Raw genomic sequence first — 576,716 nt, forward strand, 5'->3', positions numbered from 1 at the left:
GCCGGCCGCGCGTCCCCACCCTCCACGGCCCCAGCCGCCCGCTTCCTCCGCCGCGCCGGCCCCCGCTCCTCCTCCGCCGGCCTGGTCCGCCCCCTCCCCGGCCCGGGCCGGCCCCCCTCCCTCTTCCCGGCGGCGCTAGCAGGCTCGCTCTTCCCTCTTCCCACATCGCCCTCAGCCGCACTCCCGTCTGGAGAGGAATCGAGCGCCGAGCGCATCGATAGCTCTGCCCTCTGCGGCCGCCCGGCCCCGAACTCATCGGTGCGCTCGGAGCTCGATTTTCCTAGGCGGCGGCCGCGGCGGCGGAGGCACAGCGGCGGCGGCGGTGGCGGCGGCGGCTTCGGTGGCGGTGGCGGTTCGGCCAGTACTCCCGGCCCCCGCCATTTCGGACTGGGAGCGAGCGCGGCGCAGGCACTGAAGGCAGCGGCGGGGGCCAGAGGCTCGGCGGCTCCCAGGTGCGGGAGAGAGGTACAGAGCGGACCACCCCTCGCGGCTCCTGCCGGGGTCCCGACCCTCCTCGCCGGCGCCGGGCGGGGCCGGCGGCGAGTGAATGAATTAGGGGTCCCTGGAGGGGCGGGAAGGGGGCGCGGGTGCGGGGCCTGGGCGGGCGGGCCGCCGGGCGGACGGGGCCGGTTGGGGGGGCGGTCTGCAGGGGGAGACGCGGCGACGCGGGGAATGAGGAATGGGCGGTGCGGGGCTGAGGAGGGTGAGGCTGGAGGCGGCCGCCGCTGGGGCTGCTTCCTGGACGGGGAACCCCTTCCTTCCTCCTCCCGAGAGCCGCGGCTGGAGGCGGCCGGGGAGAAACTCGCGGGCCGGGCGGGCCGCCCCTCTGGGCGGTCGGGTGCGGTGGAGGTTACTCCCGCGGCGCTCCAGCCTCCCCTCCCCCTCGCCGTCCTTCCCTCACCCTCCTCTCCGCTCCCGCACCTCTTCTTCCCTTCCTAGTACTGGGCTGCCTCGGTTGCTGCCTTCTCTGCTGCATCTCTCATCTCTGGGACGAAGGTATAAACTTCTCCCCCAAGCGCAGACTGGACGGCTTGTGGTCCTTTTTCAGTGTGTAGGGCGGATAGAAGAGTTAAGAGGTGAGGTCGCCTTTTGGAAGCGCAGGGGAAAGTGCTTAGAGACCACTGATGGAGGTTATTGTGTTTGGAAAAAATGCATCTGCAGCCGAGTTCCTGACGGCTCCCCTCCCCCCCGTATGGGCTGTGACATTGCTGTGGCCACAAAGGAGGTGGTGGAGGTAGAGATGGTGGTGAAAGAACAGGTGGCCAACACCCTGCAACGTAAAGCCTGGACTTCGTGTAAAGGAAAAAGTTAATCCCAGAAGGTCTGCTTTGCTTTGTCAAGTTAAAACACACACAGCAAACCCGCACGGCAGAAGCAGGGCTCTTTCCCTGCTAGTTGAGTGTGAACAGCGGTAGTTAAAATTGCACGTGAAGTTTAATTTGCCTGTTTTCCTTTCCCCCATGCCTTCTGTATTACCCTTATGCGTACAAATTGGACCCCCAGCCCAGGAGTTATTACAGTACTCCTAAACGGTTCCCAGGCCTTTTTTTTTTTTTTTTTTCCAAAAGCGACCTACAAGAGAAGTTAATTGTAGCAATCTGCCAGCCAAGTGCCTGAAATACTCTGAGGCATGTGCATTGGTGCAGGTGAAGTCCTAAACTGGCCTTCTTAAATCTTGATATCCACCAAAACGAGTGGTTAAGAACAAAAACGCATTTTCTAGTTTTTACTTACTATACATGTTACATTTGTAATGAAAGAAAAAATTGTTCAAAAGAAATTACAAAGGGAAAAAATTCTGTTCATAGTCATCATCTCAGAATCAACCTTATGAGTGATGTCATTCTTAGGTGACTAAGGTCCAAAATGCTGACTCGAATGTGTAGTGGACTAGAGACGTCAAAAATGGTTGATAGCAGTACTGTTTACCTTAGACTGTATCCGTCCACAGGCATTCCTGGTTTTAAGAGACAGTAGATGAAGTGATAATTCATTTTTTTTAATGGTCAAAAAAATGAACATTTTTTGCCTGAATGAAATGCTCAGTTCTGGTCCCAGTTCCACCCCTTACTAGCTTATGTAGCTTTGGACACGGAGAACTCCTTTGGCCTGTGATTTTCCATGGCAACCCATTTCTCTCTAGTGGATTAAAGAAACTTGATTTTTGAAATCCAAGTGAAAGATTTTTTTCAGAAATAACCACTGCATAAAAAAGTAGACCAGAAAGTGTGTGGTGTTGAGAATTCACATGTGTATCTGCAAGCTAAGCACTAATCCAGTATTTGTCCACAGTCTCCCCTAGACTGGCTCACTTACTGGCCATAAGGACTCTTCAAAATTACTGAAGATCCCAATGTGGAGTGTGTCAGTATTGCCACAACAGAAATTAGAATGGAGAATTAAACTATTAATTCATTTTAAAAAGAAATAATTAGCCCTTTACTTGGTAACAGAAATAGAATATTTAATGAAAAGTAACTGTTTTCCAAAACAAATGCAACAGTTAGCGAGAAGAGTGGCATTGTTTCACACTTTCACTAATCTCTCTAATTGTATGGCTTCGTAGAAGATAGCTGGATCCTCATAGCTGCTTCTATAGTCAATGTATTGTGATCACAGGTCTGGAAAATTCTACTGTATATACTTGTGAAAGAATAAGAGTGGGAAGGGTACATCACCTCATACCATTATCATCAAACCAGGTTTTACCTCTTGGACCCTCTCCAAAAGTCTTGGGAACCCTGGTGGGTTCCTATACCACATTTTAAGAACTACTCTTCTAGGCTATCCAGATTTTATTGGAGGGGTGGGGTGGCAGGGAACTAGAGGATATGTTTTGGTGTGATTATCCTCACCTATCACATTTGCTAATGCCAATATTAGGAATGAAAAGAGGGAGCAAAACAGGACATAATGCATGTTGGCGGTGGCCCTAGACAAGCCTGGGTGGCACAGAGCAGGCCCATGAGGAACTGTGATACAGCAGTTGCTGGGCCTGTCTGCTCTTTGGGAATGGGTTCAGGAAGTAGAGCCAGAGCAAGGATGTGGTGGGGTGGTGGGGTGCGTACTGGGAAGATTCTTGGTCTTCAGTAAATGGGATGCTGCATGTGTATGATGTTGTATAGTATATCTGCACTTTCATTAATCTGGAACTACTTACCGTGTAGTACATTCTTGAACATTGACTACCAGTTCATGACTTAAATTTGTAGTAATGTAGTTATTGAGGGAAAGGAGGTTAAAGTAGATACATTCATTTCAAAGAGTTTGAAACTAACTAAAAAAATATTGTCTGTGTTGGTGCTGTTAAACCTCACCTGTTGTTGATATTTATCGCTACTGTTGGGAGTTGATATATGACAAGCAGAGAGTAAAAGTCATGTGGGTTACTGTGATATAACTAACATCTTTTAGAAATTCTCTCATTAAAAGCATGCTTTTCTTTAAATATTATTTAATTCTATTTTCTGTGCAAAGTACTTCAGCACTAGTAATAGCATATATTGTGATTGATGATCAGATGATCTATGCTGAATAGTTCACAATTCTCAAAGTTCTCTTATTTTTTACACCATTATTTTCCCCAGCAGATAATTTACAGATTACAATGTCACCAGATATTGTCCTCATCTGCTTGGTATCTCAGTTTTTATTTTCCCAGCATAGTGTCTAGCTTTGACAGTCCTCCTGCCACCCCAATTTGATTCTTGCTAACTGTCCTGGAGAACGACCATGATGATGCTTTTAAAAAGTTTTCTATAGCTGTCGGCTCCAACAGAGACACTCAGCATATCCACTTGTAACTCTTAGGGGCCCACATCAGTGAGGAATACTGTGGTGGTAGCTGTCAACAAGTTCTGTGCGGTGGGTCCACAGGACATAGAGCAGCGCACTCAACACTTGTCCTGAGCGAAGTCATGGCTTGCTCCTCTGAGAGCCATTAACTGCTGCAGAACAGCAGACTGCTGGCTCTTTAGATAGAGCAGCCTGAGTTGAAGGTAAAAGAACTGTGCACTCTGAATGCATTGTTCTCAAATGCTGATGAAGGAGTTTGTAAACAAACTACAGTTCACTGCAATACACATCTGTAGTCAACTGGTGTTTCCTTGAATTTTGTGAAGTATTTTGAAAATAATTTTCCATATAAAGGTGAATTTGTGTATTGATAGAGCATTTGGGTTACATTAACCTCATGTGCGGCACATGTTCTAACTTAGTCACATTTTCGTTATTTTTATTATAAGGCCTGCTGAAAATGACTGAATATAAACTTGTGGTAGTTGGAGCTGGTGGCGTAGGCAAGAGTGCCTTGACGATACAGCTAATTCAGAATCACTTTGTGGATGAATATGATCCTACGATAGAGGTAAATCTTATTTTAATATTATGCATATCGACTTGTGCAGGCCCATCCTTTGGGTACAAAAAATGGTTTCTCTGATCATTTTCTCTGACTACTCATTATAAGGCAGTTATACTAATCATACTTTTATTACATTAACTGAAATGTACTTGGGTTTCACAGCTTTACTTTGATGTTATAAGTAACCACAGATACGAGAGCCCAGCCCATCTTCTCTCAGGATAGTAATACTGTGACGTTCACTCTGTATTAGTGTATGTGTATTTTGATTGGAAGTGTATTGCACAGTTTTCTCAGAGGATGAAAATGTGAAAAAAAAAAAAAAAAAAAGAAAATGTGAGTTTACCTCTTGTCTGTACGATGAGACATATCTAATAGTCATTTTTTAAAAGGTGGCTTTTGTTTTTATGGGGTTTTGGTTGTTTTTTTTTTGGTATTTTGATATCACATGTAGAAGTTGACACTGGTGATGCATAATCACTTGATAATTAAAAGCATTTGTTTAGTAGTATTTTCATATTTTCTTTTCACGTTGAAGTAGTGGAGTATGTATATCAGCTGATATATAAGGGTACCACCACCAATCCTTACCTTTGCTTTTCGGCCCTTTTTCAATTTATTCAAGCCAGTGTTAGAATTGGTTTTTTTAATTACAAATTGATTAGTAATTTTCAGACTTCTTCAGTTTTATGAAAATGAACCAAAGGATGGCTAACAGCAAAATGATAGAATAAAGGCCTGGCAGAGAGCTTGAGAGGGCAGGTAGTATTCCCCACTGCCTTCTGGCAGAACTGTACTCAGATGATTGGAAGCAGATAAGGATTTATTTAATCCCAAAGACCTGCAGGAGAGACTGGCACATAACTGTCCTTCTTAACTAATTTCCAGAATGTACTTATTAGCATATTTCTTGCATAGTCTGAATCTTCCTGTTAAGTTTAACCTAGTACCAGCTCATTTTTGAAATAGGTTTATGTTGTTAGATTATTTCTTAGACTTCTTTATTCCAGGTGAAGCAATCCTAATCCTTTAACTTTTATTCTAGATCTGATATTGCCAGATTTTTAATCAGCTCTGAAAAATTTCCCAGAACTGTCTCAGAGTCCCAAGCTGTATAGTCTAGAACAGGTCAAAATGCCCTGTTAGGTATTATGTGTGTAATGTCTTAAAAAAAAAAAAACAAACCACCTTGACTGCACTCAGGTAGTTTCTGAGAATATTGTTGGCCATGGGAAGATGTCTGTGCAGTGTAGCATTTTGAGGATTGAGTAGATAACTGTTCATAAGGAAATGTCAAATATTTTTGCTACTGCAGGAAAGAAGATGAAGAAAAACACCCTTATTGGCAAAGATCTGAGTTAAACACAGAATCAACTTTTACATGGCTTCCAGGTTTAATAATTTTGCATTAGTAAAAAGGAGAGTCTAACTTAAGTGGCCCACCTATGTAAGAGTCATTCTGTATTTCCTCTTGGCAAGTCAGTTCAGTGCTGATGGGTTTATTTTTTACTTTGAGGAGGATTAAATAGTTCACCTGTTCCTAAAGCCAGCATACTCCACCATTTAAATTGGAAGTAAAAAGGAGTTTTAATAGAATTTAAGTTAAGCAAAGCACGGTAGTTTTCCTGGGATTCTGGAATATGATTGTAGCAGAAGTGCCCATCTTCTCTGAAAATCTGAGGAATTCCATTATGCTCTGTTTCCTATCAGAGGTCAAGAATGATATATTAAGAACGTGATTAAAAAAAAAAAGCTTAGGAAACCTTTTGGTCAAAATTGTTCTAAGTGTAATATAAATTTTAAATAAAGCTAAAAGGCTATCCTTTATTTGGGGGAAAGAAAAAGCTTATAAATTCAAACCCATTAACTCTGATACGATTTCTGCCAAATCAGAAGACTTGACCCAGGGAACCATTGATTACCTGTGAACTTTGAAACTGACGTCCGTCACTAGAGTAGTCACCTGGGAAAAGGTTTCAGAGATTGTCTCTTATCTCCCAAGTGACAGTGAGTCTTTGAGGGAACTGACACATTAAATTCTTGGTGTAGTTCAACTAGAAGAAAAGCAGGAGAATCCAGTTGTTTATTTTAATAAACAAAAATACGTGACATTTTTATAAAAAGTTGAAGAATAGTGAGCATCACTACTGCTGAAGTTTTTGATTGGTGGACAGTGTAGTTCAGTAAAAATAAGAGAGGACATAGACTTGGCACATTTGGAATTCTCATCAGTTTTTCTCCCTTAAAACAATGGGAAAGAAGTTTAGAGAAAAATTTCTAATTAAGTAATGCCTTATTTTCTAGTTGTTTAGAATTTTCAGAGATTTATACTGTAAGAAAGGTGGTCATAGTCTTGTTTTATTGATAACAGTGGTCTCTGAGAGGTTGTAACTTGCTTAAGGATACTTAGCTAGTAAGTGATAGAATTTTAAGTTTCCTGAGATCAAGTTAAGCGGAATTTCCACTGTTCCCTTTTATAGCTTTTTAAAAATGAAAAAACTGCCCTTCAAGGTAAGAAAATATTAAATATTGGAGGCTGATTCGGATTTCCCAGTATATCAAAATTTGAGCTCAGCATACTATCTGATGGCATCCTAATGGCAGAGATTGACACAGAATTGGGTATGATACATGGATGGAGCATGCTTATATCTGCATGATAATCACCTTTACTTCTATGCTGAGAAGATTTTATCTTTATCTTTTATGAAGCTCATCTGCGAGTTCTGAGAGAGAACGAAAGACCTTTTTAGCAGTGCAGGATTATTAAACACTCAGTCCTCAAATACAGTACTAGGCTAGAAATAATAGGTACTTCTATAGTTTGGAGGTCATGGTTATTATAAAAATACATTCTCTGAAATGTGTTTTCTAAGGTAAAATTTGGTGGAAGCAGGAAAATGGAAGTAGAGATTGGAAGGATCAGGTGGTCAGTTAGCAAATATATAACAAGCATCTACTGGATATAATATAAAAATAGATATAAGAAGTATTTTCTCCCAGGCTCCAATTCATTGACATCTGCATGCTTCTGTTAATGTGATATTTATAATTCAGTCTCTGATGAAACGGTTCTTTCCTCAATAAGGAAGAATGGATTTGTAATTGGATTGATTGGTTCCATCTTTAGCGCTCTGGGCTGCTTATTCGCCAAGATGTATCAGTTTCTCTTTGAAAAAAAAATTTCCATGTTAATTGTGTAATTTACTTGCTGATTAAGGTATTTAAACTTTAGAGAATTAAATCAGTATTAAAGAGGAATTTAAGAAAAGCACTGTTTAATGATACAAGCTGTTAATTTTCTTTTTTCTTTCATTCCTTTCTTTTTTGTTAAAAAAAACAAAACACGTATCAGTAGTTACTAAGGAGGAATGGGTGGTGACTTTGCCCCTCAGGGGACATTTGTCAATCAAGACAATTTTGGTTGTCACAACCTGAGGACGGGGACTGCTACTGGCATCTATAGTGGATACAGGTCGAGGGTTCTGTTAACCTCCCTGTAGTGCATGGGACGCCCCCCCCGCCCCCGCCCCCAAATGATATGGCCCTAGATGTCAGTAGTGCCCAGGCTGAGACCCTAATATGCATTACATAGAGATTTAAACATTCTGTAAGTTGTGAAATTCAAGTCTATGAGAGTGGTTTATGTTAGATTTTTTTTCTTTTAACATAGTATAGATGGAAACCTTTCATTTTCTAAACTAGCAGTATAGTAGCTTACTCTGGAGTTCTGTAGAAACATTCTGTTGTTTTTAAAACAAGGTACACAGCAGTTTTGTAAATGCCTTTCTTTCTCTTCAAGGCTGTGGCCTCTCTTCAACCACCCCCCCCTTTCAACTGAGTGCCCTCTACTGGTCAACTTACTTGCTTTTATAGTAAAAATTGAAATCCTAAGTTTGGATGTTTTTTCTAATTAACCTGTGGGTATAAACAATTTATAACTATAAATTTTACTTAAAAGTCTTATTTTATATAATGTTTTAATAATCTAAAGTGTCAGTTTTTCTCTGCTAGTATTAAGATTACTGTATGGACTAGTTGCTGCTGCTGCTAAGTCGCTTCAGTCGTGTCCGACTCTGGACTAGTTAGGCGTAAATAAATATGTGGGTGAATATTTTTAACTAAGAGTGGAAAAGCGGCAGTGTGAAGAAAACAGGGCGGTGCCCTTGTTAACATTGGTTGAGGCTGCTTTGTCTGAGGGGACAAGAAGTGGCACTTTAGGTCTATGAGTTTCTTTCTGTGCACACAGGAGGTACCTCACGGAGTTCAAAGCTTAGTGATGAATTTCGTGGAGTGTTAGGAATGGCCTATTCAAAGGCGGAAAGCTGAAAGATAGCATTATGTGCAGTTTTATAGGACTGTAGAATAATTGAGAGTACCTTATTGTGTTAATTTGTTTTTAGAATAAACTAACACAAAATTCAGGTACTGTATTTAGGTCAACTTAAGAATATTTATTTAATAATAACTATTTATTGAGACCTGAATGTTAAAAATTATTGGGCATGTTTTATTCTAACTTGGGAGTTTTTATAAATACAAAGCTTTAAAAACATTCAAATGAAAGTTAGCAATGGAAATAAAAGGAAAACTTTTTATGATTTGGCATCTCATAAGATTCTGGTTTACCATGTAATTAATTTCTTAATTCCATAACTGTTATTCAGTGCCTACTCAGTACCATGCAGCCTTCCTAGGGTCTACAAATACATTGAGAAATGAAAGGGACCACCAGTTCATTGCCGTTGTGGAGCTTATTAGTCTTAGATATATTTGGAAGCAGATCTACTGTTTATAGACACTAATCCTAATTAATGTAACTTAGAGGCTTTATGCTTTAGGAGGGCAATAGATTTCTTATATCTTAATTATATTATCTCATAGTACCTAGGTTTATGGAACAGTTATATTATTGTGATCTTAATATAATAAAATTAAAAATGGGTAGTAACAATAAAATATTTGAGAGGATTAAATAGGGATACAGTGCTTACCTTAGGTAATTTATGAACTTTCTGTTTGGAACATTTCAACATGCGAAGAGTTGACTCATTGGGAAAGACTCTGATCCTGGGAGGGATTGGGGGCAGGAGGAAAAGGGGACGACAGAGGATGAGATGGCTGGATGGCATCACCGACTCGGTGGACGTGAGTTTGAGTGAACTCCGGGAGTTGGTGATGGACAGGGTGGCCTGGCGTGCTGTGATTCACGAGGTCGCAAAGAGTCGGACACGACTGAGCAACTGAACTGACTGAACTGAAACCCATGGAAAGGTAGTTAAAAAAAAAATTGTACAGTGAATGCCTCTTACCTTTAAACTACACATACTTGCTTTATGTGTGTACACCTCTCTTTGAGCACCCATAAGTGCTGAGTTACTTCAGTCGTATCCGACTGTTTGCGACTCCATGGACTGTAGCCCACCAGGCTCCTCTGTCCGTGGGGTCCTCCAGGCAAGAATACTGGAGCGTGTTGCATGTTCCCCTCCAGGGGATCTTCCCAGCCCAGGGACGGAACCTGCTGTCTTATGTCTCCTGCATTGGCAGGCAGGTTCTTTACCACTAATGCTACCTGGGAAGGCCTATGTGCACACACATACTTGAATACATATTATTTATGTTTGCTGAATTCTTTGAAAGTAAGTTGCATGTACACATACATACTTGAATACATATTATTTATGTTTGTTGAATTCTTTGAAAATAAGTTGCTTATGTTGGGACCCTTTTCCTCTGGATGCAGGGGTCTGCAAACTACGACCTGCCTGTTGGCCCAGTAAAGCTTGTTTCTGTTTTTGTCAAGTTTTATTGGGGCATAGCTGCTTGTAGTGCAGCTTTTGCACTACAGTGGCAGAGTTGAGTGGTTGCAAGAGACCAATTACTGTCTAGTCCTTTTTGGAACAAGCTTGCTGACTGTCCTCTAACAGCAAGCATAATTTCTTGTATAACTCCAGCACAATGACAAAATATAGGAAGTTCAACACTGATAAAAAGTCTAAATTTTATCAGTTTCCAGAATGTGCTTTTAGCAGTTTTTTTCCCCCTGATCTCAGGATCACAAATTAACTGTCGCATCTCACAGTCTAGAAGGTTCCCAGCTTTTCTTAGTCATTCATGGCAGTGGCACATTTTGAAGAATTCAGGCCAGTTGTTTTGTGCAACATCTTCTCATTTAGTTTTGTCTGATGGTTTCCCTATGGTCAGGTTCAGACTGAACATTTTTGATAGAAATACTCTGAAAGTGATGTCATACCCTCCTTGGGGTATCACATCAGGAGGCACAATATGCTGGCTTGTTGCATTATTAATGGTGTTATGTTAACACTGGTTAGTGACTAATGTCATAGCTATCTCATATCTATCAGCTTTATCTCTGTGAAGGTATCTTTAATTCTTTATAATAGGTACTCTGTGGGGAGATGCTTTGAGACTGTAAATATCTTGTTCTCCAACAAACTTGTACCCAGTGGGTTGTAGCATCCACTGCTAATTCTCACCATGTTAAACTACCACCATCTTGACGGCAAAATGGTGGGTAATCTGACTCTGTCATTATTTCTACAATTATTAGTTGACAGCTACCATTAAGTAAGGGTTCTCTCTTTTCTCTCCCTTCTCTTTATTTGTTTGGTTTGTATTTATTTGTATCAGTAGTGACCCACAGGTTCTTTTTTTATTTGATGTTTTAAAGTCTATTCCTGTAATCACTGATTTTATGCTCACATTTATTTTTGAGATGACCAATGAAATTGCTTTTAAGCTGGCCTCTGTATCTTACTGACATGTCTCCATCAGGTTTTGAACTCTTTCTTACTTTCTGGCACAGTATATCCCAGGTTCACTTTGCCTGTCCCTGTCTTGGACTCAGCCATTTGTCCAAAGGGCCCTAATTCATTTTAATAGGGAATGCTATTTAGACATCAAGACCTGGGTATTGGGTGTGCTTGTGGCTACTGGGATGTCACTGCTTCTAGACCCGTTTCAATGGACAGAGCTAAGAGGTAGATTTTATTTGAAAATCATGAGTTCATTCTTCCTCCGTATCTTTCTTTACTATATGTAAATTTTGAATATTAATCAACATTAATTAATGTTAAACATTAGACAGCTGTGGAAATAAAAATGATAATGTCAGTTAACACAGATTGAATTATTTAACATTAGGTTAGCTTTTCTATTTGTGGACTTGGGATTAAATATTTTTCTCCATTAAGAAAAGTAGGGATTCTTTTCACTTTTTCAAAGCATTCTTAAACCATTTAGGAAAAAGTCAAGCTGTTTGGCTACATGGAAATTAAGACATCTTTAACAAAAATACAAGACAGGTGAAAACCTGGGAAAACTATTTGCGTCATCTATCAAATCAGGATTTTCTTCTGTATCTGAATCAGAAAAAAGCAAACATCCAAAAAGATAAAAACGGGGGCGGGGGTGGGGGCTAAGCACACAAATAGCCAACGTATCCACACTCACACAAAAAGTGATGTAGAACCATATTAAGGGATACTTCATTAATATGGTAATGCAAGTTCAAACAGTACCTTTTTTTTTTGCCTGCACTCTGCAGCTTAGGGTATCTTAGTTCCCCAATCAGGGATTGAACCCATGCTCTCGGCAGTGACAATGTGGAGTCTTAACCAATAAACCGTCAGGGGATTCCATAAGTAACATTTTTTATTTTCATGATGGCTAAGATTGGAATGATAGCACACCTGGAAAGGTATGGAAAAATGTGTACTCTTTATGCTGTAGTGGGAACATACATTATTGTAAACTTTTCTGGAGGTCATCAGTTTAGCAATACATATCAAAGTGGAAACCACATGTCAATAGATCCCACTTACAGAAATTTACCTGAAAGATTCAATTGGATAAATGTTTAAATGTATATCCAGGAGTGTTTATTGCACTGTTTACAGTTTTTAAAAGTGAAAATAATCTACACATCTACTAGTAAGGAATGGGTGAAGTAAGTTATGGTATATTTATGTAAATGAAATTACACAGTTGTTGGAAGGGATTAAGTAGATCCGTATGTACTGACATTGAAAAATGGTTCATTATGTAAGAGAAGCTGTATCATAGCCCTTTGTATGGGAATATGTACATAAAATATGGTAGGACATATGCCACACTCTCCATAGTATTTTTTTTTAAATGAGTATATACTGTTGGAGAGGGAAATATACGTCCTCATTTTTGAGGGAGAAGAGTCACTAAAGTATTAGGTACTATTAGATTACTTCATATTTATTTTCTTCCCCCTTTTAAAACCTTGAGGAGTTGAATAATACAGATGTATTAGAGATAAAAATATATAAAGAAATTGGTATTAGGCCAATTAAAGAATAGCTGAGAGGTACATAATTGAATATATGAAAATTATATTGGCATTCTGTAATTATTAAGATTGGATCCATGATGGAGCCATTCTGACCTTGGCATCAAGTGATAATTTGTGGGAGAAGGCCACATGACTTCAACAGGTTACAGGTACAGGCTTATAATATCCTTATTTTCAAAATTTTGTCATTCAAATTTTCCTTGAGTTTATTCAGATTTTTGAACTAGTTTTATCCCTTGGGCATAGTACCCATTTTATTCTCTAGTCCTAAGCTAAGAGTCAGTGGGTTTTTATAATTTCAAATATCCATTATTTGAAAGAAGTCTTTGTTTTCTTTTTCTTACTTTTAATGAATGTCTTAATCAGAATTCTGCTGTGCGAACAAGCTCTTTTAACACCCTTGCTCCCTAATCAATACAGAAATCCTTCATAAACCTCAGAGTTTTAGCTCTTTTTCCCTGGATCTTATCTAGCTCCATTATATTTATTTTGAAATACAGTGAGTGGTTTTGGGAAAAGTAGTCCAGGTGTAGATGTTCAGTTAGCTTTTTATAGGACTTTTCAATTTATAAAGGAATTTTCGTGGTCTTTAATTCTAACCTGTATACAAAGTCCTGTGTATTATTATTTACCCACTTTTATAGCTAAAGGAATGAGAGCTTAGAGAACACTAGAGATTAAGTAGTTTGTGCATACTCACACACCACAAGTGGCCTTCCCTGATGGCTCAGTGGGTAAAGAAGATTGCCTGCAGTGCAGAAGACACAGGAGATGTGGGTTTGATCCCTGGGTCAGGAAGATAACCCAGGAGAAGGAAATGGCAACCTACTCCAGTATTCGTGCATGGGAAATCCCATGGACAGAGGAGCCTCATGGGCTACAGTTCAAAGGGTCACAAAGAGTCGGACATCACTAAGCGACTGAACGCAGGCACACCACAAGTAAGTGGAGTTCTGCAGCTGCCACATATGCAAGGTTCAGGAGTATATCTCTAGTTTGGATGACTTTGGCCCTGAGCATCAGACCTGTGTGTCAAAGCTGCCTGCAGGTCATAGCACCAGAGCAACCTACAAACGTATGAAATTCAACATGCCTCAGATTGAACCCATCTTTTCCTTTCCCCTTCCTCTTAAGTGCCCATCTCTAAACAGTTAGCTGTGCCATTTAAAACAATGGAAATATAATTCACATAACATAAAATTCACCCTCTTAAAATGTACAGTTCAGTGGTTTTTAGTATATTCACAAAGTTATGCAACTATCACCATCACCCTATTTAAGTCTATACCAATTAGCAGTTATGACCCAAACCCTCCTCCAGTCAGCCCCTGGCAACTATTAATCCATTTTCTGTCTCTGTGGATTTGCCTATTCTGAATATTTCATTTAATTGAAATCATGCAATATGGGGCCTTTTGTGTCTGGTTTCCTTCATGTAGGATAATTTTTCAAGGTTCATCTATGTTGTCATGGTTCGATACTTCATTCCTCTTTATGGCTGAATAATATTCTTGTGTATGAATATTTCTTTATGTAGTCATCAGTTGATGGGCATTTGGATAGTTTCCTCTTTTGGGCTATTTTGAATGACAGTGCTGTAAACATTGCTGTAAGGGATATATGAAGGTTTTTCTGTCCGTTTCACCCGTTAGATATTTATTAAAACTGTTTAATCTTCTCCATCTTACTACTGTTGCTGCCTTACTTCAGGTTCTTGTAAAAGCTTGTGAAACTCATCTTTCAGCCTCTAGTCTGGGCTCTTTCTATAATTTGCCATAATAATGCTGTGAACCATAATAATAGTGAATCATGTCAATCTGATCCTCCCCCTACTTAAAAACCTTTTCATGACTTAGTATACAGTGAAGTTCAAAACTTCTTAATATGGCTTATTAGACCCTCCATAACCTGACCCCTGCTTGATGGTGCAGTTTCACTTCTAATTGCCTATAGTCTCTTAGAGGGACTTCTTGGTTCCATGTACTGAGCATGCCCCTTCATGTTTCTGTGCAATCTCTGCGCCTTTCTGCCTGGAGTGGTCCTCCTGTCTTTCTTAATTCATATAAGCAAAGTGGATCTCTTCTTTTATTTGCCATCTTGTTCTACATAAGGCGTTTTGCATCTATTTCATTGAGTTGTAATCATGTGTTTACATTCATAGCTCTTTCACCAGACCTAGTTCTTTGAGGTTAGAAACTTTATTAATGCCTGGCTCAGTATGATACCTAGTAGATTTTTAGTAAGTGTTCCTATGATGCAAGGGAGGAAGGAGTAGGTAGGTCTGAGCGACTTCACTTCCACTTTTGACTTTCATGCACTGGAGAAGGAAATGGCAACCCACTCCAGTGTTCTTGCCTGGAGAATCCCAGGGACAGGGGAGCCTGGTGGGCTACCGTCTATGGGGTCGCACAGAGTTGGACACGACTGAAGTGACTTAGCAGCAGCAGCAGCAGGTGGGAATGAACTAAAAAATAAGCCTGTGTTGGTATGTCCCAAATTCTTTGTTTCTGTATTGTAATTCTAACATACCAGGCTATTGTATGTTTCTAGCTGTCTTTGAGAACTAGCTGTGTACAACCACTTTTGATGATTTATAACCAGTGTATGGAATACACTTCCCTGATAGCTCAGTTGGTAACGAATCCACCTGCAATGAAGGAGACCCTGCTTTGATTCCTGGGTCAGGAAGATCCCCTGGAGAAGGGATAGGCTACCCACTCCAGTATTCTTGGGCTTCCCTTGTGGCTCAGCTGGTAAAGAATCTACCTGCAATCTGGGAGACCTGGGTTCTGGGTTCATGTATGTTCTTACACATACATTATTCTATGATAGAATCTTTTAGAAGGGTAACAGAATACTTGAGCATTGAAAGAGTAAAAGTTTCTCAGTTTTTTCTGTTGGTGTTATAGAGCTGTGCATGAAAAATACTTCAGTTCAGTTCAGTTCAGTTGCTCGGTTGTGTCCGACTCTTTGCGACCCCATGAATCACAGCACGCCAGGCCTCCCTGTTCATCACCATCTCCCAGAGTTCACTCAGACTCACGTCCTTCTTACGATAGCACAATAAGAAAATCTCACAAACATTTCAAAAGTAAATCCTCAAAGAATACATTAGCTGACATTTCCAGCAGCCCTGTTCATATTTACAAGAGCATCTGATGGAATCAGCAGCATGAAGATGGAGATTAAATGGGATAAGGCTTGTAATATGCTTATCACAGTATCCTACATATAAATAAGGGTTCAGTAAGCCTTGGCTGTCATAATTACTATTAATAGTAATATGATTACTCTTAGTAAAAGTTAATAATTTCTTTAGATTTTGTGTTTACTGTAAGATGTCTTCTCATGACAGGGTTAACTGCCTTAGTGGAAAACTCAGCTGAATATGTTAGGAGATGAACATACTGAATAACTTGATTACTGTTAATTATAATAGAAAAATGACAAGATGAGGTCCTGATAGTGAATTTATCTCATTCTTGAAAGATTTATTCCTGACTTTCAAAGTCCTCTGTTGGGTCTACATATCAGTTTCTACACATAAAACAACACTTGAAGGCACTTTAATAAGTTGGAAGACACTTTAAAAAACTTCAGTTGGTTCAGTTCAGTCACTCAGTCGTGTCCGACTCTTTGTGACCCCATGAACTGCAGCATGCCAGGCCTCCCTGTCCACCAACTCCCGGAGTTCACCCAAACTTACATCCATGGAGTCAGTGATGCCATCCAACCATCTCATCCTCTGTTGTCCCCTTCTCCTCCTGCCCCCAATCTTTCCCAACATCAAGGTCTTTTCAAATGAGTCAGCTCTTCGCAGCAGGTGGCGAAAGTATTGGAGTTTCAGCTTCAGCATCAGTCCTTCCAATGAGCACTCAGGACAGATCTTTAGGATGGACTGGTTGGATCTCCCTGCAGTCCAAGGGACTCAAGAGTCTTCTCCAACACCACAGTTCAAAAGCATCAATTCTTCTGCACTCAGCTTTCTTTATAGTCCGACTCTCACATCCATACATGACTACTGGAAAAACCATAGCCTTGACTAGACGGATCTTTGTTGGCAAAGAAATGCCTCTGCTTTTTAATATGCTGTCTAGGTTGGTCATAACATTCCCTCCAAGAAGTAAGCGTTGTTTAATTTCATGGGTGCAGTCACCATCTGGAGTGATTTTGGAGCCCAGAAAAATAAAGTCAGCCACTGTTTCCACTGTTTCCCCATCTATTTCACATGAAGTGATGGGACCAGATGCCGTGATCTTCATTTTCTGAATGTTGAGCTTTAAGCTAATTTTTTCACTCTTCTCCTTCACTTTTCATCAAGAGGCCTTTTAGTTCCTCTTCACTTTCTGCCATAAGGGTGGTGTTATCTGCATATCTGAGGTTATTGATATTTCTCCCAGCAATCTTGATTCGAGCTTGTGCTTCTTTCATCCCAGCGTTTCTCATGATGTACTCTGCATATAAATTAAATAAGCAGGGTGTAAATATACAGCCTTGATGTACTCCTTTTCCTATTTGCAATCAGTCTGTTGTTCCATGTCCAGTTCTAAGTGTTGCTTCCTGACCTGCATATAGGTTTCTCAAGAGGCAGGTCAGGTGGTCTGGTATTCCCATCTCTTTCAGAGTTTTCCACAGTTTATTGTGATTCACACAGTCAAAGGCTTTGGCATAGTCAATAAAGCAGAAATCAGTATTTTTCTGGAACTCTCTTGCTTTTCCATGATCCAGCAGATGTTGGCAATTTTGATTTCTGGTTCCTCTGCCTTTTCTAAAACCAGTTTGAACATCTGGAAGTTCATGAAGCCTGGCTTGGAGAATTTTGAGCATTACTTTACTAGCATGTGAGATGAGTGCGATTGTGCAGTAGTTTGAGCATTCTTTGGCATTGCATTTCTTTCAGTTCAGTTCAGTTGCTCGGTCGTGTCTGACTCTTTGCTACACCATGAATCGCAGCGCGCCAGGCCTCCCTGTCCATCATCAACTCCCAGAGTTCACTCAAACTCATATCCAACGAGTCGGTGATGCCGTCTAGCCATCTCATCCTCTGTCGTCCCCTTTCCCTCCTGCCCCCAATCCCTCCCAGCATCAGAGTCTTTTCCAGTGAGTCAACTCTTCGCATGAGATGGCCAAAGTACTGGAGTTTCAGCCTCAGCATCATTCCTTCCAAAGAACACCCAGGGCTGATCTCCTTTAGGATGGACTGGTTGAATCTCCTTGCAGTCCAGGAGACTCTCAAGAATCTTCTCCAACACCACAGTTCAAAAGCATCAATTCTTCGGCACTCGGCCTTCTTCACAGTCCAACTCTCACATCCATACATGCCACTGGAAAAACCATAGCCTTGACTAGATGGACCTTTGTTGGCAAAGTAATGTCTGCTCTTGAATATGCTATCTAGGTTGGTCATGCCTTTCTTTGGGGTCTTTGTGTACAAAAAAGACAAAAATCCCCAAAGGGCAAAGGACACAGGTTATGGGAATAAATATGACAAAGAAAAACTATGTAACATTACTAGTCCTCAAGAGATTTTAAAACAATAGGGTTTTTGGTCTAACAAACTGAGAAAAATAATAATGTAAGACCTATTGTTGAGTGAGTGGTGATGAGATGGGTACACCCTGTTAATTATTATTATTTTTTAATTAATGGAAAATTGCTTTATATTATTGTGTTGATTTCTGCCATACAACAATGTGAATCAGTCATAATTGTATATTAATATATAACCCCTCCCCTCCCCCCACCCTTCTCCTTTCAGTTCAGTTCAGTCGCTCAGTCGTTTCCCACTCTTTGCGACCCCATGAATCGCAGCACGCCAGGCCTCCCTGTCCATCACCAACTCCCGGAGTTCACTCAGACTCACGTCCATTGAGTCGGTGATGCCATCCAGCCATCTCATCCTCTGTCGTCCCCTTCTCCTCCTGCCCCCAATCCCTCCCAGCATCAGGGTCTTTTCCAGTGAGTCAACTTTTTGCATGAGGTGGTCAAAGTACTGGAGCTTCAGCTTTGGCATCATTCCTTCCAAAGAAATCCCAGGGCTGATCTCCTTCAGAATGGACTGGTTGGATCTCCTTGCAGTCCAAGGGACCCTCAAGAGTCTTCTCCAACACCACAGTTCAAACGCATCAATTCTTCGGCACTCAGCCTTCTTCACAGTCCAACTCTCACATCCATACATGACCACAGGAAAAACCATAGCCTTGACTAGGCGGACCTTAGTCGGCAAAGTAATATAAAGCGCCAGGCTGAGCTCCCTGTGTTAAATAGCAGCTTCCACTGTCTATTTTATATGTGATAGTGTATGTATGTCAGTGCTACGTTCTCGATTCGCCCTACTCTCACCTTTCCTGACTGTCCGTGTATCCACAAGGCTGTTCTCTATTAGCGTCATCAGTACTACTATTCTAGATTCCATATATATGTGCGTTAATATGTAATAATTGTTTTTCTCTTTCTGATTTATTTCACTCTGTATAAGAGGTTCTAGGTTACTGACTCAAATTTGTTCCTTTTTATGGCTAAGTAATATTTCATTGTATATATGTACCACATCTTTATGCATTTATCTGTTGATGGATATCTAGGTTGCTTCCAAGTCCTGGCTATTGTAAATATTGCTGCAGTGAACATTGGGATACATATGTCTTTTATAATTACGGTTTTCTCAGGGTATATGCCCAGTAGTGGGATTGTGGGGTCACATAGTAGATTTATTCCTAGTTTTTTAAGGAATTTCCATACTGTTCTCGGCAGTGACTATATCAGTTTACATTTCTAACAAGTATGCATGAGGATTCCCTTATCTCCACATCTTCTCCAGCATTTATTGTTTGTAAATTTTTTGATGATGGCCATTCTGACTGGTGTGAAGTTTGTAGTTTTGATTTGCATTTCTCTGATAGTGAGCTTTTGATCTGTGGTATTAGAGAAGACTGTTGAGAGTGCCTTGGACAGCAAGGAGATCAAACCAGTCAATTTTAAAGGAAATCAGTCCTGAATATTCATTGGAAGGACTGATGCTGAAGCTCCAATACTTTGGCCACCTGATGCAAAAAACTAGCTCATTGGAAAAGACCATGATGCTGGGAAAGCTTGAAGGCAGGAGGAGAAAGGGAAGACAGAGGAAGAGACGGTTGGATGGCATCAGGGACTCAATGGACATGAATTTGAGTAAACTCTGGGAGTTGATGGTGGACATGAAAGCCTGGCATGCTGCAGTCCATGGGGCTGGAAAGAGTTGGACAGGACTGAGCCACTAAACTGAATAATGAGCAGTGTTGAGCATCTTTTTTGGTGTTTATTGGCTGTCTGTATGTCTTCTTTGGAGAAATGTCTGTTTAGGTCTTTGCGCATGTTTTGCTTGGGTTCATTTTTTTTAATTGTATGAGTTGCTTATATATTTTGGAGATTAATTCTCTGTTGGTTACTATGTTTGCAATTATTTTCTCCCATTTTGAGAATTGTCTTCATCTTATTTATAGTTTTCTTTGCTGTGCAGAAACTTTTAAGTTTTACTGGGTCCTATTTGTTTATTTTTGTTTTTATTTCCATTAATCTAGGATGTGTGTTAAAGAGAATCTTCCTGCAGTTTATGTCAAAGAGTGTACTGTCTGTGTTTTCCTCTAAGAGCCTTATAGTTTTTGGCCTTACATTTAAGTATTTAATCTGTATTGAGTTTATTTTTGTATATGGTATTAGGGAGTGTTCTTAATTTCATTCTTTTACATGTAGGTGTCCAGTTTTTCCAGGACAGCTTATTGTACCACTTATTGAAGACACTGTCTTTTCTCCGTTGTATATTCTTGCCTCCTTTGTCAAAGAAAAGGTGTCCATATATGCGTGGGTTTATCTTTGGACTTTCTATCTTGTTCTGTTGGTCCATATTAATTTTTTTGTGCCAGTACCATACTGTCGTAGTATAGTTTGAAGTCAGGGAGGTTGATTCTTATAGCTGTTTTTATTTTTATAAGACTGTTTTATAGTGCCTGCATATGTTTACAGTGGAACGGTTTATTGTTCAACTACTGAATACCTACTGTGTTTAAGACTGACACACAGGGTACGTAATAGTGAATAAAACAGATGCAAGCTGAACCATCCTGGAGTTTAAAGCCAAGTAGGGGATGTCGGCTTGAATAATTACACATAAGTACATAGTTGCAAATTATAATATGATCACCAGCTGCTGTTAGAAGATATATTGTAGGACTAGCAACAACTGCTAGGAAGCAATTGTAGGAGATTGCATGAGACATAAGCACATTGGGCCAGGGTGATGGTGGTGAGTGCTTGGATTTGGAGTATATTTTGAAAATAGATAAGTGGCATAAGATTGTGGGTATTAAAAGTCTGTAATTTTGTGCTCTGTGGTAAAATGTTAAGTATATTTCTTAACTATAGTTTTTTGAAAGTAAACCGTATTTTCTTAGTATCCTTTACCATAAGTAGCATTACTGTGTCAAAGGCTATGAACATTTGTGTGGCTCTTGATAAGTACTATACTTGCTTTCCCAAAGGGCTGTACCTGTTAACTGTTATCACCAGAAATGTTTGGCTTCAGTCTGTGTTTAACTTTTGCCAGTGTAGTATATTTCATTTAGAAAAGTTTTTCTTTTTTAAATTAAAAAAGTAGTACTTTAGCTGGGAATAAGGGGAAATTATGGAATAACTTTCCCTCATTTATTATTTTATTGTGTTGAGTTAGCTTTTAAGTGACTTTGTTTTATCCTAGTTTCTAGAGGATGTTAGTAACATATGTACCTGACCTAAAAGTTTATTCTATATTATTAGTATTGTTCTGGGAATAACACTAATTAAAAATGAAGAGTCTTATTCCTTTTCTTGCTTTATCTTTAACTAGTTTCATTGTGGAATTTATGTGGTTTTAAACTGGCTATGCTTTATAACTTGTATTTTCTCAGTGATGATTTGTTTTTTACAAATAAAAGGAGTAATATATGTTAAGAGTACTTTAGATTTGTGATAAGGCATTTTATTAGCTTAGAGCGGGGTTGGCAAACTTCTGTTAAGCATCATTTGATTCTTTGTCACATAATCTTTTTTTTTTTTTTAACAATCATTTAGAAACCCAAAAACTATTCTTGGCTCATAGGCCACACAAAAACAAGTGAGCTGAATTTGGCCTGTGGGCAGTAGTTTGCTTATTTAGGCTTTTCATCTTGGGAAAGTGTCACTGTTGATACATACATTTTTTTCTTACCTCCATATACTTTTTTTCTATGGCTGCCCTGAAGCTGAAACAAACGCTCTAGTATTCACGTGTCATTTTTGTTGTGCTTGCTGTATGCTTTGTCTTAAAACCTGTCAGTTCTTTTCAGATCACATCTCACCATGTAACACTTTTGTTCTTAAGTTTTTACCAAGTTGTATTGCCTTTTTATATAGCTCAGTGACTAGTTACGCTTCTAAGGATGACCCTAGTTAAAATTAACTTGGGAAATACTGGTTTAAGTTTTTCAGTTCAGTTCAGTCACTCAGTCGTGTCTGACTCTTTGCAGCCTCATGAATTGCAGCACACTAGGCCTCCCTGTCCATCACAAACTCCCGGAGTTCACTCAAACTCATGTCCATTGAGTCGGTGATGCCATCCAGCCATCTCATCCTTTGTCGTCCCCTTCTCCTCCTGCCTCCATCCCTCCCAGCATCAGAGTCTTTTCCAGTGAGTCAACTCTTTGCATGAGGTGGCCCAAGTGGGTGTTTTTAACCTAAATCTATTCTTTGTAATCAGCAGATTCCACCTCATTGTTTATAGGCAGGTTGTAGATTATTTTTTTTTCAGTAGCAGAATGTGAGTCAGAACCTTGCTGTCAGTATCTTTAGGGCTTAGAAGGGAAAAGATAATAGGAATGAACAGAAACTGCTTTCCCAGTTTCCCAGTCTCTTTGATGGAGTGTTCATCCTGGGAACATGCTATGAAATACATGCAGAAACTGCGGCTATTTTACATTACATACTTTTTGAGACACAGAGTGTTTGAAAATTTTGTAAATGGGAATTTACTGAGGTGTTTGTTTTAGAGGCAGTATCTGTCGTCACATGTGAGTGATCCTCCAGCCATGCCTTAGGTATAGATCTGTATGGCTCCAGAAACAACAGTCTTTAATTCATTGTTGATAGGAAATTTCAAAGACTAAAGAAACTATTAACTATAAGGTTAACTTGTGCTAGTTTTGGCAAGTAAAGACTATAAGGAAAAGTCTTTGGTCTGTTTTACATGCTCAGTAGCCACACTTGGGTAATGAATGGATTGACTTGAATACGCCGTACTTTGCTCTCAATTCCTGTTCTTTGATTATACCTCAAAAACACTGGTTTTTATTAAATAATTTATGATATACAGGAGTTCTTTCAAGTGGTTAAGGGAATTTTTTTTTTTTTTGGTGTTTAATCGCTAAGTTGTGTCCAACTCTTTTAGGCTAAAATAAAATGTCAACCAAATGTTCAAATCTTTGGTCAAGAGCTTCTTGTTTGGAAAATTAAATATTCATCCTTTTTTTCTGACTAGTGAGATCAACAGCTTTTTATTATAGACATTTGGAAAATACGGTTTACTTTAAAAGATAAGCACAAGATCATAGTTTAATATGGTAATCTTTCACACTTTTTAAAATTAAGAGGCAAAGAAAGAAATACATTAAAAATAATATTTGTTACCAAAAAAGATAAGTAATCAATTATTTCTTAATTCTTTCCATCAGAGACATACTCTTTGTTAACATTAATATACCTACCACCATGAGTTTTTTAATGTATATATAGATACGTTTATACAGATGTGTAGAGATACTGGGAACATGTCACATGTGTATCTTAGAATACTTTGTATGCTGTGAACATTTTTTCAGACATTTTACCAAAAACATAATTTTTAATGACCACTTTTTAAATGATAGATTGGTTTGTAAAGTAATTCATGAACTAAAGGTGGAACAAGACGAAACAGTGTCCTTAGGCTTATACTTTATACCCATTATTAGCCCTACCTCTGCTTCCATGACCTCACCTTACACCAGCTCTTTCCCTTATTTTTTGAAGTCTGTTTTGGCAGACAGTGTGTGAAATCTTTTAGGCATGAGGATTAATCAAAAGGTTCCCAGGTGGCTCAGTGGTAAAGAATCTGCTTACCAATGCAGGATATGTGGATTTGATCCCTGGGTTGGGAAGATCCTCTGGAGAAGAGACTGGTAACCCACTCCAGTATTCTTGCCTGGGAAATCCCATAGATAGGGGAGGTCTGTCAGGCTACAGTCCATGGGGTCACAAAGAGTTGGACACGACTGAGTGACTGAGTAGATACACACAGACTAATCAAAAGTCAGAGGAAAGTCAAATTCATCTCAAGAGTCTGTTATGCTACTCACCCTCTTTTCTTTACTCCCTCTTTGAGTTGCAGTGTCTCTAAGGTATCCAACTCTTTCTCTTTTCTTCTCTAGTCCCTCTCTTTTTCACTAGGGATCTCCCAGAATTTGCAGACAGAACAATCATTCTCTTTAGCAGTTTCATAGTATCTATCTGACTGTTAAATATTGTTCCCAGGACTGTAGAAATGGACTATGGAGGGTATGAAAATTCTCAGTATTGACCATTCTCTTATGAATTCCTTTGACCATAGGTAAAATAATTGCATGACAATTATTTGTAAGTTGCTTGGTTTTTCTTGCCACCTAAATCATCCAGAATAGTAAGAGCTGATAGAGCTATCCCATTTTGTAATAATTATTTTTCTTTACAGAGAATTTTGGGTCTTTCTGTTCTCAGTCTGTGCACTTGCATTGTTGAATCTTCTTGTAACATGTTAAAAAAAAAAAAAAACTTTTAAAACCGTGGTAAGATACACATAAAATTTATCATTGCCATAATTTTAAGTGTACAGTTGAGTGACCATAAGTTAAATTCACAACATTGGACAACCATTAGCTCTGTTTCCAGAATTTTTTCCTCATCCCAAACTGAAACTTTGTGCCCATTAAATAATAACTCTCCAATTCCCGTCTCCTCAGCCCCAGGTAACCTCTTTCCTACTTTTTGTCTGTGTGACTTGACCTTTTCTAGGTATCTCAATATAAATGGAATCATAGAATGTTTGTCTTATTGTGTCAGACTTCATTTAGCATAATGTTTTCAAAGTTCATCCGTGTTGTATAGCATACATCAGAAATGCATTTCTTTTTATGGCTGAATAATATTCCACTCAGTGTGTGTGTGTGTGTGTGTGTGTGTGTGTGTGTGTGTATGTGTGTACAGTCATACCGTCACACACATTTTATTTATCCATTCATTTTATCCAACAAACACTTGAGTTGTTTCTACATTTTAGCTATTGTAAGTAATGCTTTGACCATTGGCATACAAGTATTTGAGTTTCTGCTTTCAGTTCTTTTGTTAACATACCTAGGAATGGAATTGATGGATCGAGTTTCTCTGCATCCTTACTAGCACTTATTATATTACCTTTTTTTTTTTTTAATAGCCACTCTAATGGGAGTGAAGTGGTAGCTCATTGTCATTTTGATTTGCATTTCCTGAATGAGGTTGAACATCTTTTCATGTACTTATTGGCCATTTGTGTATTTTCTTTAGAAACCTGTCTATTCAATTTGCCCAGTTTTGAATTGGATTGGTTTTTGTTTGTGAGTTGTGTCTAACACCTTTTTAGAAGCAAAAGGTGCACCATGATAACCCAGACTGTGTTTCTCCCTTCTCAGGATTCCTACAGGAAACAAGTAGTAATTGATGGAGAAACCTGTCTCTTGGATATTCTCGACACAGCAGGTCAAGAGGAATACAGTGCAATGAGGGACCAGTACATGAGGACTGGGGAGGGCTTTCTTTGTGTATTTGCCATAAATAATACTAAATCATTTGAAGATATTCACCATTATAGGTGGGTTTAAGTTGAATAAACTAAATTGACATTGAGGAGTAATTGTATCTCCGTTCATTGAGTCTTTGCTAACTGCTATGCACAAATTATCTAATATAAAATAATTTTTGTGAGGTAGGTAATATCCCTGTTTTGCAAATGAAATCTTATGGATTGATCAGTTGAGCAGCTTGTTCCAGATCACACAGTGGCGATGCTGGAATTGAAAAGCAGGCCTGTTTGACTCTAAAACTGTGCTCTTAACCACTCTGTACTGGAGAAACAAAGCTTTATGCTAGATCCATCATAAAAATGAAAACCATGAACAAAAATGTGAAAAGATAATTGAGATGGCACCACTTGAATAGCCTTAAAAAATAAGTCCATTTAGTGTGGCATTTCTTGGAATCAAATAAATATTGGCTTTAGATAATTAAGGAAAAAACACAACTCTGAAGTTAAAAGACAGAAGTGTTAATACAGCTTTTAAAGAATCTTGGTGAATTTGCATAAAATTGATTACTTTTACTAAATAAAATAATTGTTCACATAGAAATAAAATCTTTCCACTTGGTGCTCTTTTTTAAGAATGGAAAGTTAAAAATATGTTAATGTTGTAAATCATGTTTTCATAAAAACATTAAAAACATTCCATACATGTATATTTAACAACATATATAGTATGTGTTTTTAAGATTATAATTTTAAAAATTAGGCATAGCACTTTTTTGGCCTAGAATTTTTCATTATTTCTGTTTTATCATTGTGACCTATCTGCATATGAACCTGTTAGACTGTAGTACTATTATATTTCTGGATATTTGATCTTTTAAAAGGCATAGAAGTTCTCTCTGTTTAGAATAGAGAAAAATAAGCAGAAGGAAGAGAAAGGAAAATCTGGTGTGATGGGAACTAGGAATTACATTAACAACCTTTATTTTATGAGACAAAGTTGTGAATAGTTTCTGAAAGATTTTTGTTACTAATTCCTGTGCTATAACTTTTTTTTTTCCTCCCCAGAGAACAAATAAAAAGAGTTAAAGACTCTGAAGATGTACCTATGGTTCTAGTAGGAAATAAATGTGATTTGCCTTCTAGAACAGTAGACACAAAACAGGCTCAGGACTTAGCAAGAAGTTATGGAATTCCTTTTATTGAAACATCAGCAAAGACAAGACAGGTAAGTAAAATTGTAATAACAAATCTGTCCTCTCAAACTATATCAAGTGATTTAAATCATTAATCACAGTTTACTAATATATATTCCAATAATGTGATTTTGGGAGCAGGAAGGCGTGAGCATTAATAAATGGACATACCTGATAGCATAACTGTTGATTTTTTTTCCATTATATTAAAGTAGGAAGTAAAACAATATTTACTTGGTAAATGTTCTGTAAAGGATATGAGAGGGCAGTCCTCATTCCAGTGTCCATGTGTTATTTTTGGCTTTGGTTTCTTTCCACATTGAACAGTTCAGCACATCTTATAGTTAGGATTCAAGAAATGTGGGAATTTTTTTTTTTTTTTACTGTTTTATTTTTAAAATTAAAAGGGAGACAAATTTTGAGTTTCCTATTTTTGAAGTGCTTTTAAGAATATTATGTCATATGTTTCTAGATTAAATGTTATGTGTTTGGAGAATTTTACTTTGCTAGAATATTCTTTCAGAGGATATATTTGTTTTTCAGGGAAGTTTTTATTAAGGCAGGAGAATATTTAGAAAGCAAATAGAAATTCTCAGTTATTCATTTACTGTGTTGTTCTGAAAAAACCACCACCACCAGATTGATCCTGAATTTTGTTTCAAAAATTATCTTTATTTTAAAAGTAACTTTTTCCCTAGGTAAAATTAATTGATATGATTTAACCTCTTTGTGTGAAATAAGAGTTTAACATATAGAATAAATAAATTCCTAGAAAGGAATATATAATGTTATGATGGAATACCGGTATGTTCCATACAAGGTGAACATTTGTTTGGGGCCTTGTCTGGTTATGGCCCGGAAAACCAGTCTCATGGTTTATTATGCTAGAAGTTAAGAAAATTGATGAAAACTCATTACATGGTTAAACTTATAAAAACATCTTCTAGATCTTTCACTGAATTTTGTAAAGGGATAAAAATTTTAAAAGTAAACCATTACTCAGCTAGTATATATATGTCTGCTTCCCTGGTGGAAGATTATATGTACCACTTTCTAGTTGTACAAATTTGGTACACAGTGAAAAAAAAAATTCTATTTTAAGTCTTCATTTGGAATTAAAAGCTGAATTACTGTAGTTTTTAACCGTAATACAGGTTATCTCATTCTAAAACCTGATTTATAAGTTATAGAAATACTTGGTATATACATTACTTCATTTTACTTTGGAAGAATTAAGATTTTATTCATAGCATTCCCAAGTCCCAAAGACTAGGAAGAGGTTTGATTTTTATCATCTTTGTACTGGTCTTCTCTGACTAGAATCCTGGATTTCGGTTAGGAAGTACTCAGAAAGCATGATTATAACATTGTAACTTTTTCTCCCACTTTCATATGAACATTTTTCAGATATAAAGTTGAAGGATTCATATGAACATTTTTCAGATATAAAATTGAAGGATTTTTACTGAAAGCATTTGCAAACCTGCTACCTAGATTTTACCATTAACATTTTATTAACATATTATTTATAACTTTAAAAATAAATATTTTAGATTGGGAGACATATTAGTTTACATTGTACAAAGGAAAGAAAAAAGCCTAATAAGAGACTTTGCCTGATGTTGTAAAGGGCTGCAAATAAAGCTGTACTTCTCATACTTTAATATGCATAAGAATCAAGTGGGCTTCTTATTCAAATCCAGATTCTAATTCTGAATTAGAATTAGGGTCTAGGTTGGAAGCTGTGATTCTGCATTTTTAACAAGCTCTCGAGTGATGCTGACTTTGGTACCTGGACCACATCTGGAGTGGAAAGGTAATAAAGGACAGAAAAAGAAGTCCTGTTACTTCTGCAGTGTTACCCTCCACTCTTATTTGATATAAGAGCCTAAAATAGTTGTCTTTCCTTGTTGTATGGTTACTACCTCAGAAGTAATATTGATTCTTAGTGTTTGACATTAATACTTTAATACACCACAGCATTCATAACTAATCGGAAAACTACCTGGTTTCCTTTTAAAATAGATTTTTAGGTTTTATACTGGTTTTTGTGGAGGGAGGGGTAGGGAAGGTAATTAGGTATGTGATACCTAGTGGATTAACCTGAATTTGTTTTGTAGACATTTTTATGGATCATCGAATTAAAATATACAGTGATAAATTACAAAGAAATACTTGTACTTTATTCCTTAACCTTCTAGCCCTCAGCTTTTCTTATATTTATATCCTGTTTTATTGATCTGGTTATGTAATTTATGGTGCTAAACTACAACTTCGATATTTAGTTTCTGATCTTTGATTTCTGTATTATATGGACTTGTTGATTTGTCTCTCAAAAGTTAATTCATTTCTTTCTGTTGAAATTAATTTGATATTTGCATGCTCTTAGAAGACTTGAATTAACTATTCCAAGTAATTGAGAAAATGAAATATGTAAATTTTTATAAATTTTAATTTACATCTCCAGTTTTTGTGAAAATTTGAAGCCCTATTTTCTGCAGAACATTTTGATATTCATCTCCTGTTACTTATTTATTATTTGAGCAAAATGAATATGCATATCCTCATTGTAGTTTATCAGCAGCTACTTGTTTAATGCCCTGTTTTGGTCTTGAGCATGAACTTAAAACACAAAACAAGAGAAAGTTGTATTCAAGTTAGTAGGAACAGGACATGCATTTAGAACTTTTATAGATAAAAGTCAGGGGCTGGCAAGCTTTTTCTGCAGAGGGTCAGATGATAAATACTTTAGGCTTTTGGGCCCCAAGTGATATCTGTTGCTTTTTTTTTTTTTTTTCTTACAGCTCTTTAAAAATGCAAAAATCAGTCAGCTTGTGGGCAGTACAAAAATACAGGCTGTGGCTGCATTGGGCTTGTGGGTTGTACTGTGCTGATTGTTGGTTATCTAGGGAACTGTATTCTTTGACCAGATATGAGAAGTTAGGTCAGACTTTCAACTTAAATTTTATAGGCTAACATTAGTAATTTTAAAGTAAAATTGATATATTCTATGAAAGAGAAGTAGGAGTTTTACTCTAGTATTTTTAAGGTAAGGGTTGCAGACTATATATTTTACCAACTTAATTAGTTTCTTATTTTAAAAAGCCCATTTTTATGGCTAAGATACAATTCTGTTATATTCTTATAAAATTATAGTTTTCAGCTATCATTTTAGTCCACATCTGAAAGGCCAAAGAAGTTTTTGTTTCTGCAGTTAGGCTGCGTCGGGTCCCTGTGTTCCAAGTGTATAATAAAGTCTGCTGTCTAGATGACATTTTTCTGGCCTCTTTGGGCAGTGCATGGCAGTGTTCACAAAGGCTGTTGAAACCAAATTGTTGACACCATGGTAATCAGCAGTGTGTTTTCCAGTCTGCTAAAATCAAAAGTGGGGAGCATTCAGGAAAATGGATGATAAAAGCAGAATTCTGAGTATCTGTTACTTCTGATTCAGCTTTTTTGCTTTCTGGAGGTCTCAATTTGAGCATAATGTGAAAATTTGTTTTATGAACTTAAAAATGTTTTAAATTAAAAAAAATTTTTTAATTAAAAATATTAATTTTCTGTTTTGTTGTTGTTAATTTCTAGATACATAAATTTAGTTGTTGGGAGACCTCCATTAAAGAAAGCTTATGATCAAACTGTTTTAACAAAGCAAAACAAACAAAAAATATTCTCATGTGCCACATTTCTCTGTTTAGCAGTAGTTGGGGTTGTGTACAAATGATTGATATTTTGAACTTTGCTTTTTATGAGTTCAGTTCAGTTCAGTCACTCAGTTGTGTCCGACTCTTTGTGACCCCATGAATCGCAGCACGCCAGGCCTCCCTGTCCATCACCATCTCCCGGAGTTCACTCAGACTCACGTCCATCGAGTCAGTGATGCCATCCAGCCATCTCATCCTCTGTCGTCCCCTTCTCCGCCTGCCCCCAGTCCCTCCCAGCATCAGAGTCTTTTCCAGTGAGTCAACTCTTTGCATGAGGTGGCCAAAGTACTGGAGTTTCAGCTTTAGCATCATTCCTTCCAAAAGAAATCCCAGGGCTGATCTCCTTCAGAATGGACTGGTTGGATCTCCTTGCAGTCCAAGGGACTCTCAAGAGTCTTCTCCAACACCACAGTTCAAAAGCATCAATTCTTAGGCGCTCAGCCTTCTTCACACTCCAACTCTCACATCCATACATGACTACTGGAAAAACCATAGCCTTGACTAGACAGACCTTAGTCGGCAAAGTAATGTCTCTGCTTTTGAATATATTATCTAGGTTGGTCATAACTTTTCTTCCAAGGAGTAACCGTCTTTTAATTTCATGGCTGCAGTCACCATCTGGAGTGATTTTGGAGCCCCCAAAAATAAAGTCAGCCACTGTTTCCACTGTTTCCCCATCTATTTCCCATGAAGTGATGGGACCAGATGCCATGATTTTCGTTTTCTGAATGTTGAGCTTTAAGCCAACTTTTTCACTTTCCACTTTCACTTTCATCAAGAGGCTTTTTAAAACTAGACAAAACAATTAACCGAGGACCTGCTGTGCACCAATGCATAGCATAGCCTCCGAAGCAGCTCAGTAGTTCCTGAGGTAGGTTATCGTTCAGCAAGGTTTCTTTCCAATTCAGTGATGCAGAGTTGCTTTTTAGAATACATCTTGTTCCTCCCATTGCTGTCCCCCAAGAAGGCTAGAAGAGGGGTGGCAGAGGATGAGATGGTTGGATGGCATCACTGACTCAATGGACATGAACTTGAGCAAACTCCAGGAGATAGTGAAGGGCAGGGGAGCCTGGTGTGCTGCAGTCCATGGGGTTGCAAAGAATTGGACAGAACTTAATGACTGAACAATAGCACAGGAAGGCTAGTATTCTTGCATCTGTCTACGGTTCAGGTATTTGAAGTGTTATTTCATTGAAAGAGTTTTGGCAGGTAGTAAACTGTTCAACTGGAACAAGTACTTGTTTAAAATTGAATTGGTTAGTGAAAGCTTTACAGGCATCAGGATACAGAATGATGTGGTTAACAGTTCTTTCTCCGGTACGGAAGTGCTGTATTTCCATAGTCTCCACAGGATGTTTTCAGATAATGACTGAGCTGAAAGTAATGTCAAATCTCTTGATTTAAGAAAATGTACAAATATATCTTTAAAAACTTATTTCAAATTTACATACATAGATACATGCACTTTTGCTCCTACAGTACGCACTTATGTCTCAGTTGTTTAATCAGTAAGATCTGAAGATGAGTATTTTGGGGCAACAAGCCATAGTCTCAAGAATAAATCATTGTATGCCGGTTAAGACCTTAGCAACTAGCCATAGTAGGTATTAAACATCTGTTTTGGCTGTGCTTAATCTTTTAAAATTACCTACAAATTCTGGAATATGAAACCAGTGTTTTGTGCCAGTGGTTTAAGGTACATACAAGGATCAGTAATGTTCTCTTCATGTCAGTATGACTTTAAAGCATTTATTATCAAGAAATAAGTAATTAAGTCTGAGAAAATATGGTAAATAACAGATTCTTTAAAATCTAATTTAAATTTTCTATTAGTAAAGATGAGAAATGAAAAAGTCATTCTGGAATAACTATTTCTTGGTGGTGTTAATTATCTTAGCCTCTGAGGTCCTGATACTGACTTCTTGGTGGCGGGTAGTATAGTTCTTTTTAATTATTGGCTTCCAACTCTCTCTCTGCATTGCTGGAAACAAAAATCATATATTCTGATATTGGTGATGGGATGTGCATACTTAAAAAGCAGACACATTCAAACTAGTTTTAGAAATAAATTACAATCAAAATTTGCTTCTGCTAAATTAGTAGAGCAACAAAACCCCGTTTTTTCCCTCCATCATAGAATATTTCAGTACTTCTACATTGACCTTATACCTTCTTTTTTAAACAGGAATGAGAGTTTTTATTCTTAAAAATATGAGCTTTACTTGGTTTGTTTTATTTGTATGTACATATATTTGAAATTTCTTGCATTAATTTTCAAATTGAAAAGAGAATCATTTGTGAAGATATCTTAAGTGTCAGCACAGGTTTTATATTTTATATGCATTACTAAAGCTCTTTTGATACCTTAATTATTTATATAATAATGAGAATAGTAATTTCTTAAAAACAGACCTTCTCCTCTTGGACAGTAGTGATAAATACAAAATATTAAAAATTTTATATATGGGTACATGTGGCTGTCTCGTTTAAAGTACCAACATATTTAATGATATCAGAAAATAGTTGGAATTTTTGTTTTGTAGTTGGCTTAGTTACCTAGTTGATTAAATTGATTTCATTAAAAGTATACAGATTTTTATATCACAAGTTGATAAAATAACTTCAGAGGTACATTTTAATATATAATTAACATTATTTAAATCCCTACTTAACTAAAACTTAATTTTATGAATTTTAAATTAAAGTTTTACTTCAAAGATAAATTACTGAGTTCCACTGAAGCAGTTCTTAATACATTCTAAAGATTTGTAAGCATTAATACTGCTATAAAAATTGAGATGCCCCTTTTCTTTTCCTTAACTGATGTAAGCAGTGGATGTGTGATGATGTATGTATGCTAAGGTTAAACTTTAGCTGTTGGTTTACTTAAGTTAATACTTAAATTGCTGATTCTCTGTGCTTGACTGAATTTAAAACTGCAAATCATATTTTTGGTACAAATTAGCTTTTTAGGTGCTGGGTCCATTTTGTCACATTTGGTTTATAGAAAGACTGGTGTTACCAATTGCAGAGACTTAAATATGCCACTTCCCATAGTGAGTAATTCTATCTTAAAATTGAAAGAACAGATTAAGTTTAAAAAAATATATACGGTAAAATAAACCACCAACATTTTAAAAGCACATCTTTCTTTTAGAAGAATGGAACATATGTCTTTTAAGTTAATTTGTACCACATGTAAATTAATGCGTGCTTAAGTCACATCAGTCATATCTGACTCTTTGAGACCCCATGGACTGTAGCCTGCCAGGGTCCTCTGTCCACGGGATTCTCCAGGCCAGAAAACTGGAGTGGGTTGCCATTCCTTCTCCAGGGGATCTTCCCAGCCCAGGGATTGAACCCGTGTCTCTTACGTCTCCTGCATTGGTAGATGGATTCTTTACCATTACCATTAGTGCCGCCTGGGAAACCCTATGTAGGTTAATGTTTGTGTTAGTATTTCTTTTTATTCTTAATATTCTTAATATTTTTGAGAATATACTTTAAAGAAAACTTTAAGATATTTTTAATATTTTAAGAAAATACTTTTAAGTATTCTTAATACTTTTAAGAAATTAATATTTCTTTTTTTAGATGTAAGCTTCTACTTTGGTGGTTACATTCTTCTGGACAAACTAACAGTACAGTTAATCTAAACATTTTGTCTTCTTGGCTACTGTCTAATTTTCTAGACTAGAAAAGACATAAAACATCTCCCTACGGGCATATATGATTGTGTTTGTTGTCGTAGCTTTCTCACCATAGCCTTAAGCAGAAGAAGTCCCCTTGGCTCCTTCGGAGTGTGTAAATTAGAAGATATAAAGCCAGGACATTGGGTATTGTTTTAAAAATTATTTTTTAAGACTTGTAGTACAGATACAAAATTATATTGCTACTATTTTGTATTTTTTAAACGATTAAAAATATTTTCATTTTATGGTAAATAGCCCTCATTTAGCATTTTTATTTAAATAGTGCAGTTCTTGATCCACAAAAGTCTCAGTCTCGGTTCCATTTGTGGGCTCTAGAAATTGACTGGACAGTTGCAATTGAAGATAGAACTTGTGATTCCAGTCTCTTGAACCAGCTATATTTTGAGGTGTTGTGTGCATGTTTGTGTGTGTGTGTTTAAACAAAGGTCTGACTATCCCTTTTGTACCATTTTTCTCCTCACTCCTGACTCAGAGCAGGGGTGGGGATCAGTGGTACAAAAATAACTTGTTTTCCCTAAGTCAGAGAAATAATTTAAATCTAACTTCAGTTTAGACTTTGATTAATTCTGTGACTAACAAACTAAAATGATTGCATTAATTGATATACAGGTACTAATAACACATGTACTTCCAAATTAAAAAAAAATTCTTATCCCATTACAAAACAAAACTTGACTTCAAAGAACAAATCACAATTTATGCCCTATTTTAATACTGAATCCCCAGTTCTATTCAAACAGTCTGATGTCTGTTTGAAAAAAGAAAATGCTCAAGTAAAGCTCAAACTTTCAAATTTCTTGCACATGGCTATCCCAATAAATTACTATTACCAATGAAACAGACTTTAAAGAAGTTGTGTTTTACAATGCAGAGAGTGGAGGATGCTTTTTATACATTGGTGAGAGAGATCCGACAATACAGATTGAAAAAAATCAGCAAAGAAGAAAAGACTCCTGGCTGTGTGAAAATTAAAAAATGCATTGTTATGTAATCTGGTAAGTTCAGCATATTAATTTTGGCAGAAAGCATATGTTTTTCATAGCTAACAAAGTAGCAACCACATGAGATCTACCTTGGTGTGGGATTCTAATTTGAAGTATTAAAAAAATAAACATGTAGTTTGCTTCCACAGTCAATACATTTTTTTTTAATCTAATGGGTATTAATTATAATTGAGGCAGATTTTGATGGCTATAGACTGTCAGGGTCTTGAGAGACAAAATATGCCGTATCATATAGCAGAGTTGAATGGCCCAGAAGGTGGGAAAGGATCACTCTTACAGAGTATGTTTTCTTTTGGACATTCCACAGGCAGGTACTTATTCTGTCTCTGCTCTCTTAATGTAGTGACATCAGCATCACTTCTTTACCCAAGTGAGAAACCTGGGAGTCTTGGGATGACTCCCTGCTTTTCATATCCAGTTGGAGGCAACCACAAATTTCTGTTATGATGTTACCCTCTAACTTCTTTTTACATTTATTTATTTTTGGCTGTGCTGGGTCTTCATTGCTGCACACAGGCTTTTCTCTATTTGCGGTGGGCAGGGGCTACTGTCCAGTCGCAGTGCATGGGCTTCTCATTGTCGTCGCTTCTCTTGTTGCAGAGCATGGGCTCTAGGGCACATGGGCTTCAGTACTTAATGCACGTGGGCTCAGTAGTTGCCACTGTTGGGCTCTAGAGCACAGGCTCGATAGCTGTGGCACCACGGGCTTAGTTGCTCCATGACATGTTGAATCTTCTGCATCAGGGATCAAAGCTCCATCTCCAGCACTGGCAGGCAGATTCTTTACCATTGAGCCACTAGGGAAGCCCACATTCTAACTTCATCACATCATTAGTTCAGACTTCTATCATTTCTTGCTGGGATTGTTGAAACCTCTTACTTGGTTTACCTTTTGCTGCCTTCATTCACAGTGCAACCAGAGAGATATACCTAAAAGGTTTCATAGAATATATATGGCTCCTTAACACCTTCCTTCCCCTCTCACCTTTGGTTTTATCTCTAAAAAACTCCTTGACTGAACTTTTTTTGTCCTCTTGTAAATCAGCACTATGTTATTTCTTACCTTCCCTTAAGTGTTGGCTGTTGCTCTTGTTTGGAATGCTACTGTTCTTACCCCCTAGTTTTACTAGTTAACATACTTTCATGCTTGTCTAATCTGTTCTCTAAGAATCTTCTTTAAACCACCAGTAGATTGGGCATAATGCCCTTCTTGTGTATTCCCAGTTTATTGCTCTTAACTGTTACACACTTTCTGTGTTAAAGTGACATAACCTATGTTTGATTCCTATACAGTAAGAATTTTAGAGAGCTAGAATCTCATATTTCTAATCTTTGTATGTCTGTGGCCTAATGAGGTTCCTGGCACACAGGAGCTGCCCAGCTGGATTTATTGAGTGGAATTTCTCAATTTCCTTTCTAGACCAACCCATATTAAACTTGGTTTTCCTTAGAAAATATTTCCCTCAATAGATGCCATAAAGTTCACGCCAAAGCTTAAGGTTTTGATGCATATTATTTGCAATATATAATGTTCTGGGAGAACATGAAATAAAATTGGAGGATATCATTTATTGTGCTGATTAAACTAAAGGTTGGTGTTCTTTGTATGACTCGAAGGTCTGAAATAATGTATCTCCAAAAATATACTTCGGAATAGTAGATTAAGTTCCAAAGATGATATGTGGTATGTTTCGAACTAAACTCAGATGAAGAAACAAAGCAAAATTAATACTGGCATTAATTTTTATTGATTTATGAACTCTTGATATTTTTTGAGCATCACTATACAAAATAATATTTAATTTAGAAGTTATAAAACCCAGCATTGGGATGCAATCTGAAAAGTAAAACTTCTGAAATAACAGCATTTATGACCAGAGTTAAGTGCTAGTCTTTTTTCTTCCTGCTCTGTTATTATTAGATGATTTTTAAAGTGGAACTATTCAGAATAAAATAAGCTTTATGCTTCAGTTTTTATTTGAAACAGATGACAGTGTATACTTTTCTAAAATCTCAAATTTGTGCTATTTCAGTGACTGTAGTGTAAATGTCAAATTGTTGGGCATGATGAATCTTTTTCAGTGATCATGAATAGCATTTTATATAAGGAAAAAATTGTACTTGGTAATACCTAAATTTTTTAAATAAAGATATTTTACAAAATTAATTTGACAGTGATAAATATATGCAAATTAGTTTTTCTTAGTCCTAAAATGATGGGTTTGAACAAAATAACCTTAGTGGTATCCTGTTTTGTCTTCTTTACATGTATATGAGAATGATTAGTTCCCATGTGAAAAAAAGGCATCCATTGCCCTGTTTTGATCAATTTTAATATTTTACTAATCATTAAAATTAATAAGATTATATAGAAAGGAGAGTTCAGTCCAATATAAACTATTTGTCAGAATCTTAGAAGAAGGTAATGTAATCAAATTCTCCCTTCATTGTCTCCTAAATGATTATATATTGTTTTCACCTTAGGGTGTGTCTCCTCTGTATCTGTCTCATGGTTTTTCATTTTGTCTACTTGAACACATTGATGTTTTTCGTCATTATAAAAACTGTTGAAGTAGACTACATAAGGATGTGTGATCGAAGGGAATTTGTGAAAGGTGAGGGAGTTAGAATAGATCCTCTCTTAAGATTCCATCCCGTTCTAATAGTTTATGTTTATAAACTAGTCAGGGTTGGTATTGTTTATAAGGCAATAATTATTCTTTATTGTGTCATTGGAAGTTTTTTGCTCTTTATGTGTTAACATGAAGGTTTATATAAATGAAGCCTTGTTTGTATTGCTGATGAACTGTCCACCTACTTTTCCTCTCTCCTGTGGGTGAAGCAGAAGCATAGGTTGTATCAGAAATGGTATCAGTAAGTGGGGAACATCAAGTGAAGTTTGGGGGCTTCACTGGGAACTTCTACTCACTAGTGTTCAAATCAATAATGCTGGGTTTTATACTACTACTACTGTTTAAATGTGAGCAAGCCTTTCATTCCCACTCTGTTTAATTCTTTAAAAACATTGGTAATACTTTTATAAATTTTAGATAAAATGTGAAAATCAGTTAAATGTAACTTGCATGGAAATGCCCAGAATTAATTGTTATTGAAATATTGATTGTAGAAGATCTTAGTAATGCATACAAGAGAATTATCTGTTAAATTTTCAGTTATTTTCAAGATAAAATAATGAATGTGTTTCTGTTCATATTCGACAGAAGTGGTTAAAATGAGTAAAAAGCCAATTTTTGTTATTCTTGAAGTGGCTTGATTTATACAACTTTGTTGTGTATTTGTTCCTGAGACTCCCTCTAGTGTCTAGGTTTGAAAACATCATCAAGTTAACAGGCATTTGATGACAGTTACTGGGGCTTCCCTGGTAGCTCAGCTGGTAAAGAATCCACCTGCAATGCAGGAGACCCTGGTTTGATTCTTGAGTCAGGAAGATGCCCTGGAGAAGGGATAGCCTACCCAACTACAGTATTCTTGGGCTTCCCTGGTTGCTCAGACGGTAAAGAATCCACCCGCAATGCAGCAGACCTGGGTTCAATCCCTAGATAAGGAAGATCCCCTGAAGGAGGGCATGGCAACCCACTTCAGTATTCTTGCCTGGAGAATCCCCATGACAGAGGAGGAGCCTGGCGGGCTACAGTTCATGGGGTTGCAGTCAAGACCCGACTGAGTGACTAAGCACAGCACAGTACTCTTCAGTTGAACAGATTTTAAAATACATATTTTAAATACAAGATCGTGTTTTTTCTTTAATTTTTATTTTGCTTGTATGTTTAATTTGCTTTTAATAGAGGTAGGGTAAGAATAGACTTAGGTGTAGATCTTGTACCATTCAGGATTGCAGGGTTAAAATCAGCTGTCCTATTACCAGTTTGAGTGGTATTTTTCATGTTCTGTATGAATGACTAGGGTGAAAATTATTTTGACTCAAAATCACTTTCAGCCATCAGTGATTTGGGTACCTTACTTTGATCAAAACAAGATTACCAAAATGACCAAATGGCAGTTTCTTTGAAGATAACAGCATCTGACTATATGACAAACTTCTGAATACTTCATATGCTAAACAGATATTAAAAGTATAATGAAACATCTCCAAATCAGTGGACTTCACCACCATTTAAATGATCTAGCTCATTTCTCCAATAGAAGCATTACATTTTTCAGAGTAGCGTGTCTTGTGGTCATTTTAAATTTTCTTCTCACAAGTATGTGAATTGAAACTAATGCCTTAATAAAACCGAAAGTAATATATTCTGATACTCTATACTTCATGGTAATCCATTTAGATTTAAATAATATTGAACCAGAGCTCAAATATAGTGAAATAATTATAAAAGTAGTATATACTGGCATGGCTTATATGAAATGTCTAGAAACTCAGGGATAATTAAGTATAAGTATATATTCACATATATACACAAATACATTTGGATTTTGGTGACAGAGATATGCCAGTATGGAAAAACTGGTAGCAAATTAAGTTCTCAGGAAGTCATGTGTTAATACCTAAGTGTATGTAGGATTCTTTGCCATTGATTTCGTTGCCTTTTGTGAAAATCAGTGTTCCTATAATGTTACCAAAATATCCTTGAAGACACTTAGGAATCCTGAAAAATCTGATATATATATGTCTAAAGAGAAATGTTAAGTATTCTTATTCTTTCTCAGTATTTCCACTAGTAATACATCCTTTCTGTTTTCTGTATACCTCAAACTATCATATATATTCATGTTTTAATACTTGTTATATGTTTCAGGGTGTTGACGATGCCTTCTATACATTAGTTCGAGAAATTCGAAAACATAAAGAAAAGATGAGCAAAGATGGTAAAAAGAAGAAAAAGAAGTCAAAGACAAAGTGTATAATTATGTAAATACAATTTGTACTTTTTTCTTAAGGCATACTTAAGTAAAAGTGGTAATTTTTGTATATTACACTAAATTATTAGCATTTGTTTTAGCATTATCTGAGTTTCTTTCTGCTCCATCCATACTGTTAGCTTTTATCTTGAATGCCTATTTTTAAATGACAGTGGAAACTTTTTTCCTCCAAGTGCCAGTATTCCCTGCGTTTTGGATTTGAACTAGCAATGCCTGTGAAAAAGAAACTGAACACCCGAGATTTCCGTCTTGAGGTTTTTGGTGCATGCAGTTGATTACTTCCTATTTTTCTTATCAATTGTGAACTTTAGTGTGAAACAAATTAATGAGGCTTTCAAATCATCCCTATTGTATTGTTTTATCTAGTCATACACATGGATTAATTACTAATTATAACTTCAGTTGAGATTTCATGATTGGTTTTACTGAAACATCGAGGGAACATGAATTTATGGGCTTCCTGTAGTTTCATCTTGTAGGTATCATTGTCCTATAGTTTCAGTTACCCTTAATGAATGTAAAGTTACACTGTTCACAAACGTTTTCTTCTTTCCACTGCTATTTGTCAAATGGTCACGTTCCCCAAAATACTATATTTTTTCTATAAAAAGGGAAAAAATGGAAAAAAATATAAGGCAATTGAAAATATTAAAAGGCCACTTACTTTCCACATTAGGTAAATTCTTATAATGCTCTGAATAGCTTTTTATGTTAAGGCAGACCCAGTAGGTATTGAGGATTAGAACAAGCATTTTGGGACTATATTTACATGCTTTAAATTTTTGTAATAATTAAAAAATTTTAACATGTACAAAGAATTCTCATAGGAATTACATACAGTCTCCCTGTGTCAGATTGCTCTTTCTTAGTATAAATCTTTTTCTTGAACTTCAATCTTTGAAAGTAGTTTTAATTCTACTGGTAGTGATGTAAAAGATTATTTGGGCCAGTTAGCTTGGTAGGTGTTACAGAGACCAGGGTGGCAAAGCTGGGCCTTGTGTGAACCTTTAAGCTACATGGAGAGTTTCACAGTGTGGACTGCATCCCTGTGGTCTTCCATTGTTGCCATGCCTTGGTTGGTCAAAAACAGGGACTTGCAGCGAGATTGAATAGCTCAGCAAGGTACATTCTCATTATGTTGTAGTCCTGCTCAGGAACATCACTTTTTTAAAACAAAAAAAAAACAAAAAAAACAGAACTTAAAAAAAAAACCACATTATTTTAAATGAGATTTTAGGTGAGGTGGCAAGATTTTAGTTTTTTTTAAACGTTGAAATGAAAAAATGTCAAAATCTTGAGTATTGGCTAGTTCTCTTTAACGCTGGCTAAAGTAACATTTCGTAAACACTTCAGTACAGTCTGGCCCATTATTAAGAATAGCTAATGCTTATACAGTAGATAAAGTAATGCTAACAAAATGATTCTTTGAATGAATTTAAAATGTTAACTTATTTTAAAATATTTGAACTGAGATAGTGTGTTGAGGTGAAAGTATCACTGGAGAAGGAGGAAGTTGACTTAGATTCTAAGTTATGTGTCTTTGATTTTGGACAAATCACTTACTAGCCATTTCTTCATTTTTAAAGAAGTCATCTCAAAGGCTGTATCTAGCTTTATAACTATGTGATTTACATTCAGTTTACATAAGGATATACCTATTTGTCAGTCTCAGCACCATCTGTAACTTTTTACCTGTGTTATCATCTTCAGTGCCAGTCTTAGGCAAAATTGTGCAAGAGGTGAAGTTTATTTTTAAATATCGTTCTCTGCTTCCAGGACTTTTTCCATATTAGTGTTGTCTTGCCTGCCTACCTTACCCTTCTCTATGTCCCATGACTTGATGTTTTTTCTTATAATATTTCTCATTTCTCTGATCTCAAGATTTATTGCTGCTTTGGATATCTCCATGATGGCCTCCCATCAAATCATATCAAAATGTCTTATATTGTAAAATTCCTCAGGCTTAACATAATCTGACAGAAACTATAATGGGATTTGACCTAATAGCTAATTTTCAGGTTGTGGCTGTAGCAATTTAATTTTGATCCTCTGAACATCATCTCTTTGCTGCCTGGTCTATCAGTGATAAAGCAGGAGTTTTCATACCTGCTATGAATAGTTAGAACCCTATCCTGTGAAAGGAGAATTTAATAAAAGTAGTGCTGAGAGAATTCCTTATGTAATTTACTAGGACTAGCTCTGCTAATAGTGATACATTCCATTGTTTTAAAAACTAAAATCCTACCGTGAAAGATACTTTCAAATTTAATTCATGTCTTACTTCTTTAGCAGAAGTCATTTATTCACAAATATTTGAGTGCCTGCTAGATGCCAGGCACTGCCCAAGGCACTGGGGATATTAAGAGTACCCAAACACGGGACATAAGGCCTGTCCTTAAGTAGTGTTTATATTCTAGAGGGTCTATATATCAGTGAGGCATCTGACACATGACCCAGATACAACATAATGCATATTGTAATTCTGCAGAAAAATGATTTGGTCTCTAAGCTTAGTTTCTTCCAGTTCTAAAATAATTGTTTTGCTCTTATTCCAATGTAGCTGTTTAGTCAAGCTCTTTTTTAATTAAATCAGTTTACTTCAATGTTTTAAAGGAGTAAATTTGATTATTTTTTTAAATTTGGCATAATTATGTGATTCTATTGAGACAGTTATAGTACAAATTAAGTTGTATGTCAGATAATGTTAAAATCCCCCTGTGTGTAGTATGGTCTCTTTGTATAAGTAATTATAATAGATGTTAAAAATTAAATATTGAATTCTAAAAGTTGTTTCTTCTGGGTAAAAATAAACAGATGCCTGAGCTAATTCACAGAAAAGGAAATGTCTGTGTAAAAATCAATACGGTTTCTGAGATGCTATATTAAACTACAGGCTTTTGGAACATTAGGTAGGGAGTTAAGACTTGCTTTAGTACCTCCTCTTGTTTCTAAACAAGAGAAAGAAATGGCCATACTTCAGGAATTGCAGTGTATAACTGAGATGATTTTTAGGACTCTTGAATTTTTGATGTAGCTGGGCAACTTTTTTATGGCAGTGGTAATTATCCTTTATTATGTGAATTTTGAATGGTTTAATAAAATGTTTGTTTTTGTAGAGATTTTAAAAGGGGAGAGATAATCCTAGAAATAACATAAATGTTATCTAATTACAGCCTTAAAGATAAAAATCCTTGTTGAAGTTGAAAAAAATTGCTAAATTACATAGTTTTAGACATTAACGATTGTGGAAGAATGTAGCAGAAGTATGTAGTAAAATTTGAGTATCTCCACTTAGGAATTCTAGGCTCTATTTTAACTGAGTCACACTGCATAGGAATTAGAATCTAACTTTTATAGGTTATCAAAATCTTGGCCACCATTGCACAATTTTGTCCTAAAATATATGGAAACTTTGTGAGGCATGTTAAGTTGCAGTTTGCACAAGTTCATCTCATTTGTATTCCAGTGATTTTTTTTTTCTAACCATTTTTCCTAAACATATACACATTTAGGTTTCTTTGTAGGCAGTAAAAACAACCTGCCCTTTCCATCTGTCAAAAAGTAATAATTTATTATTTTGTATTAATGATTTTTAACAACCCATTAGTAACTTTAAAGCTGAATTTATATTTAATAACTTTGTTGTTGATATTGGGTAGCATGAAATCTGCATTGAGAAATTGAACAGCATATAACCGGTAGCTGTAAATTCCTTCAGAAAATGAAATTTCTTTCTTTCTAGAGATATATTCACATCAGTTCCTAAAGATGAGTCATAACTAGTAATACTTGTTTCAATAGTTTTAAGTGCCTGTTTGGGATGATAATAGGCAATTTTAGATGAATTTATGAAAAAAAAGTTATTACCTGCAGAAATGTCAATTATAGACGGTCCCCTTCCCTGTAGAGCTAAATGGGTTATGTAATGTTTTCTTCAAAAGTTTCCAATTCCACTGTCCTGTGTTTTCATGTTGAAAATACTTTTGCAGTTTTCCTTTGAGTGCCAATTTCTTACTAGTACTCTTTCTTAATGTAACATGTTTACCTGGAATGTCCTTTCCCTATTTTTGTATAGTGTGAACTGAAACATGCACATTTTGTACATTGTGCTTTCTTTGTGTGGGACATATGCAGTGTGATCCAGTTGTTTTCCATCGTTCGGTTGCGCTGACCTAGGAATGTTGGTCATATCAAACATTAAATTTAAAATGACCACTCTTTTAATTAAAATTAACTTTTAAATGTTTATAGGAGTATGTGCTGTGAAGTGATCTGAAATTTGTAATATTTTTGTCATGAACTGTACTGCTCCTAATTATTGTAATGTAATAAAAATAGTTATGGTGACTATCATAGTGTGTACTTTTTTTTTTTGGCTGTGCTGCACGACTTGTGGGATCTTAGTTCCTTGACCCCGACCTGGGTCCACAGCAGTGAAAGTGCCAACTCCTAACCACTGGATTGCCAGGCAAATTTGAAACATTATCCCCACAAATGATACAGGATAGTTGATAAGCAACAGACACTATAGTATATTAGTATATCTTTTCTTTAGCTTATGAGCTAGATGTTTTTTATTTGTGTAAGGTGCTGTGAACATTGTGTAAGAGTTTAAGTGTTTGCTTAAAACCATGTTAGGATTAGGTCCTATATTAACTCATTTAGAAGTGGATGCAAACCAAATCTGCCTTTATGACAAAAGAATAGAATAACATAAATCATTACTTTTTATTGAAGAAGGTAATTGGTATACAACAGGTGATTTAAGGCCCAAAGGCATCCAATTGCAAAATTAATACTGGAAATAAATAATTAAATAGGCATATTATGTAATCCCAGTCACTGGTAGGCTGTTTCAGGTTCTTAACTCTATACATATTAGTTCTACTAACTGCACTTAAATCATTACCAGATGCTACTTCTTTTGCAGTGAACACTGGATATGTGCTGTTAACATTTCAAATGGGGTAAAAAATGAGCTCCTTTAAAAGTTAAGGGAAATAAACTTGCAAGAAATTATTCTGCTGAAGTGTACATTAAACGGCATTCACTTCTCAGTAAAATGCAGAAATGGGCTAAGAATAATTGGCAAATTTTTCATTAAAACTTAAGTATATTATATTTTCATTCAAAATTGGGTGCTCATCAATTTTTAATAAGTAGGCAACATTATATAGCTAAATTACTATAAAATTGACATTTAACATTAGTTGTTATATAAAAATAGAGCATAAAGGTTGCTGATAAAGCAATAGAAGTTGAAACCTGTGTTAGTTTAGTAAGGCGGCTCAGGTATTTTTTAACACAAATATATCTTGACATTTTAAAGTTATTTTTGTCATAGCTGGTACATAAACAGCTGGCACTGATCTTCAGTCAAATGATAGTAATACTGATCATTTAGTTTTGTTGGTATCTGAATAATAGCGTTGTTTCATAGCTCTGTATTTCCTAAGGAAGTATAATGCTTCTAGTTCTTTCATTACAAATTTGCCCCGTTCAATAAGTTCTTTGATCTTCTCTGGGTCCTTCACATCTTTGTTTTTAAGGAAAACATTCTTCAGACGCCTTTTGAAATAGTCTGCTCCTTTTGGATAGTCTCGTCCAAGATACAGCAGCTTAAAAAAGAAAGATTATGTATTTCTAAACAACCTATGTCATATAACATTTACAAAACTGGCAATATACTTACATTCTTATAAAGATTCAATACTTCTCCTCTTAAAGAATTGGCCATTTTCATTTATCATGGAAAATATCCACTTTTATATGTAATATACCTAAAGAAAAAGAAAAATTTTTACAAATAACTGCATTGTAGTCTTGAAAAAGATTTTACCCACTGGTAAACTGGTACCCTTTTTTTTTTTTGCCATTCAATAAAAGTTGACTGCACTTTTATGTTCCAGGCCGTGAGATGCAGCTGTGAACGTGTCAGGTAAGATAGCTGCTATCACAGAATTAGCCTCTCCTGAGGGACATTATGAATTGTGGTAAGCTGTGTGAAGGAAACAGAACAGTTAGAGAAAGCAGATCATTATAGCTAGATAAGCAGGTGGACCTCCTCTTACAGAGCGGAATGAATTAGAAGTAGATTTGGAATCCCAGCTGAGTGTTGTACAGGTTGCTTAATCTTTCCGAGCCTCTTTTCTTGTCAGGGGGAACTGTCTGCCCTGCTCTCAAGGCAAGGCTCGAACTGTTTGCAGGACACTGGGAAGAGGCCTGACCAAATCAAGCGTGCCCTCCTAAGAAAGGCTAAAGAGTAGGACAAACAGGTGTGAGAGTCAGGCAGGTTCACAGCTAATGGCAAATGGGCAGGAGGATCGGTGAAGAGACCAAGTGAAGAACCCATAAAGGAGGTACGTGAGGAGCAGGCAACATCCAGTGGGATAGATAAGCTTAATCTTCATGTGTCCTTTGTGCTGCTAGTGAGAGGCACCATCACAGCCTAAACATAGAAAATAATTCCCAATACTTGTGATGGTTGTGGGGGTTAACTCCTAAAATTCATACATGATAAACATTTAGTTTGTGATAGGCCCCAAATGAATGTCAATGCCATTTATAACCTTAAAATTTCATAATGCCCATTTGCCCATTAATCTAAAATAACATACCTTTTTATATCCCTCATTAACAAATTTTTATTTTAAAATAATTTCATTCAATCTTTCAGAAAAGCTGCAACTCAGTACTAATAACTTTTTTCCCTGAACTATTTGAGGATCAGTTGCTAACATGATACCAAATCAGCCTGAATACTTTGCAGTGCCATCCAAAAGAAATACAGTGCAGGCCACCCATGTAACTTTTGATAGTCCTTATTAAAAAATAAAACAGCTCTAACTATTTTAATAATGTATCATTTTTATCCAAAATATTTTAAGAAGTGTTATGCCAGACATGTTTATAAGTACCAGTGGCTTAGTTGCTACCATACTGGACAACAGTTTGAGGTACTTTCTATGAACAAGGACGTTTTCTTACAGCACAAAACCACCATCAGAATCAGGAAATTAACAAGCACTGCTATATTACTACCATTGAATCCACAACCCCGAGTTTTGCCCTTTGTAGCGAAAGAATCCAATCTACACTGATTACACATTGCATTTAATTTCCATGTCTCTAGCCTTCAATCTGAAAAAATTCCTTTGAGTTTCCTTGATTTTCATAAACTTGACATCTGTGAGGATCACAGGCCATTAATTTTGTAGAAATATGTCTTGTTTTGATGTTAATTTATGGCTAGATTCAGCTTACATAGTTTGGGCAGAAACATTAGACATGCCTTACTGCATTGCATTCTATTATGTGGACATAATTCTAGTCTGTTCCATCATGGCTGAGATTAGTTTTGATCACTTGGTTAAGGTGGTGTTTGTCAGGACTCTCCACAGTTACTTTTTTTTCCTTTGAAGTTAGCATTTTGTGGGAGGTACTGTGAGACATAAGTATATGCCATCCAGAAAAACCTTTCATCTTGCAAAAACATTAAAAGTAACAGAGCTTGTGGGGGTGGTGGGGGTGGGGGGGTAGTTTGAGACATACCACTCAAATCCTCTGCAGCTGTAAACAGAGCACCAATTAAAACATAAATTGGTACCTGGAGAGCTGATCTGAGCCACTCAGATTGCTCTCAGCATTGCTGGAGGATACCACAGAGACAGATGAAGTTTACGAGTAGGAGTAGAGGGCTGGAGACCAGGAAGGGATCACAGGAGACAGGAGGAAATCCCTGGGGATGATGGTTTTATCATCATGCTTGTGAGGTTTCATAGGTGTAGGTATGAGTCAAATTTATCAAATTGTATTTATACTTAACAAGTGTAGCTTTTGTGTGTCAATTACACGTTAGTAAAACTGTTTAAAAGTAGTGTAGACATGCTGGCAGAATGCTAAGAGTAGGGCTGGGAGATACTGAAGTGCACGTGAAAGTAGACATCTAAACCACAAGGCTGGTCAGTAGGGGATTCAACCTGTAACCAGGTCCACAGTTGTATACCTCTCTGGGAGGAAGCCCTTTCCCCCCCCCCCCCCACAAATATACTTGAAAAGCTGCTGCCAGTATAGCAACTAAGTGAAGACCTTTTCTTGCTGAAGTTTATAGATCTGCTTCTGTGGCTTTTCTTTCTTAGGAAAAAAAAAATATAGGAGCCAACACTGCTTACATATTAATAATTGTCTGCATCCCCTATTTACTAGTGATTTATGAGTTCACAGTGACAAGTATACAATGTATCAGAACATCAGAGTTCATTAATATTAACTTTCTTGTTTTCCTCCAAAGTGCTATTTTTCTGCTTTTGTGTTATCACTTGAACTTTCCTACATAAATGGTAGTCCTTTTTCAAAAAAAAAAAAAAAAAACAACCTTTAGAAGATCTGCTTAGAGGTTGCAGCTTAGAGACTTTGGGGCTTCACTGCTACTGCTGCTGCTAAGTCGCTTCAGTCGTGTCCGACTGTGTGTGACCCCATAGACAGCAGCCCATCAGGCTCCCCTGTCCCTGGGATTCTCCAGGCAAGAACACTGGAGTGGCTTGCCACTTCCTTCTCCACTGCATGAAAGTGAAAAGTGAAAGTGAAGTCGCTCAGCCGTGTCCGACTTTTAGCGACCCCATGGACTGCAGCCTACCAGGCTCCTCCATCCATGGGATTTTCCAGGCAAAAGTACTGGAGTGGATTGCCATTGTCTTCTCCAGGGCTTCACTGAGGGTGATCTAATTGGGCCCTTTATTGGGGAACCTCTGATGTTATCATCTTAGTCTGTTCCTCCGGGGCTGGTCAGATTCCCCAGTTAAGAGTCTTCCAGTCTTCTGAGGATTTACTAAATTAAGAAGTGGAAAACGACTCAGGGCCTTGCATTCAGCATCATGTGTACTCAAATGCACCTAACCTGCTCCCAGTGTGATTCGCACTGAGGACACCTCCACACCATAGATTATTGATTCTGTCCAGAAATAAACCTCTAGTCTTCTGAGAGTGAGGCATACACTTAGAGGTGTTTCTCAAATAGCTTTCACTTCATCCTCTTTGATTTACTTCATTCTTCATTTCCAACTCCAATGGCCCTGTTGCAGGGCCTTTTTGAGAATTATGCAGTATAAATTGGGCTTTGCAAGTGTGCTAGGTGACAGTCATCTGTCTTGCAGCTTCCAAAGTTTTACTGTTGTCATCTCCTCCTCTATTAGTCTAATTTACTTTTTAAATGGCTTACTAAAGATTTAGTGCTTTCAGGAGTGAAATTAGATGGCGCTATCTAACCAGGTACAGCACCAACTAATTCCATTTTTAAAACTTTTTTTCTGAGAGCCATTTTTTGTGTGTTTTAATCTTACTGAAAATGACACTTAAGGAAGAACCTTCTGCTTTTAAAATAATTGTAAATTAAATCTACATTAGATGTAATTTCAAATCAGAAATTACAGCCTGTTTAATTCCTGGCAAAGAGCATAGCTCTATTTAATTCATAATTTGTAAAAGCTTTTAGAAATGTGGCTTAAATTATCTTTAGCTGTTTTTTTTTAACAAATTATGCATAAAAAAGGACCTGCCAGGCAAAAAAGTAGCTGCTGTGACCGAGATAACTTTGTCCCATTCCTTGATATATTAATTTTTATGAGTTAAGGAAATGTTTTATTACTGCATACTGATCTTCAGGCATTTAAGTTTACTATAGCCTTTAGGAGAAACAGGTTTCCTTGGGTGAACTGGTGAACAATTTAAATGCAGCAGGGAGCTGGGGCTGCTCCTTAACCCTGCATAAAGTCATGGAAGTTACTGTTTTTATAAAGAGCCAAATGAGAGTTAGGGACTGAGAAGTTCCCTATCATTCTAAGAAACCTGGATGGAGGTGGGCATACAATCCACATTGATAGCTCTTTCCCAGTGACTTGTGGGCCAAGACTTAACCAACTCCAGTATCAGGTTAAGTGAGAAAGCAATGGTACCCAACTTCAGTATTCTCGTCTGGGAAATCCCAGGGACAAAGGAGCGTGGGGGGCTACAGTCCATGGGGTTGTGAAAGAGTAAGACATGACTTAGTGACCAACAACATCATGGTGCCCAAAGCTATTACTGATCACTCTTCCCCATGAAGTTCAGATTTGACTCAGATGGAGCACATTTCCCCAAAGTAGTTAAGCCCAAAAAGCTTCACACTAAAATTTATCCCAACACACTTGCCAGCACCAAAGGATATGTAATCCGAGAGGCAGGTGGCAAGAGATTTTGCCCCCAAAGCTGGTATGTTGCTTGGTTGAGGCCTACCTAGAAGCCAGATTATAAAAGTGAGTTGGAAGATGGTCATGTACATTCAGAGGGGCTAGGAACTGCACCTGTCTGGAGGTAAAAGTGAACAGAGGAAATGGGTCTTCTTATTCATGCAGGTTGTAAGACTAGTAGAGAACTAAGTAAGCCCACTGGTATAATCTCATAGCAGAGCAGTCCCCTAGAACACAGTCCAGCATGTTCTAACACATCCATAGCAAATCCTCCTCCCTGGGGGGAATTTGGTGGAAGGAGAACTGGAGCAAGTCTCTCCCCTGAAATCCCACGATATCAAAATTATTTGTGATTACCATTCACACTTCCTTACTCCCATCAGAGCTGACTGAAGTTCTGTAATCATACACATTAGTTTGACTGAAAAACGTAAAAGCTTAGTTCCATACCAGCTTTGGAACTGTATATCAAGTCGACATTAAGACGTTTTTAATCTTGCTACCAGGGATGTGAAGGTGAAATGTCATAGCTATGAAGCAATTTGGATTTCTGTGGGAGAATAACTTTAACCTATAACGACTAGCTCAGTCAGAAATACTTATTTAATAATACCTTTGGTCAATGAAATTGCAAGAGAGACTGGGTTGTGTGGACATAAAATTACAATCAGAGATGAAAAATGGTGGCAAGAATTTTAAAGCATTTCATGTCTTGTCAGGCTAAAATGGGGTTTAAGCCTAAACGGGGTTTAGATCTAAATTCATACGGAATTCAGATACGCTTTGGAAGGTTAATGTCTCAGTCTCTTAATTTCTTCTAGTTTTCCTGTTGGTCTAAGCTGCCAGAGTTTCTTCATGTTGGTAGACCGACATTCGAAGGGTTGTGCTACCGGTTAGTACACTGTGACCTTGACTCTGGGCACAGAATTTAGCGCGTCTTGCTGGGTCTCTGAGACCTCCACCAGTTACCCAGGAACTGCTTCAAATTAGTTCCAGTTCTTGCTTAGAGCGCCTCTTAAAAAAAAAAACCAAAAAACAAACCCCCAAAACAGCATATACCTTGATGGCTCAGGAAATAAACAAACAGGTGCAAGGAGAATAATCTGAAGGTCATTTAAAAATAAACAACCCTCTAGGAGCCAATTTATTTACCTCTTTTTCTAAACTGCCAATTGAGCCCAGCCCCACGCTGGTCTAAGCGGTGGCGGCCCAGGAAGCCGACCCGGTGTCAGCCACTTGACCCAGTCGCGTAGTCGGCGGCCCCCTTCCTTCTCGAAATCCGCAAAGAAAGATTCGCCCCAGCAAATCTAGGGAAACAGGGAGAGGGGCCGTCAACGTCGGACGACGCACATAAGCCCTTTTCCTACACCTGCTGGTCCTCTCCCAGAGGATACCGCCTCCAGACTCAAGCATCCGGAAAACAAAATAAGACGCCCCGGCGCGGCACTCACGCACTTTCCGGCACGCCGCAGCCGTAAACGCAGCCCTCAGCTCCAACGCCGGAGGCTGTCGACCAAGGCGGGCGGCAGGCTGTAGTGGGGCGGAGCAACCTGTCAGGGAAGTGGGTAGGGCACCGTCCGGAAAAACCCCAGCGCGACTGCGCGAACGCAGACGCGGGGCTCTCCGCAGCGGCCCTGGGGCGCCAGTGGGCGGGGCTTGTCGTCCTGACAACGCGGGAGCGTTTGTCCACATAGCCCGGAGATCACACTTGGCCGACTACCGAGGTCGTGTATGCTTCAACATGGTGAGCAGGAAACGTAGGGGAGCAGGGCCAAGGGGCGATCATTGATGCTCCTGCGCTGTGTTAAATGATGTGGCAAGGGCCTGTCGTATTTTATTAGAGGAGAGCGAGTCGGTTTAGGAAAGACCCCATATCCTTAGCGGGTATGGACCTCTCCTGAAGTATGGCCTTCCATTCGGGGTCTGATGGACCGGAGAGAGAGTCCAGACCTGTTTCTGCAAACGGGGAATGGTCAGTTTGTGGTGTTTTAATCAGATCAGATGATGTTTTAATCTCCAGCTGCTGCTAAATTCAAATATTCGTCTCAATTTAGTTACTCCTAGTAGTGATAGACATTCCTGTGAAATTTCTTTTTTTTTTTTTTAAATTGAAGCTTGGTGGAAATGCATAGTTTTGTTTGGTTTGCTTTTTCCGCCTCAGCAATTAATTGAAAGCTGCTGCAGTTTACTCTCGGAGAAGGCAATGGCACCCCACTCCAGTACTCTTGCCTGGAAAATCCCATGGACGGAGAAGCCTGGTAGGCCTCAGTCCATGGGGTCGCTAAGAGTCAGGCACGACTTTCCTTTCACTTTTCACCTGCATGCATTGGAGAAGGAAATGGCAACCCACTCCAGTGTTCTTGCCTGGAGAATCCCAGGGACAGGGGAGCCTGGTGGGCTGCCGTCTATGGGGTCGCACAGAGTCAGACACACTCAAGTGACTTAGCAGCAACAGCAGCAGTTTACTCTGCTTTGAAAATTTATTTTATGTGGTTTTTTGTGGAAATTTGAATTGTTTTGTGATTCAGAGTATGCAACCTGCCTGGTGTTTAAGTACGATAGAGCGTCTCGTTTTGTTTTTCTGCACTCTTCAGCTGTCGTGTCTTCTCCAGGAACACAGACCAACATGTAGCTAAAATGTTCTCGTTTCCCATTTTCTTAAAAGTGATTTCCATCTTCTTCAGTGATTAAAACCAGATGGAAGTGGAAAGCGTAATTAGTTTAATTATTTAATTCATTAATTAAGGGAAAATATGGAGCATACTCTTTGTGCTTGGTACTAGACTGAAACGAAGTACACAAAGGTGATAATTACAATCTCTCCCTGGTATGGAAGACAGACTTAGCAAATTAATTACAATACAGTTTTATAACTATAATCATTGAAGTGACTACGATGGAGTAACACAAAGATGGGAATGTTAAAATTAGGGCGGGAGAGGAAAGGGGGACAGGAAGAGCAGAGCAGTGCTTTTCAAGCTGTGTTTTAAAGTATGATGAATTTACCAGAAGTAATGAGAAGAAACAGGGTGTGGAGAGCGTTTATGTCAGGGAGAACAGAAAGTAAATGGATTTTAAACTGACTTAAAGCTGCTGATAAGGGAACAATAGGCACCTATTTATTTTCCAACCAGTACACAAGTTTATTGTTTTTAGATCCCTTTGGCAGTCTTTCTCAAAATGTGGTTTCTGGAAAATTGGAGTAAGCCTGGAATGGACTTGCCAGGTGGCTCTAGTGGTAAAGAACTTGCCTGCCAGTGCAGGAGACATAAGAACCACAGGTTCCATTCCTGGGTGGGAAAGATCCCCTGGAGGAGGGCATGGCAACCCACTTCAGTATTCCTGCCTGGAGAATCCCAAGGACAGAGAGGTCTGGCGGGTTACAGCCTATGGGGTTACAAGAGCTGGACACTACTGAAGTGGCTTAGCACGCACGCAAGCCTTGAATACCAGTTCAAATGCAGCTTCCAGGAACAGACTGGACTCCAGATCTAAGTATTAGTTTCCTAGGACTGCCAAGTAACAACATACCACAGACTAACTGGCTTCACCAATAGAAATTTATTGTTTCATGGTTTCAGAGTCTAGAAGTCTTAGATTAAGGTGTTGTCAAGGCTGTTCTCACCCTGCCGGTGCTAGCTTCTGCTACTTTTTGTCTTGTGGCAGCATTATCCCATTCTTTGGTGTTGTCTGAGTGTGTGTGTCTCTATGTCCACAGTTCCCCCTTTTTACAAGGTTTCCAGTCTCATTGAATCAGAGGTCCAGCCTATTCCAGTGTGACCTCATCTTAATTTAATTACATCGACAAGGACCCTCTTTCCAAACAAGGAAACATTTGGAGACACTGTGAGATGGGACTTTAATATATGAATTTTGAGGGAACACAAGTCAACCCATACCATGAACTGAATTACAATGGGGAGAGAGAAGTGAGTGTGTATACTTTTAGCCCAGGAATATGCATTTTTAACAGGCATCCCAGGTGATGCTTATGCTGAGAACTACTCTACTACTTGATGCTCTTATGATTTGCAGGAAGAATGAGTATATGTGGTTTCCCTGATAGCTCAGCTGGTAAAGAATCTGCCTGCAATGCAGGAGACCCTGGTTTGATTCCTAGGTTGGGAAAATCCACTGGAAAAGGGATAGGTTATCCACTCCAGTATTCTTGGGCTTCCCCTGTGGCTCAGCTGGTAAAGAGTATCCCGGCAATGTGGGAGACCTGGGTTCGATCCCTGGGTTGGGAAAATCCCCTGGAGAAGGGAAAGGTTACCTTTCCCTGGAGAATTCTATGGACTGTATAGTCCATGGGATTGCAAAGAGTCGGACACGACTGAGCGACTTTCACTTGATTGTATGTACTTATCCCGAACCTGCCTCACATTAAAAGCATTAATGAGAGATGACAGTTTGCCCACCTTTAAAATGTGGCTTCTTGGGAACAGGGCCATTGCTGTTTACATATTCTGCTGTATAGAATTTATTTCAAGATGGAAGTATGTTAACTATTAATGATAGCAAGTATGGTTAAAATAAAACACCTTTGTAAAAGTTGTGAGAGTCAAGTCACCATTCTTATTTATGTCATCTCTAGTATCTCAGAGAACTTTGTGTGTAAATCATTAATAAATATCTGTTGAATGAATTAGTGAGATATATGCATTTTACAAGAACATATAATCTACTGCTTGATGTCAGTGCTAACATTTATATTTTATATAGTGATAACCTTATGACTTGAACCAATAACTTCTCTTGTACTAGTCTTCAAATGTAGAAAGTATATCATCTTACAGTCACATGATCCCCTACAAATTCCTTACCAGAAATCTAGTGAACACAAGGGCCAAATCAGGAAATTACAAGTAGTGTTACTAAAAAATACTTGTAAATATTTATTGAAATACTGTACTTTCTAAGATCTAAACAAGCATACCTCTGCTTTAGAACACATTGCTGAATAGAATAACTTTGCCATAGCTTTGCCCTCTTTAAATTACTGATTTTTTTTTTCTGTAAAATCAACAATCTAACTTGATAGAATGACTGTTTCTCTGTGATGTGAAATCATTCCCACACTTTTAGGCTTGACATTAATACCAATAGTCAATGATCCCTTGTTCTTTAGAACCCTTTAAATCAGTGCCTTCTTGACTGGTATTCTGTTTCATAATCAGATATTTCATTAAACACAGATCATTGATTGTCATAAGAAAGTGTAAAATTTACTTACAAAAGATGCTTCAGTGGGTGAACTATCATAGTGTTTTCTAGACTTGTTGTAGTTCTGTCTGAATTCTTTCCTAAGAAAACCTTTTGAGGTAATTTTAGATTTAAAGAGAATTTGCAAAGAGGGTACAGGAAGTTCCCTTGTCTTTTTTACCTAGCTTCTCTTAATTTTAACATGTTAGGTAATCATGATATTTTTGTTTAAAATGTATGAATTATTTTTTAAATTTATCAATTCTTTTGTTTTTCCAACTTTTAGGCTCCCAAAGCAAAAAAGGTAGGTAGAAATTATTTCTCAAAATAGTTTTAAAGAGCTGACATTGTACAAATCGAATTTTTAAAACATTTTCTGGTAGTTGTATTATAGTTTAAAGAGTTTATACTAAGCTTAGTTTTTAGACATTAATGCTATTTAAATCATTGGATAACCCTTTACAATAACAGGATGTATTTCAAATTTGATGTAGAAAAATGGTTCTAATTTCACAAAGATTTTTTAAGATAGCCTTTAATTTTTACTTGTGTCTAGATTGAAAGTATTTTATTGTTTGTGCTCTAGAAAATTTTGGATTAAGAAGCTTTTCTTCATTTCAGATAAACCCATAAAAATGTAGATCCAAAACCTTCTGTGACTTAAAAGTGAACCCTAAGATAATATGTTTCTAAATGGGTTGCATGGTAAGATGTACTGAATTTTTCTGTGCTTTGTTAAAATTTACCTTCCTTAAAGGATGTCTCAAGTAACTTTTTCTCTCTTCACTGAGTAGATTTATACTTTAAAGCAGAGATTATAGTCTCTTACTGGCACACATATACATAGTTCATTTAACCTAAAAGTTCTTTTTTTAATCAGTTGCCAAAGGATTACCATGCAAAAATGTGATTTCTATTCTTAAAAAATTGGCAACCTGATAACACTGTTCCCATAAGGGAACAATTGGCTAGACAAGTGACAGCTACCCCATTTTGGAAATGCTTCCCCTTTTGCTGTAGTCCAGACTATGACCAAATCTCTTTCATTATTTACCTCTCTGGTCCCAGTGGGATTTCGATTTGGGATGCCAGATTTAAGTCATATCTGATTTGGGATGCCAGATTTAAGTCATATCTGAAGAGTCACTACTCTGTTAATTTCCTATCATTTTCTCTTGTGAAATCAATTGTACTATGTTCTGATAGCACATGAATTCGTACATACCTCGATTATAATACCTGTCATTTTATTGTAATAATTTTTCATTGTGAGCCGCTCAAGGTCAAGAACATGTTTTTTTTTTAATTTTTGGATCCATAGTGTTTAGTCTAGCACATAGTAGAAATTCACTGAATATTTGTTGAATAAATATATAATAACCCATTTACCCTACCATTGCTTACAAACACCCGGGCCTATGATTATTTAAGAAGAAATGCTTATATAAATGTGTCTTTGGTATTTATACAGTTAAACATTTTTTTCAAAAAATACTGTTGACTGCCATCAGTTTTTGCTTTTCTCAGTCACTTGAACCCCCTACCAACCTGATACTGTGTTAGGGACTGTGGATATAACTGAGCAACATTTATAAAACACATTCTTATGGGGAGTATTCTGGAGGACTACAATCAGTTATACGTGGGTTTACAGTGGTTTATTAGTTTGTGTGGGCATTTCATTTTTGGCTTTAGATCATGAAATCTTAGAGGCATTGTTTTAAATCTGAAAAGTTTTCACTTAATGATGTCATATTTTATTAATTCTAGGATACTCATCTTTTTACATTTTACATTTTAACGTGACTGAAACTGAGATGTATCTTATGGTTGCTAATAGCTTCCAATCATTGTAGTCCTGGATTGACGTCTTTTTCCTCCAGAGATGTTTGCTTCTGTCAGTCACATGGGCTTACTACCAACCCAGTACTACTTTAAATTCTCTTCTTGAGGGTTTTTGGACCACACTAATGGTATGAATCAGACTCATGAACTGGCTTGTGGTTTAAATTTTGAGGGATTTTTTTTCTTTATTTCTATTCATTTTCAGGATCGATAGATGCAAGTTTCCTTGCTATGTCTTTCTGTATCGTGGGTTCATTTATGTTTACCTGATATCCAGCTGTATACAGGCATCTTCCTTTATATTTGTATCTTGGGAATGTAATCTATTTCCTTTTTTGGTATAATAATTTATACCAGTTTATAATAATTCATAATAATTTAAAGGTACATCTCACATTCGATGGCATCATAGATTCTATGGAGTAAATATATCTTGGGGAACTTTTTTTCTTTCAGCACACTGAGATTGCATCACTTCTTTTCAGAGCTGTATCACATTTCACAGAAGTATGTCTATGATTTTTATATTGTTCCTATTTTTTGCTTCCACATACAAGGTAGAAATGACGACTCTTGTATATAAGACCTTGCAAACATATGAAAAAATAGTTGCTTCACTGATTTTGCAGTGTTCTAGGTAGTTAAGAGTACAGCAGCAAGACTAAGGGTCCCTGTCCTCTTGAAACTTACATTCTTTTTTTCCAAGCTTTATTAAGATATAATTGACATATAACATCATGTAAATTTCAAAGTATACAATGTAATGACTTGACGTATGTATGTAAATATTATGAAATGATTACCAATATAAGATTACTTAATACATCCATCACTTCACATAATTACCACTTTGTATGAGTACACATGTGTTGAGAACACACACATACATACACACACATCACACATCACATTTTCTTTATCCCTTCATCTGTAGATTGACAGCACTGAGGTTGTTTTCAGTCTCGACTTGTGAATGACATCTCACTGCACATGAAGGTGCAGATATCCTCGAAGAGAGCGATTTAATTTCATGATGCTTGCATTCTGTCTGGGGAGGGGAGGTGAAGAAAAAAGTATAATTTTAGATTGCTTGGAAGGTACAGAAACCAAGAAAGGAGTCAGTGAGAAATGTAGGGTAGGGTGTAATGGTGATGCTATGTCATATAGGTTGAGTAAAGAACTAAAGTTTGAGAAGAGACCTGATTGAAATGACATTCTAGGCAGGAGAAACTATTGCAAAGACCCATAGTTGGGACTGACCTTGGTGGTTAGAATCTAAGTGAGCAAAATAGAAAATAAAAGATAAAACATGAAGTGGAGCATGGTGAGGGTGGAGGGGTGGGCCGAAGGATTGGGGGAGAGAAGTAGGAGCCAATTCATAGTCACGTTGGCTATGGTGAAATGCCTGGATTTTATTCTGAGTGTGGGAGAGTTGTACACAGAAGAATCACATGATCTGATTTACATCTTTAAATGGTTACTGGAAAATGCACTGTAAGGAAGCAAGAGTAGAAGTAAGAGTACCAGTTAGGAGGTGTCTTTAAGTCCTGTCCTTTGGCCATTGCATCTCTCCTTCTGCTTTAGAAAACAAAGGCATGTGTCTCATCCATTCTGAGTCTTACAAGCTTCATTGCCCTAGGTCCTTGACTATGAAACTATAGGACAGTTGCAAAACACTGATATTGGCAAAGCATTGTTTAATCAAGGCACCAAAGACTTCTTGCTTTTATCTGTCTTACAAGTAAGTGGTGAAATGTGGCCTTTGAAATATTGAAATATTCTGAATGTCCTATATATTGTAGTGTGGAGTGGTGGAGCTGGTATTAATTTTTCTTTAGTGGCATTGCTTTTTATTGCCAAATGATGATGCAAAAAAATCCTCTCACAGTGTAATCTATTGATGAAATATTCAAGCTTGAAAAGTGATAATATTAATTTTTTAATGAAGAAAGATGAAAAGTATCAATAAAAATATAAATTAGCTTAATATTTTTACATAGACCTTAAAGTTGCCTTTGAAACTTCATATAATTTAAATTAGTGTTATTCACTGCAAAAACTAGGAAATTGTGTAAGATGAACATAAAGGTTATAATTCCTGGTGCACTGTTAAAAGACCCATCACTGCTTTTAATCAATATGTTTTCCTCAGAAACCATTGTACTTCATGAAGTAGCAGAAGACATTGATTAGATTATAAGGAAAAACTCCCTTATAGATTAATGAATGTACAGATTAAGTCCAAATACTTTAATTTGAATTGATTTTACTTGAATACTTTGAGACTGATAACCAAGTACCCCTAGGCATGGAAGTATAAAGAATGAAATAAAAAGGGACCCTATCACTCATTTCTCTGTGTATATCCTATTTTAATTTAGGAGCACCATATTCACAAAGAGGCCTTGGTTGCTTAAAATTTGAGTCCTAGCTTCTATCGAACATTCAGTGTTGACCCTAAAATATAAATGGTGTTAAGTTCAAGACATTAAATAATTGCATCTTTTAAAACAATGTGTGAGGAAATGGAATTGACTCATACCTGGCTTGTAATTAAAAAAGAGCTTATCATGATGATGCATATTAACACATTTATTTGTAGAGAAAAATGAACTCAAACTGTCCCTGATATAAAGTAAGTATGATATGGCTAGTTGGTTTAACTTTGAAGGCTGGGTTTTGTTAATTAGAGAAATAGACCTGTTTTAATACTCTGAAAGAGCAAAATCTACAGTTTTAAATTTACAGTTTTGATCAATTTAAAATCAAGACAAGTGGTAAGATAAATTTTTTTCAAAAACATTATTTTGACTTTCCCATTTCCAGTCATACTGGTCTTAAGACATTTTAGATCAACCTTTCTGCTGGAAACAATTAATAATGCTGACTAAAATATATATGTATAGATCAAAACTATCATCTTAAAAGCACTTAAGAGCTGATAAGACAGTAAGAAATTATCAGGCAAAAACCTAAGTTAAGGTAGGAACCAAAGAAGCACTAAAACTCTTTTTCATGAGAGCATTTGCAGTTCAGTTCAGTTGCTCTGTCGTGTCCAACTCTTTGAAACCCCATGGACTGCAGCACTCCAGTTACCAACTCCCGGAACCTACTCAAACTCATGTCCATTGCGTCGGTGATGCCATCCGACCATCTCATCCTCTGTCATCCCCTTCTCCTTCTGCTTTCAATCTTTCCCAGCATCAGGGTCTTTTCAAATGAGTCAGTTCTTCGTATCAGGTGGCTAACACGTTGGAGTTTCAGCCTCAGCATCAGTCCTTCCAGTGGATATTCAGGACTGATTTCTGGATATCCTTGCAGTCCAAGGGACTCTCAGGAGTCTTCTCCAACACCACAGTTCAAAAGCATCAATTCTTTGGCACTCAGCTTTCTTAACAGCCCAACTCTCACATCCATGCATAACTACTGAAAAAATCATAGCTTTGACTAGTCAGACCTTTGTTGGCAAAGTAATGTCTCTGCTTTTTAATATGCTATCTAGGTTGGTCCTAACTTTCCTTCCAAGGAGCAAGCGTCTTTGAATTTCATGGCTGCAGTCACCATCTACAGTGATTTTGGAGGCCAAAAAAATAAAGTATCTCAGTGTTTCCACTGTTTCCCCATCTATTTCCCATAAAGTGATGGGACCAGATGCCATGATCTTAGTTTTCTGAATGTTGAGTTTTAAGCCAACTTTTTTTTGTAGAAGTGGTTAAATGTTGAATTTCTGGTCTTAACAGCCACAATGGAAGCCAAAAAAAGTGGAGTGATGTCTTCAGTGTGCTGAAAGTAAATAACTGACAAGTTAGAATTCTGTATCACCTTTCAAAACAAAGGCGAAATAAAAATGTTTTCTCAGGGAATTTTCTGATAGTCCAGTAGTTGGGACGCTCTGCTTTCACCAACATGGGCCTGGGTTCAATCCCTGGTTGGGGAAGAACTAAGATCCTGAAAGTCACAGAGCAGTGAAGCCAAAATAAAAAGCATTTTCTCATGCAAAAATTGTGTTTTCCACCTGCAAACCAGATTATATATGTAAGGTATAAAACAGTAATCCTAATAATGACATGTGGATTTAAAAAATAAACTGAAATACATGACAACAAACAACCCATAATAGTCATCAGTTGAGAAATAAACAAAATGTGTATATCCATCTTGTAATACCACGGAATATTTTTCAGCCATAAAACAGAAGTTTTATGGTACATGCTGATACACGTAGCATGGAAGAAGCTTGAAAATGTTCTGCGTGAATAAAGCTGATTACAGAAGACCATACATTGTATGATTCCAGTTACATGAAATATAGAGAAAGTAACTGGTGGTATCATAGATCTGGGGTGTTGTGAGGAAATGTGTGTGGGGGGGAGCTGTGAATGTATATGGGGTTTCTTTGGGGGAAGTGATGAATATGTTCCAAAATTGATTATGGTGGTGGTTGCACAACTCTGAATGTGCTAAAAACCATTAAACTGTCTACTTTAAATGGGTGAAATGTATGGCATATAAGTTTTATCTCAGTAAAACTATTATTAAAAGATATATGACAACAGTATTTGGGTTGAGGAAGGATTATTTAAGATGTTCTAAAGTCCTTGTACTGTTTGGTAGTATGATAAATATACATATATATATACACACACACACATATATATATATTAGATATATAGGTTGACTTTCTAAGATAGGCAATACAATGATATACAGTACATAGATAACTCCCAAACGAGTAGAGGGAGAGTAGTACACTAACAAAGAAATAATCAATTGAAGATACCAAGAAAGAATGCAAAAGGAGAAAAAAAGTAAATCCAATCATAATCTTTTTACAAACACTATCTTAAGAATAAAAGTACAGAAAGGTTGGAAGTAAGGTGATGGGAAAAGACATGCTATGCAAATACGAGAAAAACAAAAGCCAGTGTATTAATATTAGACATGATAGACTTTAAGACTAAAAACACTTCTAGAATTAAAGAGGGTCATTTTATAATGATAAAAATTTGGTTAGCCAAGAAAATATAATTTTAAATTTGTATTTACCTAATTGTGAAGCTTTGAAATATACAACGCATGAATTCAGAGAGCTATCAGGAGAAATAGACAAGCTCAAAATCATAATGCAAGATTTCTTCTTTAATTAACTGATAGAACAAGCATTAAAAAAAAGTAAGGATTTAGAAGATTAGAGCAACATGATGAATAAATCTAGTGAATAAGACATTTATAACATTGCAGCCAATAACTAGAGAATTTTAGGCACACATTTTTTTTTTTTTACCAAAACTGACAGTGTTCTGTAGCATAAAACTTCTCAAAATTCAAAGAATTGAAACAATTCAGAGCATGTATTATAACCTTAATGAAATTAAGCTTAAAAATAAAATAAGTACGAACAGAAAGACATGATATGCTAGGAATTTTAAAAAATTCTGACATGGGTCAAGAAAATATAGTGGAAGTATAAAATAATTTTAACTCAATAATAAGAAAATTACTTCAAAATTTGTGAATGTGACTAAAGGTACTTGGAAGGAAATATGACACCCTATATCCTTACTTTAGAAGATGAAAAATTAATGAAACTAAGCATTCTTTTCAAGAAGCAAGAAAAAGACTAAAACGCAAAGTAAGGAGAAGGAAGGAAATAAGACAAATATAAAAATTAATAAAACAGAAAACATACAATAGGGAGGATTTATAATCTCGTATCCTTCAAGTCTTCACTCAAATGTTATCTTCTGCGTGAGGCTCACCCTAAACACTCCATTTAAAGTGTAGTTTGTCTTTTTTGAGGGGCCCCTACAGTCTGGAGTCACCTTGCTTTCCTCCATACTACTTTTCATCCTCTAAGATATTTTACAAATTACTTTATAATTTGTTTATTGTACCACAGTGATACATTGTAGAGTACAGGGAATGTAGCCTGTATTTTATAATAACTATCAATGGTGTATAAGCTTTAAAAATTGTGAATCACTATGTTGTACACCTGAAATGTATTAATATTGTGAATCAACTATAATTCAGATTTTTAAATTATTTTAAAATTTTTGGTTATTGTTTTTGTCTTTCTCTCCCCATTTGAATGTAAGCTCATAAGTACATAATTACAAGGAATTTTGTCTGTTTATAGATATATTTCAAATGCCTACCACATGCTAGATTCTCAGTATTTCTTACAATAATTGAATGAATAAACAGGCTACAATTTATTTCTTTGAAAATATTGATAAAATTAACAATTCTCTGGTAAATTTTATCAAGAACAAATGGCATATATAATCAATACAGGCATTTCTTATTTTATCATGCTTTATTGCACTTCACAGATTCCGCATTTTTTTACAAATTGAAGGTTTGTGGCAGCCTGTGTCAAGCAAGTCTATTGGTGCCATTTTTTCCAACAGCATTTGCTCACTTCATGTCTCTGTGTCACATTTTGGTAATTGCAATATTTCAAATCCCCCACCAGCAGAATGATTATGACTTGCTAAAGGCTGTGTATTGTCACCCTGCTTATTTAACTTCTAGCAGAGTACATCATGAGAAACGCTGGGCTGGAGGAAGCACCAGCTGGAATCAAGATTGCTGGGAGAAATATCAATAACCTCAGATATGCAGATGACACCACCTTTATGGCAGAAAGTGAAGAGGAACTAAAAGGCTCTTGATGAAAGTGAAAGAGGAGAGTGAAAAACTTGGCTTAAAGCTCAACATTCAGAAAATGAAGATCATGGCATCCAGTCCCATCACTTCATGGCAAATAGATGGGGAAATAGTGTCAGACTTTATTTTTTTGGGCTCCAAAATCACTGCAGATGGTGACTGCAGCCATGAAATTAAAAGACGCTTACTCCTTGGAAGGAAAGTTATGACCAACTTAGCATATTAAAAAGCAGAGACATCACTTTGCCAACAAAGGTCCGTCTAGTCAAGGCTATGGTTTTTCCAGTGGTCATGTATGGATGTGAGAGTTGGACTCTGAAGGAAGCTGAGTGCCAAAGAATTGATGCTTTTGAACTGTGGTGTTGGAGAAGACTTGAAAGTCCCTTGGACTGCAAGGAGATCCAGCCAGTCCATCCTAAGGGAGATCAGTCCTGGGTATTCATTGGAAGGACTGATGTTGAAGCTGAAACTCCAATACTTTGGCCACCTGATGCAGAGAGCTGACTATTTGGAAAGACCTTGTTGCTGGGAAAGATTGAGGGCAGAAGGGGATGACAGAGGGTGAGATGGTTGGATGGCATCACCGACTCATTGGGCATGGGTTTGGGTGGACTCCAGGAGTTGGTGATGGACAAGGAGGCCTGGGGTGCTGCGGTTCATGGGGTCTCAAAGAGTTGGACACGACTGAGTGACTGAACAGAAGAAAATCTTAAAAATCTTTAAAAAAAATACATTATTGATTCCTATCACGTACTAGGATGATGGTCCGAATTTTTTTAGCAATGAAGTATTTTTAAGTTAAGGTGCATACCTTTTTTTAGACAATGCAATTGTGCAATTAATAGACTACAGTATGGTGTAAACATAACTTTTATATGCACTGGGAAACCCGAATATTTGTGACTTAGAATATTGCAATAGTCACTTTACTGTGGTGGTCTGGAACCAAACTTGCAATATCTCCAGAGTATGCCTGTTTTAGAAATGAAAAGAGAGACATGAGTTTAACAATAAATGACATAATTTGAAGAGCTTTATATGCCAATAAATTAGAAAATTTAGATGAATTAGACAGAAAACAAATTCTTAAGCTGTTTCATGAAGAAGTAGAAAACCTGAAAGTCCTATAATCATGTAAGAAATTATATTAGTGGCTTCAGATTTTCCCAGAAAGAAAATCCTAGGTCTGTAAGTCTTTGATAGCTTGTTCTTCATTCAAAGATTAATTATTTCATTTTGTTACGAATTATTCTAGAGCATGGAAAAAGAGGAAACATTCCTCTTTCATTTTAAGTTACCTGGGTAACCTGGGAATAGTATGAGAAAGGAAAATTGAAATTCATTTCACGAACATAAGTGCAAAATTTCTTACTGACAAAATATTAGTATGCTCAACTGGAAGTATATAGAATGATAAAAAATCATGACCCAATTCAGCTTATCTCAGGGAGACAGAATTGGTTTAATATAAGAAATTAAGTTAATAAAATTAGATTGAGTTAGAAATTCAATTACTGTACCTTAATAGGGTATAGGGCACTTCCTTAGGCTGATAAGCATTATCTGTATTTTAAACAAAAAACTGCCAGAGAAGCAAAATACTGACATTAACAAATATTGACCAGGATAATGATTATGGGAGTGTAAATTGGAATAATTACTCTGGAAAATTCAATTTCAACTACATTGAAAATATGCATACCCACTAGTTTTACCTCTAGGTGTATACACTAGAGAAACTCCTGTGTGGACACCACGATACATACACTTAAAAGTTTATAGCAGCACTATTCGTGATAGTGACAAACTAGAAACCATCCAATATCAATCAGTAGAAGAATGGATAAATAATGAGTTACTATTCAGCAATGAAAATACACAGCTGCAGCTATAGCCCCCCTTGGATGAATCTTTCAAACCACAATTTGTATCTAAAGAAGTAAATCACACAGAAGGATAAAATATTGTATTATTCTACTTATAGAAAATATCTAGAGTAATTAAGCTCATAAACACAGAAAGTAGGATGGTGATCGATAGAGGGTGGGTTGTAGGCAGAGATAGGGAGTAGGAGTCCATGTTTTAAGGATACAGAGTTTAGTTTGGGATGATGAAAAAGTTCTGGAGGTGAATGGTGGTGAGCGTTGTACAGCAGTGTGAATGTATTTAATGCCACTGATGTGCACACTAAAAAATGGTTTAAATGGTCATTTTTTGTTATGTATACTTAATGACAGTAAGTTAATAAATTACAGTTGTATTTATAAAATAGAATTTGATTTATGTAAAATTCAAAAGTAAGAAAACTATATTGTTTAGGAATATATACATATGTAGTAATGCTTTTAAGGAAAATAAGAACATCATCACAAAAATTAGTGATTATTATAGAAGTAATTTTTTGGGCAAGTCAATATAATTTTTGGCATCTTGTTGTGGAAAGAATTTGAAAAATTGCATGATATAGCTGTAACCTATTTCATTTGCTGTTTAATATAAACTAGATTTCCCATTTTCTGTATCTGTAAAAATTAAAATAGAATCTGTCTGAATCTTTATTTTCCTCATCAATAGCTAACATTTATCCTTGGATTGTGAACTAATCAGGGAAAAGAAAAAACCCAATTGTCTCATCAAAAGATGCATATCTAGTAAAATTTTACTGTTTATGTTTTAATATTTACTTACCAAAATTTGTAATATAAAATGTTGCTTTACTCAATTGTACACCAAAATAATTAAAACATTAACTCAATCCAGAGCAAAATTTATATTGCTTAGAAACTTAGAGTCAAGGAAATTGAAATTTTCTTTTTTTTTTTATGATCTAATTTATTTGTTTTTAATTTTATTTATTTTTTTTAGTTTTTTATTTTTTTTAATTTTAAAATCTTTAATTCTTACATGTGTTCCCAAACATGAACCCCCCTCCCACCTCCTATTTTTATAATATTTCCATATCCTATTTATGATAAGAAAATCAGCAAAAGTTTTTCAAGTGTATTACAGTAGGGTAAGATTCTGTGAGGTGAGTGGAATGGAAATATGAAGTCAAAGAAAAAAGGATTAGAAAACTTTCATTAAAAAAAAAAGCGTATTCATATTTTTAATTGAAATTGGCCATTAAATCACTATATTATGTAGCTCTATTGGGTATATTTTAAATAATGATGGATATAATATTTAAAAGAGCGATGTTACAGTTTTCTTTTGCATATTTAGACTTGTAGTTAAAAGTTTTTAGTGTCAGCTTAAAAATGTCTGAATGGGTACATAGCTTTTCAAACTTCTTTTAGGGATATGAACAAATAATTTTAAAAGTTACTGATCAACTACATCTGAGGAGGAGAAGCCAGAAAAGAAGTCTAAGAAGAGGGGGAGGAAGCAAAATCAGTATCAATCTGATGGCCTAATGAAGAAAATATTTCAAGATGGAGAAAGAAAACGTTGTCAAATGATGATGACAAAATGAGGGCTGAAAAGTGGCCATTGCCACTGGAAACATGGCCATCTTAAGCTTCCACGACAAGAGAGGCTTAAATGGTACAACAGAAATGAAAGCCTGATTGGAGTGGAGCATGCAGAAAATGGGGACATAGAAGCAGTGGGCAACTCCCTTTAGGCAGTCTGATATAAAAGGTAACAGAAGATCCCCTGGAGAAGGAAATGGCAATCCACTCCAGGACTATTGCCTGGAAAATCCCATGGACAGAGGAGCCTGGTAGGCTGCAGTCCATGGGGTTGAAAAGAGTCAGACACGACTGAGCGAATTCACTTCACTTCACTTCATTGGAGCAAGAGAGAGAGAAACCTGGGAATGATAGAATTAAATGGTATATACTTGTCAATGTCAATTTTGCCTTTGAATAATTTATATGCTAATTTTCCTACTGTTTCTGTATTTTGTCCTTAAGGCCCTGAGTCAAGACTTTGCACTTAATAGGCAGTCTTATTTGAATAAATAGAGGACTAGATTCATGAAAGTAAAAGTGCTTTTAAGTAGTTTGTATACATGTTAATAACCTTTTTAAAAGTTGTGACCTTTATTAAGTCTGGCAGTAAGAAAAAGAAAATCACCAAAGCTGACCGGTTGAAGCAGATACAAGAGGAAGAAGAGAAACGACAAAAAGAGGAAGGTATAAGACACACAGTGGTAACTATTTTCATATGCAGGTAATGCTAACAATAGGTTGGCATTTCTGTCATCCAATCAATACTTTTTAAAGACAATTTTCAAAATTTTTAATTTTTTGAATTTAATGGTTTTTTTCAGATTTTATTTTATTTTTTTACTTAACAATATTGTATTGGTTTTGCCATATATCAACATGAATCCGCCACGGGTGTACACATGTTCCCAATCCTGAACCCCCCTCCCACCTCCCTCCTCGTACCATCTCTCTGGGTCATCCCAGTGCACCAGCCCCAAGCATCCTGTTTCGTGCATCGAACCTAGACTGGCGAGTCGTTTCTTATATGATATTATACATGTTTCAATGCCATTCTCCCAAATCATCCCAACCTTGCCCTCTCCCACAGTCCAAAAGACTGTTCTATGCTCAGCCATTAAAAAGAATACATTTGAATCAGATGTATTTTGAAGGAGAGTTGCCAGATAAAATACAGGATGCCCACTTAAATTTGAATTTCAGATAAACAATGGATAATTTGGGATAATTTACCCATGCAATATTTAGTATATACTTGACTCTTGAGAGTCCCTTGGACTGCAAGGAGATCCAACCAGTCCATTCTGAAGGAGATCAGCCCTGGGATTTCTTTGGAAGGAATGATGCTAAAGCTGAAACTCCAGTACTTTGGCCACTTCATGTGAAGAGTTGACTCATTGGAAAAGACTCTGATGCTGGGAGGGATTGGGGGCAGGAGAAGAAGGAGACGACAGAGGATGAGATGGCTGGATGGCATCACGGACTCGATGGACGTGAGTCTGAGTGAACTCCGGGAGTTGGTGATGGACAGGGAGGCCTGGCGTGCTGCGATTCATGGGGTCGCAGAGTCGGACACAACTGAGCGACTGAACTGAACTGAACTGAAACAAAAAAAAAATTCCATTATTTATCTGAAATTCAAATTCATCTGAGCATCCTATATTTTTATTTGCTAAATATGGCAATCCTATCTTAAAGTTTATATCATTACTACTGATTAAATTGAGAGCTTTGGTGCTGATTGTGCAGTAAGAATTCTTAAATTAAATATGGGAAATATATACTAGCAAGAAACACAGAGCAGCCTAAGTTCTTACAGTGTAATAATATCTATTTGTCAAATTTAAAGAGGATTTTCATTTGTTAAAGAATGTCAGGTAGAAATTAATAAAAATTTGGTTATTTAAAATACTTAAAAGTGACTTTAAGAATCTGAAAAGTTCAGATAGTTGTAGCTTTTAACATGAAGAACATCTGTTGATTCATACTGGGTTTTAAATGTCTGTCTTTAGCTTCCCAGGTGGTTCAGTGGTAAGGAATCTGCCTACCAATGCAGGAGATGCAGGTTTGAGATCCCCTGGAAGAAGAAATGGCAACCCACTCCAGTATTTTTGCCTGGAAAATCCCATGGACAGAGGCGCCTGGCAGGGTTACAGTCCATGAGATCGCAAAGAGTCAGACATGACTTAGCAACTGAGCACCACCAGCACATTAGTTTCTAAGTTGATTTTTTATTAATAATCATATAAATCCTTTAGGTGACTTACGATAAGAATACAGTATCATGACCTACTGCTTGGGGAATGTTTTATTATTTGGGGTTAAACTCTTATTCTTTAACGTATATTTCATGTTTTATTTTTTAACAGTGAAAGCAAGAGAAAATTTAGGTAGTTGCTTCTGATGGTGTGGATGTCACGAGATTATGGAAATCTGAAGATTTTATTTCTTCTTAATTACCCATGATAGATCTGTCACTTTTCATTTATTAAAATCATTATTAGATTGCCGTAAACTTTTTGGAGAAGAGAAATATAATTGTGGGTCAGAAATTTTGAAAGTCGTGGTTTTTTTTTGAAAGAAATCTGACAGTTTTATTTCTACCACATGATAAAGGCTGTGACTTAAATCTAGTATTCTACCACCACTCTATCTTAAATATTTGCAGTCTCTTTAAGTGCTTAAAAACAGACTAAAAAATTTTCTTGCTGTTGTTCTTTAGAAGAAGCACGTGTGAAATATGAAAAAGAAGAAATGGAAAGACTTGAAATGCAACGAATTGAGAATGAGAAATTGCAAAAGCTTGAAGCCAAAGTAAGTTAACATTAATGATATTATTACTGAAGACAAACTGTGTGGCTATCAGATCTATTTTAGAGAAGGAAATGCGACCCACTCTGGTATTTTTGCCTGGGAGATCCCATGGACCGAGTAGCCTGGTGGGCTACAGTCCACTGGGTCACAAAAAGTCAGACATGACTTAGAAACTAAAACAACAGCAATCAGATCTATTTGGCTATTTAATATCATCCTCTTCCATAGATACCCATAATATTTAGGCCTGTATGAACTGATTTAACTCATTTGATCCTACCATAAAGTTATGGTGGGTAAATTATTACCCACATTTCACAGATGAGGAAATTGGGGAATATGGACAGATTAAACAGATAATAAATTTCATAGCCAAGACTTAGGTAGAAGTAGTCTTGCTTCAGAGCTCATGCTTATAACCATTAAGTTATTATTCTCAATCTATCTTATGGATAATTAAATATAGGAACCAAAAAATGTTCAAATTCTACCTCTCCTTTTAAAATTTCACTTCTCTTTTTCACCAGATTTCTTCATTATTGAATCAGTAGTTCTGAGACCTTTTAATCTCAGGACAAAGCCTCATCACTATTAAAAAGTGAAGATCCCCAAGAAGTTTTTGTTTAGACAGTTTATATGTATAAATATTTATCATATTAGAAATTAAAACAAATTTCAAGATATTTATTGTATTAATAGAGATTAGACATTGTTAAATGTAAACATGAATTAAGAAGTAAACACATTAAACATACTTAAAGAAAAAAAACAATTGCAGTATTTATTGAGTTATAAAATTATGTTAGTTTCAAATGTATGACATAATGATTCAATAGTTGCATGTATTGTGAAATGATCCCACAATAAATCTAGTTAACATCCGTTACCACATAAATGTATATTTAAATTAGGGAAATGAGTGGCATTGTTTTTATCTCTTAAAGCTCTTTAGTGTCTGACTTAACAAAAGACAACTGGATCTCATATGTATGCTGAGTCACTTCAGTCGTGTCCGACTCTGCGACCCTATGGACTGCATTCTGCCAGACTCCTCTGTCCATGATATTTCTCTAGGCAAGAATACTGGAGTGGGTTGCCATGCCTTCCTCCAAGAGATCTTCCCAACCCAGGGATCTAACCTGAATTCCTTACTTCTAACCTTCATGGGCAGGCAGGTTCTTTACCACTAGTACCACCTGAGAAGCCCTCCTGGATCTCCTCCTTACTTCATTATTCCATCTGTTACAGTGTGTGTTGTTTCGATTGAAGTAGATATAAAGAAAGAAAATTTGGCCTCATATAGATAGTTGGAAAAACGAAAAATATTGTAACAGCCTTTCAGATGATTGTGGATTCTTGCCTTGATACTATACTGAAACTCAATAGGTGGTAGCATCTTAATGTGGAATCTGAAACCAAATAAATGAACTTTATGTACTCTGTTACACTAAAATGTTGATCTATTTTTATACTCCGAATAAATCTTTTATTGACACATGATTTTGCAACATCATGACTTGATAGCTTGGGAAAAAATGGTTCACTGAATTATTTGCTTCCAAATGTTGATGTATTCTTATAATTCATTATCAAAAAGATCACATGCATTAGTGTCAGCTCCAGCCAAACCAGAAAACGTTTTAAGGATCGGGAAACTGTCAGGCTCCCTAGTAGTGATACGGGTTTTCTAAAATTCAAGCTTTTATCTGAAAGCTTGAATTTTATCAAGGGCAGCAGTGTTTCCTGAAAGTGACATGGTCAGTTCATTCATTTCTGACAGAAGTTCTGCCAAAGTACTCAAACAGTTGCACAGATGTTAATTTCTCAAGATAGCATTGTTCTTTGATATGCAGCAAGAGTGCTCTATGCATTCTTCCCATCTTACCACACAGAATATCGAAGGACATATACTTAAGTTTTTATGTTTAATACAATTAATAATTTTTACTTCTTCATCAGGTCATTCTTATGTGAACCTGGCTGCTTATCACCCCTCTCTCCTGAAGGATACGACCACTAATAAAGCTTGTGCCTTGATTTGAACAAAGGCGCCAGCAATTTTACATGATCTTGCAATGGTGTATCCTGCAAAAAGAGCAAATAAAGTTGTAGTATTGTCATTAAAATAGATTTGACCTCACTGATCCCGAAGGAATTTGGAGAATCCACCTGGAGGCTGCATATCACACTATATACACCACTGTTTCAGATGAAACCTTTTAGAAATATCAGTTCAGTTCAGTTCAGTTCAGTTCAGTCACTCAGTCGTGTCTGACTCTTTGTGACCCCATGAATCGCAGCACGCCAGGCCTCCCTGTCCATCACCAACTCCCGGAGTTCACTCAGACTCACGTCCATCGAGTCCGTGATGCCATCCAGCCATCTCATCCTCGGTCGTCCCCTTCTCCTCCTGCCCCCAATCCCTCCCAGCATCAGAGTCTTTTCCAATGAGTCAACTCTTCGCATGAGGTGGCCAAAGTACTGGAGTTTCAGCTTTAGCATCATTCCTTCCAAAGAAATCCCAGGGCTGATCTCCTTCAGAATGGACTGGTTGGATCTCCTTGCAGTCCAAGGGACTCTAAAGAGTCTTCTCCAACACCACGGTTCAAAAGCATCGATTCTTTGGTGCTCAGCCTTCTTCACAGTCCAACTCTCACACCCATACGTGACTACTGGAAAAACCATAGCCTTAACTAGATGGACCTTAGTCGACACAGTCATGTCTCTGTTTTGAATATGCTGTCTAGGTTGGTTATAACTTTCCTTCCAAGGAGTAAGTGTCTTTTAATTTCATGGCTGCAGTCACCATCTGCAGTGATTTTGGAGCCCAAAAAATAAAGTCTGACACTGTTTCTACTGTTTCCCATCTATTTCCCATGAAATGATGGGACCAGATGCCATGATTTTCGTTTTCTGAATGTTGAGCTTTAAGCCAACTTTTTCACTCTCCTCTTTTACTTTCATCAAGAGGCTTTTTAGTTCTTCTTCACTTTCTGCCATAAGGGTGGTATCATCTGCATATCTGAGGTGATTGATATTTCTCCCAACAATCTTGATTCCAGCTTGTGCTTCTTCCAGTCCAGTGTTTCTCATGATGAACTCTGCATATAAGTTAAATAAGCAGGGTGACAATGTACTACCCTGACATACTCCTTTTCCTATTTGGAACCAGTCCGTTGTTCCATGTCCAGGTCTAACTGTTGCTTCCTGGCCTGCATACAGATTTCTCAAGAGGCAGGTCAGGTTGTCTGGTATTCCCATCTCTTTCAGAATTTCCCACAGTTTATTGTGATCCACACAGTCAAAGGCTTGGCATAGTCAATAAAGCAGAAATCGATGTTTTTCTGGAACTCTCTTGCTTTTTCCATAATCCAGAGAATGTTGGCACTTTGATATCTGGTTCTTCTGCCTTTTTCTAAAACCAGCTTGAACACCAGCAAGTTCACGGTTCACGTATTGCTAAAGCCTGGCTTGGAGAATTTTGACCATTACTTTACTAGCGTGTGAGATGAGTGCAATTATGCAGTAGTTTGAGCATTCTTTGGCATTGCCTTTCTTTGGGATTGGAATGAAAACTGACCTTTTCCAGTTCTGTGGCCACTGCTGAGCTTTCCAAGTTTGCTGGCATATTGAGTGCAGCACTTTCACAGCATCATCTTTCAAGATTTGAAATAGCTCAACTGGAATTCCTTCACCTCCACTAGCTTTGTTCGTAGTGATAGTTTCTAAGGCTTACTTGACTTCACATTCCAGGATGTCTGGCTCTAGATGAGTGATCACACCATTGTGATTATCCCGGTCATGAAATATCAGTTACATTTAAATGAATTTGTAGTATTCATCTTGAAATTAAATATTTATCCAGTATATTTTAGATGCTACTTACAAAATACAAAGCTGAAATTAAAAAAAGATCAATGTATCTATCCCCATGAAACAGGATCTAGAAAGGAGAAATGAAGAGCTTGAAGAACTTTATTTATTAGAAGCATGTTTTCCTGAAGCAGAGAAATTGAAACGAGATAATAGATTTCTTTCCCAGGTAGGACTGATTTTATTTTTTTAGCTAACGCTTTTATACCATAAGAGGGAGTTATAATCCGATATCCATCTTAATAACAGGAAACTTTAAATGTGTCTATAAAAAATTTAATCTGACAGATCTCTCTCATTTGCTTGTAGCTAATTAAATTCATATAGCTTTTAAGAAATCTATTTGTCAATAAGATCCTTGACATTTTTATATCCTTTGACTCAGATTTAATTTTGGGGAATTTATACTGAGGAAGTTATCCTAAATTAAAATATAAAAAGTTTGACACTGAGGCAGTCGAGTGTTGTTCAAAACAGTGCAGCTTTGGAAACAATATCAGTGGTTAAAAAGGAAAAACTGTAATAATATGGCAAAGATTATAGTATAACTTAAAGCAAAAAAATTGTAATCACAATATGATTGGGCTTCTCTGGTGGTTCAGATGGTAAAGAATCTGCCTGCAATGTGGGAGACCCAGGTTCAATCCCTGGGTCAGAAAGATCCCTTGGGAAAGGAAATGGCAACCCACTCCAGTATTTTTGCCTGAAGAATTCCACAGACAGAGGAGCCTGGTGAGCTTCAGTCCATGGGGTCGCAAAGAGTCGTACATGACTGAACAAGTCTCACACACACACACACACACACACACACACAAACAACACGATTACAAATGTAGAGTTTGCATAGACTGCACAGTGAATGAATGACATATGAAAATGACATGGCGATTAATATTAGTAATAATTTGAGAAATATAAATTAACCCAAATGTTAAACTTGTGTAAAGATAGGAGCTATATGATTAGCAAGGAAAGCAAAACAAAATTATCTCATAAACACTGTTTTAAAAGTAAAATGTGACAATAGATATAATTTCTATTTATTTGAGTTATTGAAGCTTATAAGTTATATTGATGCAGAGATATTTGGGTATTTTAGAGACATCTTCAAGTAACTAAAATCGTAATATGTTTTCGCCTGAATTGGAAAACTAGGTTGTAAGAGTTCATACCTCGAAAAAGAAGTAATTTAATCTTTGGTGGAATTTTCATCAGTGAGAACTTGCAAGCATTTCTGTTCCACAGTGGAAACACTACATTCAATGTGATGGGAGTCCTGATCCTTCAATAGCCCAAGAAATTAATACTTTTATTACCTTGTGGAAAGAGGAAACCAATGAGACTTTAGAGGAAGTGATTGAGAAGAGTAAACTAGTGCTAAATGTAAGTATTTAAGCTTTATTCTGTGATTTTAAGTTATAGTCTGATATTGACTCCAAAAATAGAAAAAATTATTGCATTTGCCAGTTAGTAACACTACTTCTTTCTTGGTTAGGAAGAAAAATATTTGCTCGTGTTTTTATTTTATTTTTTATTTTTACCACTCCTAAAAACCTCTCACCAGCTTAGTAAGATCAGCCTAACAAATCTGAAACGTTAACTGTGAAATGTGAAAGTGAAAGTGATGTCTGTCAGTTGTGTCCAACTGTTTGTGACCCCACGGACTATAGCCTTCCATGCTCCTCCATCCATGGAATTTTCCAGGCAAGAGTACTGGAGTGGGTTGCCATTTCCTTCTCCAGGGGGTCTTCCCAACCCAGGGATAGAACCCAGGTCTCCCACGTTGTAGGCAGACGCTTTACCACCTGAGCTACCAGGGAAGTCCAAAACTGTAACGTTAACTGTAAGTGTATCCAATTCCAGAAAAAAATCAAGTTGCACCCATTTATGTAGATAACAAGTGTAAAAGTGTATGATTTTATCTTCAGCCAGAATTATCCACTTTTCAGTGATTCATTACACATATTTTTTTTAATGTTAACTATAAGCCAAGCACCTCTTTTAAGCACTGTAAGTACAAAGATGAATAAGAATATCCTACTTTCTATTTCTACAAATAGGATGGATAGGTTAACCTGAGGCACTACCACTTACCATGCACTTTAAAATGCCAGGAAAAAAAGTTGTGACATTTAAATCCATTGCCTAGCTCAAAGGAAAGTAAAGGAAAAATCTTGGAGTCCATAAGACAATTCAGAAAAGTGGACAAGTGTCAAAGTCAGTGGCTTCCTAGAAAGTGTCTATTTGTTAATCTTTCATGGCTTATCATTGGTTTAAAGGAGCATCAGGAGGCAAGCCTAAGGTACAAGCAAGGTAGCAAGTGATATCAGAGACCCTTTTATGGCTGAGAGCCTCAGAAAGGTAATGTGGATAATAGATGAAAATCTGCACTGTGAAGGGTGATGATATGCACTTGATTGGTTCACATTTAGCTTGATGAAGGCAAAACAATAATGTCTCTACCAAGAATTCTTAATAATGAGTGAGTCAGTAGTTAGATTGGAAGAATTTATCAGAATACAGCACAGTGAAGAGATGGAAAATTATCAAGGAGTAGTTAACAGACATGTATGATGGAACAAAAAGGACTAAAGGTTTATTGACAAGGAGTACCAGAAGGAGATGTAGAATAAGGAAGAGACAATATTCATTAGGCTGACAATTTCCCAGAATCCTCAGAAGCCCAACAAATCCCAAGTTAGGGTAAACAGAAAAGAATCCACACTTAGATACACCAATGTAGCAATGGAAACTGGCTATCTGATACGAAGAGCTGACTCATTGGGAAAGAACTTGATGCTAGGAAAGATTAAAGGCAAAAAGAGAAGAGGATGGCAGAGGATGAAATGGTTAGGTAGTTTCACTGACTCAATGGACACGCACTTGAGCAAACTCTGGGAGATAGTGAAGGACTGAGGAGCCTGGCATGCTGCAGTCCGTGGAGTCACAAAGAGTTGAACATGACTTAGCAACTGAACAACACCAACACAAAGGATTCACTCCTCTTGGTCCTTTTATTCTCTAATGCTTTTTGTTTCATTTCCTTACCATGTTGCCGTTCTTATCACTGTGGTTTACTTCTCCATGTGCCTATAGAGTGGAATAACTCCAGACTGTTAAGGTCATAATATGTTTGCCTAATTTAATCTGGAAAACAAGCTTATGAGATTCATTTTACACACGAAGAAACAGATAGTGACTTGCTTATGGTCCCCTACGAGACCTTAGATGAGCCTTACTCTGACTTTCCAAAGATTCCAAAGAGCCTCCCATGAGGGGTTTGGCTGCTGACAGAGTCCTCATAGAGTGTTCTTTCATATCCTCTCTCCCGACTGAGACTGCCATGATGTGATGCTGGTCCAGGAATCTGCTGCTCTTTAACTAGCAGAGGCAGCAGGAAGTAGTACTAGAGTTCACCAGTGATGAGCTGGGTATGACATCTTCCTGTTACAAATGTGGAGTATAGAGGCAGAAATAATAAATAGTAGGGAAAATGAGAAAAGGATAAGTAAAATAAAACAGGAGACAGCCAAGGAGAGTAATCAATAACAGCAGAAGTCACAAGATGAACGAAAAGAACTGGACAGCAGTAATCCCATGGTAGGGCTTCCCAAGTGGCTCAGTGGTGAAGAATCCACCTGCCAATGCAGGAGACTCAAGTGATGTGGGTTTGATCCCTGGGTCAGGAAGATGCCCTGGAGTAGGAAATGGAAACCCACTCCAATATTCTTGCCTGGAAAACCATGGACAGAGGGGCCCGCTGGGGAGCAAACTCAGAGTTCGCTACAGTCCATGGGGTGCAAAGAGTAGGATGCAACTGAGCACTATCTCACAGTAAACATCAAGTTCCAAATTATCAAATTTATTTGTATGGCAAATTCTTATGTAAGCCTTGCTATGGCAGACATTCTCAGGCTGGTTTAGGTTACTCATGTTGCTGCTGTGCAGTAACTCCAGTAACCCTGTGAGGTAGGCACCATCATCCCCATTTTTCAAATGAAGAAAGCGAGACTCAGATGTTAAATAACTTGTCCCAGATCATGCCACTGGTAAGAGGGTGAGGACGAAGCCCAGGTTTCTGGCTTGAGCCCACACTACCCAGCATGACTATGCTCTCTCTCTTGCGTTAGAAATTTTCTATATATTATCTATGTCACTTTTCAAAATTAAATTCTACTCTTTTATTCTTTATATGCTGTACTGCTTTTCAGCTGAGTTTACTCAGTCATTGCTTTCATGCTTCACAGCACATCAAAAGGTCATTCTGATTACAGTAAAAAATCCTATTCCATTGCATGTGATTATTTCCTAAAATAAAGCTGGTTGCTGTCTTCTGTAGGAAAAAAATTACGTTCTGCTATTTATTTGCTGTTCCTTGATCATACTGTGCCTTAATTTTTCCCAACACTGAATGTCTCTCCACTTGGTTGTATGATTTCTGAGAAGTTGGATATAATTCTTAACTTTGTTTTTCTAAAGGTAAGGTGTTTTTCCCCTTGGGCTGCTTTCAGGAATTTTTCTTTATTTTTTATTTTCTGTCCTTTGAAAATGATATGCATAAACATGTTTCTGGGGCATTTATCTTACTTGTGATTCTCTGAGATTCCTCAATCTGTGGTTTGGTGTCTGACATTAGTTTGAGGGAAATTCTCAGCCATTTTTATTTCAAATATTTCTTCTGTTTCTTTCCTTCTTTTCCTCCTTGTATTTCCATTATGTGTGTGCCACATTTATTTTAAGTTGTTCCAAACTCCTTGGTTATTCTGTACTGGCTTTTTTCAGTCTTTGTTCTCTTTGCTTTTTGGTTTTCGAGGATTCTCTTGATAAATGCTCTCAGAGATAACCTTCCTCAGCTGTGTCCAGTTGAGGAATAAGCCCATCAAAGGTATTCTTTGTTTCTGATGAAATGGCCTCTAGCATTCCTTTTTGGTTCTTTCTTGGGATTTCCATCTTTCAGTTTTACATCACCCATCTAATTCTTGCATGCTGTCTACTTTATCCATTAGAACCTATAGCACATTAATCACAGGTGTTTTAAATTCCTGTTCTAATCTTCATATCCCACCATGTCTGTCTGGTTCTACCATGTATGGTTCTGAGGCTTGCTTTGTCTTTTCAATTTGTGGTTTTTGCCGTTTGGTATACCTTGTACTTTTTTCTTGATAGCCAGATATGATGGACTGGGTAAAAGAACTGTTGTAAATAAGCCTTGTGTAATGTGGTAGTGAGGTGTGAAGGAAGAGTTCTGTAGTCTTGTGATTAGGTCTCAGTCTTTAAGTAATCCTATGTCTCTGGACAATGAATCCACAAGTGTTTTTAACTTTTCCTGTCCTTTCTTAGGTGAGAGGGAATGACTAAAGCCAGTTGGATTTGGATTTTTCCCTACTCCTGGGTGAGTTAGGCTCTGAAAAATCAGAGCAGAAATAGAGAAAAAAAAGGGAGAAGAATCAAATCAATAAAGTTAGAAATCAAAATGGAGAAATGACAACACAGAAATATGAAAGATAGTAAGAGACTACTATGAGCAATTATATGCCAATAAAATGGACAATTTGGAAGAAATGGACAAATTCTTAGAAAAGCATAACCTTCCAAAACTGAACCAGGAAGAAATAGAAAATCTTAACAGACACATCACAAACAAGGAAATTGAAGCTATAATCAAAAATCTTCCAACAAACAAAAGCCCGGGACCAGATGGCTTCACAGGTGAATTCTACCAAAAATTCAGAGAGGAGCTAACACCTATTCTACTCAAACTCTTCCAGAAAATTGCAGAGGAAGGCAAACTCCCAAACTCATTCTATGAGGCCACCATCACCCTAATACCAAAACCAGACAAAGATGCCACAAAAAAGGTAAACTACAGACCAGTATCACTGATAAACACAGATGCAAAAATCCTCAGTGAAATTCTAGGAAACAGAATCCAACAACATACTAAAAAGATCATACATCATGACCAAGTGGGCTTTATCCCAGTGATGCAAGGATTCTTCAATATTCACAAATCAATCAATGTGGTACACCACATTAACAAATTGAAAGATAAAAACCATATGATTATCTTAATAGATGCAGAGAAAGCCTTTGGCAAAATTCAACACTCATTTATGATCAAAACTCTCCAGAAAGTAGGCACTGAAGGAACATACCTCAACATAATAAGAGCCATACACGACAAACCCACAACAAACATTATCCTCAATTGCAAAAAATTGAAAGCATTTCCTCTAAAATCAGGAACAAGACAAGGGTGCCCACACTCATCACTACTATTCAACATAGTTTTGGAAGTCCTAGCCATAGCAGTCAGAGAAGAAAAAGAACTAAAAGGAATCCAGACTGGAAAAGAAGTAAAACTCTGTTTGCAAATGACAGGATCCTCTACATAAAAAACCGTAAAGATACAACCAGAAAATTACTGCAGCTAATCAATGACTATAGTAAAGTTGCAGGATATGAAATTAATACACAGAAATCCCTTGCATTCCTATATACTACTAATGAGAAAACAGAAATTAAGGAAACAATCCCACTCACTTTTGCAGTGAAAAGAATAAAATACTTAGAAATAAATTTACCTAAAGAAACAGAAGACCTATATGTAGAAAACTATAAAACACTGATGAAAGAAATCAAAGATGACACAAATAAATGGAGAAAAGTACCATGTTTGTGGATTGGAAGAATCAATATAGTGAAAATGAGTGTACTGCCCAAAGCAAACTATAGATTCAGTGCAATCCCTATTAAGCTACCAATGGTATTTTTCACAGAACTAAAACAAGTAGTTTCAAAATTCATATGGAAACACAGAAAACCTCGAACAACCAAAGCAATCTTGAAAAAGAAGAATGGAACTGGAGGAATCAACCTGCCTGACTTCAGACTATACTACAAAGCTACAGTCATCAAGACAGTATGATACTGGCACAAAGACAGAAATATAGATCAGTGGGACAAAATAGAAAGCTCAGAGATAAATCCATGCCCCTTTGGACACCTTATCTTTGACAAAGGGGGCAAAAATATACAATGGAGAAAAGACAATTTCAAATAACAAGTGGCGCTGGGAAAACTGGTCAACCTCCTGTAAAAGAATGACTCTAGAACACTTTCTAACACCATATACGAAAGTAAACTCAAAATGGATTAAAGGTCTAAATGTAAGATCAGAAACCATAAAACTCTTAGAGGAAATGTAGGCAGAACACTCTTTCACATAAATCACAGCAAGATCCTCTATGATCTACCTCCCAGAGGAATGGAAATAAAAACAAAAATAAACAAATGAGACCTAATTAAACCTAAAAGCTTTTGCACAACAAAGGAAACTATAAGCGAGGTGAAAAGGCAGCCTTCAGAATGAGAGAAAATAATAGCAAATGAAGCAACTGACAAAGAATTAATCTCCAAAATATATAAGCAATTCATGCAGCTCAATACCAGAAAAATAAACAACCTGATCAAAAAATGCGCCAAAGAACTAAACAGACATTTCTCCATAGAAGACATACAGGTGGCTAACAAACACTTGAAAAGATGCTCAACATCGCTCATTATCAGAGAAATGCAAATCAAAACCACAATGAGGTACCATCTCACGCCGGTCAGAATGGCTGCCATCAAAAAGTCTACAAACGATAAAACTGGAGAGGGTGTGGAGAAAAGGGAACCCTCTTACACTGTTGGTGGGAATGCAAACTAGTACAGTGGCTATGGAGAACAGTGTGGAGATTCCTTAAAAAACTGGAAATAGAACTGCCTTATGACCCAGCAATCCCACTGCTGGCATATACACCAAGGAAACCAAAATTGAAAGAGACACATGTACCCCAGTGTTCATTGCAGTACTGTTTATAATAGCTAGGACATGGAAGCAACCTAGATATCCATTAGCAGATGAATGGATAAGGAAATCGTGGTACATATACACAATGGAATATTCAGTTCAGTCGCTCAGTCGTGTCCAACTCTTTGCGACCTGGTGAATCGCAGCATGCCAGGCCTCCCTGTCCATCACCAACTCCTGGAGTTCACTCAGACTCACGTCCATTGAGTCAGTAATGCCATCCAGCCATCTCATCCTCTGTCGTCCCCTTCTTCTCCTGCCCCCGATCCCTCCCAGCATCAGAGTCTTTTCCAATGAGTCAACTCTTCTCATGAGGTGGCCAAAGTACGGGAGTTTCAGCTTTAGCATCATTCCTTCCAAAGAAATCCCAGGGCTGATCTCCTTCAGAATGGACTTGTTGGATCTCCTTGCAGTCCAAGGGACTCTCAAGAGTCTTCTCCAACACCACAGTTCAAAAGCATCAATTCTTAGGCGCTCAGCCTTCTTCACAGTGCAACTCTCACATCCATACATGACCAGAGGAAAAACCATAGCCTTGACTAGATGGACCTTTGTTGGCAAAGTCTCTGCTTTTGAATATGCTATCTAGGTTGGTCATAACTTTCCTTCCAAGGAGTAAGCGTCTTTTAATTTCATGGCTGCAGTCACCATCTGCAGTGATTTTGGAGCCCAAAAAATAAAGCCTGACACTGTTTCCACTGTTTCCCCATCTATTTGCCATGAAGTGATGGGACCAGATGCCATGATTTTCGTTTTCTGAATGTTGAGCTTTAAGTCAACTTTTTCACTCTCCTCTTTCACTTTCATCAAGAGGTTTTTTAGTTCCTCTTCATTTTCTGCCATAAGGGTGGTGTCATCTACATATCTGAGGTGATTGATATTTCTCCTGGCAATCTTGATTCCAGCTTGTGCTTCTTCCAGTCCAGTGTTTCTCATGATGTACTCTGCATAGAAGTTAAATAAGCAGGGTGACAATGTACTACCCTGACATACTCCTTTTCCTATTTGGAACCAGTCTGTTGTTCCATGTCCAGCTCTAACTGTTACTTCCTGACCTGCATACAGGTTTCTCAAGAGGCAGGTCAGGTTGTCTGGTATTCCCATCTCTTTCAGGATTTCCCACAGTTTATTGTGATCCACACAGTCAAAGGCTTTGGCATAGTCAATAAAGCAGAAATCAATGTTTTTCTGGGACTCTTTTGCCTTTTCCATGATCCAGTGGATGTTGGCAATTTGATATCTGGTTCCTCTGCCTTTTCTAAAACCAGCTTGGACATCTGGAATTTCACGATTCACGTATTGCTGAAGCCTGGCTTGGAGAATTTTGACCATTACTTTACTAGCATGTGAGATGAGTGCAATTGTGCAGTAGTTTGAGCATTCTTTGGCATTGCCTTTCTTTGGGATTGGAATGAAAACTGACCTTTTCCAGTCCTGTGACCACTGCTGACTTTTCCAAATTTGCTGGCATATCGAGTGCAACACTTTCACAGCATCATCTTTCAAGATTTGAAATAGCTCAACTGGAATTCCTTCACCTCCACTAGCTTTGTTCATAGTGATGCTTTCTAAGGCCCACTTGACTTCACATTCTAGGATGTCTGGCTCTAGGTGAATGATCACACCATCGTGAATATCTGGGTCATGAAGATCTTTTTGTACAGTTCTTCTGTGAATTCTTGCCACCTCTTCTTAATATCTTCTGCTTCTGTTAGGTCCATACCATTTCTGTCCTTTATCAATCCCATCTTTGCATGAAATGTTCCCTTGTATCTCTAATTTTCTTGAAGAGATCTCTAGTCTTTCCCATTCTGTTGTTTTCCTCTATTTATTTGTACTGATCACAGAAGAAGGCTTTCTTATCTCTTCTTGCCATTCTTTGGAACTCTGCATTCAGATGCTTATATCTTTCCTTTTCTCCTTTGCTTTTCGCTTCTCTTCTTTTCACAGCTATTTGTAAGGCCTCTTCAGACAGCCATTTTGCTTTTTTTTTTTTGCATTTCTTTTCCATGGGGATGGTCTTGATCCCTGTCCTCTGTACAATGTCATGAACCTCAGTCCGTAGTTAATCAGGCACTCTGTCTATCAGATCTAGTCCCTTAAATCTATTTCTCACTTCCACTGTATAATCATAAGGGATTTGATTTAGGTCATACCTGAATGGTCTAGTGGTTTCCCCTACTTTATTCAATTCAAGTCTGAATTTCGTAAAAAGGAGTTCATGATCTGAGCCACAGTCAGCTCCTGGTCTTGTTTTTGCTGACTGTATAGAGCTTCTCCATCTTTGGCTGCAAAGAATATAATTAGTATGATCAATCTGATTTCGGTGTTGACCATCTGGTGATATCCATGTGCAGAGTCTTCTCTTGTGTTGTTGGAAGAGGGTGTTTACTATGACCAGTGCATTTTCTTGGCAAAACTCTATTAGTCTTTGCCCTGCTTCATTCTGTATTCCAAGGCCAAATTTGCCTCTTACTCCAGGTGTTTCTTGACTTCCTACTTTTGCATTCCAATGGAATACTACTCAGCTATAAAAAAGAAAACATTTGAGTCAGTTCCAAAACTGGAGCCTATTATACACAGTGAAGTCAGCCAGAAAGAGAAATACCAATAGAGTATATTACTGCATGTATGTGGAATTTAGAAAGACTGTAACAATGACCCTATATGCAAGACAGCAAAAGAGATACAGAAGTAAAGAACAGACTCTTCAACTATGTAGGAGAAGGCAAGAGTGGGATAATATGAGAGAATAGCATTGAAACATGTATATTGCCATATATAAAATAGATGACCAGTGCAAATTCAATGCATGAAGCAGGCATCCAAAGCTGGTGCTCTGGCACAACCCAGAGGGATGGGGTGGAGAGGGAGGTGAGAGGGAGTTTCAGGATGGTGGGACACATGTACATCCCTGGCTGACTCATGTCAATGTATGGCAAAAACCACCACAGTATTGTAAAGTAACTAACCTCCAATTAAATTAATTGAAAAAAAATTCCAGCAGGCCAAACTTGCTCTTAATTTTCCTTGAGATCAAGCCTTGTTAAGAAGAACAGAGTGCTCTTGTATATTTCAAAATGCTTCCTTTACCCCTCCTCCTGCTTTGTGATACATAAAGAAGTTGTTGGTTTTTTGAGTCTGTTCAGCCTTTCACTTGATAGGATGGAGTGGCATCTTCTAAGCTCCTCACTGGTGGAACTAGGTTGCTTCAGTTTCCTCATCTACAAAATAGGCACAATAAACAGTATCTACCCATAGACTTATGATGAAAATTAAATGGATTAAAACATATAAAGCATTTGGAACACAGGTCTTGGCACACAGTAAGTATTTAGTAGATATTAGTGATTCTCCTCTTCTGTTTCTGCTCACTCTTCTCATTGTTACCATATTGTTACTGTTTCTATTGTTCCACAGTCTTGGGTAATGGGCCTCCTCTATCAGCTTGCTGAGAACAGCTCGTTACACATAGTTGAGGATTCTTATAGTGGAGTTTTGGGAGGAAATATTTTATTTCCTCATGACCTTTTCTAACAGAATAAATACAGGAAACTATTTTTATATGTTTTACTGGTGATATGTTCCTTAACTCAAAAATGGTAAAACATCCCATATTTCACTTTTTCCTTTGTTTTTCAGAAGATTACTTTTATGGTAAATTTTTGCTTTGTGTTTTTACTTTAACTTTATAGTTAATTGAGAAATTGAAGTTAATTTTATTGGAAACTCCACCATATGATTTGCAAGGGAAAAATATAATCCAGTACCAAGGATCAATTCTAGAACTGCAGGAGCTCCTTCATCTTAAGTTTAACAGAGCCACAGAAATACTTCTCAGAGTAAGTGTGATGTCTTGCTTTATATGTTGTTAATATCTTTTGTGTTATGATTTTGTATTATATAACTTTTAAAATCCAATATCATTTTTTTGAAGATTTAAAAGGTTGAGGAAAAGTCAGAATAATTTAAGGCACAATGTATTTATCAACTGAATATTTTATTTTTAAAGAAATAAAACATTATCAATATAGCTAAATTCTAGATATTTTCTCTTATACTTGCTAAAGTTTACTAGGACTATTATGGAAATAAATTCACAAAACCTTGTATGTTAGATATTCACTCTAGATGAATCAGTTTACACAAGATTACAATTATTGGTAGTCACTCTTTTTTTTACCAAATATCTTAGCACAAATGGTAATGTTCAACTAATTATAGAGCCATTATTATTATATCCATGAAAGTTAATAATAATTCCATAATATATTCTAATATCCAGTCCATATTCAAATTTTCCCTAATATTCCATGAATATCTCCTATAGTTTTTGTTTGCCTTTGTTTTTTTAAATCAGGAAACAGTGTAAGATCCTACCTTGCTTTTGGCTATTTTGTGTCTTGGTTTCTTTTTTCTTCTGGTCTAGAACACAGTAACCTTTATAGACTTGGTAAAATGTGTTCTAATTACAAAAAGAACTGCAAAGAAGGCTTATTATTGTTAAGTTATTCTTAGCTGTAATATTCATATTAAAATTTTGCAACTATCTTATTTATATTGCAAGAAAAAGCCAGTAAGGAAATGTGTTATAATTATTACTGATCAAGATTTTTATTTTAAGAGAAGAAAAGATATGTTATATAGAAGAGAAGATTAGAAAAAACACTGTAGTGTTAAATTTGTAATGGAAATATCAGTATGAACCAGATTTCTCTTTATTCCGTGAAAAGGAATAAGTTCTAATTGGGGTAAATAGCTGATTCAAGCTTGGGGCAGGGAATTTGAAAGATGAGATTGTTATTGCAAGATGAGTTTTTGCATTATCTTGTGCTAAAAAGCAAGTAAATGTTCAAAGACTAATGGAGTCATAGGTAAAGGGACAAGACTAGCTTAAAAAAGCTCCAGTGGTCAAGTTGGAGATAATTTGAATATCGGAAAGAACAACGACTATAATTTATTAAAGCACATTGATTAAAATAAAAATTCATGAGTCTACAGTGATACCCCAGAAAGGAAGAGGGAAAGTGAGGTGGGGTAGAGAGAACAATTCTTTATAGAATACCATCTGATGAAGGTGGAAGGAATGGTCAGTAAGATAATCACCACTTTTCAATCTCCAGCGTAATAACTGATAAAGATAATTAACAGCTACCTCAGTAATTAGGTGAAAAGTTTAGGAGCATGTCATTCTCATAATGCCAAAGTATTTGACCACAGATTACTTACTGACTAGGATAAATGTACTTTGCAATGGGAAGATATGGGTAGTCACCACCTGAACTCAGTGATCAAGTAAGATATGGGTAGTCACCACCTGAACTCAGTGATCAAGTCCACATTGCTAACAGTAGGACATCATATGCCTCCTGATAGGATGCAATGTAAAGAACACAACTTCCCATAAGGTACCTTCTTGCAGAAAATCATTCATCTAATCTGATGAAACCTACCTTGACCTAACTTCCAATGTACAAAAAATAAAGAAGATAGAGGAGTAAGTAAAGCTGTGAGGGAACAGCTGGATAAATTCACACAATGCGGAACAGTTCTACAACAGTTTTGTTATTTATGCCGCACTGAGTGACATGTGGGATCTTAGTTTTTTGTTTTTTGTTTTTTTTTCAGTTTTTTATTTTTTTAATTTTAAAATCTTTAATTCTTACATGCGTTCCCAAACATGAACCCCCCTCCCACCTCCCTCCCCATAACATCTCTCTGGGTCATCCCCATGCACCAGCCCCAAGCATGCTGTATCCTGCGTCAGACATAGACTGGCGATTCAATTCTTACATGATAGTATACATGTTAGAATGCCATTCTCCCAAATCATCCCACCCTCTCCCTCTCCCTCTGAGTCCAAAAGTCCGTTCTACACATCTGTGTCTTTTTTGCTGTCTTGCATACAGGGTTGTCATTGCATTCTTCCTAAATTCCATATATATGTGTTAGTATACTGTATTGGTGTTTTTCTTTCTGGCTTACTTCACTCTGTATAATCGGCTCCAGTTTCATCCATCTCATCAGAACTGATTCAAATGAATTCTTTTTAATGGCTGAGTAATACTCCATTGTGTATATGTACCACAGCTTTCTTATCCATTCATCTGCTGATGGACATCTAGGTTGTTTCCATGTCCTGGCTATTATAAACAGTGCTGCGATGAACATTGGGGTACATGTGTCTCTTTCCATTCTGGTTTCCTTGGTGTGTATGCCCAGCAGTGGGATTGCTGGGTCATAAGGTAGTTCTATTTGCAATTTTTAAAGGAATCTCCACACTGTTCTCCATAGTGGCTGTACTAGTTTGCATTCCCACCAACAGTGTAGGAGGGTTCCCTTTTCTCCACACCCTCTCCAGCATTTATTGCTTGCAGATTTTTGGATTGCAGCCATTCTGACTGGTGTGAAGTGGTACCTCATTGTGGTTTTGATTTGCATTTCTCTGATAATGAGTGATGTTGAGCATCTTTTCATGTGTTTGTTAGCCATCCGTATGTCTTCTTTGGAGAAGTGTCTATTTAGTTCTTTGGCCCATTTTTTGATTGGGTCGTTTATTTTTCTGGAATTGAGCTGCAGGAGTTGCTTGTATATTTTTGAGATTAGTTGTTTGTCAGTTGCTTCATTTGCTATTATTTTCTCCCATTCAGAAGGCTGTCTTTTCACCTTGCTTATATTTTCCTTTGTTGTGCAGAAGCTTTTCATTTTAATTAGATCCCATTTGTTTATTTTTGCTTTTTTTTTTTAATTTTTTTTTTTTGTTTGTTGAGAATTTTATTTTATTTATTTATTTTTTTTAATTTATTTTTTTTTTTATTTTTTAAATTTTAAAATCTTTAATTCTTACATGCATTCCCAAACATGAACCCCCCTCCCACCTCCCTCCCCATAACATCTTTCTGGGTCATCCCCATGCACCAGCCCCAAGCATGCTGCATCCTGCGTCAGACATAGACTGGCGATTCAATTCACATGATAGTATACATGTTAGAATGGCATTCTCCCAAATCATCCCACCCTCTCCCTCTCCCTCTGAGTCCAAAAGTCCGTTATACACATCTGTGTCTCTTTCCCTGTCTTGCATACAGGGTCGTCATTGCCATCTTCCTAAATTCCATATATATGTGTTAGTATACTGTATTGGTGTTTTTCTTTCTGGCTTACTTCACTCTGTATAATCGGCTCCAGTTTCATCCATCTCATCAGAACTGATTCAAATGAATTCTTTTTAACTGCTGAGTAATACTCCATTGTGTATATGTACCACAGCTTTCTTACCCATTCATCTGCTGATGGACATCTAGGTTGTTTCCATGTCCTGGCTATTATAAACAGTGCTGCGATGAACATTGGGGTACATGTGTCTCTTTCAATTCTGGTTTCCTCGGTGTGTATGCCCAGAAGTGGGATTGCTGGGTCATAAGGTAGTTCTATTTGCAATTTTTAAGGAATCTCCACACTGTTCTCCATAGTGGCTGTACTAGTTTGCATTCCCACCAACAGTGTAGGAGGGTTCCCTTTTCTCCACACCCTCTCCAGCATTTATTGCTTGCAGATTTTTGGATCGCAGCCATTCTGACTGGTGTGAAGTGGTACCTCATTGTGGTTTTGATTTGCATTTCTCTAATAATGAGTGATGTTGAGCATCTTTTCATGTGTTTGTTAGCCATCCGTATGTCTTCTTTGGAGAAATGTCTATTTAGTTCTTTGGCCCATTTTTTGATTGGGTCGATTATTTTTCTGGAGTTGAGCTGCAGAAGTTGCTTGTATATTTTTGAGATCAGTTGTTTGTCAGTTGCTTCATTTGCTATTATTTTCTCCCATTCAGAAGGCTGTCTTTTCACCTTGCTTATATTTTCCTTTGTTGTGCAGAAGCTTTTAATTTTAATTAGATCCCATTTGTTTATTTTTGCTTTTATTTCCAGCATTCTGGGAGGTGGATCATAGAGGATCCTGCTGTGATTTATGTCTGAGAGTGTTTTGCCTATGTTCTCCTCTAGGAGTTTTATAGTTTCTGATCTTACATTTAGATCTTTAATCCATTTTGAGTTTATTTTTGTGTGCGGTGTTAGAAAGTGATCTAGTTTCATTCTTTTACAAGTGGTTGACCAGTTTTCCCAGCACCACTTGTTAAAGAGATTGTCTTTACTCCATTGTATATTCTTGCCTCCTTTGTCAAAGATAAGGTGTCCATATGTGTGTGGATTTATCTCTGGGCTTTCTATTTTGTTCCATTGATCTATATGTCTGTCTTTGTGCCAGTACCATACTGTCTTGATGAAGTCAGGCAAGTTGATTCCTCCAGTTCCATTCTTCTTTCTCAAGATTGCTTTGGCTATTCGAGGTTTTTTGTATTTCCATACAAATCTTGAAATTATTTGTTCTAGTTCTGTGAAAAATGTGGCTGGTAGCTTGATAGGGATTGCATTGAATTTGTAAATTGCTTTGGGTAGTATACTCATTTTCGCTATATTGATTCTTCCGATCCATGAACATGGTATATTTCTCCATCTATTAGTGTCCTCTTTGATTTCTTTCATCATTGTTTTATAGTTTTCTATATATAGGTCTTTAGTTTCTTTAGGTAGATATATTCCTAAGTATTTTATTCTTTTCATTGCAATGGTGAATGGAATTGTTTCCTTAATTTCTTTTTCTACTTTCTCATTATTCGTGTATAGGAATGCAAGGGATTTCTGTGTGTTGATTTTATATCCTGCAACTTTACTATATTCATTGATTAGCTCTAGTAATTTTCTGGTGGAGTCTTTAGGGTTTTCCATGTAGAGGATCATGTCATCTGCAAACATGACATGGGATGGGTGGGATCTTAGTTTTCCCACCAGGGATTGAACCTGTACCCCTCTTCAGTGAAGTCCTAACCACTGCCACGGACGTCACAGAACAATTACTTTAAAAACAAATAGCAGTAAATTCAATTTCCAGTACTTTTAAGTTTTTACATTATAGGAGCTGAATACATATTGACTTATTTAAGTCCTTTGAAAGAACTAATGTCTTACACAAGAGGCATGAATCTATTTTAGTCTTTATTAAAGAATGCTAAAGAATATCCTTAAATGGTATGTTGGTTATCGAGTATTAGACTAGTAAAATACAGAACTCATAGGGATATTTTGTTTTGTAAACTTGGTGTGTTCAGGAATAGGCTAACTTTTGCAGTAGCATAGGGTAAGGATAAAGTTAAGATTAGGATATATAGTTAAAATGAGAAGTCACGATAATGTTAAAATTGAAAAGGGTAATCTAAAAGCAATCTACGAGAGCTACCTGGGAATACAGGAGCAACTACCATCCTTAGACACCTTAAGAGAAACTAGAAAAGGGGGAACACATTTAAGTGCGTAAATACATTTGTATCATTTAGAGAATTATTTAAAACAATTCTTTGTTATTTTTATTGAACCTTATTTTTACCAAAATTACTTTTTTAAGTATTGAAGGGAATCCAACAGCTAACTGATGAAATAACTTACCTAAATTGTATAATTTATGAGGCCTCTAATCTTAATAATGTTTTCTTTTTTTCTTACAGCAAGCTAGTACTTTAGCTGATCTGGACAGTGGAAATATGGAAAAAGTCATTCGAGATGAAAGTGTTACTCTCTATATATGGGCAAACCTCAAGAAGAATCCAAGGTATTGCCATGGGTGATGCTATAGGTCTGAAGACATTAGAGTCACATGACCAAGCAGATGCCTGTTGCATTACAGCATGGCATACTTATAAAAACCCATCTTAGGAACTCAGCCAGTTAGGGTTTAATTCTGAGACCTGTTGTTTATCTTAGGCAAGTTACTTAGCCTTGTAAGGTCTCAGTATATCAACAGTGAAATTATTTTTATCACTTAATAGGATTGGGCTGAAGATTAAATGTTAGTACATGTAAAGGTCATACATAACAGGATGTCTAGTATAAATATATACTGGCTAGATATCGGGGTCTTCCTCTTTTTTTCACTCACTCAGCCTCCCTCCCCACCAAAAAGTAGAAGTGACAGGTGCTTCCTTATGGGACAGTCTGAAGCTTTTAAAAAATTTATTTTGTGTGAACTGTGAAAGTAGCATCAACATATATGCACTATCAGGTGTAAGATGGATAGTTGGTGAGAAGTTGCTGCGTAGCAACAGGGAGCCCAGTCTGGTGCTCCGTGATGACCTAGAGGGATGGGATAGGGAAAGGGGAGAGAGGCTAGGGAGGGAGAGTGAAAGAGAAAGTCAGTCAGTTGTGTCTGACTCTTTGTGACCCCATGGAGTATAAAGTGCATGGAATTCTCCAGGCCAGAATACTGGAGTGGGTAGCCTTTCCCTTCTCCAGGGGAATCTTCCTTACCCAGGGATCAAACCCAGGTCTCCCGCATTGCAGGCAGATTCTTTACCAGCTGAGCCACAAGGGAACCGGGTATGTATGCATAATTATGGCTGATTTGTGTTGTTATATGGCAGAAGCCAACACAACATTGTAAAAATTTAAAAATATTTATTTAAAATTTAAAAATAATACTTTCAAAAATAATTTCATATTTATTACTTTTTAGATATTTAAATGATATTTTCAACAAAGTAATATCATTTTGAGGAATAATAGAGATAATGACAAATTCATTATCAGTTGGGTGCTGTTTTACTCAAATGTTTCAAAATAGTTGAGTTAATATGGCACAGTGAGTTTTAGAGAAAAATTATCAGAATAAAAAAGTTAGGAGGTCTAGATTTCTAGTCCCAGTTCTAAAAAGACTAGTCAACAACAATGGGAAAAATTGACTTTATTTTTGATATTTAGTAAAAGGAAGGAACAAAATATTTTCCAAGTTCTATTTGCTACCAAATACTCTGTGGTTTAAATTTTAATTAAATTTTTTATTCATTTATTTTTGGTCACACTGTGCAGCTTGCAGAATCTTATTTCCCCAACCAGGAACTGAACCCACAGCCATGGCAGTGAAAACATGGCATCCTAACCAGTAGACCGCCCTCTGGCAGAAAGTAATCTGTATAACTTTAAAAGAATAAAAGTAAAACGAACAGCTTTGTATTAACTACCCAGGTTTAGAAAGAGAATTAGATGGTATTCTTTTACTAAGATAAGGAACAGTGGTGGCAGAACAACTTTTGTTTTACTTTGATGGTGATGAAGAGGGTGGTTGGGATGGTAAGTTCAGTGTGGGACTTGTTGAATTTGAAGTTACCTATGAGACATCAAAGTGTAACTGTCTGAAGGCATTGAGAGAAATGTGAGTTGGAAACGTATTTGGAGGCATTATTAGCATTGTTGTTGTTGTTTAGTCGCTAAGTTGTGTCCAACTCTTTTGTGACCCCATGGATTGTAGCCTGCCAGGCTCCTCTGTCCATGGGATTTCCCAGGCGAGATGACTGGAACGCGTTTCCGTTTCCTTCAGGGGATCTTCTTGACTCAGGGATCAAACCTGCATGTCCTGCACTGGCAGACAGATTCTTTACCACTGAGACACTAGGGAAGCCCAAGGTTTGGAGACATGTTTGGAGAAGTTATTAGCATACAGATCAGTAGTTCTTAACTTTTTAGATATCAATCTTATGAACTTTATTACATATGCGCACACATATGTAAGGGAGGTCTTTTTAACCTTTTATAGTTCATTCAGGGATGATTCTTCCCCTAGGAAGCATAGAGCTCACTGAAGTCATAGAAATAATATCCAGGGAGAATATGTAGAAGGAGATAAAAGGACTCAGGCTGGAAAGCTGAGTGACATCAGCATTTAAGGGATGGTTAGGAAGTTCAGATCAGTTCAGTCGCTCAGTCATGGTTAGGAAGGCGGCTGTACAAAGGAACCAGAGAAGGAACTCCCAGAGACAGAGAAGAGTATGGAGCCATGGATCCCAAGAGACAGTTTTGAGACTGTAACAGCAGCAACCTGGTCTAAATGCTTGCAAAGAAAGCAAGTTAAGGGTATCCACAAGTACTCCAAACTCTGGTGAAATTAAAGAGGAAATGATGCTTAGGTATAAATTCACAGCGGACAGAGAACTTCATAGAGCCTCATCTGTTTTGTTAAATTGATTAACAGGCACAGAAGTATCAGATTCTCTGAGACACAAACTGGATTTGAAATCCCAAGGATATTAGCAACATCTGACATTGCTCTACGCCTCCTGCATACTCACTACGATCATGTCACACCCCTGAGCCCTGTTCTAACACCATCACAAGAAAACATTTCCATAATAACTGACTTCGTCAAAGAAGAAGTTAAGAGTGTGCCAACAGCAGTCAGCAAAGATCTCCAAGAAGAGAAAAAACAACAAGAAAATGAGTCTAACTCAGTTCATGAGGAAGAAACAAAAGCTGAGGGACAAGGTGATGTCGAAGAGCAAATGGTAGGACACTTTAAGTGTACATTTTTTTCTTCATGTAACGGGGGTTAGTAGATTCTCTTGATGCATTCTCAAGATTGTTTCCTAAACAGCTAGAAACTGAAAGCCATTTTCTAACCAATGGCTCCGTGTTGAATGTGGAGTTTTTTCCCCTTGCCTTCTATATCAGAGTCACTATTTATAGTTGAGCTTGTTGCTTCTACATCCTAAAGTTGAGCACATAAATTGCTCATTTTTATTTTAGGTTCATTCTGCAAAAGCTTTGAAGCAATTTAATTTGTGGGTATTTATTATATTTCAAATTCACTTAAGGGAACTTGTGATAAATACTTTCACAAACTGAAGGATTAGTTACTTCTTCAGGTTTTGGTTTTGTAAGAAAGAATTTAATGAAGTAAAAACTAATTTTTTAAAACCGTTGTACTTCTCTTTTAAAAACTGACATCTTTAGATATAATAATACGTTAGGTGCTATGTGCTCACTCACTCACTCTGTCTGACTCTCTGTGGCCCCATGGACTGTAGCTGGCCAGTCTTCTCTGCCATGGATTTCCCAGGCAAGAATACTGGAATGGGTAGCTATTTCCTACCCAGAGGAACTTCCTGACCCACAGATAGAACCTGAGTCTCCTCTGTCTCCTGCATTGGCTGGTGGATTCCTTACCACTAGTGCCACCTGGAAAGCCCAATAATATGTTATAATAATCATATTTTGGTAATTGGTTTCTGCTCTCTTCATTCTGTTTCCAGGATTTTCAAGCCACTTACCTATTATGGTAAAATAAATTGTTTCTCTAGCATTTAATAGAACTTTCTCAGAACTGAGCAGCTTTCTGTTTGGCCATGGGCAATTTTATTTTAGGGAGGACCAGGTTTTCCTGTAAGTGCTTAAAATATTATATTGGTTTGTTGGTTTGTTTTCTTTAAACACAGGTAGGATTAAGAGTTAAGTTGAATATGAATTAGAAATCAGAATAAGTATTATTAGGTATTCTAAGAACACATTTAATTGAAAAAATGCCATTTGATTACACCAGAATCAAAAATTGTAATGATTCTACGGCAATGTAAAAGATGGATATAAGACACAATGGTCAGTAAAAAGAATGGTATTCAGAGTGTGATTACAATGATGAAAAAATCAAAAAGGCATAAAAGTAAGAGAATCTGGAAACCTATATATAACTGATACTTCAGAGAGGTTGGAAATAAGTGATTTGTTCTTCTTTAAAAGTTGTCACTGTTAAAGAAATGTTTTTTGAGCAATCTGGTAGCTTTTAAAATTAAAGAAAAAAATTATTTTTCCTCTCAGCTTGGTAGCTTTACTAGATTTCAACAATATTTCCAGTTTTCTTCCCTTTCCTGGACATGTAGGAAGATTATACTCCTCTCCCCCTTAAAATTAGGGGTGATCATGACCATGTGACTTGCTTTAGTTAAGAAGACATGAGTGGATGTAATGCACTGATTTCTAAGGGGGGAAAAATAAAGAATGAGTAAATGGGCCCTGGATGTCACATTATTTAAGTATGCAGTAAGAAACAAAATGGAGACCTGTACACTTAAAATAAGATTTTGCAAGATTTGTGATTGGACATTCATGAAAACAACAAATAAAAAGGTATCAAATTTGTTTATATGAAAAGATATTATCTAAAAATCTTTGGTCTTGATCTGATAAAAATTGAATTTTGAATAACTTCTGCTCCTCAAATTCCTTGATCATATTTTGTAAAAAACTCATCAGCAGTTTACCCCAAAATTGCATATTATTAAAGTTGTGAAATGATTTAGAAAAGATATAATTTGAAATATTACTTGAATTTAGATGGCTTTAGCAGTTCTTCCTATGCATGTATGTCTCAGTGGAAGCACCTTATATAAGTGAGGACTTATTATAGTTCTAGGTCTAAAACTACTTAAAATAGTTTCACATTAAAGATATCAGCACATGAATTCACTGTAATACCAAATAGTGTAGTTTTATATTTTTCTCAAAATCTGTCATCTATTAGAGTAAGAAGTCATTTCCTTTACTCTCACTCACTGAGCTCCAAGTTACCAAACTAAGTTTTCCTCCATTAACAGGCCCTTTCCAATGTGTTTAACTAAATCTGTTTTTTTTTTTCTGTTAATGTTTTATTGAAACTCTTCATGGCAAATAGATGGGGAAACAGTGGAAACAGTGGCTGAGTTTATTTTTATGGGCTCAAAAATCACTGCAGATGGTGCTTGCAGCCATGAAATTAAAAAACGCTTACTCCTTGGAAAGAAAGTTATGACCAACCTAGACAGCATATTAAAAAGCAGAGACATTACTTTGTCACCAAAGGTCCATCTAGTCAAGGCTGTGGTTTTTCCAGTAGTCACGTATGGATGTGAGAGTTGGACTATAAAGAAAGCTGAGCGCCGAAGAACTGATGCTTTTGACCTGTGGTGTTGGAGAAGACTCTTGAGAGTCCCTTGGACTGCAAGGAGATCCAGCCAGTCCATCCTAAAGGAGATTAGTCCTGGGTGTTCATTGGAAGGACTGATGTTGAAGCTGAAACTCCGATATTTTGGCCACCTGATGGGAAGAGCTGACTCATTGGAAAAGACCCTGATGCTGGGAAGGATTGAGAGCAGGAGGAAAAGGGGACGACAGAGGATAGGATGGTTTGATGGCATCACTGACTCAATGGACATGAGTTCGGGTAAACTCCAGGAGTTGGTGATGGACAGGGAGGCCTGGCATGCTGCGGTTCATGGGGTTGCAAAGAGTTGGACACGACTGAGCAACTGAACTGAACCTCTTCAATCTATAATGAGACTAAAGGTATAAAAATGACTAAAGGCATAAAAATGACTAAAGGTATACCAATGCTGTGCTGTGCTGTGCTTGGTCACTCAGTCATGTCCAATTCTTTGCGACCCCATGACAGTGGCCTGCCCTGGCCATGGAGATTCTCAAGGCAAGAATACTGGAGTGGGTTGCCATGACCCCCTCCAGGGGATGTACCAATGCTACTGTTGATAATACCACAGAAGTACACTAAGGAAAAGCATTCTACTCGATGGTAATGCATATTTTAAAGCATAGTGAATGAAGTTCTTCTCAAATAATTAGTCTAGGGAACCAAGAGTAATGATCAGACAATTAGTTTAACCTTATGAAACTTCACCACAGTCTGGAAGCACGACTGAGAATTGTGTGAGTGGTAGGTGGAAGAACCTGGCTGGCAGAACTTTGTAATCAGGCAGTTGAAAAAAGAGAAGATTGCCTAGAAGATGACACTAACATTACTTTAGTGAGCACCCCTGTTTTGGGCAACCAATCCTCTCATCACACCACACAGGCGTGTGTGTAGATACTCATGTTTATGTCCATGTGCTCTATCATTCTTCCAAATGCCCCACAGCATTATGTAAAGTTAATATGAACAGTGCTGAAGTATGTGTGATTTCCACAGAAGCAGAAAAATCCTATAGTCATGCTTAAGTGTACCAAGGCAGGGGAAAAGCCATCTCCTGTGCTGAAGGAAGATTTTGGAGGGGAGTTAAGGGGGGCAGCAGTAACCTGCATAGAGTGAAAAATCCTCCAGGTCAGAGCCACTTGCCCTGCTCAGCTGGCTAGGAAAGGAAAGAGAGCAGGTGGAAGCAATCATCAGCTGGGCCTCCACTTGCCACTAATTCTGAACAGAATACATTTGTTGAGCACTTTTTGTTAAGTGTAAGTTGCCTGCAAGGGGCAAAAATCACTGGATTTATAAAAAAAAATCAGCAGCTCAAAAGAAGGGGGTAAAGATAACTTGATGGAATTTATAGAAGTGAGTAAAATAAGTGGTGGAAAGAAGTAGGAGATCCAATATCTATGTAAAATAATTTCTAGAACTTGAGAAGGGAAAGGTTGAGTTTAATATAATAATTGTCTCAGAGACAGCTAGCTAAGATATGAAACAAAATATATTTCCTACCATACTTCCCTCTACAGAATAAAAAAAAAACAGATCAAAGGTTTAAATATAAAAATGAACTAATCAAAACTCATAAAATAATAAGTATTTGAAGAGAATGTAGGGAAGTTATTTTATCATATTTACTAAAAAGAACTGTGGTGTTGGAGAAGACTCTTGAGACTCCCTTGGACTGCAGGGAGATCAAACCAATCAATCCTAAAGGAAATCAGTCCTGAATATTCATTGGAAAGATTGATACTGAAGATGAAACTCTGATACTTTGGTCACCTGATATGAAGAGCTGACTCATTTGAAAAGACCCTGTTGCTGGGAAAGATTGAAGGCAGGAAGAAAAGGGGATGACAGAGGATGAGATGGTTGGATGGCATCATTGACTCAGTGGACATGAGTTTGAGCAAGCTCCGGGAGATAGTGAAGGTCGGGGAAGCCTGGCATGCTGTAGTCCACGGGGTTGCAAAGAGTTGGACATGACTGAGCAACTGAGCAAAAACGAAAAAGATCTTTTTTAAAAAAATTATCATTATGTTTTTTTGGTTGCGCTGGGTCTGCATTGCTGTGCATAGGTTTCTCTACTTGCAACGAACGGGAGCTATTCTTCGTTGTGGTGGGTGGGCTTCTCACTGCAGCGGCTTCTCTAGTTGTGGAACATGGACTCTAGGCCATGCTCAATAGTTGTGGCACACGGGCTTTGTTACTCAGCTACACGTGAAATCTTCCCAGACCAGGAATCGAACTGGTGTCCTCTGCATTGGTAGACGATTTTTCACCACTGGACCCCATGCAAGTCCTAAGATCTCCCTTCCTTATTACTGCATCAAAACCAAAACCTTGCAAGGAAAGGAGATTATGGGTTCGAACATTTGTGTCAAATAAACCTCACTATAAACAATGCTGAAAGACAATGGACTGGGAAAAATATTTAAACATATCAAACAAATGGTTAGTATCCTAATATAAAGAACTTGTACAAATTGGTAAGACAAGTTCCTAATATAAATTGGGCAAAAGACTTGAGCAGATCAATAAGAGAAATGCAACTGGTCAATAAAGATATGAAAAGATAACCAAATAAGTAAACAAATTAGAACTGACATTATATCACTTCATATCAAACTGAGTGTGAGAGGTTGTAGTCATTTTCATGTACTGTTATTAAAAGTGAAAATTTGTACAATCTTCAGGGAAATTTGGCACTATGTAAATGTACCTTTTAGTGATTTATTATTATGAAATCATAAGACAACTAAATAAAAATGTTACAATGTTTTTATATTAGAAATTAGAAATTAATTTTTTATATTAGAAATTAATCCACAGATTAATTATAAAATATTCAGCCAAGTAGTAGCCATTCAAAATGATACAGATTTTATATACTTTAAAAAACTCTTGAGATGTGCTTGACATATGGCATTATATTAGTTTCAGGTATACAGCACAAAGATTTGATATTTCTATGTACTGTGAATAATCTCCACAGGTCTAGTTAGCGTTCATCTCCATACATAGCTATAATTCTTTCCTTGTGCTGAGAACTTTTAAGATCTCTCTTATAAACTTTCAAATATATGATACAGTATTATTAACTACAGTCACCATGTTGTATATTTCAAGTCAAGAATTTATTTCTCTGTAACTGGAGGTTCATACCTTTGGCCACCTTCACCCATTTGTCCACCTCCACCCTCAACCTCTGGCAACCACCAATCTGTTCTCTGTATTTAAATTCTTTCTTTATTTATATTCCACAAAAAAGTGAGACCATATGGTATTTGTCTTTGTCTGACTGATTTCACTTAACATAAGGCCCTCAAGTCCCCCTTGTTGTCTCCAGTGGCAAGGTTTCCTCATTTTTTATGGCTGAATATTAAGGTCAGGAAGCAACAGTCAGAACTGGACATGGAACAAAAGACTGGTTCCAAATAGGAAAAGGAGTACGTCAAGGCTGTATATTGTCACCCTGCTTATTTAACTTCTATGCAGAGTACATCATGAGAAATGCTGGGCTGGAGGAAGCACAAGCTGGAATCAAGATTGCCAGGAGAAATATCAGTCACCTCAGATATGCAGATGACACCACCCTTATGGCAGAAAGTGAAGAGGAACTAAAAAGCCTCTTGATGAAAGTAAAAGAGGAGAGTGAAAAAGTTGGCTTAAAGCTCAACATTCAGAAAACAAAGATCATGGCATCCGGTCCCATCACTTCATGGGAAATAGATGGGGAAACAGTGGAAACAGTGTCAGACTTTATTTTGGGGGGCTCCAAAATCACTGCAGATGGTGACTGCAGCCATGAAATTAAAAGACGGTTACTCCTTGGAAGAAAAGTTATGACCAACCTAGACAGCATATTTAAAAGCAGAGACATGACTTTTCCAACAAAGGTCCGTCTAGTCAAGGCTATGGTTTTTCCTGTGATCATGTATGGATGTGAGAGTTGTACTGTGAAGAAGAAAGCTGAGCACCAAAGAATTGATGCTTTTGAACTGTGGTATTGGAGAAGACTCTTGAGAGTCCCTTGGACTACAAGGAGATCCAACCAGTCCATTCTGAAGGAGATCAGCCCTGGGATTTCTTTGGAAGGAATGATGCTAAAGCTGAAACTCCAGTACTTTGGCCACCTCATGTGAAGAGTTGACTCATTGGAAAAGACTCATGCTGGGAGGGTTTGGGGGCAGGAGGAGAAGGGGATGACAGAGGATGAGATGGCTGGATGGCATCATGGACTCGATGGACGTGAGTCTGAGTGAAGTCCGGGAGTTGGTGATGGACCGGGAGGCCTGGCGTGCTGGGATTCATGGGGTTGCAAAGAGTCAGACACCACTGAGCTACTGAACTGAACTGAACTGATTATTCTGTTGTTGCTATGTATCACATTTTCTTTATCCATTCATCCACTGATGAACTGTTACATGGCTTCTGTGTCTTGGCTGTTGTGAATAGTGCTTCGATGTACATAGAGGTGCATACCTCTTTTTGAGTTAGTACTTTTGTTTTCTTCAGATAAATGCCCTGAAATAGAATTGCTGAATCTTATGGTAGTTGCTTGCTACCATATGATCCAGCAGAAACTATTAATTTATTTAATTGGAGGGGCAACCCTGGCCCTAATAAGTATTATTCCTAACACAGCCTTCATTGCGTTTGTTATTCTCTTTCTACTCACTATCCTTGAATTTGCAGTAGCTGTTTTGGCTTCCCCGATGCCTCAGCAGGTAAAGAATCCACCTGCAATGCGGGAGACACAGGTGATGAGGGTTCGATCCCTGGGTCGAGAAGATCCCCTGGAGGGGGAAAAAACAGCTCACTCTGGTATTCTTGCCCAAAAAACCCCATGGACAGAAGATCCTGGTGGGCCACATTCTGGAAGGTCACAAAGAGTCAAACGTGCCTGAGCACACACAGCACAGCGCAATTATTCAAGCTTATGTCAGCCCCCTGCTTATAAGCCTCTGCTTACACAATGGGTAACCCATCAAACCTATGCATTCCAAATGATAAACCCCAGCCCCTGGCCTTTTACAAGAGCTCTCTTAGCCCCTCTTGAACTATCTGGTCTAGTCATACACTTCTGTTTAGACTCAGCATTCTTTTTATACTTGGACTTATTAACCAACATTTTAGCAATGTATTAGTGACAAAGAGACATCATCCAGAAAAGCTCTCTTGTATTTATTGCTAACTTCCCCAACTAAACACATGGAAAAATCAAGTCCTTACAAATGCAGATTTGACATTATAGGATACTCATGCCTACAGCTTTTCCTTCAAATTTTTCATAGCGACCATTATGTTTCTTCTCTGTATGACCTAGAAATTCTGCCCCTCCCCTGAGCATCCCAAACAAATAATCTAATAGCAATACTCATAGGACTAATCCTAATTTCACCACTAGCAGTAAATTTAGCCTACAGGTGGACTTAAAAGGGGTTAGAGTGGACCAAATATGATAATTGGTTTAAATTAAAGCAAGTTTTTATTTTTTCACTCATTAAATTATGATTAAATTCATAATTATCAAGTTCCTGTAGTCTACATAAATATTACTCTGGTATTTACAGTTTCCCCTGGGGGCTTCCCTGATGGCTCAGATGGTAAAAAATCTGTCTGCCAAGCAGGAGACATGGATTTGATCCCTGGGTCAGGAAGATACCCTGGAGAAAGGAATGGCAACCAACTCCATTATTCTTGCCTGGGAAATACTATGGACAGAGGAGCCTGGTGGGCTACAGGCAGGTAGCAAAGAGTAGGACAGGACTGAAGCAACTAACGCTAGGGGGTCTTAATATACCAATCCTGTGTAATATCCTCCCTGCTATTTCTGGAGGGAATAATGTCATTATTTATTATGGCAACTCTAATAATTCTGAGCACCTGTTTAACTCTAGCTAGCATAATACCCATCATCTTATCAGTTTTTACAGACTGCGAAGCTGTACTAGGATTATCCCTGCTAGTAATGGTATCAAACACCTATTACATTGATTACATACAAAATCTCAACCTCCAATTTAAAAATTCATTATTATACCTATTAATACCACTAATATGAAGAAATATTATAATTTGAATTAATACTACCACTTTCTGTTTACTAGTTTTATTAGCTTAGTCCTTCTTAACCAATTTAATGACAACAGCCTTAACTTTTTATTAATCTTCTCTGGCTCTCTAGCAGCACCTTTACTAACTCTAACAGCGTAACTCTTATCACTCATACCCATAGCCAGGCAATTCCACCTATTCAAAGAATCACTAGCTCAAAGCACTACCCCTATATATCACTACATTATTTATGTTACAGATATTTTTAATTAGCACTTTGACTGGTATGGAGTTGATTCTTTTCTATTTTATTTTCTATTGATTCTATTCCATTCTTATTCAAAACAACACTAGTTCCAACATTAATTACTATTTCTATCCTGGTGGTTCAGATGGCAAAGAAACCTCCTGCAATGCAAGATCTGGGTTCAGTCCTTGGGTTGGGAAGATCCCCTAAAGAAAGGCATGGCAACCCACTCCAGTATTCTTGTCTGGAGAATCCCCATGATCAGAGGAGCCTGGCGGGCTGCAGTCCACGGGGTCACAAAGAGTCAGACATGACTGAGCTAACTAAGCACACTGAGGAAACCAAGTAAAACAACTCAATGCAGGAATTTACTTTTTTTAAACATCTTAGTACGATCTCTTCCACTTCTAGTGTATATCCAAAATATTATAGGTTCACTAAACTTTTTAATAATGCAATACTGAGCCCAAACCATATCTAACTCTTGATCCAATATTTTCATCTGATTAGCATGCATAATAGCTTTTACAGTAAAAATGCCCCTCTACAGGTTACACCTTGTGACTGCCAAAGGGGCCTGTAGAATTCTCATTGACGGATTTGTAGTTCTTATAGTTGTACTGCTCAAACTGGCTGGCTAGGGTATACTACGAAGCACAACAATCCTAAACACCTTAAACTGTATACAGTGGATCCATTCCTTCTATTATCCTTATGAGGAATAAATATAACCAGCTCAATCTGTTTGCACCAAACAGACTTAAAGAAATCACTCATCAGATACTGCTCCATTAACTACATGGTGCTTGTCATTGTAGCTCTCCTCTTTCAAACACCTTAACGTTTTGTAGGGGCTTCCCTGATGGCTCAGACAGTGAAGAATCTGCTTGCAGTGCAGGAGACCTGGGTTTGATTTCTGGGTTGGAAAGATTCCCTGGAGAAGCAAATGGCAACGCACTCCAGTATTCTTGCCTGGGAAATCCCATGGACAGAGGAGCCTGGCAGGTTACAGTCTGTGTGATTCTAAGAGTCAAACACAAGTTGGTGACTAAGGCACACAATCACCACCACCCTAAAAACTGTGCATGGCCTCACATCATTTACACTATTTTGCTTAGCAAAATATTTGACATCTTTTCATGTGCTTGTGGACCATTTGTTTATCTCATCTGGAGAAGGGTCTATGCAGGCCTTTTGTCCATTTAAAAAATTAGTTTCTTTGTCTTTTTGTTGATGAGTTGTAAAAGTTCTTGACGTATTCTGAATAACAGACTCTTATCAAATGTGTAATGTGCAAATATTTTCTTCCGTTCTGTGGGCTTTCTTTCTACTTTCTGGATAATGTCTTTTGAGGCATGAAAGTTTTTAATTTTGAGGAAATCTAATTTATCTACTTTTTCTTTCATTTGTTTGTGCCCTGTTGTGAAATCACAGAAACCATTGCTAAATCCAGGGTCATGAAGATTTATCACCATTTTTTCTTCTTGAATTTATACAGTCATTCCATGGAGGAATGGTTCCAGGACTGCTCTGTGGATACCAAAATTTGCAGATGGTCAAGTTCCTTATATAAATTAGCTTAATATTTGCATATATCTTACACACGGAATCCCTTATACTTTAAATCATCTCTTGATTACTTCCAATACCTAATACAATATAAACGCTATGTAAATAGTTGTCAGCAAGGCAAATTCAAGTTTTTCATTTTGGAGCCTTCTTGAATTATTTTTTGGAATATTTTTGATCCACAGTGAGTTGAATTTGTGGATGCAGAACCCACAGATATGGAGAACTGACTAAGCTTTTTATCTATTTTGAGTTAATTTTTGTATGTGGTATGAGAGTTCAGTTTCATCCCTGTGTGCATAGTCAGTTGCCTAGCACCATCTGTTGATAAAATCATTCTTTCCCCAATTTATTATTTTCCACCCTTATCAAAAATCAGTGGCTATATATGGACGTGTCGACTGGACAACAACAAAATATTTTTTTAGCTCTCCATTCAATTCCATTGATCTATATCTATATGCGAATATCACAATGTTTTATTTACTGTTGCTTTGTACTAAGATGTGAAATTGGGAAGAGTGAGCCTCCAACTTTGACTCCCAAGATTGTTTTTGCTCTTTGGAGTCCCTTGAAATTTCATATGAATGTTAGGATAAACTTGTGTTTTTCTCCCCAAAAGCCTTTGGGAATTTTAATAGGAATCACATTGAATCTGTAGATCGCATTATGTAACATTGCCATCTTAACAATATTAAGTCTTTCCATCACTATGGGATGTCTTCACATCATTTAGTTTTTTTTTCATTTCTTTCAGACATGATTTGTGATTTTCAGTGTAGAAGTCTTGTACCTTGATTGATTCAATCTTTTCCCAAGTATTTTACTGGTGTTGACATTATTTAAAGTGGAATTGTCTTAAATTCCTTTTGAGAATATTTATTGCTAGTATATACAAATAGTTTTTTGTGTATTGATATTTTGTCATAACTTTGTGGGGAGGGAGGTGGGAGGGGGGTTCATGTTTGGGAACGCATGTAAGAATTAAAGATTTTAAAATTTTAAAAATATAAATTTAAAAAAAAAGAAAGGAAAAAAAAACTTTTCTGAATTAGTTGACTAGCTCAAGTGATTTTTTGTTGATTCTTTGGGAAGTTATATATATAAGATACTGTCACTGTCTGTGAATAGATATGGCTTTACCTCTCCTTTCATATGTGGACAACTTTTATGTCTGTCTTCATTGCCCTGGTCAGAACTTTCAGTACAATATTGTAACAATGGTAAAAGTCAGCATCTTAATCTGGTACTGAATTCAGAGGTAAACCTTTCTGTCCTCAGGACTGAGCATGATGTTTGCTATGTGTTTTTTTCTAATGTTTTGTATCATATTGAATGAATCTCCTTTTCCTCCTCCTTTTTGTTAGTGCTTATATGATGAAATAACACTAGTATTTGTTTAAAGCTTTTTCTGCATCAAGTTATATGATCATGACATAATTGTCTTGTATTACATTGCTTGGATTTCATTTAATAATTTATTATATTGCTTGGCTGAATATACCTGGAGTTTCTGGTATTGAGACACTTGCTTATGATGCACAGTCTTTTCAAGATGCTGTTGGTTTATATTGCTATTATTTTGTGAAAGATTCTTATATCTTTGTTTAGAAGGAATGTTAATATATAGTTTTCTTTCTGTGGTGTCTTTGTATGATTTGATTAGATTGGAGTTGGTGATTTAGAGGACTAAGATTAGGGCTGAAGAGTGGTATGGGAACTGACCTAGGGCTAGGTTAAGGTTAGAGTTTATGATTATGGTACATGATTTATCATTTTTGGTTTATATTTTAATTGTGGTTATAGTTAATTATTATGGTTGATGGCTTATGGTTATGGTTTCTGGTTATAATATATTGTTTCTGGTTATAAACTATGGTTTATGGCTCTGATTTCAGTTTCTTGTTACAATGTATGTACTATGGTTTTCATTTCAATTTCTGGTTATGATTAGGTTTATGTCTATGGTTTATAACTATAGGTATATGATTATATGATATATGATTTTATGGCTTTTGGTTAAGGTTAAGTTAGGTTTTATTGTATAGGTAAGGGTACAGGTATGAGCTAGGGTTTAGGAGATAGGGTTAGGAGGGAGGTTTAGGGTTTTTCTTTGCAAATCTACCTAAAGCTTTGTCAATTTTGTTTATCTTTGCAAAAAAAAAGGGACCTTAGTTTTACTGATCTTTTCATTGTCCTTTTAGTCTCTTTCATTTATTTCTGCTCCTATCTTTGTTATTTCTTTCTATTCATTTTGGGCTTCTTTTTTTTTTTTTCTAATTTCTTGAGGTTTAATGTTAGTTGTTTATCCTGAGATCTTTTTTGTTTCTTGATGTAAACATTTAGTGCTGTGAAATTCTGTCTTACAACTGCTTTCACCTTATCCCGTAAGTTTTGGTGTATTCTATTTCCATTTTCATTTGTCTCAAGATATTTTTTTAATTTCTTCTTTGACTCATTGGTTGTTCAGTAGCATGTTGTTTAATCTACACATATTTGTGAATTTTCTAGTTTTTTTCTTGTAATTGATTTCTAGTTTCCTACCATTGTCATCAGATATGCTTGATATGAGTTCAGTCTGCATAAGGTTTATTAAGATTTATTCTGTGATGTAACAAATGATCTATCCTGGAAAAATGTTCCTTGTATACTTAAGAACATGTATTCCGATCCTTTTGGGTGGGATATTCTGTTTATGTCTGTTAAGTCTGTCTTGTCTAATGTGTTGTTTAAGGCCAATGTTTCCTTATTGGTTTTTGTCTGGATGATCTATCCATTGATAAAATTAGGATATTAAAGGCTCTTACTGTTAATATTATTGTATTGCTTTCTATTTCTCCCTTTATGTCTAATTTGATATATATATATGTATATATATATATACATATATAAGGTTCTCTTATGTTGGGATTTGTAAATATTTACAAATGCTATATTTTATTAGATTGACTCCTTTATCATTATGTAATGACCTTCTTTGTCTTTTACTACACTCTTTGTCTTAAAACCTATTTTTGCTGATAAAAGTATAGCTGCCGAGGTTTCTTTTGGTTTCTAGAATATCTCTTTTCATCCTTTCACTTTCAATCAATGTATGTCTTTACATGTAAAGTGAGTTTCTTATAGGCAGCACATTGCTGGGTCTTGTGTTTTTATCCATCCAACCACTCTACAATCTTGTGATGACTGGAAAATTTATCCTATGTACATTTAAGATAATTATTAATAAGTATATACTTATTGCTATCATGGTAATTGTTTTCTGGTTATTTTGTAATTCCTCTGTTCCTTTCTTCTTTTCTTCTTCTCTTTCTTTGCAATTTGATGGTTTTCTAGACTGGTATGCTTAGATTCTTTTATCTTTATCTTTTGTGTATTTACAGTAGATTTTTGCTTTATGGTTACCATGAGACTTACATAAAGCAACTTTTATTTATAGCAATGTATTTTAAATTGGTAACAACTTAAATTTGAATGCATTCTGAAGTTCCACATTTTTACTCCTCACTGCTACATTTTATGTTTTTGATGTCATAATTTACATATTTTTATCTTGTGTGTCTCTAAATTATTACAGCTATGTTTATTTTACTACTTTGTCTTTTAACATTCATACTAGCTTTATAAATGATTAACCCACCATTTTTATATTATTCTGAATTTTACTATATATTTTGCTTTACCAATGAGATTTATATTTCCATGTTTTCCTGTTGCTAACTAACGCCCTTTCATTTCAGCTTAAGGCAATACCTTTAACATTTCTTGTAAGGCTGATCTAGTGGCAATGAACTTTTTTAGTTTTTGCTTGTCTGGAAGACTCTTCATCTGTTCTGAATGAAAATGTTGCTGGGTAGAGTATTCTTACTTTTTTTTTCTTTTATTAATAGCTCTTTGAATATATTATTCCACTCTCTTCTGGCCTACAGATTTTCTGCTGGAAACTATGCTTATAGTCGTATGGAAGCTCCTTTGTAAGAGTCAGACATGACTGAGCGACCTCACTTCAGGTTTTTACTTTTTGTATGTAATAAGTTTTATCTTGCTGCTTTTAAGATTCTTCCCTGTCTTTAACTTTTGGTGCTTTAGTTATAATATATCTTGGTGTGAGCTTCTTTGAATTTATCTTTTCTTGGAACTCTCCGGGCTTCCTAGTTCTGGTTGTCTGTTTCATCCCCCAGGTTGGGACGTTTTCATCCATTACGTCTTCAAATAAGTTTTCTGGCCCTTCTCTCTCTCCTGTCCATCTGGGACCCCTATAATGCAAATGTTGCTCTGCTTGATGTTGTTCCATAAGTCTCTCAAGCTATCTTTACTTTTTCTCATTCTTTTTTCTTTTTGCTTGGGTGAGTTCTACTGCCTTGTCTGTGGATTCTCTGGTCCTTTTCTCCTCCTTTATCTAGTATGCTGTTGAATCTCTCTATTGTATTTTTTCAGTTCAGTTATTGTATTCTTCAGCTCCATGGCTTCTATGTGGTACTTTCTTATATTTTATCTTTGTTAAAATTCTCAGTATGTTCCTTTATTCTTCTCCTAGGCTCAGTGAGCATCTCTATGACTTTTCATCTGAGTCTTTAGTCAGGTAAATCATTAAAGTCTTTTTCTGAGGTTTTATGTTTTTCTTTTGTTTGGAATATATTCCTCTGTGTCTTCACTTTCCTTGACTCTCCATATTGGTTAGATAAAACAGCCATCTCTCCCAGTGTTGAAGGAGAAGCCTTGTGTAGGAGATGAAATTTATCCTTCAACACTGCTTTGGTTTCCTCTCAATTCTTTGTGATTGTACACGCGCCTGCTTTATTTTTAGTGACTCTCCGTAGTTGAGGGTGTGCCAAGAGCTGTCAGTGTCCGAGAAGGAAGGAGCTCAGTCAGCGCCTAGGTCCATGCTGAAGCCAGACCTTCAATCAACAACCTTTTTTTCTTTGTTTTTGGTTGAGCTTCATGGCTTGCAGCATCTCAGTTCCCTGACTGGGGATTGAATCCGTGCCCTCAGTAGTGAAAGTATAGAGTCCTAACTACTGGACCAACAGGGAATTGCCAAGCAACAACTTTAAAAATATACAAATATGCATATATTTGTCCTCCCTCAGGAGCAGACTGAGAGATGGTCTTTTGGAATTTTCTACTCCCTCTGAGCTGAGCCTTGAGGTCATAGTTAAAAGCTACTTCTTTCCTTGCTACCATCCTGTTGAACTAATGAATACATGCCCTACTGGCCACCAGAACCAAGCACTCAAAGGTCACTCCCTGGGTAGCAGCCATAAAAACCAGGGGGGTGGTGGTGGTGTTATTTAGTAGCTAAGTCACGTCCAATTCTTTGTGACCCCATGTGTAGCCCACTAGGCTCCTCTGTCCATGGGGTTTTCCAGGCAAGAATACGGAAGTAGGTTACCATTTTCTTCTCCAGGGGATCTTCCCGACCCAGGAATTGAACATATATCTCTTGTTTGGCAGGTTGATTCTTTACCACTGAGTCACCTGTATACCAGATGTAAAAACCAGGGTGCCAGATACATGAACAAGCTTCCCCTGAGAAATACTGGTGCTCAAAACCGATTGTGCCTGCCTTCCAAAGTCTCTAGGGAGGATTATAATGGGCTGTCAGATGTGTGTTCAGTTGGAAGCCCGCCCCTTAAGCCATAAACCATCATAGCTGATAAACCATTAGGACTGTTTCACACTGAGCTTCTGGGCCTGTCCTCTCTGCTGTGCCCTAGGGGTGGTAGTCTACCAGTTAAGAACTCTTTTTTTGTTTGTTTCAATCTAGTGGGATCTGTGCATGTGAGCCCCACCAGCCACCAGAGCCAGGAGACCTAGGGTTAGCCCCTCAGTGATACAAGCTCCTTTGGGGGAGATACTGGCAATCTTTGAGCAAAATAAAAGGAAAGCACAAAGATATGGTAGCCACTGGCCTCTGTTTTGGAAGTGTAATTCATAAGTTCCCTGCTGCTGCTGCTGCTAAGTTGCTTCAGTCATGTCTGACTCTGTGTGACCCCATAGACGGCAGCCCACCAGGCTCCTCCGTCCCTGGGATTCTCCAGGCAAGAACACTGGAGTGGGTTGCCATTTCCTTCTCCAATGCATGAAAGTGAAAAGTGAAAGTGAAGTCGCTCAGTCGTGTCTGACTCTTCACGACCCCATGGACTACAGCCCACCAGGCTCCTCTGCCCGTGGGATTTCCAGGCAAGAGTACTGGACTGGGTTGCCATTGCCTTCTACGCATAAGTTCCCTAGGTTTGTGGTATAGTACATGCCTGCCCCTCAGGCCTACACTTTAAAATAACCAAATAAGCCTCTTCCACAGAAAATCAGGTTGCTTTTCAGCTGGCCCCCTTTGCTCTGGGCCCTGGGGCAGGTGATTCTGTGCAGGGGGCTCTTAAATAGCTGCTTCTCAGTTCGCATAGCCTTATGGTCCTGGTGGAAGTAAGTCCTATCGGCTTTCAAAGCTAGGTATTTAAGGGGCTAGTGTCTCAGGTGCGGGTGTTAAAAGCTGAGGCCTGATGTGGTATTCAAATTCTCTGTTCCTCCTCTTGCTTGTGAGTTCCCTCCTGATTGTGGATTGCTGCACAGGGGTGGGTTTATGGTGAGATTATGTCCCAGCCTCAGCTACCCACTTCAGTATGGACGTTTTCCCACTTGCACAATGTGTAGGAGTTACTCAGTTAGCTTTTGGGTGTTTTGTTTTGTTCTTTCTAAGAGAAAATTTTCCATGTGCAGCTGTGGATTCAGTGTGTCTGTGGGAGGAGATGGCTTCCGGATCCTCCTACGTTGCCATCTTGGACTAGAACCTATAACTTTTATATGGAAAAATACCTAAGATGCTTTGTTAAGATTTTTTTTTGAAGAATGAAACGATATTTGCAATGTCCTGTGCTGTGCTTAGTTGCTCAGTCGTGTCCAATACTTTGTAACCCCATGGACTGTAGCCCACTAGGCTCCTCTGTCCACAGAGGTTCTCCAGGTAAGAATACTGGAGTGGGTTGCCATGCCCTCCTCCAGGGGATCTTGCTAACCCAGGGATTGAACCCAGGTCTCCCGAAACTCTAGGTGGATTCTTTATTGTCTGAGCTAGGGAAAAAATTCTTATTTGTGAAATCATAGAGCAAAATCTGACAGCCTGCTTAACTGAACAGAGGCTCTCTTGGGGTCAGGAGGAGAGGGAGTATGAGAAAGTTGGGATGGTGTGTTGTGCTTAGTCGCTCAGTTACGTCTGACTCTTTTTGGCTCCATGGACTATAGACTGCCATGCTCCTCTATCCAAGGAATTTTCCAGGCCAGAATACTGAAATGGATTGCCATTTCCTCCTCCAGGGGATCTTCCTGACCCAGGGGTTGAAACCATGTCTCTTGCATCTCCTGCATTGGCAGGCAGATTCTTTACCACTACATCACCTGGGAAGCCCCAGGATGGTGTTACTATCAGTTATTTTTTATTCTCTTTATACTTACGTATTGTTTGACTTTTCAATAAATAAGTACTGAACATACATTCCTTTCCTAATAAAAAATGAAACAACATATTGGGTTGGCCAAAACGTTCATTTGGATTTTTCAGTAACATCATATGGAAAATCCCAAACAAACTTTTTTGGCCAACTCAATATTTCCTTTTCTGTTTTTGGTTTTAGAAATGGAAAATTCATGATAAGCCTCTGTTCATGATACTCCACTTGCTATTCTGTCCTTATGAAATTCCCTTCCTCCCATCAGCCTCATCCACTTTGCCTAACATCTACTTGTCTTTTAAGATTTACATTTGTTGGTAAAAATTCAGTTAATGACTGAGTTAAGAAAAAAAAGAATTTTATTTGAGCCAATTTGATCATTACAACCTGGGAGACAGACTCTCAGAAGCTCTGAGAACTGTTCCACTTGTTAGAAGTCAAGGCATAGTCACCTACATTTTCGAGGCAAAGGATCGTACATTAAAAAAATACACTGACATTTACATGAAGTTCACCAAAGATACATAATCTGGGTAAGTATGTGCAAAGTGAGCAGTAAAGCACCATCAACCCCTTACATAGTTGGGAAGAATGCTAACCTTCAATAACTTACCTTACCGACCTCAGAAGAAAGGGTGAAAACACTGATGTTTGTGGTAAGCATTCCCATGTTTCAGGAGGTCTGGCCAATGCATAATGCGTATGCCCATTGTACAGTAGGGAGGGCCAGTGCAGGCAGGGAATATGCTATGCTTACATTTTCTTGTCCAGCTTTAAAATATAAATTTCATTCCATTACCTTCAATCTTACCTCCACAAGGTTCTCTGCTTATTGTGAGGCTAAATTAGATGTCTTTTTACTATGCTCCTATCCTTCTGTTTAATGATTAGAATTGTTAACTTAAACACTAAGGTATGATCTTAAGGATAAGAATATCTTGATACACTTAACATTTTCAGTAAACACAGGTCCTAGTATGTGATAGGAATCAATAATGTATTTTTTTTTTTAAGATTTTCTTCAGTTCAGTTGCTCAGTCGTGTCTGACTCTTTGCGACCCCATGGACCAAAGCATGCCAGGCCTCACTGTCCATCACCAACTTTGGGAGTTTTACCCAGACTCATGTCCATTGAGTCGATGATGCCATCCAACCATCTCATCCTCTGTCATCCCCTTCTCCCTCGCCTTCAATCATTCCCAGCATCAGGGTCTTTTACAGTGAGTCAGTTCTTTGCATGAGGTGGCCAAAGTATTGGAGTTTCAGCTTCAACATCAGTCCTTCCAATGAACACCCAGGACTGATCTCCTTTCGAATGGACTGGTTGGATCTCCTTAAAGTCCAAGGGATTTTCAAGAGTCTTCTCCAACACCACAGTTCAAAAGCATCAATTCTTTGGTGCTCAGCTTTCTTTATAGTCTAACTCTCACATCCATACATGACTACTGGAAAAACCATAGCCTTGACTAGAAGGACCTTTGTTGACAAAGTAATCTCTGCTTTTTCATATGCTGTCTAGGTTGGTCATTGTTTTTCTTCCAAGGAACAAGGGTCTTTTAATTTCTTGGCTGCAGTCATCATCTCAGTGATTTTGGAGCCCAGAAAAATAAAGTCAGCCACTGTTTCCTCATCTATTTGCCATGAAGTGATGGGACTGGATGCCATGATCTTAGTTTTCTGAATGTTGAGCTTTAAGCCAACTTTTTCACTCTCTTCTTTTACTTTCATCAAGAGGCTCTTTAGTTCTTCACTTTCTGCCATAAGGGTGATGTCATCTGCATATCTGAGGTTATTGATATTTCTCTCGGCAGTATTGATTCCAGCTTGTGCTTTCTCCAGTCCAACATTTTGTGTGATGTACTCTGCATATAAGTTAAATAAGCAGGGTGACAATATACAGCCTTTATGTACTCCTTTTCCTATTTGGAACTAGTCTGTTGTTCCATGTCCAGTTCTAACTGTTGTTTCCTGACCTGCAAACAGATTTCTCAAGAGGCAGATAAAGTGGTCTGGTATTCCCATTTCTTTCAGAATTTTCCACAGTCTTTTGTCATCCATACAGTCAAAGGCTTTGGCATAGTCAATAAAGCAGAAATCGATGTTTTTCTGGAACTCTCTTGCTTTTTCCATGATCCAGCAGATGTTGGCAATTTGATTTCTGGTTCCTCTGCCTTTTCTAAAACCAACTTGAACATCTGGATTTCACGGTTCACATATTGCTGAAGCTTGGCTTGGAGAATTTTGAACATTACTTTGCTAGCATGTGAGATGAGTACAATTGTAATGTGGACCAGTTTTAAAGTCTTTATTGAATTTGTAACAATATTGCTTCTATTTTTTATGTTTTGCTTTTTGGCTTCAAATCATGTGGGGTCTTAGCTGTCTGACCAGGGGTCAAACTTGCACCCCCTGCATTGTGAGGCGAAGTCTCAACCACTGGACTGCCAGTTGTTGTTGTCAATCACTATGTTGTATCTGGCTCCTTGCAACCCTATGGACTGCAGCATGCTATATTTCCCTGTCCTTCATTACTTCCCGGAGTTTGCTCGAATCCATGAGCTATGCTGTGCAGGGCCACCCAAGACAGGTCATGGTAGACAGTTCTGACAAAATGCGGTCCACTGGAGAAGGGAATGGCAAACCACTTCAGTGTTCTTGCCTTGAGAAGCCCATGAAGACTATGAGAAGGACCCCCAGGGAAGTTCCTAAATGTTTGTTGAATGGATGAAGGAGTAAGCGAATATGGGTGGTTAAGTGATTAAAAGTAGGCCCTAACTTGGTTTGTTGTGAATAACTTGTGTAAGAACACTTGCCATATGAAAGAGTCAGCCGGAACCCACCTTAAGATTGTTCTGTGTTTTGGAGGCGCTTAATTAAGACTCTGTTACAGTTGGCTGTGTTGGAACCATTTGCGCTACTTTAGGGAATCTACAAGCTTATCACCGGGAATTCTTGGGACCCTCTCCTCCGCAGTTGTGACCCCTGGAGTGATCTGGTATATGTACATGTGGTGACAGGAAACTTTCACTTCTAACTTCACAGCAGCCTCAGAAATGTGCTTCTTGCAATCCAGCTGGAACTCAGAATGTGAAGCAGTATTTATGGATGGTGGTGAGGTTCATGTTCCTTTATACTCACAGCAACATAGAAACCATCCTAACCCTAAATTCACTCATAACACTGTTTTCTTGGTGTGGCAAAATACATTATAAAATTTAAAAGCTGGCATATAAATTCATGAAACTTCAACTTGTGTGTGTATGTGTACATGTGTTTGTGTGAATGTATATAAATTAGGGACTACCTGTATGGCAGAAAGTGAAGAGGAACTAAAAGCCTCTTGATGAAAGTGAAAGAGGAGAGTGAAAAAGCTGGCTTAAAGCTCAACATTCAGAAAACTACAATCATGGCATCTAGTCCCATCTCTTCATGGGAAATAGATGGACAAACAGTGGAAACAGTGTCATACTTTATATTTTTGGGCTCCAAAATCACTGCAGATGGTGACTGCAGCCATGAAATTAAAAGACGCTTACTCCTTGGAAGAAAAGTTATGACCAGCCTAGATAGCGTATTCAAAAGCAGAGACATTTACTTTGCCAACAAAGGTCCGTCTAGTCAAGGCTATGGTTTTTCTAGTAGTCATGTATGGATGTGAGTTGGACTGTGAAGAAAGCTGAGTGCTGAAGAATTGATGCTTTTGAACTGTGGTGTTGGAGAAGACTCTTGAGAGTCCCTTGGACTGCAAGGAGATCCAACCAGTCCATTCTAAAGGAGATCAGCCCTGGGTGTTCTTTGGAAGGACTGATGTTAAAGCTGAAACTCCAATACTTTGGCCACCTCATGCGAAGAGTTGACTCATTGGAAAAGACTCTGATGCTGGGAGGGATTGGGGGCAGGAGGAGAAGGGGACGACAGAGGATGAGATGGCTGGATGGCATCACGGACTCGATGGACGTGAGTTTGAGTGAACTCCGGGAGTTGGTGATGGACAGGGAGGCCTGGCGTGCTGTGATTCATGGGGTCACAAAGAGTCGGACACGACTGAGCGACTGAACTGAACTGAACTGTAAGATCAGTAGGCAGACTTACTGTGTTTGTCTTTAAAGGAAGAGAATTCTCTATTTTTAAAACGTTTTCTTTAGGATAAGTTGCTTATTTTTATAATTTTAGGTTGGCATATTTTAATGTATGACTACATTTCTTTTTAATAAAGCAAAGCTATTAAGTAAATGCTATATCTTTTTAACAAATTTGGAGGCCGATTGCAAGGCAAATTTTAGTATAGTAATGTAGGAATTTATGGCCCCAAATACCTGAATTATGCCTGTTACATGATATGATTATAAATACCAAGTATTTAGTACTTTGTTAATTTAAAATTAAATCTCAAATTTAGAAGATGGTCCAAATTATGTCTTCCTTTTCAATGGGTCTATTAAGAATTATGCCACTAGAGGGCTCTGAATACCACATTTCAGTTTATTTACATCTGCAATGGTACCCCACTCCAGTACTCTTGCCTGGAAAATCCCATGGATGGAGGAGCCTGATGGGCTGCCGTCTATGGGGTCGCACAGAGTCGGACACGACTGAAGCGTCTTAGCAGCAGTAGCAGCAGCAAGGCAATGGCAACACACACCAGTACTCTTGCCTGGAAAATCCCACGGACGGGGAGCCTGGTGGGCTGCAGTGCATGGGGTCGCTAAGAGTCGGATACGACTGAGCGTCTTCACTTTCACTTTTCACTTTCATGCATTGGAGAAGGAAGTGGCAACCCACTCCAGTGTTCTTGCCTGGAGAATCCCAGGGACGGGGGAGCCTCGTGGGCTGCTGTCTATGGGGTCGCACAGAGTCAGACACGATTGAGGCGACTTAGCAGTAGCAGCAGCAATAATACTAACACAATAATATTGTCAGTATTGGCTAATGCTGTCTTCCCAATGAAGATAACTTAGAAAAATTTTAGAACAGCCCAATTTAAAGTGAAAGGGAAGTCGCTCAGTCGTGTCCGACAATTTGTGACCCCATAGACTGTAGCCTATCAGGCTCCACCGTCCATGGGATTTTCAACGCAAGAGTGTTGGAGTAGATTGCCATTTCCTTCTCCAGGGGATCTTCCCGACTCAGGAATCGAACCCGGGTCTCCCGCATTGCAGGCAGCCGCTTTACCGTGTGAGCCACTAGGGACTACAAGTGTAGCACAATATGAGAAATATTGCTTTTTAAATAAAAATAATAATTATCTTCAGAAATATTTTGGTGATCTAAGGGACATGCACAATAATATATGAACCTTTGAAAATTTTAAAGTTCAAGTTAAGAATAGCCTTTGGACTTCCCTAGTGGTGCAGTGGTTAAGAATCCGCTTACCAGTGCAGGGGACATGGGTTTGATCCCTGGTCTGGGAAGATTCCAAATACCGCAGGGCAGCTAAGGCCCCGCACGCTATAGAGTAGCCCTCTCGTGCAACAGTGAAGACCAAATGCAACCAAACAATAAGTGGATAAAATAAAATTATTTTTAGAAGAATAGCCTTTGTCTTTAAGATACTCTAAACAGATTTAACATAAATGTGAGTATATATCTATTGTATATATCTAATATGGGCTTCCCAGGTGGCGCTAGTGGTAAAGAATCCGCCTGCCGGTGCAGGAGATGCAAGAGACCCAGGTTCGATCTCTGCGTTGGGAAGATCCCCTGGAGAAGGGAATGGCAACCGACTCCAGTTTTCTTGCCTGGATAATTCCAGGGACAGAGGAGCCTGGCAGTCTGGCAGTTCATGGGGCCACACAAAGTTGGAGATGACCAAGTGACTGAGCACACACACATATATTTAATATAAATATGAGTATGTATAATTTGTAAACATATATATGAAACATAAAATTTACTAATTATCTTCTGTATGAAATTTGATTGAGGAGGAGAAGTGTAATAGTTACCCTATATTCTGATATATGTAATGGAGAGATTAGGCATAGGCGTTGAGAGAGAAATGAATCCAAAAAACAAAAGAACAGAATTGAACAGATTAGAAGTCTTCACTGATGAGATAGCATTTGAGCTAAATCTCTTGATAGGTATGGAGGAGTTTGGATGGAAAGGAAATTATTCTGCTCCGAGGAAAAAGTGTGGAGAAATAGCCTTAGAGATTTGAGGACTTCTCGGCATCATCATGAATAGATTTAGAGTCTATAAGAATAGCCCACATGAAAAAACCTACCTTTTAACATTCAACAACCTTCAGCTTCCCACAAATTTACTTGGACCGCCCGTTTACCTGGTCATACCTTGGAGCTTGTTCTTATTTCTTTACTCACTCAGCAAATTTTTTTTTGAATGCCTACTTATATATGTTGGCACTATCTTGCCCTCAGGGGACAGTGGTGAAGGACAGTTGAGATTCCTACTCTCATAATTTATAATACTTGCAAGTCAGGAGAAACCAACAGGTCATAAAAAACTGGAGACAGTTGATGTTAATAAATGCCATATGCAGAATTAAACAGGATGGTATGGTAGGAGTGACTGGTAGTAGCTAGATTGGATGGTTACAGATGGCTTGTGTGATTAGTTCTTATTTAAGCTGAGACCCAAATGACCAAAGGGAATCAGCTATATAATGATAGAGGTGAGGACCAGGATGAAGGCCAGTGGACTGATGTAGAGTGGACAAGAAAGAAAGTGGTATGTGATGGTGTCAGAGAGGAAAGCAGAAGCCAGGTGAACCAGGGCTTTGCAGGCCAGAGGGAGAAGTTAAGATTTACTGTAGATTCAACAAGATGCCGTTAGAGGGCTATTTAAGTAGGGGGGTGGCATAGTTCATGACATAGAAGGGTTACTCTGACCACTGTGCAGAAAACAAATTGTGAGGGCCTAGAGTGGAAGGTGGCTCAGGTGGTAAAGCGTCTGTCTACAATGCGGGAGACCTGGGTTCGATCCCTGGGTTGGGAAGATTCCCTGGAGAAGGAAATGGCAACCCACTCCAGTACTCTTGCCTAGAAAATCCCATGGATAGAGGAGCCTGGTGCAGGCTGCTGTCCATGGGGTAGCAAAGAGTCGGACACGACTGAGCGACTTCACTTTCTTTCACTAAAGTGGAAGCATGGTGCGTGTGTGTACAGTCTCAGTCCTGTCCGACTCTTTGCCACACCAAGGACTATAGGGTTTCCTGCCTAGCAGGCAGATTCTTTACCATCTGAGTCACCAAGGAAGGCTGGCAGTTGGTAAAGAACCCGCCAATGCAGGAGACTCAGGAGATACAGGTTCAATCCCTGGGTTGGGAAGATCCCCTGGTGAAGGAAATGGCAACCCACTCAAGTATTCTTGCCTGGAAAATTCCATGGACAGTGGCGCCTTGGTGGTCTTGGCAGGCTATAGTCCATGGGGTCACAAAGAGTTGGACACGACTGAGTGACAAACACTCACTTACCAACTGCGCCATCTGGAAAGCCCTGGAGACATGGTACCAAGTTCAGCAGTACGAGAAGCACGAGAAGTCGCGGTGGTTTGGACAAAGGTGGTAGTAAGACGTGGAAAGGTGGATATGTTTGGGATATGTTGGAGGTAAAATAAACACTCCTACTGAATTTTAATTTGGGAAAACTAAACAGTTCACTGTGGTGGACAGGAGTGGGCTGAGCTGGTTGAGAGTGACAGTGAAACCAGAGGATTTTTGGAGGGACATGGTAAGTTTAGGACACACAAGTGGAAATACCAGGTAGGCAAATGTGAACCTGGGGTTCTAAGGAAAAAGTTCTTCCCATCATATGTGTGTGTGGAGACTTCCAGGGCTGAGCAACTACGTGTATGTGGCCTGAAGAGCATCTCTGGCATGGGTTTGGGAACCACCAGCTTATAGGTGGTATTAAAGCCACAGGAGTGAATGAGACTTCAGCACACTCGGGATAACCATTCTTATCTTTTATCCAAAATGAACCATAAGGTATTGTATTTTCAAAATTCATCTTCACTTCTTTACCAAGAGTCAGTTCCAACACTTTATTCTGAAACTGTAAATTACGTTTTGATGAAAAAATTGAATTTCTTTTGTACAGATTTTCTTTTGATGGGAAATAAACCTCAAGACATTCTATCAAACATATATGGTATCCAGTACTGACATTTTGCAGATGTCCAGTATCACAAGCTTTTGAACTGTGGTATTGAAGAAGACTCTTGAGAATCCCTTGGAAGATGAAAACAGTTGATCCTAAAGGAAATCAACCCTGAATATTCATTGAAAGGGCTGATGCTGAAGCTGAAGCTCTAATACTTTGGCCACATATGAAGAACCAACTCAGAAGAAAAGACCCTGATGCTGGGAAAGACTGAAGGCAGGAGGAGAAGGGGACAACAGAGGATGAGATGGCTGGATGGCATTACCACTCAATGGACAACAGCAACAATATCAAGATTTCTTTCTCTGATAATTGTTGACATCAAATCTCCTTTGTTCTCTTCATATATTTTCATATTTTTGTGGCTTTTGATTGGTTTAGTTATCTTTTCACATTTAGATCTTTTATCTGTCTAGAACTTAGTATAAAGTAGTTCAGTTCAGTTCAGTTACTCAGTTGTGTCTGACTCTTTGTGACCCCACAGGCTGTAGCACACCAGGCTTCCCTGTCCATCACCAACTGCCAGGGCTTGCTCAAACTCATGTCCATAGAGCTGGTGATGCCATCCAACCATCTTATCCTCTGTTGTCCCCTTCTCCTCCTGCTTTCAATCTTTCCCAGCATCAGGGTCTTTTCCAGTGAGTCAGTTCTTTGCATCAGGTGGCCAAAGTATTGGAGTTTCAGCTTCAACATCAGTCCTTCCAATGAATATTCAGGGTTGATTTCCTTTAGGATTGACTGGTTTGATCTTCTTGCAGTCCAAGGGACTCTCAAGAGTCTTCTCCAACACCACAGTTCAAAAGCATCAGCTCTTTGGTGCTCAGCTTTCTTTATAGTCCAGTTCTCACATCCATACATGACTACTGGAAAAACCATAGCTTTGACTGGACGGACCTTTGTTGGCAAAGTAATGTCTCTGCTTTTTCATATGCTGTCTAGGTTGCTCATAGCTTTTCTTCCAAGGAGTAAGCATCTTTTAATTTCATGGCTGCAGTTACCATCTGAAGTCATTTTGGAGCCCCCCAAAATAACGTCTGTCACTGTTTCCATTGTTTCCTCATCTATTTGCCATGGAGTGATGGGGCCAGATGGAGAAGGAAATGGCAACCCACTCCAGTGTTCTTGCCTGGAGAATCCCAGGGACAGGGGAGCCTGGTGGGCTGTCGTCTCTGGGGTTGCACAGAGTTGGACATGACTGAAGCAACCTAGCAGCAGTAGCAGATGGGACCAGATGTCATGATCTTAGTTTTGGGGTTTTGTTTTGTTTTGTTTTTTTGAGTTTTTTTCACTTTTTCACTCTCCTCTTTCACTTTCATCAATAAGCTCTTCAGTTCCTCTTCACTTTCTGCCATAATGGTGGTGTTATCTGTGTATCTGAGGTTATTGATATTTCTCCTGGAAATCTTGATTCCAGCTTGTGCTTCATCCAGTCCAACATTTTGCCTGATGTACTCTGCATATAACTTAAATAAGCCAGGGTGACAATATACAGCCTTGATGTACTCCTTTCCCAGTTTGGAAGTCTGTTGTTCCATGTCCAGTTCTAACTTGCTTCTTGACCTGCCTACAGATTTCTCAGGAGGCAGATAAGGTGGTCTGGTAGAATTTTCCACAGTTTGTTGTGATCCACACAGTCAAAGGCTTTGGTGTAATCAATAAAGCAGCAGTAGATGTTTTTCTGGAATTCTCTTGCTTTTTCTATGATCCAACAGATGTTGGCAATTTGATCTCTGGTTCCTCTGTCTTTTCTAAATGTGTAAATTAGGGGAGAATCTAAATTTATTTTATTTCAAATCTTAGTGAGCTCTCTCAAAACACTTACCATATAAACCTAGGTTTTTCCTATTGATCTGAAATGCCATATGCTACATTCCCAAGTGGCTCCTGAGATCTATTTCTGGAATTTCTAGTCAGCTTTCATGATCTTATTCATGATCCAAGTTATGTTTTTATATCATGTTCAAGTTACATACATATTAAAATAATTTCCACATTACAGTAACTGCACAATGATCAAGTTGCAATGAAAAATACTTTGCTAGTGTTCTTTGAAGTTCTTCCATGTGAGAAGCCAATTCATAAACCAGTTGAACCAAGATGTTAGTTATACTTTACCTTCTCTGCTTCATATTCTGTCCACATTTCCATGCAGTTTTTAAAATGTTATTTTAAAAATAGATTTATTATAAATTTAGTGTAATTCAAAGAAAAACTCCACTTTGGTAATTGTTAAGACTTAACAAAACACTACTTATTAAAATTTAGCTATAAGAAAAAAGTATGTGGAAAATTTTCTGAAACAGTTAGGTTGAAAGAGTACTTTTCTTTAGCAGATATAAACATGAGGATAATATGAAGAAAGAAGCATTTTTCCCAGCTTCATTGCCAAGAAACAGAAGGAGCTTTAGAAAGTGTAAAACGCTGAAGGATTATAGGATTAATAAATGTGGTTTGGAGTTTACTTTTTGTGCAGGAGTATATTCTAGCTGTGATGACAGGAAAACATTCTAGAATAGTTATCAAGATTCAGGAGCTTGCACCAGAGTGTAAATTGACCCATTGCTTCCATTCTCTAGAAGTCTAGCTTCAAAAAAGAGTCAATTAAGCTAAAGAATACATAAAATTATAAAAATTGTGAATTATAGGGCAATATTTTGAGCTAAATACAAGATTGTTCTATCATGTGATGATAGAGATATGGATAAATTCCTGTTGTTGCATATTGAAGTACTATGTTTATCAAATTTCTGTTGAGAAGGTCTAAATTCTTTGGTCTCCCTGCAAGGTAGAAAACCATTCTGATCTACATGCTGAAGAATTCTCAAATGTTTGACACTGTGAATTGGAAAGCTTGACTCCCTTGTTGGTTGATATCTTTTGATACTGTTGTCAGAGAAAATCCTTCCTGTAAGAAAGAAATGCAGCTGGCTTTTTAATGGTGGAAAATATCAAAGGCCACTTAGATGTCCCATGGGCATCTCAAATTCAAGATATCCACAATCGCATTTACTACTTTTTTCCCCCTAAACCAACTCTTCCTTTTCTTAATAATTGTTACCACCATCTATCTTATTACCTAAGCCAAGCATTTGAAAATCAGTCTTCTATATCCATTTTCCATCCAAGCTATGTTGATTTACTTCCTTATCATCTCTCATCTAAGCTCCTTCTGATGACCTTGATTGCATCTATCTTGACTTGTGCCCTGATCCTCTTACCTTGGACTTCCTATTCTGAATAGTTCTTTGTTTTATTTTATTTACTTATTTAGCTGTATCAGGTCTTAGTTGCGTCACATGGGATCTTTTGTTGCAGTGCTCGGCCCATCTAGCTGTGGCACGGGCTCCAGAGCACACGGTCTCAGTAGCCACAGCATATGGGCTTAGTTTCTCTGCATCATATGAGATCCTAGTTCCCTGACCAGGGATCAAACCCATGTTCCCTGCAATGCAAGACAGACTCTCAACCACTGGACCAACAAGAAAGTCCCTGGATTCCCTACTCTTTACTAAGCAATACATCATCATCTGGCCACCAAAAAAAAAACCCTTTCCAAATGCATTTCTTCGTGTTACTTTCCTAGTAAGTCTTTCGGGGGCTCTCTTCTACCCATAGAAGAAAATCTAATCTTTAGAGCGGCATCCAATGCTCTCCACAAGTTGGACCTTGCCTCTCTCCAGCTTAAAATCTTTACCCTCCTAGCCTGTCTCATTCCAACCATACCTGACCACTTGGGGGTGTTTGGAACCCTCTGTTTTGCTCCATACCTTTCCACCTTCACTCACACCTGGAATTCTTTCCCACCATTTTTGAGAGGACCTAATTATCTTTCAAGGTTTAGTTCACACTTTACCACCACAGACTGTTTTCCCATAGAATTAACCACTCTTTCTTTGCGTTTCTCTTGTGGACCCCTTCCTGCACTATAGCACCCACTTTGTTGACCTGCTCCCCTAATACACTGGCAGTTCCTAAAGCAAGGATCTTGGCTTTCTCTTTCTTTTCACTCCTAGTATCTAGTGATGCCTGTACAATTCAGGCACTCAGAAAAGCTCCATTGAATGAATGAGTTAGTGAGTGAGTAGTGTCAGAGGCTTGATGAAAAGGTTGGCAGAGAATGCATGGTATTAAAACTGGTCAAGAGGAAGATACAAAAAATACAGTGATGAGAATAAGAAGAAAGATCATCTACTAAGAAGGACTTGGCTTTGTACGGCGGATGAGGATGAGCAGCATGGTGGGATTAACTGATGTTAAGCTTCTGACTAGGATTCTAGTTCTATAAGGTTCTTCTATTGCTGTACAAAAGGGCAGGTGGTGTTTGAGGGCAAATGAATTTTTCTGGATATAATCCTTCCTATTTGCAAATATTAGCACACACATGCTAAAGTTTTATAGTAGCACTGCAGTTATCTAGTAGTTTACAGTGTACAATATTCTTTACTTTTATTATTTTATTGGACTCTTAGACCAGTTATCTCCATAAGCTTCAGTTCCCTTAATGTAAAATGAAGATAATAGCTTAGGATTGTTTACAAGAGCTATTATATGTCTAGTGCACAGATGCATAGCAAGTCAGTTGTTAGATCAGGGCTTTGTGACTCGTAATGCTTAAATGACTTGCTTAAGTTCACAAAGGTAAGTTAATGGCGTGCGTGTGAGCTCAGTCACTCAGTCATGTCTGATTCTTTGCGACCCCATGGACTGTAGCCTGCCAGGATCCTCTGTCCATGGAATTTTCCAGCAGGAATATTGGAGTGAGGTGCCATTTCTTACTCCAGGGGATCGTCCTGACCTAGGGATCAAACCCACATCTCCTGCATTGGCTGGAAAATTCTTTACCACTGTGCCACATGACATATTTAAACTCTTCTGTCCTCTTTTTGTACAGTAGTATTCTGTTTTGCTATACCAGGATATAATAATATCTTCTACATTACTTTAGGGCATGGCATCTTTAATTTTCTTGAGAGGCTTACCCAAAAACAGGCTTTGGAATTACTCAGAGAGTTTATTGCCAAAATCAAGCAAAATAAAAAACTTGGCTAAAACCAAAATGCCAATATAAATAATATTTGTATAGCTTGCATGGATTCTTAGTCCCTCTGTTTTGTGCTTGGGGGTTTTCCGCAGAGAATCTGAACAACTAGCTCCTGGCCTTGTGAGGTTTTGTGGAGATATGCTCTCATTTAAATTAATTTTTAAAGTATTATTTTTGAGTCCAGTTTTAGACCAGAGCAAGTGTCCATTTGGGGTCCTGGAATTAAGGTAGCAGAAACCTAGTGGGAACTAGAATAGGAAGAAGGTGAATCTGGGCTGCAGCAGACACTGACAATCACCCCCATCTGTCCTTGTGTTCTCTGTAGTGTCCTGTCCAGGAAGAACCTGAAACCACAAAATATGAAATGGAGATGAAATTAATAAGTGAAACAGTTTTAGCAGGTATTCTTCTAAGTCACATTTTTAGAATTTAACTTAACTGGGATTTTCTGCTTACAAAAGAAACGCAAGGATGTTAGAAAATCAACTCAGATGTTGCAGAAGTATATTTATAGTGAAAATTCTTCCTCATCTCTCTACTGAGATAACCAGTGTTAATGGTTTTCTTTTGAATTTGTTGTACTCTCTCTCTCTCTTTTTGATTTTAATAAAACCATTGGGTCATATTATATGAATATTCTTATTGAAAGTTACTTTTTTTTCACCTAACAATATTTGTTATTGTACATACACACATAAAACACAATACATATTCTACTTAAATGAATAATATTCAACATTATTCTAAGTCAGAACACATTGGTAACCTTACTTTTTAAAGTATCTATGTAATGCTATGGTACATTATCATCTATTAGTAAGGACTTAAATAAGGTTATTTCTAATTTTTTTTATTATTACAAGCAATGTTGCCTTGAACATTCATAAGCACACACATGAAGTTAGAAATTTCTTCACACTTTTGTATTTAGTCTTGTCCTGGCAAATAACAATTGGATACAGTTTTTAAATGTCAAGATGATAGTGATGTCTAATTTGCAGAACTTCTAGTTTGAGATTTATGTAATCTTTTTCATTAACTTTATCATTTTGCTTCTTTCCCAGAAACTCCTTAGGAATGTATTTTTTATACAGTTCTTAGCAGAGTCTTTATAACAGACTTCTTGTCCACTTCACTTTTTCCAATGCACTTTTGTGTCAACAGTCAATTAGGTTTATATCATTATAACTTTTCTGTAATCCTTATGAGATAATTTACCTATGAAAAATATAAATGGAGCCCTCCCCTGCACCCTAACATTATGCATGCCTGTTCCCACTTTCAAGTGAATGATTTTGAATTAACCACATTCTGAAAATGTGTAGTTGCTAAATAAACATTTTCTTTACCAGTATTAGAATGCTTTCATTTCCCTACTAAGAAAATACAGAAATGTTGTGATCTATTTAGAAACTCAATCAATCTGATTAATTTCAGCACAGGAGTTGCTGTTAGAGAATGCCTGTGAAAAGCCCAATTTCTTTGAAGAAAATGAGGTTGATTTATGCCAATTCACAACCCTGGGTGGAGTGTACCACTTGGATATTTTGGAGCTTCCTCCACAGTGTAAACCAATGAAGGGCTGGATGATTGTGGAGGTAGGTTGATTCTTGAATCAAAATTTATGGATAAAATAATTTCTCATGCTTTAACTTTATCTGAAATGATTTAACATCTATTTAACCCTAAAATGATTTAACCCTATTAAACAAGCGCAAATGCGGAAAATGTAATTTTAAGCTGTCTTGAATTTATGAATCAAAATCAGATACTAAAGGAGAGGAATCTGAAATAATAACAGATTTTAAAACTAGAATTCATACATGTTAACTTAATTGTAAACCTGTAACACTGTTTATATTATGCCAATTTGGCCTTAATAATGACAGTCATTTTCAGAGGTCATCAAATTTTTTCTGTAAAGGGCCAGATGGTGAATATTTTCAGCTTTGTGATCCATACCAGCTCTGTTGCAACTCCTCAACCCTGCCACTGTAACATTAAAATAGCCATTGGTAAATGAATGGACATGGCTGTGTTCCAGTTAAACTTATTTTACAAAAACTGGTGCGGGCTGGATTTTCCAGGGACCATGGTTTGTGGATTCTAGTCTAAATCAGTGGTTCCCAGCATGTGGTCCCTCGACCGGAAGCATCACCATCATTTGGCATCATCTGAGAATTTGCTACAAATGGAAATCCATTGCCCCCACCTCAGTCCTACTGAATCAGAAAGTTTGGAGGTAAGGCTCAGCAGTCTGTGTTTTAGCAAAGACACACCCCAAAGTTTGAGAACCACTGGTCTGTATTCTTGATATACAAGTGTGGTCCGTGAACCTGCGGCATCTGTATCACCTGAGAACTTGTTAGAAATGCATCATTTGGGACTTTACCTCAGGTCCACCGAATCTGCATAGTAACTGCACATGAAACTTTGCAAAGCACTGATGTGGGCAATGCCAATGGTATTGATGCACAGATAGCACACATTGAGTAACAAGGATACTGATGGTAGCAGTTGTCAATCATTTTTCAAGGAGTTCTCACTCTTGTTTCAGTAAGTAGTGACATTTGCACTAGTATTGACTTGACTTAACGTTTAGTGGCCAACACCCCAGATAATACCCCGTTATGGTAAAGAATCTGCTTGCAGTGTAGGAGACCTGGGTTCAATCTCTGAGTCAGGAAAATCCCCTGGAGAAAGGAATGGCTACCCACTCCAGTATTCTTGCCTGGAGAACTCCATGGACAGAGGAGCCTAGAAGAAGCCATAACTTCTTTATGCATAGGCATTCTTGAATTAGTGTAGTATTTATCTTTTTTCTTTTCATTATCACCCCTCCAAAGAGCCTTTGTAGATTTTTTTCCTAACTGGCCCCCATAAAATATTAATACCACATGTATACTGTATATCTACATATGTGCTGTATGTGTGTTTTATACCAAAAAGAGTACAATTTTTTCATGACCCCTCTAAACTAATTTTTACCCTCTTAGGGATAATATTGCTGTTCCTTTCTCCTTCTCATAAATGAGAATACAGTTATTAGGTTGACCCTGGAGAGATAATTTAGTTTGTAGCCCCTCTGAGGGGCTTCCCCAGGGGCTCAGCAATAAAGAATTTGCCATCAATGCAGGAAACTCAGGAGACACGGGTTCGATCCCTGGGTCAGGAAGATTCCCTGGAAAAGGGCATGTCAACACAGTCCAGTATCCTTGCCTGGGATATCCCATGGACAGAGGAGCCTGGCAGGCTACAGTCCATAGGGTTGCAAAGAGTCAGAAATAACGAAGCGACTTAGCACGCAGCCACTTTGAAGAATCTGTTTGAATCAGCCTTCCCTACCTCAGAAATACCTGAAGGGCAGAGTGGAGTCCAGAAAGACACCCTCTGGTGGAGATAGGCTTTCAAAACTCTTTATCCATAGGAAGGTCTAAGCCTGAACTGGGAATTTCAAGGATGCATGCAAAGATCTGGTGTTTCTGAATTTTGTCCTGGTATGTGCTCTATTTGAGCCCAGAGTGTTCTCCATCACACTTATTTTTCTCTCCTGCAACGAAGAGACCTTCCTCATTTTCTAAGTCCCTTTTAAATAATCTCACACTTCCTCTAGAAATTTTCCCCGTCCAGTTTTTTCCTCTGTTTTGTAATATTTATAATCCTCTTCCCTTTCCTAGATCCATCTCTGCTAAATTCTGATAATAGACAAATCTTTATCCCACAGACATCTGCTCTTGGCTTAATTTACTTTCTCCCCTTCACTACCCCCCTGCTTTTTTAAGATGTAATTGATATATAACACTGCATAAGTTTAAGGTATGCAACATGATGATTTTTAATTTCACTCATTTATTTCCACACTTCTCAAAAGGTTGCTTATTCTTCTTTCTGTCTTCACCCACACACCCTAACCAAGTTACTGGAACATGGGATTTGGGGTCCTATAGATCTGCTGGGTTGGTCAAAATCTTTCTATAAGATTTTGTTGTTCAGATCTTTCTGTAAGATGTTAGGGGAAAACCCAAATGAACTTTTTGGCCAAGCCAATACTTTTGGCTTCCGGTGCCTTCTTGGAGTCATTTTGTAATCTTTGGCACATTAATTGATTTTTCTAAGTCCCAGTTATCTTCTCTGTTCAATACATATCTTATAGAATTATTGGAGAAATAAAATGAATAGTTAAGTCCCAGCCAGCCTAGAATCTGGCCTATAGGAGGGTTCTGAATTACATTCAAATGTAGTGATTTTTTCTCCTCAATCATTATCTTTAATTTTGTTGTGACATTTTGTTAGTCAATCTATAGTGAAATGTGACCAAACCGGTGTTTATTTAACATATATAGCTTACTCTGCATAACTCTGCATCATAAACTGTTACCAGTCAGCTTCTAACTTAGTATTATCTTGGTCATTTTTAAAAGATACTCAAAGAGGGATTACAGAAATATACATATCCTCCAGAAACTGCAGAAGACCTTGAAGCAGAAAATGCTTTTCCACCCATAGAGGTCACGCTTGAAGTTCATGAGAATGTAATCTTCTTCGAGAATCCTATGGTTGCAAGGTGGGATGCTGAAGGTACAATGATGCCTTAACCAGCTTTGATAATTATGTAATGAAAAGAGGTATAATAATATAAATCCTTAAATCAAAATAGAAAATGGAGAATGTAAACTGAGTTTCTAATCATACATATTTCTGTGCCAATTCTAGAGTCTTTGTTTCCTTTTTATGGAAATGAATAGGGTGTTTTTAAAAAGAAGGAAATGAATAAAAATATCAAATAGTATAGCAAATAAAAAACAAACGAAAAGCCTGCTCTCTCTTGAAATGGCCAAATAATTCAGATTGGGGTGATTAAAATTTGATTATTTTAATGTTAATGATTTACAAATTGCAAAGCTTATTACAACCAGGTACTGAGGATGGGTGTCTTCCCAGGTGGCTTCAGTGGTAAAGAACCCGCCTGCCAAGCAGGAGACACAGATTCAATCCCTAGGATGGGAAGATCTCCTGGAGAAAGAAATGGCAACCCACTCCAGTGCTCTTGCCTAGGAAATCCCATGGACAGAGGAGCCTGGCAGGCTATAGTCCATGGTTTTGCAGAGTTGGACACGACTTAGCAACTAAACAACAACTGAGGATGGGGAGTGGGCAAATGGGAAACGCGAGAAAGAGGAAAACCAACCACTATATGCCTCTATAACTTTTAACTATTGAACCATGGGCAATTATTGCTTATTCAAATTGTTAAATATCAATAAATCAGAAGTGTTAACAAATACAAGTTAATCATTCACCAATTATTAACAAATACCTGATTTGGGGTTGGCAGGCTAAACTTTGAACAGTCTTGGTCTTGTGAATTAATGTATTCAAATCTGGAGACTCTTAGATGAAAGTTGAATAGCTTTGTTTTTAATGTAGGTGAGTTACCCTACATCCATTTATTTATTTGTGAAAAGGTTTGCATACAAGATAACAGGTCTAGATAATAAGATAACTAAAGCACACAGCTATTACTTTAGTTATGGGAGCAGAGAATTTAGAGACTATTTTGTACTTTAAATTGTTTTATGGTTGCTACAACACACTACATTGTTGCTTATACAGATATAACCACAAGATGTTTAGTGTAGAGATAGTTTATGTTTTAGAAACAGTATATTTCTATCAATACATTAAACCATAAAATATATCAAAATGAACATTGGGTAATTTTTTCCTTTCATGTTGCTTTAGAGGTTTCACATTTCCTTTCCTTTAATGGTAACATTCCTAAATATTTACTTATCAAATTAAAATTAGAATTAGACAAGATCAGTTATCCCACATGATTCAGGGAAATACAAGTAAAATTTGACTCTAACTGCAGTAATTATATGGCAGTAATCTCTTGATGAAAGTGAAAGAAGAGGGTGAAAAATTTGGCTTAAAGCTCAACATTCAGAAAACGAAGATCATGGCATCCGGTCCGATCACTTCATGGGAAATAGATGGGGAAACAGTGGAAACGGTGTCAGACTTTATTTTTGGGGGCTCCAAAATCACTGCAGATGGTGACTGTAACCATGAAATTTAAAGACGCTTACTCCTTGGAAGAAAAGTTATGTCCAACCTAGATAGCATATTCAAAAGCAGAGACATTACTTTGCCAACTAAGGTCTGTCTAGGCAAGGCTATGGTTTTTCCTGTGGTCATGTATGGATGTGAGAGTTGGAGTGTGAAGAAGGCTGAGCACCAAAGAATTGATGCTTTTGAACTGTGGTGTTGGAGAAGACTCTTGAGAGTCCCTTGGACGGCAAGGAGATCCAATCAATCCATTCTGAAGGAGATCAGCCCTGGGATTTCTTTGGAAGGAATGATGCTAAAGCTGAAACTCCAATACTTTGGCCACCTCATGCGAAGAGTTGACTCATTGGAAAAGACTCTGATGCTGGGGGGGGATTGGAGGCAGGAGGAGAAGGGGACGACAGAAGATGAGATGGCTGGATGGCATCACTGACTCGATGGACGTGAGTTTGAGTGAACTCCGGGAGTTGGTGATGGACAGGGAGGCCTGGTGTGCTGCGATTCATGGGGTCGCAAAGAGTCGGACACAACTGAGCGACTGAACTGAACTGAATCTACAACTCCATGGTTTCCCTGGTGACTCACTGGTAAAGAATCCACCTGCCAATGCAGAAGACTGGGTTTCAATCTCTGGTACAGGAAGATGCCCTGCAGAAGGAAATGGCAACCCACTCCAGTATGCTTGTGAGGAGAACCCCACAGACAGAGGAACCTGGCAGGCTACAGTCCACGGGGTCAACCAGGAGTTAGACATGACTTAGCGACTAAACAACAATTTTTATGGTTACAAATTAAGATAATTTTGTAAATGTAAAAACAGAAAGAGGAACTATATATAACTTAGTTTTCTAATATAATTATTTATTATATTGAATTCAAGAGTCAAAAATAGAACTAATATAACATTGTAAAGCAGCTATACACCAATTTTTTTTTAAGTTTTTTTTTAAAAAGTAGGTGTATGGAGATGAAAACTAGAGAGAGCTGGGAATGATAGCTGAGGTTGGGAATTACTTTATTATTTATTACTTTATTCATTATCCAAGATAATTCTCATTAGGAGGATAGCCTCAATAGGAGGAGAGTTTAAGTGCATAGGGGCAATATTATATATTCCTATCTACTATTTTTTATTGATTGCTTTAAAATTAATGCCTAAAAGTGTTTTATTTCTTTTCTCTAGTAAATTTTCAAATAAATACATGCCAAAATTTAAAAAAAAATTTAAGTCAAAAATAACCAGTGGAACCTTTCATGTGAGAAAACAAGAAAGTCAAGTGGAAATGAAGAGGGTGTTCTAGGAAAAGAATGATTCATTCATTTCATTAAATGCTAAACAATGAGAAAGAGAGAAATGAGACGCAATTCCTTCTTCCAGGAATTTTCAAAGTTGTAGGAGAGGCAGACAGGGAAAGATATCATACACAAGGGGCCAGAGTAGTAAGGGGCTATAGAATAGATGAAAGTGCTACGGAGCAGAACAGTGACTGGGCCCCATCTGGAGTGTTAAGGACGGCTTCTCCTAGGCTAGAATATTGAGCAGGTCCTTAAGAGACTAAGAGACCATTGATGCAGTATGTTCTGTGTGGGTATAAGTCCTCATTCCTCTTAGGTATATTGGTAGGAGTGGAATTTCTAGGTTGAAGCGTAAATTGATGTTCAACTGTTTAAAAACTGCCAAGCTGTTTTTCAAAGGAGCTATAACCACAACACAAGGTCCCCCATTTCTCCATATTCTTTCCACCATTTGTTATTACATATTTTTTTTTAATTAGAGCCACCTTGGTGTGTGTGAAATGTTTTTTCATAGTTTTAATTTGTATTTCCCTAGTGAGTGGTAATGTTGAGCATCTTTTTTTATGTATTTATTATACTTTCATGTAGCTTCTTTGATGAAATGTTTATTCAAATCTTTTGCCCATTTTTAAGTTGTGTTGTGTTTTATTATTGAGTTGTAAGCGACACAAAAGACCACTTATTATATGATGGTGGTTAATGAAAATTAAGAAAAGGCAAATCTTTAAGTATATTAATAGTTTCTTGGGGCTGGTGATGCAAATGGGAATTAACTATAAATGGACATGAGAGATCTTATTGGGAGGATAATAATACTCTAAAACTGAATGATGGTGATGATTGCAAAACTGGGTAAATTGACTAAAAATAATTGTATACTCAAGATAGGAGAATTTTAAAGTTCTTTAAAAAGAAAGATGAAGAGAGGTTCTCTAAAAGAGGAAGGAAATGTTCTCTAGGAAGAAAGAACTGCATGTGCAGAGGCTTACAGGTTTATGATGTTGTTGGGGAAGAAAAGAAAAGTGTGACTGGAAAGAAGTCTGAGAAGTAGCAAAGAAGGAAGCCAGGAATGAGAGTCAGAGCTTCATTCTGAACGTCTTGTGACCATGCTGAGGAATCTGGGCTTGATCCTGTAGACAGGAAGAAACTCCAGTGAAGATGGTTTGTTGTTGTGATCCTATTCTCAGTGTGAAAAATCAGCTTATACATATTGAAGTTAGTGGAGTGGTTTCATTCATCTTATTTTTGCAGAGGAAAAAATGGAACTAATGTCTTATTAATCCTAATTATAAAGGTAAACACTGGAAAACTGATGGCATCAGCAATGTGTCTTACAAACCGGAAGAGAGACTTATTACATTCAACCTGGAAACTTTTTGTCCTGTTACTTTAATTCAAGATGCCCATATTAATATGCCATACCAGTCATGGGAGCTAAGACCACTTGATGTGAATAAAGTACTTCTGACTGTGACTACAGTATTTACTGAACTTCAAATACAAATTAAGGTAAACCGCTGTTATAGCAAGTCATACCAAAGAGCTAAATCTCTTTGATGACTATAAGAGTGTGTGTCAAAACAGTCAATCACTGATGATTTACATATTGAAATATATCCTTTATAAATACATTGAAAATACACCTTGAGCTATAGTTTCTAAACAAAATATTGAGTATATAGGAAATAACATGTAAAAGTAAAGTATAAGTTTGTGCCCTAAAGTTACTAGGAATAGAGCAATTGGTGAAACTCTAAGTATGGTTGCAGTATGACTTTCAAAGTTTTTGGTCCACTCTAAAGAGGCTTCCTGATCTTATCACAGGAAGACAGCACCCAGCCATTTGAAATCCCTTTTGAGTAACTCCATTGCTACAGAGTCTGACTCTATGATTTCAATACCTGTAGACCACAAAATTTTTGTACCTTATTTTATGTTCCTGGTTATGTTGCAGTGTCTCCTAGTAGTCTATGGGAACTTGAATAGAATTTGTATCCTACTATTGAAGGAAATGGCAACCCACTCCAGTATTCTTGCCTGGAGAATCCCAGGGACAGAGGAGCCTAGTGGGCTGCCATCTATGGGCTCGCACAGAGTCAGACACAACTGAAGCGACTTAGCAGCAGCAGCAGCATTGTGTGAAAATTGTATAACTTAATTATGTTGAATTGGTTCATGGTGCTTTTCAGGCCTACTATATCTTTCTACTTTTCTGTCTATTCTATTAATTTTTTAAGAGTTTGATATTGAAACTCCAACTAAAAATCTTAATTTATCTACTTTAAAAAATAACTAACATATAGTAGGAGAATATGTAACTTTGTTCTGTATTTTCCAAATCTCCTCTAAATATGTTATTATACTTTCATAATTAAAAAAAAAGAAATTACAGAGTCTGAAATTTAAAGACACAATAAGTAGATTTAGTGGTTGCCTGAGGCTAAAGTGGGGAATGGATATAAATAAGCATAAGGGATTTCACTGACGGGATGAAAATGCTGTAAAACTGATTTATGGTGATAGTTGTACCAGTCAACAAAGTTACCAAAAAAAAAAATCATCACTGAACTGTGCACTTGAAATGGGTGAATTTTATGATATATAAAATATACCTCATGAAAGTTGTTCTAAAAAGATATTTTTTTTAAAAAAGATATAACCTGAAATTCTTCATGAATGTGGCAGGAAAGCTAGATCATCAGACTTGGTTTTTAAGGTCAGAGGAGAGATGTGAACTCTATACACCTTCAGATTACCATTTTTCAAACTTTAAAACTGGATAATAATTTTGCATTATGTTAAAATTGTATACACATAAAAAATTATGATCTTTAAAAGTTGTGACATGGCTGCTGTCAAATAGCTCTTCAACAGGAGCACATGCAGTATTCTTAGATCATAAGTTATAAAGTAGGTGACCAAAGAGATCCTTGGATTGCTCAGATGAGCCTGAGAAGAGTTGATAAACTGATTAAGGTAATATGGAAACTTTGAGGTGGACCTTTTGGATCAAGCCTAAAATATGTCTGTCCTGCATTCTAATATAGGATAATACAGGATTTTCTAAAAAAAAAAAAAAAAGAAAGAAAAAAGTTGCTATTGTTCAGTTGCTAAGTTGTGTCCAACTCTTTGCAACCCCAAGAACCTGTCCTTCACTATCTCCTGGAGTTTGCTCAAACTCATATATATTGAGTCAGTGATACCATTCAACTATCTCATCCTCTGTCTCCCCCTTCTTCTCCTGCCCTCAATCTTTTCCAGTGACTTGGCCCTTCACGTCAAGTGGCCAAAGTACTGGAGCTTCAGCTTCAGTCCTTCCAATGAATGTTCAGGGTTGATTTCCTTTAGGATTGACTGGTTTGATCTCTGTGCTGTCCAAGAGACTCTCAAGAATATTCTCCAACACCATAGTTGAAAAGCATCAATTCTTCAGCGCTCAGCCTTCTTTATGATCCCACTCTCACATCTGTACATGACTACTAGAAAAACCATAGTTTTGTATAAAGAACCTAACAGCTGGACCTGGAATTATAATGAGGTAATAATTTCTTTAACTTACTTATATAAAAGCTTTTTTCTTATTGAAACTAGGAAAATCTCTGTATGTTAGCTTCAATCAAAGTAAATAACAAAAATCATTCCACTATTTTGGAAGAAAAGTGGATGACTCCTGTTTCTTTCATTATTGCTTTGAAGAAGGCTGGATTGAATATCTTCCCTACTGGACACTCTCATCTTTATGTTGTTATAAACTATAAGGTAAGAATGAATCCTTCCAAATTTAATGTGATGGACGTTTAGAATGTTAGCAAGTATTACATTTTATGTAAATCTTAAGGTACACCAATGAATTTTCTATATTCACTTATATGAGATTATAGTTAGAAAGGAAGGAATAAATAGCAAGACTAGAAATCCAGTGATTTCTGATGACAAAGCTGACTTAAAACTCAACATTCAAAAGATTAAGATCATGGCAACCAGTCCCATCACTTCATGGCAAATAGATGGGAAAACGAAACAGTGAGAGACTTTCTTTTCTTGGGCTTGGAAATCACTGCAGGTGGTGACTGCAGCTATGAAATTAAAAGATGCTTACCCCTTGGAAGAAAAACTATGAGCAACCTAGATGGCATATTAAAAAGCAGACATTACTTGACTGACAAAGGTCCATCAGGTCAAGGCTTTCTCATGTATGGATGTGAGAGTTGGACTATAAAGAAAGCCGAGCACCGAAGAATTGATGCTTTTGAACTGTGGTGTTGAAGGCTCTTGAGAGTCTGTTGGACTGCAAGGAGATCCAACCAGTCCATCCTAAAGGAAATTGGTCCTGAATATTCATTGGAAGGACTGATGCTGAAGCTGAAACTCCAATACTTTGGCAAACACTGTGATGCAAACACTGACTCATTTGAAAACACCCTGATGCTGGGGAAGATTGAAGGCAGGAGGAGAAGGTGACGACAGAGGATGAGATGGTTGGATGGCATCACCAACTCGATGGACATGAGTTTGAGCAAGCTCCGCGAATTGGTGATGGACAAGGAAGCCTGGTGTGCTGCAGTCCCTGGGGTCACAAAGAGTTGGGCATGACTGAGTGACTGAACTAACCTGAGAAATCTAGGGTTCTCCCAAATTTAATATTCTATAGAACGATCTTCATATTGACACATGGAGCACAACCACAGATGGTCAGTTTAGTGCAGAGGTAGTCTGGGCAGCAACCCATTTTGTCCGCTTTCTTTCTTCTTCCAGAGTGCATATATGGAAGATTTCTGAAAAGAGTAAATGACTCAGCAGTTTCCCAAATGTGATAACTCAGGTGAAATTAAATACATATAAGGACCACTGATCATTAAAACCCACTTCCTCCTACTTCACAGAGTCTTCCTGTCTGCATATTGCTTCATGTAACTCATAAGTTGAGTTAAATGAGATCCTTCCATGTTAAACTCTGAGCTCCTTGAGAGTGGTGACCATTCCTTAATCAACTTTGATTCTTCTAGCACCAACCCTATTCCCAGAATACAGTAGATATTTGCCAAACATTCATGATACATAAATGAAGACAGGTGAGGTGAGGTGAAGTCGCTCAGTTGTGTCCAACTCTTTGCGACCCCATAGATTGTAGCCTACCAGGCTCCTCCGTCCATGGGATTTTCCAGGCAAGAGTACTCGAGTGGGTTGCCATTTCCTTCTCCAGAGGGTCTTCCCAACCCAGGGATCGAACCCGGGTCTCCCACATTGTAGGCAGACACTTTACTGTCTGAGCCACCAGGGAAGCAAGGGACTTCTAATCATGAAAGATATTTTGGGCAGAAGAATTCTAAACTCAAGAACAAGCTTAAAATATACCAGAAAATGACAATACGGGTAGACACATACTTGAAATAATCACATTATAAGAGTGTATACATATATGCATAGTGGAAAAAAATCCCACTTCAGTTTTAGTAACTCAAGTTGCCAGTTACTCTACAAATGCTGAACATCATATACTAGTCATCTATTCAGAATATTGTATTCAAAATATTCAAGAATTTTTTTCTGAACACTTATATTCCAGATACTGTTTTAGATGCATAGGAAACATTAGTGAATGAAACAAAGGTCTCTGCCCTTGTGGAGCTTACATTCTAGAATAGAGGGAGGCAAACATCAACAACAAACATAATAAATCAAGTGAAAGAAAGAAAAGGTACAATATCAAATATGGTGTAGGGGGTGAGGGGTCAATAAAAAGGTAATATTTGAGGAAAGCTTCAAGGTGGGGAATTTAGCCAAGTTGCCATTTCTGGAAGGTTATCAGCTGGAGAGAACAGTGGAAGGGGGCTGGAGGGAAAGAGGCCAGAGGGTGTGGCCTGATGTATCTGAGGATGGGAGGAACAGCAAGAAGAATGGAACAGCAAGGAGGCTGGAGCACCCAGAGCAAAGGGAGAAGAATAGGGGATGAAGTCAGAGAGATAAGGGTGTGTATGGGGGATGTAAATAGCCAACTAATTGGAAAAGACCCTGATGCTAAGAAAGATTGAGGGCAGGAAGAGAAGGGGACAACAGAGGATGAGACGGTTGGATGGCATCATCGACTTAGTGGACATAAGTTTGAGCAAGCTCCAGGAGATGGTGAAGGACAGGGGAGCCTGGCATACTGCAGTCGATGGTGTTGCAAAGAGCTGGACACAACTGAGAGACTGAACAATGGGGGCTGTAAGAGCACAGAGGCCCCGTGGAGCACTGTTAGGACCCTGGGTTCTGCTCTGAAAGGGGAAGCCATAGCCCCATTTTGAGAAAGAAGTCATGAGTCTGACTAATTTTTATGTTTGAATTTTATTTTTCTTTAAAAAATTTTTAAATTGGAGTATAGTTGATCTACAGTGTTGTGTTAGTTTCTGTTGTATAGTAGTGAGTCGGTTATACATACATATACATAAACCCACTCTTTTCAGATTCTTTTCCCATATAGCTCATTGCACAGCATTGTGTAGAATTCCCTGTGCTATATATCAGGTCTTTATTAGTTGTCTATTTTATATGTGAAAGTGAAGTCGCTCAGTCGTGTCCGACTCTTTGCGACCATGGAGGACCCACCAGGCTCCTCCATCCATGGAATTTTTCTAGGCAAGAGTACTGGAGTGGGTTGCCATTTCCTTCTCCAGGGGATCTTCCCAACCCAGAGATCGAACCCAGGTCTCCCGCTTTGCAGGCTGATGCTTTATGGTCTGAGCCACCAGGGAATCCCATTGTGGCTTTCCCTGTGGCTCAGCTGGTATAGAATCTGCCTGCAATGTGGGAGACCTGGGTTCAGTCCCTGGGTTGGAAAGATCTAGAGAATTCCATGGACTATTTTATATGTAGTAGTGTGTATATGTCAGTCCCAACCTCCCAATTCATCCCTCCCCTTCCTCTCCTCCTTGGTAACCGCAAGTTTGTTTTCTATGTCTGTGACTCTATTTCTGTTTTATAAATTAGTTCATTTGTACCATTTTTTAAGATTCTGTTGATAAGTGATATATGATATTTATCTCTCTCTCTGACTTATCTCACTTGACTTACATTTTAAATGGATCTGGGTTGAGAACAGACTAGACTGTAGGAGGTCAAGGATGGAAGGGAAGACTTGAGAGGCTCTGTGATCAACTCTATTTGTTTCTCTACTGACAGCATCCTTTGGTAGAAGTGAAAGCTTATCGGCAAATGGCCCTGTTAAGTTCTGCTTTTGCATTTTGTTGGAGTAAGTGGAATACAGCATGTGATTCTAAGAAAGCTATATTTCAGGTATGGTATGCAAAACCCCTTAAACTTTTGTCTTCCAAAAGAAGATAAAGTACTCAAAAGCTAAATGAATGTAGACCATGTTTTCTCCTTTTAAAAAGGTAAAAAGATTCAAAATGGAGTTGGCAAACTTCATTTTCTTTCATTTTGCCAAAAATATAAAACCAAACCATGTAAAGGTCATGCCTTCGTTGTCCATTATGGTATCAAATGCTCTTGATTTTAGGCTAGAGACCTCTTTACATCAACTGAAGAACAAATGTAAGCCTTTTGTGTGAATATGTCTATGATTCATGAACTCTCTCCTCTGAGAGTAACCTTCTGGGGACATTTCCTACAGCCTGCTAAAGAAGCTGTCAAATTCTGCAAGCTGACTGATGAATATTTTAGCATAAATGAGCTACCACATTTATTTATCTTGTTCACTGTGTGTTTCTTCCATTAGAATACAAGCTCCTCGAAGACAAGGTTTTATTTTTATGATTGTTATTTATTAATATGTTTGGTTATTTTTTATTTTGTTTTGTTGTTGTTATATCTCCAGGACCTGAAACAATACTTGTCACTTGAAGGCATTCAATAAATATTTTTTAAAGAATTAATATATTTTGATAAACTCCTTAAACACTAAGATATAAACAGTTTCATGCTTTTTTTTAAAAAAATGGGACATTAAGAATGTTTGTTTTTATCTTAGCAATTTGGGGAACTCAAGCCCTTCAAATACTGGGTTGGCCAAAAAAATTGTTTGCAATTTTTGTGACCATCATATGGAAAAACTTTGGTCACCTGATGCAAAGAGCTGACTCATTGGAAAAGACCGTGATGCTGGGAAAGATTCAGAGCAGAAGGAGAAGGGAGTGATAGAGGATGAGATGCTTGGATGCTATTACTGACTCAGTGGACATGAGTTTGAGCAAGCCCCAGGAGACAGAGAAGGACAGGGAAGCCTGGTATGCTGGAGTAATTGGGTTATGAATAGTTGGACATGACTTAGCCACTGAACAACAACAAACAAAGTAACATACTCAACTGTCAAAATACCTAATAAAAGAGGAACTATTAACAGATTTCTCTGCTTTTGGTTTTTTTTTTTTTTTTTCCAGGTGAGGGAACACCTTCTTAAAGAAGAACCCACTCAGAATCCTAACTGGACCCTTTTAATGTTCAGTGGTGACAGGGCACAAAGTCTCAAGATCAATGAATCCAGTGATGCATTTTCTGAAGTCCTTAAAGAAGAAACTGAATTTCATTCCACTTTGTATCACATGGTTAAGGATTTTGCTTCTCAGGAAGCAATGAGGGCAGTTAGGCGTCCCAGCTGCCAGTTTGTTGACTCTGTGTGCCACATGCTACTCTCAACTAGGTTACTCAGCTTTTCTTAAATCCCCAGGGATAGATTTTATCCAGTATGAAGAATCAAACAACTTGGAGAAACCTCAGGTATTTCTTCAATAAAGTGTAATGAGTGAATATATTTCAAACGGGCTGTTCAGATGATCTAATCAGCATTTATACTCAAATTTTATTTTTTAAGAATTAGGTTTTTTTTTTTTTCTCTTGGCCTACTGAGACTTCCAATGTTCACTGTTCATAGATTTGAATGGTTCTTTATTTCAATAAATTTTAACAAACAATAATATCTCCTCCTCAGAAAGCTCATTAAAAAAATCATATAAGCAGGCTTCCTCCCCACTGCATTTTAGTTAGGAAGGTAATCACAAAAAGAGGGAATATAAAATATCTTACAGTCATTCTGAGAACCTCTGGTTCCATTCTATAATTTCCCAGCTAAAAGTTACTAATGTACAAAGTTCAGATACTGAAACTTTAAAAATCAAGATACACACATTAGGATGTGCTGCAGTCACACGGGTGGTGGCCCGTTGTGTCGCAGTCTGGTGAATGGCCACAAGATGTGTTCTAGAGACATCCAGGGGTCCGCATCCTGTGTGGGGGCAGCGTCCACGGACTTCTGGAAAAATCGGCCTGTGAAGAAGCTCATCAACGCTGCAAACAGTACAATGAATGCCACAGAAAGCCAGAGCATCTTGTTGGCCTCTCGGATGGAAGTCTTGAGGTTTGTTGCCCAGGAAGCTAATGTATCGTAACTACAACAAAAACACATATCGGTATGCAGTAATCACAATTGTCTGTATACTAGAAACATTTCTTTTGCCAACAATAATCAAGTCGCGTATCTGCCCTACATAATTCCACCAGTGTACACGTGTACTCAGTCATTTCTGACTCTCTGCAACCCACAGACAATAGCCCACCAGGCTCCTTTGTCCCTGGGATTCCCCAGGCAAGAATACTAGAGTGGGTTGCCATTTCCCACTCCAGGGGATCTTCCTGACGCAGTGATTGAATCCACGTCTCCTGCATTGGCAAGTATATTCTTTACCACTGACACCTCCTTGTAATAAGCTACACAGTGTCATCTGTTGTCTTGGGCTTGGCCACTATCTGCTTCCCTGCTATCCCTTGTAAGTTTTTAGAATTGAAGAAATGAGGTGCTAAGAGAAAAATCTGAAAATTATATGATTTAGGCATTATTTAACTCCTAACAAGTATATTTGAGTACTAATTGCATTCTTTAAAGTAAGGTAAGGCAATTTATATTCCTATGGTAGAAACAACAATGTTATTTATTGGGTTGAGCACGATTTATGTGTATGTACTTATAAGCCTGTCACTTATTCCTCATCATACCCTGGACTTTTGGTGTACTGAAATGTAAACTCTTCCTTTTAGAAACATCCACCAAAAAAGCTCATTACAGCATCATATAAGTCTTTGAAAATAGTTAACTATGTGTTAGGTGCTGTACTAAGCATTTTACATGTGCTAATTCATTTCATCATGATAGCGAAACAATGACATAAGTACTATTATCTCCTACTTTATAGATGAAGAAATTGATGGTCAAAAATGGATGAACTTGCCTAGGTCACACAGCTAGTTAGGGAGCTAATTCGGTCATCTGGTCCCCAAGGTCAAGTTCTTTACACTGTGAACTCCCTTGCCTCCTATAGCTCATAGGTTCAGGAATAATTCTTATAGACCATATGGAGTTTGTTATTATTCATCTTAAATTTAACATTTTCCAAGATCTTTTAATAAAGTAATTTGATTAAGATTAATGCTCCTAGACTTCCCTGGTGGGAAAGTGGTAAAGAATCCACCTGCCAATGCAGGGGACACGGATTCGATCCTCTGGTCCAGGAAGATCCCACGTGCCAAAGCAACTAAGCACCGCACCTGCTGCGCCTGCGCTCTAGAGCCCACGAGCCTCAGCTACTGAAGTCTGTGTGCCCAGAGGCCGTGTTCCGCAGCAAGAGAAGCACTGGAATGAGAAGCCTGTGCAGTGCAATGAAAAGGCCCCAACCGCCACAACTAGAGAAAGCCTGCACACAGCAGTGAAGACCCAGTGCAACCAAAAACAAATACATTTTTAAAAGGCAAAAATAATAAAAAAGATTAATACTTCTAACCCTGCCTTACCTTCCCCCATTCCACCAAAATGATATCATTTAGCAAGTAAATAACTTACATTGAGGACACATTCCATTTTGATGGATTAGTTTTCTTTTCAGAAAGACTTGGCTTTCTTGTCTTTTCTACTGTTTCTTCTTCTGGTGGTTCTAAGTCATCTTTAGTTCTGTAAATAAGTATTGTTTCTAAGTATTAAAGTATGGATAATATTCTATAATTATTTATAAAATATTCCTGTTTTACTGTATTTTGTAAGGAAGCTTGCAGATATTTATCTTGCTTTAGAAAAATTTGATAAATACCTAATTCTAAAAGTCAAATCACCACCTTTATATTTTTAATCATTTATAGGAATTTAATTTTTTAAAGTAACTTTGTATTTAGGAAAATAGCAAATGTTTGTTGTAGAAAGTTCGGGTGCTAGCCAAAGAACAAATAAAAAGGGGAGATTTACAAAGAACATGTGTAAGTTAGTTCTCACCACTTATAATTAACCAGTGTTATTACTGTGATTTTCCGTCTTTGCATGTACATGCATGTGTGTGTGTATGTGTGTGTATAAGTAACTACACCTTAAAAAAACAAATGCGGATGCCATTATTTCTTCTTCTGTGAATTTTTCATTCAACATACAGTAAAATTTTTCTCAGTAAGTATTCTTTTACCACATTTTTTTAACATTCTATATTAAGTAGAATGTAGATAATTAAAATTAATTTTGTTGGTTTTTCAGCAACACTAAACTGGAATAGCATTATAAAGTGTCATTTCTTCTTTCTTTAAAAAACCTCCATAATTTAAAAAGTGTTTATGAAGATAGGTTTGGTATAAAACTACTTAAAATCAATAGTATTCAGTGAACTGGGAAGTTGCAATTGGGTTGACTGTATTGAAATCATATTATTTAAAGAGGAATCCTTTGCCTGAAAAAAACTTAACTGTTTCATTGTTCATGTTCCATGTTTCATGACCACTCATGAGTCCCTAGTTAGATTTGAATTTTGGAATCCCAAGTTCATAATCCCCCACAGTGGCCAAAATGAACTGCATGTCAAAGTTTTTGTTTTTCAGTCAAACATTTATAGGGAATGCCTGTGGTAGATTTTAATTTGGTTTTAAAGAACACAAGACCCCCAACTCAGAATTCCTATAGGATTCTCAAGGTTTCAGTCTTTTGTTTGCAAAAACTTCTCAGTAGAAATCATGCCATACAAACAAAAATTTTTAAATAGATAATTTTTTTCAAGGAAACTCTTGAATTTTTTAAAACCCAGATCAGAAAATATCTATTATGTTAACTCTAAATCTTTAATAAAAGGGAATTCAGTCCATGCAATTAGGCTTCCACAATTATTTAAGGGAGAAAAAAGGCTTTGAGGGTAGGAACGATGTCTTTTTCATCTTCTAAGCTTGAGCGTAGTGTGCCTAACATAATAGGCATGCAAGGAACGTGTATATAGTCAACATAAAATCATTTCATTAAGATCTCTACAGATGAGGAAACTGAGATCAAATGTCACCAAGGATTTTAGAGGCAGCGTTTCTTCATGTCCCTCCCTCTTACCTTCTACCTTTCACTACAGAAGTATGTTTTATTTGTTTCACTTGCCAAATATAGAGATAGCAATATAGAGTTTTGTTTTTCCTACTCTTCATTTACCTAAAGAGAAGACAGATGTATACGTAAGGCACATATATTACATATGTGCCTACAGGATATATATATATATATAAACATATACAGATATGTCTACGTGTACACACACACACACGTTGTATATAATTCATCTAAGTTGATGAACATTTTATTTCTATGGCTCTCTTATGAACCTTTCCCCCTGATGACGATATACCTATACAGGAAAAAGGTTATCTTCACAAATTTGGCAAATTTCTAACTTCAGGTTCTTTTCTAACCTAAGACCTCACACCTTGCAGTACTGAGTGAATGTACTCATAAGTAACATTTACATAGTGCTTTATTTTCATAAAAGTCTTATACAATGAATGGTCTTTTTTGATGCTGCAGCAGTGAACTCCACAGAATAAAAGTGACTCCCACTATTTATTCCCCAGTCACGTCAGGTTAATAAACACATCAAGCTTCACCTACTTTAGTTCACACTTTTCTTCTTCAGCATCTGCCCAGGAATAGGTGCTAATAAATCGATGTAATGAGGGGCGGTGTTCACTCTGCTTTGACCCCAAAATACGCCTAAATAAAGACGATTATAGCCACTTATCAAATCAAATACTTGTGTAGCCATTACCAATTTATTTCCCACTACTTAAATCAATACGGAAGCAATATGTTCTTATTTTTTCTTTAGCATATTCATGTAATGCTTAACTCATGAAAACAATTTCACGATCATATGCCAATTTTTAAAACTATTCTGCATATACTCCATACAAAACAAATGTTACTATATTGCTTATTTCAAACATCTACTTTACCCAAATTATAAAATAATAAGGTTCCCAAAGATGCATCATAAAATTATACTTACCAACTGCTTGACCTCCTACTAAATCGCTCATTATTTTCCATCCCAGCCAACTTTAAAGTTCAGACATTAAGGAAATAATAAAATACAAATTTAGTGAAGTTTGTACTTTTGTGATATGAAAATTAATTTGCTTCTAAGAACACTTAGGAATTTGCTTACCATTCCCGCATTTCCAATATTTCTGGGCAAAGAGGCAATGGTCACTCTTCGAAGAGAAGATGGCTACCCAAAGGGAGGAAATGTACATTTAGAAAACTCTCAATATTTTATCTTTGTATGAAACACTGATGGATATTCTTGTGTGTACACTGACCATTGCTGAGTTAAACAGGAGACATATTTTCAAGGTTTTTGTTATGGCCAAATTTCCTTCCAGAAATATTCTGCCAGTTTATATTCCACCTTCTCCAACACTGGATAATTTTTGCCAGTCAAGTAAGGAATACAAGGTTTTCTGTTTAGGTTTATAGTAACACTGAACACCATTTTTCTATGTTGAATAACTATGTATCTGATCTGAGAACCACCTGTTTATGATTTTTGCTCATATTAATTTTGCTAAAGATACTTCTTGGCAAAAATCATTTTTGTAGTTAATGCAGCCAAATCTTTTCATCTTTTCCTCACTTTTGCTGCCATTTCTTTATGCTTTGAAAAATTTCCCCAAATCAAGAGGAGATAAATATGCATCTATTTAAGAGCTTTCTTTTTTCATGGTTTCATTTTTTTCCAATCTAACACATATAAGGATAAGTATGACATTTTAATGAATGGATGTTGTTTATACCTTAGCCTTGAGATTTACATAGGAAAATGTTATGTCATATTTTGTGACTCTTAAAGTTGAAATAAGTGGGACTACAGGAAATAAAAATATGGTAAATGTAGGAAATAAATGAGAATTTTTATGTGAATTCTTTTCTTAAACTATCATCCCTAATTTAATTTTATAGGTTAGCTGAACATCAAGCAAATTAAATTGTCGTCCAGGAATCTGGGTTCTAATCATGGTTCTATCACTACAGGATCATAACTAAACAAATAATTTCTGTGAAAGTGCTTTGGTTCATCTGTGCAAAAGATCAATTTAGATGGAGTGATTTTTAAACTCACTTGCTCAAAAATTCTGTGAAATCCTGATTTTTAAACTGACAAAAACTGCTGGTTGACTTTCAATATCCCATTTTCCAACCCTCCCTCCTCCTTTTTTTAGTAACGGACCTCTTGATTTTCAGTTGCACATAAAGCCTCCAGAATAAAAGCTCTGTTGTCATCTTGTTTCCAAGCAAAAATGAAAAGAGAAATGTTATCTGGGACTTCTAGGGAGTGTCTTTAGAGAGACAGAGAACCCCTGTTTCTCTTATTCTTTTTTCTTGGAATATGGCACAATATATTGAGTAATGACCAGGACTTGGTACTCAGAACTGACAAAGCTATCTTAGATGATGAGGTGGAAGCAAAGCTCTGAGGGTGATGATTCATTAAGAGAGAAGGAGACTGGGCCCTAGACATTTTGTGAAGCTGCTCTGCCGCTTTTGGACTGCTTATTCCCAATTCTGGTTTCACATGAAAGAGAAACTGTTGTTACACTGACTTTCTTCTCACTGCAGGCAGACTTGGTGCGTGTGCATGCTCAGTCGTGTCCGACTCTTTGTGACCTTATGGACTGTAGCCCACCAGGCTCCTCTGTCCATGGAATTTTCTAGGCGAGAATACTGGAGTGGGCTGCCATTTTCTTACTCCAGGGGATCTTTCAGGGATGGAACTGGTGTCTCTTGAGTCTCCTGCACTGGCAGGTGGGTTCATTACCAAGTGCACCACCTGGGAAGCCTTGTTACATAACAATTATTGTAAGAAGTATAAAAGCATATACATAAACGCACACTGCGTATAACATATAGGGCTTAAAATCATTGTTGCTTTATGATTTACATTTAAAGCCATGTTACTTCAAAAATATTTTTAAATCATCTCATCTGTAACATTTGATAGACACTTGTTAAGTGAATTGGTAATTACCTTCGAGTTTACAGAAGATGAACGTTTTTTAGTTTGGCAGTCATCTGAAAGGGAAAACACATTTGCATATTTTTTGAATTAACATATGCAATTTAACATAATGGTCTTAATTCCTTATAAAGAAAAGTAATAGTCGGAAACTATTTAAGAACCTAGCGACTACTGAACAATGCAAATATCTAGTTGTCATTTATTTGGTGATTCTAAACAATATCTGAACCAATGAAATACAGTCCTCTGTGTCACTGCCACTGTCCACAATGCCTGTCTGGGACAGATGGGGCACAAAATGAATGTGTGCTGAAGAAATGAGCCCAAAACTACAGATCAGAAGATCACCAAACATTATTACTTTTACAAGACAGAGAACATATCATTGAAATGAATATTCTGCTTATGAACATTTATATTATCTATTTAAAATAAAATTACTACAAGGTATATATAGGCCTTCTGTTGAGACACTTTGCATGTTCTCAGTAATCTGTTTCCCAAGACACTCACCAAGACACCATTCTGCCACGGTCATTCCCTCTTGGAGGGATACAAAACCACTGTTGATGAAAGTGGTTCATTTATACCATGGGGCCTTGTTTTATGCATGGCGAAAGAGCCAGTTCCTAAGTAGGACAACACTGGGGTCAACTCAATGAGTTGGATTAAATATACTCTCTCATATCAACAATTTAATGAATTTTTGGTGTCTACCATAAAATACTTGTCTCCTAATTTGTATGCTGACATCTTACTTTGGGCTATATAAATAACAGGCCTGAGTTACTTCTTATATTATTTTATATATTATATCCTTTTTATATTCTTCTAAAACAACCTTAACATAAAGGGTATTGTACTAAAGACAGTGTATAATAAGAATTAGTAAGAGAGAATGAAAGAGGAGAATGTTAGAAAAATGTAACTATTATCTTAAACTTTTATTACCTTCATCTTCAAGAGGGTTAAAAGACCTTTCATTTTGCAAAAGAACCTGTTTCAGTTCTTCTAATTCAGCATGCTCTTTGGCATACATCCTCTTCAGATTTTCTACGTGCTGAATCATCACTTCAACTGCTTTACTAACCCGGCTTTCCTAGCAGGAAAAAAAAAAAAAAAAGAACAAATTTACATAGAAAATACTATCCTTAATACCCAGTTAAAAGATACATGCTCTTGTCTTCATCCCAGACATAACTCCCACTAAAGTGATGATGAAAGTTTTTTTGTTGTTATGTTTTCAAGGCATGGATGTAAAAGGGTAAAGGCTTCCCAGGTGTTGCTAGTGGTAAAGAACCTACCTGCCAATGCAGGAGACATAAAGAGACCCTGGGTCAGGAAGGTGCCCTGGAGGAGGGCACAACAACCCACTCCAGTATTCTTGCCTGGAGAATCCCTTGGACAGAGGAACCTGGTGGGCCACATTCCATAGGGTTGCAAAGAGCTGGACATGACTGAGCAACTTAGCAGGCAGGCATACAAGGGTAATCAGAATGGAAGAGGATAGAATAGCAACCAAATTCTGAACACTTGCCAAGTAGACAGACTAGTGGTAAATGACAAAGACCTGAAAAGCTAAACCCTAAAAAAAAAAAGTAAGAAAAGTCTGGAAGAAACCTGGGTTGAATCACAGAAATCCACAAATGCCCAAGAATTAATGGTATGTCTGGAATTAAGCTTGGAGGTAAAACACATGAAGAGTTGAAAATCTGTATAAAAAGCAATTAGATCCACAGATCCCCTCTGTTACTCAGGTCAGCTGAGCCCCTCTACCATTTTGGGGAAAGGCTAAAAATGGTGGCTATCTGGAGAGATTTGAACAGAGGGTCTGTGGATTGAGCAGTAACAGTTGATGGTGAATGGATCCTACAGAAAAAAATAGATTTAAGCAAAAGTCTGTTGTTGGTCAGTCCCTAAGTCATGTCTGACTCTTTATGACTCCATGGACTGCAGCATGCCAGGTTCCTCTGTCTGCTATCTCCCAGAGTTTGCTCAAATTCACGTCCACTGAGTTGGTGATGCTATCTAACCATCTCATCCTCTGTTGCCTCCTCCTCCTCCTGCCCTCAATCTTTGCCATCATCCAGGTCTTTTCCAATGAGTTAGCTTTGCATCAGGTGGCCAAAGTATTGGAGCTTCAGCATCAGTCCTTCCAATGAATATTCAGGGTTGATTTCCTCTAGGATTGCCTGGTTTGACCTCCTTGCTGTCCAAGGGACTCTCAAGAGTCTTCTTCAGCACCACAGTTTGAAAGCATCAATTCTCTGGCACTCAGCCTTATTTATGGTCCAACTCTCACATCCACATGTGACTACGGGAAAAACCATAGCTTTGACTATACAGACCTTGGTCACCAAAGGGATGTCTGCTTTTTTATATACTATCTGAGTTTGTCATAGCTTTCCTTCCAATGAGCAAGTGTCTTAATTTCATGGCTACAGTCACTGTCGGCAGTGATTTTGAAGCCTAGGAAAATAAATTCTATCTCTGCTTCCACTTTTTCCCCATCTATTTGCTATGAAGTGATGGGACCAGATGTCATAATTTTAGTTTTTTTCGGGTTGAGTTTCAAGTGAGCCTTTTCACTCTCCTCTTTCACCCTCATCAAGAAGCTCCTTAGTTCTTCTTTACTTTCTGCCATTAGAGTGGTATCATCTGCATAGCTGAGGTTGTTGATATTTCTCCTGGCAGTCTTGATTCCAGCTTGACTCATCCAGCCCATCAACTTCACTTGATGTATTCTGCATATAAGTTAAATAAGCAGGGTGACAATAGGCTTGTCATGCACCTTTCCTAATTTTGAACAAGTCAGTTGCTCCATGTCCAGTTCCAACTGCCACTTCTTGACCTACATACAGGTTTCTCAGGAGACAGATAAGGTGATCTGGCACTTCCATGTCTTTAAGAATTTTCCACAGTTTGTTGTGATCCACACAGTCAAAGGCTTTAGCATAGTCAGTGAAGCAGAAGTAGGTGCCTTTATCAAATTCCCTTACTTTCTGCATGATCCAGTGAATGTCAGCAATTTGATCTCTGGTTCCTCTGCCTTTTCTAACCCAGCTTGTACAACTGGAAGTTCTTATTCACATACTGCTGAAACTGAATTTGAAGGATTTTGAGCATAATCTTATTAGCATGTGAAAGGAGCACAACTGTACAATAGTTTGGACATTCTTTGGCATCGCCCTTCTTTGGGATTGGAACAAAAATTGACCTTTTCCATTTCTGTGGCTGTTGCTGATACATGTTGAATATTAAGATACAAAGCCTTATTCTTCTTCTAACTACCAAACACTGGTAGCCAGGATTATACTCTCAAGATAGGCAGCTGAAATTTTCTTTGAGGAATCTTAACAATTCAGGATGAAAGTCTTAAAACTATTGGCATTAAGAGGATGCTGGTGAAACCTCCTAGCTTGTGTGAAACTCAGAACCAGGAAAAAGCTTCCCCGCCTAACACATCCTGAGTTCTCAATCAGTTAATGGGACTAGTTAATGGATCATCACTAGTCAGAGGCAAGCCTCTAACCTGAGAAAAGAAAATAAAAATACAGGGCGAAAAAACAAGCTGAAAGAAATAAACTACAGAAAAATGAAAACTTCAAGGAAGCTATCAATATCTTCAGAGAAGAATAAGCATAACATTTGTGAAAGAGGAACAAGATATAAAAACGTGGGCTGGTGCACTGGGATGACCCAGAGGGATGGTACAGGGAGGGAGGAGGGAAGAGGGTTCAGGATGGGGAACGTGTATATACCTGTGGTGGATTCATGTTGATGTATGGCAAAACCAATACAATATTATAAAGTAATTAACCTCCAATAAAAATAAATAAGTTTATATTTTAAAAAAAGAAGCATAGGGCAGAATATAATAGAGAATATAAAAGTGCATCTTCTTCTCTAAAGATTAAAAAAAGTTAGGATCTGAGAATTTTAAAAGCCTGGAAGTTAGAAATATAACAAAAATACATAACTGAAGAGAAGAGTCTCGAGATAAAGTTGAGGAAACTTCTCTGAAACTAGAGCAAAAAGACTAAAAGGTAGAAAAGAGAAGAGAAAGGACCAGTTCAGGAGATCCCACAGCCGAAAAACAGGAATGCAAGTATAGAAAATGTAGAAACAGTTCACAAGGTGTAGAAAAGGAAATAGTTCAAGAAAGTTTCTGAACTCAAGGCATAACTTGTCAATTTATGTCCACTCAGGACCTAAAATAGTGGCTGAAAATAAACCCATGCCACGGAAGGACAGGAGAGGTAAGAGAATATTCTAAAAGCTTCTAGAAAGTAAAAATATGTTATAAACAAAAGCTCAAGAGTCAGAATGGCATCAAAATTTGATACCAACACCAGAAGCTAAGAAGAAAATGAGGCAGTGCAAGAAAAATTCTAAAGGAAATGATTTCTAACCTAAAATCCTTTACCCAGCTAGTGTAAAGATGCATAAGAATGAATACTTGAATTTTCGGTTATATAACATCTCAAAAAGTTTACCTCCCAGGCATTCTTTTTCTTGGAAAGTTACTGGGTGAGATGTTCCATCAAAATAAAGAAAAATAAACAAACCAGCAAAGAAGAAGGCATGGGATTCAGGAAATGGAGTTTAACTCAAGAGAGAAGTGAAAGAAGTCTTCATTTAAGAATTTGCTTCCCACACGGCATAGTGGTAAAGAATCTGCCTGCCAATGCAGGAGATACAAGAGATGCAGGTTTCATCCCTGGGATCAGGAAGATTCCCTGGAGTAGGAAATGGCAACCCACTCCAGTGTTCTCAGCAGGAAAATTCCATGGACAGAGGAGTGTGGTAGGCTACAGTCCACAGGGTCGCAAAGAGTCAGACACAACTGAGCATGCGCGCGCACACACACACACACGCACACACACACACACACACACACACACACACACACACACCAGTTGAGACTGATAGGTCAAAAGTCCCTGGAAGCAACAACTCAAAGAAAAAATTGACAGAATATCTGATGAATGTGTATCTATTGTGAAATCTAGACTCCACTGAGAGGTTAAGAATAAATTAGAGATAAGTAAATAGAAAACTAAGCATAACAATCATGGCAAAGTAAAATTATTAACTCCAAAAAGAACATAAACATTGTGCAAAGAAGGAAAAATCATCAAAGACTACTTGTATCTGCTATGAATAGAACTTACATGGGCATAATAATTTTTACAGATAATATAGATCTAATATCATTTATCTACTTTTTAAAAATTAAAATTGTTAATATTATGATAATTTCCACAGACACAAAAAGTACATAATAGATCCACATACATCCATCAATCAGTTTCAAGAACTGTCAACATTTTGGCGTATAAGTTTCATCTCAAAGTTTGAATGCTATTTTTTAAAGTACAGGTGACAGACATCATATTATTTAACTCTTAAACATTTTAATAAGTATCTGAAAAATGGGAGTATATTTCCTTAAATAATAATACCATGATCACTTCTAACAACATAAAAGAAACACCTTAATATCATCTAATTCAAATTTCCCTAACTGTCTCAAAAACATCTATTTACAGTTTTATTTGAACTGGAACCTGACAAAATATGTATTTATTGTATTTTTTCTTTTTTATATACTAGTGTATAATCCACAATATAAAATTCAATATTTTAAAGTGAACAATTTAGTGACATTTAGTATGGCACCCCACTCCAGTACCCTTGCCTGGAAAATCCCATGGACGGAGGAGCCGGGTAGGCTGCAGTCTATGGGGTCGCTAAGAGTCAGGCATGACTGAGCAGCTTCACTTTCACTTTTCACTTTCATGCATTGGAGAAGGAAATGGCAACCCACTCCAGTGTTCTTGCCTAGAGAATCCCAGGGATGAGGGAGCCTGCTGGGCTGCCGTCTATGGGGTTGTACAGAGTTGGACACAATTGAAGTGACTTAGCAGCAGCAGCAGTACATTCACAATGTTATACAAATACCACTTCTATCTAGTCCCCATTTTCATCATCCCCCAAAAAAACCCCATACTTACGAAGCAGTTACTTCCTACTCACCTCCTTCCCCTAGAAGCTAGCAAACACCAATCTTCTACCTTTCCCTAAAGATTTATCCACTCTAGATACTATATATAAACACAATCACACAACATGTGACCTTTGTGTCTAGCATCTATAGCATAAAATTTACCAGATTCAGCTACACTGTAGCATGTATCAGCACTCCATTCCTTTTAGTGGCTAAATATTATATTAATAACGCAACAATAATACAGCAGAAACCAACACAACATTGTAAAGCAATTTTTCTCCAATGAGAAAATAATATTGTAATTTCCCCACATCCTTGTCAACACTAGTTATTTTCCTTCTTCCTTCCTTTCTTTATCCCTGCAGCCCACTCCAGTACTCTTGCCTGGCAAATCCCAGGGACAGAGGAGCCTGGTAGGCTTCAGTCCATGGGGTTGCTAGGAGTCGGACATGACTGAGCGACTTCACTTTCGCTTTTCACTTTCGTGCATTGGAGAAGGAAATGGCAACCCACTCCAGTGTTCTTGCCTGGAGAATCCCAGGGACGGGGGAGCCTGGTGAGCTGCTGTCTCCGGGGTCACACAGAGTCGGACACAACTGAAGTGACTTAGCAGCAGCAGCAGCAGTGGGTGTGAAGTGGTGTATCACTATGGCTTTGCTTTTCAATTTGCTAACAGTTAAGCATCTTCTCATGTGATTATTGGCCATTTGTATAATTTCTTTAGGGAAATGTCTATTCAAGTCTTTGCATTTTTTATTGGATTGCTTATCTTTCTGTTGTTGAGTTGCAAGTATTCTTTACATATTCTGGATGTATGTGTATGTATGCTCATTCTCAGTCATGTACAACTCTTTGCGTCCCCATGGATTGTAGCCTACCAGGCTCTTCTGTTCATGGAATTTTCCAGACCAGAATACTGGCGTGGATAGCCTTTCCCTTCTCCAGGGTATCTTCCCAACCCAGGGACTGAACCCAGATCTCCCGCATTGCAGGTGGATTCTTTACCAGCTGAGCCAAAGGGAAGCCCAAGAATACTGGAGTGAGTAGCTTATTCCTTCTCCAGAAGATCTTCCCGACCCAGGAACTGAACCAGGGTCTTCTGCTTTGCAGGCAGATCTTTACGATCTGAGCTATCAGGGAAGCCCATATTCTGGAAACTAGATCCTTATTAGATATATGATCTTCAAATATTTTCTTCCCTTCCATCAGCAGTTTCTTTTTGGACATGTTAAGTTTAAGTTATCTATCAAACCTCCAAGTGGAAGTGCTATGTCAACAGTAGCAGATTCTAGTCTAAAACTCATGGCAGATGTTTAAGATAAGTGTGTGAATTGGGGAGTCATCAATTGACTAGATGGCATCCCACTCCAGTACTCTTGCCTGGAAGATCCCATGGACGGAGGAGCCTGGTAGGCTGCAGTCCATGGGATTGTGAAGAGTTGGACACAACTGAGCGTCTTCACTTTCACTTTTCACTTTCATGCATTGGAGAAGGAAATGGCAACCCACTCCAGTGTTCCTGCCTGGAGAATCCCAGGGATGGGGGAACCTGGTGGGCTGCCATCTCTGGGGTTGCACAGAGTCGGACAAGACTGAAGTGACTTAGTAGCAGCAGCAGCAGCAGTTGACTAGATGGGATAGTACCGGGATTGAGTGATGATGGAGACCAGACGTGTAAAGGTAAAGCCGTGGGGTCCATCAAGATTAATGAGCTCAGAAAGGTCCATGATGATTCATGATGTAGAGAAAAAACCAGGGGATTGTGGTACCTGGAAGCCAAATGTTAAGAGTGTTTCCAGGAGGAGGAAGAGCTTAGCCATGTTGAATATAGCAGACAGGTTAAGAAAAAAGAGTAGGTTAAGGCCGACTAGAGTAAATTTCAGAGATGACGGGAGGAGAGAAATTAGAAACAGTGAGTTCAGTTCTATTGGGGAAATTTGCTAAAAATGGGAACAGAGAAACAGGGTGATAACCAAAGGACAAAGAGTGAAAGATTTTTTGTGTTTGCTTACTGAACTGAACTTGTATTATTTTTCCTGTCTTAAAAACAAAGTATTTAAGTATTTGTGTGCTGATGAGAATGATTCCATAGAGTGGGGGAAAACTGGAGAGGAAAGACTGCAGGGAGAATTGTGGCCCAGATTCTAAGCAAACTGAAAGGAATGGGCTCTTGCACAGAGGTGGGATGGTTAGCCTTTGATAGCAGAGAAAACTCATCTTTGGTGCTAGGAAGGAAGGCAATGTTAACGTTTAGATGCTTGTAGGTTCAAAGCTTTTGGTAGATTCCTTCTGACTGTCTCAAATTTCCTATTGAATTAGGAAGCAAAGTCATCATTTGACAGAGAAGATAGGAGAGGACAGCATGGGGATTTCAGGGGAAAGGGAAAGTATGAAATTGATATATAGAGAGAAGCAGGGTGAATGATGGGAAGCCCAAGGACCACTTAAGATTTGTGATGAATTTCAAGAGAACTCAGTCAGCATAAGGGTGTGATGTTTTCCAGCTATGCGGGCATGAGCAGGAAAATAAGTGTATTCAACAAGACTGTAGATTTTCTAAATGAATAAAATGAGAGAGGTAAAAGTGTTGAGAGTTCATGAAACAGAGTGAATATAGTGTTTGACCATGGAATTTAAGCTTGGTCAGGAAAGAAGAGAGATCAACAATAAAGTGAAAGACGCTTTAGGTGTGAGGAAGGAGAGATTGATAAAAGAACTAAATATTCATCTTCATAGTAAGAAACAAAAAAATATCTGAAACTGTAAATAAATCACTAAGTGATAGTGTAGACATATTATTTAGGGATATGAATATAACACATCTGTTTAGGTATAGATTCAAAAATTTAAAATCTTTCCCAGAATTTCCCACAAAGAAATTTTGAAAAAAAAAATCTACTTCTCTCTGAATAAGAATGAGAAGATCCATAAACAAGGATCTTTATTGCTGCGTTGTTTAAAAGCACAAAATACCAAAAATATTCTGAAGTGATCAAATAGAGTACTTTCCTAGAAATACAATCCATAATGTTACAGATAATAAATCCTTTCAGTAATTTCATTGTAACTAGAGAAGTGGAGACAAGTTACCTGATTAATGGCTCCCAGCATCTCAGCCCTACTGGCCACTCGTGTTGTGCACTGGCTGAGGAACGTTATGCTCTTCTCCAGCTTCTTAATGATTTCCTGGGCCTGGCTGTCATCTTCACAAAGAGATGTCAGAGACTGCACAGAAAGTAACGTATTAGAAAGTATCAACCCCAAGAATTCAGCAAGTGATTCTAAATGCTGACTATGTTGTAAATTCACGTGACTCTGTTATCTCTGTGGAAGGTGAAAAGCAGCAGTAAAGACAAATAATGAATGCCACTGAAATATTACGACCTTTGTTGGCTATCAAGTAGACCTATGGAGGTGTTCGTAAAATCTGTTATACAATTTTGATCTCCTCCACTTTAACTTCCCAAATTTGCCACCCCTTCATGTGTGTTTCTATCTTTCTTCTACAATTAATGGGATGGGATATAATTAATTGGCAGTGGTAAAGAAATTATTCCTATAAATGAATGCACTATATGAAGAACACAGTTTGAACTTTTAAGAAAAGTAGTAAAAATATACTCAAATTATATTTGACTCTGACCACTATATTTGCTGTTCCATTGATGACAAGGTGAGCCTCGGCTGGTCAGGTAAGTAGGCCTGTATTGCCTTGTGAATATTTATCTTAAACCTGTGCCATTAATCTAAGATGATGGCTTTCCTAAGGCTTTCCTGATGGAAAGCCATTTGTCTCACTGTCCATACTAGTCAAATCAATTAACAAATCAATATAATCTCTATCAAAATCCCAGTGGATTTTTTTTTTTGGCAGAAACAGAAAAACTCATCCTGAAATTCATATGGCATCTCAACGGACTCTGAAGAGCAAAACAATTTTGAAAACAAAAGTACAAAGCTAAAGGTATCCCAGGTCTTGGTTTCAAAGTACATTACAAAGCTACAGTAACCAAAACAGTATGGTATTGGCATAAAGACAGACAAATAGAACAGAATAGTAGGCCCAGAAATAAACCTACACATGGTCAAATGGTCATATGGTCAAATGATCTTTGACAAGGGTGCCAAGACTACAAAATGGAGAAAGAATAGTCTCTTTAATAAATGATGCTGGAAAACTGCAAAACAGTAAAGTTGGACTCTTATTTTACACTATATAAAAAAATCAATCCAAAATGGATTGAAGACCCCAAACCATATAGCGCCGGAAAATAGCTCTAGAAGAAAACCATAGCGGAAAAGCTTCCTGACAATGGAGTTGGCAATGATTTCTTGAATATGATACCAAAAGCATGGACAACAAAAGCAAAAGTAGACAAAGAGCACTACATCAAACTTACAAACTTTTGTGCATCAAAGGACATAATCAACAGAATGAAGAGGCAACCCACGAAATGGGAGAAAATATTTGCAAATCATATCTATTACTTTAATTTTGGCAAAGGACTTGAACAGACATGCTCCAAAGATGATACACAAATGGCCTGTAAGCATATGAAAGATGCTTCAAATACTAATCATCAGAAATGCAAGTCAAAACCACAATGAGATATCATCTTGCACCTATTAGAATAGCTACTATCAGAAATCAGAAAATAACACGTTGGCCAAGATATAGAGAAATTGGAACCTTGGTACATTGTTAGTAGGACTATAAAATGGTGTAACCGCTGTGCAAAACAGTATGTTGGCTCCTCAAAAACTTAAGAAATGGAACTTGATATGATCCAGCAATCCAACATCTGGGCATATTTCTAAAGGAATTGAAAGCAGGGTCTTGAAGAGATATTTGCACACCAATATTTCATAGCAAAAATGTTCAATGTTCACAACAGTCAAGAGGTGGAAGCAACTCAAAGGTCCATCAATAAACAAATGGATAAACAAAATGTGGTCTGTGCATACAATGGAATATTTTATTCAGTTTTAAAGGAAGGAAATCCTGCCACATGCTACAACATGGATGAACTCTGAGGACATTAAGTTAAGAAAAATAAGCCAGTTACAAAAAGACAAATACTGTATGATTCCACTTACATAAGCTATCTAAAGTAGTCAAATTCACAGAAACAGAAAATAGGATGGTGATTACCAGAGGCTGAGAGAAGGAGAAAGGGGAAGTAGTTTAATGGACATAGAGTTTCAGTAAGCAAGATAAGAAAGTTCTGAAGCTCTGTTTCATAACAAAGTGAATATACTCAACACTACTAATGTACACTTAAAATTGTTATTATGGTAAATTTTACATTATGAGTTTTTTTAAACCACAATAAAAACAGAACATGGCTTCTTTACTTTTCTTTCGCAAAAACTAGCCATTTTAATTTTCCAACCCATCTGTTATTTATGGTGACTTCACAAAATAGAAGAATAGTAGCTATTACATTTCTGTGTACCTTCCAGAAGGGTCTGTCCATTATCTAACAAGACTGAAATCAGTCACCATCCTCTTTTCTCAGTTAATTCAATGGAAATGTCCTTTGGATTATCGTCTTTGAAGCTTAAAATTGTTTTCTGCTTACTCTTCTACCTGAAATCTATTTGAAGATCTAGAGAGATGGCAGAAGATTCACATAACTGCTTTAAACACATTTGTTTTACTTTGTTTTACTGCTTACACCCTTCTATTGGTGAACCTTTTATCTTAGCTTGATTGGGACTTCTTACCTCCTATTTAATTCACATTTGAGTCAGACAGGGTTTGGTACCTGGTGACAGTTTTAGTTATACAAATAAACTCATGAAGTTTTGAAAACTTTATTAATAATATAACAAACCTATAGTTCCCAAATGTTAGGGTTCTTACCTCTAACAGTTTTAAACAGTTAGTGATTTCTTTCTTCAAATTTTCTTCAGCCAAGTCACGGGATCTTTCTTCAAGCTTCACTCTTTTCTCCAAGGTGAACCAGTCACATTTAAATGCCAAAGATAATCTGAGAAATTCAGCCTATTGTCAAAATAATGTGAAGGTGAGGGGAGAACGTTGGATATAGTCAAATATGTTAGCTTAATACCAAATTACACTGAAGCATATCTTTCTCCTCCCAGTGACATAATGCTAGCATGCATGAGCTTTACCTGTACTTTGTCATGGCCAAGCCAAAAGACAACACACGTAGGACAGTTTATGAAAAAGCAAAGCATACAGGGACTGTAGGCAAGTGATTCTGAAACACTTTTTTTATTAAAGAAAAAAATATTTGCTTGAAACTTACCTCTACCTCCTTCTCATTAGCAGAAGTGCTACAGAATAAGAGAAAGAACTTAGTCAAACATAGTTCAACAGAAACAAAAAATGTGAGCATGCTGTAAGAGGAAGAACTTACTTGTCACTTTGTCTAAAGTTAACTGACTTCACAGGAACAGAGGAAAGAGCAGCACCTATTAAAGATGATAGAACAGTGTTTGGTTAAAAAGGATTAATAGCTAAGGGCACATTCAACCAAATGTTGTTATGTCCTTGCTCCAATAAACAAAGGCATTTCATTGACATATGTCTGAGAAGCTTGCTAGCTAAAAATGCATGCGTGCATGCTCAGTCATACCTGACTGTTTGTGATCCCATGGACTGCAGCCCACCAGGCTCCATCATCCCTGGGATTCTCCAGGCAAGAACACTGGAGTGGGTAGACGTTTCCTCCTCCAGGGGATCTTGCCAACCCAGGAACTGAACCTTTGTCTCCTGCATTGGCAGGTGGATCCTTTCCCAGTGAGCCACCTGGGGTGTCTCTCAGCTAATAATACATCTGCTTAAATATTAATATAAGATAATGTTGTGCTACGTTATGCTTTGGGGATTATGATGACGTTAAAATTACTGGCTCACATTTCAGCATGTGAATAGTCTTTGAAACCTGAAGATGTCTCAGAGTCAAGGGACAGCCCAGTTTGTTCTTCCTGTATTTGAATGTTTATTTAATTTGATTCCATGGTTAAATGCATACCTTCCTCTGGTACCCTGGTCCTTCTACATATCAAGGGTTTAAAAGCAGCAACAACAAGAAGAGTAATGACTATAGTAGTAGTAATAATATTAATAGTATAATAATAATAATAGTAACAATAACAGTAAGAATAAACATGATTGTTGTTGTTCAGTGGCTAAGTCATGTCTGACTCGTTGCAACCCCATGGACTGCAGCACTCCAGGCTTCCCTATCCTTCTCTATCTCCTTGAGTTTTCTCAAACTCATGTCCACTGAGTCAATGATGTTATCTCACCATCTCATCCTCTGTCACCCCGTTCTCCTCTTTCCTTCAGTCTTTCCCAGCATCAGGTTTTTTCCAACGAGTCAGCTCTTCGCATAAGGTAGCCGGTATAAATATGACATCCCAATCATTTCCCACAGGTTTACTACAGGCCAATCCCAGAATAAGACTCTTTACACATATTAATGATACTCTTCACTATTTTGCAAAGAACACAATATTAGTTATTAACAGCATTAGATTTAGAGTTGAAAAATCCTAGTTTAAATTCTAGCTTTTGTGGACAAAGAATGTCACGTAATGTTGCCAGTAAACAAAAGATGTTGCCATCAAGCCATCGGGGATTTAAGATGGAGAAAAGCAGGATATTGGCCTTAGACAGTTCAGGTGCATAACAAAGGAATGATTGTAATAAGTCCAGACTCTTGTATCTTCCCATGCACAGAAAAGTGCTAAATTCATTAACTTGAGATGTCTGGGGTTTTTTACAATTAGCAGTAGTCTTTGATGTTGGATGGCCTGGTGGTTTTTTGTTGTTTTTGCTTTTTGGCAAAACTCCTATATATCCTGTCTCTTCCTTTACCTCTTTGGAGCAGTTCCTCAGAGCTGAGACGCTATATCCCAGGCTTAAGTCCTTAATAAATCTACCAGAAAAAATGTAATTCTCAAAGTTTACGTTGTGCTTTTTTTTTCAGTCAACACTTTGATCCTTATAACTAAGTTACTTGGAACAAGTAGTCACAACTTCATCAAACCATCCACAAAATAAGGATGATTTTTCTATAGTAGTTTTTATGAGAACTTTCATCAGGCACTTTTCTAAGTGCTTTTTATATCATTTACTCAATCCTCACAGCCAGCCTTCTGTGGTAGGTTCTCTTCTTACCTACAGTTTATATGCTATGAAACTGAATCACAGCTTACCTATTTCAAACAGGCATTGGGGAGAACTGAATGGAACTATGCACATAAAGAATTCTGCCTAGTACTTAGCACAGTCTATTCATAAAGGGTACATTGATTTTTGAAAGCGGAAGTCGCTCAGTCATGTCCAACTCTTTGTGACCCCATGGACTATACTGTCCATGGAATTCTCATGCCAGGATACTGGAGTGGGTAGTTATTCCCTTTTCCAGGGTAACTTCTCAACCCAGGGATTGAACCCAGGTCTGCCACATTGCAGGCAGATTCTTTACCAGCTGAGCCACCAGGGAAGCCCGAGAATACTGGAGTGGGTAGCCTCTCTCTTCTAAAGAGGATCTTCCTGACCCAGGAATCAAACAGGGGTCTCCTGCACTGCAGGCAGATTCTTTACCAGCTGAGCTACCAAGGAAATGGCACCCTACTCCAGTATTCTTGCCTGGAGAATCCCATGGACAGAGGAGCCTGGGGGTCTACAGTCCATGGGGTCGCAAGAGTCAGACACGACTGAGCGACTAAAGCACCACCACATTGTTTTTTACTCATCATTTCCACTTTGCAAATGAGGAAATTAAGACTCAGGTTAAACAACTTTCCGAAGTCACAGCAAGTAAGAGTGACTGAGCATAGTGTTTGATTTCCAAAGGTGGAACTCTATCCACTGTTCCATCCTAACAGGAAGATGGGGAGAGAAGCAAATGAAAACTCATTCTTTAAATACTGGCTTATTTGCTTTTAGATGGGACAATAAAAAAGATCTTAGATTAGAGCTGCTGAGAATTCACTACTAACATTGGCATTTCTAAAATATTTATTTATTTGGCTACATGGTGTATTAGTTGGCAGCACACAGGATCTGCGATCTTCCTTAAGGCATGCAGTATGTTTAGCTGAGGTATGTAAACTCTTAGCTGTGCCATGTGGGATCTAGTTCCCTGACCAGGAATTGAACCCAGGCCCACTGCACTGGGAGTGTGGAGTTCTGGCCACTGATCTTCAGGGAAGTCCCAACATTGGCACAGCTTTTAGTTCACAATAGGGTACTAGTTATTACCAGACCTTTAGGCTTAACAGGCAATGCAATGTAAATATGGCATTCTGAAAATGATACAAATTGAATCAAAATTAGTTGTATTTGGCTGGTCTTATCTACAGATGCAGAGTTATAGGGGGCTTCCCAGGTAGCTCAGATGGTAAAGAATCTGCCTGCAATGCAGGAGACTCAGGTTCAGTCCCTGGGTCAGGAAGGTCCCCTGGAGAAGAAAATGGCAACCCACTCCAGTATTCTTGTCTGAAGAATCCCATGGACAGGGGAGCCTGGTAGGCTATAGTCCACAGGGTCACAAAGAGTTGGCTTGCCATTTCTTTACTGAAAAAGATCTCTCCTGTAAAACCTACCAGCAGGGAATGAAAGTTAATATGCAGGGTTGGAAGAGAACATTCCTTACCTCCTGCAGCACATTCTTTTCTGTGCTCATCTATTGTTTCTGGTTCCTTTTTGGCTTCCTAAAAACATAAGGAGATTTTATTGCTGTACATAGAGTGGAAATCCTTCGTATCCAATCATTTCTTGGCTTCCTGTCCTCTCCTGCCCTACCCTGTTCAAAAATAAAGTATGCCATGAACTGTGTTAGGGATTAAGAAAAGAGGACTGGCTCCAAGGGGGTTTCCAGTCTAGTTGAGGCATAAAAAAACCAGAAATACCTGAAAAGCTGCAAATGGGATACCAATTACCACAAAGAAGACTAGGATTAAGTGCCTGCCAAATGAGATACAAATATATGCTTTGCAAAGGGAGGAGAGAGACGTATGGCTTGAGAAGCATGGAATGTCTCCGCAGGCAAAGAACAAGTTGGAGCTTGAGGGAGAGGCGGGACTGAATGAATGAAAAGAGGGTGGTAATCTAGGACTTTCACACGCAGCATTCCAAATGGGTTGTTGGGGAAATTTTGACAAAATAACTGCTAAAAGGAGACTCAGATGTAGGGAACGGACATGTGGTACAGGGGTAGATGGGGAGAGTGGGACGACTTGGGAGATTAGGACTGACATATATGCAGTACCATGTGTAAAACAGATAGCCAGTGGAAGGAATCTGCTGTATAACACACGGAGCTTAACTCAGTGCTCTGCGATGACCTAGGAGGTGGGATGGGGAAGGAGTGGGAGGGAGGTCTAAGAGGGAAGGGATCTATGTATGTATACAGCTGATTCATTTTATTGTACAGCAGAAACTAACAGAACATTGTAAAGCAATTATACTTCAAAAAATATATATTGTGCTATGTTTGGCTTTTACTCCATCTGAATATACTCTACAGTCACTGACCAACTGTCCTACAAAGGCATCTTCACAATAAGAATCACCATAACAGGAGTTGTACTCTACTGCCTGCGGAAATCTAAAGGAGAAGCTATAGGTTACAATTATTTTCAGATAATTATTATTCAACATTCTCAAAATTTTTCCATATTTCCTTATTTTGGCCAAGACAGATTTCCTTCGTAGGGCCCTGGATACCACATCATATCATTTTTGGACAACTGAAACTAAGATTTTGATAAAATATAACAAATGCAATAATGCAGGTAAAATACTGGATCATTTGTATCACTATTTACACAATCTTAATTTTTTTAATCCTCTCTTAATCCTATGATGTCTTCCGGTCATGTCATTTTCCTCTTCTTCTGTGCTTCCTGGCTATGCTTCTTCTGGGAAGAGTTGGCCACTGTTGGACACTGTTGCAGAGTTGTTCCAGTTCTTCATTTCCCATTTGTGGTCTGTGAACTACTCTGCCCCTGCACCCAACACTCCTAGGAACGTGCCCTCCCCAGTTATCAGTGACCTCCCTACTGCCAAACCCAATGAATAATTTTCAGTCAGTATCTTACTTAAGCTCACTGTAGCATCTCAAATGATCTAGAATCCCCTCCTTGAAGGTTTTCAGCCCTTGGCTTCCCTTTCCTGATGTCCCCCAGTCACTGCAATAGCTCTTTCTCCATCTCCCTCGCCACTGGCCTCCTCTTATTTGACACTGGAATCATCAAGAGTCCATTATCCTCTGTTCGCTCTCTCTGCCTGCTCTCCTTTCTGGGGAAATCTCATCCACATGCTTGGTTTTTTTGCTGGTAACTCACAAATATGTCTCTGTCCCCAGAGTCCTATTGATGAGTTTATGAATATAGCTTATCTATAAAATCTCCTTACAGGATGTTGATGATATCACATATCAACCTGAAACTTGACTTATTTCAAATTAATTAAATTTACCCCACAAATTCTTCTTACTCTTTCCTACTCTCCTGTTGTTCTACTCATTCTGTAGGTTAAGCTGTAAACCTGAGTATTTACCTTTTCACAGGCCCCTGATTATCAGTCACTATGTACTGTGAATGTTATTCCGTAAATACCTCTCAAATAAGTCTCATTTTTTTCATTATCACTAAATTCATACTATCTTCATAGCTTGCCTGAATTATTCCAATAGCATTCTAACCAGTCCCCTACTTCCATTACTACATTTTCTAATCCATTATTTAAGTGTTTTTTTTATTTTTGAAATGAGAAAAAAAATGATTTCTCAAAAGACTACTATGAAAGACTGCTGCTGCTGCTGCTACTGCTCCTGTCACTTCAGTCATGTCCGACTCTGTGCGACCCCATAGACAGCAGCCCACCAGGCTCCCCCGTCCCTGGGATTCTCCAGGCAAGAACACTGGAGTGGGTTACCATTTCCTTCTCCAATGCATGAAAGTGAAAAGTGAAAGTGAAGTCGCTCAGTTGTGTCCAACTCTTCGCGACCCCATGGACTGCAGCCCACCAGGCTCCTCCATCCATGGGATTTTCCAGGCAAGAGTACTGGAGTGGGGTGCCATTGCCTTCTCCAACTTGAAAGACTAGAGGATTTGAATTTTCCTCTGTCCATTTTTTAATAAGAGGCAACTATTTTGGGCATGTCTGCTAGCTAACACTACACTTTAGGTATAATTTATATCACAAAGAATTATCCCAAACCCCATATCCAATTACTCTACTCCCTTTAGCATAAAATTTTTATCTCATTACTTCAAATGTATACGTGTCACAACCTTCTCTCAACCTGGGTTATTAATAGTTACATGAGTCTCTGTTTCTTATAATCAAATAGGCTGAACTAAATCAATGTTAGTTTAACTGCAGTCTAATTACTGAGGAATTGTATGTTTCTTCCCTTAATTATAGAATATTTTTAAGATAGGTATCACTTTTATTTAGCCTTATTTATTAATGCATTCATTTATGTAAGAGGACTTTAGAGATAGATATTTAGCTTGTTTCCAGTAGACCTTTAATGGATAAATGAGTTAACAAATGCAAGAATGAATGAAAGAAAAACCAGTGTGGAGTCAGGAGGTCCTACCTCTGACTCGACTGCATGACCCTGGATGCTCTGGCTTCAACTTCTTCATCTATAAAATATTGCTATAACTAAATTCTAGGAACCTCATAATATTTTGAAAGGATACATTGAAATAATGCTTTTAAGAGTACTTTGCAAACTTAAAGGGACAGTTCTACCACTGTAATGTATCACTACTTTTCTTGTTAACACGTATATATTACCTGAATCAACATGCTTTTTTCTTCAGTCACAGAGCCTTGCAGTTCAGTGTTTTCAGGAGCTGGACTTCCGCCTGTAAGGAGGAAACACACCAAACATTGTGGGGCGAGGAGGGTTACCAGGAAAAGAGGAAGAAATAGTGAGGGCAGCAATGTGGGCAGACAGCTAAGTGGAAAGGGTTTAATATGTGCTCCCAAAGAAGCTAGCCATGTAACATTTCTTAAATGAATATTTGTATAAATCATTATCAAGTACATTACAGTACAAATAAATACAAGGAAGTTACAAAAAGGAATGGCATAAATTAAAAGTGCAAATACAAATACTTCTGCCATACAAATACTCGTATGGCCTTCAAATAATAGGGTTTTTAAACTATTTTTTAAGGCTGATGCTGCTTTTTCAATCAAACACATTACTAGTGTAATTACAGAAACAGAATGAAAGAAGAATGAACAATTACTTAGTTGTTGTTTCTTAGTCACTAAATCCTGCCCAACTAGTTTGCTACTCCATGGATTGTAGCCTGCCGGTCTGCTGGAGCGGGTTGCCATTTCCTTCTCCAGGGGATCTTCCTGATCCAGGGACTGAACCTGGATCTCCTGCACTGGTAGGCAGATTCTTTACCACTGAGCCAGCTAAGCTGGCTCTTCCCTTACCAGGGTAGCTAGCTTTTTTTTAATAGCTTGACAAACATGTTTTAAAAAATTATATATGCATGCCTGATAACAAAGTATGATATCCTTCCAAAACACAGGATCTTTCTAAGTAAAATGTCATCAAACTAAGAAAAAGAGATGCAGTTTTTATTTATGCCATTCCTTTTTGTAATTTCCCTGTATTTATTTGTACTGTAATGTACGTGATAATGATTTTCATCTTCACATGACCCATTGTCCTGAATTTAGTTCAGTCCAGACACAAAGGTCAGCAACAATAGTTAGATTTTGTTTCTTTCTTTTCAAGAAAACAGAATAACTAAAGGATGTACTCAATTTTTAAAATTTATATGGAAATAAGAACAAAATGGTAACCACTATCTTCAAAGACATAAAAATCTTCCCTATGGAAATTTTATATTTAAAAAATTTTAAGACTGATAGTAGATTGATATGGTCCATAAATCAAAAGTATAAGATGTTTTTCAGTGAAAATTTTCTCTCTCATCATGCCCACCAGAAAGCTAGTTTCCTGACTCATAGACAATGTTACTAATTTCTGTCTAGCTTTGTAGAGATATTTTATATATGTATTATAGGTACAAAAACTTTTTTCTATTTTTTTTTTCACAAATATTTACATACAATACATAGTGCTTTGTACTCTAGTTCTTTTCCCTAAGAAACAACAGTTCTTTGATATTCTTCCAAGAAAAAAGTTCCCTTCTGTATATGTTTTACAAATATATATTAGTATTCCATTACTGGGACATGCCAAAATATGTTAGTCTTCTACTGATAGTTAACTTGTTTCCATTATTTGTTATCACAAACAACGCTGGAGTAAATAAACTTCCATATATGTCATATAGTATGTGTGTACTTAGATCTACAGGATAAATTCCCATAAACCAATTATTTTAGCATGGGATACATACATTTATGACCAACCTAGACAGCATATCAAAAAGCAGAGACATTACTTTGCCAACGAAGGTCCATCCAGTCAAACCTATGGTTTTTCCAGTAGTCAGGTATGGATGAGAGTTGCACTATAAAGAAAGTTGAGTGCCAAAGAATTGATGCTTTTGACCTGTGGTGTTGGAGAAGACTCTTGAGAGTCCCTTGGACAGCAAGGAGATCAACCAGTCCATCCTAAAGGAAATCAGTCCTGAATATTCATTGGAAGGGCTGATGCTGAAGCTGAAACTCCAATACTTTGGCCACCTGATGCAACGAGCTGACTCATTTGAAAAGACCCTGATGCTGGGAAAGACTGAAGGCAGGAGGAGAAGGAGATGACAGAGGATGAGATGGTTGGATGGCATCACCAACTCAATGGATATGAGTTTGAGTAAACTCTGGCAGTTGGCAATGGACAGGGAGGCCTGGCGTGCTGCAGTACATGGGGTTGCAAAGAGTCGGACACAACTGAGTGACTGAACTGAACTGACATACATTTAAATTTTGGGTAGATATTGGCAAATTCCTCTCCATACTAATTATAATAATTTACATTCCTTGCAGCAATGGATGAGAATTCTTTTTCTTCCAACAATCTTAGCAGAAGTGTGCAAACAAACTGTTCTGTCTTTGTCTACATGATAGATAAAAAATGGTATCCTGGTGTAGTTTTAAAATTTTTCTTATTTGGTGTGAGATATAATGTAAACATATTCTTCAGTTAAATGAAGGAATGGATTCCATTTCTACAATCTTACAGCTCCTTTAACTTAGCACCTATATCTCAAATTTAATTGCCAATTTAACTTTCAATGAATTTTCCTTAATTGACACTTTAGGTAGAAATGGGAGCCTACATTTCCCAAGAGTATCAACTGTAGTGATGCCTAACAGGGAATGGTTGAGAATAACCACTTTATTTTTGGACTCAAATGGCAGAAAAGGAGGATCTAATGCATTGTCTAGTTAATTTCTGCCTCCTGAGTGGACCGTCACTAATTGGTCCATCCTTTTTTCTTTTAATATACAGTTTTTATTTTCTTAAAAAAAATTTTTTGACCATGCTACATAGCATGCAGAATCTGAATTCCCCCACCAGGGAATGAACCATGGCCCCTGTAGTGTAAGCACAGAGTCTTAATCACTAGACCACCAGAAAAGTCCTGGTCCATCCTTTTAACCTAGTAAATTCTAATGAGGATTCTGAGAATTTCCTAAGTAAGTGATTTCACAACTGCATCACAGCTGAGACTCAGGTGTGTCCAATAAATTTTGGCCATAAGGAGATATTTAAATCCCATTAAAATACACAGTAAGTTTTATTCTAAATATAGAGTTGGAAAAAGGTTGGTCACATTGTCATATGTGAAGGCCATGGTCACCTGTTAGAGTTCTTTTCTTCAGACTATGTCTTCAAAATTCTTTTATAAGACAATATTACTCAGCCACTCATGATAGTTACTCCACTAGCTTCCAGGTTCATTTCATGTTTTAGAATGGAAACTATGCTTGAACCCTTCAACAGCTTACCTGGGATCTTTGTCACAGTAGAAGCTGATCTTTTATCTTCCTCTTTCTCACAGAGTGGTTTACAGTCAGGGTCACCAGAAGCCATATGCAAAATTTCTGATCCAGAATCTATCAACAGGAAGAAACTAACAGCATGAATACTATGCAAAAGATTATTTGCTTACGTCCTTTTCACTTGTATATACCTCAGGAGATCACAAGATATCCAAGCTTATGGTTATAATATCAACGTTCTAATTTTTTAAAGGAAGTTTTAAATAATATACCATTTATTGAAATAGAGTACAGCTTTCTGCATATGGGATCTTTAGTACAATATCCTTGAGTTTTTTTCTGTTTCCTCATATTTATTTATTTTTCCCCCAAACTTTAAACTTTTCATTTTGCATTGGGGCATAGCCGATTAACCATGTTGTGATAGCTTCAGGTGAACAGCAAAGGAACTCAGCCATACATATACAGGTATCCATTCTCCCCAAAACCTCACTCCCATCCAGGCTGGCACAAAACATTGAGCAGAGTTCCATGCACTGTCCAGTAGGTTCTCGTTCGTTATCCATTTTCAATATAACAGACTAACAGTCTTATTTTATATCTTTTCTAGTCTACTTACCACTTGAAGTTACAGTACTCTCTGTGGATGAAGTGTGACCAGGGGAGGGGAGGGTGGAATATTCCCTGTCAAAAGAGTAGAAGCAGTATTTGTGGAGTGTTGGGTCCAAAGAATTCTCTTAGAAATTATGGAATATGCATCCAAATTCACACACAGAGACAAACAGGCAAACCTGGGTTGGGGCTGGCTCTCAGAACATAAGTATTCAACACCATTCTCCTTAAGGGAAAAAAAAGAAAGAGAGGGAGAGAAATACGTTTAACAATTTGACATTTTCCATTCCAGAGAGGTTGTGTTAAGCAAATATTTTCATACAGTTTTAAATGAACCCATATTTGCTTTGCTCTTTTGGAGAGGATATGGGAATGTGATGCTATAGGGCAGATGGATATACATACTTACTCAAAGCTGTACTTTCAAAAAAAAAGTCCAATTTTAACTATACTTGCAAGTCCAATATTGAAAGAAAATATAAAATCTTGGGCAAAACAAATTCTAATCTTAAAGGGCAGGCAGAGTTTCTATCATGAACTTAAATTTTCTTTAAACAGAACTAGGTGGGCATTCTAGGTGGGCATGAAACAACATTTCTATTTATGGAACTATTACTCAACCTAAAACTTTTGACCTGTTGATTTAAAAATGGTTCTCAATTTTCTAGCTAGATCCATAACACATTTAAAGTTTACCCAAGTCTCAAAGTTCTGAGGGATTATATCTACATCAGCTCTTCTTACTTGGGGCTCAAAAAGAGCTTTAACACAATTGTGGTCCCCCCATCCCCCCAAAAAAAGCTGTGGTCCCAGTCTGCCAGGACAAGTATTTGAAAGTCTCATTTGAGCTTCGTAATCCCCATCAAGTTCCTAGTTTGCAGGGAACTTTAGGAGATTAGGTTTACTCATTCTCTTTCAAAAAATAAAGAAAGCAGTGGGAATGTAAATTCACTTTTTGCTGTTGTTATTTAGTCGCTAAGTCATGTCCAACTCTGCAACCCCATGGACTGTTGCCTGCCAGGCTCCTCTGTCCTTGGGATTTCCCAGACAAGAATACTGGAGTGGGTAACCATTTCCTTCTCCAGGGGATGTTCCCAACCCAGGGATCAAGCCCATATGTTCTGCTTGGCAGGCAGATGCTTTACCACTGAGCTACCTGGGAAGCCCTAGATTCACTTATTCTCTTTCAAAAAATACAGTGGGAACACGGGTTCCTCTTTAATAAAAAGTTTTATTAATAAATATATTTTTTATTATTTATTTAGAAAAACAAATAAGAATTTAATAAGTTAAAACTGAAATCACTTGGACATATCCAAAATCTGCACAGACAATGCAAAAATAAAGATATTTAAATTTCCATAATCAAACACAGAACTTCTCATTAGGTGTCACAACATACAATAGGTTTCAATAGAGGGCTGCTATATATCATATACCATATTGAGAATCTATCCAAGAAAAGATTGACTCCACAGAAAGGTAAAGGTTTAGCAAGAGTTTGCTGAATATATAGTTATCCAATACAAAAAACAATAGCTTACATCTGTACAGCACACTACAATTTATTAAGCCCTTTTATATACCGTCTCATTTAATTCACTCCACAACCTTATGCAATAGATTTTAATGAGATAAAAAAAAAAAAGATTTACTTATTTCAGGTGAGGAAAGCAAAGCCAATGAATAAAGTAATTTCCCAGGAACATTCAGAATGGTAGTGCCAGCCTCTAAACTGTCTGAACAATCAGACTAAATATAGTGTCCTCTTCACTGTAAACAGAACTGTCTCTGAAACACCCTAAGGCTATTGGAGAGGCAAAGACTTTCCGTTGATTGTCTTTGACTGATAAATGATTTGAATATAAACTTTCAAAATGTTCACCTCAAATGTTAAGAAAACTCCACAATCAAATCTGCAAAGCAAGATTTTACACCTAACCCCCTCACACTGGGAAAGACTGAAGGCAGGAGGAGAAGGGGGTGACAGAGGATGAGATGGTTGAATCACATCACTGACTCAACGGACATGAGTTTTGGCAAACTCTGGGAGATAGTGAAGGACAGGGAAGCCTGGCATGCTGCAGTCCATGGGGTCACAAAGAGTGGGATACAATTTAGTGACCGAACAATAATAACAACAACTTGTATATGTAAATGTTAGGCAATCTTCTCTTTTATTTCATTTTGTCCCTGCTTTAAACATCTTTGTGTCAGACTTTATGTGACTGAAGTCCCTTGTGGCACCAGTTTAATTCAATAACTTTCAACACAGGCCTAGTTTGTGCCAGAAACAGCCTTTCGTTGTTTCTGGCACAAAACTGAAAGCCTGAAAGAGACCAGAAACACAGTCCTTGTCCCAGAGGAACTCATAGGCCAGTCAAAAAGACAAATATGCAGAACAAATACTTCATAAATTATAAGCAGCGTTGCATAGAGGAAAGTATGCACAGAACAGAGTAGGAAAATATGTGCATTGAATTTTGAAGAGAAATTGTACCTTATATACCATTGGTAGTTAAATGATATTGGCTCTGTCCTTGACATATTTAAATATATTGTACTAGTAATTATTATATGCTTATTTAACTATCTACCAATACATATGTAAGAAAATGAAGCTGTAAAATAGGAAAAATTTAAACATTCTTCAGTTTCATTGAGTACCCTCCATAAAAATCAATGAGCATTGAGGCCTTAATAATAATAATAAAAAAAATCAGGCCCATTTAACACTTTATAACATAGAAATCTATTATTATATGTGACTTGAAATAGCACTTATTACTGTGTTATAAATAACAATAATATATGCCATAATTATACTGCACTAACTAAAAACCTAAGTTCGTCAGGAAAAATTCCTTTTTATACCAATTGGGCATGAAACTTTATATTTGAATTTAAGAGGTGTGAAAGCGAATGTAGCTATTTTCTATTGAATTAAACTGATTTCCAATATTAAAGGAAAGACAAAACATTATTTCTATAGATTGTTTTCCTAAAAATTCTAATTATTTAAAATCAAAATAATAAGTACAGCAAAAATACATTATGTTAAAATGAGTCTCATCTGTCATAATGCTCTGTGTAAAGCCCTTCTTTTATCCTAATTTTTATGTGAAACTGGTAAACATAAAATATTTATTAAGTAAGTAACAATTCTGTTATTTTGGATAAACATTATGTATTTAGTAGCCATATATTACTACATTGTTCTGTTGCAAAGATATTGGATATTACTAGATATTAGTCCCAATTCATGAATCATTATAAATCTCACTGATCAAAAAAACAACCTAATACACAACATACCTCAATCCTAGATTTTCATATATTCAGCTAACATTTTTTTCCTCCTTAGAGGAAGAGCCAAACCAAAGAAGGAGATTTTTATTTTTCAAAATTTAGAGTTATAGTTAATGAAAGTTGGAGATATAGCCCCTCAGGGTGTCTGTGTGTGTGAAATGGGGGGTGAAAAATAACTCAGCAAACACTTTCTACAATTATGCTCTTTTCTCCCAGTTTCAAAAGGTGCCCCTATTCAAACCAGTTTCCTGAGCCCACAGGAGAACCTAACACACACAACAACTGCAGGATCTAGACAGATTATAAAAAAAGATAATTTACTGGATATATCTTAAAACCAAGGAAAATCGAGAAACTGACTACGTGCAAGAAAGAGAAAGCTCAGAAGAGAGAGACTTACTTACAGCACAAGATTGGCTCACATCAATGAGTCTAACACATGCTGACAGCCTAGAGCAGGAAGCATGTTCTTCCTGTTCAAGCCATTCAAATAGGAACCTGCATAACATTTACATGAAAATCTGTGGTGCAGCTCATTTGCTTTTGACAGTAAAAGTCTAATGTAGGGTAAGGGTGGGGTAGCCAACGTACTTACGGAACAAAGCGAGATATTCTCCCGCAGACTGGGTCAGCAAATGCAAGACACATACACACACATTCCCCCCCTCTCACTTCAGCTTTCTCACATACATACAGCAGCATTAATATTCAGTCAGAAAATATGAAGAAATAGCTTCTAAGATATTGAAAGTGAAGTGAAAGTGTTAGTTGCTCAATCGTGTCCAACTCTTTGCCACCCCATGGACTGTAGCCCACCAGGCTCCTCTGTCCATGGAATTCTCCAGGCAAGAATACCGGAGAGGCTAGCCATTCCCTTCTCCAGGGATCTTCCCAACCCAGAGATCAAACTCCAGTCTCCTTCATTGCAGGCAGGTTCTTTACCATCTGAGCTACCAGGGAAGCGCTATCAGTATCAGTAAGGGCAATTAATAGGCCTACATAATCTTCCAGGGTTACTCTTTTAGATGAAATGCTATTTTACCCATAGATTTTTATGATCAAAATCCCTTCCACTAAGAAACATTTGTGTTATCAGTGTAACTTTTACTTTTAGATCCATTTTAGACAATTGACACTACTCAAGTAAAGTAATATGATTTTGTGAGAAAAAAAAAAAACTGAACAAAAGGAGTCTATATAGACTTATTTCATTCTAACTTAAAAAAAAAAAATGCCCTTGACTTGGAGTCAAAGTTTCAATCTTCTAGAAAGAAAAGAATGTAAAACTGAACATCAAAAGATATTAACTGCTGTAACCTGCTGCTGCTGCTGCTGCTAAGTCGCTTCAGTCGTGTCTGTCTCTGTGTAACCCCATAGACGGCAGCCCACCAGGCTCCCCCGTCCCTGGGATTCTCCAGGCAAGAACCCTGGAGTGGGCTGCCATTTCCTTCTCCAATGCATGAAAGTGAAAAGTGAAAGTGAAGTTGCTCGGTCTTGTCCAGCTCTTAGCGACCCCATGGACTGCAGCCCACCAGGCTCCTCCATCCATGGGATCTTCCAGGCAAGAGTACTGGAGTGCGTTGCCATTGCCTTCTGCTGTAACCTAAATAAAACTAAATTTCTTCACAAGCTTTTTTTTTTTTTTTCCAGTTTCTAACTAAAAGGACACCACACCTTCAGACCTACAGGACACACCCACCACTTCGAGGTTCATTTGTAATATAGTTATCAGCCAACTTTTACATGTTCCAATTTTGCAACTGGCAATTTATTTATTCTCTAAGGTTATTAAAGCTGCACCCACACACAGCTTGAGAGAACAGGACAGACAATGGCCAGAAAATCTGAGATATTTTTAAGTGGATTCTGTACTTTGCCTCATAAATCACCCTTTTCTAGTGATAGTACATCTGAGGCAAAACCATGTAATTACATGAAGGAGATCTCAAAGGGATAGCAAAACACTTAATATTTACTGTGTACTTTTTTTACCAGTCAAATGGAAAACAAAAATTCATCTTCATATCCTTTAACCTATATCCTCTGAGCTTCATGCTATTAATAATCCTGATTTTGGGTGACAGTTACAGTTGCTATTTCCCGAGTGTTTACTATGAACCAGGTACTTTAATATGTTATAAAGAGTCTTGTTGAGGTAAAATCTAAGACTCAGGTAGGTAGAGGGGAGAATCAGTTTCATTTCATGGTGCTAAGTCTCTTCAGTCATGTCTGACTCTTTGAGGCCCCATGGACTGCAGCCCACTAGGCTCCTCTGTCCATGGGATTCTCCAGGCAAGAATACTGGAGTGAGTTGCCATGGCCCCTCCAGGGGATCTTCCCAACCCAGGGATCAAACCCTCATCTCTTACATCTCCTGCACTGATGGACTGGTTTTTTACCACTAGCACCACCCGGGAAGCTCCCCCCAAATTTTTCTGGTCATACTACACAGCATGCAGGATTTTACTTTCCTGACCAGGGTTTGAACCTGCAACCCACTGAAGCAGTAAGGTGGAGTCTTAACCACTGGACCACCAGGGATGTCCCAGGATTTTCATGAACCATCTTAATTCTTGGAGTGTTGGGGGACACACACAGGCACCTAATCATGAATGCAGTTTTGCAAAGGCCCAGAAATCCTTTGGTTGCTATTCAGACTCAGTGGTGGGAGGAGTGAATAAGGAAAGAAAGATAGATTATAAGGAGAGACAACTTAGGCCTGAGAGAAATAGAAATCGCCAGGAGTGAGGAAGAATGGAGAAAGTTGGGCTAAATAAACTGCTAGGTCTAGCTGTGGAAGAGAGCAGCAAGCATCAACTCAGTGGGAGACTGTACTGTTCTGCAGCACTGCTGCATTATCCATTTGTCTTGAAAAGCAAAGGATAATTTCAATGACTAAGTCACAAGCAGTCCACCCGACACTACAGTAGGATCCTTAAAGTGCTGGAACAAGAAGGAAGAGACTTCTGCCCACTGGCCAGGGTGAGGAGATTACCAAAAGTCCAGACACAGTGTTCTGAGGAGGTCAGCAGGGGAGCAGGCAGGGCCTGTGGCCAGTGGGGACAGCAAACAGAAAGGACTGCAGGGATGGGAGTGGTGAAACCACCTGCCTTCTCCAACAGTCTCTCAGGTGAAGTCCCTTTTCCTGGGACCCACTGGTTGGTGAGGTCAGAAGGACATTGGGGTATACTGGTAGGCATCAGTATGAAACGGTTAGTTGCTCAGTCGTGTACGACTCTTTGGGACCCCTTGGACTGTAGCCCACCAGGCTCATCAGTCCATGGAGTTCTCCAGGTAAGAATACTGGAGTGAGTTGTCATTTCCTTCTCCAGGAGATCTTCGTGAACCAGGGATCAAACCAGGGTCTCTTGTATTGCAGGCAGATTCTTTACTGTTTGAGCCACCAGGGAAGCCCAGGCATCAACATAGGTTCTTGGAAAAACAAATGTTCTTCTGTTTCTTGTTGACCTCATGAAACAAAGAGAGCTTCCTCTTCACCAGCAAGTGAGGAGACAGAGCACTGAGATTTGCCTTTTCTCTAAATATGAACAGTTTGTTTCTCTAAACAAACCTGTTTTTTTCCCATGGACTGGTTAGAGCAGAACTTAACAGTTGCAGATATATATAGATATGTGTATATACATAATATATGTATACGTATGTGCAGATATATATATCTGTGTGTGTGTGTATGCGTAATATATGTATGTGTATGTATTTGAATTCTCAGAAGAACTCTGCAAACTAATATCTCTGTTTCACAAGGGACGCAAGCAAACTGAAAGAGGTTGAGCCACTTGTCCAAGGTCACACAGATAATAAGTAACAGAGCCAGTTTAAAACCACACCTGCTTAATTCCAAAGCCTAGGCTATGTGGCTTGGAGAGGCAATGGCAACCCACTCCAGTACTCTTGCCTGGAGAATCCCATGGGTGGAGGAGCCTGGTGGGCTGCAGTCCATGGGGTCTGGAAGAGTTGGACACAACTGAGCGACTTCACTTTCACTTTTCACCTTCATGCACTGGAGAAGGAAATGGCAACCCACTCCAGTGTTCTTGCCTGGAGAATCCCAGGGACGGGGGAGCCTGGTGGGCTACCGTCTATGGGGTCACGCAGAGTCAGACACGACTGAAGTGACTTAGCAGCAGCAGCAGCAGCATGCTATGTGGCTAAAAATTCTAAGTCACTATTGGGGAATATTTCAAATAAATACAAAAGTAGACAGAATAGAACAGCCACCCTTGTGTACCTATTTTGTAGATTCAACAATTATCAACCTGTTTCATTGACACTGTTACCCACTAAAACTACCCTGGCATTGTTTTGAAGTATGACTCAGGTACTGTAAAAATTTCTCTCATAAATATTTTAGTCTGAGCCTCTAAAAGAGAAGGACTGGAAATAATTTCTTTTTTTCCTCTCTTTAAAATATTCCAAATAAGTAGATTTCACTGAGCCAGTAAAATAGTTCTGTTCTTCCCAAGAATGCCCCAAATTGGACCCCAAATTATTTTACTGAGATGTTCTTTTTGAGATGTTAATCTTGCTAGAGTCCTCTGCTCACCCCAAAATTCTCCTGTGAATACTGATGCTCATTCTGTGCTTTCTGCAAAAGAGGCTAGAACATAGCTATCTCTATGAATACAGGAGAGGAATAAAAAATAGTTCTCAGGAACACCAGTCAGAAAGCAATAGGGCAAGACTGTCACTTGAACAAGTTCACTGGGTGCTCACTCTCAATGTTTTAAATAGACCCTATAGGGGATACAAAAATGAAGAAGTAAACAGGCATTCACCAAATATTAATAGGATAGCTACCATATACCAAATCTATTCAGGATGCTAGGTGGACATTGGTTAATGGCCAAAGGCATTCTATACCAAGCTAATAACCTGATACGGGAAAACACATAAGAAAACAAAGAACTACAATGTAACCAAAAATATAGACAAGAGGTACACAGTTACTGGGGTCTAAAAGAAAAGGGTAAACTTATTTTTTCCCAAGTGGAATAGTTGAGAAATGAAGAAACTGAGATCTGAATAAGACTTTTCCACAATTGCAGAGAGGGAGAACCAGGGTAAACCCTCATCTCTCAACTTCTAATTCGTACTGATTTCAATCTCAAGAAGGACTAAAGAGGTCTTCCTTGGGGAGTCCAGTGCAGGCTGTTGGAGAGTTAAGATCCCACATGCCTCAGGACAAAAAAAAACAAAAAACCCAAAACATAAAACAGAAGCAATACTGTGACAAACTAATAAAATTCAATAAAGACTTTAAAAATTTTCCACATGAAAAAAATCTAAAAAAAAAGAAGAAGATAAAGGACTAGAGATGCTTGACTGCAAATATTTCTATCACAAGAAAAGTCTTTGGAATGGGCCTTGACAGTCACATGGAATTTGATAAACGGAGGATTGTTAAGTGTTTGGGGCAGAGAAACAGCATAAACAACTTGGTGTGATATATTCCGACAATGCAGACCACATGGCTCGGCTGACATTTAGGGACAACTATAAGGCAGGGATGAGGAAAGGGTGAAGGTGAAGACTGCAGTCAGATTAGAGAAAAGCTTGAATACCAGGGTAAGTTGCTTGCTATGAAGGTCCTCAAGAGTGATGAAATTCTGAAAGTTTGAAGCTGAAGAGTTAAGGAAACATGATTTATGGGTCACTGGGATAAACATGGATTAGATGCTTTGTAATTTTAATCTCATATTTAATTTTAATTCCTATTAATGAGGATGCTTTGACAAGCACTGTCTAAGGAGAGCATTGTATTTGTTTAAAAGACGGGTGTGGGAGGGTATGACAGGGTAGCGGGTAGGGATTTGCTCAGGGGACAGGCATGAGGGAGTGAGCAGGCTGCAAGGATTCTTCAGTGAAGCAGAGGGAAAGGGAAAAGGTGGAAATAGTTGAGAACAGCTGCAGGGCGCACCTGGCTGGCTAGTTCCTGGGGCCCACGGAAGACACGGCCTAGAGGCAGCAGAAAACCCTCAGGGAATCTCTATATTTCCCTAGGAGCATTTGACCTATGTTCTGTGTTAGCTCCTATTTCTTCATGCGTGTCAAGACAAAATAACTGGGACTTCCCTGCTAGCCCTGTGGTCAAGAATCTGCTTCCTAATGCAGGGGACTCAGGTTCTATCCCTGGTCAGGGAACTAAGATCCCATATGCCATGGGGCAACTAAGCCCACCTACCACAATTACTGAGCCCGCATGCCACAATCAGAGAGACGCCCACTTGCCACAACGAAAGATCCCACATAACACAACTAACACCTGATGGAGAATAAATAATAAAAAGACAAGATAACTCGGTCACATATTCTAATAAGGATGGTTTAGGAGCTCCTTTTTGATACATAAGGAAGCACATTTGTTTCTCAGCCAAAAAAATACTTTCAAGGTAACTATGAGTAATTATCATGATTGAAATGTCTAAATTCAATGTCATGTAAGAGGAGTTGTAAGAAGCAGTTAATCTCTGAAGCTTGACAAACCTGAATTTGCAGCCCAGGTTTCCTACTTACTAGTTGAGTGATCCTGGTTAAGTTATTTAACCTCTCTGAATTTCAGTTGCCTTGATGGCAGAAGCAGAGAATACCATTCAAAGTTGCAGACAAAATTAGTATATAGAAATGCTTTCCTACAGTTGTGTACCTGGTAGACAACTAATGTTGGTTCCTTCCGCCTTCTTGGTGAAATCAATACCAGATAAAAGGGAAATTACTAATAACCAGACATCCTGTAAGCTTCCAAGTTCAACTTCCTTTATTAAAACTTTACAAGAACTGCTAAGTAATAGCAAAACAGATTCATTTCCTTTTTCTTTCCTTCTCTTAACTACTCAATAGGATGGGGTACTAAGGGAGAGGAAAATGTCAGATACATACACTTAAACGGAAGAATAAGAACAACTCGTATAACTCAATTAAAAAACAAACTCATTTTTTTTCCCAGTGGGCAAAAAAAGATCTGTTGACGTATCTCTAAAGAAGATATACATATGGCCAATGAGTACATGAGAAGATGTTCAACGTCATTTGTCATTAGGAAATGCATATGAAAACCACAATCAGATACAACTTTGCATCCACTGATACCTATAATTAAAAAGACCCCCCCCCAAAAAATAGATACATGTATATGTATAACTGAATCACTTTGCTGTACACCTGAAACTAACATGTTTTAAATCAACTATGTTCTAGTATAAGAGAAAAACATTTTCTAAGTAAACTAAGAAAAAAGGATAGACAAGGGTTGATAAGAATATAGAGAAATTGAAATCTTCATACACTATTGGTGAGAATGTAAAATGGTATAGCTGCTTTGGAAATCTGCTTTGCAGATTTTAACTCCTCAAAGTGTTAAACATAGAGTGACCCTGTGCTGTGCTGAGTCGCTCAGTCGTGTCTGACTCTGTGATTCCAGGGACTGTAGCCCGCCAGGCTCCTCTGTCCATGGGGATTCTCCAGGCAAGAATATTGGAGTGTGTTGCCATGCTCTCCTCCAGGGGATCTTCCCAACCCAGGGATCGAAGCCAGGTCTCCCACATTGCAGGCAGATTCTTTACCGTCTGAGCCACCAGGGAAGCCTCTATGGTGCAATAATTCCACTTGTTGATATATGGGGTACCCCAGGTGGCACAGTGGTAAAGAATCTGCCTGCCAATGCAGGAGATGCAAGAAACACAGGTTGAATCCCTGGGTCAAGAAGATCCCCTGGAGTAGGAATGGCAACTCACTCCAGTATTCTTGCCTGGAAAATTTCATGGACAGAGGAGCCTGGTGGATTACAGTCCATGGGGTCACAAAGAGTCAGAAATCACTGAGCACACACGCTACAGCAGATGTATACTCAGAAGAGCTGAAAACATATATTTACACAAAATGTTTTACATCAACATTCATAGTGATGTTGTTCATGATAAAAAGTAGAAATAACTCAAGCTCTTATCAATGGTGAACGCATAAACAACACATAGCATATTCATACAGTGAAATATGTGGTCATAAAAAGGAAGTGTTGATGACATGCTACAAACATGGATGAGCCTTAAAAACATTATACTAAATGAAAGAAGCTAGTCACAAGAAGTCACAATACAAGAAGTATTGTATTATTCCGTTCACATGAGATAGCCAGAACAGGCAAATCTATAGAGGCAGAAAGTAGTAGCTGCCAAGAGTGGGGCAGAGTGGGAGTCGGGGTAGGGGTCAGAGATAGAAATAGACTCCTAATAGTCATGCTTCTAGGAGCATCAAAATGTTCAAAAGTTGATTGCGATGATGGTTACACAACTCCGAATATTTTTAAGAACATTTAATTGAACAATTTTAATTGATGAATTGTTTGATATGAGAAATATATCAGAATAAATCTTTAAAAAAAAAGAGTGATGGATTTTCAGATTCTGAAACAGAACTGTCTATTCCATTTGGTTGAGAAGATCATGTTCCCTCAGGCTCAGCCTGCTGCCGGAGAAAGGTACTTCAGACACATCTCCATGACCTGGGGTATTTACCTGAGCCCTCAGTGACTTGGGGATTCCCTGGTGACAGATGGTAAAGAGTCTGCCTACAAATGCAGGAGACCCAGGTTCGAGGCTGGGAAAATCCCCTGGAGAAGGAAATGGCTATCCACTCCAGTATTCTTGCCTGGAAAATCCCAGGGACAGAGAAACCTGGCAGGCTACAGTCCATGGAGTTACAGAGAATCGGACATCACTGAGTTACCATCACGTTCACTTTTTTACTTCACCAGCTACTTAGTATTCTCTTCTTGGATACAGAGGAAGTACTATGAGCCCCTAACTGAGGCAGTGATTGCTCCTTGGGCATTGCCTTACTTTGTACAGCAAAGTACAACACCTCAAAGATTATCTAGCCTTGACCTCAATTCTCAGAGAGTCAATGAGACCTGAGACTTCTTGCAGTTAATAGAGAATTTAAGTCCCAAACTCCACCTCTCAAATAAAAAGTTCATCACACTTCATGAAAATATCCTTTTGTTTATATTTTCTTGAGTTTACACTACAGAAGAGGGTAGAAAGCTCCCTATACGGTATCAAAGGCAAACAGACATTTCTCATGCATCTGAATTTTGTGATATAAGACTTGTACTTGAAAAAGTCTATAATACTTATAAGAGTCTATAATATTAAAAAAAAAAAAAAAGAACACCAATGGAAGAGGATCAGGATATGGGAGAGCTAAAAAATGAAGCTGAAATATAGTCCAGTACTCACTTCCATACTTAGGTCATTATTCATCCTGATGCAACCTGAAAGATCTGTTCCTGGGTGGGGACCAGCTGAACGGCCAGGGCACCTAACAACACAAAGTAAAGTTCCTTACTACAAGTGGAAAACTTGCAAATTTCAGCAGATACTAATCTATCATATCATTTTCCTTCCCCACCCCAATTTTACCAAATATCTAATTAAGTTCATGCCTTCAGTGAGACATGATGAAAGAGAGCTCCAAGTTCCATCAGAGAGAGGTTATAACCATAGAGAATCCAGCCCCAAATGAAAATGAAGTATTTGCAATTCAAAGTCTCGCTTCCTGACCCCTTGGTAGAGATAGGAAATTTCAGTGGAGTGGACAGTGCTCACAAATTCCACTGCCTTTTCTGAACTTTTCCTAAGGAAGATCAATCTGTGTACTTATAAAGTTGAGTAAACTCAGAGGAGCTTTGGGTGCAGGAAGAGGGGCACAGGGGTAGATTCTCAAAGACTTATTCACCTGGAGTGTGAAGGAACAGAATTAGGATCAAAACCTAGCAGAATAAGTTAAATTAGTAGTACAGAATATATTCCTAAAAACTGGGAAACATTTTAAATAGCTTATCTTTTACACTTTTAGGATGGATATTATGAAATTCAAAAGAGCTATGGAGCAAACTATAGAGGTATCTTTGTTTTAAATTATTGATTTTCAGAAAGTTAGGCAAGTTACACAATAAGAATTCCACAATAAAGGTGTTACAATCTGAGGATATGAAAATCTAACTGATTAAAAAGGTAGGCAACGGAAAGAGGCCACCCCCCCACCCCGAAAAGCAGAGTAAGTACAGTCTGCCCTTTTAGCTTACCTGTGTCTTTCAGTCACAGCCAAAGCACAATCCTCTATTTCTTCATATCTGGGCCTTTCATGTGAAGCATGGATTAGGTTGGCCACACATGAGAAAGGTGTCAGTTCTAGTCTTGGAACTGCTGTAAAACTATCCAGATGCAAGGCATCTGCATTAGAAGAGAAAAAAATAAAAATAGAAATTAACGGTTCAAATGCAGATGCCACAAAATTCAAAATCTTTGGAGGGACTCTCCAAAAATTTCTTCTTTGGAGATGAGACCATTTCTGAGACAGCAAAAATCAATTCAGTTTTATTAATATTTTAACATAATCCCCCACCCCCTAAATTTTCATGCCTTTCTTTTTTTCAAGGAGGAGTATGAGTGGAGGAGGGGAAAGAGAAATCCTTGCCTAGTAAGCAACTAGAGGTTTCAACAACAACTTGCTGTTACAAGCAAAATCCAGCCAGCCACCTGTTTTTGTAAATAAAGTTTTATTGGGACATAGCCACACCCATTCATCCAGCATCATCCAAGGGTGGTTGCTTGTGTGCTACAACAGCAAAGCTGAGTAGTTGTTGCAGAAACCATATAGCCTGCAAAACTTCAAATATTTACTATCTGGCTCTTTACAGAAACGGTTTACCAACTGCTGAAGAGAAAATAGTTCGACATTGTCTTTGTTTTTGTTGTTCAGCTCTAAGTCATGTCCGACTCTTATGGACAAGACCGTATGGACTGCAGCACAGCAGACTTCCCTGTCCATTAGAGAGTGCAGGAAATAGGATGACAATTTTTTCTGGGTGTGGAAACTGTCTTGTTATGTTTTTCTGAGTACAAGAAGCAGCAGAATTTAATAGAAAAAACATAGACTTTGGAATCAATCACAATGCTCTAGTCAAAGTCTGACTGACTCTGCCATGTACAGTTTTGCGAAAGTGAAGTCGCTCAGTCATGTCCGACTCTTTGCGACCCCATGGACTGTAGCCTATCAGGCTCCTCCGTCCATGGGATTTTCCAGGCAAGAGTGCTGGAGTGGATTTTCATTTCCTTCTCCAGGGGATCTTCCTGACCCAGGAATCGAACCCAGGTCTCCCCCATTGCAGGCAGACGCTTTACCGGTAGTCTGAGCCACCAGGGAAGATCTCAGATAAATAACTAACCCACTCTGAGCCCCAGTTTACTTACACATGAAGTGCCATGTGACCTGAGGCAAGTTCCTAACTCAGTGTTCCTGTTACCTTATTTCTAAAATGGCAGTTACAGTAGCATCTACCTCACAGGGATATAGTGAGGATTAAAGGAATTAAGAGGTATGCTCAGAGCAGAGACCTGTGCCTGGCACATAGGGGGCTCTCCTTCAGTGCCCTTGTTATGATCACTGGGTTCCTGTGGGTAACATCATCCCTAGAGAGCAAGTGCTCATCTATTGTCCTACATGAACTGGTCACTCGTTAGCTGTGGCGGCAGTTTTCCCTTTTCTAGTTGAAATGATCCACCTATCACTCTACTTACTTTTTATTTCTTCGTAAAGTTATTTTATCATCCATTTCTTTTATCCTTTCTGAACCAACCGTTAGCTTTTACTTTCAAAGCACATCTATGTTGTGATGAGAGATGCCCCAGTTTTGAGCATCTCCTAAGAGAAGGTTCATTCTCCTTAGCCTGGCATTGAAGTGAACCTGCTCCAAACTTACATTCAACTGTACCCTGACCCAAGTCCTCTTATTTCCAAAGTGGCTTGTCCAGCTTGAACTCTTCTCTTACAGCTTTGCATTCTTCTTTTCCCCCAACTCTGTTATTTTCTCCATTGGAATACTCTTTCCCATGCTTTTTGCTCTTCCAAATGCAACTTGTCTTTCGGTGCCCAGCTGAACACTCATTTCTTCTGCAGAGCCTTCTCTGACCCCAAGTCTTATTTCCCTTCATAGTCTGTGAGCCGTTTTAGGGATTACTCTTTATTATATCAATATACAATACAGTACCTTACACAGAGTAGGTGCTCAAATATAAGTTGACTGACTGAATTCAGGGATAAACATATAAGCTTTCAACAATCTTTGCTATATATTGCTGTTTAGTCACTAAGTCATGTCCAACTCTCGGAGACCCCATGGACTGTAGCCCACCAGGCTCCTCTGTCCATGAGCTTTCCCAGGCAAGAATACTGGAGTGGGTTGCCATTCCCTCTTGCAGCCAATCTTCCCAATAACTGATTATTTTCCCTTTCAAAAAAACACCCACCTCCACTGGCGTCTAACAGGGTATAGGAGAGGGGCCATCCACGCTTACCTAGCAGAGGTGTGTACCAGCGTGTGTGTTTGAAGGCCAAGAGTAGCTGATGTATTCTTGCTTCTGGACCACTATATCTTTTATGGCAATGCTGCTTCTGAACAGAAAATCAAGTACTATTAGCTTTCCAAAGGGCTGTAACATATTTCATAATCTACTCTTTTCATCTCCAGAATCAGAAAGAATATTATTGTCCTCCCACAAGAGAGATCAAGAAGAAAATAAATGACATCAAAGTAACAAAGCTTTCATGCTCTGAATTGAGATGTATACCTCATGAGTAAGATGTAATACTTATTAAAAATTACTTTTCAATAATTTAATAGAATGGTAACACCAATTCCCAATAATAAATGCTTTCATATAAACAAAAGTTTGGGGGAAAGAAATATGAGGGGCAAGTGTGGTTATATAATTCTTCTTTATGATACTATAATCAAAAAGTTTTAAATAGTACCATTTCCTAGGGCCTATCAGAATTGTGTGTGTGCACATAATAAAGAAAAAAATAATAATAGGGCTTCCCCGGTGGTCTAGTGGTTAAGACTCCAACTGCTAAAGCAGGAGAGACAGGTTCGATTCCTGATCTGGGAAGGTCCCACGTGCAACAGAGCAACTCAGCCCATGCACCACAACTACTGAGTCAGCGCTCCAGCTTTGGAGCCACGCTACTGAGGACCTCGCACCTAGAGGCTGAAGGGAGCCACAGGGGCAGCCACCCCAGTGAGAAGCCCGTACACCTCAGGGAAGAGCAGCACCTGCTCCCTGCTCACCGCAATCAGAGAAAGCCTACACACAGCAATGAAGACCCAGCACAGCCAAAAATAAATAACAAATGAATCTTAAATAAAAAGTAAAATCAGGCATGCAAGCCTTAAAAAAGAAAAGAACACAGGTATCTTGCTTCATCTGATAATCTCTCAAGCAAATTAGCATAGAGGTCTAACTTACAAATACACGCACAGTAGGTTCACAACTGGCACTAACATAGTTTCAAAAAGCTGAAACTTACCAGCTGTTCCTGGAGAAATTGATTAATTCTTTCTGTGCAGGACAAGGGATCACAGTGAGGAAATTCCTCATCTAAACAGCTCTGTCACGAGAAAATGGTAGAGTATATTCAAAAATAGGATGATGGAAGAGTCACAGATACAGAACACATTAAAGATGTGATGTTAACTGAGGGGGAGAAAATAGACTAGTCATTTATCTTGTATTTTACATTAAGGGAACAAGTTTATAATAGTAAGCTTCTCATTGCATTTTCCCCATTACTTATTCTAGGAATGAAATTCAAGGATCGGTAACAGGAAACTAAATGGCTTTGTCATTGAAATCTTCAGCCAGAGGCCAAAGAAGCTTGTTGGAGACATAACTCAGAGTAGTGAAAACGGTGTCTGTGAAAATTTTATAGCAAGAAAACTGTGACTTTCCTCGAAGAGGTAGATACATATCTATCAGTTACATTATAATAGAAAACTGGTGTTCTTGAGAGGATTAAAGCACATTTAGATATGGAGATTTTTCCTGTTCAACTTCCTGTAAGGGGCTTTATGGGCACTCTGCCTCGCTTAATCTCTGACATGAATTTTTTTTCTGCTTAAACAGATGTTCCTGCATTATGCCCTGGGAACAAATACATGCAAATGTCACCCTTCTCTCTTTCCTCCTCCAGCCCCTTCCCTCCAGTGCCAATCTTACTGTTCCTTATGTTCTTCATTTACGAACAGAAAGGAGAAATTCACCAAGTGTCATAAGGGAAAGAAACACATCTAACTCCACCATGGATATCCTGAGATATCCAGACAGAAAGGAGTTGAGAGCTTTGTTCGACCAGGAAAGAAAAGAGACAACAACCACCAAAGCCTACTCAAGAGTCTCAGAAGGGAGGTGACTAAGCTTAGAAAACTGGCCCTTTTCTAATAGATACAGTAAATTCTGAGGTGCTTCCTCTCTAAAAGATGTTATTAGGAACCACTCACTGATGAGTGTTCTCTCCTGTTTTGCGAAATGCTTTCAAAAATGCATGAGAGGACAAAGTTCACCAGAGCATCTTTTTCTAAGTCAGTTATTTAACTTTATGACTAAAATTAGTATATATTATAACAGCTTCAAAATCTTACACCAACTGGACAACTTCCCCACAGTAAACAAATATCACAGGGGTTTGGGTCTTTCTGTTTGTTTTTTACCTGAAACAGCAAGCCATGAAGTTTTCCTTTAATTAACTTCTTTCTCAGTGGCTGAATTGTTGCTATAAAGAGAATGTATAACCAGCTTAATATGACAATTTGGAAACTGCCCCCCTTTATGCATTTCATAAACTTTTAACAGCTTTAGATCTGGGGCCTGAGGAAAGGAGAGAGAAAACAGTGGCTTTTGAGAATGATGTTCTCAACTCAAGACTCATCAAACTGGGAAAGCAGAACAAGACAGGTGGGAGCAACTAAACTACTATTGCCCTTGAGTATTTAAAATTAACCCAATCAATGCAAGTGAATTATCTTCTACAAGTGACTCACAGAAGTATTCATGTTAAAAAGGGAATACACCTCAGAGGTCACTCCATCCAAACTCCTACTCGTGTGGAAGTTGTCTCTTTAATAAGCCTCTGCTCAAGCTACAAGGAAAGGAAGCCCTGGAAACAGAGCCACAGACCCCCAGACTCCTATAAGTAGGTGTGAGACCATGAGGACACTGATGTCCAGAGGATTGAAGTATGTAACTGACTATTCATGGAGCTAAGATCAGACTCACAGGACAGTGCTCCATTCACTATCCTCTTTTGTGAAATTTAAAATATTTGTCTCTCTACTTAACTGAAAATCTGCTTCCCAGAAACTTTCAAATTCTCATCTCTGAAATAATGAAAGTGAGAAAAACACCTTTTTAAGTTAAATAGTAACATATTTCTTATTTGACAATCCATACTCTTTGAAACGGTAAAGCGTCTGTCTACAATGCGGGAGACCCGGGTTCAATCGCTGGGTTGGGAAGATCGCCTGGAGAAGGAAATGGCAATCTACTCCAGGACTATTGCCTGGAAAATCCCATGGACAGAGGAGCCCGGTAGGCTACAGTCCATGGGGTTGCAAAGAGTCGGACACGACTGAGCGACTTCACTTCACTTCACTTCACTCTTTGAAAAGTAGCCAAGAACCAGAAAATAGGCTGAAATCATTGGAACAACCAAAATAAATGTTGATGTCCATGTCCTTTATTCATGTGGCAAGTCCTATACTTCACTCAGATAATGGGCTCAGAATTTATACATAATTCTCACAAGCTTGACTGTTTTCTCAGCCCACAGATGATTAAAAACAAAAATTAAATGAGGGTAGGAAGCTCTGCTAGATGGAGGCATATTAATAGCTGCCACTTAAAAAAAAGTCACTAAGAGCCAGGAAAATTAACAGCAGATACTCTGGTGTCCAAAACACACAGAAATCTGGTGTTTCTTATTTTAAAGACCAACAGTTTTATATCTCAGTAGCCTGAAGAAATTCTGAGCCATAGAAAATAATGCTAATACATGTGAAAAGTACAAAATCTAATTATAAATATTTTCCAGGGGAAAAAGCTTGAAAAGCTCCAATTTGTGGAAGATTACTGATGTAAAATTTATTTTATATGAATTTTTTTGGGTAAAACTAACATTTTTCAACTAAGCTTGACAGTGTTTATGAGGCCCACAAGGAGGATAATATATTTTTAAACTATTTTAACATATTTAAGTAATTTTAAAGAATAAATTCTGAATACTTAGAACTCAAGTATAGATTCAATTTCTTTACAAATTCCCTGTGTTTACTATATTAAGAAATAAGGCTCTGTCCTAATCAGTTTTTCAAAGCAAGGCTCTGTTCTCTTAACCACTTTCCAACATTATACTTCTGAAGTTGTATATCTCAATACACTGTCTTTGAATTTCTAAATTAAGTTTGTGTTTCAGAAGAAATAATGAGTTAGTATAAGACTATCTAAATTGCCCATCTGCTTTCCCATCAGGCAATCTTGGGTTTTAGAAACAGTCAATCTCAAAACATTCAAGCTGTAAACCTCATTTCAACAGATGTTTTGTGCAATGGGTAGCAACGATTTTCATATGTTTCACAAGGCAAAACAAGCTGGCTTATGACCTTAATTTGCATGAATCTTTGCATTCTTCTTTATGTTTTTGGAGTTCAACCTGCCATGTCTCTAGGACGTTTAGGTTTTACATGGAAGCAAGTAAAACAATGGCCACTGTACCCCCTGCTGTTGCCATCTGTGATGTAGGATGAGACCAGTTGTCTTGGATACATTCAGCCTTTGAAGGAAGTTGAAATAAAGCAACTTTCTAAATGACTATGCACTAAGACATTGCAATTAATTGGCTGTTGAAAATCAAGACCATGATACTGAGCCATGATAATGTTAGTTATCAACAAGCGTTGACATTCATGGACTATGGACATCATAGCATCTGAGTGTTCTATTAAATTGTGCATTAAAAATATTAAAGTTCTTTGAAAACCACAGACTAGAAGAAAATAACTCACAACACATATATCTGTCAAAGTTCTTGTATTCAAAATATATAAAGAAAAGAAATTCTACAACTCAATAACAGAAGGACACGGGACTTAACTTGGAAAAGGGCAAAAGATTTAGGTAGCTCACAAAGAAGAAATACAACAATGGCCAATCAACCCAACAAATTAAAACCAAATACCTGGAACTCCCACACACTGCTGGAAGGAGCATGAAAGGCTCCGAGCACTATGAAAACGGTTTGCAGTTTCTTAAGATGTTAAAGTTACAGCTATACTATGATCTAATATCTCTGCTCCTAGATAGTTATCCTAGGTTAAAAAAAAAAAAAAAACCACAGGTCCACACACAGACCCAAAACTGGAAATAATTTAGATGTCCAATAAAAGGAGAAAAGATAATCATATTGTGCAATGTTCTTACAAAACAATGTAACTCAACCATGAAAATGTATCCCACTGATAAACACATTGAAGGGAGGACAGACAGAAGCACACAAATGTCTACACTACACAACTCAATTCTAGAACAGCCTAAATTCTAGAACCCATCTAGAGCCCACTGATGATAGAAATCAGATCAGTGGTTCCTCCTGGTTGTGGGGAAGGTAGAAGTGGAAGTAACACAAAGGAAGTTTCTGGGGTTATTGAAGTTCTGTGTTTCCATGTGCACTTGTCAAACTGGTTCCACAGTACACTTAAGATCTGAATGTTTCATGATATACTAATTACTCAGCAGTAACTAAGAATTTAAAAACTACAACAAGGCTTCCCTAGTGGCCCAGTGGTTAAGAATCTGCCTGCCAGTGCAGGAGACACAAGTTGGATCCAGGGTCTGGAAACAACCCACATACCACAGAGCCACTAAGCCCATGGGCCACAACCACTAAGCTTGGGCTTTAGAGCCCATGCTCTGCAAAAAAGAGAAGCCACCACAATGAGCAGCCTGTGTACCACAGCTAGAGAGTAGCCCCCCTGCTCACCACAAGCAGAGAAAGCCCTCGTGCTGTAAGCAAGACCCAGTGCAGGCAAAAATAAATACAATTTTAAAATAAATAAAAACTACAAGAACAAAAATAATGGAGCTCATGAGATAAATAGGGCTAGGAAGAGACCACTAAAAATGTAACATGTGCAACATTGGAACCCAAGCACTATCGAACACAATTGTCATTAGTACCAGGGAAGATAACTTAGATCACCGAGACATACAACCTAAAATGGCTAAAGGCTGACTCCAGAATCCTAGAATGCACAAAAACAATGGAGTGGAAATGCTGGTCACACTTTAAGTGGCGCAGAGCTGCTGGGGTGCTGAGAAAACGCATGTGAAAGTGGAACTTGGAGACTGTGGAGCTGCTGAAACAAATGCAGGCGGGGAATACAGTCTGCCACAGAGCAGAGCTCAGCCGGGGCTGGGACAGCGCTCCTCTGCAAGGGAGGCCCAGGTGCAGACACTTGTTTTTAATTTTCTTAAAATAAAGCTGAAAGCCTCTTGCTGCCTGTCAGCAGCCAAGCTGAGGGTTTTTTCCTTTGCTGCTGAAGGTTATAATTCTGTTCCTACTAATCCAGATTCTATGCCCAGGTAAACTGAATGTCCATATTGTTCTCCAATGTCTTCACCCATTTGTCAACTGTGAATGAGGTAGTTTACATATAGAAACATACTCCTGCAGAACAGACCTTACCCAGTATGGCCAACCACTCACTAGCTACTGTTGTGCTTTTGTTACAGCATTTATAAATTAAGAACTCTGGCATTTTCTGGAAGAAGATACTGAGGTTCGGAGAGGTAGAGAGTTGCCCAAATTTATAAAGTCTTTTGTAGATTTAGAATCAGAACACAGGTTTGTTCAACTTCAAATCCTATGCTCTTTATCCGACTCTGTCACTTAACTCCAGGCTCCGCCGTCCCTGGGATTCTCCAGGCAAGAACACTGGAGTGGGTTGCCATTTCCTTCTCCAGTGCATGAAAGTGAAAAGCGAAAGTGAAGTCACTCAGTCGTGTCCAACTCTTAGCTACCCCATGGACTGCAGCTCACCAGGCTCCTCCGTCCATGGGATTTTCACACGACTGAAGCGACTTAGCAGCAGCATGCTCTTTATCACTGCAATACTTTCTCCTAGATTATTTCATCCATTCATGCATTTTTCCTCTGGGACAATAGAGGCCTGCATCCCATCAGAACTGTCCAGCAAGCCATGTTTTAATTTTGCTATCTCCTTGGTCCTCATCCCAACACCTATCTTTGAGTATCTCCATCACCTAAATTCCCCTTCCAGTCTCATTTCACTCTTGTGTTTTAATTGCTCAGTACACAACCACATTCAACCTCAAAGCTGTAAGACTGATATCTGCCCTATAGATCATGCCTTCCATGCTAAGTATAGAAGCTGGAAGAGAATTTCCAGTGAGCTCATCTAGGTGAAAGCCTACTCTAAAGTTCATGTCAGATACTATGTTCAAATACAGAATTATAATATACAGGAGCTTCTCAGGCTCTTTCCCCAAAGAGATATTTATACCTTCTAAAGGAATTATTTATGGTTTCACTCACTGCCTATTGTATGAGCAACTCTCTGAAGATTTTTTGTAGATGGGGTAAAAAAATAGATGAATAATAAAGGGATGATAGCTTGGATTAGATCATTTAGTCTCTGTTTCCTGCACATCAGATGCACCCTAATATGCTGTATGCATACTCCAGATCTAAGAAGCTTTATTCACTTCATTTTCAAAGCAAACATTCATTTACACATCCAGTATTGCCCTTGTTAATAAGATACTTAAGAGGTACATACGAAAAAACAGAAGAAAGAATGCATGCTACCATTCAAGACATTTAATAATTCTAATGGCATATTTCAGGAGGGCAAGTGTGTATACTAATTACCTCATAAATCAGTCCAGTCCTGGTGGCAATGGAAAACTTGAACAATTTTCTCAGTCAACAGTAAATTCAGGGCATCTCATCAAATGTCATAAACAACTTCCTGCTTCCAATTTGAGAACACTGTCATTAACCTAAAATTTTGGACTAAACAACGGCATCCCCACACAGTGTGCTAATGAACCTTTCTTAGGTACAGCAGAGAGCAACTGCCATGACATTTAAGGAATTTACAAAGCTAACCAGACAGTTTCACAAGAACGAAATGTATTTAAATAGCTTTGTTTTCTGACTCAGAATTCAAATGTCTGAGTCAGAATTCAGACAGTATGTGGTAGTAGCGGTCCTGGTGGAATGTGTGAGGATGTGCTTGTGTGATAACTGTCCTAGCTCACTGACATCTGTTCACAGTCTAGCTGGAAAATCTTCTCTACAGACTTCTTGAAAATATGTGCTACCCCAATTTCCCTCTTCTTGCAAAGGTTTATTTTTCAGGGTATTATTAGAAAGATCTTCATAAGCAGAAGGTCATCAGAACAAAGCTTTGAAAGGCATGCCTTCTTAGGGGAACAAAAAGCACTAGCAAGGGAAGGAGCTGATGCAGCAATGCTGTGTCATATGCAGTGAGCAATTCGAGACGGAAAGGAAGCATTCGTCCTACTTTATCCAGCCAGACAAAAACACACGCATCCCACCCAGGGCAGCTTTCGTGTTCTGTTTTAAATGATAGTTGGACCAGCTATCCTCTGAGTATACACTGAGACAAGAATAAGTTCATAATATTAAGAATGTATATTTTGGAACAAGTTATAAAACTTGGCCTTTCCAAGAAGTCACTACAGACCAATAGAGGAAGCGATACCTTTTTCATTTTACAAACCTGTGAGGTATAATAGTGATTTAACCGAAGGATAAATATAAGTGGATCAAAAGATTAGACCTCAAAGCACAGCATCTAAAGCAAACAAACTATAAACCAACTTTAGAATGCCTTAATGAAGGCACATTCATGTCTCAAAATGAACAGCTCTAATCACAAGGGGACCTTTTCCAATAACATATAGATTACATAACTTAAACACGCTTTACATTGTCTGACAGAGTAAAATGATACTTAGAGTTACTGAAAATAAGCAAGTGCTACAAGGCTTAGAAATAATAATGAAGTGTTGAACAACCATTGCTATTTTAGAACTAGCCAATTCCTTTAAATGCTTAAACAGCTTTCTCAGATAACAGCAGAAAGGGTACAATAAATCCAAAATAAACACAAGTCTGAAAATTTCCATCTCTAGCTTACCTTAAGCTTATAGTTAGTTATGACCCAAACCAGTAACTTTCTATAAAGGGAACCTTTATACAGCTAGAACAAGAAGCTGGTTGAACAAAAGCATTTGTCTGATAAGTGGTTTTATATGTCTATATGCTTTACTTTTATTGAACTATAATTCTAGAATAAAATAAGCTTAAAAATAATCTGACATCTGTCATTTGACAACTGTCTTCTCACCCAAATCCTCAGTAAACATTTCTCCACTTTTAGGTAATACAGAAAAATTACAATATTCTAATTTTTAAAGCTATATATATATATATATATATATATATATATATATATATGTAAAGAATACCTTAACATTTTTAAAGACTTTTCACACATATATTTTGATACACATTGAATTCATAAGTATTTTTGCTCAACCCTAAAATAATTGCTTTTAAGAAAATAGAAAAAAAGAAAAAAAGAAAGAGAGGCAGGCCTTTTCTACCATGTGATGGGTACAAACTGGCTAATAAAATCAGAGCAGAATATGTAAACAATTTGCAAGTTCAACTATTTCAGGCATACAAGATTTTTTTCCATGTTTACATTTACAGATATTGAGAAGTTTTAATTTTTTATTTTTAATTGGAGGGTAATTGCTTTGCAGTTGTGTCAGTTTCTGCCATGCAACAATGTGAATCAGCTGTATGTATACCTATGTCCCCTCCCTCTTGAACCTCCCTCCTACTTGTTTAATTTTTAAAGAAATAACAGTCATGGAAAAATCTAGCTTGTCATAAACAACAAAAAGGGAAAGCTAATGGTTAAATTCTTCCTCTTAGCCACTAGGCAGACCTCTGTGAATGCCCATAACGCTGCCTTCTAGAGCCATTTCATCACCATGAGTTCAGTAATAATACAGTAGCTGGAATCAAGACAAATGGCTGTAGCCCTTTTGCCCCTCACCTCAGAGTGGACTAAATTCCAACACAACAAATATTGGCTACTCACTTTTTGGTTTTCTTGTCTTCTGCCCAAGTGTCTGGCAAGTGTTCACTATCTCGGTATTTATAGTCTGGAGATTTCGTTGATCTGAAATTGCTTCCTCTAATTTATGCAGTGAAGGCTTCGCTTCTTCCCTGGCAGTGTGGGCTGCCCCATCTCCATCCTCCACCTGGATACCGACAGTTAACGCTGGATTTTAGCAGGGTGGCCGGGAAAGAAAGCAACTGAATGCTCACTCTGATTATGCACACGAAACTGAAAATGTGCTTTTCTTCTCAGGGAAGCGATAAGCCTCCACTGAACTTCTGCAATTCTGTGTTTGCATGCGCTTCGTACGCCTGAGCTATTTCTACAGTGGCAAAAGTCCTGATATGTCAAGTTGCCTCTTTCTGCAAAGTTGCCTCTTTCATCAGCAGGCTGTTGACACCGCCTCTCACAACTCCCCCTTCACTTCCTCCGCTCTCTGCTAGTCGAGAGGGACTGAACTTCGCAGTTCCTCTTTGTTTTTTTGCTTCCTCCTCCATTTTTACTTCAGGGTTTTAAGGACATCTGAGGAGACTTCCTGTGCCTGTAATGTAGTCAGTCAAAGGCCACCCTACCTGCTTCTCTGCCTCCTCCAACCACTGGCTGGCTTCTTGGACCTGCTTCCTGAAGATGGCTTCCTGCCTGACAGCAACCTCTTGCAGTTGTGTGATGGTTTCTAGTTGTTTCTGCCTGGAGTTAAAAAAAAAAAGTCCCAACCACAAGCTGTCAGTGACATTTCAACCAAGAGTTAACCCTCAGAAGTTATGACAAGTTCAGACTTGATACAGTTCTTCAGAGATGAGAGGGGAAAGTGAAAGTATTTACATACAGATAGATGCTTCCCAAATATAGAAATTTAACTGAAGCAATTATATTGCTCACTTAATCTAATAACCTCACTTACAGATAAAAAACAGTTTCCTATTCTACACTGGGATATTCAGTTCCCCACAAGCTACATTCATAGTTCTTAGCTACACTGGCACCACAATGAGGTCACTGTGACAGGTGCAATATTTACATATCACATCTAGCTTTTTCCAAAAAAAAAAAAAAAAAAAAAAGGAAGAATGGAAAAGAAAAAAGAGGGAAAAAAAGAAATAAGCACTTTGCTTCATGACATTAGCCTTTCTCCTTAAGAATTATCAATCATGGTATAAATACATGCACGAACACAGGAAGGGCTGTTCCCAAGAACAGATAAAAGTGAGCAGTTGGTCTTTCCACTGCAGTCTTCTCTTTTCTGAAGTCTTCCCCCTCCCTTTCTTCCTCACCCCAAATCTCTTAGTGTTATAATGTTTCTCTCGTTTGGATCCAATCCTAAACCTCAAAAGATATACAAATGTATCTGTTAGCTAATGAGATTATTTAAACCATGCTATGTACTAATATATCAATGACTTTCTGGAAACAACTTGACCTAAATAAGGACCTTAGCTCAATGGAATGATATCCTTCAGGAGTTTCAAACAGTGAGGAAGACACGGTCGGGTTTAGGCTTTTTGCGTGCCTCTCAAATGTTCATACATAGTCAGAATCTCATTGTGCATTGGCATAAATCCAGCCTTGATTACAAGAAGGACCATATGAGAGACAAAAATGGTCTCAGAGAATGCTTTACCATTGTGGTAAGCCAGCAAACAAAACCCTAACCAAAAAAAAACTACCAAAACACACATTCTATTCAGCATTGTTCAATAGCATGTAGTCAGTTTTTTCTTTTCTTTTCTTTAATTGTGGTAAGAACATTTAAACTGAGATCTATGCTATATACCTTAAAGTGTACAATACAGTGTTGTTAACTATAGGCACAATGATGTACAAAAGATCTCTGGAACTTATTCATCTTACACAACTGAAACTATATCTATTGAATTACACCCACCCCTCCCCAAGCCCCTAGAAACCACCATTCTACTTTGCTTCTACAGGTCTATTTTATACACTTCATGTAAGTGGAATCCTGTAGTATTTGTCTTTCTGTGACTGGTTTATTTCACTTATCATAATATCTTTAAGCTTTGTGGCAAATGTCCTTCTTTTCTCAAAAAGTCTTCAAAAACTTTTTAAAGGCAAATAATATTTCATTGTATGTATATATCATACTTTCTTTATTTATTCAACCTAGATGAACATTTAGATTGCGTCCACATCTTGGCTATTATGACTAATGCTGCAATGATTATGAGCGTGCAAATATCTTTTCAAGATTTTGGATTTGAATCCTTTTGGATATATACCCAGAAGTGGGACTGCTAGATCATATGGTAATTCTATTTTTAAGTTTTTTGAGAACCTCCAAACTATTTTCCATAGCAGTTGTACCATTTTAAATTCCTACCAACAGTAGGCAAGGGTTTCAATTTCTCTATACACTTACAAACACTTGGTATCTTTTGGGATTTTTTTTTTTTTTTTTTGGTAATATAATAGCGTTCCGAACAGGTGTGATTCATTCATCATTGTGAATGACTCATTGTGGTTTTTATTTGCATTTCCCTGATGACTAATGATGTTGAACATCTTTTCATGTACTTGTTGGTCAATTTTATATCTTTTTTTGTAAAAAGGTCTATTCACTTCTTTTGCCCATTTTTAAATTGGGTTTTTCTTGTTACTGAGTTGTAGGAGTTCCTTCCATATTTTGAATATTGACCCCTTTTCAAATACATGCTCTGCAAATATTTTCTCTCATTCAATAGGTTACCTTTTCACTCTGTCATATCCTCAGATGTGTGGAAGCTTTTTAGTCTGATGTAGACTCACTTGTCTATTTTTTCTTTTGCTGCTTATGCCTTTCATTTCATATCCAAGAAAGTATTGCCAAGACCAATGTCATGAAGGTTTTCCCCCAAATTTTCTTCTAGAAGTATTATAGTTTTAAGCTTGTGCTTAACTTTTCAATCCATTTTGAGTTGATTTTTCTATATGGCGTGTGATAAGGTTCATCTTTACTCTTTTACATGTGGATATCCAGTTTCATTTGTTGACTATCCATTCCCATTGTGTATTCTTGGCACCCTACTTGAAGATTAGTTGATTATGTATGTGAGGGTTTATTTCTAGACAATCTACCCTATTTCACTGGTCTGTAGCTTTGTAATATATTTTGAAATCATCATGTGTGATACCTACAGCTTTGTTCTTTTTCAAGACTGTTTTGGTCTTTTGTAGTTCCATATGAATATTAGGAATTTTCTTTGATGAGGGTGATAGAGGAGACTGAAAATCCTGGCTTAAAACTCAGCTTTCAAAAAACTAAGACCATGGCATCCAGCCCCATCACTTCATGGAAAATAGAAGGGGGAAAAGTGGAAACAGTGACAGATTTTATTTCCTTGGGCTCCAGAGTCACTGCGGACAGTGACTGCAGCCATGAAATTAAAACACTTGCTCCTTGGAAGAAAAGCTATGATAAATAGATACCATATTAAAAAGCAGAGACATCACTTTGCCAACAAGGGTGCATCTAGCCAAAGCTACCGTTTTTCCCTTAGTCATGTATAAATGTAAGAGTTGGACCATAGAGAAGGCTGAGTGCCAAAGAACTGATGTTTTCAAATTGTGGTGCTGAAGAAGACTCTTGAGAGTCCCTTGAACTTCAAGATCAAACCAGTCAATCCTAAAGGAAATCAACTCTGAGTATTCATTGTAAGGACTGATGCTGAAGCTAAAGCTCCCATACTTTGACTATCTGATGTGAAGAGCCGACTAACTAGAAACGGAAAGATTAAAGGCAAAAGAAGGGGGCAGTAGAGGATGACAGAGTTAGATATCATCATTGATTGAACTGACATGAGTTTGAGCAAACTCCAGGAGATAGTGAAGGATAGGGAAGTCTGACATGCTGTAGTCCATGGAGTCACAAAGAGTCAGACACAACTTAGTGACTGAATAAAAACAAATTACTATAAAAAATTCCATTTGAATTTTAACAGAGATTGCACTGAATCTGTAGATTGCTTCAGGTAGTATGAACATCTTCACAATATTGTCTTCCAATTCATAAACACAAGATGTCTTTCCATTAATTTACATCTTTATTTCAGCAATGTCTCATAGTCTTAGTGTATAGATCTTTATCTCCTTACAGTTTATTCTTATCTTAATTTTTTGATACTACTTTAAATAGGATTGTTTTCTCAGTTTCCTTTTCAGATAATTTATTATTAGTGTATAGAAATGCAACTGACTTATGTATGTTGATTTTGTATGTTGCATCTTTGTTGAATTTATTAGCTCTAACTGCTTTTTGTGGCGTCTTTAGGGTTTTCTATATACAGATCATGTCATCTGCAGAAATGATTTACTTCTTTCTTTCCAGTGCTAAGGCCTTTTATTTCTTTTCCTTGCCTAATTGCTCAGGCTAGGACTTAGCAGCAGCAGCAGCAGCAGGATGGTATCTATATATCTACCATTACTAGTGAATTTTATACTTTAGTGTACTTTTAATCACTGTTTAAGGGCTTCCAAGGTGGCACAGTGGTAAAGAATCTGCCTACAATGCAGGAGACATGGGTTTGATCCCTGGGTTGGGAAGATCCCCTGATGAAGGAAATGGCAACCCATTCCAGTATTTCTGCCTAGAAAATTCCAAGGGAAAAGGAGCCTTATGGGCTACAGTCCATTTCATTTCAACTTCAGTAATTCCCTTTAGCATTCCTTATAATGCAAGCCTAGTGGTAATGAACTCCCTTGGCTTTTCTTTATATGGGAACATAGATCGCCACTTTTGAGGGATAGTTTTGCTGGGTATAGTGCCCTTGTTTGGTAGTTCTTTCCTTTCAATACTTCAAATATATCATCCCACTCCTTTCTGACCTGCAAGATTTCTGCCGAGAAATCCATTGATAGTCTTATGAGTGCTCCCTTTTATCTGCCAAAACCTTCCTCTTGCTGCTTTCAAAATTCTCTCTTTGAATTTTAACACTTTGATTATAGCGTGTCTCAGTGTGGGTTTCTTTGGGTTCATCTTACTCGAAATCCTTTAGGCCTCTGGCGTCCTTCCCCAGATTTTGGAAGTTTTTAACCATTATTTCCTTGAATAACCTTTCTATCCCTTTTCTTCTCTCCTCCTTCTGGGACTCCATGATACAGATGTTGGTCTACTTGATGTCCATTAAGTTTTTTCACTCTTTCTTTTTTTCACTCCTCTGACTAAATTTCCAATGACCTCTCTTCAAGTTCACTGATCTTTTATTCTGCTTGATCTAGTCTGCTATTGAACTCCTCTGATAAAATTTTCAGTATTCTTCTCCTCCAGTATTTCTGTTTGTCGCTGGTATTTTTGTTGTTGTTAATAGCCTCACTTTGTCTCATTTTGTTCATGCATTGCTCTCCCATCCTCAATGAATACCTTTATGACAGTTACTTTGAATTCTCTGTGAGGTAAATATTTTATCTCTGTTTCATTAGGTGCAGTTTTGGGAAATTTATTTTGTTCTTGTATTTGAGACATATTTTCCTATGTCTTAATTTTTCTTGACTCTTTGTATTGGTATCTTCACTTTAGAAAAAAGAACCACCTCTCCCAGTATCCACAGACTGGCCTTTTACAGGAAAAATTCCTTACCAGTCACTTTGAGCAGAGATTCTAGGACTCCCTCAGAATCTTTATGTGAGCTCAACACACCAGTTTTGTTCTTAGTGGAACCTAAGTATCTAGGGTATGAGATTTCCAACATTGCTGATACAGGCATGATAGAAGGCAATCTTGTAGGCAACCCCCAGAAAACCTGCAATGTTGTATGTATGATCCAACCCTTTCCTTCCCTAGGGAGAAGCTATGATCAGGAATTTTTCATCTGCTTATTCTATGCTGGCCAGGAGTGGGGACTATGATGAATCATTGTATGCTGAAACAAACCATTTGCTTTGTTTTCAGTGTCCCCCAGGTGTCTAGAGTATACCCAGTTCTGTCTGCATTCTGACGCAGATGATACAGAAGCTAGTATTCTGGGCAGTCTTCAGCAAAGTTGGAATGTTGGGCACAACAGTCCAACTCTTTCCCTATCTAGAGCTGGAAGGTTCCTTCTGATCATATGACACTATGCCAGGAGCAGGAATTATGGTGAAAGGGTATTGAGAATTTTCCTACCAGCATTGATGTGGCTCATTTCATGGTTACCCAGGGTGCAAGAGCTGCTTAAGTAGTCGCTGGACTTCTCATAAAAGGAATTTATTCATGTATTACTGCTGAGTCAGTGTATCCATTGGAAGAAGGAGGGCCCATTACTTTCTATTCCACCTTCTTGCTGGTATCACCTCCTCTGCTTTTTAAGACATCAGTTTTATCTACTTTTATCTTTTCCAGGAATAGTCTAAGCTCTCAAGAGTATCCATTATCTTTCTAGGGAAAGTAAAAGGAATGTGAAGACCAACAGAAATCCGTACTTAATAATACTAAAGTTTTTCATGACTTATGTGTACTATTTACAATAACATTTATTTACTTTGATGTTATAAATATGAAGCACAGCAGCCTTAGAAATGCTTTAACAAATTAGATAGTATCATTTAGCAGATGACTATCAGTTAAAGGTATTCAGCAGAAACTTGGAAGATTTTTCTTCTATAGAGATTTTCATTATCATGTTAAGGGGTTGGGTGTGTGTGTATTTAAATTCAACAACTCTCCTTGTTATCATGTCCTAATGCTAAATCTTGACTTTTTACTCTTACCAAGTCTGAGTCTCCCCCAGATCTTACCATCTAGTGCCCCATTTACAAAGTTTTCAGACCCAAAACACTTAAGTCAAGGATGACTCTTTCCTGCATTCCCACATCTGATTTACTAGTATGTCAGATCTGATCTATCCTTAGAACGCAGTTTGAATCCAACGATTTCCTATCACCTTCACAACTATCACCCTGGCTCACATTATACCCCTCACCTGGACTATTACACTAGCGCCTAACACAATAGCTTTTTTGACCATGACTCAGTAAATGTTTTATATTTCACTCAAGCACACACACATGCACCTGGCTGAAACACAAATTTTATGAAACAGTACTTGCTCTTACTGTATGCAAAGTATTCTGATGTTTTGTGTTTATTTCTTTAAAGGGTCATAATCCAGTAAATTGATTTCAAGATATCTAATTGGTGATCTGTTATTGAAAAAAGCTCTCCTCATCTGTCTGTTTTCGCTTTTGCCCTCTATAGACAGTTCTCTACCTGGCAGCTGGAATGAATTTCCGAAACACAAGTCATATTATTTCTCTGCTTATAATCTTCGACGGCTTCCCATCTACTCAAAATAAAACCCCAATTCCTAAATGTGATCTGCAAGGCTGAGGACCTGACCTCTGTTTATTTTTCCTACCTCATTGTCTACCACTTCCCAGCACTCACCCCACCCCTGCCATGCTGACCCCTTGCTGCTGTTCAAACATACCAAGCTCATTACAACCCCAGGTCCTTTCCACTAACTATTTCCACTGCCTAGAATACTCCCCAAATCATCACATATCTCACTTTCTCACCTCATTTATCTACTTAACTTACTATTCCTCAGACAGACCTTTCCTGACCATTCTTTCTAAAATTAGGTCCTTATGCCCCTGGTCAGTTTTGGTCTTCTTATCCTGCTTTAATTCTCTTCATATTACCTACTACTCCCTGGAATTGTACTATATAATTGCATGTTTGTTCATTATCTATGTCCCTTAGTAGATGTTAGTTTTATGGAGGTAGAGATTTCCATCTTATTTTCTATAATTCCCTAGCATTTAGAGGGGGAAAAAGTCCGTCAAAGAAGTGGCACCTGGATGTACGAAAACATTTGCAAATGATCACATGCTTTTCTCACCAAGCCCTCTAAGGGTTTTTTGTTTTTTTTTTTCCTTTCACTGTTTCTTGTTGCCTCACTCGACTCTTTCCAATCCTCATCACTGGAACTATTTATCTTGCACCTGAATGAAAGCTTTCTCCTCAGCAAACAATTAACTTCTGAAAGCTTGCTTTTAATAAATATTTCCTACTTCATCTAAACATAGAAGTCTCTCTCACTCCCACAAAATACTGCACCCATGTCCTTATTCACAGTTAAGACCTATAGCCAAATCATTTTGTGTGTAGCCTCTTTGTGGTTTTGTGTCTTTTAAATTATGTTTAGAAGGCAGGAACTAAGCCATCTTTGCATTGATGAGTATCATTTTGCCTAATGCTGCTGCTGCTAAGTCATGTCAGTCGTGTTCGACTCTGTGCGACTCCACAGACGGCAGCCCACCAGGCTCCCGTCCCTGGGATTCCCCAGGCAAGAATACTGGAGTGGGTTGCCATTTCCTTCTCCAGTGCATGAAAGTGAAAAGTGAAAGTGAAGTTGCTCAGTCGTGTCTGACTCTTCGCGACCCCATGGACTATAGCCTGCCAGGCTTCTCCATCCATGGGATTTCCCAGGCAAGAACACTGGAGTGGGTTGCCATTGCCTTCTCCTGCCCAATGCTAGGTTGAGCAAAATACTATTATATTATGCTCAGTCATATCCTACATACTCAGCTACATACTCTTTGTAGCCCCATGGACTGTAGCCTACCAGGTTCCTCTGTCCATGGAATTCTCTAGCCAAGAATACTGGAGTGGGTTACCACTTCCTACTCCAGGGGATCTTCCCCAACCCAGGGATCAAACCTGCATGTCTTAAGTCTCCTCATTGGCAGGTAGATTCTTTACCACTATTGCCACCTGAGAAACCCTAATATTATATTAGATTTTAACAACTAGGTGGTGGGGGATTAATAGTTGAAAGAACATAGGTTTTGAAGTAGACCATATCTAGGCCTGATCCCAGCTGTCACTTAACTCCACCAGGATGACGTCTCTGGAGATAAACATATGTCAAGTTTTTATCACTACATGGAACACAGTGAGCTTTTGACAAATCACACCTACTATGATTTAACTGGGCTGTTTTGTGTGTCTAATAGGATAATAGAGAATATTCACTTACTCCAAGATGACTCTAGTGCAGGCCTCTCTCAAAATAGTTTTTTGTTGCTAAACAGAAGAATTTCAATGTTCCCTTTGGTGGAGATGGTATTTGTGTAAGGAAACCGCATATCTACCTAACTGACGCCTTTACCACTGTGGGGAAGTCTGGGCTCCTGGCTTCTTAGAGAAAGCAAAAGATTGTCTTCTTGATAGTTCCTCCTGGTATTAATCTCTCTCTGATATCTAGTGTCCTTATTTGGGGGGAATAAAATTGTTTCTTCTTGCTATTCTTTTTAAGCAACTAAGCTCTCTAAGTACATTTTTTTCTTTTCAGTTCAGTTGCTGTCAGGTCTGATCCTTTGTGACCCCATAGACTATAGCACGCCAGGCTTCCCTGTCCATCACCAACTCCCAGAGCTTGCTCAAACTCAAGTCCGTCGAGTCAGTGACTTGATGACTTTTTCTTTTAATTTATTCTAATTTCCACTACACCCACATTCATTCATTCATCCAGTCAAAAAGCATTTCTTAAGTGAATGCTCAGTAAAGTATCAGCAGCTATATAAATAGTGATTAACAAAAGATTTAATCCCTATCCTTATTTAGTCTGTTTAGTTTACAAAGTGCACAAATTTCAAGTTTTCCCCAAAAAGCATAAGAATTAAGGTGAGAGGAAGGATAAGAGTGTAAATCATTTTATATTTAGAGTCTTCTATTCCCTATGACTTCTTTTATTTGAAATTTAATTGACTAGGGCCCAACGAAAGCATTGTGTACTGAGTTGGAACATAAAGCCCAGTGGGATAGGAGTCAATAGATCCAGCAGCAAGTCCTTGCAATAATAGAGCTACTCATTTGTTGTTGTTGTTTTTCAGTCACTCAATCATGTCTGACTCTTTGTGACCCCATGGACTGCAGCACGCCAGGCTTCCCTGTCCTTCACCATCTCCTGGAGCTTGCTCACACTCATGTCCATTGAGTCGGTGATGCCATCCAATCATCTCATTCTCTGCTGTCCCCTTCTACTCCTGCATTCTATCTTTCCCAGCGTCAGGGTCTTTTCTTTTCTTTTTTTTTTCCTTAACAAGGGTCTTTTCTAATGAGTCAGCTCTTCACAACAGGTGACCAAAAGACTGGACCTTCAGCTTCAGCATCAGTCCTTCCAATGAATATTCAGATTGATTTCCTTTAGGATTTATTGGTTTGTTCTCCTTGCAGTCCAAGAGACTCTCAAGCGTCTTTTCCAACACCACAGTTCAAAAGCATCAGTTCTTCAGTGCTCAGCCTTCTTTATGGTCCAACTCTCACATCTGTACATGACTCCTGGAAAAACCATAGCTTTGACTATACAGACCTTTGTTGGCAAAGTAATGTCTCTGCTTTTTAATATGTTCTCTAGGTTTGTCGTAGCTTTTCTTCCAAGAGCAAATGTCTTTTAATTTTACGGCTACAGTCACCATCTGCAGGGATTTCAAGCCCAAGAAAATAAAGTCTGTCACTCTTTCCTCTGTTTCCCCATCTATTTGCCATGAAGTGATGAGACCAGATGTCATGACCTTAGTTTTTTGAATGTTGAGCTTTAGCCAGCTTTTTCACTCTCCTCTTTCACCTTCATCAAGAGGCTCCTTAGTTCCTCCTCACTTTCTGCCATAATGGTGGAGTCGTCTGCATATCGGAGGTTACAGAGCTATCCATATGTTTTCCATTAATAACTCAAATCTTGATCAATTCACTTTATATTCTTTTGCTTCAGTCCTCTGTAAAATTATGCAGCTTTGTGGAATGATCTCTAATGCCCCTTCTGGCTAAAAGAATTCTATATTCTGATTCCAAACTCCTTCTCTAGGAAAAATAACTCACTGTTTGGGTTTCCATAGATTTCAAGCTTACTACTTGCAATTTTGAATATATAGGTCAATCTCACACTATTTCACAAGTCAGAACTGTCAAACAAAATGGTCCCCCTGGAAAACTGTCACCTGAAATCAATGTATACAACTTGAAAAAAAGTAAACTGAATGCCATGGCAAATTACAAACATGTTATATATATAAAGTAGGGGTCTCTTATACATAAGGGATCATCACCTGGAAAGAAAGTCTCTTCTGAAATAAAAATATTCCAGCCTGAATCTCTTCAAAATGTCCATCAGTTTGGCAAACTCTTTATCAAGGGATTCTTTATGGTTTCTCAAGTTGTTCAGCATTAAGATGCAAAGATTGAGCTTCTCCTCCATAATATATCTGAATTCCTACAAGAAGAGTCACAAAATGGAAACAGTGGAAAGTTCCACTGTTCCAATGTTAAATATAAAGAAATAACAGGCAATAGAACATGCTCTGGACATTCCAACACCAGCAGCATTCACTGTTATTGAACTCTAAAATGCTAATTGAACAGATGTCAACTCTCAGTTGCCTAAAGATGGATGACACTGTGGACTGATGACCCCAATTTAACAAGTACATATTGGGTACACACGGTGTGCCTAAAATTGAGCTTTGTTTTCTTTTTCTGAAGATAAGTGGACATTTCATCAATAATCTCAGTAGCTTTATTAATAGAATAGAACGGGACTAGGAAATGCAGTAAAATCAGTATTTGTTGATTACCATATTCAAAACCATATTAAAAACCTTTGAAAAAGGTAAGACTGACAAAAGGGCTGATATTAACACTCCAGAGTTTTCAACATTTACTTCTTGCTTTAGCTTAACTTAGGGAGCTGATAGATGTTAGGAAGTTGTCCGGCAGTCAAGAAGTACAGATAATAAGTTATGGATAAATTTAAGAGATTTCCTTTTATATGCTTCCACTCTAACAAAACTGGGAATAGCTACCTAAAATGTTTCCACATTCTGATATTCCGCTAACTTCTGGTATAATAAAACTGTCAAAGTCTCAGGAATAAGATTCTTTTGCACAATAATCATTCCATCAAAGAGAATTTTGAAAAGCCAAGGAAAAATTCAAGCTTAGACCAGCCAGTTCTCACAAGGATTCAAATAAAATACGTTATTAATTTACATTTTATTTACTCTTTGTCTCTCCAATGCATATTCCATATCCTTACACTCTAAGATTTCATTGCAGTGTTATGCCTTCTCATTCTGACAATGTGTATAATAAGTTCTACCTGGGTTTGGAATGTAGAAGATAAACCAGGAAAATCACAACATTCAGAATACTTACAGTAAGCTTGTTCTCCCACTTTTCTTTCACAGTAATCTCTGGATTAGTTACCCACTGTAGAAAATGATCAATTCGTGTTTCAACTTCAGAAACATCTTCTTGCTGAAAAAGAATTCCATACCTTCAAATAGGAATTCAGTGAAAGGCATATAAAAAGAAGTAATTTAGACAAGGTTTAATATAGGCAATTTTGAAAGTCATCAGAGAGAATTCCTTGTTATCTAATGCCACCCAGTGACTTTCCTTTATCCTAGGATGTTGCCATGTGAAGATGCTAATTCTCTACTCTACATATGCTGAATAAATCAGTTAAAACTATTTTCCAGAACAAAACCTACCCATTTTATTCCCCTCTCAAATAGAAGGAAGCAAGCATTTTCATGGATATTTTTTCATTCATTAAACTAAATATTATCTACTTAGACTAGGCAGTGACAGATTTTATTTTCTTGGGCTCCAAATCACTACAGACAGTGACTGCAGCCATGAAATTAAAAGATGCTTGCTACCTGGAAGAAAAGCTACGACGAACCTAAACAGCATATTAAAAAGCAGAGATATCACTTTGCGGACAAAGGTCCATATAACCAAAGCTATGGTTTTTCCAGCAGTTTGTACAGATGTGAGAGTTGGAGCATAAAGAATGCTGAGCACCAAAGAACGGATGTTTTCAACTCATGGTGCTAGAGAAGACTCTTGAGAGTCCCTTGGACTGCAAGGAGATCAAACTAGTAAATCCCAAAGGAAATCAACCCTGAATATTCATTGGAAGGACTGATGCTGAAGCTCCTTTCCTTTGGCCACCTGCATAAAGTCAACTCATTGGAAAAGCCTCTGATGCTGGGAAAGATTGAAGGCAGGAGGAGAAGGGAGTGACAGAGGATGAGATGGTTGGATGGCATCACCGACTTAATGGATATGTGTTTGAGTAAGCTCTGGGAAACAGTGAAGGACGGGGAAGCCTGGCATGCTGCAGGCCATGGGTCAGGCATGATTTAGTGACTAAACAACAACAGCAATGTGCTAGACACTGTGAAAGGAACTGGAAATACCTACATGAAAATGGTGTTCTCAGCTTTCTCTGATCATCTAGGATTCCTAGTCAAAAATCGAGATAGAGAGAGACTTTCCTGGTAATCCAGTGGTTAAGAACTTTTCTTCCAATGCAGGTGACAGGGGTTCAATCCCTAGTCAAGGAACTAAGATCCCACATGCTACAAGGTAACAAAGCACATGCACCATAATGCTTGAGCCCTCTTGCCACAACAACATGGCCCACGTGCTCCGGAACCCGCATACCACAACTAGAGAGAAGCCTGTGTGCCCCAACAAACGATCCTGTGTGCTACAACTAAGACCCAACACCCAAAAATAAATGAAGAAATGTTTTTCAAAAATTAAAATGGAAAAAGAAGTACTAGTCATTAGCTAGAAGGAGTTCAATAGTCTTCAGCCCTCTGATACTAAAGATTAACTTGTAGGGAATATAAACTCAAGCAATCTATACCTAATGGTCAGCCTGTTAGTCCTGATTGACCCAGAATTAGAAGATGCACATTAGGAAGATTTGAGAAAAATCTTTTCATTTCATAGTAGGATATATTTTGTTCTCAACACATAGATACGCCCATGCTCAGCAAACAGGCTGTAGGTCAGTTATCTGTAGATCTTCCTGGCCAGTGAAACAGCATACGACATGCAGATGTTATACAATACCAGATTCTGAAGCATAGCTGTGAACTCCACTCCCTTTTGTTCAAGTTCTCTCAGTAACAGTAGCATTTCTTCATCCATTATCATGTCCAGAGATGACAAGCTGATTAAATTGCACTGCCACTCAGTGTCATTATTCTGAAACAAGTACCAAAATGTCCACAACCCTGTCATCCCAATGAAGAATATTCATTATTTTTATTTTATGAAAATGATGCCCATGCGTCAATGTAATGATCTCCATCAAACATTCTAAATTATCTTATGAAATCCTCCTGCGTGCATGCTAAGTCACTCAGTTGTGTCTGACTCTTTATGGCCCCATGGACTGTAGCCAGCCAGGCTCCTCTATCCATGGGATTCTCTAGGCGAGAATACTGAAGCAGTTGCCATGCCCTCCTCCAGGGGATCTTCCTGACCCAGGGATTGAGACCATATCTCTTAAATCACCTGCATTGGCAGGCGGGTTCTTTACCAATAGCGCCACCTGGAACTACTCCTACACCCCCCCAAACTGCTCATTTCCTCTCTTGGATGCCTTCAGCTTAACCTTTACTCATTCTTAAAGCACACTCAGATATCTAATAGATAACATTTACATTTACATGATATAAACTTCTATGGCTCTAATTTTCTGGAAAGAAGGAACAGGAAAGAAATTCTCAGAAAAAGAAAACTGTTGGTCACGGGAGGGTGCATTCAACAAATCCCATTGAAAACAGACTGGTTTCTTTGTCTCTCTTCCACTCATAGAAGATGCTGTCAGATGTTTCACAAAGCAAGTTTCTCATACTCCTCTCGAAGTCTCTGTGTCCTCTCATACTTTAGATATATGACAACAACACATGTAACTTCCTCCTTGCTGTGAGTTGGAAAAAAGTGAATGGGCTCTTATTCCAGATTCCAATTAGAAGGCAAAGACTTCCTAATCCATTAGTGAGATAAACTTCAGCACCAGAATGTTGCCAGCTGTTTAACCCCTGCTCAGAATCATAAACCTTTACAGGCTGGCATCTTGGCGTCATTATTACCTCAGAGGACAGGGGATAAAAACACATCGCTGCGGTAGGTTAGTCACCATGTCATTCAGTCTGGCAGTTTGGCTTGGTTTCAAGAGCACACTAAGAAAACGATGCGTTTTTGCAACAGAATGTCAGGAAAGCACAGTCCTCAGCAGAATGTTCAAGACTGCCTGAGAATGCCTTAGGTGAAGCAACATATGTCGCCCTGCATCCTTGGCAGGAGATATTCAAATGGTACTTGCCCCAAGGACGTTCTCTCCTTTCAAGGTCATAGCACAGCTGTCAACAGGAGGACATTCTGGACAAATCTATCATCTACCCAACATGGCAAGACCATCAACGTCGTGAAAGAAAGCAATCTACCAGAAAACATTTCCTAGCATTCCAAGCACACAACTGGAAAGTACATAGGAACGAAAATATACTAGGGAGTCAGGTTCCAACGTTTCATTCACAAGAACGCGTTTGACTGTTTCCACCCCTGTTGTAAAGAACTACCAACAGGCTGGAGGTTTTAAGGCACTAATTCATTTTGCTATTTTAAAATTAACCCCAAACATATAAAAATGCTAATTTATGTTCAGAATATAATAATCAGTGTCGTTAATTTGAGTCAGTACAATTATATTCTCAAGCAAAGAAATTTCATGTTTCTGCATGAAACAATGTAAATGAAACAAGTAAATTTTTGGTAGATACATTTACTTTGGGACTTGAAGAAATACTAAAAATAGTTCATGATCTCTACCACAATCTTTCAGACCCCAGGCTGGGGATCACTGCAGGTAGTCCTGAAAAATATCAAGATAGGAAAGATTTCTTGCGAATTCCCTGGCAGTCCAGTGGGTAGGATCCCATGCTCTCACTGCCAAGGACTTGGATTTGAACCCTGCTTGGGGAACTAAGATCACGCATGCTGTGTGGCCAAATATATATGTGTATGTGTGTCTCTGTGTGTGTGGTGTGCGTGTGTATACACATATATAAAGATTTTTAAAGTCCAGATTCACTGAACACATATTTCCACACCCCATGCTGGAGTCTCACTGTAGTTTTCAGCCATAACTTGAAAAAGATTCATTCTTCCAGGCTAAGAAACTTTAGACATAGGTTCCACAAACTATCAGTGGATTCTCTCAAAATGTCATGGGTGATTTTCAGCAAGATACAGACCTTTACTTAATAGCAAGCTATGAACATGTTGATTATTTTTGTAAAGGCTTCCATTTAATGATAATTACCTACCTCTGCAGACTGAGCAAGAATGAGTTCACAGTGTAGAGATTTTACTCCTTCAGAGTCGACACTCTTATGCTCTCCACTGACATTTAACTGCATTCCATTTCTTGAAGGAAAAAAAAACAACAACAGTAGTCTGGTCTGGTTAGGTATGCCTTATGTTTTAAGTCACAAGAATAAGATTTATTTATCACCAAACAGTAAGCACTATGTGTGCTGTATAAGGACTGCATTAGGTACTTAAGACTACAGAGAGGAACAGAGGTAGTCTTTGCCCTCCAGGCGCTGCACACACTAGTGATTCTAGGTGGTTGCAAACAGGTAAGCCATACTTTCTTTTTAAGAATTGGAGCTAATAGTTGAATTTTTAATTTTTTCACTAAAAATCTAGATGCCTTGCTTTTCTATAAAAAATCAGGATATGTGGTCACTTTGGGTCCATATATTCTTGATGTAACAACTATCTGGAGCTAAGCAGAGTAACACCCCATCTTTATCTGGATAATGTACTTTCCTCATTTTCACCCTGCTAATATAAGTATGTGCACTTACCCCACTGACTGTACTCAGTTTGCTGCTTATGGACTTCTGGACTAGCATGTTATACAAAATCAGAAACAAATGATAACAGAAGGTAGAGTGTGTCAGGAAAGAGGTCAAAACAACATGCCATGCATGCACTCAGATTACTTAATCTCAAGGCATGAGAAAAGTAAGGGTGAGTGAGGGAGGTTGACGGAAAACGTGTGAAGGAATCCACTCTTAGGAGAGAAGCTGAGAAAACATCACAAAGTTCAGAAGGAAAGAACGTGGCATGTTCAAAGAACTGCACACAGCTCATAACACCGCTCATAATGTGGAGCGGGGGACGCATGACAGAAAGTCAGTGAGAGGTTACCCTGTACTTACATCATGAATTCCTGTTGTAAGCGCTGTAACTCTAGAGCCAGCTTGTTTTTCTCCCCTCGTAAGTTCTGGAATCACATACAACATTAGGCTGCCCATGTTACTCTCCTGAGACATTCACATTTCCGTTTAAAATCCCCACCATGCAAGTTGTGAGATTATTATGGTATACCTCAATAATGCTTCCATATTCTAGGATCGTTGACTTAAGCTCTTCTATACTTACATCCTTCTGAAAAGTAGGAGAGAGAATTAATAGAAAATAAGTGTATGAGTTTACCAAATCATATTTACTAGACTAGCAATCTGAGTCAAAGAAGAATTATAAATGCCTAATGATGTGATGAGACCTTCTACGAATCTCATGATTTGAAAATTCTGCTAGTCTGGGTCTGCGATTAAAACTATAGAAAAACAAAAGGGGCAGCAAGGCATCTATTATCTGACTGTGTTATTATGTTCTATCTCTGCCTGGTCCAGTGAAATCATACCCTGAAAGGCAATTTTAAAATCCAAGTCAAAAATTTATTACTACAGCCTATTTAAGAAAAAAACAGCAGTTTTTACCTGCAAGTGACTAATAAATTATAAAAGCATCCAATTTTACCCAGTTCAAACCATATCTTTTAAAAATCATAGTTTTGCACTCCAAGACCAGGGGGTACAGTCAGTGCCTGACCTGTAGTTGTGTCCCATGAATGGCATGGTGCCTGGGGCCTGAGAAGTATCTTATGAGTGCCGGGCGGGAGAGCAGAGTGGTGGAAGGTCTAAAGTTATGGAGGAAGTGAGCAGTCATCGCTACTACAATGTCACTATGAGGAGACACAGTTGGTACCAAAGTCAGTATTCTGGTCAATGTCCACAAGCTGTGAAGGATGCCTTTGAAATGTCATAAACTTCAGGGAAAGGAAGTGAAATACTGCTCCTCCTTCCCTTTCCTGTCTTTGAATGTGGAAGCTAATTAACTTAGGCTGTGTCCTTTCTGTGTCTCTTAAAGCCACCAAACCAGCATCCCTGTAGCCAGAAAAGTTTGTTACCAAATAGGCTATGATCATGAGAGACAAATACAAATAGAGTAATATTTATCTATCGAATTAATCCGTCAAACTAGGTAGAACATAACTCGGGATATGTTGTTTTTCCCTGAAATGAATGACTGCACATTCGTTAATGTTACGAATTAAAACTTCATCATCACAGGGAGTTTCTGGTTGGTCCAATGGTTAAAACTCCATGCTTCCAGAGCAGGGGTGCAGCTTCAATCCCTGGTCAAGGAACCAAGACACTGAGTGCCCCAAGGTGTGGCCAAAAAATTAAAAACAAAAGACAAACAAAACAAAACACTTCATCACCACTATTTAGCCAGTGACTGGTAAATTGGCACACTAATATTGTTGAATAAAGGGATGAATATCACCAGAATTTACAGAGGATATATTAAAATATCCCAGTGGAAAAGTTAATATTCTTCACTCAGAAGAACAATTTTTATTCTTACAAATAAAGAAATGCCTTATGACAGAATATTAGAATCAGATATTTTAACAGGGGTGGAGTTATGCAAATGCCTTCCTCTATTACTTGGAGGGAGTCTCCAGGATTCCATGGACAGAGACAGTACCAACCTTCTGTAAACTTGCATCTTTATTAAGCAAAGTGTTTTCATACATGTGTAACTGCATCTGAAACGAAACACATTTAGGGAAGGCCACTAGGACACTGCTTTGGCAAAAGACAATGCTGTAAAATCATGGCACAATCAGGAGACATGTTTCTGAAGCATTTTTTATATGCATGCATTTTTCACTTTATAAAGAGCCTTCCCATTAGCCTCACAACAACCCTCAAGGCCGAGGTCATTGCCCTCTCTCTACCAGGAAGGAAATCAAAGCTCAGCACTATCCAGAGACTTGCCCGATGTCACACCTAGTAAGTGACAGAACAGAGCCTAGAATCTGAGTCTCCAACTTCAGCCAAGGGCTCTTCCCACTGTTTCACATTTCACATAATAAAAGGACATAGAGTATGTTCATTTTTTGGTGAAAATAAAAATCTAGGTAGGACATGAACACAGACTACTCCATATGAGCATGCAAAAGGCTCTTCCTCTTTTAAAAAACAGTGTAAAAATGTTCAAGCTTTCTTTTAGCAAAGTGAATATTAAGGATATTATCAGTTTAAACCAAAAGCAAGCTTGTTGGCATAGACTCCTAAGTAGGATGTAATTGAGAAAAATGTATATTGTTTGAATGGAAAGCTTGGAAAAATAATAGCATAGTCAGAAGTAGAACTGTCATCATAATCATACATGTTTGATATTCCTTTATAGTTCTCAAGGTATTTTCACATAATCCTTTCATTTGAGTTTCCAACAAGCTTGTGGATGAGGTACCCATTTAATAGATGGAAAAACTGAGATTTAAAGAAGTTAACTAATTGTTTGGGGTTAAAAATTTTACCCTGGAGAAGAAAATGGCAACCCACTTCAGTATTCGTGCCTGGAGAATCCCCATGGACAGAGGAGCCTGGCAGGCTACAGTCCATGGGGTCATAAGAGTTAGACAAGACTTAGTGACTAAACCAGCACTGCTATAAAGCTTTTAAGTTGAGAGGACAGGATTTGAATCCACATCTTCTCTGGCTCTTTCCACTAGTTTATGGCAGTTATATTTTCCAAAACAGCCATTCCCAGAATAAAATCAATGTTTAGTGTCTACATTATAATGGCTATAATATATGTATATTTACATATACACATGGAATTGGGTGTCTGCTAGGAAAAGTGAGAATTCCACATACAGATATGAATTTTAAGTACATCATCATTTCAAACATATACTAAAGCAAAAAATACTGTTCAAATAAACCATCAGAGATAACAAAAAGCATGACACAAATTCCTGAATTTAGTAATAGTTACCTGTTTCTTGATAATAAAGTATGGCAGATATAACAAAAATATACACTAAATAGATACTTTTATCAATATAGATTTAAAAATCATTTTTATAAGACATAATTTCTTTATTCAATAGAGTTGAATTAAAAAGCAAGATGGACTTTTTTCCCCATCTCTCATTTTTTGCATTAAGAAGGTACAATAGCTGAGCTTTTCCCTAACTTAAGAATTTGGAAAATTAGATACTATTAAATTAGAATCACTATAATAAAAATATAAATAATAGCAAATGGTGGCAAGGATGTGGAGTAATTTGAGCCCTCATACATAGCTAATGGAAATGTAAAATGGTATAGCTACTTTTGGAAAAAAATCTGGCAGTTCCTCAAAAGGTTAAACATAGTTATCATATGATGCAGTAATTCAACTCTTAGATACATGCTCAAGAGAAATTAAAACTTACATCCACACAAAAATTTATACGTGAATATTCATAGCACCATCACTCATTATAGTAAAAAGAAAAGAAAAGGAGGAACAGCTTAAATGTCCAGCAACTGATGAATGAACAAAATGTGCTATATTCCTATAATGGACTATTACTCAGCAACACAAGGAAATGAAGTAATGATATATGCTATGACATGAAGGAACTCTTAATACACTAGTCTCAGTGAAGAAAGCCAGTCACAAAAGACAACATAATGTATATGACCCCATTGATATGAATAGTCCAGAACAGCTAAATCTATGGAGATAGAAAGCTGATTAGTGTTTGTCTAGTGTTGGGGAAGAATGGAAAATGACCGCTAAAGGGATTTCTTTTTGGATGATAAAAGTATCTTAAAATTGGTTTTGGTGATGGTTGCACAACTCTGAATATATTTAATACTAAAAACCACTGACCTGTATACTCTAAGTGAATTTAATGGCATATGTGTTATATATCAGTAAAGCTGCTACATCAAAAAAGCAGAAGCTGTCTTTTATATAACTCAGACATCTAGAGTACAAGTTTCAAAATTCGTAATGAAAGGTCACTGTGTCAATGAGTCACAAACATCTTCATAAAGTAATATTAATTTGATGCAAGAAAATATTTTACCAGTATTTGAGAAGTGCTTACTTGGTGCTCTTTCTCAGTTTTAGATAAGTCCTCAATCTTCTCTTCCAATTTATATATTTCCATAATGTTCTTAGCATTCTAATGTAAAGTAAGATAGTATTCTTAGATTTAGACCAAAAAAACCATAAAAGGACATCACAAAGTCTTTTTTAGAAAGTGATATTTTTATCATTGACATCGTAATCCATTTTAAACTAAGGGACAGAACTTTAGACTTTGTCCAAAAATAACACAATCTTTTTAATGTGATCATCCAGGAATATTCTCAGTAATCCCTTCTTATTTTCCATTCTACCTGGGCCATTCACTCCCTAGACATAACTTCAGATTTGTCATTACAGTAACTGGGACCCTTCTGTTACCTTAATTGCAAAAACATCTCCCTCTTCAACCATTACTTCTTGTCTTTCCAGATTACTTCTTTGTGCATCAACAAACCTTCAGTTCCCACTGGAGCCTGCAATCCAATGATTCCACTACCTTCTCATTACCCTACCACCTTCCCGTGAACTCAGTCACCCCTTGACTCAGCTTAAATTCTTTCACGGCCAGTCATTTCAATCTCTTACTTCCACATCCCTTCAATCCCCTTGGCTCTCCCCTATTTCTTAGTATTTTCTTAATTTCAGCTTGCCATCCACTGCATGCCAGCACCTTTTCCAATAACGATTGTTAAAGAGAAATACGAATAAACCAATAGGTCACATATTAAATTTGTAAGCTTTAATCTCAAGGTTTTCTGGTGATTATATCATACCTATTCAAATGGCCATTTGTCTAAAGCAAGGATTTGCAAACTGTACCAACTGCCCTTCTCCATTCTCAGAGACCAACTCTGACTACTTGGTTTTATAAATAAAGCTTTATTAAGACACAACTGAGCCTGTTGTTTTCAGATTGTCCTTAGCCACCTTGCAATGGCAGAAGTAAGTGGTTGTGACAAAGCCCTTCTAGCCAGGCAAGCTTAAAAATATGTACTATCATGTCCTACAAAAAGTTTGCCAATTCCTGGCCTATTTCATTCTTTCTCTCTCCTTGAACTTCCAATACCTCCTCCAACATCCTCACTCTCAGCCAGTGACTTTGCTCCGTATTTCACTGAGACATTAGAAACTATTCAGTTCAGTTCAGTCGCTCAGTCATGTCCAACTCTTTGCGACCCCATGGACTGCAGCACGCCAGGCCTCCCTGTCCATCGCCAACTCCTGAAGTTTACTCAAACTCATGTCCATTGAGTTGGTGATGCCATCCAACCATCTCATCCTCTGCTGTCCCCTTCTCCTACTGCCTTCAATCTTTCCCAGCATCAGGGTCTTTTCAAGCGAGTCAGTTCTTTGCATCACGTGGCCAAAGTATTGGAGTTTCAACTTCAGCATCAGTCCTTCCAATCAATACTCAGGACTGATTTCCTTTAGGATGGACTGGTTGGATCTCCTTGCAGTCCAAGGGACTCTCTAATAGAAACTATTAGAAGTGAATTTTCCACATTACTTGGATATATAATAAATATTTGGGAATATTATAAAGCATCTGCTGACTTGAGTGCTTTATCCACTACCTTTATTCCTGCTTCAGTCTAAGCCTTCACTGACTTTTGCCTGCTTTAATATTAATACAAGAGCCTCCTAATCGGTCTCCTCACTTCTTCCCTCGACCCACAGTTGATTCTAAAGCCAGGAGCCAGAAAAATCTCGGTAAAACTGAAATTATATGATGTTACTCCTCTGCTCAAAACTGATCAGCAGCTCCCATCTCACTCAGCATAAACAACCAGAGTCCAAACAATGCCTTTATAAGATCCTGGGGGTCCAGGTCCCCACAACTCTCTGTAGCACCTTGTGGTACTTGTTCCCTCTGCTCCAGCCACACTGATCTTGTTATCCCTTAAAAATGGTGGGCAGGCTACAGCCTGAGGACTTTTGACTTGCTATCTCCTCTGCCATGAGTGCTCTTTGAGATGAGCCTCATAGTTTTTAACCAAAAATTAACTTCACAGTTCTACTTTTCCTAACCACCCAATAAACTAGAGTTTATAAAATAAACCTTTATTTTTGTGTTTTTGACCACAAGGCAGGTGGAATTTTAGCTCCAAGACCAGGCATCAAACCCACATCCCCTGCATTGAAAGGTGGAGTCTTAAACAATGGACCACCAAGGAAGTCCCCTAACCACCCTAGTTTAAATCGCCGTTTTCTGTTCTTCTCTTGGTGGCACTAATCTCATCTAACATGCTAGTTTCACACAGGCTATTTTGCTTAAGTCCATATTCACTTAGAATACAGTCTGCTGCTGCTGCTAAGTCACTTCAGTCGTGTCCGACTCTTCACGACCCCATGGACCGCAGCCCACCAGGCTCCTCTGTCCATGGGATTTTCCAGGCAAGAGTACTGGAGTGGGGTCTATCTCCCAGTGATTGTGGGTATAAGAAGTAAATAAATGTAAGTGAATACTTGGCTTCCCCAATGGCCCAGTGAGTAAAGAATTCACCTGCAAATGGAGAACACACAGGAGATGTGGGCTTGATCCCTGGGTCAGGAAGATCCCCTGGAGGAGGAAATGGCAAACTACTCCAGTATTCTCACCTGAAAAATCCCATGGACAGAGGAGCCAGGCGGGCTATAGTCCATAGGTTTGCAAAGAGTAGGATACGACTGAGTGACTAAGCTCTCCATCAAATAATTACCCAAGCCATTGTGCTCTTCTCAATGCATCAGATTTTCACCTCCGATGGTAACTGCAGCCATGAAATTAAAAGACGCTTACTCCTTGGAAGAAAAGTTATGACCAACCTAGATAGCATATTCAAAAGCAGAGACATTACTTTGCCGACTAAGGTCCGTCTAGTCAAGGCTATGGTTTTTCCTGTGGTCATGTATGGATGTGAGAGTTGGACTATGAAGAAGGTTGAGCACCGAAGAATTGATGCTTTTGAACTGTGGTGTTGGAGAAGACTGTTGAGAGTCCCTTGGACTGCAAGGAGATCCAACCAGTCCATTCTGAAGGAGTTCAGCCCTGGGATTTCTTTGGAAGGAATGATGCTAAAGCTGAAACTCCAGTACTTTGGCCACTTCATGCAAAGAGTTGACTCACTGGAAAAGACTCTGATGCTGGGAGGGATTGGGGGCAGGAGGAGAAGGGGATGACAGAGGATGAGATGGCTGGATGGCATCACGGACTCGATGGACGTGAGTCTGAGTGAACTCCGGGAGTTGGTGATGGACAGGGAGGCCTGGCGTGCTGCGATTCATGGGGTCGCAAAGAGTCGGACATGACTGAGCGACTGAACTGAACTGAAAGGAAACAGTGACATCTATATGCCTTTTCTACACAAGCCAATCATTGTAATGCCATCTCATGAAGAAGAGTTCTAAGTCTCCTTCCTTCTATCTCAATTCTAAATTGGTATACTATAATTCTTTGATGGTAGTCAATCATCTTAAATATGAGAAGAAAAATATCTTACATTGGGAACTTACTTCAAAAGCACTAGTTTCATGGAAACCTGGCCTGGCAGCTAGAATATATCTAAATAAAATATAAAATTTATTTCCAATCTTTAGCTGTTCCTTTGCAATCCATTATGAATGTCCACTTAGGCCATGAATTGGATAACTCTTCAGATCATTCATTGCAGCTTAATAAATAACTCTAATAAACTTATATAAAGCACAACCAAAAAACTATACATAATGATTGACATTCAAAAGGTACCTATAGAGAATTTTTCTTCAAAATAGTAGCTTACTAATAGCTTTTCTACCTTTCTTCCAATGCTGTAATTTTGTTGCTTAAAAATATATATTGCATAAAAGTTTTCTAAGATTTTACTAATATTTACTAACACATATAAGGTATATTATGGTTAACAAAATGGCTTCACATGATTTATCTTAACCTTTGAAGTAACTGTAGGGAATAGGTATTATTAATCCCTCAGAAGATAAATGGCCTTTCCAAGGTCAGGCTGTCAAAGAATTTAAGATCTAGGTCTTAGAATCAACGACCTTTGCCATCTAGTTTTGTGGAATAATATTGGAAAATTATTAAATAATGTATACACTTTCCTTCTTGATTTGTATACTGTTTAGATGGGTTAATTTCATTTCATCTTAAGTCTGAATTTCTTAAATCCTATTTCCTCATGGAGAATTACAAAGGCAATATACTTCTGTCCAAACAGGAAAATTCTGTCTACTCTTCCTCACTTGTCATTTGACAAAGCAACCCAGTATTTTGCCTACAGGAGCCTGAAATTCATATGATTTGAATTTCATATGAACCCAGGGTCAGGACCCATGATTATATGATTTCCATATTTATCTGTACAGTCTGTTTAACAATTTCAACATACCTCTTCTTGGAGAATCCGAATCTTAAGAATCAGAGCCCGGTTTTCTGTCTCCTGATTTATTAAGAGAAACATAATTTTAAAGTATTTGAGAAGCTTATGAAAATAACAAATATTTACTTCCAGAGTTATCAACATTTTTTCATCAACCTTAAATATAGCACTGACATACTGCACATGAGCCTAGTCAGAAAATATTCTCAATATGGGGTTAAGCCTTTGCTTCCAGTTTCTCGGTATCAGTGAGAAGTCACTCTCCTCCTTGACTCAATCTAACCATGACAGAGAAGGAAAGACGAGAAACAAAAATAGGTTATGTGGTTTGCCTAAAGTTACACAGCCCTCCGAAACGGGGCTTGCATGTTCTCAGCCTGACTCCCAAGGGTGGGCTCTTGGTCACTGCTCCACATGACTTCCACATAGAAGCTCCTTAGGGGTCCCAGACTGAGTCCTTGCTGTATTCATAAAGACTTGCAGAGTCACCTGATACTTCGTGAGTCCAGTCTCCACATTTTATTGTTGAGGCAAAAGCTAAGCTAAACTGTGTTGCTTGTAGGAGGTCATGAGTGAAAGACCCAGGCCTGAAATTCAAGTTTCCTGATACCTTACAGACCTAAAAATAAATCAGTCTGAATGACTTTCAGCTGACCGTCCCCCCATGTCCGACCATGGTTAGCAATGCTCAAATAGTGCTAGAGGGATTTTGAAGATTATTACTGAAGCTCCAAAGAATAAGTTTAACAGTCTCCATGAAAATAATTACTTCTCTGGTAGTTGAAGCTTAGTCTAAATAATGTTTTGCTCCCCAAATTACAAGCCTGGGCATATTTAGTGTTAAGGACTGATTAATGGAGCTCATTAATAATCTGTACATGCTGAAAAAAATGAATGTTTTTAAAAACCAGAGAAAAAGGTGAAAGTTTGACACACAGATTTTTTTTTTTTTGGAAGGTGTGACTTTCAGTGTCAGATATTTATAAAGCCACCTGTTAACTTCAGAAGGCATTCTAGATCTTCACAAACCATTGCAAATGTAACATTTGTAAAGAATTTTAATCCTGGTTGAAAACAGGTTTTTTTTAATCCTACTTGCCTTTACTTTTCTAAAGGGTTACCAATTCATTCATCAGCCTACTGATTTCTGATCTTTGCCTCCACATAAACCATCTTGGATTTCAGTTAAATAAACGATCTGCCAATTCCAAAGTACTTGGATGACTTACTAATTGTTTGTTCTGGGCTACAGTCATGGTCTTCTGCTCTTCTGAAGCATTCATACTAATTTTCAGTTCCTCCAGTTCTTCTTTTAACAGGTTTGTTCTCATAATAGCCTGGTGGGCACTGTGGGGGTGGGGAGAGAAGGCAACAAGCAAAACCTCAAACATAACCGTCAAAGATGCTAACTAAAGCCACAGACTGTTTTTAAGCTCCAAGTTGAAAACCACTGAAAATTCAAACCAGATGCCAACAATAGTAAAAAAAAAAAAAAAATTTACTCAAGATCTTTCACAGTCCTTAGAAAGGGAAGGGACTTGGGTAGAGTATACTGGGAGATAAAAGGTGGAAGGAAACAAACATATTTCTGAAGCCAAGGACTAGCATACTCCCTTTGAAATCCATCACCGGCTAAATCACACAGTTCTTTCCTTCTACTACTAAGACATAATATCAATTAATATAATTATATAAACAGTTATTATATACCATCACACATTCAGTCAAAGCATAGCTTGTTTTCTTTTTAAAGAAACTTTGAGTTATTATATTTCAAATACATAAGCCAACAATGGAATGGAGAGAGCTTGAGGTTAGCATTTCTTTTAATGTTATAGATTGGGGGACTTCCCTGATGGTCCAATGGCTAAAATTCTGCACTCCCAATGCAGGTGGCCCGGGTTTGATCCCTGGTCAGGGAACTAGATCCCACATGCTGCAACTAAAGATCCCACATTCTGCAATTAAGACTTGGTGTAACCAAATAAATACATATACATATATATATATTTAATTTTACAGATTGATTTGGAGTATGGTCAAAAGTTGTGATGGTAGCAGTTCATGGTCAGAATGCTTTTCTGTGTTTTCAAGTTAAGTGAGAACTTTTCTGTTCAGAATTTTAGCATCTATGACACCTGTGTAGTAGTTTGAGCATTCTTTGGCATTGCCTTTCTTTGGAATTGGAATAAAAACTGGCCTTTTCCAGTCCTATGGCCACTGCTGAGTTTTCCAAATTTGCTGGCATACTGAGTGCAGCACTTTCACAGCATCATCTTTCAGGATTTGAAATAGCTCAGTTGGAATTCCATCACCTCCACTAGCTTTGTTCATAGTGATGGTTTCTAAGGCCCACTTGACTTCACATTCCAGGATGGCTGGCTCTAGATTAGTGATCATACCATTGTGATTATCTGGGTCGTGAAGCTCTTTTTTGTACAGTTCTTCTGTGTATTCTTTCCACCTCTTCTTAATATCTTCTGCTTCTGTTAGGTCCATACCATTTCTGTCCTTTATTGAGTCCATCTTTGCATGAAATGTTCCCTTGGTATCTCTAATTTTCTTGAAGAGATCTCTAGTCTTTCCCATTCTGTTGTTTTCCTCTATTTGCATTGATCGCAGAGGAAGGCTTTCTTATCTCTCCTGGCTATTCTTTGGAACTCTGCATTTAGATGCTTATATCTTTCCTTTTCTCCTTTGCTTTTCACTTCTCTTCTTTTCACAGGTATTTGAAAGTCCTCCTCAGACAGCCATTTTACTTTTTTGCATTTCTTTTCCATGGGGATGGTCTTGATCCCTGCCTCCTGTACAACATCACATACCCCGTCCACAGTTCATCAGGCACTCTATCTATCAGATCTAGTTCCTTAAATCTACTTCTCACTTCCACCATATAATCATAAGGGACTTGATTTAGGTCATACCTGAATGGTCTAGTGGTTTTCCTACTTTCTTCAATTTAAGTCTGATTTTGGCAATAAGGAGTTCATGATCTGAGCCACAGTCAGCTCCCGGTCTTGTTTTTGCTGACTGTATAGAGCTTCTCCATCTTTGGCTGCAAAGAATATAATCAATCTGATTTTGGTATTGACCATCTGGTGTTGTCCATGTGTAGAGTCTTCACTCATCTCACATGCTAGTCAAGTAATGCTCAAAGTTCTCCAAGCCAAGCTTCAGCAATATGTGAACTGTGAACTTCCAGATGTTCAAGCTGGTTTTAGAAAAGGCAGAAGAACCAGAGATCAAATTGCCAACATCTGCTGGATCATGGAAAAAGCAAGAGAGTTCCAGAAAAACATCTATTTCTGCTTTATTGACTATGCCAAAGCCTTTTACTGTGTGGATCACAATAAACTGTGGAAAATTCTGAAAGAGATGGGAATACCAGACCACCTGACCTGCCTCTTGAGAAACCTGTATGCAGGTCAGGAAGCAACAGTTAGAACTGGATATGGAACAACAGACTGGTTCCAAATAGGAAAAGGAGTATGTCAAGGCTGTATATTGCCACCCTGTTTATTTAACTTATATGCAGAGTAAATCATGAGAAATGCTGGGCTGGATGAAGCACAAGCTGGAATCAAGATTGCCGGGAGAAATCTCAATAACCTCAGATATGCAGATGACACCACCCTTATGGCAGAAAGTGAAGAGGAACTAAAGAGGCTCTTCATGAAAGTGAAGGAGGAGAGTGAAAAAGTTGGCCTAAAGCTCAACATTCAGAAAACTAAGATCATGGTATCTGGTCCCATCACTTCATGGGAAATAGATGGGAAACAGCGGAAACAGTGTCAGACTTTATTTGGGGGGGGGCTCCAAAATCACTGCAGATGGTGACTGCAGCCATAAAATTAAAAGACGCTTACTCCTAGGAAGAAAAGTTATGACCAACCTAGATAGCATATTCAAAAGCAGAGACATTACTTTGCCAACAAAGGTCCGTCTAGTCAAGGCTATGGTTTTTCCATTGGTCATGTATGGATGTTAAGAGTTGGACTGTGAAGAAAGCTGAGTGTTGAAAAATTGATGCTTTTGAACTGTGGTGTTGGAGAAGACTCTTGAGAGTCCCTTAGACTGCAAGGAGATCCAACCAGTCCATTCTAAATGAGATCAGTCCTGGGTGTTCTTTGGAAGGACTGATGCTAAAGCTGAAACTCCAGTACTTTGGCCACCTCATGCAAAGAGCTGACTCATTGGAAAAGACTCTGATGCTGGGAGTGATTGGGGGCAGGAAGAAAAGGGGATGACAGAGGATACGATGGCTGGATGGCATCATCGACTCAATGGACGTGAGTTTGAGTGAACTCTGGGAGTTGGTGATGAACAGGAAGGCCTGGTGTGCTGCAATTCATGGTGTCACAAAGAGTCGGACACGATTGAGCGACTGAACTGAACTGATGACACCTGTACACACAGACTTTGTTAGAACCAGGTTGCTTGTTTTCTGATGCTCAAGCATGTCCCACTTTATCTGTTTTACCAGAGTCTGCACTTGATCTATTACATCCTTAAGGTCGAGTATCCCTTTCTACCTTAAGCTAAGGTAATGAATGTTCTTATCATCCTTCTAGGCCATAGGTACCCTGTCTCTAAATCATGTCTGACTCTTTGCACCGCATGGACTGCAGCACCCCAGCCTTCCATGTCCCTCACCATCTCCCAGAATTTGCCCACGTTCATGTCCATTGAATTGGTGATGCTATCCAACCATCTCATCCTCTGTTGCCCTCTTCTCCTTCTGCCTTCAATCTTTCCCAGCATCAGGGTCTTGTGGCCACAGGTAAACTGATGGCACATTTTAAACCTGACTCATCAATGAATCTCTCATAATACTTAGCATGGAACTTTGCATAGAGTAAGAGTTCTAGTGAACCACTGAATGTTGGGATAGATTTATACTTGATCTGTATGCATACTGGTCTTACACAGAGACTTGAAGGACATAGAGAACATCATTGCTAGAAAAGAACTAACAAATGTTTTTGGTGGGAAAATAAAGTTGCTTTACTGGTGGGAAAATAAAGCTGTTTTCCAAAGTCACTTTGGAACTTTGGAAAAGTGTGGCAGTTCCTCAAAATGCAAAGTATAAGTTGCATGCGTGCATGCTAAGTTGCTTCAGTCATGTCTGACTCTTTGTGATGCTATGGGCTGTACCCTGCCAGGCTCCTCTGTCCATGCGATTCTCCAGGCAAGAATACTGGAGTGGGTGACCATTTCCTTTTCCAGGGGATCTTCCAGGCCTAGGAATTAAACCTGTGTCTCTTATGTCTCCTGCACTGGCAGGTAACTTCTTTACAACCAGTGCTACCTGGGTAGCCCTGAAGTATAGGTTGTAAGTGAAAGTCACTCAGTCATGTCCAACTCTTTGTGCCCCCATGGACTATACAGTCCATGGAATTCTCCAGGCCAGAATACTGGAGTGGATAGCCTTTCCCTTCTCTAGGGAAACTTTCCAGCCCAGGGATCGAACCCAGGTCTCCTGTATTACAGGCAGATTCTTTACCAGCTGAGCCACAAGGGAAGCCCAAGAATACTAGAGTGGATAGCCTATCACTTCTCCAGCAGATCTTCCTGACCCAGGGATCAAAACAGCGTCTCCTACATTGCAGGTGGATTCTTTACCAACTGAACTATCAGGGAAGACCAAAGTATAGGTCTTAAAAAGTATAGCAATTTCACTCCTAGATATATAACCATGAAAACAGAAAACATATGACCCCATAAAAACTTGCACACAAATGTTCATAACAGCAGCTTTTTTAAGTGCCAAAAAGTGGTGCTAACCCAAATGTCCAAACTAAGGTATATTTATACGATGGAATATTATTCAGTCATAAAAAAGAATGAAATAGCAATATATGCTTCAACATGGATGAACTTTGAAAATGTGATTCTAAATGAAAGAAGCCAGACACAAAAGTCACATACTGTATGATTCCATGAATATGAAAATGTTCAGAATAGACAAATCCATAGAGATACAAAGTAGATTAGAGGTTGCCAGGGTCTGAGAGGGGAGGACATGGGGAGTGTTAATCACTACTGTTAATCAGTATGGGATTTCTTTTCAGAGTGATGAAAATGTCTTGATCACGTGAATATACCTGATATCATGTGAATATATCATGTGGATATACTTGTGAATAACTGGAATTATAGGGGGCTGGAATGCAAAAGTAGGAAGTCAAGAAACACATGGAGTAACAGGCAAATTTGGCCTTGGAATGTGGAATGAAGCAGGGCAAAGACTAATAGAGTTTTGCCAAGAAAATGCACTGGTCATAGCAAACACCCTCTTCCAACAACACAAGAGAAGACTCTACACATGGACATCACCAGATGGTCAACACCAAAATCAGACTGATTATATTCTATGCAGCCAAAGATGGAGAAGATCTATACAGTCAACAAAAACAAGACCAGGGGCTGACTGTGGCTCAGATCATGAACTCCTTATTACCAAATTCAGACTTAAATTGAAGAAAGTAGGGAAAACCGCCAGATCATTCAGGTATGACCTAAATCAAGTCCCTTATAATTATACAGTGGAAGTGAGAAATAGATTTAAGGGCCTAGATCTGATAGAGTGCCTGATGAACTATGGAATGAAGTTTGTGACATTGTGCAGGGGACATGGAAAAGAAATGCAAAAAAGCAAAATGGCTGTCTGGGGAGGCCTTACAAATAGCTGTGAAGAGAAGAGAGGCAAAAAGCAAAGGAGAAAAGGAAAGATATAAGCATCTGAATGCAGAGTTCCAAAGAATAGCAAGAAGAGATAAGAAAGCCTTCTTCAGTGATCAATGCAAAGAAATAGAGGAAAACAACAGATTGGGAAAGACTAGAGATCTCTTCAAGAAAATTAGAGATACCAAGGGAACATATCATGCAAAGATGGGCCCGATAAAGGACAGAAATGGTATGGACCTAACAGAAGCAGAAGATATTAAGAAGAGGTGGCAAGAATACACAGAAGAACTGTACAAAAACGAGCTTCATGACCCAGATAGTCAGGATGATGTGATCACTAATCTAGAACCAGACATCTTGGAATGTGAAGTCAAGTAGGCCTTAGAAAGCATCACTATGAACAAAGCTAGTGGAGGTGATGGAATTCCAATTGAGCTGTTTCAAATCCTGAAAGATGATGTTGTGAAAGTGCTGCACTCAATATGCCAGCACATTTGGAAAACTCAGCAGTGGCCACAGGACTGGAAAAGGTCAGTTTTGATTCCAATTCCAAAGAAAGGCGATGCCAAAGAATGCTCAAACTACCGCACAATTGCACTCATCTCACATGCTAGTAAAGTAATGCTCAAATTCTCCAAGCCAGGCTTCAGCAATACATGAACCATGAACCAGCTGATGTTCAAGCTGGTTTTAGAAAAGGCAGAAGAACCAGAGATCAAATTGCCAACATCCGCTGGATCATGGAGAAAGCAAGAGAGTTCCAGAAAAACATCTATTTCTGCTTTATTGACTATGCCAAAGCCTTTGACTGTGTGGATCACAATAAACTGTGGAAAATTCTGAAAGAGATGGGAATACCAGACCACCTGACCTGCCTCTTGAGAAACCTGTATGCAGGTCAGGAAGCAACAGTTAAAACTGGACATGAAACAACAGACTGGTTCCAAATAGGAAAAGGAGTATGTCAAGGCTGTATATTGTCACCCTGCTTATTTAACTTCTATGCAGAGTAAATCATGAGAAATTCTGGACTGGAAGAAACACAAGCTGGAATCAAGATTGCTGGGAGAAATATCAATAACCTCAGATATGCAGATGACACCACCCTTATGGCAGAAAGTGAAGAGGAGCTAAAAAGCCTCTTGATGAAAGTGAAAGAGGAGAGCAAAAACGTTGGCCTAAAGCTCAACATTCAGAAAACGAAGATCATGGCATCCAGTCCCATCACTTCATGGGAAATAGATGGGGAAATAGTGGAAACGGTGTCAGACTTTATTTTTTTGGGCTCCAGAATCACTGCAGATGGTGACTGCAGCCATGAAATTAAAAGACGCTTACTCCTTGGAAGAAAAGTTATGACCAACCTAGATAGCATATTCAAAAGCAGAGACATTACTTTGCTGACTAAAGTCCGTCTAGTCAAGGCTATGGTTTTTCCAGTGGTCATGTATGGATGTGAGAGTTGGACTGTGAAGAAGGCTGAGCACCGAAGAATTGATGCTTTTGAACTGTGGTGTTGGAGAAGACTCTTGAGAGTCCCTTGGACTGCAAGGAGATCCAACCAGTCCATTCTGAAGGAGATCAACCCTGGGATTTCTTTGGAAGGAATGATACTAAAGCTGAAACTCCAGTACTTTGGACACCTCGTGCGAAGAGTTGACTCATTGGAGAAGACTCTGATGCTGGGAGGGATTGGGGGCAGGAGACGAAGGTGACGACCGAGGATGAGATGGCTGGATGGCATCACGGACTCAATGGACCTGAGTCTGAGTGAACTCCGAGAGATGGTGATGAACAGGGAGGCCTGGCGTGCTGTGATTCATGGGGTCGCAAAGAGTCAAACATGACTGAACGACTGAACTGAACTGAACTGGAATTAGATCATGTGAATAATCTTGTGAATATACTAAAAAACACTAAACTAATTGTATACCTCAACAGGGTGGCTCTTCTGCTTTGTGACTTGTATTTCAATAAAAAAACAAATTTATTTTTTAAAAATGGAAAAGGAACTGAAAATTCCCAGCACACAGTACCCACACCATGGCTCACCTTTTTACCCGAAGGCGCAGTTCAGTACAGTCCTCTGATAACTCTCTGTTTGCTTCTTCCAAGTTTTCTAATGCCAATTTCAATTTATTATTTTCATCTTCCAATTTCTGCTTGTTGAAATGCAGGTCTGCTATATAGGTAATCAAATCAGGTACCTCTCTGTGGGTAAAAGGATGAATGAGCATAAACTTCAACATCACTAATCCCTTCCAGTCAAAGTAAGGCTTATGGTTAAGCCCAAACAAGCTTAAATATTCCTGTGAGGACTTCCCTGTTGGTCCAGTAGTTACAAATCCGTCTGTCAACGTAGGGGCACAGGTTCAATACCTGGTCTGGGAAGATTCCATGTGCTGCGGAGCAACTAAGCCTTGTAGGCCACCACTGCCAAAGCCCTCCAAGTCTAGGCCTCGCATGCCACAACTTACTGAGTTCTTATGCTGTAACTACTGAAGCCTACTTGCCCAGAGCCTTTGCTGTGTGAAAAAAAGAAACCACCACAGTGAGACGCCCGTGCACCGCAACAAAGAATAGCCTCCAACTGCCACAACTAGGAAAACCCCACATGCAGCGATGAAGATCCAGCACCACCAAAAATAAATAAAGAAGATTTTCTGCTTTATTGTCATTCATCCTCATAAACATAGTTCACATACACAGTATTTATTCAAGCACTTATTACAACACCACCAAAGATTTTTCCAAAATTGCCAGATATTTAGCATCTGCCACTTGTGAAATCAACTTTTACAGCTTTCGTTTCTTCCTCTTCACTTTGCTCCCAACTTCTGTCTCTATCTACACTGAGGAGTTCCTACTTCTGCCTGGGTTATGGAAAATCCTGAAATAAATCGACACTGGATTCTTTCAATCAGAAATCTTGGCCGGTTTCCACAGGCATTTAACTAGGAAACAATTCGTAGAGTTTTATCTTTGTAGCCTGTAGCTCACAATTTAGTACTCATTGTTCCTAGTATTTTCTACAGCTTGTTAATATTTGTAGCTGTCATGCTTGCCCTGACATTTGATCCTAAACCCTTTGAGAGTCTGAACTGTGTTTTTCGAGGAGTCCCAGGCCTCCTCTTCTTTGCCATCTTTTCCCAGAGTTTAGCACAGGTTGGCTACATGGTTCCTAGTCCACAATTTTTTGCACAGATAAACCTGAAGTGGCAAAGATAAAATAAGGAAGGACAGGTCCAGTGCTTCAATTCTGAGCTTCCAAAGCAGAGACTTGGGCTCAGTCCCTGGTCGGGGAACTAAGATCCCACAAGCCACATGTTGGCTCAGCCAAAAAATTTTTTTCAAAATAAAAATAAAGAACAGAGTCACTTCTCCTTAATATCTAAACTCATGTGTAGCGGAAAACAGCTTTTCTCATTAATATCTAAAAGTATCTACTGAAGAAGTAATAAGGATTGACACATATACACTACCAGGTGTAAAACAGCTAGCTAGTTCAGTTCAGTTCAGTTCAGTTGCTCAGTCGTGTCCGATCCTTTGCGACCCCATGAACTGCAGCATGCCAGGCCTTCCTGTTCATCACCATCTCCCGGAGTTCACTCAGACTCACATCCATCGAGTCCGTGATGCCATCCAGCCATCTCATCCTCTGTTGTCCCCTTCTCCTCCTGCCCACAATCCCTCCCAGCATCAGGGTCTTTTCCAATGAGTCAATTCTTCTCATGAGGTGGCCAAAGTACTGGAGTTTCAGCTTTAGCATCATTCCTTCCAAAGAAATCCCAGGGCTGATCTCCTTCAGAATGGACTGGTTGGATCTCCTTGCAGTCCAAGGGACTCTCAAGAGTCTTCTCCAACACCACAGTTCAAAAGCATCAATTCTTCGGTGCTCAGCCTTCTTCACAGTCCAACTCTCACATCCATACATGACCACAGGAAAAACCATAGCCTTGACTAGACGGACCTTAGTCAGCAAAGTAATATCTCTGCTTTTCAATATGCTATCTAGATTGGTCATAACTTTTCTTCCAAGGAGTAAGCATCTTTTAATTTCATGGCTGCAGTCACCATCTGCAGTGATTCTGGAGCCCCCCAAAATAAACTCTGACACTGTTTCCACTATTTCCCCATCTATTTCCCATGAAGTGATGGGACTGGATGCCATGATCTTCATTTTCTGAATGTTGAGCTTTAAGCCAACTTTTTTGCTCTCCTCTTTCACTTTCATCAAGAGGCTTTTTAGCTCCTCTTCACTTTCTGCCATAAGGGTGGTGTCATCTGCATATCTGAGGTTATTGATATTTCTCCTGGCAATCTTGATTCCAGCTTGTGTTTCTTCCAGTCCAGCGTTTCTCATGATGTACTCTGCATAGAAGTTAAATAAGCAGGGTGACAATATACAGCCTTGACATACTCCTTTTCCTATTTGGAACCAGTCTGTTGTTCCATATCCAGCTAGCTAGTGGGAACCTGCTATAAAGCAGAGGGAGCTCAGCTTGGTGCTCTAAAATGACCTAGATGGGTGGGACGGGAGGGACATCCAAGAGAGAGGGATATAGGTATACATATAGCTGATTCACTTCATTGTACAATAGAAACTAATACAACATTAAAGCAATTACACTCCAACTAAAAAAAAACAAAAAGCAACCCCTCAAAGAGCTTAAGGTCAATATCATAACTCTGTATAAGATGGAACTTGTCATGCGTGGAAAACACATAAAGTCAAAGAAGGATAAAGTTTTCATGTGTGAGAAAATGTTCATTTATGTGACACTTCATAATCTTTCACAATTTGTGTTCCTAGTGAAACTACTTCTAATGCATTTGTGATATAATAGCTAATAGTTAAAAATAAATTATGTTAGCCCTACCACACATGCACACAAGCAGAGCTAAGTGACTTTACTGTAAATAAAATACATGAAAAAGTTGAAAGTGTTAGTCACTCAGTCATGTCTGACTCTTTGAGATCTCATGAACTATAGCCCACCAGGCTCTTCTGTCCATGGAATTCTCCAGGCAAGAATACTGGAGTGGGTTGCCATTCCCTTCTCCAGGAGATCTTCCAGATGCAGGGATTGAACCCAGGTCTCCTGCATTGCTTTGCCAATGTTACTTTGCCAACAAAGGTCTGTCTAGTCAAAACTATGGTTTTTCCAGTAGTCATGTATGGATGTGAGAGTTGGACCATAAAGAAGGCTGGTGCCAAAGAATTGATGCTTTTGAACTGTGGTGTTGGAGAACACTCTTGAGAGTCCCTTGGACTGCCAGGAGACCAAACCAGTTCATCCTAAAGGAAATCAGTCCTGAATATTCATTAGAAGGACTGATGCTGAAGCTCCAATATTTTGGCCACCTGATGCAAAAAACTGACTCATTGGAAAAGACCCTACTGCTGGGAAAGATTGAAGGCAGGAGGAAACGGGGACAACAGAGGATGAGATGATTGGATGGCATCACCAACTCAATAGATATGATTTGGGACAAGTTCTGGGAGTTGGTGATGGACAGGGAAGCCTGGCATGCTGCAGTCCATGGGGTCACAAAAAGTCGGACACGACTGAATGACTGAAACGAATTGAGCTGAACTCCTGCATTGCAGGCAGATTCTTTACTGTCGGAGACAGCAGGAAAGCCCAGAAATAAAATAAAATATATAAATCTATGAAATAAGAAAATCCATAAGAAAAGTTGAGGCACTTGAGAAAACATTACAAGTAAGAATGCTTACAAGACTCCTTTAGGCAAGTCTCCACCCAACCCCTTGAAGTTCCATGATGAAGAATTTGTTATATCTGTGGCCATCTTAACTGAAACACACACAAGAGAGTTTTGTAAAAAAAAATCCATTTCTCCAAACCACAATAAACTGGCAGAACAATCCCAAAGAAACACATACATACTTGCTTCACATGATTTTATGCTGTCCTGTTCAAAATCAGAGTCAACCATCCTGCTGTTTGATCCACTATTCTCTCCTTCCCTATGGCCAAAAAACAAAACCAGTGAGCTAGAATTCCTTGTCAAACCAAAGCTTAGCCAATTTTTCAGATGTGTTCTGTATTTTCTTATTGATGTTGGTCTTTCTGAATTTTAAAACCATCTGCCCATTTGGCCATAATTTGAAGCCCAACACTGTTCTTAAACAGAGTCTTAGAAAAGAAACATTTGTCTCTACCTCCTATAAACTTTAATCTAACATGAAGAAAAGAATATGAATGCATTAGTAACTAGGTGATGATGTACATAGCTATAATTAGGCAATAGGAGTCTCAGTGGATTAGGAAGCTGACATGATTTGGAGGACTAAGTGGACACTTATAGAGGTAGCAAGACGTTGGGTCTTAGAGAATCAGGAAGGAAAAGGCATGAACAGCTAATAATTTGGGGCACATTGAAGGTGCTCTTTTCTCTTTCTCATGAAAAACCAAGTTGAACTTGAACTAACTGTACTTTGGAGCATATCACTCCTAAAATTTGGAGAACCCTATTCACAGGCCTCTGCCCAGGACATCCCCAAATGAACATATTAACACTTCAACCATTTCTTTTCCAAGAGTCTTTGTATTATGATTTCAGTTTCGCTGCCTAATCTTAACAATTGCCAAACCCTTAGATAATCTTTTCGGAGCAGCTACAAAAGCCTCTAGACTAGCACTTACATCCTATTGTGTTTCAATATGAGATGTTCAGAAGATGACTGAGCAGAATAGCTCAGTCCTCACTCTCACTATTCCTATTAATAGATCCACACCCATCACCATTTCTGAGTTTCTGTTCTTTTATATTTATATCTCCCATGTTCTTTTTCTTTTCATTTATATTTGTTATAAAAATAAATTTTCTCTTTTGCCCTCACTCCACTTTACCCATGGATTATTGATATCTGTACTATACAATCAAGCCTAAATATTTTAGGAAAAGTAGAAAATTCATAAGAAAATAAGACAAAGAAGCTAAGGTCTTCATGCAAGGATAATCATTTTGGAATATACTCCTTCCCACTTTCTCCTGTGCATATTTTTATTTCTCAACAAATATGGGAGTGTACTACATATACAGATCTAGGGCCAATTATTTAAAATAAATACGTACAAATATTTCTTCTGTCAAATATTTATTTAATTATAACTTTGAGTGACTAATTAGTATGGAAGAATTATCATTTATCTGTCCAACCACCTACTATTAAATATTTGGTTTGCTTACATTTATCATAATCATAAACGACATTCTGCATATACATTAGAGTATACAATTGTCGTCTTTCCTGAAGTTATGTAATTTGACCACACTGCGTATTTCTAAGGCTCTGATGCTCATGCTGTGCTCAGTCTCTCGGTCCTGTCTATCTCTCTTGCAACCCCATGGACTGCAGCCCGCTAGCCTCCTCTTGTCCATGAAATTTTTCAGGTAAGAATACTGGAGTGGATTGCCATTGTCTTCCTCCAGGATATCTTCCCAACCTAGGGATCAAATTGCGTCTCTTGCATTGTCAGTAGATTCTTTACCACTGAGCCACCTGGGAAGCCATACATTCCTAAACTGCCATTGAAAAGCTGTGCCAACTTGCATGATTATAAACAAGGAGAAGGCCTGTTTCTCCACCCGCCCTGACAACATGGGATAGAGTCATTCCTCTAAACTTTTGTTAAACTGATGCACAAAATATGTTCTCTTGATTTTCATTTCTTGGATTAATAGTAAGATACTATCAGATAGTATTTCCTATCAGTGCAAAAAACCAACAACAGTGATTAACATTCATTGCAATCATTGTTAAATCAGAACCTGAAAACACATCCCGCTGGGACTATGATTACCATTTGTTTCTGCAGTGAGCCATCATCCATTCCTTCACAGTGGCCTGGAAGGTTTCCAGGTTCACATGTACATCTCTCTTTTCAGGATCAAGCATGATCCATAGCTCCTCAAGGCCATCATCTTCAGAACCTTGACTAGTTGTCTGTCTCAGATAATCTATTATTTTGGTGACTCTGACTAAACCTTAGGAAGAAGAAAGTCAAGTTAGTTTTTAAAGGTGGCAAAAGATTATGTTTTTTTAAGCGAGGTGCTTAACTCGTTCAAGTCCCTTGGGTCCTGGAAATGTGCCTTATAACCCTCGCAATCCTGCTGAGTTGATGTCATAAAGTAGAAAAAGCACTGGCCTTAGGCTGGAGTCTAACCGACTAGGGTCCCATCTTGGCTCTGGACTGTATCAGCTGTGTGGCTCTGGGGAACTCACTCAGTCTCGTTGAGCCTCAGTGTCCTCATCTGTGAAATGATGCCTACTACACAGAGTTGTGAGATTCAAATAGGAAAGATTTATGTAACAATAGGTTTCTCAGATGGTAAAGTAAAGAATCTGCCTGCCAATGCAAGACACAAGAGACGAGGATTCGATCCCTTGGTTGGGAAGATCCCTGGAGGAGGAAATGGCAACCCTCTCTAGTATTCTTGCCTGGAAAATCCCACGGACAGAGGAGCCTGATGGGCTACAGTCCATGGGGTCACAAAGAGTCAGGCATGGCTAAGCAACTGAGCACGTGTGCGTGTGCCTGTACACACACACACACACACACACACACACACACACACACACAGATGTAATCAATAATCACTTGTGGGAAGTGGTCAAAATGCCACTTTATTTTTCTCTCCCATTCTTTCCTTAAAGAGAATTTAGTGGGGACTTCCCTTGTGTCCATGGGGTCGCAAAGAGTCGGACATGACTGAGCGACTTCACTTTCACTTTCACTTGTAATCCAATGGTTAAGAATCCACCTTCCAATGCAGGGGACTCGGGTTCAATTCCTGGTCAGAGAATTAAGATCCCACATGCTGTGGGGCAACTAAGCCCTCGAGCTACAGCAACTACTGAGCCCTGGCACCGCAACTGGAGAAGCCCACGAGACACAGGGAAGATCCTGCATGTCACAACTAAGACTGACACAGCCAAGTAAATAAATAAATATTTTAAAATAAATAAATATTTTTAAAAAGCATTCAGCGAAGGAAGGGTTTCCTTGGCCCTAGGTGAAATTTTCAGCCTCAAGTAAGTACTTTGACTCTTTGGGGTGGAGAGGGAGGGGTGGAAAAGTCATTCTTAGATATAATCAGCCCTACTATCACATTCAGAAATTAAAGTCATACAGACTGTGTTAGTAATTGACACCAGTCTTCCTCAAGCATAAGGCAACTTTTCTACTCTTAACTAAGGCCTGTCTTGGGCTAGCAACTTAAAGAGGAAAGAAAAAGGAAGTAGAAGTTTGATAGGGTGAAGTTTGATAGGGTGAAGATTCTTATCCCAGGAGTTAAGTAGAGACACTAATATTTGAAAAAAAATTTTTTTAATAAAAAACAAAAGAATAAGCTTAGTACATAATTAGGGAAGGAGAGCTGTAAAGGATACTGAATGACTTTAAAGAATGCATAAAGTTAATGGAAAATGTCATTAGGTTGTGAAAGAAATGGAAATAAAATTTTAATAGTTATTTAGAAAGATAATTTTTATTCCTGTTTGCATAATTGGAGAGTTGGAAAGTCAAAAAGAATACCCTAAATCTCATTTTCCTCCATTAAAGCTCTAAAATCTGATCTTATACCTCAAAACCAGAAAGATCTCCTGAGATGTTTCTTTAACGTGTCAACTTAACTGGGAGATGGGGTGCCCAGTTATTTGGTCAACATGATGCTGGTTGTTTCTGTGAGGGTGTTTTTGAAAGAGATTAAGATTTAAATTGCTAGACTAACACAGGCTGCTGTCCCCTAATGCAAGTGGGCCTGAATAGAACAAAAAGGCAGACCCTTCCCCAGATGAGAGAGAATTCTTCCTGCGTGACTGCCTTGGAACCAAGACTTATCCTTTTTCCTAACTTTGGATGCAACGGAAACATCAGCTCTTCTTCAGTTTCCAGACGTTGACCTTTGGACAGGTTGCTCCTGGCTCTCAGGCTTTTGGACACTGACTGGAAGGAAACCGTCATAAGCTCTCTGGGACTCCATCTTCAGCTTGCTCTGTCACCCTGCAGCTCTTCGAACAGGCCTGCCTCCATAGTCACGTGAGCGAGTTCCTTGTAATTGTGCGTGTGTGCCTGCACGCTCAGCCGTGTCCGACTCTGCGACCCCATGGACTGTAGCCCGCCATGCTCCTCTGTCCATGGAACTTTCCAGGAAAGAATACTGGAGTGGCTTTGCCACTTCCTTCTCTAGGAGATCTTCCCAATGATTGAACCCGCATCTCCTGTGTCTCCAGCATTGCAGGTGGCAGGTGGATCTTTACCACTGAGCCATCAGGGAAGCCCCAGTTCCTTATAATACATCTCTTTATATATTTTACACACACACACACACACACACACACACACACACACACACCCTGTTGGTTCTGTTTCTAATACATCTCCCATCTCCCTTTAATGGAGTTTCCTTTTTTTCTTCTGGGAAACAATTCCTTAAATCTTGTCCATGCAGAGAGGCTTACCAGGAATAAATAAGTCCCATTCATCCTACCAATATAATTAAGAGTGCAGGTAAATGTTTTGCTATAAGAATGTTCATTATGGTTTATTATGGTTATTTTTGCGTTTTTCATAATAGAGAAAAAAAACCCAGTTGAGACATATTGTTTAAATATATTACATTACACCCCCCAAGGAGATCAACCCTGGGATTTCTTTGGAAGGAATGATGCTAAAGCTGAAACTCCAGTACTTTGGCCACCTCATGTGAAGAGTTCACTCATTAGAAAAGACTTTGATGCTGGGAGGGATTGGGGGCAGGAGGAGAAGGGGACAACAGAGGATGAGATGGCTGGATGGCATCACTGACTCGATGGACGCAAGTCTGAGTGAACTCCGGGAATTGGTGATGGACAGGGAGGCCTGGCGTGCTATGATTCATGGGGTCGCAAAGAATCGGACACAACTGAGCGACTGAACTGAACTGAACTGAAAGTACAATATACAGAGAAAATATATATTATTGACATAGACAACTACTCAAGGTTATTAAGTAAGAAAAAGCAGATTATAAAGCAAGTCTGGAAACATTCCCATGTACACTTAGGGAATATATTGCATATACCTTAAGGAGAAAATAATGACCAAAAAAAAAAGGTCTTAAACCATTTTTTGCAACCATACTGCGGCAGTGAGTGGACAGACTCCAGGCTTCCCCTTTATGATCCTTGCTTCCTAATCTTTACACCCTAGTGTAGTCTCCTCCCCTGGAGTGTGGGCATGACCTGGGACTTGCTTCTAACTGGTAGAATATGGCAAAGGGGACCGGATATACATGTATATGGTTGTGTGATTAACTTACATGAGATTACAGTGCCTGTCTTGCTAGGGCTCCCCTGGTGACTCAGCGGTAAAGAATCTGCCTACCAATGCATGAGACCTGGGTTCAATCCCTGGGTCAGGAAGATCCCCTGGAGAAGGAACTGGCAACCCACTCTAGTATTCTTGGGTGGAGAATCCCATGGACAGAGGAGCATAGTGGGTTATAGTCCATGGAGTCTCCAAAGAGTTGGCACGTCTTAGTTACTATCACTTGCAAACTTTTATCTTGCTGGAGTCACTCCCCTGCTGGCTTTGAAGAATCAAATCTGCCATATTAGGGCCTCCCTATATTCAGAGGTGCAACTAGCAAGAACTTGTCTAGCTGACAGCAGCAAGACTCTGAAGTCTTCAGTCCAAAAGAGCAAGAAACGAATTCTGCCACCTAAAGCAGATCATTCCCCACTTGAGCCACAGATGAAACTGCTAAGGCTAGTCAAGGAAAACTTAAGCACTAAACATTTTCTCTGCTCTTTGTCCTCCCCTCTCCCCTCTACTATGCATTGTGTATCTGCATTTTGCATCAACCAAACATGCCCGTCAGCAGAAATACCTGCTCAACCATAGAAAGCAACATTATAATAGCATCAACAAGACAACACCTGAAAAGATAACCTTCCTTCTTACAAGGAACTATGATAAACCATGACTCACTACTCACCTTATATGCTTAGATCCGGATTGTGTAGACCGTTAATAATATGTACACCATTTAATGTACAGCCTTCTGTCTCAAAAATGTGCTCCAACTTTACAGGAGCATAGAATGGTTCTCTGAGTTTTCTGAAAGACTGTTCCTGGATTATAGTCCTCACTTTGGCTTAAAATTTTCCATTGCTTTCTTAGATCAACTGATTCATTTTGTACAGGCATTACAAAGGAAAATAGTAACTTTACAAGATGTAGATTTGGCAGACACCACACTAATCACACTAATCAAAGTTAAAAATCCTGGTATATTGTACTGAGAAGAACATAACATCATTTCTGTAGTGTGCCTGCAAAAATGTATGGCCTGAATAAACAAGACAGATCAGACATTTACAAAGTAGCTGGCATATAGTCTTCAAAAATTTCAAAGTCATAAAAGGCAAGGAATCTGAGGAATTACTCCAGATAAAAGGAGACTGAAGAGATGTGAAAACTAAACACAGTGTGTGATTCTGAATTTGATCCTGGACCAGGAAACAAAAAAGCTATAAATAATATTATTGGGGAAATAGACAAAATTTGAATATAGACATTTAAATTAGATAACAGTATCATATCAATGTTAAATATCCTAATTTGGATAATTGTTCTGCAGCTATACAAGCAAATGTTCTTCTTTGTAGGAAGTACATACTGATGTACTTCAGGGTAAAGAGACACAGTATCTGGAGTTTATTTTCAATTAGAAACAACCATCAAACTTTTATCTGGCCTTTCCTTTGGGAAACAAGACTCAGCCACAGCCTTATAAAACTGATAAGCAGCATAGTTTCTCTTTATAGATAGTCCAGTTGATAAAGTAAGAAGGAATGATAAACTACTAACCTTCGCATCATCTTATGAAAGAATAAATCGAAGCCTTCACTCTCAAATAGTTTTGTCTTTTGATAAAATTACACATACTGTGACTCCTCTGGCGGTCCAGTGGTTAAAACTCCATGCTTCTAATGCAGGAGGTGAGGGTTTGATCCCTGGTCAAGGAACTAAGATCCCACATGCCTGCCACTTGATGTAGCCAAAAAAAAAAAAAAAAAAAAAAAACACCATCTATACAGAGTTTTGCCAAAAAAAAAAAAAAAAAAAAGATATAAAACATTTACCTGATCAAGCCTCTAAATGTAGAGGACAAAAAACAGGTTGTGTTGCTATGGCCCCACAATCACTAAAATTCAGATTGGAGAAAATGAGATAAAAGAGCCAGTTTCATTAACAAATAACTTAAAATACAAAAAGAATGAAAAAGGAACAGAGGGATAAGCCAGATAACCAATAACAATGAACAACCCTTTCTTGGATACTGATTTAAACAAATAAACTGTTTAAGAAAACATAAATTTCTCATACAAATGAGAAAACTTGAATGTTGGTAAGGTATTTGATATTTAAAACTTATGTTACATTTTTGGTCATAAAAATGACATTGTAAAATAGACAGGAAGTTTGTATAGCACTCGAGCTCAGCTCGGTGCTCAGCAGGGACCTAGAGAGGTGGGATTGGGGGGTGGAAGGGAGACTCCACAGGGAGGGTATCTATGTATACATATAGCTGACTCACTTTGCTGTACAGCAGAAATGAACACAATATTGTAAACAATTATATCCCAATGCTGCTACTGCTGCTGCTAAGTCGCTTCAGTCGTGTCTGACTCTGTGTGACCCCATAGACGGCAGCCCACCAGGCTCCCCGGTCCCTGGGATTCTCCAAGCAAGAACACTGAAGTGGGTGGCCATTTCCTTCTCCAATGCATGAAAGTGAAAAAGTGAAAGTGAAGTCGCTCAGTCGTGTCCGACTCTTAGCGACCCCATGCACTGCAGCCCACCAGGCTCCTCCATCCATGGGATTTTCCAGGCAAGAGTACTGGAGTGGGTGCCATTGCTATACCCCAATAATATAAGTTAAAAATAAAAGATTTTAAAAGACATTGTATAGCTGTATCTAAAATCAGTCTTTATCTTTTGAATGTACTGAAATGTTTACAGAGGAAATAATATGATGTCTTAGACTTGCCTCAAAGTAATCCAGACTTAGTGGGAGATAGTGGAGGACAGAAGAGCCTGGTGGGTCCAGGGGGTCACAAAGAGTCGGACACAACTTAGCAACTGAACTACAGGAACAATCCAGAGTGGAGCAGAGGAAAGTGGAGGAAAAATGAGACATCATTATCTATGACATATATATAAGGGTCATAATACCCTCTCCACTTCTGTATATGTTTGAAAGTTTCTATAATAAAAAAGTTTTAATACAAATGAAAGAAAACCATATTGACCAAGGAATTTGTGGGAGCAGGTTATGCAATGAATCATTAACAGTGGTTACTCAGGGAAATAAGATAACTGATGAGTTCTTTTTTCCTTTCTTTTCTCCATATTATTAATTTTGTTACAGTGATCATGAACCATTGACATGCTAAACATTACTTGCGGAAATTTTAAAAAAAGCATGTCTCTAAGAAAAACAGAAGTGAAAATCTAAAATTGACTTAAAAATTGGAGCTAAATTTGTACAGTGGTTTTATGTATATGAAGTCTGTATTTATTGTGAGGCAACACCTGTGAGATGTAAATAGTTCCAGTCAATGACTGCAGCTGGTAAAATTGATGATAAGCTCAGTAAAATCATTCAGGATTCTGGCAAAATATATAAAGCAGGTAGAAAGAAATTAACCGACATCTAAACAGCCATCGCCCCTCCCAAATTAGGCTGCACCTGCCATATGTACACACAGATACACAGAGCACCACACATAACCATTTCCCTTTCTCTCACAACAGAAAGTACGAGTGAATGAGTATCACTGAAAATCTGAGCAGAAAACTTTCAACTAACCTCTGCGTTTGGAGTCACATATATTAAAAATACTCCTAAGCAATTCTTCTTCATAGGTCCTGTTGTTGCTATCGGTTACATCTTCCTTGCCATCATCAGTTCCTTGTTTCCACCCTATCAGAAGAAAAAGTTTGCAAATCCAGATGCTTTTATGTGCTAACATGCTTAGTTGCTTTTTTTTTTAAATTTTAACAAAGAGTCAGATTTGACTGAGTGACTAACATATACATTTTTACATATGGTATGTTTCAAATATTCACATAAAGAGCAGCCCACAATACTGGCTACTTAACATGAATAGATCAAGAAAAAAGTGGTCTTGAAGCATCTTTGATTATTCATGTTTCAAGTTTTACAAAGGTGGAATAAAAAGAGAGAAGATGAAGAGGGAACTGAGCTTTATTGTCCTGTGATATTAAAAGCACTCTGTGAGGTGAGAGAGAAGGCGAAATTGAGATTCCTTTCCGTTATGCATGTAGGTACTTTTCATTGGCAGAGTCGATAGAGAAAGTTGAACGGGCTACAGTGCGTTATCCCTATTCTTGCCAGTACTGGTACCTTCATCTCTAAGATATTGCCACTGTGCAATTGTTTGATGGGTTAATAACGACTGACATTACATGACTGGAACAGGGAAAGATAAAATTAATTTTGTATTTTTGATGACAACTGAACATTTATACAAGGAAATGTATGCAAATATTTGTAGTGAAAAAGTTATTACTTCTGGATATTACTTTAGTTATATTGCTTACAATTTCTGGCACTGTGAAGGAAGTGGTATATATAATGAGGTGCTCAATGGATTAAGACAGTTTAGTCCTATGAAGAATATATATTTGAATAAACTCATGCACCAGAATGGATAGGTTTCAGTTAATATAATGCAATTGGGGAAAATAAAGCTATCTTTACCTGTTTAAAAAAAAAAAAGCACTCTGTGAAAAAGCAAATAGTGTTACCACAAATAGGAATATTTTAAAGAAAGCAGAGGGAAAGTAAACATTAGCTACACAGAAAATGTATCATTTTACATTGTTTTTTAGGGCCTATCATACATGGAATTCTGTAAGCAAGTCCCTAAATAGAATTCCAAAATTTCATTGAACTTGGCCTACAGAATTTACATTGTTTCCTGGTGTACCTTATTGGCGCTACACTTTCTTAAATGTTTCTCTCACACACAAAGAGGGAAAAATGTTAAAATGTTAATTTTTAGTAAGGCATGTTGGAAGTATATGAATTTTAACTCCCATATATCTATGTATTTCTATCATGACATTCTAATTTGCCCAGGAGAAAGTTTGTTTCCAGGTCAGTAGAAAAAAATGATTATGATTGAAAATATAATCTAGGATTTCTATCAGGTTTATATTTGAAAGCATAGAAAATACTGATGTTTCAGATATAAGATTTTTGTTGAGAGAAAGAAAATTTTAAGGGAAAGATAGATGCTTCCATCAAGTTTCATACTTCATTTTAGATCAGTCACTCTCAGAGTCATACGCTCCTTGCTTTATTGGAAGAACAAACATTAAAAGAATATTTACCCTCTTCATTCGGAGATAATTTTTTCACCACGGAATCCTGAGGAGTAGAGCTCTGATCAGAGGGGGAATCAAAATCAAGTGCTAAGGCACTAAAATCATTTCCACTACAATAGTTAGTCAAATCCTTATTAGCAAAGAGCTCCCTTTTCATGATCTGCGGTATCAGAGATGTGTAATTTTGGGAGCTCTGTGATCTTGGCCTTGAGATATTTTCAGAACTTGTGAGCATAAGCGAGTATGTTGCATTCTCAGGAGAGCTGAGATGAGAAACAGACGGGGTTCTTGGAGACACTATCTGAGACTGTGAAGCGAAGGTGCCATCTTTCTCAGGACTCAAGAAGAGCGTGTCGGGCAGACGGAGGTGAGCAGCCATCATTTTCTTCAGTACCCCTTCAAAATCCTTCTTGGGGTTAGTCTGTGGGCTGTCAAAACTGCTAGACTGGTATTTGGTAATCTGTCGGATGGGATCAGAAACGTCTTCTCTCTTTTGGATGGCTCGCAGTTTTCTACAGATGCTTTCCACGGGGTTGTGCCGCTTCTCAGCTACCTTCTTCGCAGAGGCCATTGCTGACTTTCCTGCAGTGAGACAGAGGAAGCGGCTAAAGTACAGGCAAAATGTAGACACGTTTTTCAGTTAGCACGGTCCTAACAATAATGGAGCAATAGGCTATTTATTCCCAAACCAACTTTGGGGGGATCAAGATGTCTTTAAACCACTGTCTTTAAAACAGTTGCTTTAAAAAAACAGAGTATTGTTGATTTACAATGTTGTGTCAGTTCCAAGTGGACAGCAACACGGTGCAGTTATACATACATTGGGTTGGCCAGAAAGTTTGTTTGGCGGCTTCCCTGGTGACTCAGTGATAAAGAATCCACCTGCAGGAGACACAGGTTCAATCCCTGGCCCGGAAAGATTCCACATGTCACAGAGCAACTAAGCCCGTGCACCACAACTATGGAGCCTGGGCTCTAGAGGCCAGGAACCACAGCTACTGAGCCCACACACCCTAGGGCCTGTGCTCCACAACAGAAGCAGCCACGCCAATGGGAAGCCCAAGCACTGAACCAGAGAGTAGCCCCTGCTCGCAACAACTAGAGAAAAGCCCGCATGCAGAAACGAAGACCAGCACAACCAAAAACAAATAAACAAATAAGTAATTCATTCAGGTGTCTCTGTAACATCTTACAGAAAAATCCAAATGAACTTTTTGGCCAACTTAAAATATATCAGATGTTCTTTATCAGATTCTTTTCCATTATAGGTTATTATAATACATTGAATATAGTTCCCTGAGCTATACAGTAGGTCTTTGTTATTTAAACAATTGCTTTAAACAGATTTCCACGTTTAACTTTGAGACTCAAATTTCTAGAAATAATAGCTAACAAATAGGAAGTATTTCCCATGACCCAGGCATAGTAGTAAGTTCTTTGTATGTATCAACTCTTTGCATCTTAAAACAACTCTATGAGGCAAGTATTGCTATTATCTCCTTTTTCAGGCACAAAGAGATTAAGGGACACACCCAAAGTCACCTTAGATAAGTGCTGGAGTCCACATTTGAACCCATGCAGTCTTGCTTGAGAGGGTAGACAACATTGCTCTTCATTTATACATCAAACATGATGATAGTGACAATATGAAAGCTCCCATTTGAGTACCTACTCTGATTTTATCTATTGAGAACTTAATAAATATCTTTTATTACGTATCTTGTATATTTAATGTCCAAACTTCACACAAGCCCTGTCAGATGTGTAGAAATACCCCCTTTTCACAGATAATAAAATTAAGGTTCAAAAAGATAAAGTAACTTGCTGGTGGTCACATCTCTAAGATCTGTGCCAAGGAGTGTCTTGACTTCAGCAGAATTTTGTTTAACGGTAGCATATATGACCTTTAAAAAACATGATCTCAACTTCTTATAAGACAGCAACTACAGAACTTGGAAATAAATCCAAAATTATGCCTAAGCTGCTAACATTTAATCTATGCAAAGAGTTACAATAAATTGAATAGTTATAAATGGTTGAATAGTTACAAAGAGTTTGAAAGTTATTATTTCTAGAACCTTAACAAAAACGTCTATTTTCTGCTGCTGCTGCTGTTGCTGCTAAGTCGCTTCAGTTGTGTTGGACTCTGTGCGACCCCATAGATGAGTGGGTTGCCATTTCCCTCTCCAATGCATGAAAGTGAAAAGTGAAAGTGAAGTCACTCAGTCGTGTCCTAATGAGGTGGATGAAACTGGAGCCTATTGTATAGAGTGAAGTAAGTTAGAAAGAAAGATACCCATACAGGATATTAACACATGTATATGGAATTTAGAAAGATGGTAACAATGACCCTATATGCGAGATGGCGAAAGAGACACAAATGTAAAGAACAGACTTTTGGACTCTGCGGCAGAAGGCGAGGGTGGGATGATTTGAGAGAATAGCATTGAAACATGTGTATTACTACATGTGAAATGGATCGCCAGTCCAGGTTCGATGCATGAGACAGGGTGCTCAGGGCTGGTGCACTGGGATGACCCTGAGGGATGGGATGAGGAGGGAGGTGGGAGGGGGGTTCAGTATAGGGAACACATGTACACCCATGGCTGATTCATGTCAATGTACGGCTAAACCCACTAAAATATTATAAAGTAATTAACCTCCAATTAAAATAAATAAAATTTTTTAAAAAGCTTCTATTTGTGGTTATTTTTTTAAAAAGTCCCCTAACAGAAAATGAACAAAGGGGCATTTAGAAAGACTAGGAAGAAGATGCTCCAAATCTTAACTCAGTCTGGTTCATTGTACCTCAAGATAATAGCCACCAGTTCCAGCTGATGACGTTTCCATCAACAGAAACCTTCACCATTTAAGGTAACAATCATCTTTGAATCTTTATGCTGTCACTCTGCAATCCACTCCTTTTCTTCTATTCAAGGCTGATCTTTCAATGTCAAGCCTAAAACACATTCTCCTATTGAAATTCGGGAGTAAGTGTATATGCACTTGACTCAAGCTTTCTTTCTGTTCTCTCCAAGAATGTATAATTGTACTGTATACTCTGTCATTTAATTAGATTTTGCCTTCTATTCTTGGGCTGTTTTAAATCTGTTTACTCACTGCCTCCTCAAAAATGTTTTTAATTCTTGTATACAAAAGCCATGGTGTGATTTTCTTTTATATACTCAATACATTGCTGTTGGCAGCATTGATAATCCGCAAAGCTTGTGGACTTGTTCCCTAGCTGTAGTGAGTGTTGGCTCTCAAAGACTTGTAGCTACCACTCTTTCTGGAAAATTTCCCCTGGCCAAATGGGAGCTTCTCATTGCTCAGCTAGGAGGTTGGAAGTGAAGCAATGGTAATGACAGAAGAGAGCCTGCCTGGGAATACAACGCATTCCAAACCTACAGCTGACTGTGGTGGGGACACGGCAGGAGCCGTCAGACTTCCCCATGTCGATTAATGACCTCCTTAAAGACTCACCATTCAAAAAACTAAGATAGAAGCTGGTCCCATCCCTCATGGCAAATAGAAGGGGGGAAAGTGAGAAGCAGTGATATTCTTTGCTTGGGCTTCAAAATCACTATAGATGGAGACTGCAGCCATGAAATTAAAAGATGTTTGCTCCTTGGAAGGAAAGCTATGACAAACCTAAACAATGTATTAAAAAGCAGAAACAGCTTCCTTTTCTGGTAAGCGGCCTGAGGTGACCCCTAAAAATGGTGCGCTATTCACTTGACCCAGAAAACCCCATAAAATGTAAGTCAGCAAGCAACACTTCTTATTTTGGAGTATGAGGGACCCAGATACCAAGATTAACCCCAAAAAATTTTTTCCGGTATTTTTTAGCATGCAAATCAAGAGGTTCAAATCTTCATGTATACTTTAAGAACACTCGTGAAACCGCCCAGGCCATAAAGGGTATGCATATCCGAAAAGCCACCAAGTATCTGAAGGACGTCACGTTAAAGAAGCAGTGTGTGCCGTTCCGTCATTACAACGGTGGAGTTGGCAGGTGTGCACAGGCCAAACAGTGGGGCTGGACTCAGGGTCAGTGGCCCAAAAAGAGTGCTGAATTTTTACTACACATGCTCAAAAATGCAGACAGTAATGCTGAACTTAAGGGCTTAGATGTAGATTCTCTGGTCATTGAGCACATCCAAGTGAACAAAGCCCCCAAGATGCAGCGCAGGACTTACAGAGCTCACGGTCGGATCAACCCCTACATGAGCTCTCCCTGCCACAATGAGATGATCCTTACTGAAAAGAACAGATTGTTCCTAAACCAGAAGAGGATGTTGCACAGAAGAAAAAGAGATCCCAGAAGAAACTGAAGAAACAAAAACTTATGGCCCGGGAATAAATGCGGCAAAAAATAAATGCAAATAAAAGTGAAAAAAAAAAAAAAAAAAGCAGAAACATCACTTGGCCAATAAATGTCCATATAGTCAAAGCTCTGGTTTTTCCAGTAGTCATGTGCGGATGTGAGATCTGTACCATAAAGAAAGCTGAGTACTGAAGTATTGATCCTTTCAAACTGTGGTGCTGGAGAAGACTCTTGAGAATCCCTTGAACTGAAAGGAGATTAAATCAGTCAATCCTAAAGGAAATCAACCCTGAATATTCACTGGAAGGACTGATGCTGAAGCTCCAATACTTAGGCCACCTGATGTGAAGAGCTGACTCATTGAAAAAGATCTTGATACTGGCAAAGATTGAAGGCAAAAGGAGAAGGGGACGGCAGAGGATGAGATGATTAGCTAGCATCACCGACTCAATGGACATGGATTTGAGCAAACTCTGGGAGAAAGTGGACAGAGGAGCCTGGTGTGCTACAGTCCATGGGGTTGCACAGAGTCAGACCCAACTAAGCGACTGAACAACAATGAAGTATCTGTCAGTGTTCTCAATGTACTGTGACTATTTTTCTCTTCTACAGCCAGTGAATCAAGGGACAGGTTGAGCCTGGGGCTACTAGAAGCCCTAGAACTGGAACCTCAGACTCCCAGACCCATCAGTCTCCATTGGAACATCTGTGAACCTCAGTGTGGGTTGCTGTTCAGGCCTTAGTGAAAGGCTTCACTTGTGGGCATCTGTGATGGGCCCAGATGAATGTTCCTAGCATATAAGACATCACATTTTTGTTTGCTTTGCTGAGGCATTTTTCTCCTCCTACCATCTGTTTCCTAAACTTCCATGACTCACCTAAGCAAGCCCTGCTCCGTGGTTTATTAAACCAAACCTTAGAAAAAGCATACTTAAGGCTCTTCATGAGCTAACAGAGCTTCACAAGATTAACTTGTTTTGCTTTTTCTAATATAGAGCAGAACATTTGTGGGAGTTCAATAAGATGTGATGATCAAGATTTCAAAATTTGTGCCACTTTCTCCATATATGGCGTGGAAATATCTCCTGTCCATCCTGTCCAAAAAAAAAATTTTTTTTTAAGTTTTAGATCCACTGCAATCTGCCATAACACTGAAAAATACAAGTCTGACTTGCTTTCAGTAATTGTCTTTGAAAGAGTGCTAACTGAAAATTAAAAACTGAAGGTTAAATGTACTTGTAGAATCAGGTGCTTGGAGTCTGTCTTTTACAAAGAATTTCCTTATTTATATGTTTTGTTGACTAAATACTAACTATGTAAAAATGGTACACCTGTAGAAATTCCATTGGTTTATTTTTAAATTCTCTGAACCTTCGTTGTACTCTATACCACTCATCCTTTTAGGCATTCAATCAATATCCATTAACTACCCCAAAATGTGCTAAACCTAGTAGAAACAGGGGGTACAATCATGAGCAAAACAGAATATCTGCTCTCCTAAAACTTTTGGTCTGTGAGAGATGCACATGTGAAGAAGGACGCTACTAAGACTGCCAGATTAAATCTAGGATGCCCAGGACTTCCCTGGTGGTCCAGCATGCAAGAATTTGCCTTCCAGTGCAGGAGACTAGGGATTGATCCCTGGTCAGGGAACTAACACCCCACATGCCACAGGACAAGTAAGCTTGCATGCCACTGCTAGAGCTCATGCTCCACAACTAAGATCCAATGCAGCCAAAAAAAGACCCAGGATGCCAAATAAAACTTGAATTTCCAATAAACAATGGCTAATATTTTTAGTATAAGTACATCGTGTGCATCAAAAAGTTGCACAGGAAAAACTTATACTGAAAAATTATCTGTTATCTAAAACTCAAATTTCTCTGGGCATCTGGCAGTTCTAACTAGCTAAATCTAGCAGCCCTAAAGCCTAGAATAATAAATAATTACATACTAGGAAAGAAAAGTGCCAGGGCTGTGAGAGAATATAATAGGGGTTATTCTAGTTTGGGAGTTAAGGATAGGGAAAAATTGGAGCATCTATTCTGTGGCATGTGCTATGCATAATGTTATACATATTGTTTGCTAAATCTAAGGTTGTGTACAGAAAATTAAGAAGCGGACTCAAAAATCCCTTTTCCACTCCCTCAGTTCAGTTCAGTTGCTCAGTCATGTCTCTTTGGGACCCCATGGACTGCCCACACCAGGCTCCCCTGTCTATCACCATCTCCTGGAGCCTACTTAAACTCATGTCCATCGCTTCGGTGACACCATTCAACCATCTCATCCTCTGTGGTCCCCTTCTCCTTCCACCTTCAATCTTTCCCAGCATCAGGGTCTTTTCAAATGAATCAGTTCTTTGCATCAGGCGGCCAAAGTACTGGAGCTTCAGCTTCAGCATCAGTCCTTCTAATGAATATTCAGGACTGATTTCCTGTAGGATTGATTGGTTTGATCTCCTTGCAGTCCAAGGGACTCTCAAAAGTCTTCTCCAACACCACAGTTCAAAAGCATCAGGTCTTCAGTGCTCAGCTTTCTTTATAGTCCAACTCTCACATCCATACATGACAACTGGAAAAACCATAGCTTTGACTAGATGGACCTTTGTTGGCAAAGTAATGTCTCTGCTTTTTAATATGCTGTGTAGGTTGGTCATAGCTTTTCCTCCAAGGAGCAAGCATCTTTTAATTTCATGGCTACAGTCACCATCTGCAGTGATTTTGGAGCCCAAAATAATAAATTCTGTCACTGTTTCCATTGTTTCCCGTCTATTTGCCATGAAGAGATGGGACTGGATGCCATTCCCTATATCTATATATTTACATTTATATCCAGATATATATTCCTACAGCATATTTCTGAGTTTACATTAGATAAATGTAATATAAAATAATATTAGAGATTACCCAAACAAGTTATTTCACTAATTTTATTTATTTCTCCTATTGTTTGACTTATGACCCATTGCCTCCTTTCTAGAATGAGTCTCATTATTATTATTGCCTGAATTGCCTTGTACCTATTCAAGGTCTTAAATCAACACTTTCCAATCATCTCTCTGATCTAAAACTATAAAGCAATAATTAAAAGCCTCTGATGCATAGCAACATCTATAAAACAAATATGGTTTCTTATCTAAAGTAAGGTGATTTTCAACAGTGATGTAACTACAGAGTCCCACACTAACCTATCTGTTTGGACTTCCTAAAGCAGTCTTCAGTAGACTAGAATAAATTCACCATGTATGTCTAATAAAGATAATATCTCCTATTCCATAGTAATTTATAATATTAGAGCATAATTGGTGTTTTCAATATCCATATTCTTCAATAACTAAGAAACAGTTGGATTTCTTCTCAAAGAAAGACATTAAGATTTATACAGAGATACAAAAATAGCATCCTTGAAGAATTTTAAGAAGCCTTCTGAATCAAACTCTGACTCAAGAAAGATTATGTGGATAATGTAATTATCTTTTCTTCACCAACCATTTAAATTTTTTCTCCCTTTATTAATAGTTATTGCTTGAACATTGAACTTCGAAACTTAAGATCAAGTAGGCTTAAGAATCATTTGTTACTTAATTATGAAATCCTTCATGACTCACCCAAGTGAGTCCCACTTGGTGGCTTAATTAATGCAAAGCCCTTAATTAATGTATGTAAAAAATACAACTATTTATGTGCTATATCTACATATGTAGATAGATAAACAAGGGGTTCCTTTTGCCAAAAGAGTCCTTCAGTAACAATCAGACGCCAGTCAACTCTTCATCAATGCATAAGAAGAAACATCTGTTCACTGAGATGTTTCCCGGGAAACTCATCTTTAGCAGCCCAGTGGGAGAGCAGAGCATGGATTTCTACTCAATCAGTAAATTTTATTTTTGCCAAATTACACTGTTTTAGTCTCTCTTTGACTAGTATTTAATGTGATAAAATAGCAGCACGTTTCCTGCCCTCTCCAGATACATGGTAACAGCTGTTAATCAAAATGATTTGCAAACCACAAGTCCCAGATTTAGTAAATGCTCAGTGAGTCTGTCATCTGCAAACCTTTTTCATTACTAATAATTGCAAGCTGGAACCATCTCCTCCCACCACTCAGTTAACCTGTTATATTAAGCTCCTCGGCTGGGTCATACCAAGCTTATTATAAACATCTCATATTGGAACAATTCCTGAAATAGCACAGTCACACATTATGCTTCTGAAAACTGTGTTCTTCTGTTTCAGTTCTTATTATATGAAGTCTGGTTTTCTTCTCAGAGACCAGGAAAAAAATCTATGGTAAATCTTAACTCCAAGAACTCAGGTGCTCCCACATTCTTACAGTCAACAAAACCACAAAATTACATTCTCCTAACACACATTCCAAATAGCCAAGACTGGAAACAACAATTCAGTGCTTTAACCTATCCAAAAGCCTTCAAAAGAAAACACTTCTGGGATCTCCAAAGTAACATTTTAAGGGAAACCAGCTTTATCACTTTTAGCTACTCAGCTTTTTCTCCCAGTTTCTTTCAGTGTTTTGGGTTTTTTTCCTAGAGGTGTTTCAAACTTTCAAAGAGCTCCACTGAACCCCCTTATGTCAATTTTGGAGGTTTGTCTCATTCACAGCAGACACATTGAATTGAAAGTTAGAACGAGGCGACAACAGAGTAGGAACAGCTGGAGTTGCTTTTGCCCCATTCAGAGGAAGATTTTCCTGACCTTCAGTGACTAAGGGCCACCATCAGCCAAAGTTTAATTATTTGTTTGGGGAAAACTCACCACCTTACTTTCACTTCACCAGCATCCAAGAACCATCTTCTGAAAACTCGGAATGGAGAGAGAGACCCTCGGGACCGGATGATGTGGGTGGAGCTAACGTCTTCAGAGTGGTACCAGCGTGAGAGACAAAGGCTGGAGACCAGGGGCGCCCCTCATCAGCTACACCTGCCTGCCGGGTTCAGCCAGGCCCACAGGCCTAGAGGCGTGAGGAAAGGTACATAGCAGGATGCGGCAACCACTGGGAGAGGATGGGTGCCATGCTGGTGTGCTCACTAACACGTCATCCAGTGCTACTACAAAATAAAGATCATCTGGAATATACTCTCTAATCAGGGAAAGTCAGCTTTTTTGTTACCATTGTTTCTTTTTATGGGGTTAGGTCTGAAAACAGGAAAAACAATCATGATGTATTGCCTTAATTCCATCGATGAAGTAGGAAGGAAGTCTTTTATTGAAAATGAATTGTCTTGTTGGCCAAAGACTTTCTTGAAGAATTTTCAAGCCAGCAACTAACACTTAAAATGGGATACCACTAAATATCAAACTGCAGCCCCATTGACAATTCCAATTTTCCTTCTCTTTGCCACTTCTATTCAGCTCTGTGCTGTCTTGGCTTAATGAATCTCTCCACTTAGAAAAGAATGTACAAAACAAGTTGTTGAGTACATACCATGGTTATTAGTAAATATTTAAAATTTAAAAATTGTAACAGAAATATCAAGTAGACATTGCAAAATATTTAAAATCTGTGAAGCCCATGAAAGTCTAAAAGAGACAGTATTATTTCAAAGCTTATAATAATAAAATATATGCTAAAAACAAGCTTATTGTTTAATTGTTAATATCTTCATACTAGGAAAAGTCACTTTTTAAGCTAAATTTCATATGCTTCTATTTGGCCAAATGCTGTATGGCTTCTCAGACATCAGTGCTATTAATCATCATGTCTTTTATGAGATCTGATCTGGTTTGGGAGACAGCATATAAATTGAGCAGAGTGCAAAAATTAAGCAAAGAAATAGATGAGTGGAACATTAAGCTTCATGGGAGGTCAGGATAAGGTGTGTTCCGTGTGGGATGAGAAGCCATTATAAAGTAGCTGGGACATATGCTGGACTTTAAATAATAAAGTATTATGCAAAGATAGGGTCATGGACACACCTGTGAGGTGGGGAGAGACTGAGTAAAGCCTAGTGATAAGACTAAGCCTGTTATTTTAGCAGCACTGCATACGCAGTCTGATGGAACCATGAGAAAGGTGGGAGGGGCTGGGGTAGTGAAAAAATGTAAATTTAGGTAGGGAGGATACAGGCAGATTCAGAAATAAATGAAACTTCATATAGTGTCATTTCCCATCCAAGGAAATGATACTCAGCTGTGACAAGCATCTTAAAAACAGAACAAAACAAACTCACCACAAAACAAACAGAAAAACAAACCAAAATCTGGGTTCCAAACGTAAAACTGGAAGCATCAAACCTGGAACACTTTTTTCTCAAATTGACAGTTTTGCTTACTACTCATGGGGCTTCTCCAGCCTGTCCTCACAGTCCCTAATCACATGCTTCTCAGACCTTAGCATTGGTGATTTCCTACTCATCCCCTCTTCTCTCCCTTCCCAACTCCCCTGCATAGGGTGCTCTGAAAATCTATTTTTGGTGTATCAAGATTTTTATATATACTCCTATTCCTGTGGGTCATCATTATCACTGTCCCCAGGTGACAGGAACAACTGTAGTAGCTAAGAATTAGGGCTCTGGATTCAAATAACCTGGGCCAATGAGCTTTTGTGCTCATTAGGGTTTTGCTTTTTGTTGTTTTTTAAAATCTTTATTGAATTTGTTATAATATTGCTTCTGGCTTTTTGTCTGCTTTTTGTGCTTTTGACCACAAGGCATATGGGATCTTATTTCCCCCACCAGGGGTTAAACCTGTACCCCTGCAACATAGGGCGAAATCTTAACCACCACCACCAGGGATGTCCCTGCTCACTCATTTTGAGACAAAGTAACTTTCTGTGTTTCAGTTTCTTCTGTGAAACTGCATCAGTATTCTGAATGACCTCCTGGGTTAATTTCAAGGGTCAAATGAAATAACATTCGCATGATACATTTAAACTCAGTGTATTCAGGTGTTAAATGTCTTCTTAAAACACAAAATAGCACTAGAAAGAAATAACTAATAAACCCATGTCTCATTAGACTTGCTCTGTTTAATTTCCCATGAAATGAAGTCTCTTATAACATCCCTGCTTGTGATCTTCTTATCAATCCCCAGATACCGAAACTAGCAACACCCAGAGATTTTCCTCCTAGTCATAAAGGAAGACAGCAGCAGAGCCAGAAATAATATTCAAATTCTGAATCCACTAGACTATATCGCCTGTCTGGCAAACTGAACTCTTTTTTCCTTCTCCAAATGAATGTATCATACATGATATTTCCCAGAGCAGTGAAACGAGCAACCTGAACTTATATAGGAATAACCTGAATAAAATTCCAGTGGCTCATCAATGAATTGAATGAATGTGTTCTATCATCACTTATTTATTATTTATCACTTATTTATTCCATCACTTATTATTGTTTGCCTAACAGAATACAATAGCCTCTTGGTATCCATGAGGGATTGGTTCCAAGACCCCCTTGGGTACCCAAATCTGTGGATGCTTAAGTCTCTTATATAAAATGACATAGGAACTTCCCTGGTGATCAGTGGTTAAGAATCCTCCTGCCAATGCAGGGGACATGGGTTTGATCCTTGGTTGGGGAAGATCCCACATGCCTTGGAGCAACTAACCCCGTGCGCCACGGCTACTGAGCCCACTGAGTCTGTACTCTAGAGCCCGTGAACTGCCACTGCTGGAGCCCTCGTGCCCTAGAGCCTGTGCTTTTCAAGAGAAGCCACCACAACGAGGAGCCCACGCACCACAACAGAGTAGACCCTGCTAGCTACAACTAGAGAAAGCCTGTGCACAGCAATGAAGACCCAAGGCAGCCAAAAAGAAACAAACAAGTACTTTTTTTTTTTTTTAATGGCACAGTATTTGCTTATAATCAAACATCTCTGAGTTTCCCAGGTGGCACTAGTGGTGAAGAACTCACTTGCTAATGCAGGAGATGTAAGAGACATGGATTCAATCCCTGGGTTGGGAAAATCCCCTGGAGGAGGGCATGGCGACACACTCCAACATTCTTGCCAATGTTCATGGACAGAGGAGCCTGGCGGGCTACAATGCACAGTGTCACAGAGTCGGACACGACTGAAGTGACAGCGCAGCACAAACATTTTCTCCAGCCCTGGAAACATGCTTTGTTAGCACATGAAGGAATACAAAGGGATAAAGTACAGAAAGTCAAGATGGGGCTTTGACTCTTGAATAAACTACTGTTAGGACTGAAACGTATTGTTTCCTCACTAAGTCATTTCCCTTTAAGGTGGGTTGACCAGAGAGGGCCCCTGATATTGCCAGACCTGAAAGCAACTGTCTCCCTATAATTAGGAAACCTCTAAGAAATGCCATCCCCACTCTTCAAAATAACATTTCAAGAAAATTAAATATTTTGTAAATAGGCAAAAAAAAAAAAAACCTATTTAAATAACATCTCCTTCTCTTTAATGCAATCTTTTTAAAAAAAATTTTTTTAATGATACTTTTTTTTTTTTTTTTTGCCTCCCTGCACAGCATGTGGAATCTTAGTTCCATGACCAAGGATCAAACCCATGCCCTCTGTAGTGGAAGCTCAGAGTCTTAACTGCCTTAACCACTGGACTGCTAGGGAAGTCCCTCTAAAGCAGTCTTTAACATTGTTAGACATTAGCCAGTAGCAGGATCTCTGGAGTTAATCTCTGGTTGATCTAAGGGACTCATTTTATCTGATCAAAAGTAGATTGGAGGGGAAGAGGGGCACTGTTGGAAGAAAGGAAGGAAGGAAAAAAGAAAACCAGAAAGTGGAATCTTCCTTCGTGAGAGGCATGGCCAAATGTAACATACATTTTTAAACTTGTATTTTTAATTAATTTATTTAATTTTGGTTGCGCTGAGCCTTTGTTGCTGCACATGGACTTTCTCTAGTTGCAGCAAGCAGGGGCTTCTCTCCATTGTGCCCTGTGCAGGCTTCTGACTGTGGCGGCTTCTCTTCTTGCAGAGAACAGGCTCTGGGCCCGAGGGCTTCAGTAGCTGCTGCTCACAGGCTTAGCTGTACCATGGCATATGGGATCTTCCTGGATGAGGGATTGAACCTGTGTCCCCTGTATTGGCAGGGAGATTCTTAAACACTAGACCACCAGGGAAGTCCCCATAACATACATTTTACTTGTTAAAACCTGCTGTATGTAAAATGTACTCTATTTTTTAAATACACTATTTCTTATAGTAGCGCCTTCAGGTTCTAGGTGCCATTGTCTTTTAATTGGTTTCTGTTAATTAAGCTTTATTAAGCAAAGCCAGCGTCTTCAGGAAGATAATTTTCATAAAGATACCGTCCCAGAAAGGAATTGGAAATTTTACTGATTTATGGGTTCCATTCTAAAAGAAAGGGAACACAGAAGTTAATACTTTGGAAGAAAAATTGGTAATGTGTTTTTGGAGGCAGGTTAAAATGAAGGCCCTGGAGATATTACAAGATATGTATTAGCTGAATGACAATCACCCATTGCCCTCCCAAGTTAACCCTCCTGAATTAAAGCAAAACCTATCTGTTATTGTTCTGTGTTCCAGCAGGCTGGCCTCTATGGATGGCATCAGTCTGACTTTGTTGCCCTCTGATTTCCCATTGAACTTAGTACCAGGCACCTGCATAAAATAGGCATGAGCAGAAAGCGCCCGGGATATTTTTCTCCTGGATCCCACCCTGCCAGCCCTGTCTGACAGTGGTCCATGCTTTTCTATGGCACCTTTGCAGCACTGGGACATTCTCTAGTTGCAGCTTAAAGGCTTTGCTTGTTACAGCACACAAGCTCTAGACTGACTGGGCTTAGTAGTCCCTCAGCATATGAGATTTTGGCTCCCAGCTAGGGATGACCAGGGATCAAACAGGTGTACCCTACCCTGGAATTCAGATTCTTTACCACTGGACCACCAGGAAGTTCCAGGCAACCCTCTCTTAAAGTGACAGTACTCACTTGGTTCTGAACGTCCCTACCTTAGTCCTTGCTAGGATAGGTTCCCTAGATCCAGGATGCCAGCACCATGGGGTGATCCCCACTCCTCATTATTTCCCTTAATCCTACCCACACCTTCAGGATTGAAATTCTTTTCTGTCTCCACTTTAAAAACTGTGCCATCTGTTTCTTAAGGGATCCTGACTGATACACACGTGACTAATTCAAAGACAGAGATTTTATTTTTTAAAAAAAACACCTAAAGCCAAAACACTCCACAAACTTTCTTTTGGAAATTTTGATAGCTGTTGCCACATTGGTTTCCATAGCGGCTGTATCAGTTTATCATGTCACCAACAATCCGTGAGCCTGCTTGGTTCCCCACACCTTCATCAACACAATGTGTTGATCTTTGCCAATCTGATAAGTGCAAGATGGCATCTCCTCATTTTGATTTGCATTTCTGTCCTTATGCATATGGTTTCATGTGTTTAAAGCTGTTAATATTTGTGTTTCCATTCTGTATTCTTCCATTTCTATTCTTCTATTCTATATTCTATTTGTTTGTATTCTTTGGTCGTTTTTCAACAGGGGCTTGATTTTACCAACTTACAAAAGCTCTTTACATAGGAAGAAATTTAGTTCTTTGTATTTTATGTATTAGAAATGCATTTGTACAATGGGTCATTTATATTTTTCTTTTATGACATATTTGCCATGCAGATATTTTTTAAAAAATTAAACTCAGGTTTCAATCTTCTCTTTATGGCTTCAGAATTTTTGTTAGAAAGTTCTTCCTGACTCTAAACTCGTAAATCATTCTCTCATGTTCTTTTCTACTATTTTTAGAATTCAATACATTTAGACTTTATTTTGGTGTAGATGGAAATAGGACTCTGCCTTCATTATTTCTGAGGTGTCTGCTGGGTTTTTCTAGAAAGTTATCCTACAGATACACTTGCTGCTGCTGCTGCCAAGTTACTTCAGTCATGTTCGACTCTGTGCGACCCCATAGACGGCAGCCCACCAGGCTCCCCCGTCCCTGGTATTCTCCAGGCAAGAACACTGGAGTGGGTTGCCATTTCCTTCTCCAATGCATGAAAGTGAAAAGTGAAAGTGAAGTTGCTCAGTCATGTCTGACTCTTCATGACCCCATGGACTGCAACCAGGTTCCTCCATCCATGGGATTTTCCAGGCAAGAGCACTGGAGTGGGGTGCCATTGCCTTCTCCGTTATATATGTATATATTATACATTAATACATATACTTAATATATACATATATATTAAACATTAGTTTTGGTTTGGTTTAGTCACTAAGTTGTGTCCAACTCTTGTGGACCCCGTGGACTACAGCCTGCCAGGCTCCTCTGTCCATGAGATTCTCCAGGCAAGAACACTGGAGTAGGTTGCCATTTCCTTCCCCAGGGAATCTTTTCAACCCAGGAATCAAACCCAGGTCTCCTGCATTGCAGGCAGATTCTTTACTGACTGAGATATATGAGGGAAGCCCATATTAAACGTTCAGTTCAGTTCAGTTCAGTCGCTCAGTCTTGTCCAACTCTTTGCGACCCCATGAATCACAGCGCCAGGCCTCCCTGTCCATCACCAACTCCCGGAGTTCACTCAAACTCATGTCCATCCAGTCGGTGATGCCATCCAGCCATCTCATCCTCTGTCATCCCCTTCTCCTCCTGCCCCCAATCCCTCCCAGCATCAAAGTCTTTTCCAATGAGCCAACTGTTCACGTGAGGTGGCCAAAGTATTAGAGTTTCAGCTTCAGCATCAGTCCTTCCAGTGAACACCCAGGACTGATCTCCTTTAGGATGGACTGGTTGGATCTCCTCGCCGTCCAAGGGACTCTCAAGAGTCTTCTCCATCACAGTTCAAAAGCATCAATTCTTCGGCGCTCAGCTTTTAAACATTATACATATACAAAACATTTATCTTTGTAAATGATATGTATATTGGCCACTCCACAAGGTATGTGGGATCTCACCAGAGATTGAACCCATGCCTCCTGCATTGGAAACACAGAGTCTTAACCACTAGACTGCCAGGATATTCCCAAAATATACTTACTATAGTTTTGTTTGGAATGACAAAATGGTGGAAAAACTTTTGCATCCTTCAATAAGGACCGGTTATATAAATTACAGTTTATTCACACTTTGTGATAAAATACAACTGGTAAAAGAGGTTCTCCAAAGATTTATATGGAATCCCAAAATTAAGTGGTCAAATTATTAATATAAATCAACCCTAATGTGAAGAACATTATTGATATTATTTCTCACTTAAAAATATATGTCAAGTAGAAACCAAAGCAAAACACAGGTACACATAGATACAGAGAAAACTAGAGACCGTGGTAACCTTTGGGAGAAAAACTGGGTACTCAGAAACAGGGGTAGAGATTTAATTATTTCTTTATATTTTTTGTACTGTATGTGTAAGCTCATCAGTTTAAATAAAAGAATTAAAAGAGAAAATAATAGATTTTTTAAAACTCAAGTTATTCTATTTTTGATGACTGAATCATTACCACGTAATGTAGTTTTATAAGGTAAGATTATTTATATCATTAAAAACTGCCTCCTAGTTCAGCAAACACTTTATATATATAGATGTAGAAAAGGTGGATCAGTAGTACCCTCTGCTGGTAATCAGTTGAAATTCAATGACCTAGGAATCATTAATAAACCTATTTTATGTTTTATTTTGTGATTACAGTCCTCTCATGTACTCAGTATATCATGAGTGATAATATTCATATCATAATTCTTGAAAATCGTGGTGGGAGTTTCCTAAAGTTAAAAATTATACATTTTTTGTAGCAGTTCACAATTCTAGATTTGTATCTGTTGTCTGAGAATCAAATTCTGCTTTTGATGATATAGGAATATTGAGAATAAAATAATAACTGTTTTTAACAATAATTATCACCAATTTAACAATAAGTATCACCAATATATATAAAAGGAAGCAATACTGTGTATGTTTCTCTTTATACAGATAAAGCTGTATATAAAATACAGATAAGGCTGTATATTTTCATCTTGTCCTACTGCTGCTTCTTACTTGCTCAGTTGTGCCCAGCTCTTGGCAGTCCCATGGACTGTAGCATGCTAGGTTCCTATGTACATGGAATTTTCCAGGCAAGAATACTGCAGTGGGTAGCCATTTCCTTTCCCAGGGGATCTACCCGACCCAGAGATCAAACCAGTGTCCCTGCATCTCCTGCACTGACAGGCAGATTCTTTACCACTAGCGCCACCTGGGAAACCCTTCATCATGTTCATCAACTGCTCATTAATGTGCTCATTCAACAGATGCTGAGTACTTAGTATGTATCAGGCCCACCCTAGTGCTAGGATGCACTGTGAGTAGACAAAATTCCTGCTCTCATAGAGCTTACTTCCAACCCAAGGAGACAAAATTCACATAATTGACAAAAACACATAGTATGTTATAGACTGACAAATGCTGAAGAAAGAAAATAAAGAGAATGTGAAGAATGAGTTTGGAGGGAAGGCTACAATTGTAGATAGGGCAGCCAAAGAAGGTGGGGCTTCCCAGGTGGCTCAGTGGTAAAGAATCCTCCTGCCAATTCAAGAGCCACAAGAGACATAAGTTCAATCCCTGGGTCAGGAAGATCCCCTGGAGAAGAAAATGGCAACCCACTCCAGTATTCTTGCCTGGAATATTTCATGGACAGAGGAGCCTGGTGGGCTACAATCCATGGGGTCACAAAGAGTCAAACCCGACTGAGAATACACACACACAGCCAAAGAAGGGCTTATCTGAGTGTGAATTTCAATAAAGACCTGGAGGAAGTGAAGAAGCCAGCCAGGGGATACCTGAGAAAATGCAACCAGAGAGAGGAGCAAGTGCAAAGTCCTGAGGTGCAACTTGCCCTCATGTTTGAGTAACAACGAGGCAGCTGGTGTGGCTGGAGTGAAAAGAATCGAGGAGAAAGATAGGAAATGAGGTCAGAGCACTAGCTGGGGAAAGTAAGTTACGTAAGACCTCAGGGTTGTAGAAGAACATTGGCTTTTACTCCAAGAAAGATGGGAAGCCATTAGAGGACTTTAAGGAGAGCAGATATGTGCTCTGAATATATGAATCAAGTGAAAGGAGTCAAAGGTAGAAATAGAGAGATTAGTTAAGTGTTTATAGCAAGAATCCAGGAAGAGAAATAATGACAAGAAGTCATAGATAGATGGATAGATGGTGATGATGAAGATAGATGGATAGATGGTGATGATGAAGACAGACAGATAGGTGGATGCTCTTAGATGAGACAAGATATGCTGGCAGACTGAATGTGGAATATGAGGGTAATAGAAAACTCAAGAATGACTTCAAGATTTTGACCTGATATACTGAGTGGAGTAAGTCAGACAGAGAAGGAGAAAGATCCTATGACATCCCTTATATATGAAATCTAAAAATAAATGATACAAACGAACTTATGGAACAGAAAGAGACTTACAGACTCAGAGAATGAACTTACGGTTGCCAGTGGGTAAGGGATAGTGAGGGAGTTTAGGATGGACATGTACACATTGCTGTATTTATTTATTTATTTTTTACATGTTTCAATGCCATTCTCCCAAATCATCCCACCCTCTCCCTCTCTCACAGAGTCCAAGAGTCTGTTCTATATATCTGTGTCTCTTTTGCCGTCTATACACTGCTATATTTAAAATGGATACCCACCACGGACCTGCTGTAGCGCACAGGGAACTCTGCTCAATGTTTTATGGCAGCCTGGATGCGAAGGGGACTTGAGAGAGAATGGATACATGCATATGTATGGCTGAGTCCCTTCTCTGTTCACCTGAAACTATCACAGTATTGTTAATCAGCTATACCCCAATACAAAATAAAAAGGTTAAAAAGTTTAAAAATACATTCTTTAAAAAAAATGTTTTTTGACCTGAGCAACTAGAGGAATGTAGCTGCCATTAATTGAGATGATTCAGAGGGAGAGGTAAGTATCAGGAGCTCAGTTTCAGAATGCTGAGTTTAAGATCCTATTAAACATTCAAGTGGAGGTTGTCAAATAGGCAGTTGAGCGTATGGTCCGGATTGGGGGAGAGGTTTGTGTTAGAGATGGTATAAATCCAGAAGTCCTCAGCATAAAGGTGGCATAGAAGGCCAGGGGACCTATGGAGCTCACCCAGAATGTGAAGGCGAGTGGGGACGAGAAGTCCAGGGCCTGAGCCCTATGGCATGTCAATGTTTATCAGTCTGGGAAATGAGAGGAGGAGGAACCAGCAAAGGGGACTGAAAAGGAGCAGCAGAAAGGTAGAAGGAAGAAAATCCAGTAAGCGCTATTTCCTCAAAGCCAGGCAGGGAAAGTTCCAAGGAAGACACAGTGATCAAGTGCTGATCAGTCAAGTAAAATGAGGACTAGGAAATGACTTTGGATTAGCAATAAGGGACAAGAGTGATTTCATCTTCCAAACTAAAGAATGTTGCTAACTACCTGGTTCTACAGAAATGAACACAGTAGCCACTGCAGTCACTGACCCTTAACACACCCTGAAGGGAATTCAGGGCAGAGATCAGGAATGAGGCACTCCGCATTCTAGGAAAAACTGGCAGAACAGGCTTTCAGATAGACATTTTCAAGAGAAAATTTTTTGAAACCAGTGTCTCGCTTTGGAAGCATGGGGTCCCACTGGACCATCATGGAAGATCACTGTGATTGCTATACAATATTGGGCCTATAGTTAACAAAATCATATTGTACATTTAAAGTTTTGTTCTTATTTTTCAGTTGCTAAGTCATGTCCAATTCTTTACAACCCCATGGACTGCAATATGCCAGGCTTCCCTGTCCTCCACTATCTCCCAGAGTTTGCTCAGATTTATTTCCATTGAGTCAGTGACGCCATCTAACCATCTCATCCTCTGTCCCCTTCTTCTCCCTTTGCCTCAGTCTTTCCCAGCACCAAAGTCTTTTCCAGTAAGTCAGCTCTTTACATGAGGTGGCCAAAGTATTGGAGCTTCAGCCTCAGCATCAGTCCTTCCAATGAATATTCAGGGAGGATTTCCTTTAGGATTGACTAATTTGATCTCCTTGCTGTCCAAGGGACTTTAAAGAATCTTTCCCAGCACCACAATTCAAAAGCATCAATTCTTTGGTGCTCAGCCTTCTTTATGGTCCAACTCTCACATGCGTACATGACTACTGGAAAAAGCATAGCTTTGACTCTTCTTTTGTTAGCAATGTGATGTCTTTGCTTTTTAATATGCCAAGGCAGAGGAACCAGAGATCAAATTGACAACATCCATTGGCTCATAGAAAAAGCAAGAGAGTTCCAGAAAAACATCTACTTCTGCTTCTTTGACTACACAGAAACCTTTGACTGTGTGGATCACAACAAACTGTGGAAAATTCTTCAAGAGATGGGAATACCAGACCACCTTACCTGCCTCCTGAGAAACCTGTATGCAGGTCAAGAAGCAACAGTTAGAAAAGGACATGGAACAATGACTGGTTCCAATTGGGAAAAGGAGTACATCAAGGCTATATGTTGTCACCCTGCTTATTTAACTTATATGCAGGGTACATAATGTGAACTGCCAGGCCGGATGAAGCACAAGCTGGAATCAAGATTGCTGGGAGAGATATGCAGATGACACCTCCCTTATGGTGAAGGCCAAAGAGGAACTAAAGAGCCTCTTGATGAAGGTTAAAGAGGAGTTTTAAGCTGGCTTAAAACCCAATATTCAAAAAACAAAGATCCTGGCATCCAGTCCCATCATTTCATGACAAATATATGGGAAACAATAGAAATAGTGACAGAATTTCTTTTCCTGGGCTCCAAAATCACTGCGGATGGTGACTGCAGCCATGAAATTAAAAGGCACTTGCTCCTTGAAAGAAAAGCTATGACTAACCTAGGTAGCATATTAAAAAGCAGAGGCATTACTTTGCCAACAAAAGTCCATCTAGTCAAAGCTATGGTTTTTCTAGTAATCATGTATGGATGTGAGATTTGGACCATAAAGAAGACTGAGTGCCAAAAAACTGATGCTTTTGAACTGTGGTGTTGGAGAAGACTCTTGAGAGTCCCTTGGACTGCAAAGGGGTCAAATCAATCAATCCTAAAGAAAATCAGTCCTGAATATTCATTGGAAGGGCTGATGCTGAAGCTGAAGCTCCAATACTTAGGCTACCTGCTATGAAAAGCTGTCTTATTAGAAAAGATCCTGATGAAGGGAAAGATTGAGAGCAAGAGGAGAAGGGGATGACAGAGAATGAGATGATTGGATGGCATCACCGACTCTATGGAAAAACTCCAAGAGATGGTGAAGGACAGGGAAGCCTGACATGCTACAGTCCGTGGGGTCGCAGAGTCAGATATGACTGAGGGACTGAACAACAACTAGGTTTATCATAGCTTTTCTTCCAACGAGCAAGCGTCTTTCCATTTCATGGCTGCAGTCACCGTCTGCAGTGATTTTGGAGCCCAAGAAAAAAATTTGTCACTGCTTCCACTTTTTCCCCTTCAATTTGCCACGAAGTGATGGGACCAGATGCCATGATCTTTGTTTTTTGAATGTTGAGTTTTCACTTTTTCACTCTCCTCTTTCACACTCATCAAGAGGTTCTTTAGTTCCTCATCACTTTCTGCCATTAGGGTAGTGTCATCTGCATATATGAGGTTGTTGATATTTCTCCTGGCAATCTTTTTCCAGCTTGTGATCCATCCAGCCCAGCATTTCATGCGATGCACTCTGCATATAAGTTAAACAAGCAGGGTAATAGTATACAGCCTTATCGCACTCTTTTCCCAATTTTCAACCAGTCAGTTGTTCCATGTAAGATTCAAACTGTTGCTTCCGGACCCACATACAGGTTTCTCAGGAGGCAGGTAAGGTTATCTGATATTCCCATCTCTCTAAGAATTTTCCAGTTTGTGATCTACAGGATCAACGACTTTAGCATTATCAATGAAGCAAACGTTTTTTTTCTGGAATTCCCTGGCTTTCTCTAGGATCCAGTGAATGTTAACAGTTTGATCTCTGGTTCCCCTACAAGGGCTTCCTTGTAGCTCATATGGTAAAGAATCTGCTTGCAATGCAGGAGACCAGGGTTCAATCTCTGGGTCTAGAGGATCCCCTGGAGAAGGGAATGGCAACCCACACCAGTATTCTTGCCTGGAGAATCTCATGGATAGGGGAGCCTGGTGGGCTTCAGTCCATGGGGTCGCAAAAAGTCAGACCCCACTGAGCAGCTAACACTACTACGTCTCTACCTCTGCTAAACCCAGCTGGTACATATGGAAAATTTTGGTTCATGTACTGCTGAAGCCCAGCTTGAAGGATTTTGAGCATAACCTCTTTAACATGTGAAATGAGCACAACTGCTCAATAGTTTGAACATTCTTTGACATTGCCCTTCTTTGAGAATGGAATGAAAACTGACATTTTCCAGTCCAGGTTACTGCTGAGTTTTCCAAATTTGCTGGCATATTGAGTGCAGCACTTTGACAGCATCATCTTTTAAGACTGGAAATACCTCAGTTAGAATTCTATCACTTCCACTAGCTCTGTTTGTAGTAATCCTTCCTAAGTCCCACTTAACTTCACATTCCAGAATGTCTGGCTCTAGGTGAGTGACCATACCATTGTGGTTATCCAGATCATAAGAACTTTTCTGTACAGTTCTTCTGTTTATTCTTGCCAACTCATCTTAATCTCTTCTGCTTCTGTTAGATCCTTACTGTTTCTGTCCTTCATTATGCCCATCCTTGCATGAAATGTTCCCTTGATATCTCAAATTTTCTTGAAGAGATCGCTAGTTTTTTCTATTCTATTGTTTTCCTCTATGTCTTTGCATTGTTCTTTTAAGAAGTTCTTCTTATCTCTCCTTGCTGTTCTCTGGAACTCTGCATTTGGTTGGGTAAATCTTTCCCTTTCTCCTTTGCTTTTTGCCTTTCTCGTTTACTCTTGGCTTCTCTTGTTTCCTCAGCTATTTGTAAAGCCTGCTCAGACAACTATTTTTCCTTCTTGCATTCATTTTTATTTGGGACAGCTTTGGTCACTGCCTCTTGTACAGGCACTCTGTTCATAGTTATGAACCTCTGTTCATAGTTTCTCAGGCACTCCGTCTAATGCTTGACTCTATTCATCACCTCCACTGTATAATCATAAGGGATTTGATTTAGTTCATACCTGAATTGCCTAGTGGTTTTCCTACTTTCTTTAATTTAAACCTGAATTTTGCAATAAGGAGTTCATGATCTGAGCCACAGTCAGTTCCACATCTTGTTTTTGCTGACTGTATGGGGGTGCTTCTCCATCTTAGGCTGCAAAGAACATAATCAATATGATTTAGGTATTGACCATTTGATGATGTCCATGTGTCGAGTCATCTCTTGTGTTGTTGGAAGAGGGTATTTGCTCTGACCAGTGTATTTTCTTGACAAAACTCTGTTAGCCTTTGTCCTTTGTTAGCTTCATTTTGTAGTCCAAGGCCAAACTTGCCTATTACTCCAGGTATCTCTTGACTTCCTACTTTTGCATTCCAGTCCCCTATGATAAATAGGACATCTTGTTTAGTGTTAGTTCTAGAAGGTCTTGTAGGTCTTCATAGAACCATTCACCTGCAGCTTCTTCAGCATTGGTAGCTGGGGCCTAGACTTGGATTGCTGTGACATTGAATCGTTTGCCTTGGAAATGAACCAAGATCATTCTATCATTTTTAAGATTGCACCCAAGTATTGCATTTTGGACTCTTTTGTTGATTAGGAGGGCTGGTCCATTTCTTTGAAGGGATTCTTGCCCTCAATAGTAGATTTAATGGTATTCTGAGTTAAAGTCCCCCATTCCCGTCCATTTCAGTTCACTAATTCCTATCATGTTGATTTCACTCTTGCCATCTCCTGCTTGACCACATCCAATTTATCTTGCTTCATGGACCTAATATTCCAGGTTCCTATGAAATATTGTTCCTTATAGACTTTATTGTCACCACCAGACACATCCACAACTGAGTGTCATTTCCACTTTGACTCAGCCACTTCATTCTCTCTGGAGCGATTAGTAATTCCCCTCTGCTCTTCCCCTGTAGCATATTGGACACCTTCCAACCCTGGGGGCTCATCTTCTGATGTCACATCTTTTTGCCTTTTCATACCGTTCATACTGTTGCCTTTCATACTGTCCATACTTCTCACGGCAAGAGTACTGGAGTGGTTTGCCATTCCCTTCGCCAGTGGACCATGTTTTGTCAGAACTCTCCACTATGACTCATTTGTCTTGGTGGCCCTGCACAGCATGGCTTATAGCTTCACTGAGTTTTGCAAGCCTCTTCACCACGATAAGACTATGGTCCATAAAGGGGACTTAAAAGTTTATTAAGAGGTAGATCTTGTGTTAAGTATTCTGACCATTAAAAGAAAAAAGCAAAGAGATATAAGGAAACTTTTGGAGGTAATGGATGTAATTATTGCCTTGATGATGGTGATGGTGTCCTAGGTGAATGTGTATATCCAAACTCATCAAATTATGTGCATTAAACATGTGTTGCATTTTTGTATATTAATTCAACTTCAGTGAAGCTGCTAAAAAAAAAAAAGAATTTCCTATGAAAGGAAGGAAAGAAATAGACAATAGCAGAGAAAGAAATGAGTCAAAGGAGTTTAGTGCTTTGGGGTTTTTTTTAGTTGGGAGAAATAACAGTTTGCTTGCACGTTTATGGGAATAATCGGATCCAGAGAGGAAAACTGAGGTTGCAAGAGAGAGAGTTGGGAATGGTAGAAACTGTGGGTGACCATGTGTTGAAGGAGGAGGCTTAATATCTAGTTAGGGCTCAGGCTCAGTAGCCACAGAGACAGCCTGTCCATAGCACAGGGAAGATACCGAGTTTGGGCATAGAGGTAGGTAGGTAGGTACAGTGGACGGGTGGTGAATATTTTCTTTTGATTGCTTCAGTTGTCTCTGCAAAGGGAAATAGTGTTGGAAGTTTGCCAAGAGAGGAAAACATATAATAGAATCTAAGAGAAAGCATGGAAAGCCTGGATAGGGAAGCACAGTGGGATTGCATAACAGTATGAGAGTCAGCAGTCAGATGGTAAAGAATCTGCCTGGCATGAAGAAGACCCAGGTTGGATCCCTAAATCGGGAAGATCCTCTGGAGAAGGGAATGGCAACTCACTCCAGATTTCTTGCCTGGAGAATCACTTGGACAGAGGCTCCTGGCAAGCTACAGTCCATGGGGTCACAAAGAGTCAAACAAGACTGGGTGGCTAACACTTTTCACTTTCACACTTCCATGCTGACTCTCATGACGCTCAAGATTCGTGGTCCCAAATCTCACATGAGACCAGCTAGCAAAGTTGCATGATTTTTAGCTGTGTGAGTGCAGACACAGAGTAGGTGGAAAATCAGAGTTAACTAGGGCTGTGATTTATCCAAGCAAGTCTGATGTGAGATTGATAAGGAATTGGTAGAGTTGTGTGAGGCAGTGACTCTGTCGATGCACCTGGGATTTAGTCTGGGCAGGGAGAGAACACGGGACATCAGTGGGGGGATTCGGGATGACGCAACAGCAATACAGTCAGTGGATGGGACATACTGATGGACCAAAAAAAAAAAAATGGTGAAGATGGGGTAGAAGATGGCAATCAGAATGGAACCCAGAATCTGGGATATGACAGGGCTCTATTGATAATCACAAGGTCAAGGGTATGGCTGTAGCAGTGAGTGGTTGAGTGTTTTAGTAACTATGTAAACCCAAAGTTTAGGTTCTTTCTCCAAGAAGAGGCTGTGTACAGCTCTAGTGGCTGAGCTATTTATATTTTATATATCAACCTGTGGTATGCTTTCAAAAATAAACCTTCAAATGGTTCATGTCTCTACGTTATATACTAGAATACCAAATAGAACACATACCCATATTTTTTAAATGGAAGAGGAATTTCATTCCTCCCAAATGTGCAATCATAAATACTTGAACTAGAGCTCTATTTAGTTTGCAAGACAAACGTGTTATTTTTCTTGCCTGGTGGGTAAGAATTAGTGTTAAGTTTGTGTTACATAAATATTCCATCCACTTTCTTATTTTTATGACATGCAAAATGCAATCACTTTTTCACCATGACTTTTTCCCCATAAAACTATTCGCGAAGTAACTAGCACACCGAGTTGAATAATAAATCAAATACCCCATGTAAAACCTAGGCATTTTCCACATACCCAGTCAACAAGCTCAGCTTTGTTGTGTTGCGGGAGGAAGTTTCTCAGACAAGAGCTTCTGTTCCTGAAAATCAGCAGCCAGGTTTTAAACCATGACAAGGGTAGAATGATCTTGACCCATATGATAGATGTCAGCACCATGTAGATGATAAGAGGGAATCATCAACACTTACACTTTCATTTAAATTCTTTCCATAATGAGAACCTACTGTATAGCACAAGGAGCTCTCTCAGTGCTCCGTGGTGACCTAAATGGGAAGGAAATCCAACATGAGGGGATATATGGATACATACAGATGATTCAGTTCACTGCACAGCAGAAGCCAACACAGCACTGTAAAGCAGTTATACGCCAATAAAGAGTTTTAATTAAAAAATAAAATATAATAAAGCTCTTTCCTATAATTTGTTTACCTATTGTCTACCATTATCTTGCTGGGACAACTCAACTGGGCTTCATTTCCTGACACTCAACAAAGCATTTTTATCAACAACCGCCAAAGTGTGCTGGGACTTTAGCTTTTTCATCAATCAGATAATGCTCACAGCACAGGCACTGAGGATCTCTTGGTGTCGTTTGCATGGACAGGACCATGTCGTACAGTGTAGTGTAGTACATCTGAGGCTCTACTGAGACGCCCAGGACCTGCTCCCTTCATACTCTTTTAAGTGCCAAATATAGGTGCATGGAGGTCACTGTGAAAAAAGAAGAAAAAGCAGGCAAAATAGCCTACGACTTTCAATTTATGAAAAATCACAATAATATAGTTTTTCTTTCTCCAATTTTTTTTGTAATATATGTATTTTACTGAAGTATAGTTGACTTACAATATTTCTGGTGCACAGCAAGCTGATTCAGTTATACATGTACACAGGTCCCTGTGCTATACAGTAAATCTTTGCTGCTGGTTGCATATCTATTTTTTTAACTAGAAATCTAGCATTCTGTTTATACTAAGTCAAACAAATGGAATCAAAAGGTCATAAATTTTTTTGCCCCAAATTCATATTTTCTAAAATATGCATATTATACATACTATTCATATACATGTATACAAAGGCTTTTCTATTATGCTTGATAAAAGCTTGAGAAAGAACATTAAAAAAAGAGAGATGAAACGGGAAAACATAAACTAAATGAAATGGGAGCACTGAGTATGAAATAGGAAAAATGAAGCAAACTAGATAAAAGTAAAAGATTATCTTGGAGGAAGGCTAGACTGGTCAATCTGTTGATGGGTTTATGTCTTCCGAGTGTCAGTTGGGATGGGTATGTTAACTTATTTGAGCAAACAGAAATCATCACAGGGAATTATTCTCTGATGGTCGGCTCTTTCACTGCAGTGGGACATGTCCCCCAAAAAAGACATTATTGCAAAACAGCACTGATGACCATATCTGTCTTATCTATTACTTGGACTTTCTCCATCTCTTGGAAAATGTTCTTCCTCCCAAAACAGGCAGATTTCCTTCTAGTCTGCTAGTTGTTCTTAGTGGGAGAAAGGGGCGGGTGACTTTACTCATATAGACTATGCTTAATAAAGTCAGTTAGGACTTCCCTCGTGGTGCAGTGGTTAAGAATATGCCTGCCAATACAGAGAACGTGGGTTTTATCCCTGGCCTGGGAAGATAACACACACCTCAGAGCAGCTAAGTCCATGGGCCACACTACTGAGCCCTACTCTAGAACCTGAGAGCTGTTACTGCTGAAGCCCTGTGACTAGAGCCTGTGCTCCATAACAAGAGGAGCAGGGAGAAGCCTGCACACCACAAGGAAAAGTAGCCTCTGCTCACAAAAGCCCGCACAAGGCGATGAAGAAACACAGTATGCATGTGTTTGTGCCTCAGTCGTGTCTGACTCTTTGCAACCCCATGAACGGTAGCCCACCAGGCTCCTCTGTCCATGGGATTCTCCAGGCAAGAATCCTGGAGTGGGTTGCCATTTCCTTCTCCAGTGCATCTTTCTGACCTAAGGATCAAACCTACATCTCCTGCATTGCAGGCAGATTCTTTACCATCTGAGCCACTAAGAATCAAAGTTAGACTTCAGGGAGCCTTTCCAACTTCTTGTTTCTGCTTACGCCCCCCTCTACCCCTGGCTGTACTGGCCTTCTGGCCGAACCTGCTTCATTCTCCCCACTAAAATTAACCACAGAAGGGCAAGACAGCCAAGCGGTTAAGAGCATGGACTCAAGATCTAGATTTCCTTGGACTTAACCTCTCTCTGTGGTAGTTTCTTTGTAAAATGGTGATAATATCAGGATCAAAGTGAGGATTAAATGAATTGCTATATGTAACGGTATGCAGACCACTGCTTAACATAATGGAGCCAGTCCAATGTTAACTATGTAATTGCCAAAAATGTATTGGACCCCTTGAGTAGCTTTTTTCAGCTTCTCTAGCTCTTATCCATCTTTATTATTTATTGCTGGGAAGTAAAGCATGCTGAGATTTAGAAGCCCAGATCAATAAACATGTATTACCCCACAGTTTCTGCGGGTTAGGAATCTGGGACTAAGTAGCTTGGTGTTTCTACTTCCAAAATCACGCCTGTAATTTCTGGCAGGTGTCAGTCCCTCCCCACATGGGCCTCTCAGCACGACTGCCTCACAGCTTGTGATTAGCTTCCTCCACGGTAAGCAATCCAAGACAAAGAGGGAAAGAAAATGAAGAATTTGCACATACACACAGAGACTAAGAAATAGCAAAGTCTTTTAAAACCTAATTTTGGCAGTGATATCCCATAATTTCTGCCATATTCTATTCATTATCATCAAGTCAGTAAATCTGGCCCGCACTTAAGTTCAGAGATTACACAGAGGCAGGGGTCACTGGGGAGAACCCACCATACTTTCAACTCTAAGTTGAGTTAGAGAGTTCCCCCAAATTATTTTGCCTGTGGGGCTTCCCAGGGGGCACTGGGTTGGGAAGATCCCCTGGAGGAGGGCATGACAACCCACTCCAGTATTCTTGCCTGGAGAACCCCATGGCCAAAGGAGCCTCTCAGGCTACAGTCCATAAGATCTCAAAGACCCGGACACGACTGAAGTGACTTAGCACATATGTGTATTAAGAGAGATGTATTTTCCCCAGTGAGAACCAGTGTCTAACACCTATCCTTTTTCTAAAAAAGCTTGAGTTTTGGCAATAAAAGCCTGTATTTAACATCCAATATGCTAAATTGTCAAGGTTGATGGAGGAGCTGGGATAGCAGAGAGCTGGCTTTCTCTGTGCTGAGCTAGATATCAATCTGAACGGTATTGGAGAGCAGGGCAATTGGTCACCCCTGGAAACACAGCTTCAACTAATTGGCATGTACATAATATTATGCCAAGTACACTGAAGTTTTTTAAAGTAAAATCCACACTTTAAAACACCTTCCTCTCAGATTTTCTGTAAGTTGAACCAAAGGCCTACATGTATGAAAACCTCTTATTTTATAAAAATGGCTACAAATAAAAGAAATAATAGAAAGAAGATGGTAGAACTTACATGTTTTCCTAACATACATGAGGCTCAAAATGGAAAATCCAGACAAGTGGAATGTCTGTGTTGAATCTCACTGCACAACGGCTCAAAGCTGAGAAAGTGTTTTGTTGACTTAGTAAAGCTCTTTGGCAGCTCAAAAAGCTGTGGTAGCATTTCTGCTGCACAGAGCTCTGAGGAGTTGATCTTCTGTTAACTCTCAAATACAACTAAAAAGGCGAGGGACACCCAAAGCTGGTAAAATGGAAATAGTACAAAAATAATCTTAAAGTTTTCAAGTAAATAAAAGAAAATTATATATACCATGATCTCAACTGTATAGAGGGAAAAGGGGAAAAAAGCCTAAAAAGTAAACCCAAATTATTCACAATGGAAATTCTGAGTAGTAAAGTTTGACTTTTCTTCAACTTCCAATATTTCCAAAATAAAGTGAATTTGTGTGTATGGTGTGTTTTTAAACAGTTTTTCCATACTGGACTTTCAATACCAATGGGCAGTCAAAATGCATTATAGAACACTAAACTGAAATTCAGCTATCCTTGAATAATCTGTTACATCCAAACCTAGAAATTTCCTTCACAGCATGAGTTGCAGACAATGATTTACGGACTGAGCTATGAGGGAAGCTCATTTTATATGCAGTCTATTCTATTTCAGAACACCGTAACAATTTAATCTCTCTCAGAATCCATAGTCCAACTGAGATCACTGGGAATATATATCTTTCCAGGTTTGGGACTGATTCTAAGTCTTCGAAGGGGACCCATAATGTCTGAAATGCTGCCTTCCCCAGTGCTAAATGTTAATTAAAAGTGAATTAAATATGACTGCCAATATATCATTCCAGCTTTATATTTTCTACACTTGAGGAAATTGCTATGGCAAGCCACTTCCTGTTTGAAAGCAGATCCTCTCTGTTATACGACTACATTGGCCCAAAAATCTGCAATTATTAAGACCCTGAATGACCAATCTACATACACCCATTATCTGGAACCACATGGGAGATTTTGGAAAAATTTGAACTCCTGTAACTATCTATGTTGCCCATATGTGGTTATGTAAATTTAAATTAATTAAAATAAAAATGTTTAAGATTTCATTCCTCAGGCATACAAGCCACATTTCAAGTGAGCCTTGGCCACATGTAGCTGTGGTGGCTGTATTGAACAGCAGAATAGAGAACATTTTCACCATCATAGAATGTTCTATCTGACAGTGCTGCATTTGATTACTTCTCCAGTTGCTTGTGGATGGACCTGCAGATGAGTATACTCAGTGAATTAATCCAAGCAGAGAAAGACAAATACCATACAATGTCATTTATATGAGGAATCTTTTTTAAAAAATTGATACAAATGAATTTATACACAGAACAGAAATGGACCCACAGACATAGAAGATAAGCTTATGGTTACCAAAGGGGAACTGGGGGAGGGATAAATTAGGAGTTTGGGATTAACATATACACACTGCTGCTGCTGCTGCTAAGTCGCTTCAGTCATGTCCGACTCTGTGCGACCCCATAGACGGCAGCCCACCAGGCTCCCCCGTCCCTGGGATTCTCCAGGCAAGAACACTGGAGTGGGTTGCCATTTCCTTCTCCAATATACACACAATGGCACCCCACTCCAGTACTCTTGCCTGGAAAATCCCATGGATGGAGGAGCCTGATAGGCTGCAGTCCATGGGGTCACTAAGAGTCGGACATGACTGAGCGACTTCACTTTCACTTTTCATTTTCATGCATTGGAGAAGGAAATGGCAACCCACGCCAGTGTTCTTGCCTGGAGAATTCCAGGGATGGGGGAGCCTGGTGGGGTGCTGTCTATGGGGTCGCACAGAGTCGGACACGGCTGAAGTGACTTAGCATAGCATAGTATATATAAAATAGATAACCAACAAGGGGCTACTGTTAGCACAGAGGATTCTGCTCAATATTCTATAATAACCTTTAAAGAAAAAGAGTTTGAATATATTTGTGTGTGTATATTCATATATAACTGAATCACTTTGCTATACATCTGAAACTAGTATAACATTGTAAATTAACTATACTTCAATGGCACCCCACTCCAGTACTCTTGCCTGGAAAATCCCATGGACGGAGGAGCCTGGTGTGCTGCAGTTCATGGGGTCGCTGAGAGTTGGACACGATTCAGTGACTTCACTTTCACTTTTCACTTTCATGCATTGGAGAAGGAAATGGCAACCCACTCCAGTGTTCTTGCCTGGAGAATCCCAGGGACGGGGGAGCCTGGTGGGGTGCTGTCTATGGGGTCGCACAGAGTCGGACATGAACTGAAGCAACTTAGCAGCAGCAGTAGCAGCAACTTTTAAAATTAGCCAAAAAAGAAAGAAAGATTACCCAAGATCAGAATATTCTAGTTACCTACTTTGTGACACAGATGTGTACCTAATATGGAAGTTTTTCTTCTCTCGTGGCACTGAGAGAGAAAAAGTGAATAGAACCTCAAGCTTGCCTTCCAGGAGATTACCAGCTCTACAACTGTGACAATAAATTGCTATTATCTCTTTCCTTGCTCTTCACTTACTTTCCAAATTTCCCATAAACCCTCTCATGTGAAAAACATTAATGATATGGGACACGATGATGAGGACATAATTCTATCTTTTCTGAAAAAAAAAAAAAAAAAAACCTCTCACACAGGATTTCATTCTTGTAGAAAGACTTAGTTGAAAGGCCACCTCTTTCATGCAGAGTTCCCTGATTCCAGTTCCTTCTATAACACCCTTCCTTCCTTGGCAGCAGAACACAGTGGTTAAAAGTCCTGACTGGAGGAGATCGCCTGGTTTCAAATCCCACCTATGCTACTTACTAGATGTGTGACCCTGGGCAAGTTGCCTAACCTCTCTGTGCCTTAGCAGCAGCATCAGGAAGACAGTAGTGATAATACTACCAATATGAAGAGGTTTCGTCAACATTCCGTGACTTAAAACATACACAGTGCTTACAGTGGTACCAGTCACAGAGACAGTACTCAGTGACTGTTAGCCAGAATTAAGTTATTCAAATATTTTTTCAAGGACTTGTGGTCCAGTGGTTAGGAATCTGCCTTCCAAAGAAGGGGACCCAGTTTCAATCCCTGAATGGCAACTAAGATCCCACATGCCCTGGCAGCCACACCACAACTACTAAGCCTGTGTGCTCTAGAGCCCACTTGCCACCACTTAGAGAGAAATGCACGCACGGCAACTAGGGAAGCCTGTACACCACAATTAAGAGCCCACAGGCTGCAAGAAAGATCCTGTGTGCTGTAATTAAGACCTGATGCAGCCAAATAAATAGACAAATACTAAAAAACTTTTCCTTTCAACAAATAAAACATTGTCTACTGTGAAATGTCCTACACTAAAAGAACAACTAGCTCTCTTTTCTAACCTTCCAGAACACTTTGCTTCTTTATTCAGAAGAGTTGGACAGGACAGACTCACTTCACTCTCTCTCTCTATGTGTGTGTGAATGTGTTGTTGTTGTTGTTCAGTTGCTAAGTTGTGTCTGACTCTTTGTGACCCCCTGGACTGGAGCCTCCCAGGTTCCTCTGTCCATGGGATTCTCTAGGCAAGAATACTGGAATGATTGATACAGCCACTATGGAAGATGGTATGGAAATTCCTTAAAAGACTAGGAATAAAACCACCATAAGGCCCAGCAGTCCCACTCCTAGGCATAAACCCTGAGGAAACCAAAATTGAAAGAGACACATGTATCCCATTGTTCACTGAAGCACTATTTACAAAAGCTAGAACATGGAAGCAACCTAGATATCCATCAACAGATGAATGGATAAAGAAGCTGTGGTATACACACAATGGAATATTACTCAGCCATAAAAAGGAACACATTTGAGTCAGTTCCAATGAGGTGGATGAACCTAGAACCTCTTTTATGAGTGAAGTGAGTCAGAAAGAGAAAGATAAACACCATATTCTAACACATATATTTGGAGTCTAGGGAAACGGTACTGAAGAATTTGTTTTCAGGGCACCAGGGCTGCCGTCTATGGGGTCACACAGAGTCAGATACAACTGAAGTGACGCAGCAGCAGCAGCAGCAGTGAAGAAACAGACATAGAGAATAGACTTATGGACATGGGGAGAGGGGAGGAGAGGGTGAGATGTATGGAAAGAGTAACACGGAAACGTACATTACCATATGTAAAATAGATAGCCAATGGAAATTTGCTGTATGGCTCAGGAAATTCAAACAGGGGCTCTATATCAACCTAGAGGGGTGGGATGAGAAGGGGAATGGGAGGGAGTTTCAAAGGGTGGGGATATATGTATACCTATGGTTGATTCATGTTGAGGTTTGACAGAAAATGGCAAAGTTCTGTAAAGCAGTTCAGTTCAGTTGCTCAGTCACGTCCGACTCTTTGGGACCCCATGGACTGCAGCAAGCCAGGCCTCCCTGTCCATCACCAACTCCTGGAGTTCACTCAAACTCATGTCCTTTGAGTTGCTAATGTCATCCAACCATCTCATCCTCTGTTGTCCCCTTCTCCTCCCACCCAGCATCAGGGTCTTTTCAAATGAGTCAGCTCTTCACATCAGGTGGCCAAAGTATTGGAGCTGCAGCTTCAACACCAGTCCTTCCAATGAATATTGAGGACTGATTTCCTTTAGGATGGACTGGTTGTATCTCCTTGCAGTCCAAGGGACTTTCACAAGTCTTCTCCAACACTGCAGTTCAAAAGCATCAGTTCTTCGGTGCTCAGCTTTCTTTATAGTCCAACTCTAACATCCATACATGACTATCGGAAAAACCATAGCCTTGACTATATGGAGCTTTATTGACAAAGCAATGTTTCTGCTTTTTCATATGCTGTCTAGGTTGGTCATAGCTTTTCTTCCAAGAAGCAAGCGTCTTTTAATTTCATGGCTGCAGTCACCATCTGCAGTGATTTTGGAGCCCCAAAATTGAGTCAGCCACTGTTTCCACTCTTTCTACATCTATTTGCCTTGAATTGATGGGACCAGATGCCATGATCTTTGTTTTCTGATTGTTGAGCTTTAAGCCAGCTTTTACACTCTCCTCTTTCACTTTCATCAAGAGGCTCTTTAGTACCTCTTCACTTTCTGCCATAAGGGTGGGGTCATCTGCATATCTGAGGTTATTGATATTTCTCCTGGCAATCTTGATTCCAGCTTGTGCTTCATCCAGTCCAGCATTTCTCATGATGTACTCTGCATATAAGTTAAATAAGCAGGGTAACAATATACAGCCTTGACATACTCCTTTTCCTATTTGGAACCAGTCTGTTGTTCCATGTCCAGTTCTAACTGTTGCTTCCTGACCTGCATATAGGTTTCTCAAGAGGTAGGTTAGGTGGTCTGGTATTCCCATCTCTTTCAGAATTTTCCACAGTTTGTTGTGATCCACACAGTCAAAGGCTTTGGCATAGTCAATAAAGCAGAAATCGATGTTTTTCTGAAACTCTCTTGCTTTTTCGATGATCCAGTGGATGTTGGCAATTTGATCTCTGGTTCCTCTGCCTTTTCTAAATCCAACTTGAATATCTGAAAGTTTACAGTTCACGTATTGTTGAAGCCTGGCTTGGAGAATTTTGAGCATTGCTTTACTAGCATGTGAGATAAGTGCAATTGTGCAGTAGTTTGAGCATTCTTTGGCATTTTCTTTCTTTGGGATTGGAATGAAAACTGACCTTTTGCAATTATTCTTCAGTAAAAAATAAATTAATTAAAAAAAGAGGATACTGAAATGGAATGGGTTGCCTTTTCCTTCTCCATATATATGTATATATTCCTCATTGGAGAAGGAAATGGCAACCCACTCCAGTATTCTTGCCTGGAATTCTATGGAGTCGCACAGAGTCGGACACTGAACTGACTTAGCAGCAGCATATTCCTCATTACCCTCTAAATTTTCTAAAGACCATCCTGTGGCCAGAAACTGTCATGAGTTTCAGTGTATTTGATTATGTGTTTATAATCAAATTACTCAAGTATTTGGGACTTTCCTGATGGTCCTGTGGCTAAGACTCCTCACACCCAATGCAGGGGGTCTGGGTTCAATTCTTGGTCAGGGAACTAAATCTCACATGCCACAACTAAGACCCAGCAGAGCCAAATAAACTATGTTTTTTAAAAAAGAAAATTAGTCAAGGATTCATCTGAAGTGACAATGTTTTACGTTTTAATGAATTTTCCTAAAACTCATGCACTCTTTCTATGAGGTCAAAGTTTGATAAACACTAGCTTATTCCATATCTTACTATAATCTTGGTCACTTTTAATAAGAGAGGTCTATATGACAGAGACCAGATAAATCTATGAGGAAAAAATAACTATGACTTGATCTTTACTCATAGCACTCCAATTAATAGTAACATTATTTTAAATTATTTTCTTTTTCTTTCTTTTTTTTTTTTTTTGGTCTATGTCATAGTAAATATTGGGGTTTCCCTTGTGGCTCAGTGGTAAAGAATCTGCCTGCCAAGGCAGGAGATGTGGGATATTCAGGTTCAATCCCTTCCCTTCTTTAGGGATCAGGAAGATCCCCAGGAAAAGGTAGTGGCAACCCGCTCCAGCATTCTTATCTGGGAAATCCCATGGACAGAGGATCTTGATGGGCTACAGTCCAAAGAGTGGGCCATGACTTCACGACTTCCTTCTTCCCTCTCCCTAAGTCCAGTCTGTATCTGAGTTTGCCATCTTATCCTGCATCCCGTCTTTCGCTGACTACAAATACTCTGTCTCTCCTATACTTTTCAGAATCAGTTTTATTCTCATGTTGACACCTGGTGAGTGAATGAAGTAAATTTTTGCCACATATTCATTGCATATTTGTATGGAGTCATGTCACCAGCTTTTGCAGTTTATGCTTTGGAAGTCTGAGATGTCCAAGTGGACTCACCTGCCAGGACCAATCTGCTTACCTTAGAGGTGCACCTCACGGGCTACTTAAGCCCCGTCATGTGTCAAAAGAATTTTCCCCCTACTGACTCTCTTCCTCAGATTCTTTTTTGTTTCACTTCTCTGTATTTGTTTTTATTTCTTTTCCTGGCCAAATCCATTCATCTGTCCACATTCTAACTTATGATTTGGGCCATTTCTCTTTCCACTCCTGTGTCCAGGAACTGGTGGATAAAGGACAGTGGTGTACTGGTAAAAATGTTTAACAACTGGCTCATCAAGTGGCACAGTGGCTGATTTTCAGCTTCTACTAACTTCTGTGGTATAAATATTTGAATATGGCCAGTGATGAGCTACCAATGTAGAGTCCCTGCTGCAAGGGGCTCTGGTGAGCCAGTGGAGTGGGCACAACACACAGCTGGTCCTGGACCGAGAGGCAGGTCTAGGCTTTGTAAGTGGGGGAACACCCTGAATATTCCTGGGTCCTTAGGAAACAGTGGTTGGGCCACATGTTTCCTACAGTGTGGTCCAGGAAGTCATGTGTAATGGGCTTTCAGGCGCCACTTCCCTGGAATGCACATAGTGGATGATTTACTCATTGGTGGCAGCAATAATTGCAGTAACTAAGAATCTGACTCCGTCTTCCACTTCCTTGGTTATCTCTGAGAATGATGAGGACCAATCTTCCATTGGATGAAACATGACAGACAAAGAATATGGCTTATTAGGCTTTGTTGCTTCTGTATTTGTCTATTTGTGAGCACAAGTCAATTAAGGCAGTATTTTGTGCTCACTGGGAAGGAGAACAGCTCTTTAAGATATGGCCAGAGAACTTTTGTGTTTCAGTACTGATTTTTGATCTGTGAATGAGAACTGAAGTTATAAATTCTCTGATACCTGTGTGTCTGTCATTGAGAACAGATTTTACCTCCTTTGACAGAACGCAAAATACCAGTAAACTAGATTTTAAATAACTAATACATTAAATTATAATGTCTTTAAAAAGGAGTATGGAGCAATTCCTTGAAAGACTAAATCTGCCAAAACTCACACTAGGGAAAAAAAAAAAAAGAAACCAATATGAAAAGGTCTGTATCTATTAAAGAAACTGAATAAATAATAACCTTTCAAAATAGAAAACAATATACCCAGATGGGTTCATTGGTTAATGCTTCCATACATTTAAGGAAAAAAATATACCAATTCTCTACAAGCTCCTTCAGTGTAAAAACAGAGGGAATACTTCCTAACTCATTCTGTGAGGCTAGTATTATCTTAATACCAAAACCAAAGATATTACAAGAAAAAGAAATTTTCAGGCCAGTATCTCTCATGAAGTAGATGCAAAAGCTCTCAACAAAATCAAATCCAAAAAAAGTCTATAAAGAATTATATACTGCAACCAAGTAGTATTCATCCTGATAAAAACAGACTGGTACAACATTTGAAAATCAATTAATATGATCCATCACATCAATAAACTAAAGAATAAAAATCACATTAGCACACCAATAGATGTAGAAAACATATTTGAAAACCTTCAATAACTATTCATGATTAAAAAAAAAAAACTCTCAGTAAACTAGGGAGAGACGAGGAGAGGTGACTTTCCTCAACTTGATAAAGAGTATCCACAAAATATCTCAAGATAACATTGTACTTAATGGTGAGAATCATGAATCTGATTAAGTAAAATTTATATTTTTAGGCAAAACAAGAAAAACATTAAACATAGAATTTCCTCTCTGTGTTTGCTTGGGCCTCCTTCCTCTGTAATATACAGTGTACATACGTATATATATTACACATTAACCAGAGCTCCTCAAAGTCAGGAGGGACTACTCAACCATAAAGATCAATGTTTTTTCTTTCTTCTGATGCTAGCAATGTAACTTCTTAGAAGAATAGTATTCTTACCAGATCTTAAAGGGTCTTGGTAATTTGTTGCTTGCTTTGTACTGCTTATCTGAACAATGTATCCTTGGTAAACTGTCTGTACATCATTTTGATATACTATCGTCTGTCTCAAAAACAGATGTAACTGTGCCTTTGACTTCTAACAAGAGAACAGTTCTCAGAGCTTTGAGCATCAGATTCCAGGATTATAATCCTTAGCTTGATTTGAATAAAAATCCTTTTTCTTTTTCTCCTTAACTTGATGGTTAATTGAATTTTTGTTGACAAAGCTTTCCCAGATACTGGAAGCCCTTGATAATGCAATGTGTCAAGAAAAGGAAATAGAAGGCATACAGATTGGGAAGGAAGACATAAAATGGTGCGTGATCGTCTACATAAAAAATCCAAAAAAAATATCCTCTCCCCCCAAAAATTCCTGAAACAAATAAATATTCTAGCAAGGTTTCAGGACATGAGGTTAATAAAAAAAGTCAATAGCTTTCCTATATACAACAATAAACAAATTAAATTTGGAATTTAAACCATGATACTATTTATAATAACACCCTACCAAAATGAAGTACTTTGGTGTAAATCTAACAGGAGATATACAAGGTCTGTATAAGAAGGACTATACAACTCTGATGAATAAAATCAAAGAACTAAGGGATTTCCTCGGTGGTCCAGAGGCTAAGACTCTGCTCTTCCAATGTAGGGGATGAGGTTTCAATCCCCAGTTTGTGGACTAAGATCCTGCATGCTGCATGGTGCAGCCACACACACACAAAATCAAAGAACTAAATAAATAGGGACATATTCCATGTTCCTGGATCTGAAGTTTCAATAATTCAGATCAATTCTTCCCAACCTAATCTATAGATTGGATGCAATCCTAACCAAAATACCAGCAAGTTATTTTATTTATATTGACAACATGATTCTGAAGATCATATGGAGAAGCGTAAGAGTTAGAACAGCCAAGGCAACGCTGAAGGAGAAGAATGAAGATGGAGGATTAACACTACCTGACTTTAAGACTTACTGTAAAGCTACAGTAATCAAGATAGTGTGATACTCGCAAAAGGATAGACCAGTGGAGCAGAATAGACAGCCCAGAAACAGACCCCCACAAATACAGTCAGTTGATCTTCGACAAAAGAACAAAGGCACTGCAATGGAGCAAAGACAGTCTCTTCAACAATGGTGTCAGAACAACTGGACATGCACATGCAAACGATATGAATCTAGGCCCAGACCTGGTATTTTTCACAAAAATTAACTCAAAATGGATCATAGACCTGAATGCAAAACACAAAACTATCAAAACTCCTAGAAGAAAAGATAGGAGAAAAGTTAGACTTTTATTTCGGTATGGTGATGACTTTTTCAATACAATACCAAAGGCATAATCCATGAGAGTAGAAATTGATAAGCTGGACTTTATTAAAATTAAAAACTTATGCTCTGTGAAAGACACTGTCAAGAAAATGAGAAGACAAATCACAGACTGGGAGAAAATGTTTGCAAAAGACATAGTTTGATAAGGGACGTATCCAAAATACACAGAGAACCTGTAAAACTCAACAATAGAAACCAACAACTTAATTAATAAATGGGCTTCCCTGATGGCACGGTAGATAAAGAATCCTCCTATAGTGCAGGAGACCTGAGTTCGATTCCTGGGTTGGGAAGTTTCCCTAGAGGAGGGCATGGCAACCCACTCTAGTATTCTTGCCTGGAGAATCCCCATAGATAGAGGAGGCGGGCAGGCTGCAGTCCGTGGGGTCACAAAGAGTCGGACACAACAGAAATGACTGAGCACACACAAAAACAAATGAGCTATCAAATCATGAAAAGAATAGAAAAATCTTAAATACATATTACTAAGTGAAAGAAGTCAGCCTGAAAAGGCTTCAGAATAAATGATTGCAACTCTGTGGCATTTGGGAAAAGGCAAGAAGATGGAGACAATAAAGAGATCAGAAGTTTGGTGAGGAGAGAAGGAAAGGAAAGTGGAGGAGGCAGGGAGAGATGAATAAGCAGGGGACAGATGATTTTTAGGGCAGTGACAATGTTCTGTGTGATATCATAATGATAGAATGAATAAAACCATAACTGAACCCTTGGATAAACTATGGACTTATGAACACTGGGTGATTATTATGTGTCAATGTAGGTTTGAAAGTGAAAGTGAAAGTTGCTCAGTTTTATCCGACTCTTTGCGACCCCATGGACTACATATTCAAGGGAATTCTCCAGGCCAGAATACTGGAGTGGGTAGCCATTCCCTGCTCCAGGGAATCTTCCCAAACCCAGGTCTCCCACATTGCAGGCGGATTCTTCATCAGTTGAGCCAAAAGGGAATCCCAAATGAAGGTTTATCATTTGTTAAAATAAAAAAGCACAATTCCGATTAATGATGTCGATAAGGGGGAGATTATATATACATAGGGGAAGAGGATCTAAGGAGAGCTCTCTACCTTCTTCTCAATTTTATTGTAAACCAAAAACTTCTCTGAGGAAATAAAGTCTTTCAAAAGTCTGAGACCTGTTTTTGTTGGTTTACAGAGAATAGAAAGGGCTAATATATGTCTAATATTCCCAAACTTTCTTGAAAATAAAAAAAATGGAACTTTTAATGCAGTGCTCTGTGAGTGCCAATGTTTTAGGAAAAAAAGAAACTCATAGAAAGTTCTGCTCTGAAACATTTTGATATAAAAAGCCAAATTCACAACATCATGTGAATCCTTAGACAGGTCTAGTTTTATCATTTTGGTTTAAAAATACCAATATTGAGATTGTGACCAAAATAGCAGAGTAGGAAGACCCTAGGCTTACCCCCTCCCACAGGTATACCAGAATTATAACTATTTACAAGCAACTAGTGACGAGAAAGACTGGAAGACTAGGAGACAGATCTACCACTAAAAGCATAAAGAAGGAACCATAATGAGAGGGTAGGAGGCACAGAGATGCCACATAGTAAAGACCCACACCCCTGCGTGGGCGATCCACAAATAAGAGGGTGATTACAATTGCAGAGTTTCTCCCCAAAGAACAAGGGTTGGAGCTCCGTACTGGGCTCCCCAGCCTGGGCATCCTGCAGTGAGAAGATGAGCCCCCAGAACATTTGGCTTTGATGCCAGCAAGGCTTACTCTGGGGAGAGCCAGAGGGCTGTGGAAAAGAGAGACTGTACTCTTAAAAGGCGAACACAAAATCTCACATGCTCTGGAACACAGGGCAGAGCAGTAATTTGAAAAGAGCCTTGATCAGACCTTCCTGCTGATCTTGAGGAGCCTTCTGGAGAGGCAGGAGGCAACTGGAGCTCACCCGGGGAACAAAGACACTAGTAGCAGCTATTTGGGAGGTCATTCTACCATGAAGATACTGGTGCTGGCAAGCATCCTTCCCCTGCTCATCAGCGCTGGGACTCAGCCCTGCCCACCCGCCTGTCTACACCACTACTTGAACATGTCAGGCCATGCAACTAGCTAGGCAGGGACATCAGTCAATGGATGAACAGGCTGGCCCCCTTAAGACCCCCGGTACCCATAGCTTCCCCAGAACCCAGCCCTTTACTCCAGAGAGCCCAGGACCTGGCTGCACACACCAGTGTGCATGTGCTAAGTGACTTCAGTTGTGTTGGACTCTTTGAAAACTTATGGACTGCAGCCTACCAGGCTCCTCTGTCCATGGGGATTCTCTAGGCAAGAATATTGGAGTGCATTGCCATGCCCTCGTTCAGGGGATCTTTGCCACCCAGGGATCAAACCTGAGTCTCCTGCATTGCAGGTGGATTCTTTATCACTGAGCCACTAGGGAAGCCCCCACATACACTAAGCCTGGGACCAACCTCACCCATCAGAGGGAAGGCCCCAGCTCCAGGACACCTTGGGCTCTGCAGCCAGAGACCCCAGGGCTTGCCTCTACCCATCAGCAGGCAGAACCCTTGAACCCTTCAACTACACACCCCGGGATCTAGCATCACTTACCAGTGGGCTGACTGCAGCAATAGGATGTACAATCTCACTAATCATCGAATGCAAATCAAAACCACAATGAGAGATCACCTCACGCCTGTCAGAATGGCTTTTATCAAAGAGGCAACAAATAACAAGTGTTGGTGAGGATGTGGAAAAAAGGGAATCCTTTTGTACTGCTTGTGGGAAAGTAAATTGACATGGCCACTCTCTGAAACACAGTATAGAGATTCCTCGATTATTAAAGACAGAAATACCATATGATCCAGCAACCCCACTCCCTGGGTATTTATCTGAAGAAAACAAAAACACTGATTTGAAAAAAATGTATGCAGCCTCATGTTCGTTGCTACATCATTTACAATAGCCAAGATATGGATGTAACCTAAATGCTCATTAAAATGAATGGATAAAGAAGTTATGGTTTATACATAAAATGGTGGAATATTAACCATTAAAAAAAGAATGAAATCTTGCCATTTGCAACAACATGGGTGGACCTAGAAGACATTATGTGAAATAAGCAAGTGAAATAAATAAGACAGAGAAAAACAAATACTGCATGATTTCACTTATATGGAACCTAAAAAATAATACAAATGAACAAACATAAAAATACAGAAACAAAGTTATAGATGCAGAGAAAAAAACTGGTGGTTGCCATAGGGGATTGCTTTGTGGGGAGGAAATCAATAGGTGAGATTAATAGGTACAAATTTCCAATTGCAAAATACGTGAGTCACAGGTATGAAATGCACAGGGTGGGGAATATAGTCAGTCACTATGTAATATCTTTGCATGGTGGCACATGGTAATTAGACTTAATGATGTTACCATTTTGAAATGTGTGTGCTGTGCTATGCTTAGTCACTGAGTTGTGTCCGATTTTTTGTGACCCCATGGACTGTGCCCTCCAGGCTCCCCTATTCATGGGCTTCTCTAGGCAAGAATAGTGGAGTGGGTTGCCATGCTCTCCTCCAGGGGATCTTTCAACCCAGGGATCAAACTCAGGGCTCCTGCATTGTAGGCAAATTCTTTAAAGTCTGAGCCACCGGGGAAGCCCAAGAAGACTGGAGTGGGTAGCCTATCCCTTCTCCAGGCATCTTCCAGACCCAGGAATGGAACTTGGGTCTCCTGCATTGCAGGCAGATTTTTACCAGCTGAGCAACCAGGGAAGCCCTTTGAAATGTATAAAAATATCAAATCACCATGTTGTGAACAGGAACTACCATGGTGCTGAAGGTCAGTTATACTTCAAAAGCAAACAAACAAAAGCAAAGAAACCCTGATGGTCCAGTGGTTAAGAATCTGTCTTGCAATGCAGGGACACAAGTTCAGTCCCTGGTATGGGAACTAGGATTCCACATGTCACAGAGCAACTAAGCCCCGGCGCCACAACTACTGAAGCCCATGCACTTTAGAGCCCGCAAGCCACAACTGGAGAGTCTGAGCGCCACACGAAAGATCCCGCATGCTGCAGCTAAGACCTGACAGAGCCGAATAGACAAGTATTTAAACAAACAAACCCGTAAAAGAGATCAGATTTGTAGGTATCAGAGGCAGAGGTTGGGGGAGGGGGAGAATTGGATGAAGGCAGTCAAAATGTACAAACTTCCAGATATAAATAAGGATTAGGGATGTAATATATATAATGATACATGTAATGAACACTGCTGTATGTTATGTATGAAAGTTTTTAAGAAAGGAAATCCCAAGAGTTCTCATCACAAGGGAGAAAATTGTTTCCTATATCTTTATTTTTGTGTCTACACGACATGATGATGTTCACTAAATTTATTATGATAATCGTTTCATTTTTTATGTAGGTCAAATCATTATGCTGTACACCTTAAATGTATAGAATCAATTATATCTCAATAAAACTGGAAGATAAATAAATAAAAACAATAATATGCCTTTTCTCCAGTTTCACCAGTGTGGGGTATAACACAAGTGTCTAATTTTTAAAAGCAAGATTAACTTTTCCAACAGTTAATCTAAGCTTCCTAAAATTTTTGTACTATTTACAGTTTAGATAGATTAATTTTATTCTCACGTAATGTTTACAACCACCGAAAATACAAAATAATGTGATCAGTGATATTGAGTTATAATACCAAGAAAACTTTCCTATCGATAGCAGTTATATTTTGTAATGTGTTAGATTAAGCATAATATCCAAAATTCTTAGTTAACATAACATTTAAACTAATATTAAATTAACTAATGTATAACCTTTGGATAGCTGGACAATTTCCAAGTAAGATAAAATATTGAAATATTGATCACAAAATATCATTTCGGAAAGCAACGTATACTTTTATATCTGATTTTTATACGAGACAGAATGACAGTAATTTTGCATTCAGTGAGCTTCCGTCACTCAGTCATGTCAACTCTGTGCGACCCCACGGACTGCAGGACGCCAGGCTTCTCGACACATCACTAATTCCCAGAGCTTGCTCAAACTCGTGTCCATCCAACCATCTCATTCTCTGTCGTCCCCTTCTCCTCCCGCCTTCAGTCCTTCCCAGCATCAGGGTCTTTTCCAACGAGTCAGCTATTGCATCAGGTGGCCAAAGTATTGGAGTTTCAGCTTCAGCATCAGTCCTTCCAATGAATAATCAGGACTGATTTCCTTTAAGAATTAGGAGGAGGGACAGGGAATGGCAAACGACTTCAGCATTCTTGCCTTGAGAACCCCATGAACAATAACTTTGCATGATGTTCGTGTGAATGTGCTCAAGTTTCAAAAAAGAATAAAAGCACTATGTCTGATGATAAGGGGTCTTATTACATGTGCTCATGAGCTTTGTTGTAATACTAAAACACTTATTTATGATAAGTAATCCTAAATTACCTTTTCCCTACTACCAGTTCTTTCTGTAAAGGAAGAAGATGGAGTAAGAGGACTGGATTAACCCTCCTGCCTTAAATAACTAAAACACTGCGAAAATTTGTATGGAGCAGTGGTTTTCAGGCATTGAACGGTAGAGGGTATGCTGTGGGTCTGCAGTGGGTTGCTCCTCTCTGTTCAGCAAATGTTCTAAAATGGGAAAGACTAAATATCTCTTCAAGAAAACTGGAGATATCAAGAGAATATTTGATGCAAAGGTGGGCATGAAGAAGGACAGAAACCACAAGGACCCAACTGGAGCAAAAGATATTAAGAAGAGGTAGCAAGAAAACATAGAAAAACTATGCAGAAAAGGTCTTAATGACCCAGATAACCATAATGCTGTGGTCACTCACCTAGAGTTAGACATCCTGGAAAGCGAAGTCAAGTAGGACCTAGGAAGTATTAATATGAACAAAGCTAGTGAAGGTGATGGAATTTCAGCTGAGATATCTCAAATCTTAAAAGATGATGCTGTTAAAGTGCTGTACTCAACATGTCAGCAAATTTGGATAGCTCACAGTGGCCACAGGAATGGAAAAGCTCAGTTTTAATTTCAATTCCAAAGAAGGGCAATGCCAAAAAATGTTCAAACTACGGTACCATTGCACTCATTTCACATGCTAGCAAGATTATGCTCAAAACCCTTCAGGCTAGGCTTCAGCAGTATGTGAACCAAGAGTTTCTATATGTATAAGTTGGGTTTTGAAGAGGTAGAGGAACTAGAGATCAAATTGCCAACATTGGTTGGATCATGGAAAAAGCAAGGGAATTCCAGAAAATATCTGCTTCATTGACTATGCTAAAGCCGTTGAGTGTGTGAATCATGACAAACTGTGGAAAATTCTTCAAGAGATGGGAATACCAGACCACTTCACTTGTCTCCTGAGAAACTTGTATGTGGTTCAAGAAGTAATAGTTAGAACCAGACATGCAACAACTGACTGGTTCAAACTTGAGAAAGGAGTAAAACAAGGCTGTATATATTGTTACTCTGCTTATTTAACTTATATGCAGAGTATATAATATGAAATGCTAGGTTGGATAAATCACAAGCTGGTATCAAGACTGCAAGGAGAAATATCAACAACCTCAGATATGCAGATGATAACACTTTAAACGGCAGAAAATGAAGAGGAACCAAAGAGCTTCTTGACGAAGTTAAAAGGAGAGTGAAAATGCTAGCTTAAAACTCAACATTCAAAAAACTAAGATCTTGGCATCTGGTCCCATCACTTCATGACAAAAAGAAAGGGAAAAAGTGGAAGCAGTGACAGATTTATTTTCTTGGGCTCCAAAATCACTGCAGATAGTTACTGCAAACATGAAATTAAAAGATGCTTGTTCTTGCAAGGGAAGCTATTACAAAACTAGGTGGCATATTAAAAAGCAGAGACATCACTTTACTGAAAAAGGTCTGTATAGTCAAAGCTATGGTTTTTGCAGTAGTCATGTATGGATGTGAGAGTTGGACCATAAAGAAAGCTGAGCATCAAAGAATTGATGCCTTCAAATTGTGGTCCTGGAGAAGACTCTTAAGAGTCCCCTGGATTGCGAGATCAAACCCAAATTTCTTAAAGGAAATTAATCCTAAATATTCAGTGCAGGGACTGATGCTGAAGCTGAAGCTGACTCATTGGAAAAGACCCTGATGCTGGGAAAGACTGAAGGCAAAAGGAGAAAGAGGTGGCAGAGGATGAGATGGTTAGATAGCATCACTGACTCAATGGACATGAATTCGAACAAACTCTGTAAGATAGTGGAGAACAGAGGAGCCTGGCGTGCTACAGTCCATGGGGTCGCAAAGAATCAGACACAACTTAGCATCTGAACAACAATAGCAGCAGCAGCATTACGCATGTATAACGAGACTACTCAAAGCTGGGGAAGAATCATCTGAAATGAGTAGGCAAGACAAGCAGGGAACATCACACAGAGCCTAGAAGAGCTGTCATTCTCCCCAGCCAGAGTGGAAAACCTTGTAATACATGGGCTATTACATATAGTACTCAGAAGAATATTGCATCATAGAGGGAAAATATCAGCCTTCCCTAAATTCTTCTCTGGTGCCATATAACAAAGATTTAGAAATACAAAACAACATTGCCTAAGCAGGCATAATTGATATGTTGTAAAGACATAAGAATGACTTGAACCTAAGTTGATGTTCTCTAAGCAAGATCTTTAGAACTGCCAATAAATTTGTTTGCCTTCCGTAGAGAGTATTTGGGCAGTGGTGATTTAGTGAAAAGTACTTTATGTTATAGAAAAACACATCACAGAATATTTTTTAAAAATGAAACAAGTTAGAAGAAATAAAAGGTAATAATTAGAGTTAATATTTATTGAACATTTACTATGTGGTAAGTACTAGTCTAATTTGTATCAGCTTTTTTATTCCTTGTGAAAGCCATGGAGTTTTTAATCCCCATTTTACAGGTAAGGAAAATAAGGTCAAGATACGTTAATATATTTAAATGTCACCCAGTTAAGAAGCTAATATCCAGCTAAGAGATGATGAGGGTTTGAAATAAGGCAGTCTAAACTGGAAGAGTATGAAGAGCAAAAGACAAATTTGAGAAATAATAAATAGAAAAGCGTATAAAATTATAAATGATTAAATTGGCAGAGAGTGAAGGAAAAGTAGTATCTGAAGCTGACTTTGGATTACTAATTAAAGAGTACTGTGATAAGAAAGATAGGCAATACAATGGGACTTCCCTGGCGGTCCAGTGGCTAAGACTCCACGCTTCCAGTGGAGGGGGTGAGAGTTCAGTCTCTGATTGGGGAACTGAGATCCCACATGCCTCGCAGTACAGCCAAAAAGTAAAAATTCAAAGAAAAGATAGAGAGATAGGAAATACAAGAGGAGCCTACAAAGCATGCAGCATGTGGGAGACATGTTTGTGTGCTTGAGAAAAGGATTTTATTGAGGATTTTATTAAGAAAAGGATTTGAGAGAAAATATAAGTTCACGATACATAAAATAAAAATTTCTTACTGAGTTGGAGAGGAGATACCTTTGGTTCAAACACATTGGAATGAATGTATACCCGAAATGGGAGTAGAGTTCTTGGGTCAGGTGGTACTGAAGTATAGGTGTTATTGAAGCCAAGAAATGCTTTCAAAAGTAGTAATAAAATACTTGACCAATAGAGGCAAAGAAAAAAAGATATGTAATTATCTCATACAGCAAAAACTTGAAGGTAGGCGATTCCCCCTTTGGCAGGGTGGTTCAACGATGTTATCCACAGCCCAGGTACTTGCTCTCTCTCTCTGCCTTCCCATCCTCAATATATTAGTTTCAGACTTTGGGCTTGTCACTCATGCTTGCAGGATGGCTGTTGGCAGCTTCCTGAAACATCATATATAAATGGCATTTAAAACAGGAAGAGAACAGAATGACACCAGCAAAAACTTCTTGCCTGAATTTTTTTTCCAATCAGAAGGTGAGCCCCTTAGGATCCCCTCCAATAACTTCTTCTTCAGTCTCATTGGTTAAACTTGATTCCCTGGGCATCCCTAGCTCACGAGAGTGTGGGTCTATAGCAAAATAATATGAGATTGTCATTACTCCCTGAGATTAATTATCATTCACTACCCCCAAGACTAGGCATATTATGTACCACTACCCTAGAGAAGGAAATGACAACCCACTCCAGTGTTCTTGCCTGGAGAACCCCATGGACAGAGGATCCGTGGGGTCACAAAGAGTCGGACACGACTGAGCGACTAACACACATACACACCCTCTGGAGAAAAAAATAAAATCAGGCTTTTGTTAGAAGAAAGGGAAGAGAAGTGGCCTTTTGGCAGATAACCTAGCAGTATCAGTCAAAGGGCAGATGAACTCATCCTTGGAGCATCTTTAAAATGAATGAGAAGCAGGACTTCCCTGGTGGTCCAGTGATTTGGATGTCACTTTCCACTGGAGGGGTGAGGGTCCGATCCCTGAGTGGGGAGCTCAGATCCCACATGCCTCTCTGTCAAAAACAAAAACAAAACATAAAACAGAGCAATATTGCACAATAAAGATAAAGATAAACATTTTAAAAGTCTGCATTAAAAAAAGAGTCTTAAAAAATAAAATAAGAAGGTCCAGTGGTTAAAAAAATGGTCCAGTGGTTAAGACTCTGAGCTTCCAACGCAGGGGGCACTGGGTTCCATTCCTGGTCAGGAAATTAAGACCCTACAGGCTGTGCAGCATGGCCAAAAAGAGAAATAAAATTAAATAAAATGAATGAGAAAAGCAATGAGGACAGAGGATAAAACCCAGAAGGAGGACAGTATCTGAAAAACCTTTAAGAGGCAGAAGAGAACAGAAAGGGATTGAGAAGGAGTAGTCTGAAAGGTAGCCACTGGGCTAACGCCATACTAGCCGACTAGCCATCACAGCGATGATGGCTCACTGTCTTCACGTGGTGTGCCCTAGAGAAGGACTCAGACAACAAAAGAGCACAAAAGTTGATATGGGTCTACAAGCAGCAGTCCTCAGCTTTGGCATTATTGACACTTTGGGCCAGATGATTCTTTGTTAGGGGGTTGTCCTGTGTATTGTAAGATGTTTGGCAGCAACCCTGGTCTGTGCCATTAGCTTCCAGTAGCAATTCGCCTCACCTCCCCCATGCCCCATCTCTGCTCTCAGTTGAGAACCACTCGTCTACACAGCAAGAACACACTTCAGGAAAGACTATAAAGGGACAATTAAAATGGATCTTGAAAACTGGATATCATTTAGATAAATCTGTGTGTGGTGGGGGAGAATTTCAAGTCACACTGTGCAAATACAGTGATGGAAGATCTCAGGTGTCCTTGCCACACAGCAGATATCCTTGTCTGGCACATATGAGAACATATGAGCGCAAGTTACATTCTTTAGAGTAGGGGAAAATCTCACCAGAACCAAGGGTTAAGAAGATTACTTGCCTTCTGTGCATTTGGTGGATTGTGGCAAAGAGAGATTAAAGCCAGGAATAATAGTAATCCAAGGGGAAAGTATAATAAATAATTAAAGTATGGCAATGAGAGTGGGAACAGAAGGAGGGCTACGAGAGGTCTTGCAAAAATAGAACTGGGAAGACTTAGCGATAACTGGATGTGAGAGGCTTGTGTCTTTCCTTCCTACTTTACATGCTATCTGTGAAGACATGAAGGGTTTCTCTGGTGGCTCAGCGGTAAAGAATCCACCTGAAAATGCAGGAGAGTCGGGTTCGATCTCTGGGTTAGGAAGATCCAGTAGAGGAGGAAATGGCAACTCACTCCAGCTTTCTTTGCTGGGAAATCCCATGGAGAAGAGGAACCTGGAGGGCTACAGTTCATGGGGTCACAAAGAATTGGACATGACTTAGTGACAAAACAACAATATGTGAACTATATTAAAGTGTGCAGCCTGGGTGACTGGGAGAATATTGATGGCATCGGTGGAGAGAAGGAAGACAGCAGGACAAACAGGTTTAAACGGGAAGATTGTGTGCTTGGATTTGGACCAACTGGGCTTGAAATAATAGTGATGAACCAGCTATGCTGGTGGGTTAGTCGCTAAGTTGTACCTGACTCTTGCGATCCCATGGACTGTAGCCTGCCAGTCACCTCTGCCCATAGGATTCTCCAGGCAAGAATACTGGAGTGGGTTGCCATTTCCTTCTCCAGGGGATCTTCCTGACCCAGGAATCAAACCCAGATTGAGCTATGAGGGAAGCTATGGGCCTTTGGAAATAAAGGCTGGAGATCAGGAGAGAGATTAGAATTGGAGGCATAGTTTTGGAGACAATCAGACTAGAAGTGACAATTGAGACACCTAGGAAGAGGGTGTCAGGGCCAGGTTGAGGTGGGATGGCTATCTTGCCTACATCTAGAAGGCAGGAGAAGAAAGAAGTATGATCATAATTAGGGGAAAGGACCTGCTGGAGAGACTGGAGAGGGTCCAGGACAGCCTAGCATCTTGGAAGGAAAGAGTTTCAAGGAAAAAGTAGCCAACTTTGTGAGTCAGGGTGAGAAGCACCCTGAGACATGATAGAAAGCTAGCAGAAAGATTTATAATATCTTTTCAAGACAGATGGGTGTTAGCTTATTTTTAAAAGATTTAGAAGAAAGATTCCATAAATTCCCTCTTGATGTTCTTTTCTTGGTTAAGATGTGTCTTTAAGATTCTGGAATTTCTTTTCTTGCACCTTCAGTCCATATCCTTCACTTATTCCTTATGGGAAATGATTGGCTGTTACTTATTCTAAGCGATTGGGATTGAAGGATCCACAGGAGGTGTGTGGAGCAAATAGAGTGGGCCTCCAGTGATGGGCACTGTACATGTAATAACTCATTTCTCTCTTGAAACATACCTCTAAGGTAGGTACTCCTTTTTTGTATTAGTGATATTAAAAAATGAAATTGAGTTTCCATGAGATTAAATAATTTCACAAACAGTTATATATTACAAATTAGTGAAGGCGGGAATACAAATTCAGATCTAGTTCTAAAACCAGTGCTTTTCCTTAATTTGTGTTGGGCTTCCCTGATAGTTGGTAAAGAATCCCCCTTCTATGCAGGAGATGCCGGTTCAATTTTTGGGTTGGGAAGATCCCCTGGAGAAGGGAAAGGCTACCCACTCCAGTGTTCTGGCTTGGACAATTCCATGGACTGTATAGTCCATGGGGTTGCAAAGAGTTGCACTCGACTTAGCAACTTTCACTTTGTTTGATGACTATTTATGAAAAAGTGCCTTTTGTTGTTATTCACTTGCTAAGCTGTGTCCAGCTCTTTGTGACTCCATGAACCAAAGCCTGCTAGGCTCCTCTGTCCTTGGGATTTCCCAGGCAAGAAACTGGAGTGGGTTGCCATTTCCTTCTCCAGAGGATCTTCCCAACCCAGGGGTCGAACCCACATCTCTTGCATTGCAGGCGAGCCAGCAGGGAAGGCTTCTCTTAACTTAGTTTAGAGATATAGAGTTAGGCTTGAGTCTATTTGCTCCATGAGGGACAAGAATAAAGAATCAGATCAAAGGATTTCCCTGGTGGGCCAGTGGCTAAGACTCCTCTCTCCTAAAGCAGGGGGCCTGGTTTCCATCCCTGGTCAGGGAATTAGATCTCATATGCACAACTAAAGATCCTGCAAGCTGAAACTAAATCCCAGCACAGCCAAATAAATAAACATTTTAAAAAGTAAGCTAATTTATTAAAGAAGAAGAATCAGATCAAAAGAAAGTGTAAAGGAGTTGTAAAACTCTGTCTTGTCCTGGGACAGTTGACCCACAGATTAGTAATTTATTCAGGAACAGCTGGGGTTACTACATCTTCCATGTTCAATAAGAAACCCTTGTTGAGCCCCTTCTGTCTTTGGTGGTCAATACCAATGATACTGTGGGCACACATCATCTAGCTTGGTACCCCCCCTCCAGTTTTGATTGGGGTGGCCAATACTCTCTGATACAGTGAGTCTAGTTCTGCATGGAATTTAGATTCTAGTATGCGTGGTGGCCCAGCCTGTGGAGGTTCTGCTTGCAGTACAGAAGACCTGTGTTCGTTCCCTGATTTGGGAGAATTCCACGGAACAGAGGAGTCTGGCAGGCTACAGTCCATGAGCTTGCAAGGAGTTGGACACAATTGAGCAGCTAACAGTTTCACTTTCATGTATATAAAAAAGGCTAAAGGTAGGCACGTCCCTGGTGGCTCAGGGATAAAGAATCCACCTGCCAATGCAGGAGACGTGGGTTCAATCCCTGATCAGGGAAGATCCCAGATCCTAGTTGCCTTGGAGCAACTAAGCCCATGTGCCACAACTTACTGACCCTGTTCTCTAGAGCCCAAGAATCCCAATGACGGAGCCCATTCACCACAACCACTGAAGCCCGCTCACCCTAGAAGACTGTGCTCTGCAACAAGAGAAGCCACTGAAGTGAGAAGCCTGCACACTGCAACTAGACAGTCGCCTCCATTCACCATAACTAGAGAAAACCCCCGCGCGGCCATGAAGACTCAGCATAGCCAAAAATAAGTAAATGAATAAAATTTTTTATTAACAAAAAAATGAAGAAGACTAAAAGTAAATCCACTGAGTTCAATTTTTCCTGGAAAATTTCTTAAACTTTCCATGAAGTATAGTATAAAGGAATTTTTGAGTATTAAATTTAGTGTATGTATACACACATATATTTTTTCCAGTAGTCATGTATGGATGTAAGAGTTGGCCTATAAAGAAAGCTGAGCACCAAAGCATTGGTGCTTTTGAACTGTGGTGTTGGAGAAGACTCTTGAGAGTCCCTTAGACTGCAAGGAGATCCAATTAGTCCATCCTAAAGAAAATCAGTCCTGAGTATTCATTAGAAGGACTGATGTTGAAGCTGAAGCTCCGATACTTTGGCCACCTGATTCAAAGATCTGACTCATTTGAAAAGGCCCAGATGCTGGGAAAGATTGAAGGCGGGAGCAGAAGGGGTTGACAGAGGATGAGATGGTTGGATGGCATCACTGATTCAATGGATGTGAGTTTGAGTAAGCTCCGGGAGTTGGTGATGGACAGGGAGGCCTGGTGTGCTGCGTTCCATGGGGTTGCAAAGAGTCGGACACAACTGAGTGACTGAACTGACTGACTGACTGATATACATATATAATAGTTGCAGGTATTAGAGGGAATATAAAAAAGATAAAACCTTGTAGCAATTTTCATTTTGAAAACTACAGAAAAGGAGTCTTTTTCTGAATTTGTAGAGTAGAATTCTAGACTAGATGTGCCTCTATTTTTCTTTTTCAAAAAATACTTATTATCTTATTTTACTTGGCAGGGTCTTTTGCACTGCAGGCTTCTCTCTATTTGTGGCTCACTGGCTCCAGAGCACTTGGGCTCAGTAGTTTCAGCACTTGGGCTTAGTTGCTCTGCAGCATGTGGGATCTTAGTTCCGTGACCAGAGTTTGAAACCACATACCCTGCATTGCAAGGTGGATTCTTAACCACTGGACCACCAAGGAAGTCCCCCTCTATTCTTTATGACAGAAAGCCTCATTGTTTTCTGTTAGTTCTCCTGAACCACGTCCCAGAAACTGAGAAAATGTGACTTTTCTTTCCTCTAAAGAAGATTTAGTAAGATACATGAGAGAAATTTTGCAGGCACATAGCTGGCATATAGTCTTCATAATGAATACAATAGCAGATTTTTTAATAACACTGATGACAAAATGGAGCTGGGTTCCTGGGAATCTGAAGTCCCCTTCAAAGCTAGTGTCTCTGGAGACTCCTAGAAATTCTATCTCTTCTTCAAGTTCAGCAAAAACAAAAACAAACCAAAAAATAAAAAAATAAAAACACTGCCTATGGATACAGATATGGATTACATTATGTTTGAAGAATCCAACTTCCCTCAATATCTTTTAACTGTGACTTTCTTGAGTCAATGACAGAATGACAGTCTTGGCTGATGATGACACTCTTCATTTGAGAACAGAAATTTTGGTGTCCGGGAGGGAAGTTTGGGAAATGTGTGCATGTCACAGTGAAGGAGATCTGTGGGACCCTCCTCTCAACACCAGAGGGAAATGGGAGACCAAACACAGCCACAGCGGATAGTCCTCGGGTCCTTCTGCCGATGCTAACTCCCTCAATTCCCCTTTCGCTTTACTTCCAGCTTCCCTTTGCCTTTATGCCGCCTTCTGTCTTCCTTCATTGCTGAAAGAATCCTTTCATGGGAAAGTCATTGGACCTAGATGTCATTGCCAGGCCTGGTTCAGAATCTACTCGTTAATTCATTCAGCTCTGTCACCCCATCACTCTCAATCACCTTCCCATGCTTTATTTCTTCTCATAAAGTTTTCTACTAGCTACCTGATTTTTTAAAAAATACCTTTATCGAGATGTAGTTCACCTCATACAATTTACCTTTTTAAAGAGTATAGTAGTAGTGTTAGTTGCTCAATTGTGCCCAACTCTTTGAGGCCCCATGCACTGTAGCCCGCTACACTACTCTGTCCATGGGATTCTCCAGGCAAGAATGCTGGAGTGGATAGCCATTCCCTCCTCTAGAGGATCTTCCCCACCCAGGGATCGAACCCAGATCTCCCGGGTTACAGGCAGATTCTTGACCATTTGAGCTACAGGGAAGACCTACTTAAAGAGTATAATTCTGTTTTATTATATTCACAGAGTGGTGCAACACTTACCGCAATCTAATTTTAGAATATTTTCATCATCCCCACAAAAAACTCAATACACATTAGCAGTGACTCTCTGTTCCGCCATCCTTTCACTCCAGATTGGCAATAACCATCTATTTCCTGTCCTATTCCAGATATTTCAGATGAATGGAATCATGACTGGTGGTCATTTGTGACTGGCTTCCTCCACTTCGTGTAATGTTTCCAAGGTTAAATGCTGCATGCACCAGTAGTTCATTTGTTTTTATTACCAAATAATATTCTATTCTGTGAATATACCACATTTTATTTATCCATTCAGCAGTTGATGGACACTTTGCTACTTGATTTATGTTCATACAATTTAACCATTCATTCACCTAACCAAATTTAGTTAAGCATCCACACACACATTTATGTTGAATACTCCCTCTCCAGGGTGATCGATATGATCTCAGGGGCCTCCAGGCAATGGCTTGGAGTGGGGCTTGGGTTCCCAGCCAGAGATTGAGGCCAGGTCGCAGCGGGGAGGGCACCAGATCCCAGCCACTAGACCAGTGGTTAGTGACAAAGGTCCTGGCCCTTTGGCTTTGCAGAAAAGAATTCCCACAAAGATGGAAAAGTAATGAACCAAATAAAGTATTTATTAAGAGGGGAAAAAAAGTAAAATACTTGTGGATAGCCACACAGGTGGATTCCAAGAGTGTTGCTGAGTTGAGTCCTCGTGGCAGTTTGAATTACATTTATGTGGTATCTCTTCTGGGTTTCCTTTGGCCAATCATTCTGATTTGCCTGGTTCACAGTCCATATTTGGTATATCACAGGATCCTTCCATGTGTGCACATGCATCTCTTAGCCAAAATGGATTTAACCGAAAAGGCATATGGGTAGAACAGCCCTTGACATACTCCCCCTTTGACCTTCAAGGAACCTTTTCTGTACATATGTGGTTGGGGCGATCTCCTGACTTCGAGAAAAGAAATATGTGGCGATCTGGGCAGGGCCCAGCCTCCTCCCTAATTGTCCTGCTTATTCTAGAGTTTCAGTTCATAGGGGGTAAATCTCCAATTGCTTGATGCTGTGGGGTGGGGAGGTATCTGCCTCCTGCCTCACACTAGCTTTAGGAGATGACTACCACAAAGGATCCACCCTCAGGAATCTCATAATCTAATGATGTTAACATCACGTATGCATACTCAGTCACTATCCTGTCTGACTCTTTGCCACCCCATGGACTGCAGCCTGCCAGGCTCCACTGTCCATGGGATTTCCCAGACAAGCACATCCATGCAAACAAATAATTAAAATAAGGGATATGGACAAAGCACAGTGCACAGACAAGGGCTCAGTTCTGCCTGAGGGATTCAGCTTTAATTTCATAGTAAAGACTTCAGCTGATAGTTACAAAAACGGGAAGTTGCCTGATTGACAGAGTGAGTTGCGGTCAACCAGAAGGGCATTTAAGCAAAAATCCTGGAGCCTGACCTGAGACCTGGAGAAGTAGCAATGCTGGAGCTTTCTTATATAGAAGACAAGAGAGGACTCAGAGAGGATGAACTGGTCTAGCAGGCAAATCATAAAGAATTTTACATGTTCAGTCAATCAATTAAAATGATTTTCCCAGGTACAAAAGAAATTGACCAAAAAAGAAAAAAGTTTGAGCAGGGACTGTGGGACTAGAGGAAGGGGGTGGGAGAAACAGAGATTGGGCAAACTCTCAAAAACCATGCATGTGCTTCTTACTATGCGAATAATAACGTTTAAAATTTTCTGTTTTAGATGTCAGGAATCCACTGTGTAACTTTGAGCAGGGGAATCCGGGAAAGTTGCTCTGGGGAGAGTCGGAACTCAGGTGGGCAGGCAGCCCGCTTAGGAGGGAACTGCAATCAAGGTCTGTGATCTGTTCTGTTTTTGTTTTTTTCCCTCCTCCTTGACATGCTACATTTTCACATCAAAGATACGCACACGCCAAGGCACTAACCCAAGGGTAACGTGTTTGAAACGCTAGCATCTTCCTCCAACCCCACGGGTGAGCTGAGCGGTGGATAAGGGTCTGAGCTGGGTGCAGGGGAGGAATTTTCGTGTTGGAAGAAACGCTACCCTCTGGGGGCAGTGTAGGGGAAACACAGCCTCAAGACTCTTCCTGCTGATGCAATCTGCAGGAGAGCCAGCAGACTTCGCAGCCCGGGCCAGTCTGCGACGCGCCCGCCACGTGTGCCCGCCGCCACCCCGGCCGCTTCCCCAGACTCGCGCCTCCTGGAGAGCTCGGGACGCAGCGCCTCTGCCTCTGCTCACCTCTAGCTGCTGTATTCGAGCTCTGGCCCCACGATGAAGGTAACCGCTTATGATTCTGACTGTACTTGTACAACAATGTGTGTATGAATTGAGCCCGCGATTCCTCAGACAGAGTTGGCAGATAGAGGACGGAGGAAGAACCGGCTGGCTAGTTGCCATGCAAAACGCTTGCAGCATCTTCCTTATCAATGAAGCTTGGACCGAACCTTCTCTTCATTTTTCTCTTCAGGTTTCTGCTCAACCCGTCACAGGATGTGCCGCCTCAAGGTTTTTCACAGCTGTATTTGTGAAGCGAGATAAAAGGCGGCACGCAGCTCCCTCCCCTGCCTGTTTTGAAGTCTGGAAAGGGAGAGGAAGCTCTTCTCAGTTTCTTTCTTTTTTTTTTTTTTCTTCTCTTCTCAGTTTCTGAGATGCACAGGAGGTGGGGGATTTTGGAGAAGAGGTCTGGGGGTGTCACTGGTAGTACATGGCGGTTTTCTGCTGGCTGAAAGTTACAAAGGTTCAGAACTACGTGACGGTGGGAGATGGAAGGAATCTGTCCCATCTCTATTAAAAACAGAAGGGTCTTACTCTGTTCCTTGTGGAAATTCACGCTCCTAGGAGTTACAAATCATCAAATAAGCCTAAGGGCATTTTTTTAAAATTCGAGAGCACCCTAGTGACTTTTATTCTTATGCTAATCAAGGATAGAGCCTAGATGCTTGTTACTTAGGAAGGTGTAGAAATGAACCCTTTTAAGGGTTCTGTTTTCCCACGTTGGAAAACTGCAATTGATTCAAAAAATGAAGAGTAGCTTTTTTTTTTTTTTTTTTAAAGAAAAGAGAAGCAAGGGCAAGTACTATTGCTATCCAACATCCTGGAAGTAGGCGAGTCCTATATGCAGTCTGAACTTTGGGGGGAAAAAAGGCCACAATTCAGAGTTTCCTAAGCGAGTGTTAAGTACAGTTGCTAACTGGGCTTATCCACAACCCATCCCAGTCTACAACGGTGCTTACAAGAAAGGATGTGTCAATGGTGTCTTTTCACCAAACAAAAATTTCCACTATGATTAAGTAGGAAATGAGTGGAAAATGTAGTTCTGTATTAAAACGGATCATGCAAATGTGCTGTGTTGAAAAAAGTCTCTAGAGATTTCTATTTCTGGCTTGCTCATGTCTGTCTAATTTCAGATGCAAAATATACTCTGAGTATCGAATTAGTGAGTAAAAGGAGAGAATTATGAGAATAAACAGTCTTGTTTTTCAGCTTTCTCCTGTCCCAGGTGGAATTTAGTGGATTATGCATTTTTGTAAGTTCATGGGTGCTTTAGCATGAGTACAAAACCCCCGGCCCTTTACAGAGGAAACTGGAGGATCTCTTCCAGTAGTCTCATCTCTGTTTTCTTATATTTTACTAAGATTAAGAAAGAATGATTATATGTTCTAGGCATGGTCTAAGGTGTATGTAAGGTTCCTTTAAGTTTTTTTTTTTTAATTTTTTTATTTCAAAAACCTTTCTACTCACCTTTTACCTCAGTATTTCTATCATAATTATCATTTTAACGTGACACCATGATAAGATCTGCCTTGCTGCTGCTGCTGCTTAGTCACTAAGTCATGTCCAACTCTTTGCCACCCCATGGACTGCAGCCAACCAGACTCCTCAGTCCATGGGATTTGCCAGTCAAGAACACTGGAGTGGGTTGCCATTTCCTTCTCCAGGGGATCGTCCCAACCCAGGGATGGAACCCACATCTCCTGTTTGGCAGGCGAATTCTTTACCACTGAACCACCTGGGAAGCCCTTGATAAGTTCTGTCCTCAGATAATTTTCCAGACATAGTCTTGCCTGGGAGCTATTATTTTAAGATGGACACATACAGAACAAACAACCGAGTGAGAAAAATTGCGTACACATTGAATAAGATGTGTGTAAAAGTGGGAAGTACCTATTATAATTTACTGAATGAAAGTGGAGATGACGTGTATCCGAAAGGACAGAGACAAGTAGCCTTTGTCAGGGATGCATGGTTAAGTGAAGTGTGTGTGCAGGGGGCCAAACAAGAGGCCTGGCAGGGAGGGGGTGGGGATTCACATTCCAGACACAGGATGTGGCCCCTCAGGCCAAGCTCAGAGAAGTGCAGCTAGTTAAGCAGGCCTAACAAAAGGGCACTGGTAGAACCTGAGGTGGTGAGAATAAAAGAAAAAGCAAGAACAATGGATGAGAGCTTCATTTTGGCCAGTATTTCATGTAGTAAGTCTCTGTAGTAAATAATTTCATCTGATATTAGAACCGTAGAGAAAAAGGAAGGTGAGTTAAGAAAACTTTCATTTGTAATGCAAGAATTTCTCTTGCTTGTCGGGTCATTGAATCTAAGGTCTAAATATTTGAAATGGGCTTAACATCTTGTGAAAGAAAGTGGAAAATAGTTGATTATTACAGAGATTTATGTGAAGAATTAAAATCAAGTTATGGTTTCTTTCAGTAATTGTGTATTTCCCAATTATTTTCATAATTTCAGATACTGTCTCTTAGTTCAGATCAGGACTTTTAGCTCTATAGTGGAGGAAAAATAATTCTCCCTCTATACTACGCTTGGCTGAACTGTTGTTTAGTCACTGAGCTGTGTCCGACATTTTTGTGACGCCATGGACTGTAGCCCACCAGGCTCCTCCATCCCTGAGATTTCCCAGGCGAGAATACGGAAGTGGGTTTTCATTTCCTCCTCTAGATCTTCCCAGCCCAGGGATTGAACTGGTATCTCCTGCTTTGGCAGACGGATTCTTTACCACGGAGGCACCAGAGAAGCCCTCTTGGCTGAAATATCTCCACAATAAAACACAGATTAATGGGAGAGGAGTCAGGGGGAGCAAGTTTAATAACATGTATACCTCCTGTGTACATCGAAAATGTCCAGGAAAACTTGAGCAACTCCTTGGAATGACCCAAGCTACCACCTTAAATATCATCTTCAGCTAAAGACTAGAGAAAGATATTGAGGTTTGGGGCAAGCTAGTTATGGGAGGTTATCAAACAACGCACAGAGAACAGGAATAAACAGCAGGTTTAAGTCAATACCTTCTCCTTGTTAAGAGTTTCTAGAGATTTTATTATCCTTCCTTTCCTGGCACAGAGAGGGAGACACCCTTCCAAATAGGGATTTCCCTTATAAATGCAACTTCTACTCTGTTTTCAGATATTCTTTTGTGTCTATAGCTTTTCAAAAATGATCAGCTCAAAATTGTCCTTATGCTAAAGAGGCACATTTTGGGGGTGGTCTATTCTGTTCCCCTTAAGTGCATTATTTCTGATATCAAGATAATAGACCAGGGGAGGGTTGACCTAAAACAAATAGACTGCAGCAAGTATTTCTCGGACACAAATGGGTTTTTGGGGGGTCAGCAGAGAATTAAAATTTGGGGTCTGTAATCAAGGCCAGCCACACACAGCAAGTCTCTGCATAGCAAGAGGAGAAGTCTTTACACAGAGGAAATGGACATTGGGAGGGCCATAGTAAACAGAGTCCGTGGCTTTTCATTGAGTTGTTGCTGGAGTCTTTCTTCTTTTTGGACTCAGCTATGATCGTGGGTCTGGGGCTAGAGAATTCCCTTTTCTGTTCTCCTGGGTCATTTAATTAAAGTTTCAAATTTTTTTTAAAGAAGGGCACAGCTGGATAGTATAAACTGGGAGGTCTAGGGTTACGAGTAAACTATTTCTGTGCATGAATGAAGAATTATTTCTAAACTGTGGGTACCTTGCATGTTTGGTTTAGTTATATCTTTGGGGTTTCAGGTTGTCTGATTCTCAGTGAGGGTAAGAAGATGAAAATGAAGGGCTTTCTCTAGCTTATTTTAGGCTTGGCAACTGTTAATCCTCTAACAGATGCCACTCTAGACAAACCTAGTGGAATGGTCAGCCTTATTATGCCAGAGGGGATTTGGTTACCATATTAGAATGAGAATCTGGTAACTTCCAAGATGGACATCATTATCCCAGGCATCTTCTACTTTCTGTATAATACTATCATTCTTTCTGAGCACAGGAGGGAACTGTGGCCAATCTGCTCATTTTACAGTTGTAAATATGGCAGTCTTTGTGTCGTAACTCGATCCCTGTAACAGCTGTCCAAATGCCCTAAACATTTAAAGTGACATATGGTAAAAATTCCTACTGATGGGCTTTCCTGAGCCTCTATAGCCCATTTGGTAATACATGTCAGTGGCCATTCAACTAAGTCCACTGAAATTGGACACTGCATAATATCAACTTAAGGTACCACATGGTTTAAATGTTTTAAAATGGAGTGTTGGGGATGCTCTGATTCTAAACCTAACTTTGCAATTGCAAACATTCTTATTGTAAGATCTAGGCTATGATTGACAGTATCAACGGTGAGCATGAAGCCAAAGCAGAAAGTCTTTTCTAGCACACACAAGGCTTCATGTGTCAGTTGCACCTGTGCTTCTCATTCGTCTTCTCAAGTCTACAGGCTGAATTACCTCTAGAAATTGAGTACTTATATCCTTAAAATAACTTAGACATTAGATCAGTTTATTAATACAGCATAGCATATAAATATTTTCCTATTGTCATATATAGGCCATGCCCTTTTTATAGGAAAAACCACTTTGCAAAATATTTCTCTCATGTTCAGTGATTAATGGGAGAAAGAAAATCTTAAAGAAAGAGATAATCACACTCTGGAAATATAGGGAAAAGGTCAAGAAGAGAGGAAAAAGGAAGACAAGTTAAAAAAAATAGAGGAAATGACATTACAACAAACAAATGTCTGGAAGAGTTTTATTGAAAACACGTGATTCTTTGTGATTGAGAAATTGTGAAATATTTGTAAAATTTGGCTAGTTACATTAACAGCTCTATTTTTCATCTAAAAAGAACTAATTCATTGGTTTTTTTTTATTTTGCTATGTGGATCTGAATATGTGACCAATTGCATATACAGTCTAACCCCTCGTCTGAGAAAATGATTTTGCTATTTTGACTGGAAGTGGTTAAGAATTCTAGGACATGAAAGTTCAAATTCTGACTCCTTATAAATCTAGATAGAAGGGACACCTGTTGGGATGTTCTAGGCCAAACATGCCACGAATGTCTCTTACGTGTCCAACAAAGACCTTCACAGAATTTGGATTTAAGGCCAAGTATGGATTTGCACATGGTGATCACTCAGCAGTTGTTAACATTCCATCACTATGGTAAAGGGCAGTTTTGCCTAGTACCTTTCATTTCATTTTAGCTGATTCAGATTCAGAGTTGTATAGTGCAGGAATCTGTAATGACAATAAATGTTTCTTTGAACTTTGAAGATATAAAGTAGAGTTAAAGTGGAGTTGTAAGGTCTGCTTGGGAAAGCATAATAATGCATTATGAGGAATTTCATGGCTTTCAAGTTTGGTGAATGGTCTGTATACCTGCAAGATTAGTGTTGATGTTTATAGAGGAAACACATCCAGGTTTTGAGAAGGACTTCTTTGCTTAACAATAGTAGAGATGCTTTATATTTCTAAATGCTATACATAATGTTACATAACACTGAATTATAACCTCAAAATCCTCATATGAGGAAAGCACGACAATTATATTATTAACTCCCATTTTACAGGTAAGGAAAAATGAAGATCAGAAAACTAACTTAAATTGTTTAAGACCATAAATAGCACAACATGATGAGGAGCTAGGTATTTTGACTCCTAGTCCAGTGTGCTATCTCCTTCACTGGTGTTCTAATCCATTTGGGGTCTGACATCACTTTATAAATCTTGGAAGAATGTACAATCTCCTCCAACAAAAAGTACAAACATACATAGGCACAAAATTTTATATCTAAATTATTTGTTGTTAAAATCAGGACAGTGTAGTCCATACAGCATGGAAGACTGGTGGAAGATACTGAAATAATCAAGTTTTTACAGCAGTGGAGAGTTATTGGCTCTTGCTCCTGTAATCAGCTAGAAATAGAAGCAAGAGTTCCACACTGTTCTTTGAATATCAAATATATCTGCCTCTAGGGATGTCCCTGGTGGTCCAGTGGCCAAGATTCTGAGCTCCCAATACATGGGTCCCAGGTTCAATCCCTGATCAGGGAACCAGATCCCACATGCTGCAGCTAAGTGTTTGATGTCACAGCTAAAAGATCTTGCATGCTGAAACGAAGATCAAAGATCTTGGATGCCACAATTAAGACCCAGCACAGCCAAATAAATAAATCAATTTTTTTTTAAAAAAGGATAATATCTGTCTTTAGACCAAACAGAAAGACAACAAATATTTTCTTTGTTTTTTAACCATACATGTTATCAGTTTCATCTTTTTCTTTTATTTCATAAAGACCCAAGGTGTAGAGTGTAGGGGAGGAAAACACGTTTTCTTCCATCTTTTAGGTTCATTTCTTGGTGTTTTGCAAATTAGGCTGACAAAAGACACTGTAAGAAGAGGAGAACCATTGATTATCTCTGCAGCTTGCATACAAACTGGAGAAACTCAGTGATGACTAACTCACAGGGTGGTTAGAATGTGGGTTTATATAACATCCTAACACATTTGTAGAGAACTGATGAGACAAAGGCAAACGTTTTAGATTTCTAAGGGCAGCAATCTGTGGGGAGGTAAATATACAAGGGATACTAATGGGGTAAGATTTGTTTGTTCAGGTCCATCTCAGTACTGACTTTTTGGCTCCTTGGTGGCTGTAAAACTTCTGCAGGAGAGGAGACTCTGGGCAGTCCTCATTTCTCAAAAGTTTCTACTTTTAGTCAGTGAAAGGGAGGCTCCAGGGAGGCTTCCTGCTGTGTCTGTTGGCTCTCTTGTGCCTTCAGCTTAAAATAACCCTTATCACAAAGTGGCATATTTTGGGATGTCATATTTTGATCCTCTACAATGGTCAAGAGCAGAACTTAATTCATGGAAGCTGCACCCGCATTTATTTGATCTTCATCTCATTTTGAAGTGTATACATGGCGATTTCATTAAACAGGGTTAATACATAATTTCTTAGTAGAGTTTAGTAGTTTGGGGTGCTTAGGTTTCCTATTTCATTAATAACTTCTTGCCCAAAGGGAACATCTAGCTGTGTCTCCACAACTAGAGACACCACTGCAATGAAAGGCAAGTGTACCACAACTAGAGTGTGGCCCTCACTCATCTCAACTAGAGAAAGCCCGTGCACAGAACTAAAGATCCAGTGGAGAAGGAAATGGCAAGTCACTCCAGTACTCTTCCAAAAAATCCCATGGATGGAGGAGCCTGGTGGGCTACAGTGCATGGGGTCGCGTAGAGTAGGACACGACTGAGCAACTTCACTTTCACGTTTCACTTTCGTGCATTGGAGAAGGAAATGGCAACCCACTCCAGTGTTCTTGCCTGGAGAATCCCAGGGACGGAGGAGCCTCGTGGGCTGCCATCTATGGGGTCGCACAGAGTCGGACACAACTGAAGCAACTTAGCAGCAGGAATGGCCAAAATTAAAATAAATAACTATCAAAAAAATTCCTTCCTTGCCGTTTATACCTTCTTCCCATCTGTCCCCTCCATGATGCCCCTCATCATATGGCTCACCCCCATGTTCTCATGTGACTTGTTTTACAGTGGAGTGTAAAACAGTGACTTGTTTTACAGTGGAATGAGAACGTGAAAGATGGGAAGGTTAAGAGCAGAGTCTCCTTTTGGAGTCAGGAAATAAGATATTGATCATATTCTACAATCTCTGCACTCACCTTTCCTCTCTTGCATGAACCCTGTACCATCAGTGGTGCTTTAACAGGTACTGGTTGAGCTAAATCAACGTCCTCTTTCTAGATTTCCTAGATTCAGATTCATTGATTCTGTTTTATATTTCTTTGTTTTCAAACTGTAGGTATATTTTTCCACATAGGAATTTATTTGATGTTAGAACTGTAATTGACTACCAAAATATAGAGGGCTATAAAAACACAGACAACAGTAAACACATGTTTTAATGCCTATTGCCGGATTCATTTCATACAGCTACTGACTGATGTTAGAGTGTCAGTGGTGAAACTGTACATAGATTGTAAGCATACATTGAAAACATTTCTGGAAAAGTTCATTCAAAAAGATGCTACATAACAATATGAACTGGACCCATGAAAATCATAAAAAACAAACTCAATAATGCCGGTTCACTAAATCACTACTGCCTTCGGATTTAGGCAGTATGTAAAGAGACCATGCCCCTGCCACACCCCAAGGAACTGACGAGAATTTAGAACAAATTCTAAGTGTCTAGGAATGTTAACTAGTTCCAGTACCGTTTAACGTGGGGATTTTCTGTTGTTGTAACAAACAAAGCAGTTTTTAAGCAAACTAATTAATGCATACGCTGGCAAACAAATCCAACAAAAGAGGCACTTAGAGGCAGTGTTCATTGAACACTGGAATTTTGAAAGAAAAAACCTCTTAGGTCATTTTAGGCATTTACTTCTGCTAAAGAAGGATTGTTCTTTTAAGTTTATTTTTCGAGCTTTCAATTCTATTCCACTCAAATACCTCAAGAACCAAGACGTCTCAAATCTTCTGTGGACAATTTTGCCACTTACTATAGTCACTATTTGAACGTTTCCTGAAAATTAACTTATTTTTCTTTTCTTTTGGGTCTGTATTCTATTTGCTCTAATTAGTAGTGTCAGTAATTTAGTGAATATGTGGATATCGTATGTCAGTAATGTTTATGCTACTTTAATTATTTCATGCTTGCCTCTTACATTAACATTGTGTCTGAAAACAAAACAAAAAACATTGTGTCTGCTAGTCCAGCAGGCAACCAGGCACCTTTCCTCCTCTTGATGACATTCTTAGAACATTTATTCACAGTAGCCCATCAGTCTACAATTTGATGTTAAAAGACAACATTTTGATGCTGGGAATGAGGGGTCCTTTGCAACCACATGAACTTAACTACACACTGTGAGATTTAATAGTTCAACATCATTGTTAATGTTTAATTAGATGTGACTTGTATTTACTTGTACCTGTGTGAAATGACATCCAAACCAGAGAATTTACTGCAGCACTGTTTGTAATAACAAAAGATTGGCAGTCATCCACATATCCAACAGATGTAAAAAAGAATGAAGTTAAAAAAAAACAAAAAAACAAAAAAAAACTAGTGGAGGGAAGAATGAGTAAGCTCTCTATACACAGATTAAAGGAAAATCTCCATGATCCTTTTGACTGTGTACATTTATGTATTTGAAAAATGCTGATCAGAGAAGTCAAGGGAGGATTTACAGTGGAGGTGATGTTTGAGCAGAAGCAGGAGAGAAGGCCAGGCGAGCAAGGAAGGAGGAGCAACCCCAGACTTCTGGACCTAGATTCAATCACCCATTCTTTTGCTGAAAAAGACCATGAGGAAACGTGTGCCTGGCCTCCCTTCCAGACCGCTGGTAAATACAGGGCCCCGTGTACCCGACATTCTCAAGGAATGGACTAGGAGAACTCACAACACTGGCAACCCAGGGGCTAGTTAAATTCACCACATCACACTTTGCTCACAGTATCTCCACGCTTCACTATCCCTTGATGCTCTGGGTTTTCTCTCTTGTCTCAGCTCTCTCTAGATCCTCCCACCAAATGTGTCCATAGGACCCTTTACAACTCAGTATTAGCACCGCACCCCCACAACTCCTTGCTTAAATGCTTCCCACCCCTCCAGCCCTCAGGTGAGGTCACCTCCGTCACCTCGGGTGGGGGCTCACGTTCTGTACTCTCTTCCTTCTCGAGTTAGAAGGGCTTGGTCTCCTTCACCCTGCCCATTCTGTCCCCACATCAGACTTCTTCTAAAATCCTCTTTCTCCTGCTCAGTCCAGCCATCTGTGCCATCTCTTTCTGCCTCTTAACTATCACATGCTCTCAGACTTATCCACCGAAGATTTTGGCACTTGCTCATCATTCTCTCTTCCATCCTAAGTCCTGTTTTCTCATATTATTTCAAGGGTCATGGATGGTCCATTCCCCTTTCTTGCATCTCATCTCCATTAGTACACAATGTTCCTCATAATCCATCCATACCTATGGTCATATCCCAGACTTTTAAATGACATTTAATTATACTAAGTCCCATCAGTTATTTTTGGTTCAAGATACATCTTACATCTCTGCAGTTTTCTCCATTTTAGCTGCCAAGTGCACAGTTCAAGCCACTCTCTTCTTGTCAATGGGCTTATATTATATGGGTATATAATATATATGGGTATATATATAATAAATGGATATTAAGTGGGTAAATATTAATAGGTTTCTATTTTTGTTCACCTCTATCTTTCCACACCCCCACCCCAGTCTGTTCTCCACAAAGCAGAGTGATCACATCTGTCATTGATTTAAAAAGTGCCTCAACCCTGTGCTCTAGAAGGCACCAGAAGTTCCGATCACTCTTACTTTGCAGCCTCACTTCATCTTTCCAGCTTCCTTCACCCCCCCAAACTTTTCTTCAGGGCTGATCCTTTTGCCTTGGAGGCCTTTCCCCTGCTCCCCATCAAGCTAGCTTCTTACCACCCTGCCAGCCTCAGACTGAATGTCACTACTTCACAGCTGATCTTATGATCCTCTGTGATTCCAAGTCCTTTAGAGCAGGAATTGCAATTTACAGTTATTTATGGGTGTGATTGGGCTTCTCAGGTGGCTCAGTGGGTAAAGAATCTGCCTGCAATGCAGGAGATGCAGAAGACATAGGTGTGAAAAGATCCCCTGGAGGAGGGCATGGCAACCCACTCCACTATTCTCACCTGGAGAATCCCATGAACAGAGTAGCCTGGCTGGCTACAGTCCATAGCATCTCAAAGAGTCGGACACAGCTGAAGCACCTGAGCACACCCACACCCACGCATGCGTGTGATTATCTGTTCGGTTTTGGGATTGGTCTCTGATGTACTTTCCCACTAGATGGTACATTTCTTCAGGACAGAGAGCATATCCAGTTTTTTGCCACTGTGCAAACACTTGTAATCCAATACTTGGCCTAGGATAGGTGGTTGGTAAGTGGTAGGCTGAGTAATGAACTCTCAGTGATGCCCATGGCTTAATCCTCTGAAACTTTTATGGTAAAGAAAATTTTGTGACTAAGTTATAGATTTTGAGATGGAGAGCTTATCTTTGACTTTCTGGCTTGGATCAATTTAATTGCAAAGGTCTTTACAAGAGGAAGGCAGGAAGCTCACATAAAGAGATTGTGATAGTGGAAGCAGAGGTTAGGGGAAAAGAGGGAGCAAGGGAGGGAGAGAGAAAGTGAGATTTGAAGATGCTACACTGCTTGCTCTGAAGATGGAAAAGGGGCCTTGAGCCAAGGAATACAGGTGGCTTCTAGAAGGTGGAAAAGCAAGGAAATAAATTCTATACCTAAACTTGGAGGGGCTTTCCTGATAGCTCAGCTGGTAAAGAATCTGCTTGCAGTGCAGGAGACCCTGGTTCGATTCCTGGCTCAAGAAGATGCGCTGGAGAAGGGATAAGTTACCCGCTCCAGTATTCTTGGGCTTCCCTGGTGGCTGGAATAGTAAAGAATCTGCCTGCAATGCAGGAGACCTGGGTTTGATATATAGATTGGGAATATCCCCTGGAGAATTTGACTAGTATCTAAATTCTGGAGAAGGGAAAGGCTACTCACTCCAGTATTCTGGCCTTGAGAATTCCATGGACTCTGTAGTCCATGGGGTTGCAAAGAGTCAGATATAACTGAGCAACTTTCACTTCATTTCACTTCACTTAACTTGGAACTCTGACCTCCAGAATTCTATGATAATAAAGTTCTGTTATTTTTAAGCCACAAAATTTATGGTAATTTGTTACAGCAACAACAGAAAATGAATATGAATTTTGGTACCGACTGTAACAAATACCTGAAAATAAGGAAGTGGCTTTGAATTGGGCATTGGACAGAGGATGGAAGAAATCTGAGGATCACAAAAAGAAAAGCCTAGATTGTCTTGAACCGATTGTTGTTAGAAATATGGATGTTAAAAGCACTACTGATGAGGGCTCTGAGAGTATTGGGGAAGATGTTCAAGGAAACCAGAGGAAATCCTTATTATATAGTAGAAGAAAGCTTAGTGGACTTGTGGCTATAGCTATATGGAAAACAGAACTTGGAAGTGGTTAACTGAGATTTAGTTGAGATTTCCAAGCAACGGTCTGAAGGTTTCTTCTTTCTGATTATAAATAGTAAAATGCAAGAGGAAAGAGATAAGTTGAGGGGGAAACTGTTCAGCCCCAAGGAGGCAGGTTTTGATGGTTTAGAAAGTAATCAGACTCTCCAGATTATAAAGTAAGATGCTCTCACAAGGAGATTCACCATTAGGAGAGTCCACTTTGATGAGACAGCTGAGGCTGAGTTGGGAGATTACAGTGACATGCAACGAAGAGGTGATGATGCTTGGATTAGTGGGAGTGGTGGTGGTGTGAGGTGTGAAAAAAGACAGGGGGATGAGTTGATTTTATTGGGACTTTGTTTAGGGTCCATTTGGGTCTGTAAGTGGAAACAGATGCTATACTCTTATAGTGCTCCCCTTCCTGGCCACCTGAACTGTCTGGCCTCTGTAAATCCTCTCTGGAATGTTCTGTCTTAGTGTCGCTTGGGACCAAATCATCATTTTTTGCTTGTATGCACTCTGGATTTCTTCTTGGATTAAAGGTCCAGTGAGGAGTGGTCTCTAGCTTCTTGTTCTTCCCCCTCCACTTTACCAGCGAGTCTTCTGGATGCCCTTTAGGGAACTCACTGGATTCACTTGGCCCAAGACACAGTCACCATCACACCCATTTCACCCTAGGCTCATACAGAGGATGAGGCCACCTTGTCCTCAGTCCTTGTATAGCAGACAAGTGAATACCGTCTTAACAGGACCAGACAAAACAATGGAAACAATGACAGACTTTATTTTCTTGGGCTCCAAAATCACTGCATATGGTGACTGCAAGCCATGAAATAAAAAGATGCTTGCTCCTTGGAAGAAAAGCTATGACCAACCTAGACAGCGTATTAAAAAGCAGAGACATTACTTTGCCAACAAAGATCCATCTAGTCAAAGCTTTGGTTTTTCCAGTAGTCATGTATGGATGTGAGAGTTGGACCATAAAGAAAGCTGAGCACTGAAGAATTGATGCTTTTGAACTGTGGTGTTGGAGAGGACTCTTAAGAGTCCCTTGCACTGCAAGCAGATCAAACCAGTTAATCCTAAAGGAAATCAGTCCTGAATATTCATTGGAAGGATTGATGCCAAAACTGAAGCTCCAATACTTTGGCCACCTGAAGTGAAGAACTCACTCATTGGAAAAGACCTTGATACTCGGAAAGATGGAAGGTGGGAGGAGAAGGGGATGACAGAGGGTAAAATGGTTGGATGGCATCACCGACTTGATCCCCTGGAGGAGGGCAAATAAGGACATGAGTCTGGGCAAGCTCCAGGAGTTGGTGATGTGTTGGGAAGTCTGGTGTGTTTCAGTCCATAGGCTCACAAAGAGTTGGACATGACTGAGCAACTGAACTGAGCTAACAGGATTAGAGAGAAAGGAGAGATAATAATAAAGTGATGGAGCCACCAAATGACCCAAAGCCTGTCAGGAAGACAGAAATCTCTTGAGCAGGAGGTCCTAAACCTAGAAGAACCAGAAACCATGGGTGCTGAAAGGAAAACAAAGCTGAGATGTGGTCAGTGATACAGCTAATAGCAAAGAAGGAAAAACATCGACCTCCTTCTTTTCATTTTCCTCAGGGTGATGACTTCAGATTACTGTAATGCATTTCTCTCTCTCTCTTTTTTTAAATAAAGTTTTTCTTTTTTATCTTTTTAATATTTCTTTATTTATTTTCGGTTGCACTGGGTCTTCGTTGCTGCCAGCAGGCTTTCTCTAATTGCAGAGAGCAGGGGCTATTCTCTAGTTGTGGTGTGTGGGCTTTTCATCATGGTGGCCTCTCTTGTTGCAGAGCATGGGTTCTGCAACATGTGAGCTTCAGTAGTTGCGGCTGATGGGCTCTGTAGCTGCACAGCATGTAGAATCTTCCCGGACTGAGTACCTAACTCTGCAATAGCAGATGGATTCTTGAACCACTGGACCACCAGGGAAGTCCTGTAATGCATTTCTTGAACAAACATGTAACGAGTCCTTTCTGTGTAAGCATTGGGTACTTCTCAAGGTCTTGAAGCTTTGAGGAGGAAGAGTAAGGAGAGTCGACACACTTCATGGCACTTGTAAGGAAAGTCCAAGTAACATGATGGTAATGAAGACAGTCTGGGGCCAGACTGCTGATGTGTGATTCTCAGCTTTGCTCTCAAGTGATCTCCACCAAGTTGTTTAACTGTGCCTCCTTTTTCTTGTCTATAAAGAAAATAATAGTACCTACTCCACAAGGATGCTGTAAGGATTGAATAAAATAACAAGTAAAGCCCTTCTATCCATGATTTCCCTGGTGGCTCAGATGGTAAAGAACCACCTGCAATGCAGGAGACTTGGGTTTGATCCCTGGGTTGGGAAGATCCCCTGGAGGAGGGCAAATAAGGTTATTCTAATTTCCTCTCAAATGCTAACAAATAAAATATTTCAACTAGTGATGCAGTAGGTAGAAAATAAAAATGAAGTGATGTTATGGTGATAGAACTGAGGGGAAGCCAGTACTAAGTTGTACTGGCTACTCAGGGAAAGCCTCACAGAGGAGATGAACTTTGCACTAAGACCTGAGTACCATGACAAACCATGGGACATGGAGGTGGCGTCCCGTACATGGTGAGCAGCAGTTAGCTTACTAAATCTCCTGGAGTTTAGTAAGCAAGGGGAAACATCATGAATACTCCTTTAAGCCATGATAAGGAGTGTGGGTTTTATTCAAAGTGTAGTGGATCATTTGAGCAGAAGATGGAATTTCATTTTAAAAAGTCACTGTGGGTCAAGTAGTTTATTGTGGTTACATTTTTTTTTCTTACACAACTTTTTGTGTTTCCTATAGTTAATCATTGCCTTAGTATTTTCCATTTGCTTACTTTATTATCTATTTATTATGAATTATTCTCAACTCTCCAATAGCCTCTATAATTTTGCATAGATCAAAGGTATCCTTTTCTTTTTCCCCTGGACTCTGTTTTTTCTGCCCCTCTTTTTGTTCTTGTTTCAGTCTGTGCTGGTTTCTCTCCAGGCCAGTTGTGAAACTCTTTCGAAGAATTTTACTTGGCATCCTGTATCCTCTGTGTTGGGTTCCAGGATTTCTGAATCTTGTGGCTTCCTCTTTCTTAGTTTCCTTCCTCGTTTGCGTGGAACATATCCTTCAGTAGTGGCCAACTGAATAGTATATGAGAGATAATGTTTTGAGTCCTTGCATGCCTGAAAATGCTCTGGTTCTACTGTTGCGCTAGATTGATGTTTGGTTGAGAACAGCTTTCTGAATTAGAAATGACTTTTGCATCCAAATTTTAAAGGAACTGCAGTATTATTTTCTAGTTTCCTGTGGCACCAAGGAGAAGTCAAAGGGCACTCTTATTTCAGATCTTTTTTATGTACAACCTATTTTTGTTCTTTCCAGAAGCATTAAGGATCTCGTATTAACTTTATGATAACATGAGTCCTTATTCATCCTAGGATTTTTTCTGGTCATTTACCTTTTGATAATTTCTTCTTCTCCTCTTCCTCTATTTTATTCTCCTTAAATTCCTATCAATTTATTGTTAGACCACCTTGACTGATTCTCTAATTTAAAAATTTCTCCCTGAATGTCCAATTTAGGAGGGGGATATATTGTCAATGTTGTTTTCCAACCTTTTCCTTGAATTTTAAAATTTTAGTCTTCATCTTTCTAAGATCTTTAAAAATTCTCCAATTATTGAAATAATATCATGTTTTTCCATGGATGAAATGTCTTTTCTTTATTTCTGAGGAAATCAGTTATAATTAAGCCCTTTTTCTTCTACTCTGTGTATTAGCCCTCCCCTACACCTCTTATTTCTGCATTTTAGGGCAGGGGCCATGCAGGTTGCCTTTCATGTAGGAGGCTTTCCTCAAACATCTGTTGACCAGCGGCACCTCATTTACGTTTACTACTTAGGGCAGTAAGAAACCTCTAGGAAGCTCTGTGTACATGCTTAGTCCCTTCTCCGGTCCATTTCAAAGTTTTATGACCATGCGGAAGTGACTAGGCTATTTCATTGGAGGACTCCCAGCTAGTCTTAATTCTAGCTCTGTTTTCAGAGTCTTATGTAGTTTTTTGCAGGAAGAATTATCCAATTTGCATAGGACTTAGTGCCTATGTTGGGCTTCCTTGATGGCTCAGACAGTAAAGAATCCACCTGTGATGCAGGAGACTTGGGTTTGATCTTTGGATCAGGAAGATCCCCTGGAGAAGGGAATGGCAACTCACTCCAGTATTCTTGCCTGGAGAATTCCACAGACAGAGGAGCCTGGTGAGCTACAGTCCATGGGGTTGCAAAGAGTCAGACATGGCTGAGCGACTAACACTACATTCATAGGGAACTAAAGGTTCCATCATTTAGTGTGTGAATTTTCACATATTTTCCCAGAAAAGTGTTTAGATTCCTTCAAGCCTGAATCTCTTCTGTCCCATTTCCCCAGGGAATAAATCTCTCATTTCCTACTAGAATTAGGAAGTAGTTACCTGGCTGTGCTGGGTGGGTGTGGAGACCCAGAGTTAAGAGTATATGAATCTTATATGCGTGAACTCTTATATACCAGAGCCAGAGTGTGACTCTCCCTTGGGATAACTTGGCTGACTGGTGCTGCCTGTGATGGGAGAGTCAAGAGAGGGGTCTTCAGAGGATGCAGTTTACAATTCCAGTGTTTCATGAGGCAAAGATGCCACAGGCTATGTGGACTCTTAGGAAAAGAGCCATGTTAGAATCACCTGGAAAGGCCCTGCTTTATACCACCTGCTTCAGTTCAGTTCAGTCGCTCAGTCATGTCCGACTCTTTGCGACCCCATGAATCGCAGCGCGCCAGGCCTCCCTGTCCATCACCAACTCCCGGAGTTCACTCAAACTCACATCCATCGAGTCGGTGATGCCATCCAGCCATCTCATCCTCTGTCGTCCCCTTCTCCTCCTGCCCCCAATCCCTCCCAGCATCAGAGTCTTTTCCAATGAGTCAACTCTTTGCATGAGGTGGCCAAAGTACTGGAGTTTCATCTTTAGCATCATTCCCTCCAAAGAAATCCCAGGGCTGATCTCCTTCAGAATGGAGTGTTTGGATCTCCTTGCAGTCCAAGGGACTCTCAAGAGTCTTCTCCAACACCACAGTTCAGAATCATCAATTCTTTGGTGCTCAGCCTTCTTCACAGTCCAACTCTCACATCCATATATGACCACCTGCTTAGAGGGTGTAATGTCGGAGTCAGAGCTGCGGGGGTCCTTTCGGAGGTGAGGCAGAACATGCGCTGTTGCAGTGAGGAAATGCAGGGCAGAGGTCTCCTTTGGTGATGGGGCAGGAGAAGACAGGTGTGAGAAGTGTCCATAAATGCACTGTGACGCTCTTGCCCTGGGGGATGGGGGTGGGAGGCAATTGTAACAGTCCTAGCAAGTCTGTTGCTGTTTCCTCTTGTTCCTGGTACACATGACCCTGGGAGATGTAGAAACAGCAGCAGGGGAGTGGAGAGAAGAAAGAACAAGGAAAGTGGTAAACAAAAAAAAAAAAAACAAAACCCACAACACTGAAAGGCTGCATTCCAGCTCTTGAGGTTGAGGTGGGGCCTGCTCAGAGAGAAACAGCTATCTGTGATGTGAAAGTTTCATTTCAGTACTTACTGGGTCTTTTGAATACTTGAAAACAAGCTTGAACTCATACTTGAATGTGACTGGAACACAATAGGATCAGCCTGGTCATCTCCAGATGGGGAGCTAGGTTTAATTGAGATTGAGGGTGGTGGTGAGAGAAAAATGAACTGCTTGCTGATTGTACTCTCCTCTGGTTAATGCCATTCAGTAATGGTTATGCAGATTTTATCAGAACTCCCTACTTCAGCCTCACCTTTAAAAGTCCCTGGTGCCTTTGTTCTGAGTCTTTCTGAGCTTCTATGAGGGAAATCAGGTTTTCTTTAGTGTCTCCTTTGGGCACTGTGGTTTTAGTTCTTCCTAAATTGCAGAATTGGTAAAGACTCTGATGCTGGGAGGGATTGGGGGCAGGAGGAGAAGGGGACGACAGAGGCTGAGATGGCTGGATGGTATCACTGACTCAATGGACATGAGTTTGGGTGGACTCCAGGAGTTGGTGATGGACAGGGAGGCCTGGCATGCTGCAATTCATGGGGTCTCAAAGAGTCGAACACACGACTGAGCGACAACTGAACTGAAGTTACAGAATTGGTAATTTCTCCACTCTTGGCTTTCTGCCTTCCAGAATGGGTTTACATCACTCAGTACTATTGCTTTATTGCTTTTTCTCCCATTCTGTTTTCTCTGTGGATTGCACTTTAAAAAACATCTTTGAGAAACTTGCCTTGTGGTCCAGTGGTTAAGACTCCATGCTGCCACTGCAGAGGGCACAGGTTCAATCCCTGGTTGAGGAACTAAGATTCTACATGCCACACGGCTTGGCCAAAAGAACAAGAAGTACTGTTGTCTCAGTGAGTTTCTGGAAGGACTGTGCAAAAATGGCCATATGTTCCACCATGTTTAATTGGAATCTCAAGCAAATATTTTCAGGATAAATATTAATAATAACATACTCAGTTTTCCCAGTACTGTTACATAAAGCTTGTCTATATAAATCACCTTGAATTCTCCTCTTACCCCTCTATCCCCCATGACTGGATTTTTGGTCATTTTCTCATCACCAAAGAGCTGAAGGTTTTTTCAGTTTGTTTTAATTTTTATTACCTTTTTTCTTTTTTGGCTGTGCCACACAGCTTGCAGGATCTTAGTTGCTGAATCAGGGATTGAACCTAGGCCACAAGAGTGAAAGCACTGAGTCCTAAACCAGTGGACCATCAGGGTATTGCCTCTTCCTTTTAATTCAGATTTAATCTGGGACCTGATTCTTTGGGACTGTGAATATCTCATTCTCCAGTCGCTTTTCTCTGATGGCTTTAGCGTCCCTTGAATGATCTGATTATATCACTCTCACCATGGGTTAGCTAGCATTCTCTTTTGAGGGAGGTTTCCTTTTCTCTCCCTCCTCTTTCATTGTTATTTTAAGTTATTAAGAATTGCAATATTTTTTAGGTGGGATTGAAGGTGGGAGGAGAAGGGGATGACAGAGGATGAGATGGTTGGATGGCATCACTGACTCAATGGACATGAGTTTGAGTAAACTCCGCAAGTTGGTGATGGACAGGGAGGCCTGGCATGCTGCAGTCCATGGGGTAGCAAAGAGTCAGACATGACTGAGCGACTGAACTGAACTCAATAATTTTTAATAAATTAGGGCAATTTCCCCAGTCTAGGAAAGGGAGGAAATGAGACAGTAAGTTATAATATACCCGATTGAAAATAGTCATGCCAACATGTAGACCAAAAAGGTACCTGTGCAAAATCAACTTGTATTTTTTTGTTTGTTTTCTAATAACATCTAACAGTGAATGAGTAAAACTTGAGCAAGTTGATTGGGATCCCCAGTAATTGCAGAGATGGGCATGGGCTACATAGACTGCTTTCTACTTCCGTATCAGTCAGGTTTCCAGTAGTTATGTATGGATGTGAGAGTTGGACCAAAAAGAAGGCTGAACGCTGAAGAATTGATGTTTTTGAACTGTGGTGCTGGAGAAGACTCTTTAGAGTCCCTTGGACAGCAAGGAGATCGAACCAGTCAATCCTAAAGGAAATCAACCATAAATATTTACTGGAAGTACTGATGCTAAAGTTGAAATTGTTTCTTTGGCCACCTGATGCAAAGAGCCAACTCACTGGAAAAGACTCTGATGCTGGGAAAGATTGAAGCATGGGGAGAAGGGAGTGACAGTGGATGAGATGGTTGGATAGCATCACTGACTCAATGGACATGAGTTTGAGCAAACTCCAGGAGATAGTGAAGGACAAGGATGCCTGGCATGCTCCAGTCCATGGGGTCACAAAGAGTCGGACACAACTTATTGACTAAATGACAACAACAATCAGTCGGGTGCTCTGTGTGGTCTGAAGACCTGGGTTCTAGTACCAGCACTGCCTCTTTATAGATGTGACTTTGATCAAGGCAGTCAACCTTCCCAAGATGCAGTTTGGTTATCTCTAAAGTGAACATGAGAACTTTACTTGGGTGCTTCATGCCCTTTGTCCTCAATGACAACCTCTCTACAATTGGTCAAGTCAAAAAACATTAACAAAGTAAGCCTGAGATGGCTCATTTTGGAAAGATCTGCTGGCAAGGCTGGCCCTTGTCTGGTGTCTGGGAACTTGAATTTTCAGAGACTTATCACAATTCCCAGGTAAGAGTGGGTCACTGTGACCAAACTATTTTGGGCACAAATAGTACAAGCAATGTGTTTTCTGCCAAACATCTATTTCTTTCTAAGAGTCTGAAATTTGTTATGCTGGTAGAGGGTGCCTATGTGGCCAGCTCCCAATAAAAACCTCTGGCACTGTGTCTCTGATGAGCTTCCCTGGCGGATAAGTTTCACACGGGTTGTTGCAATGTATTGGAATGAAGTGCATCTTGTGTGACTGCTGGGAGAGGACTCTTGGAAGCTCGTGCCTGGTTTTCTCTGGGCTTTGTCCCCTGTGCCTTTTCCCTTTGCTGATCGGCCTTTGGACCTTTTTCATCCTGTAATAAATCACAGCTGTGAGCACTGAGCCCTACACATCATCCTAGCTAATCATCACACAGTTTCCAATGTTCTCATCTGTAAAGTGGAGTTTATAATAACAATAATATCTACCTTATAGTGCTGTCGTATGAAACGAGAGTGGAATTAAGGGCCTGATGTAGGATGTATCTGATAGAGGGTGGTTGGTATTATGCAGTATGCTCATTGTTTATGTAAGGAACATTTGTGTTTTGTGTGTGTTCATGTCTTTTTGTCAAGGTAACACTGCCACATCCACTCACGTAAATTAACTCTCAAATTTTTGATGACTCATTTGATGAGAACAACAGGTTCACATGCCCGCTTATAAGGACACCTGCTTCTTTCACTAAAATGTATGTATGTGTGTGGGTGTGTTTTATCACCTAACAAATACGAAATAATTTGAGGGTTTTTATGATCTGAATGTGTCTCCCCGCCTCCCCCTCCCCCACCCTCCAAGCATTCACCTGTTGAATCCTAACTCCTAAAGGTGATAGTATTAGGCAGTGCGTCATTTGGAAGGGGATGGAACTCTCACACTTGGACTTAGTACTTTGGAAAAGAGACAGATCCCTTGCCCCTTCTGCCACATGGAACAGGACAAAAAGTCTGCATCCCCAAAGAAGGCCCTCACCGGCCATGTTGGTACCGTGACCCTGGACTTCCTGCCTCCAGAACTGTGAGGAATTAATGCTTGTTGTTTAGTAGCTGCCCAGGCTGTGTTTTGTTGCTTAGTTACAGCAGCCCAAATAAACTAAGACAATTTTTCTTTCCTATTCTTTCTTTTTCTCTCATACTTTCTTTTGATGCGCCCCTGGCAATCTGTAGCATGAGCACGCATTGTGTATTCTAACAATAGGAAGTTACAGAAGTGAGGAAGGGGCATGGAATGGATTTAGAGAACTTTACAGCTCACTGTGCGTGTGAGCTCAGTCACTCAGTCGTGTCTGACTCTTTGCAGCCTCATGAACTGTTCCCCACCAGGCTGCTCTGTGCATGGGATTTTCCAGGGAGAAATACTGGAGTTGCCATTTCCCCTTCCAGGAGATCTTCCAGACCCAGAGATCAAACCTCTGTCCCCATGTCTCCTGCATTGCAGGCAGATTCTTTCACCACTGAGCCACCTGGGAAGCCGCTTACAGTTGACTGTACTATACTACACTAAGTCACTTCAGTCGTGTCCGACTCTGTGTGACCCCATAGACAGCAGCCCACCAGGCTCCCCCATCCCTGGGATTCTCCAGGCAAGAACACTGGAGTGGGTTACCATTTCCTTCTCTAATAGTTGTGACTAATGGAAACTGTGAAAACAATGTACTAAGGATACATCATCACTCTTCACTCCCTCCACAACTACAGCTGTTACAGAGTTTGTGCTTTGGTTGCCTAGAAGTGAAGGAAATGCTGCTGAATGTCTCATTAAATAATCTGGAGACCTCCAAGGTGTGTTATATCTCTCACAATCAAAAGAGCAAACCACGGAGAATGCATCCCAGCTGGTATGTGACGTGCCTCAACACCATAAGCACCCACCACACTGCATGAAAGCTGAAAGGGAAAAACACACATCACACTCATTAAAGGCAGGATTCCAGAACAGTATTGGCTTTTGGTTCTTTAACTCCAGATTGAGAAGAGTCTCATATTGAACATCCATCCTTGAGAATTGTTCATTAATGCTTTGTATTTAAAACATGGTAGGAGAATTCCCTGATGGTCCAGTGGTTAGGACTCCAAGCTTTCACTGCCAAAGATGTGGGTTCAGTCCCTGGTCAGGGAACTAAGATCCTTCAAGCTTCATGGAGCAGGCAGGGGGAAAAAAAATTATGTCATGCAGAAAACACATTTCAAAAAATAAATAAAGAAAGAAAGAAAACATGATGGGGAAATAAAACATGATGGACTTTAGAGTGGAAACTGTTTTTCTTCCTCCCTGCTCTGCCATACAGTCAGTTCTCATTCTGCAGACTCCAGAATCTGTACCATTCATTGTCTGTACCTTTTTTCTGGGTTAGCTCCCAAAAGGGCTCCCCTCTTTCAGTTCCTCCTGCTTCAACCCACTCTATACATGGTTGGGAGAATGATATCCCATGTAACGGTATCATCTCACACCTTTCAGAAGGGCTATTATAAAAAAGACATCAATTAACAAGTGTTGGTGAGAAAAAAGGGAACCCTCATGAACCATTGGTTGGAATGCAAATCAGTGCAAAGGCTAAGGAAAAGATTATGGAGGCTCCTTAAAAAATATATTTAAAAAAATAGAACTACAATATGATCCAGCGATTGTACTTCTGGATATTTATCTGAAAAAAAATGAAAACACTAACTCGAAAAGATTTCTGTACACTTTATGACCAACCTAGATAGCATATTTAAAAGCAGAGACATTACTTTGCCAACAAAGGTCCGTCTAGTTAAGGCTATGGTTTTTCCAGTGGTCATGTATGGATGTGAGAGTTGGATGGTAAAGAAAGTTGAGTGTCAAAGAATTGATGCTTTTGAACTATGGTGTTGAAGAAGACTCTTCAGAGTTCCTTGGACTGCAAGAAGATCCAACCACTCCATCCTAAAGGAGATCAGTTCTGGGTGTTCATTGGAAGGACTGATGTTGAAGTTGAAACTCCAATACTTTGGCCACCTCATGAGAAGAGTTGACTCATTGGAAAAGACCTTAATGCTGGGAAGGATTAGGGGCAGGAGGAGAAGGGGACGACAGAAGATGAGATGGCTGGATGGCATCACTGACTCAATGGACATGGGTTTGCGTAGACTCCGGGAGTTGGTGATGGACAGGGAGGCCTGGCGTGCTGCAGTTCATGGGGTTGCAAAGAGTCGGACATGACTGAGCAGCTGAACTGAACTGAACTGATGTTCACTGCAGCACTCTTTACAATAGCCAAGACATGGAAGCAACCTAAGTGTCCATCAGCAGAATGAATAAAGAAATTGTAGTATGTACAGATACATATGCAATGGAATATTATTCAGCCAAAAGAAAAAAAATCTTTCCATTAGCAACAACATGAATGGACCTTGAAGGCATTATGCAATGTAAAATTGAGTCAAACAATGAAAGACAAATACTGTATAATCTCACTCATATATATAGAATCTAAAAACAAACAAAGAAAGAAACAAAACCAAGCTCATAGATAACAGAGAACAGATTGGTAGTTGCCAGAGATGGGTTGGCGGCTGGGCAAAATGGGTGAAGGGAGTCAAAAGGTACAATCGTCCAGTTATAAAACTGGATATAATGTACAGCATGATGGCTGTGGTCAGCAACACTGTACTGCATAGCTGAAAGTTGCTTGGAGAGCAGATCTTGAAAGTTCTCATCACAAGAAAAAAAATTCTGTAACTATGTATGGTGACAGATGTTAAGTAGACTGGATGATCATTTCACACTGTGTGCAAATGTAGAATCATTATGTTGTACACTTGAAGCTAATATGTTATCTGTCAATTATACCTCAATTTAAAAAATATGTAAGTATAAAATACATGTGCTCACACTTTTAAAACCACCTTTTTCTATGGCAGAAGGTAGAGTGGTATGAGAAGTACAATTCTTTACTGTTGAGCCTATTTTTATACAGTAGATGGGCGCATTATTGTAAAGTTCTAACGTCTACTTATATTTTTGTAAACTATTCATACTCAAATGCACACAGTAAATTGCTACTTAAAAGCCATCGGTGGTAAAATTTTGCATTGTAGAAAGCCTATATCTGTTTTGTAAATTGAGACTATCATATATTGGACTTTCTTTAGTGGGAAAAATGTATACTGTCATCGTTAGTGCAAAAGAGCTTCCATCAATTCAGTTCAGTTCAGTTGCTCAGTCGTGTCCGACTCTTTGAAGCAAGTGTTAGTTTACTTGAGAATTGCACCAAATCCAAGCACTGAAGCATTAATGGAAAACTGGTCTTCTCTATGTTGCTCCAGTGATCTGAGGGAAGGCTAAAAAGCCAGTGGATCTCTTAGCACAATGGTAGAAGTGCTGACCACTTCGGGTGGTCAGTTTGCCAAGAGGATTTAAGGGGCATTTGAGGTGAAACTACCACTTCTCAGCCAAACAGCAGGACCGAGTAAAGACCACAAGGTCTATTTGTAGCAAGGTGAAAGTCCTATGGTTCCTTTCATCTCTCTAAAATTAGAAATAATTCCAGTTTCACAGAGGCGAAATTTTCTCAAATATGAAGATTCAGTATGAGTTGTCACCATAATAATTATAACCAACAGTGAGGGCTTACTGCATGCCAACACAGGCCTTACGAGAATTACCTCATTTAGTCCTCACGAAGACTCTATTTATTAACATTTCACAAGTGGAAAAACTGAGACACAGAAAGGTTAAGCAACTAGACCACGCTTGCAGAGCCACTGAATCTGGCTGGCAACGTTACTCCAGAGTCTTACTTGCCTTCTGACTGTGTTATAGGGTCTCTCTATAAACTCGATAACTTTATGTTAGGAAAAAAAAACAGCTATAATATATTCTGTTCATAAGTTTGCAAAATGCTTTAACTTATGTATTTCCTTTTTACCTCTGTAGGGAAATTAGCTGAGATTCAGAAATTAATGTGAGATTTACTAGAGCCTGTTATACAGAGTGAAGTAAGTCAGGAAGAGAAAAACAAATATCAAATATTAATGCATATATATGGAATCTAGAAAAATGGTACTGATGAACCTATTTGCAGGGAAAGAATGGGGACTCAGATGTAGAGAACAGACTTCTGGACAGAGTCGGGGAAGGCAGAGAGTGAGACAAATGGAGAAAGTAGCATCGACGTGTGTATTTTACTGCCATGTGTAAAATAGATAGCTGGTGAGAAGCTGCTGTGTAACACAGGGAGCCCAGCCTGGCGCTCTGTGATGATCAAGAGGGGTGGGGTTGGGGGAAGGGGAGGGAGGAAGAAGGGGGAGGGGATATATCTACACTTATGACAGATTTGCGTGGTTGAACAGCAGAAACCAACACAATATTGTAAAGCAATTTTCCCCCAGTTAAAAATAAATTTAAAAAAAGAAAGAAATTAATCTGAGGTTTAGAGATATTAGGTGATTTGCCCAAGGTTACAGATCTCCTAGATAAAGGAGCTAGATGTTGAAACAAAATCCTATAATGAACGTGGAACTTATGACTTAGTGAGATTCAGACAAAGTTCAAGAGTGTGGAAGTTAGGAGACAGGCAAAATATCTTGTAAACAGGTAAAGGTTTACAAGGTTCAATATATCTATGACAGGGAGCTTTAACAAACAGCCTCTTTAAAATCTTTGATTCTTTAATGCCTAAAACAATTGAGTTTACTTAGGTATCTGTTTTCTGCTTTTTCTCCTTCTCTCCTTATATGCATGTTTGTGTAACACATAGCTTATTTGTCCATTTTTTTTATTGTTACAGTAAGTTTCATTAACGTCCATTATATCATTTTTTAAATTGAAACAAAAACCTGATGGATTTATACATTCAATCAGTTCATTCAAAAAATATTTTTTGAGGTTCACATAATTGCCTGGCGGTGCACTAATCACTGTAAAATCCAAAAGAGAGCGAAGTCACTGCCCAGATGAGAGAAAACTGTGGTGAAGTGTCATAACAGCTCTAATAAATGTAGGTTAAACAAGCATCTCCTAACTGGGGGTCCAGGAAGACTATCCAAAATAGCACCAAAGATGGCTAACTTTCAGATCCTCAGCCTTTATCTCTTTAAGTCTTTCCCAAGTTCTGCCTGCAGGAAAACATCTGAGGAGCAAGCAGCTTGTTAGTTCTCTTTTTCCCACCTCCCTTCTCACAACAGCCCTTCTCCCGCGCTACAAAAGAAAAGCTTTTCTTTCATTCACTCCAAATCACCCAGCAAACCACAAGAGCATGAAGAAATGGACAGTCAGATGATTGTGTCAGTAAAAGCCATTTAACCTTAAGTCACCGTAAAGCCACTGCAGGGCTTCTCTTCTTTGTCTTATTGCTGCTTTTCACTCTGAATGGAGAATGGCATTAGAAGCAGGAAGTTTCGGAACTTACCTGGCAGTTCAGTGGTTAAGACTTTGCACCTTCAATGCCAGGGATGTGGGTTCGATCCCTGGTTGGGGAATTAGGTTCCTGTTGCATGTCGGAAACAAAAAAAGGGAGCAGGAAGTTTTGGTGTGTGTAGTGATAGTCTGAATTTGGACCATGTTTAAGATCGAGGCAGCAGAAGCAATGACAACTTTTGTGGAAAGGCCTTGCCTCTTCCATTCCCTGACTCTGTTTAATGAATCATCTGGGCTGGCAAGGAACATTAAAGAAAGCAGGCCCTTGTTTTTCCAGGTGACAGACACACATGTCTGTCTTTTAATCTCTCCACATTAAAGTTAGAGGATTTGAGGTTTATAAAAAGCCTGCTGTAATGACAGATATCCAAGGTGTGCCCTTGGCCTTTTCACCTTGAGAAACCTTGACAGCCTCACATTCCACTTGTTTGCATTTCTCTTGCATACTCTGAATGATCTCAAAGAGTAGGTGGTGATGAGTGCCCTGTACACAGTTCTGATAGGGAAAGACACATCCTAGAGTAACAGGGACATATCTGAAAGAAGCTAGTATTTTCTTGAACATACATTACACTCACAGGAAAAGCACTTTCATTAACTTTTTCCAAGCCTCACTGTACTGCAAAATACCTAATTTTCCTTTGCTGTGTATCTTTTGCTTAGGTCGATCATCAACCACTTCTCATTTTTTCCTATTTACCTATGTATTTATTAAAAGTGGTTTATCTTAATGGGAGTATGCTGTGGATTCTACTGTAATTAGTACTGAACAATCATGACTAAAACTTAATACATCTACCTTGGTCGTGGTCCAAGCAAGGCCTTTTCTTTCTGCTGTTAATTTCCTCAAAGTAGATTAACTTGTGCTCTTAAAAAAGGGAGCAGCTGCTTTTGGTGGAAAACAAAATGTTCTCTAAAACAATCCAGGATATAATACCTTGGATATTAAACAGCAAACCTCATTTATTTAGGATTAATTTTTCCCTCTCAGAAGTTGATATGTGGTTCTATTTCTGTAAAAGGCAAAATTATAAGCATAATTGTTTCCAAACATGAAATGAAATTTCTAATCTTTCTGCCTGGAGTCTTTAGGTGTCTGTTTCTTCATGCACCTGTCACTCCCTTTTTAAGAGTATGTCGAGGTGACCCTAGTGTAGAGACTTGCCATGCTAGGGATTTCTTCTGTGTATCAAGGAAAGTGAGAAAAGCCAGTGAGAGTGAGGGGAAGGGCAGGAAGGGTGAGAAAGCAAGAACTTCAGGACATGCAGAATCCACTGAGGGGTCTGCACTCTGTCTGCAAGCCCAGTGATGTTCAAGTGGGTGTGCGTACCCAGAATGTGAACAGAGACTACTAGGGTGTCAGAAGCATTGATTATGTTTTCTCTAACATCTAGGAAAAAGTGAAACTGTACTAATATTTAATTCACATGGATTGACATGGACACCCTCTACTCAGTCCATCAGATGGTCATACTGTCAACAGATTTGAGCAGTGAGTGTCCTGAGGGAAGGGGGAGAGTCTCCTGTGTAGACTCAAGGATTCACCCTCTTTCAGCAAAGCAGGTTGTGACTGGCAATTTATATGAGCTGGGTTAAGGGGTTTTGCTGTGTGGATCATAACAAACTGTGCAAAATTCTTAAAGAAATGGGAATGCCAGACCACCTTACTTGCCTCCTAAGAAATCTGTATGCAGGTCAAGCAGCAACAGTCAGAAGTGGACATCAACCAAAGGATTCGTTCCAAATTGGGAAAGGAGTACATCAAGGCTATTTTGTTGTCACTCTGCTTATTTAACTTATATGCAGAGTACATCATGCGAAATGCTGGGCAGGATGAAGCACAAACTAGAATCAAGATTGCCAGAAGAAATATCAATAACCTCAGATATACAGATGACACCACCCTCATGGCAGAAAGTGAAGAGGAACTGAAGAGCCTCTTGATGAAGGTGAAGCAGGAGAGTGAAAATGCTGGCTTAAAACTCAACATTCAAAAAATGAAGACCATGGTATCTGGTCGCATCACTTCATGGCAAATAAATGGGGAAACAGTGGAAACGGTGGCTGACTTTATTTTCTTGGGCTCCAAAACACTGCAGATGGTGATTTCAGCCATGAAATAAAAAGATGCTTGCTCCTTGGAAGAAAAGCTATGACCAACCTAGACAGCATATTAAAAAGCAGAGACATTACTTTGCCAACAAAGGTCCATCTAGTCAAAGCTTTGGTTTTTCTAGTAGTCATGTATGGATATAAGAGTTGGACCATAAAGAAAGTTGAGCACCAAAGAATTGATGTTTTTGAACTGTGTGTTGGAGAAGACTCTTGAGAGTCCCTTGGACTGCAAGGAGATCCAAGCCATCAATCCTAAAGGAAATCAGTCCTGAATGTTCATTGGAAGGACTGATGCTGAAGCTGAAGCTCCAATACTTTGGCCACCTGATGTGAAGAACTGACTCATTGGAAAAGACCCTGATGCTGGGAAGGATTGAAAGCAGAAGGAGAAGGGGATGACAGAGAATAAGATGGTTGGATGGCATCACTGACTAGATGGACATGAGTTTGGGCAAGCTCCAACAGTTGGTGATGGACAGGGGAGCCTGGTGTGCTTCAGTCCATGGGGTTGCAAGGAGTCGGACACAACTGAGCGACTGAACTGAACTGAATTGAAGGGGCTTTGCAGACAGATTATGTCAGCCAGTGTTCCTTGATGATCCTTGAGAAAGGGACAACTAGCTTGAAAAGATTTCAGCATACAGAAGAAAACAAACGCAAACAAAATTCAATGTATATATCATCAAAGAGTCTACAAATAATAAATTCTGGAGAGGATGTGGAGAGAAGGGAACCCTCCCACACTGTTGATGGGAATGTATGGAGCTTCCATAAGCTACTGAAAATAGATTTACATTTGATCCAGCAACCTCATTCCTGCATATATCCAAAAGAGATTTTTAAAAATAATAATTTAAAAAGATATATGCATCCAGAGGGAGAGGGAGAGGGTGGGATGATTTGGGAGAATGACATTCTAACATGTATACTATCATGTGAATTGAATCGCCAGTCTATGTCTGACGCAGGATGCAGCATGCTTGGGGCTGGTGCATGGGGATGACCCAGAAAGATGTTATGGGGAGGGAGGTGGGAGGGGGGTTCATGTTTGGGAATGCATGTAAGAATTAAAGATTTTAAAATTTAAAAAATAAAAAACTAAAAAAAAAAAAAAAGAAATAAATGTATTTTGCTTAAAAAAAAAATAATAATAATTTAAAAAGATATATGCATCCCAGTGTTTATAACAGCACTATTTACAATAGCTAAGACATGGAAACAACTCAAGTGCCCATCAACAGACAATTGGTTTAAAAAGATGTGGAGATATATATAATGGAATATTATATATATATATAATGGAATATTACTCAGTCATAGAAAGAACAAAAGCTTGTCATTTGCAGCAACATGGATGAATCTAGAGATTTCCTTACTAAATGAAGTAAGTCAGACAGAGAAAGATGAAGATTATATAATATCACTTATATATGGAATCTAAAAAATAGTACAAATCAACTTATTTACAAAACAGAAACTGACTCACAGACAGAGAAATCAAATTTATGGCTACCAAAGGGGAAAAGGAAGGGGGAGGGATAAATTAGGATTATAGGATTAACAGATACAGCCTACTATATATAAAATAAACAACAAAGATTTTACTATATAACATAGAAACTATATTCAATATCTTAAAATAATTTATAATGGAAAAGAATCTGAAACTGTATACCTGAAGCTAACACAATATTTTAATAAATCAACTCAGATGGTAAAAAATCTGCCTGCAATGAGGGAGACGCAGTTTTGATTCCTGGGTCAGGAAAATGCCCTGGAGTAGGAAATGGCAACCCACTTCAGTATGCTTGTCTGGAGAGTTCCGTGGACAGAGGAGCCTGGCGGGCCACAGTCCATGGGGTCACAAAGAGTCAGACACAACTGAGTGACTAAAACTACCTACCATAGTTAAATTAAAAAAAAAAAAAATAAAGTATTAGTGATATAAAAATAAGGAAATAGCAAAATCAAAGTAGCACTATTTTTCCAATTCTTATTACAACTTCTCCATTGTCCATATTCCAAGACAGAAATATTGATGATTTAATCAGAATTAACAAACAGTAGAGCACAAAACTGTGGTATCATCAAGAAGACTATTTGAAAGGGAATTCCATCAATTGTCATTATTGATTACTTAGCCCTTCTGTATATTTGGCCTTTAACCAAGGATAGTAGAAGAAAACAACCATAATTCAGAAAATATTTTAAAATGCTAATTATTTCATGTTTACCTCATCTTTTTTATCCCTGTTTTTGTGTATGACATTATGTATTAAGCTATTTTCACAAATAACTATATAAATATATGTTAGGCTTGCATGCTGTTTTGGTTAACACTGCTATATAACCAATTACCTCACAACTCCGTGGCTTAAAATAATGTTTTACCATCTCTCACAGTCTGTAGATTATCTGGGCTCAGTAGAGTAAGGCATTTTTTTTAAACTTTTTATTTTATATTGGAGTATAGTTGATTAACAATATATTCATTTCAGATGTACAACAAAGTGATTCACTTATACATATACATGTATCCATTCTTCTTCAAATTCTTTTCCCATTTAGGTTGTTACATAATATTGAGTAGAGTTCCCTGTGCTATACAATCCATCCTTGTTGGTTATCCATTTTAAATATAGCAGTGTGTACCTGTCAATCTCAAACTATGCCTCCCCTCGACCCTTCCCCCCTAGTAAGCTTAAGTTTGTTCTCTAAGTCTGTAACAGCGGAGTAGTTTGCAAAGGGCAAGTGCAGCAGCCTCAAAATGTAGCAAGGTTAGCTTTTATGGGTTGAGTAATTTCATAGGCTAATAAGTGGGAGGACTATTCCAATGATTTTGGGAAGGGATGGAGATTTCCAGGAACTGGACCACCACCCACTTTCTGATCTTTTGATATGCCTTGAAACTGTCATGTCACCTCCGGGAGTGCCATTTAGCTTGCTGGTTGAGGACCAAGTTGACTTGTCTGCCACCTTGGATCCATTTGATTCTAATCAGTTTATGTTGTGTCCTTGAGCTATGTCATTCTTGCAAAAGTTGGACCCTGCCCTCTTCCCTCCTGTTTCATCCCTCCCTCAGAGATTTTACTCCCATATTCTTATGGGAACCTGAAGGATGATGGTCCATCTTCTGTAACTGCTTCAAGAAGAGCAGAGGAGTTTTAACCTGAGATTTCCCATGTGGTTTCGGTCATCTGAATGCTCAACAGGGCTGGATGCTCAAGATGACGACTCCCACAGCTGACAGCTGATGCTGGATGCTGCCTGGGAGCTCGTCTGGGACTGTCGATTAGTGAGCCTATACGCAGCTTCTCCCTTATTTGGGCTTCTTACAGCATGGAGGCTGGGTACCAGGTGCGGGAGAACCAAGCACCTTCCAAGAGGAAGATGCAGAAGATTCCAGGCCAGTTACAGTACATGCCTAAAATAGGAGCAGCATCATTTCTCTATTTCTGTTCTATTCTATTGGTTAAAAACAGTCACAAATTCAAAAGGGTGGGGGGAAAACTCCACTGCTTGATGGGGTTGAGCAGAAGAGCATATGCATGGGAGAAAATGTTGTGGCTAATATTTGGAAAACACAGCCTACCACACATGGTGCAATTTTTACCGATGGGTTTATGGTCATAAAACCTGGAGCCACTGGAACAAGACAGAATTGTAGGTGAGATCACAATCGTGTGGACAAATTGACTTAATTAACAGCTGTTTCATCCCGGGAAATTTAAGTAATGTCTCTGAGTCACTGAAAATCCAGAAAGTAGAACCTATGGTGGTGTGTGGGGCAGAGGGGTGAAGGGGGCTGTTTGGAATATTAGATGAGAAAATGTGTACCCAGAGTGTTCCAGAACCACACTTGGGTCCACTGGCCCATGTACGGTAAAGTCAGTCTACTGACACCAGCTTGTGGTGAAGGAAAGTTCAATGTTTATTGCAGGGCACCAGGCAAGGAGTCCAGGACAGCTAGTGCTCAAAGCACCCAAGCTCCCTGGTGGGTTTTAGCAAAGCATTTTTACAGTCCAGGTGAGGGAGGGATGTTCAAGGCTATGTGATCAGCTGGTGCACAGTAATGATGGATTGACAGTGAAGTAATAGGGGTTCACAGCATCAATCTGTAGGAACCGATAGGTCTGAGGGCTACATGCTCATGATTGTCAATTATTAATTTCTCCCATTTGGTGGTGGTTTTAGCCTCTGTAAAACAATGTGACATATGCGGTAGATACGATTATCTAGGTACTTCAGAGAGGAGCTAAAGCAGAGGATATGGGGGAGGGGGAGGGGTCTCTCTCCAGAAGGCCCCAGCAGGTCTTCATTGGGTTACAAAGTATCCGGAACAGTGTAACTGGCTCAACCTGTAGCAGATATCATTATGGTTTTGAATTGGGGAGTGACTGGTTTAGAAAAACCTTTTCAGAGCAAGCACTTTGATGACAGCAGGGTGGATGTAGGAAAGCAGGGAGGAGATGAGAGGTCAAGAATGGAGGGGGTGGGGAGATCTCTTGTGAGACTGTGGCCAGGAGAGAGGGGCAGTGATGGAGAGAAGCTGGGGGAGAAGAGCAATATGCAACCCAGTGAAGAGCAGCCTCCGCTTGCTGAAAATGGAGAATAGTCCATGCACAGCAATGAAGACCCAGTGTTCCTAAAAGTAAATTTAAAACGAAAAAGGATAGCTTTTTAAAAAATAGCTTTTTTCAAACTCGAAAGAGGTTAGTCATTTGCTCAAGATTATAGAGCTGATAAGTGATAAAGCCAGGATACCAACCCTCAGCTATGATTAAACGTATTACAATGCCCCCAAACTGCACTAAGACCAGAGCCACACATGGCTATTTAAATGAAATGCAAATGAATGAAAATTAAGCAAAATTAAAACTTCAATTCCTTAGGCACACTAACCACATTTCAACTCTTCAGTATCCACACATGACTTAGCACAGAGACTGAACGTTTCCATCATCACATTGGAAAGCATTGATCCAATCGCTTAACAGTCATAATACATTGAAAGCCTGTAGGATGGCTGGTTAAGAGAAGAGATGAAATAGTGGAAGAGAAGAGAGGAAAAGGAAGGAGAAAGATTTTGAACAGTTTTATGGAGAAAGAAGCCTAGATCTAGAGCCCTGTTACATTTGTAAACGTTAGTAGCTAAAATTTCAAAATATATTAAAGACATACTTTTAAAAAATTTGAGAGCTGCAATTCAACAGATAGTTAAGTCTCATTTGTGTGCCTGGCATTGGTTGAGGGGAGATTGCTAGGCAAGCAAAATAGACACACTCTCCCATCATTAAAAGTAGAGTAATTTTAATCAAATAATTAGAATAAAGCATGACAGTTATTTTGTAATGGAAAGAATTCTGTAGAAATAAATAGCAGAGGGGCCCATGTAGCCTAGACAGGGCTCAAGGATCTTTCCCCAAGGAAGTGCTGTTAAGTAATCTGAGAAAGGAAATGTTTCAGGGAAGAGAGTGGGGTGTGAGAGGATGATCACTTCGCGGGTCACATCTGAGTGCCTCAGATGGCTGCCAAGTCTGAGCTCTTGGCTTCACACAGGAAAGAACTCAAGAGAGAGCCATAGTAAAGTTAAAGAAGGTTTATACAGGGAAGAAACTCACTCTATGGACAGAGTGTGGGCCATCTCAGGAGGCTAGAGAGGTGCCGGGGTATAGGGTTATCAGGTTTTGTAGGAGTGGGTAATTTCATTTTCTTGAGCTTCAAAATCACTGTGCACAGTGACTGCAGCCTTGCAATTAAAAAGGCACTTGCTCCTTGGAAGGTAAGCTATGGCAAAACCAGACAGCATATTAAAAAGCAGAGACATCACTTTCCTGACAAAGGTCTGCATAGTCAAAGCCATGGTTTTTCCAGTAGTTATGTACAGATGTGAGAGTTGCACCATAAAGAAGTCTGAGTGCCGAAGAATTGATGCTTTTGAACTGTGGTGTTGAAGAAGACTCTTGAGAGACCCTTGGAGACCAAGGAGATCAAACCAGTCAGTCCTAAAGGAAATCAGTCCTGAATATTCACTGGAAGGACTGATGCTGAAGCTCCAATGCTTTGGTCACCTGATGTGAAGAGCCAACTCACTGGAAAAGGACCCTAGTGCTGGGAAAGATTGAGGGCAGGAGGAGAAGGGGAACACAGAAGATGAGATGGTTGGATCACATCATCAACTCAATGGACATAAGTTTGACCAAACTCCAGGAGATAGTGAAGGACAGGGACTCCCGGTGTGCTGCAGCCTGTGGGGTACAAAGAGCTGGACATGACTTAGCAACTGAACAACCATAAAAATTTCATAGGCTAATGAGTGGAGGAGTAATTCCAGCTTTTTTTGGGACGGGGTGAGGATTTTCAGGAATGGGACCACCATCCACTTTTGATGTTTATGGTCATGGCACCTGTGGGTGTGTTATTTGGCATACTGATATGTTACAATGACCCAGATTACTATGATGGTGTGATCACTCACCTTAAGCCAGACACCCTGGAATGCGAAGTCAAGTGGGCCTTAGGAAGCATCACTATGAATAAAGCTAGTGGAGGTGATGGAATTCTAGTTGAGCTATTTCAAATCCTAGAAGATGATGCTGTGAAAGTGCTGTACTCAATATGCCAGCAAATTTGGAAAACTCAGCAGTGGCCACAGGACTGGAAAAGATCAGTTTTCATTCCAATCCCAAAGAAGGGCAATGCCAAAGAATGCTCAAACTACCGCACAATTGCACTCATCTCACACGCTAGTAAAGTAATGCTCAAAATTCTCCAAGCTAGGCTTCAACAGTACATGAACTGTGAATTTCCAGATGTTTAAGCTGGATTTAGAAAAGCTACAGGAACCAGAGATCAAATTGCCAACATCTGCTGGTGCTGGTGATTTAGTTGCTAAGTCATGTCCTACTCTTGCGACCCCATGGACTGTAGCCTGCCAGGCTCCTCCGTCCATGGGATTCTCCAGGCAAGAATACTGGAGTGGGTTGCCATTTCCTTCTCCAGGGGATCCTCCTGATCCAGGGATCGAACCTGCGTCTCCTGCACTGCAGGCAGATTCTTACCAACTGAGCTATGGGGGAAGCCCATCATCCGTGAGATCACTGAAAAAGCAAGAGAGTTCCAAAAAAACATCTGCTTCTGCTTTACTGAGCATGCCAAAGTCTTTGACTGTGTGGGTCTCAACAAACTGGAAAATTCTTAAAGACATGGGAATACCAGACTAACTTACATGCCTCCCGAGAAATCTGTATGCAGGTCAAGAAGCAACAGTTAGAACTGGGCATGGAACAACAGACTATTTCCAAATAGTACATCAAGGCTGTATATTGTCACCCTGCTTATTTAACTTATATGCAGAGTACATCATGAGAAATGCAGGGCTGGATGACGCACAAGCTAGAATCAAGATTGCCAGGAGAAATTTCAATAACCTCAGATATCCAGATGACACCACAGTTATGGCGGAAAGTGAAGAAGAACTAAAGAGCCTCATGATGAAAGTGAAAGAGAAGAGTGAAAAAGTTGGCTTAAAACTCAACATAAAAAAAAAACAAACCTCAACATAATGGCATCTGGTCCCATCACTTCATGGCAAATAGATGGGGAAACAATGGAAATAGTGAGAAACTTTATTTTGGGGGGCTTCAAAATCACTGCAGATCGTGACTGCAGCCATGAAATTAAAAGACGCTTGCTCCTTGGAAGAAAAGTTATGACCAACCTAGACAGCATATTTGGAGAAGGTAATCGCAACCCACTCCAGTACTCTTGCCTGGAAAATCCCATGAGCGGAGGAGCCTGGTAGGCTGCAGTCCATGGGGTCACTAAGAGTTGGACATGACTGAGCCTGACTTCACTTTCACTTTTCACTTTCATGCATTGGAGAAGGAAATGGCAACCCATTCCAGTGTTCTTGGCTGGAGAATCCCAGGGATGGGGGAGCCTGGTGGGCTGTTGTCTATGGGGTCCCGCAGATTCGGACACGACTGAAGTAACTTAGCAGCAGCAGCAGACAGTATATTAAAAAGCAGAGACGTTATTTTGCCAACAGAGGTCTGTCTAGTCAAAGCTATGGTTTTTCTAGTAGTCATGTATGGATGTGAGAGTTGGAGTATAAAGAAAGCTGAGTGCCAAAGAATTGATGCTCTCTGAACTGTGGTGTTGCAGAAGACTCTTGAGAGTCCCTTGGACTGCAAGGAGATCCAACCCGTCAATCTTAAAGGAAATCAGTCCTGAATATTCTGGAAGGACTGATGTTGAAGCTGAAACTCCAATACTTTGGCCACCTGATATGAAGAACTGACTCATCTGAAAAGACCCTGATGATGGGAAAGATTGAGGGCAGGAGGAGAAGGGGACGACAGAGGATGAGATGGTTCAATGGCATCACCGACTCAATGGACATGAGTTTGAATAAACTGTGGGAGTTGGTGATGGACAGGGAAGCCTGGCGTGCTGCAGTCCATGGGGTCGCAAAGAGTCGGACATGACTGAGTGACTGAACTGAACTGAACTGAGAGCCCCTTGGACATTTAGGGAATCAAGCCAGCCAATATTAGAGAAATCAACCCTGAATACTCATTGGAAGGACTGATGCTGAAGCTGAAACTCCAGTATTTTGGTCATCTGATAATGAGCAGCTGACTCATTGGAAAAGTCCCTGATGCTGGGAAAGATTGAGGGCAGAAGGAGAAGTGGGCATCAGAGGATGAGATGGCTGGATTGCATCACCCATGCAATGGACATGAACTTGGGCAAATTTTGGGAGATGGTGAGGGACAGAGAGGCCTGGTATGCTACCATCCATGGGGTCACAAAGAGTCGGACACAACTAGGCAACTGAACAACAACCAACTCTCTAAGGCACTACCAAAGGCCACTACCCGGTTGGCTTTTTGCCTACCCTCCCAGGCTCACCTTAGCTGGGTCACCCTCCTCGGATGTCTGCTCCAGCCCTCATCTTTTTTTTTTGGCTGTGCTGGATCTTCGTTGCTGCGAGGGCTTTCCTCTAGTTGCAGAGGCTACTCTTTCATTGCCGTGCTTGAGTTTCTCACTGCGCTGGCTTCTCTTGTTGTAGAACATGGGCTCTAGGGCGTGTGGGCTTCAGCAGTGGCAGCTTGTGGGTTCTAGATCACAGGCTCAATAATTGTAGTGTGCAGGCTTAGTTCCTCTGAGGCATGTGGGATCTTCTCAGATCAGGGACTGAATCAGTATCTATCTCCTGCATTGGCAGGAGAATTCTTTCCTACTGAGCCACCAGGGAAGCCCACCCTCTTTTGTAAGCTCCACATTCCTTCCCTTTTTAGAGATGTCCTTTCTGCCTGGAACTCACTTTCATCCCCAACGTTCTTCATCCTTTCTTCCTGTAGTGAATTTTTTTATCCTCCAAATCTTTCCTCAAGGATTCCTTGCCAGACCTTTCTAGGTCAGTTACATTTCATCATTGGAGGCTCTTAAGCACAGGTAGCACTAGCCACAGATGCAGTTTCACATTTGCAGGGATTAGTTAACACATTTAAACACAAGTAACATTTTTCTGTTTGATTGGAGACAATGCTAGATAACAGGATGGGGGTGTGCTCAAACTGCATATCCAGCACTTAGCCCAGTGCAGGCACAAATGTGACACACTCAATGAACATTTCAGACTTTTGACTGTAAGCACACTACTGCTCACAAGAGAGGTGGACTGAAAAAATAGTATTTAGGAGTCATCAGCATGTAGGTGGAGCCATAAAAATGCTCATGAAGCAAAACCATTGGGTTGAGCAAAATGAAGGCTACTAGGAACCTTGCTTAGGTGGAATAATTGGACAGAAGTCAAATTATAGTCACTTGAAAGGAAAGGAAGTAGCAGCAGTTAATATAGACGGTGCTTTCCCACCAGAGTCTGGCTCTGAAGGGGAGGAAAAAGGAAAGGTCAGGGGGGGCTTGTAGTAATTTTTAAATAACATCATTCGTGTATGATACAGGCTTTCTTGGCTGAATAGGGAGGATTTACAAGTCATTTAAAGGTCACTTACAGGTCATTCCTTAAAATGGCAAGGAAATTGGAGCTGTTTAGTATCGACCTATAAAATAATAACAGGCTTTGAATGAATAGTAAGGTATAGACATTTGTGCTCAGTTGCTCAGTGGTGTCCAACTCTTTGTGACCCTATGGGCTGCAGCGTGCCAGGCTCCTCTGTCCATGGGATTCTCCAGGCAAGGATACTGGAATGGGTGTCCATTTCCTTCTCCAGGGAATCTTCCCCATCTCTGGACCCAGGAATAGATTCCCAGTCTCCTGTGGTTCCTGCTTTGGCAGGCAGGTTCTTTACTGCTCAGCCACTTGGGAATCCCCATACACAGTTAAACCAGACTTTTGAATGCAAATAAGTTGTTAATGAAACTCTTCAACTAAGCATTTCTTATTTTTATGCTTGGGGTAGGAGTACATTTAATTTGTATTTTCTTTCAATAGTTCAAAAATATCCTTGAGTATACTTAATCTATATTTTAATTGTTCAGAAGTATTCTTGAGTATACTTAATCGGTATTTTCTTTCAATTGTTCAATTTTACATCTGTTTAACAAGAGACTGGTTGCCAGTGCCATGTGACCTGTTAGGGCTCCACCCCAGCATAAGAGGCTTTTCTATGTCTAGTATGAAGGGCAGAGAGGAAGGGAGACGTGTATGCAATTTCTGGGCGATAAGATTACAGCTATATTGACTTTAGGGCTGTATAAAATCAGTTCTAAAATCAGACTGGGTTTAACCACCCTCTCCCTTTCTAAGATCAAATCAGCACAAGTCACCACTTCCTATTCCTTTAAAAGCCCAGAAAGGCTCATAATTTAGTCTGACATTGCTCCTGGAGCACACAGCAGACAATAGCCATTACATTCTTCCTTTTCCTTTTCCTATGTCACTTTCCCAGCTCAGTTTCTAAATGTTTTTATCACACGCCTACAACGAAAAACTGTCGAAGCCGCTGGGTTAGGAGCTCGTGGTCTACTTTGCCTGAAACCTATGGGTGGGGGTGGAGGGGTGGTAAGTGGGTCTAAGTGGCCTTGAGGTCTTTGGGCAGGAAAAGGTCTTCGAAGCTGTGAGCCTAGCAGCCCCTTAACACCCCAAGTTTGCAAATCCGACTTGGTTGGTGGTGAAATCTAAAGCCTGGATTCACGTTCTCCTTCAGTTTGCGCATTGGGGGTCAGCGGCAGATAACCGTCCAGGCACAAGTGCTCTCCGGGCAGGAGGGGCGGAGGGAAGCAGAAACTGCCTTTTGTGGGTTTGTCAAAGGAAAATCTGTCCTAAAGAAAATTAATTGACCACAGGTGGCTTACCCCGGGCAGAGGGGCGTTTCCAGGCCCATCGTGGCGTTGTTTGGTAAATAAGGATGCTTGCTCAGTGCCTGCTCCCGGAAAGGCGCTCCTGCACTCCGGTGCCCAGGGGGCTGGGACTAGGGCTTGGAGTTTACCGTCTGCAGGATCAGTTTCTCCCCCAGGGATGATGGAGGGGCTACGCTGTTCCCTGCGCCTGGTGGCCGGGGCACCCGGGCGGTGGCGGCCGGTTCCGCGCGGTGCGTGCGCTGGGGCTTGGCCGCTCCGCCCGCTTTCTCGTGGAGCCGGGCGCAGCGCGTCGCCGCCGCTCTCCGCCGCCGCGCGCCCCGGAAGGCTCCCCATGGCCAGCCCGCCCCCCGCCGCCGCGGCGCTCGTCCCTCAGGTACCCAGACCACAGGCTTTCGCGGGGGTGGGAGTAGGAGTGGGGGTGGGGCAGATCGGACCCCAGGCTCTCGGAAGTCCACCGGCCTGGCGGGGCGCGCAGCTGCGCTTTCCCGCACCATCCTGCCTCGCTTTGCACCACCATGCTGTCTCCATCCGGGAGTCTCCTCTTTCCCCATCCCTGCCCCAAATCTGGAGTCCCAGTCTGCGAACGCCTCGGAGAGGCCCCCGCCAGCCAGATCTAAAAGTCCCGCCGGGGACCTGCTCCGGAGCGAGGCGCGGACAGCCGCCGGGAACGTGAGGGTCGCCATGGAATCCGCTTTGGTGGAAGAGGTGGGGGCGGCGGGGAGGGGGGCGGGGGAGCAGAGGGAACGGAATTTCTGGGCTGCCAGAACTGACAGCCGCATCCTGCGTGCCTTCGCCACCCCAGAATATTTTGCCCGTAGCCTTTTGCCTCCCTGAATCCCTTTCTTCCTCTCTTCCCTAGTGATGTAGCAGATTAGGTTTTTTGTGTTTTTTTTTGTTGTTGTTGTTTTTTTGAAGGTCAGTACCTTTTCCTGTTCGACCTGTTTCCATTGCGTCCTTAAGTGTTTTTAAAATTTTACCCCCTCATTCCATGAGTTCTGTCCTTAACGAGTGACCTTGCGCCTGCATTGGAGGACCCTACTCGTGGAGAAAATGGTTCACTCTGGTCCCCATCGCTTTTCCAGGCTTGCTATTGTGCGCCCGTGATCGACAAGACCACGAGGCTGAGTGCGCCCAGGAGATTTCTCTGTTAATGGCTTTAAGCCCTAATCTAGACTATTTCCTCGGATAAAAGGGAGACAATTACTTTCTTGTTCTTTGCTGGTGAACCCTGGCGCTTCAGGGAGAACCTGGAATTTAACCAGTCTGCTCGAAGCCAGCGGTGGAGGACAAAAACAGCCGCGACCTCCGACAGGGCAGAAAGAGGACAGCTCTCGCAGGACGCTCTCCTTTGGGGCTGGTGCCTGGGTGTTTGATTCTCCTTTTCCAGTTTGCTTGGGGACCAGACCCGAGCGCAGCGAAGGGTGTGATGGTGAGTGATATTGATTACCCCAGACCCTAGTGAGACACCTAGTTTTACTTAATGTATTTAATTCTTCTTTAAGGACTGCAATAATGGATGCTCCGCAGAAGGTACCGGAGAAGGCGGATCCAAAGAGCCGGTGGAGACTTTCAAGGTAAGTTACTTGCCAGAGGCTAAGTGAAACAGCAGTTTAGTTGAATACAGCCACTTCTTGTTGAGATTTGGGGGCAGTTTTCTCCGCACAGGTTTATACAATAATTTAAATAAGCTGCCATGCATTTTAAATTCCACTCCTCTGGGGAAAAAGTCGTAAGGGGAGCAGTGTAGGATAGTCATATAAAATTCCGGGCAGTTAATTGCTTATTTCATGAATTATAAAAGTTTTCTTGGAAAATAACCAGTTCATGACTTTCACCTTGAGGTTTATCTGATTCTATAATACTTTTAACCCTTCACCCTATTTGTGGAAAACGCTAAACTCATTTGTTTTTTCTTTAAGCAGCAAACATTTTACAGTAAAAAAAAAAAAAGGTTGTATTTCCTTCATTTCTCTCTAAATTCTGGGGTTTGTATATTAAATAACCTCATACTTCACAGAGGAATAGTGAGAAGCAAGAGAAAAAGAATCTTGTGAAGTATTTTAAAAATCATAAGAACATAAATGTAAGGTTTATTATCATTTTCTCCTTAATTCATTATCTCCACCTATTCCTGACTCCTCCAGGCCATGGAGATTTTTTCCTCCGTGGCTTTTCTTTTTTCCTCCGTGGCTTTTCTTTTTTCCTCCTGCTCTTCTGCCTGTTTCAGTCACTGTCAATTGTCATCCATAGCACAGAGTGTCCTAATGATCTCACATCCTGGCAGGGTTCAGAGACGGATGAGACTTGCTCATCAATTTCACACATACCCAGCTCTTACAATGTGCCGGGGACTGTGCTAGGCATTAGAAATCCAAAGATAAATTAAGGTAAGATCTCTACTCTCAGGATTTTTTAAAAATCAAGATATGATATAGTAATTTCCTTACTAAAATGTTTGTGAGTTTATTTGTTCATGTTATTCCTTGTCCTTTAAAGATAGTGTCCTCTAACCCAACAGTAGATAGATATACTCTGCTAGTCTATGAAGACTAAGTTCTAATACATTTTAGGGACTTAGATGTTGAGATATGGATCCTTGAAAGAATGAAATAAAAAGGATTCCTCCTTGATAACTCTAAGGGTCATCTTATATAGTAAATTCCTCACAGGCTATATAGATTAATGAAAAAATTTCCCTAAAGGCTTTTATACTTTGATACATAGAAGAATTGTTTGCAAAGTAAAGGGTTAATTCATCATGTAAATAATCTTCTCTTTGTTAATTTAAATTTCTATGCTTTAGATTTTAGTTAAGGGAAGTGTATTGATATTCTCCAGGCCAGAATACAGGAGTGGGTAGCCTTTCTCTTCTCCAGGGGATCTTCCCAACCCAGGAATCCAACCACGGTCTCCTGCATTGCAGATGGATTCTTTACCAACTGAGCTATCAGGGAAGCCCATTGATATTCTGTGCTTATGTATTTGCATATCAAAACGTCAGTGGTAATTGTGGTTGAATTCACAGTGCAATGTGATGAGGCAAATGAAAAATGAAACCAATAATTTGTGGGGCAAAAAAATAGTAGATTTTGTAGGACCATGTTGGCTTTGGACTTTTTCTATCTCCTTGATCACCTCATTTATAACTTTAAATTGCCTTTTGATCTCTCTTGGGTAGTTTTCATATTGTATCCCTTCTCCCATTTTGATACAGTCATTTTTTTTTAACTTTTTATTTTATATTGGAGTATAACCGATTAACAATGCTGTGATAGTTTCAAGTGGACTGCAAAAGGATTCATTCATACATATACATGTTGATACAGTAATTTTAAAGTAAGGAAACCATTTTCTGAGAGTCCGGTAATGAGGTGCCTTATTACTGAAAAATCCTAGGGAATCTTTCTGTGGACTCCAGGGTTATCTTCGTTTCAAGGAGGTCAACTGTGACCTCCTTCCCTCTGTTTCCATAGCCCAAATTTTCTCCACAGCCCTTACTCTGTCATCCGTACAACTTCCTTATTAGATTTTTTTTTAAAGTGTCTCTAAATGATAACAAATGTAGCATCGATGGCTTTCCAAGTAGAGCAAGACAGATGCACTTGTTTTAAAGTTATGCAATTTCGAAGGGCTTCCCAGGTGGCACAGTGGTAAAGAATCTGCCTGCCAGTGCAAGAGACACAAAAGACACAGGTTTGATACCTGGGTCGGGAAGATCCTGGAGGAGGAGGTGGCAACACATTCCAGTATTCTTGCCTGGGAAGTCCTGACAGCTGTAATCCAGAGATAGCCTTTGAAAGTTTAAGTGCCAACTCAGAGAAGTACTGATGGCAATTGGATATTGCTTGAATTCAGAGCTAATAATAGTCCTCAGGGGCTCTTAACCTAGTTGCACTAGCCTGGTGCATGCTTCCCCATCTCAGAGCAAATGGTTCCCCAGCCACACATTTTGTGTCAAGAAACGGTTGTTTTTTAATATGCCCTTTTTTGGTCATATTTCATGTTGTTTCACAGTCCAGTCATTGTGGCCTTCCAAATTTTTCCACAAGCGTGTGTTATGAGACATCCTGACTTTGAAATCATTGGAGAACTTTGGAGCATTAGGAAGAGACAGAGTAATCATGAAGGAGAAAATAACATGTTACAAATATTGTTATGTTATCCATCTTTAGAAAGGAACTATAGGAAAAAGATGACTTCTAAAGAACCCTGATAAAAATTGTGCATAAAATTTGTTTCTTTTACACGAGTGCTCTTTTCCTCTTTGAACTGTACCTCACATCTACTCAAACAAGTCACACACCTGCATATCACTTGCTTACTTTTGAATTTCATTCAACTGTATCACCTCATTGATTAGATTTAGTTTTCTTAGGTAATTTCTTTTTCCATTCAGGTTAACAGCTGTTATTTTTAGTTTCCAGAATTGCCGGAATTTTTGTCAATAAAGGAAAATTGGAGTTCTTGATGAAATTCTGAAGGTACCTATTAGTGTGCTATTTTACAAAGCTGCATGTAGGAGCAATCCTCATGTATAAATCAGAATGTTAGAGGGTTGCAATTCACTTCATTAACAAATTACATGTCTTACAAGAAGATGTAGTAGTTTACTGAAAGGAAACTAATACCTAGCAATATAATCACTTATTTTTGATTTCAAGCAACTTAACTAGTATTAGCAAATTATTACAGTAGCACTAGTTGAACTTAAAAACATAAAAAAGGCTTTGCCATTAACAGTGAGTCCCACCCATTGTGGGTGGTCTTAGAAGTATTTTGAAGAGAGGATTCAGAAAAGTATATTCTAGGCCCAGATTATTATTCAAATTGACTCTCTAAGGGTTTGAAATCATGACAACAGAACCGTCTTTTGTGATTTATGGTAAGTACAGGTTTTTGTTTTCAGTTTTGTTTTTACTATAGCAGTGTATTATGCTGAGATATCCAAAACCATGAAGATCAATCCAGGTTTAGTGAGGTTTAGAACAGAATTAGTCAAACATATTTGATATGATACTGTGCTAAATGAGAGGCCAATATGATCAAGAGAAATGACTCTTTCCCAATTGTTTAAGTCAATCCAAGGGACTTTATAGAGGAAACTAAGCACTTGGGAGAGTGAGCTGTCTATATCAAACGGTTGCATGAGAAATGGGTAAGGCAAGTGATTGGTGGTTGGAAAGCTGAGGACACCCCAGACGACTGGGTTGGTTAGGGGTTCTAGTTTCCACTCTTACTGCTGGAGGAAGAAGGGAGGGAGTTGAGATAAGCTGGAGGTGCCTTATGTTCAATTTTACATGTGGAAGAAATAATGGAAAAAAAGAGATGAGAGTGGGAAGGCATCTGTAGCCGAGTTTTAGTCCTTCTATCTGTTCCCATGTTAGACAAAGGCATATAAACAAGCATTCCTAAGTACTGAGGCACTGGGCTAATGTGTACACCCAGTACAGCCCTAGACGTGCTCAGTTGCTAAGTTGTTTCTGACTCTTTTGCGACCCCATGGACTGTAGCCTGCCAGGCTTCTCTGTCCATGGGATTCTCCAGGCAAAAATACTGGAGTGGATTGCCATGCCCTCCTCCAGGGGATCTTTCTGAGCCAGGGATCGAACCTGTGTCTCATGCATCTCTGTGTCTCCTGCATTGGCAACGGATTTCACTGAGCCACCTGGGAAGCCTCATGGACAGCCCCAGACATATTCCTTATTAACAGAACTCTGCTTTTGTTTGCAGTTCTCTGCCCAACCCTGAATGACAAACCTGCATTTCAACCTCCCCTGCAGCTAAAGATATCAATGTGATACATTTCTAACCAATAAGGCATAAGGGAATTTCTGAGAAAATTTTGCTTTTGCGATCAAAGGGTACAGATTTGTCTGGTATTGTCCTTTTCCTCCCCTTTCTTTGGACTTTGATTAGATCCTTGGGCTTCCCAGGTGACGCTAGTGGTAAAGAATATGCCTGCCAATGCAGGAGATGCGGGTTCAGTCCCTGGGTTGGAAAGATCTCCTGGAGGAAGAGATGACAACCCACTCCAGGATTCTTGCCTGGAGAATTCCATGGACAGAGAAGCCTGGTGGGCTACGGTCCATGGGGCTGCAAAGAGTCGGACACGACTGAAGTGACTTAGCATACACACAATGAATTTGCCAGCAGAGGTCATCTCTGAAAAGTGTAAATGTGATTGCCAGGTAAAGGTTAGAGATTTTTGCTTTTCATTTTTCTTTCCTTCTTTTAGTAGAATTTTTTGAATAAATTAATGATTGAGAAGTCAGGAAGTAGAAAGCAATATGAATATCAGACATAGGTACCCAATTTTGAAGGAAATATTATGTGTTCCATTTTGGACATATTCACTTTGAGACAAGTTCATATGATTGTGAGAGAGTATGTGGCTTTCACTAAAAATTCACAGATCCATGAGATCTGAATCTCTTTTGCTGGTTCTCAGCCCTTCCCGTGTACTAGCCTGTCCTTCAGAGTTTTAAACTGAAGAGTTTAAACTGAAACTGATGTGGAGCCCCACTTTTGAGTCTCTTTTTCACTGATCTTAGGGTAGGGCATGGGCATTGATATTTTTCTTTAAAAAAAAAAAAGAAAGCCTCCCAGGTAAATCAGCTCAGTAGCCGATGCTGGGAACCAGTGCTGTTTAAGTTGATGAAATTTTCAGGAGAAATGGTATGGTATGTTTCTCAGCCCTGACTACAGTTAGAATCCACTTGGATAACTTAAACAAACAAGCACAGTCCTGCTCCATCCCTCCAGGATTTTAGAATGGTGTCCAGCTTCGTGTTTTTAAAAACTTCCACAATTAAGTCCAACATTTTTTCAGGATTGAGAATCTCTGATGCCAAGGGGAAAGTATAGAGGCTCAGAGAAAAAGCTCAACATCACCCAGATTCTCTTATTTTACCAGTGAAACTCTCCTCCTTTCAACTTTGCTCCTTGATGCTTCATAAAAACAGAAGGAAATTCAAACATGGTAGCCATGCCTTAATGGCTCCTACAAACTACCAGGAATGGAGAGATAAACTTGGGTTATGTCAACTGCCAGCAATGTTTGTGGTAAAGGTCCTGGGGAAATAAGAATGATGGGGTACAATCTTGGTTGCATAGAGGCGGAGTATGGGGAGAACTGGAATGTCAATCAGTATACAATGGGGTGGGCTTCCCAGGTTGCTAGTGGTAAAGAACCTGCTCGCCAATGCAGGAGACTCTAGAGACATGGGTTTGATCTTTCAGGAAGATCCCCTGGAGGAGGGCATGGCAACTCACTCCAGTATCCTTGTCTGGAGAACCCCATGAACAGAGGAGCCTGGTGGGCTACAATCTGAAGGGTTGCTAAGAGTCGGACATGACTGGTGCGACTTAGTGTGCGCGCCTGCGTGCAGAGACACATGCGCGCGCGCGCACACACACACACACACACACACACACAACTGGTGCAACTTAGTGTGACACACACACACACACACACACACACACACACAGTGGGGTAATTGGTTCTCTAGGCCGCTCCCTTTCCCTACTCCAGCAGTCACAGAGCCGCTAAGAGTTGCTTGTCAGTTCACTTTCCCTGCATCCCTGTCACACTGACTTTGCTGTTTACTGTACCTACCCAGTGTGTTCCCACCTCAGGGCCTTTGCACTTGTTTCCTCTACCTGAAATACTTTGCCCCTAAGTCTCTACATGACCTACTGTCTTCATTCAAGTCTCTGCTCAAATGTCACCTCATCTGGGAGGCCTTCCCTAACCCTTCCATCTAAAATAAGCATTCTCTTTCCCACTCAATCCCTTTAAACTTTCATTTTTTCATAGCACTGATCATTTCTTGACATCTGTTTATCTCTTTATTCTTTTTTGTTTGCTTTTGCAATTGTGGTTGATTTTTTTTTTCTTTATAATTCTTTAGTCTTTTTCAAATATTTGATAAGTAACAGATAACTGCACTTATAATAAGGAAAAAAGTGCTATTTGTGAAGGAATTTTAAAAAACCAGTAGGAAAACTCTGCAAGATAATTAGGCCAGCTCTGAATTGTCCAGGTATTTGTTATCTATAATCATAATATGCCTACCTTCTTTTTATTTATGTTAAAAATCTTTTTTAAAAATTTAATTTAATTTGATTTTTTTTAATACCAAAAACATTTTGTGTTTGAGTATAGCCAATTAACAATACTGTGATAGTTTCAGGTGAATAGCAGGACTCAGCCATACATATACATGTATCCATTCTCCCCCAAACCCCCTCCTGTCAAGGCTGGCACATCCCCCTGGCCCAAACCACTTATTCCTTATACTGTTTTTCCCCCTCACTAAGAGAAGAGGTCTTGTTTTATTCCCTTGGTTTCTTTGTGCCTGGCATAATACAGATACATAGTAGCTCAAAAATTATTAGGTAATTTGGTACTGAATTGGTTGAATGGACCTATGCTAGGGTTCTACTCTGAGCTAAGACCCCTGTGTGTGCCAGGGAGGTTCTTTTTCTGGTCATATTTATGCAGCCAATAACAAAACTGAAGCTGAGACTGGAACAGCACAAGCTTTATTCATTGGTGAAGTGGGAACCCTCGCAAATCAACTTTTCAACCCCAGTCAGGCAAAGACACCAAATGTGTTAAGAGGATTGAAGTATAAGGGAGGAAACTGGAAAGTGTGGGAATTATAATATCCATGCATTACCTGAGAACAGGAGTGTGGTTTGGACCCGGAACTGATACAGCTCTGCTTTTCAGTTCCTATATGTGGCTTTTCCCGCTGTTGGCATGGCAGTTGTCAGCTATCATGGTGCTGGTGGGTGTGTCATTTAGCTGATGTATTACAATGAGTGTACAGTGAGGCCCAAGGTCTAGCGGAAGTCAAATCTTCTGCCATCTTGGTCCTAGTTGGTTCTAACCAGTTCTGAATGAGTAACACTTGCTCACAGTGGCTACCACTTGTCCTCGACTGGCAGCGAGCGTGGCAGAGAAGGAAGACTGAGCCCTTGCATCTTGGTATCTCCTGTGCTTGCTTAGTGCAGTGCAGTGCCTGAGCTGCGGTACTGGTACAGTGTTCACTGAGTGAATAAAAAGGCAAAATACTAAGAATAATAAAACAGATAAGGAAGAAATGAGTAAGGGAAGGAAAAGAAATCACCCTACAGTTTGATATGAGTCAAAGCCGTAGTCTTGTTTTTAAAAGTTTCTCTGTAGATTGTTGTTGAAATACTAATGGTAGTGTTGCCCAATGTTGTCCAACTCTTTGCGACCCGATGGACTATAGCCTGCCAAATTCCTCTATTCGTGGAATTCTCCAGGCAAGACTACTGGAGTGGGTAGCCATTCCCTTCTCCAGGGGATCATTCCGACCAGGAATCAGCCTTGGTCTCCTGCATTGTAGTTGTTGGAATAAAGTTGTATATATTCCATTGCCTGTTAGTTTCATGGCAAGGTAGGGTTACTGGGAAACCTAGAAATCCCCAAAGGTAGAAAGACCTTGTGTGACTGTGTTCTCGTTGATTAACTAGTGATAGAATTGACTACCTAATATTAGAAATAGCAGATGGGAAGTCAAACTTCATTTTCCTTTTTAAAAACTTAAATTGCTTTATTAAAACCACACAATTTAGAACTTAGTAATTTTACTTTTGAAGAACCATGCAAATCATTGGTTTTGTCTTTGAAAAAAAAGAAAGCCGATGTCTGTTGCCTTTGAGGTATTTAAGATGTATCCTGAATTCATGGATTAAGAACTCACCCCTTCTACTCACAGTATCTCCACCCCATTTTCATCTACTTTCATCTTTCTGTTTTTGTTGTGTATCTTACGACTTTCCCTTGTTACTAAGAAACTTTTGTTAATGGTGTTAATAAGTGAAAATTTGCATTGAGTTTGTCTTCTTGTATTGCTATAGTTCCAGATTTTTCTTAGCCCAGGATCCCCCTAGCCACTAAAAAAAAAAAAATAACCAAAGCAAAAGCACAAGTGCTTCATTGTACAAGAATACTGTGAAACCATTCATGTAATAAAAAGTGTATGTTAGGATTTCACTCTCTTTAAATCCTGGCCATCTTCTGGGAATGAGTCTGTCATCCATTGTGGAGTGCAGCTGAAATCAACCAAATGTTATTTTCAGTATCTAAGAAAACCTTTACTGTTGTATGTGCCAGGCACTGTGCTGGGGCTGGACATTTAACTGCAAGTACCCTAGCTAGAGTTCTTATCTAAACAGTCTCAATGGACTGGCAAACTGCTTTTGTTTTATTTCTTTTTAACTGAAGGATGATTGGTTTACATATTGGGTTGATTTCTGCCATACATCAACATGAATTAGCCATGGTGTACATATATGTTGGAGTGGTAAAGAATCTGCCTGCTATACAGGAGACACAGGTTCGATCCCTGGGTCAGGAAGATCCCCTGGAGGAGGACAGCCCACTCCAGTATTCTTGCCTGGAGAGTCCCATGGACAGAGGAGCCCGGCAGGCTACAGTCCATGGAGTCGCAAGAGTCAGACACAACTTATCGACCAAACCACCACCACCGCAGGTGATAACTGAAGCTATGGAAGTGAATGAAACTGCCTGGCGGGCTACAGTCCATAGGGTCGCAAAGAGCTGGACTCACTGAAGCGATTTAGCACACACACACGTTGTCCTTTATGCTTTGTGCTTCATTGTAATGGAAGCTTTCTGGTTGTTTTAAAATAAATAGCATTTTGGACCTAAATATTACTCTAAAATTAACTGATTCATAATATATCAAACCACAAAGGTGGCTCTAAAGCAGTGAATTAACCAGATATAACTAGGTCATTCAAAAAATAATGATAAGAGGTGATGATACAAAGTGAAGTTCTGAAGTTCTGTATTTGCTTTGTGGGGGTGGGGAAATGACTACTTCGTGTATTGAAAGAAATGAAGTCTGACCTTCCTAACAGCCTGATCACAGCCTGAACTTGTCCTTGGTTCGTTTTGTGTTTAAGTAAGTCTGAATGCGCCTTCCCCTGTGGTTTGTGTCAGCTGTTCTACAGTTATTGTAAAGTTAGTGATGCTATTGTTTGTGATCCGGATGTGTATGTGGTGGTCATTTGTGATTGGCAAGCCGGCTGTGGAGAGCTGGTGCAACAGGGCTGTGTGAAGTTGTTTCCTATTACTCTTATTTATCTTTCTTTGAATAAGGGGTCCTTTGTTCACTGTTTCCTCAACACAGAATAGAGGATTTATATCTTAGTGTTCAATCTCTACTTCTGCTTTCAACGAGGAAAACATTTGCTTCACTGCTGCCTGTCTCCTACCATGTACCCAGAGGGTTTTGGAAGCTGCTGCCAAGAATTCTTTGAGGGAGCCGGAGTATAACCATCCCAAGAGATTCAGTTCTTGGTGACATTCTTTTTAGTTTAATAAGTCATTGTGAGTGCTGCTGTTTTGATTCTAAGACCCGCCCTTCTTCTTTCCCGAATGTTCTACACGGGTCTAATGATGGAAGTGAAGAAATATGTTCTTTTAGCATGATTTGACTCCATCTACTATTTCGTCCCAGTTTCTAAACGTCACTGAAAAATTTTAGTTCTGATATTTGTTTGGTAGTATACATTGCAAAGAATTGTTTTGTTTTGTTTTTTTTTTTTTTTTGGTTGCATCTTGCAGCTTCTGGGATCTTAGCTCCCAACCTAACCTCTGGACTGCCAGGGAATTCCCTACGTTGCAGAGATATGAAACAAGAGATTCTGAATGGAGGCATGGTTTTGCTTGGCTCACCTAGTGTTGTTAAGTTTCTGAGTTAGTTGCCAACATTTAAAAATTAAATGATTTCACTTTTTAATGGCCAGTGACTTAAATTCTGTCTTTTTACTGTCGGCCTCCTCTAGCTGGTGGATGTTCAGTTACTTTTCTTTAATGGTGCTAACTTTCTTCCCCAGGCTGAAGATCTAATAATCACACGAGCCACCATTTTAAAGGAAAAACCAGACCCCAGTACTCTGGTTTTTGGAACAGTTTTTACAGATCACATGTTAACAGTGGAGTGGTCCTTGGAGCTTGGATGGGAGAAACCACGCATCAAACCTCTTCAAAACCTCTCACTGCATCCGGGTTCATCGGCTTTGCACTATGCTGTGGAAGTAAGTACTTGGAAATTAATGGTGGTGACATATTGGTTTTCACTGTGGTTACTAAGTAGCTTCCTCTGCTCAAAGAGCTCTAGGGCAGTGTGGTCTTTACCGTATTAACTAGAGGCAATCATAAGTGTCTGTATAAACAGTTGGATTGAAGGTGAGTCTTAACTAATTTTTCAGATTATCTTGAATTTTTAAAATGTCAGTTGAAAAATCATGTAGATGGTAAGCACACTCTAGGGTGTAGAGAATAGAAATATAATGTTTTGCACATGAAACTTGTAACATTGGCTTATAGTATTATCAGAAAATTATTTGGAACAAATGGGAAGGACAGAAAATTAGCAATTAAAAAGCCTGTACTGTTAATATCTCACTAAGTCACTGCTCTTAGATCTCCTAATGATTGACAATGGATCATTAGGTATAGTATTATATTTATATTTTAATGCTAACTGCATGGTTTTATGACAGCAATAACTTGTTATGCATGTTAAGGGACATTTAATAAAATGTCAGCCTTCAAGCATGAATGGAATAATTATAAGCATTAAGTATTAAATAGAAGATGCTTTCTGTGGTCCTACTTAGGATACCCACTTAGCCAAATATACAATATATTCCCTGATCCCTGTGTGGCTTCCCTGGTGGCTCAGTGGTAAAGAATCTGCCTGCAATACAGGAGACCCAAGTTCAGTCCCTGGGTAGGGAAGATTCCCTGGAGAAGGAAATGGCAACCCACTCCAGTATTCTTGTCTGGGAAATCCCATGTACAGAGAAGTGTTGCAGACTGCTGTCACTCATTTTTAATGTATTGGATACCTTTCCTAGAATATTGGGATTCAAGAATCAAGCAGTGGCCTATTATTTAAGGGGCTGAAAGATGGAAATAGTAAATATTCATATTGATATTGATAAAATAACTACATTTGTTTATTGAAATCCTGCAATATGCCCTCTACTGGGTACCTTATATGGGTCAGCTCTTCTAATTGTTTTAAGTGAGAAAAATGTAGTTAATCATTCAGATTCTGGAGTTAAACATCCTGGGTTCAGATCCTGTCTAGAGTTGTATTATTTTGACCCACAAATTAACATGCATATAGTCTTGGACATCTTTCTCTTCCACTAATCAGCCCCATTTTTTGTTTCATTTTGTTTTGTTTTTAGAGCTAAAACTACATGAGGTTTTGTTGATTTCAAACGTATTTTTTGATAAAAAAGTGAAAAGTGAAAGTGTAAGTTGCTCAGTCATGTCTGACTCTTTGCAACCCCAGAGACTGTTCAGTGAATTCTCCAGGCCAGAATACTGGAATGAGTACCCTTCCCCTTCTCCAAGGGATCTTCCCAACCCAGGGATCAAACCCAGGTCTTCCACATTGCAGGCAAATTCTTTACCAGTTGAGCCACAACGGAAGCCCAAGAATACTGGAGTGGGTAGCCCATCTCTTCTCCAGTAGATCTTCCCAACCATAAATAGTGACACTTTCACATAGTGAAGGAGAGAAATGGAAGTGTGAGTAGGGAACCTAGATGAAAGAAAATGAAATTTTACAACACGTACTTCATTTTCAAGTTAAGATAAATATTTAGTGAGATAAAGGATAATTTGAAAAAGTGGACAACACACTATTTAATGAATACTTATATAAAGGAATGCCCAAATAGCTACCATCCAGGCAAAGAAATGGACAGCTTGAGTATCCCAGAAACCTTCATTGTACCCCTTCTATGTCATAAACCCTGTATTTTCTGGCACTACTTTTATGATGATTTTTCTTTGCTTTTCACTTTGGATTATGTGTACCTCTAACACTACAGGTTTGCCTCTTTTTGAACTTTGTGTAAGTGGAATTATATAAACATATATATTGCATGTGTGTGCACCTGCACACGTATCTATTGTTTGAGCTCAATATTATGTGAGATCTATCCATCCAGGACCAGTCCTAATGTCTGTGGGGTCTGGGACAAAAGTAAAAACAGAGACATCCCATAGTCTACCCTCTCTCTTTCTTTCTATCCTGACTCATCCTGTATGACAAGGGGCCTTTTGCACACGCACGTAGATGCCCACCCCACCTGCAAACAGATGACCCTTGGCCATCCGTTGGACTTAGATGCAAGCACCCTAGTGACCCTGCCTGTTCTTAAGAGATCAGGAGGCCTGCTCAGACCCTGAAAATAGGATCAGGGCCATTTGGGCAGGGAATTTAGGGAATCCCTGGAACTGAGTGTTTGGAGTCTGTCTAGAAAAGGGTCCAGTCAACTACTTGCTCCGAGGAGGTCACAACCGGGGGAAGACAGAGGTGAGACGCCCTCGAAAGTGTGAAACTCAGGGCAGAGACCTGTGTTATCCGAGTCTCAGGGTGGTGGGTACCACATCGTATGTTCCTTATAGCAGTAGTGTTATGTGAATATATTCAGTCTGTTGTTGACTTGGCACTTGTTCAGTTTCCTTCTGTGAATTCTTGTACATAGTATGCTGGTGTAGTTGTTTGCATGTTTCTTTAAGTCAGCAGTTCTCGAAGTGTGGTCCGTAGAGACCCCCACAGGCTGCCCTTTGAAGAGATTGCTTAAGGCAAAACTCTTCACAGTAATACCAAGGTATTATTTTTCTTTCTCACTGTGTTGACATTCGTAGCAGATAACGCTTTGCCACCCAACCTCTGTTAGTCATTGGATTGTTTATTGCTGTGCATGACGGTATAAAAAGAATGTCAGCTCTACTTAATGTTCTCAGTGAAGCGTAATAATGATTGAGTTCATTAAATCTTGACCTTTACATAAACATTTTATTCTGTGTGAGAAAACATCATTTCACATGAAGCACTCTGTTGGACTGGAGTGCCATGGTTGACTCAAGGAAAAGCAACTGCGTGATTGTTTTTGTGTGGTGAACTCAACCAGCTACTTTTTCTACCTGGCGCCATTGTCCCTCGAAAGAACAAAGTTGTTCAAACTTGTGTGTGTTTTTTTGAAAATGAATGAAATAAGCCTGTCACTTCAAGTAAAACAATGGACTATATTTATTGGCAGTGGTAAAATTCTAGCTCCCAAGTGAAAATTGGAATTTTTGGAAAATTTGTATCCCCTACCCTTTCCTCCTATTAAAGAGGTCTTAATTTTGTATTATATTGGTGGTTACCAATGTTTTGATGATATTGGTAGTTTTAGAAGGAGTTACCCTTTGAAAGATCTGTGTAACTCAGGCAACCAGTATTTTTCCAGGTGAGTGTTCCATGATATTACAAATTTATGTATGAGTAAAGATTCATTCAAAGTGCAGGATTTCCCTGGTAGCCCAGTGGTTAAGGCTCCATGCTTCCACTGCAGTGGGCACAGGTTTGATCCCTGGTCAGTGAACTGAATCCTGCTTGCTGCAGCCATAAAATTAAAAAACAAACAAAACCCCCAAATCCCTGAAGTACATTTTAAAATGAAAAAAAAAAAATATTCCAAGTACAAGATAGGATTTTTGATGCGTCATTTTGGCTATTGTAAACTGAGGTCCCTAGAATTCCATTTTTCATTTCCCTTTGGTTTTGGACTGCAAGGACATTCTCTTGTGAACCTAGGAGGACTTTGGGAGGCAGTGGTCATTTTGTGGTGTGCACACGCCTTCTTCGAGTCATTCAATCAAACGCTAATCTAGGTGCCCTTTGAAGGAATTTTGCAGATGTGGTTAAAGTCCCTGATTGGTTGATTTGAAGTTATCCAGAGGGAGATTACTGTGGGAGAGCCTGACCTCAGGACATCTGTGTAGGTCTGGCTGCTCACATGCACTCATTCTCTTGCTCTGTCTCCCTTCCTGAGTCAGTTGGGGATGGGCTGCAGCTCACATCTCCTGGTCCAGCCTGCTTGTGGCCTTCTGTTTCTCGGTACTTATCCTACAGATTTTGGACTTTGCTTAGCCAGCCTCCACAGATGCTTTGGGCAATTTCTTCTAATAAATCTGTAAATGTTATATATATTTCTCCTGGTTCTGTTTCTTCTCAGTTGAACCCTGACTGAGACCATTGGATTTTAAGAAATTAACAGAGTATAAAAACTTCACTGATGGTGTTTCAGATTTTGCAGTGCAGCTAAAGCTGTAAGGGACCAGCAGTTGTCAAGTTTTAGAGGAGTATCAGAGATTAATAGCCACAATTATCTGAAAAAGTTATCACAAGTACTTTCTTCCTCAACCATGTATCTATATGAGACTGGATTTTCTTTGTGTACTTCAGCCAAAATTTCTTATTGCAAGAGACTGCATGCAGAAGCAGATAGGAGAATCCAGCTGTTTTTTGTTAAGCCAAACGTTAAAGATTTGCAATAATGTAAAACAGAGCCACATTTAATATTAATCCTCTTGGAAAATATAGATAATGTGAATGAAAATATTTTAACATCATAGTCTATTATTGTTAATAAATGCAATTTCTCACTATGGCTATTGTAAATATCAATAGAATACTTTTTAAAATAAAAGCTCTTTGAGACCTTTATAATTTTTAAGAGTGTGAAGGCACCTGACACCAAAAAACCTTGAGAAATACTACTTGAGGGTATATCTAGGAATGTGCTGCTGGTATTGAACATATCTTCAATTTTATGAGAAAGGGGAAACTTTTCCATGGTGATTTTACCAGTTTTTATGCTCACTAGCCATGAATTGGCAAATACGTTCAATCACAATTCATCAACTTTGCCAGTTCTTATAGCCTGACTTTGAATTTTTAGCTTATTAATAAGATGACAAGTTATTGTGATATTAATTGCCACTTCTGAAGAGGTTGAACACATTTTCAAATGTTTGTCAATTAGATTTCATTTTCTTTGAGGTGCGTGCTTGTTTCCATCTTTGCTCACTCTATTGCGTTTCTTTTTGATTTGTTAGAAGTACTTTATATATTTTGAATATAGGTCTTTTATATATGTTTTAAATATCTTCTTCCACACTTTGACTTTTTATTCTCCCCAGAAGTTTTTGATGACAAGAAATAAATTTCACTTTTTGGAGAGGTGGGGGGCTATGCCACGCAATTTGTGGATTATTAGTTTCCTGATCAGGGATTGAACCCAGGCCAAGGCAGTGAAACCTCAGAATTCTAACCACTAGGCCACCAGGGAATTCCACATTTCAATTTTTAAAAGTTGAATTTATCAATCTTTGATTTAGGTTTGGTTTTGTGTCTTGTTTAAAGAGTCTTTTTCTATTCCTAGATTATGAAGACATCTTCCTGTATTACTGATTTTGTCCGTCACAGTTAGGTCTTTAATTTCAGAAGTTGATTTTTGTATGAAGTAGGGGTCCAGTTTTTCTTTCTGTTTGTCTGTTTTGTTTTCCTACAGATACCCAATTGTCCCAGCACCATTAAAGAAGGCTTTTTTCCTTCTGATACATCATAGCACATCTTAGCACATCCATGAGGTTCTGCTTCTAGATCTCTATTTGCCTTCCATTGTCTTGTCTATCTGGATCTCTCTTTTGTTTCATTGTTTTGCTTGTCCGTCTGGGCAAAAGCCACACTGTCTTTATCTCCAAATCACTATAAGGAGTCTTTTTTATTTTTTAAATAAGGAGTCTTGATGTCTCCTAGGACAGGTCCTTCTGTTTCACTCTTCAAGAGTGCCTTGGATATTTCTTGTTCTTTTGCTTTTTCTTATAGCTTAGATTCAGTTTATCATGTCAGTCAAACTTTTGTGATTCAGTTTGTTGCAAGGAAAATAAATGCCCCGACATGATTTTCATTTGGATTGCATTACATTTTATGAGTCAGTTGCGGGAGAATCGACATCTTTATATTTTATTTTTTTAATCCTAAAGCATTTTATTTTTTTAATCTTTTGATTTTGATTAGAGTATAGTCGATTACCAATATTGAGATAGTTTCAAGTGGGCAACTGAGGACTCAGCCATGTATATACGTGTATCCATTCTCCCTCAAACTCTCCTCTCATTCAGGTTGCCACGTAACACTGAGTGGAGTTCCCTGCACTATTCATTAGTGCAATCTTTATAATATAGAATCTTTCAATCTATGCATATGAGATTGCTTTCTGCTTTAGTTAGGTCTTAAATGACTTGGTAAGTTTTATATTTTCCTTATGTCTTTCACTCATGTTAGATTTTTCCCACCTAGGAATTGGTTTTAATTCTACCTTAAATAGTGTTTTTTTTTCCTAACTGCTGCTGTTATATGGGAATATAGTTTCTTATCTGGTTACCTTGCCTAAACAGATAATTTCAAAAGATTATGTCAGTTTTTCTGGATTTTCTACGCTTAATCTTTTCTGTGTCTCAAGATCTATGACAGTTTTTTTCTTCTCCTCACTTTATACTTCTATTTCAGGGTTTCTCAAGCGATGCTAGTGGTAAAGAACCCTCCTGCCAATGCAGGAGACATAAGAGATGCGGGTTTGATCCCTGGGTCGGAAAGATCCCCTGGCGTTATTTCATGAACCTTGCTTTACTTTATTGGTAGTGCAATATTGATTTAAAGTATTCGTAGTTACAGCAGGCAATGTGTGATGGCCTCAATCTGAAAGAAAAGCTTTAAATTTGATCACTTTAATAGATAAACAACAAGGACCTACTATAGCACAGGAAACTATTCAATATCTTATAATAACCTATAATGGAAAAGAGTCTGAAAAAGGATATATATATATATATGTGTGTGTGTGTATATATAAACTGAATCACTTTGTTGCATACCTGATGCTGAAACCAATGCATTGTTAATCAACTATACTTTTTAAAAAATTGCCATTTTAAATATAATATTTGTTGCAAATTTATTGAAGAAAGCCTTTATCACTTAAAGAAGATTCTATTTTTCCTTAGTTATTGAGGAAACTTTTTTAAAAAAATCATGAATGAATGTTTGGTTTTATCAGGTGCATTTATTATATCAGTGGCATGATATATAGTTTTTTTTACATAAACTATTAATATAGTGAATTTCATATATTTTCTAATGTTAAACCATTGAGTATTCTTGGGATAAATCCAGCTTAGTTAGACTGTTATCCTTTGTATGTTTTGCATCTTCATTATTCAATGACATTATCATATAATCTTTATGTAAATTTGAACCTATATCAAATGTGTACAATTTTTATACTGAAATAAATTGAACCTTATAAAGTTACATACCTTCTTTATTTCCAGCAGTGCTTCTTGTCTGAAAGTTTGTTTTGTTATATATTTAGCAATGTAACTTCACTAGCTTCATTTTTAAAAGTGTTTATATGACATTGCTTTTTATGCTTTTTTGTTTCAGAGTTATCAACTGAATTAATCTGACAACCATATCTTTTAACCAAAGCTCTAGTCTTATTACAGTTAGTAAATTAACCACATATTTGCACTTTAGCAAAACATCTCCTCTTGTGCTTTTTGGTAGTGCTCCAGAATTTGTATTTCTTTTCTCTTGTAAGCTTTGAGCCTGTAAGCATCTGAAGGCCCTATTTTTCATTCTCATTCAGCTTAGCATATTTTCTAATTTCCATTCTTTTTCTTCTTTAACTCACTCTTTAATATTAAGTAATGGGTTTCTTTTTTTCCAAAATGTGTATATGTTATGGTTATATTTTTGCTTTTGATATCCAGCTTATCTTACACATGTGAAAAGAACATGCCTTCTGCAGGTAGTATGTGCAGGGCTCTGTGTCCACTAAGTTAGTTTGTTGTTCCTGTTGTTCAAATCATCCATGTTTTTATTTGTTTTAACCTGTTTGTTATATCAATCACTTAGAGAACCTGTGGTAGAAATTTCCCTTTTTTAAAAAAATTTTTATTGAAGTATAGTTCATTTACAGTGTGGTGTCAGCTTTTGGTCTACAAGAACATGATTCAGCTATGCATATACATACATTCATCCTTTTTAGATTCTTTTCTCAAATAGTTTATCACACAAAAAAATTCCCATTAAAATGTTCGATTTTTCCTCTTTTCTATATATTTATCAATATGCACTAACTTCAAAGTCTTTTCATATCCCTCCTCAGCATTTTGTTTGTGGCCCCACCCTAAGAAGGTGGCATTGCCCTAGCAAGAGAATTGAGCTGCTTGGTTTCTGTGATTTGGGAGGCTGAACCACCTCCAGTCACATAGATATCCACTCTCCAGAGTTCATAGGAGCCAGATGAAATGAAAAGATACAGGGTGTTTTGGGATGGGTTGGGGGCAGGGTACTATGGGGTCTTTGATTCCATTTCTGTTTTGTAGGCAGTCAGTCCACATTGTGTAAACGTGTGTGTTATTTAACCATCCAGCTCCTGCAGTACAAAGCATAACTCTGAATTCCCTCCAGATCTTGGTGATAAAGGGACTTCTTTCTATCCCAGGGACTAAAACCAGTCTGTCTGGCTTTTCTAGATTTAGGGTCTGTGTCAATAGCTTTACATGGTGAAGGTGATGAAGAGCCATAGAAAAGTCAGTTTTCAGAACATGGGGATTGTTTTCATTTATTTACCTTCTAACGTTTATTTTTCTTTTATCTTCAGTTATTTGAAGGATTGAAGGCATTTCGGGGAGTAGATAATAAAATTCGTCTGTTTCGGCCAAACCTCAACATGGATAGGATGTACCGATCTGCTATGAGGGCCACTTTGCCGGTACGTAAATTAGGAATTTCTCTTGTAATGGGTCACTGAATTCCACCAAATGAAACATTGCTGAGTATTTAGATCAGTATTTACTATAAATCATATGAGTACTGAAGTTATTTCTGGTCTGCTTTTTAATCAGTGAGGTAAAAATGCAAGAAGTAACCGTCTGGCAATTCCACAATCTATTTCTTTGTGAGTGTCTGTGAGGATTTAATGTGTATGTGGAAGATAATAGGACAAGGAAAAATTATGCCTCAAACTGAAATAATAAAATTTAAAGACTGTATGAAGTTGTAGTATGAAATACGGTGTACCACACAGATAATTAGGGAGTTTTCCCTAATTGCTTAAGATGCTACTAAAAAGTATGCAGTGATTTAATTAGTTGTTTTGACATTTTACCCCAAGTTTTATTAACTTTTTTTTTTAAAGGATATAAAAATGTTTTCTCATAGCCACTGGTTCCTGACTATACCATTGTTTGTTATGGAGCAGAATTCATTCTGAGGTGGGTTGGGAGACCCTAAGGTTCATGCCTAGGTAGGAGGTAACTTAGATTACTTTCATTCCTCGAGACGTGAACAGGCTGCCTTTCTAAACTGAAAGAAGTCTTTTCTCCATTGAGATAATTCATTTGTCCCTGACCTTCACCTGAAGGTCTTCAGTTGAAGAAACTCAAGTGATGACTCTTTTTTTAGCCAGGCTCTTCCTTCTTCTTCCTTTTTGTTTTATTTTGGCTGTGAGGATTCTTCGTTGTGGCAGGCAGGCTTAGTTGCCCCACAGCATGTGGGATCTTAGTACCCCTACCAGGGATTGAACCCACGTCTCCTACATTAGAAGGTGGATTCTTAACCACTGGACCACCAGGGAAGCCCTTCCTTCTTCCTTTTGCAACCCATGCTTTACCCACTTTCTTCAGAGGCCATAGTATAGTAGCAGAAGGAACATTCAGGTAATTTCTTTCAATTCAGTCCTAGTTCTACTCTTTACCCGTTATAGACAAATCACTGGGAAATCCTTTTAAAATGGGGACAGAAGAAAAGGGAAGTAACATTTATTGGACATCAACGCTGCCACAAACTGCGTTATGTGGTTTTACATTCTTTGCATTTTCAATCGTAGCAGTGAGCCACTGCCAAGAAGGTATGCCTTGTAAATTTTAGCAGCACCTTTGCACAGATTAAAAAGCTCAAGCCCGGAGAGGTTAGATGACTTGCCTAAACTCACACAGAATAAAGGGACAGGGTAAGAACGTTGATGTAAGTTTTTAAATCCCTAGTCAAGTTCTTTCCACTAAATCTTACCTCTAGACAGGAGTAACAGAAACCCTGTACTTGACACAGGGAGCTGGTATGTCCCAGATGATTGGCAGTCCTGATTTCTGGAACGCTGCTACGCTGCGATTGCTGTTACAAGTTAGTACTTCGTAGCCAAATCCTGATGTCATGAACTCTATTCATATGTGTTTCTGACTCATGTCTACCTTGAATAACCCATCACATCTCTCTGAAAGTATGTTTCTTTGCCCTGCCAAATAAGTAGAAACTACTTATTTTATAAGCTGTCACCTATTTAGTACATAAAACCCTTTTTCACCTTCCTGAAATAAATTACTCTTCGCTTTTACCCATTTTCTTATTGTATCATTGGTCTCTTACTGATTTTCAGGTTATCTTAACGTTTTCCAGTTACTATCCTTTGCTGGTTATATTACCAAAAAACTTCACCCAGTGTGTCAATTTTTTTATCTTTTGAAGAATAGCAGATCTTAAGTTTTAAATAGTCGAATTTTGTCCTTTTTTTCCCTTAATGACTTATGCTTTATGTCTTTTGTTTAAGAATTCTGCTTTAAGGTGACAGTGATGCTTTGTATTTTTGTTTTATAGAAATATTAATGTTTTCTCACATTTAAGTATGTCATCAGCTACAGTTGGTATTTGGGTTTGGTAAGAGGTAGGGAACCACTTACTTATCTTCCTTATGTGACTCATCTATCAGTCCATCACAATTTGAGGAGGAAAAGTCACAGAAAAAATTGCTTGGTTTTATATTATTAGTTATAAAATTTTATTTATCTATTGGCTTACTTATATTTGGTACTTTTTTTTTTGGTCCATACTACTTGGCTTTGTACAACCTTAGTTCCCTGACCAGGGATTGAACCTGGGTCACTGCAGTGAAAGCACCAAGTCCTAACCACTGGACCTCCACGGATTTCCTTCTTAGTACTTTTTTTTAACAGTCAAAGCTCTCAGGAGGATCAGTTCTTACTGCTACAGTGGAAAAACGTTGCATTATTCATTGTGTTTTTCATTCCTTCAGGCGTTTGACAAGAAAGAGCTTTTAGAGTGTATTCAGCAGCTTGTGAAATTGGATGAGGAATGGGTCCCCTACTCAACATCTGCGAGTCTATATATCCGTCCTACGTTCATTGGAACTGAGGTGCAGAGCGACTTCCTATTTCGGGGTACTTTGGTGGGCGATTATCATTGTTTATGCTTGTGTGAAACTTCTAGTACGAAGTTTGAAATAACCCCCCAGTAGCATCACTGATGCTCCTTTCCCTTGATCATTAAGACTGTAAACATTTACTTTAAAGGGCCAGATAGTCAGTATTTTAAGCTTTGTGAGCCATATGGTTTCTGACACTACTCAGCGCTGACACGTGGTACAAACACAGCCACCGCCACCAACATAAATGAGTAAAGCAAGGGCCGAGGCTGTTTGCCTTTCCCTAAGACTAACCGCAGTCTCCTCAGTTGACCTATTTGGGTAGTTCTCCTCCAGGGTAAGAGTGGTCATGGTTTTGAAATTTGGAGGAGAGCGATCTCCTGTTCTTCAATCTTCATTTTCTTGAAGTCTTGGGATTACTTGGTAAGGAGTGGGAGTGAAGGACATTCTTCTCCCATAGAGAATGTTGAAAATAAAGTTCACAGCGGGTATCAAGGAAATACTTGAGAGCTAGAGAGACAGGTTTAAACCACATGGCTAAGGGATCTCCCAGTCGTTCAGTCTACTGGTTGCTGACCTTTCAAAAGAAGGACATACTTGAAGTGACCACGGCCATCTGTGTGGGTGAGTGTGTGATATGAAATATAAAGACCTTGTCCCCGTCTCCTTCCTCTGCTGAGCAGGGTTAGGCCCTATGGAGAATGGGTGGTGTGAGGGGGAAGACTGATTGTAGGTGGTGGATAAGGAAGGTGTGGCGTATGGAAAATGGGACAGGGCATTGCTATAGTAGAGGCATTTTGCGCTCTCTGGGGTAATTGTATGGTTACCATATTTCCACTGAGTCATATGAATGTAAGCAATAGAGAAATACATAAGGCCAGAGGATAGTTACCTAAGTGGTCCTTTGGCATCCTTTTGATGCCTTTTGAAAAACTATTAATCATCTGGATAATGAATTTCATAAATTGCAGTCTTCCTAATAACTGTTAAAGAATTGGAATAATTTAGAGTCATCTTCTCCTTAAGTTTCTGATATTTTAATATTATTGAGTTTTAAAAGGGCTTCCCTGGTGGCTCAGATGGTAAAGTGTCTACCTGCAACGCAGGAGACCTCGGTTCAATCCCTGGGTTGGGAAGTTCCCCTGGAGAAGGAAATGGCAACCCACTCCAGTAGGAAGAAGCAGTTTTTAAAATTTTCAAAGCACTACCTTCTAGTGATCTGGGGTGCTTTCCCATTCTAAGATCTGATTCTTCCAGTCTTAGTTTGTTGAGAGTTTTTGTCATAAATGGAGGCTGGGTTCTGTTGAATGCTTTTTTTAAATGTCTTGACATGATAATGTGGTTTTGTCCTTAATTCCATTATAATGTATTATATTAACTCATCTTTAGATGTTAAAACAAACTTGTATTCTTGGGCTAAATCCTACTTGATTATGGTGAATAATTTACATTATATTTTGTTGTATGCATTTGGCAAATATTTTGTTAAGGACTTTTGTGTCAGTGCTTATGAAAGTTATTGGTCTATAGTTTTCTAATATACCTAGTTCTGTGATTTAGTCAAGTCTTTAGGCTCCTGAAATTCTGTAATGTAGAGTTAGACAAGCTTTTAAGTCTGATTCTATAGTCTGGCTGATACTTCCAATAATTCACTTTATTGATGGTCTTCAAATATTTTCATATGAATTACCCAGATATTGTTTAAAATGCACATATTTATACCAATCCCAAGATATTCCAGTTGAATATTCTGTTGCTCAACCAAATTTAAGAACCTCAGTGACAAAAATCCTGCCAAATAGTCCCCTCTCGTGACACTCTATCAGCTTATATATTTGATCATACTTTGAACCTCAGAATCAAGAATTTTTAAATATCTGCTTTCCAAGTAGTAAGCTAAGAATTGAAAGAAAAAACTGATAGCATTTGATGTCAGCATTGTTTATGTTTGGTTACTATGTTTATATCAACTGGAATCTTCTAATTCATGGTACAGGCAGGAAAAAAACACCAGGCATTCAGAATGAGCATGTTACAAATAGCATTCAGTAAAGCAGATAGATTTAAACATTTGCAGACCACACAAATGTTGTATAGTTCAGTCTGGTAATTATCACACATTGCCTTTCCATGGTATCTACATTTGATACATGAGATGAAGGCGGGAGGATTGGTTGGTGCCCGTGGGTCCCAGGTCAGTGGGATTCTTCTATCTGGGACGACTAACTTTTTCTTGCCTTTTTATGTTACTTGCTTCTCTGATGGCTCTGTCTTGTCTCTGCCTTCACAGAATTGCAGGACTACCTCTATATCTGTTATCTGGTATTTTGGTCTTATGTGCAGCATCTGGCTAACATCTGTCATTTCATCTTCTTTTCATGGTTATCTTAACTGATTAAAGTGGGTCTTTTATCTAAGAGTTACTTTGAGTCGGGTAATGTTTAAAGTGATGTAACCACCAACTTTGTACTAGGTCTCTAGTCTCTGGTATGGCACTCACTTGTGTATAGAGAATATTCTGTATTCTTCAAAAGACATATTTCTACTGGGCCCCAGCTCCACCTAAATAATCTAAATCCATGGATCCAAAATGAAACACTCTGCTTTTAAATAAAGTCTCCAGAGATTTTTAAAAAACTTGCAATAGAATCGCCATCCCAAGTCTTGTGAAAGAATTAAAAATATGTCTCGCAGTCTTTAACACTTTATTTCCTCCAGGAACTGCAAACTAGTACCAAGGTGGAAATATTTTTATCTTTGAAAATTTCACTTCATCCTAAGGGCAGAAGTGTTGTTTTCACTTTCCTGAGCTGTGACAGACTGTTATTAATTACTGCTTCTCACACTCAGTAAGGCTTAGTAGCTGCCATATAATCTGAGAGTAACTCTGACACCAACTTAAGAATTTCATTACATTTTCAAAGGTACTGTGCTTCTTTACGTGTCTTATAATCAACAGTTTCTTCATTTTAAAAATTATTTTACCCAAGTCTGACTCTTTGCGACCCCATTGACTGTAGCCTGCCAGGGTCCTCTGTCCCTGGGATTGTCCAGGCAAGAATACTGGCGTGGATAGCCATTCCCTTCTCCTGAGGATCTTTCTGACCCAGGGATCGAACCTGGGTCTCCTGTATTGCAGGCCGATTCTTTGCCATCTGAGCTACAGGAAAGTCCTAATACCTATATACCAGTGTTTTTGTGTAATTCTTCATGTCTTCTGGCCTTCTTTGATAATAATTGGATTCATTACTAAAATCCTTTGAGATTTAGGATGGTGATAAACAGAAGAGTATTTATTGGGACATGTATTAATAACTAATTAATTAACTAATTAAATAGCCAGTGAGTAGAGATTGTTGAAAAAAATTTTTTTCTAAAGTTTACATTATTAAAAAAAAAATACTGAACAGTATTACATAAGCTTTTTGTAAAATATAGAGACTAAAATCATTCATAATCCCAAACGTATTCTGATATTAAAAGAGAATTTTGGTGGCTCAGTGGTAAAAAAAATCTTCCTGCTAATGCAGGAAACCTGTATTCAATCCCTGATCCGGGAAGATCCCAAAGCCTGTGCAGCACAGCTGTTGAGCCCGTGCTCTGGAGCCCGGGAACCACAACTGCTGAGCCCTAGCGCTGCAACTGCTGAAGCCCGTGCACTCTAGAGCCCGTGTTCCACAACAGGAAAAGCCACTACAACTAGAGAGTAAAAGTCCACATGGCAGTGAAGACCCAGCAGAACCAAAAATAAATTTTAAAAAAGAGAATTTCAGCATCATCTAAATCAATATCTTCTGAAATATTTACAGGTAGTTAAGAACTTAGAAATTAAAAGCTGGAGTGTTTCAAACTGCTGCTGATTGTTAATTCAAAATTAGATAAAACCTAAAATCATATTTAAATTAAAAAAATGCATGGACCTGTCATTCTTTTCCTTTTATCACCTTATAAAGTCTTTATATTCCATATATAATTTTACCTATAGTCATAACAGTTTCCATGAAAAGAATTCCCTTTATTCATAGCCCTTGTTTATTTATGCTTATACATCTTATCATCTTTTCCCTTCACAATTAGCCTCTAAATGAAAGAATCTGAACAGATTTGAAAACTGGTTATCAGACCAGTAATTTGTAATCATTCACTTGGGTTTTGTCCATACTTTTAATGTATTCTTTTGCAGTCCTTTTTGAGATTATATATGTATCTCATTCTGCTGTTATACACCACCTTAAAATCTTACTTGCATAACTGTTAACATGTTTTGTATTAACAGCCCCCTTTTTAGTATCTTCAAATCTCAGTTATCTGTTTTTAGAGACACAGCTTGTTTGCATTGATTTTGGTCTGTGATGATCAGCTTGCTATTATCAGGCCACTCCCCCATATCCTCTTGAGGCTGTTCTTGTTCTTTCAGCATTATCACAGGAGATGATAGCTATTTGTTATTCTCTTTATTTTTACTTTGAAGTGTTGGTGCACTTAGTTAATAATGATACCCCTCAGTTCATACCACTTACCATTTTGGGGCAGAATGTGACCATCTTTTTGTTTTTTTTATTCCCTTTTCTATCCCTTCTTGCAGTCTCTGGAAATCATTCTCATGTATTGAATGAACATTCTTTTGGTTTATATATGTTTTAAGTATCTCTTATTACCTTGCTGCTGCTGCTGCTAAATCACTTCAGTCGTGTCCAACTCTGTGCAACCCCATAGATGGCAGCCCACCAGGCTCCCCGGTCCCTGGGATTCTCCAGGCAAAAACACTGGAGTTGGTTGCCATTTCCTTCTCCAATGCATGAAAGTGAAAAGTGAAAGTGAAGTCGCTCAGTCGTGTCCGACTCTTAACAACCCCATGGACTGCAGCCCACCAGGCTCCTCTGTCCTTGGGCTTTTCCAGGCAAGAGTACTGGAGTGGGGTGCCGTTGCCTTCTCCATCTTATTACCTCTTGGATCCCCATAATTAAAATTTATATAAATGGTTTTGTCCCACACACCTCACTGTGTCTCTTAATGTTTTCCCTCCATGCTATGTTTCTCATTTCTATGCAAGTTATTATGTATAGGTCCAGTCCATCACCTTTTTAAAAAAATGTTTTATTTTGTATTGGGCTGTAGCCAATTAACAAACAATGTTGTAATAGTTTTAGGTGAACAGCAAAGGGACTCAGCCATATATATACATGTATCCATTCTCCCGCAAACTCCCCTCCCATCTAGGCTGCCACATAACATTGAGCAGAGTTCCATATGCTATACAGCAGGTCACTGTTGGTTATCCATTTTAAATATAGCAGTGTGCAGATGTCCATCCCTAACTGTCCCTTTCTCCCATCTTCCCCCCGGCAACCAGAAGTTCATTCTCAAAGTCTGTGAATCTGTTTTGAAAGTAAGTTCATTTCTATTACTTCTTTTCAGATTTCACAAAATAAGGATCTTATATGATATTTCTCCTTCTGTCTGACTTAGTTCACTCAGTATGATACTCTCTGGGTCCATCCATGTTGCTGCAAACTTCTTTCTTTCTCTCTCTATACACCACCCACCCCTCACACACACCCACATCTTTATCCATTCCTCTGTCATTTATCCATTCCATGGGCATTTAGGTTGCTTCCATGTCTTGGTTATTGTAAGCAGTGCTGCAATGAACATTGGGGTGCATGTATATTTTGGGGTCATATTTTTCTCTGGATAGATGCCCTGGAGTGGGATATCAGAGTCATATGAAAAGTCTATTTAATTTTTTTAAGGAGCTTCCATTCTGTTCTCCCTAGTGACTGTACCTGGAGAAGGCAATGGCAACCCACTCCAGTGTTCTTGCCTGGAGAATCCCAGGGACAGAGGAGCCTAGTGGGCTGCCATCTATGGGGTCGCACAGAGTCAGACATGACTGAAGCGACTTAGCAGCAGCAGCAGCAGCAGTGGCTGTACCAGTTTACGTCCCCAGCAAAAGTGGAGAAGGATTCCCTTCTCTCCACACCCATTCCAGCATTATTTGTGGACTCTTTGATGATAGCCATTCTGGCTGGTGTAAGGTGATATCTCATTTTAGTTTTGATTTGTCTTTCTCAAATAACTAGCAATGTTGAGCATCTTTTCATGTACCTACTGGCCATCTGTATGTCTTCTTTGGAGAAATGTCTGTTGAGGTCTTCTGCCTATTTGTCAATTGGGTTGTTTGTTTTGGTGCTGTTAAGTGTCACGAGCTGTTTGTAAATTTTGGAGACTAATCCCAATGGTCATATCATTTGCAAATATTTTCTCCCAATCTGTGGGTTGTCTTTTTGTTTTGTGTTTCCTTTGCTGTGCAAAAGCTTTTGTGTTTAAGTAGGTCCCTTGTGTTTATTTTTGGTTTTATTTCCATTATTCTGGGAGAGACAGTCCATGACTTCTAACGCTATTGAGTTCCCCATGCTGGACATGTACTACATTTTTTCCTAGTTCTTTTACTGGGATTTCAATTCCCTGTCCCCTTATATGATACTGCAATGAGCAGTTTGAAAATACATAACTTAGTGAATTGCTGAAAGAGTTACCATTTCCCTGAAAGATACCCTAGGCTCACCTTACTTTTCAAACTCAAGAAAATCCTGCCTCCTTTTATTCAGGGAAATCCTGTTTCTCTGATGAAACACAGTGGTCCAGTCTGCTGTCATATCCATCCCCTGACATTGTGAAGCTCTCCTGAGTGCTGGGCACGACGCATAGGGCTCTTCTTGCACAAGTTGACAGCAGCCCCATGAGGAGGTGCCATTGGCATCGCTTTAGAGATGAAGAAGCTGAGGCTACCCAGGTGAAATCAGAACCCCTTTGCTCTGTTCTGGAGCATCCCTTATGGGCTGGTCTTGGAATGCGGTGCTAAGCAAAACCACCTCCCTGCCTTCGTGGAACTCAGTGTCTCATGGAGTTTGTGGAGTGTCAGATCCATGAATGAATGTATTGGTAGATGGAGGTCACTTTTGTGAAGAAGTGGGGGTGTGATTCTATAAGAGTGCTAATGGAAATGTAACTCAGATGGGACTAATAATTTCTTTCCTATTTTTTTTTTCTTTTTTCTGGTAGCTTATTTTGACAAGCATGACAATGCCAATCTCCACTTTAACCCTGCACCCCATCTTTTTTAAAACTATTTCTTTATTTTTGGCTGTCCTGGGTCTTTATTGCTTCATGGGCTTTTCTCTAGTTGCAGCACACACGCTTCTCATTGCCTGGCTTCTGCAGAGAATGGCTCTGGAGCACAGGCTCAATGGTTGTGGCACAACAGGTTTAGGTGCTCTGAGGCATGTGGGATTTTCCTGGATCGGGGATTGAACCTGTGCGTCCTGCATTGCCAGACAGATGCTTTACCACTGAGCCACCAGGGAAGCGCCCCCCTGCCCCCCATCTTGTAATAATGTTAAGTCTGCCTTTGTGTCTGTTTTGTTTCCTTCCCTGAGCTCTCAGCTTTCTTGCTCTCAATTATATTTGACAATAATCACTGCAGATTTTCTATATTGTACTGTGTATTTTACAGTATGTAACATGTATCCAATAACACAGATGTATAGTCATGCTAAGTCTAAATTTCATTCACAGTGCTTCTGAGTTTAAGAATATCAATTTTCACATGCAACTTGCCAGTGTATTTCTGGAATTTTAAGCGGGGAGGGATTTGAGGGAAGGAAAACCTTGGTCAAAAATTAAAATAGTATCAAAAGTATACATTGGAAAGAAAGTTTCCTTCCTACTCTTATTCTGATCCAGAGTCCACTGTTCACCTTCTTCTAAGCAATTCCTGTTGCCAGTTTTCTCATATCCTTCTAGAGATACATATTGATAAATATACACACCCATACCTGCTTACATGTGTTTGTATGTTAAGTATTAGCCTTCTTTTTTATAAGATGACAGTAATTCTTTCTTCAATTTTTGCCAGTAATCAAGATTTTAAAAAACTACATGAAACACACCGACTCCCACCCACCCTGCCCCCACCCCCCGACGCACAAGGTTTTAAAAGATAAAAATGAAAATCTGAGGACCCAACACCCTATTAAGATTAGAATATGTCTAGGACACTTGACACTCTTAAATCCTTTCCTTTCACCTCTCTTCCCCTCCCTAGTACAGTCATGCAGCCATCCCTACTCCCCTGGGACCACATGTCTACAAATGGACATTTGAGTTATTTCCAACTGTTCTAAATAAAGCTGTTCTGCACATCTTTGAATTTATCTTATGGTAGACATACATACATACATCTCTTTAGTGTACCTCAGAGATGAATTGCTGGGCCAGAGGTGATATTCGTACACACATATAATTATATATGATATATAAAAATATATCTATATCTTTACTAACTGCTGCCAGTTTTTTAAAGTGTTTGTACCATTTTACTCCCACCAGCAATGTATGAAAGTTCCATTTGCCTCATATTCCTGCTAACATTGGTGTTATCTTAGTAATTTTGCCCATTCAGTGGCCTTATCTCTTTGTGGTTTTAATTTTCTCTTCTCTGAAGCCAAATTATATTGAGTACCTTTTCACATACTGACTGTCAGAAATCCTTTTATGAAGTGCCTTTACGAGTCTTTTACCGTTAAAATATCAGTTTGTCCACATTTTGCTCTCATTTTCCTAACTGTAAGCTATTTCATTGTACATTATGCCATACTTAGTTGAATATAGGATGCCATAAATTATGAGGCAGCACTGTTTTATGCACTGATATGGAAATACATTGCCAATTACACCATGGCACGGCACTTTTCTAGATAGTGCTGAGTGATTGTGAATGAGTCATACCTGTCTCTCATTTTTTGAAATGCATATTGTTTTCTGAGAAAATCTGTAGTTTCTCCTGCCATCAGATGCACTGCTCAACTTGTGACAGGCATATTTATTTTTACATGTATCTTAATAACAAAAGCTAACAGCATTATCTTATGGGTTTCTGCTGACCATAGGTCCCATTAGAAGACTTGGTTGTTGCTTTGCAAGAAAATATTGAATTGCACTTGTTTAACATTAATACTTTACTAGCGTGTGAGATGAGTACAATTGTGTGGTAGTTTCCAGATGTTCAAGCTGGTTTTACAAAAGGCAGAGGAACCAGAGATCAAATTGCTGACATCCACTGGATCATCAAAAAAACAAGAGAGTTCCAGAAAAACATCTATTTCTGCTTTATTGACTATGCCAAAGCCTTTGACTGTGTGGATCACAAGAAACTGTGGAAAATTCTGAGAGATGGGAATACCAGACCACCTGACCTGCCTCTTGAGAAACCTGTATGGAGGTCAGGAAGCAACAGTTAGAACTGGACACGGAACAACAGACTGGTTCCAAATAGGAAAAGGAGTACGTCAAGGCTGTATATTGTCACCCTTCTTGTTTAACTTGTATGCAGAGTACATCATGAGAAACGCTGGGCTGGATGAAGCACAAGCTGGAATCAAGATGCTGGGATAAATATCAATAACCTCAGATATGCAGATGACACCACCCTTATGGCAGAAAGGGAAGAGGAACTCAAAAGCCTCTTGATGAAAGTGAAAGAGGAGAGTGAAAAAGTTGGCTTGCTCAGCATTCAGAAAACGAAGATCATGGCATCCAGTCCCATCACTTCATGGGAAATATATGGGGAAACAGTGGAAACAGTGTCAGACTTTATTTTTTGGGTGCTCCAAAATCACTGCAGATGGTGACTGCAGCCATGAAATTAAAAGACGCTTACTCCTTGGAAGGAAAGTTATGACCAACCTAGAAAGCATATTGAAAAGCAGAGACATTACTTTGCCAACAAAGGTCCGTATGGTCAAGGCTGTGGTTTTTCCAGTGGTCGTGTATGGATGTGAGAGTTGAACTGTGAAGAAAGCTGAGCACCGAAGAATTGATGCTTTTGAACTGTGGTGTTGGAGAAGACTCTTGAGAGTACCATGAACTGCAAGGCGATCCAACCAGTCCATTCTAAAGGAGATCAGTCCTGGGTGTTCTTTGGAAGAAATGATACTAAAGCTGAAACTCCAGTACTTTGGCAAAGAGTTGACTCATTGGAAAAGACTCTGATGCTGGGAGTGATTGGGGGCAGGAGGAAAAGGGGATGAGGTGGCTGGATGGCATCATGGAATCAATGGACGTGAGTCTGAGTGAACTCTGGGAGTTGGTGATGGACAGGGAGGCCTGGTGTGCTGCAATTCATGGGGTTCCAAAGAATCAGGCCCAACTGAGCGACTGAACTGAGCTGAACTGAACATTAATACACATATTTGTTTCACTAATACCAAATACATGTCCCATTCCTGTTTTGCTTCTTTGTAGTAATTTTTTGGTGCTAAATCAGATGCAGTTTTTTGAAGACATTCTATATAGCCTATTCAACATTTGTAGCCTCACCAATGCCCATAGACTATTGGAATTGCCATCACTATGAACAGCTATTTCTAAGTCTGAACAACTTTCCCATGATTGCTCCTTAGCCAGTAGCAATTATAAAATGCTGTGCCCAGATTTTTGACACATTAAATGTGAAAAAGTAGACATCTTAGAATCTGTGAAAGAGTGTTGTCTTTTATATAACCAGTGTCCTATTGATCAACCATTATGTTGTCAATATAACAGACATAAGAACTGTAATTAATTGATACAGTGTGCAGCATAGGAAAAATTGAATTTGGACCTTTAAAAAGTACAGACTTTCTTTATAGCATTTATGCTATAGATGTATCCCCTAGTGCACATAAAGACAGACATTCAAGGATATTCATTACAGCTCACAAAATTTGCTTAGATTTTTATAAGAGTAAGAGGAAAGATGTCCAGTTTTGCTTTGGGGCCATTACTGCTGGTTAGTGACCAATTGTTGGGATGAGGGAGCGTGAAGGAGAGGATTTTATTTGTTGGAGTGACGATGGGTAGAATCAAGAGTTCAGTGTTGGATGTGGGAATTTCAGCCAGTGATATCAAGTTGGTGGGTGGATACACCAGACTGGAATTCAGGAGAGATTTGGGAGTTTAAGTACTACATTCTTATCTTTAGTATAAAAGGCCTTTACAGTCTGGGGCTTGGATGAGGTTCTCAAGGAAATAGCTGTAGAGAGAGGTGTTAAGAAGCAAGGAATGAGATCTGAGGCAGGCCAGCATGTAGAGAAAGGGAGAGGAAGAGGAATCAGCTAAGGGGTCTGAGAAGTAGGAGCCTGGAAAGTAGAAAAACAAGAGGGCTTGGTGTCCTGTGCCAAATGAAGAGCATGGAGACGCAGTGAACTGTGGCGAATCCCACCCACAGGACCAGTGCCACGAAGCCCAAGACCTGATTACTGGATTTGACAACGTGGAGTCCTTGGGGATCTTAAACACCTTTCAGTGGGGGTAGTGGGACTGGAAGCCTGAAGGTCGTGGACTAGTAGAGGATGAGAGGAGGGAGGTTGTGATTGTGAGTATGCATTAACCTTGTGAGGAATTCTGTGCTGTAGTGCAGCAGAGATGGGTGGGTACTTGGCAGGGGGGCAGGTGATGAAGGGAGAGTGTTTTCTTGAGGCTAGAGGTGAGATGACGTGTTTCTAAGCTGATGTCAGTGATCTAGAAGGAAGAGGAAACTGATCAAATAGTCACAAGATTTCCCCAGTTCTACTTCTATCATGCATCTACTTCTGAAGGTGACAGGGTCAGCAGGCAGTGCCATGTACAGGAGGGAGGGACATCCAAGTACCCCCCGCCTTACTCCTCGGCTTGTGGTTCTCCACCTGACATTCATGTCACCGAGAGGGCTCTTTCGTGAGGGTGGCATCCTTCCCCCTTCCTCAGCCAACTCACAGGCTGAGGCTACGAAAGTTGCCAGCTCCCTCTGTTGGTCTTACCTGTTGCTCAGCTCCAAGCCCAGTGCCTTGCTTGGCTCAGTCCACTAACCAATCTGGATGGAATCCTGCTGTCCAGGTCTGAGCACTGAGGCTAGGTCAGTGAGGGGACCCTGATTCTGAGGCAATACCATCCTGTGGCATTTTCCTGGCATCCAGAGAAAGGGCTGGCAGACATTTTCTGTTAAAGGCCAGGTGTGTGTGTACATTCTGAGTGTTTTCAGTTGTGTCCAATTCTTTGTGACCCCGTGGACCGTGGCCTGCCAGGTTCCTCTGTTCATGGGCTTCTCCAGGAAAGAATACTGGAATGGGTTACCATGCCCTCCTCCAGATCTTCCTGACCCAGGGCTTGACCCCACGTCTCTTGATGTCTCCTGCATTGGTGGGTGGGTTCTTTACCACTAGCACCACCTGGGAAGCCAGGTAGTTAAATATTTTTGGCTTTGTGTTCCTTGCAACTATTCACCTCTGCCTTTGTAGCAAAAAAACAGCAATAGGCCACACATGAATGAAAGAATGTGTTCCAGTGAAACTTACAAACAAAACTTGCAGTAGACTGAAATTTGCAGACCCTTGATCCTGAGTTACTTTAGAAGGGAAATGAAGCATGGCTTTCCTAAGAGTGATTCATTTTGGCTCTCCTTGGGTACTTCCTCATCCCATATTCTTAGCCATGTACTTAATAATTCATGCTGAAATTTCTATTTATGTTTCACATTTACCAACCTATATTTTCCACATTGTCAGTACAGGAATCCTTGTCTTTTTTCCAAAGACCAACACATTCTCCACGGTTCCAACACTGAGTGTTTACTAGTTCATTGCTCATATCTACAATCATTTTAATGTCATCTGAATGTCCTGTAAATTGGTATATGTTGAATTTATTTACCATTATTACTATTATCATGTATTATTTATTTAAAAATAGTAAAAATTAGTATTTATTGGATGCATAAAAAAGATCAGACCCTGGGAACTTTCAACAGATATCTAATTTAATCCTTACTCTAACCTGGTGAGCTATTAGTATATTATCACTGCCTTTACATAATATTAGATTGTAAAGTGTTCTAGTCTTTCTCACCTGAGCTTTAGTTTTCTTTTAACTGTGTTTTTCCTTTTTAAATTTTAACATCATTTTTATTGAAAAATTAAAAAAAAAAGAGCTGAGTGGTTAGCCTGTCTAATATTAAATGTATATTGTCTTTCTCTTTGAACAGCACTGAGAAACAAACTCAGCCCTGTCCCCTACCTGTTTTATAGCAGGTCTCAGAAAATTCTCGGCTTTTGTTTTCCCCATGATATTCTTTCAGTGTCTATATATTAACTACTCATTAGTCTGAAGGCCAGCATTAAAGGAAATCAAGCAGGAAACAGGAACGTGTTCTCTATGGCATCAACTCAACAGATAAGGATTAACATCAGCTTTTTAAAAATAAAATAATTCAAATTTCCTAAGTAGTTATCTAGGTTGGTTTCATAGCCCTTTTCCATAAATGTCTTATTAAGATGGCCAACAGTTTATCCAATGTCTAGTTAGTACCTGGTATAATAAACAACAGAGGATGCTTTGTGTTGGGGCAAAGAAGGTCCTGCACTTCATGGAGTGCACAGATGCCTGAGTGGTAGAGAATTAAATAAGCAGTTGTAAGAAAGCATGATGGGTATTTTGTCTACATTTGAGGAAGTGCTGGATGCTGTAATACCGTGTAACACACGCACCTAGGCTTGTAACTGGAGCTCATTTCCTGAAGTGACAGTTAGATGACATTTAAATAGAGATTGAAGGGTTTGTGTTACCTAGAGAGAGGGGATGTTTCAATCGGTCTGTGTTTGTTTCACAGAAAGTGAAAGTGTTAGTCGTCCGACTCTTTGCAATCCCCTGGACTGTAGTCCGCCAGGCTCCTCTGTCCATGGAATTCTCCAGGCAAGAATACTGGTGGAGTGGGTTGCCATTTCCTCCTCCAGGGGATCTTCCTGATACATGGATTAACACACATCTCCTACATTGTGGGCAGATTCTTTACTACCTGAGCCACAGGGAAGCCTGGTGCCACAACAGAATTTCAAAGATGAGGAACTTGGGATCTTAGTTTCCTAAGTGAAAGTGAAGTTGCTCAGTCGTGTCCAACTCTTTGCAACCCTATGGACTATAGCGTACCAGGCTTCTCCTTCCATGGGATTTTCCAGGCAAGAATACTGGAGTGGGTTGCCATTTCCTTCTCTAGGAGATCTTCCCAACCCAGGGATTGAACCCGGGTCTCCCACATTGTAGGCAGATGCTTTCCCATACTTTCCCCCTGCAGTGGAAGTGCAGAGTCTTAATCACTGGACCACCGTGGAAGGCCCACAGATCAGGTGCCTTAACCACCAGAATTCATTTTCTCAGTTTTGGAGGCTGGAAGTCCATAGTCAAAGTGTGAACAGAGTTGGTCTCTGGTGATGCCACACTTCCTCGCTTGTAGGTGTCCACTTTGTCACTCTATAGTGGGAGGTTGCAGGGCACATATGCTCTGGTGTCTCTTCTTATAAGGATAACGGGACTACCCAGGGGGCTCAGTAAAGAATCCATCTGCCAGTGCAGGAGACACAAGAGACTCGGGTTGATCTGCGGGTCAAGAACATCCCCTGGAGGAGAATTTTGCAACCCACTCCGGTATTATTGCCTGGAAAATTCCATGGACAGAGGAGCCTAGAGAGCTACAATTCATGGGGTGGCAAAAAGTCAGACACGGCTGAACACGCACAGAGTCCCACAGTCCCAACAGGATGGGGACGCCAGCCTTTTAACCTCATTTAACTTTACCTCCGCTAAAGCTTTATCTCCAAATACATTCACATTGGGGGTTAGGCCTTCTACCTATATATTTTGAGTAGGAAAGCAAGGAGGAATCCTAAAGGATTCCATATGGTTTGAGCAGAGGAAGTACAGAATATGAGAGTGTGGTGAAGGCTGAGGGTGGAAGGAAGGTCTGGTTTGAACTCTCTTCACATTAGGAAATCTCGAGAATTTCACTGATTCATTTATTTATTTTTTTACCCCTCTCTCAAATTCTGATATCCAAAAAAAAGAGCTCTGGACTACAAGTAGAGGGATGTCCAGAGCTTAATAATGAAAACTCTGGGTGAATCATTTGAGCCTCAGTTTCTTTAGCTTAGAAATACTCCTGGATTGTTGGATTTTCTGCGAAAATGGCTATGGAATGTCTTGGAAACCTGAAAGTACCGTGTAATTATTGAGGGTTGCTAATTATTATTTTAATCTTAAATCAGACCAGCTAGTTTTCCTATAAACACATTTCATGACTTTGGTGTCCCTCCCCTATGTGATTCACACTGAAACCCTAAATGGGTCACCAGCCAGTCCTGTGTTTCTTACAGCATCCCCTTAGTTCATTGTTCTTGTTGTTGTTTTTTTCTAAGATAGAAACTTAACAAAAAAAGTTAATTAACCAACTTGGCTGCGAGGCCAATGGGGGCTTTCATGGTGGCAGATGGACTCTGGTTGGGGTGCGAGGGTTTAGTTGCCCCACACCGTCTGGGATCTTACTTACCCAATCAGGGACCGAACCCGTGTTCCCTGCATTGCAAAGTGGATTCTTAACCACCTGCCTACTAGGGATCCCAGTTCAGTATTCTTCATCATTTTCCCCTCTATCTAATCTTTTTTAAGAACTGGCAGAATTTTTTTTTAATTAGTCTACTCTTTGGATCAAAAAAATAATTTGGAGCACCCTAAAAATTTCTTTTTGAAAAATGTTCCCCAGTTATTTCTAATTATATTTTTTCTTCTGCCCCTTAATTGCCTTGCCCAGCAGAATCGTTCTCAAGCCTCTACATGGCAGCAGTGCTTCTCTGCCTTCCAGGCCAAAACATGGACTATTAAGTAGAACATGGACTATTAAGTAGAACATTTCTGAATGTACATTTCTGAATGCCCGCTGCAGATGGATCACCCTGGAAGTCCTGCCTTTCTATAAAGCAATTTTCTAAGTGACACAGAAGTCATTTCCACTGTGAAATGTGTCTTTATTTTCCATCACACTCAATTGCCCTGTTATTTTGTGCAAAATGTACCCACACTTAATGCTCATATATGTATTTATTTTTGCTACTTGTGGGGTATAACTTAAAAGAGTATATATTTTAACATATCAGAATTTCAACTTCAAAGTCAATGTGGTCCCTTGAGACATTATGAACTTTGCATCTAAAATTTTGTATTTCTCTTTTTCCGAGGGATTTCTTTCAGTTCTTTATGTATTGAAATAATCCAAGAAACTAGTACAGGAGAATTTTTAAAAAATCAATCAAAATAAGACAAGTGAAACTGGTCTACATAACTTATCAGCTATTACTATCCATATTTTTCTTTATGTATATGGCTTTTATTTTATTTCAACCAGAATCCTGATCTTGTGATCACAGAATGTTGTTCATTGCCATTTGATTAATATTACGCTACTACTCTTTACTGCAGGGATAGTGCAGAATTTAAATTGCTTTCCAGGAAAGAAGGGAGAACTGAGGAACAAATGCTGAGGGGAGAAACAGATCCAATCACCAAGTTCCCTTCCTGATCCCAAAAGTTACATTCTACTTACTCTCACTTATGGAACAGTGTGATCATTTTCAGTAAAGTCACAGTTCTTTTCATGGAAAGATATTTGACGTAAATAATTATTTAAGGATGAAGGTGACACCACTACTTAAAGTGCTTGCAAAATATGAATTGACTTTGCTTAAATTTCAGAAAGAAAAGTTAGTACACATAAACACATTTTCTCTCAGCATTGAAAAATTCTAGTCTATAATCTACCTGCTTGCTAAGAACGGTGGTGGTGGTTTAATTCCTTAGTCATGTGCAACTCTTTGCGACCTTATGGACTGTATAGCCCACTAGGCTTCTCTGTCCATGAGATTTCCCAGGCACGAATACTGGAATGGGATAAAGATATTGTTTAAAGATTTTTATCAAGATATTCTTCTCTAGAAATAGATTTAATCTGTTATTCTGTTTTTCATCTGTTTTCTCTCTACTGCCACCTAGTGGATTAAATGCAAGTTTACCTGTCAATTAAAATCAAGGGAAGGAAATGAATAACATGAAATTTATCCATGATGATGAGTTATTGTTACTTTTTTTAGTAGAGTGTAGGTTGCAGAAAATACAAGAGTGAAAAAAGTCCAGGCATTCATGTGATATCAGTAATAAAATGCTTATCAGCTTATCCATAAATAAGGTATTTTATTTAGAACATTAGAAGCTAGGTAAATTATTGATGCTGTGTCCTGCGTGTTGTATTTCTAAATTATGTTGAGAAGCTTAATTCCTTATTATAATGGTCAATAATTTTCTTTTCTTAATGTGAAGCTTCAAAGCCCCCCTGATATGAAGTGTACTTACTTAACTGACAGGTAAATAAAAGTGCAGAGATAAGATAGTCAATTTTTATCAAAGTTGGGAAGAAAGGCAGATACGTGTGTTATTCTGGGAATTTCTTTTTCCAAATAATGAAACCAATAAAAGCAAATGGAGTTTAAGTCTCCTAATTCTTTGTAGGGGTGATCTTTTCAGCCTCCACTAAAGAACAAACCCAAATGAGCACAAAAAAACGCATAACCTGTTGTTACTTGCTGGCTGTTTGGCTGAAAGTTTTCACTATTGTCTCAGGTCCAGAGGATTTGTTAACAAAATAAGCCACGCGTTATATACAAATAAACAATACAAATATTTCTTAGAGAACTATCTAGTCTACTTTCAATATTCTAACATAAAAGAAAAAAGAAATAGAAACAGCAGAGGAGAGCAATAGAACATACATCACCAAATTTGATTTGCCAACATCCGTACTTAAACAGCACTGGGAAGTCTCGAGTGACAGCGGTCTGGAGTTCCAGTTAGGAAAAGTTCCCAGGCAGCGTGTCCGCTTTGTGGGTGAGACTTCAAAGATTCCATTTCTCCCACTTATAATCCCAGGATGCTAACTGATACGTTCTCATCAGTTCAGTTCAGTTTAGTCACTCAGTCGTGTCCGACACTTTGAGGCACCATGGACTGCAGCACCCCAGGCTTCTCTGTCCATCGCCAATTCCCAGAGCTTTCTCGTAAACTCATGTCTATCGAGTCAGTGATGCCATCCAACCATCTATCTCATCCTGTGTCATCCCCTCCTCCTGCCTCCAGTCTTTCCCAGCATCAGGGTCTTTTCCAGTGAGTCAGTTCTTCGCATCAGGTGGCCAAAGTATTGGAGCTTCAGCTTCAGCATCAGTCCTTCCAATGAATATTCAGGATTGATTTCCTTTAGGATTGACTGATTGGATCGCCTTGCAATCTGAAGGACTCTCAAGAATTTTCTGCAACACCACAGTTCAAAAGCATCAATTCTTCAGTGCTCAGCTTTCTTTATGGTCCAGCTCTCACATTCATACATGACTACTAGAAAAGCCATAGCTTTGACTAGACGGACCTTTGTCAGCAAAGTAATGTCTCTGCTTTTTAATATGCTGTCTAGGTTGGTCATAACTTTCCTTCCAAAGAGTAAGCGTCTTTTAATTTCATGGCTGCAGTCACCATCTGCAGTGATTTTTGGAGCCCAAGAAAATAAAGTCTGTCACTGTTTCCATTGTTTCTCCATCTATTTGCCGTGAAGTGATGGGACCGGATGCCATGATTTTAGTTTTCTAAATGTTGAGTTGTAACAGCCAGCTTTTCCACTCTTCTCTTTCATCAAGAGACTCTTCCCTTTCTGCCATAAGAGTGGTGTCATCTGCATATCTGAGGTTATTGATAAATCATCGTCAATCTGCCAGCAAAACTGCAGCAATGGTATTACGTTAATTTTTTACAATGCTGTTTCCTCTTTTGGAGAAGGAAATGGCAACCCACTCCAGTAGGCTTGCCTGGAGAATCCCATGGACAAAGGAACCTGGTGGGCTACAGAGGCTGAAAGGACTGAGCAACTAACACTTGCTTTGTTATGCAAATCTTGGAATGTTACTAAGTCCTAGGAGTGGTAGGCCAGACCTCCTCAGGGGACTTGACAGATTCCAAGATCTGCTCCCTATCTATCTATTGTGTTTCTCTTCTAACACTCACAGCAGGTGTGGCTGACACCCACAGCAGTAGTCAGGGCTGTATCTATGTAGGTCAGAAGCAAGGTCGGAGGCCTGCCCTGCTTTGTCTCTGAAGCCTAAACAAGACTATTTAATTTCCCTAACACTGATTCATTTCTTTGTCTTTTTTTTTTTTTAATTTGAACTTTTTATTTTGCATTGGAGTACAGCCTATTAACAATGTTGTGACAGTTTCAGGTGGACAGCAAAGCGACTCAGCCATACATAGACATGTGTCCATTGTCCCCCAGACTCCGCTCCCATCCAGGCTGCCACATAACATTGAGCAGAGTTCCCTGTGCTATACTTTAGATCCTTGTTGAATACAGTTGCGTGTTCTTGTCAATCCTAAACATGCAAGCTATCCTTTCACCCTATCCTTCCCCCATGGCAACCATAAGTTCATTATTTAAGTCTGTGAACTGACTCATTTCCTTGACTTGGTATCTGTTGCTCTTTATCCATTTCCTTTGGGGCCAGCCAAGCCCTGTGTGACCCTCAGGTTCACATACTGTGTGAATGGGCTCAGCTTCCCATTTCGTAAGCCTCTCTGGTGGCATCAGAATGCACATGTACAAACACATTGTATCAGGCTCACACATCTTTTGCCTACCTGATTCTTCATCTGGGCGTAAGTAGTGGGTGAGGCTCCTTGAGCTACAAGGTGGCAGAAGAGGAGATTTAATTGAAATTCAGAAAAAAAAATATATCCCCAGGCCCACTTTTAGCCAGTTTCATTAAATATTACAAAAGTCATGAATTGGCTGAATTTGAGTCTCCTCCTATTATTTTCACACCAGATTGCTACCCCATCCAGGCAGACTAGGCTTCTTTTTTGAAGACTCAATGTATGTATTCTATTGTCCAAGATTTAATGTAATAGTCTTAATTTGTTTTCTTACCTGCATGGCCTATAACTGTACAGGATAACCCAGCAACCTTTAATGCCTTTAGAATATATAGCCTTCAAAACTTTTTAGTCTCTCAATTTTTCTATTTAAAAACCAACTGGGAGTAATTTCTTTTGTGCTGAAGAAATTTATGATTGCATTGCTGGCTTGTGATTTTCTCAGTGTTTGTGGGGAAGGTTGTTTTCTCTCTGTCATTCCTAATACGAATTCCTGAGTCCTTCGTCCTATGTCTTTTGGTGGGCAGGGGCCCCGGGTGGCGGGGATTTGTCTTGTCTGATGTCTTTGTTTCTAGTGAAGCTACAGTTTTGGTGTCTGTTATCTGTCACAGTTGGATATGCTAATGGCACTTTCTCCAGCCCAAGTCTGCTGGCACCAGAGTGTTCTGAACGAAGTAGAAGGGCAAGTTAGAGAAGCAGATGTTAGGTTTCACCCCCCAAAACTGAAATCATGTCTAGGTTCTTTCCTTTTTCAGTTCCCAATCAGTGCAATCCTGAAAGGTGTTATATGGCTAGTTGTCAAAAGTATATGGCTAGTTGGCAATGTACTGGTCTTCCCAGGTGGCTCATTGGTAGAGAATCTGCTGCCAATGCAGGTGCCCCAGGAGACGTGGGTTCGATCGCTGGGTCAGGAAGGTCCCCTGGAGGAGGAAATGGCAACTCTCTCCAGTATTCTTGCCTGGGATAATCCCATGTACAGAGGAGCCTGGCGAGCTATCATCCATGAGGTCGCAAAGAGTCAGGCAGGACTGAGCAACTGAGCACGCACAAAAAACCTACTAATAAAACAATAGACAAATCTGCCTTTCCTTTAAAATCATAACTCTGAAAGCAAAGCAAAATGGAACCAAGTCTTGGTGTTTTCTTCTTAGAAGACCATCAGGCTTTGTGTAACTCAGCTTCAGAAGTAACAGCTGTCATTTGTGGCTTCTGGGAGATGTTTCAGATCTGTTCTAGACTTTGAGACTGGCATCTGCCTCTTAGATTAACAGTTGTGTGCACTTTTACTATATTCCAGCCTTCTCTGGGAGTCAAGAAGCCGACTAAAGCCCTGCTCTTTGTAATCTTGAGCCCAGTGGGACCTTATTTTTCCAGTGGAAGCTTTAATCCTGTGTCCCTGTGGGCCAACCCGAAGTATGTAAGAGCCTGGAAAGGTGGGACCGGGGACTGCAAGATGGGAGGGTAAGTTGATCTGTGTTTCTGTCTAAAGGATAGAGTCCCTTGTGACCATTAAGTTATGACCATTTCACTTCAATACAGATTATATATATTAGTATTCACACTGGAATGTTCATTTTTATTTCATGTTTAGCCTTCAGTGGTTTGAATGTGCTAGCTGTTTGAAGGATAACCTCTGCAGCCCTTTGTAAGGGAGAAACATTGACTGTTAACGCATAAGCAAGAACTAAAGTAACTAAACCAGGAGGGAAATCAGCGCTTTGGATGAACTGCCCGGGATGCTGGTTCCTGGCCGCAGGCTGACAGTTGGCATTCGAGAGCATCTGGTGTTGGGGCGCAAGCTCTCAGTCGGCTCCAAGGAGCCCTGTCTGGGGAAGGTGCCTGCTTCACTGAAGTGCTGTCTTCATTCCCGCAGATTGCCACCATATCTGCTGCCAACTGGCTGTGGGACAGCCCTGCTTTGGCTCGGTCAGGCCAGTCTCATAGGCCATATGTAGCTGGCTGGAAATAAAAGAGCATTTGAAAGTGTGAGACAATTTCAGGGGTGGACTTGGCCGTGAATCGGGAATGCCCCGACGGGTGAACAAGAATAGCCGGGTTACCCAGCGTGGCTCTTCCTTTGGAAGAGCACCAGCTGGCCTGCAAGGTGACTCAGTGGCAGTCTTCTGGGCCCTGGTGCAAACTGTAAAGTCTCAGAGCCCTGGGAGAGAGAAAGGATGTGGTGCTGACATGCCAGAGAGACCTTGACAGCTGGCTTTGAACCCTCCATAGACTTTCTATTTCTCACTTTTCTATCCCCAAAAAGGCATGGTGGTAAAAGGCTATGTCCTGTCATCCCTACTGGCATTCACTCACTAACTGCATTCCCTCATCGGGTCAGAAAAATCCTGATGGTGGTGGCTTAGTTGCTAGGGTGTATCTGACTCTTGCAACCGCATGGACCGCAGCATGCCAGGCTCTTCTGTCCATGGAATTGTCCAGGCAAGAATACTAGAATAGATTGCCATTTCCTTCTCCAGGGCATCTCCCCAACCCAGGGATCAAACCCAGGTATCCTGCATTGCAGGCAGATTCTTTACTGACTGAGCTATGAGGGAAGCCCAGGAAAAAAAGAAAACAATTCTGATGGGAGTTCATTAAATAAACTAAGTCACTTTACTCCGTGTTGATCTCCTTCCTAAGTCCTAGGCTAGCCAGGTCAAAAACTTTTTTGTTTATTCTCTCAATGGCTTCTTTACTTTTCAGACTTATTCACAGAACATATCTGTATTAGTCTATTAAAACTTCTCTCCCTGCACAGTGCGGTAAGGCAACCATCTTGATGAAGAGATAACATAAAATTTTTTCTTCTTTAAATCGTACTCTCTAGCTCCCCCTACCTGCCTTGGGAAAAGATAACATGGGGACGCAAACTGCAGGGAATCCTTTAGTTTGGTGTCTGGGCAGATGGTTATTTGTTACAAAGATGATATTGAGGCAGTCTCATAGAATATATGATCATTAAAGAGCAATTAAAAATCAATACTTTCTGTACAACACAGAGACTGAACTCTGGTGTTACTATGAACAACTAGGATTTCAATATTGTCTCATCAGTTATAACAAGTATACCCCACTAATGTGAGATGTTAATATGAAGGGAAATGGAAATTGAGGAATAAGAGTTATAGAAGCTCTGTTTCTTGCTCAGGTTTTCTGTAATCTGCAACTTCTCTAAGAAATAAAGCCAACTATAAAATAAATTACTAGTTTGACTCATTAGGCTCATGTGGACCAGAATCAGTGGACATTGACTTGAAATTTCTTAGAGAAGAGAGTATTGGGCCTCATACATAAAAGCAAAATTGGCAAGAGGGCAGGCATGAAGCAGAGAGTGGATTTGTCACAAACCCGCCTGTTGCTTCCAAGAGTTTCAAAGCTCTCTGCTCCTGTACTCCCAACCTGGAGGAGCACAGGGAAACAAATGATTTTGCATCTACTGTCATTCAGTTTAGTTAAGAAAGACATTTGGCGGGAACCTTAGATTTATGTATTATTGTTCTTTTCTAGACCTGACTTATTCAGTGCTGTGCTGGGCTTAGTTGCTCAGTCGTGTCCGACTCTTTGCGACCCCATGGACTGTAGCCCTCCAGGCTCCTCTGTCCATGGGGATTCTCCAGGCAAGAATGCTGGAATGGGTTGCCATGCCCTCCTCCAACTTATTCAATAGTTACCTTCTAATCTTTTTTTTTAGTACCTCTGTAGTCAATTGGTAGTTATTAAATATCTATTGACTTTCACAAGCTCAAGAATATTCTGCTTTCTGTCTAAGTGAGTCTGAGGAAGAGAGAGAATATATATATATATTTTTAAATTCTAAGATTAAAAAATTTAATCTTAGAACTTTTAAACAGATTAAATTCTAAGCCTTAGTTTGCTCATTGATAAAGTGAGGGTAATAATGCCCACTTTACCTGTGAAGATGAAGGAAGGTAATGTGAAGTGCCTAGGATCCTGGCTGGCACTTAGGGAGCTCTCAACAAGTATGGAGTTAGAACCTGACAGTTTCCAGTGTGGATCTGGGAATAAGAGATACCCATAAATCGTGCACATATCTGCATGATCTTATGCAATTAAGTCCTTTCTCCCTACAAGTCCTCAAAAGTATAATAACATCTGGGTTGTGTTAACACAATTTGTTGAAATAATGGGGTTCAGAACCTAGTACCCTGCCTGGTAGGTGGTACTTCCTCAACAGACAATAGTTTATATTATGAGGCTCTCTTTCTTTCTGGTTTTATCTCCTGGACTCTCTCCTAGGAGTAATCAGTTAGATTGCACGCAGTAGGATTTACTCTTTTGGAGGGATGTATTTAATATTCCTAGTCTCCCAGATTCTACATTAAAATTATATGTAGACAGTTTTCCCACTTTTTTATTTTCCTCTTTCCTCCAAGGACATGTGTTTTCCTTAATATTGGCAGCATGTGGAAGGAAGCCCAAGTATATTACCAAAGTATCAATAACCCAGTGGACATTAATAATACAGTTTACACCTGAGAGAGAATTTTGACACACATTTGTATTGGGGGAAAATCACACCTATAAATGGACTTCCCTGGGCTCAGTGGTAAAGAATCCACTTGTCAGTGAGGGAGATGCAGGTTCAATCCCTGGGTCAGGAAGATCCCCTGGAGGAGATTCCCACTCCAGTATTCGTGCCTGGGAAGTCCCATGGACAGAGGAGGCAGGCGGACTACAGTCCATGGGGTCACAAGAGAGTCGCATATAACTTAGCAACTAAACAAGAAGTAGACAGTAAAGAGCTGCATCTGGGCCTGTTGGCTCCAAGCCCACGCTCTGTCTACAGACTCTCCCTGCAGGCTGGTCTACTCCTTAAAAAGTATTCATCATTGAACCCAGTGACTGCGTATTTGCCATTGGTTCTGAATATGGGTGGTCTGATGTTCTATGGTCATTAAAAATGAAAGCCTCCTGAATATTAGAATTGTGTCATCTCCAGACTGACTAGTAATTTACATTTCATTGCCTGTGTTTTGAAGTATACATGTTGAGGGTCTTTTAAAGGAATCTGAATACCCTGGTGTAAGTAAATCTCATCATTCCCCAGATTGTATGATGTCTGTTTCCCATAGCTTTCTAGAATAATTCAGTCATTAGTCACTAGTCTTTGAGTTACAGGTCAGAACACTAGCTCAATCCATCTTGAGTAGAGAAGGGAATGACTGGCTCATGTTAGTGGGATGGCAGCTGTGGACCAATAAGAGCTCGAATCATTGTCACCAGATTGCTCTGCCCTTGCGTATGTCCTGCTCGTGCTACGTCCACCCCAGTCTCTCTCTTCTCTCCTTTTCCCTCTCTTTCCATCCTTCCCCCATCTCTTGTCTAAGCTTCTGGCTATGTGTTAGCATAAGGCTCTCCTAATTCAGGTATCTTCTCCTTTGAAGGCTGGTGATCATGGATACAAGAGACCCAGCATCATAGCAGACAAGCTGCCACCATTCTCAAAGGGGAAAAATACATTTTTCAAAGGGTTTTGTACATTGAAATGAATAAGTGAGTAAACTCAAAGAAGAACTTATGAGCAACTTAGTTACTTGCCCACCCTTTTCTTCAGTTGTGGTAGGGGCAGGATGCTATGATTGTCAATCCAAGCAGAATGACTTGGCTGCATAGGAAGGGCCCAGGAGAATACAGTGGGAAGAGAGGAGAAGCTGTGCAGATGAGAATGGCATGTAGCCACTGTGATATATGGCTTCTGTGTTTAAGTTACACTTTGACTTAGGAAATACTAAAAATTTAATCTTGCCCAGATATAAAAGAGATCATTTAAAAGGCCTAGGTGGGTATTTTCTGGAAGGTAATAATAACATTAATTTTTTGGTAGTATGTTTGATTGTTTCTATGTTCTTCTTGGGGCTTCATAGTCCAAGGATGGATCTAGGGTTTTTTCCTAGTCCTGACTGTCTTAGAGGAGTGCTTTCAAACTTGTTTGCTGATATCTTCTAAAAGCCAAGGAAAGTGAATTATATAGCCAGAAGCATAGAAAAGCAAACAAGCATCACATATATTTAAGGACTCTCATGTTTTATCTAAAGCATTGATTCATATTTTATATTCTACTGAATACTTTTCCCATTTAAGTTTAATAAAAGATAAATTTAAAATATTACTTCCTTTTCTCCTAAAGTGAAAGTGAAGTTGCTCAGTTGTGTCTGACTCTTTGCGATCCCATGGACTGTAGTCTACCAGGCTTCTCTGTCTATGGGATTTTCCAGGCAAGAGTACTGGAGTGGGTTGCCATTTCCTTCTCCAGGGGATATTCCTGACCCAGGGATCGAACCCAGGTCTCCTGCATTGCAGGCAGACCTCTGAGCCACCAGGGAAGCCCCAGTCCTTTTCTCCTAAGGCAACATATAGTTGGAGAACTCAATGAGGATAGTGAGAGCTAGGCATCATTATGAATGAACCTACTTATGCCAAATAAAAATTTAAGGTATAAAAAGCATTAATATTTCTGTTTAATTTAGAAGTCATTTCTCCTTCCAAATGATAGACCATTTGTCAAAATATATTTTCTTTAAAAAGAATTCCAATATATCTAAATTTCTTGTCTCTTTAGTTTGAATTTATTCTCCACGAGCCATGTGTATGTGTGTGTTAAATGTCAGTTATATCTAACACTCTGACTTACAGAGGAAAGTGCTCCCCTACCAAGTTTACTTAAACTTCTAGGAGTCAGGTAACAAATGAATGAATGAATGAGTAAATAAATTACTATTACAAACTACATTGTCATTCCAGGAAGATATGCCATGTTCCTTTGAATAATCCAAGGTGAATAGTATTGATTGAGAAAAACAGATTTTTGGAATATTTTTTGGTTAAAATCAGGAATATTTAGCCTCTTGTCTTACTTTTAGGGAATTTAGACATTGAACAATAGGTATTTCTTGATTATATTGAAAGGTACCAGTTAAAACACAGAGTTGGTGCTCTGCTAATGAACACATATAACTTGATATAAGTTACTTCTCTAAGCCTCAGTTTCTCATCTGAACCAAGGGACTAATGATTGTCGCGAACTCAATAGTGTTTTGTGGGGTTTAAATGGAATATTCTTGTTCAGTCACTAAGTCATGTGTGACTCTTTGCGACCCCCATTGACCGCAACACACTGGCCTTCCGTGTCCTTCACTGTCTCCGGGAATTTGCTTAGATTCATGTCCATTGAGTCAGTGATGCTATCTAACCAGCTCATCCTCTGCTGCCCTCTTCTCCTTTTGCCTTCAATCTTTCCCAGCATCATGGTCTTTTCCAGTGAAAAGAACTAGAACATTAGAACAAAGGGAAAAAGTAGCACGCCTCCAAAATGAAGTAATTCATGTACAGTTGATTGGCATGTGGAAAAAATACTCAATAACTTTTAAGTGTTGTTGACTTGGCTCTTCACCTGTGTTTTCTCTTTTCAAGTTAGAAATGCACAACGTTTCTTTGATCTCTCTCTCCCAAATGAATGCGGTTAGACCACATAGATTCTCTAATGTGTTTCCTCTAATATTATGCAGTTAACTGGAGAGGATATATAATTAAGAACCTAGTACATTGACTACATCCATGCTTGAATTAAAGACTTGCTGGGAGGTAGGGGCTGAAGTATATTCATAATCATGTGTTTCCTCTTTCTTAAAAGGAATTATGGCTCGTCTCTTTTTGCCCAATGTGAAGCAGTGGAAAATGCGTGTCAACAGGTTCTGTGGCTCTATGGAGAAGAAAATCAAATAACTGAAGTTGGAACTATGAATCTTTTTCTTTATTGGATAAATGAAGATGGAGGTAATCCACTCAGATTTCAGCTCTCTGCTATGTTTCAATCATTTTCAGTGGGATTGGAGAGAAAAGAACTAAAACCTTAGAACAAGAGAACAAGTAGCTCAATTCCAAGATCTTAAGATTTTCTGTGCTTCTGCTGTCCAAGTATTCATGAGTTTACAGTATTTATAAAGATTTTTGGTTTTGTTTTTTGGCTTTAGATGTACTTACTTTTGAGTTGTCAACTTAAGGAATTTAAATCTCCACTATTTGAAAATGTGCTGCCTTATCCTTTTTATTATTGTATCATTTTTCCTATCTGATTATTTCAGTGGTCACTTACCATGCATGCGTGCATGCTCAGTTGCTTCAGCCGTGTCTGACTCTTTGTGACCTCATGGATTAGCTCGCTAGGCTTCTCTGCCCATGGCATTTCCCAGGCAAGAATACTGGAGTAGGTTATTACCATGTTCTCCTCCAGGGACTCTTCCCAACCCAGGGATTGAACCTACCTCTCCTCCATAGCAGGTGGATTCTTTACATCTGAACCAGTGGGGAAGCCTGTGGTGATTTACCATATACTATGTATAAGACACTATAGTGATAAGCATAGTCTACTCTTTCTACTGATATGAAATTTAGTGCACTCTCTTATTGTAATTCGTTTAACAATCATTGCCCTTTCTACATATTTTGATAATACATTAGAAGCCTTCCAGATTTACACTGGAGCTCTATTTGAATAAAGGACACCGTTTTTAGGACAAATTGGTCTTATTTGGGGATTGTATTTAGATTGTGGTTCATTTAAGACCATTAATATATGTCTACTACAAAAATCAGTACTTCTTTATTGCCTTTAATATCCTGAATGCTCACTTTCCTTCTTTGCAGTTCTTTTCTCTTAAATTAGTTGGCAGAAACCACAGACTAGAAATGTAAAATGATAAGTTTCCAAATGTAGCTCCTCTGTCTATGGGATTCTCCAGGCAAGAATACTGGAGGGGGTAGTCATTCCCTTCTCCAGGGGATCTTCCTAAGCCAGAGATTGAACCCGGATCTCCTGCATTGCAGGTGGATTCTTTACGGTCTGAGCCACCAGGGAAAGCCCAAATGTAAAATGATAAGTTTCCAAAGATTGAGTTGAGTTCGAACAATTTTTTGACCAACATAATACTGCTGAAATCTTGGGATTGGTTTTAATTCAGACTTTAAATGAAATTTTAATTTTAAAGCAGATATAGTAGCCTCTTGCTCTTTTGTTATTTGGCTACAGATAGAGGGAAATGGTGATTCAGATGTAGCTGACTTCAGAGCTAATTTGAGCATTGCTTTCAGAGAATTACAAAATGAGCCTTATATTCCAGTCCCAGCGAGAACAAACCGAAGGTGTGGTGAGTACACCATGTTCTGGGACTGATCCTTGGTAACACTGGGCATATGAAAAGCCAGGTATAGATTATGTTTGTCCTTCCGTACCTGGCTGTTTGTAGTTGACACTCGTGAAAAACAAAATCTGTACTGGAATATCTGTGATTTCTAATTTGGAGTTATTGCATATGACATATATCAAAAGCTGTTCCTGAAAGTTGACAGCCACTGTTGAACTCCGTACATAGGACATAATAAATCGATTCAGTTCATTCTTTCCATCTACCCACTGCCGTCCCCATCGCCAAGAAAACCCACGCAATCCCAAACAAAACCAGTGACATCATACAGAAGTGGCACCATCCTTATTTATGGATGGGAGATGTCAGGATTTAAGCACAGTCTGAATCAGAGCTACATGATTTAACCAGAAACACCAGAAACTGTCCTGGTGAAAAATGACCTCTTATGCAAACAATGATCATGAACGATTTCCATGGCTTTTAAAGGTCAGAAGAGAATTGAATGAATTTGTCTTCTGACTCTTATAAAATATACAAGACCTTGAGAGTTCCTATTCAGGTTATGGTTGCCTGAAATAAGTAGTTTTAATGTGAAGATGCTCCTTCAATTTGAGGGTGTTCACTGACAGATCAGATAAAATTTAAGGAGAAAGGAAATGGAACAAATGTTTGAACAGTACTCTGAGAGAAGTGAGGGAAATGTCAGGAACAATCTTTGGGCTTAAAAAGAAAACAGACATTACAGCAAGTCTAGTAACTTTGATTTATACTGTGTGGCTTTAGGAGAAGACAAAGAATAATGCACTGAAAATCAGCAAAATGTTGAGTTTTTTTTTTTTTTCCCAAAAAGCTTTCCAATAAGAGTTACAAGCAGAGTTCTTTCCATGAGCACCCACTCACCATTCCTTTGGGCCAAGGTAGCTGCCACAGCGCTGTGCCCTGTTTTGTGACACTTGGCTTGGAACTCATGGGTTTTTTTGTTTTTGTTTTTAAACCGAAGTATAGTTGATTTACAAGGTTGTGTTAGTTTCAGGTGTATATCAAAGTGATTCAGTGTGTGTGTGTGTGTGTGTGTGTGTGTGTGTGTTTATATTCTTTTTAAAATTCTTTTCCCTTATAGGTTATCACAACACTGAGTAGAGTTCCCTGTGCTATACAGAAGGTCCTTTTTGAGTGTCTATTCATGTGGGTTTTGATTCCATAACTGCAGCCCTGATTGTAAGGTCACATGGCCCCCAATTCTGTTTTATTTCATTGATGAGTCATATGACATACACACTTACTGTTCACTGTTGAGAAAGCAATATTATCTAACACTAGACACTGGAACTACTGTGAAAGTAAGATGGGATTGTCATGGTTGAGTTTCACAGTGAGTTTGCGATGCATTTACACCAGCTCTGCTCAGAGTACTCTTGCTAGGTGGCTGTTCACTCACCTCCTTCAAGTCTTTGCCAGACACCCATTCTCAGTAAGCCTTTTCTTGGATACCTTAATGCAAATCTTAAACTCTCTCCCCAACACTCCCCATCACCTTCTTTTTTTCCCCTCCCATTGCCTAACATGCTATTTAATATAATTGTTTGCCTCTGCCCATTAGAAAGTGAGCAAGGAGTCACATCGATTTTGTTCGCTGATGTATCCCTCATACTTAGAATGGCCAGCGGCACTGATGCTGACACTGATACTGATAGATGCTCGGTATATATTGCTGAATGAATGAATGATTGTGCTGTTGGTGTTTGGGTCGTTAACACAAACCCACATTCCTGGTTCTCATTAGTGCTTGAATTTGGGAAGTCAGATGAATCCTGCTGTTATTGCTTCTAAACTCTTCATCTCCCCCAAATGATTTCTATGTCAAAAACAAGCTGTGTTCGTAGGCTCTGTTTTCCTCCTGTTGAGCAATCTGGAGCTCATTCTGGCTCTTGTAAGCTTGTTTGTGGTTGCAGAGGAAAATGAATATTTCTCACCCAAATGTTGTCATGTCATCATCTCTGTCTGGCAACCAGAGAAGCAGATGTTCTGTTCCTTGACCTCAGGCTAGTGGTTACAGATTTGGGTGTTACATATGTTTCACAAAACTGCATTTGCACACGCGGGGCCACTGTTTTCATTGAACTCTATATAGTCTTAGGAGGAGGGCATGGCAACCCATTCCAGTATTTTTGCCTGGAGAATCCTATGAACAAAGGAGCCTGGTGGGCTATAGTCCATGAGGTCACAAAGAGTTGGACACGACTGAAGTGACTTAGCACATGGTCTTAAAGCCCAGCAAGCTTTAGGGGAGGTCCAGTTTGGGGGCACTAGAATTGTTTGTTTATATGTGTGGGGTGTATGTGTGCATACATGTATAGGTCTGTACATCCATATATCCAGCTTGCTTGCTATTGCAAAACACGTGTTTATCTTGAGATCAAAGTAGCCCCCAAAACATTGCCAAAAACAAATTTTCTTCTTTTGAAACAGCAGTTTTCAGCAGATGATTTTTTGACTCAAAATTCAAAGAAATCATACTGCTATACCCTAGCAAAGAGGTGTTTTTTTAAAATAAACAAACAAACAAACTCAAAAACATGTATTACATACCACTCTGGGCCAGGCATGTTGTTGAGTTTTGGGGACACAGGAGTAAACATAGAGTCCTTGCATTCCAGAGAGCTGTGTTGTTGTTGGGGACGTCTCATGTGGCCACAGTGGAGTGGATGAGTCCAGAGCACAGCCTATAAAAGCAAATGGTGGTGGCCACAGTGTTGAGAGGCTTGAGCGCTGACAGTGTTCCCCAGCATCACCAACCTTGGGAAGTCCCATGTTTCTTCAGCCTCAGTTTCTCCTTCTGGAAAACAGGACTGCACTAGGTGATCTCTAAAGTCCTTTCAGGCTGCATCAAGTGGCTCTGGAGCTCAAAGACCGATTTTTACCCAACTTTTGCTACCCAGTGGTCCTTTCCAACATCCCTTGTGAAGTCCTCTACAGACACATGACAGGCAACACATCTGTCCTGAGGTTCAACATCTATATAAAAATGATGGTTTAAGGCTCAAATTTCTCACTAGATTCAGCTTCCTGGGTGCCAGAGGTGAGGAGGAAAGGGAATGTTGAGTACCAGAGGCATCCTTCTGTAAGGAGGCTGTGTGGCTGGTGTGCCACACTCTTTTTTTTTTTTTTTTTTTGGTAAGATTTATTTATTTTTGGGTGTACTGGGTCTTTGTTGCTGCAAGCGGGGGTTATTTTTTGCAGTGTGCAGGCTTCTCACAGGGATGGCTCCTCTGGTTGTGGAGCACGGGCTCTAGGCTCATGAGCTTCAGTAGCTGTGGCACCCAGACTCAGTAGTTATGGCACATAGGCTTAGTTTAATTGTCCCATGGCTTGTGGGATCTTCCCCAACCAGGGATTGAACCTATGTTCCCTGCATCGGCAGGCAAATTCTCAACTGCTAGGCCCCCAGGGAAGCACCGCGCTGAGTCTTGTAGACAGGTCATCATGCCAACTTGCACTGTGGTTGGGAGTGTCTGCAGTCATTCTCTTAGTAGACCAGTGTCTTGGCTTTGGCCCTGTGGGTCACCCATGGAGTGTTATTTTGTTGTTTGGATTTCCTTTTTTCTTCTTTCTTATGCTTTCTTTGTTGGGCATATCCATGCTTGAGCCCACCCTGCATGCATTGCATTCGATTTCAGAGGATGAAGTCAGTGTCTCCATGCTTGATGTGGGTGCTCCTCCATGGTTGAATGTCACTGGATAGAGTTGTCAGGGCCAGTGTGGGAGCAGTGGCAGCCTGAGTGGGCCTGCATACCTCTTAGGACAGGGTTGCCCCACGGTGCTCTTAGAAGGTTGGGTGATGCCCAGTGTTTCTGGATAAGGGTCTACCTCCATTTTCCTAATCACAACCAGCTTTAATCTTTTTGACTTTGCAATGTTTTTTGACTTTTGGAATGTTGTTTTTTGGAGTATTTTATAACTCTTATTGTTTGTTAGTGGGAAACCATCTCATTCTTCACTGGTTAAGGATAAATTGAAGGTAGTAGAATGATTGGGCTTCCCTGGTGGCTTAGTGATAAAGAATCCACCTGCCAATGTAGGAGATGCAGGTTCAACCCCTGGGCAGGAAGATCCTTTGGAGAAGGAAATCAACCCGCTCCAGTATTCTTGCCTGAAAAATCCCATGGACCTCGAGGAGCCTGGTGGGCTATATTTCATGGTGTTGCAAAGAGTCGGGCACAGCTTAGTGACTAAAGCAGAAGGATGACTGATTTTCTTTCTTGTTCTTTTTTCTGCATTTTTTTTTCTTTTAAAGAAAATATAAGGATCTACCTGAAGTGTGAGTTGATTTGGAAAATTTGACAGTACAGAACAATGGCCCCCTTTTCGTGTTTGTTACCAGAACAATAACAAGAAGTGTTTTAAAAATAACAAGAAGTGTTTGTTGTTTAGAAAAGCATCTAATAAAGTTTGAAACTATTCCAATTTCTAATTGACAGAAGAAGAACTGGCAACTCCTCCGCTAGATGGCATCATTCTTCCAGGAGTGATGAGGCAGAGCATCCTGGACTTGGCACACAAGTGGGTGGGTACCTTCGGCATGAAACCCCTTTTATAAAAGCATGAAATAAAAAGTAATCAGAACAAGTCCAGCTTAGTGTTAAAATAATCTCCTGTAGTTCCAACCAACGTTATCTTATCTTTAAATCATAACTTGAGTGAAAAGAACTCTTCTGAAGGACTGTCTTGGCAAGACTATCAAATAAGTACTGTTTATAGGGAAGGGCAGGCAGAAACCAGTTTAGCAAGTTGTCCTAGTGAAGAAGTATTCTAGTACTAGACTCAAGCTTTATGCCAGGTGTCTCCTATTAATTCACCTGGTTTATCCTCCGTGTACTTCCTTTTCGCCAGCCTTTTAAAATCTAAACACTCAAGTAAATGGAAAGTTGTTTTCAGTAGCCTTTCTGATTTACATGACACAGGCAAGTCTGTTAAACCATTCGGTATTGGAAATGACTTCGCATATTCAAGATGAATATTGAATGAGTTGGTTAATCTGGCAAAGATTCTTGGATGGGACTTTTGACCCATGTGTTAAAATGGTCTCCAGGGGACAAGAAAAGGCTTTGAACATACTGTGGTCAAACAGTGTTAATAGGACAAATGTTTAGAAATACACATATCTAGGAGAGTACAGTTTCTTTGGAAAAGGCTTTGGAAGTAGAGAAAATGTGCTATAAATAATTCTACAAAACCCTGAAGTAGACAAGACCCAACTGCCACATGCTGGCTGGCACATTGGGCATGACATTTACAGACTGTTGGTATAATTTCAAACAGCTTGCCCTGTCCTAAATATGTTTGCAATTGGAAAGATGTATTTTCCAAGCTCAGTAATTTTTGTTTCATTAAAGAGAAAAATCAACCAAGTACAGAAGGTTTGATGACAAGTTGCAAGTGGAAATGCTTTCCCACACTAATGATTTGCTAGCATGAAAAATAGGTTATTATGGAGGAAGTTTTTTCTTGACTCCTTAGCTATAATTTATTTTTAAAACTGTGAGACATACACGCCAAGAGGCATGTGGGGGGTTACCAGTATTTGCCAGACAGGGGAAAATTGTCCAAAGATAAAGGAGGGTAAGGAGAGGAAAAACAATTCTGTTTATTTACAGGAGATTTTTTTTTTTTTCCTTTCCAGAACACAAAACTCAGCTTTAACTTGGCTGATTTTCTGGAGTTTATATATTTATTTATCTACTTACCTTTGTACAACTTAATTGCAGTTGCAGACTGAGATAAGTTGAAACTTACAAAAAGCCACATTTCTATTGCAGGCATATATTTTTTTTATCTTTCCAAATATACTTACAGCACGAAGCACTCTTCTAATGCTTTGAATCTTGCCAAGGGCAGTGATTTCCATTTGTATCTATTGTGGACTTGTACATTAAAAAAAAATGCTCTCTTCTTACTTAAAGTATCCATTCTATGCTGCCCTTAATTCAAATAGCCTCTTGACCAGCTTTTCTTTCTTTCTTCTTTTTTTTTTTTTTTTGAGCTTTAACTACTAACAAAGAATGAGAATTAAACGGATTAAAGAATGAGTATGAAACATAGTTTAAACACAGCTTAAAAGCATCAGGTTTTTTTTTTTTTCCCCACTTCCTATCTTTGAGCAGATGTTCAAATAATTAAGCGGAAGTTGATGAGAGAGTATACCAATAATTCTGTGATGAAACTCAACCTGATACTGCATCAGAGGGAAAGAAGAGGATCACTGCTGTAAAGTCAATTGAATCAATGAAATTGGGGAAAAAAAATACACAGTGTAATTTCTCAAATACGCTATTCTATGTATGTTTTAAAGTAATGAAATATTCCAGATATTGAAACTCAGCCCCTGTTTCTACTCCATAAAAGACACAGTAGAAAGAGGACTAGATTTGGAGTCAGTGAGATCAGACCTGAGTTCAGATCCAGTTTCTGCCATTTCCTAGCTGTGAGGCCTCAGGGGTGTCACTGAACATCCTTGAACCTTAATTTTCTCATCTGTAAAATAGGGTGATAATACCCACCTTAAGCTGTCAATGCAAAGAAGGAAAACAATAAAATGGGAAAAACTAGAGATCTCTTCAAGAAAATTAGAGATACCAAGGGAACATTTCATGCAAAGATGGGCTCGATAAAGGACAGAAATGGTATGGACTTAACAGAAGCAGAAGCTATTAAGAAGAGGTGGCAAGAATACACAGAAGAACTGTACAAAAAAGATCTTCATGACCCGGATAATCATGATGGTGTGATCACTCATCTAGAGCCAGACATCGTGGAATGTGAAGTCAAGTGGGCCTTAGGAAACATCACTACAAACGAAGCTAGTGGAGGTGATAGGATTCCAGTTGAGCTATTTCAAATCCTGAAAGATGACGCTGTGAAAGTGTTGCACTCAATATGCCAGCAAATATGGAAAACTCAGCAGTGGCCACAGGACTGGAAAAGGTCAGTTTTCATTCCAATCCCAAAGAAAGGCAATGGCAAAGAATGCTCAAACTACCACACAATTGCACTCATCTCACATGCTAGTAAAGTAATGCTTAAAATTCTCCAAGCAAGGCTTCAGCAATACATGAACTGTGAACTTCCTTATGTTCAAGCTGGTTTTGGAAAAGGCAGAGGAACCAGAGATCAAATTGCCAGCATCCACTGGAACATTGAAAAAGCAAGAGAGTTCCAGAAAAACATCTATTTCTGCTTTATTGACTTTGCCGAAGTCTTTGACTGTGTAGATCACAATAAACTGGAAAATTCTGAAAGAGATGGGAATACCAGACCACCTGACCTGCCTCTTGAGAAACCTGTATGCAGGTCAGGAAGCAACAGTTAGAACTGGACATGGAACAACAGACTGGTTCCAAATAGGAAAAGGAGTGCGTCAAGGCTGTATATTGTCACCCTGCTTATTTAACTTATATGCAGAGCACATCATGAGAAATGCTGGGCTGGATGAAGCACAAGCTGGAATCAAGACTGCCGGGAGAAATCTCAATAACCTCAGATATGCAGATGACACCACCCTTATGGCAGAAAGGGAAGAGGAACTCAAAAGCCTCTTGATGAAAGTGAAAGAGGAGAGTGAAAAAGATGGCCTAAAGCTCAACATTCAGAAAACGAAGATCATGGCATCCAATCCCATCACTTCATGGCAGATAGATGGGGAAACAGTGGCTGACTTTATTTTTCTGGGCTCCAAAATCACTGCAGATCGTGATTGCAGCCATGAAATTAAAAGACGCTTACTCCTTGGAAGGAGAGTTATGACCAACCTAGACAGCATATTGAAAAGCAGAGACATTACTTTGCCAACAAAGGTCCGTCTAGTCAAGGCTATGGTTTTTCCAGTAATCATGTATGGATATGAGAGTTGGACTATAAAGCAAGCTGAGAGCCGAAGAATTGATGCTTTTGAACTGTGGTATTGGAGAAGACTCTTGAGAGTCCCTTGGACTGCAATGAGATCCAACCAGTCCATTCTAAAGGAGATCAGTCCTGGGTGTTCATTAGAAGGACTGATGTTGAAGCTGAAACTCCAATATTTTGGCCACCTGATGTGAAGAGCTGACTCATTGGAAAAGACCCTGATGCTGGGAGGGATTGAGGGCAGGAGGAGAAGGGGAACACAGAGGATGAGATGGTTGGATAGCATCATTGACTCAATGAACATGGGTTTGGGTAGACTCCAAAAATTGGTGATGGACAGGGAGGCTTGGCATGCTGTGGTTCATGGGGTTGCAAAGAGTCGGATATGACTGAACAACTGAACTGACCCATCTTAAAAATTAGAGAACGTGGCATGTAACTGATGCTCAATAAATAGTGGCTATAATTATTAATATTAGATAATAGTGTACTTTGTCTTATGATAATAAGGGTTTGGAACACACATTAGGTAACACTCGAGTGCATCAGCTTGTGAAACTTTGGCCATGATAACAAACAAAAGGCAGAAAAGAAAGCAAGTATTAAAATATACTGTGTACTCTATCATGCTGATGTTATATTTTATATTCTGATCATCTCATTTAGAGATGGTGTGACCTTGGAGTAGGTTGCTTAGCATCTTGGTGTGTTTCCCTAAAGATGATGTCACTCTTTCCAGCTTTTCTTCTAAACATGATTATGACATTGTTTCAGTTCAGTCAGAAGGTAAAGTAGAAAGATCCGTACCTCAGGGCATTTTTTTGCATGTCTTTTCCTTAAATATATATAGATATATAATCTGTTTTTTTAGTTGAAGGATAATTGCTTTACTGAATTTTGTTGTTGTTTTTTTTCTGCCAAATAACATGCATCAGCCCTAGGTATACATATGTCAGCTCCCTTTTGAATTATATTTGTTTATTTCTATTCCAAACAGGGTGAATTTAAGGTATCAGAGAGATACCTCACCATGGATGACTTGACCACAGCTGTAGAGGAGAATCGGGTGAGGGAGATGTTTGGTTCAGGTACCGCCTGCGTTGTTTGCCCTGTTTCAACTATACTGTACAAGGATGAGGTAAGACATGGTTTCTTCACTTCCTGTCATTTTCAAACATTTGCCTATAATTTAACTCTTTGGATATATATATGGACAAAATGCTAGTTGACCTCAGGATGCAAAACATTTTTTAAATAACTTGATATTCTGTTGATCGTGGCAGTTGTCTTTATGAACCTGTGTTAGCAAATGACTTACTCATCCTTCCAGTGGTTTCCTGAAAGCGCCAGCAGTTTCATCTTTGGTTTTCATACCTGCCTTAAGTATGCCAATAGGCTTACACTTATCTCGCATCTTTCTAGGGAAGGTCTTCTTCTTGTTGTTGTTCAGTCACTAAGTTGTGTCTGAACTGCGACCCCATGGGCTATAGCCTGCCAGGCTCCTCTGTCCATGGAATTCTCCAGGCAAGAATACTGGAGTGGGTTGCCATATCCTTCTCCAGGGGATCTTCTGAGACTAGGTATCAAACCGGAGGCTCCTGCATTAGCAGGCTGATTCTTTAGCCCTGGGCCACCAGGGAAGCCCCAAAGGAGGACTTGCAAGTAATTATATTTCAGTCTGCGGTTTCCAGAAGTACTTCCTAACTACTGGAGGAGGGATAGCAAATTGGTAAGGAAAACTCGTTTAAATGATGATTTTTTTCATCTTCATCATCATCATTAATTAAACCACTTCATAGAAGATTTTCATTTGGCAAACATGATGCATTTACTTCCAGAAGCTTTTAGTTGAAAGACATTTTCTCCTATTAAATTAATCTTGTTTATATATGCTGTACTTCCATTTCTTGTCAGTGTTTTTTTGTTGTTGTTGTTGTTTCTTGCTTTCTTCTTTGTAACAACATAGCTCTGTCCTCACCTAACTTCATAATTCAGAGGCATAGGGGCATTATTTTTATAATTGGCTTAAATTATTCATAATAGTAAATGCAAATTCTATTGGTTTTTAAATTCAGCATTGTAATTATGTTTCCTCAACTGGGTGAACTGATTTTTTTTTCTGCTGATTTAAATTGTGGTTGCTTCATTGCTTGGGATTTTCAAAAACTTGACATAATTGCATGAACAGATAGACGATTTCAAGGGAAAAAGATTATTCTATTTTATATGGATACCTGTACTGATTATAAAGCTACTGTTTCACATTTTACGGTGGTAATAACTAGATAATATATTGTTGGTCTACACTTAAATGAACTAAAGTTGTCATTAGGTCAGTCTTTTTTTAAAGCACGTTTCTTTTAATATTTATTTATTTATCTGGCTGTATCGGGTCTTCGCTGCATCATGCAGGATCTTTCCTTGAGGCATACAGGGTCTCTCTAGTTGTGGCTCATGGGCTCAGTAGTTGTGGCTCGTAGGTTTAGTTACTCCACAGTATGTGAGATCTTGGTTCCCTGACCAGGGATCGAACACACTTCCCCTGCACTGCAAGGTGGATTCTTGGTCACTGGACCATCAGGGATGTCCCTGAGTCAGACTTTTAAAGTCCAGTTGTTACTTCATCTCTAGAAGTAAGTTTGTAAAGTTTAACACATTTTGTGGCCTTGTTATAAGGGAGCATTCAGAGCCAAAAAGCATATCTAATTATCCTGTTTTCCTAAAGTGTATAATAAGAAAAGTAGGAGTATGGACTGTCAAAATCAAACTATCAAAAGCCTCAAGCCAGCAAGGCATGAATAGGCATGACTAGAAATACAGATTAGGGTCATAAAATCTCTTTGCCCTGACTTTAACCATCTGTGCAACTTTGTGGAATTTGTGGCCCTTGGTAGCTTGGCTGAGAACAGACAGATTTGGCAACCCCTTTTGTGAAGACATAGACTTGTTTGCGTTTATACTACTGATGGACTTCCCTGGTGGTCTGGTGGTTAAGACTCCTTGCTTCCACTGCAGGGGGCACAGGTTCGATCCCCGCATGCCATACAACAAGGCCAAAAAACAAACAACAACAACAAAAACAGCTTATGTCCCTGAAATGGCTTGCTTTAATTCATGGCAGAATATCTTTTGAGTTTTCATTCCCTGCCAAAAGGGTAGATGTGGAGGCTAGTATTTCATCTTTGTAGATTCTCAGGATGCTGGAGGAAGTAGGGTTCTTTAAGTTTAGCCACGGTTCTAAGTACCCCTGGCTTCTCGTTCGTTCTTCAAATCAGCCTGGAGATTGGCATATAAACCAGTTGTACCCTGAAATCAACTGGTAGGAGATGAACAACCTAGCATTGAGTAGATTGTTTATTCAAATTAAGAATAAGAATCTTTGGCATAGAAGTTAGCACATGTACAAGGTTATCATAGTGCCATTCCCTATTTTGGTAAAATTGCTTAGTTTCTTACCTGTTGTCACTGTGTACATGAATATCCTCAAACTAGTTCATGTCTGCTTTTCTTTTATAGACTATACACATTCCAACTATGGAGAACGGTCCTAAGCTTGCAAGCCGCATCTTAGAAAAACTGACTGATATTCAAGTAAGAGCACCTATTTTTAAGATGTTGTTTATTTCATTCAAAGCTTAGAACCAAATCTTACCTCTGTGGAGAGAAGAGAGTAAGTACTGCCGTTTGAGGTCAACAAACTAAATTTAAGGAAGATGTTGCTGCTAGTGTGTGCGGGCATGAGCAAAGCGGGAAATGAGAAAAAAGATACATACTTATTTTAAAAAAAAGGAAGTAAGGAAGAAGGGGGAAAAGATACAAACACATATATACCGAGAGAGTCAGAGACTCAATTACTTAACACTAAAAAATAAATATATTCAGTAAATTTTGATAACACTTAAAAATCTCATTGGAAAGTGTAACATACTTTTTTTTTGGTAACATACTTTTATAAAAGAAAAAAAGCTTTAAAGTAGAAGAAAGCACAGAAAAAATAATATTACCTGTGATTCTATCACAGATAGAGGCACTGTTAATTTTTGATATCTTGATTTTTAATATTTTGTAATCATTTAGATATTTTTAGATAGATGTTTTTCTAACAATGGGATCACATATAATTTTGTTAACCTGCTTTTTTAAATTAATAAATCATTTGCTTTTTGATATCAGTAGATTTTAAAATTTTATGTATAAAGTTTAATTGAACTCTACTATGTTGGTAAAGAATAATTTTTAAAGAAATCTCCTTGTTGAACATTTATGTTGTTGGAAATTATTTCATTGTTATGAACAGTGTGTTTTTAGTTTTTTTCTGTAAGATAAATTCCTGAAATGGTAATTATTGGGTCAAAGAGCATGCACACCTGTTTCTTAGTACTCATTTGAAAAGACCCTGATGCTGGGAAACATTGAGGGCAGGAGGAGAAGTGGGTGACAGTTCAGAAGCATCAATTCTTTGGCGCTCAGCTTGCTTTATAGTCCAACTCTCACATCCATACATGACTACTGGAAAAACCATATCCTTGACTAGACAGACGTTTGTTGGCAAAGTAATGTCTCTGCTTTGTAATATGCTGCCTAGGTTGGTCATAACTCTCCTTCCAGGGAGTAATCGTCTTTTAATTTCATGGCTGGAATCATCATCTGCAGTGATTTTGGAGCCCCCCAAATAAAGTCAGCCACTGTTTCCATTGTTTCTCCATCTATTTGCCATGAAGTGATAGGCCTGGCAGCCATGATCTTAGTTTTCTGAATGTTGACCTTTAAGCCAACTTTTTCACTCTCCTCTTTCACTTTCATCAAGAGGTTCTTTAGTTCTTCACTTTCTGCCATAAGGGTGGTATCATCTGCATATCTCAGGTTACTGATATTTCTCGGCAGTCTTGATTCTAGTTTGTGCTTCATACAGCCCAGCATTTCTCATGATGTACTCTGCATAGAAGTTAAATAAGCAGGGTGACTATATACAACCTTGACATATTCCTTTTCCTGTTTAGAACCAGTCTGTTGTTCCATGTCCAGTTCTAACTGTTGCTTCCTGACCTGCATACAGGTTTCTCAAGAGGCAGGTCAGGTGGTCTGATATTCCCATCTTTTTCAGAATCTTCCAGTTTATTGTGATCCACACAGTCAAAGGCTTTGGCATAGTCAGTAAAGCAGAAATAGATGATTTTTCTGGAACTCTCTTGCTTTTTCAATGATCCAGTGGATGTTGGCAATTTGATCTCTGGTTTCTCTGCCTTTCCAAAATCAGCTTGAACATCTGGAACTTCACGGTTCATATATTACTGTAGCCTGGCTTGGAGAATTTTGAGCATTACTTTACTAGCGTGTGAGATGAATGCAATTGTGTGGTAGTTTGAGCATTCTTTGGCATTGCCTTTCTTTGGAATTGGAATGAAAACTGACCTTTTCCAGTCCCGTGGCTTCTGCTGAGTTTTCCAAATTTGCTGTCATATTGAGTACAGCACTTTCACAGCATCATCTTGCAGGATTTGAAATAGCTCAATTGGAATTCCATCACCTCCACTAGCTTTGTTCGTAGTGATGCTTCCTAAGGCCCACTTGACTTCACATTCCAGAATGTCTGACTCTAGGTGACTGATCACACCATCGTGATTATTTGGGTCATGAAGATGACAGAGGGAAAATTAAATTCTATTACATATGAATCAGAAGAAAAAGCTAAGTAGAGGTGTTCAGCCAGCATAATCATGAATCTTTTTAAGGCAAAGCAGAAATGAGTATCATCCCCATTGAGATGGTGACTACATTCAGTTCAGTTCAGTTCAGTCACTCAGTCGTGTCCGACTCTTCGCGACCCCATGAATCGCAACATGCCAGGCCTCCCTGTCCATCACCATCTCCCGGAGTTCACTCAGACTCATGTCCATTGAGTCCGTGATGCCATCCAGCCATCTCATCCTCTGTTGTCCCCTTCGTCTCCTGCCCCCAATCCCTCCCAGCATCAGAGTCTTTTCCAATGAGTCAATTCTTTGCATGAGGTGGCCCAAGTACTGGAGTTTCAGCTTTAGCATCATTCCTTCCAAAGAAATCCCAGGGTTGATCTCCTTCAGAATGGACTGGTTGGATCTCCTTGCAGTCCAAGGGACTCTCAAGAGTCTTCTCCAATACCACAGTTCAAAAGCATCAATTCTTTGGTGCTCAGCCTTCTTCACCGTCCAACTCTCACATCCATACATGACCACAGGAAAAACCATATCCTTGACTACACGGACCTTAGTCGGCAAAGTAATGTCTCTGCTTTTGAATATACTATCTAGGTTGGTCATAACTTTTCTTCCAAGGAGTAAGTGTCTTTTAATTTCATGGCTGCAATCACCATCTGCAGTGATTTTGGAGCCCCCCAAAATAAAGTCTGACACTGTTTCTACTCTTTCCCCATCTATTTCCCATGAAGTGATGGGACCGGATGCCATGATCTTAGTTTTCTGAATGTTGAGCTTTAAGCCAACTTTTCGCTCTCCTCTTTCACTTTCATCAAGAGGCTTTTTAGCTCCTCTTCACTTTCTGCCATAAGGGTGGTGTCACCTGCATATCTGAGGTTATTGATATTTCTCCCAGCAATCTTGATTCCAGCTTGTGTTTCCTTCAGTCCAGCGTTTCTCATTATGTCCTCTGCATAGAAGTTAAATAAGCAGGGTGACAATATACAGCCTTGACGTACTCCTTGTCCTATTTGGAACCAGTCTGTTGTTCCATGTCCAGTTCTAACTGTTGCTTCCTGACCTGCATACAGATTTCTCAAGAGGCAGGTTAGGTGGTCTGATATTCCCATCTCTTTCAGAATTTTCCAGTTTATTGTGATCCACACAGTCAAAGGCTTTGGCATAGTCAGTAAAGCAGATATATGCCCCCAAACCCTAAATTATGAATAAAAGACGTCCAGAGGCAACTTTGCGACAGATGGGAAGCCATTGCAAAAGGTCTCAGAAGGGCATTTTTAGTTATTTATTGAAGGATAATTGCTTTACGAAGTTGTGTTGGTTTCTGCCATACAGCAATGCAAATCAGCCATAAGTATGTGCGTGTGTATGTTTGTGTGTATATTTATCCCCTCACTCTTGTTCCTCCCTCCAACCCCAGCCCTCTAAGTCACCACAGAGCACTGGGATGGACGCCCTGTTGTTCTTCAGTCACTAAGTTGTGTCCAACTCTTTGCAACCCCGTGAGCTGCAGCACACCAGGCTTCCCTGTCCTTCATTGTCTCCTGGCATTTGCTCAGACTCATGTCCATTGAGTCGGTGATGCCATCCAACCGTCTCATCCTCTGTCATCCCCTCCTCCTGCCCTCTGTCTTTCCCAGCATCAGGGTCTTTTCCAATGAGTTGGCTTTTCTCATCAGGTGGCCAAAGTATTGGAGCTTCAGCTCCCATATCAGTCAATCCTAAAGGAAACCCTGAATATTCACTGGAAGACTCCCTGTGTTATACAGCAACTTCCCACTAGCTATTTAACACTTGGTAGTATATATATGTGAAGCCTTTATGTTGGGGTATAGACAGTTAACAATGTTGCGATAGTGTCAGGTAGATTGCAGAGAGACACAACCATACTTGTAATGTATCCATTTTCCCCCAAATGCAGTCCCTTTCAGGCTGCCATGTAAAATTGAGGAGAGTTCCCTGTGAGAAAGAGCATATTTAGAAGTAAGATTACAGAACGCAGGAATGTAGGTGACAGAAGTGAATGGTTTTGATTCATTCATTCAACAATTATATTGAGCACACACTGTATGCCAGAGGCTGTTTCAGATGCCCGGGAATAGAGTAGCGAAAAAAGTCACCAGGAAATTGAAGAAGTCAGAGCAAACTGGTATACAAGGACAGATTTATTTAATTTAAATTTGAGACCATATCCAAAGGTTTAAAATAAAAGTTACATATGAAGTAGAAAAGGAGAAATAGAACATTTTTCTCTTACCTGTATGTATTCTCTTTATAACTTGGCTAAGAAGTTAGTAATTTCTTTTTACCGTAGGTAGTAAAGTGTAATGGTAATAACACTAAAAAACTAATGATATGTTCAAGAGCTCTGTACTGAACAAAGAAACAAAGGGATGCAAGCATGCACGTGATCAGTCATGTCCAACTCTTTGCGACCCCATGGACTATAGCCTGACAGGCTCCTCTGTCCATGGAGTTTCCTAGGCAAGAATACTGGAGTGGATTGCCATGCCCTCCAGGGGATCTTCCTGACCCAAGGATGGAATCTTTGTCTCTTGCTTCTCCTGGCAGGCAAGTTCTTTACCACCTGAGCCACCTGGGAAGTGCAGGGATACATGAGATTCTGAATTAAACCACAAACCAAGCACCAAATCTGCTCCAAATTGTTAAGTAACCCAGGACCATCCCTTTGGAATCTAAGACCACGTCTTTTCTTCTTCAATTATTTTGTGCCTGTGGGCATGAAACCTACAGTTTCAAAATTATTCTCTTACAAAATGGCAAATTGATGCTGTCAGCCAAGCTACTAAATTGTCTGTTTCTCTCCAAGAAAAATAATTTGAGTTATTACTGAGGAAAAAGCATAGAATTGCACCATGTTCTACATTTGATCTCTTTGACGTTACATGGAAACATGATGCTTCCTCCCAAGTGCTCTGAAATCGACAAGGAGCGCAGTAGCAACCAAAGAATCCTCAAGATTCTTGCCAGTTCTTTCTCTGGGGGGAGAATTCCTTCTTAACCACAGATCTGATTTTCATTTAACTTGTATATTTCTGTATATGAGCAAGAATCTCTGAGGCTGAGTGTTCATCCCATTCGGCTAATTAGCCATATAGTTCCCTGGGTCTTATTGCCCTACAAATTACCTCCTGGGGGGAAACTTTTCAAATGACAAGGTTTTAGAGTTCTTTTCCAATTTTTTAAATCAGTGAATGCAGACTGATTTTGTGACTTTTTAAAAAAAATATTTATTTATGTGGCTGTGTTTGGTCTTAGTTGTGGCACGTGGGATCTTCATTGTCATTCGGGCTCCTTTCATTGCACATGGACCCTCTAGTTGAAGCTTCTGGGCTTAGTTGCTCCTTGGTGTGTAGGATCTTAGTTCCCTGACCAAGGATTGAACCATTGTGTGAATTCTTAACCACAGGACCAACAGGGAAGTCCCTTCTTCTTCTTTTTATTAAAAATAAATAAATAAATAAAATGACAGGCTCTCATTAAGTGGTAGAACTACAGCTGCTGTTTTTATTGTCAATGGCAACTCACTCTAGTACTCTTGCCTGGAAAATCCCATTGACGGAGGAGCCTGGTAGGCTGCAGTCTGTGGCATCACGAAGAGTCGGACACGACTGAGCGACTTCACTTTCACTTTTCACTTTCAGGCATTGGAGAAGGAAATGGCAACCCACTCCAGTGTTCTTGCCTGGAGAACCCCAGGGACGGTGGAGCCTGGTGGGCTGCCGTCTATGAGGTCACGCAGAGTCGGACACAACTGAAGCGACTTAGCAGCAGCAACAGCGATGTAACAACAAAATAAAAGCACTTCTGTGTTCATACTTAACCGGGCTTGAATTTGGAGAACATCACCATGCTGTCCGTATCCCTCACTTTCCCATTGCTCTTTGCTATTTCTGTTACCATCATACTCACCTTTGCTTCTGCCATATGGGGGTCTTCTCTGTCCTCCAATATGCTCTGCTCTATTTGCTTCCTTCCTGCCTTCCTGTATCTTCTACAGTTTGCCTGTTTGATAAGTGTTGGTTGTTTCTTCAAGATGCATCTCCTTGAAGAATCTTTTAAATCTCTGGAATATCATCCCCTTTCCGTAGTACAAACATACATTCATCCACTTAACTGCTGCTTCTTCCCCATTTTCCATAGCCCCTGGATGATCACTTAGGACTTTTAAAGTATGTTCTGATTAGTCACACACTTACCTTTGGTCCATGGTTGGTTGAGTGTGGGTGTTATTTTATTCTCTTTTTGTAACTCCAATATTCTCACAGCATCTGTGTCGTAGTACATACTTATCAATGTCTCTTTCTTTTTTTTTTTTAATTTTTTTACCCTGACTCCTGCTAATATTTTCTCTTTGTACTATATTCTTCAATTTTTAAAATTAATTTGTTAATTAAAATTTTTTTTAATTAATTCATTTTTGGCTGTGATGGCTCTTCACTGTGGCACAGGGCCTCCCTCTGGTTGTGGTGCCTGCAGGCTTCTCTTGTGGCACACGGCCTCAGTAATTGCAGCACGTGGATTTCGCTGGTTGTGTTTTGGGAGTTTAGTTGCCCTGTGGCTTGTGGGATCTTAAATCCCTGATCAGGGATTGGACCCAGGTCCCCTCCATTGGAAGGCAGATTCTTAAGCACTGGACCGCCAGGCAGGAACCTCAGTAATGCTGAAAAAGAAATGAATGGGTGAGCGACACACCAAGCAAGTACTGAAGAAGAGAAACGTGCTGCCCTTGTGTATTAACACATTCTGAGAAGAGAGAAAAATGTCAAGTTATTTTACAAAAAGAAAAAAAAAAAGAGAATCTGATTTAGATTTTTTTCAAAGTGAGATATACATCGAAACTGCTGTCAAGATCGGGTAAAAGCTGCAGCCCAGGTTGTAAATATCGGGGTAGCATGGTTGAGTAACTAGCAGTGCTGCTTTTGCCATTTCAGAAAGTGGGAGGAGTGATTGTCAAGACCCAGAGATCAACATCTTTAGTAGTTTAAAATAAGGGAAGATGAGTGGGATCAAAGCGTGATCTGTATTGATAGCCCATCACCAGATAGAATTTTTAAAATCTCTTTTCCCACCAGTGGCTGCAGCTTTGTGAGAAAAAATAACTGTTCTTTCCCTGGAGAAGTCCTGAGCTATTCTGTGTGTGTTTGCAGACTTGGTGAACATCCTAGATTGCCTTGATGCTGCAGTTCCTTGCCCAGCTTCCCAGCCTCTCCTTGTTCCCTCATTCACACTTCATCCCTTGTTTTCGGATCTCAGAGCTTTGCATGGCCATTGAATATGACCTACAACCAGAATGAAGTGTTAACTGGTGGGCAGCAATGGTTCTGTTTTTATTGGCCTTTCTGAGAGTTAAGTGCCTAACTTGCAGCATGGCCTTTTATGTTTTAGAATTTTCTGCCAAATGTAAAAGGCACGTTTTAGCAAAAGCCTTGTAAAATTATTTGCCAAATGTGCATTGAATGCAAGCAATAAGCTTGTCATTATTAGTCACGTTTTAGTTCAGTGTTCTAATTGTAATTGATGAAAAGTTGAAAAATTCTGCACAGCACACTGAGCCTTCCACATGGATTCAAAGTACCACCCCACAGGCTGGATTTGATTTACTGCATTGCAAACATTAAAGGCTGTCGCTATGGTAGCGTTAAGGATGCATTTTTGCTGTTTAGTCACTAAGTCATGTCCGACTCTTTGCAACCTTATAGACTGTAGCCTGCCAGGCTCTTCTCCATGGGATTTCCCAGGCAAGAATGTTGGAGTTGCCATTTCCTCCTCCAGGGGATATTCTCGACCTAGGGATCAAATCCTCATCTCCTGCACTGGCAGGCAGATTCTTTTACCACTGTGCCACCAGGGAAGCCCATTAAAAGCACTGACCGCAGTATAAGGACAGCCTGGTCCATGCAGACAAGTGTTTTCTTTCCCTGCCTTCTCTGGATACCTTTTAAAGGCAGCATATTGCTATTCCTGCTAAAATCTGTCATCTCTACTTTGAATTATTTCACCTTGGAAAATTAAAGTACATTATTCATCATTGAAATGAAAGGTGATAATCACCTAGGTCTAGATATTATGAATTAGCTGTATTATCACATCCCTTGAATAACATCTCAAGATGCTATGATTTTGCATGAAAGCATGAGTTGCAGGACAAGAGAGAAAAACCTTAATACATATTCTGTAGGTTCCTAGAATCACACGGCCTATGACTGTCATTGTATTCAAAACTGATCGTGACTGTTGATAAAACTAAAATTAGTAACTGAAAGCAAATTCATTTTAACTGGTGAGATTCATGATGAAATTATAGTCGTGAAGCATAAGTTGGTAGATCTGCTAAAATGTCAATAGGGCTTCCCAGATGGCGCTAGTGGTAAAGAACCCAGCTGCCAGTACAGGAGACACAAGAGATGAGGGTTTGATTCCTGGTTCCGGAAGAGAAGGAATGGCAACCCACCCCAGTATTCTTGCCTGGAGAATCCCAAGGACAGAGGAACCTGGCAGGCTACAGTCCATAGGGTCACAAAGAGTTGGACACAACTGAAGCGACTTAGTATGCAAGCACACACATACCCAATAGGAGATGTGGAAACCCACTTAGCATACAAAGTATCAGTAGGCTGATACTCAATTATTATTAATGGCTAAAGTGTCTAATGTATTAATGGAAATTCAAATAGGGAAAATAAAACGTGTATTTCTCTCTATATATAAATCAGGCAGAATTTGGGAATGTTTTGTCTGGCATTCATTATGAAATCAACAGTGTGAACAGTGGGAAGCCATACTCTGTAGGCGACACTTTCTGATGTGGATTAAGTAAGTCACTTAGTGACACTGGCTTCCTTCATTCCCCTTTTCATGTAAACCAGAAGGTTGTAGGGGGACCCATTCTTAGCTTCTAGTACTTTCACCAATGTGATAGATTCTGCTCTCTGAAGTCTTTAAAGCTCCATTAAGAGGCACCCAGGACATGGGCAGTGTGATGGAGGAGAAATAGCATTGCACAGAGACAGAACTGGGCTGTAGTTAAGAGTTTCCTAGAAGAGAGCAGACTTATGGTTGCCAAGGGGGATGGGAGTGGGGGAGGGATGGATTGGGAAGTTGGGATTAGCAGAAGTAAACTATGTAGAAAATATATAAACAGAACCTACATTGTATAGGACAGGTAAATGTATGCAGTATTCTGTGAGAAACTGTAATGGAAAAGAATATGGAAACATATATATATTTACATATATATATATGTGCTGTGCAATGCTTAGTTGTTCAATCGTGTCCGACTCTTTGCGACCCCGTGGATTGTACCCTGCCAGGCTCCTCTGTCCATGGGATTTTCCAAACAAGAATACTGGAGTTGGTTGCCATGCCCTCCTCTAGAGGATCTTCCACAACCCAAGGATCAAACCAGGTCTCCAGCATTGCAGGCAGATACTTTACCTTCTGAGCCACCCAGGAAGCCCAAGAATACTGGAGTGGGTAGCCTATCCCTTCTCTAGAGGAACTTCTTGACCCAGGAATCAAACCAGGGTCTCCTACAATGTAAGCAGATTCTTTACCAGCTAAGCTACCAGGGAAGGCTATATATATATAGGCCCTTCCAAAGAATATATAGTTTATATATTTGTATATAAATAAATATGTATATATATAGGAAGGGCTGAGGCTAAAGCTGAAGCTCCGATACTTTGGCCTCCTGATGCAAAGAACCAACTCACTGGAAAAGACTGTGAGTAGAAGAGGGCGACAGGATGAGATGGTCGGATGGCATCATGTCAATGGACATGAGTTTGAGCAAGCTCCAGGAGATAGTGAAGGGCAGGGAAACCTGCTGGAGTGCTGCAGTCAATGGGGGTCGCAAAGAGTAGAACATGACTTAGCAACTGAACAACAACGTGTATATATAGACATGTATATGTATGTGTGTGTGTGTGTCTGTGTATATATATATACACATACATATATATGCATGCATAGCTGAATCACTTTATATAGCAGAAATTAACATTACATTGTAAATCAACTATACTTCAATGAAAGAAAATTTTTAAAACAGAGTTTTTAAGGACACAGAGCCTTAGTGTCCTTAAATGAGAAGCGGGACTTGTTTATTGCTCTTCACACTTGATTTTTTAAGCCTTAGAACTTTCTGCAAAAGAGACCTTTCCTGGAATCCTAGTATACGAAACCAATAGAAGTAGAACTGCTCTGAAGTTAAATCCAGAGCTACACTTATTTGGCTCATTCCCTGCAACCTAGACGATTTGTAATGTTCTTTCCAATTTAGGAATTCTAATGTTTTGTATTCATTTCAACTGAAGTTATATTAGTACTAAAGAGGCGATTCAAGTGAAAACGGGACATGATCTGAGAAACTAAATACAGAATAGCAATGAAAAGGCATGTGTAAGGAACCTATAGCAGCTATAAATTTGAGCTCAACAATAATTATAAAATCTATGATTCTTCCTAGGTATTTGACTGTTTCTTTATACATGGTCTTATTTTCAATATGAACCTGCTTTTAATGTACGAAACAGAAGTGAACCGTTTGTTCAGCGTTGGTTATATCATTAAGTTTATTTATAAGCTGTTCCTGTGCTGTTAGCTTTTACACTGAAACCTGCTTTCTTGCTTTTCTTGTAGTACGGAAGAGAAGAGAGCGACTGGACAATCACGGTAGCCTGAGTGGAAAAGAACAGGATATCATCTGTGTGCGCTTGGGACAGACTGTGGCATTTGAGTTATGGGAAATGTCTTTGGCTACCTGATTTTAGTTGTGCATCACGTTGTTCATATTATGTGTGTTACCAGGGCGATTGTTTCTTCATGCCAGAGAAGACGAATCACAATCATCCAATGATAGTTTCTAAACTTGCTCCTAGAAGTTTTCCTTACCTTCTCTAGAGTTGATTATGGAAGCCATATAATTGTAGAGTTTTCCTCCATAATCTTAGTGCCTCCCTTAGGGCTTCACTCAGATTTTTTTTTTTAATGTTTATTCTTTAGCGTATGTTATGTTCTGCTTCTCAATCAATGAGTGTCTTTGTGTTTGAAAGCTGATCTGAGTACATTTCACAGGTACCATTTCCCGGGCCGCATCTCCATCCTCAGAAAAGTGTGTTGTTGTTTATAAATCAAAACTTAGAGAAACTGGATTTCTTTCCCTTACATTTCTTTCCAGGTCCCTAAGTCCATCTTAGGGAAAAGCTCTCCTCCTTCCTGATATCACAGTCTGCACCAGGCTCCACTGGTACATCAACAAGACCGCCCCTGCTGTCTCCAGATTGTGTTGTAATTCGTGGGCAGGCTTCGCTACAGGACTGAGGGTCTTGTGCCTTACAGATCTTTGCATCCCCTAGCCTGGCCCATAGTAAGGAATGAATGAACATTTAGCTTCTATAGAAGTGTACCTTCTTTGTTTCTATATTATGAAACCTCTTTATTAGAATTTGTGATTGATTCTGACTTTGTCTATATTTACCTCATGTTGTCTTTACTTTCCATGGACTGCCAAGTCATTAGAGATACTCTGATTATAGTTTGTTGGAGGAATGATTTATTTGAAGAGTGTCTTGGAATTAAAGTAATAATTCTAAAAAGATGGTGATAGCATACCAACCAAATGGAAATGACATGTTATATGTTAAATACATAAATGTTAAAGTGTTAAATGCAAAATAAATCATATTTAGTTTTTTGGTAGAAAGCAAAGAGGAATATACTCTGGATTTTATACTCTGGGTTTATAGGTGCTCTTTCCTGTTGAATGGGGATTGGATAAGCACATGGCTAGGGTATAGGGAGAGTGATAATGGATGATATTTTCCTTGTTTGGGAGCCGTGAGTTAAAATTGTAGTATCCTGGTTTATCTAGGAGAAAGTCAAATCTTGATAGAAAACATTTACCCTTGGAAGGTCAACTCTCAGACATTTTATTTTGGTTTCCTTCAGTCCTAATAACTTTCATCTTGCTGATCATATTTCATTCTCTTTTCAGAGTAAGGAAAAAAATTCTAAAAGTTTGACGTGCTGGAAAAATTTCCTTAAGGCATTTAGCAGCACATAGCAAATGGGGCTTTGATTCTTTTCCAAGACTTTTGGCCATAGGGTCTTTTTAGATAGGAATGGTAAAATGAAAATGAGAAAAGTAGAAGATGAAAAGGAATGGTAAAAATATCTTTTTTAGGAGGCTCTTAATTGGCAATCTAAAGTCTTGGGAGAGTCTGTTCTTTTCAGGTCTGACATGCTTTGACTGTCCTGCCTGCACGTTGTTCACCAAGTAGTATTCTAGGGGTATGCGTTTGCCTTTGCTAAACCTTGTGACCTCACTTATGTAGTCTCGAAATGACCTAAGGTAATTCTAACCTGTCAAGTAGCACATAATAACCAGCATAACATAATAATTCTCAACATTCCTATGAGAAATGGAAGTCATTTGTTTGCCACAAATACATTTTATACTTTGCATCTCTAAATTTAGTATGGCTAGACATGTTCCTTGTAAAAGTTGGAGAACAATATGTCTTGACATTATGTCTGTGTGATTTCTTTCATCAAACCTTAAGAGCATTTTAAGCCCTTAAAAACCAGACTTTGTGAAGATGAAGGATGTACATTTAAAGGAACCAAGTCTCCTAAAACAGCGAACACAATCTGCCATTCTCATTTAAGTAATAAGACAGGAAATTGACCTTGACACTAACTTGTTAAATAGATTTAAAAGGAACATCTGCACATCTTTTTTCCTTGTGCACTGTTTGTTTAATTGCAGTGGATTAATACAGCAAGAGTGGCACATTATAACTAGGCAATTATCCATTCTTCAAGACTTAGTTATCGTAACACTAATTGATCATTTAAGGCGTAAGATAGTCTAGCATTAGGAACATGTGAGGCTAATCTGCTCAAAAAGATCAACAAATTAATATTGTTGCTGATATTTGCATAATTGGCTGCAATTATTTAATGTTTAATTGGGTTGATCAAATGAGATTCAGCAATTCACATGTGCATGATTATAAACAGAACTGGTGGCACTTAAAATGGTAATGATTAGCTTATTTTGCATGTTCTCTTCCTTCCATTTTTTTCCCCCATTTTTACATTTCAGACCGAGTTCATCAGCCTTTTTCAAAATAAAATCAGTCGAAACCAAGATCTTAAAACAAAGTGTTCAGGCATTAGAAATAACCAGAGCATTTCCTAAAGCTGTTTGCTTTTAGGAATTTCTCTGCTGCAGTCATTTATCAAGGATTCAGCTCACAATACCCCAAAAGATGAGTCCATTTCAGGGACAGTTACTATGCTTCCTAGAACTTGCAGGAATGAATACACTCATAATAAAACCTTTACTTCCAAAATAAAAGGGAAAAAAGGAATAAATGCCTGGGAAACATTGTTGGAGAATCACTTCTCTTTTTCCTACCTAGTAAACCCCCTTTATTCTTTTCTTAAAAGGTTGTCACTAGGGAGGAAAAAAAAGATCTGCAGCAGCTACAAGGAAGTGCAGTGTCACACTGATTATATGACTTGGCAGTGTCAGCCTTCTGAAGATCTGAGAAGCTTATGTTATATACCCTGGATGAGAACTCTTCATCATATCAGTTCTGTTCCTTGATACAGTTATACCCAAACAAGTGGTCTCAGTTCAGTTCAGATCAGTCACTTAGTAGTGTCCAACTCTTTGTGACCCCATGGACTGCAGCACGCCAGGCTTCCCTGTCCATCAACCAACTGCCGGAACTTGGTGAAACTTATGTCCATCAAGTCAGTGATGCCATCCAACCATCTCATCCTCTGTTGTCCCCTTCTCCTGCCTTCAGTCTTTCCCAGGATCAAGGTCTTTTCCAATGAGTCAGTTCTTCGCATCAGGTGGCCAAATTATTGGAGTCTGGCTTTCTTCAAATCAGAGCACTTTGGGGCACTTGTTCAGTCCCTCAGTCATGTTCGACTCTCTGTGACCCCAAGGACTGCAGCATGCCAGATGCCTCTGTCCTCTGCTATCTCCCAGAGATTGCTCCAATTCATGTCTATTGAGTTGGTGATGCTATCTATCTAACCATGTCATCCTCTGCTGCCCTCTTCTCCTTTTACCTTCAATTTTCCCCAGCACCAGGGTTTTTTTCCAAGTCAGCTCTTCCCATTGGGTGGCCGCTTGAAGGCAATTAATGAATATATCTTGGTCAAAAGAGTTGTAGGAACCTTTTATTAAAGCTGCATTTTCAGCTCGGTTTTAGGGGAATTTGTGCTATAACATCAGTTGCTGCCATAAGCTTATTTATTTTCCACATTCCCACTCAATCACTGTATTCTTTTTCCTTAAAAAGTTCCTTTTTGAAATTATATGTTCAGTTTACCCTTATGATTGGGAAAAGAATATTTTAAGCAGAAAACAATGTTTATTTTCAGTGAGTGATGGTTTTTATAATATTGAGAGCAATAAATATTCGTGGGGTGCACTAAAGCTTAGACAGGGGTTAGAGAAGCATTGGGCTTCCCTGATAGTTCAGCTGGTAAAGAATCCATCTGCAATGCACAAGACCCTGGTTCAGTTCCTGGGTCTGGAAGATCCCCTGGAGAAGGGATAGGCTACCCACTCCAGTATTCTTGGGCTACCCTGGTGGCTCAGATGGTAAAGAATCTGCCTGCAATGAGGGAGACCTAGGTTCAGTCCTTGGGCTGGGAAGATCCCTTGGAGGAGAGCATGGCAGCTCACTTCATTATTCTTGCCTGGAGAATCCCCATGGACAAAAGAGCCTGGGGGCCTATGGTCTATGGGGTCCAAAGAGAGACATGACTGAGTGACTAAGCACAGCACAGCACAGAGAAACATTATAAGGAGGACCCCTGATATTCCTGGAATGTGGGTTTCTTTTGTGGATATGTGATAACTAAGTTATAAATATTAATCCTGGCAAGTAATTTTAGTAGATATTAACACCTATCCAGCTTCCCTGGTGGCTCAGCAGTATAGAATTCAGCCAGTGCAGGAGACGCTGGTTCGATCCTTGAATTGGCAAGATCCTTGACACAGGAGAAGGAAATGTCAGCCCACTACAGTATTCTTGCCTGGGAAATCCCATGGACAGAGGAGCCTGGAGGGCTACAGTCCATGGAGTCGCAAAGAATTGGACACCACTTAGTGACTAAACAACGACAATAACACCTATCATTTTATTTTGCCGCAGGTAGAATTTGTTCAGCTGTCTGTTTTCTAAATACCTCCCCACAAAAGGAGTCACTCTTTCAATAAGCTTAACATGTTGACTGATAAAGATCAGAAAAGCTTATAGTTGATTTGATGATGAGTTCATTTGATGATTAATGTGCCTAACAACTCACAGTAGGGATTAGAAAATCAGCAGTCTATAGACATTACGTTCAAGGCATTTGTACTCTATTTCAAGTTTTAGGTGTAAAAGTAGTATTTATTAATAACACAGTTAGATAATGAAGCAAAGGCCAGAGCACATCTGTTATCAAGAAATCACAATGAACATTTTCATCTCATTTTTAGAAGAAATATGTCCTATTTTTCCATTCCTTTCTTTCCTCTCATGGGAAACTGCTCAGTAGATTAGTACTTAGGGGTTACTGGTAGGAATTACCTCCTGGTTTACTGCTTATTGAGCTATCCAGGTGGCTCAAGAATCTGCCAAGAGTTTGATCCTTGGGTGGAAGATCCTCTGGAGTAGGAAATGGCAACCCATTCCAATATTCTTGCCTGGAAATTTCCATGGACAAAGAAGCCTGGCGGGCTAGAGTCTACGGGGCCTCAAAGAGTCGGAAGCGACTGAGCACACACACAAATCTGCATGCTGCATACTGGTGTAATTGTTGTAGCAACTTGGTGTGTTTGTTAACTGCATTCCTTTGGAGCAATGTTAAGCTGTTGTGGTACATCTAACAAAAGTGAAGTCACTCCATCGTGTCCGACTCTCTGTGACCCTGTGGACTGCAGCCCACCAGGCTCCTCCGTCCATGGGATTTTCCAGGCAAGAGTACTGGAGTGGGTTGCCATTTCTTTCTCCAGGGGATCTTCCCAACCCAGGGATCTAACCCCAGTCTCCTGCATTGTAGGCAGACGCTTTTACCGCTGAGCCACCAGGGAACATCTAACAAAAGAACACTTCAAACTAAATCATCCTTGCTGATCTTCTTAAATTTAAAGTCAGGTATTATTGAAATAAACAAAATGTTTCTAGAGCGAGTTTTTCTGGAAAATGTCAATTATGAACCAAACTGTTTAGACTTAGCTTGAAAATGATGGATTACAGCTACTTGGAAAATAGCAGGAGGAAGACTTAGCACAACAGTTTTTCACAGTTTGAGGTTTTAAAAGAAAGGCTATTTAAAATATTGCAAAGAGATTTTTTTATTAAAAAAAAAATCATTGCCAGAAAGCTAGTTTAAAAACACAAAGGTAGGGAATTCCCTGACTGTCCAGTGGTTTGAACTTGGTGCAGTGAACTGCAGGGGCTGGAGTTTGGTCCCTGGTTGGGAAGCTAAGATCCTGAAAGTTGTACCGACAAAAAAGAAAAAAAGTTTAAAAATGAAAGAAGAAAGTGATTTATTTTCCATCTTCAGCATATGTACCAGATATTCATCTGAGGATATGATAATGAAACAGTAGAATATAGAAGAGTTTGGAGTAAATAATTCAGATACATGTACATATATTTGCTTTAGTGAATGATAAAGGCATGAAGTTCAGTCTTAGTGAATGAGTCTGCTGGATTCAAGTACTGAAGTTTCAGGTTAAGTAAGTATATTTTTCATACCACAGTAGGCCCAATTAATAAGGTCTAAAACTTGAATTACACCATGTTTACCTATGGAATCCACTGTTGGGATGGTAAAAATTGTGAACTGTGATATGAGAATGAATTTAAATGTATTTTCACTGACAGATTTCTCCTCAAGCTCACTATTGCAATGGCTAGATTCCTTGTTACCCATCACTGAATGGAGACAATTTTAATTCGAGATATTAGAGGAAGAACAACTGGTTGTAGAGAAAGAAAGGAAAATCTCAAACTTGGGTCTGTGCTGTCCAAAACACCTCTTTTTTTCTTGTGCCAGCCATAGGGATCTCCAGCCTTCAATATAGGTGCCAAGTACAAACATTGCCAGCTAGGAGATAACTAAATATAGTATGGTCAGCTTATCAGATACTAGAATTTTGCCATAACCTTGAGGTCATGTTACATAGGAATCTGACATTCACGTTCCATGGGAACCACTTCGAATTACTACGAATTTGGTTAAGAGTTCATAATTGCATATCTATAAAATCTATTACGCCTTTTCTTCAACTGGTTTAAGATTTGTGAGTCATCTTGAGACAAATAAGTAGCAAGGAGTAAATCATGACTTCTTTTTCCCCTTGGGAATACTATTTGCCACCATCCCCCCTTTCCTTGGTGAAGGTTAACTGACTTGGAAAATAGTCGAATATTATCATTTTGTTTTTAACTAAATTGTACAACATGCCGTGATGTCCTCAAGCTAATTTCATAGTGGTTGTTAAAGTCATTCTCAGGATCGAGAAAGAATTGCGAATACCTGCCTCAATTTCTACTTCACTGATAAGTTTTTGAAGAGTGTTAGTATTCTCTCAAGAGTATGGCTGTGAGTAGATTTTGAATGAAGTCTTTAAATAAGCTAGCTAATTTGTATGCATTCATAAATTATGCAGATGGTCCCCTATTGATGAATAAGAATGGATGACCACACGAATTGCCCAATCAGCCTACACATGGAACCTAACCCCCTATTCTAAAGAATTTGTGCTTGCATGATGGCTGAGAGAAAATCAGAGTGTGAGGAAGTAGTGTTTTGTTTTGCTTTTTTGTGGACATAGTTTTTAAATCAGCATTTATGGATAGAAATGGGAGAATACCAGCTTAACTATGGAATTTTTAGAACTTGTTCTCTTGCCTCAAAGTCTGATTGTAAAGAAAAAGCCCGCACCATTGCTTGTCTCAAAAATTTCCAGTTATGAAGTGATTCTTGAAATTCTCTTTAAGAATAATCAAGTAGAAAGAAATACTATAAATAAAGCTTGGCTTTTATGAATAATTATTTAAAGGTCATGTTAAAAGGATTGAAGCTCACTAAAAGTGTAACAATGGTAATGCGGAAAATATGGTGGGTAAAGGAAACTACCTCATTCTTCGAAGGTTTTGTCAAAGCACAATTAAGCATTCTAAAATGGCTTTGTTACATGTGAACCATCTGGTGTGAAAGAACTATATTTGTAATGTCTAAAGGACTTGGAATAATTGTATTTTGCTGGCAATGGTCACATTCTTTATTGTTTGCAGGTTCCTCATCAAATCTTTAATTATATGCTGTTTTTGTCAACAATAAAGCAATTTCAAGGATTCCTGTTTGCGTAGTCTCTTGAAATCTGCATTATTGAATGCACAAAATAATCATGCTTAGTTACCGTTTTATGATGTTCCAAGGTTTTTGGTCATGATGTAAATGTATGATGTTTTTAACCAAAATGACATTGAGAAGGAAGGAATTGAGCACATTCCCCTGGATAGAGTCTAGATTGTCTCATATTTTCAAACGTGGATTAAAAAATACAATGGGTATTTCAGAATTGCCCTCTCCCCTGGGTATGGCTCCATCTTTAGCAAAGTTTACCTTTGTTTTTGCATTTTGATCATAAGGGGAATGAATTGCTTCTTCCCGTTCACTGTCGTAATGAATCTCTCACTGATAAAACAACACATGCCCTGAAGCGCACAATATCAAGTGAAAGGCGTTCGATTTAAGCTTAGAGAAAGTCAGCAATGTGTCCTTGTCGAACAGTGATGTGTATAATTGCCCTCATATGCACATATCTTTGAGAGAATAAAGCCAGTGCGGTATCTCTGAGGGTCACATATTCATTTTCTTGTGATTCATCCCGACAATTGTAAGTGCAGCAAAACTGAAGGTTTCTCACAGCCTTCTGTAAACTGAACTTAAAAGTGTCAAAGTCCTCAGTGACCCTCTTCTCCTGACCCTGTCAACCTGTGAAAATACTGTCCTTTATCACAATCTTTATCAAGAAGTGCAGAGTTTGAAAGGTCCGGGTGAAGGTTATTAGTCAAGTTCTCTGACAGTGTCAGTGCTCAAATCCCACAAGGGTGACAAAGATAGACCTGTCATTCCTGAGGGTGATGACATACATTCACTGGAGCTTATATGATTTATCAGATGCGACAGCAGTCTCCTTCAGGGTACAAAGTGTCTCTTCTATATCGGTTTACTAACAGAAGAAGAAAAAAATTAGGGGAGAATTTTCAGCCTTTGTCATTATTTTTCTGTTATACTGATTCAGTTTGATCTTAAGCATATTTTTTGAATCAAGAATTGATTCCACATATAAGACCTTCCATAGTTGCTTGACACCATATCTTCAGATGAAATATTCTATTATAGCCTGACTTTATTTAAGATAGTGACAACTTAGGATCACATTCCTGCAACCAAAAAACCCACAGCCAAGATATAGACTCTTCTGTGTATATTTGTTCTCTCACTGTGTCTGTAGGCAGAAGGGATAGTGTTGATTGAAACCATGGTTCATTCCCTTCAAAGGTCTTCATTCATCACTAAGGATTTTTGAAAAATCTATGAGATTCACTTACAGAAACACTTTAGAGTTTCAGGATTCAGGTTGATTGTATCCTGAATGCAATATATCTGTTTTTAAACAAGATTAAACTGGTTAAAAAGAGATTAAGCTGCATTTGTTTTCAAAGATAGTTACAATAATCTATTAAACATTTCTCATCAATATCCTTGATAATGGTACACAGTGGGAGAAGGGGACAGCAGAGGATGAGATGGTTGGATGGCATCACTGACTTGATGGACATGAGTTTGAGCCAGCTCCGGGAGTTGGTGAAGGACAGGGAAGCATGGCCAGCTGCAGTCCATGGGGTCTCAGAGTCGGGCACAACTGAGTGACTGAACTGAACTGATACATTACACACAGGACTTCCCAGGTGGTTCAGTGATAAAGAATCTCCAATGCAGGAGTCACTGGTGATGCTGGTTCGATCCCTGGGTCAGGAATATTCCCTGGAGAAGAGAATGTAATCCACTCCAATATTCTCGTCTGGGAAATCCCACGGATAGAGGAGCCTGGCAGGCTATATAGTCCAGGAGGTTGCAAAGAGTTGGACATGACTTAGCATGCATGCATTATGTATAAGTACCATATAGGTGCTAGATATATTGGTTCTGTTTCTCTACAGAACCCCGACTAGTACACTAATAAACTTTTCTTAACACTCTTATGGGTCCCTCTTCTAGAGAAGAAAATCATGTCCTATTTAGTAAGTTCCCTACATATGAACCTTCAAGTTGCAGTCTTTCAAAGATGTGAATGTGCATTCCATCAACATCAGGGTCAGGGGTGAGTGAAGCTGCCACTTGCCCTCCATCTCCTATTGCTGATGATCCTTCAGCTCTACCATCTCCCATCTCCTCTCCCTGCTCCAGTCAGTAACTCTTCGCCTGTTGACTTGATGCCAGCCCCTCTAAGCCAGCTGTTGTACTATACTACGGTAGCTTTCAAGCTACTGGAATGTTAAAAATGTTTTCTTTCTTTTTTGTGTGTTTTTCTTTTATGTATTACTTATGTGAAGAGTATTATAAACCTATTACAGTACAGTACTAGGAAGCCAGTGGTGTTAGTTGGGTACTAGGCTAACTTTGTTGAACAAATTGAACTTAAAAACGAGCTCTTGGAATGAAACCTGTTTGTATATAGGGGACTTACTGTATTATTTTCTTTTGACTCAAGTATCTAACCTAAGGCATGCCTAGCTTTCAGAAAATTGTTCATTGCATAAAGAACTGGCAATAGTTTTTTAAGAATTTCAGGGCTAGTTATACAACCTATACTGACTAAATGAAGACAAACATCACCAGTGAAATTTCAGGCATCAGTGAGGAAACTATTTTTTTATTGATGGGTGGTTAAATACTCCATAAAATACTGTTAACTTAGTGTTTTTGACCTGAATCAATGCCCTGAGAATGCAATGTGGCCAAAAACAGATGTTAAGAACTCCCTTTTTGGTATAATTAAGTGATGGGGTTATTTTGTCAGGTAAACAACCACCCTGATGATAAAAGTCAGTTTCACAGATTCACTAGGCTATGATGAACATCACAGAGTCACCTGGACCCTGCTGACTTTACACAGCATGACAACCAGGTTCAACCCCATACTTACTGATACTTTCACTACCATGCTCAATTTAGGAATCATCTTTGTAGTCATTTGGACTTTTATTTACCAAGATAGGTAGGAATATACCCCATATATTAAAGTTATATTTTGCAAGACAGTCTTTGTAAATTCCTGAGTAAAGAGAATCAATGAGTCTGCTTCTCCAGTAAGATTTGACAAGGGAATCTAAAAGGCAATAAGAAGCTGGATGAGGTTAAGTGATGGGGGCAGGAAACTTCTAAAGGAACTCCTCATCAGTTTGGTTTTCACGTAGGAAAAGGTAATTTCATGTTTCCTTTGAAAAGAAACAGTATTTTTCTTGGCCTGGCTTTTGTCATAATCACGAGGTAAATGTTTGCATTTTCTGCAAGAGTTTTCCCCCACCCTAGTTCAATGCAACCTCTCTTTAATGTCAGTAATTCTCCTGACTCAATTCAACAATTATTCTTCTTGCTAGTCACTGATTTTTTTTTAAATTTACTTATTTTTAAAATTTATTTAGTTTTTATCATTTATTTATTTGGCTGCACCAGGTCTTTAGTTGGGGCATGTAAACTCTTAGTTTCAGCATGTGGGATCTAGTTCCCTGATCAGGGATGGAACCTGGGTCCCCTGCACTGGGGGCTTGCAGTCTTAGCCACTGGACCCCAGGGAAGTCCTGTAATTACTGATTTGAATGGCTACTATTCAGTTGAGGATATGAAGCCCACAGACAGCTCTGCTCTCAACCCTCTCCTTTCATGTAGGTGATCATGAGAACTTACTTGTGTCAAAGTTCCCACTCCCACTTGACCAGTAACTCTTCAAAAAATTGCATCTTCCTCATTCTCTTCTCTTCCCAGAACAAAATTCTTTAATCATATAAAAGTAGTGGGTCTTAAACATTCTATGTAGTGTTCAGATACCATATCTGGCAGCTCCCACTTTTTGTTGAAACACCACTTACCTCCAAGCATTGAAGACGTCTCATCTAATTTTCTGTTCAGTCGCTCAGTGGTGTCTGACTCTTTGCAACCCCGTGGACTGCAGCACGCCAAGCCTCCCCATCCATCACCAACTCCCAGAATTCACTCTAACTCATGTCCATCGAGTTGGTGATGCCATCCAACCATCTCATCCTCTGTCGTCCCCTTCTCCTCCTGCCTTCAATCTTTCCCAGCAGCAGGGTCTTTTCACATGTCAGTTCTTCTCATCAAGTGGCCAAAGTATTGGAGCCTCAACTTCAGCAACAGTCCTTCCAATGAATATTCAGCACTGATTTTCTTTAGGATTGACTGGTTTGATCTCCTTGAAGTCCAAGGGACTCTCAAGAGTCTTCTCCAACATCACAGTTCAAAAGTATCAATTAATTTAATCTCATCTAATTCTTGAGTTAATTGGAAACAGGTCTCAAAGTACATTTAACATTTGAAATTCAGGGGCATGAAATTAGCTTTGCTGTCCTAATCCTAGCATCTTGTGTCTCTTGGATGACCCCGTGGATCCAACTGTGCTTTTTCCCTAACCCTCAACATGCACGTCCACTCTTCCTGATGACTGGATTTCTGCTCTGGTACAGTTCTTTGTGGGAGTCATTGTGCTCACAGCCACAGCCCATCTGACTGAGGTTCGGCCACCTTCTTAAGCCTGTACATTGTCTCTTCCTATCGATAAATAGATGGATCCATTTTCCATCCAGATTGACACCTTTGGAACAAAATCACTGCCTTTTGCTCCATTATGATTATTGCTGGACCCCATCAACCAGACTGTAACCATTCATTTTGAAAACGACTTGACGAGACCTGAGTTTGCCATAACCCATGGACTAGGTAATTCCAAATAAGCCTTACTTCCCAATCAGGTGGCATCTTGCCTGGCACTGCTTTTGTCTACCAGCTGGCTCTTGATCTGAACTCAAAAGAGTTTCTTCTTGGCCCAAAGAGACATGAGCCTTTAGCATTGAAACTCATCCTAGTTTCCAGTTGTTTGGATTAATTTATTATTTTCAAAGAATGTCTTTTGAAATATAAAACAGTAACTGTTGGATGGGTTTAGAGCTTATCTAAAACCCAGGCCAGCACTATGGGCATCTCCTAGGCACTCTCTAGAAATGCAGAATCTGGGACTTTCCTGGTAGTCCAGTGGTAAGACGCCACACTTCCACGGCAGTGGGCACGGATTCATCCCTAGCTGGTGAACTAAGATCCCACATATGACTCACAGTGTGGCAAAAAAAAACAAAACAAAACAAAAAAAAAAACACAAACAAAATCTCAGGCCCATCCCCTTGAAATGCACAATCTCAGATCTTGTTGCTGTTGTTCAGTCACTCAGTCGTGTCTGACTCTTTGTGACCCCATGGACTGCAGCCTGCCAGGTTTCCCTGTCCTTTACTATCTCCTAGAGTTTGCTCAAACTCATATTCATTGAGTCAGTGATGTCATCCAACCATCTCATTCTCTGTCTACTGAATCAGAATCTGCATTTTAACCCAATAATTCATTTGCACATTCACATTTGAAAGTGGTGATCAAAACATTTCTCAGTAAACATCAAATAGAGGTGCATACTACTGAGAAACTACTGTGGGGTTAGAAAAAAATTTCATTTGTTTAGGTTATTTTTAAAAAATATTTGCTGTTGGTTTTATATAGATATTCTTTATTTTGTTTATACTGTATCTCTTTCTTCCCTCTGATATTATTATTTGTTTGTTGGCCACATCACACCACTTGTGGAATCTTAGTTTCCCCACCAGGGATTGAACCCAAGCCCTCAGCAATTAAAGCCCAGAGTCCTAACCACCGGACCATCAAGGAGTTTCTGGAAAAGGATTCATGTGAAAGGCATAATCAATTTTATCAACAAAGGCATTTGTCCTGAAGTTGAAGTGATTTTAGATCACTGTGCTCCAACTAGTCTTGAGTCTGCTTGAAACCCAACATGTGCAGGTTTGATTATGAAATTGATGCACTTCCTGAATTGTTCATTCCTTCTGAGTTTTCTCCTGGCACTTCCTTTCTGTCTCAGCCTCATGAGAGAAAATTATCATGGTGGTCTCCATAAAAATTACCACACAGGAAATGAAAGGAAACTTAATTACTGGAGTCCCACACACCATTTATTCTTTATATTAGAGCCATCAGAGGGTCTCTGGGCTTATAGGCACAATTAAAGAGATCAACAAGATAAACAAGATTTTCAGCCAAGTTGCAGCTGTTCTGAAGTTTCTTGGAACACTAACCTGATTAAGTTCTTCCTTTTATATCAAAGTAAGTTCTCTGCCAGTAACGGTTGGTTGATAACCTGAGGAACTCGAGTATTCTTGGAGGGCAGTGGAGATGTAGTGCTGACCCCAAGTGATCCCGATGAGTTTTCCTTCCCCAGTTCTGAGGGTGGTAGGTTTTCAGAACCAGAGACTAGGGTGCTGGGAGGCAAAGTCAGCTGGGTTGGGCTCCTACCAGAAACATGTTCCTTGCCCTACTGTGCCTGTGTTAGTCACTCAGTCAGGTCCCACTCTTTGTGACCTCATAGACTGCAGCCTGCCAGGCTCTTCTGACCATGGGATTATTCAGGCAAGAATACTGAAGTGGGTTGCCATTGCCTTCTCCAGGGGATCTTCCTGACCTAGGGATCGAACCTGGGTCTCCCTCACTGCAGGCAGATTCTTTACCATGTGAGCCACCCGGGGAAACCCTGCTGAGGACCAGAAGGGTCCCTTGTCATCCTTGTTTAAAATACGTTCTCCAGTTTGCCATTAAATAACAAGTATACTTCTAACTTCCAGATAGTAGTTGTGTCACTAAAATGAAATTTGGTATCAACAGTGATAAAACAAAAAGGAAATCCCAGGCAGTTGTGGTGCAATTCTTGGACAACAGCCTGAAGTCAGGAGTTCTTGACTTGAAGCTCTGACCCCCTGTTTCCTCCACTAGCTCCACCAACTGGTCCCATGACCATGAACAGACTAACTGCTCTAAAAAGGAGGGCTTCCTTTAGTCAACTGTTTCAATCTCTAAGTTTCTTCAAGTCTGAGAAATCTCTCATTAGTAGACTCAATCTTTCCCATAGCCCTTTCCTTCTGTCCCTTCTCCTTTAATTTTTCTATTTTAAGAGCTAACTTGCTTAAAGATTACTCTTAGGACACAGTCAGGAGGTAATCATCTGGACCTCCCTGATGGTCCTGTGGTTAAGAATCCACCTGCCAATGGAGGGGACATGGGTTTGATTCCTGGTCTGGGAAGATGCCACATGCTGTAGGTAAACAAAGCCTGTCTGTGTGACACAGCTATTGAAGCTCACGTATCCTAGAGCTCATGCTCTGCAACAAGAGAAGGCACCACAACGGGAAGCCCACACAAGCCAACTAGAGAAAGGGTTAGGCACAGCAACGAAGAGCCAGTGTAGCCAAAAATAAATAAATAAATAAAAACTTTAAAAGAGAGAAAGCAATTATCTACACAAAAATCCAAAACATTATAAAGATTAATACCTTTATCATCCATGTACCCATCTCACCATATTAATAAATAAAATGTTACCATGAAATTTTAGTCCTTGAGAATTCCCTGGTCAGTGGTTAAAACTCCATGCCTCCAATGCAGGGGATATAGGTTTGATCCCTAGTTGGGGAGCTAAGATGCTACATGCCCTAAGAAGAAAAGTTTAGTTCCCTTGATATCCTAATATCCTCTCATCTATCGCCATTCCTTCTCTACGCTTAGGAGGTGACCTCTCTCCAAAATAGCCTTTTAGTCTTTAATGTAAATTTAAATCATAGTATTGTTTTTGCAAGGGATTTAGGCCTTATATATCTAATAATAAAATAAATAGATTACAAATATGTTTAGCAGAATTTGGGGCAGATGGAACGAGATGCTAGGAGCAGAATATCCATCCCCATGGAAAGAGTGGCTCTGAGAATCATAATAAATTTACATTGTGTCCTATGTGTATCAACGAAAGGACTTTCCTTATTGCTGCTACTTTACATACCTAGGGCTCTCTGCTACTGCTACTGCTACTGCTAAGTCACTTCAGTCGTGTCTGACTTTGTGCAACCCCATAGCCGGCAGCCTACCAGGCTCCCTTGTCCCTGGGATTCTCCAGGCAAGAACACTGGAGTGGGTTACCATTTCCTTCTCCAACTTTTCTATCCCATTTTGTAATCACTTCCCTTCTCGTTCATTAGCTTTCTCTTTGGAAAATGAATATGGAAGAATATGTGAACAGTATATCAGAGAGACAATGACTACTCAAAGTTCCATTGATTCAACAATGTATTTGTTTAATTTAGAACAAATATCAGTAATTATGTCAGTCTGAGCTGACAGTCGCCTATAACAATGCTTGGAGTCAGTACACTTTTGCTTTGCCCACAATGTTTCCAAGATAATCTTTGCCTTTTCCTAGCCAACCATCTTCCAGCCAAGCTGGTCACCTTTCAGTTCAGTTCAGTCGCTCAGTCACTCATTCGTGTCCGACTCTTTGCGACCCCATGAATCGCAGCACGCCAGGCCTCCCTGTCCATCACCAACTCCCGGAGTTCACTCAGACTCATGTCCATCGAGTCCGTGATGCCATCCAGCCAACTCATCCTCGGTCGTCCCCTTCTCCTCCTGCCCCCAATCCCTCCCAGCATCAGAGTCTTTTCCAATGAGTCAACTCTTCACATGAGGTGGCCAAAGTACTGGAGTTTCAGCTTTAGCATCATTCCTTACAAAGAAATCCCAGGGTTGATCTCCTTCAGAATGGACTGGTTGGATCTCCTTGCAGTTCAAGGGACTCTCAAGAGTCTTCTCCAACACCACAGTTCAAAAGCATCAATTCTTTGCCACTCAGCCTTCTTCACAGTCCAACTCTCACATCCACACATGACCACAGGAAAAACCATAGCCTTGGCTAGACGGACCTTAGTCGGCGAAGTAATGTCTCTGCTTTTGAATATGCTATCTAGGTTGGTCATAACTTTTCTTCCAAGGAGTAAGTGTCTTTTAATTTCATGGCTGCAATCACCATCTGCAGTGATTTTGGAGCCCCCCAAAATAAATTGTGACACTGTTTCCACTGTTTCTCCATCTATTTCCCATGGAGTGATGGGACCAGATGCCATGATCTTCATTTTCTGAATGTTGAGCTTTAAGCCAACTTTTTCACTCTCCTCTTTTACTTTCATCAAGAGGCTTTTGAGTTCCTCTTCACTTTCTGCCATAAGAGTGGTATCATCTGCATATCTGAGGTTATTGATATTTCTCCCAGCGATCTTGATTCCAGCTTGTGCTTCTTCCAGCCCAGCATTTCTCATGATGTACTCTGCATATAAAAAGGGTGACAATATACAGCCTTGGTGTACTCCTTTTCCTATTTGGAACCAGTCTGTTGTTCCATGACCAGTTCTAACTGTTGCTTCCTGGCCTGCATACAGATTTCTCAAGAGGTAGGTTAGGTGGTCTGATATTCCCAACTCTTTCAGAATTTTCCACAGCTTATTGTGATCCACACAGTCAAAGGCTTTGGCATAGTCAATTAAGCAGAAATAGATGTTTTTCTGGAACTCTCTTGCTTTTTCCCTGATCCAGCAGATGTTGGCAATTTGATCTGTGATTCCTCTGCCTTTTCTAAAACCAGCTTGAACATCAGGAAGTTCACAGTTCACGTATTGCTGAAGCCTAGCTTGGAGAATTTTGAGCATTACTTTACTAGCGTGTGAGATGAGTGCAATTGTGTGGTAGTTTTAAGGATTCTCAAAAATATGCAAATCTCTCTCTCTCTCTCCTTCCTCTTCTCAGATGATGACCTTGTCTAGAGCAGCTCCTCACTCCCCTTACCTCATCCCAGCCCTCTCTTAATTTTACTCTAAGCATGCATCATAACTGTAATTTTACTGTCTCCTCCTTTAAATTATAAGCACTATGTGGGCAGACACATTTTCTGTCTTCTTTATCAACTGCTTACCATAGTTTTAGCAATAGGAGGGATTCAATTGTGTTTCAAAAGGAAAAATGTAAGGAAGAAGAAAGAAAGAAACAAAGAAAGGAGGAAGGGAGAAAGAGAGGGAAGGAGAAAAGGAAGTAAGGGGACAGAAAGCAGAGAGAAGAGAGAAAAGAAAAAAGGCAGAGAGTACTCACTTTTTTTTTCAAGAGGGTATTAAATCTTTTATTGATTATCCATGATAGTGGATGATACAGAAGCTTCATTCCCATCTATAACTTTATCTGATACCATAACTCAGTTTAGGTATATTGCATACATATATACTCAATTTAGATATATTGCCAACAATCATTAATGATAAAACCAAAAAAAGAAACTCCATGACTTTTCATGGGTGACCCTTCTAACAATGAACTCCAGGTCACAGCACATAACTGTCAGTTCAACTACACCAAGGTTCTGAAGACAGCAGCTTCTCCATCAAAGCAGGTGGTAAATAAATTTCAAATGGAAACTGGCATTACTCTGAAGGAATTCTAACTTCACACTGAGGGTAATTTACCAAAATGGCTTCAGAGTAGACTAGCTTTACACAGCACATTGAAAAAAATACGCATTTATTCAGCGTCATGATCAGACTATTTTATTTAGCAATCAACAGCATGGATGCAAAAAAAAAAAAAAAAACCACACCTGCATTGAAACCCTTCGTTGGAATGCTTTACACTTTCCACAGAACAGAAACTAAAATAAGCTGTTATACAATTAGTCACAAGTATAGCCCTCAGGTTTTTTGCCCATACACGTGAGTATTATCTAAAGCGTGTCTTCTTTGTAGCAGCCAGGCCCTGTCACCACTCTGCTTGGCTGAGTTCACAAATCTGTTGTAATCTGTAGGCTTTTCTCTGGCTTTCCTCTCCTGCTAAGCTTTGTTTCCTAGCAGTAATTAAAACCTCTGCCACTGCCACAGCTACTGCTGCTGCTGGAACCACCCTGGCCATCTTGGTTTCAAGATTTGGCAGAGTACTGGCCTCAACCACCACAAGGGCCTGACCTTTGTCCTCTGGTTTCCTCCTGTCAAGGGTCCAAGAAGACTGATTGTCGTAGTTGCCAAAATCATTGTAGATTCTGCCACCTCGAACACTGCTTCCATCATCACCAAATCCATTATAGCTGTCCCCACTGCCACCATATCCATCATCATCACGGCTGCCACCAAAGCCACCACCACTGAAGTTTCCACCGTGACCGAAGTTGTCATTCCCACTGAAACCACCTCGACAACCACCACCAAAGTTTCCAGAATCTCTTTCACCTCTTTGGCTGGATGAAACACTAGCCATCTCTTGCTTGGATGGGGCTTTCCTTACATCACAGTTGTGGCCATTCACAGGGTGGAATTTCTGAATGACAGTCTTGTCTATGGAGTCATAGTATCAAAGGTTACAAAAACAAAGCCTCTCTTTTTGCCACTGCCTCAGTCGGTCATGATTTCAAACACTTCAGTTTCCCCATATGGTTCAAAATAATCTTTCAGGTAATGTTCTTCAGTGTCTTCTTTAGTGCCACCCATAAAAGCCTTTTTTTCACAGTTAAGTGGGCACCAGATCTTTGAGAATCTTCTCCTGAGATGGCCCTTGGGCTCCACAACTCTTCCATCGCCTTGCACGGCCTTGCCTTCATGACAGCATCCACCTTCCCCACCGTGGTACACGTGACAATCCCGAAGATTCTGAAGTGCTTGGTCTTTGAAGCCTTCATCACCACACAGCCTGTGAGCGTTCCCCATTGCTCAAAACGGCTCCTCAGACTCTCATTGGTTGTTTCAAAGCTCAGATGTCTGACGGAGAGTTTTGTAGCTGTTTGAGTTCTTTGGGAAACTCTGACTTTGACATGACAGCGGTGGAGGTGGGGAGACTTCAGCAATGCATCTCTATTTTAAATATATGAATCTTGTGTCTTTTCTTTTTAAGTAATTCATGGAAATATCCCTTGTCTGTGGTTTCAAGTCATTGCCACAATGATTCCCGCTGCATGGTAAATTGGGAATTTCATTACATTATTGGTTTGAAAGAGAATCTTGACATTTTCAAGTCCTTTAAAATAACTTAAAGCACCTGCACTAGCAGCATCTTTGGGAAGCTATTGTAGATTTTTTTTAAAAAAGCTTTTAACTTTGAGATAATTCCAGATTCACATGCAGTTGTAAGAAGTAACTCACAGGAATCCTGTATATCCTTCGCACAGTTGCCCCCAGCAGCAACATCTTGCATTACTATAGTGCATGGGTGCTTAGTCACTCCGTTGTGTCTGACTCTTTGCGACCCTATTAGCCCACCAGGCTCCTCTGTCCAAAGGATTCTCTACACAAGAATGCTGGAGTGGGTTGCCATGCCCTCCTCCAGGGGATCTTTCCCACCCAAGGATCAAACCCACGTTTCTTTACATCTCCTTCTTTGACAGGAGGGTTCTTTACTGCTTGCACCACCTGGTAAGCCCATTACTATAATACAACATCACCACCAGGAAAGCTATTGTTTTTAACAAAATGACAAGCTCCACCCCCCCCCACCCCCCCGCCCCGACTTCCAATTCTTTGTTCATTCTCCATCTCTGACAACGGCTGGAGGTAGTTTATCTAAAGGACAAATATAACACCATTGTTTTACAATTAATTACAGTGGAAGAAACAAGGTTAAAAGCAGATAAGGAAATAGGTTAACTCTTGGGGCTGATTCAAAGCTTATAACCTAGTTCTCTGCAGAGTCAACAGATTCTAATTAATTTCCAACTGGAAACATGCCAACTCCTCAATGGAAGACAAAGCTTTTCTTAGTTCCTAAAACAATAGAAAGTTCTCATAAGGGACAACTAAGTATGCTTATAAGAGATACAGTTTTTATCACCTTCCTTGAATTACAGCAAATGTGACAAGTTGGGGACCACAAAGCCAACTTATTAGTTAAATAGCTTTCTCCCACAAGACACTAGATCTTATCATAGACCTTCAGGGTCCACTTTCGTAGAGTCGCACACTCAATACTAAATTCTCAAACCACACTGTATCATTAAACTCCTGAGTCAGTCACAGGGAATAGGCAGTATGGTAATAATTACTCACAAATATTCTGATTTTCCTCCTTCTGGGTCCTTGTTAAGATCGCAATTTCCTGTCCCCTTAAAGTTAAGTATGGCTGGTGACTTGATTTCAGCCAATAAAATATGAGTGGAAGTGACATGTGCCACTTCCAAGTAGAAGCATTTAATTGGTGGTACCGACTGCACATTTCTTTCTCCTGCTTCAGAGATGGTAAATAAGTAAGTGTTAGTCACTCAGTCATGCCCGACTCTTCACGACCCCATGAACTGCAGCCCACCAGGCTCCTTTGTCCATGGGCTTTTCCAGGCAAGGATACTGGAGTGGGTTGCCATTTCCTTCTCCAGGAGGTCTTCCCAACCCAGGGAGTGAACCTGGGTCTCCCGCACTGCAGGCAGATTCTTTACTGACTGAGCTACAAGGGAAGCCTCAGAGATGGTGGAAACATGAATTAGCATGAAGTCTTTATCATCCTGGAACCCGGGAGACTAAATGACATGGAGACTCTGCTGACCCATGCTGGACACATTTCATGAAGAAAAATAAACCTGGACGGAGTCATGGAGATTTGAGGGTTGTTCATTATCATAGGTTAACTTGATAGCCATCCTGGTTGTGATAGGAAGCAGAAGTCCCTTAAAATATATTTATTTGATTGTTCTCTCAAGTCAGGTTCCTTTTCTTGAGGCTAACTATGCCCATTTCCTTCCATGGATGAGTGAGGAAAAAGCTGATTGCAATATTAAATGGATCTCTCTGCCAATTTAGCTGTAAGTATGATCTGCTTCTCATTTGCTCTGAAAATCATCTGTCCATAACACTCTTCGTAAAAATGACTCTAGCAACATACTGAAACTTCAGGAACATCTCATGATTAGTCTCCTGCTACTGCTAAGTAGCTTCAGTCGTGTCCAATTCTGTGTGACCCCATAGACGGCAGCCTACCAGGCTCCCCCGTCCCTGGGATTTTCCAGGCAAGCGTACTGGAGTGGGGTGCCATTGCCTTCTCCGGACTAGTCCCCTAAGCACTAGTAAAGGAGAAGAATTGATCATGAAAACCTAAACCTAGAGGGTCAAATGACAAAGTGAGATGGGAGAGGACTTCCCAGGTGGTCAAGTGATTAAGACTCCAAGCTCCCAATCCAGGCGGCCCAGGTTCAATACCTCATCAGGAACTAGATCCCACATATCGCAACAAAAAATCCTGCATGCTACAATGAAGATGGAAGATTACTGCATGCCGCAACTAAAAGCCAGTACAGCCAAATAAACAAATATTTTTTACGGACTTCTCTGGTGATCCAGTGGTTAAGACTCCGAGTTTCCAACGTAGGGAGTGTGGGTTTGATCCCTAGTCAGGGAACTAAGATCTGACATGCTAAATTGTGGAGCCAAAAATTTTAGAAAATTGAAAAAAAAAAAGATATTTTTAAAAAAGTGAAATGGGATGAAGTTGGCTGTTTGTTTTTGATACCTTTGTTATCTGCCATTGCTATGACTGCTTCCTGCCCTTCATCCTTACAGGCTCTGCTCACTCTTTGGTGATGAAAGGAAGAGGGAAGAGGTACTCACACGAAGCATTTTTAATAACTTGTTAAATGGATGAAATGGCAATTAAGGTGCCTAAGGGCTCTATGCATATTCGTAGATTGTCTTCAAAGGGTACAATTACCAAAGCCAATGAAAAAGATTATGAGTTAATATTGGATTGTGATTTGGGGCGGAGGAGGTTGAGGTATGTTCAGATATCTTCCTCCAAATAGCTGCTAAGATTAATCTGTGTCTCAGGTTTTACATGATAATGTGTAGAGGTAAGTTTGCCTGGAGCACAGCGTGTTTGTCAAAGGAACAAGTTCCACAGTGGGTAGTCATTGGCCAGCCTCCTGATTGGTGGGTGTACAATACTCTAGAGGTACAGAGTGGATTTCCCACTCAGTATAAAAGCTTACATAATATTTTCCATGATATCCATGTCTAGTATTATTTCCATCAGAAATGAGTATTTCTTCTGTGGTAAAGATTAAATATAATATCCCCTTCGTGAATTTCCACAGGAACATAAAAACAGTATTTTTGAGAATAGGAGCAGCATTTTCTTTCATAGCTGCCAAAAAGTGTATGGAAAAGAGATTTTGGCATACCATGTTGAAGTCCTTTCTCTGCCTTGAAGAACGTCTTGACAGTTAAGATTGAATGTTCAAGTGACAATACAGTAAGCATAAGTTCAGATTCCACAGGGCTCAGGAATGGATGGGAATTACAGACACTTTCCTCTGCCTGCCCTCATTCTGCTCAGCCACGGAGGTCCATGCAGGGAAAGATATGGAAGGGGAAAAAAGCTGCACACATCCCCAGGGCACACTCTAAGTGCCTGAGTTTTTGTCACTCTTTTCCTGCCACTTCAGATAACCCAAGATGGCTCACGAAATATAAATGCTCAGTGACCACAGTTTGGAGATTTCCAAAGATAAAAGCATTTTCAGTTACTTTGTGATTAGGTCCATCTGAAAGAGCCATTGACTCTTTAAAGCCTTTTTTAAAATGAATAGATTATTATTTTTAAAATTTTAATTAAATACAGTTGGTTTGCAATCTTGTGTTAGTTTCAGGTATACAGCAAAGTGATTAAGTTTTATATATATATATATATATATATATATATATGTATGTATTTCTTAGATTCTTTTCCATCACAGCTTATTACAGATATTGAGTATGGTTCCCTAGACTATACAGTAGGTCCTTGTTGGCTATCTATTTTATGTTTAGTAGTGTGTATAATTTAATCCCAGACTCCTAATTTATTCCTCCTTCCCTTTCCCTTCTGGTAACCATAAGATGCTGGATAACATCACTGATGCAATGGACATGAACTTGAGCAAACTTCAGGAGATGGTGAGGGACAGAGAGTCCTGGTGTGCTTCAGTCAATGGGGTCCCCGAATCCGACACAACTGGGTGACTGAACAGCAGCAACCATAATTTTGTTTTCTGTCTCTGAGTCTATTACTATTTTGTAAATTAATAGAGTATTTTTTAGAGTTAGTTTGCAGAAAAATTGTTTTTAGGTTTACAGAAAAATTGAGCAAAGGTACAGAGTTCCCATTCGCTTCCTTCCCTCTTTAATAACATATTGCAGTAGTGTGGTATATTTATTACAATTGATGAACCAACATTGATACATTATTATTTACTAAAGCCCATGCTTCACTTAGGGTTCCCTTTTTCTGTTTCACAGTTTTATGGGTTTTGAAAGATGCATAAATTTTTATACTTACCATTAGAGTATCAGATAGAATAATTTCACTGTCCTAAAAATCCTCTGTAAGAGACATTGACTTTTTTTTTCTATAGGTAAGAAATGGATTTATTTAGGTCCAGAGAGAAGCACCCTCTACAGACACAGTGTGGGCCATCACAGAGAGCGAGTACGACTGACATTGACTTTTATAGCTATTTCAGAAGCATATTCCTGGCCTCATGCCCTCTGAACACGGTCTGGTTCTACAGGGCTGAACATTGTAACCGGAAGGGGCTCTGTAGTAACGAGAGGTGTGCGGCCTGGTGGTAAAGAGAATTGGCCCTGCTTTGCCCCTGCCGCATCATTTAGACCCTCTCATTTGTAAAACGCGGCCAAGTGAAAGTGAAAGTGTTAGTTGCTCAGTCCTGTCCGACTCCTTGTGACCCCGTGGACTGTAGCCTGCCAGGTTTCTCTGTCCAGGGAATTCTCCAGGCAAGAATACTGGAGTGGAGAACCATTTCCTTCTTCAGGGAATCTTCCCAACCCAGGGATCAAACTCTGGTCTCCTGCATTGCAGGCAGATGCTTTACCATCTGAGCCACTAGGTCAGCCCAGTATAGTACTTAATCCATGAGTAATGGACAAGATTATACACATACAGAAGTTAGAACAGTGCCAGGCAGATAGCAAGTACTCCATTTATTATAGGTAAAATTATTTTTCAAAAATGAACACAAGCACATAACTAAACACATGCACACAAATATGCGTGCAAATTAGGAAAATCTGAATAAGCTCAGTGGGTTGTAGCGATGTCAGTATCCTGGGTGGGATAGAATCCTACAGTATTGTAAAATATTACTTATCACTGGGGAGACTGGGCAAAGGTTATCTCTATTGTTTCTTAGAAGTGGCATGTGAATCTCCAATGGTCTCGATAATAATTTCAACTATTCAAGGACTTCCCTGATGGTCCAGTGGTTAGGAATTTGCCTGCCAGTGCAGAAGACATGGGTTCAATCCCTGGTCTGGGAAGATTCCACATGTCACAGGGTAACTAGGCCTGTGCACTGCAACGACTGAAAGCCATGCTCCCTAGAACCGATACTCTGCAACAAGAGAAGCCCCCGGCATGGGAAACTTGTGAGCGGCAACTAGAGAGTAACCCCGCCCACTGAAACTAGAGAAAGGCCAGCACACTGTAATGAAGACCCAGAGAAGCCAAAAGTAATAAATAAACTTAAAATTTTAAGAGAAAGAAAAACATGGAGGAAGCTTCAATGCATATTAGTAAGTGAAAGAAGCCAATTTGAAATGGCTACACAATGTATGATTCCACCTGGATGATGTTTTGGAAAAGACAAAATTCAAGCAGGGGATGACGGGCAGAGTTGCAGGGGTTGCCTGTTAGAGACGCAGCAATAGCACATCTCAATGGCTCAATTTGTGAACCAAAAATGGCTGTTAAGGCCTTTGCGGAAAGTTGGAGAAATTTGGATGTAGAATGAGGATTAAGTGTGTTTATTTTGGTTAGAATTGGCCCGGGTATTGTGATTACAGGGCTTCCCTGGTGGCTCAGATGGTAAAGAATCTGCCTGCAATGCAGGAGACCTGGGTTCCATCTCTGGATCGGAAAAATCCCCTGAAGAAGGGAATGGCAACCCCCACCAGGATTCTTGCCTGTAGAATCCCCATGGACAGAGGAGCCTGCCAGGCTACAATCCATGGGGTCACAAAGAGTCAGACACGACTTCACTTTCACTTTTTTCATGTGGTTATAGAAAGAAGAAAAAATAAATTTAGCATGGCCTGAACCTGCAAGGCTGTGACAAGCTGATTATTAGAAAACCTCCCTACATAACTCCTTACTTGAGTTATAATCACCACCACACTTTCAATGTCTGCTCAAAATTTCTAGGAGAGAAACTCAATAAGCCACAGCAGGCCATTATTTTGCCCAAGACCTAAGATCTGGTGGCTCAAATGGTAGATAATCTGCCTGCAAAGCGGGACACCCGGGTTCAGTCCCTAGGTCAGGAAAATCCCCTGGAGGAGGGAATGGCAATCCACTCCAGTGTTCTTGCCTAGAAAGTCCATGGACAGAGTAGCCTGACAGGTTACAGTCCATGTGATCGCAGAGTCAGACATGACTGAGTGACTAACGCTTTCACTTTCACTAAGCCTCTAGTTACTGCAAATCAAAAGTCTTTAAGAGGGCCACTAGCTCTACAGGGCATATTCTCAACAAAGAGTTATGAATTGTACAGTATGTGCTGGCTTCTTCTCAAAATGGCTTTACTGAGGATTCAGCTTCCTTGAATTTAAATGCTGCAGGTGTATTTCCAGCAAGAAAAATGAATGAGTAATTATTACTCAGCACAGTGATAGACTGTGTTTTAGACAGTGTCCTTTCAATTTTAGCAGAGGCGTTTAATGTCCCTGTTTATAAAACACTTTGTTCTCATAAACAGCTAGATCTTGGAAATTTCCTTATTGTCTAACTTTCTAGTTCTTGAAACTGATGCTTTTCCAAGTATGAAAGTTTGGAGAATGCCTTTTCACTTACTGAAGATATTCACATTGCTTAGAAGCTTTAGATAAAGAACTGTTCTATCTCAGCTTCAAAGAATATAATAATACATGCATCTTTTCCCCTTCTCCAGATCTTTTGTAGACCAGACTGCTCTCTTTCTGATCCTTTCTGATAGAAAGTTACCAGTATGAACGTGCTTGTGGTATTCTTGGAACTGTTATGTTAAACCAGATTTTTAAAGGGATTTTGGATTCAAATATGAGAAAAAGCTCCTGTGGGGAATTTTTACTGAGTATAAGCATATGTATTTCTATTCCTATTATTTTTTATTATAAAATGTGTCTTCAGCTGTAAGCTTCACAGATCAGATATTTAGAACAGATACTATCCACACCCCCTCCTTCCACATAGTAGCTTGTTAATGCTCATGGAATTAATTTTAATAGACTAAATATTAATGGAGCAGTTGGTGCCTGGGTCGGAAAGATCCCCTGGAGAAGGGAATAGCCACCCACTCCAGTATTATTGCCTGGAGAATCCCACTGACAGAGGAGCCTGGAGGGCTACACTCCACAGGGTAACAAAGAGTCAGACACAACTGAGCAACTAATACTAAACTTAATCACATATGAGAAACCCGGGCTATCAAATTTAGCTTTTCTCTTGCTTAGTATTATTTCTTTCAGAAGCTTTGTGCTAAGCTGCTTCAGCCTTGTTCAGCTCTTTGTGAACCCATGGACTGTAGCCAGCCAGGCTTCTCTGTCCCTGGGATTTCCCAGGCAAGAATACTGGAGTGGGTTGTCAGCAGCTTAATCCATATATTATGGATTACTTCTCATTTGTTCACAATGAAGATACTGTCTCATGCAATAAAGTGTTTTGTTTTTGTGTGTGTTTTTTTTTTTTAAATTTTGAAAATGGAGAAGTGTTTGTTTAGGTGATGATTTAGACATCACAATTTTCTCTTTTGCCAAAAAGAGGGTTGGTGGTGGTAGGAATTGCTAACAAGTAGTTTCCCTTCAGATTCCATATCCTATGATTCAAGTCATTATTAGCTCAGAAGAATACCCACAAAGCTGTGGCATCTAATATCTGTTTTAAAAAGATAATTTTCTATCTTCTCAACTTGAAATGTCCCAGTTGATTTAGCTTTTCCCAGATTATTTCCTGGCACAAAATCAGAGCAATTTTGGTAAATTTTAGCTTACTTTGCCTTCAAACGCATTGAAGCTGATAGATAAAGTTATTTTTTCTCTGAGTGAATGGACATGAGACATTACTCTGAGAGATGGAAAGGGTGAAATTTACAACTCTACTATGTTAAAGTTTTTGATAAATTGTCTAGTGAAGGCAACAGCATTAGGTATACAAGGAAAAATATGGCTCTTTAAGGCAAATCTATCTTTGGAAGAAGGAAGTAAGTAGAATAAGTATAGTTTTCCCTTAGATTCTCTCATTTAGGGCATTAATTTGAGTGCCTTCCTTACACACACACACACACACACACACACACACACACACTCACATACACACACCCTTTCTGTATTATCACTTAGAAACTAAGTACTTGGATTAAAATGAATCTGCATAGATAGATAAGAAGATAGATGGGTAAATATAACCTAGCAGAAAGTCATTTATAGTTTTTAAAATACGGATCATGCTAACTATACCTTAATATAAATAAACAAATGGACAAACTTGTCTCCCCAAAGCCTTTTATGATTTTAATTGGATGACTTGATCTCATTTAGCCCTTAGTTGTCATAGCTATATGGCAGTTAATTATACATGAGCACACACTGGCACTTCCTGGGTGGTGCTAACGGGAAAAAACCTGCTTGGTAATGCAGGAGATATAAGACACACGGGTTCAGTCCCTGGATCGGGGAGATCCCCTAAAAGAAGAAATGGCAACCCACTCCAGTATTCTTGCCTGGAGAATCCCATGGACAGATGATTCTGCAGGCCACGGTCTATGGGGTTGCAAAGAGTCAGATAAGACTGAAGTGACTTAGTTAGCATGCACCGCACATGTGTGAGTACTCATTATTTGGTAGATTTTAGTTTTTTACCCATTGTGTCATTTTTACTAGATTCATTTAATTTGGTTTTGAATATAAGCAACTGAAAGCTTGCATTTGAAGCAGTGTAATAAACCATGGTTGGTACAGCTGAACGTTATCTCACAGCTCATTATTTTGAGTTTTTTTCAAGGTAAACAAGTAATATTGTTCTCCTCAAAGAGCAAAATCTGCTTCATACAAAGTCAGTCCTTTAGTAGAGAAATTTGCATTCTTTAATGTGGGAAAAATGAGTCCTTTTTTTAAAGATGAGTACTTTTATGGATTACAGTTGCTGTACTCCATAAGAGTTTAAACTAACTCAAAGTATAAACTAACATTATGTTCTCCAACCTTCCTAGGTAACCCCTGTTCTTTTCACTTTTATCTTGTCCTTATTTTGGTTTTCCTAAAATAATCTCATTTCCATGGTTTGTGTAACTTGAGCATACATTGCCTGATAAAAAGCACTTTCCAACCCTTATTCCTTTCACTTAACACTTCAAACATGTCTTGTCTCCAGTGATTGGAGGTCTTTGTTGATTTAAGTTGCCAAAGTCACCCCAGATTATTCTTCACATCAGACTTTACCTAGGTTTCATTTCATTGAAGTGGACACAATTAATGTTTTTATTTTCCAAAAGCTATGCAGGCTTCTTCTTCCTATCTTAAATTAACTTAGAGGTCTGATCTGTTTCTATCCAACACATAGGAATATAGCTTCTGCTGGATATCTTCACATCTCCTAATCAGTGACTTTCCTGAAAGTTCTTTCTGTATCTTTCAAGTTTGGTCCTTGACTACCAATCCCCGAGAATTCTTAGAGTCTAGTCACAGGAAATTATGTTCTTTTCTCAGGAAATTTGATTACTCAGAATGGGGAAGATGGAAGAGAGTATCAAATATTACCTGAGCTTGTTAGGAGAGAGTAGGATTAATTTAGGGCTTCTTAATTTAGAATTTATCATAAATTAATAATCAATCAATAATTAATTAATAATTGTATATAATTTAAATTTAGATTTGATAATTAAATACTTTAGTAAGACCCAGTTAGTAATTAATTGATTAGATTTAGAATTAATTTGGAAATGCATCTAACATTATGCAGCTCTACAGCTGCAGTCTAGAAGTATAACTGGATGGATAATTTCCCTGGGATTTCTGACTTCCTCAAAATATTTGAAGACTTGTTGAGCTTATTTCTTATATTTATTGATATTGACTTTATGAACTTAATATGGCATGGGAGATAATTGACATGATTCTTGTTAGTGGATTGGATGTGGGGACCTTCTAATTTAAGGTATATCCATATGGCACCCCACTCCAGTACTCTTGCCTGGAAAATCCCATGGATGGAGGAGCCTGGAAGGCTGCAGTCCGTGGGGTCGCTAAGAGTCAGACACCACTGAGCGACTTCACTTTCACGTTTCACTTTCATGCATTGGAGAAGGAAATGGCAACCCACTCCAGTGTTCTTGCCTGGAGAATCCCAGGGATGGGGGAGCCTGGTGGGTTGCCATGTATGGGGTTGCACAGAGTCGGACACGACTGAAGCGACTTAGCAGCAGCAGCAGCGTATTTTTCCTCTTAGAAATGCAGAGAAGTTCAGAAGATCCAGTTTCATCAATGTGATTTTGTAGTTTCATGTTAATTGAAATGAATTCCCTTGCTACTAAGGTTTGAATGAGAGGTGATTAAGACAGAAAGGAACCGAACATCTGAGCAACATGCGTTCACCTGAAACTCTCAACAGTAAACCAGGGAACACAAGAAGATGTCATATGCAACACACGTAGATGGTGCGAAGTAATGAGACGATGCCAGAACGGGCAGAGCAGAAATGAATCAAGGGGAGAAGGAGGTAGGGCCACGTGTGTGAAAAGACTCTTTCAAAAAGGGGGTTGAGGGATTTCAAAGGGAAGGCACTTTTATTTTCCCTTAGTTTAGGCTAAGTTTAGATGTTCACTTAATTACTGTGTGCTTACTGGCTCAAATGGTAAAGTGTCTGCCTACAATGCGGGAGAGCTGAGTTCAATCCCTGGGTTGGGAAGATCTCCTGGAGAAGGAAATGGCAACCCACTCCAGTATTCTTGCCTGGAAAATCCCATGGATGAAAGAACCTGGCAGGCTACAGTCCATGGGGTTGCAAAGAGTCGGACACGATTGAGCAAATTTCCTTCTTTCCATGCCAAATAAGAGAGCAAGTTCTTATACAGGATGCTTGGCTAATGCCCATAAATCACAAGTTTTGTTGATAAATACTTCAGTACAGAAGTATTATCTCTAATGGGTCTTCAATGAAAGCATATTTGAGATATATAGGGGTCTACTTATGCAGATTAAAAATATTCTCTTCTTAGTGTTTTTCTTTTCCTGCATCTTCTGGTTCAATTCAGTCACTCAGTTGTGCCTGACTCTTTGCAACCCCATGGACTGCAGCACACCAGGCTTTCCTGTCCATCACGAACTCCTGGGCCGTACTATTTTCTTTGCTTGCTTTCTAGATTGAATACCACATATTGAACAAGCCCAAAGATTATAACTATATAACCTCTATCATCAAATGGCCTTCATTTTGCCTTAATTTTTAATGAATAATTGGATCATGAATGAATTTTAGAAATATTCAGCTAAGAGCCAGGAGCATTGATAAATTTCTGGAGGTTGATAAAAACAAAACCCGTTTGATTATTTTTATTAAGGAAGTATTAGAGATTCCTTTTTGGTTTTGAAGAAATGTAAATTTTGTTTAGTTGATGGAGAAATGAAAGGGAATTTATTCAAAACTGAAATACTGTATCATAGAAATGATTTTACTTATAAGATTCAATATTTGACTATTTTTGAAGTAAATTTTGATGATATTATATATACCAAGTTGCATAACCTCACTACACCTGTAAGAATATAGGGGGAAAAAGCAAATTTGAAAAGAGTATAATTATACCTCTCAAGTGATTTAATAAAGTTTAACCTTTAAGATGGAAACAAGAACAACTTGACCAAAGAAAATGTCATTACCAATCTCCTCGAAGCAAGCAATGATTAAATGCAAAGAAGCAGTATTTCTTAAGTTGATTGAAGAATGCTGCAATTTTTCTTATTTTAAAAAGTTAAACATTTAAAAATTAGCATATACACTCTGCTGCTCACAAGTAGGAATTATATCTTTTGAGTCCTCCTCTTACTAGCTAGTTTTTTAAGAGAGGTGTGTCCTCTTTTATTGTTTCATTATGCAGCCTTTGAATCATTTTAAATTTCTTAAATGTTTTTCATTAGATGTAGCCACTCCAGTACTCTTGCCTGGAAAATCCCATGGATGGAGGAGCCTGGTAGGCTGCAGTCCATGGGGTTGCTAAGAGTCGGACACTACTGAGTGACTTCACTTTCACTTTTCATTTTCATGCATTGGAGAAGGAAATGGCAACCCACTCCAGTGTTCTTGCCTGGAGAATCCCAGGGACAGGGGAGCCTGGTGGGCTGCTGTCTATGGGATTGCACAGAGTCGGACACAACTGAAGTGACTTAACAGCAGTAGCAGCAGCAGGACTTTGAAGCATCTCATACGACATTATAATTTTTTTTTAAGTAGTATTAGTGCCCATGTGTACATGGCTCTAGAAGTGCCTTCTATTTTTCCAATATTTAGAGGAAGAGTTTAGAAAGAAATATCAGTTCAGTTCAGTCGCTCAGTCGTGTCTGACTCTCTGCAACCCCACGAATCGCAGCACGCCAGGCCTCCCTGTCCATCACCAACTCCCGGAGTTCACTCAGACTCATGTGCATCAAGTCGGTGATGCCATCCAGCCATCTCACCCTCTGTCGTCCCCTTCTCCTCCTGCTCCCAATCCCTCCCAGCATCAAAGTCTTCTCCAATGAATATATCTTAGAATTTTTTCACATGGGCACTTTGTGCATTTAGGTTCATGAATACAGTTGTCTTTCCATATTCGTGAATTCTGCTTATGTATGGCATGGAAAACTGACTGTACTAGCCATTTTACACAGTGGACTCGAGTATTCAATGTTTCTGATATCCAGGGAGATTCTGGCCCCAGTCCCCCGAGGAAACTGTAAGATGACTGTGCATTTGAAACTCTTTTTAATACCGGTATGTTTTGGTTTATCTATTTGTTGTGTCTGTACTCTAAAATATCTATAGGGAATTTATTTCCCACTAGGACTTAATTGCCAACTAACTACCTAAGTAGAAATTGAACATGGCTTTATAAGTTCCTGCATGTATTTCTAAAATGTATTTACATAGCACTCTACATCAGCACAGGCTTCCTTGGTGGCTCCAACGGTAAAGAATCTGCCTGCAATGCAGGAGACCCATTCTCGATCCCTGGGTGGGGAAGATCCTCTGGAGAAGGGAATGGACCTACAGTTCATGGCATCACAAAGAATCGGACATAACTGAGCGATTAACACTTTCACTTTCATTATGTCAGCAAGCCCAGTGATCATCTTCCAAAAGGCATGGGATATCAGTGTAGTCACATGGATACCTAACAGTATAGTATGATTATAATCTTTGATAATTATCAGTTACTGAAGAAAAAAAGCTTGCTTTACACCTTTTTGCTTTTAGGGAAGACCTGTATCAGTCTCTGTTTTTGCTAATGGCCAAATCCATTAGCTAAATCCAAAGAGGAATTCCACTTTCAAAAAAAAAGGCAGAAAGTGAAAACAGCAATCATCATTTGTTTTGCAGAGTTGTTATAGTGGCATCTCGGGTCTAGTAGCTTGGGTGGCTTGGCCAAGCTCCTTCCCAAAGAAATACATGCAACATCTCAGCATCAAACCACCATAGCTTTGAACTGTGTCGGTGAGCATCTGTACTTTATCTCAATTTATTTTGCTCATCCATTAGCTAGATGTGTTCTAAGGTAATTGCTTCTTTACTTTACACCATTTCAACTTAGGAAAGCTTTCACAGGAAGAATCTAATACTTTCAGGTAGTGGGGAAACCTCAAAGTCCATTTTATTTTAGGATATGGATAATGTACCTCTCCCACCCACAGCTTCCCTGCTGCCTCAGATGGTAGAGAATCTGCCTGCAATGCAGGGAACCCAGGTTTGATCCCTGGGTCAGGGAATATCCCCTGGAGAAGAGAATGGCTACCCACTCCAGTATTCTTGCCTGGGAAATTCCATGCACACAGGAGCCTGGTGGGCTACAGTCCATGGGGTCACAAAGAGTCAGAGAAGACTGAGTGACTAACACTTTCACTTATTTTCCGTGCACTTCCACCAGCCCCAACACATACAAACACACAAATCAGGATCTGAACTTTTTTTTTTTTAACAACAACAAAAAAAAACCTTAAAAATAATTAATTTTATTTATTTATTTTTGGCTGTGCTGGGTCTTCTTTGCTGTTTGGGATTTTCTCCAGCTGTGGTGAGCAAGGGCTATTCTTTAGTTGTGGTGTGTGGGCTCCTCATTTCACTGGCTTCTCTTGTTTCAGAGCACTGACTTTAGGGTGCATGCGCTTCAGTAGTTGTAGCTCCCAGGCTCTGGAGCACAGGCTCAGCAGCTGCAGTGCACAGGCTTAGCTGTTCCAAAGCATGTGGGATCTTTCTGGATTGAACCCATGAACCCTGCACTGGCAGGCCAATTGTTTATTACTGAGCCACCAGGGAAGCCCCAGAATCTGGACTTTAATTAACCACATGGAATAATGATGTAATAATGTCTGTTTCATTTCCAAATATGACTGCTTAGGTGTGTATTAATATTTGTGTAATAATAGGCTAGGGTAGGGCTTCCCTGGTGGCTCAGAAGTTAAAGCGTCTGCCTGGAATGCGGGAGGCTAGGGTATGTAGGGTGTGGAGGAGTGAGTTAAAGTTAGCACCAGTTATACATGGAGAAGGCAATGGCACCCCGCTCCAGTACTCTTGCCTGGAAAAGCCCATGGATGGAGGAGCCTGGTAGGCTGCAGTCCATGGGGTCGCTAAGAGTCAGACACCGCTGAGCAACTTCACTTTCACTTTTCACGTTCATGCATTGGAGAAGGAAATGGCAACCCACTCCAGTGTTCTTGCCTGGAGAATCTCAGGGATGGGGGAGCCTGGTGGGCTGCCATCTATGGGGTCACACGGAGTCGGACACGACTGAAGCGACTTAGCAGCAGCAGCAGCGTACATGGTCAAGGAACCACAGACACATATTTCAAGTGGTCCAAGACATTGTTGCTATAACAATTTTCTCAAAATTGACTTCTCTTTGCCTGAGAAGAGTAACTTACACATAGTGTAAGTTAGCTCAGAAAATTAACTTGTGCCCATGAGCCCTAAGAGAAATCAGGTCATCTTCACAGAAATCAGGTAGTAAGCCCTTATAAAACAGTGTGTATGTTATCTCTTGCTTTCAGCTGAATTCTTGCCGGACCTTTGTGGCATTCTATTTGTGGTAGACAATGTGTGAACACCTGACTGGCAAATGTGGCCTCCTGATAGCCTGGGAGGAACCAGCAAGAAGGAACACGGTGGATAATTGAGCAGTGTGAGAAGACACGGAAACATAGGAGATAGACATGGGTATATAGGGTTGTGTGTTACCTCAGCTTCACCCATGTTGCCTTGAGCATTCTCCTCCTGCAAGGAAGGACCCCAGTTTTCAGAATCTCTCTCCAACACGTTTCTTTTCTTTTTGAGTGTTTACTTATTTATTTGGCTGTGTCCGGCCTTAACTGCTACACTCAGAGTCTTCTGTTGCTTCTGTCTAGTTGCAGCGCACTGGTTTAGTTGCCCCACGGCATGTGGGATCTTACTTCCCCAACCAGGAATGGGAACTGTGTCCCCTGCATTGAAAGGTGGATTCTTAACCACTGGACCACTAGGGAAGCCCCTCTAATACGTTTCTTGATTCACTTCTAAGTGGTAGACATTTCCATGAGTTTTGGAAGGGGCATGAAGGGAGCAACACTATTCTCTCCAGGGGCATCTGGGATTATCCATGGTAGCTTCCTTTGCCTTCTGGGGTCCTCCTGGGAGTTACCCACTGTGGTGCCACCTTCAGGTGGCTGAAGTTCCCCAGTGGAAGCTTTCCTGTGATCCCTGTATTTCCTGATTCAATAACTTGGCCAAGGTCAAATAGCTAAGTGAAAAAGCCTGAATTCAAGCTCAGGAATTGAACTCCAGAGCTGATGCTTTCAGATGCTCTCCAAAGTGTCTGCTGCAAAGTGGAGATGGGATGCTATTCTGCTGTCTTCAAGTGCTCTTGTAGTTTCATCTTTGACAAATCCTCAGGCCAAGCTTTGACCATCTCTTGACTGTATAGCTTTAACCATTTCCATTGCTTCCATTATTCTGTTAAGGCGAAAGATAGCAACAGAATAGAGCAATAGAGTTTATCCTTTTTTCCAGCCTCATCAACCTATAACATGGCTCTATTTTGTTAAAAGCCTGGAGAGCTAGCTTGTTTGTAGGATTTATGTAATAGCCTTCACTTAGAGAGATTGCACTGGCGTAGCTTTATTATTAATAGTACTTTCCAGACCTGGTTGTACACCCCAGTCTCTAGGAGGACATTTCAGTAACAAGCATCTCCGTGTCCCACATCAGACCTCCTGCATCAGAATCCATGAGGTTGGGACCCCAACATCTGTGTTTCTAATAAGCATCCACAGGTGATTATCATGCATTCAGGTAGGTGCTGATCCCCAGCCTGTGGTCTGAAGATACTCAGGTGTCAAGAGGAGAGGTTTATCTAAACAGAGGAGAGGTTTATCGGAGGAAGCTCTACATACCCTGCTCCAAACAGGGCAAATCCATTTTTAGCTTGTTTACATTTTGGGGTTCCACTGGGTTTTATTTGCTAAAAGAGTGCCACTATTTTTTTTTTTTTTACTACTACCCTTCTGTCAGGTGAATAGCTCTCCTCAACTCTATATGTTTTCCTGTTTAATTCGTCAGCAGTTGCACAAAGTTCCAAATGCTTTCCCAGCTCAATGGGGCACTTCTTTCCATTTTGCATTCTATCTCATCCTGATTCTCATAGACAACTGGATTTGAGCTGAAAACATCCCCAATTAGAAACACAGTCCTTTACTTTTCTCATGGGAATGAAATCATTGCATACATATAATTACACAATGGAAATCCTGGGGAAAGCTCCTTGGTTTTTCTTTGAACAGATTTCCATGTATCTATGTGACCTTGTTTGTGTTTGTCAGTATATTAATACATTTTGAAAGTAAAAGGAGTATTTAATTTGCTTGACATACTATTCAAAATCTGAATCAGGTGTACTTAAAAGTCCAGACTACTGTGTTAAAGTAATGGTTTCTGTCATTAAAAGAAGCTATTAGCTTCTTTCCCCATGTATTGTTTAATTTTTTAATTTTGGCTGTATTGGGTCTTCATTGCAGCTCATGGATTTTCTCTAGTTGAGGCTCATGGGCTGTAAAATATGCAGGTTCAGTAGTTGCAGCACAGTTGGGCTCAGTTGCCCCGCAGTGTGTGGGACCCTGGGGCCTCCCTGGTGGCTCAGAGGTAAAGAATCCGTCTGCAGTACAGGACACGCAGGAGACATGGGTTCGATCCCTGGGTCAGGAAGATCCCCTGGAGAAGGGCATGGCAACCCACTCCAGTAATCTTGCCGGGAGAACCCCATGGACAGAGAAACCTGGTAGATTACAGTCCAGAGGGTCACAGAGAATTGTACATGACTGAAGTGACTTAAGCAGGCAGGCGGTCGTGTGGGATCTTAGTTTCTTGACCAGGCATCAAACCTCATCTCCTGCATTGGAAGGTGGATTCTTAACGACGGGACCACCAGGGAAGTCCCTTCCCATGTGTAACGACTATAGACCATAGACTCTAAACATGTTGTAAGTCGAAGGAATTAGAGAAAGAGGGTGAACAATACCACATAAAATACCCAATGATGGCTAGAGATGGGTTGCAAAGCATACACCAACCATATCACATTCATATACAGAGCACAGAGTATTTCAGAATTTTTGCCTGAAGAGAATGACATGAACTTGAAATAAAATACACTATTTAAATGTTTAATATGCATTTATGTCACTCTCATATATATTTATATGTTTCAGAGAAAACTGCAGACACCCTGAAGTGTTTTAAGTTCTCAACTGTGGCAACTATTGTTACCTTCCCTTCTCTGAGCATGAGATCCTGCACCTTTTACCCACTATTTGTGAAACGTCAGGCAGAATGCTCTATGTGAATCATCGCAAACTATCTCAGTGTAATGACAGGATGTGGCTATCATATAGTATTCCATTGTACAGATTGGGAAGCTGAGGCCTAGAGATGCTAGGAAGCTTTCCCAAGGTTCTATTGTTAGGGCCAGAGGAAGCTGGATGTAAATCCTAGCAGCCAAGTGCCTACCATGATGCTGTTTTGCCCAGCTCTCCAGTGAAATGAATGTCAAATGTCAGCTTACCAATCGTTAGCCAAATCTCTCCAGTCCTCGGCCTTTTCTTACTTCCTTCTTTCAGGGTTCAGGAGGTAACACGCCCTAGTGGGATAAGCACTGCCCCTGTCACTTTGGCAGATACATGAACTTCTCAGATGTATCAATTATTTCAACCCCATGAGCTTCAGTTCTTCTGAAATATGGGCATGTCAACCCTATAGGGGCTTCCCTGGTGACTCAGATGGTAAAGAATCTGCTTGCAATGCAGGAGACCTGAGTTCATTTCCTAGGTCAGAAAGATCCTCTAGAGACGAGAATGGCAATCCACTCCAGTGTTCTTGCCTGGAGAATTCCATAGACAGAGGAGCCTGGCAGGCTATAGTCCATGGGGTTGCAAACATTTGGACACAACTGAGTGGCTAACATACTCACAGCCATATAGAGTTGCTGTGAAGATGAAATGAAATAATTTGTATAAATGCTCTGCCCAGGGCCTGGTCAGTGGGTGTTTGATTAAAAAAACAGAAAAAAGTAAGCAAGAAGACAGGCTGGCATTTATCAAACTCCCTCTTTCTATCTTTGTTATGAGTTCCAAAAAAACAAAGAGACCTAAGTTGCTTTTTATTCTATGTTCTTTGAGTCCCCATAATTGGAGGTGTTCAAGGGAAAAAAGTGAATAACTCCTTGATGGAATGCTGTGACTGGAATTCAGGCTGCAGTTACCCAGGGTAACTGCTTCACCAACCCTTAACTCTCCATTCTTATAACTCCATGACAAATCACTGATCAGAATGTATCATTTTATTTTTTAAAGGATTTAGTTACAGGTGACTTCCCCCTCCCCCCACTGCCTTTTTTTGGTTACCTTTTACAGTCTCAAAAACGGAATGACCCCAGCTCAGCCACATAAAGGCCATGGTCAAGTGAATGGTAGTGTGTTCACTTAACAGCCTGCTATTAAAGCTGATGATTATAAAGTAGAATGGAAGCGTATACTCTTATATCTCTTCTGATTTGGCTTCTGCCCAGATTGTGATCAATAAGTCATTCAAAGAAAGTTTGCTGCAAGAAAGTCACTTAAGGTTCTTTAACAAATTTCTCTATTATTGGACATCTAAATTTTATGTTAAAGTCATCTCTAATTCTGTATCCTAAAATTTTGGTAAAATCTTTAACAAATTTCTCTATTATTGGACATCTAAATTTTATGTTAAAGTCATCTCTAATTCTGTATCCTTATTTTTGTTCACATGAACCATAATGTTCCTGGTAAGGGATGGTCTTCCATGTGATCATTTCAGGAAAGGACCCAGTCTCTTTTCTCTAGGAGTGTTAGCATCATCTTGGACTTTGAGATTCTTCACTGGGTTTTTTGTATCTCACCAACATAAGGAAAAGAGAGCTTGAAATATCACTCCAAAGATATTGAATATTTAGGGGCAAGAACTTTAAGCTGTTTGTATCACTTCTTTTTTCTAATTTAACTTTGAATTTTATATTGGAGTATAATTGACTTACAATATTGTGTTAGTTCCAGGGGTACAGCAAAGTGATTTGGTTATACACATACATATAGCAATTCTTTTTCAGATCCTTTCCCCATATAAGTTATTATGGAATATTGAGTCGTATCACTTCTGCCCACATTCCATTGCCCAGAACATAGTCTTATGATCATCTCTGCCAGCAGGAGAGCCTGGGAAATGTAACCCAGCCGTGTGTTCAGGAAATAGATTTTGCTGAATATCCAGCAGTTTCTGCCATAGATTCTTTCCAATTTATTGCTATCATAAACAGCTCTGAGATGAACACGACTTTATTTCAATTTTTGGTCACATTCTTAGACTTTTCCTTAGGATACATTATTTACAGTGGAAATTTTGCCAAAGACTTACTTTAAAACACATTTTTGAGTTTTGATATAGTCAACTGCCCTTCTGAAAAGTTGGATCCGTTTACCACACATTAGAATTACCCAGAAAACTCTTAAAAATCCCAATGCCCAGGTTACACTGTGGACAAGCCAGATCAGAATGTCTGAGGGTGAAGCCAGACATCAGTATTTTTAAACTTGGGTTTTTTTTTTGCCTCACCAAGCAGCACATGTGCAGGATCATAGCAGGGATCGAGTGTTTTTTAAACATCTCCAAGTGATCCAATGTGCAGCAGAGTTCGGGAATCACTGCCTTTAGGATTCCAGAGCAGGATACTAAAGGAGCCTGTTACTAACAGCACAGTGGTCCAGAACTACCTCTCACAGGGCCATTACATGTCAGAGAAATAGACTTCCAACCTGTGTAACTCTGTTATTTGGAGTCTCAGTTGTAGCCATGGAACCATGGAATAAAGGTGAGCTACTGTCATTAAAACTGAATGAGTTTAACAGAGAAGGAGAAATATCGTATGACATCCCTTATATGTGAAATCTAAAAAGAAATGATACAAATGAATTTACTTAAAGAACAGATTCACAGATTTAGAGAATGAACTTAGATTACCAGAGGGGAGGATGGGGGAAGGGATAGTTAGGGGGTTGGGGATGGACATGTACACTGTATTATATTAAAAATGGATAACCAAAAAGGGCCTCCCATATATCACATGGAACTCTTCTCAATGTTATGCAGCCTGGATGGGAGGGGTGTTTAAGGCAGAATGGATACATGTGTATGTATCACTGAGTCCTTTTGCTACCACCTGCAACTGTCACAGTATTGTCCATTGGCTCTACCCCAATACAAAACAAAAAGTTTTTAAAAGGTTCTTTTTTAAAAAAACTGACTATTTCACGGAGGAAAAAAATAAGGCTTCTCTGCTTGCATGATGTTATGGTAATTATTTTTCCATACTTTTGCTAGCAAGTATGCTCTTTGAGAATCCTAGTCAACTAGAAATGAGCATTAGTTTCTTCAGTTGTAAAGTGATGTCTATCCCTTAGGCTTGGTGTCATTATCAAGTTAGATGGTTGGGAACATGATTTATAAAATTTAATCTCTGTATAAATTCTAGTTATTTTGAGAATGATGTTTGACCTTGAATGGCTACCTTCATTTTCAAGTCCTTTCAAAAATGAATTGCTTTTCTTTCATTACCAAATTGAGAAATTAGAGAGAAATTATCTTAAAAGACCGCTGTTTTCCAAAATGTCCATTCTCCCCACCCTGAAGTGAGAAACATCAATCACATGCGGCAGTAAGTGAGGCCACAGCAACTATTTTCTAGGTATTTCCTCTTCCCAAGAGGTCTTAAAGTGATGGTCGCAGGTCATAAGTCAATAAGGACACAAACAGTGTTGTCAGCCAAAAGATACTTCTTTTTACAACTGCCACCAGTGAGTCTGGTCACAAAGAGAATGGGTTTCGATGGAACGAGTCTGTTGAATATTACCTTTTCTTTTTATTTATTGATAGCTGTGCTGGGTCTTCGTTGCTGCTCCTGGGTTTTCCCTAATTGCCGTGAGCAGGGGCTCCTCTCTAGGCGAGGTGTGGGGCTTCTCTTCGCAGTGGCTTCTCTCACGGGGCACAGGTTCTGGAGTGTGTGAGCTTCAGTAGTTGTGGTTCATGGGTTCAGTAGTTGTGGCGCATGGGGTTAATTGTCTCACAGGTGAATTCTTAACCACTGGACCACCAGTGAAGTCCCCTTTGCCTTTTCTTCTAGATTAGTCGTAAAATGCTAGCAGAGTGCTAAGCCTCCATAGCTCATGGTCTGTATTGCTGTTATAAATACAACAGAACTAGGCGTTGAGTACTGATCCTCCGTCTCTAACCTATCAATAGCATTTCTACAGAAAAGAAATAATAGTAGTTAACATAAGTGGCATTTCAATATTGTAAGGTGGGTGGGAAAGTAATCTATCTATTTTAAAAGAGGCATTCAAAGCGAAATCCTGCCATAGAACAGAAATTAACACTAGAAAATAATGACTTTTATTGAATGCACTGATATCTGTAGATGTTTGTATGCCTCTCTGTACACATACATGCACTGGTGACCAGGTTCAATGGTGGAATGGGGTGAGGGACAAAGGTTGGATGTTGGAAGACAAGAATAAATAAGGACTGACCCTTTCTCCAAAGAATATTAAACTTAGCTGGAGATTTAATAAGAGATGGCCATTTTAAGAATACTAATCTTATATGCATTAGGCTTCCCTGGCATGGCTCAGACGGTAAAGAAACCTGCTGGCAAGGCAGGAGACCCAGGCTCAATTACTGGGTTGGGAAGATCCCCTGGAGAAGAGAATGGCAATCCACTTCAGTATTCTTGCCTGGAGAACCCCATGGACAGAGGAGCCTGGTGGGCTATAATCGTTGGAGTCACAAAAAGTCAGACATGACTGAGGGACTAACACTCACTTTTCACTTTTTTTTCCTGTGTATTAGTGAGAGAAAATTAACAAATTGTACCTTGAGTCCATAAGAACTAAAGTGATAAAAATAAAAAAAATGTTGCTAACACCAGAATGCACTTTTCTCTACCCTGCCTCCAACACAAGTGATAATAAACCTCTGCCAACATGTTGACACCACCAAAGGTGAAGGATTTAATCTTGGATGTTTGCTCAAGGTTTTTAATTAATGCTCTAGCTTACAGACCCTGCAGTAAGCAGAATAATTGCTCCCCAAAGATGTCTGAGTCCTAATCCATGGAACATGTGAATATGTTACTTTACATGTAAAAAAGGAATTTACAGATCTCATTAAGGAACTTGAGATGGGGAGGTTATTCTGGATAGATTGGGTGGGGTGACCAGCCTAATCACATGAGTCCTTAAAAGCAGATGACTTTTCCCAGCTGTGGTCAGAATCAGAGGGAGATATAACCATGTAAGATTATCTCGAAGAATGCAATATGGCTGGTTTTGAAGATGAAGGAAGGTGTTTATGAGCCAAGGAATTAGAGTATCTGCTAAAAACTGTGTCCACTACAAGCTAGAAGATGCAAGGATTCTTCTTGAGGAGGAATGCTGTCCCGCTGACACCTTGATTTTAGCCTGGTGAGCCCTGTTGCCTACTTCTAACCTCCAGAACACAAAGGTAATAAATTTGTGTTCTTTTGAGTCAGTGAGTGTGTAATAATTTGTTACAGCAGTAATAGAAAAAAAATCCTCTCTTAAAAAGTCCTTCCTCAAGAATGATTTCCCCCTTTAGTTCTCATACAGTTGTTTTGTTCTTGAACAATAGATGGTGCTAAGCATCCATGTTTCTCATATTGTCAGCCAGCTCCTCCACTTTGAAATAATTGGGACCATATGACAACAGTTGAAAACAGTTATTCATAGAAATCCACAAATCACATAGTTTGGGATTCAGAAAATCTTCATCAGAGTAGTGATGAACACCAGCATGATGGAGATTGGGTTGCTATAATTCAAAAGTAACTACTTATTAAAAACTCAAAGTACAATAAGATACATGTTCTGTTTGCTGTATCGAATGGCTTACATCCCTTAAAAATACTAAAACATGAACTGCAAACCCCTCTTCAGAAACACGGAACACCCTGAGGCCACACAGTATATGAAAGTGAATTGGAGATTAGAAACTACAAGGAAAAAAAACGCCTGCAGAAGTTATGCCGCTGTTGCTGGCTTTTCCATATGTGGTGCGATACAACATTTAAGAAAGGCAGCGGCAGTCAGGTTTTTCCTGCAAACTGTTCACTATACGTTTTCTTATTAGTGCTGACTTTGAACAAATGCAACATTTTTTATATTTAGTTCCTAGTGGGCATTTATCAGTTTGACTATTTTTTAATAGTCTAAAGTATCTATAATGTTGATTTTAATAGAATTTTTGATAATAAATTTGATAATATAATAAAACATATTTATAGTATTTTTGATAATATATTTGATATATACTTGATTGTAATTTTTAAAATTAATCTGGGCTACGATAATATTTTCAACCACAGCTCTGTATTCAATTTCAGTCTAATTTAATAATATGGGTGGTTGGCATCTTAGATTTGATGACTAGTGTATAGTGTATCATTTTAGGCCTCATGTAAACCCTCCTATAATAAGAGGGGGAAGGTATGCATTCAGAGGTCTTTGGGGAGCTACATGTATAGAAAGATTTAGGAGCACTCAATGATCTCAGTATCAGTACAATCGCTGCCTCCATCCCTTTCCTTTTTTCAACAGTAAATTAAAGAGACTCATCTTCTGAATAAAACCAAAAACATCCTGAAGGATGAATATCTTTCAACTGAGAGTGAAGGCAGGCAATATATACCCACTTAGAAAAACCACGAACTCATGGGAACTGAACGATGAATGCTCTGAAATTCTGAGACTATTGACTGGAAACATAGATAATGACAGAAATGTCAAGGGGACAGTGTGTAATGTCAAGGAGACATCTCATTTCTGTTTAGGTAAATAACTTCTTAATCTCCTCTATGCACAACTCAAGACTTTATCTATTTGAAAGCCTCTTCCATCACTTAAGGGCCAGTCCCTGGAAGACTCTGCTCCTATGTATTTAAGAATCAGAAGCTGAGAGAAAGACAGTACTTATGCATACTGACTGCCCCATGCCACAGTATTCTAAGTCTAATTGTATTCAGCTTGAGCTATTGAATTACTGAAATTAAAGAATGTTTAAAGGGACTAAATCAAGTGACTAAAAAGGAAGACTAGCCATCAAGGGCCACACACATGAAGAAAGATACTTTTATTTATATGGCCATGTTGGGTCCTTAGCTGCAGTATGTAGGACCTAGTTCTCTGACCAGGGATTGAACCTGTGTCTTCTGCACTGGGAGTGCAGAGTCTTAGCCACTGAGCCACCAGGGAAGTCCCCAAAAAGCTATTCTTTAAAAATTAAAATCAATTTCTAAAGTCTATTTCAGTAAGGAAGAAGCAAGAGCTATGATTTTCAATTGAGAAGAAGGGAACTGGCAATTGTTTTAACTTTTAGTAGTGTCCAAAAACACGTGAATGTTTTATTGTAAAATCTAATGCCGTGAGCATTCACAACCTAATACTGGGAATTTATAAAATGTTTAGCAGTGTACTTATATACTTGATAGGAATAGGGTGAGAAATTGTGTGTGGCAAGGGGCATGGGTGGCACAGAGTAGATGGAATTGGAGGCACAGAGGTAAAAGGGGTGCATATGGGTGAGGCTGAGAGGTGACAAAAAAAGTCAGTCTCATTTAAAACTGACTTAAATGACCACCAGAGGGACTCCAAAGTTCACTCATCAATATTGTACTTCAAACAAGAAACGTTTGGAAGATTTAGATTTATGAACACACCATGCTAAATCATTAAAATATGGATAAAATACAGCGATAGGTGTTAGCCATTAATTCAGAGGAAGAAACTCAAATGCTTAAAATTGAGAGTTTTCGAGGACCACCAGTGGGGATAGAAAAGACTATAATAATTGATATGAGAGATTTGTTAAACAGCTAACGTTTAGTCTGGATTTAAGATGCTGTTTTATTTCACTCAGTTTCCAGTGTCTCTGTTTTGCCAGAAGGTGTTGCTATAATCTAGCTGGGCTCGAAGGACAAAGTCACGTGGAATGAAATGTGGTTAGACTGGATAAAAATGTAAACCATATAAGTATATAGAATTCAGGCACAAAGATATCCATTATATGGGGAAAAGAGGGCTTTACTGTAGTATGCGTCCTGCTATAAATAGTTCAGCAAAATGTAAACATGAAATATTTCCCCAGTGATATTTGCAGCCGTAGAAACAGTAGCCCTACTTTTCTTTTCATTAGCTCTCATTTCTTAATAAAGGGACTTCTGTAGGGTGAAATTTGGGCAAAAATAGCAATGATCTGTAACTTTTTTATAACAGGGTATAGCATGCATGGAATAAAAACTAGAATTTAAAACCAGCAGATTTTTTTGTTTTGTTTTGTTTTTTACAAACAGAGCTTTGCTTTAATGTATTAAGTCCCATATTTTATAGAAAGCACAGTGGGTGCACAAAGGAAGAAAAACTAACAAAGAATTGAAGAAACTGGAATTCGGTCCTCTTTTTTTTAAAAAAAGTCGGGATTTCTTCCAATATTGGCAAACAAAACACAAACTGAATACTTCTTCTAATAATCTCACACTGTCAGTCAAGATTTTAAAAATGGCCATTAAAAGGAATGTTTTTTCACTGAGTTAAAATGTATTTTCACTCAGACTTAATCCAGAATATACTGGAAATTTTACTCTTAAAATTCAGACCAAGTCACCTCATTTTTTTAAATGAAGAAGATCCTCTGGAGGAGGGCATGGCAACCCACTCCAGTGTTCTTGCCTGGAGCATCCCATGGAGAGAGGAGCCCGGCGGGCTACAGTCCATGGGGTCACAAAGAGTCAGACACAACTGAAGCAACTTAGCACACAGCACACACATACCATGCAAGGCAAAATAGATCAAGCATTTAAAATATGGGACTGCAGCTGACCCCAGCTGTGTTGTTCAGCACAGGTGAACAAACCAAAGATAAACTAAGGCACATAGATAATACAGCCTCCTTTGAAATACTGTCTCAACATTCCCCCTCTCCGATTCTTTTTAAACCAAATTGGTAAAAATGGGTCATGGGAGTTTGGAAATGCCCTTTCTACCTTGTTTTGCCCAGTTTTCACTTTACTTGGATAGAAAATTTGGCCTAGGTGTGATTTTGTTCAGAAAGTTTTCTCTGAACCAAGGGCTAGGCAAGCGCTCCTTGTGCATATCACAGAGCACTCTGAACCAGTTCATGTCATTACAGGAACTGTGCTGGAAGGAAGGCCAAGCCTCACTGGTCTAATGCATAGCACCCAATCTGCAAGTTGGATAAATATCTGTAGGACTGAATTGAATTGAAACTAATTAAGACTAGATAATCCAAAAATTGCTCTTCGGCAGTCAATTTTGGGTTTCCTTCAATTCCCAATTATGATGACCTCTATAGAGTTTTGTGGAAAATTGAGAACTGCTTCTTTAAAAAAAAAAAAAAAAGAAGAAGCATGACAAAACCCTGCTAGGATAGGCCTGTTTTAGGAGGCTTGAACCCAGATTGTTGGAATGTTTTCCTGTGGGCCACGTGGCTTCAGAAGAGGGCAGCAAGGTTGTGTCTAGGGTTTGAGATCTCTTTATTGATTTCTTCTTTAAGAAAGAATAAAAAAGGGGGAAGTATCTGGACTAATGACCAAATCCCAATGTTCTGAGAGTTCCACAAAGGAAGAATGTTGGAGGAGTATAAAATACACTTTGAGAATAATTTTTTTATTCTTAGATATGTGAATGACCATAGATATCAGGACATACTCATATTGTGAACTCATTAAGAATGTTAAGCAGAAACTCCATACAATTACCATAACAGTTTTTGTAGATGTCATAGACAAAAAGAATTGTGAGAATCAATGCAATAGTTTTTCAAATCAAAGTCAGAGATATAATTTATTATGTCAGATGCTTTTACTTTTCCCCATCTTTTTGTCTAAGGTACACTATTTTTTCCCTCTGTCATGACTATATTTGAGCACCTTGTGTTTTTTCTTTTAATTGAAATGTAATTGACATTTAACATTGTGTTAGATTCAGGTGTACAGCATAGTGACCCAATACAGGTAAATCTTATGAAAGACTGAGTAAGTTGAGAACTCTTGCTTTTATCATCACCTCTGAAGTGTATGGAAAGCTTCTTGATTAATTCAGTGAAATTCTAGTCTGATTACTTAGTCATAAAACATTTTAAAAGGAAATATTTTTGTTTCTATTTCTAAAGTTAAGTGTTAGTTGCTCAGTTGTGCCCAACTCTTTGTGATTCCATGAACAGTAGCCCACCAGTCTCCTCTGTCCATGGAATTCTCCAGGCGAGAATACTCTAGGCCTCCAAGTAGTGGTGAACCAATCATCTGAACAGTAAACAAGCAGTTTTTCCCTCAGTGGAGAGATTGGATCTTTAAACTAAGGTTGCAGCCAGTGGAGCAGTTCTCCATATAAAAGAGATATTAATAAATGACTAAATCTATGTGATACAAAGTGAGATGGAGTTTTAGACCGTATATATTTATATTCAAGAGAGAACCATATTCAGTAATCAAGACCGTAATGTGATTTGGTGGCATTCTCTGCACTAATCAGATTAGGTGCATGCTTGTGTGTACATGCTCAATCGCTCAGCTGTGTCTGACTCTTTGTGACCCTGTGGACTGTAGCCTGCCAGGCTCCTCTGTCCCTGAAGTGTTCCATGCAAGAATACTGGAGTGAGTTGCTATTCCTTCTCCAGTGGATCTTCCCCACTCAGGGATTGATCCCACGTCTCCTGCATTGGCAGGCGGATTCTTTACCACTGCACCACATGGGAAGCCCTAATGAGATTAAGTGAAAACTAGGCAAATCTACAACTAATTTTCTGCCAGGTAGGCATGGACCATTCATTTCCCAAGTATCTATTGGAAGCTTCCTCTGTAGAAGGGAATGGCAATCCACTCCAGCATTCTTGCCTGGAAAAATCCCATGAACAGAGGAGCCTGGCAGGCCACAGTCCATGGGGGTTGCAAAGAGTTGGACATGACTGAGCACACTCACACACACATTGGATGCTTACTATGGGCCAGGCACTGTTCCAGACCCGTGGGATTCATGAGTGAACCAAAGATCCCTGCCTCTCTGGGGCTCACTTTCTAGCCAAGGATTCAGGGGATAGAAGCACATACAGTAAGGGCTGGGTCACAGAAGGGAGGGAAAGGGAAACAGGGTCAAAGGGGCTGGGTGGGGGCAGGTTATCTGGGTCTCATGGGCCAGTGTGAGGACTTTTCTTTAACGTTGAGCAAGATGAGAGGCCCTGGCAGAGTTTTGAGCAGAGAAGTGATATGGTCTGGCTTATTTTTGAAAACAGTCCTTCTGGCTGCTGTGTTGGGCATAGCCTGTAGCAGCAGGCAGGGCATTAGGAGGATGTTAGTAATCCAGGTGAGAGAGGATGGTGGCTTGGACAAGGGCGATAACTGTGGGGACAGCAAGAAATGTTTTGGAACCTGGATATATGTTGAGGGTAGAGCTAATAGAATTTCCTGCTAAATTACATAAGGGCTGTGTGTGTGAGAGAGAGACAGACAGTGGGACAGAGAGAGAGAGGTGATGCTAAGTTTTACCTGGGCTTCCCTTGTGGCTCAGATGGTAAAGAATCTGCTTGCAGTGCAGGAGACCTGTGTTCGATCCCTGGGTTGGGAAGATCCCCTGGAGAAGGGAACAGTTACCCCACTCCAGTATTCTTGCCTAGAGAATTCCATGGAGAGAGGAGTCTGGCAGGCTACAGCCCATGAGGTCGCAAAGAGTTGGACACAACTGAGTGACTTTCAGTTACTTACCCCTCTTTAAGTTTTACCTGATCAGCTGAAATATGGCAAATATGGAAAATAGGAAGAAAAAACTTGGCAACAAAAAGCATAAAAACTTTTTCAGACAGTGTTTGTAAAGGGAATATCCAAGAAATGGCATACCAATAACAGGAGACAAGGGGTCAGGAGAACATTATTTCAGGTGGGAGAAATAGCATGTTAATGTTGATTAACATGATCCATTAGAGAGGGAAAATTTAATGATGCAGGATGGAGGGGTGGATTTCTCCAGTGATGTCTTTAGTAGGCTAGAGGAACTGGGATCCAGGGTCCAAGTGGAGGTTCAGGCTTTAATAGGAGAGGAGACAATTCACCTATGGTAACCAGCAAGAAGGTAGCCTATGGAACTGTGGCAGGACTGGAACTCAGATGAAAGTCTGTTGGACTCAGAGCTCAAGCTCTATCTTCTGTGCACAGGGAAGAAAGAAATGAAGCTAATCATGGTGTTAAGCCACCCACCTAGATAATCCATGTACCCTTCCTAATCAGGGAAACTCAGAAAGGCATCAAAATGTGATGGAAAGCATGGGCATTTAAAAAAAATTTTTTTTAGTTGCAGCATGGAGAGTCTTTAGTTGTGGCATGCAAACTCTTAGCTGCCACAAATGGGATCTAGTTCCCTGACTGGAGATCAAACCCGGGCCCCTTGCATTGGGAGCGCAGAGTCTTAACCACTGGCCCCCCAGGGAAGTCTCAAAGCATGGGCATCTTAGGACCCTGTCTGACCCTCCACTGGGTGTGACACATCGTTTGTAAGGTGAGAAAAAAAAATCACCCGTGTGCCCTTATTCCAGGGTTATTGTGAAGATCAAATGGAACCATGTACTTGGGAGTGTTCCAAGCTATAAAGAGCTGTATGCTACATGCTCTAAAAATCAAGAGTATTAACTGCCTTAAGTCCTTTGTACTTCTTGTTCCCTCTGCCTGGAATAATTTGACCCTCATTCTTTGCACATCTCCCTTCAGTTTATCATTCTTAAATGAACACAGGGAAGTCTTCCTTGACCACACGAAAGAGATCTCCATGCCCTACACTGACTCTGTCATGCTCTGTCCCCTTGCTATATTTTAGTATTTTCTTAGCACTTATACATATTTGAAATCATCTCATATAATTATTTGTTTATTTATGCACTGACCATCTTTCCTGGTGAAACAGACTCCATATAGAAGGGCAATTTTTTTTCACTTTTTATTTTATGTCGGAGTATAACCAATTAACAATGTTGTGATAGCTTCAGGTGAACAGCAAAGGGACTCAGCCATACATATACATGTGTCCATTCTCCCCCAAACTCTGCTCCCATCCAGGCTGCCACATAACATTGAGCAGAGTTCCTCATGCTATATAGTAGGACCTTGTTGATTATCCATTTTAAATATAGCAGTGGGTACATGTAAATCCCAAATTCCTTATCTAGAAGGGCAATCTTGTCCCCTATTTTCCCACAGAGCCTAGAACAATACCTTGTACATAGTGGGTTCTCAATAAATATCTATACATTTTATTATTATCTTAATTATCTTCCAGATAGCTTTCCAAAAATAAAATACCAATTTAAGGGAAATGCTGAAAAAAATCTTACCATTATTTAATGGCACAGCAACAGAAAATGACTTCAATTTAGTGGGAGCTTCCAAAATAGTTTCTTAACAATCCTCCTTTCCTGTGATTTCCCTCCAGGAGGAAAATCTTATTTGATGTGCTTAAACACTGTATTAATTCATCACCGTGATAAACATGGGATAGCTGGAGCAAATTGCATGTCTTAGGAAACATTCAATCAATATTAAGCCAAAAAAGGAGACTTGTCTCTTGTTTTAGTGGAGCAAGAATCTCCCTTCTTACAGCATGTTAATGACCTTTTATTGTTTTGCTTGACTATAGTAAAGAAAAGTTATGGTGCAAAAGAATGTGTAAGAAGGGAGGTGTACTCAGAGTCTGGGCCCAAGACACAGTGGACTGTTCTCCTTTCTGAAAGGGCTTGCAGAGATAGTTTTTGGATCTCCTTGATTCTTACCAGGAGTTCCTGTGATTATCTGTGACCTCCACCATTCATGTGAACTGTGCTCTCCAGAATGGGAGAATTATAGGCTGTGATCATTCGGCTTTTACTTTCAAAGACTCAGTCATTTTCCAGTGGGGCTAGTATGCTCCACATGATGGAATTGGTCATAGGAAAATGAAAAGTTATGGAACAGATATGATTGATGATCTGCACTGAAATCTATTATATAAGATAGTAACGTGTCTTGCTAACGGGATAGACAAAGCATGAATCAACTCAGTATATTTAACAATAACCAGGGGATAAGGGGAAGGAGGGATAAATTAGGAGATTAGGATTGGCATATACACACTATTACTATATGTAAATAGATAAATAATAAGAACCTCCTGTATAGAACAGGGAACTCTACTCAGTACTCTGTAGTGGCCTATATGAGAAAAGACTCTAAAAGAGAGTGGATATATGCTTATATAAAACAGATTCACTTTGATGTACACCTGAAACTAATATGACATTGTAAACCAACCATACCTTGATAAAAATTTGAAAAACAGATGACTGTCCAGTGATAAAGTCAGTTTACAGAAGGACTGTGGGCTAGATTTTATCCCCAAATCTTTCTTTTCTTTCTGTGTTAATTGATGTTGTGTGACTTGTTATTTTTTGTAGCAGAAAAAAATTTCTTATAGCTAGCTTGTATGCCTTTATTTTTCTCTCCTCTGGCTATCCATCCTTCCCGCTCTCTCTTCCTTTTCCACTTCCTTTACCCTGCTTGCCTCCCTTCCAGTCTTTCTCAAATGTTCTTTCTGCATAATGAGTGTCTTTCAAAGAGTCTATAGTCCGTCCTTCTTAGAATCTGTCCCCCAAAGGAGAATAAATCTAAAGTTACAGAAAGCTCATCTAGCCCACATTACTTTTAGAAAGTGATTTCTCTCATCCCTTTGCTTCCTATGTGCACATTCAGGTCCTGTGTGCAGCTGCAGAGATAAGAGCTGTGAGTTATGCTGTAGAGTTGACTCTGACCACAATGATGGCCCATCAAGCAGCCATGTGAGCAAAAATCGATCGTTTTCTTTTTCTTCCCTTCACTGAGGACTCCGAGTCTAAAAAAGGTAGATTTTTTATTAAATTCTTAAAATTTACTGCATAACAACCAACAAGGCAGTGCCACATTCCAGAAACAAAAGTACCAAATTCCATGAAACCTTACCATTTTTAAACTGCTCTGTTAAGAGGAAAGTGTTTATGTTCAGGTGTATGTCAATATGAATGACATATTCTTGCACAAACATCAGGATTATGATGACTTCTCCTTCAGTTCAGAGAAGGAAAAATCAAAGTGATTTGTATAATTCTTCCTGGACCAATTCGTGCCAAGAACACATGGTTTCTGGTGAAGGACTCATGCTATTAGAACATAAGTAAGTAAGTAAGTCAAGTCACTCAGTCGTGTCCAACTCTTTGTGACCCTGTGGACTGCAGCCCACTAGGCTCCTCAGTCCATGGGATTCTCCAGGCAAGAATACTGGAGTGGGTTGCCATTTCCTTCTCCAGGGAATCTTCCCGACCCAGGGATCAAACCCGGGTCTCCCGCATTGGAGGCAGACGCTTTAACCTCTGAGCCACCAGGGATAAGAGTGAAGCAATTCAGCAGAGTTTATTGTGTCACCAATTTTATTACATCCCCCAGGTTTCAGAATGGTCATTGCTTGGACAGAGAATGAGATGGTTGGATGACATCATCAACTCAATTGACATGAGTTTGAGCAAACTCCAGGAGATAGTGGAGGACAGGGAAGCCTGGTGTGCTGCAGTCCATGGGGTTACAAAGAGTCAGACATGACTGAGCAAATGAATAACAATAAAATTACTTGGACACTCCATGAAATCAGGACATATTGGAAGAAACTGATGGATGAATGACAGGTGTGGCCATGTTTTCTTCAGTAATCAGATAAAAATGTTTGGGTCCTGTTTCTATATTTTAAAGAGAAGACAAAAACAACCTATCTCTAACTTCCAACAAGCTCACAGAACACATACAATATGTCCATAGCCAGACCATTAATTTTTAGCCTGATCTCGACAACAGGGGTTCAGTTTGACTTCACTAGTAAGTCTTCCACATTCAGAGGATGCAAGGGTGCACACATCACTGGCCATAAAAGGAATTAAAGTAACGATGTTAAATTTTTAAAAGAGAAACTGTTGTAAACTGTGACTTCCTCATTGCTTTTGATAGAGGGTTTTGTTTATTTGTCACTTCTCTCCAAACAAAACAAAATTAAAGCCAGTGAGGATGAGGATGGAAGTCTTGTACAAACAGTGCAGTTCTTGAATTTCAGTGGAGCCAAAGCACCCTTAATGCCGAAGTCAGCACTTGCATCTCTCTCATAACATTTAGAGAAGACCCTAATTTGTGCAGTGTGGATTACAGGATTAAGTGGGGGATGGTGAATCAGAGTACAGGGCATCCTGAGGAATATTATTTCATCTCCTTTCTTCAGTTTCAACTTTAAATAGCATCAATAATGCTTTCCCCAAGAGAAATGATCAATAAGAGAAAGTGTCCAAATATATATATGCTGTGCTGTGTTTTACTCAGTCATGTCCAGCTCTTTGTGACCCCATGGACTGTAGCCAACCAGGCTCCTCTGTCCATGGGATTTCCCAGGCAAGAATACTGGAGTGGGTTGCCATTTGCTCCTGCAGCGGATCTTCCCGACCCAGGGACTGAATCTGTGTCTCCTACATTTCAGGCAGATTCTTTACCATCTGAGCCACGAGGGAAGCCCATAAATACATATGCAGTTGGGATGCAATGAATATTTTTTTAAGTTTAGGCAGAGCCTTAATTGTGATTGTAGTTTTTAAATCATGCAATAGTTCCCTGTGTATACAGCAGCATGCCCTATGTATACAGCTTTTGGGTCAGATTTGCAAGGAAGTTAACTTTATGGTAATGTGGCTCGTATAGCCACAGTTGCCCCAGCTACTGAATCAGCCATGCATTTTCTTTTGCCTGGGAAACAGGGCAGAGTCTCCTTGTGACATGGTTCCTCTTCAGCCTCATAATGAGTAAAGTAACAAGTAAACCAAATACTTAAACATCCCGAGCCCCACCTGCTTAAATGCAGTTTTGTAGACTTGGGAGTGGCATTCAGTTATAATCAACTCCTGACAGGTCATATGAGTGGGGAATATTGGTAATTAAGATTAGAATTATCCTTATTTTTCCACTCTAGATCCTTAATCAGAGAGAAAAATAGATTGCAGTTGAGAGCTTGGTTCAAGGTAGCTCAGATATCAGATAAACTTTCTGATATCTTTTAAAATTAAATAGATAAAAATTTTGCTTTCCAGTCTATCATATATCAGTTGGCAGTTTGGTGTCCTTAAGCAATTATATCTCTTTAGTTTAAAGTGCTGGGCAAATGTAGCTCAAATCCATTTTTCCAACCAGATGACTGCCCTTAAACTCAGCAGCAGAGACTGAGACAAAGGCTTGGTTACAGGCAGTTTATTTGGAAGGTGAAAGAGTAGGAAGAGGGAGCAAGGAAGAAGGAAAGCCAAGAGAGACTGCATCACTGAGCTGCTTGCTGTTGCCAACAATTGGGGTTCAAGCCTCTGCAGAACTATGTATTGAGTTGGCCAAGAAAGTCACTCAGGTTTTCCCATAACATCTTACAGAAGAATCAGAATGAATTTCTTGGCCAACTCAATACATTGTGCCTCAGAACTGTTCCTCTGAAGGATAGAAGCTGGGACACTTACCCCTCAATAGTTGCAGATCCTGCCCAAGGATGGTGGCTCTTCTGGATTTCCCTGGTGGCTCAGAATGTAATGAGTTCATCTGCAATGCAGGAGACCTGGATTCCATCCCTGGGTCAGAAGATCCCCTGGAGAAGACAAAGGCTACCCACTCCAAACTCTTGCCTGGAGAATCCCATGGACAGAGGAGCCTGATGGGCTACATACAGTCCTTGGGGCTGCAAAGAGTCAGACACCTCTGAGCGACTAACAGACACTTCTGGGTCTGCCCTTCTGGCAGCTTAATTAAGCTCCAGAGGCATAGGGGAAAAGGCTTGAGATAGGAAAATGAGAGATGGGTGGGCACTCAGGCTGGGATGCTGTGAACTTGCCTGAGAATGATCCTTCACTAGTGCAGATGAAATCCAAGGAGATGGGGAGAATACAGCGTGGAATGCCAGAAGCAGGCACTTCATTCTCAGGTGCAGCACTGTTGACTCATTTGGATCATTTATGACCCCATGGATACATTATTTTACACATTTTTCTCAATGAACATTCTCTTAAAATTGGTGCTCTGGAGAGCATGTTCATCCTGCGGTGCTGAGTGGCCCTGTATACCCATCCATAAGCCCAGAAACAAATGCTGATTTGGAAATCATAGTGGAAGACAGGCAACTAGCTGACAAGTTGTCCAGTATGGCGGGAATGACAGCACTCAGTGGCCCCAAGAGAAGAGAAGGGAGCTTCAAACTTGTTTTTCATCTGTTCCCTTAGCTTCTCTGGATTATATTAATTTCTCTTTTATCTCCTATTGTAGAATCAAGTCTTGGCTGGCTGCAGTGTGCTCGGTCATGTCTGACTCTTTGTGACCCCATGTGAAGGTTTCCTTTTTTGAGGACTTCAGTAATTCGTGGTAAAAAATGCCTCAAAACAAGTCAGTAGAGATAATTATGAAATATTAAGATTAATTTCTTCTGTTAGTTTTTTTTTTATTCTTATCAATTTTTCATTTTTCATCTCATGGAATGTAGGTTATCCTCCAAAACCTATTTTGTAGGTTTGGAGTCAAGAGAATCAAAATGATTGGTTTTTGGTATTTTAAATGTTGAAGTTTAAAAAAAAATGTTTCTAAATCAAAACTTTGGAAATGTTTCTTTTGCCTATTTAATCTAGAAATTTTGGTATTAAGATATATTCTTCATTTTTAGGGTTACTTAATACTGGTTTTCTTGAAGAGATCTTTAGTCTTTCCCATTCCGTTGTTTTCCTCTATTTCTTTGCATTGATCACTGAGGAAGGCTCTTTTATCTCTTCTTGCTATTCTTTGGAACTCTGCATTTAAATGCCTATATCTTTCCTTTTCTCCTTTGCTTTTCACTTCTCTTCTTTTCACAGCTGTTTGTAAGGCCTCCTCAGACAGCCATTTTGCTTTTTTGCATTTCTTTTCATGGGGATGGTCTTGATCCCTGTCTCCTGTACAATGTCACAAACCTCCGTCCATAATTCATCAGGCACTCTATCTATTAGATCTAGTCCCTTAAATCTATTTCTCACTTCCACTATATAATCATAAAGGATTTGATTTAGGTCATACCTGAATGGTCTAGTGGTTTTCCCTACTTTCTTCAATTTAAGTCTGAATTTGGCAATAAGGAGTTTCTGATCTGAGCCACAGTCAGCTCCTAGTCTTGTTTTTGCTGACTGTATAGAGCTTCTCCATCTTTGGCTGCAAAGAATATAATCAATCTGATTTCGGTGTTGACCATCTGGCGATGTCCATGTGTAGAGTCTTCTCTTGTGTTGTTGGAAGAGGGTGTTTGCTATGACCAGTGCATTTTCTTGGCAAAACTCTATTAGTCTTTGCCCTGCTTCATTCCATATTCCAAGGCCAAATTTGCCTGTTACTCCAGGTGTTTCTTGACTTCCTACTTTTGCATTCCAGTCCCCTATAACGAAAATGATATCTTTTTTTGGTGTTAGTTCTAAAAGGTCTTGTAGATCTTCATAGAACCATTCAACTTCAGCTTCTTCAGCGTTACTGGTTGGGGCATAGACTTGGATTACTGTCATATTGAATGGTTTGCCTTGGAAATGAACAGATATCATTCTGTCATTTTTGAGATTGCATCCAAGTACTGTATTTTGGGACTCTTTTGTTGACTGTGATGGCTACTCCATTTCTTCTAAGAGATTCCTGCCTGCAGTAGTAGATATCATGGTCATCTGAGTTAAATTCACCCATTCCAGTCCATTTTAGTTCACTGATTCCTAAAATGTCAACGTTCACTCTTGCCATCTCCTATTTGACCACTTCTAATTTGCCTTGATTCATGGACCTAACATTCCAGGTTCCTATGCAATATTGCTCTTTACAGCACTGGACCTTGCTTCTATCACCAGTCACATGCACAACTGGGTATTGTTTTTGCTTTGGCTCCATCCCTTCATTCTTTCTGGAGTTATTTCTCCACTGATCTCCAGCAGCATATTGGGGACCTACTGATCTGGGGAGTTCCTCTTTCAGTATCCTATCATTTTGCCTTTTCATACTGTTCATGCAAAGATGGGCTCGATAAAGGACAGAAATGGTATGAACTTAACAGAAGCAGAAGATATTAAGAAGAGGTGGCAAGAATACACAGAAAAACTGTACAAAAAAGATCTTCACAACCCAGATAATCACAATGATGTGATCACTCACCTAGAGCCAGACATCCTGGAATGTGAAGTCAAGTGGGCCTTAGAAAGCATCACTATGAATAAAGCTAGTGAAGGTGATGGAATTCCAGTTGAGCTATTTCAAATCCTGAAAGGTGATGCTGTGAAAGTGCTGCACCCAATATCCCAGCAAGTTTGGAAAACTCAGCAGTGGCCACAGGACTGGAAAAGGTCAATTTTCATTCCAATCCCAAAGAAAGACAGTGCCAAAGAATGCTCAAACTACTGCACAATGGCACTCATTTCACACGCTAGTAAAGTAATGTTCAAAATTCTCCAAGCCAGGCTTCAGTAATACAGGAACCGTGAACTTCCAGTTGTTCAAGCTGATTTTAGAAAAGGCAGAGGAACCAGAGATCAAATTGCCAACATCCTCTGGATCATCGAAAAAGCAAGAGGTTTCCAGAAAAACATCGATTTCTGCTTTATTGACTATGCCAAAGCCTTTAACTGTGTGCATCACAATAAACTGTGGAAAATTCTGAAAGAGATGGGAATACCAGACCACCTGACCTGCCAACTGAGAAATCTGTATGCAGGTCAGGAAGCAACAGTTAGAACTGGACATGGAACAGACTGGTTCCAAATAGGAAAAAGAGTACGTCAAGGCTGTATATTGTCACCCTGCTTATTTAACTTCTATGCAGAGTACATCATGAGAAACGCTGGGCTGGAAGAAGCACAAGCTGGAATCAAGATTGCCGGGAGAAATATCAATAACCTCACATATGCAGATGACACCACCCTTATGGCAGAAAGGGAAGAAGAACTAAAGAACCTCTTGATGAAAGTAAAAGAGGAGAGTGAAAAAGTTGGCTTAAAGCTCAACATTCAGAAAATGAAGATCATGGCATCTGGTCCCATCACGTCATGGGAAATAGATGGGGAAACAGTGGAGACGTGCCAGACTTTATTTTTTGAGCTCCAAAATCACTGCAGATGGTGATTGCAGCCATGAAATTAAAAGACACTTACTCCTTGGAAGAAAAGTATGACCAACCTAGATAGCATATTGAGAAGCAGAGACATTACTTTGCGAAGAAAGGTCCATCTAGTCAAGGCTATGGTTTTCCCAGTGGTCATGTATGGATGTGAGAGTTGGACTGTGAAGAAGGCTGAACGCCAAAGAATTGATGCTTTTGAACTGTGGTGTTGCAGAAGACTCTGGAGAGTCCCTTGGACTGCAAGGAGATCCAACCAGTCCATTCTGAAGGAGATCAGCCCTGGGATTTCTTTTGGAAGGAATGATGCTGAAGCTGAAACTCCAGTATTTTGGCCACCTCATGTGAAAAGTTGACTCATTGGAAAAGACTCTGATGCTGGGAGGGATTGGGGGCAGGAGGAGAAGGGGATGACAGAGGATGAGATGGCTGGATGGCATCACCGACTAGATGGACGTGAGTCTGAGTGAACTCCGGAAGTTGGTGATGGACAGGGAGGCCTGGCGTGCTGCAGTTCATGGGGTCACAAAGAGTCAGACATGACTGAGCAACTGAACTGAACTGAACTGAATACTGGTTTTGGAAGTTATTTTGGAAGTTATTTGCTTTGAAAGTTACAGAAAAGTTTAACTTAAATTTTTAGTGGGGTAATTCCTACATTTTTGGTACTTTACTTTGCTACTGTTTAGATGGAGAAACTAAACAAGCAAGATTGATTTTATTGCACAAACATGAAGAAGCTTTGTTCACAGTAGATCTCCTATCTAGAACCACAGTAGGTGTTCAGAGCAGTAGAATTCATCTTACATTTTCCAAAAAGTGAAAACCAAAAATACAAAATTTTGAGAAAAGTCTTTGAGAATACTACTAACAATCTAGAAGAATGGAATTTAAAGTTTATTAAATAAGCAAATATAGTAGTAGCTTTGGCTGAATAGGGCATCCCTGGTGGTTCAGCCGGTAAAGAATCTGCTTGCAATGCAGGAGACCTGGGTTCAATCCCTGGGTTGGGAAAATCCTGTGAAGGGAAAGGCTACCCACTCCAGTATACTGGCAGAGAAATCCATGGACCATACAGTCCATGGAGTTGCAAAGAGATGGACACGACTGAGTGACTTTCACTTTCACTTTTTCCCGGCAAGAATACTGGAGTGGATTGCCATTTCCTACTCCAAGTATCTTCCTGACCCAGGAATCAAAGTCATGTCTCCTATGTCTCTTGCATTGTAGGTGGATTCTTTCTGAGAAGCTGAAGCAAACCTTAGAGTTTCTTTATGTATTTACAGTTATCGCTGAGAACTGCTAGGTGTCTGAGACATCACTGTGGATCACTCAGCTCATAGTAGAACAGAAACTTGGCCTGGGTTCTCTAATTCTAAGCCCAGTTAACCATGGCAACCCAAGAGAAACAAAAATCAGATGAAAGGTGGAAGCATTATGTTCAGATGATGGTCTATTTTGTCAAAGAGTGTGTAATACATATTACAATCCATTCACAGTCTTGGGGAGCTATGTCAAGAATAAAGAACTTAGGAAATGAGTCTGAACAAGGGAGTTTGGGCCTGATTTCTATTACGCAGGGGCAGAGGAAAAACATTTCTGAGTATTTGCTTTAAGGAAGGCATATTAGCTTAAACATTTTATAAACAGTTAACTCTTACCATTTGCTGTTCTTACATTTTGTAGCTGCTGTGGACACTGAATTAGAGCTACCATGGACACTGGATTAGCCAATACTGCTCTTAGATTGAAACATAGTGTTAGGTTCCTACAAGCCTCTGGTCACCACATTTTTCTCAACTGATAAATGCATATTAATATTATTTTATGTTTCTGTTTAAAGACATCTTCTTAAATATGTATTGTTGAGTAATTAACTTTGAACTCATGGTTCTACACTCATAGCACATAACTCATGTCTAAACAAAGCTTATGTAACACATGGATCTAACCTTATCTAACCTTTCTCTATAAGGTTCATCAGAGCTGTTTTGTGCTTAGGAAACACAAGACAGCATTTCGGCACTAAGTTAGGGGGCATTATCAATGGTGAAATTACCAACAAAAAACACAAAAATGCAAAAGCACACACACGTGGCATTGGAAACATGGACAGGATGTATCTGTAGCCTGAGAGCAGAATAAGAGGGCAGAGTGCGCCTTGTCAGATCTCACATGCATGTCAGGTGTGTGTTGGTTATTCGCTGCTCTGTGCTTGTCTATAAATGATCACAAAAACACGGAAAATACTGACTTCAGAGTTCCAAATAAATTGTAGCCAGTAGGGAAGTCACGAATAGTGAGGATCGATTATGCACATCTCATTTAATCTTCCCTAAAACTCTGGGCAATATATTGCATTTCCCCCAATTTATAGGAGAAGAAAGCAAGATAACTGGCCAGAGATACAAAGTTAATATGCGGAAAAGAATGGCGTATCTACTGTGTTTCTTCTTTTTCAGTTCAACTGTAAATAATTCAGTGTGTGTCTTATAGTTAATATCTTCTAGAAACATAAACATAATACCATTATCACATCTAAAGTAATTAACATTTCTTTCCTTAATATACAAAAAAAGTCAATTTCTCCAACTGTTTTGTTTCTCCAATTGTTCATTTTTTACAGCTGGTTTGTCTGAGTCAGAATCCAATAGGGTACATGTTTTGCATTCGGGTGATGTGTCTCTTAATTCTTTTAACCCTGTATGTTCTTCCTCTTTCCTTTTCATCCTCCCTTGGAATTTATTCATTGAAAAGCCATTGTTTTTTTTTCTGTGTTTCCATTTTCTCTCTAAGAGACACAAAGCTCATAAAAGACTTGAGGCTCAACTTTAGTAATTATGCAAAATCTTTTTAACATAGTTAACATACAGACCTCTTTTCTTTTTTTTTCAATTTATTTACTTTTTAATTGAAGGATAGTTGCTTTACAGAATTTTGTTTTTTCTTGTCAAACATCAGCATGAATCAACCATAGGTATGCATATGTTCTCTCCCTCTTGAACCTCCCTTCCATCTCCCTCTCCATCCATCTCTATAGGTGGATATAGAGTTCCTGTTTGAGTTCCCTGCAGACCTGTTTTCTAATTTGTTGTTTATTGTCATCTTTTCATTGTACTCCTATTGTCCCTTCATTAAGTTTCTTTCAATCCATTTATATTTCCTCCTATTGTACTACCTGTATTATTGTAAAACATATAATAATGCAGGTATATTCCTACAGATGCAGGTATATTCCTACAGATATAAGAATGCTGAAACAGGGATGTCCCTGAGGGGACGACCCCTAATCAAGGAACTAAGATCCCACACTCCACAGGGTAACTAAGCCCGTGCCCCAGAATGTGCTCAAAAGCCTGTGGGCTGCAAAAAGGAAGAAGCCCTGGTACCAAAATTAAAGAAAGCCTGCCCAACACATCAAAGATCCAGTGCAACCAAAAATGTCAGCTTTTCTGAGATTTCTAGTATATATATATATACACATATATACACACACACAAACATATATATGTAATATCTATATGTATCAGTTCAGTTCAGTTCATTTCAGTTGCTCAGTCATGTCCAGATCTTTGAGACCCCATGAATTGCAGCACGCCAGGCCTCCCTGTCCATTGCCAACTCCTGGAGTTTACTCAAACTCATGTCCATTGAGTGCGTGATGCCATCCAGCCATCTCATCCACTGTTGTCCCCTTCTTCTCCTGCCCCCAATCCCTCCCAGCATCAGAGTCTTTTCCAATGAGTCAGCTCTTCACATCAGGTGGCCAAAGTATTGGAGTTTCAGCTTCAACATCAGTCCTTCCAGAGAACACCCAGGGCTGATCTCCTTTAGAATGGACTGGTTGGATCTCCTTGCAGTCCGAGGGACTCTCCAGAGTCTTCTCCAACACCACAGTTCAAAAGCATCAATTCTTTGGCGCTCAGCTTTCTTCACAGTCCAGCTCTCACATCCATACATGACCACTGGAAAAACCATAGCCTTGACTAGATGGACCTTTCTTCGCAAAGTAATGTCTGCTTTTTTTTCTTCATTTTTTAAAAATTTTTTTTAATTTTAAAATCTTTAATTCTTACATGCGTTCCCAAACATGAACCCCCTCCCACCTCCCTCCCCATAACATCTCTCTGGGTCATCCCCATGCACCAGCCCCAAGCATGCTGTATCCTGCGTCAGACATAGACTGGCGATTCAATTCTTACATGATAGTATACATGTTAGAATGCCATTCTCCCAAATCATCCCACCCTCTCCCTCTCCCTCTAAGTCCAAAAGTCCGTTCTACACATCTGTGTCTTTTTGCTGTCTTGCATACAGGGTCGTCATTGCCATCTTCCTAAATTCCTTATATATGTGTTAGTATACTGTATTGGTGTTTTTCTTTCTGGCTTACTTCACTCTGTATAATCGGCTCCAGTTTCATCCATCTCATCAGAACTGATTCAAATGAATTCTTTTTTACGGCTGAGTAATACTCCATTGTGTAAATGTACCACAGCTTTCTTATCCATTCATCTGCTGATGGACATCTAGGTTGTTTCCATGTCCTGGCTATTATAAACAGTGCTGCAATGAACATTGGGGTACACGTGTCTCTTTCAATTCTGGTTTTCTCGGTGTGTATGCCCAGAAGTGGGATTGCTGGGTCATAAGGTAGTTCTATTTGCAATTTTTTAAGGAATCTCCACACTGTTCTCCATAGTGGCTGTACTAGTTTGCATTCCCACCAACAGTGTAGGAGGGTTCCCTTTTCTCCACACCCTCTCCAGCATTTATTGCTTGCAGATTTTTGGATCGCAGCCATTCTGACTGGTGTGAAGTGGTACCTCATTGTGGTTTTGATTTGCATTTCTCTAATAATGAGTGATGTTGAGCATCTTTTCATGTGTTTGTTAGCCATCCGTATGTCTTCTTTGGAGAAATGTCTATTTAGTTCTTTGGCCTATTTTTTGATTGGGTCGTTTATTTTTCTGGAATTGAGCTGCAGGAGTTGCTTGTATATTTTTGAGATTAGTTGTTTGTCAGTTGCTTCATTTGCTATTATTTTCTCCCATTCATAAGGCTGTCTTTTCACCTTGCTTATATTTTCCTTTGTTGTGCAGAAGCTTTTAATTTTAATTAGATCCCATTTGTTTATTTTTGCCTTTATTTCCAGCATTCTGGGAGGTGGATCATAGAGGATCCTGCTGTGATTTATGTCTGAGAGTGTTTTGCCTATCTCAATAGATGCAGAGAAGGCCTTTGACAAAATTCAACATCCATTTATGATAAAAACTCTCCAGAAAGCAGGAATAGAAGGAACATACCTCAACATAATAAAAGCTATATATGACAAACCCACAGCAAACATTATCCTCAATGGTGAAAAATTGAAAGCATTTCCCCTAAAGTCAGGAACAAGACAAGGGTGCCCACTTTCACTGCTACTATTCAACATCGTTCTGGAAGTTTTGGCCACAGCAATCAGAGCAGAAAAAGAAATAAAAGGAATCCAAATTGGAAAAGAAGAAGTAAAACTCTCACTGTTTGCAGATGACATGATCCTCTACATGGAAAACCCTAAAGACTCCACCAGAAAATTACTAGAGCTCATCAATGAATATAGTAAAGTTGCAGGATATAAAATCAACACACAGAAATCCCTTGCATTCCTATACACTAATAATGAGAAAGTAGAAAAAGAAATTAAGGAAACAATTCCATTCACCATTGCAATGAAAAGAATAAAATACTTAGGAATATATCTACCTAAAGAAACTAAAGACCTATATATAGAAATCTATAAAACACTGATGAACGAAATCAAAGAGGACACTAATAAATGGAGAAATATACCATGTTCATGGATTGGAAGAATCAATATAGTGAAAATGAGTATACTACCCAAAGCAATTTACAAATTCAATGCAATCCCTATCAAGCTACCAGCCATATTTTTCACAGAACTAGAACAAATAATTTCAAGATTTGTATGGAAATACAAAAACCTCGAATTGCCAAAGCAATCTTGAGAAATAAGAATGGAACTGGAGGAATCAACTTGCCTGACTTCAGGCTCTACTACAAAGCCACAGTCATCAAAACAGTATGGTACTGGCACAAAGACAGACATATAGATCAATGGAACAAAATAGAAAGCCCAGAGATAAATCCACACACCTATGGACACCTTATCTTTGACAAAGGAGGCAAGAATATACAATGGAGTAAAGACAATCTCTTTAACAAGTGGTGCTGGGAAAACTGGTCAACCACTTGTAAAAGAATGAAACTAGATCACTTTCTAACACCGCACACAAAAATAAACTCAAAATGGATTAAACATCTAAATGTAAGACCAGAAACTATAAAACTCCTAGAGGAGAACATAGGCAAAGTCTGCTTTTTAATATGCTATCTAGGTTGGTCATAACTTTCCTTCCAAGGAGTAAGTGTCTTTTAATTTCATGGCTGCAATCACCATCTGCAGTGATTTTGGAGCCCCCCAAAAATAAAGTCTGAACTGTTCCACTGTTTCCCCATCTATTTCCCATGAAATGATGGGACAGGATGCCATGATCTTCGTTTTCTGAATGTTGAGCTTTAAGCCAACTTTTTCACTCCTCTTTCACTTTCATCAAGAGGCTTTTGAGTTCCTCTTCACTTTCTGCCATAAGGGTGGTGTCATCTGCACATCTAAGGTTATTGATATTTCTCCCGGCAATCTTGATTCCAGCTTGTGCTTCTTTCAGCCCAGCGTTTCTCATGATGTACTCTGCATATAAGTTAAATAAGCAGGGTGACAATATACAGCCTTGACGTACTCTTTTTCCTGTTTGGAACCAGTCTGTTGTTCCATGTTCAGTTCTAACTGTTGTTTCCTGACCTGCATACAGATTTCTCAGTTGGCAGGTCAGGTGGTCTGGTATTCCCATCTCTTTCAGAATTTTCCACAGTTTATTGTGATCCACACAGTCAAAGGCTTTGGCATAGTCGATAAAGCAGAAGTAGATGTTTTTCTGGAACTCTCTTTTTCGATGATCCAGAGGATGTTGGCAATTTGATCTGTGATTCCTCTGCCTTTTCTAAAACCAGCTTGAACAACTGGAAGTTCATGGTTCACGTATTGCTGAAGCCTGGCTTGGAGATTTTTGAGCATTACTTTACTAGCATGTGAGATGAGCACAATTGTTGGGTAGTTTGAGCATTCTTTGGCATTGCCTTTCTTTGGGATTGGAATGAAAGCTGACCTTTTCCAGTCCTGTGGCCACTGCTGAGTTTTCCAAATTTGCATATGTATATACATATATATAAGCAAACCTGAGTCAGTTTTCTACTATGCTTGTCATCTACCTCTGGGCTTTATTTTCCCTCCAAACTCATCTGGCAAACAGGTATACTAATATTATTTACTCTCTTCTCAGAGTTGAATTTGGGAGAAAGGAGATGATATATGTGCCTGACACACATAATTAAATGGTAAATGCTTGCTGTATGAGTGACCAAATGCATGATTAAATAGGAATGTTTCCTAAACCATAAAGATGCTGTATAAATGTTGTTTAAAATTATAAATGACTGATGAAACAATTTGAATAAAGAAAAAAGAATTCTCTCCCAGGCTAAGGCTTTTATTTCCCTGTTGTAATGCTAACTGTACTCTGTTCATTTCAGTTCAGTGGCTCAGTCGTGTCCGACTCTTTGCGACCCCATGAATCGCAGCATGCCAGGCCTCCCTGTCCATCACCAACTCCTGGAGTTCACTCAGACTCACGTCCATTGAGTCAGTGATGCCATCCATTGCCATCTCATCTTCTGTCATCCCCTTCTTCTCCTGCCCCCAATCCCTCCCAGTATCAAAGTCTTTTCCAATGAGTCAACTCTTTGCATGAGGTGGCCAAAGTACTGGAGTTTCAGCTTTAGCATCATTCCTTCCAAAGAAATGTGGATTATTTAAGTCTGTGTTCCTCTCTTCCTTCTTCTATCACTCTTGCCATTTCTCTGCCAAGCTGGAGAAGATGAACAGAGAAAGGAGGTGAAAGGTATACTTGTCTGGACTTTTTTTTTGAGGATCTGGAAGAGAGTCTTATCAAGAAAAAGGTAAATGTTTACTGAGATTGTTTGTTACTCTCTTTGAATTTCAACTACTTATCTTTGTTTCTGTCCTTCAGACTAAAATGTAAACTCCATGAGGGCAGAGTTTTTGCTATTTTGTTTACTGCTCTATTCTTTGACCTAAAATACAGTCTAATTAAAAGGTGCTCAATAAATCTTTGCTGAGTGATTTCCTACATATCACTGTTATGCTGGCTTAGTGGTAAAGAATCTGCTTGCAATGCAGGAGATGCAGGTTCCATCTCTGGGTTGGAAAGATCCCCTGGAGAAGGGTATGGCAACCCACTCTAGTATTCTTTTGGGGAGAATCCCATGGACAGAGGAACCTGGTGGAGTACAGTCCATGGGGTCATAAGGAATTGGGCACAATGGAAGAGACTGAGTGTGTGGGCGTGCACGTGTACACGCACACACACATAATGGTATGGTAACTAGGCTTAGATTTGGCTCATGAATGGTGTCTTAGCTTCAGCTGCTGTAACAACGTAACATAGACTGAATGGCTAAAACCACAAGTATTCAGTTCGGGAGGCTAGAAAGTGTGAGATGAAGGTCCTCGCAGATCTGGTATCTAGTGAGGAAATCCTTCCTGGTTGCAGATGGTTGCTTTCTCTTTGTATCCTCACATGGCAGAAAGCAGAGAGAGGAGCAAGCTTTCTGTCTCTTCTTACAAGGGCACAAATCCCATTCATGAGGGCTCCACCCTCATGATCTAATTGCTCCACAAAAACCCAATCTTCTAATACCATCTTGTTGAGGGTTAGGATTTCAATATACCAATGCTCAGTTTATAACAAATGCAGTGGAAATGCTAGTGACAGTGCCAGCCAAGTCCACCTTCCATTCTAAAAGAAACTGTTAAACCTATAGTTTCCTTTACCAAGAAAGATGCTTTGAGATTTTCCTTAAGCAGGACTGGTCATATTTTGTACCTTAGAGCTCTCCTATCTTCTGTTTAGACAGACCACAGAATCAAAATTAGTCATACTCATAGTACTGGAAGCCCAGTGACTCATGAGAAGATCAGTTCAGTTGCTCAGTTGTGTCTGACTCTTTGTGACCCTGTGGACTGCAGCATGCCATAGTTCCCTGTCCATTACCAACTCACGGAGCTTACTCAAACTCATGTCCATGGAGTCAGTAATGCCATCCAACCATCTCATCCTCTGTTGTCCCCTTCTCCTCCCACCTTAATCTTTCCCAGCATCAGGGACTTTTCCAAAACGTCACTTCTTCACATCAGGTGGCCAAAGTATTGGAGTTTCAGCTTCAGCATTAGTCACTCCAATAAATATTCAGGACTGATCTCCTTTAGGATGGACTGGTTGGATCTCCTTGCAGTCCAAGGGACTCTCAAGAGTCTTCTCCAACACCACAGTTCAAAAGCATCAATTCTTTGGTGCTCAGCTTTTTTGTAGTCCAACTCTCACATCTATACATGACTACTGGAAAAACTAGCTTTGACTAGACAGACCTTTCTTGGCAAAGTAATGTCTCTGCTTTTTAGCATGCTGTCTAAGTTGATCATAGCTTTATTTTCCAAGGAGCAAGCCTCTTTTAATTTCATGGCTGCTTTCACCATCTGCAGTGATTTTGGAGCTCCCCAAAATAAAGTCTGTCACTGTTTCCATTGTTTCCCCATCTAATTGCCATGAAGCGATGGGACTGTTTGCCATGATCTTTGTTTTCTGAATGTTGAGTTTTAAACCAGCTTTTTCACTCTCTTCTTTCACTTTCATCAAGAGGCTTTTGAGTTCTTCTTCACTTTCTGCCATAAGGGTGGTGTCATCTGCATATCTGAGGTTATTGATATTTCTCCCGGCAATCTTGATTCTAGCTTGTGCTTCATCCAGCCCAGCATATCACATGATGCACTCTGCATATAAGTTAAATAAGCAGGGTGACAATATACAGCCTTGACGTACTCCTTTCACTATTTGGAACCAGTCTGTTGTTCCATGTCTGGTTCTAACTATTGCTTCTTGACCTGCATACAGATTTCTCAGGAGGGAGATCACATGGTCTGGTATTCCCATCTCTTTAAAAATTTTCCACAGATTGTTATGATCCACACAGTCAAAGGCTTTGGTGGAGTCAATAAAGCAGAAGTAGATGTTTTTCTGAAATTCTCTTGCTTTTTTGATGACCCAATGGATGTTGGCAATTTGATCTCTGGTTCCTCTGCCTTTTCTAAATCTAGCTTGAACATCTGGAATTTCACAGTTCACGTACTGTTGAAGCCTGGCTTGGAGAATTTTGAGCATTACTTTACTAGTGAAATGAGTGCCATTTTGCAATAGTTTGAACATTCTTTGGCATTGCCTTTCTTTGGGATTGCAATGAAAACTGACCTTTTCCAGCCCTGTGGCCACTGCTGAGTTTTCCAAATTTGCTGGCATATTGAGTGCAGCACTTTCACAGCATTATCTTCTAGGATTTGAAATAGCTCAACTGGAATTCCATCACCTCCACTAGCTTTGTTTTTATAGTGATGCTTCCTAAGGCCCACTTGGCTTTGCATTCCAGGATGTCTGGGTCGAGATGAGTGATCACACCATCATGGTGGGTCATGAATATCTTTTTTGTACAGTTCTTCTGTGTATTCATGCCACCTCTTCTTAATATCTTCTGCTTCTGTTAGGTCCATACCATTTCTGTCCTTTATTGTGCCCATCTTTGCCTGAAATGTTCCCTTCATATTTCTAATTTTCTTGGAGAGATCTCTAGTCTTTCCCATTCTATTGTTTTCATCTATTTCTTTGCACTGATCACTGAGAAAGGCTTTCTTATCTCTCCTTCTATTCTTTGAAGCTCTGCATTCAAGTAGGTATATCTTTCCTTTTCTCCTTTACCTTTAGCTTCTCTTGTTTTCTCAGATATTTGTAAGGTCTCCTCAGACAACCGTTGTGCCTTTTTGCATTTCTTATTCTTGGGGATGGTCTTGATCCCTGCCTCCTGTACAATGTCACAAACCTCCATCCATAGTTCTTCAGGCACTCTGTCACATCTAATCCCTTGAATCTATTTCTCACTTCTATTGTATAATCATAAGGAATTTGATTTAGGTCATACCTGAATGACCTAAACGTGGTTTTCCCTACTTTCTTCAATTTCAGTCTGAATTTGGCAATAAGGTGTTCATGATCTGAGCCACAGCCAGCTCTTGGTCTTGTTTTTGCTGACTGTATAGAGCTTCTCCATCTTTGGCTGCAAAGAATATAACCAATATGATTTTGGTATTGACCATCTGGTAATGTCCAAATGTAGTCTTCTCTTGTGTTGTTGGAAGAGGGTGTTTGCTATGGCCAGTGTGTTCTCTTGGCAAAACTCTGCTAACCTTTGCCCTGCTTCATTTTTGTACTCCAAGGCCAAATTTGCCTGTTACTCCAGGTATCTCTTAACTTTCTTCTTTTGCATTCAGTCCCCTACAATGAAAAGGATGTGTTTTTTGAGTGTTAGTTCTAGAAGGTCTTGTAGATCTTCATAGAACTGTTCAACTGATGGTCTGGCACAAAAACTCTGTCTAAAGGCCATTGAAAAAGTGAAAGCCACTCAGTCGTGTCTGACTCTTTTTGAACCCATGGACTATACAGTCCATGGAATTCTCCAGGCCAGAATACTGGAGTGGGTAGCTTTTCCTGTCTCCAGGGGATCTTTCCAACCCATGGATTGAACCCAGGTATCCCTCATTGTAGTTGGGTTCTTTACCACTTGAGCCACAAGGGAAGCCCCAAGGCAACTGGAAGTAGGAAAGCCATGAAGCACCCTCAAGGGAAAACTAAAGCTGAGTCAACCAAACCTAGGTGTAAGCAGGAGCCATCCAACATAGAAGCCATGAGATAGAAAGGAAAGCCATTTGTTTGAGGGTGACAATATTGGTTGGGAATGATAAGAAAGATGGAAGCAAAGACTGAGAAGGGTTGAGTAACTTCTGGCAAAGCTTCTGTGGACTTCTGTTCCTGACGGGGGATCTTAGATCAGGTTCTCAGGAAATAGACTGAGATGGAGATTTGTGTGCAGGAGTTTTAGTGGGGTCAGTTCTCTGAAAAGTCAGTTGTGAGGGTGAAATAAAAGCAGTATTGGGTAAAGAGAGACAGAGTGACAAGTCAGAGGCAGTGGCAACATGACATCATCTGATCCAATGGGAGCTTTGGACCTGGACTGGCACATCAACTTTTGGCCCAAGAGGGCAAGGGGCAGAGCCTTTGTACCCTCACACAGACCAGTCCTGGCATGAGGGTTGTGTGAGGATGAGTAACTTTGAGCCAGATGGCTCCCTTTCACCAAGGGGGATTTCTGGAGATGGAACCAATTACCAGCAACCGGGAGGAGCCAGGGCCCCCTGAAGAGTGGTGAGAACCTCATTCCTACAGTGGATGGGGGCAGTTAGGCAGTGAGCCCCAGTATCCACAACACAAAGTGACAGAATAACAAAATTTCCATGCCTAGCTCACGTACGTCTTGTTTTGTTTTTTAAAGCCTTTATTGAATTTGTTACAGTATTGCTTCTGTTATTTATTTATATGGCCAAGAGCTGTGTGGGATCTTAGCTTCCCAAACAGAGATCAAACTCACATCCCCAGAATTGGAAGGTGAAGTCTTAACCACTAGACCATCAAGGAAGTACCTTCTATCTTATTTTTAATGTGTGCTTTCATTTCCCTGAAGCCCAGATGTATAGCTATTCTTGGATGCCCTCCAAAATTCAGTTTTTATGTGTATATAACACAAAACATTATATGCATATAATATGTTTTCTGTGTATAATTTACCTTTACCTATACATATACATATATACATATATATATATATATATATATATATAAAATAACGTCTCCTCCTATTTCATGAGCTAGTTTGAATCTCATGAGGGGAGAATCCATTCCATTGATCATTAAAGAGGAGAGTATGAACATTAAAGGCCTATGCCAGAAGAATACAATTAATCAGCTTTAATATTAATAGACACACTAATCTTAAATCAATATTGAACCTTTCCATTTGTGAATGAGCTCACTGAAATCTGTCAGTCCTGTACCTCCATAATGGATATTGATTCTTTCTTTATGAGAATTTGAGTATGGAATATCCATGAGGGCAAGATTTGGATTAATTTCTATGAGTAAAAGAGAAAATTCTCAGAAGTTACCGAGTCCCCAAAGATACGAAATAATTTGAGGAGATGTCTGTCCACACAACCTACTGACATAAGGACGGCCCTTGAATGGAAGAAGCCCCAGATGTGACTTCCGTTTCTGCCATTGTTCCCTTGGGCAATACCCTCAACACTGCTGAAAATATGCATTCTTTGTCTCTAAAATCGAGATGGCCACACATTAAAGAACTGCTGTGAGAACTAAATGAAATCACACATACACATCTCCTGTAGCTCTCCACCTAGTAGCCAGTCTGTATATGGTATCCATTCCTTTATGATTATTAGAGCCAGTTTTTACTGACCGAGTAATCTTATTAGCAGTTGAATGTAATTAATACTCATGGTATCAGTTCTCCCTTATCTTGCAACCAGATTCCAGGGACCTTAGACCCACTTTGGGAATACATATTTGGGAATGGACTAGAATACTTGCTTTAGCCAGAGTCTTCCTGTAAAGCACACCTGATACAGGAATTTCCTTGCCTGGAAAAGTCTGATCTCCCCCAAGTGGATCAGACTGAGGGCCTCTGTCAGTGCTCAGCTCTAAAAGAACTGCTAATTGCTGATTTTCGATTAGCATCACTTACTGGCTATTGCAGATATTCAATACATGTTGGATTTCCCTTTCCATCTTTGGTCCAGGTACATTTCTTGAACTCTTCAGAATCCCAGGAAGAATCCTTGAGATTTTACTGAACTGACACGGAGTTCCTCAAACCAGTATACCAATGATTAATGGAAATTCCATAGATCGTCAGCTTCTAGTTTCCCTGCTGTGCCCTTCAGGTGCTAAATTATGACAGTCTCATAGTCAGAGTTGGATCCCAAGAACGAGAACTCTGGTCACAAGCTCAGCTCCAGGGAATAATATTTCTGGTTTTAGGTCAGTCCTGTAACAGAAACTGTAAAACCCCCCGCAGAATGTAGTGGCAAAACACCTGCACCCTGGGGGGCCATTCTTGCTGCCTGCATTCAAGTCTGTAGTCTCCGAGCACAAAAAAATAATCGTGAATTCAACGTGTTCTTGTAATCTAGGGAAGGCCTTTAAAAAATGTTGGAACAAATAGTGTCCCAAATTGGTTCCATAATTAAGGTATGCAGAGCTCGGCTTCAAAGATCCCTTATGTCTGTTTTAAGGGATGCTGTTCGTGAGAAGATAATTGTATATAGTAGCTGTAGAGCCATTAGAGGAGTTTAATCTATACAGAAAGCTTTGGATATTAGGTGCTTCTGGGACACTGCATCTACAGTAATGTCTCATCGGCAGATATTACCCCAAATGTGCACTTTTCTCCATTATATTTTATTTTTTTTTAAGCCAGAGAGTTTGCATTTGGGTACAGTTTTGTAACAGGATGAATAGGTACCACAAAGATATTTTGATTGCTGTAAAAGGTAAAAACGTAATGAGAAAACTAATAAAGATCAGAGAGATACAATTCTCATGACCTGTTAAACCTGTGTGTGGGGTGGAGAGACAGGCCCAGCATGGCCCCAGAGAGGCAATGCTGGATTTGCTTCAGAGGCAGCCGTGTGCCTAATGGCTTCCCATTCAGGCTTCTCGGGGGCGCTCGTGGTGAAGAACCCATCTGCCAATGCAGGAGACATAAGAGACGTGGGTTCTATCCCTAAGTCAGGAAGATCCCCTGGAGGAGGGCATGGCAACCCACTCCAGTATTCTTGCCTGGAGAATCCCCATGGACAGAGGAGCCTGGCGACTACCGTCCAAAGGGTTGCAAAGAGGAAGCAACTTGGCACAGCCATGCGCTAGCATGGTTTGAGGCACTTTATCTTATCCTCAGTAAGTTAGGCTAGTAGGAGATGTGAAATTCAAATTCAGCTTGTTTGCTTGTTTTACTAAAAATCTCTGAATTCTACACTTTATTTTATTTTTTAAATATAATTTTTATTGGAGTATTGTTAATTTAGAGTGTTGTGTTAGTTTCTGCTGTACAGCAAAGTGAATCAGTTATACCTATACATAGAAGTACTCTCTGTTAGTTTCTATTCCCATGTCAGCCATTGCAGAGTGCTGAGGACAGTTCCCTGGGCTATACAGTAGGCCCTTATTAGATACCTATGTTACATAGGGGTGTGTGTGCTATGTCGCTTTAGTCGTGTCTGGTTCTGCGTGACCCTATGGACTGTAGCCCGCCAGCCTCCTCTGTCCATGGAATTGTCCAGGCAAGAATACTGGAGTGGGTTGCCATGCCCTCCTCCAGGGGATCTTTCCCATCCAGGGATAGAACCCACGTCTCTTGCATCTCCTGCATTGGCAGGCAGGTTCTTTACCACTAGTGCCACTTGGGAAGCCTATTTTATATATGGCAGTGTCTATATGTCAATCCCAATCTCCCAATTTACCCCTCCCCGCCTTGCTGCTGTTTAGTCACTAGGTCGTGTCTGACTGTTTCCAACCCCATGGACTGTCGTCCGCCAGGCTCCTCGGTTCATAGGATTTCTCAGGCAAGAATACTGGAGTGGGATGCCATTTCCTCCTCCACGGGCTCTTCCCAGTCCAGGGATGGAACCCATGTCTTTGCATTGGCAGGGGGGTTCTTTACCACTGAGTCACCAGGGAAGCCCCCATACCCCCTGGTACATTCAGGAGTTTTGGTTTGCCTAGGGATTTTGGTGGATAACAGATGAAAACCTGGGAATGACGCTAAGACAAAAATACTGAAGATATGTATTCCTTCCGGAAAGGCAACTTCTAGCTGGTACCAACCCCAAATCTCCCAGATTTGTAATAAATGTGCTCTTAGAGTAATAACTCTTAAACAGCTGAAGAGGAAAGCCAAATCATTTCAAACAGTGCCAGAGTTCATGAGAAAAAGAATAAAAATTCTTTGCTCCGTCACTTTAAATAGTATAGGAATTATCATTATTGTTATTATTGTTATTTTTTTAGTGTCTACTCATATTGAATTCACCTCACCCACCCCCACCACACACACACTTTTAACTTTTATAGTCTAATCTCTTGCATAACCAACCACACAACAAAGACTTGGTTAAAAAACCTCCTCCCAGGCTGTTGCAATATTTATAAAGCCCTGGCTTTTTAACACACTGGGAGAAGGGCTTAGTAAAACAAAGGGCATCATAATTTATTGTTTTAAGATTATTGATTCAATAAATTAACAATAATTTCCATGAAGGGTAAGAACCCTGGTGCCATAAAAGTTTATTTATTCCCGTTTTAACTAGCATTGATTAGAGTATTCAAATTGTCCCCGTGCTCTATAATCACTCTTTATAGGTGAAATGCCCTCCGCTGTGCAGGAGACAGTAAAATAAACATTCTACCAGAAGTGACAATGGCTCCTTTAAAAACCAGAAATGCGAGATTTTTTGTTTCAAAAATAGTTCAGATAGAGCTTTTAACATGTGCTGTGTGCACATTGGGCTCTGCTCTCTGATATATTGCAAGGACATAGTTTTAAGAGGCTATGTCCATTGTTAGCAAACAGGTAGGATCCAAATGGTGATATTTATACCCATACCTCAAACAAAGAGCTCTTTTTGTTATTGTTGCTTGGGTTTAAAGTATCACTGTATATTGCCTTTAAGAACCAGGTGTTTTTTTTTTTTTTTTTTTTTTTTTAATGCAAGTATTGTTTCAGTGCTTTTGTTTCTCAAGTGGTGACTAAACTTTCAAGGTGACTTGGGGAGGGCATTTAAAAACTGTTAATAACTTGAACAAACAAGTACTACTTTTTCTTTTGCAACCACAGGGCAGATTAGTTTGAACTAACTATCTGAAAAGATGAGAACAATGGGCAAGCCAGTTCATTAGGCAACCCAGACCTGCACTTGGGTTTCTTCCGTCTTCAGGATCAATTCTCCTTTCCAGCGCACCAATACGAAAGGGTATGCTTTCCTTCTTCACCCGTCCTGTTTCTCTCCTCTCTTGACATCTGGGTAACGGGTTTTATTTGTTAGCTCTCATGCTGTATTTTCCAACGTGATTTCTTTTCTTTTCCACCAACAAGAAATCTCCACGCTGAAATATGATTTAGAACCAGGCATTGGCAGTAATTAATAAAATGAAATGAAATAAAATGCAATAAACCTCTTAGTCACCCAAAGGCTTACAATTTACATAGGCTTGAAATGATTGTTGGTGTTAAGATTGTTTCTCAGAATGCAACTCAGGAATTTTAAGTTGTCAGATTAACTGCTGTATTTACTGGTCTGTTTGATTAGGTGAGCATAGTTTATATTCCCTCTTGGAGACCTAAATAGCAACCATTTCCTACCAAAACAGTGCTGAGAACAAAGGCCCCATTCACAGGGCAGTGGGCATTGCACTATAGGCCTTTGTATCTGAAACAACATGGTTACTAAGCACCTCGAAAGGAAAAGGTGCAACTAATTTTTTAAATGTACACATAACAGGCAGAAAAGGAATCACGTTGCATACCAAACAATATGTTCTATCAAAAGTGCACAGAGTGCTAGTTTGTATTGCTGGCCTTTCCAAGGCTGGAATAAAAATTGACTGTGGTCATTTTTAAAGGACATCAAACAATAGAAAAGCAGTATTGGCAGGGGCAATCTGGTCTCATCATTTTAACTGCTCACAAACACTCTCAGGATTGATTAAGATTCTTTTAGTCCATAACCATCTTTTTCAGAACCTTCCCTGAGCTAGGCTCTGTACTGGGTGTTGGGGGCATAAAAGCCAATCAACCTCCTTTCTCGCTTGTTCCTTAGTCCTATGACTCACATTCCAGGGTTTGGACAGCATTGTGACACCGATTATTTCAAGGAAAAAGATGGAACACGGAGAAGGGTTATCCTCTTCAAGAAGATGATCCCTGGGCTTTCATGGTGGCCCAGTTGTAAACAATCTGCCTGTCAATGCGGGGAACATAGGTTCAATCCCTGCCTGAGAAGATTCCGCATGCCTCAGGGCAACTTAGCCTGTGTGCCGCAACTATTGAGCCTGGGTTCTAAACCCCATATACCACAACAAGAGAAGCCACTGAAATACGAAGCCCGTGCAGTGCAACTAGAAAGCAGCCCCCACTTGCTGTAACCCAGTACAGCCTAAAATTAAATAAACAAATGCAATTAACAACAACAAAAAAGATAATCCCTAAGCTAGATCTTAAGGACAGGGGCTAAGGCAGCAACTCTAGACAGAGGTGACTGTACCAGCGAAGAGTGAGACTATCCATTCAAGAATCCATAAGAGGTAACTGATGCTGAATCAGAAGTAGAGGTTAGGACTGAAGGATGATTAAGAGGAAGGAGGAAGCAGGATCCACAGAACACTTTCTGTGCCACGCTAAGTTGTTTGAACTTGACCTTGTAGGAGACTCATAGCCTTTGCAGGCTGTCGAAGGGTAGGGAGGCAGATGAAACTGACAGGTCTGCGCAGTTCCAACTCCAAAGTGATGAATTGCTTAGTTGTGCTTTTGGGATCCTGAAGTGAATCTCATCATACTGGTAATATATATTTTCTTGACCTGCCTCTCCTTACTTCATTGTCTACACTGTTTGAATTCACAGAGAGCCACTCAATATTTCACTTTTCTTGGAAAGTTAATGTATCATTCCTTGAGAGAAGTCATTTGTCACCCATGGAGACACACACCAATCATTTTATTGAAGGACTTGCAAAAAAATAAAGTGTGATAATACCAGTTCCTTAGAGTCTGAGGAGCGGTAGTCTTGAGGAGTTTAAAGGAATCCCAGAAGCATCCCCCAGGGTCATGGGGTAATGTAAAAATTACACCATAAAAGTTTTCAAAATTGAGATCAACACGGTCTGGCTTTTTGCAACAGCCACCATATTCTGGCAGTTGTTTTCTGTTTACAATGCATTAAGATGAAGGGGATATTTGGTGAAGCAAATAGTTACATAGATTGGAAAAACACATTTTCTTTGCATATCTGGTATGTCATTCAGATGTAAAGTATTTAACTTTTGATCCCATACAGGTCACTTCATCTAGTCTAATTGTTGGCAGACAGCTGCGTGCATTCGCCAAGACTCCCAGGTTTTAACCTCTCGAACTGAATGATCACTCTACAATGGGAGAACTACATACAGAGCGAAATGGGAAACTGCCATTAAAATTAAGGCTGGACTCTATTTATCTCTACCTATAGTTTTCACCACTTCCATGAGGATAAGAATTATCCTGGGTTGCTTGTTAGGAGTGCCGATTACTAGACATACCCTTGGTAATCTTTGCTTCAGGAGGTCTGTCCAGAGATCTTTGTCAAAGTCACCAGGTGTTCCTGACCTTCAGGGAACATTGCAAAAATGATTGAGTAAATTGAGCTAAGCAGCATTCGTTAATTCATCATATATGTAGCATTAAGTTTTAAGAGAAACACTGTGAGAACTTACTAAACATTAAAATAATGAAGAAATAGTTGGGGTTACACATTCTATAATTTTGCAAGCTGCTTTAGTAGGAGGAATGAAAGCAATATAAAAAGCAACTGTGCCAAATTTTTTATTGGGTCTCCAGATTACTAAAATAAGTACTGCCAATTAGTTTGGGGTAAGAAAAAATTGTGGGTCAGGTGATATTTTCCTTTCATTACTAAGTGAAATAAACTTGTTATTGGTGATTCAGTTAAGAAAGAGAAATCCTTTGTTTCTTCCAGATACAGTTGATTATATGCTCATATGACAATGAAGGTGATCTTTACAATGCAAAAAGCCGGACTGTATTGATCTCAATTTTGGGTCTGTGATACTTGTCATGTTGTCATTCTGCTCTACACTATCTCTCCATACAAGGTATTACAAATAAATTTCCTGGTAGCTCAGATGGTAAAGAGTATGCCTGCAATGCAGGAGATCTGGGTTCGATCCCTGCAGAAGATCCCCTGGAGAAGGAAATGGCTACCCACCTCAGCATTCTTGCCTGAAGAATTCCATGGACAGGGGAGCTTGGCAGGCTACAGCTCATGGGATTGCAAAAAGTCAGACAAAACTAGCACTTTCACTTTTCAAGGCAAAACCCTGCTTGCTAGCAATGGTTTTCAAACTATTTTTCTAGCAGTTGGACATTTTTTCTAAAACCCCAGTATATAAACAAGTAGGATCAGCTATGTTTTCATCAGGGGCTAGAGTACAGGGGGAGGAAACAGGTCAGCAGGTCTTCCCAGCTCTAAATCAGCACCTTCCTAGTTCACCAGCCTCCCTGTGGTTGGAGAGTTCAAGGCATTAGGATAACAAAGAGTTGATGTTCAATGAAAAACGGTGTTTTGCCGACTCCTGAAATACCTCCACAGACAGAGCAGAACAGAGTTGGAAAACTTCTGCTAGAGTTTTTCCTCAAGGATGATAGCCTGGTTCACTCATTCTACATCTACCACATGCCAGCGATTCATGGAAGGTTTATTTTAGGGCATTTTCATCACATGCTATCAGAGAAATTTTGAGTTTACATCCTTTTACAAGGACTGATTATGATTTTAATAAAACACATAGGACCTGCAGATGGAAATGGAAGAGAGAACATTTGGACTGAATTGATAATATGGGCATGCTCGTTTAGAATAATGTCCCACCAGTAACGGTGATATCCTAACTTTGTGTGTGGGCAGCCTCTGGGGTGCAGGGAGATGGGCTGGAATTAGAAGGCATGGCTGTTTCTGTTTAAGTTGCTTTGCACAGAGCTGTCTGCAGGTGGGCACTCAACAGAAGCTGCCAGTCTTAGCATCCAGAGATGCGGTTGTGATCTGTCATGATATTATTGAATTATTCCTCTCATATTAAGTGACCACAATTTCAACATAGGCTTCTCTTGACAGATGTACAATTCATATAGACGATGGGAACTATATTCAGGGCGTGCTGTGATTTCATTTGCCGTGCCACTCATAGTGGAAAAAATATGCCACACTTTTTTAAGCAAACAGGCTTCTTTTCACAGCGGACAGAGAATACCATTAAACAGAGGAAACACAGTATCCCTTTTCATAGCAAGAGATCAAATGTCTGCAGAAGAGTTTAATTTATACTTCTGCATGTGCCAGAGCCCAGTCTGAGACATAGCAGCATTTCAGGACTTTCAATCAGGTCATAGTTTCCACCCTGGATGACTTCATCCCTTTTAAAATAGAATAAATGGAATTCCACATTATACTATGGGTAGGGATTATAGAAAATTAAAAGACGTATAGTGCTCAGCACACTAAATAATTGCGACACTGAGCTGGGAAAATAACACTTAGATAGCAAGTTCTCATTGGGTATTATTTGTGAAAGAGATTTTGCTCCAGCTTCCCAGGAGAGTGGTAGAGAAGTGTTGCAGTGTGGGCCAGAAAGTAAAATCTAGGCTGTGCTTGCTTTTCAAAATATATGTAAGCGTTAAGTTAGATCAGAGGTGTGCCTTGCTTTCATTGTCCACCAGCCCCCCTGGCAGACACTATTTGGATTTAGTGCTCTAGTTTCGTGTGTTGGTGATGAGTTTTACAGGATGAAGTGCAGTCGCCTGCAGCTTGTTGGTTACTCAGTCCTGTTGACTCTTTGCAACCCCATGGACTGTAATCCACCAGGCTCCTCTTTCCATGTTATTCTCCAGGGAAAAATACTGGAGTGGGTAGCCCTTCCCTTCTCCAGGCAATTTTCCTGACCCAGGGATCCAACCCAGGTCCCCTGCACTGCAGGCAGACTCTTTACCATCTAAGCTACCAGGGAAGCCCGTCTGCAGTTAGAGAGGTTGAGAGAAATCGTGTTCAGCCAAAAGAAGGCTCTGAAGTTAAAATGTGAGAGATACTCTGCTGCTGCTGCTGCTAAGTCGCTTCAGTCGTGTTCGACTCTGTGCGACCCCATAGATGGCAGCCCACCAGGCTCCCCCGTCCCTGGGATTCTCCAGGCAAGAACACTGGAGTGGGTTGCCATTTCCTTCTCCAATGCATGAAAGTGAAAAATGAAAGGGAAGTCGCTCAGTCATGTCAGACTCTTAGTGACCCCATGGACTGCAGCCTACCAGGCTCCTCCATCCATGGGATTTTCCAGGCAAGAGTACTGGAGTGGGGTGCCATCGCCTTCTCCTAAAGCCCTAATATATAGTCATCTCAACATGAGCTGAATTGTTAAAAAAAAAAAAAAACAGATGTTTTTGATTGGTCTGTATAGAAATTGCCTAGAAGAAAAAGCTATCATGGTCAAGTTAGAGGGAGTCAGAGTCTTCTCTGGAGGACCTTTCTTTCACAAGCTACTTTTTGGCTGAAAAAAAGAAAATGAAATTGTTCAGTCGTATCCAACTCTTTGCAACCACATGAACTGCAGCCCTCCAGGCTCCTCCATCCATGAGATTTTCCAGGCAGGAATTCTGGAGTGGGTTACCATTACCTTCTCTAGGGGATCTTCCTTACCCAGATATTGAACCCGGGTCTCCTGTACCGCAGGCAGCCTTTTTTACTGTCTGAGTCACCAGGGAAGCACTAATTTTTGGCTGACTTTTGACCCTGTTTTCCATAGTTTTGTAAGTGAAGGGATTTGATATGTTTCTTGAACAAAAGAATATACACACTAAACCTTCCAGCAAGGGTGTATTAAACATAAGCCTTCCTTCTGTCTAGGAGAAATGAAAAGAAAATGCTTGCATTCTGTTGTGCTCTCTTTACAATCACATTCATTGGCATTAAATGGCCGCTGTGTTGAGATTTGCACGCCTTTTAAAAAGAGGCAAGTGAGCACTGCTTTCCCTTTAGGAAGATTACAACTGGAGAAACAGGGATGGTGAAAGAGATTGAGTACAAATGCATTGCAGGTGAGCCAGCACACTTTAATCATATATTTATAAACTATCCCTAGGAATCCCTGTTTGCTTTGAATCTGCCTACCAGATAGGTTACAAGGAGACAGAAATGGCTGACAGTGTTTCTAGTGCCTAGTGATGGGCGTTTGCTCTGTTTCTGTTCACACATAATCAACAAACAAAGGAGGAGGTGGCAGCTGCTCAAGAGAGCTCTCAAGAGGGAGACGTACAGGTGGGAGTTTTTAAATCTTGACACACTGATAAGATTTCAGCATGGCTTCAAAGCTTATTCCAAAAAAAAAAAAATGACCCATGCCAGGATTTCTTTGAAAATTCTAATCTGTTGCTAAAACAGAGCAAACCAAGTTCTCCTTTGTGAACTTGAGTAAACACATTCCTCACCACCATCAAAGACTGTGGCGAGAAGAAGGAAGGACCTGCCTTTGTGATTCAAGGGTCCTCCACGAGTAGGCTGTGCATATTTGTGGCAACAGTCATATCTTTCAAAGAACAACACAAACCAAATACTTCTGGTGATCTCCAGTCTTTTAACATGTGACAGAGCAGGGTGATGGGTTTGGGCGTGTTATTCCAAGACTTTCTGTGACTGAAGGATCAGATCAATAACCACACTTGCTCTTCAGGGGCACTTGCTTATGGAAGGGGTTCCAGATATTGGAGAAAGGAGTGTTATAACAACAGATGGGAAAACTGAAGCAATGAAGAGTTCTTGACCTGGTCAAAGTCAATATGACTTGTCAATAGAGGAGCAGATAACTTGTCTTGTCCAGCCGTCTGCTACCACATCATGTATGAAATCTGATGCCTTCAAGTTGGTGAGAAGGATGATCAGCATGAGCCTTGATGCCACAGAATCTAATGTGCTCCGCCATGGAGAATAGTCTCTCCATTTACCCAAATTACAGTGAGTCTTACTCTGTGAAAGTTTAAAACAGGAAACATGATGAGCCCTAGTCTGATTAATAGCTTCTATGGTACTAAAAATGGATAGCAGGGCTTCCCTGGTGGTGGTGGATTCATGTTGATGTATGGCAAAACCAATACAGTATTGTAAAGAAAAATAATAAAAAAAAAACACTAAAAAAAAAAAAAAAGAATCCACCTGCCAATGTAGTAAACGTGCATTTGATCCCTAATCTGGGAACTAAGATTCCATAAATTTGTTTTCTTTGCCTGTGAGTCTATTTGTGTTTTGTAAATAAGTTCATGTGTATCATTTTTTTCCCACATGTAAGATTCCACATGTAAGTGATATCATAAAGAAGATGTGGAATGCACACACCCACACACCCACACACATATACAATGGAATACTACTTGGCCATAAAAAAGAATGAAATAATGTCATTTGCAGCAACATGGATAAACCTAGAAATTATCATACTATGTGAAATAAGTTAGACAGTGAGAGACCTACTTAAAATAACAGAAGGAAATAACAGAAAGTCAAGAAAGAAATCTTTGAGAAGGTGATACTTAGCTCCAAGCACAGAAGATGAGAGCATAAAGGCAGAGAAAATAGTCATTTGAAGCATTTTCAGAAAGAAGGATTTGAGACATTAAAAGAATAGAGACATTAAAAAAAGAATGGAGATTTTTCTTTCACATACTGAGAGAAAGCAGGGGCATTGTGCAGATACTAGAAAGGTGAACAGGACCTCCCAGGCCATTATAAGGGTTTTGGACTTCATTCTAAGACCTGTGGGAAGACACTAAAGTAGTTGAGTGACATCAGAAAAATTTATATTTTAATAAGCTGATTATTGCTGTTATAATGAGTTTGACTGGACAAGGGGTAAGAAAGGAAGAGGTGAAATCAATTAACTCTAAAATACACCATGAAGTGAGATGACAGTGAATTATTCTATGGTGGGGACAGAAGAGATGTAGAAAAATAAACTGATTGAGATGCATTCTGGAGATAGATTTGATGAGACTTGCTATTGTATGGATGTGGGGCAAGAGGAGAAGGAAAAATCAAGGATGAAACCCGTATTTCTCACTCGAGGAACTGAGTGGTTGGTGGTGACATTTACTGAGAAAGGGAAGACTGGAGTTTCTGATGGGAAAACACGTTTGAGGAGGAAATCAAGAATTCCATTTTGGAAACGCTGAGTTCAGAACGCTTGTAAGGTATCTTATTTAAATAAGTGATGTGGTACGTGAGTGTGGAGCTCGGAAATGAGGTAACGTTCTGTAGTCATCAAAATTTAAATGGTATTTAAACTCATGGGAATAATGAGATTTCTGAGTGGATTATTTAAAGAAGATAAGAGGCTTCCTATTTGAGCCTTGAGTTCTATTTAGAGATTAGTTATAGGAGAAGATTCCAGCAAAAGAGAATGTTAGAGAAATAAAAGGAAAATCAAAACACTGTGTTTTTACAAAAGCCAAGGAAAGACATAATGTCAAGACAGAAGCAGTATTTACCTGCTTATTTACAGTAAGCAGTATTTACAAATATACAAAAGCAGTATTTACAATAGTACTGTAAAACGGCATATATTGAGGATAATAAAGAGTCTATTGAACTGGGGATCATGAGGTCAATGGTGATGTTGATAAGCACTCATATCCTCAATTTGAGAGTTTTTGGAACTGGGCATTCCCTGGTGGACCAGTGGTTAGGACTCTGCTCTTCCACTGCAGGAAGCATGGATTCCTTCCCTGATGGGGAAATAAGACGCCACAAGCATTGAGGCGGAGCCAAAAAAAAAAAAAAAAAAGGAAAGTGTTTGGAGTAGAAATTAGATTGTAGAAAATTCAAGTATAAATGGGAGATCAAGATAAGGAATCTATGTATATAGATCTTTCTTTTGAGAGATTCATATTCCGATATGAAGGTATATAGAATACCCTATATTCAGATAGGGTAATTGCAGGAGAGTGATGTGATTTTATTAATGGTAGATACCAGCTTCCCTGGTGGCTCAGATGGTAAAGAATCTGCCTGCAATGCAGGAGACCCAGGTTTGATCCCTGGGTAAGAAAGATTTCCTGGGGGAGGGAATGGCTACCCACTCCAGTATTCTTGCCTGGATAATTCCATGAACAGAGGAGCCTGGCAGGCTACAGTTCATGGGATCACAAAGAGTTGGACACAACTGAGAGACTAACGCATACTGAGCATGTACGTTTTCTGATAGCCCTGACCTGTGATTCATAAGAAAGTATAGCTGAAAGAACCAAGAAGTAACACTTGAGATGGGAGAAGAGAAAGAATCAAGAGCACACATGGATAAACTGAATGGTAGTATGTAACATGATTCACGTGGAAAAACCCTATAATAAACATTCTAATATACACTTCCCTTTCTAACTCAAACCCATTCTAAACAGATTGTTCAAGATTTAATAGGATAACTCAACCCATGAAATGACTTAATGTCATTGTAAGGTAATCTTTCAGGGAAATAGATATCTTTACTGAGAAAATAATTCAGCTATAGTATATCTTAAAAAGAAAATGTAAATGTACCTTTAATTTCCTGATTCTTCCCTCCTGAGGTTGGCATGCCCAGTAGATCTGCCTCAAGAGGCATAGATGGCAGAAAAATCTTTCCCCACCCTCTGTAAAAACCAGCCCACTAGAGCTTGTGGCACTCAGGACCTCAGGCTCTTGTGATTTCATACCCTGATTTAAAAATACCCTATATTATTCAAAATTTTCATCTCCAATTTCAGTGCTCAATCACTAAGACTTTCTTAATTTGTTTAAAACCAAATTTGAGTCTTCATTTGGACAAAAAGCAAAAGATTTACTCTCAGTCAATCCAGGACTGCTTCCATTTGCCTTAGGAATGCTTTCCTGAAATTTTTTCGTATTGAAATATATTTGATTTACAATATTGTTAGTTTCTGATCAGTAAAGTGATTCAGCTTCACATATACACATATATTCTTTCTCATATTCTTTCCCAATCTAGATTATTATAAGTACTGAATATAGTTCTCTGTGCCAACAGTAGGACCTTGTTGTTTATCTAGTTCATATGCAGGAGTGTATATCTGTTAATCCTAAACTCTTATTGTATCCCTCCCCCTTCCTTTCCTCTTTGGTAACCATAGGTTTGTTTTCTATGTCTGTGAGTCTGTTTCTGTTTTGTAAATATGTTCATTTACATCACTATTTTAGATTCCATATATGAGTGATATTGCATGATATTTGTCTTTCTTTGTCTGACTTACTTCACATAATATGAGAAACTCTAGGCCCACCCATGTTTCTACAAATGATATTATTACATTCTTTTTATGGCTAATATTCCTTCACATATAGAGACTACATCTTTATCCGTTTATCCATTGATGGACGTTTTGGTGGTTTCCATGTCTTAGCTATTTTAAATAGTGCTGCTATGAATATTGGAGTACATGCATCTTTTTGAATTTGAGTTTTCTCCAAATAAATGCCCAGGAGTAGAATTGCAGGGTGATATGGTAGGTCTAGTTTTAATTTTTTTTCATATTTTTTAAAAATATAAATTTATTTATTTTAATTGGAGGCTAATTACTTTACAATATTGTATTGGTTTTGCCATACATCAACATGTATCCACCACAGGTACACATGTGTTCCCCATCCTGAACCCCCCTCCCTCCTCCCTCCCCGTACCATCCCTCTGGGTCGTCTCAGTGCACCAGCCCCAAGCATCCAGTATCATGCATCGAACCTGGACTGGCGACTTGTTCCATATATGATATTATACATGTTTCAATGCCATTCTCCCAAATTATTACCACCCTCGCCCTCTCCCACAGAGTTTTAATTTTTTAAGGGACCGCCATACTGCTTTCCATAGTGGCTGTACCAGTTTACATTCCCACAAACAGTGTAGGAGCATTACCTTTTCTCCACATCCTCTCCAGCATTTATTTATTTGTTTGAAATTTGGGGGGATTATGTGCTGCTGACACGTGGGCATGGGAGGGGACCTATGCTTCTCTCCTTTGCAATGTACCTACATTGTCACCTGCTGAGATGCCCTCATTGTTGTCTGATCTTTGGTCATTAGTCCACACAGATTATTGCTGTAAATTCCTTGTCCCTTCAAACCCTGGGCTTTTTGTGCAATGTCTGTGTTCTCTTGGATATTGGGAAACATTCCACAGATATAATAGAACTGTGGATTGCAGTAAACTCAAGGAGACTGTCTCATTACTGACTGCCTGAACACCTCTGTAAGACTTTCTGCTCTGGAGTCTTAGACGACAAGAAAAAAATAAAAGCAGATTTCTCCCTGTTCTCACATTTCTCAAAGCTATCTGGAAATTTCTACCCACTTCCTAAGAGTAGGCATGTAATTAGGGAAGTGGACACACCAGAAAGCCCCTCTCTCTAGCACTCTACATCACAAACTCTATTACTTCGAACTCCACCTGAGTTTGATTCCTGGGTGGGGAAGATCCCCTGGAGGAGGGCATGGCAACCCACTTGAGTACTCTTGCCTGGAGAACCCATGGACAGTGGAGTCTGCCGGGCTGCAGTCCATGGAGTCACAAAGTCAGACACAACTGAGTGACTAAGCACACCTTTTCTTCGGAGAGTCAAAAAACCCCTTAATTTAGTTTGAATGTAGGGTAGCTTAATTCTTTCTCTTCTCTCAAATATGCGGTTTATGCCTGATCTAAACCTGTGACTTTTTAAAGAATGGCTTTATTGACATATAATTCTGATACTGTATAACTCCTCCACTTTCAGTGTACAATTCAATGACTTTTAGTGTATTTGTAGAGTTATACAACCACCAGCAAATTTTCTAACCTAAACTTTTGAAACTTTATAAAGCCAATGGTTTGATTCCATGTTTTTTTTTTCATTACCTTTCCTGATGTGTTGGAAAGGTTCCTGAATGAGGAAAAAAATAAGCAGCAAAAGAAAATGCACATTGGGAAACCTTGATTAATATATCAAAATATTCATTTGCCACAATGTGAACCAGCTGGCTCTTCAATGCAATAAACTTCCTGTGTAATATGGGTGTAGAATACTGTATAAAGCATGGTTTGGCTTGTTTGCAAAAGATCTCTATCTTTCTCTACTTTTACTCATCCCATCTTTAAGTTTACAGATATTTCTTTTACATGAATTATCAAAATTTAGAGAATGAAGCTGCGCAGTGAATATAGGTCATTCATTTCATCTCATATTTCTATAATGTTAGCCTCAGTTACATCTCATATTTGTTCCAAATTCAAACTTTAACTGCATTTTATTTTCCATCCAGGTGTTACCACCGCATTAGAAGAACAACTGGGGACATCCCTGGTAGTACAGAGGTTGAGAATCTACCTGTCAATGCAGGGGACACTGGTTTGATAGCTGGTCCAGGAAGACCCCCCATGCTGCAGGGCAACTAAACCCAGGCACCACAACTACTGAGCCTGCGCCCTAGAGTCCATGCTCCGCAATAAGAGAAGCCACAGCAATGAGAAACCCACACACTACAACTAGAGAAAGCCCGCACGCAGCAACGAAGACCCAGCAAAGCCGAAAATAAATTAATAAATAAATTAAAGAAAAGGAGAAGAGCAACTGGGCTTGGGAGAAGTTTTGCTTCCATGATAAGGATTTGTGGAGGTACCACTGGTTCAGGAGCCCATGAGGCATGAACTCACCACACATGTTGAAAGATATGCCTGAAAAAGCAATGTGGTATTTTTCAGCTAAGCAATCTCCTGCCAAGTCTCAATCATGTGAAGCCATAGCAAGAAATCATGACCCTACCTCTACAATCTGTTAATTTTCACAGATACAGGCAAATCTGAGTATGGATCTAAATTACCTATATTTCTTGATGATATAAAACTGAAGAACCATAACTTTGTCACAAAACCTTGCTGATCTGCTCTCTCATCAATATGTGGCTTAAAAAAAAAGAGAGAAAGGAAAAAGCAACTTTCTTTTTATGGAACTCTGGCATTTATAATTCCTGTTTTCCTTGTGGAAGGGAAATGGAGAAAGAAGTGAAAAGAAATATTGGAAAACCTGCCAGCCTAGCAAGTAGCATTTTCTTGGATCCTAAGGAAACTTCTGGCCACATTTGGTTTCTTGTTTTTGTTTGTTTTGCTTTGCTTTTGTCGAAGGTGAAGGTCAGCACTGCAGGTAAAATATTTTACTCCTTGTTTTGCCAATATTTATTCCTTATGGCTGTTGTGCCTCTGTCATATCTCAGGATAGAAATTCCCTTCTGAGCAACATGATTAGAAATGCAATGAGGGCTATTAAATATATTTGAATACAGGCAGCAAAATTGCCGTGCAATCCGTCTCAAGAGACAGTCCAAAAGTATTATGTGTGCACACAAATGAATCCTGCCCATGTCCCGTCCCTTCATCTGGTCCCATTTTGTCCTTCCTTTCATGGCTAATTCCTTCAGTGTCAGTTTAGCCTCCTGATATTGGAGTATGTTTAACTCCTTAATGTATAACCAACATCAGGCAGCAAGCCTAGATGGGAAAGGTGAAGGGGTAAGAGCAGAAAATGGGAAAGACCAAAAGGAACAAAATGAGAAACAAAGGGAAAACTGAGGTTTGAAAGGCTTTTTTTCCTGTGGTCATTTTGGAGACTGGCCTCTGGCACATGTAACCACTGTGTCACGGTGGCTCTGAAACTGAGGGTTCAACTTTCACCCGTGAAAAGAATTGCCAGTGTACCTGTGGTTATTTGAAGATTATACGTGATATTTGGTGACCTTCTAATATGAAAAGACACGATTCCATTTTTTAAAGAAACCCTGTGCTTTGGAAAAATTCAGATTTTAAGCAGCAAAGTTCTCAAGGGCAGTGACCTAGTAACAATGAGCTAACAGCTATTGAGTGCTCACTGTGCTTTGCACCAGAACATAATGACCTGCTGACTCTATTATCTCATTTAACCCTTACAAGAATCATTGGAGCAATGCTCTGTCATCCCCCACCCTCTAAGTTCACAACCAAGACACTCAGGCTGAGTACAGCATGCTAATTATTACATAAGAATAGCTATATGTCTATGTATAACTGAGTGACTTGGCTGTACACCTGAAACTAACACAGCATTATAAATCAACTATAGTCCAACAGGAAATAAAAATTTTAAAAAAGGGAATTCCCTGGCAGTCCAGTGGTTAGGATTTTGAGCTCTCACTGCTGGGCACCAGGGTTCAGGGTTTAATCCCCAGGTGGGAAACTAAGAATCCACAATCAGGGTGAAGAGGCCAGAAAAAAAAAAAAGAATACAAAGTATACATAAGTATATATGTATTAGACAAGATAGTTTAATATCTTTGCATTTACCAACCAGCTAGATACACTATATATAATAAATATTTTTGATGCTGGTTACCATCAAAAGTAAAGGCATCAATCATCTAATTAATAAAAAAAATTTGCTTAATGAAACAAATGAAAAGAACCTAAGGCTCCCGGAGTACATAGCCTTTTGCCTGAAGACACACAGTCACCTAGAGGCTCTAGTACACTCCTAACCACCCTCCCTCACCGCTCTGTCTTCATAGCTAGCTGCTTCTGACTCTGAAGAATCTTTTTCAAAGAGAAGCATTTGTCTCAGTTAAAAGCCTTACAGAACAAGCAGTATCAACTCCTGGAATGAAATGTTTGTAAAAGTTCCCAATTAATTTTCCATTTATCAGACCCTTGAGTTCCAAGTGGAAACCTAAAAGAATGACCAACTCGAGCCCTCCCACCTATACCTGCCAACCCCTATGAGCACAGCACAGTCCCAGAGGAGCCTGTGGGCAGCCAGGGACCACGCCTTTGAAAGAAAAGCACGTTCCCCTCACATACTCAACACTCTTGTGACCTTCTCTGTGTTACTGATTCCTTATTTATTTAAAAATTCCTCTCCACTGCCCCCCACACCAGAAGAGTCTCAGACTTTGGTGGCTTTTGCATAGCTGAACAATCAAACGTGTCTCCAAAGATATTGTTAAAATGTGGGGAACTAGGGTTGGAATGTGCACACATGTACGTGCATCCTTAGCCTTATGAAAGTAATTTCTTAAAAGTTTCAAATGGTTACTGACCGAGAGAAACAGAAATGAGGAAGTATCCAGGTCAGATTGAAATGAGCTGATAACAATGGAAGTGTATATATATATATCCTGTATATATAAGCATTTATATATATATGCATGGGTGGTTTATGTTGGTTTAGTTGCTAAGTTGTGTCTGACTCTTGCGACCCCGTGGACTGCAGTCCACCAGGCTCCTCTGTCCATGGGATTTTCCAGGCAAGAATACTGGAGTAGAGTGCCATTTTCTTCTCCAGATATATGCATATATATAAATAAAAAATTTTAAATATGTATATATGCTGTGTGTATGTGTGTGTATATATATATATGATGTTGTTGTTTAATCCCTAAGTCGTGTCTAACTCTTTTGTGACCCACCCTGGACATAGCCTGCCAGGCTCCTCTGTCCATGGGATTTCCCAGGCAAAAATACTGGAGTGGGTTGCCAGTTCCTTCTCCAACATAAATACACATCTCTCTCTATATATACATATATATATGCACACACATATATATGTTTATTTATTTACTGAAAAATGTTCAGGCCATCTCAACATTGTAGTTTTCCTTTTTATAGATATATTTGCAAAAATTGCATGAAGTTTGAATGTACAGCGTGACAAATTTTCACAAAATCAACACACAAATGTAACAAGTAACCAGTTTAAGGAGGAAAACACTAGCAGGGCCACTAACACTCATTTTCCCCCTCCCAGTCACTCCCTACCCTAAAGATAATCACTGTTTTGACTTCTAACCCATAGGTTAGCTCTGTACATTTCTTAATTCTACATTCATGGAGTCATACAGTATGTATTTTTTGTGTGCGTGTCTTCTTTGCATGTAGCAATAGTTTATTTGTTTTTGTTTTATGATATTTTATTTTGTAAACACACCTCATCTTATCAATTCTATTGTTGGTAGACCCTTGGATAGTTTACAGTTTGAGGCTATTCTGAACAGGGCTGCTGTGAATGTTCTTGTACGTGTCTCTTGGTAAACATATATTCTTCTTCTGTGGCCGTTGTTTTCTTCACTAAGTCATGTCTGTCTCTTTTGCAACCCCAAGGACTGTAGCCCGCCAGGCTCCATGGAATTCTCCAGGCAAGAACACTGTAGTGGGTTGCCATTATTTTCTCTAGGAGATCTTCCCGACCTAAGGATTGAACCCACATCTCCAGCTTGTCAGTGGGATTATTTACCACTGAGCCACCAGGGAAGATCCTACTTCTGCTGAGATAACCATAAATGTTAAAAACAGATTTCTTACCTGTTTTATACTCTTCTGGGTGATATTTAGTCCATGCATTTTTGACTCTATCATTAAAGCAATTCAATTGTCTTTTCTTTTTTAACCTTGCCTCCTTCTTTGGTTTCCCTCTTCCTGAACTTTCTTTCTTCCTAAAACAAAACTGACTTCAGACACTGGGAAAATCGAAAATGCATAGCTCCAAGCTCATCATCTGAGGATATAATAATGAGTGTGTTGTTTTAAATTGCTTTCCATCATGTTCCATGCTGCCTTCAAAGGTCAGGCCTTCATCACTTTTGTGTTCCGTGGGAGGACTTGGTGCATGTGACTAAAAGTAGTTTCCAACAAAATTCAAAAACACTTCTGGTTTTCTCACAAGTTTTGGGTTTTTTTTAAGGTAAAAGAATCTACATTTGATTCTCTGAATCTAGCTCATTTTAATATGAGCCATTTTTATATGCAAAGGACTGCTGACACCAGCAAGTTTTATAGTACTGATTACTATGGAAACATTTATCTATAAATATAAAATCCTTTAAAGCTTAGCCTTTTATCTTTATAGAAAAAGGCCTGTTTATGTCACTTCTAAGATTCCAGCTTTAATGTAGACATGAGCTATTCTAATGCCAAACAAGATAACCTCAGTGTTGGAGCTGTGAAAGCTTTGAAAAGTGGAATTTGTGCTAAAACTATTATTTTTTGATAAAATATTAATAATGAAATAAAAATATTTAAAGAGGCTCACTTAAGCCTGTAGCTCTGGCTTGTCAAATTATTTTTATTGAATTTAATATTGTGACTACGTCTCCTTTTTTTTTCTCTTCTAATTTGTTCCATTCTTTGTGCAAGCTTGTGTGTGTGTGTGTGTGTGTGTGTGTGTGTGTGTGTGTTAGTTGTAATGACAGTCAAAATGGAAGTAATTCATTCATTAACCTTTTCTTTTGGCCTATTTATGATTTTTCTTTTTCAAAGTTCTTGTAAAAACAGATATGATGATGTAATATCTTTGTATTGTTATCACTTCCTTTCTTGTTTCTCTTTCACTAAAACATATCACTGTAAATAACTAGAGGTTTATGAGAGCAAATTATTGCAAAATGAGAGAGAAAAGATTGCTTTATGGCCCAAAGGAGAGCATTTTGTGTTTTCCTGCTTCTTCCTGGGGATAAGTAAGTGATTGAGATGGAAGTGGGAAAGACCTGGGGAAGTAGGAGAGCACCTGAACAAGACAATTATTGTCCTCACTTGTTTCTATATAAATTGGAAAATCCAAGTTATGGATCTTGCCCAAAATGAGCATCTCTTTCTATTTCTGCACAACCATCTAAATTTACCAGGATTATTTCTCATATATTAATAGTCATGTCTCAACACTGTCTCTAATCCAACAGTTTCAAATTATGCTCCAATGTTTAGTCCGTGTAGCTTAAACCGGCTGAGATACTTCTACTCTGTTCACTAGCAGAACCACTCCCTCCATTCTTACAAACTTATGATACAAAAATATGGTTGTCAAGCTTTTAACCAGGGTTTTATCAGTGCAGTTGTACACAACTCTAGAAATAAAGAGCAGAGGAGGAGAGGGATGCTGAGGTTCAGCAGAAAGGCATAGGCAGCAATTTTGTGGGTCGACCAGATGTCACTGAAGAGTTAAAGTGCTACACGCTAAAATCCAGTGGAGTGTTTCTCATCATGGCTGTGAGGATGGCAACAAGATGCCAAAAAATTGTTGCTGTCACAGCTGACCCATTTAACTTTTTAACTGCCAAATTTCTGCTTGCTTATCTTGGTGGTACATGAATAGAGGTTCAAAAAATATCTTTGAGACACCGTCCATTTTAGACAACATTTTAGATGTTGTCAGGACTGACCCAGATTGCTAGATAAATCTTCAGTCTGAGGGAAGTAAAAGCCTATTGACAGGATACAGGGGGATTATTACGGCAACATAGAATTGTAGAATCACAGAATTGGAAGAAGGCCAGAAACTTATCTATTCTGACCACCCAGGTCTTAGCCATAATTTTTTAGAAGCAGAGTGAAAGGACATACTTCATAGATATTAAACAATAAGGGTCACAGAGTCAAATCTCTTTTCAGTATTTGCCTTTGATCTGCTATTTTCTCATTCCTTTAAGCACCAGGAAAATGGATTCAGCTATGGAATATTTGTCTAACACTGCAGATAGCAGCCGCACTTATGGGCTCTGCGTTGCTATTAAGTGGCATAGATAGGCCTGACTCTGAGCAGGTTGTGATGTAAGAAATGTTCACCAGCACATTCCCGCCTTCACTCTACCTTTCTGTCCTTTCGGTCCTTTTTCTCCACACATCACACCAATCCCCTTCCCCTACTCCACACCTAGATGTGCTTTGCTCTCCAGCTTAACCCAACCTTGAATTCTTCACTTGTAGTAACACAGAAATAATAATTTTACGTACTTCACAGTGTTGAGAAGATTACAGAGTTAAATAATGTCTATGACGTCTTTAGTTTCATATCTAGCACACAGTAAGGCCTCAGTATTCAATGGTTCTTATCAGTTCTGCCAACTGCTAAGGATGTAACCCATCCAAGAATATTTAGAATGTAAAATAGTACTTGAAGATGGGGAAAACAATTAACGGATGGGATTGACATTTGGAAGCAGAGTGTTGCTTGTTCCACACCTATTTTTTGGGCATCTCCTGTGAACCAAACCCTCTGCTTCAGGGCTGGGAATAGAAGACTTAAAAGCACTCAGTGTTCTTAACTTGATGGAACAAATGATCTAGTGAAGGAAACCAGCTATGAGCATTAATCACTCAAGTACTTGTATAACCTCATTGTAGTTAGAGCAATGAAGGAAAATAAAGAGAGATATGAGCATGCATAATGTGTGTGCTAAGTCACTTCAGTTGTGTCTGACTCTTTGCAACCCTATGGACCATAGCCCACCAGACTCCTCTGTCCATTGGATTCTCCAGGCAAGAATACTGAAGTGGGTTGCCAGGCCCTCCTCCAGGGCATCTTCCCACCCCAGGGATTGAACCCACGTCTCTTATGTCTCCTGCATTGGCAGGCTAGTTCTTTACCACTAGCACCACCTGGGAAGCCCATAATCAAATTTCAAAATGGAAGTTCTGAAAAGCTTGTCTGCAAAATGCCATCTGAGTTAGGCAAGGGAGAGATGGTGGAGTGGGAGGTGACTCTGGCTAGCAGCAGAAGTGGGTGTGGCTCCTGGGGCTGGCCACAGGTAACACAGAAGGGATTGTAAAGAGAAGAAACTGGTCTGTGACCACCTGTCCTTATTCTCTACCCAATCCCCAGTGTCTATTGGCTCAGCTGTCAGCATCTCAAGTATCATGGCCCAGCGACTTTTGGGCTGAATTACAGAGGACTGGGGCCCTGCTTTCCCTCCTCACAAAGTAGACCACTGCTGCCCTTTCCCATCCCATGCTTACGAGGCACTGAATAAAATTCAGCTTGCTATCTCTTCACTTGTGTCCATCCCAGTGAATCTACCGAGTTTCCAAGGCCAAGGTGTGACCTGAACACACCTTTCAATAGCAAACCATATGAAACTGCAAGGTTTGCTAAACTTGATATCAACCTGATGTTATTGTTATTTTTTAACTGAGCTGTGAACTGAATTTAAACCATTTCAAAGTAAGCCTAGAGAACTTGTTTGAGCCAGACCTAGGCTCACATGTTTCATTTTGGTTTTTTTAAACTAATGAACCAGAACTAAATCTGAACATTGAACCTAAACAATCATTTCATTTAGTTTGAGCATCCATCCTGAAGAAAGAATATTTATAATGAGGCAATTGAAATATATTTATGTTTAGGTTAGTTGCAGTCAGAATCAGGCTTCAAGGTGTTTGGGAAATTTCAGAATTAATTTCCATTTTTCTCAAGAAATTTTTGTCAAAGAATATGTATTTTTTGCTGTCAGTCTGGGAATGTTACTTTCCCTCAGCAATTTTCAAGGACCTCTAATCCCATAGGAACACCCAAATCGAGATTTATGTGAAAGTAAATAAAAATCAAATGTTTGATTCCTTCTTGGTGCTCCTTCTTCCTTTTCATAATCATTGTGTTTTGTTTTAGAGCTGGTGAAGAAAAGAGGGATTTGGGAATGTTTTATTTCAAGTCAAAAGATTCTTTCATGTGAGGAGACATGGGAAAAACCAGACGAGATATAGCAATGGAGTGATATGCAAAAAATTTTGACTGAAAAATGTGAAGTCCATTAGAAAAAGCAGTGACTGACCTTGACAGCCCTTCTGGGTCTAGATACTTCAGTGAGTAGAATCTTTTTCCTTTGGTGCCAGTAAGAACTAGTTTTATGGGGTCAGCAATTTCCACTTAAGGCTTCATCACTGTGTGAGGCATTTCATAACTTGACTTTGGGTTTTAGATACTGAGCTCTGGGTAAAAAGTGCACAATTTCCCCTTTATTTGAGCTCCAGTTGAACCAAACCACTGGCTTCATGATAATCTCTCAATTAGTAATGCTAACAAAGAAAATTTCAAGTTGAGTTACCTTGCTTTCCTAATGATCTAAACTGGTTTTTGACTTTTGAACTAAGTGGAGTTCTGTGTAGGATCTTGCCCAGATAAATTTGGATTCAGTTGCAAACAACAGAGCCAGTTACAAAAACACAGCACTTCCAGCCACTTCTCCCTTCACTCCCCCTCAGCCAACCTCCCTGCCCCCAGAACATCTCCTGTTTTGGAAGGAAAAATAACATTTTTTTAGTCCATTAAGTTCCAAAAATGTCTAATATTTTATCATTTGATCCTCATAATAATGCTGTGATGTGAGTTTTCAGTGTGCCAATTTTTCAGACCAGGAAACTGAATTTTCTTGGGGTACAATAACTTCATTTCATATGGCCAGTAGGGGGCATAGTCAAAATTTGGCTTGTTTTTCTGATTTTACAGTTCATTTTCCATGATGCCATGTGCACAAATAACACTAGAACAAAATAAATGGCATAGAAAGCCTCTTATCAGAAGCTTAACACCATCCTAATTGTGTCCTCTCCGTCTGCAGAATACCATAGCCCCACAGCACATTGTGTGGCATTATCTGGGAGTACACGTCAGGCAGAGCTTAGGTTTCTTCTATCATTATCTTCTGGGGCAGAAGAATCACACTGGAAAGGATTTCTTCTGGAAAAGTGTCCTTTTCAAACTCCTCAGTCCAATTTAAACTCTTGAACCTGTGGCAGTGACACAAGAGGCAGATATTTGGATGGGAATATTAGTGTCCTGGAGTAGGAAACTTTGAGGCTTCTCTCTCTTTGTTCCCAAACATCTCTGAAATATGCCATCTGCTTATTGTCAGACCTGAATGAATCATCACATTGTGGTTCTCTTTGTCTCCATCTCTTAAATGAGGGCCATACTTCCTAGGTCTTCTTGTACCTAAGCTGTGGTGAGCTTTAATTAGCCAATATCTATAAAGTCTTTGAAGATCTTAGGGGGACCAAAGTGTTAGTGAATCTAATGTTTTATTAAAAAATACTGTTTCTCTAGGGAGTAAATGAAACACTCTAATACAATAGTCTCATGGCAATCTTTGTTCACTTACATTAACGAATGAAACATTTATATAGATGATTAATATCAACTTTGAAAACCCAGGGCTGAAAGACTTTTAATATTTGCACTTCTGGCTTTTGTTTTTTTTGTGTTTGTAAACTAAAAGTTACAGTGATTGGAATGCAAAGTTCCCAGCCTTAGTAACGTTTGGGTTAGATCTTTCTTCACAGACTGTAGGGTTACCAGTTATTTGCTGTGAGTCCATTGGGAAGACAACTTATGCTTCTACTGGTTTGCAAGCTGAGACATTGACATTAGACCATCTAGAATTATTGTTCTGCATACATTAAGATGAAATGATGATCACTTCTTTCTTTAAGTAATTTAAATGTAGTTTTTAAATCATAGCTCTCTGAGTCAACCAAGAGAAAGGGGCCACCCCACCACTCACACATATACACAGAAATTCCACTGGAGTATTGAGGAGGCAAGGGCTCATTAACTCAGTAAATGTAAGTAGCATAATATAAGTAATAGCATTGCCTTTCATTTGGGTTTGCCAAGTACTTTCCCAATATCACAACCCCACTAGGAACTAGCCAGTCAAGAAAGTACAAAGAATTCAGGTTTTAAGGACCAAATATAATCCTGAGCTCTAATTTACACACTCTGTCACCTCCCATTCAACTCACTTCTAAAGTTCAGAGATACAAGGTAATGAGACAGGAAAATGAAAAAGATAGTGTCTTACGCATATTGCATACCCAATAAAAGTTTGTTGAATTAAATTAAATTGAATTAAACAATGACCTAACTAATCCAGATTAAGACATTCCATCCCTTAGCAGTTTCATTTTTGTTGTTGTTGATTTTGGATTCACTTCAGAGAAAAAGAACAAAGTATTCTTTTGGGAACTTATTTTTTTTTAAAGTCCATTTTGGTTTATTTTAAATCAAATGTGAAGCCTTAGAGGAGTTTGAAATTATGCTTCCATTGCCTCCAGCGTAACAAATGACAAATCACCTGATGAGAAATTTATCAAAACCACCAAAAAAAAAAAAAAAATCCCCTCTCTTTATCATACTTCCTCTTTCCCCATCTTTCCCCTTCACTGCATCATATCATTTCTAGTCTTTATGGAAAAGACTTCTTTCTTTTGAAATAGATTTACTAGTTTGGGCTTTCATCTTTAGTAGGAGAAACATAAAGCATCGCATTGTTTCTAAGGCGATTATCTTAAAGAGATGAAAAGGTACTGGCCAACATCCTGGAATCGGCCCTGGTATAGAGTAAGTGATGAGGACTCCGGACTCAGTTTCCTCATCTGTTAAATGAAGGTGTTAGAATAGAGTCTGTTCAAGCCTTAGCATTCACTGCGGTTAACTCAAGATTGTGAAATCCCAAAAGACTGAAGTTCAAAGGCCTCCTTGGGGGAAATTTTCCAGAGGAAATGCCACTTGGTATCCATGACCACCACACTTCTAGAAGGAAATGCACTGAGGGTATTGTTTCTCATAAGAAAGAAGACTGCAGGACTTGAGAAATTCCAAAGAGATTTTCAGACATATCTGCACACATAGCTTTTTTTTTTTTTTCTTTTTAAGTACAGATTAGAGTTTTTTGGTTAGTATGAGGTGTTTTGTGGTTTTTTTTGTAGTGCCATTGACCAATGGTTCACTATGTAATAACTAATTTACAGTTTGGCTGAAATGTTCACATTTCAACTGATTAAATGACATTGAGTGGACATAACCTTAGACCTGGCCAATTAAGATTTGCTTTATACAAACAACTGAATTTTTTAGTTGTAAAACAACTTGTTTTATTATGCAAGAATCTTAGACTGTAGGAATTGGCGTGTACCTTAGAGATTTAGTCTGCTCCCATCATTCTCTAGTTGAGGAAACTATCAAGAAGGGGAAATAGAAGTTAGATTTTTCTTTCATACCCATTTTATACTGACTTTGTAGGTGACTCTGGCAGCACATCTTAGGTTTCTGTGACTGTAATAGGGAATTCTTATATCCACAAAACTGTCAGATTTTTTTTCAAGTCCTTACTTTAGAAAAATTCTCCATAGTGGGATGTTTTAGTTGAAACTTCCTGATACTTAATTTCGATAATTAATTCTATCTACCCATAGCGCTTTGAAAGAAGAAATGGGATCACATTTTTAAAATGTCTACTAGTGGAAATGCTTTCAATTTTTCACCATTGAGGATAATGTTTGCTGTGGGTTTGTCATAGATAGCTTTTATTATGTCGAGGTATGTTCCTTCTGTTCCTGCTTTCTGGAGAGTTTTTATCATAAATGGATGTTGAATTTTGTCAAAGGCCTTCTCTGCATCTATTGAGATAATCATATGGTTTTTATTTTTCAATTTGTTAATGTGGTGAATTACATTGATTGATTTGCGGATATTGAAGAATCCTTGCATCCCTGGGATAAAGCCCACTTGGTCATGGTGTATGATCTTTTTAATGTGTTGTTGGATTCTGATTGCTAGAATTTTGTTGAGGATTTTTGCATCTATGTTCATCAGTGATATTGGCCTGTAGTTTTCTTTTTTTGTGACATCTTTGTCAGGTTTTGGTATTAGGGTGATGGTGGCCTCATAGAATGAGTTTGGAAGTTTACCTTCCTCTGCAATTTTCTGGAAGAGTTTGAGGAGGATAGGTGTTAGCTCTTCTCGAAATTTTTGGTAGAATTCAGCTGTGAAGCCATCTGGACCTGGGCTTTTGTTTGCTGGAAGATTTCTGATTACAGTTTCAATTTCCGTGCTTGTGATGGGTCTGTTAAGATTTTCTATTTCTTCCTGGTTCAGTTTTGGGAAATTGTACTTTTCTAAGAATTTGTCCATTTCTTCCACGTTGTCCATTTTATTGGCATACAACTGCTGATAGTAGTCTCTTATGATCCTTTGTATTTCTGTGTTGTCTGTTGTGATCTCTCCATTTTCATTTCTAATTTTATTGATTTGATTTTTCTCTCTTTGCTCCTTGATGAGTCTGGCTAATGGTTTGTCAATTTTATTTATCCTTTCAAAGAACCAGCTTTGGCTTTGTTGATTTTTGCTATGGTCTCTTTTGTTTCTTTTGCATTCATTTCTGCCCTAATTTTTAAGATTTCTTTCCTTCTACTAACTCTGGGGTTCTCCAACTCTTCCTTTTCTAGTTGCTTCCCCTAAAGTCAGGAACAAGACAAGAGTGTCCACTTTCACCACTACTATTCAACATAGTTCTGGAAGTTTTGGCCACAGCAATCAGAGCAGAAAAAGAAATAAAAGGAATCCAAACTGGAAAAGAAGAAGTAAAACTCTCACTGTTTGCAGATGACATGATCCTCTACATGGAAAACCCTAAAGACTCCACCAGAAAATTACTAGAGCTCATCAATGAATATAGTAAAGTTGCAGGATATAAAATCAACACACAGAAATCCCTTGCATTCCTATACACTAATAATGAGAAAGTAGAAAAAGAAATTAAGGAAACAATTCCATTCACCATTGCAATGAAAAGAATAAAATACTTAGGAATATATCTACCTAAAGAAACTAAAGACCTATATATAGAAAACTATAAAACACTGATGAAAGAAATCAAAGAGGACACTAATAGATGGAGAAATATACCATGTTCATGGATCAGAAGAATCAATATAGTGAAAATGAGTATACTACCCAAAGCAATTTACAAATTCAATGCAATCCCTATCAAGCTATCAGCCACATTTTTCACAGAACTAGAACAAATAATTTCAAGATTTGTATGGAAATACAAAAAACCTCGAATAGCCAAAGCAATCTTGAGAAATAAGAATGGAACTGGAGGAATCAACTTGCCTGACTTCAGGCTCTACTACAAAGCCACAGTCATCAAGACAGTATGGTACTGGCACAAAGACAGACATATAGATCAATGGAACAAAATAGAAAGCCCAGAGATAAATCCACACACCTATGGACACCTTATCTTTGACAAAGGAGGCAAGAATATACAATGGAGTAAAGACAATCTCTTTAACAAGTGGTGCTGGGAAAACTGGTCAACCACTTGTAAAAGAATGAAACTAGATTACTTCCTAACACCGCACACAAAAATAAACTCAAAATGGATTAAAGATCTAAATGTAAGATCAGAAACTATAAAACTCCTAGAGGAGAACATAGGCAAAACACTCTCCGACATAAATCACAGCAGGATCCTCTATGATCCACCTCCCAGAATTCTGGAAATAAAAGCAAAAATAAACAAGTGGGATCTAATTAAAATTAAAAGCTTCTGCACAACAAAGGAAAATATAAGCAAGGTGAAAAGACAGCCTTATGAATGGGAGAAAATAATAGCAAATGAAGCAACTGACAAACAACTAATCTCAAAAATATACAAGCAACTTATGCAGCTCAATTCCAGAAAAATAAACAACCCAATCAAAAAATGGGCCAAAGAACTGAATAGACATTTCTCCAAAGAAGACATATGGATGGCTAACAAACACATGAAAAGATGCTCAACATCACTCATTATTAGAGAAATGCAAATCAAAACCACAATGAGGTACCACTTCACACCAGTCAGAATGGCTGCGATCCAAAAATCTGCAAGCAATAAATGCTGGAGAGGGTGTGGAGAAAAGGGAACCCTCCTACACTGTTGGTGGGAATGCAAACTAGTACAGCCACTATGGAGAACAGTGTGGAGATTCCTTAAAAATTGCAAATAGAACTACCTTATGACCCAGCAATCCCACTTCTGGGCATACACACCGAGGAAACCAGAATTGAAAGAGACACATGTACCCCAATGTTCATCGCAGCACTGTTTATAATAGCCAGGACATGGAAACAACCTAGATGTCCATCAGCAGATGAATGGATAAGAGAGCTGTGGTACATATACACAATGGAGTATTACTCAGCCATTAAAAAGAATTCATTTGAATCAGTTCTGATGAGATGGATGAAACTGGAGCCGATTATACAGAGTGAAGTAAGCCAGAAAGAAAAACACCAATACAGTATACTAACACATATATATGGAATTTAGGAAGATGGCAATGACGACCCTGTATGCAAGACAGGGAAAGAGACACAGATGTGTATAATGGACTTTTGGACTCAGAGGGAGAGGGAGAGGGTGGGATGATTTGGGAGAATGACAGTCTAACATGTATACTATCATGTAAGAATTGAATCTCCAGTCTATGTCTGACGCAGGATGCAGCATGCTTGGGGCTGGTGCATGGGGATGACCCAGAGAGATGTTATGGGGAGGGAGGTGGGAGGGGGGTTCATGTTTGGGAACGCATGTAAGAATTAAAGATTTTAAAATTTAAAAAATAAAAAACTAAAAAAAAAAAAATGTCTACTAGTAAGCATGAAAGCTTCCCCAGTGGCTCAGTGATAGAGAATCTACCTCCTAATGCAGGAGACGTGAGTTTGACCCCTGGGTTGGGAAGATCCCCTGGAGAAGGAAATGGCAATCTACTCCAGTATTCTTGCTTGGGAAATCCCATGGACAGAGGAGCCTGGTGGACTACAGTCCATGGGGTTGCAAAGGAGTCAGACATGACTTAGCAACTGCAGCAACCTCAACAGCCCTAGTAGACACAAGCACACATTAAGGTCCCTCCTTCCTGCAGCCCACTTATGCCCTATAAAGTACAAATCAATATGTTCTTTCCCTACCTTCAGTTGGAACCACAAGAGATCGTCTAGCTCTTAGCATCATCATAAAAACAGCAGCAAATGTTTAGAGAAATGTTTCAATGATAGCAGGCAGAGAAATGCATTTGTAAATTGATTGTATTTCTCAGATATCTTTGGGCTTCCTCTTGCCCTTTTTTTGTGTGTGTAGCGATTATGGCTTGCACAAAATTTAGCATATGTTTTTTGACTCGCGTGAAGTATGAGATAGTTAATGGAGGAATCTCAAAATGTTTATGGTAGACACACAAAACAATTTTAATTTGTCAAACTATGCCCTTCATTATTCTATGGCAATTCTCCTTTTCTCGTTCCTGATAGCACCTTAGACATATTGTATGATTTACCATTCACAGTTGTTAAAAATGTGTCCAGACTTAATTAAAATTTCAATCTCATATTCAATTCAATGCTCTTTCCATCTTCATTGCAGCCTAGATTTCTGAAGTAAAGAGTCTGGAGTAGAGAAGAAGGCATGGCGTGGCACTGGACAGCCTCTTCTCTCTTCAAAGTTTAGTTCTTTTGATTTGTCTACAGTAAAAAGGAAAACAGAAGGGGAAGAAGTAACTTCAGTACAATGCTCTCTCCATGAGGTTGACTGTCCCTACCCTTCTTTCATCTTCAGTCATTTTTTTTTTAATATCAACTGTGGGAGGAGAAGTTGTAGTGGCGATTGTTCATAAGAGGCCCAGTTTTGTCCCTACTAATACACCTGACTCCAATCGTCAGAACTTAATAGCAGCTATCTAGGGGCTGAAGTGTATGTTACAGTCTGAGCTTTGAGCCTCAGCTGCAATTGTGGATTACAAAAAGTCCTTCTCATAACAATATCTTATTTGAGCAACAAAGTAATTCTTGAGACAAATTTGTATTTGTATATGTACCCTGTGTGTGTCTATGTGTGTTTGCAGCAGATTATCTGTAGGGTTAAAGAATATAACTGAAAATTCTTGATGAGACTTTGTCCTATTGCATAAGAAAGGAAGTATAAGAGCTGGACATTCATTGGGTTTCCTGAGCAGAGTATTTCCTGTAGTTCTTAACCTTTGATGTTCAGTCTGTATCTGTCTGTCTTTGCCTCTCTCTCTCTCTCTCTCAAACATAAACACCAAAAATTCTTCCTTTCATAATATTATGGAAAATAATACTACCATGCATTGTGAAAAGACCACAGCCACTGGTTTTCAAAGATGAAACAGTAACATCAAGTTCATTGAATTTAGAGGGAATTCTGGGGCTACATTTGAATACTTCCCGCTCTTCTCTCAATTTTGGCCACTTAAACTAGGTTGCTTTACCATAATGAATGAGAAGCTTAATACCCACCTCTTATCTTTGAATAGATATTTGCATTTTATATTTAAAACATGGGGCAGACAGACTCTGAAAATCAAGGGAATAGCCGTATTTAGTTACTGATGTGGCAGGCATCAAATCCTCAAAAATACTAAAAGATCTTGAGCGACAAAGTATTACTGATAGATTCAAGGAGAACATTGATTTAAGAAAATTTTTTGTTATTTTATTTTAAGAGAGCAAAACATTCAGAGAAAGGTGTGCTTAAGAAGTAATTTGAACCTAGAAATTGATCTAACGTATCTTCCTCTCTACCATATTGAATTCAATTCAAACCAGCAAATATTTACTAAAGCCTACTATGTGCAAGGCTATATTGTTTTAATCTCTGGGGAAAGTAAGTAAGTAAGTGAAGTCGCTTAGTCGTGTCTGACTCTTTGTGACCCCATGGACTGTAGCTTACCAGCCTCCTCTGTCCATGGGATTTTCCCGGCAAGAATACTGGAGTGGGCTGCCATTTTCTTCTCCAGGAGATTTTCCCAACCCAGGGATTGAACCCAGGTCTCCCGCATTGTAGGCAGACACTTTCACCATCTGAGCCACCAGGGAAAATGTTACTAAATTTAAAATATAATAATTTTACAGACTGTCTTTTTCAATTATCTGAAAGAAATATATTTTTTATACTACTGAGTTATAGAAAAAGTGATTTATATGACAGACCTGTAAACCTATTCCTTCCAGCAATATTTTTCAAAGTCTCTAAGCTATACTGTACTTTATTTCTACCCAGCTGAGGAAAAGTTAAGTGACTCTATTAACAATTGTACTAATCGATTTCATTTCATGAAGTCTCAGGTATCTTAACTTCATAACAGTGTGGTTTCTTAAGACTTGTCTTTCGAATGAAAGCAGCAAATGTTTATTGAAATGTATTAAAATTGAACTCCTAGATTATGTCAGTACTTCAAAAGTGAAGTTGAAGGGGATAAAAAATGTTTCAGTTCAGTTCAGTTCAGTCGCTCAGTCATGTTTGACTCTTTGCGACCCCATGAATTGCAGCACCCCAGGCCTTCCTGTCCATCACCAGCTCCCGGAGTTCACTCAGACTCACGTCCATCGAGTCCGTGATGCCATCCAGCCATCTCATCCTCGGTCGTCCCCTTCTCCTCCTGCCCCCAATCCCTCCCAGCATCAGAGTCTTTTCCAATGAGTCAACTCTTCGCATGAGGTGGCCAAAGTACTGGAGTTTCAGCTTTAGCATCGTTCCTTCCAAAGAAATCCCAGGGCTGATCGCCTTCAGAATGGACTGGTTGGATTTCCTTGCAATCCAAGGGACTTTCAAAACTGTCCAAATTTACAAATAACTCATCTCCAAAACCTGGTCAGGAGTCTCTCTGAGGGTCACAGAAGAGAATGCAGTGGAGCAGTATTGCTGAAACTTCCAGCTGCTTTATATGTCGGATCTCTGCATAATCTCTGAGGGTGTAGAAGCAGTTTGCTTTTAGTGACTCTCCACTATCATTTTTGTCATGCTTTTTCTGGGCATTTTCCTCTAGCGTGTCTTATACTTATACTTCATTCTAGCTGCCGAAAGCAGGTGGGATGGTACAGGTAAAATATTACTCCAGTGTTGCCCTTTTGTTTCTTTTTCCTTCTGCCTACTTTCATATATCCCTCTATAAACACATCAAATTATCATCATTTCTGGGTGATGATTCTAATTAAATGGAGAGAGGGAATTGTTTTGATTACCCTGAATTGAGAATGACCACTAGTTGGCGAACGTATTCCACCACCAGGAGCACTTATGTTTACAAGTCAAACTTTTAAACCTAAAAAAGGGAGGCTCCATGGTGGATTTCTAGACAATAGAACAAGAGAAGCTTTAAATCAAACTTACTGTCATTTTCCCTCTTAACATTTTACTTACCTTCATGAAATATTTCTTCCTATCTTAAATATTTTTTCTAGAAAACAGAAAACACACACATAAAGCCTTCGTCTATTCAAATTCTTATATCATTTCAGGTTGTAAAATTGCTGATGTCAAGAATTACAAAGAATCTGAGAGTTTATTTTACTTGCAAGCTAACAATTTGATGTCAGAGTTCCATAGATGCAAGTAGAAGACACAACACTCTAAGGTCAGAGACAAAGGACAGTTTAATACTCACAGCAACAAAAGAAGCCGAATCATCAATATTTTTGTGTTGGTCCCTTGAGCCCCAATCCTTACAAAGTGATGCAGAGGACCAGGTCCTCTTTCAGCACAATGGGTTGTATTACTGAAGAGGAACCTGATGCACATAGGGAACTTGGATCTTTCACTGTAGGCAATAAGTATTTATGCTGTTTGTTCCAGAGGGAGACATTATCTTTATTATGCAGAACTCATGGCTCCACCAAACAAATTTCTTATGATTTTGCTATGCCAAAAGCCCTGTGTTCGGTGGCAAGTCCATCCTTCCTGATACCTTTTATTTAAACATAGGGAACCCCTTGACTCTGCAGCCACAGATATACTGTTTTCTAGCTGGAGGTGCAAGATTCGCTATTTCTGGGTAATTCAGGCTCAACCACACACAATCAACTTTCTTAGATCCATCTTACTTTGGGGGAACTGATGGCTGTTACTAAGAAAAATCTTACATTCTTGCCCAGGTTCATTGTAAGGGTTAGCTGAAATTTTCCAGGGCAGCAATACTGACCACAGGAATTTATGTACATTTCTTTGGGTTAGTGTATCACTCTTCAGTGGGTCATCTTCAACTGTTTTAAAGTTAATCAGGACAAAAGAACTCAATTCTTCCTGGAGTCTTTCTTAGGAGAACTCTCCCTTGAAAAGGCCAAAGATCCCTTTTATCAACCAGGTCTGTACACACACAAACTTTGAGATATTTCTTCTCCAAATAGATTTAAGGTTGATGTGATGACAGAGTCTAAGTCATTTGATGGGTCAACTGTTGCCATTCTTCCTTAATAAGTATTATGCACCATTCTCTCTTGAACCTGCTGGGCCAAGTTCTAACTGTATGGTCAGAATTTTCTCTCCTTTAATGTGCAAGGTGTTATGTCTGCAACTTTTGTCTGAAAGGGAGCATACTGGGATGAATCTGGTTATTTGTTATAATGTGGGGGCCCTGAGACTGCTTGCCAGATGGGAAATGAAGTCCCTCCACCCACCGCTGCTGTTCCCACTCCTGACCTGGAGGAGAGTTAGCAACAGCCAGAGCAGCATTTAGGCAGCTGTCTTTGAACTGCTTCCCACGTTCAGTCTTCAGCCACTTTCCAAATACCTCCGCCTTCTGTCATGCATGCTCAGTCTTGTCCAACTCTTTGCAACCCCATGGACTGTAGCCCACCAGGCTCCTCTGTTCATGGAACTTTCTAGGCAAGAATACTGGAGTGGGTTGCCATTTCCTTCTCTGGGGGATCTTCCTGACACAGGAAGTAGGCAATAAGGAGGAGGAAAACCTAGTGCCCAGTACATCATTTTGGGTTGGGCAAAACATCTGTTCAGGTTTTTCCACAAGATGTAATGGAAAAACCCGAATGAACTTTGGAATGAACTATTTGACCAGCATATTCATGACTGATTGTATGGACTCTTTCAAGTCCCTTTAATTCGCCTATGAGACCAGCACTTTTCCTTCTTCATGTTACCATGATCGATCAGCTTCCTATCCTCATCTCTCAAAACTGCCAAACTCTGTGAAGGGCATGAGATTTTACCCCATGTGCAAGCAACAATGTTAGCCTGCCACAGTACCAGAGATGCAGGTAGAAGACCCTGGACTCCTAGGTCAGAGACTAAGAACAGTTTGTTACCCGCAGCAGCAGAAGCAGTCAGAGTGTCAGCATCTTTGTGTCAGTTCCCCTAGTGTCAGTCTTCACAGTTGATACAAAGAGGGTTGGAGGACATCTGCACGCACAGTGGGTTACATTACAGGAGAGGAATTCAGAGCTTAGGGAACCAAAATCTTTTATAATAGTCAGTAAGCATACCTGCCCTTTGTTCCAAGGGGAGACACTATTTCCATTTCCTAAAGCTTCTAAGCAAGCCTAAGCTTTGCTCTGAAGCAAGGCACTGTCTCTATATACAAAGCCTGTTTGTGATACAAGCTTCCTTGAAAAGACAGTCTGGAACAAAGGTTAATCAATGCTTCTCTTTCAAGATGTGCAGAAATACAGTAGACCCATAGAGGATACAGAATTGTTTCCCCATACTTGGAAGGAAGGGGAAATAGTGAAACTACAAGTAGCCTTTGTTTTATGATTGTAAGGACCCAATTGAAAACAATAGCACAGGAAAGGAAGTTTGGAAATATGAACAATTGAGCTTTTGTTTCTTTTTCGATAGTTGGAAAGTGTATTTCAGTGAGCAGTATACTTAGCAGTTTATCAAATGTTATATTAAGCTTACAAGTTTATGAAAGATATGTGCTGGGGTTTCTTCTGAGAGTTCTCACTTGGCAGTTGTCATGAACTGTCACTCTCCTAATGGGAGAGAGAAAAGTGAATGTCGTTCAGTCGTGTCTGATTCTTTGAGACTCCATGGTCTGTGGCCTGTACAGCTCCTCTGTCCATGGAATTCTCCAGGCAAGAATACTGGAGTGGATAGCCATTCCCTTCTCCAGGGGATCTTCCCAAATCAGGTATCAAATCCTTGTCTCCTGAATTACAGGCAGGTTCTTTACTGTCTGAGCCACCAGGGAAGCCTGGGAAAGACAAGGCCATTGCCTTTTAGTGGATGGGCCTGGACTCATACCATTTTAGTGTTTTCCTTAGGCTTCAGAGCCATGAGACTTGACAACAAAAGTGAAATAGATAGATGTTTGCCATTGGATGGATTTAACTGGGCCTGTAGGGCAGTGGGGGTAATCTGGCTACATTATTTTCTTCTTAGGAAATAAGATAGGCTACAATTTTGTCAATTGTAACTTAAAACTGAAAAAAATAAAAAAAGAAAGAATTTTGACTTACTAATAAGATAGGCTACATCTTTTTTTTTTTTTTTCATCCTGAGACTGCAAACATATACAAGTTTACATTCAGAAAGGTCTTCTAGCTGGAACAGTTGTACCTGCATGCTAAGTCTATTCAGTTGCATCTAACTCTTTGCAACTCCATGCACTGTACCCACCAGGCTCCACTGTCCATAGGATCCTCCAGGCAAGGATACTGGAGTGGGTAGCCATGCTCTCCACTAGGGAATCTTCCAAACTAAGGGATCGAGCACACATCCCTTATGTCTTTTGCATTAGCAGGCGGGATCTTTACCACTAGTGCTACCAAACAGTTGTGCAAGATTTGGATAATGGCTAAGTGTAGAGCAATTGTTTGTTTGCTGTATAGGTGGATTTTGCGTCCATAGATTATAAGGAATTTCCATCGCTGGGGTACACTGAGTTACTCTTACGGTTCTGATGGGTTTGGGATCTTTCAAATTCTTTTTTTGTTTTCAAGTCTTTTATTTTATTTATTGGCTGCTCTGGGTCTTCATTGCTGTGAGTGGGCTTTCTCTAGTTGCTGCAAGTGGGGGTCCCTCTCCAGCTGCAGTATCTTGGCTTCTCATTGCCGTGGCTCTAGGGCACACAGACTCAGTTAGCTTGTGGCATGTGAGGTCTCTCTGGACCAAAGATTGAATCCATGGCTCCGGCATTGGCAGGCAGATTCTTAACCACTGGACCACCAGGGAAGTTCCGAGTCTTTCAAATTCTGGCACTGCTGGCTATTGTGTAGACTTGAAGTTATATAATCCCCGAGCCATCTTGTTTTTTCTCTCTGTTAAAAAAAAATAAGAAAACTCACTTATGAGGTTTCCTGGCATAAAATTAAATATCTTTAAAAAACCTTGAACATTGCATAGTACATAATAAGTGCTTGGTGAAAGTCTGCTCCCTCTTTTCTCATGTGGTTTGATTCCATATGGAGAGAAGGTCATCATTCTTCATTTTTCTGTTACTCATTGCTCCTTAGATTCCTCGTTGATCCAGGAGCAGAAATGAATCCTCCCTGAAGGACCCTGTCTCCTTCTCCTAGAGAACAAATCTCTCTGCTCACTGACTTCCTATTCTGTTGTTTGTCATGGCCCCCAGATCATATCCATGTGGAATAATAAAGGCTCACTCTGCAGACACCAGACAAGTCCTGGGATTGATTCCATGTGAGAGCTCCTAACAGAGCGGAGTGTGTTAAAAAGCTAAAGAACAGATTTAAAAAAGCCTAAAATCCTTAGAATCTCAGCTTCAGATCCTGGCAGGATTGAATTAGCTTTTTTTTCCTCTGGAGTAGTTAAACTTAGTTTCATGTGTTTTGTCTGAGTACCGCGTGTGGGAGTGGGAATGTATATCACTCAGATGGAAGCTTTCATCTGTTTCAAGCCTGTATGTATATTAAAACAGCCATGAAATTTTATATGTGCTCAAAGCCTAAAAATATCAGCACAGACCTTAAGAGAATCAGACAGTGGGCTGAAGAAAGATTTAATATTCAGTACTTCTCCTTTCTATTTCTTTTTGGATCATCTTAATAAAAAGGTGGGTTGACAGGAGCTCCAAAATGGACTCTGAAAACCGAACAATTGTCCACTTTAATGCATTCTATTAAGATGACAATTACAAACACATTAAATAAAACAAAACCACAACCTTTTTCTCAATAGCAGGGATTTAGGGCTCAGTTTGTCCAAATGAGAGCCTTAAATCTCCTTTTTATTTAGTTTCTTGTTTTTGTGGTGGTTTTTTTTTTTTTTTTTAACAACTCCAGTAGTGTTGCCAACATAATCTTGAATTTCTTTAAAAAACAACAGAGAACAAGAGAAGGAAATAAGGATGCCTCAGGGGAATAAATGGCATCTGTGGATGGGAGTCTACCTTGAAAATGGGTGTTTAAGGTGTTCCATTGAGGTTATGTTCCTATATTTCAGAGTCCTATGTCACTGGTACTTTAAGTGATTTATGAAGTTCAAGGTGCCTTTTTTTCTTTTTTGCTAAAAAGCAGTGTGTCTGTCAGTCTTCTAAAGCAATAAAATTGCTTTATCAAATAGAACTGACAATATTTTCACCAGAACAGGATTCCAGTGCACAGGAGAGCTACTGTTTCCCCATCCAAGACATTCTGAAGTTGTCTGTAGATGAGACTTTGGCCCCCGGGACAGTGCCTCAACCACCAAAGGACCTGCAGGTGTGTCATTGAATTCATCCACCCCTTTGCTCCACGATCTTGAGAAAATCTTGCCTCTGCTGTACTCAACCCCACGACCCCCACCTCTTCCCCTTCTATCCACTCCTCCACATGAAAGTAAGAGCTAGAACATATGAAGACCTATTTTTGGTAAATGTCATGGTTTTTCACATCACTGAGTAAGCATGAAAATCTCTCTAAATATTTGAATCACTTCATTTATAGTCAAAGACACTTTCTCAAAATGAACATTTTAAAGCCAACCAATTTGACTATACATCTGGGTTTGAACCTAAGACAGGGAGAAACACTATAATTGATCAAACTAATTTGTATTACTATTCTTATCTGGTGGTCTCACTTTGAGGAAACCACAAAGATGTCATTTTGGGAAGTCGCAGCTTTAGGGGTGGGGCTGAGTTAGAGGTGTTGATCTTCTGGTGGTCACTGATTGTATAACACACAACATAAAATTGTGAAAAGATTTTCAGTGAATTTTTCTTCTTAACACATTTGCTTTTTTCAGAGTAGTAATTTTGAACTATGACAATTTTGAAAGAATGAATGCAGTGTGACATCAAGCAAAGAACAAACCACTAAATTTAAGAATTAAAATAAACTCAGACCAGGGGCTGTGTATGCTGTTTTTTCAGTTTTGTTGCATTGGGCAAATTGCATAACAATATGGTGTTAATTCTTTCTCCATCAAATTAAGAATTGGTTTAGACCAGAATTCTCAAAATTTGTACTGTAGACTCAAGAAATTGTCTGTAGAAGTAAAATTATAAAATGAAATAAGTTGAGAAATGCTACATACTGTACCCTCCAAACTTACATTAGCATGGTAAAGGCCGTGGAAGATTCTGCAGTTAATGGTCCCAGTTATACTTTGTACAGTATTTTCCAAAATTTTTTTTCTAGTGACACATCTTAAAATATTTTGGGAACATAGTATAACAAATATCTTTAGGAAACTCTGAATTCAGTACTCTCTGACAACCTTTCCAGCTAACACTCAATTATACCACTTACTCTCCTTTTGTTATCTTTTTATATTTTGCCAATAGGAGTGTGTGTCTTTATTCATTGTTGGTGATTTCTCAGATAAAGAATAACAAAAGATGAAATAATTTAGTTGCCTAAGGATTCATTAGAATGAGTCATTGGTCCCTCTGCCTCATTTAAGGTACTTTCCAGTGTTAAAGTTTATGATTCTAAGATTCTAATTTGAGATCAGGGACAGTTCTTCCTATAAGAAAAAATAATTGTGTTTTTTACCTTCTGAAAAGCCTTATGCTACTTCATACACCTACTAATGCACACAAATGTTTACCCCCCCCCGCCAGCCTGAATTATCCTTTCAACACAAGAATAACTTTATCTACACGCAACAGGGACATTTTGTCACCTCATGGCTAGTATTTCCAATGCTTCCGAAAAAGCCTATTTCTTATTCCGTAATGTCTTTTATTAAATTTTAAATTCTATGTTGGTACAAATTTACACAGGTATTAAAATCTCTGGTTACTCTTCAGGAAATTATATCAAAATATAGGTGCTATTGATTTTACTCATTTTTTTAATCTATGTCTTTTGTTCAGAGAAAAGAGCAGGAAAGAGTGCATGCCTGAATCTTTAAATAAATGTTCAAGTTCCTTTATAAAGAAAATAATCTTTGTTTTAAAACATTGCATCCCCATCACTTATAGTTTCTTTCCTTCATTAAAGTGGTTCAAGATGTATTGTATTTTGGTTAAAAAAAAATTGCTTCCAACAGTTTCAGCATCAAAAAAAAAAAAAAAAGAAAGAAAGAAAGAAAGAAAGAAAGAAAAAGTACCTTGTGTTTTATTTACCATAAAAAAATTGTTGAAATATTTTCCAATCACTTCTTCTCTGATTGGTCACTCTTTCTCTAGTTTGACGTGGAGGATGGTAAAATACACCCAGTACCCACAAGGTGGCATGGCCTTCTTGTGTAATTCAGCTTCATTTGGTTTATTTCTACTTTAGCTGCTGCTCTATTGTAGATTCTCTTTTATTAACGTTTTGAATTTCACTTTATAGTTTTATTTTTCCATGCTTGCAGCTCATGTACAGAGCTTGGATTTCTAGAGTAAGACATGTTTTTCACAAATAGAGACATTAAAGTAAAACTCTTCTGTCTCTTCTAATTGTTTCAGTCCACTTTGGAGCTGAATTTAAATTTTGCGGCTTTGTATAATGCTTAATGCTTATCATAATGCTAGTAATTGCTAGACACTCAATGCTGTGGAATTTCATGACTTGCCTCATGGGGAAAAATATTCAAATACTCAATATCATCAGAATAATTTCTGGATACTTTTAAATATTTTACTTGCTGGTGAAAAAAATCTACCTCCATTGCCCAGGAAGCACTGTTGTCTTGTCATATTACAAAAATAAGTTATGGATTAGGATGAAATTTCCATTCTATCTCAATTGTAAGCAAGGTATGGTTAATCCAATTTATCCGTGTACTTTTTTCCTCAGTAAACATTTGTGGATGCTCTGTCTATACCCAGCACTGAGCTAACTGCTAAAGAACATGTGAGAATGTATAGGACACAGATAAGTGGGTAAATACATAATTGCAATAGTGTAATAGTCATACAGTCATTTGTTCTTCCTATAAATATTTATTGAGCTTTTACGGTGTGTCAGGTGTAATGGATGATGAATAGTGATAAAATAGAAATTTTACATGATAGTGGGGAAGACAAACAATAAACTATTAAGATGAGTGAAATATACAGTACTATTGAAAATAATAGTTGCTAGAACTCAGCTCAGTGCTCTGCGATGACCTAGAGGTGTGGTTTGGGGGTGATGGGTGTGGGAGAGAGGCTCGAAAGAGAGGGCATATATGTATACATATAGCTGATTTACACTGTCGTACCGCAGAAACTAGAACAGCATTGTAAAGCAATTTTTCTCCAATTTTTAAAATTTTTACAAATAAAGACAAAAATAAAGCAGAGAAAAGGCCGGGATTGGGAGGAAGGAGAGCGGCTAGACTGCGTAGTCAGAGAAGGCCTCTCTGAGAAGAGAGACTTTGCCCAAGAGTTAGAGAAGGCACAGAAGTGAGCTGTGTAGTTATCTTGGGGAAGAACACCTCAGCAGTAGGGATGGCAAGTACAAAGGCTCTGGCGTGGGAGCGAGTCACTGCTGGAAGCTGTGCGACCTCAGGGTCTCATGTGAAATGAGATGGCAGCAAAGGGGAGTGAGAGACCCCTTGGGGGAAGCTAACGAGGACTCTGCAGAAGAAGGGAAATTTCCACAGGACCAAGGGAAGACAGTGGCACTCCTGCTAGAGAGAACAGCAGGAGCAAAGCCGTAGAGGCATAAAAGCTAATGATGTGCTTGCCTGAGAAGCAAAAAAAAAAAAAAAGAAAGAAAGAAAGAAAGAAATGGTGAATGGGACCAACATGCAATCACGGTCTTGTTACAGCTTCATTTTATATCTCTTTGGGAAAAACAAAAACAATGATTTTTCCAGATTCATTTTGTGGGGGAGGGGGAAGGCTTAGCATTTTAATTGAGGCAAATCATGAAAAAAATTTAACTGGCCATATATGCGCAGTCATCTTAACCAATAATGTGATTCTGTTTTCCATTTCAGAGAAATATGTGATATTGGGAAACCCGTAGCTTTGGGATTAGGAAACCTTGAGTTCAAAATGCCTAAGATGACAGATAGGAAAACTGAGCACCCTATATTTTCTGGATGCCACTTCTGCTTTTGAGATAAGGCTCCCTGTCTGCAGTGTCTACCTTGGAATGCACTAAATTTTAGATACCAGAGATCTGGACAATGGATAGGGTAAGTCTCTTTTATGAGTGATTTCACCAGAGCTCATGAGATTCTACCTGATGACTTTTTCCAGGTTTTAAACTTTTAGTAGGGCTCAGTAAGGGGATGAAAAACTGTCCCTTGATTGTTCTGGAGAAGCAGAATCTGACATGCTCAACTGTAACTAAATGAATGTATACTTCTGTCACTACAGTTATCTTTTCCTTTTTTTTTTTTTTAAGACAAAATGGTTGATTTGGAGCTCTATCATAATAACTTTAGGCGTGCAACCTGCCATTTATTTTTCTAGAATTCAACTTAATTTCTACTTTCAGACATCACTAGAATGACAGAAAACTTAACTCTGGGACTTTAAAAAATTTTCATTGAAGTTCAGTTGATGTACAATATTGTTAATTTCTGCTGTATAGCAAAGTGACTCAGTTACACATACATATATTCTTTCTCATATTCTTCTCCATTCTGGTTTATCACAAGACATTGAATATAGGTCCCTGTGCTATATGATAGGACCTTGTCCTTTATCCAACTTCGGGGCTTCTTTTTTTTTGATGGGGTGGGTATAGTTGCTTTACAATGCTGTGTTAGTTTCTGCCGTACCATGCAGTGAATCAGTTCTATGTATACATATATCCCCTCCCTCTTGGACCTCCCTCCTCCCCACCCTCCGATCCCACCCTTCTAGGTCTTCACAGAGCACCAAGCTGAACCTCCTGAGCTATACAGCGGCTTCCCACTAGCTCTCTTTCCGCACATGGCAATGTGTATACAGCAACCCCAGTCTCCCTTCATCCCACTCTCCTCCCACCCCTGTGCCCACCCATCCTTTCTCTGCATCTGCGTCTCTATTCCTGCCCCATAGATAGATTTATCTGTACCATTTTCCAACATTCCACATATATTCGTTAGCATACAGTATTTGGTTTTCCCTTTCTGACTTACTTCACTTTGTATGACAGACTCTAGGTCCGTCTCTCCATTGTAGAGACTCTTGGTCTCTACAATGACCCAATTTTGTTCCTTTCAATGGCTGAATACTGGCACCCTCCCTTCCTGAAGTTGTGGCAAGTGCTTGCAAAGGTCAGGATGAAGTCTAAGGCCCTGTGGGGGGTGGAGTCTGCTCCACACAGACACCCACGGGGAGACTGTCAACCCTTGGTCCTTGAGACACCTTCAGGCCTGTGGTTCCCCTGCTGGCTGCGTGACATCTTTGAGGGGCAGGAACTTGCTGCCGCCCCCTTGGCTTGCTAAGGCCAGAAGAGTCCTGGCTGGGCCACCCTTTGTCCCATATGCCTGAACGCTAATTTCCTACCCAGTTTCATGTTATCTCTCCCTGGCTCTGCCTTTTTACACATTCTCAGCCACTCTCGCCTCAGGGCTAACTTGTCCCCTCTGTGTTCCTCCCTACAATCCCAAAGAAGCCCTTCCAAAGTCTAGAAGGGAAATCTTTCTGCCACTGTGTTTTCTTCACCAGCTGACCTAATATCCTGATATCCTGATACGGTGATGGACAGGGAAGCCTGGCCTGCTGCAGTCCATGGGGTTGCAAAGAATTGCACACAACTGAGTGACAACTGACCTGAACTGAATATCCTAACATCCGTCCACATACTCCTAGGAGCGGGGCTCTAGGAGGATCAGAAGATGTATTCTGGCCCCTCATGGAGCCCTTCTGATCTAGGGCCCTACAGTTTCTTCTCTGCTCTGACCACTGGAGGGAAAGGGAGAAAGATCAGAAGAGGAAAGAAGTTACTACTTCATGAATGTTCACATAATTTCACACACATAAAAGCTGTGTCCAGACTCAGTCTTTATTCACCGGAGTCTCGGTGTTATCTGCGGGAAGGCAAGGTGACAGGCCTCCATCAGGCAACCTCAGGCCACTACTTTAACTTTATGGCACTAGTTTCCTGATATATAAACAATGGACACTCGGCCTGCAATTCCTAACTGGGAGATGATTATGAGGTTTAAATGAGGCAACTGTATGAAGGTGGGTAGTCGCTATGCACGTGGCTTAACAGTATCAACAGTCCTCTTCTGTTTTGAGTTCAAAATTCTGTGTTGCATTTCAAGAGACCTATGTTTTCAAAAGTAGTAAACCTAGTGAAGAAACAGCAATTGTTAGATTCACGAGGTAAAGTGTCCGCTTGTATTCTTTTTCCCAGGAAGAGTAGAAAATCTCACCCTTAGAGATTCCTCTGTTTGCCCACACCATAAATCTCTTCCGTTCTGCTCATTTTCTTCTTAACACCAGTGGTAGGTTGGGGTGAGCATAATTTTGCCCACATCTCTGAGAATATTGGAGCATCTTCAGGGCCGATGGATGGGATAGTATGTGGAGGTTTCTGAGCCAGCTTTGGTTGAGAAGAGGAGATGGGGCCAGGGGCTTGCACCTGCCTTGGGACTCAGCACAGCACAGAGTACAAGGCAACTTCCTCAAATAATAGGTCCTGGAGGGTAGGGTCCTAGACATCTGAACAGATGCCCACATGGTGGGGCAGCAGGAGTCTGGCAAGAGAAGTGGGCCTGACATCCCCAGCAGGCCAGCTGCTGGCCCTTCCCTGTCTGCAGTCCACCTGTCCCCCAACAGATACACACGCACGAACAGACACACACATGCACACGCTGGCCAAGTCCTCTGACCTGCAGCAACAGATGAGCACTTTTGCAGACAATTAACCTCCACATATATGAACCTATGATACATATGGTACAATTTAATTCTAGTCTTATTCCTTTTTTTTAATGCTGTTTAATTACTTCTCCCTTCTATCATTTCTCTGTGTGAGAAAGACATCAGATGATAGTTGTGAGTTTATGTAGAAAAATAATCTTTATTTATAATTATTATTTGACAATATTATTTTTACATTTATTAATGGAGCACTTACTGTTTGCTCAGCCTTGTGCTGAGCTTTTTACAGTCACTATGCCATTTGATCCTTGCAAAAGCCTCTGAGATAAGATTGCTGTTGTTGTTCAGTTGCTCAGTCATGTTTGACTCTTTGCAACTCCATATGAGTGCAGCGGGCCAAGGCTTCCCTGAGGTTAGATTACTATTTCCTTATTTGGCTTATGGATGATGGAGCCAGAGCTTAACAAAAATGTGTCTTTCTCCATAGTCACACTGTCAGTGGCAAAATGACTACTTGGACCCTAGGTGTTCTGACTTTAGAACTTATGCTCTTAAACACAACAGTTTATGGATAAGGAAACTAAGACACAGAAAGATTCTGGGAACTCATTCAAAGTTCTCAAATGAGGATTTGCTCATTCAGAGTATCTTCTCCTGACCTTCAATCCTGAACTCCACCCCATTTTCTTTGGTCAAGTCCAAACATGTACTGAACAGGAAAAGTACCAGCTCCACTCAGGGACGCACTTGGCACAGCCTCACTCCATTAGATCACACAACCCTGTTTTCTCTGTGATGAATGAGGACACACACTGCAAGCTTTCCCTGATCAAGTAAGTACCTCTCTTCTTTCCACTTACTTGCCCTGTAGGGTGTCTCCATGGACCCTGAAACTCAAACATTTTGAGGGTACCACTTCTAAAAATACACAATTGTGGATTAAATATCAGAAATATTTATTTATTTCAAATGGGAAATGAAATCATGTCAAATAATAAGTGGCAGGAGGGTAAGTACCACAAATATCCTAAAATCCTTAGAAATCAGGTAATATTCTTCTTAATGAACTATCTGATAATCTCCACAATACTTTGGAGTAGTCCCCATGCATAAACATTTTCTAACATCTACATAATTCACATGATAGGCATTCTTTTAATTTACACAAAATAAGTCAACCATCTTTTTAAATTTTATAGTGTTAGTATACTGTATTGGCTGAAATGCACAAAACATCAGCAACTTGAGAAATCTGGGTAATGTCACTACCAGTTTGTGCCATACAGGCACAGGAATTCTGACAAATTCTATTTCATGAAATTCACATCAAGAAAGACAAAATGCGTAGTGCTTTTGTAGTTGTATACGCACCATTATTAGGTATATTCTTTACTGGAGAGAGCATCTATATGACTAAGCAACAAGGAGAACTCGGTTTCCTACTTAAAAATTTACATGTTACAGAATTACTCACAGAGTAACTTTGGATCCCAGACATTTCTTTTTTTTTAATTTATTTATTTTAATCGGAGGCTAGTTACTTTACAATATTGTAGTGGTTTTGCCATACATTGACATGAATCAGCCATGGGTGTACATGTGTTCCCCATCCTGAGCCCCACTCCCACTTCCCTTGGATTCCATACCTTTCAAACCTTGGCTGTCCTTTCTTTTCCACATACAGCCCGTGATCAGTGTTGAGGAATATGTATATACGCGTATGTGCTACTCGCTCAGTCATGTCCGACTCTTTGTGGCCCCATGGACTACAACCTGCCAGGCTCCTCCATCCGTGAGATTTCTCAGGCAAGAATACTGGAGTGGGTAGCCATTCCTTTCTCCAGGGGATCTTCCCGACCCAGAAATTGAACCCACATTTCCTATATTGCAGTCAGATTCTTTACTGTCTGAACCACCAGGGAAGCCCAAAGAATATGTTGAGGGATATGTTCATATCAAATAAAATCTCTGACCCTGTATCTTTGGGGCACAAAACCAGGAGGGTCAACATAGTGAGAGGGAGGAAACCTGGAACCCAATACTACGCTGGGATGAATGGCAGAAAGTCAGTTACACATGGATGTGCCTTGAACCACATTGACAGATCCCATGGAATCAAAAACATGCATCCACTACCCAGATTCACCTGAGCTAGATCCAAGAAATTCCCACGACCACATCAACACCATCTGAATGGGTGAAAGTAAAACCAAGAATGGGCTTCCCAGGTGGCTCACTGCGTAAAGAATCCAGAAGATGCAGAATTGAAATCTAGGTCAGGAAGATTTCCCTGGAGGAGGAAATGGCAACCCACTCCAGTATTCTTGCCTGGGAAATCCCTTGGACAGAGGAGCCTGCCGGCTTACAGTCCATGGGGTTGTAAAAGGGCTGGACGTGACTGAGCACGCAAATAGGCAGGACTGAGAACTGGAGTGGAAAGAGCTGCCTTATCCAAAATATCTTTGGTTAATATCTAATTTTTTTAAACTTTACAAAGACTGGTGGCCATGGCTACACTTTTCTAGAGCCTCTCTCAGAGCCTTGGATGTAAGCTGTTTAAGTGAGAGGCCCTGAAACTTTATGAACATTTTTGAGTACAGGAATGCTTTCCATCCATCATAACATGCTTTCTTTTAATTCTGAATGTCTCATACTCCTTTGTCACAAAAGCCTTGAGCGCTCAAGATTTACTTAGTCGACTATTAGTTAAGGTATCTTTTGCATATAGATAGCTTCAGGAGAATTAAGTAAAGAATCATAAGACCTTTAAGATACTTAATTTATCTCTCTAACCCTAAATTTTTTTCATTTTGTGTGGGGGTATAGCCAGTTAACAAATAACTTTGTGATAATTTAAGGTGAACAGTGAAGGGACCCAGTCATACCCATACATGTATCCATTCTCCCCTAAACCCCACTCCCATTCAGCCTGCCGCATAACATGAAGCAGAGTTCTACATGCTGTACAGTAGGTCTCTGGCCCTAGATTTTAAAGAAAGCAGTCAGAGTTGGACAAGCAGACACCCACAGTCACAATTATAATACAACTTAATTAGGACATTAAAATGCAATGAGTCACCAAGGGACACCAACTTGTTAAAAAGTGAAAAAAATTGTTATCCAGTTGTTTCGTTTTCCCACACAAACAACAGCTTTAATGTTTGTATTAGAGAAATTGATATTTTCACTTCCGTGTATGAGCATAATCCTATCCCCATCTAGATTGTAAACTTAGTGGAACAGAAATTGTGTCCATTTAGCTTAGTCCTCAGAGAAGGCAAAGGCAACCCATTCCAGTACTCTTGCCTGGAAACTCCCATGGATGGAGGAGCCTGGTAGGCTGCAGTCCGTGGGGTCGACTGAGTGACTGAAGTCACGACGACTGAGTGACTTCATTTTCACTTTTCACTTTCATGCATTGGAGAAGGCAACCCACTCCAGCGTTCTTGCCTGGAGAATCCCAGGGACGGAGGAGCCTGGTAGGCTACCGTCTATGGGGTCCTACAGAGTTGGACACGACTGAAGCAACTTAGCAGTTAGCAGCTTAGTCCTATATCCTCAATTCCCAAAGAATGAGCAGACCTATGGCAGACAGATAGCAATATTTGACAAATGAATGAAAATGTTGTTGTTGTTTAGGCACTAAGTCATGTCTGACTCTTTTGCAACCCCATGGACTGTAGACTGCCAGGCTCCTCTGTCCATGGAATTTCCCAGACAAGAATACTGAAGTGGGTTGATTTCCTTCTCCAGGGAATCCTCCTGACTCAGGAATCAAACCTATGTCTCCTGCATTGGCAGATGGATTCCTTACCACTGAGCCATCTGGGAAGCCTGAATGAGATTAAAGGATATCAATTATCCAGCTTCTGCTATGGAGCATACTAATACAAATTTCCCATTGCTTTTGTAATAAATTGCTGTAAACGTAGTGGCTTAAAACAGCACAATTTATCATCTCACAATTCTGGAGGTCAGGTTCAAAAAGAGTCTTATCTGTTGTCTTTTTCAGTTTCTCAAGGCCTCTTGCTCTCCTTGGCTCATGACCCCATCCTCCATCTTAAAAGTACGTCTTCTTCCTCCAGCCTCTAATCCTCTCATCCCATCTCTTTTTCCAGACTCTGATCCTAGTGTCCCTCTTATCAGGACCCTTGAGATTTCATTAGATCTGCCCAGATAATTCAAGACAATTTCCCCATCTCAAGATCATTAACTTAATTCCATCTGTAAATTTCCTTTTGCCACGTAAGTTTAAGTGTTCACAGGTTTAGGGGCTTACGATGTAAATATTTCTGAGGGCCATTATTCTGTCTAGTAAATGGGTAAGAAAATCACTCCGAGAATATTTGTTTTCCTAGGAACAATTATTAGAACCAAGACTGTTTAGACTTTCTGAGCTAGTGTGTCTTCATTGAAACCATTCTTTTACTAAGGTAGAAAAAAAATTTTTTTTAGTATTTTATCGTCTAGAAAGGTTTACTGGACACAAGGACCACAAAAAGGTATATATTCATACCAAGAAGTAGTACAGATGTTGGGAAAACTGGCTCTGTGGTTAGGCTCTCTTTATTTTAGCAACTTAACATCCAGATGAGTGAATGTATCATAGGTATGATTCCCATCATCGCAGCTCTATCAGGTCTTTACTTATTGCCTATTCAATTCTGGGAGACACTCAAAATGCTCTGTTAATAAGGACTTATTTTCTGTTCTCCATCGCCTTTCCTCTTCTCTATATGAATTACACAGAAACTAACTTCACTCGAGTGTCAAGATTAAGATATTTGTTTAATGATGTTTCTCAGAGAGCTGATAATTTTAAAGGGCATATGATAATCCCTGAAAACATCTTCAGGAGAATATGGGTTGCAGATTGCCTCAATGTGAACGAATAAGCAGCAGAATTCCTGACACATTCTAGGTGCTCAATAAATATTTTTAAACTAATTACGTGTTTATAGATAATGAAGGTAGAGTGAGGATCACCGAGCAGCTAATTTCTTTCTTTCTTTGTTAATTTCTTATGGACACACTGGTTGGAATGTATCAGCCAGTCTGAAGTCACAAATTCTACCATTAAATGATGAAAAGATAGCAAAGAGAAGGGAGGGGTCCCAGGACTTCGTGGACAATAGACATTAAAAAAAAAAAAAAACAACTCTTGAAACTTGGTGTCTTCCATTGCACATTAAAACATCACAGTATCATTTCTCTGGCCTGACTCAACAAAGTGCCACCACTGAGTCATCTGACCACTTCCTGGGTTTTCCCCCTTGAAGCCTTCACACCCAGGGTCTGCTCATACCCCACCCTGCCAGGCGATGATCTCAACAGGGTTCATTAACTACAGCCTTGACAGACCCTACTTATGTCATGGTCCCTATGGAGACCAGGATCCCATCTCTGGAGACTGACACGGGGGAGGGTTTAAACAAGGGCAATTAGCAGGGAATTTTCTCCTACGTGTCATCTGTGAGAACCATCTGACCTCATAAGCCAGACTCTCTGTGGTGGAAAGGGCGGTCTGTGCTTTGCAGGAAATGAAAAAATGACTTCAGGGCACTCCATACATGATTAGCCAAAGGGTAAAGCGTAGTGCTACAATCTTGCTTCAGATTTTTAAAGTAGAAAGACAATTAGGGGAACAGAGAGAACAAAGGTCTCTTGATGAAGGGCGGGGTGGATGATACCTCTAAGGGAACAGAGCTGTGGCCTCACTGACTCACTCACTCAGCAGGTATTCATGAAGCCCTCGTTATGGGGCAAAGCCACTGTTCTAGACCTTTCTCCTTCTCACTCTTATTTGTTCCTGCTGCCAGCTCTTTTTTTGTTGTTCCCAATTTGAATATTTTTCATACTCAGAGCAGCATAAACTTCTCTTCATCACCAGATTCTTTGATCTAGGAACAATAGCAGCCCTTTGAATAGCAGAATAGGAATCTTTGTTTCATAATTTCACTTTTTCTAGAGACTTTGAACATAACCATGTCAGGAAAAATGTGGAGTTAAAGGGTTCCCATGGTTTGACCACACCCTGACCTCTTTTGGTCCTCTGATTTCCTTTTCATAGTGTTTTTCTTTCTTTCTTTTTTTTCTTTCTTTTACACAATTTGGTCACACTCCTTTGAGGCTAATTATAGATTGGCCTTGCAGTCTTCACAAGATTTGCACATGACAAGTTCTGATTTGCTTGTTAGTCAGTGAAGGCAATCTTCAAAATGAAGCTTCATAAATAACCAAAAGGAAGATTTTATACTCAAGCAGTAAAGCTAATTTATACTTAGAAGGATTTTTTCCATGATGTATTATACAGTGCTAGGCATAATATTTTAATCTCCTATACTTCAACACACATTTCAGCCACCCTGATTTTGATTGACCTGTGACATCTGGGTAATTCACATTTTGTGAGACCTACGGCACTACATCATCTATTATAGGCTGTAATGTGTTATGATGCAATCTCTTAAGAGTCTCCCCCTGTGTCTTACACACATTTGCACACACACACGAACACACACACATGTGCACAGACACACTGAGATGCTTATATTCAACAGTCCCCAAACTTGAATGATATCTCTCCCTCTCCCTCCACTATTCTTTCTGCTGGTGGAACAGAAGCAACTCATTTCTGAGAGACTCTAAAGATGTGTGTGTATAGACAGCAACGCATGCCAACAGCCTAAATATAGAATAATCTTCCCAGGGTCCTCTCAGCATAAAGTACCAGAAATGACCTGACGGATAAATAACCTATCAGGAGAAAATGCACTGCGCTAAACAAGGTGCATAAAGATCTAGGTTCTAGAAATAGTTCAACTGCTAATTAGTATTGTGACCTCTGGAGATCACAAAGATTGTAACCTTTCTGAACCTCTTAAGCAGACCATTACCTTTCATACCTACTTCCCAGGTTACAAGGACAAAATAGAGAAATGCATGTGAAAGCAGCTTGAACAAACTTAACCCTCTGCAGAGACAACTTTTAAGGTCCCTTTTATCTAAGTCTGTGGATTTCCTTTAAAATGAAAACTGTTTCTTCCGTGCTTGAGTTTATCAGTTGGTGAACCATTTTAAAAATGGGAATTGATTAACTTTTAAGACAATCCATCACTCTTTTTAAAAGAAACAATATGAGCCACTACAAAATCCTTTTGTTTACATTCCAAGATTCAAATTGAGGCCCCTTGTGTAACACTCAAAACTCTTCACCTCTCCACCTAATCAGACTTGGACATGTTACAAAATACCAACAACCTGCCAGGGCTGTAAGTATAACCATCCTTCAAAAATCCAGGTGGACCTAGACTTCTCTTGTCATCTGATTTCTTGCACACACAACCAGCGAAAGAGATGAAAAGGACAGATCCGTTTTGAAATGTGTTGTTTGCTGACCCTGGCGGTGCGTTGGCACTGTGTTTTGACTGCACTGACAGGAGTATATTTATAGGGAAGAATTCAACCTCAATTCTTTTGTTCGGCTCATTACAATTGATTTGTTACTTGTATAAATGCAGGGCTATTATAATAATTAGCGCAGATGTTAATGTAACAAAATAGTGTTTTCCAGACTAAAGTAATATCGGAATGCGAGCCTAGTTTTCCTCCACTAATGAGTGAAGTCCTTTCAATATCTTGAAAGGGAGAAAGTTCTTAATTCTCCATCTTAGGCTGAGTTTCCTTTACTTTTATTCTTTCTTGGGTCCTTGACTGAAACTTTCCAGGTCACAAGAATGTTTGTATTATTCAATGCCAATGAAGTGACGAATACTCTTGCAGAAGTCAAAGGCAGGATTTGAGGAGTGCAGGTGTTGGGAAGTTTGCACACCATGCGATCTTTGACTGTGGGACTCATTACAGCTTATGGGAAGATAGCAGCTCTTGAAGGATTGGAATGACAGAAACATATTTTCAGCTTGCTGCCTAGCCATACACATGTGGAAGGAATGTTTAAATTAATCTGAGAGAGACATGTTCAAGACCACCTGAGCCACCTCCGTGGCCCTTGCTCTTGATTTATTAGAGCCCCAGGCTTACACACATGCCTAAAAGTGTGAACACCCCTTAGGTCTTTGTAACATGGATCTATGTGCAACTTTTGATAGCATTTAAAAAACGTGCAGTTACTGCTCAAAGTCATTTCCCTTCAGCTGCTTTCCAGTCAAGGAACAGAGATGTAAACACTTCTCGGTGGGCTGGAATTCCCAGTGATACTTGGATCCTGGGCTTTGGGTCTTTTTCTATCTGTTCCAGGCATGTTTCAGCTGAGAAGGTCAGGGTTCAAAGGAATTGTAGTGTAGAAAAATCCCAGGTTCATGTTAAAAATTCACCCGTCTAATACTTTGAGGAGTGGTAATTTTAAGTCAGCAATGATGTGACGCTAAGTGGTAAAGAAACTGCCACCAATCCAGGAGGCCTGGGTTCCATCCCTGGGTCAGAAAGATCCTCTAGAGGAGGGCATGATAACCCACTTGAGTGTTCTTGCCTGGAGAATCCCATGGACAGAGGAGCCTGGAAGGATACTGTCCACAGGATCGCAAAGAGTTGGACACCACTGAAGGGATTTACCACACAGGTACAATGATAAATCATTCAGCTGCTGTGGTGAACAAAATGTGACAATATGCTTTGATATTCCTATTTAGCAATATCAATCGCCTTTTTATGTGTAAAAATCATGAATAATGAAGGGTTTTTTTTTGACAAGTTGAATGATACGTCGAACTGCAAACTCATTACTACTGGGCTTTTGAATTGGGAGAAAATGTTGCTGAAGTAGTTGCCGCAGTCTTTGGGGTGAAGAGAATGACAAGGCCATAACCCAAGCTTTTTCCTCTTCCCTGAGGCCTGAGGCCCTGTAACAGCAGCATCATTGTGTCATGGATGGTCTCCTGCTAGGTTGCCCGCCTAAGCTGAGGGTCTCTAGGGGTTTCATAGCCCAGAGGCTTTGGAGTTGCAAGTCAAATTCTTCACACGCAGCCATTATCAAAAACATTCATCATCTTCAGAAAAGTTGAACAGGAACAATGGTGACTAGTTTTTAATAATTTATTTTGGTCTGTGGCTAATTCATTCTCTCCCAGCTTCAGTTAGCAGTGCAGTCTTCCGGTCCCATGAATCCTTCCTTCTGTTGCATGAGCCTTCATTTCCCTTTTGCCCTCCAGGTCTGATTCTGTCTTTCTCAGAAGTTCCCTTGTGGCTCCTCCTTTCTTGCAGGAGCTGCTCCGTGGTGGCACGAGGGTTATATTTGCACTCAGGCTGGAGAATGTGAAGTTCTTTCTGAAGGTTCTGACCTTCTGGTTTTCTCCTCCGTTTAGGAAGTCAGAGCTTACAGCATCTTCTCAGGGCAGTTTTCACAAACCACACCACTAGAGATGATAAAGAATAGTTAAGGGCCAACTTGACATAGTAAATTATCACAAATATGAAAAGCGCAGAGGGAGTCCAGCTCAAGAAATATCTCCCTTAGAGATGCTATTATTTTCTCCTTTTTCTTTTCTTCCTATCCTCCCTCCTTTTTCTTTCTTTTCTTCCTTTTAAAAAGTCTGTTCTTATTTAGCAACTATGTTGTGTCTGACGCTTTTGTGACCCCATGGATTGTAGCCCTCCAGGCTCTCTGTCCATGGGATTTTCCAGGCAAGAATATTGGAGTGGGTTGCTATTTCCTTCTATTCCAGGATATACCCTTTGGTTTATAGTCTATGGGATCTAGAATAGAATTTGTACCCTGCTATTGCGCCTGACAGGCTACAGTACATGGGGTGGCAAGAGTCGGACATGACTTAGCAACTAAAGAGAGAGATTGTGTGAAAATTGTATGCGTCTTAATTATGTTGGATTGGTTCATAGAGCTATTCAAGCCTACTAATTCCTTCTAACTTTCTGTCTATTTATTCTATTAATTCCTGAGAGTTTGATATTGAAACTTCAACTAAAAATCTTAATTTATCTACTTAAAAAAATCTGTAATATGTAGTGAAACTATATGTAACTTTGTATTTTCCAAGTCTCCTGTAAATATGATATCATACTTTCATACTTTAAAAAAAAACACTTTTAAAAATAAATAAAAGGTCTATTAAAGTTGCTTCTATTAATATGTGCTGGTGTGTCAGCTGACTGTACATTTAAATGAGGTGATTTGCATAGAGTTTGATAAAGGGATCATGAACAAAGGTGTGGGCTGGGATAAGGACACTAAAAAGATATAGTGTAGAATTCTGGGTCTTATGAATGGATAAGGAAGTTATGGTACATATACACAATGGAATATTGCTCAGCTATAAAAAGAAACCGTCTGAGTCAATTGTAATGAGGTGCATGAAACAGGAGCCTATTATACAGAGTGAAGTAAGCCAGAAAGAGAAACACCAATACAGTATATTAACACATGTATATGGAATTTAGAAAGACAGTAATGATGATCCTATAAGCAAGACTGCAAAAGAGACACAGATGTAAAGAACAGACTTTTGGACTATGTGGGAGAAGGCGAGGGTGGGATGATATTAGAAAATAGCATTGAAACATGTATATTACCATATGTAAAGTAGATGACCAGGGCAAATTTGATGCATGAAGCAGGGCATTCAAAGTTGGTGCTCTGGGACAACCCAGAGGGGTGGGGTGGGGAGGGAGGTGCCAGGGGGGTTCAGGACGCTTGGACACATGTACACCCAATGGCTGATTCATGTCAATGACTGGCAAAAACCACCACAATATTGTAAAGTAATTAGCCTCCAATTAAAATAAATAAATTAATTTTTTTAAAATTCTGGATCTTAGTCACAGTGAGGCACCATCACCACTCCTAGTCCTAAAAGGATGACAGTCAGAAGCAGTTACAAGAACCCAGAAAGAGAGTTATATGGAGACCTCCTGGGAGGAAAACATGGCCTTAAAGAGAGGGACACGGACAATTCACAGCAGCCTGATTCATTTTTAGATCCTATTCTCTTAACTTTCACTTTGCAGCTGGGGCCTCCCATAGGCCCACACAACTGGCAGTCAAATACTGGAGCCTGTTATACAAAGTGAAGCAAGTCAGAAAGAAAAACACCAATATAGTATATTAACACATATATATGGAATTTAGACAAATGGTAACAATGACCCTATATGCGAGACAGCAAAAGAGACAGATGTATAGAACAGTCTTTTGAACTCTGTGGAAGAAGGCAAGGGTGGGCTGATTTGAAAGAATAGCATTGAAACATGTATATTATCATATGTGAAACAGATCGCCAGTCCAGGTTTGATGCATGAGACATGGTGCTCAGGGATGGTGCCCTGGGATGACCCTGAGGGATGGGATGGGGAAGGAGGTGGGAAGGGGGTTCAGGATGGGGAACACATGTAAACACATGGCTGGTTCATGTCAATGTATGGCAAAACCACTACAACATTGTAATTAGCCTCCAATTAAAATAAAAATAAAAAATACAGCACAGGCTCCCAAGGTACAAGGCCAGGCAGGGGTGAAGAGTGGGCATCGAGGGACAAACAGAGGAGAAGCAGCCCAACTGGAAATGGAGCACAGCTGACGATATGAACATGACCGAGGGAAGCCCTGCTACTCAGGAAGCGTACATCCCTGGAGGGGGCAGTAGGAAACGTGACGCAGGATCACAATGTGGCCACACAGAAGAGGGGGGATTTAAACCAGATTGAGAACTGCAGTGGCAGGGAAAGGGCAGCAAGGTTGGGGAGCACTGACATCAAAGGATTCTCAGAGGCAGCCTGGCCTCCACTGAGTCTATAACAGAGATGGGCGAGGGAGAGTTAGAGCAGATGGAGCAGTATAAACAAGGCCAAGAAGTGAGAGACTGATTATAAAATGCAAACACTGGAGCATATAATGGAAATGACAGGCGGTTGCAGATGAAGCTGGAAAAGAGGACCAGGACCATGTCCTGGGTGGATATGCCTGGAGCCTGAGCTTTATTCTAGAGACAATAGATACCCACCGAAGTATCTTCAGGAGACAAGAGACACAGCCTAAGATCACTTAAGGATTACACTATGGTACTTAGTCATAAAAAGGAATGAAATTGGATCATTTGTAAAGATGTGGATGGACCTGGAAACTTTCAAAAAGTGAAGTCAGAAAGAGAAAAATACTGTATATTAACAGATATGTATGAAATCTAGAAAAAATAGTATATATGACCTTACTTGCAAAACAGAAATAGAGACAGAGATGTAGGGAACAAACAGACAAATACCAAGCAGGGAAAGCTACTCGCACTTTTGTACCATATACCAAGGGGAGGTGGGACAAGTTGGGAGATTGGGATTGATACACACTTACACTATGTATAAGATAGATAACTAATGAAAACCTACTGTATATCACAGGAAACTCTGCTCAGTGCTCTGTGATGACCAAAATGGGAAAGAAATCTAAAAATAGGGGGATATATGTATACGTATAGCTGATCCACTTTGCTGTACAGTAGAAACTAATACAATACTATAAAGCAACTAAACTCAGATAAAAATTGATTTTAGAAAAGCAATTAAAATAAAATTTAAAAATAAATTTAAAAAAATTTTAATAAAAAGAATTACACTGTGCAGTGAAGCAATATATGAGGTAAGATTGGGGCCTAGAGATGAGTCAGGTGTCCAACAGTAAAACAGGGCGGTGGAAGCAAAAAGTGGGACATACAGGGCACTCCTGCCTGAAGGTCTAAGTCCAGCTCCACACATTCTGGCTTCTTCTTTCTGAACCACAATATGTACATATTGGCTCCCCAGTCTATGCTGCTCCTCTTCCTGATTCCTGCCAAGCAGAAGTACCCTTTCCCATCAGCAGACTCTTCTGAATTAACTCCTATTTTTGATGGCTCAGATGGTAAAGCGTCCGTCTACAATACGGGAGACCTGGGTTCGATCCCTGGGTTGGGAAGATCCCCTGGAGAAGGAAATGTCAATCCACTCTAGTACTATTGCCTGGAAAATCCCATGGACAGTCCATGGGGTCGCAAAGAGTCGGACACAACTGAGCGACTTCACTTTCACTTCCTTCTTTCCATTGCGGCTCTTTCTCTGTGATGAGGCCCAATGCCTTCCTCTAGGGTCCCAAGGATTCAGCCAACACCTATCTGCTGACATTTATTTTATTGCAGTGCAATGACTTGTTGTTGGCTCTCATCCACTGAAAAGTGAGACTCTTAAAGACTGAGACCTCATCCTCCCCACTTTGGTGTCTGCGGTCCCCAACCCCAGTAGGTTTGAGTGCATATTTACAAAGTTGAACTGAACTTCTGACCTACCTCCTTCTGGTCTAAGTGCCCAGTTTTCACAAGAATGAAGCTGGGAACGAGACTGACTGGCTTCCTGACTGGCCAGGTTCACTGAATCTACACTGAGGCTCAAAGGGTGACAGTTGATGTAACCAGATCACCCTCACAACTGGATTTCCACCCAGCCATCTGAATTCTCTAAAATTCCCTTGACCACAGAGTTATTTTTGATCCTTATAAAGACCTAAGAACAACATTAACTGAAAAGATATTTTGGAGAAATTTGCAAACTATGAGGAGACATATAACATTTCTATATGCCTATATTTCTAGCTATCTGTAATTAATAGTTAATTTCTTTTATTTTATTATTTTTTATTTTATGGCTGTACTGCATACCATGTGGGATCTTAGTTCCCCAACCAGGAATCGAAACCACACCCCCCACACTGGAAACATAAGAGTCTTGACCACTGGACCACTAGGGAAGTCCCAGCAGTTAATTTCTTATATTCCTAGCTTAGTCAGTTTATGTATAAAGACAGGAAACACTTGAAAAAACATATCTTTGAAATCAGGCAAAGTCTCCCGTAAAGCCTAAGAGCAGGGATATAAATATGTAATACTAGCTCTTCTGGTCTTCTCTCCTAAGGAATCCATCAGAGGAGATGAAAGAATTCAAACAAGTAGCAGGGCCTGACAATCCTAAGCAACACAGTAGTAAAAGGGTATATCACAAGGAGATAATTATTAGGAGGGTAAGGAAAAATTGTTACAGAAACAATATACTAGGTATACATTTGGAGCTAATAGCTTATCCACCCTACCTTTAATGTTCAGGATAAACCTGTAGGGTAGATTTTTATCTCCATTTTGTAGATAGATTTCAGTTCAGTTCAGTTCAGTCGCTCAGTCGTGTCCAACTCTTTGCGACCCCATGAATCGCAGCATGCCAGGCCTCCCTGTCCATCACCAACTCCTGGAGTTCACTCAGACTCACGTCTATAGAGTCAGTGATGCCATCCAGCCATCTCATCCTCTGTCGTCCCCTTCTCCTCCTGCCCCCAATCCCTCCCAGCATCAGTCTTTTCCAATGAGTCAACTCTTCGCATGAGGTGGCCCAAGTACTGGAGTTTCAGCTTCAGCATAATTCCTTCCAAAGAAATCTCAGGGCTGATCTCCTTCAGAATGGACTGGTTGGATCTCCTTGCAGTCCAAGGGACTCTCCAGAGTCTTCTTCAACACCACAGTTCAAAAGCATCAATTCTTCGGCACTCAGCCTTCTTCACAGTCCAACTCTCACATCCATACATGACCACAGGAAAAACCATAGCCTTGACTAGACGGACCTTAGTTGGCAAAGTAATGTCTCTGCTTTTGAATATGCTATCTACGTAGATAGATTTACTGAAGTTCAAAGCAGTTCTTTCAATCAGCAGCCATTTACAGCATCCCTACTAAGTGCCAGGCACTGTGCTAATTCAACACATTTTCCAAGCCACTCAACAGAGTAGAATTCTGAACTCTCATATGTTTTGAGTCAAAAGATTAATCTTATCCCTATGCTGTTTTGCTTTTCCAATGCACTTGGTTTAGCTTTGGACAAGTAAACTTTTTGGAATACTGTGTTGCTGTGATATTTTCAGACTTACAAGGTTCAGATAGAGTATCACCTGAACTTCCCAGTATTTTAACATCAAGCCTGCTAAGGTCACACACAGTCTAATCCAGTCTTGGGTGCAGTTCTCTATGTGGGCAAAATGCATATGTGACAGGTTTCAGTGGGAGAGATTCTTGGCACTTTTAGTTATGTTGTTACTGGGACTTTAATGTGTCTTGAGTTTTGATAGCTCATTTGCAAAATTCATGGTAGCTATTTCTCTGGCAAATATAAGCACAATGGATGCCTAAATAAACTTTGCTCTCCTTCATATTGTACTGACCCTTCATGGCTTCTTCATGGTTCCCCGTGGCCTGATTCAAGGCAATTAATAAGAAAAATATATCCTCTTCTCACACCTCCCACGTGTTTTTGCTTGAATGGGACTTCCGTGAATGATGGTCACCAGCTTGGACCATCTATTTTCTTTCTTTTTTTGATTGTGCTGAGTCTTCATTGCAGTTCATGGGCTCTAGAATAAGTAGGCTCAGTAGTTGCAGTATGTCTGTGGGCTTAGTTTCCCGACCAGGGATTGAACCCTCATCCCCTGAATTGCAAGGCAAATTCTTAACCACTAGATCACCAAGGAAGTCCCTCCATGTTCTTTTCAAATATGGTCAGGAAAATGTAGGGAAAGGTCACAGTGTCCATCATTGCATGCTTAGTTGCTTATGTGGCAAGGATTGGTGCAAACCATACTAGAAAAACCATTTTAAGTTTTTAATTTTATACTGAAGAACAGTTGATTTATAATGTTGGGCTTATTTATTCTGTGCAACAAAGTGATTCCATTCTACATTTATGGATACATTTTTGCACCCTTTTCTGTTATGGTTTATCATAGGATATTGAATATAGTTCCCTGTGCTAAACAGTAGGACTTTGTTGTTTAGCTTTCATTTGCTAACCCCAACCTCTCACTGCTTCCCTCCCTCAATGCCCACCCCCTTGAAAACCACAAGTCTGTAGGAAGCATTTTAAAGCAAACTCCCAGAGTGTGAAACATTGGGTTTGATATCATCAGAGATAGAAGTTCTCCTCTCTGTGGGCTCCATCGTCCCCCATCCCTTTCTCTCCACCAGAGTTAGCTTTCTGTGAGAAAAGGAGTGTTTTTCTTTTTTCTAAAAGCCAAAGTTGGAGAACTGGATTAAAATTATTTGGTATTTGCTTAAAAGGTGATGGGAAATGAAGAAATGATTGCTAAGAAAATTAAAAAGCTGGCAGATTTGTCTTCGGTAATCCGGGTCCCTTAAGATCTCCCTGTGAACATTTTTTGCCCTAGAATTAATCTCCTGGATCAATGCCTTGAGAACTCCCTATCTTGTCTCACTGTTTTGCTTCTTTTTCTGTCCCTTTCCAACCTGGCCTTTTTCCTTGCTGCAAAAGTTAACTTATCTCAAACTTGAACCCTTAAGTTTCTATCTTTCCTGTAGAATTACTTGACCCTTCCTCGAAGGAAAAAAAAAAGTCTAGTTATTAAAAATGTAAGCTAAAAAAAGCTTAAAAATAAAAGCTAACTTTTTTGCTTTATTATTGAGCATTTTGAGTACTTATAATATGGTAGACAGCATGCTAAGCAGTTTACACGTGTCGTCTCACTTAGTCCTCATAATCATTCATATACTGCAACAAAATTCAGCCATTGATTCATTTAATCAATCAGTTATTTAAACAATAAACCCTGAATGTCTACTATATGTGAGGTAGTTTTCCAGTGTTTAACATGACGCAGGTCTGATGGAGTTTAAAGTCTAGACACGGACACGGATAACAAACAAGGAGACAAATTAGATCATTTTAGATAGTAATATGCAGCATAAGGAAAATAAAATAAGGTTGTGCAATAAAGATGGACATTCAATAAAATTATGAGAGAATACTTCTTTGAGGCAGAGATTTTTTAAAAAGATTTATTGATTGATTGATTTTTGGTTGCGCTGGGTCTTTGTCGCTGCGCTTGAGCTTTCTCTAGTTGCACAGGATGGAGACTGCTCTCTGTTGCTGAGCACCAGCTCAAGGCACATGTGGGCTCAGTAATTGTGGTGCATAGGTCCAGCTGCCCCACAGCATGTAGGATCCTCCCTGATCAGGGATCAATCCCATGTCCCTCCACCAGCAGGCAGATATTTAGCCACTAGACAACCAGGGAAGCCCCAAGGTAGTGATTTTTAAGTTCAAACTTAACCGCTAGAAAACTTAGACTTATAAATATCTAGGAAAAGAATATTCTAGAAAAAAGGAGTAGTGATAATAAAATCTTGGAAATGTAGATAAACTAAGAGAAAAAAGGCAAAACACTAATGGGGCTGGACCACAGTGAACAAAGGTGACAGTATTCAATTAGAGAATAAGATCATGGCTGAGTGCCAGCACCTATAAAGCCATTTAGGCAATGGAAAGGCACTGGCTTATATTCTGAGATCAGAATAAGAGAGTGGCATGGTCTGATTTATTATTTTAAAAGACCACCATAAAGAATAGGTCTCAGAAGTCCAAGATCACAAATAGTCCAAAAGAAAGATAGTAGTGGTTCAGAAGCTAGTGGTAGAAGCAAAAGCGATTCAGTCTTCAGCACAGATAAAAGGGAAGCTTTGAGAGTAGAGCTATTAGGGAGTAGGATGAGTGTGGGTGAGAGTGATGGGAAGAGAAATGAAAAATGATTCATAGCTTTTAGCTTGAGCAGTTAGGTTGTGTCATGCTTAAGATGAGGATGAACAGGGGGAAGAGTGGGGTTTTTGCATGTTTCTTTCTTAATTGGGATTGAGTTGAGGGAAATCCAGAGTTTTGCTTGGCATGCCTTTTAGACATCTGGTAAAGATGCCAAGTTGGAGACAAGTCTAACAGTCAGGGTTGAACATATAAATTGGGGAGTTATTAGCATTTTAATTTACAGGTGATATTTAAAGTCTTGGGACTGAATAAGATATTCTTAGACACAAGAAAAGAAGAAAAGAGAATTCAGGCCTGAGTTGTAAGTCTCTCCAAGATTTAAAGGTTAGGTAGAGAGAAAGGATCCAGCAGAGGAAATTAAAAGAGAGTGGCCAGTAAAGCAGGTAGGGAATTAAGGGAAAGTGAAGTCACAGGAAGCTGAAAGGAGAATGTATCTCAAGAAGGAAAATGTGTTTTCCTGTGTCTGGTGATGCTGAGAGGTTGGTTAAGATAACAGCAGAGATTGACCAGTAAACGACATGGAAGCCAAAGAGACTAGAGCGTGATTAGAGAGAATGGGAGCCAAGGAAATGGAAATAGCCGGAAAATCAAGGCTTAAAGGATGGAGTAAACATGTTCAGAGTTTGAACTTAATTCAGCAATAGAACCTAAGGGGCTTGACTTCAAAGCTCGACTCAGAATTCACGTCTGTGTCAGGAAAAAGGATAGAAGTGATACCTAGTCACCCCATTCCTTCTTTTCTGAGTAACCAATGCTCAGTGACCTCTGGAAGCCAGTGATGTGTGGATGTTTACTGATCCAGAGAAGGGCTGTGACACTGAGGGGGAGAGTGCCAGGAAAGGCAGCGTGAGGGGAAATACTTTGAGAGAACACATTAAAGTCATGGTTTAATTATTTACATATGCAGAGTTACATTTCATACAGCATAATATCACTTAATTTCCCCAGCAATCCCGTCAGTTAGAAATCATTCTAATGTGTCAAGAAGACATACATCTGCATGGCAGCTCCTGAAGAAGGCAGGGCAAAGATTGCAGTTATGAGTCAATCATTTGAGAGATTAATTTTTTTTTGTTGTTTTCAGTTAGCACAGCTCTTCGACCTCTGTCTTCAATGAATACTTGAAAAATCCTGTATTGTATCTATACCATGCATTCATCTACTCATCCATCCATCCATTCATTCATTCACTCATTCATCAGAAGTAACTACACTGCACATCTGGTTTTAGGCTTGTCACAGGGGCTTCGTCATCAAATCATGGGACTTATCCTTAAGAGACTTAGGTTTGTTGAAATGAAAAAGTCTCAAAAGTACACAAGGTAAACAGTTGCTGTGATAAACATACATCAGTGTATTATGCCTCACAGTGCCAGGGTCAATACATATTGGAATTTGTTGGTCAGAAGAACTGTTATAAGGTTCAAAGCAGGAATCAGATAATTTGTTCCAGATGAGATAAAATGGCTTCATAGAAATATGGCCATGTTGGCTTGCTGCTGCAGCTGCTGCTGCTGCTGCTAAGTCACTTCAGTCATGTCTGACCCTGTGCGACCCCATAGACGGCAGCCCACCAGGCTCCTCCACCCATGGGATTTTCCAGGCAAGAGTACTGGAGTGGGTGGCCATTGCCTTCTCCACATGTTGGCTTGGTGGAGTCTAAAGTACAAAAGTAGAAAAAAGGAACGGGGAAGGCTGCAAGGTATTTAGGACAGAGTCTTCAGACAGAAGGTGTGCTATGAGTGAGGGCATGTAGGAGTGAAAAAATTTTGGTATACGTGTGACATGGCAATTAGCATGCCTGAGCACATTTGGAGGTAGAGGGTGAGTGAAATGAGAAATGAGATTAGCTCAGTTCAGTTTAGTCGCTCAGTCGTGTCCGACTCTTTGAGACCCCATGAACTGCAGCACGCCAGGCCTCCCTGTCCATCACCAATTCCCGGAGTCCACCCAATCCCATGTCCATTGAGCCGGTGATGCCATCCAACTGACTCATTCTCTGTTGTCCCCTTCTCCTCCTGCCTTCAATCTTTCCCAGTATCATAGTCTTTTCAAATGAGTCAGCTCTTCGCATCAGGTGGCCAAAGTATTGGAGTTTCAGCTCCAATATCAGTCCTTCCAATGAATATTCAGGATTGATTTCCCTTAGGATAGACTGGTTGGATCTCCTTGCAGTTCAACAGGCTCTCAAGAGACTTCTCCAACACCACAGTTCAAAAGCATCAATTCTTCGGCACTCAGCTTTCTTTACAGTCCAACTCTCACATCCGTACATGACTACTGGAAAAACCATAGCTTTGACTAGATGAACATTTGTTGGCAAAGTAAAGTCTCTGCTTTTTAATATGCTGTCTAGGTTGGCCATAGCTTTTCTTCCAAGAAGCAAGTGTCTTTTAATTTCATGGCTGCAATCACCATCTGCAGTGATTTGGGAACCCAAGAAAAGACTGTTTCCATTGTTTCCCCATCTATTTGCCATGAACTGATGGGACCAGATGCCATGATCTTAGTTTTCTGAATGTGGAGTTTTAAGCCAACTGTTTCACTCTCTGCTTTCACTTTCATCAAGAGGTTCTTTAGTTCTTCTTTGCTTTCTGCTATAAAAGTGGTGTCCTATGCATATCTGAGGTTATTGATAATTTCTCCCAGCAATCTTGATTACAGCTTGTGCTTCATCTAAGTATTAGTAATAAATATTGTATGCAAAAATGATTTCTTTAAAGTTTCAGACAATGCTATAGAAACTATTGTTACCCCATTTTGAAGATGTGGAATTAAAGCATTGAGATTTGCAGTCATTCGCTCTAGATCACAAACCTGTTAGTGGCTGAATTGGGATTTAAATCCAGGCAAACCAGCTCCGAGTCCTATCCCTCCAATGCTACACTGAAGGCTTTTGATGCAATTCTTAAAAGTTTGAACTTTAATCTACAGGAAAAGGACATCTGGTGAAATTTCACATGATATCACTTTTATGGACTCTCAGGATCCTTGAATCATTTATTATCATTTAGGATTCATTTATTTCCTGGATGGGCTTCCCCAGCGGTCCAATTGTATAGAACACTTCTGCCTGCAATGCAGCAGATGCAGGAGATGTGGGTTTGATCCATGCGTGAGGAAACTCCCCAGGAGGAGAACATGGCAACTCACTTCATTATTCTTACCTGGAGAAGCCCATGAACAGAGGAAACTGGCAGACTACAATCCATAGGGTTGCAAAGAGTCAGATGCAGATGAGCGACTGGGCACACATTCCCTGGATAGAATTCAGGGAATCTTTGAATTTGGATGGAAAAATTACATCTTTAGCTATACAAATGTCTAAGTGTACTGCAGCATTTCCTTAAATTATGAATTTAGGTAACAAACCTCAATAGTACCAGTGGCTGAGATATTTTCACAGACACATCAAATCTGTTGCAGGTATCTTGAAAAATCATTTACACTCAGTTCAGTTCAGTCATTCAGTCATGTCCGACTCTTTGCGACCCCATGGACTGCAGCACGCCAGGCCTCCCTGTCCATCACCAACTCCCGGAGTTCACTTAAACTCGTGTCCATCGAGTCACTGATGTCATCCAACCATCTCATCCTCTGTCGTCCCCTTCTCCTCCTGCCCTCAATCCCTCCCAGCATCAGGGTCTTTTCCAATGAGTCAGATCTTCGCATCAGGTGGCCAAAGTGTTGGAGTTTCAGGTTCAACATCAGTTCTTCCAACGTACACTCAGGACTGATCTCTTTTAGGATGGACTAGTTGGATCTCCTTGCAGTCCGAGGGACTCTCAAGAGTCTTCTCCAACACCACAGTTCAAAAGCATCAATTCTTTGGCTCTCAGTTTTCTTCACAGTCCAACTCTTACATTCATACATGACCACTGGAAAAACCATAGCCTTGACTAGACGGACATTTGTTAACCAAGTAATGTCTCTGCTTTTGAATATGCAATCTAGGTTGGTCATAACTTTTCTTCCAAGGAGTAAGCATCTTTTAATTTCATGGCTGCAATCATCATCTGCAGTGATTTTGGAGCCCAGAAAAAATAGTCAGCCACTGTTTCCACTGTTTCCCCATCTATTTGCCATGAAGTGATGGGACCAGATGCCATGATCTGAGTTTTCTGAATGTTGAGCTTTAAGCCAACTTTTTCACTCTCCTCTTTCACTTTCATCAAGAGGCTCTTTAGTTCCTCTTCACTTTCTGCCATAAGCGTGGTGTCATCTGCATATCTGAGGCATTGATATTTCTTCCTGCAATCTTGATTCCAGCTTGTGCTTCTTCCAGCCCAGCATTTCTCATGACGTAATCTGCATAGACGTTAAATAAGTAGGGTGACAATATACAACCTTGATGTACTCCTTTTCCTATTTGGAACCAGTCTGTTGTTCCATGTTCTGTTCTAACTGTTGCTTTCTGACCTGCATACAGATTTCTCAAGAGGCAAGTTAAGTGGTCTGGTATTCCCATCTCTTTCAGAATTTTCCACAGTTTATTGTGATCCACACAATAAATGCTATGTCAAATGCTTTGGCATAGTCAATTAAGCAAAAATAGATGTTTTTTCTGGAACTCTTTTGCTTTTTCCATGATCCAGTGGATGTTGGCAATTTGATCTCTGGTTCCTCTGCCTTTTCTAAAACCAGCTTGAACATCTGGAAGTTCACAGTTCATGTACTGCTGAAGCCTAGCTTGGAGAATTTTGAGCATTACTCTACTAGCGTGTGAGATGAGTGCAATTGTGCAGCAGTTTGAGCATTCTTTGGCATTGCCTTTCTTTGGGATTGGAATGAAAACTGACCTTTTCCAGTCCTGTGGCCTCTGCTGAGATTTCCACATTTGCTGGCATATTGAGTGCAGCACTTTCACAGCATCATCTTCTAGGATTTGAAATAGCTCAACTGGAATTCCATCACCTCCACTAGCTTTGTTCGTAGTGATGCTTTCTAAGGCCCACTTGACTTCGCATTCCAGGATGTCTGGCTCTAGGTGAGTGATCATCACGCCATTATGATTATCTGGGTTGTGAAGATCTTTTTTGTACAGTTCTTCTGTGTATTCATACCACTTCTTCTTAATATCTTCTGCTTCTGTTAGGTCCATATCATTTCTTCCCTTTTTTGAGCCCATCTTTGCCTGAAATGTTCCCTTGGTATCTCTAATTTTCTTGAAGAGATCTCTAGTCTTTCCCATTCTGTTTTCCTCTATTTCTTTGCAGTTATCACTGAGGAAGGCTTTCTTCTCTCTCCTTGCTATTCTTTGGAACTCTGCATTCAGTTGGGTATATCTTTCCTTTTCTCCTTCACTTTTCACTTCTCTTCTTTTCACGGCTATTCGTATGGCCTCCTCAGACAGCTACTTTGCTTTTTTGCATTTTTTTTCCTTAGGGATGGTTTTGATCACTGTCTTCTGTACAATGTCATGAACATCCGTCCATAATTCATCAGACACTCTATTCAAAATTACAATAGTGATTAGATCTCATTATTTAATGCATTAATGAAGACACATATTTATTATATCACAAATTTGCTTTTTAAATGTTGATAACTGTCTCTCAGTATCATTGGTTTCTTCGTTAATCCTCTGAATTTAAAAATCATTATCCCAACAGTCCAGTCATTAAGACTCCGTGCTTCCAATGCAGGTGGCATGGGTTCAGTCCTGTGTCAGGGAACTAAAATCCCACATCCCATGAAGTATAGCCAAAAACAAATAAATAAAAATAAAATAGCCTATTCTCAAGCTCTCAAAAAATTTTTTTAATCAAGAGAAGGGATCCATAGGCTTCTCCAAACTGCCAAAGGAATCAAGATACACATTTTTTAAAAGTTAAAAAAACAACAACCTTGATCTAGTCCAAATTCACATGTAACAGAAATTCCCATGGTTCCATTATTTAGAGGCAATTGGGTAGATTTTGCTTAATATATCCAGTGATTGGGGAGTTCACTATCCAAAAAAATGAATGCTTTTTATTTCTTTAAAGTTCAAAAGTCTTTGAAAACTCTTTTTCATATTGGAAGTAATAACTGCATAGTTAAACTTTCTCCCCCCTCCCTCTTTTCAGAGCTACCCTTCCCTCTTGAGCTACGTTGCTTTTAAAAAATGTGAACTATTTCTGTCTGGTTTCTTGGAGATCTGTTTTCCCGAAGGCCAGGGTATGTTTCTGACTATTTCCAAAATTCCCACCCCTCATGCTTACAACTCTCCTAAATACTGGGATGCTGGTCTCACAAGTTCCCTGGCACGGACACATCACCATCTAGTCCTCCCCTGAAGTTCATCATGAAATTCTGTCGTTAGTTCTCAATGCTTCCTCAGCCATCTGAGACATGAAACTACTGGGAAAGAAAGTCAAGAATTGATCAGATACTTGCTTTTATCTTCCTGGAATCTTCCCTGATGGTTCAGACAGTAAAGAGTCTATCTGCAATGCGGAGACCTGGTTTCAATCCCTGAGTTGGGAAGCTCCTCTGGAGAAGGAAATGGCAACCCACTCCGGTATTCTTACCTGGAAAATCCAATGGGCAGAGAAGCCTGGTGGACTACAGTCCATGGGGTCTCAAAGAGTTGGACATGACCGAGCGACTAACACACACACATGCTTTTATCAATAGCAGAACAAAACTTCCAGTGCTGTCTAGATACAACTTCAGCCCTTCCCCCATCACTTCTAGACTCTGTTGCTTTGTCAGTGGCATTGGCTGCCTGCAGAAAACCCTACGTCTCTCCAATCTTTGGCCATTTGGTGTGACATTTACTTGCATGAAAATATCAGTTCTGTTTCTCATCATCAAAGGCCCAATGGTCTCCACCTATTTCTACACCTTGCTTCATGAATTTTCATACAACTGCATGCCTTCCTGACAAGTTAGATCTATTTCTTTTGAAAAAGTGTGTCTTTCCACTGCCATCTTCCAGTTGGCAATCGTCTCCTTCTTCCCATCAAGCCACAGTGATTTCTGTTTTCCTTGGCTGCCACTGTAAATTTGCAGAAAGGAAAGAATGTGCAGTTCCTGGGGACTATCTATGTTGGGTTGGGTGTAACCACAGAGTTAGAAAGGACTGCTACAGGCACCGCTCAAAGGAAACTTGGCGATAGAAATCCACTTCCCATCCCCTTACCACAGCTGTGAATGCCATTGTCAAGCAATTTATACTGAACTTTAAAAAAGTGTTTAAAGACAGAAAACTGTAGTGGGAGTTGGTACAGTCAGTGCTTTTTTTTTTTTTTTTTTTTACACTTCTCATTTGTTCTTTGGTGTCTGAGATGTAAGTTCACTCAAAAAAATGTTAGGAACCAGTTTTACTCCAAATGCCAAAAGAACAGCACTCTTAGTTATTTTCTGACTATAGAGCACCAGAATATTACGTAACAGGAACTCATCAATCCGACTTCTTTCTCTCCACCAAATGTTTTGCTTCCATTTCCAAGTCTGAAATCAAATCTTTCAGGAAAAAATAAGATTAATAAAGGGTGAAGATGCAAAGTACCCAGTTCTGGAGTTCCCTATCATAAGGGAATGAAATACTTTTTTCATAGTATTAATAATATTTCACAGTATTTCTGAATTATATTTCTATAGAATAGTGATTCATAATATGATACATGTTTTGGTAGAGACTGGGATAAAACCAGTATAACTTTTTTAAGTTAATTTTTTTAGCTAGCTTGAAAATCAACTTGCATTTTGGGGAAGACATTAAAACACCAGTTCATGCACTGATATATTTCTCTCTTGTCCTCTTCTAATATAATCACTTATAAACCTCAGATTAACACTAATTTATGAAAAATGATATTTATATGACAATACATGGTATAGTGACCTATGTTAAAACCAGTATCATTTTCAGAAGTTAAGAGCCCAAAGTAGTAACAAATCCTAAGGCTGAGAATGCCAACATAGCTGGAATGTTTGAGCATGGAAGATAAGATACACCAACTGTCACTCCTGGATACAATTTTATGATTGCCTATTTGAAAGGCATTAGAAAGTAGGAGCCCAGAGACATAACTTTAAATGATTGTCACATATCCAAGAGTAAAGACACTAGAAGACTTAAAAAGCATTTACTTTCAGGCAACCTTCACTACAACTAAGGTATCAAATGGTATCAGGTCACGTATTTTTTTTTTTTTTTTACTTTTAACCATATGTTTATTACTTAAAACATTCTTCATCCCTTATATAGATAAGTTTCCATGTGGAAGAACTACCACTTAAAGAACTACCTTGAAACATTTCTTATAGTGCATGTCTGTTAATGACAAATCCTTTCAAATTCTGCTTTTTTTAAATAAAAAAGTTTCATTTTGCCTTCATTTTTTTAAAGAATATTTTCACTAGATGTAGAGTACTGAGAGGGAAGCTTTTGATTTCTGTCTCTATTTCCCTAACACTTTAAAGATGTTGTTTTATTGTTTTTCTGGCTTACAAAATTCTGCCAAGAAATCTTTGGTCAATCTTATCTTTTTTCCGTTATTCAGACCCCTTTTATGGCAGAGGACACAAACAGTGTGTCTTGTCTTTTAGCTGCTTTAAAATTTTTCTTTTTATTCCTGGATTTCAGCAAGGTGATTATGCGGTGTCTTGGTGAGTTTTTTCTTTTTTTAACTTTAATTTTTTAAAATTTTTTGTTTTATATTGGAGTATAGTTGATTAACAAAGTTGTGTTAGTTTCAGATGTACAGCAGAGTGATTTTCTTATGCATTTATAGCGTCTGGGGCTGTTTATAATTCCCAAATCCATGAGTTTATAGTTTTCACTGAACTTAAATTTTTGGCCATTATTTATTCAAATATTTTTCTGCACCTTCCCCTTAACACACATACTCTTCTTCTGAGAGTCCATTGCAAATGTGTTGGGCCACTTGCTATAGATCACAGAGGCTCTGTTCATTTTTTTTTCAGCTTTTTGTTTTCATGTTTCATTTTGAAAGTATTTCTTTTGGTATGTCTTCTTGCTCACTGACCTCTTATTCTGTTGTACCTAATTTGCTGTAAATTTTTTGTCAATTTTTAAAAAATTTCAGACACTGTGTTTTTTATCTCTAGATGTTTTATTTCAATATTTTGACGTTATCCATTTCTATGTTATATTTATGTTTTCTTTTAAATACTTGAACATGTTTGCAATAGGTTTTTAAACATCTTTGTTAATTTCATCATGTTGGCCAGCTCTAGGAATGTTTTTATGGACTAATTTTTCTTCTGGCCATGGGTCACATTCTCCCATTTCTTCACATGGCTCGTATTTTGGAGAGAGTACTAGATGTCTTGAATTTTACACTGTTGAGTTTCTAGATTTTGTTTCTTCCTTAAAAGGGTAATGGACTTTATTATATCAAGCAAAGTTTCTTGTTCAGGATTGAATCTTTCTCTGATTTGAGAGTTGCCTATCCTCTAGGACTACAATACTCATACTACTAAGACATGAGCCTTCTGAAATATCCAAAAGTCCCAGACTTCAACCCTCTTTGAACTCTGAGAATTGTTTGTGTTGTTGTTGTTATTATTGTTGTTCTCCCAGACTCTCAGAGTTTCACCCTAAGCACCCATAGCTCCTTTTCATCAGTAGACTCAAGGGGACCACAGCCCACCCAGCCCCAAAGGTTTCTGGAGCCATTTCTCTGCTTCCCTTCTTTTAGTCTCTGATTCTGTGATTCACAAATATCAGTTACATTGGCCTCCTTAAACTTACACCTGTCTTCTCAGCTCAGCAAGTCCACTGTGCTGTGTTTGGATTGCCCTTTCTGCATCATTGTCCAGAAAGTATCTCTAGGGAGAAAGCCAAGGTGATTACTGGGCTCATCTCATTTGTTTCCCTGCTCTCAAGGATCATAGTTCTGACTTGCCTGCTATCTGACATCTGAGAACTATCATTGCATCGATTTGTCCCTAGTTGCTCATGATGGGAAAGTGGATCTAGGCCCATGACTAGCAGAAGAAGTCTCAGCCCATGACATTTTTGAAGAAGCTATTTTCACAGAGCTCTTTGACATGATACAATATAAAATCATCAAAGTTACAGATTTTTGTCATTATTTAAGCGTTACCAAGCTTCCCTGGTGGCTCAGTGGTAAAGAATCTGTCTGCAGTGCAGGAGACCCAGGTTTGATCCCTGGGTAGGGAAGATCTTCTGTAGAAGGGAATGGCTACCCACTCCAGTATTTTTGCTTGGAAAACCCCATAGACAGAGGATCCCAGTGGGCTAGAGGTCATGGGGCCGCAGAGTTGGATATGACTGAGTAACTAAGCACAAGCATTACCAACAGGAAGAAACAGATATCTTCACCTCATCTTGGGCATGCACATATTCAGTTCAGTCACTCAGTCGTGTCCGACTCTTTGCGACCTCATGAACCACAGCATGCCAGGCCTCCCTATCCATTACCTACTGCCAGAATCTACCCAAACCCATGTCCATTGAGTCGGTGAAGCCATCCAATCATCTCATCCTCTGTCGTCCCCTTCTCCTCCTGCTCTCAATCTTTCCCAGCATCAGGGTCTTTTCAAATGAGTCAGCTCTTCACATTAGGTGGCCAAAGTATTGGAGTTTCAGCTTCAACATCAGTTCTCCCAATGAACGCTCAGGACTAATCTCCTTTAGGATGGACTGACTGGATCTCCATGCAGTCCAAGGGATTCTCAAGAGTCTTCTCCAACACCACATTTCAAAAGCATATGTTCGTCAGCTCTCAGCTTTCTTTATAGTCCAACTCTCACATTCATACATGACTGCTGGAAAAACCATAGCCCTGATTGACTAGATGGACCTTTGTTAGCAAAGTAATGTATCTGCTTTTAAATATGCTGTCTAGGTTGGTCATAACTTTCCTTCCAAGGAGTAAGCATCTTTTAATTTCATGGCTGCAATCACCAGCTGCAGTGATTTTGGAGTCCCCCAAAATAAAGTCAGCCACTATTTCCACTGTTCCCAGATCTATTTGCTATGAAGTGATGGGACCGGATACCATGATCTTCGTTTGCTGAATATTGAGCTTTATGCCGACTTTTTCACTCTCCTTTTTCACTTTCATCAAGAGGCTTTTTAGTTCTTCCTTACTTTCTGCCGTAAGGGTGGTATCATCTGCATATCTGAGGTTATTGATATTTTTCCTGGCAATCTTGATCATATACCCCTTACTGCTGAAGAGAAGGATGCCAACAGCTTGAAAAAATGGGGTGGACATCAGAGATAGAGTGAATGGTGGAGCAAGGTTTAAGGAACATCTAATTGATGAAACAAATGTAATAAATAATTTTTATTTGCATTTTGCTCATTTAAGAGAGTTAATCTCTCTAAGCTTTCTAAAAAAATTGAAATATAATTCACATACCGTAAAATTCACCTTTTTAAAGTGTACAATTCAGGGGACTTCCCTGGTTGTCCAGTGGTTAAGAAGCTGCCTTCTAATGCAAGGGATGCGGGTTCAATCCCTGGTCAGGAAACTAAGATTCCCACATGCTTCAGGACTACCAAGCCCACTTGCTGCAGCTACTGAGCCCATGAGCCACAACTAGAGAGAAGCCTGTGTCCCTCAACAAAGAGCCCAGGTGACTAATCCTATGCAGCCAAAAGTAAACAGTAAATAAAGGCTTTAAAAATAATAAAGTATACAATTCAGTGGTTTGTATTATATTCATAAACCATCATCACTGTCTAATTAGAGAATATTTCAACACTTAAAAAAGAAACCTCATATTCATTTGAAGACCATTGCCACTTCCCCTTCTCCCCCAACTCTTGGAAACTACCAGTTTGCTTTCTGTCTCTATGGATTTGCCTACTCTGGACTTTCCAGGTAAATGGAATCATACAATATGTGGCCTTTGGTGTCTGGATTCTTTCCTTTAGCACAATACTTTTTCCAGGTAGTTTCTTTCTCTTCTTTTTCAGCACAATATTCTCTTTTCTTTTTTTTTTTTCATTCCATATATGATATTATACACGTTTCAATGCCATTCTCCCAAATCATCCCACCCTCTCCCTCTCCCACAGAGTCCAAAAGACTGTTCTATACATCTGTGTCTCTTTTGCTGTCTCACATACAGGGTTATTGGTACCATCTTTCTAAATTCCATATATATGCGTTAGTATACTGTATTGGTGTTTTTCTTTCTGGCTTACTTCACTCTGTATGATAGGCTCCAGTTTCATCCACCTCATTTGAACTGATTCAAATGGATTCTTTTTAATGGCTGAGTAATACTCCATTGTGTATATGTATCACAGCTTTCTTATCCATTCATCTGCTGATGGACATCTAGGTTGTTTCCACGTCCTGGCTACTATAAACAGTGCTGCGATGAACATTGGGGTACATGTGTCTCTTTCAATTCTGATTTCCTCGGTGTGTATGCCCAGCAGTGGGATTGCTGGGTCATAAGGCAGTTCTATTTCCAGTTTTTTAAGGAATCTCCACACTGTTCTCCATAGTGGCTGTACTAGTTTGCATTCCCACCAACAGTGTAAGAGGGTTCCCTTTCTCCACACCCTCTCCAGCATTTATTGCTTATACACTTTTTGATAGCAGCCATTCTGACTGGCGTGAAATGGTGCCTCATTGTGGTTTTGATTTGCATTTCTCTGATAATGAGTGATGTTGAGCATCTTTTCATGTGTTTGTTAGCCATCTGTATGTCTTCTTTGGAGAAGTGTCTGTTTAGTTCTTTGGCCCAGTTTTTGATTGGGTCGTTTATTTTTCTGGAATTGAGCTGCAGGAGTTGCTTGTATATTTTTGAGATTAGTTCTTTGTTAGTTGCTTCATTTGCTATTATTTTCTCCCATTCTGAAGGCTGTCTTCTCACCTTGCTTACAGTTTCCTTTGTTGTCAGCGCAGTATTTTCAAGCTTTGTTCATGTTGTTGCAGGTATCAGTACTTCATATCTTTTTATGACTGAAAAATATCCCAATGTATGGGTATATATTCTGCTTATCCATTCATCAACTAAATGACATTTGAATTGTTTCCATTTTTGTTTATTTATGAATAGTATAAGCCTCCATATACACGTGTTTTGTCTGGACCTATGTTTTCATTTCTCTTAGGAATAAAATGGCTCCGTTATATGGTAACTCTATGTTTAACCTTCTAAGGAACTGTCAAATTGTTTTCCAAAATGGCTATACCATTTTACATTCTCATCAGCAATGTATGAGAGTTCCAGTTTCTCTAAATCGTTTCCAGTTGGTTATAGCCACCCTTGTGTGTGTGAGGTGGTATCGTCTTGAAGTTTTTCCTTTTTTGTTGCTAATAATATACTTATTTATTTTGGGGTGCACTTGGTATTTGTTCTGTGTGGGCTTTTCTCTGTTGAAATGAGCAGGGGCTTCTCTTGTTGCAGAGCACAAGCTCTAGGTGCACGGGCTTCAGTAGTTGCAGCACAGCAGCTTATTAGCTGTCGTTCATGGGCCCTAGAGCATGCCAGCTCCAGTAGTTGTGGCACACAGGCTTAGCTGCCCCACGGCATGCGAGATCTTCCCAGACCAGGAATCGAACTGGTGTCTCCTGAACTGACAGGCAGATTCCCATCCACTGTACCACCAGAGAAGTCCCTCCTTGAAGTTTTGACTTACATTTCACTAATGACTAATAATAATGTTGAACTTTTTCATTGGTAATTTGTATATTTTACTTGGAGAAACGTCCATTTAAATCTTTCCTGTTTTTTTTCATTGTTTATCTTTGTTTGTTGAGTTGTAAGAGCACTTTATGTTGTTCTATAGGCTAATTACTTATCAGATACAGGATTTGTAAATATTTTCTCCCCTTCTGTAGGTTGTCTTCTCACTTTCTTTGTGGTGTCCTTTGAAGCACAGAAATTTTCAACTTTGATTAAGTTCAATTTATCAATTTTTTTCTTTGTTGCTAGTGTGTTGGATCATATTTAAGAAACCATTGCCTAATATTTTCTTCTGGGAATTTTGTACCTTTAGCTGTTATATTTTGATCTATGATTCATATTGAGTTACTTTTCATATATGGTGTGAGGTATTCTCAAAGCATTTTGAATGTTCTTCATCTGCTGCTGCTGCTGCTGCTGTGTGACTCGATAGTCGTGTCCAACTCTGTGCAACCCCATAGAGGGCAGCCGACCAGGCTCCTCCGTCCCTGGGATTCTCCAGACAAGAATACTGGAGGGGGTTGCCATTTCCTTCTCCAATGCATGCATGCAAAGTTGCTTCAGTTGTGTCTGACTCTGTGCGACCCTATGGACAACAGCCCTCCAGGCTCCTCTGTCCACAGGATTCTCCAAGCAAGAATACTGGAGTGGGTTGCCATTTCTACATTGCTGGAAGTATTTGGAATGGTTCACATCACTGGACTACAATGTCCAAGTGTAGTCCATTTGGACCATTGTGACTACAATGGTCCACAAATTAAATACTCTGATTTTTATAAACTTATGAAGATGATATCACTCTACTTTCAGTTAATACATAGATCTGTATAATAATCATTTTTATTCTCTCTCTTAAAAAAAATACAGCCAACGAAGGTCCGTCTAGTCAAGGCTATGGTTTTTCCAGTGGTCATGTATGGATGTGAGAGTTGGACTATAAAGAAAGCTGAGCGCCAAAGAATTGATGCTTTTGAACTGTGGTGTTGGAAAAGACTCTTGAGAATCCCTTGGACTGCAAGGAGATCCAACCAGTCCATCCTACAGAAGATCAGTCCTGGGTGTTCATTGGAAGGACTGATGTTGAAGCTGAAACTCCAATACTTTGACCACCTGATGCGAAGAGCTGACTCATTTGAAAAGACCCTGATGCTGGGAAAGATTGAAGGCAGGAGGAGAAGGGGACAACAGAGGATGAGATGGTTGGATGGCATCACCGACCTGATGGACATGGGTTTGGGTGGACTCTGGGAGTTGGTGATGGACAGGGAGGCCTGGCATGCTGCAGTTGATGGGGTCACAAAGAGCTGAACATGACTGAGCAACTGAACTGAACTGAACAGACAACTCTGTATTTTTTAGGCTTTCTCTTTGGAGCTTTTTTTTTTTTTTTTTTTTTTGCACACATACTAAATAATAGATTTGGCCATGATATGTTTGTTAGTCTCAATTATAGAAAATCCTCAGTTAAATTTTAAATAGCTCTCTTAGTACTCTATTGGAAAATAGATGTGATAGTATTTTTAGAATCTAGTTCTAGAATACTGGTACCCATAGTTTTTCTGGATATAAAGATTATTTATATACCTGTAAGGGTCAAATAATGGAACTGGAAACCCCAAGCCTCTTTTAATCAGGTTAAGGATGAACAGGCTCATTAGTGTCAACTTAAACCATTACTTGGAGATTTTTTAAAAAATGAATCATTTTAAATTTTCTGTTTTACCATAGTTACATCAAAATGGCTTTGTGGAAATATCCTTTATTTCCCCAAATGCTTTTTATGACACTCATTTTAAATGACTTCAGTATATTCCATCAAGTGGACATGGCATAGTATACGTAGTTATTTTCTTTTTGTTTTAAAATGTTATGCTTTAAATGAATTCTAAGTTGATTTATTTTATGCTGATGACTACACCTAATATTTAGGTTAGCTTTTAGCCCAGTTTATTGGCTAGAGCTGTCATAGCATAATAGTGTATTTTTTCTCTCTCTGGTGGTCAATTTTTAATGCTCTTTATAATAAGCAACTATTTATTTATCTGCCCAAAGGATAGTTGGTTGTATTAAAATAGCCATTTATAAAAGTTATTATTTCTCTAAATGTGAGTTTCTATATGGTTTCATTTAATCATTTGTATTTTTATTTTCATGGAAAATAAGTGAATAGATCTATATGGAGTATTACTCAGCCTAAAAGAACAAAAAGCTATGCATGTACATGGCAAAGGTACATAGAGATATTGTTTATTTGGATGAGGCAGCAACCAGTGAATATAAAATAGTGATTTTATGAAAATTTCACCTACATATCATTCATTGTTCTCCCATACTTTCTGGCATAGTCTCCAGTGATATTGATCTCTACTCTGTTCTTCGGGCCACAACACAAATCATAGGTGCTGGGACAGTTAGCCCTGTGAAGCTTCCAGTAGAAAAAAAAGCAGAATGTCTCATACAAGGAAAGGAAAGAGCAAAGAAATACTTAAGCTTGCAACTTAAAATGTACAGGACATTTGCTTATTTGCTTTGTCAATATTAGAGAATTTCAGGTTACAGGATATTAGCTGAGGCCTTGAGAAGCCTTAAGAGGCCCAAGTAAGATGTTAAAATCAGTTAACATTTAGAAATCATTGAGTCGTTTTCCTTATTTTTCAAGGCATATGCTAATCATCAGTTGGAATTAAGTGCTTCCTCTCATGGAGTACTATTCCATAGTTAAGTAAAAGATAGGATTTCCTTTGAAGTATATGATCACTGCTTATTACAGGGGAACTGACAAGAAATGGCATTCATTATTTTTTAACCATATAGAAACTTGATTTAAGGGTTTAAAAGGATAACGTTTATTTTAAGGTATTGTTAGTGAACATAAATATTTCCCTAAGACTGTATTTTCATTTACTCTTGGCATATTATCCATTATTTTATTTAATCATCCAACTTTTTTATCTTACTCAAATTCTCTCATTCTCTCAATAAATTTGCTCAGTGAGCATTATTTGAATAGTAACCAGCACCAGGCACTGGGGTGCATGTTACTGTCTGAGAGACCTTTGGGCTGTTTGGGGGTTTAAACAACTTGATAGGAATAGAATTAGCTACTGTGTTCAAACCATAGAATTGCGTGGGCTTCTGAAGTAGGAACTACACTGCATTTTTCTTTGTATCTCCAGTTATATTGTAGACACTCAATTACATTTTTGTCGAATTAAATTGGGTCTTCCCAAATGGTACTAAGTGGTTAAAAATACCCATCTGCCATTGCAGAAGATATAAGAGATGTGGGTTCAATCCCTGGGAGGGGAAGATTCCCTGGAGGAGAGCATGGCAATCCCTGTAGTATTCTTGCCTGGAGAATCCCATGGACAGACGACCCTAGTGGGCTACAGTCTATAGCGTTACAAAGAGTAAAACACAACTGAAGCAATTTAGCACGCAGAAGCATGCACAAACTGAATTGAGTAGAATCCTTGAGTGTTAGATTTGGAAATGTAGTGTCTAAGAGGCTTATAGCGGTGACCTAGAGATCACCAAAAGTAGGGTGATGAGGCAGATTCCTGGGAGTTTCCTACTTGTATTTCAGCTAGAGTGGCCTCCCATTTATCTACTGGTCTTCTGTATAAGACTGCATTTTTTAAAAATGTAGCTACTGCTAAAAAATATTAGAAAGCCATTGATAATTCATTTGCTTCAATTATAAATGAGATAAATCTATTTCCGGCCATCTACATCAGTTACAAATTATGTAAATCTTTCTAAATAGATATAGTTCAGATAATGTCCCCTGCTTGCCCTTTCTTTCTTTCTTTTTTCTTTTTTTGGTAGTTGTTTAAAAAAGAAAGGAGGGGGCAACAGCCTAAAAATAATTTTCTCAAGAAATGATGAAGCAATAAAAGTACAGAAGCCTTTGAAGACTGCTAGCAAGTTATGTCAGTGTCTGTAATGTGAAACTGCTTGAGGTCTCTTTAGTGCTGCGTGCCCTCACACTGCGAATGAATTCATTAAAACAATGCAGAATTCATCTGGGGCAGGAAAATAAGGAAACTAATTTTTAAATGACTAAGGACTGAGGATAAGCTTCTCTCTTAATTTCCCTGGCCTAATGGAGAACACATACATATGCTATCAGCTCATCTCTATCATTAAAAAGAAGTTAGAACCAGAAACATGTACAATCACATCAAGGCTTGTCAATTAAAAGACAACCCAAGAAAGATGTTTTGAAGATTACTGATCTTGTCAGCTTCCATCAAAAGTGAGACGAAATCCAGAGAGCAAGGCTTTGGTTAATGGTGAGATCTTTGTTAAAAAGCAAATAAAAAATTGTTTCCTACAGGTAAATTGACCTTGGTATTATTTACCTTAAGAGGATATTTCTAGGTCATCAAACAGATCATGGATCATACACTCTAACTTGTGAACTCTAGGTACAAGTCAGCAAGACTAATACAGAAGTACAAGGGTTAAATGTCTTGAAAGGTGTATTTCACCCTTTTGAAGCAGGAAATTATAGAAAACACTCAAATAAGCATTTTTCTTACAACTAAGATTGTGGAATATTCTTTTAACTTCAGAGAATGGAATGCAACTTTCTGATGGACTTTCGTCTTCAATTTTCAAAACAGTTTCATAAGGCGTGGCCGGGAAGAAATCCTATTTACACATTCCAGAAGCCCATGAACTTTCTTCTCTTTACAAAATGGCCAACTGAATATTTTGAACTCATGTGACTATCAAAAATGTAGAAGAAATAAATTTCTAAGTCAGCTAAGGCCAAGTGATTGTTTAAAAATGCAATACAAAAGGAATGAAATGAAGGCAGTCTTCCTAATACCTTTTGAAATGACAGGCCAACCATGCCATTTTAGTATTAAAAAGTCAGGATGATGAAGGAAGAAGGTTGGGCAGCCTACCAAAACAGAGGAGGAAGCAGCCAAAAGCAAGTATTGTTCTTCTTCCATCGACATAGAAAGGCTGCAAGAAGGAATAAACAGCAGTGAATTAAGGAAGCAGGATACACGACACAGACCAACAGATTATCATACTAAGTGAAGTAAGTCAGAAAGAGAAAGACTAATGCCATATGATATCACATATATTGGAATGTAAAATATGACACAAATGAACTTATCTACAAAACAGAAACAGATTCACAAACATAGAGAACAGACTTGTGATTGCCAAGGGGAAGGAGGTAGGGGAGAGGAGGACCGGGAGTTTGAGATTGGCAGATGCAGACTATTATATATAGAGTGGAGTAACAACAAGGTCCTACCGTATAGCACAGGGAACTATATTTAATATCTTGTGATAAACCAGAATGGAAAAGAATATGAAAAAAATACATATATTTATAACTGAGTCACTGCTGTACATCAGAAATTAACACAGTACTGTAAATCAAATATACTTCAATAAAATTAATTTTAAAAAGATTTTGTAACACAAAGCATTTATCCAGATGGGAATTGAGTAACATAGACAATAGGTAACATGGGAAGAGATGAACTGATATAGACCTTCTCTTTATTGTGTTCTATCATAGTAGAAGGTAAAAGAATATGAATATTTTGGCAAATATTCATTTTTTCACAATGAAAATAAGTGACTACCAATGCAGAGTATTTATTTTCTGTGAGTATCTAAAATGTATGTTCTACATGTCTTGATAAGAAATAAGACCTTGTTTGTTAAGTACATTTTAATTATAATTATGTTTATTGCAGAAATATCCCCTAAAAGACAAGGCACCTTTGGTTGCAGAGCCATAATCTTTGAATCTTTGTTAACATCTGTCAGAGTCTTTTTTTGTACCCTCCTCTATAGTGACAGTTTTGTAAAATAAAATGTTTATACTTTAAGAAGTCGTGTAGGCTTATTGTTCAGTTGCTAAGTCATGTTTAACTCTTTGCAACCCTATGGACTATAGCCCGCCAGGCTCCTCTGTCAATGGGATTTTCCAGGCAAGAATATTGGAGTGGGTTGCCATTTCCTTCTCCAGGGAATCTTCCTGACCCAGGGATCGAACCCAAGTCTCCTATATTGGCAGGATGATTCTTTTATCACCAAGCCACCAGGAAAGCCCTGCATAGGCTTACAACAAAGCTTAAAATAAAACAATGTCTGCTCTAGGAATTCAAGCTCCACTTTCCAGAGGCAATGACTTTCAACAGAGAGTTTGTCTGTTTCCACAAATGCTAATACATGTCTGTCAAGCTTGCATGTGCGTGTACACCTGGAGTAGGAATAGGCAGGTTTTCCCACGTGAACTATAGATTCCGCCCTTAGAGATCTCTCAGCGCTGTTCCACTGAACACCTTGCAGGAACACCTTTCTCATTTCTCCAAGAGGTCTCATGAGATGTGGCATGGGCCCAAACTGACCCCCAAATCAGTTTGAGCGGAATATAATGCTCACAAACTTGGACCCTAGACACAGGCTCCAGCTTTTCCGGGAGAAATTTTAGATACTACTTGCTAATTTGGATGGTGTTATTGTTATTCAGAGTTCATCCTTCTAATTTGAGTCACATCTGTGACTGCTTAGCTGAACTGGGAGCCTCAGCATTGAGCTCTATCTTCATTTGCTCAAGGGACACATGGTGTGTGTAGGAGCCATCATGCTTTGTTTTTACAAATCAAACTCTTAATTAATTACTGAACATACTGCAATCCACTAATCAAGCTGTATTTTTGAGACATTTCTGACTGATAAATATCTAGTCATCTGGCTTTGCAATATCTCCTTTTGTCCTTGCTTTAGACAAATATGGTAGGAGTCATCGGAAATGTTTCTTTTTATATATGATCTGTTCATCAGTCAGGAGTGTGGAAGAAAACAATTTCCCATAGAACTATGTCCATATTCTTCTGGCCCACACTGAGAGGCAGTGTTTTCCAGTGAGAGCAGATACGGAATGCAAAATTGTTAAGAGCTCGGTTCAAATTCTTGCTTGGCTATTTCCAACTAATAGAACTTTATTTTTTTTTCAAACTTTAAACTTGTTATTTTGTATTGGGGTATAGCCAATTAGGGCTTCCCCAGGGGCTCAGCAGTAAAGAATCCTCCTGCAAGGCAGGAGACTCGGGTTTGATACTGGAGTGGGGAAGATCCCCTGGAGGAGGGCATGGCAACTCATTTCAGGATTCTTACCTGGAGAATCTCCATGGACAGAGGAGCCTGGAGGGCTATGGTCCATTGGGTCACAAAGAGTTGGACACAACTATAGCAACTGAGCATGCACGCACGCATAGCTGATTAACCATATCGTGATAGTTTCAGGTGAATAACAAAGGGACTCAGCCATACATATACAAGTATCCATTCTCCCCCAAACCCTTTCCCATTTAGGCTGGTGCATAGCCTTGAGTAGAGTTCCATGTGCTATATAATAAGTCCTTCCAACTTATGGAACTTTAAATCTCAGTTTCTTATTTGTAAATTTGTCTTGAAAATTAAATGAGAGAAACCACATGAAGCACACACTTCTGTGCTGGCCATATATCTGGCAGTGACATTTCCTATCATCCATTCATACATTCATTCCCACAAATATTTATGGAGGATCACCCGCAATTGCCTAGGCTTTTAGGCATGGAGAAAACAATTGTAGGCAAGATAGATAAAGAACCTCTTTATATAAAAGGTACAGTCTGAAGGAGGGGGTGTCTTAATAAATGAGAAACAAATAAGCTAAATAATTACATGTGTTTTATAATAGTTTTCTGTTTTGATTTTTAGATAATTGTGCATATATCTCATTTTCATGAGATGAAAAGTTCTTATCTTTTATTTGTCAAGATCACTATTGCACAAATTAGGAAACCTATCTGTTGAATAAATAAATGAACAAATGCAAGAAAATCTCTAACTTGTCTACATATTTGGAATGGCTTATGGCTTTACAGGAATATTTTAGTAAGCACAACTATTACAAAATTAAAAGCATTCCTGAGATTCTTAAAGAGGCAGTATAGTGCAAAGGTTAAGAACAATGAATATCCTGCATCCAGTTTTCCTAGGTTCAAACCACAGTAAGGCTATTCCATAGCTATGTGACTTCAACACTCTGTGCCTCTGTTCACCCACAAGGAAAATGTGGATAATAAATGCCTCTGTAATATAGTTGTCATGCAGATTAAAAGAATTATTTCATGCAGAGCATTTAGGAAACCATGGCATATGGCAAGCATTCAATAAATGTCAGATTTTTTTCTTTAACTAGAGAGCTATTTCTCCAACTGGACTCTAAACAAATGAGGTTTCTTGGGAATTTAAATAGAAGTATTCTAGTTTGTATAAGAATCTTACATTTTGTGTTTTTATTCTAATGAAAATAATTTTAAATATTAAAGTTTGTTTATTTTGGAAATCTACCATGTAATTCCAGTGCCCATATTTGCACTTACACTTCAAACTGCTTTGAGTGATCACCCGATATGATAATGTTTAACTTCTAGTTTCTCAAACTGGGATTCCATATATTCTTGAGAATAACATTTCTCAGGATTGAAAAATACTATTTTGGAGCCTCAAGCGTACATGTGCCACAGGCCATAATATAAATGTTTACAATGTAAAACTCATCTGTCCTTCAACATGTTTATCATAGCCCTCATTCATGCTTGTCTCCCATGTCTCCCATTTCTTTTGGATACTCTGTCTTCAAAGCACATACACTTCTGGGCCACATTTGTTTTTGGATAATGAGGGGACCAGTGGCTACTTCTGGCTAATGAGTGATGAGCAGAATTGACATATGTTACTTCTATACCAGAATGTTTAATCACTTTTCAACTGGTTGCAACCTTGAGCCTCCTTGCTAGCTTGCATGAGACATATAGCATACATGAGAAATAACTTCTTTGTTGATTGAAGCTGTTGGGATTTTCATGTTGTTTTCTATAAGTGCAATCCAGCTGGAATGTAATTTCATTGCACCTATTGTGTCTAAGCCATGATGATAGCTGCTATATAAACCAAAAGTAAGTCAATTTCCCAGTGAAGTCTTTTTCTTAGTTTATATCTGCCAAATTATTCTGAGATCTGAGTTAATGTAAAACTTTTATAGGATTTCTTTGGTGATCCAGTGGTTGAGAATCCACTCTCCAAGGTAGCAGATAAGGTTTCAGTCCCTGCTCAGGGAATTAAGTTCCCTCATGCCACAGGGCAACTAAGCCCATGTGCTGCAACTAGAAAAGCCCATGCACTGCAATGAAAACCCAGCACAGCCAGAAATAAAAATAAATGTAAACCTTTTATTATCTTGGGCTTCCCTGGAAAGTCAGCTGGTAAAGAATTCACCTGCAATGCAGGAGACCCTGGTTCAATTCCCTGGTTGGGAAGATCCCCTGGAGAAGGGTTAGGCCACCCACTCCAGTATTCTTGGGTTTTGTTGGTGGCTCAGCTGGTAAAGAATCAGCCTGCAATGTGGGAGACCTGGTTTGGATCCCTGGGTTGGGAAGATTCTTTGGAGAAGGGAACAGTTACCCATCCAGTGTTCTGTCCTGGAGAATAATCATGACTATGCTAAAGCTGGAACTCCAGTACTTTGGCCACCTCATGCAAAGAGTTGACTAATTGGAAAAGACTCTGATGCTGGGAGGGATTGGGGGCAGGAGGAGAAGGGGACGACAGAGGATGAGATGGCTGGATGGCATCACCGACTCAATGGACGTGAGTTTGAGTGAACTCTAGGAGTTGGTGATGGACAGGGAGCCCTCAGTTCAGTTCAGTTCAGTTCAGTCACTCAGTCGTGTCCGACCCTTTGCAACCCCATGAATCACAGCACGCCAGGCCTCCCTGTTCATCACCATCTCCCAGGGTTCACTCAGACTTACGTCCATCGAGTCCGTGATGCCATCCAGCCATCTCATCCTCGGACGTCCCCTTCTCCTCCTGCCCCCAATCCCTCCCAGCATCAGAGTCTTTTCCAATGAGTCAACTCTTCGCATGAGGTGGCCAGAGTATTGGAGTTTCACCTTCAGCATCATCCCTTCCAAAGAAATCTCAGGGCTGATCTCCTTCAGAATGGACTGTTTGGATCTAGGGACTCTTCAGAGTCTTCTCCAACACCACAGTTCAAAAGCATCAATTCTTCGGCACTCAGCCTTCTTCACAGTCCAACTCTCACATCCATACATGACTACTGGAAAACCATAGCCTTGACTACACAGACCTTAGTTGGCAAAGTAATGTCTCTGCTTTTGAATATGCTATCTAGGTTAGTCAGAAATTTTCTTCCAAGGAGTAAGCGTCTTTTAATTTCATGGCTGCAATCACCATCTGTAGTGATTTTGGAGCCCCAAAAAATAAAGTCGGACACTGTTTCTACTCTTTCCCCATCTATTTCCCGTGAAGTGATGGGACCGGATGCCATGATCTTCGTTTTCTGAATGTTGAGCTTTAAGCCAACTTTTTCGCTCTCCTCTTTCACTTTCATCAAGAGGCTTTTTAGCTCCTCTTCACTTTCTGCCATAAGGGTGGTGTCATCTGTATATCTGAGATTCTTGATATGTCTCCTGGCAATCTTGATTCCAGCTTGTGTTTCTTTCAGTCCAGCGTTTCTCATGATGTACTCTGCATATAAGTTAAATAAGCAGGGTGACAATATACAGCCTTGATGTACTCCTTTTCCTATTTGGAACC

At 39.4% G+C, this 576,716-nt stretch overlaps 5 protein-coding genes and 2 pseudogenes across 26 annotated transcripts; 4 read left to right on the forward strand and 3 right to left on the reverse strand.

The window, feature by feature from the left end:
- Window positions 1-379: 379 nt before the first annotated feature.
- Window positions 380-44,411, forward strand: KRAS (KRAS proto-oncogene, GTPase). Of its 3 annotated transcripts, none has more exons than XM_027967805.3 (5): window positions 380-465; window positions 4,245-4,366; window positions 25,433-25,611; window positions 26,611-26,770; window positions 39,935-44,411. In XM_027967805.3, the coding sequence occupies exons 2-5, from the start codon at window positions 4,256-4,258 to the stop codon at window positions 40,049-40,051; spliced, it is 567 nt and encodes a 188-aa protein (XP_027823606.1). In that variant the 5' UTR covers window positions 380-465; window positions 4,245-4,255; the 3' UTR covers window positions 40,052-44,411. The 3 variants fall into 3 exon arrangements, with proteins under 3 accessions (XP_027823606.1, XP_014950382.1, XP_027823605.1); XM_015094896.4 differs by lacking the exon at window positions 39,935-44,411 and adding an exon at window positions 35,027-35,150; XM_027967804.3 differs by lacking the exon at window positions 39,935-44,411 and adding an exon at window positions 35,027-35,150 and having other exon boundaries at window positions 380-452.
- A 351-nt stretch (window positions 44,412-44,762) lies between these two features.
- ETFRF1 (electron transfer flavoprotein regulatory factor 1) lies at window positions 44,763-51,818 on the reverse strand. Of its 5 annotated transcripts, none has more exons than XM_027967807.2 (4): window positions 51,737-51,818; window positions 51,434-51,588; window positions 45,751-45,838; window positions 44,763-45,676 (listed from the first exon to the last, which is right to left on the reverse strand). In XM_027967807.2, the coding sequence occupies exons 3-4, from the start codon at window positions 45,799-45,801 to the stop codon at window positions 45,455-45,457; spliced, it is 273 nt and encodes a 90-aa protein (XP_027823608.1). In that variant the 5' UTR covers window positions 45,802-45,838; window positions 51,434-51,588; window positions 51,737-51,818; the 3' UTR covers window positions 44,763-45,454. The 5 variants fall into 5 exon arrangements, with proteins under 5 accessions (XP_027823608.1, XP_012030565.1, XP_012030566.1 ...); XM_012175175.4 differs by having other exon boundaries at window positions 51,733-51,818; XM_012175176.3 differs by lacking the exon at window positions 51,434-51,588.
- A 124-nt stretch (window positions 51,819-51,942) lies between these two features.
- DNAI7 (dynein axonemal intermediate chain 7) lies at window positions 51,943-143,891 on the forward strand. 13 transcript variants are annotated; one of them, XM_027967809.3, is made up of 16 exons: window positions 51,943-52,025; window positions 55,770-55,787; window positions 68,052-68,136; window positions 70,172-70,263; window positions 74,204-74,305; window positions 75,382-75,519; window positions 85,687-85,833; window positions 91,548-91,651; window positions 94,064-94,373; window positions 125,622-125,697; window positions 126,734-126,894; window positions 129,718-129,874; window positions 133,959-134,173; window positions 136,256-136,423; window positions 139,826-139,939; window positions 141,043-143,891. In XM_027967809.3, the coding sequence occupies exons 1-16, from the start codon at window positions 52,023-52,025 to the stop codon at window positions 141,319-141,321; spliced, it is 2,169 nt and encodes a 722-aa protein (XP_027823610.1). In that variant the 5' UTR covers window positions 51,943-52,022; the 3' UTR covers window positions 141,322-143,891. The 13 variants fall into 13 exon arrangements, with proteins under 13 accessions (XP_027823610.1, XP_027823611.1, XP_060269296.1 ...); XM_027967810.3 differs by lacking the exon at window positions 55,770-55,787; XM_027967811.3 differs by lacking the exons at window positions 51,943-52,025; window positions 55,770-55,787 and adding an exon at window positions 63,869-67,833.
- On the reverse strand, window positions 141,531-253,565 carry IRAG2 (inositol 1,4,5-triphosphate receptor associated 2). Its single transcript, XM_027967817.3, has 40 exons — window positions 253,512-253,565; window positions 244,419-244,994; window positions 242,869-242,982; window positions 235,812-235,995; window positions 233,892-233,971; window positions 233,720-233,798; window positions 230,032-230,190; window positions 222,522-222,639; window positions 221,302-221,352; window positions 216,951-217,028; window positions 214,551-214,607; window positions 213,098-213,157; window positions 212,929-212,993; window positions 212,026-212,125; window positions 209,762-209,896; window positions 208,046-208,147; window positions 206,941-207,104; window positions 196,494-196,608; window positions 195,901-196,063; window positions 188,395-188,456; window positions 187,215-187,295; window positions 186,203-186,299; window positions 183,931-184,078; window positions 183,083-183,164; window positions 170,699-170,745; window positions 170,527-170,591; window positions 169,914-170,021; window positions 166,764-166,834; window positions 163,606-163,663; window positions 160,354-160,408; window positions 160,243-160,270; window positions 159,834-159,974; window positions 157,058-157,192; window positions 148,906-149,053; window positions 147,964-148,007; window positions 146,104-146,166; window positions 145,945-145,994; window positions 145,548-145,649; window positions 143,493-143,600; window positions 141,531-142,047 (listed from the first exon to the last, which is right to left on the reverse strand). Exons 2-40 carry the CDS (start codon window positions 244,981-244,983, stop codon window positions 141,804-141,806), a joined length of 4,326 nt encoding a protein of 1,441 aa, XP_027823618.2. The 5' UTR covers window positions 244,984-244,994; window positions 253,512-253,565; the 3' UTR covers window positions 141,531-141,803.
- LOC101115109 (large ribosomal subunit protein uL22-like) lies at window positions 248,097-248,797 on the forward strand (annotated as a pseudogene).
- Window positions 253,566-302,294: 48,729 nt separating the features above from the next.
- BCAT1 (branched chain amino acid transaminase 1) lies at window positions 302,295-424,493 on the forward strand. Of its 4 annotated transcripts, none has more exons than XM_012159865.4 (11): window positions 302,295-302,437; window positions 344,108-344,179; window positions 354,504-354,704; window positions 363,195-363,305; window positions 365,622-365,741; window positions 386,632-386,795; window positions 392,986-393,128; window positions 398,977-399,062; window positions 403,395-403,535; window positions 405,914-405,988; window positions 416,752-424,493. In XM_012159865.4, the coding sequence occupies exons 1-11, from the start codon at window positions 302,432-302,434 to the stop codon at window positions 416,791-416,793; spliced, it is 1,161 nt and encodes a 386-aa protein (XP_012015255.3). In that variant the 5' UTR covers window positions 302,295-302,431; the 3' UTR covers window positions 416,794-424,493.
- Window positions 424,494-435,202: 10,709 nt separating this feature from the next.
- On the reverse strand, window positions 435,203-436,161 carry LOC101113837 (heterogeneous nuclear ribonucleoprotein A1-like; annotated as a pseudogene).
- Window positions 436,162-576,716: the final 140,555 nt, after the last annotated feature.

Source organism: Ovis aries, chromosome 3 (assembly GCF_016772045.2).
Source record: "Ovis aries strain OAR_USU_Benz2616 breed Rambouillet chromosome 3, ARS-UI_Ramb_v3.0, whole genome shotgun sequence".
Taxonomy (NCBI): domain Eukaryota; kingdom Metazoa; phylum Chordata; class Mammalia; order Artiodactyla; family Bovidae; genus Ovis; species Ovis aries.

Excerpts from the sequence above, each read along its gene's own strand:
- KRAS (XM_015094896.4), top strand. The coding sequence starts at position 4,256 with ATGACTGAATATAAACTTGTGGTAGTTGGAGCTGGTGGCGTAGGCAAG. Across the intron at positions 25,612-26,610 it reads GAAGATATTCACCATTATAG|AGAACAAATAAAAAGAGTTA; the intron begins GTGGGTTTAAGT and ends TTTCCTCCCCAG. Across the intron at positions 26,771-35,026 it reads CATCAGCAAAGACAAGACAG|AGAGTGGAGGATGCTTTTTA; the intron begins GTAAGTAAAATT and ends TTTACAATGCAG.
- ETFRF1 (XM_012175176.3), bottom strand. The coding sequence starts at position 45,801 with ATGAAAATGGCCAATTCTTTAAGAGGAGAAGTATTGAATCTTTATAAG. Across the intron at positions 45,677-45,750 it reads TATTGAATCTTTATAAGAAT|CTGCTGTATCTTGGACGAGA; the intron begins GTAAGTATATTG and ends TTCTTTTTTAAG.
- DNAI7 (XM_027967808.3), top strand. The coding sequence starts at position 68,013 with ATGTTAATAACCTTTTTAAAAGTTGTGACCTTTATTAAGTCTGGCAGT. Across the intron at positions 68,137-70,171 it reads GAAACGACAAAAAGAGGAAG|AAGAAGCACGTGTGAAATAT; the intron begins GTATAAGACACA and ends GTTGTTCTTTAG. Across the intron at positions 74,306-75,381 it reads ATAATAGATTTCTTTCCCAG|TGGAAACACTACATTCAATG; the intron begins GTAGGACTGATT and ends TCTGTTCCACAG.
- IRAG2 (XM_027967817.3), bottom strand. The coding sequence starts at position 244,983 with ATGGCCTCTGCGAAGAAGGTAGCTGAGAAGCGGCACAACCCCGTGGAA. Across the intron at positions 209,897-212,025 it reads TTCTTGCTCAGTCTGCAGAG|AATAATGACACTGAGTGGCA; the intron begins GTAGGTAATTAT and ends TACTTGTTTCAG. Across the intron at positions 187,296-188,394 it reads TTCATGGCTTGCTGTTTCAG|AGCTGTTTAGATGAGGAATT; the intron begins GTAAAAAACAAA and ends TTCTCGTGACAG.
- BCAT1 (XM_042245231.2), top strand. The coding sequence starts at position 342,937 with ATGGCCAGCCCGCCCCCCGCCGCCGCGGCGCTCGTCCCTCAG. Across the intron at positions 393,129-398,976 it reads TTGGATAAATGAAGATGGAG|AAGAAGAACTGGCAACTCCT; the intron begins GTAATCCACTCA and ends TCTAATTGACAG. Across the intron at positions 399,063-403,394 it reads TGGACTTGGCACACAAGTGG|GGTGAATTTAAGGTATCAGA; the intron begins GTGGGTACCTTC and ends TATTCCAAACAG.